This window comes from Pseudophryne corroboree, chromosome 2, assembly GCF_028390025.1.
Source record: "Pseudophryne corroboree isolate aPseCor3 chromosome 2, aPseCor3.hap2, whole genome shotgun sequence".
Classification (NCBI taxonomy): Eukaryota; Metazoa; Chordata; class Amphibia; order Anura; family Myobatrachidae; genus Pseudophryne; species Pseudophryne corroboree.
The window spans coordinates 47,811,561-48,388,276 of record NC_086445.1 but is presented as its reverse complement, the minus strand read 5'-3'; the positions used below and the strand labels follow the sequence as shown (position 1 = coordinate 48,388,276).

General features: G+C 46.6%; 2 protein-coding genes across 4 annotated transcripts; one reads left to right on the top strand and one right to left on the bottom strand.

Moving 5' to 3' along the window:
• Positions 1 to 155,756: 155,756 nt before the first annotated feature.
• On the bottom strand, positions 155,757 to 378,334 carry LOC134997212 (ornithine decarboxylase-like). Of its 3 annotated transcripts, none has more exons than XM_063951258.1 (10): positions 378,257 to 378,334; positions 338,820 to 338,971; positions 338,369 to 338,542; positions 217,700 to 217,872; positions 216,880 to 217,014; positions 213,284 to 213,449; positions 198,191 to 198,338; positions 190,944 to 191,062; positions 161,931 to 162,190; positions 155,757 to 155,985 (listed from the first exon to the last, which is right to left on the bottom strand). In XM_063951258.1, exons 2-9 carry the CDS (start codon positions 338,916 to 338,918, stop codon positions 161,936 to 161,938), a joined length of 1,269 nt encoding a protein of 422 aa, XP_063807328.1. In that variant the 5' UTR covers positions 338,919 to 338,971; positions 378,257 to 378,334; the 3' UTR covers positions 155,757 to 155,985; positions 161,931 to 161,935. The 3 variants fall into 3 exon arrangements, with proteins under 3 accessions (XP_063807328.1, XP_063807327.1, XP_063807329.1); XM_063951257.1 differs by lacking the exon at positions 378,257 to 378,334 and adding an exon at positions 375,454 to 375,900; XM_063951259.1 differs by lacking the exon at positions 378,257 to 378,334 and adding an exon at positions 375,454 to 375,900 and having other exon boundaries at positions 190,944 to 191,059.
• On the top strand, positions 339,198 to 501,032 carry LOC134990033 (proline-, glutamic acid- and leucine-rich protein 1-like). The gene is made up of 5 exons (XM_063950644.1): positions 339,198 to 339,475; positions 378,228 to 378,434; positions 383,723 to 383,929; positions 431,872 to 431,925; positions 500,883 to 501,032. Exons 2-5 carry the CDS (start codon positions 378,228 to 378,230, stop codon positions 501,030 to 501,032), a joined length of 618 nt encoding a protein of 205 aa, XP_063806714.1. The 5' UTR covers positions 339,198 to 339,475.
• Positions 501,033 to 576,716: the final 75,684 nt, after the last annotated feature.

Below are 576,716 nucleotides of genomic sequence, written 5' to 3'. Positions count from 1 at the left end.
GGCCGATCGACAAGGCCTCTCCGTCACTGGGGGTCCCTAATACTAGGTATGGGTCCGGGGTGCAGGACCCCATCATGTCGGCACAGGTCGGCCACCCCAGGTCAGCACACAGGTGAAAATTAATAAGGGTTAATAGGAAGCACAGAAGTGCTATGTAAGTGGTGTGATTAAAATAATACAAAAATATATACAAAGTGATAGGGAAAATCAGAAGTGTTAATAAAGTGTTAGGGTGTGCCGACCTGAAGCAGCCCAGCCACACCGACACAGGGGCCACCACACCCCACACCCACCCCATAAATAATTACAAATATGTCTGGGTTGAATTCCCAGTGTAAGGCCACATGGTAATGGCTCCTACAGCATCTGAGAGCCAGCTTACCTGGAGATACCCCTAGCTTCTCCTATGGCAGTCTAGAGTCAGCAATCCCTCCTAATGCTGACCCTTCCATGCCTCTCAATACAATACCAAAAATTGGTGAGCTGCTCAATCAGATAGTGATGTCACTCAGGTGCTAAAAGGGAGGGGTAATTCTGTGTAGGAAAAAACAATGGTTCCCTAATGCACACCGAGTGAAAAATATTACTACACAATAGTCAGATTATACGGAGATCTTGGTTGCGTATATCTGCAGATATAGGGTTAAGCCCCCAGGCCGATCGACAAGGTCTCTCCGTCACTGGGGGTCCCTAATACTAGGTATGGGTCCGAGGTGCAGGACCCCATCATGTCGGCACAGGTCGGCCACCCCAGGTCAGCACACAGGTGAAAATTAATAAGGGTTAATAGGAAGCACAGAAGTGCTATGTAAGTGGTGTGATTAAAATAATACAAAAATATATACAAAGTGATAGGGAAAATCATAAGTGTTAATAAAGTGTTAGGGTGTGCCGACCTGAAGCAGCCCAGCCACACCGACACAGGGGCCACCACACCCCACACCCACCCCATAAATAATTACAAATATGTCTGGGTTGAATTCCCAGTGTAAGGCTACATGGTAATGGCTCCTACAGCATCTGAGAGCCAGCTTACCTGGAGATACCCCTAGCTTCTCCTATGGCAGTCTAGAGTCAGCAATCCCTCCTAATGCTGACCCTTCCATGCCTCTCAATACAATACCAAAAATTGGTGAGCTGCTCAATCAGATAGTGATGTCACTCAGGTGCTAAAAGGGAGGGGTAATTCTGTGTAGGAAAAAACAATGGTTCCCTAATGCACACCGAGTGAAAAATATTACTACACAATAGTCAGATTATACGGAGATCTTGGTTGCGTATATCTGCAGATATAGGGTTAAGCCCCCAGGCCGATCGACAAGGCCTCTCCGTCACTGGGGGTCCCTAATACTAGGTATGGGTCCGAGGTGCAGGACCCCATCATGTCGGCACAGGTCGGCCACCCCAGGTCAGCACACAGGTGAAAATTAATAAGGGTTAATAGGAAGCACAGAAGTGCTATGTAAGTGGTGTGATTAAAATAATACAAAAATATATACAAAGTGATAGGGAAAATCATAAGTGTTAATAAAGTGTTAGGGTGTGCCGACCTGAAGCAGCCCAGCCACACCGACACAGGGGCCACCACACCCCACACCCACCCCATAAATAATTACAAATATGTCTGGGTTGAATTCCCAGTGTAAGGCTACATGGTAATGGCTCCTACAGCATCTGAGAGCCAGCTTACCTGGAGATACCCTTAGCTTCTCCTATGGCAGTCTAGAGTCAGCAATCCCTCCTAATGCTGACCCTTCCATGCCTCTCAATACAATACCAAAAATTGGTGAGCTGCTCAATCAGATAGTGATGTCACTCAGGTGCTAAAAGGGAGGGGTAATTCTGTGTAGGAAAAAACAATGGTTCCCTAATACACCGAGTGAAAAATATTACTACATAATAGTCAGATTATACGGAGATCTTGGTTGCGTATATCTGCAGATATAGGGTTAAGCCCCCAGGCCGATCGACAAGGCCTCTCCGTCACTGGGGGTCCCTAATACTAGGTATGGGTCAGGGGTGCAGGACCCCATCATGTCGGCACAGGTCGGCCACCCCAGGTCAGCACACAGGTGAAAATTAATAAGGGTTAATAGGAAGCACAGAAGTGCTATGTAAGTGGTGTGATTAAAATAATACAAAAATATATACAAAGTGATAGGGAAAATCATAAGTGTTAATAAAGTGTTAGGGTGTGCCGACCTGAAGCAGCCCAGCCACACCGACACAGGGGCCACCACACCCCACACCCACCCCATAAATAATTACAAATATGTCTGGGTTGAATTCCCAGTGTAAGGCCACATGGTAATGGCTCCTACAGCATCTGAGAGCCAGCTTACCTGGAGATACCCCTAGCTTCTCCTATGGCAGTCTAGAGTCAGCAATCCCTCCTAATGCTGACCCTTCCATGCCTCTCAATACAATACCAAAAATTGGTGAGCTGCTCAATCAGATAGTGATGTCACTCAGGTGCTAAAAGGGAGGGGTAATTCTGTGTAGGAAAAAACAATGGTTCCCTAATGCACACCGAGTGAAAAATATTACTACATAATAGTCAGATTATACAGAGATCTTGGTTGCGTATATCTGCAGATATAGGGTTAAGCCCCCAGGCTGATCGACAAGGCCTCTCCGTCACTGGGGGTCCCTAATACTAGGTATGGGTCCGGGGTGCAGGACCCCATCATGTCGGCACAGGTCGGCCACCCCAGGTCAGCACACAGGTGAAAATTAATAAGGGTTAATAGTAAGCATAGAAGTGCTATGTAAGTGGTGTGATTAAAATAATACAAAAATATATACAAAGTGATAGGGAAAATCAGAAGTGTTAATAAAGTGTTAGGGTGTGCCGACCTGAAGCAGCCCAGCCACACCGACACAGGGGCCACCACACCCCACACCCACCCCATAAATAATTACAAATATGTCTGGGTTGAATTCCCAGTGTAAGGCCACATGGTAATGGCTCCTACAGCATCTGAGAGCCAGCTTACCTGGAGATACCCCTAGCTTCTCCTATGGCAGTCTAGAGTCAGCAATCCCTCCTAATGCTGACCCTTCCATGCCTCTCAATACAATACCAAGAATTGGTGAGGTGCTCAATCAGATAGTGATGTCACTCAGGTGCTAAAAGGGAGGGGTAATTCTGTGTAGGAAAAAACAATGGTTCCCTAATGCACACCGAGTGAAAAATATTACTACATAATAGTCAGATTATACGGAGATCTTGGTTGCGTATATCTGCAGATATAGGGTTAAGCCCCCAGGCCGATCGACAAGGCCTCTCCGTCACTGGGGGTCCCTAATACTAGGTATGGGTCCGGGGTGCAGGACCCCATCATGTCGGCACAGGTCGGCCACCCCAGGTCAGCACACAGGTGAAAATTAATAAGGGTTAATAGGAAGCACAGAAGTGCTATGTAAGTGGTGTGATTAAAATAATACAAAAATATATACAAAGTGATAGGGAAAATCATAAGTGTTAATAAAGTGTTAGGGTGTGCCGACCTGAAGCAGCCCAGCCACACCGACACAGGGGCCACCACACCCCACACCCACCCCATAAATAATTACAAATATGTCTGGGTTGAATTCCCAGTGTAAGGCCACATGGTAATGGCTCCTACAGCATCTGAGAGCCAGCTTACCTGGAGATACCCCTAGCTTCTCCTATGGCAGTCTAGAGTCAGCAATTCCTCCTAATGCTGACCCTTCCATGCCTCTCAATACAATACCAAAAATTGGTGAGCTGCTCAATCAGATAGTGATGTCACTCAGGTGCTAAAAGGGAGGGGTAATTCTGTGTAGGAAAAAACAATGGTTCCCTAATGCACACCGAGTGAAAAATATTACTACATAATAGTCAGATTATACGGAGATCTTGGTTGCGTATATCTGCAGATATAGGGTTAAGCCCCCAGGCTGATCGACAAGGCCTCTCCGTCACTGGGGGTCCCTAATACTAGGTATGGGTCCGGGGTGCAGGACCCCATCATGTCGGCACAGGTCGGCCACCCCAGGTCAGCACACAGGTGAAAATTAATAAGGGTTAATAGGAAGCACAGAAGTGCTATGTAAGTGGTGTGATTAAAATAATACAAAAATATATACAAAGTGATAGGGAAAATCATAAGTGTTAATAAAGTGTTAGGGTGTGCCGACCTGAAGCAGCCCAGCCACACCGACACAGGGGCCACCACACCCCACACCCACCCCATAAATAATTACAAATATGTCTGGGTTGAATTCCCAGTGTAAGGCCACATGGTAATGGCTCCTACAGCATCTGAGAGCCAGCTTACCTGGAGATACCCCTAGCTTCTCCTATGGCAGTCTAGAGTCAGCAATCCCTCCTAATGCTGACCCTTCCATGCCTCTCAATACAATACCAAAAATTGGTGAGCTGCTCAATCAGATAGTGATGTCACTCAGGTGCTAAAAGGGAGGGGTAATTCTGTGTAGGAAAAAACAATGGTTCCCTAATGCACACAGAGTGAAAAATATTACTACATAATAGTCAGATTATACGGAGATCTTGGTTGCGTATATCTGCAGATATAGGGTTAAGCCCCCAGGCCGATCGACAAGGCCTCTCCGTCACTGCGGGGCCCTAATACTAGGTATGGGTCAGGGGTGCAGGACCCCATCATGTCGGCACAGGTCGGCCACCCCAGGTCAGCACACAGGTGAAAATTAATAAGGGTTAATAGGAAGCACAGAAGTGCTATGTAAGTGGTGTGATTAAAATAATACAAAAATATATACAAAGTGATAGGGAAAATCATAAGTGTTAATGAAGTGTTAGGGTGTGCCGACCTGAAGCAGCCCAGCCACACCGACACAGGGGCCACCACACCCCACACTCACCCCATAAATAATTACAAATATGTCTGGGTTGAATTCCCAGTGTAAGGCCACATGGTAATGGCTCCTACAGCATCTGAGAGCCAGCTTACCTGGAGATACCCCTAGCTTCTCCTATGGCAGTCTAGAGTCAGCAATCCCTCCTAATGCTGACCCTTCCATGCCTCTCAATACAATACCAAAAATTGGTGAGCTGCTCAATCAGATAGTGATGTCACTCAGGTGCTAAAAGGGACGGGTAATTCTGTGTAGGAAAAAACAATGGTTCCCTAATGCACACCGAGTGAAAAATATTACTACATAATAGTCAGATTATACGGAGATCTTGGTTGCGTATATCTGCAGATATAGGGTTAAGCCCCCAGGCCGATCGACAAGGCCTCTCCGTCACTGGGGGTCCCTAATACTAGGTATGGGTCCGGGGTGCAGGACCCCATCATGTCGGCACAGGTCGGCCACCCCAGGTCAGCACACAGGTGAAAATTAATAAGGGTTAATAGGAAGCACAGAAGTGCTATGTAAGTGGTGTGATTAAAATAATACAAAAATATATACAAAGTGATAGGGAAAATCAGAAGTGTTAATAAAGTGTTAGGGTGTGCCGACCTGAAGCAGCCCAGCCACACCGACACAGGGGCCACCACACCCCACACCCACCCCATAAATAATTACAAATATGTCTGGGTTGAATTCCCAGTGTAAGGCCACATGGTAATGGCTCCTACAGCATCTGAGAGCCAGCTTACCTGGAGATACCCCTAGCTTCTCCTATGGCAGTCTAGAGTCAGCAATCCCTCCTAATGCTGACCCTTCCATGCCTCTCAATACAATACCAAAAATTGGTGAGCTGCTCAATCAGATAGTGATGTCACTCAGGTGCTAAAAGGGAGGGGTAATTCTGTGTAGGAAAAAACAATGGTTCCCTAATGCACACCGAGTGAAAAATATTACTACACAATAGTCAGATTATACGGAGATCTTGGTTGCGTATATCTGCAGATATAGGGTTAAGCCCCCAGGCCGATCGACAAGGCCTCTCCGTCACTGGGGGTCCCTAATACTAGGTATGGGTCCGAGGTGCAGGACCCCATCATGTCGGCACAGGTCGGCCACCCCAGGTCAGCACACAGGTGAAAATTAATAAGGGTTAATAGGAAGCACAGAAGTGCTATGTAAGTGGTGTGATTAAAATAATACAAAAATATATACAAAGTGATAGGGAAAATCATAAGTGTTAATAAAGTGTTAGGGTGTGCCGACCTGAAGCAGCCCAGCCACACCGACACAGGGGCCACCACACCCCACACCCACCCCATAAATAATTACAAATATGTCTGGGTTGAATTCCCAGTGTAAGGCTACATGGTAATGGCTCCTACAGCATCTGAGAGCCAGCTTACCTGGAGATACCCCTAGCTTCTCCTATGGCAGTCTAGAGTCAGCAATCCCTCCTAATGCTGACCCTTCCATGCCTCTCAATACAATACCAAAAATTGGTGAGCTGCTCAATCAGATAGTGATGTCACTCAGGTGCTAAAAGGGAGGGGTAATTCTGTGTAGGAAAAAACAATGGTTCCCTAATGCACACCGAGTGAAAAATATTACTACACAATAGTCAGATTATACGGAGATCTTGGTTGCGTATATCTGCAGATATAGGGTTAAGCCCCCAGGCCGATCGACAAGGCCTCTCCGTCACTGGGGGTCCCTAATACTAGGTATGGGTCCGAGGTGCAGGACCCCATCATGTCGGCACAGGTCGGCCACCCCAGGTCAGCACACAGGTGAAAATTAATAAGGGTTAATAGGAAGCACAGAAGTGCTATGTAAGTGGTGTGATTAAAATAATACAAAAATATATACAAAGTGATAGGGAAAATCATAAGTGTTAATAAAGTGTTAGGGTGTGCCGACCTGAAGCAGCCCAGCCACACCGACACAGGGGCCACCACACCCCACACCCACCCCATAAATAATTACAAATATGTCTGGGTTGAATTCCCAGTGTAAGGCTACATGGTAATGGCTCCTACAGCATCTGAGAGCCAGCTTACCTGGAGATACCCTTAGCTTCTCCTATGGCAGTCTAGAGTCAGCAATCCCTCCTAATGCTGACCCTTCCATGCCTCTCAATACAATACCAAAAATTGGTGAGCTGCTCAATCAGATAGTGATGTCACTCAGGTGCTAAAAGGGAGGGGTAATTCTGTGTAGGAAAAAACAATGGTTCCCTAATACACCGAGTGAAAAATATTACTACATAATAGTCAGATTATACGGAGATCTTGGTTGCGTATATCTGCAGATATAGGGTTAAGCCCCCAGGCCGATCGACAAGGCCTCTCCGTCACTGGGGGTCCCTAATACTAGGTATGGGTCAGGGGTGCAGGACCCCATCATGTCGGCACAGGTCGGCCACCCCAGGTCAGCACACAGGTGAAAATTAATAAGGGTTAATAGGAAGCACAGAAGTGCTATGTAAGTGGTGTGATTAAAATAATACAAAAATATATACAAAGTGATAGGGAAAATCATAAGTGTTAATAAAGTGTTAGGGTGTGCCGACCTGAAGCAGCCCAGCCACACCGACACAGGGGCCACCACACCCCACACCCACCCCATAAATAATTACAAATATGTCTGGGTTGAATTCCCAGTGTAAGGCCACATGGTAATGGCTCCTACAGCATCTGAGAGCCAGCTTACCTGGAGATACCCCTAGCTTCTCCTATGGCAGTCTAGAGTCAGCAATCCCTCCTAATGCTGACCCTTCCATGCCTCTCAATACAATACCAAGAATTGGTGAGGTGCTCAATCAGATAGTGATGTCACTCAGGTGCTAAAAGGGAGGGGTAATTCTGTGTAGGAAAAAACAATGGTTCCCTAATGCACACCGAGTGAAAAATATTACTACATAATAGTCAGATTATACGGAGATCTTGGTTGCGTATATCTGCAGATATAGGGTTAAGCCCCCAGGCCGATCGACAAGGCCTCTCCGTCACTGGGGGTCCCTAATACTAGGTATGGGTCCGGGGTGCAGGACCCCATCATGTCGGCACAGGTCGGCCACCCCAGGTCAGCACACAGGTGAAAATTAATAAGGGTTAATAGGAAGCACAGAAGTGCTATGTAAGTGGTGTGATTAAAATAATACAAAAATATATACAAAGTGATAGGGAAAATCATAAGTGTTAATAAAGTGTTAGGGTGTGCCGACCTGAAGCAGCCCAGCCACACCGACACAGGGGCCACCACACCCCACACCCACCCCATAAATAATTACAAATATGTCTGGGTTGAATTCCCAGTGTAAGGCCACATGGTAATGGCTCCTACAGCATCTGAGAGCCAGCTTACCTGGAGATACCCCTAGCTTCTCCTATGGCAGTCTAGAGTCAGCAATCCCTCCTAATGCTGACCCTTCCATGCCTCTCAATACAATACCAAGAATTGGTGAGGTGCTCAATCAGATAGTGATGTCACTCAGGTGCTAAAAGGGAGGGGTAATTCTGTGTAGGAAAAAACAATGGTTCCCTAATGCACACCGAGTGAAAAATATTACTACATAATAGTCAGATTATACGGAGATCTTGGTTGCGTATATCTGCAGATATAGGGTTAAGCCCCCAGGCCGATCGACAAGGCCTCTCCGTCACTGGGGGTCCCTAATACTAGGTATGGGTCCGGGGTGCAGGACCCCATCATGTCGGCACAGGTCGGCCACCCCAGGTCAGCACACAGGTGAAAATTAATAAGGGTTAATAGGAAGCACAGAAGTGCTATGTAAGTGGTGTGATTAAAATAATACAAAAATATATACAAAGTGATAGGGAAAATCATAAGTGTTAATAAAGTGTTAGGGTGTGCCGACCTGAAGCAGCCCAGCCACACCGACACAGGGGCCACCACACCCCACACCCACCCCATAAATAATTACAAATATGTCTGGGTTGAATTCCCAGTGTAAGGCCACATGGTAATGGCTCCTACAGCATCTGAGAGCCAGCTTACCTGGAGATACCCCTAGCTTCTCCTATGGCAGTCTAGAGTCAGCAATTCCTCCTAATGCTGACCCTTCCATGCCTCTCAATACAATACCAAAAATTGGTGAGCTGCTCAATCAGATAGTGATGTCACTCAGGTGCTAAAAGGGAGGGGTAATTCTGTGTAGGAAAAAACAATGGTTCCCTAATGCACACCGAGTGAAAAATATTACTACATAATAGTCAGATTATACGGAGATCTTGGTTGCGTATATCTGCAGATATAGGGTTAAGCCCCCAGGCTGATCGACAAGGCCTCTCCGTCACTGGGGGTCCCTAATACTAGGTATGGGTCCGGGGTGCAGGACCCCATCATGTCGGCACAGGTCGGCCACCCCAGGTCAGCACACAGGTGAAAATTAATAAGGGTTAATAGGAAGCACAGAAGTGCTATGTAAGTGGTGTGATTAAAATAATACAAAAATATATACAAAGTGATAGGGAAAATCATAAGTGTTAATAAAGTGTTAGGGTGTGCCGACCTGAAGCAGCCCAGCCACACCGACACAGGGGCCACCACACCCCACACCCACCCCATAAATAATTACAAATATGTCTGGGTTGAATTCCCAGTGTAAGGCCACATGGTAATGGCTCCTACAGCATCTGAGAGCCAGCTTACCTGGAGATACCCCTAGCTTCTCCTATGGCAGTCTAGAGTCAGCAATCCCTCCTAATGCTGACCCTTCCATGCCTCTCAATACAATACCAAAAATTGGTGAGCTGCTCAATCAGATAGTGATGTCACTCAGGTGCTAAAAGGGAGGGGTAATTCTGTGTAGGAAAAAACAATGGTTCCCTAATGCACACAGAGTGAAAAATATTACTACATAATAGTCAGATTATACGGAGATCTTGGTTGCGTATATCTGCAGATATAGGGTTAAGCCCCCAGGCCGATCGACAAGGCCTCTCCGTCACTGCGGGGCCCTAATACTAGGTATGGGTCAGGGGTGCAGGACCCCATCATGTCGGCACAGGTCGGCCACCCCAGGTCAGCACACAGGTGAAAATTAATAAGGGTTAATAGGAAGCACAGAAGTGCTATGTAAGTGGTGTGATTAAAATAATACAAAAATATATACAAAGTGATAGGGAAAATCAGAAGTGTTAATAAAGTGTTAGGGTGTGCCGACCTGAAGCAGCCCAGCCACACCGACACAGGGGCCACCACACACCACACCCCACACCCACCCCATAAATAATTACAAATATGTCTGGGTTGAATTCCCAGTGTAAGGCCACATGGTAATGGCTCCTACAGCATCTGAGAGCCAGCTTACCTGGAGATACCCCTAGCTTCTCCTATGGCAGTCTAGAGTCAGCAATCCCTCCTAATGCTGACCCTTCCATGCCTCTCAATACAATACCAAAAATTGGTGAGCTGCTCAATCAGATAGTGATGTCACTCAGGTGCTAAAAGGGAGGGGTAATTCTGTGTAGGAAAAAACAATGCTTCCCTAATGCACACCGAGTGAAAAATATTACTACATAATAGTCAGATTATACGGAGATCTTGGTTGCGTATATCTGCAGATATAGGGTTAAGCCCCCAGGCCGATCGACAAGGCCTCTCCGTCACTGGGGGTCCCTAATACTAGGTATGGGTCTGGGGTGCAGGACCCCATCATGTCGGCACAGGTCGGCCACCCCAGGTCAGCACACAGGTGAAAATTAATAAGGGTTAATAGGAAGCACAGAAGTGCTATGTAAGTGGTGTGATTAAAATAATACAAAAATATATACAAAGTGATAGGGAAAATCATAAGTGTTAATGAAGTGTTAGGGTGTGCCGACCTGAAGCAGCCCAGCCACACCGACACAGGGGCCACCACACCCCACACCCACCCCATAAATAATTACAAATATGTCTGGGTTGAATTCCCAGTGTAAGGCCACATGGTAATGGCTCCTACAGCATCTGAGAGCCAGCTTACCTGGAGATACCCCTAGCTTCTCCTATGGCAGTCTAGAGTCAGCAATCACTCCTAATGCTGACCCTTCCATGCCTCTCAATACAATACCAAAAATTGGTGAGCTGCTCAATCAGATAGTGATGTCACTCAGGTGCTTAAAGGGAGGGGTAATTCTGTGTAGGAAAAAACAATGGTTCCCTAATGCACACCGAGTGAAAAATATTACTACATAATAGTCAGATTATACGGAGATCTTGGTTGCGTATATCTGCAGATATAGGGTTAAGCCCCCAGGCCGATCGACAAGGCCTCTCCGTCACTGGGGGTCCCTAATACTAGGTATGGGTCCGGGGTGCAGGACCCCATCATGTCGGCACAGGTCGGCCACCCCAGGTCAGCACACGGGTGAAAATTAATAAGGGTTAATAGGAAGCACAGAAGTGCTATGTAAGTGGTGTGATTAAAATAATACAAAAATATATACAAAGTGATAGGGAAAATCATAAGTGTTAATAAAGTGTTAGGGTGTGCCGACCTGAAGCAGCCCAGCCACACCGACACAGGGGCCACCACACCCCACACCCACCCCATAAATAATTACAAATATGTCTGGGTTGAATTCCCAGTGTAAGGCCACATGGTAATGGCTCCTACAGCATCTGAGAGCCAGCTTACCTGGAGATACCCCTAGCTTCTCCTATGGCAGTCTAGAGTCAGCAATCCCTCCTAATGCTGACCCTTCCATGCCTCTCAATACAATACCAAAAATTGGTGAGCTGCTCAATCAGATAGTGATGTCACTCAGGTGCTAAAAGGGAGGGGTAATTCTGTGTAGGAAAAAACAATGGTTCCCTAATGCACACCGAGTGAAAAATATTACTACATAATAGTCAGATTATACGGAGATCTTGGTTGCGTATATCTGCAGATATTGGGTTAAGCCCCCAGGCCGATCGACAAGGCCTCTCCGTCACTGCGCGGCCCTAATACTAGGTATGGGTCAGGGGTGCAGGACCCCATCATGTCGGCACAGGTCGGCCACCCCAGGTCAGCACACAGGTGAAAATTAATAAGGGTTAATAGGAAGCACAGAAGTGCTATGTAAGTGGTGTGATTAAAATAATACAAAAATATATACAAAGTGATAGGGAAAATCAGAAGTGTTAATAAAGTGTTAGGGTGTGCCGACCTGAAGCAGCCCAGCCACACCGACACAGGGGCCACCACACACCACACCCCACACCCACCCCATAAATAATTACAAATATGTCTGGGTTGAATTCCCAGTGTAAGGCCACATGGTAATGGCTCCTACAGCATCTGAGAGCCAGCTTACCTGGAGATACCCCTAGCTTCTCCTATGGCAGTCTAGAGTCAGCAATCCCTCCTAATGCTGACCCTTCCATGCCTCTCAATACAATACCAAAAATTGGTGAGCTGCTCAATCAGATAGTGATGTCACTCAGGTGCTAAAAGGGAGGGGTAATTCTGTGTAGGAAAAAACAATGGTTCCCTAATGCACACCGAGTGAAAAATATTACTACATAATAGTCAGATTATACGGAGATCTTGGTTGCGTATATCTGCAGATATAGGGTTAAGCCCCCAGGCCGATCGACAAGGCCTCTCCGTCACTGGGGGTCCCTAATACTAGGTATGGGTCCGGGGTGCAGGACCCCATCATGTCGGCACAGGTCGGTCACCCCAGGTCAGCACACAGGTGAAAATTAATAAGGGTTAATAGGAAGCACAGTAGTGCTATGTAAGTGGTGTGATTAAAATAATACAAAAATATATACAAAGTGATAGGGAAAATCATAAGTGTTAATAAAGTGTTAGGGTGTGCCGACCTGAAGCAGCCCAGCCACACCGACACAGGGGCCACCACACCCCACACCCACCCCATAAATAATTACAAATATGTCTGGGTTGAATTCCCAGTGTAAGGCCACATGGTAATGGCTCCTACAGCATCTGAGAGCCAGCTTACCTGGAGATACCCCTAGCTTCTCCTATGGCAGTCTAGAGTCAGCAATCCCTCCTAATGCTGACCCTTCCATGCCTCTCAATACAATACCAAAAATTGGTGAGCTGCTCAATCAGATAGTGATGTCACTCAGGTGCTAAAAGGGAGGGGTAATTCTGTGTAGGAAAAAACAATGCTTCCCTAATGCACACCGAGTGAAAAATATTACTACATAATAGTCAGATTATACGGAGATCTTGGTTGCGTATATCTGCAGATATAGGGTTAAGCCCCCAGGCCGATCGACAAGGCCTCTCCGTCACTGGGGGTCCCTAATACTAGGTATGGGTCCGGGGTGCAGGACCCCATCATGTCGGCACAGGTCGGCCACCCCAGGTCAGCACACAGGTGAAAATTAATAAGGGTTAATAGGAAGCACAGAAGTGCTATGTAAGTGGTGTGATTAAAATAATACAAAAATATATACAAAGTGATAGGGAAAATCATAAGTGTTAATGAAGTGTTAGGGTGTGCCGACCTGAAGCAGCCCAGCCACACCGACACAGGGGCCACCACACCCCACACCCACCCCATAAATAATTACAAATATGTCTGGGTTGAATTCCCAGTGTAAGGCCACATGGTAATGGCTCCTACAGCATCTGAGAGCCATCTTACCTGGAGATACCCCTAGCTTCTCCTATGGCAGTCTAGAGTCAGCAATCCCTCCTAATGCTGACCCTTCCATGCCTCTCAATACAATACCAAAAATTGGTGAGCTGCTCAATCAGATAGTGATGTCACTCAGGTGCTAAAAGGGAGGGGTAATTCTGTGTAGGAAAAAACAATGGTTCCCTAATGCACACCGAGTGAAAAATATTACTACATAATAGTCGGATTATACGGAGATCTTGGTTGCGTATATCTGCAGATATAGGGTTAAGCCCCCAGGCCGATCGACAAGGCCTCTCCGTCACTGGGGGTCCCTAATACTAGGTATGGGTCCGGGGTGCAGGACCCCATCATGTCGGCACAGGTCGGCCACCCCAGGTCAGCACACAGGTGAAAATTAATAAGGGTTAATAGGAAGCACAGAAGTGCTATGTAAGTGGTGTGATTAAAATAATACAAAAATATATACAAAGTGATAGGGAAAATCATAAGTGTTAATAAAGTGTTAGGGTGTGCCGACCTGAAGCAGCCCAGCCACACCGACACAGGGGCCACCACACCCCACACCCAACCCCATAAATAATTACAAATATGTCTGGGTTGAATTCCCAGTGTAAGGCCACATGGTAATGGCTCCTACAGCATCTGAGAGCCAGCTTACCTGGAGATACCCCTAGCTTCTCCTATGGCAGTCTAGAGTCAGCAATCCCTCCTAATGCTGACCCTTCCATGCCTCTCAATACAATACCAAAAATTGGTGAGCTGCTCAATCAGATAGTGATGTCACTCAGGTGCTTAAAGGGAGGGGTAATTCTGTGTAGGAAAAAACAATGGTTCCCTAATGCACACCGAGTGAAAAATATTACTACATAATAGTCAGATTATACGGAGATCTTGGTTGCGTATATCTGCAGATATAGGGTTAAGCCCCCAGGCTGATCGACAAGGCCTCTCCGTCACTGGGGGTCCCTAATACTAGGTATGGGTCCGGGGTGCAGGACCCCATCATGTCGGCACAGGTCGGCCACCCCAGGTCAGCACACAGGTGAAAATTAATAAGGGTTAATAGGAAGCACAGAAGTGCTATGTAAGTGGTGTGATTAAAATAATACAAAAATATATACAAAGTGATAGGGAAAATCAGAAGTGTTAATAAAGTGTTAGGGTGTGCCGACCTGAAGCAGCCCAGCCACACCGACACAGGGGCCACCACACCCCACACCCACCCCATAAATAATTACAAATATGTCTGGGTTGAATTCCCAGTGTAAGGCCACATGGTAATGGCTCCTACAGCATCTGAGAGCCAGCTTACCTGGAGATATCCCTAGCTTCTCCTATGGCAGTCTAGAGTCAGCAATCCCTCCTAATGCTGACCCTTCCATGCCTCTCAATACAATACCAAAAATTGGTGAGGTGCTCAATCAGATAGTGATGTCACTCAGGTGCTAAAAGGGAGGGGTAATTCTGTGTAGGAAAAAACAATGGTTCCCTAATGCACACCGAGTGAAAAATATTACTACATAATAGTCAGATTATACGGAGATCTTGGTTGCGTATATCTGCAGATATAGGGTTAAGCCCCCAGGCCGATCGACAAGGCCTCTCCGTCACTGGGGGTCCCTAATACTAGGTATGGGTCCGGGGTGCAGGACCCCATCATGTCGGCACAGGTCGGCCACCCCAGGTCAGCACACAGGTGAAAATTAATAAGGGTTAATAGGAAGCACAGAAGTGCTATGTAAGTGGTGTGATTAAAATAATACAAAAATATATACAAAGTGATAGGGAAAATCATAAGTGTTAATAAAGTGTTAGGGTGTGCCGACCTGAAGCAGCCCAGCCACACCGACACAGGGGCCACCACACCCCACACCCACCCCATAAATAATTACAAATATGTCTGGGTTGAATTCCCAGTGTAAGGCCACATGGTAATGGCTCCTACAGCATCTGAGAGCCAGCTTACCTGGATATACCCCTAGCTTCTCCTATGGCAGTCTAGAGTCAGCAATCCCTCCTAATGCTGACCCTTCCATGCCTCTCAATACAATACCAAAAATTGGTGAGCTGCTCAATCAGATAGTGATGTCACTCAGGTGCTAAAAGGGAGGGGTAATTCTGTGTAGGAAAAAACAATGGTTCCCTAATGCACACCGAGTGAAAAATATTACTACATAATAGTCAGATTATACGGAGATCTTGGTTGCGTATATCTGCAGATATAGGGTTAAGCCCCCAGGCTGATCGACAAGGCCTCTCCGTCACTGGGGGTCCCTAATACTAGGTATGGGTCCGGGGTGCAGGACCCCATCATGTCGGCACAGGTCGGCCACCCCAGGTCAGCACACAGGTGAAAATTAATAAGGGTTAATAGGAAGCACAGAAGTGCTATGTAAGTGGTGTGATTAAAATAATACAAAAATATATACAAAGTGATAGGGAAAATCATAAGTGTTAATAAAGTGTTAGGGTGTGCCGACCTGAAGCAGCCCAGCCACACCGACACAGGGGCCACCACACCCCACACCCACCCCATAAATAATTACAAATATGTCTGGGTTGAATTCCCAGTGTAAGGCCACATGGTAATGGCTCCTACAGCATCTGAGAGCCAGCTTACCTGGAGATACCCCTAGCTTCTCCTATGGCAGTCTAGAGTCAGCAATCACTCCTAATGCTGACCCTTCCATGCCTCTCAATACAATACCAAAAATTGGTGAGCTGCTCAATCAGATAGTGATGTCACTCAGGTGCTTAAAGGGAGGGGTAATTCTGTGTAGGAAAAAACAATGGTTCCCTAATGCACACCGAGTGAAAAATATTACTACATAATAGTCAGATTATACGGAGATCTTGGTTGCGTATATCTGCAGATATAGGGTTAAGCCCCCAGGCCGATCGACAAGGCCTCTCCGTCACTGGGGGTCCCTAATACTAGGTATGGGTCCGGGGTGCAGGACCCCATCATGTCGGCACAGGTCGGCCACCCCAGGTCAGCACACGGGTGAAAATTAATAAGGGTTAATAGGAAGCACAGAAGTGCTATGTAAGTGGTGTGATTAAAATAATACAAAAATATATACAAAGTGATAGGGAAAATCATAAGTGTTAATAAAGTGTTAGGGTGTGCCGACCTGAAGCAGCCCAGCCACACCGACACAGGGGCCACCACACCCCACACCCACCCCATAAATAATTACAAATATGTCTGGGTTGAATTCCCAGTGTAAGGCCACATGGTAATGGCTCCTACAGCATCTGAGAGCCAGCTTACCTGGAGATACCCCTAGCTTCTCCTATGGCAGTCTAGAGTCAGCAATCCCTCCTAATGCTGACCCTTCCATGCCTCTCAATACAATACCAAAAATTGGTGAGCTGCTCAATCAGATAGTGATGTCACTCAGGTGCTAAAAGGGAGGGGTAATTCTGTGTAGGAAAAAACAATGGTTCCCTAATGCACACCGAGTGAAAAATATTACTACATAATAGTCAGATTATACGGAGATCTTGGTTGCGTATATCTGCAGATATTGGGTTAAGCCCCCAGGCCGATCGACAAGGCCTCTCCGTCACTGCGCGGCCCTAATACTAGGTATGGGTCAGGGGTGCAGGACCCCATCATGTCGGCACAGGTCGGCCACCCCAGGTCAGCACACAGGTGAAAATTAATAAGGGTTAATAGGAAGCACAGAAGTGCTATGTAAGTGGTGTGATTAAAATAATACAAAAATATATACAAAGTGATAGGGAAAATCAGAAGTGTTAATAAAGTGTTAGGGTGTGCCGACCTGAAGCAGCCCAGCCACACCGACACAGGGGCCACCACACACCACACCCCACACCCACCCCATAAATAATTACAAATATGTCTGGGTTGAATTCCCAGTGTAAGGCCACATGGTAATGGCTCCTACAGCATCTGAGAGCCAGCTTACCTGGAGATACCCCTAGCTTCTCCTATGGCAGTCTAGAGTCAGCAATCCCTCCTAATGCTGACCCTTCCATGCCTCTCAATACAATACCAAAAATTGGTGAGCTGCTCAATCAGATAGTGATGTCACTCAGGTGCTAAAAGGGAGGGGTAATTCTGTGTAGGAAAAAACAATGGTTCCCTAATGCACACCGAGTGAAAAATATTACTACATAATAGTCAGATTATACGGAGATCTTGGTTGCGTATATCTGCAGATATAGGGTTAAGCCCCCAGGCCGATCGACAAGGCCTCTCCGTCACTGGGGGTCCCTAATACTAGGTATGGGTCCGGGGTGCAGGACCCCATCATGTCGGCACAGGTCGGTCACCCCAGGTCAGCACACAGGTGAAAATTAATAAGGGTTAATAGGAAGCACAGTAGTGCTATGTAAGTGGTGTGATTAAAATAATACAAAAATATATACAAAGTGATAGGGAAAATCATAAGTGTTAATAAAGTGTTAGGGTGTGCCGACCTGAAGCAGCCCAGCCACACCGACACAGGGGCCACCACACCCCACACCCACCCCATAAATAATTACAAATATGTCTGGGTTGAATTCCCAGTGTAAGGCCACATGGTAATGGCTCCTACAGCATCTGAGAGCCAGCTTACCTGGAGATACCCCTAGCTTCTCCTATGGCAGTCTAGAGTCAGCAATCCCTCCTAATGCTGACCCTTCCATGCCTCTCAATACAATACCAAAAATTGGTGAGCTGCTCAATCAGATAGTGATGTCACTCAGGTGCTAAAAGGGAGGGGTAATTCTGTGTAGGAAAAAACAATGCTTCCCTAATGCACACCGAGTGAAAAATATTACTACATAATAGTCAGATTATACGGAGATCTTGGTTGCGTATATCTGCAGATATAGGGTTAAGCCCCCAGGCCGATCGACAAGGCCTCTCCGTCACTGGGGGTCCCTAATACTAGGTATGGGTCCGGGGTGCAGGACCCCATCATGTCGGCACAGGTCGGCCACCCCAGGTCAGCACACAGGTGAAAATTAATAAGGGTTAATAGGAAGCACAGAAGTGCTATGTAAGTGGTGTGATTAAAATAATACAAAAATATATACAAAGTGATAGGGAAAATCATAAGTGTTAATGAAGTGTTAGGGTGTGCCGACCTGAAGCAGCCCAGCCACACCGACACAGGGGCCACCACACCCCACACCCACCCCATAAATAATTACAAATATGTCTGGGTTGAATTCCCAGTGTAAGGCCACATGGTAATGGCTCCTACAGCATCTGAGAGCCATCTTACCTGGAGATACCCCTAGCTTCTCCTATGGCAGTCTAGAGTCAGCAATCCCTCCTAATGCTGACCCTTCCATGCCTCTCAATACAATACCAAAAATTGGTGAGCTGCTCAATCAGATAGTGATGTCACTCAGGTGCTAAAAGGGAGGGGTAATTCTGTGTAGGAAAAAACAATGGTTCCCTAATGCACACCGAGTGAAAAATATTACTACATAATAGTCGGATTATACGGAGATCTTGGTTGCGTATATCTGCAGATATAGGGTTAAGCCCCCAGGCCGATCGACAAGGCCTCTCCGTCACTGGGGGTCCCTAATACTAGGTATGGGTCCGGGGTGCAGGACCCCATCATGTCGGCACAGGTCGGCCACCCCAGGTCAGCACACAGGTGAAAATTAATAAGGGTTAATAGGAAGCACAGAAGTGCTATGTAAGTGGTGTGATTAAAATAATACAAAAATATATACAAAGTGATAGGGAAAATCATAAGTGTTAATAAAGTGTTAGGGTGTGCCGACCTGAAGCAGCCCAGCCACACCGACACAGGGGCCACCACACCCCACACCCAACCCCATAAATAATTACAAATATGTCTGGGTTGAATTCCCAGTGTAAGGCCACATGGTAATGGCTCCTACAGCATCTGAGAGCCAGCTTACCTGGAGATACCCCTAGCTTCTCCTATGGCAGTCTAGAGTCAGCAATCCCTCCTAATGCTGACCCTTCCATGCCTCTCAATACAATACCAAAAATTGGTGAGCTGCTCAATCAGATAGTGATGTCACTCAGGTGCTTAAAGGGAGGGGTAATTCTGTGTAGGAAAAAACAATGGTTCCCTAATGCACACCGAGTGAAAAATATTACTACATAATAGTCAGATTATACGGAGATCTTGGTTGCGTATATCTGCAGATATAGGGTTAAGCCCCCAGGCTGATCGACAAGGCCTCTCCGTCACTGGGGGTCCCTAATACTAGGTATGGGTCCGGGGTGCAGGACCCCATCATGTCGGCACAGGTCGGCCACCCCAGGTCAGCACACAGGTGAAAATTAATAAGGGTTAATAGGAAGCACAGAAGTGCTATGTAAGTGGTGTGATTAAAATAATACAAAAATATATACAAAGTGATAGGGAAAATCAGAAGTGTTAATAAAGTGTTAGGGTGTGCCGACCTGAAGCAGCCCAGCCACACCGACACAGGGGCCACCACACCCCACACCCACCCCATAAATAATTACAAATATGTCTGGGTTGAATTCCCAGTGTAAGGCCACATGGTAATGGCTCCTACAGCATCTGAGAGCCAGCTTACCTGGAGATATCCCTAGCTTCTCCTATGGCAGTCTAGAGTCAGCAATCCCTCCTAATGCTGACCCTTCCATGCCTCTCAATACAATACCAAAAATTGGTGAGGTGCTCAATCAGATAGTGATGTCACTCAGGTGCTAAAAGGGAGGGGTAATTCTGTGTAGGAAAAAACAATGGTTCCCTAATGCACACCGAGTGAAAAATATTACTACATAATAGTCAGATTATACGGAGATCTTGGTTGCGTATATCTGCAGATATAGGGTTAAGCCCCCAGGCCGATCGACAAGGCCTCTCCGTCACTGGGGGTCCCTAATACTAGGTATGGGTCCGGGGTGCAGGACCCCATCATGTCGGCACAGGTCGGCCACCCCAGGTCAGCACACAGGTGAAAATTAATAAGGGTTAATAGGAAGCACAGAAGTGCTATGTAAGTGGTGTGATTAAAATAATACAAAAATATATACAAAGTGATAGGGAAAATCATAAGTGTTAATAAAGTGTTAGGGTGTGCCGACCTGAAGCAGCCCAGCCACACCGACACAGGGGCCACCACACCCCACACCCACCCCATAAATAATTACAAATATGTCTGGGTTGAATTCCCAGTGTAAGGCCACATGGTAATGGCTCCTACAGCATCTGAGAGCCAGCTTACCTGGATATACCCCTAGCTTCTCCTATGGCAGTCTAGAGTCAGCAATCCCTCCTAATGCTGACCCTTCCATGCCTCTCAATACAATACCAAAAATTGGTGAGCTGCTCAATCAGATAGTGATGTCACTCAGGTGCTAAAAGGGAGGGGTAATTCTGTGTAGGAAAAAACAATGGTTCCCTAATGCACACCGAGTGAAAAATATTACTACATAATAGTCAGATTATACGGAGATCTTGGTTGCGTATATCTGCAGATATAGGGTTAAGCCCCCAGGCTGATCGACAAGGCCTCTCCGTCACTGGGGGTCCCTAATACTAGGTATGGGTCCGGGGTGCAGGACCCCATCATGTCGGCACAGGTCGGCCACCCCAGGTCAGCACACAGGTGAAAATTAATAAGGGTTAATAGGAAGCACAGAAGTGCTATGTAAGTGGTGTGATTAAAATAATACAAAAATATATACAAAGTGATAGGGAAAATCATAAGTGTTAATAAAGTGTTAGGGTGTGCCGACCTGAAGCAGCCCAGCCACACCGACACAGGGGCCACCACACCCCACACCCACCCCATAAATAATTACAAATATGTCTGGGTTGAATTCCCAGTGTAAGGCCACATGGTAATGGCTCCTACAGCATCTGAGAGCCAGCTTACCTGGAGATACCCCTAGCTTCTCCTATGGCAGTCTAGAGTCAGCAATCCCTCCTAATGCTGACCCTTCCATGCCTCTCAATACAATACCAAAAATTGGTGAGCTGCTCAATCAGATAGTGATGTCACTCAGGTGCTAAAAGGGAGGGGTAATTCTGTGTAGGAAAAAACAATGGTTCCCTAATGCACACAGAGTGAAAAATATTACTACATAATAGTCAGATTATACGGAGATCTTGGTTGCGTATATCTGCAGATATAGGGTTAAGCCCCCAGGCCGATCGACAAGGCCTCTCCGTCACTGGGGGTCCCTAATACTAGGTATGGGTCCGGGGTGCAGGACCCCATCATGTCGGCACAGGTCGGCCACCCCAGGTCAGCACACAGGTGAAAATTAATAAGGGTTAATAGGAAGCACAGAAGTGCTATGTAAGTGGTGTGATTAAAATAATACAAAAATATATACAAAGTGATAGGGAAAATCATAAGTGTTAATAAAGTGTTAGGGTGTGCCGACCTGAAGCAGCCCAGCCACACCGACACAGGGGCCACCACACCCCACACCCACCCCATAAATAATTACAAATATGTCTGGGTTGAATTCCCAGTGTAAGGCCACATGGTAATGGCTCCTACAGCATCTGAGAGCCAGCTTACCTGGAGATACCCCTAGCTTCTCCTATGGCAGTCTAGAGTCAGCAATCCCTCCTAATGCTGACCCTTCCATGCCTCTCAATACAATACCAAAAATTGGTGAGCTGCTCAATCAGATAGTGATGTCACTCAGGTGCTAAAAGGGAGGGGTAATTCTGTGTTGGAAAAAACAATGGTTCCCTAATGCACACAGAGTGAAAAATATTACTACATAATAGTCAGATTATAAGGAGATCTTGGTTGCGTATATCTGCAGATATAGGGTTAAGCCCCCAGGCCGATCGACAAGGCCTCTCCGTCACTGGGGGTCCCTAATACTAGGTATGGGTCCAGGATGCAGGACCCCATCATGTCGGCACAGGTCGGCCACCCCAGGTCAGCACACAGGTGAAAATTAATAAGGGTTAATAGGAAGCACAGAAGTGCTATGTAAGTGGTGTGATTAAAATAATACAAAAATATATACAAAGTGATAGGGAAAATCAGAAGTGTTAATAAAGTGTTAGGGTGTGCCGACCTGAAGCAGCCCAGCCACACCGACACAGGGGCCACCACACCCCACAACCACCCCATAAATAATTACAAATATGTCTGGGTTGAATTCCCAGTGTAAGGCCACATGGTAATGGCTCCTACAGCATCTGAGAGCCAGCTTACCTGGAGATACCCCTAGCTTCTCCTATGGCAGTCTAGAGTCAGCAATCCCTCCTAATGCTGACCCTTCCATGCCTCTCAATACAATACCAAAAATTGGTGAGCTGCTCAATCAGATAGTGATGTCACTCAGGTGCTAAAAGGGAGGGGTAATTCTGTGTAGGAAAAAACAATGGTTCCCTAATGCACACCGAGTGAAAAATATTACTACATAATAGTCAGATTATACGGAGATCTTGGTTGCGTATATCTGCAGATATTGGGTTAAGCCCCCAGGCCGATCGGCAAGGCCTCTCCATCACTGCGGGGCCCTAATACTAGGTATGGGTCCGGGGTGCAGGACCCCATCATGTCGGCACAGGTCGGCCACCCCAGGTCAGCACACAGGTGAAAATTAATAAGGGTTAATAGGAAGCACAGAAGTGCTATGTAAGTGGTGTGATTAAAATAATACAAAAATATATACAAAGTGATAGGGAAAATCAGAAGTGTTAATAAAGTGTTAGGGTGTGCCGACCTGAAGCAGCCCAGCCACACCGACACAGGGGCCACCACACACCACACCCCACACCCACCCCATAAATAATTACAAATATGTCTGGGTTGAATTCCCAGTGTAAGGCCACATGGTAATGGCTCCTACAGCATCTGAGAGCCAGCTTACCTGGAGATACCCCTAGCTTCTCCTATGGCAGTCTAGAGTCAGCAATCCCTCCTAATGCTGACCCTTCCATGCCTCTCAATACAATACCAAAAATTGGTGAGCTGCTCAATCAGATAGTGATGTCACTCAGGTGCTAAAAGGGAGGGGTAATTCTGTGTAGGAAAAAACAATGCTTCCCTAATGCACACCGAGTGAAAAATATTACTACATAATAGTCAGATTATACGGAGATCTTGGTTGCGTATATCTGCAGATATAGGGTTAAGCCCCCAGGCCGATCGACAAGGCCTCTCCGTCACTGGGGGTCCCTAATACTAGGTATGGGTCCGGGGTGCAGGACCCCATCATGTCGGCACAGGTCGGCCACCCCAGGTCAGCACACAGGTGAAAATTAATAAGGGTTAATAGGAAGCACAGTAGTGCTATGTAAGTGGTGTGATTAAAATAATACAAAAATATATACAAAGTGATAGGGAAAATCATAAGTGTTAATAAAGTGTTAGGGTGTGCCGACCTGAAGCAGCCCAGCCACACCGACACAGGGGCCACCACACCCCACACCCACCCCATAAATAATTACAAATATGTCTGGGTTGAATTCCCAGTGTAAGGCCACATGGTAATGGCTCCTACAGCATCTGAGAGCCAGCTTACCTGGAGATACCCCTAGCTTCTCCTATGGCAGTCTAGAGTCAGCAATCCCTCCTAATGCTGACCCTTCCATGCCTCTCAATACAATACCAAAAATTGGTGAGCTGCTCAATCAGATAGTGATGTCACTCAGGTGCTAAAAGGGAGGGGTAATTCTGTGTAGGAAAAAAAAAGCTTCCCTAATGCACACCGAGTGAAAAATATTACTACATAATAGTCAGATTATACGGAGATCTTGGTTGCGTATATCTGCAGATATAGGGTTAAGCCCCCAGGCCGATCGACAAGGCCTCTCCGTCACTGGGGGTCCCTAATACTAGGTATGGGTCCGGGGTGCAGGACCCCATCATGTCGGCACAGGTCGGCCACCCCAGGTCAGCACACAGGTGAAAATTAATAAGGGTTAATAGGAAGCACAGTAGTGCTATGTAAGTGGTGTGATTAAAATAATACAAAAATATATACAAAGTGATAGGGAAAATCATAAGTGTTAATAAAGTGTTAGGGTGTGCCGACCTGAAGCAGCCCAGCCACACCGACACAGGGGCCACCACACCCCACACCCACCCCATAAATAATTACAAATATGTCTGGGTTGAATTCCCAGTGTAAGGCCACATGGTAATGGCTCCTACAGCATCTGAGAGCCAGCTTACCTGGAGATACCCCTAGCTTCTCCTATGGCAGTCTAGAGTCAGCAATCCCTCCTAATGCTGACCCTTCCATGCCTCTCAATACAATACCAAAAATTGGTGAGCTGCTCAATCAGATAGTGATGTCACTCAGGTGCTTAAAGGGAGGGGTAATTCTGTGTAGGAAAAAACAATGGTTCCCTAATGCACACCGAGTGAAAAATATTACTACATAATAGTCAGATTATACGGAGATCTTGGTTGCGTATATCTGCAGATATAGGGTTAAGCCCCCAGGCCGATCGACAAGGCCTCTCCGTCACTGGGGGTCCCTAATACTAGGTATGGGTCCGGGGTGCAGGACCCCATCATGTCGGCACAGGTCGGCCACCCCAGGTCAGCACACAGGTGAAAATTAATAAGGGTTAATAGGAAGCACAGTAGTGCTATGTAAGTGGTGTGATTAAAATAATACAAAAATATATACAAAGTGATAGGGAAAATCATAAGTGTTAATAAAGTGTTAGGGTGTGCCGACCTGAAGCAGCCCAGCCACACCGACACAGGGGCCACCACACCCCACACCCACCCCATAAATAATTACAAATATGTCTGGGTTGAATTCCCAGTGTAAGGCCACATGGTAATGGCTCCTACAGCATCTGAGAGCCAGCTTACCTGGAGATACCCCTAGCTTCTCCTATGGCAGTCTAGAGTCAGCAATCCCTCCTAATGCTGACCCTTCCATGCCTCTCAATACAATACCAAAAATTGGTGAGCTGCTCAATCAGATAGTGATGTCACTCAGGTGCTAAAAGGGAGGGGTAATTCTGTGTAGGAAAAAACAATGCTTCCCTAATGCACACCGAGTGAAAAATATTACTACATAATAGTCAGATTATACGGAGAACTTGGTTGCGTATATCTGCAGATATAGGGTTAAGCCCCCAGGCCGATCGACAAGGCCTCTCCGTCACTGGGGGTCCCTAATACTAGGTATGGGTCCGGGGTGCAGGACCCCATCATGTCGGCACAGGTCGGCCACCCCAGGTCAGCACACAGGTGAAAATTAATAAGGGTTAATAGGAAGCACAGAAGTGCTATGTAAGTGGTGTGATTAAAATAATACAAAAATATATACAAAGTGATAGGGAAAATCATAAGTGTTAATGAAGTGTTAGGGTGTGCCGACCTGAAGCAGCCCAGCCACACCGACACAGGGGCCACCACACCCCACACCCACCCCATAAATAATTACAAATATGTCTGGGTTGAATTCCCAGTGTAAGGCCACATGGTAATGGCTCCTACAGCATCTGAGAGCCATCTTACCTGGAGATACCCCTAGCTTCTCCTATGGCAGTCTAGAGTCAGCAATCCCTCCTAATGCTGACCCTTCCATGCCTCTCAATACAATACCAAAAATTGGTGAGCTGCTCAATCAGATAGTGATGTCACTCAGGTGCTAAAAGGGAGGGGTAATTCTGTGTAGGAAAAAACAATGGTTCCCTAATGCACACCGAGTGAAAAATATTACTACATAATAGTCAGATTATACGGAGATCTTGGTTGCGTATATCTGCAGATATAGGGTTAAGCCCCCAGGCCGATCGACAAGGCCTCTCCGTCACTGGGGGTCCCTAATACTAGGTATGGGTCCGGGGTGCAGGACCCCATCATGTCGGCACAGGTCGGCCACCCCAGGTCAGCACACAGGTGAAAATTAATAAGGGTTAATAGGAAGCACAGAAGTGCTATGTAAGTGGTGTGATTAAAATAATACAAAAATATATACAAAGTGATAGGGAAAATCATAAGTGTTAATAAAGTGTTAGGGTGTGCCGACCTGAAGCAGCCCAGCCACACCGACACAGGGGCCACCACACCCCACACCCAACCCCATAAATAATTACAAATATGTCTGGGTTGAATTCCCAGTGTAAGGCCACATGGTAATGGCTCCTACAGCATCTGAGAGCCAGCTTACCTGGAGATACCCCTAGCTTCTCCTATGGCAGTCTAGAGTCAGCAATCCCTCCTAATGCTGACCCTTCCATGCCTCTCAATACAATACCAAAAATTGGTGAGCTGCTCAATCAGATAGTGATGTCACTCAGGTGCTTAAAGGGAGGGGTAATTCTGTGTAGGAAAAAACAATGGTTCCCTAATGCACACCGAGTGAAAAATATTACTACATAATAGTCAGATTATACGGAGATCTTGGTTGCGTATATCTGCAGATATAGGGTTAAGCCCCCAGGCCGATCGACAAGGCCTCTCCGTCACTTGGGGTCCCTAATACTAGGTATGGGTCCGGGGTGCAGGACCCCATCATGTCGGCACAGGTCGGCCACCCCAGGTCAGCACACAGGTGAAAATTAATAAGGGTTAATAGGAAGCACAGAAGTGCTATGTAAGTGGTGTGATTAAAATAATACAAAAATATATACAAAGTGATAGGGAAAATCATAAGTGTTAATAAAGTGTTAGGGTGTGCCTACCTGAAGCAGCCCAGCCACACCGACACAGGGGCCACCACACCCCACACCCACCCCATAAATAATTACAAAAATGTCTGGGTTGAATTCCCAGTGTAAGGCCACATGGTAATGGCTCCTACAGCATCTGAGAGCCAGCTTACCTGGAGATACCCCTAGCTTCTCCTATGGCAGTCTAGAGTCAGCAATCCCTCCTAATGCTGACCCTTCCATGCCTCTCAATACAATACCAAAAATTGGTGAGCTGCTCAATCAGATAGTGATGTCACTCAGGTGCTAAAAGGGAGGGGTAATTCTGTGTAGGAAAAAACAATGGTTCCCTAATGCACACCGAGTGAAAAATATTACTACATAATAGTCAGATTATACGGAGATCTTGGTTGCGTATATCTGCAGATATTGGGTTAAGCCCCCAGGCCGATCGACAAGGCCTCTCCGTCACTGCGCGGCCCTAATACTAGGTATGGGTCAGGGGTGCAGGACCCCATCATGTCGGCACAGGTCGGCCACCCCAGGTCAGCACACAGGTGAAAATTAATAAGGGTTAATAGGAAGCACAGTAGTGCTATGTAAGTGGTGTGATTAAAATAATACAAAAATATATACAAAGTGATAGGGAAAATCATAAGTGTTAATAAAGTGTTAGGGTGTGCCGACCTGAAGCAGCCCAGCCACACCGACACAGGGGCCACCACACCCCACACCCACCCCATAAATAATTACAAATATGTCTGGGTTGAATTCCCAGTGTAAGGCCACATGGTAATGGCTCCTACAGCATCTGAGAGCCAGCTTACCTGGAGATACCCCTAGCTTCTCCTATGGCAGTCTAGAGTCAGCAATCCCTCCTAATGCTGACCCTTCCATGCCTCTCAATACAATACCAAAAATTGGTGAGCTGCTCAATCAGATAGTGATGTCACTCAGGTGCTAAAAGGGAGGGGTAATTCTGTGTAGGAAAAAACAATGCTTCCCTAATGCACACCGAGTGAAAAATATTACTACATAATAGTCAGATTATACGGAGATCTTGGTTGCGTATATCTGCAGATATAGGGTTAAGCCCCCAGGCCGATCGACAAGGCCTCTCCGTCACTGGGGGTCCCTAATACTAGGTATGGGTCCGGGGTGCAGGACCCCATCATGTCGGCACAGGTCGGCCACCCCAGGTCAGCACACAGGTGAAAATTAATAAGGGTTAATAGGAAGCACAGAAGTGCTATGTAAGTGGTGTGATTAAAATAATACAAAAATATATACAAAGTGATAGGGAAAATCATAAGTGTTAATGAAGTGTTAGGGTGTGCCGACCTGAAGCAGCCCAGCCACACCGACACAGGGGCCACCACACCCCACACCCACCCCATAAATAATTACAAATATGTCTGGGTTGAATTCCCAGTGTAAGGCCACATGGTAATGGCTCCTACAGCATCTGAGAGCCATCTTACCTGGAGATACCCCTAGCTTCTACTATGGCAGTCTAGAGTCAGCAATCCCTCCTAATGCTGACCCTTCCATGCCTCTCAATACAATACCAAAAATTGGTGAGCTGCTCAATCAGATAGTGATGTCACTCAGGTGCTAAAAGGGAGGGGTAATTCTGTGTAGGAAAAAACAATGGTTCCCTAATGCACACCGAGTGAAAAATATTACTACATAATAGTCAGATTATACGGAGATCTTGGTTGCGTATATCTGCAGATATAGGGTTAAGCCCCCAGGCCAATCGACAAGGCCTCTCCGTCACTGGGGGTCCCTAATACTAGGTATGGGTCCGGGGTGCAGGACCCCATCATGTCGGCACAGGTCGGCCACCCCAGGTCAGCACACAGGTGAAAATTAATAAGGGTTAATAGGAAGCACAGAAGTGCTATGTAAGTGGTGTGATTAAAATAATACAAAAATATATACAAAGTGATAGGGAAAATCATAAGTGTTAATAAAGTGTTAGGGTGTGCCGACCTGAAGCAGCCCAGCCACACCGACACAGGGGCCACCACACCCCACACCCAACCCCATAAATAATTACAAATATGTCTGGGTTGAATTCCCAGTGTAAGGCCACATGGTAATGGCTCCTACAGCATCTGAGAGCCAGCTTACCTGGAGATACCCCTAGCTTCTCCTATGGCAGTCTAGAGTCAGCAATCCCTCCTAATGCTGACCCTTCCATGCCTCTCAATACAATACCAAAAATTGGTGAGCTGCTCAATCAGATAGTGATGTCACTCAGGTGCTAAAAGGGAGGGGTAATTCTGTGTAGGAAAAAACAATGGTTCCCTAATGCACACCGAGTGAAAAATATTACTACATAATAGTCAGATTATACGGAGATCTTGGTTGCGTATATCTGCAGATATAGGGTTAAGCCCCCTGGCCGATCGACAAGGCCTCTCCGTCACTGGGGGTCCCTAATACTAGGTATGGGTCCGGGGTGCAGGACACCATCATGTCGGCACAGGTCGGCCACCCCAGGTCAGCACACAGGTGAAAATTAATAAGGGTTAATAGGAAGCACAGAAGTGCTATGTAAGTGGTGTGATTAAAATAATACAAAAATATATACAAAGTGATAGGGAAAATCATAAGTGTTAATGAAGTGTTAGGGTGTGCCGACCTGAAGCAGCCCAGCCACACCGACACAGGGGCCACCACACCCCACAACCACCCCATAAATAATTACAAATATGTCTGGGTTGAATTCCCAGTGTAAGGCCACATGGTAATGGCTCCTACAGCATCTGAGAGCCAGCTTACCTGGAGATACCCCTAGCTTCTCCTATGGCAGTCTAGAGTCAGCAATCCCTCCTAATGCTGACCCTTCCATGCCTCTCAGTACAATACCAAAAATTGGTGAGCTGCTCAATCAGATAGTGATGTCACTCCGGTGCTAAAAGGGAGGGTTAATTCTGTGTAGGAAAAAACAATGGTTCCCTAATGCACACCGAGTGAAAAATATTACTACATAATAGTCAGATTATACGGAGATCTTGGTTGCGTATATCTGCAGATATAGGGTTAAGCCCCCAGGCCGATCGACAAGGCCTCTCCGTCACTGGGGGTCCCTAATACTAGGTATGGGTCCGGGGTGCAGGACCCCATCATGTCGGCACAGGTCGGCCACCCCAGGTCAGCACACAGGTGAAAATTAATAAGGGTTAATAGGAAGCACAGAAGTGCTATGTAAGTGGTGTGATTAAAATAATACAAAAATATATACAAAGTGATAGGGAAAATCATAAGTGTTAATAAAGTGTTAGGGTGTGCCGACCTGAAGCAGCCCAGCCACACCGACACAGGGGCCACCACACCCTACACCCACCCCATAAATAATTACAAATATGTCTGGGTTGAATTCCCAGTGTAAGGCCACATGGTAATGGCTCCTACAGCATCTGAGAGCCAGCTTACCTGGAGATACCCCTAGCTTCTCCTATGGCAGTCTAGAGTCAGCAATCCCTCCTAATGCTGACCCTTCCATGCCTCTCAATACAATACCAAAAATTGGTGAGCTGCTCAATCAGATAGTGATGTCACTCAGGTGCTAAAAGGGAGGGGTGATTCTGTGTAGGAAAAAACAATGGTTCCCTAATGCACACCGAGTGAAAAATATTACTACATAATAGTCAGATTATACGGAGATCTTGGTTGCGTATATCTGCAGATATAGGGTTAAGCCCCCAGGCCGATCGACAAGGCCTCTCCGTCACTGGGGGTCCCTAATACTAGGTATGGGTCCGGGGTGCAGGACCCCATCATGTCGGCACAGGTCGGCCACCCCAGGTCAGCACACAGGTGAAAATTAATAAGGGTTAATAGGAAGCACAGAAGTGCTATGTAAGTGGTGTGATTAAAATAATACAAAAATATATACAAAGTGATAGGGAAAATCATAAGTGTTAATAAAGTGTTAGGGTGTGCCGACCTGAAGCAGCCCAGCCACACCGACACAGGGGCCACCACACCCCACACCCACCCCATAAATAATTACAAATATGTCTGGGTTGAATTCCCAGTGTAAGGCCACATGGTAATGGCTCCTACAGCATCTGAGAGCCAGCTTACCTGGAGATACCCCTAGCTTCTCCTATGGCAGTCTAGAGTCAGCAATCCCTCCTAATGCTGACCCTTCCACGCCTCTCAATACAATACCAAAAATTGGTGAGCTGCTCAATCAGATAGTGATGTCACTCAGGTGCTAAAAGGGAGGGGTAATTCTGTGTAGGAAAAAACAATGGTTCCCTAATGCACACCGAGTGAAAAATATTACTACATAATAGTCAGATTATACGGAGATCTTGGTTGCGTATATCTGCAGATATAGGGTTAAGCCCCCAGGCCGATCGACAAGGCCTCTCCGTCACTGGGGGTCCCTAATACTAGGTATGGGTCCGAGGTGCAGGACCCCATCATGTCGGCACAGGTCGGCCACCCCAGGTCAGCACACAGGTGAAAATTAATAAGGGTTAATACTTAATAGGAAGCACAGAAGTGCTATGTAAGTGGTGTGATTAAAATAATACAAAAATATATACAAAGTGATAAGGAAAATCATAAGTGTTAATAAAGTGTTAGGGTGTGCCGACCTGAAGCAGCCCAGCCACACCGACACAGGGGCCACCACACCCCACACCCACCCCATAAATAATTACAAATATGTCTGGGTTGAATTCCCAGTGTAAGGCCACATGGTAATGGCTCCTACAGCATCTGAGAGCCAGCTTACCTGGAGATACCCCTAGCTTCTCCTATGGCAGTCTAGAGTCAGCAATCCCTCCTAATGCTGACCCTTCCATGCCTCTCAATACAATACCAAAAATTGGTGAGCTGCTCAATCAGATAGTGATGTCACTCAGGTGCTAAAAGGGAGGGGTAATTCTGTGTAGGAAAAAACAATGGTTCCCTAATGCACACCGAGTGAAAAATATTACTACATAATAGTCAGATTATACGGAGATCTTGGTTGCGTATATCTGCAGATATAGGGTTAAGCCCCCAGGCCGATCGACAAGGCCTCTCCGTCACTGGGGGTCCCTAATACTAGGTATGGGTCAGGGGTGCAGGACCCCATCATGTCGGCACAGGTCGGCCACCCCAGGTCAGCACACAGGTGAAAATTAATAAGGGTTAATAGGAAGCACAGAAGTGCTATGTAAGTGGTGTGATTAAAATAATACAAAAATATATACAAAGTGATAGGGAAAATCAGAAGTGTTAATAAAGTGTTAGGGTGTGCCGACCTGAAGCAGCCCAGCCACACCGACACAGGGGCCACCACACCCCACACCCACCCCATAAATAATTACAAATATGTCTGGGTTGAATTCCCAGTGTAAGGCCACATGGTAATGGCTCCTACAGCATCTGAGAGCCAGCTTACCTGGAGATACCCCTAGCTTCTCCTATGGCAGTCTAGAGTCAGCAATCCCTCCTAATGCTGACCCTTCCATGCCTCTCAATACAATACCAAAAATTGGTGAGCTGCTCAATCAGATAGTGATGTCACTCAGGTGCTAAAAGGGAGGGGTAATTCTGTGTAGGAAAAAACAATGGTTCCCTAATGCACACCGAGTGAAAAATATTACTACATAATAGTCAGATTATACGGAGATCTTGGTTGCGTATATCTGCAGATATAGGGTTAAGCCCCCAGGCCGATCGACAAGGCCTCTCCGTCACTGGGGGTCCCTAATACTAGGTATGGGTCAGGGGTGCAGGACCCCATCATGTCGGCACAGGTCGGCCACCCCAGGTCAGCACACAGGTGAAAATTAATAAGGGTTAATAGGAAGCACAGAAGTGCTATGTAAGTGGTGTGATTAAAATAATACAAAAATATATACAAAGTAATAGGGAAAATCATAAGTGTTAATAAAGTGTTAGGGTGTGCCGACCTGAAGCAGCCCAGCCACACCGACACAGGGGCCACCACACCCCACACCCACCCCATAAATAATTACAAATATGTCTGGGTTGAATTCCCAGTGTAAGGCCACATGGTAATGGCTCCTACAGCATCTGAGAGCCAGCTTACCTGGAGATACCCCTAGCTTCTCCTATGGCAGTCTAGAGTCAGCAATCCCTCCTAATGCTGACCCTTCCATGCCTCTCAATACAATACCAAAAATTGATGAGCTGCTCAATCAGATAGTGATGTCACTCAGGTGCTAAAAGGGAGGGGTAATTATGTGTAGGAAAAAACAATGGTTCCCTAATGCACACCGAGTGAAAAATATTACTACATAATAGTCAGATTATACGGAGATCTTGGTTGCGTATATCTGCAGATATAGGGTTAAGCCCCCAGGCTGATCGACAAGGCCTCTCCGTCACTGGGGGTCCCTAATACTAGGTATGGGTCCGGGGTGCAGGACCCCATCATGTCGGCACAGGTCGGCCACCCCAGGTCAGCACACAGGTGAAAATTAATAAGGGTTAATAGGAAGCACAGAAGTGCTATGTAAGTGGTGTGATTAAAATAATACAAAAATATATACAAAGTGATAGGGAAAATCAGAAGTGTTAATAAAGTGTTAGGGTGTGCCGACCTGAAGCAGCCCAGCCACACCGACACAGGGGCCACCACACCCCACACCCACCCCATAAATAATTACAAATATGTCTGGGTTGAATTCCCAGTGTAAGGCCACATGGTAATGGCTCCTACAGCATCTGAGAGCCAGCTTACCTGGAGATACCCCTAGCTTCTCCTATGGCAGTCTAGAGTCAGCAATCCCTCCTAATGCTGACCCTTCCATGCCTCTCAATACAATACCAAAAATTGGTGAGGTGCTCAATCAGATAGTGATGTCACTCAGGTGCTAAAAGGGAGGGGTAATTCTGTGTAGGAAAAAACAATGGTTCCCTAATGCACACCGAGTGAAAAATATTACTACATAATAGTCAGATTATACGGAGATCTTGGTTGCGTATATCTGCAGATATAGGGTTAAGCCCCCAGGCCGATCGACAAGGCCTCTCCGTCACTGGGGGTCCCTAATACTAGGTATGGGTCCGGGGTGCAGGACCCCATCATGTCGGCACAGGTCGGCCACCCCAGGTCAGCACACAGGTGAAAATTAATAAGGGTTAATAGGAAGCACAGAAGTGCTATGTAAGTGGTGTGATTAAAATAATACAAAAATATATACAAAGTGATAGGGAAAATCAGAAGTGTTAATAAAGTGTTAGGGTGTGCCGACCTGAAGCAGCCCAGCCACACCGACACAGGGGCCACCACACCCCACACCCACCCCATAAATAATTACAAATATGTCTGGGTTGAATTCCCAGTGTAAGGCCACATGGTAATGGCTCCTACAGCATCTGAGAGCCAGCTTACCTGGAGATACCCCTAGCTTCTCCTATGGCAGTCTAGAGTCAGCAATCCCTCCTAATGCTGACCCTTCCATGCCTCTCAATACAATACCAAAAATTGGTGAGCTGCTCAATCAGATAGTGATGTCACTCAGGTGCTAAAAGGGAGGGGTAATTCTGTGTAGGAAAAAACAATGGTTCCCTAATGCACACCGAGTGAAAAATATTACTACATAATAGTCAGATTATACGGAGATCTTGGTTGCGTATATCTGCAGATATAGGGTTAAGCCCCCAGGCCGATCGACAAGGCCTCTCCGTCACTGGGGGTCCCTAATACTAGGTATGGGTCCGAGGTGCAGGACCCCATCATGTCGGCACAGGTCGGCCACCCCAGGTCAGCACACAGGTGAAAATTAATAAGGGTTAATACTTAATAGGAAGCACAGAAGTGCTATGTAAGTGGTGTGATTAAAATAATACAAAAATATATACAAAGTGATAGGGAAAATCAGAAGTGTTAATAAAGTGTTAGGGTGTGCCGACCTGAAGCAGCCCAGCCACACCGACACAGGGGCCACCACACCCCACACCCACCCCATAAATAATTACAAATATGTCTGGGTTGAATTCCCAGTGTAAGGCCACATGGTAATGGCTCCTACAGCATCTGAGAGCCAGCTTACCTGGAGATACCCCTAGCTTCTCCTATGGCAGTCTAGAGTCAGCAATCCCTCCTAATGCTGACCCTTCCATGCCTCTCAATACAATACCAAAAATTGGTGAGCTGCTCAATCAGATAGTGATGTCACTCAGGTGCTAAAAGGGAGGGGTAATTCTGTGTAGGAAAAAACAATGGTTCCCTAATGCACACCGAGTGAAAAATATTACTACATAATAGTCAGATTATACGGAGATCTTGGTTGCGTATATCTGCAGATATAGGGTTAAGCCCCCAGGCCGATCGACAAGGCCTCTCCGTCACTGGGGGTCCCTAATACTAGGTATGGGTCAGGGGTGCAGGACCCCATCATGTCGGCACAGGTCGGCCACCCCAGGTCAGCACACAGGTGAAAATTAATAAGGGTTAATAGGAAGCACAGAAGTGCTATGTAAGTGGTGTGATTAAAATAATACAAAAATATATACAAAGTGATAGGGAAAATCATAAGTGTTAATAAAGTGTTAGGGTGTGCCGACCTGAAGCAGCCCAGCCACACCGACACAGGGGCCACCACACCCCACACCCACCCCATAAATAATTACAAATATGTCTGGGTTGAATTCCCAGTGTAAGGCCACATGGTAATGGCTCCTACAGCATCTGAGAGCCAGCTTACCTGGAGATACCCCTAGCTTCTCCCATGGCAGTCTAGAGTCAGCAATCCCTCCTAATGCTGACCCTTTCATGCCTCTCAATACAATACCAAAAATTGGTGAGCTGCTCAATCAGATAGTGATGTCACTCAGGTGCTAAAAGGGAGGGGTAATTATGTGTAGGAAAAAACAATGGTTCCCTAATGCACACCGAGTGAAAAATATTACTACATACATAATAGTCAGATTATACGGAGATCTTGGTTGCGTATATCTGCAGATATAGGGTTAAGCCCCCAGGCTGATCGACAAGGCCTCTCCGTCACTGGGGGTCACTAATACTAGGTATGGGTCCGGGGTGCAGGACCCCATCATGTCGGCACAGGTCGGCCACCCCAGGTCAGCACACAGGTGAAAATTAATAAGGGTTAATAGGAAGCACAGAAGTGCTATGTAAGTGGTGTGATTAAAATAATACAAAAATATATACAAAGTGATAGGGAAAATCAGAAGTGTTAATAAAGTGTTAGGGTGTGCCGACCTGAAGCAGCCCAGCCACACCGACACAGGGGCCACCACACCCCACACCCACCCCATAAATAATTACAAATATGTCTGGGTTGAATTCCCAGTGTAAGGCCACATGGTAATGGCTCCTACAGCATCTGAGAGCCAGCTTACCTGGAGATACCCCTAGCTTCTCCTATGGCAGTCTAGAGTCAGCAATCCCTCCTAATGCTGACCCTTCCATGCCTCTCAATACAATACCAAAAATTGGTGAGGTGCTCAATCAGATAGTGATGTCACTCAGGTGCTAAAAGGGAGGGGTAATTCTGTGTAGGAAAAAACAATGGTTCCCTAATGCACACCGAGTGAAAAATATTACTACATAATAGTCAGATTATACGGAGATCTTGGTTGCGTATATCTGCAGATATAGGGTTAAGCCCCCAGGCCGATCGACAAGGCCTCTCCATCACTGGGGGTCCCTAATACTAGGTATGGGTCCGGGGTGCAGGACCCCATCATGTCGGCACAGGTCGGCCACCCCAGGTCAGCACACAGGTGAACATTAATAAGGGTTAATAGGAAGCACAGAAGTGCTATGTAAGTGGTGTGATTAAAATAATACAAAAATATATACAAAGTAATAGGGAAAATCATAAGTGTTAATAAAGTGTTAGGGTGTGCCGACCTGAAGCAGCCCAGCCACACCGACACAGGGGCCACCACACCCCACACCCACCCCATAAATAATTACAAATATGTCTGGGTTGAATTCCCAGTGTAAGGCCACATGGTAATGGCTCCTACAGCATCTGAGAGCCAGCTTACCTGGAGATACCCCTAGCTTCTCCTATGGCAGTCTAGAGTCAGCAATCCCTCCTAATGCTGACCCTTCCATGCCTCTCAATACAATACCAAAAATTGGTGAGCTGCTCAATCAGATAGTGATGTCACTCAGGTGCTAAAAGGGAGGGGTAATTCTGTGTAGGAAAAAACAATGGTTCCCTAATGCACACCGAGTGAAAAATATTACTACATAATAGTCAGATTATACGGAGATCTTGGTTGCGTATATCTGCAGATATAGGGTTAAGCCCCCAGGCTGATCGACAAGGCCTCTCCGTCACTGGGGGTCCCTAATACTAGGTATGGGTCCGGGGTGCAGGACCCCATCATGTCGGCACAGGTCGGCCACCCCAGGTCAGCACACAGGTGAAAATTAATAAGGGTTAATAGGAAGCACAGAAGTGCTATGTAAGTGGTGTGATTAAAATAATACAAAAATATATACAAAGTGATAGGGAAAATCAGAAGTGTTAATAAAGTGTTAGGGTGTGCCGACCTGAAGCAGCCCAGCCACACCGACACAGGGGCCACCACACCCCACACCCACCCCATAAATAATTACAAATATGTCTGGGTTGAATTCCCAGTGTAAGGCCACATGGTAATGGCTCCTACAGCATCTGAGAGCCAGCTTACCTGGAGATACCCCTAGCTTCTCCTATGGCAGTCTAGAGTCAGCAATCCCTCCTAATGCTGACCCTTCCATGCCTCTCAATACAATACCAAAAATTGGTGAGCTGCTCAATCAGATAGTGATGTCACTCAGGTGCTAAAAGGGAGGGGTAATTATGTGTAGGAAAAAACAATGGTTCCCTAATGCACACCGAGTGAAAAATATTACTACATAATAGTCAGATTATACGGAGATCTTGGTTGCGTATATCTGCAGATATAGGGTTAAGCCCCCAGGCCGATCGACAAGGCCTCTCCGTCACTGGGGGTCCCTAATACTAGGTATGGGTCCGGGGTGCAGGACCCCATCATGTCGGCACAGGTCGGCCACCCCAGGTCAGCACACAGGTGAAAATTAATAAGGGTTAATAGGAAGCACAGAAGTGCTATGTAAGTGGTGTGATTAAAATAATACAAAAATATATACAAAGTGATAGGGAAAATCATAAGTGTTAATAAAGTGTTAGGGTGTGCCGACCTGAAGCAGCCCAGCCACACCGACACAGGGGCCACCACACCCACCCCATAAATAATTACAAATATGTCTGGGTTGAATTCCCAGTGTAAGGCCACATGGTAATGGCTCCTACAGCATCTGAGAGCCAGCTTACCTGGAGATACCCCTAGCTTCTCCCATGGCAGTCTAGAGTCAGCAATCCCTCCTAATGCTGACCCTTCCATGCCTCTCAATACAATACCAAAAATTGGTGAGCTGCTCAATCAGATAGTGATGTCACTCAGGTGCTAAAAGGGAGGGGTAATTCTGTGTAGGAAAAAACAATGGTTCCCTAATGCACACCGAGTGAAAAATATTACTACATAATAGTCAGATTATACGGAGATCTTGGTTGCGTATATCTGCAGATATAGGGTTAAGCCCCCAGGCTGATCGACAAGGCCTCTCCGTCACTGGGGGTCCCTAATACTAGGTATGGGTCCGGGGTGCAGGACCCCATCATGTCGGCACAGGTCGGCCACCCCAGGTCAGCACACAGGTGAAAATTAATAAGGGTTAATAGGAAGCACAGAAGTGCTATGTAAGTGGTGTGATTAAAATAATACAAAAATATATACAAAGTGATAGGGAAAATCAGAAGTGTTAATAAAGTGTTAGGGTGTGCCGACCTGAAGCAGCCCAGCCACACCGACACAGGGGCCACCACACCCCACACCCACCCCATAAATAATTACAAATATGTCTGGGTTGAATTCCCAGTGTAAGGCCACATGGTAATGGCTCCTACAGCATCTGAGAGCCAGCTTACCTGGAGATACCCCTAGCTTCTCCTATGGCAGTCTAGAGTCAGCAATCCCTCCTAATGCTGACCCTTCCATGCCTCTCAATACAATACCAAAAATTGGTGAGCTGCTCAATCAGATAGTGATGTCACTCAGGTGCTAAAAGGGAGGGGTAATTATGTGTAGGAAAAAACAATGGTTCCCTAATGCACACCGAGTGAAAAATATTACTACATAATAGTCAGATTATACGGAGATCTTGGTTGCGTATATCTGCAGATATAGGGTTAAGCCCCCAGGCCGATCGACAAGGCCTCTCCGTCACTGGGGGTCCCTAATACTAGGTATGGGTCCGGGGTGCAGGACCCCATCATGTCGGCACAGGTCGGCCACCCCAGGTCAGCACACAGGTGAAAATTAATAAGGGTTAATAGGAAGCACAGAAGTGCTATGTAAGTGGTGTGATTAAAATAATACAAAAATATATACAAAGTGATAGGGAAAATCATAAGTGTTAATAAAGTGTTAGGGTGTGCCGACCTGAAGCAGCCCAGCCACACCGACACAGGGGCCACCACACCCACCCCATAAATAATTACAAATATGTCTGGGTTGAATTCCCAGTGTAAGGCCACATGGTAATGGCTCCTACAGCATCTGAGAGCCAGCTTACCTGGAGATACCCCTAGCTTCTCCTATGGCAGTCTAGAGTCAGCAATCCCTCCTAATGCTGACCCTTCCATGCCTCTCAATACAATACCAAAAATTGGTGAGCTGCTCAATCAGATAGTGATGTCACTCAGGTGCTAAAAGGGAGGGGTAATTATGTGTAGGAAAAAACAATGGTTCCCTAATGCACACCGAGTGAAAAATATTACTACATAATAGTCAGATTATACGGAGATCTTGGTTGCGTATATCTGCAGATATAGGGTTAAGCCCCCAGGCTGATCGACAAGGCCTCTCCATCACTGGGGGTCCCTAATACTAGGTATGGGTCCGGGGTGCAGGACCCCATCATGTCGGCACAGGTCGGCCACCCCAGGTCAGCACACAGGTGAAAATTAATAAGGGTTAATACTTAATAGGAAGCACAGAAGTGCTATGTAAGTGGTGTGATTAAAATAATACAAAAATATATACAAAGTGATAGGGAAAATCAGAAGTGTTAATAAAGTGTTAGGGTGTGCCGACCTGAAGCAGCCCAGCCACACCGACACAGGGGCCACCACACCCCACACCCACCCCATAAATAATTACAAATATGTCTGGGTTGAATTCCCAGTGTAAGGCCACATGGTAATGGCTCCTACAGCATCTGAGAGCCAGCTTACCTGGAGATACCCCTAGCTTCTCCTATGGCAGTCTAGAGTCAGCAATCCCTCCTAATGCTGACCCTTCCATGCCTCTCAATACAATACCAAAAATTGGTGAGCTGCTCAATCAGATAGTGATGTCACTCAGGTGCTAAAAGGGAGGGGTAATTCTGTGTAGGAAAAAACAATGGTTCCCTAATGCACACCGAGTGAAAAATATTACTACATAATAGTCAGATTATACGGAGATCTTGGTTGCGTATATCTGCAGATATAGGGTTAAGCCCCCAGGCCGATCGACAAGGCCTCTCCGTCACTGGGGGTCCCTAATACTAGGTATGGGTCAGGGGTGCAGGACCCCATCATGTCGGCACAGGTCGGCCACCCCAGGTCAGCACACAGGTGAAAATTAATAAGGGTTAATAGGAAGCACAGAAGTGCTATGTAAGTGGTGTGATTAAAATAATACAAAAATATATACAAAGTGATAGGGAAAATCATAAGTGTTAATAAAGTGTTAGGGTGTGCCGACCTGAAGCAGCCCAGCCACACCGACACAGGGGCCACCACACCCCACACCCACCCCATAAATAATTACAAATATGTCTGGGTTGAATTCCCAGTGTAAGGCCACATGGTAATGGCTCCTACAGCATCTGAGAGCCAGCTTACCTGGAGATACCCCTAGCTTCTCCCATGGCAGTCTAGAGTCAGCAATCCCTCCTAATGCTGACCCTTTCATGCCTCTCAATACAATACCAAAAATTGGTGAGCTGCTCAATCAGATAGTGATGTCACTCAGGTGCTAAAAGGGAGGGGTAATTATGTGTAGGAAAAAACAATGGTTCCCTAATGCACACCGAGTGAAAAATATTACTACATACATAATAGTCAGATTATACGGAGATCTTGGTTGCGTATATCTGCAGATATAGGGTTAAGCCCCCAGGCTGATCGACAAGGCCTCTCCGTCACTGGGGGTCCCTAATACTAGGTATGGGTCCGGGGTGCAGGACCCCATCATGTCGGCACAGGTCGGCCACCCCAGGTCAGCACACAGGTGAAAATTAATAAGGGTTAATAGGAAGCACAGAAGTGCTATGTAAGTGGTGTGATTAAAATAATACAAAAATATATACAAAGTGATAGGGAAAATCAGAAGTGTTAATAAAGTGTTAGGGTGTGCCGACCTGAAGCAGCCCAGCCACACCGACACAGGGGCCACCACACCCCACACCCACCCCATAAATAATTACAAATATGTCTGGGTTGAATTCCCAGTGTAAGGCCACATGGTAATGGCTCCTACAGCATCTGAGAGCCAGCTTACCTGGAGATACCCCTAGCTTCTCCTATGGCAGTCTAGAGTCAGCAATCCCTCCTAATGCTGACCCTTCCATGCCTCTCAATACAATACCAAAAATTGGTGAGCTGCTCAATCAGATAGTGATGTCACTCAGGTGCTAAAAGGGAGGGGTAATTCTGTGTAGGAAAAAACAATGGTTCCCTAATGCACACCGAGTGAAAAATATTACTACATAATAGTCAGATTATACGGAGATCTTGGTTGCGTATATCTGCAGATATAGGGTTAAGCCCCCAGGCCGATCGACAAGGCCTCTCCATCACTGGGGGTCCCTAATACTAGGTATGGGTCCGGGGTGCAGGACCCCATCATGTCGGCACAGGTCGGCCACCCCAGGTCAGCACACAGGTGAAAATTAATAAGGGTTAATAGGAAGCACAGAAGTGCTATGTAAGTGGTGTGATTAAAATAATACAAAAATATATACAAAGTAATAGGGAAAATCATAAGTGTTAATAAAGTGTTAGGGTGTGCCGACCTGAAGCAGCCCAGCCACACCGACACAGGGGCCACCACACCCCACACCCACCCCATAAATAATTACAAATATGTCTGGGTTGAATTCCCAGTGTAAGGCCACATGGTAATGGCTCCTACAGCATCTGAGAGCCAGCTTACCTGGAGATACCCCTAGCTTCTCCTATGGCAGTCTAGAGTCAGCAATCCCTCCTAATGCTGACCCTTCCATGCCTCTCAATACAATACCAAAAATTGGTGAGCTGCTCAATCAGATAGTGATGTCACTCAGGTGCTAAAAGGGAGGGGTAATTCTGTGTAGGAAAAAACAATGGTTCCCTAATGCACACCGAGTGAAAAATATTACTACATAATAGTCAGATTATACGGAGATCTTGGTTGCGTATATCTGCAGATATAGGGTTAAGCCCCCAGGCTGATCGACAAGGCCTCTCCGTCACTGGGGGTCCCTAATACTAGGTATGGGTCCGGGGTGCAGGACCCCATCATGTCGGCACAGGTCGGCCACCCCAGGTCAGCACACAGGTGAAAATTAATAAGGGTTAATAGGAAGCACAGAAGTGCTATGTAAGTGGTGTGATTAAAATAATACAAAAATATATACAAAGTGATAGGGAAAATCAGAAGTGTTAATAAAGTGTTAGGGTGTGCCGACCTGAAGCAGCCCAGCCACACCGACACAGGGGCCACCACACCCCACACCCACCCCATAAATAATTACAAATATGTCTGGGTTGAATTCCCAGTGTAAGGCCACATGGTAATGGCTCCTACAGCATCTGAGAGCCAGCTTACCTGGAGATACCCCTAGCTTCTCCTATGGCAGTCTAGAGTCAGCAATCCCTCCTAATGCTGACCCTTCCATGCCTCTCAATACAATACCAAAAATTGGTGAGCTGCTCAATCAGATAGTGATGTCACTCAGGTGCTAAAAGGGAGGGGTAATTATGTGTAGGAAAAAACAATGGTTCCCTAATGCACACCGAGTGAAAAATATTACTACATAATAGTCAGATTATACGGAGATCTTGGTTGCGTATATCTGCAGATATAGGGTTAAGCCCCCAGGCCGATCGACAAGGCCTCTCCGTCACTGGGGGTCCCTAATACTAGGTATGGGTCCGGGGTGCAGGACCCCATCATGTCGGCACAGGTCGGCCACCCCAGGTCAGCACACAGGTGAAAATTAATAAGGGTTAATAGGAAGCACAGAAGTGCTATGTAAGTGGTGTGATTAAAATAATACAAAAATATATACAAAGTGATAGGGAAAATCATAAGTGTTAATAAAGTGTTAGGGTGTGCCGACCTGAAGCAGCCCAGCCACACCGACACAGGGGCCACCACACCCACCCCATAAATAATTACAAATATGTCTGGGTTGAATTCCCAGTGTAAGGCCACATGGTAATGGCTCCTACAGCATCTGAGAGCCAGCTTACCTGGAGATACCCCTAGCTTCTCCCATGGCAGTCTAGAGTCAGCAATCCCTCCTAATGCTGACCCTTCCATGCCTCTCAATACAATACCAAAAATTGGTGAGCTGCTCAATCAGATAGTGATGTCACTCAGGTGCTAAAAGGGAGGGGTAATTCTGTGTAGGAAAAAACAATGGTTCCCTAATGCACACCGAGTGAAAAATATTACTACATAATAGTCAGATTATACGGAGATCTTGGTTGCGTATATCTGCAGATATAGGGTTAAGCCCCCAGGCTGATCGACAAGGCCTCTCCGTCACTGGGGGTCCCTAATACTAGGTATGGGTCCGGGGTGCAGGACCCCATCATGTCGGCACAGGTCGGCCACCCCAGGTCAGCACACAGGTGAAAATTAATAAGGGTTAATAGGAAGCACAGAAGTGCTATGTAAGTGGTGTGATTAAAATAATACAAAAATATATACAAAGTGATAGGGAAAATCAGAAGTGTTAATAAAGTGTTAGGGTGTGCCGACCTGAAGCAGCCCAGCCACACCGACACAGGGGCCACCACACCCCACACCCACCCCATAAATAATTACAAATATGTCTGGGTTGAATTCCCAGTGTAAGGCCACATGGTAATGGCTCCTACAGCATCTGAGAGCCAGCTTACCTGGAGATACCCCTAGCTTCTCCTATGGCAGTCTAGAGTCAGCAATCCCTCCTAATGCTGACCCTTCCATGCCTCTCAATACAATACCAAAAATTGGTGAGCTGCTCAATCAGATAGTGATGTCACTCAGGTGCTAAAAGGGAGGGGTAATTATGTGTAGGAAAAAACAATGGTTCCCTAATGCACACCGAGTGAAAAATATTACTACATAATAGTCAGATTATACGGAGATCTTGGTTGCGTATATCTGCAGATATAGGGTTAAGCCCCCAGGCCGATCGACAAGGCCTCTCCGTCACTAGGGGTCCCTAATACTAGGTATGGGTCCGGGGTGCAGGACCCCATCATGTCGGCACAGGTCGGCCACCCCAGGTCAGCACACAGGTGAAAATTAATAAGGGTTAATAGGAAGCACAGAAGTGCTATGTAAGTGGTGTGATTAAAATAATACAAAAATATATACAAAGTGATAGGGAAAATCATAAGTGTTAATAAAGTGTTAGGGTGTGCCGACCTGAAGCAGCCCAGCCACACCGACACAGGGGCCACCACACCCACCCCATAAATAATTACAAATATGTCTGGGTTGAATTCCCAGTGTAAGGCCACATGGTAATGGCTCCTACAGCATCTGAGAGCCAGCTTACCTGGAGATACCCCTAGCTTCTCCTATGGCAGTCTAGAGTCAGCAATCCCTCCTAATGCTGACCCTTCCATGCCTCTCAATACAATACCAAAAATTGGTGAGCTGCTCAATCAGATAGTGATGTCACTCAGGTGCTAAAAGGGAGGGGTAATTATGTGTAGGAAAAAACAATGGTTCCCTAATGCACACCGAGTGAAAAATATTACTACATAATAGTCAGATTATACGGAGATCTTGGTTGCGTATATCTGCAGATATAGGGTTAAGCCCCCAGGCTGATCGACAAGGCCTCTCCATCACTGGGGGTCCCTAATACTAGGTATGGGTCCGGGGTGCAGGACCCCATCATGTCGGCACAGGTCGGCCACCCCAGGTCAGCACACAGGTGAAAATTAATAAGGGTTAATAGGAAGCACAGAAGTGCTATGTAAGTGGTGTGATTAAAATAATACAAAAATATATACAAAGTAATAGGGAAAATCAGAAGTGTTAATAAAGTGTTAGGGTGTGCCGACCTGAAGCAGCCCAGCCACACCGACACAGGGGCCACCACACCCCACACCCACCCCATAAATAATTACAAATATGTCTGGGTTGAATTCCCAGTGTAAGGCCACATGGTAATGGCTCCTACAGCATCTGAGAGCCAGCTTACCTGGAGATACCCCTAGCTTCTCCTATGGCAGTCTAGAGTCAGCAATCCCTCCTAATGCTGACCCTTCCATGCCTCTCAATACAATACCAAAAATTGGTGAGCTGCTCAATCAGATAGTGATGTCACTCAGGTGCTAAAAGGGAGGGGTAATTATGTGTAGGAAAAAACAATGGTTCCCTAATGCACACCGAGTGAAAAATATTACTACATAATAGTCAGATTATACGGAGATCTTGGTTGCGTATATCTGCAGATATAGGGTTAAGCCCCCAGGCCGATCGACAAGGCCTCTCCGTCACTGGGGGTCCCTAATACTAGGTATGGGTCCGGGTTGCAGGACCCCATCATGTCGGCACAGGTCGGCCACCCCAGGTCAGCACACAGGTGAAAATGAATAAGGGTTAATAGGAAGCACAGAAGTGCTATGTAAGTGGTGTGATTAAAATAATACAAAAATATATACAAAGTGATAGGGAAAATCATAAGTGTTAATAAAGTGTTAGGGTGTGCCGACCTGAAGCAGCCCAGCCACACCGACACAGGGGCCACCACACCCACCCCATAAATAATTACAAATATGTCTGGGTTGAATTCCCAGTGTAAGGCCACATGGTAATGGCTCCTACAGCATCTGAGAGCCAGCTTACCTGGAGATACCCCTAGCTTCTCCTATGGCAGTCTAGAGTCAGCAATCCCTCCTAATGCTGACCCTTCCATGCCTCTCAATACAATACCAAAAATTGGTGAGGTGCTCAATCAGATAGTGATGTCACTCAGGTGCTAAAAGGGAGGGGTAATTCTGTGTAGGAAAAAACAATGGTTCCCTAATGCACACCGAGTGAAAAATATTACTACATAATAGTCAGATTATACGGAGATCTTGGTTGCGTATATCTGCAGATATAGGGTTAAGCCCCCAGGCCGATCGACAAGGCCTCTCCGTCACTGGGGGTCCCTAATACTAGGTATGGGTCCGGGGTGCAGGACCCCATCATGTCGGCACAGGTCGGCCACCCCAGGTCAGCACACAGGTGAAAATTAATAAGGGTTAATAGGAAGCACAGAAGTGCTATGTAAGTGGTGTGATTAAAATAATACAAAAATATATACAAAGTGATAGGGAAAATCATAAGTGTTAATAAAGTGTTAGGGTGTGCCGACCTGAAGCAGCCCAGCCACACCGACACAGGGGCCACCACACCCCACACCCACCCCATAAATAATTACAAATATGTCTGGGTTGAATTCCCAGTGTAAGGCCACATGGTAATGGCTCCTACAGCATCTGAGAGCCAGCTTACCTGGAGATACCCCTAGCTTCTCCTATGGCAGTCTAGAGTCAGCAATCCCTCCTAATGCTGACCCTTCCATGCCTCTCAATACAATACCAAAAATTGGTGAGCTGCTCAATCAGATAGTGATGTCACTCAGGTGCTAAAAGGGAGGGGTGATTCTGTGTAGGAAAAAACAATGGTTCCCTAATGCACACCGAGTGAAAAATATTACTACATAATAGTCAGATTATACGGAGATCTTGGTTGCGTATATCTGCAGATATAGGGTTAAGCCCCCAGGCCGATCGACAAGGCCTCTCCGTCACTGGGGGTCCCTAATACTAGGTATGGGTCCGGGGTGCAGGACCCCATCATGTCGGCACAGGTCGGCCACCCCAGGTCAGCACACAGGTGAAAATTAATAAGGGTTAATAGGAAGCACAGAAGTGCTATGTAAGTGGTGTGATTAAAATAATACAAAAATATATACAAAGTGATAGGGAAAATCATAAGTGTTAATAAAGTGTTAGGGTGTGCCGACCTGAAGCAGCCCAGCCACACCGACACAGGGGCCACCACACCCCACACCCACCCCATAAATAATTACAAATATGTCTGGGTTGAATTCCCAGTGTAAGGCCACATGGTAATGGCTCCTACAGCATCTGAGAGCCAGCTTACCTGGAGATACCCCTAGCTTCTCCTATGGCAGTCTAGAGTCAGCAATCCCTCCTAATGCTGACCCTTCCACGCCTCTCAATACAATACCAAAAATTGGTGAGCTGCTCAATCAGATAGTGATGTCACTCAGGTGCTAAAAGGGAGGGGTAATTCTGTGTAGGAAAAAACAATGGTTCCCTAATGCACACCGAGTGAAAAATATTACTACATAATAGTCAGATTATACGGAGATCTTGGTTGCGTATATCTTCAGATATAGGGTTAAGCCCCCAGGCCGATCGACAAGGCCTCTCCGTCACTGGGGGTCCCTAATACTAGGTATGGGTCCGAGGTGCAGGACCCCATCATGTCGGCACAGGTCGGCCACCCCAGGTCAGCACACAGGTGAAAATTAATAAGGGTTAATACTTAATAGGAAGCACAGAAGTGCTATGTAAGTGGTGTGATTAAAATAATACAAAAATATATACAAAGTGATAGGGAAAATCATAAGTGTTAATAAAGTGTTAGGGTGTGCCGACCTGAAGCAGCCCAGCCACACCGACACAGGGGCCACCACACCCCACACCCACCCCATAAATAATTACAAATATGTCTGGGTTGAATTCCCAGTGTAAGGCCACATGGTAATGGCTCCTACAGCATCTGAGAGCCAGCTTACCTGGAGATACCCCTAGCTTCTCCTATGGCAGTCTAGAGTCAGCAATCCCTCCTAATGCTGACCCTTCCATGCCTCTCAATACAATACCAAAAATTGGTGAGCTGCTCAATCAGATAGTGATGTCACTCAGGTGCTAAAAGGGAGGGGTAATTCTGTGTAGGAAAAAACAATGGTTCCCTAATGCACACCGAGTGAAAAATATTACTACATAATAGTCAGATTATACGGAGATCTTGGTTGCGTATATCTGCAGATATAGGGTTAAGCCCCCAGGCTGATCGACAAGGCCTCTCCGTCACTGGGGGTCCCTAATACTAGGTATGGGTCCGGGGTGCAGGACCCCATCATGTCGGCACAGGTCGGCCACCCCAGGTCAGCACACAGGTGAAAATTAATAAGGGTTAATAGGAAGCACAGAAGTGCTATGTAAGTGGTGTGATTAAAATAATACAAAAATATATACAAAGTGATAGGGAAAATCAGAAGTGTTAATAAAGTGTTAGGGTGTGCCGACCTGAAGCAGCCCAGCCACACCGACACAGGGGCCACCACACCCCACACCCACCCCATAAATAATTACAAATATGTCTGGGTTGAATTCCCAGTGTAAGGCCACATGGTAATGGCTCCTACAGCATCTGAGAGCCAGCTTACCTGGAGATACCCCTAGCTTCTCCTATGGCAGTCTAGAGTCAGCAATCCCTCCTAATGCTGACCCTTCCATGCCTCTCAATACAATACCAAAAATTGGTGAGGTGCTCAATCAGATAGTGATGTCACTCAGGTGCTAAAAGGGAGGGGTAATTCTGTGTAGGAAAAAACAATGGTTCCCTAATGCACACCGAGTGAAAAATATTACTACATAATAGTCAGATTATACGGAGATCTTGGTTGCGTATATCTGCAGATATAGGGTTAAGCCCCCAGGCCGATCGACAAGGCCTCTCCGTCACTGGGGGTCCCTAATACTAGGTATGGGTCCGGGGTGCAGGACCCCATCATGTCGGCACAGGTCGTCCACCCCAGGTCAGCACACAGGTGAAAATTAATAAGGGTTAATAGGAAGCACAGAAGTGCTATGTAAGTGGTGTGATTAAAATAATACAAAAATATATACAAAGTGATAGGGAAAATCAGAAGTGTTAATAAAGTGTTAGGGTGTGCCGACCTGAAGCAGCCCAGCCACACCGACACAGGGGCCACCACACCCCACACCCACCCCATAAATAATTACAAATATGTCTGGGTTGAATTCCCAGTGTAAGGCCACATGGTAATGGCTCCTACAGCATCTGAGAGCCAGCTTACCTGGAGATACCCCTAGCTTCTCCTATGGCAGTCTAGAGTCAGCAATCCCTCCTAATGCTGACCCTTCCATGCCTCTCAATACAATACCAAAAATTGGTGAGCTGCTCAATCAGATAGTGATGTCACTCAGGTGCTAAAAGGGAGGGGTAATTCTGTGTAGGAAAAAACAATGGTTCCCTAATGCACACCGAGTGAAAAATATTACTACATAATAGTCAGATTATACGGAGATCTTGGTTGCGAATATCTGCAGATATAGGGTTAAGCCCCCAGGCCGATCGACAAGGCCTCTCCGTCACTGGGGGTCCCTAATACTAGGTATGGGTCAGGGGTGCAGGACCCCATCATGTCGGCACAGGTCGGCCACCCCAGGTCAGCACACAGGTGAAAATTAATAAGGGTTAATAGGAAGCACAGAAGTGCTATGTAAGTGGTGTGATTAAAATAATACAAAAATATATACAAAGTAATAGGGAAAATCATAAGTGTTAATAAAGTGTTAGGGTGTGCCGACCTGAAGCAGCCCAGCCACACCGACACAGGGGCCACCACACCCCACACCCACCCCATAAATAATTACAAATATGTCTGGGTTGAATTCCCAGTGTAAGGCCACATGGTAATGTCTCCTACAGCATCTGAGAGCCAGCTTACCTGGAGATACCCCTAGCTTCTCCTATGGCAGTCTAGAGTCAGCAATCCCTCCTAATGCTGACCCTTCCATGCCTCTCAATACAATACCAAAAATTGGTGAGCTGCTCAATCAGATAGTAATGTCACTCAGGTGCTAAAAGGGAGGGGTAATTCTGTGTAGGAAAAAACAATGGTTCCCTAATGCACACCGAGTGAAAAATATTACTACATAATAGTCAGATTATACGGAGATCTTGGTTGCGTATATCTGCAGATATAGGGTTAAGCCCCCAGGCTGATCGACAAGGCCTCTCCGTCACTGGGGGTCCCTAATACTAGGTATGGGTCTGGGGTGCAGGACCCCATCATGTCGGCACAGGTCGGCCACCCCAGGTCAGCACACAGGTGAAAATTAATAAGGGTTAATAGGAAGCACAGAAGTGCTATGTAAGTGGTGTGATTAAAATAATACAAAAATATATACAAAGTGATAGGGAAAATCATAAGTGTTAATAAAGTGTTAGGGTGTGCCGACCTGAAGCAGCCCAGCCACACCGACACAGGGGCCACCACACCCCACACCCACCCCATAAATAATTACAAATATGTCTGGGTTGAATTCCCAGTGTAAGGCCACATGGTAATGGCTCCTACAGCATCTGAGAGCCAGCTTACCTGGAGATACCCCTAGCTTCTCCTATGGCAGTCTAGAGTCAGCAATCCCTCCTAATGCTGACCCTTCCATGCCTCTCAATACAATACCAAAAATTGGTGAGCTGCTCAATCAGATAGTGATGTCACTCAGGTGCTAAAAGGGAGGGGTAATTCTGTGTAGGAAAAAACAATGGTTCCCTAATGCACACCGAGTGAAAAATATTACTACATAATAGTCAGATTATACGGAGATCTTGGTTGCGTATATCTGCAGATATAGGGTTAAGCCCCCAGGCCGATCGACAAGGCCTCTCCGTCACTGGGGGTCCCTAATACTAGGTATGGGTCAGGGGTGCAGGACCCCATCATGTCGGCACAGGTCGGCCACCCCAGGTCAGCACACAGGTGAAAATTAATAAGGGTTAATAGGAAGCACAGAAGTGCTATGTAAGTGGTGTGATTAAAATAATACAAAAATATATACAAAGTAATAGGGAAAATCATAAGTGTTAATAAAGTGTTAGGGTGTGCCGACCTGAAGCAGCCCAGCCACACCAACACAGGGGCCACCACACCCCACACCCACCCCATAAATAATTACAAATATGTCTGGGTTGAATTCCCAGTGTAAGGCCACATGGTAATGGCTCCTACAGCATCTGAGAGCCAGCTTACCTGGAGATACCCCTAGCTTCTCCTATGGCAGTCTAGAGTCAGCAATCCCTCCTAATGCTGACCCTTCCATGCCTCTCAATACAATACCAAAAATTGGTGAGCTGCTCAATCAGATAGTGATGTCACTCAGGTGCTAAAAGGGAGGGGTAATTCTGTGTAGGAAAAAACAATGGTTCCCTAATGCACACCGAGTGAAAAATATTACTACATAATAGTCAGATTATACGGAGATCTTGGTTGCGTATATCTGCAGATATAGGGTTAAGCCCCCAGGCTGATCGACAAGGCCTCTCCGTCACTGGGGGTCCCTAATACTAGGTATGGGTCCGGGGTGCAGGACCCCATCATGTCGGCACAGGTCGGCCACCCCAGGTCAGCACACAGGTGAAAATTAATAAGGGTTAATAGGAAGCACAGAAGTGCTATGTAAGTGGTGTGATTAAAATAATACAAAAATATATACAAAGTGATAGGGAAAATCATAAGTGTTAATAAAGTGTTAGGGTGTGCCGACCTGAAGCAGCCCAGCCACACCGACACAGGGGCCACCACACCCCACACCCACCCCATAAATAATTACAAATATGTCTGGGTTGAATTCCCAGTGTAAGGCCACATGGTAATGGCTCCTACAGCATCTGAGAGCCAGCTTACCTGGAGATACCCCTAGCTTCTCCTATGGCAGTCTAGAGTCAGCAATCCCTCCTAATGCTGACCCTTCCATGCCTCTCAATACAATACCAAAAATTGGTGAGCTGCTCAATCAGATAGTGATGTCACTCAGGTGCTAAAAGGGAGGGGTAATTCTGTGTAGGAAAAAACAATGGTTCCCTAATGCACACCGAGTGAAAAATATTACTACATAATAGTCAGATTATACGGAGATCTTGGTTGCGTATATCTGCAGATATAGGGTTAAGCCCCCAGGCCGATCGACAAGGCCTCTCCGTCACTGGGGGTCCCTAATACTAGGTATGGGTCAGGGGTGCAGGACCCCATCATGTCGGCACAGGTCGGCCACCCCAGGTCAGCACACAGGTGAAAATTAATAAGGGTTAATAGGAAGCACAGAAGTGCTATGTAAGTGGTGTGATTAAAATAATACAAAAATATATACAAAGTGATAGGGAAAATCATAAGTGTTAATAAAGTGTTAGGGTGTGCCGACCTGAAGCAGCCCAGCCACACCGACACAGGGGCCACCACACCCCACACCCACCCCATAAATAATTACAAATATGTCTGGGTTGAATTCCCAGTGTAAGGCCACATGGTAATGGCTCCTACAGCATCTGAGAGCCAGCTTACCTGGAGATACCCCTAGCTTCTCCTATGGCAGTCTAGAGTCAGCAATCCCTCCTAATGCTGACCCTTTCATGCCTCTCAATACAATACCAAAAATTGGTGAGCTGCTCAATCAGATAGTGATGTCACTCAGGTGCTAAAAGGGAGGGGTAATTCTGTGTAGGAAAAAACAATGGTTCCCTAATGCACACCGAGTGAAAAATATTACTACATACATAATAGTCAGATTATACGGAGATCTTGGTTGCGTATATCTGCAGATATAGGGTTAAGCCCCCAGGCTGATCGACAAGGCCTCTCCGTCACTGGGGGTCCCTAATACTAGGTATGGGTCCGGGGTGCAGGACCCCATCATGTCGGCACAGGTCGGCCACCCCAGGTCAGCACACAGGTGAAAATTAATAAGGGTTAATAGGAAGCACAGAAGTGCTATGTAAGTGGTGTGATTAAAATAATACAAAAATATATACAAAGTGATAGGGAAAATCAGAAGTGTTAATAAAGTGTTAGGGTGTGCCGACCTGAAGCAGCCCAGCCACACCGACACAGGGGCCACCACACCCCACACCCACCCCATAAATAATTACAAATATGTCTGGGTTGAATTCCCAGTGTAAGGCCACATGGTAATGGCTCCTACAGCATCTGAGAGCCAGCTTACCTGGAGATACCCCTAGCTTCTCCTATGGCAGTCTAGAGTCAGCAATCCCTCCTAATGCTGACCCTTCCATGCCTCTCAATACAATACCAAAAATTGGTGAGGTGCTCAATCAGATAGTGATGTCACTCAGGTGCTGAAAGGGAGGGGTAATTCTGTGTAGGAAAAAACAATGGTTCCCTAATGCACACCGAGTGAAAAATATTACTACATAATAGTCAGATTATACGGAGATCTTGGTTGCGTATATCTGCAGATATAGGGTTAAGCCCCCAGGCCGATCGACAAGGCCTCTCCATCACTGGGGGTCCCTAATACTAGGTATGGGTCCGGGGTGCAGGACCCCATCATGTCGGCACAGGTCGGCCACCCCAGGTCAGCACACAGGTGAAAATTAATAAGGGTTAATAGGAAGCACAGAAGTGCTATGTAAGTGGTGTGATTAAAATAATACAAAAATATATACAAAGTAATAGGGAAAATCATAAGTGTTAATAAAGTGTTAGGGTGTGCCGACCTGAAGCAGCCCAGCCACACCGACACAGGGGCCACCACACCCCACACCCACCCCATAAATAATTACAAATATGTCTGGGTTGAATTCCCAGTGTAAGGCCACATGGTAATGGCTCCTACAGCATCTGAGAGCCAGCTTACCTGGAGATACCCCTAGCTTCTCCTATGGCAGTCTAGAGTCAGCAATCCCTCCTAATGCTGACCCTTCCATGCCTCTCAATACAATACCAAAAATTGGTGAGCTGCTCAATCAGATAGTGATGTCACTCAGGTGCTAAAAGGGAGGGGTAATTCTGTGTAGGAAAAAACAATGGTTCCCTAATGCACACCGAGTGAAAAATATTACTACATAATAGTCAGATTATACGGAGATCTTGGTTGCGTATATCTGCAGATATAGGGTTAAGCCCCCAGGCTGATCGACAAGGCCTCTCCGTCACTGGGGGTCCCTAATACTAGGTATGGGTCCGGGGTGCAGGACCCCATCATGTCGGCACAGGTCGGCCACCCCAGGTCAGCACACAGGTGAAAATTAATAAGGGTTAATAGGAAGCACAGAAGTGCTATGTAAGTGGTGTGATTAAAATAATACAAAAATATATACAAAGTGATAGGGAAAATCAGAAGTGTTAATAAAGTGTTAGGGTGTGCCGACCTGAAGCAGCCCAGCCACACCGACACAGGGGCCACCACACCCACCCCATAAATAATTACAAATATGTCTGGGTTGAATTCCCAGTGTAAGGCCACATGGTAATGGCTCCTACAGCATCTGAGAGCCAGCTTACCTGGAGATACCCCTAGCTTCTCCCATGGCAGTCTAGAGTCAGCAATCCCTCCTAATGCTGACCCTTCCATGCCTCTCAATACAATACCAAAAATTGGTGAGCTGCTCAATCAGATAGTGATGTCACTCAGGTGCTAAAAGGGAGGGGTAATTCTGTGTAGGAAAAAACAATGGTTCCCTAATGCACACCGAGTGAAAAATATTACTACATAATAGTCAGATTATACGGAGATCTTGGTTGCGTATATCTGCAGATATAGGGTTAAGCCCCCAGGCTGATCGACAAGGCCTCTCCGTCACTGGGGGTCCCTAATACTAGGTATGGGTCCGGGGTGCAGGACCCCATCATGTCGGCACAGGTCGGCCACCCCAGGTCAGCACACAGGTGAAAATTAATAAGGGTTAATAGGAAGCACAGAAGTGCTATGTAAGTGGTGTGATTAAAATAATACAAAAATATATACAAAGTGAAAGGGAAAATCAGAAGTGTTAATAAAGTGTTAGGGTGTGCCGACCTGAAGCAGCCCAGCCACACCGACACAGGGGCCACCACACCCCACACCCACCCCATAAATAATTACAAATATGTCTGGGTTGAATTCCCAGTGTAAGGCCACATGGTAATGGCTCCTACAGCATCTGAGAGCCAGCTTACCTGGAGATACCCCTAGCTTCTCCTATGGCAGTCTAGAGTCAGCAATCCCTCCTAATGCTGACCCTTCCATGCCTCTCAATACAATACCAAAAATTGGTGAGCTGCTCAATCAGATAGTGATGTCACTCAGGTGCTAAAAGGGAGGGGTAATTATGTGTAGGAAAAAACAATGGTTCCCTAATGCACACCGAGTGAAAAATATTACTACATAATAGTCAGATTATACGGAGATCTTGGTTGCGTATATCTGCAGATATAGGGTTAAGCCCCCAGGCCGATCGACAAGGCCTCTCCGTCACTGGGGGTCCCTAATACTAGGTATGGGTCCGGGTTGCAGGACCCCATCATGTCGGCACAGGTCGGCCACCCCAGGTCAGCACACAGGTGAAAATTAATAAGGGTTAATAGGAAGCACAGAAGTGCTATGTAAGTGGTGTGATTAAAATAATACAAAAATATATACAAAGTGATAGGGAAAATCATAAGTGTTAATAAAGTGTTAGGGTGTGCCGACCTGAAGCAGCCCAGCCACACCGACACAGGGGCCACCACACCCACCCCATAAATAATTACAAATATGTCTGGGTTGAATTCCCAGTGTAAGGCCACATGGTAATGGCTCCTACAGCATCTGAGAGCCAGCTTACCTGGAGATACCCCTAGCTTCTCCCATGGCAGTCTAGAGTCAGCAATCCCTCCTAATGCTGACCCTTCCATGCCTCTCAATACAATACCAAAAATTGGTGAGCTGCTCAATCAGATAGTGATGTCACTCAGGTGCTAAAAGGGAGGGGTAATTCTGTGTAGGAAAAAACAATGGTTCCCTAATGCACACCGAGTGAAAAATATTACTACATAATAGTCAGATTATACGGAGATCTTGGTTGCGTATATCTGCAGATATATGGTTAAGCCCCCAGGCCGATCGACAAGGCCTCTCCGTCACTGGGGGTCCCTAATACTAGGTATGGGCCTGGGGTGCAGGACCCCATCATGTCGGCACAGGTCGGCCACCCCAGGTCAGCACACAGGTGAAAATTAATAAGGGTTAATAGGAAGCACAGAAGTGCTATGTAAGTGGTGTGATTAAAATAATACAAAAATATATACAAAGTGATAGGGAAAATCATAAGTGTTAATAAAGTGTTAGGGTGTGCCGACCTGAAGCAGCCCAGCCACACCGACACAGGGGCCACCACACCCCACACCCACCCCATAAATAATTACAAATATGTCTGGGTTGAATTCCCAGTGTAAGGCCACATGGTAATGGCTCCTACAGCATCTGAGAGCCAGCTTACCTGGAGATACCCCTAGCTTCTCCTATGGCAGTCTAGAGTCAGCAATCCCTCCTAATGCTGACCCTTCCATGCCTCTCAATACAATACCAAAAATTGGTGAGCTGCTCAATCAGATAGTGATGTCACTCAGGTGCTAAAAGGGAGGGGTAATTCTGTGTAGGAAAAAACAATGGTTCCCTAATGCACACCGAGTGAAAAATATTACTACATAATAGTCAGATTATACGGAGATCTTGGTTGCGTATATCTGCAGATATAGGGTTAAGCCCCCAGGCTGATCGACAAGGCCTCTCCGTCACTGGGGGGTCCCTAATACTAGGTATGGGTCCGGGGTGCAGGACCCCATCATGTCGGCACAGGTCGGCCACCCCAGGTCAGCACACAGGTGAAAATTAATAAGGGTTAATAGGAAGCACAGAAGTGCTATGTAAGTGGTGTGATTAAAATAATACAAAAATATATACAAAGTAATAGGGAAAATCAGAAGTGTTAATAAAGTGTTAGGGTGTGCCGACCTGAAGCAGCCCAGCCACACCGACACAGGGGCCACCACACCCCACACCCACCCCATAAATAATTACAAATATGTCTGGGTTGAATTCCCAGTGTAAGGCCACATGGTAATGGCTCCTACAGCATCTGAGAGCCAGCTTACCTGGAGATACCCCTAGCTTCTCCTATGGCAGTCTAGAGTCAGCAATCCCTCCTAATGCTGACCCTTCCATGCCTCTCAATACAATACCAAAAATTGGTGAGCTGCTCAATCAGATAGTGATGTCACTCAGGTGCTAAAAGGGAGGGGTAATTATGTGTAGGAAAAAACAATGGTTCCCTAATGCACACCGAGTGAAAAATATTACTACATAATAGTCAGATTATACGGAGATCTTGGTTGCGTATATCTGCAGATATAGGGTTAAGCCCCCAGGCCGATCGACAAGGCCTCTCCGTCACTGGGGGTCCCTAATACTAGGTATGGGTCCGGGGTGCAGGACCCCATCATGTCGGCACAGGTCGGCCACCCCAGGTCAGCACACAGGTGAAAATGAATAAGGGTTAATAGGAAGCACAGAAGTGCTATGTAAGTGGTGTGATTAAAATAATACAAAAATATATACAAAGTGATAGAGAAAATCATAAGTGTTAATAAAGTGTTAGGGTGTGCCGACCTGAAGCAGCCCAGCCACACCGACACAGGGGCCACCACACCCACCCCATAAATAATTACAAATATGTCTGGGTTGAATTCCCAGTGTAAGGCCACATGGTAATGGCTCCTACAGCATCTGAGAGCCAGCTTACCTGGAGATACCCCTAGCTTCTCCTATGGCAGTCTAGAGTCAGCAATCCCTCCTAATGCTGACCCTTCCATGCCTCTCAATACAATACCAAAAATTGGTGAGCTGCTCAATCAGATAGTGATGTCACTCAGGTGCTAAAAGGGAGGGGTAATTCTGTGTAGGAAAAAACAATGGTTCCCTAATGCACACCGAGTGAAAAATATTACTACATAATAGTCAGATTATACGGAGATCTTGGTTGCGTATATCTGCAGATATATGGTTAAGCCCCCAGGCCGATCGACAAGGCCTCTCCGTCACTGGGGGTCCCTAATACTAGGTATGGGCCTGGGGTGCAGGACCCCATCATGTCGGCACAGGTCGGCCACCCCAGGTCAGCACACAGGTGAAAATTAATAAGGGTTAATAGGAAGCACAGAAGTGCTATGTAAGTGGTGTGATTAAAATAATACAAAAATATATACAAAGTGATAGGGAAAATCATAAGTGTTAATAAAGTGTTAGGGTGTGCCGACCTGAAGCAGCCCAGCCACACCGACACAGGGGCCACCACACCCCACATTCACCCCATAAATAATTACAAATATGTCTGGGTTGAATTCCCAGTGTAAGGCCACATGGTAATGGCTCCTACAGCATCTGAGAGCCAGCTTACCTGGAGATACCCCTAGCTTCTCCTATGGCAGTCTTGAGTCAGCAATCCCTCCTAATGCTGACCCTTCCATGCCTCTCAATACAATACCAAAAATTGGTGAGCTGCTCAATCAGATAGTGATGTCACTCAGGTGCTAAAAGGGAGGGGTAATTCTGTGTAGGAAAAAACAATGGTTCTCTAATGCACACCGAGTGAAAAATATTACTACATAATAGTCAGATTATACGGAGATCTTGGTTGCGTATATCTGCAGATATAGGGTTAAGCCCCCAGGCCGATCGACAAGGCCTCTCCGTCACTGGGGGTCCCTAATACTAGGTATGGGTCCGGGGTGCAGGACCCCATCATGTCGGCACAGGTTGGCCACCCCAGGTCAGCACACAGGTGAAAATTAATAAGGGTTAATAGGAAGCACAGAAATGCTATGTAAGTGGTGTGATTAAAATAATACAAAAATATATACAAAGTGATAGGGAAAATCATAAGTGTTAATAAAGTGTTAGGGTGTGCCGACCTGAAGCAGCCCAGCCACACCGACACAGGGGCCACCACACCCCACACCCACCCCATAAATAATTACAAATATGTCTGGGTTGAATTCCCAGTGTAAGGCCACATGGTAATGGCTCCTACAGCATCTGAGAGCCAGCTTACCTGGAGATACCCCTAGCTTCTCCTATGGCAGTCTAGAGTCAGCAATCCCTCCTAATGCTGACCCTTCCATGCCTCTCAATACAATACCAAAAATTGGTGAGCTGCTCAATCAGATAGTGATGTCGCTCAGGTGCTAAAAGGGAGGGGTAATTCTGTGTAGGAAAAAACAATGGTTCCCTAATGCACACCGAGTGAAAAATATTACTACATAATAGTCAGATTATACGGAGATCTTGGTTGCGTATATCTGCAGATATAGGGTTAAGCCCCCAGGCCGATCGACAAGGCCTCTCCGTCACTGGGGGTCCCTAATACTAGGTATGGGTCAGGGGTGCAGGACCCCATCATGTCGGCACAGGTCGGCCACCCCAGGTCAGCACACAGGTGAAAATTAATAAGGGTTAATAGGAAGCACAGAAGTGCTATGTAAGTGGTGTGATTAAAATAATACAAAAATATATACAAAGTGATAGGGAAAATCATAAGTGTTAATAAAGTGTTAGGGTGTGCCGACCTGAAGCAGCCCAGCCACACCGACACAGGGGCCACCACACCCCACACCCACCCCATAAATAATTACAAATATGTCTGGGTTGAATTCCCAGTGTAAGGCCACATGGTAATGGCTCCTACAGCATCTGAGAGCCAGCTTACCTGGAGATACCCCTAGCTTCTCCTATGGCAGTCTAGAGTCAGCAATCCCTCCTAATGCTGACCCTTCCATGCCTCTCAATACAATACCAAAAATTGGTGAGCTGCTCAATCAGATAGTGATGTCACTCAGGTGCTAAAAGGGAGGGGTAATTCTGTGTAGGAAAAAACAATGGTTCCCTAATGCACAATGTTCTTGTCACTGGCTCTCTGTCATCGCCAGTACATTGTCTAGATCAGCTCTAGCTAAGTGAAGCTAACTGTGCTCCTATAAATTTTGTTTCCCTGAAGGTGCAGTATCTTCCCTAAGTGAGGCGCAGTGCACCGTAATGTGTAAAAAGGGGGACTCTGCTGCCGTTATGTGTAAAAAGGGGGACTCTGCTGCCATTATGTGTAAAAAGGGGGACTTTGCCTGCCTAATGTGTAAATATGGTGGGTCTCTGCCTGCTGTTATGTGTAAAAAGGGGACTCTTCCTGCTGTTATGTGGACTCTGCCTGCTATATTGTGTAAAAAAAAAGGGGACTCTGGCTGCCATTATGTGTAAAAAGGGGACTCTTCCTGCTGTAATGTGTAAAAAGGGGACTCTGCTTGCCATAATGTGTAAAAAGGGGAACTCTGCTTGCCGTAATGTGTAAAAAAGGAGACTCTGACTGCCATACTGTGTAAAATGGGGCTCTGCCTGCTGTACTGTGTAAAAGGGGACTCTGCCTGCCGTATTGTGTAAAAGGGAACTCTGCCTGCTGTACTGTGTAAAAGGGGACTCTACATGGCATAGTGTGTGATAGGGGCTCTACCTGGAGTAATGTGTAAAATGGGGCTCTCCCTGGTGTAATGTGTGACAGGGGCTCTACCTGGTGAAATGTATAAAAGGGGCTCTACCTGGTGTAATGTGTGTAAGTGGCGCTACTGTGTGGCGTAATTTGAATAATGGAAACTTCTGTACAGTGTAATATGAATTGGTATTATATTGTGTCCACGCCCCTTCCCCACTAAGCCACGCCCCTATATTTTTTAAGCACACCTATGGCGCGCACTGGCCCTGTTTTGTAAAAGGGGGGGGGGGGTGCGCTGATGCTGTTTCTTGCACACAGCGCTAAGATGTCCAGTTATGGCACTGGCTGGCATTATCAAACTGAGCCTCTGGCACAAAACACTTGTGTACTAATATAAGAAAGAGCCCTAAACATATGGACCAGATTAAAGTGTTGCATAACGAGTGTCGTGTAATGTTCGGCAAGCTGTTATCAATAGCTGTGACTACATTTGAGCATTGTAGAGTTTTGAAACTTGCAGCCATTCTGACTAGTGATGTTTTTTTTATTCCAAAAAATATTTAAAATAAGAAGGTGCCTAATAAACAGCAACATGTCAATGGGGTGGAGTCATCGTGTTCACAATCATAGTGTCAGCACCACAATGTCAATAGTTATGTCGAAATTGTTGAAATGTCAATATGGAACTAATTTTAAGGGCATTCAATAGAGACATGTCACATGTGTCATATTAGGTGTCCATTTTTGTGAAGCCTTCCTAGTGTCCTAATAACTTGGTGCTATGTGTTGCCTCATCATCAGTGTAACTCTTAGATAAAAGGTTTTGTTTTGCCGGTAGCATTTGTAGAAGTTGAGCCATGTGATATGTCATGCGCTGCTTCAGACAACAAGGACATTTTGCATCTCCTAGTATCTGTGCCAGCGGGGAGTAAACACGACATGCGACTTAAACCTACAATCAAACATCTCTGCCAATATGTAGTGATCTAATTGAATTGCATGATGCTTCAAAGCCTTGGGTCCTGGGCAGTGGCGTAACTAGAAGTTTTTCTCCCCCAAGCCAAAAAATTCTTCGGCGCCCCCCCTTCCCATCCCCCATAATTGGCACTATTAAAGGGACAAACATGTGTGCGCCGAAGGCGCGTGCGTCGCAAAAGGGGTGTGGCTTCATTGGAATGGGCGTGGCTTTGCATAAAGGGGCGTGGTATTGCAGGAAAAGACTTCCTTATACCCCAGTTTTGCAACCTGCACGCCCAGACGTTAGCCACCACAGGAAAGAAAAATAATCCTGATTCATGCCCCTTACATTATTTGTTATTTTTCCTCCTTATAGTAATGCCCAGTATTCATTATGCCACATACTGCAATGGCCCTTAGACATTATTCCACACACAATAATGCACATGACACAATATGCACACACCATAATGCCCTCGACACATTATGCCACACACCGTAATGCCTGTGACACATTATGCCACACACCGTAATGCCTGTGACACATGACGACAGGAATCGCATTGCCCGTTATACATTATGCTACACACTGCAATGCCCCTGATACATTATAGCACATACAATGCCTGTGACACATTATGACACGCACTGCAATGACCCTGAGACATTATACCACATACCACAATGCCCGTGATATAGTATACAACACACAGTAATGCTTGACACATACCGCAATGCCCGTTATACATTATGCCACACTGCAACGACCCTGAGACATTATACCACATACCACAATGCCCGTGATATAGTATACAACACACCGTAATGCCTGACACATTATGACACACACCGCAATGTCCGTGATACATTATGCCACACACTGCAATGACCCTGAGACATTATACCATACACCGTAATGCCTGTGACACATACCGCAATGCCCGTTATACCCTATGCCACACTGCAATGCCCCTGAGACATTATACCACATACCACAATGCCCGTGATATAGTATGCCACACACCGTAATGCCTGTGACACATTCTGACACACACCGCAATGTCCGTGATACATTATGCCACACACCGTAATGCCCATTACACATTAAGTCCTACAGTAAGGCTTCTAATTACTTTTAAATTACCTGCTCGTTGCCAGGGGTTTCATGCTCTTGGTTCCATGCATGGTGCCAGGGGTTTTCATGCTCAGGGTGTCATGCTCGCTGCCAGGGGTTTCATGCACTGGGTGTCATGCTCGTTGCCAGGGGTTTTATGCACTGGGTGTCATGCTCGTTGCTAGGGGGTAGTGCGTGTTGCTAGGGCTGTGCTCCCAGTGCCACATATGTCCCCAGTGCCAGATATTCCCCCACGGTACCAGGTACTCACATGCCCCCAGTGCCAAATATAGCCCCCCCCCAGTGCCACATATGCCCCCAGTGCCAGATATTCCCCCACAGTGCCAGGTGCTCACGTGCCCCCAGTGCCAAATATAGCCCCCCCCATGTGCCAGGTACACATACAGTGCCATATATGCCCCCTCAGTGCCCCCCTCCCAGTGCCATATATGTCCCCTCAGTGCCCCCCAGTGCCATATATGCCCCCTCAGTGCCCCCCCCAGTGCCACATATGCCCCCAGTGCCAGATATTCCCCCACAGTGCCAGGTGCTCACGTGCCCCCAGTGCCAAATAGAGCCCCCCCCCATGTGCCAGGTACACATACAGTGCCATATATGCCCCCTCAGTGCCCCCCCCAGTGCCATATATGCCCCCTCAGTGCCCCCCCAGTGCCATATATGCCCCCTCAGTGCCCCCCAGTGCCATATATGCCCCCTCAGTGCCCCCCCAGTGCCATATATGCCCCCTCAGTGCCCCCCCAGTGCCATATATGCCCCCTCAGTGCCCCCCCAGTGCCATATATGCCCCCTCAGTGCCCCCCCCCACTGCTGTGAAGGAGGGACATGGAGGGCACAGCGCGTGCCTCTCCTGTGTCCCTCTGGGTCTCCAGCGGGTCTGTTAAAGGAAGTGCCGGTTCGTGAGCCAATCAGAGCACTTCCTTTATTAGACCCGCCGGAGACCCAGAGGGACACGGGAGAGGCGCGCGCTGTGCCCTCCGTGTCCCTCCTTACAGCAGGGAGGGTTAGTGACAACAGATTGATATGCGGACGCTCGTCCGCATGTCAATCTGCTCTAAATCAGTGGCGGCGCCCTCGCAGCCCCTCGCCCCCAAGCCACCGCGAGGGCTGCGGGGGCAGTAGTTACGCCACTGGTCCTGGGGAAGCGAATCAAAAAAAGTCAACATATTTTCCCAGCAGAATGATGCTCCTGTGTGCTGCAGCGATGTAACCCCCTCTCTCAGAGGTCCCCCTTCTCCCTATCTCATGGCCTGCTTTTTCCTGTTATGATCAATCCTGAGGAACATCTTATTGTATTGAGCTATTTTGCAATGGAATTCCTACATAGAACCATAGAAACATAGAATGTGAAGGCAGATAACAACCGCTTGGCCCATCTAGTCTGACCCTTTTTTTTACCAAATTTTTACCTAAAACCTTATTTGATTCTTATTTCTTTGTAAGCATATCCTTATGTCTGTCCCATGCATGTTTAAATTGCTCTACTGTCTGAGCCTCTACCACCTCTGATGGGAGGCTATTCCACTTGTCCACTACCCTTTCTGTGAAGTAATTTTTCCTCAAATTTCCCCTGAACCTCCCCCCTTCAGTCTCAGTGCATGTCCTCATGTCCTATTACTCTTCATTTGCAGAATGTTTCGCTCCTGGACCTTGTTAAAACTAGAGATGAGCGCCTGAAATTTTTCGGGTTTTGTGTTTTGGTTTTGGGTTCGGTTCCGCGGCCGTGTTTTGGGTTCGAACGCGTTTTGGCAAAACCTCACCGAATTTTTTTTGTCGGATTCGGGTGTGTTTTGGATTCGGGTGTTTTTTTCAAAAAACACTAAAAAACAGCTTAAATCATAGAATTTGGGGGTCATTTTGATCCCAAAGTATTATTAACCTCAAAAACCATAATTTACACTCATTTTCAGTCTATTCTGAATACCTCACACCTCACAATATTATTTTTAGTCCTAAAATTTGCACCGAGGTCGCTGTGTGAGTAAGATAAGCGACCCTAGTGGCCGACACAAACACCGGGCCCATCTAGGAGTGGCACTGCAGTGTCACGCAGGATGTCCCTTCCAAAAAACCCTCCCCAAACAGCACATGACGCAAAGAAAAAAAGAGGCGCAATGAGGTAGCTGTGTGAGTAAGATTAGCGACCCTAGTGGCCGACACAAACACCGGGCCCATCTAGGAGTGGCACTGCAGTGTCACGCAGGATGGCCCTTCCAAAAAACCCTCCCCAAACAGCACATGACGCAAAGAAAAAAAGAGGCGCAATGAGGTAGCTGACTGTGTGAGTAAGATTAGCGACCCTAGTGGCCGACACAAACACCGGGCACATCTAGGAGTGGCACTGCAGTGTCACGCAGGATGTCCCTTCCAAAAAACCCTCCCCAAACAGCACATGACGCAAAGAAAAAAAGAGGCGCAATGAGGTAGCTGTGTGAGTAAGATTAGCGACCCTAGTGGCCGACACAAACACCGGGCCCATCTAGGAGTGGCACTGCAGTGTCACGCAGGGTGTCCCTTCCAAAAAACCCACCCCAATCAGCACATGATGCAAAGAAAAAGAAAAGAAAAAAGAGGTGCAAGATGGAATTATCCTTGGGCCCTCCCACCCACCCTTATGTTGTATAAACAAAACAGGACATGCACACTTTAACCAACCCATCATTTCAGTGACAGGGTCTGCCACACGACTGTGACTGATATGACGGGTTGGTTTGGACTACCCCCCCAAAAAAAAGAAGCAATTAATCTCTCCTTGCACAAACTGGCTCTACAGAGGCAAGATGTCCACCTCATCTTCACCCTCCGATATATCACCGTGTACATCCCCCTCCTCACAGATTATCAATTCGTCCCCACTGGAATCCACCATCTCAGCTCCCTGTGTACTTTGTGGAGGCAATTGCTGCTGGTCAATGTCTCCGCGGAGGAATTGATTATAATTCATTTTAATGAACATCATCTTCTCCACATTTTCTGGATGTAACCTCGTACGCCGATTGCTGACAAGGTGAGCGGCGGCACTAAACACTCTTTCGGAGTACACACTTGTGGGAGGGCAACTTAGGTAGAATAAAGCCAGTTTGTGCAAGGGCCTCCAAATTGCCTCTTTTTCCTGCCAGTATAAGTACGGACTGTGTGACGTGCCTACTTGGATGCGGTCACTCATATAATCCTCCACCATTCTATCAATGTTGAGAGAATCATATGCAGTGACAGTAGACGACATGTCCGTAATCGTTGTCAGGTCCTTCAGTCCGGACCAGATGTCAGCATCAGCAGTCGCTCCAGACTGCCCTGCATCACCGCCAGCGGGTGGGCTCGGAATTCTGAGCCTTTTCCTCGCACCCCCAGTTGCGGGAGAATGTGAAGGAGGAGATGTTGACAGGTCGCGTTCCGCTTGACTTGACAATTTTGTCACCAGCAGGTCTTTCAACCCCAGCAGACCTGTGTCTGCCGGAAAGAGAGATCCAAGGTAGGCTTTAAATCTAGGATCGAGCACGGTGGCCAAAATGTAGTGCTCTGATTTCAACAGATTGACCACCCGTGAATCCTTGTTAAGCGAATTAAGGGCTGCATCCACAAGTCCCACATGCCTAGCGGAATCGCTCCGTGTTAGCTCCTCCTTCAATGCCTCCAGCTTCTTCTGCAAAAGCCTGATGAGGGGAATGACCTGACTCAGGCTGGCAGTGTCTGAACTGACTTCACGTGTGGCAAGTTCAAAGGGCATCAGAACCTTGCACAACGTTGAAATCATTCTCCACTGCACTTGAGACAGGTGCATTCCACCTACTATATCGTGCTCAATTGTATAGGCTTGAATGGCCTTTTGCTGCTCCTCCAACCTCTGAAGCATATAGAGGGTTGAATTCCACCTCGTTACCACTTCTTGCTTCAGATGATGGCAGGGCAGGTTCAGTAGTTTTTGGTGGTGCTCCAGTTTTCTGTACGTGGTGCCTGTACGCCGAAAGTGTCCCGCAATTCTTCTGGCCACCGACAGCATCTCTTGCACGCCCCTGTCGTTTTTTAAAAAATTCTGCACCACCAAATTCAAGGTATGTGCAAAACATGGGACGTGCTGGAATTGGCCCAGATTTAATGCACACACAATATTGCTGGCGTTGTCCGATGCCACAAATCCACAGGAGAGTCCAATTGGGGTAAGCCATTCCGCGATGATCTTCCTCAGTTGCCGTAAGAGGTTTTCAGCTGTGTGCGTATTCTGGAAAGCGGTGATACAAAGCGTAGCCTGCCTAGGAAAGAGTTGGCGTTTGCGAGATGCTGCTACTGGTGCCGCCGCTGCTGTTCTTGCGGCGGGAGTCCATACATCTACCCAGTGGGCTGTCACAGTCATATAGTCCTGACCCTGCCCTGCTCCACTTGTCCACATGTCCGTGGTTAAGTGGACATTGGGTACAGCTGCATTTTTTAGGACACTGGTGACTCTTTTTCTGAGGTCTGTGTACATTTTCGGTATCGCCTGCCTAGAGAAATGGAACCTAGATGGTATTTGGTACCGGGGACACAGTACCTCCAACAAGTCTCTAGTTGGCTCTGCAGTAATGATGGATACCGGAACCACGTTTCTCACCACCCAGGATGCCAAGGCCTCAGTTATCCGCTTTGCAGTAGGATGACTGCTGTGATATTTCATCTTCCTCGCAAAGGACTGTTGAACAGTCAATTGCTTACTGGAAGTAGTACAAGTGGGCTTACGACTTCCCCTCTGGGATGACCATCGACTCCCAGCGGCAACAACAGCAGCGCCAGCAGCAGTAGGCGTTACACGCAAGGATGCATCGGAGGAATCCCAGGCAGGAGAGGACTCGTCAGACTTGCCAGTGACATGGCCTGCAGGACTATTGGCATTCCTGGGGAAGGAGGAAATTGACACTGAGGGAGTTGGTGGGGTGGTTTGCGTGAGCTTGGTTACAAGAGGAAGGGATTTACTGGTCAGTGGACTGCTTCCGCTGTCACCCAAAGTTTTTGAACTTGTCACTGACTTATTATGAATGCGCTGCAGGTGACGTATAAGGGAGGATGTTCCGAGGTGGTTAACGTCCTTACCCCTACTTATTACAGCTTGACAAAGGGAACACACGGCTTGACACCTGTTGTCCGCATTTGTGGTGAAATACCTCCACACCGAAGAGCTGATTTTTTTGGTATTTTCACCTGGCATGTCAACGGCCATATTCCTCCCACGGACAACAGGTGTCTCCCCGGGTGCCTGACTTAAACAAACCACCTCACCATCAGAATCCTCCTGGTCAATTTCCTCCCCAGCGCCAGCAACACCCATATCCTCCTCATCCTGGTGTACTTCAACACTGACATCTTCAATCTGACTATCAGGAACTGGACTGCGGGTGCTCCTTCCAGCACTTGCAGGGGGCATGCAAATAGTGGAAGGCGCATGCTCTTCACGTCCAGTGTTGGGAAGGTCAGGCATCGCAAACGACACAATTGGACTCTCCTTGTGGATTTGGGATTTCAAAGAACGCACAGTTCTTTGCGGTGCTTTTGCCAGCTTGAGTCTTTTCAGTTTTCTAGCGAGAGGCTGAGTGCTTCCATCCTCATGTGAAGCTGAACCACTAGCCATGAACATAGGCCAGGGCCTCAGCCGTTCCTTGCCACTCCGTGTGGTAAATGGCATATTGGCAAGTTTACGCTTCTCCTCCGACAATTTTATTTTAGGTTTTGGAGTCCTTTTTTTTCTGATATTTGGTGTTTTGGATTTGACATGCTCTGTACTATGACATTGGGCATCGGCCTTGGCAGACGACGTTGCTGGCATTTCATCGTCTCGGCCATGACTAGTGGCAGCAGCTTCAGCACGAGGTGGAAGTGGATCTTGATCTTTCCCTAATTTTGGAACCTCAACTTTTTTGTTCTCCATATTTTATAGGCAGAACTAAAACGCACCTCAGGTAAACAATGGAGATGGATGGATTGGATACTAGTATACAATTATGGACGGACTGCCACGGTTAGGTGGTATAAAAAAACCACGGTTAGGTGGTATATATTATAATAATAATACAATTATGGATGGACGGACTGCCTGCCGACTGCCGACACAGAGGTAGCCACAGCCGTGAACTACCGCACTGTACACTGGTTGATAAAGAGATAGTAGTATACTCGTAACAATTAGGATGACACTATGACGGTATAAAGAATGAAAAAAAAACCACGGTTAGGTGGTAGGTATATAATAATAAATAATACAATTCTGGTCGGACGGACTGCCTGCCGTGTGCCGACACAGAGGTAGCCACAGCCGTGAACTACCGCACTGTACACTGGTTGATAAAGAGATAGTAGTATACTCGTAACAATTAGGATGACACTATGACGGTATAAAGAATGAAAAAAAAAACCACGGTTAGGTGGTAGGTATATAATAATAAATAATACAATTCTGGTCGGACGGACTGCCTGCCGTGTGCCGACACAGAGGTAGCCACAGCCGTGAACTACCGCACTGTACACTGGTTGATAAAGAGATAGTAGTATACTCGTAACAATTAGGATGACACTATGACGGTATAAAGAATGAAAAAAAAACCACGGTTAGGTGGTAGGTATATAATAATAAATAATACAATTCTGGTCGGACGGACTGCCTGCCGTGTGCCGACACAGAGGTAGCCACAGCCGTGAACTACCGCACTGTACACTGGTTGATAAAGAGATAGTAGTATACTCGTAACAATTAGGATGACACTATGACGGTATAAAGAATGAAAAAAAAACCACGGTTAGGTGGTAGGTATATAATAATAAATAATACAATTCTGGTCGGACGGACTGCCTGCCGTGTGCCGACACAGAGGTAGCCACAGCCGTGAACTACCGCACTGTACACTGGTTGATAAAGAGATAGTAGTATACTCGTAACAATTAGGATGACACTATGACGGTATAAAGAATGAAAAAAAAAACCACGGTTAGGTGGTAGGTATATAATAATAAATAATACAATTCTGGTCGGACGGACTGCCTGCCGTGTGCCGACACAGAGGTAGCCACAGCCGTGAACTACCGCACTGTACACTGGTTGATAAAGAGATAGTAGTATACTCGTAACAATTAGGATGACACTATGACGGTATAAAGAATGAAAAAAAAACCACGGTTAGGTGGTAGGTATATAATAATAAATAATACAATTCTGGTCGGACGGACTGCCTGCCGTGTGCCGACACAGAGGTAGCCACAGCCGTGAACTACCGCACTGTACTGTGTCTGCTGCTAATATAGACTGGTTGATATTTAAAGAGATATTAGTAGTATACAACAATACTATACTGGTGGTCAGGCACTGGTCACCACTCCTGCAGCAAAAGTGTGCACTGTTAATTAATATAATTGTACTCCTGGCTCCTGCTAACAACCTGCAGTGCTCCCCAGTCTCCCCCACAATTAATTATAAGCTTTTAATTTATACATTGATGACTGTGCAGCACACTGGGCTGAGCTGAGTGCACACAGACTGAGTCACACTGTGTGACTGACTGTGCTGTGTATCGTTTTTTTTTTCAGGCAGAGAACGGATATAGCAGAGAGAAGTGAACGGATATATTATATTAAATAAAAGTTAACTAGCAACTGCACTGGTCACTGACTGTGGTAAACTAACTCTGTCTGCGACTCTGCACAATCTCTCTCTCTCTATCTAATCTATCTCTATTCTAATGGAGAGGACGCCAGACACGTCCTCTCCCTATCAATCTCAATGCACGAGTGAAAATGGCGGCGACGCGCGGCTCCTTATATAGAATCCGAGTCTCGCGATAGAATCCGAGCCTCGCGAGAATCCGACAGCGTCATGATGACGTTCGGGCGCGCTCGGGTTAACCGAGCAAGGCGGGAAGATCCGAGTCGCTCGGACCCGTGAAAAAAAACATGAAGTTCGGGCGGGTTCGGATTCCGAGGAACCGAACCCGCTCATCTCTAGTTAAAACCCTTTGTATATTTGAAAGTTTCTATCATGTCGCCCCCTTCCCTTCTCTGCTCCAAAGTACCCAGTCGGATGTCACAGTCACGATCAATCAAAAAGATCCATTGTAGGGATTTTGGATTAGGTATTAGGGACATGAGTTGTTTCAGTAGAGAAAAAATCCCTGGCGATTGCAAAACTTGCTGGGTCATTATATGAATTCTTACTAATATGGTAAAATATATTTTACTTAGGTGCCCTCCAGGTTTAACATGTCACATGAAGCACAGGATATTTTCAATCTCTTGTTGTATTTCACAACCTGCAGGAATGTGTGCTTGTGTTTATCGTACAGGTAAAAACACCAATAGTCACACACACATAGAGAAAAGAAAAAACAATAGTGTAGAGACCCTTTTAACTGGTTTCAGATTTTTCTTTAAACACATCACATTCACAAGGTCCCAAAGTATTTCGGGCACATCACAGTTTCTTTGGCATCAGTACTTCTCAGTAGACAAAAAAGCGGATGATAAAGGTGAATCATACTTGCCTACTCTTCCGGAATGGCCGGGAGGCTCCCGAAAATCGGGTGACCCTCCCGGCCCCCCGGAAGAGCAGGCAAGTCTCTCGATTCGTGGGGACCCCCCTGCCCGTCCGCCCACTTAGTGTGTAAAGTGGGCGGTCCGGGCAGTTGATGACGCGATTCTTGCTGAATCGCATCATCATAGCCACGCACCCTGCAGTGTAATGCCGGTGATCGCGGCATTACAGAGGTGGGGCTTGGCTTAAAAGAGGCATTGTCATGACCCCGCCCTTGCTCCGCCCCCACTCCGCCCTTTCTCCGCCCCGTCCCACCTCTGTCCCACCCCCTCCATGACGTCACAGCCTCCCCTGCCCGCCCTCTGAGCTGACCTGGCTGCTCTCTCCCGCAGAGAGTAGCCAAAATGTAGGTAAGTCTGAGGTGAATCCGAAACGCGTTAAGCGGGACTGTGCCTTCTATCCTGATGAACTCCTATAGACCATCTATACATTCCATGGAAGGGTAAGCTGTGGGTTTCCGGGACTCCGATTTACCCTGCTGGAATTAACACCTCTTCAATCCAGTAGAATGTTGTTTGGAGCTGCAGGATATAACGTGATATGCTTTCTATATTTTAACGTTATGTGAGTGCAACTTGTAAGACATTAAATGCGGGATGTACTAAGCTTACCCGCGGCGCTAAATGCCCTCTTACCGCTCCGGGCACTTTTCCACGCTTACATCCCTCCCCTGCCGCCCGGCGCTGCCTTTCTCTTTCCGATGTTTTCTCTGCGGTATGAACTAACAGTAGCCCCACCAGCTCGATGTTGATGGATGCTGCACTCTCCCTAGATACCCTCCTGCGCATGCCTCAGGATCCTGTCAAAGAAGGGAGGTTAGCGGTCCCGTATGTTGGTGCATACGGAGCCAGAGAAGGACCCATAGGCGGACAATGAGGGGAGGTAACATGACGGAAACAACTAAAGAGAAAGGCAGCGCCGGGCGGTAGGGGAGGGAGGTAAGCATGGAGAAGTGCCCAGAGCGGTAGGAGGGCATTTAGCGCCGCAGGTAAGCTTAGTACATCCCGCCCTAAGGGAGACATTTACTAAACAGTGATAAGAGCGGAGAAGTGAGCCAGTGGAGAAGTTGCCCTTGGCAACCAATCAGCGCTGAAGTAACATCTTTAATTTGCATACTATAAAATGATACAGAGCTGCTGATTGGTTGATGGGGGCAACTTCTCCACTGGCTCACTTCTCCGCTCTTATCACTGCTTAGTAAATGCACACGCACACGCAGGGGGATTTCAGAGTACCTAGAAATTCCCCCTGACTGCCGATCCAGCTGCTGAACAATGTTTTTTTTTTATTGTGTATACGGAGGAGCTGCGCTTGCATCACGGCAGCTGCAGCTCCCTCCGTACACTGACTGACAGATGGCTGCTGGCTGCCTGTAGGGGGAGCTGCAGCGACAGGACGCAGCTCCTCTCAATCTAGAGGCAGCGGCACTCACAGGTCTTAGTAGGCAGTAGAATTACTCACATAGCAGTCCGCAGCATCTTAGCCGGACAGTTCAGTACACAAGTGTACAGGTCAACGTTTCATTTTAACAAATAAAATTTCATCAAGACAAAATTTTATTTATTAAAATGAAACGTTAACCTGTACACTTGTGTACTGTACTGTCCGGCTAAGATGCTGCGGACTGTTATGTGAGTAATTCTACTGCCTACTAAGACCTGTGAGTGCCGCTGCCTCTAGATGACTGTGACATAATTCCATTCAGGGCACAAAGGCATCTTTACCTGTTGAATTTGTGTGCTTTTTTTTTTTTTTTAGTATGTGATATATATATATATATATATATATATATATATATATACACACATGCATGCATACATACATGTACGGAAACCCCCCCATGAAAATCCTGCATTTGCCACTGAAATGTCCCCCTAAATTTTGTATCTTTGTAAGGATTTCTGCACTATCAGTTTCCCTTTTGTTACATGTGTGTCGTGAGACAAACTTAGCAAGATGACCTTCAGAGAAAAGAGACTGAGCCTCTCTTTTATACAATGTGTCCAAATACAGTACAATGGGAACTGTAAGCTCTACTTTCATAGGTCAGAGGGCAAATCATTTACAGTACATTAGGGGTCATAGGTTGGTTTGAATGAATGGGCGATGCCTGGTCCAGGTGTACTTGCAGATGTTCGCCACTGGGTTCCCGCCGAATATCATGAGTACAGTTTTACAGCAGTTTGCGAATATTACAATTCTGCATATAGCTAGGGGGGTCATTCCGAGTTGTTAGCTCATTGCCGATTTTCGCAACGGAGCGATTAAGGCGAAAATGCGCATGTGCAAGGTACGCAGTGCGCATGCGCTAAGTATTTTAGCACAAAACTTAGTAGATTTACTCACGTCCGAACGAAGAATTTTCATCGTTGAAGTGATCGGAGTGTGATTGACAGGAAGTGGGTGTTTCTGGGTGGAAACTGACCGTTTTCTGGGAGTGTGCGGAAAAACGCAGGCGTGCTAGGATAAAACGCGGGAGTGTCTGAAGAAACGGGGGAGTGGCTGGCCGAACGAATCGGGCTGAGCTGATCGCAGTGTAGGAGTAGGTCTCGAGCTACTCAGAAACTGCTAAGAATTTTCTATTCGCAATTCTGCTAATCTTTCGTTCGCAATTCTGCTAAGCAAAGATACACTCCCAGAGGGCGGCAGCCTAGCGTGTGCAATGCTGCTAAAAGCAGCTAGCGAGCGAACAACTCGGAATGAGGGCCTATGTGCAGAAACATGCTATAAACTGGAAATAGCCACCGGAATGTAGATCACAAAATATTGTACATTTGGATACCAAACACTAAGACCCAATACTGCTCCATCCCCTCACACCATGTAAAGCTGAATAGCTCTGTTGTTTTACCTTTTAAATGTATGTAAGTTGCTGACAATGTGTGTGGAAACTATGGCCAGTATTTACTAAAAATTCGAGTTTGTCCATTTTTTGTTTTTTTTTCTAAGTCCCAATCCGGGAATTCACTAAGCACATATCTCGGCAGTGTTTGGACTATTCGTAATGGTTTGAATGCCAACGTTCAGAAATATGAATTAATAGACCATCGGTCAAACGCGGCTGTTATTACATAGAATACGGGAATTCACTATTCATTCATATTTGGGTGTTAGTCTCTGAGTGCTCAAATGCGGTCGTATTTTTTTGCGATTCGTTAAAAAAAGCGGCAAAAAAATAGACCTGCTTTTTTCAGGCGTGTTTACATGTGTTGCAAATAAAAAATCACTTACACCTGAATTAGGATGCCTATAAAAGGATGTTAGGCCCATTTCAATACACCTACACTCAGAAATGGCAGCAGGACTGTGGGCCAGTGATCTTTTGTGTGCTGTGGGATTCCTCAGACTCAGACATCAGCCTGTAAGTACCCAGGGCCAAGAAACTGAACATGGTCAGCAGGTTGTACAGGTTCCGTGGAGGCTGCGCAGGCCTTGTTTTTTTAATGGGCCTTTAAACTTGAACGCATTGTCCGATGATAAGGTCATACAGATGTTCCGTCTAAATCGTAACAACATTTTCCGTCTGTATGACCTTGTCAAACTGGGCCTAGACCCTGAAACAGCACGCTCTTGCTCTGTCTCAGGCCTGCACAAACTCCTGGCTGTGTTGCACTTTATGGCTACTGGCAGCTTTTAGGCTGTGTCTGGGGATGTCATAGGAATCTCACAGCCCTCATTTTCCAGAATCTTAACACAGGTGATGTATACCTAACTACCTCTTCTGTTTTTTGTTTGTTTTATTTTCTCGGTGGCCAGTTCTGTCCTAAAATCTCATGTTTATTGTTCTTTCAAATATACAGACAGGTGTTGGCTGTTTTGCAGCCCCACATCGAGGCCTCAATCTGCTTCCCTACCCAGGAGTCTCAGTAGCATGCCGTCAGGGTAGATTTCTATGAGCTGGCTGGCATGCCCAATGTGCTTGGAGCCATAGATTGAACACACATTCAGCTGAGACCACCTAGGGGCAGGCAGCACATATATACTAATCACCATTTCGAACACTCCACAAATGTGCAGGTGGTTTGTGATGCAAATCTCAAAATAATGAGTGTTGTTGCTGGTTACCCTGGGGGCTGCCATGACTCCTTCATCCTCAGTCAGTCATCCCTCTTTGATAAGTTTGAGGACGGACAAATGCCAGATGGATGGCTGCTGGGTATGTAATTTGATATGTGTAGGCCTGCGTATACTTTGTCCAAATACAGGTGCAGATGTATTAACCTGTAGAAGGCATAAGGAAGTGAGAAACCAGTGATATGTGCAAGGTGATAAAGGCACCAGCCAATCAGCTCCAATATGTAAATGAACATTTAGGAACAGATTGTCTGCTGCCTTTATTACCTTGCACATATCACTGGTTTATCACTTCCTTATGCCTTCTACAGGTTAATACATCTGCCCCACAGTGTGTTACTTATGTGTTGCTGTATCTTAACATGAATCACGTTACTATATCTTTCTTTTAGGTGATGGAGGATATGGCTGTTTCTCTTGGCTTCTAACTCCATTGTCCCGACCTGATACCCCTGCTGAACACAATTACAATCATGCACATAAGTCCACACGGAATGTGATAGAAAGATGTTTTGGTGTGCTGAAATCTAGGTTTCGGTGTCTGGATAAGTCTGGTGGCCTTTTGTTATATAGTCCCTCCAAGGTGACTCAAATTGTGTTCTGCTGATGCTTTCTTCATAACATGTGTTTGCAACAACATCTGCCACATGTTGAGGAGGAGGAGGAGGAGGAAGAAAGCAGCCAGCAAGCAGAGGAATTAGAGACATCTGGTGATACTTGGAGTACAGATGTAGGGAGGCAGGTTAGGCAAGAGCTCATCACTCGCTATTTCTTAGGTAAGTTTGGTTTGCTTATTTCATTTGTTGTGTAATCATAAATAGATGTTTTGCCATTTTTTTGGGCAAAACCATTACTCAGAATGTGTCTGTCTCCTTGACACATACAAACATACCCTCGCTTTATGCAAAACAAATGTCGCATGTGTATTGTGTGTATCTTTAAAGTCAAAACAACAGATTATGAGTGGCATGCATTAAGTCTGGATAAGTGATCGTATACTTGCAGTGCTAATTTATTACAAGCCCACATAATCCATTTAGTATTTCACTTTATCATTGTGTGTAACGTCCTAATGCACAGGTTCACAAACTCGGCATTCAGGACCACACACAGTGCATGTATTTCACGTAACCCAGTAGAAGCACAGGTGTATGAATTACTCACAGACATATGTTAAAAGGTTCACAGGTGGAGCTAATTATGTCACTTGTGATTCTGTGAGTAGACCTGCAAAACATGCACTGTGTGGGGTCCTGAGGGCCGAGTTTGAGAACCTGTGTTCCCAAAAAACACTCCTCAACATATAATATGTTAGCCTTCAGGAATACGTGTCCCTATGTGTGATGCTCCATCAAATTTAAGAGACACAAACTTACTGTAATCAGGAATAATTTATTTCCTAATGTTTGAAGCAGTAAACTTGATGATGTGTAAGTAAATACAGTTTGCCACATATATACATTATTATACACATTCTTTGTTTTTGGTTAAAAGTTATTATTTGTTGGTTTCTGCATCATGTGTAATAACATTCTTACTAATTTTTAACACACACAAACATGTTCCAACAATACTGACATTCATTTTGTCAATGTTTTGTTAAAAATTCAATGCCAACATATTAAAAGCTTTTTACGCAACTCAATTGTGTTCTTCTTGAAATGTTGTATAGAGAAGAAAGGTAAAATAGTTAACAATAACATTGTAATTTGGATTGTCTGCAGGAAAAGAGAATGATTTGAATCTAGAAAGAGTAATGATTAGAAAAAAATCAAGTGGTCAGTTTACTTCCTGCTAAAGACATTCTGCCTGGCTGCCAATTATTGTGTCTGCAGGAAAAGAGAATGATTGGAATCTAGAAAGAGTAATGATTAGAAAAAAATCAAGTGGTCAGTTTACTTCCTGCTAAATACATTCTGCCTGGCTGCCAATTATTGTGTCTGCAGGAAAAGAGAATGATTGGAAACTAGAAAGAGTAATGATTAGAAAAAAATCAATTGGTCAGTTTACTTCCTGCTAACATGTATGTGCGGCTCCATCACCATTTCCCTCCTCCAATACAAAAAAAATTGGTAAAGAATAAATGTGGGTTAAAATTTTATGTTGTTGTTTGTACCACTTATAATTAATTATGTTGTAAAAATTGTCAAGGAGCTAAGTGTTATATATTTTTTGCCAAACATACACTTACTAACTATTTTGAGTTACTTATCACAAATGTCTAACTTGTATTATTTTCAAATTTCTTTTGGTGGCTGCTTGTCCTGCCCTTTGCCTTTAGCACTGTCATGTTGTCATCCTCTGGTGGAGCATCTTGGTGGTGATGAGACTGGCGTGATATTTGGAGTAGTCGTACCAGAACTGCTGCTTGTTTGCTGTTGGTGCATGCATCTGAGTGTTTCATTCAGGTTAGTGAGGGTGGCATTTAGTTCACGTGTAGCAGCATTTTGATTGTCTACAATTCGGAATAAACTTTCATTAATCTTTTGATTGTTTTGAAAAATGTTCATATAACTTTGCTGTTGTCTGTGCTGTTCTTCCATTAGTCTGTGCTGTTCTTCCATTAGTTTGTGCTGTTCTCCCATTATGCATTGTAAGTTGCCCATGACCTGTGTAATGTCTGTACGCATGAGTTCCATGGTATTGCCTATTCTGGTTGTTTGTTCATTTTGTCTACTCAGATTTCTTGATATTCTTCTGAGGTGAGATGGTAGGCATGCAAACATTTGTGTCTGCCTACGCAGGCAATCTTCATTAGTGGCCTGCTGTCTAGCCCAAATGGACCAAAACACCTGATCAGGGCCTTGTGTTACTGGTGTTGTTGGGCTGTGTTGTGGTGGTGGTGTGCTTTGCTGTGGTGGTGTACTCACAGGTGCTGGGGGGCTCATTCCTTGCCTTAATGTCTGCATTTATAAGATGTTTGTCTCCTCCATGTCACTGTGTTGCTGTTGTTGCGGAGGTATGCTGTTCCCAGGACAAGAAGCTGAAATGTAAAAAAAATCTCTGTTAGCTATCCATATGTTTGAGAAATGTAAACAAATCACTACACATGGAACACATTTCATTCACTGTTGCTTTCAACTATTCTGCCTAGCAACATCGTCAATCATAACTTAAATACATACATATGCCTGTTTGTGGCAAATGTGTCTGGTTACTTAATTGTGAAAGCAAACACTTTAGTTTAATTGTAGCTCACACATACTCCACCATAAAAACACATTGGAATCCATAATGTGTTACCTTATAGCTTTGATCAAACAAATATAGTAATGTTTTTATATGTATTTTGCAATGTTACCTCAAACACACATGTGAAATTTGGAAAAACAACCTTACTTTTTTCAATTAAAAAAACATGCTTTTTTGTTGCAGCATCTTACACACAATGTCATACTGTATGGCTCAAGTGGACATACATATCTTTACTGGATGTGGACAAGGCCATTTAGCTAGGATTCCATTTCAGCTTTTACTTACTGCGGTAAGTATTTAAGTTTTTGATGTGTTTTGGCTTAATGCGGTTCTGAAAAATTTTGATTACGTTCAGAAATTTTTTACATTTATTTCAGTTTGATACTCACAATCAAGATGAGGGGAGTGTGGATGATGTCTTGGAGGTGTGTCCAAAATTTGGAGTGGGGGGACAGAACATACGGACGATAATCTTCGTGGCGGGGTAGCCTGCTGTGGTTGGCCCGGGACATACGACCTTGCTTTCTTTTCGGCCACAGGTTTTTTGTGGTGATGTCTTACAGAAGTGCCACTTCTGCAGCTCCAGACTTCTTTTGATGGACCTTTTAATGAAAGTGCAATTTTATTATGGCCATTCCTTTACAAACATACCCTATACTACAATGGACACTTTACCTGCTTTCGCAGCGTCATCATCATCAGATGTGATAGGAGTTACTGGCCGACGAGTAGTACTGCTTTTTTCAAACACTGTATAAATTAAAAATAAACAAATATTCATGCTATTGTGTATACATCCACCCATTATGCTTATAAACATTTATTCTTTAAGAAATGCTTGTTGTTTTTTTTTAAAACATAAGGACCGGAAACAAAAAAATTAAAACATAAAACAATAAACATTGTCCAATAGACATATGCACTATGGTAAAATCAACACAGGAAAACATGTACAGGGCACTGACATAGGCCACAAGTAAAAAAAAAAAACATTACCAACCAAAAACACACACATCTTCATTTTGTATTGAAAGGAAAAATATTACAGATGCAATATATAAATTGCTCTGTGATGTGGCACTCCAAACACACATTACCACTATATGAGCCAAACCAAAATGTATCAATTTTTTTAAAATTACACTGCAGTGTGGTGTCACGTTACAAATACAAGCTAAAAATTATCAAAGAAATAGCGTTATTTTGTTTAAATATTTTACATTATCTAATAATGACATTACACATGTAAGTGGTTTCCAAACTACTTTCCACTACTCCAGCCTCTAACATGACAACCACTGTTTTTTAAACATTGCACATGGATCACAAAAATATAAAACATAGTCACAATTTTAAATAAAAAAACGCCCAAAAGGAAAACATTATTGCAGGACAATTCAGAGACACACCAAGTCCAAACTACACATGCAAAATATCTTTCATAAAAACACATGACATACAATAAAGTAAGCTGTTACATTGGCTTTTGTATAAAACATTAACCAAAACAATGTATTTGCTGACACACACTTGAAGATGGGAGTAATATGCCACGTCACATGACACACATTTAAAAAATAAATTAAAAAAAATCATAGAATGTGAATGCAAATACACATGCTCACCATTCTTCCTGGGCCTATCTGAATCCCGGACATGGGTTGCAGAGACTACTTCAGGAGGTATTGCACTCCGCATGGGCTCCTCATACTCCAGATATCTTGCAATATTGGGCTGCCCACCACCAGTTTTCCAAGCCAACTTGGCCTCCTTGGCAATTTTTCGACTTGACACGTCGCTTTATGTCATAGTACCGTTTGCGGCACGTGTACTCCGTCCGCTTGACCACCCCCTCACTATTGACAGCAGCAACAACTTTCGCCCACAACACCGTCTTCCTCCGTGTTGGCACCTTGGCGGACTCAGGGCCAAATAGCTGCCTCTGATACTTCATCAGCTCACGCACCAATGCCACATTTTCAGCAAAACTAAACTTTACATTCCGCCCAGTCTTAGTAGTGGTGCGTGGCTGCGGAGCACTCTGACTGTCACTATCACTTGAGGCTGCTGCAGCAACCTCACCCACCTCCTCCACCTCACTAACCTCACTAACACTCACCTCCTCCACCTGACCAACCTCCTCCCCCTCACTCACACCCTCCACCTCACCCACCTCTGAGTCACACATAATTGTGTGTCTAAACAGTTAACACAGAAAAAAAAATGACAAACAACACACTCCTCCACTACCACTACACAACTCACACACATACACCCACACACACACACACACACACACACACACACACACACACACACACACACACACATACGCACACACACACACACACACACACACACACACACACACACACACACTGACAAGGGACTATAAAGAAAAATAACTTGGACTAAAAATGAAACAAAACCACAAAATACAAGACAACAAGAATGACAAGACGACTTTCAAACACAATACCACACTCAGAAATCGCTACCAACACTCCTCACCAAACCACAAATTCACCTACCTCCACAGCACAACCTCCCTCCTCCTCACCACTAACTAAACCCACGAGGTGCGGACGGTTTGGGGCGTATTTATATGGTTGTGCACAGACACCCCTACCATCTGAAACACAACCACTCACGAACGGGGATGAAAATCGAAACTGAAAGTGAAAATGCGGCCGCTGGAAAAAAAAAACCCTGCCACGTTTAACTTAGGGGAAAAAACAGCAAATACAACAAAAACACGTACGCAAACGACAATGACAGCCGTAAATGTGCCCAAAAAAAACGACTGGCATCGACATCGAAAAACACGAAAACCATAAAGTCGACTGCTTCGTAACTTTGCGTATATGGATTCAAAAAGTTGCATGAAAATGCACCCGATACAAAACGAGTTTAAACACTACACAAACCGACTCATACACGAATATTAGTAAATATTGGCCTATGTGTGAAATTTGCACTGTATGAAATGAATAAAGTATTGAATATGTCTCTGTGGCTTTTCTGTGCGAATGCGTTTGCTACCGTATATACTCTTGCTATGCGTTAATATGCAAGGCCTGGGCACGTAGCATGCGTGTATGCGTACGCACGGCGGAAAAGCGCACGCACAGAGGCCACTCTGTTTGGAGTTTATACGTGTCTGTGAGTGTGTGTGTAATATTTTTGACTTTGACACCACTTACAGGTTGAAACTACAAAGAGAAATCTAGTCCACCTGTTTGGTTGGATGTCTACTGAGAAATACTGATGCCAAAGAAACTGTGATGTGCCTGAAATACTTTGGGACATTGTGAATGTGATGTGTTTAAAAAACATCTGAAACCAGTTAAAAGGGTCTCTACACTATGGGGGTCATTCCGAGTTGATCGCTCACAAGCTATTTTTTGCAGCGCTGCAAACGCATAGTCGCCGCCCACAGGGGAGTGTATTTTAGCCTTACAAGTGTGCGATCGCATGTGCAGCCAAGCTCTGCAAAAACATTGTGTGCAGTTTCTGAGTAGCTCTGAACTTACTCAGCTCTTGCGATCACTTCAGCCTGTTTGGTCCCAGAATTGACAACAGACACCCGCCCTGCAAACGCTTGGACACGCCTGCGTTTCTCCAAACACTCCCAGAAAACGGTCAGTTGACACCCAGAAACGCCTTCTTCCTGTCCATCTCCTTGCGATCGGCTGTGCGAATGGATTCTTCGTACAATCCATTGCCCAGCAATGATCCGTTTTGTAGCCGTACGACGCGCCTGTGCATTGCGGTGCATACGCATGCGCAGTTCTGACCTGATCGCAGCGCAGCGAAAAATCCTAGCGTGTAATCAGGTCGGAATGACCCCCTATATTGTTTTTTCTTTTCTCTATATGTGTGACTATTGGTGTTTTTACCTGTAAGGTAAACACAAGCACACATTCTTGCAGGTTGTGAAATACAACAGGAGATTGAAAATATCCTATGCTTCATGTGACATGTTAAACCTGGAGGGCGCCTAAACAAAATATTATTTTACCATATTAGTAAGAATCTCTTTGGAAGTCAGTGAAACTTCTATTTTATATCCATTAGCGGATCTTGCCACGGGCAAGCAGGACTTTTGCCCGGGGCGCCGCCTTCCGGAGGGCGCCGCACAAGGGCAAGATCCGCTGCTGCTGTGGAGAGGTCCTTTACTGTGCGGTGCGCGATGACGTCATCGCGCATCGCACAGCAAAGGTCCTCTCCACGAAGGGAACTAGACGCTACGCGTCTAGTTTCCCTTTGTGGAGAGGATCTTTGGTGTGCGGTGCGCGATGACGTCATCGCACACCGCACATCATTTCAGTCTGTACAGGGGCGTAAATGACCACGCCCCCTGTACAAAGCCACGCCCTCTATTGCCGCCCGGGGCGCAGAGAGCCCCAGAGCCGGCCCTGTTTATATCTTTGTAGGGCTGACTTCTGGGTCTCATTGTGCACCCTAATACCACCTATTTCTTTTGAATTGGATCATTATATGGAGTCATGGAAGGTCTTCGGAACCAGCAGTCCCACTGAAAACCAGTCTCCCTTTAGATTCAGAGCTGATGGTAATTAACTCTCCAAGTGTAATGTTATGTAGATCTGAAGTAAAGAGAAATATATCAAATGTATCTGCAGGCACCGGCCCCTTTTGTGGCAGCACCACTCGAAAGTAACCCTATCTTAATTTTTTTTCAAAGCATTCTGCACATTGGGTTTCAGGTGGTTGTAGCCAGTGGTGTGCGGTGGGGTGAGGCAGGTGAGGCACCAGAGTCACTTACCTCACCGCACATCCCTGGTTCTAGCGAGAACTTGGCAGTGGGTAAGACAGTGTGGGTACATCTGCTGTGCAGGAGAGGGGAGATAGGGTAAATAGATCTGAAACATGTGAATAACATTTCTCCAGCAGGTGCCTTTCAGAGCAAGACTGCCCCTTTAGTAAGTCCATTAGATTGTGGGCATCATGGGCTACTGGTGGTGTGAGCAAAGTCTAAGTAGCAGAATTTGCAATACTTTGGATTGCATGCTGGGGGCCGCCCATTGCAGTGCAAGGCCGCTCAGCAAGATAACCTTGATCACACTGAAATTGCGGTCGCACCGCAATTTCAGTGTGATCGCTAAGAATGGGTCAGCCTCCTCCTTGCTGCGCCTGCAGGAGGCCGGCTGCCATTTTAGTGATCGCAGCAGCTGTGTGTGACATCGCCCAGCCACTCCGATCATGCAGAATCTGTTACTGTTTGTGATCGCATGTTGGGGACCACCCAGGACAGGTCAAGGCCTCCCAGCAATTGAATTGAGATCGCGTCGCAAACCAGGCAAGTTAAGGAAGCCCCCCTGCAGACGCTCTGCCGCCATCTTATGCTTTGCAAATTTATTTATTTATTTATTAACAGTTTCTTATATAGCGCAGCATATTCCGTTGCGCTTTACAATTAGAACAACAGTTATAGAACAAAACAGGGCAAAGACAGACATAGCGGTAGGAAGGCCCTGCTCGCAAGCTTACAATCTATAGGGAAATAGGTATTGATACACAAGGATAGATGCAACCTGTTACATAATGTTTCCCCAGATTGCTAGGTTCTTAGTGGGTTGTATGATAAGATCACCCAGCAATGTTGGAAGACAAAATGTGAGGTTATGGGGACTATGCAGAGGGAATGTAACTGGATAGGGAAGCATTGAAGGTTATGTGTGTGGGTCAGGAATTTGGTAGGCTTGTCTGAAGAGATGAGTTTTCAGGGAACGTTTAAAGGTTTGGAGACTAGTGGAGAGTCTTATTGTGCGTGGGAGGGCATTCCACAGAGTGGGTGAAGCCCGGGCAAAGTCCTGTAATTTTGAGTGGGAACAGGTAATACATCTGTATGAGAGACGCAGATCTTGTGCAGAGCGGAGGGGTCTGGTAGGGAGATATTTTGAGATGAGTGAGGAGATGTATGATGGTGCAGTTTGGTTAATAGCCTTGTATGTGAGTAAAAGTATTTTATATTTAATACGGTAGAATACCGGTAACCAATGGAGGGACTGACAGAGCGGATCAGCAGACGAAGAACGTCTGGCGAGGAAGATTAGCCTCGCAGCTGCATTTAAAATGGATTGAAGTGGTGAGAGCCTATGTTTGGGAAGACCAGTAAGGAGACTATTACAATAATCAATGCGGGAGATAATGAGAGCATGGATTAGAGTTTTTGCAGTGTCTTGTGTAAGATAAGGGCGTATTTTGGATATGTTTTTAAGGTGCATGTAACATGATTTAGAGACCGATTGAATGTGTGGAACAGACGACAGTTCAGAGTCAAGGATGACACCTAGGGAGTGAGCTTGTGGGGTGGGGTGGATAGTTGCATTGTCAACAGTTATGGCAATATCAGGTTGGTAACTACCCTTAGCTGGTGGGAAAATAATTAATTCTGTTTTGGAAATGTTGAGTTTGAGATGGCGAGATGACATCCAAGATGAAATGGCAGACAGGCATCCAGTGACACGAGCCAATACAGATGGTGATAAATCTGGGGAGGATAGGTAGATTTGCAAAGGGTCCAGACACATCTGCGTTGTACGGACCACTCCCCCAAAATGCTGCATCGATGCCCCCTCGATGGTCTTCACTGTAAAAGTTCACGTGCGCTCAATTTTCTGCGCCCCGTGCTGAATGAGGGCCATTGTATCCTTTATTTTCTTCTTTTTTCTTCATCCATTACTCTATTGACGTGTGTGTGTGTGTGTGTGTGTGTGTGTGTGTGTGTGTGTGTGTGTGTGTTTGTTTGTTTGTGAATACCTCCCAACTTTTTGCAGTGCCTAATCGCAACAACTGTGCACGCCCAAATGGGGGGCGTGACCTCAGTAAAAAGGGGCATGGCTTTGCGGGAATGTTGCGAGCCACGCCTCCCATTTTCGTCATTATGGGGGCATGCCTCCAGCCCCTCTCTTCCAGTGAATAGATGCACAGGGCACAGTGTCTATTCATCGCTGCTCTGGCAAGCGACAGGGGGTCTCCCCCACTCCCCCAGGACTGTCCAGCGAAAGTCAGATTAATAGGGATAGTTGGGAGAAATGTGGTGTGTGTGTGTGTGTGTGTGTGTGTGTGTGTGTGTGTGTGTGTGTGTGTGTGTGTGTGTGTGGTGGGTACATTGCTGTGGAATATGAATTCAAAAAGAAATAACTTATACAAATGAAAATACTCATTGTGTAGAGTTTGTATGTTCTTCCCATGGGTGTGTTCATCTCCTCTGGCTGCTCCGGTTTCCCACACTCCTAAAACTAATTGATATTTACCTTGGCTGCAAATAAAATAAACCCTGTGAGTTTTAAATAGAAGATAACAAATATTATATACTTCTAATGCAGTAAATATACTGAAGAAACTGATGTTTTTTAAAGAATACAAACATTTATCCACGATAACGTATTTGTATAGAAACTGGAGGCTACAGATAACTGATAATGCTGCAGATTGCACCTCATCTGCCTTATGGGGCTGAGGGGATACGGTCATTAGGGCGACACCACTTAGGTCGACAGTTATTAGGTCGACAGGGTCACTAGGTCAACATGGTCATTAGGTCGACATGTACTAGGTCGACAGTTCAAAATGTCGACATGAGTTTTTCAATCCCCCCCCCAATTTTTTTTAACTTTTTCATACTTTACGATAAACGTGGACTACAATTGGGAATGGTAACCTGTGCCAAGCACAGCGAGGCACCTTGCATGAAGCATGGCGAGTGAAGCCAGTAATGCGAGGGGACATGGGGGGTAATTCCGAGTTGATCGCTAGCTGCATTTGTTCGCAGCGCAGCGATCCGGCTAAAAAACGTCAGTTCTACGCATGCGTATGCGGTGCAATGCGCACGCACGACGTACGGGCAGAACGACCGATACAGTTTTGCACAGGGTCTAGCGATGCATTTCAATCGCACAGGTTGCCGCAGAGTGATTGACATGAAGTGGGCGTTTCTGGGTGTCAACTGACCGTTTTCAGGGAGTGTTTGGAAAAACGCAGGCGTGCCAGGGAAAACGCAGGCGTGGCTGGGCGTACGCTGGGCGGGTGTGTGACGTCAAATCCGGAACTGAATAGGCTGAAGTGATCGCAAGCGCTGAATAGGTTTTGAGCTACTCTGAAACTGCACAAAAAAATGTTTGCAGGCGCTCTGCGATACAACCATTCACACTTCTGCTACGCTAAAATACACTCCCAGTGGGCGGCGGCTTAGCATTTGCACGGCTGCTAAAAACTGCTAGCGAGCGATCAACTCGGAATGACCCCCATGGTGCACTAATTGGGGTTCCCTATAACTTTATGAAGAAAACGACACGAAAAAAGTCTAAAAACTCATGTCGACCTTTTGACTTGTCGACCTAGTACATGTTGACCTAATGACCATGTTGACCTAGTGGCCCTGTCGACCTAATGCATGTTGACCAATAGTGGTCGACCTAATGACTGTCGACCTAAGTTGTGTCGACCCAATGACTCATACCCGGGCTGAGTAGATGTTTAAGGTTCTGCTGAAACAAACTTCATGAAGGTTTTCGGATCTTTGCTGGGGGTCCTTGGAATATGGCCATATGGAGGCATAATTAATTCTGACAAGGCTAGCGGGGGATAGTCAGGAGCCAGTGCAGAGAAAGGAGCAGAATCCTGGGAGGAGCCTGTGAGGGGGCGGTGTATTAATGTGCTGCAACGAGAGCCTGCCCTGGAGGAATCCTCAGTGAGAGGATAAGCAGGGCTGAGAGAAATCCTGCAGTGGGAGAGAGACTGTAGCTGGAATACTGTGTTTGCACACAGCCATAAAGAGAACCCACTTCCTTGTGGAACTACTGCACCCAGCAGAACCTGGTGGGATTTGTGAACTGTAATAGCAACTGAACTTGTCTGTATCTGAGATCTGTACAGGAAAATATAGGAAATGTATATTATTTAAACACTGCACCTTAATCCATCTGCTTGATCCCCCCATGTCATACAAAGATACACTGGGCATACCTACCAACATTTGATAACCACAAAAAGGGACTTCTTCGCGTGTGCGCGTCTGGAAACGGGGCGTGGCCTATGGAAAAAGGGGCGTCTATTCACCGCTGCTCTGTTAAGCAGAGAAGAAGTGACAGGAGCCTCCCAACTGCCTCCCCCACCACGGGACACTGCGGTCCACAGGTGGGACAGCAGGACAGTCCCAAAAAAACAGGACTATCCCGCAAAAATCAGGACAATTGGGAGGTATGAGTAGGCCTAATTTGGACGCAGGTGGGCCGGCATCTACACATTAATGCTGTGGCTGATTTCTAGAGAACAGTTCAGCGGGACAGTTCCATTTTTCTAGGACTGTCCCGCTGACCCACCTGCGGGCCGTAATGTTTTGCACTGGGGGGGAGCACAGTCACCGCTGAGAGCGGGTGAACATATGCCGTGCACAGTGCCCAACAATGAAGGGAACAAGGGTGCTATTAAGCTCCGCCCCCTTTCCTCAATCCTCTGCCCCCTTTTCGGTGTTGGGAGGTATACAGACCCAGGATTTCTGGAGGGGGGTTTCCAAATGTTTTATTTTAAAGGGATTGTCGCCAACCCATGAAGGACACTTTATGTACTTCAGTTTATATACTTCAGACATATACAGGCCCAATGATCTAGTTAAGCCACTTACCAGATTCTCTCTCTGGTGTGATGACTGAGGACTCTCATCCACAGATACACACACAGTAGATATGGTAGGAAAATCTGCTGCCACTGGGCATGTGCAGCAGCTTCATTTCACACATTATAGTGCATGTAGTGGCTGCTGGCCAGGCTGTGGGGAAAGGTGATTCCATGCAACTGGAAACCCCCTCCCTTGCATTTGCCTATGAACAGTGTGCATATTGGGGGTAATTCCAAGTTGATCGCAGCAGGAATTTTTTTTAGCAGTTGGGCAAAACCATGTGCACTGCAGGGGAGGCAGATATAACATGTGCAGAGAGAGTTAGATTTAAGTGTGGTGTGTTCAATCTGCAATCTAATTTGCAGTGTAAAAATAAAGCAGGCAGTATTTACCCTGCACAGAAACAAAACAACCCACCCAAATCTAACTCTTTCTGCAAATGTTATATCTGCCCCCCCTGCAGTGTACATGGTTTTGCCCAAATGCTAACAAAATTCCTGCTGCGATCAACTTGGAATTACCCCCATTGGCAATGCATGAGGGTGGCGTGCAACTCTGAATCAGGCCCCAGTGAGTCATGCGGAAGTATTCAGACCTTTGACCAATTCTCTCATTTTACCAGCTAACACATTCTATTTACAGGATATTATTATTATTTTGAAGCACTTGTAGCCATGTATTGACATAATAAATAACAATATTCATGTATAAGTAAATATAGAGATAAATATGGTAAAAGATTTAGTAAAATTCATAACACTAGAGCCTTATTTATAATAAATGAATAAGAGGTTAAAAATATTTAATAAATATATGAAAGTGTAAAATGTATATTACTTAAAGATATATATATATATATATGCATGCAAAGATGGTTGTCAGGGAGCTTATTGTAAGGGAACAAATGGTTAATAAAGTTGGACAGCATGAGACAGGTGCAGCTGTCAATTGAGACTATGACAATTTGAGTGGTCCCTCGTGCTGCACTGATCGCGAGCCGCTGTCGTGATGGTCTGCATGGCTGCAAAGTGTGCCCTCGTGCTAATCACGTGCCGGCAGAGTAATGACCTGCATGGCGGCAAAATGAGTACCCTCGCGCTGACCGCGAGCTGCACACAGCAACGGACGGTTATTGGTTGTAGTGGTGGCGGGGGGACCAATTAGAAACTACTGATCAGCGCGAGCCCGTCTGTTAAGGGATATAAAAGAGGCTCATTTGCGCTGATCAGGTAGCCTGGAGATCCTTTGGAGAGTGCTCGGTTCTTGGGTGCCTTCCCGCTGCTAAGGACTGTAACACACAGCTAGGAGGTTCCAGGGCTGTAGCCGGCGCCGAGCAACAGCTAGTGCAGAAGCACATAGAGCGACAGTGCTGTGGAAGTCCCTCCCGCTACCACCTATCATAGCAGCTGTAAACATTGGGCTAGCAGGGAGAGGACTGATACCGCTGTCTTCTACATGCGCTGTCTATATTTCTCTAATGTCCTAGAGGATGCTGGGGACTCCGTAAGGACCATGGGGAATAGACGGGCTCCACAGGAGATAGGGCACTTTAAGAAAGCTTTGGATTCTGGGTGTGCACTGGCTCCTCCCTCCATGTCCCTCCTCCAGACCCCAGTTTTACACTGTGCCCAGAGGAAGATGGGCGCACTACAGGGAGCTCTCCTGAGTTCTTTGCATTAGAAAGCATTTTTGTTTGGATTTTTCTATTTTTACAGGGAGCACTGCTGGCAACAGGCTCCCTGCATCGAGGGACTGGGGAGAGAGGAGCAGACCTACTTAAATGATAGGATCTGCTTCCTTGGCTTCTGGACACCATTAGCTCCAGAGGGGGTGAACACAGGTTCGTCCTGGGCGTCCACCCCCGGAGCCACGCCGCCGTTCTCCTCACAGAGCCAGAAGAACAAGAAGACGTCTCAGGCGGCAGAAGCCTTCAGCGGCTTCACTGAGGTAATGCACAGCACCGCAGCTGTGCATCATTGCTCCACACACCTCATACACTCCGGTCACTGTATGGGTGCAGGGCGCAGGGGGGGCGCCCTGGGCAGCAATAATAACACCTCAAAACATGGCAAAAAGATATATACATGTACAGCTGGGCACTGTACATGTATATAAAAGAGCCCCCACCATTTCTACACAAATTTGAGCGGGACCGAAGCCCGCCGCCGAGGGGGCGGGGCTTCTCCCTCAGCACTCACCAGCGCCATTTTTCTCTCCACAGAACGCTGAGTGGAAGCTCCCCGGACTCTCCCCTGCTTACACACGGTGAAGGGGTGTTTAAAAGAGAGGGGGGGGGGCACATAATTGGCGGATAAGATATTATAATAATTTATGTATCAATTTAATGTTTAAGTGCGCCACTTCAAGTCCAATCCTTCTCTGTTTCTTTTTGCGGATAAGATATTATACAGCGCTGCTGGGGAAAAAACATTTTATGTTGGTCTCCAGGGTTATTGCGCTGGGGTGTGTGCTGGTATACTCTCTCTCTGTCTCTCCAAAGGGCCTTAAAGGGGATACTGTCTTCAGAAAAGAGTTTCCCTGTGTGTGTGAAGTGTGTTGGTACGTGTGTGTCGACATGTTTGATGAGGAAGGCTCGCTTAATGTGGAGGGGGAGTGTTTGAATGTCAGGTCGCCGTCAGCAACGCCGACACCGGACTGGGTGGATATGCTGAATGTCTTAAATGCAAATGTGAATCTCCTGAATAAAAGGTTAGACAAGGCTGAGGCTAGGGATCAGTCAGGTAGCCAGACCGTGCCTGTCTCTGTGGCGCCAGGACCTTCAGGGTCTCAAAAGCGCCCCATATCCCAGGTCGCTGACACAGATACCGACACAGATACTGACTCTAGTGTCGACTATGAGGATGCAAAATTACAGCCGAAGGTGGCAAAGGGTATTCGATACATGATTATTGCCATAAAAGAGGTTTTGCATATCACTGAGGAACCCCCTGTCCCTGACACGAGGGTTCGCATGTATAAAGGGAAAAAGCCTGAGGACACGTTTCCGTCCTCATTTGAGCTAAGCGAATTGTGCGAAAAGGCTTGGGAGTCTCCGGATAGGAGACTACATGTTCCCAAAAGGATTCTTATGGCGTATCCTTTTCCACAGAAGGATAGGATACGATGGGAATCTTCGCCTAAAGTAGACAAGGCACTGACACGCTTATCCAAGAAGGTGGCACTGCCTTCTCCGGATACTGCTTCCCTCAAGGATCCTGCTGATCGCAAGCAGGAAATTACCATGAAGCACATTTACACACATTCAGGAACTATCGTTAGACCGGCCATGGCATCGGCCTGGGTTTGTAGTGCTGTCGTGGCATGGGCAGACTCCTTATCTACGGAGAATGACACCTTAGATAGGGATACCATTCTAATGACCATTGAGCAGATCAGAGATGCTGCCTTGTATATGAGGGATGCTCAGAGAGACATTTGTTTACTAAGCTCCAGAATAAACGCTATGTCTATTTCTGCTAGGCGACTCTTGTGGACCCGACAGTGGACGGGAGACGCCGACTCAAAGTGGCATATGGAGTCATTGCCTTACAAGGGGGAGGAGTTGTTTGGAGAAGGCCTCTCGGACCTTGTCTCTACTGCTACGGCCAGTGAATCGAATTTTTTTACCTTATGTTCCCCCGCAGCATGCTAAGAAGGTACCGCATTATCAAATGCAGTCCTTTCGTTCCAATAAAAGCAAGAAGGTACGAGGATCATCCTTTGTTGCCAGAGGTAAAGGCAAGGGAAAAAAGCTGCACTCGGCTAGTTCCCAAGAGCAGAAGTCCTCTCCTACTTCCGCAAAGTCCACCGCATGACGCCGGGGCTTTCCGGGATGGGGGGGGGGGGGCGTCGGGGTCAGATCAAGTGGGGGCACGTCTTCGTCTTTTCAGCCACGTCTGGGTTCTCTCACAGGTGGATCCCTGGGCAATAGAGATTGTTTGCCATGGATACAGACTGGAATTCGAATACATGCCTCCTCGCCGGGTTTTCAAATCGGCTCTGCCGGCTTCCCCGTCGGAGAGGGAGCTGGTGTTAGCTGCAATTCACAAATTGTACATTCAACAGGTGATAGTCGAAGTTCCTCATCTCCAGCAAGGAGAGGGTTATTATTCATCCCTGTTTGTGGTACCGAAACCAGACGGTTCGGTCAGACCCATTTTAAATCTGAAATCCCTGAACCTGTACTTGAAGAGGTTCAAGTTCAAAATGGAATCGCTCAGAGCGGTCATCGCTAGCCTGGAGGGAGGGGACTGGATGGTGTCCCTGGACATAAAGGATGCGTACCTTCATGTTCCGATTTTCCCTCCTGAACAGGCGTTCCTGAGATTTGCAGTACAGGACTGTCACTACCAATTTCAGACGTTGCCGTTTGGTCTTTCCACGGCCCCGAGAAATTTAATCAATTATCCCGTACTTGGACGATCTCCTCATAAAGGCGAGATCTCGGGAGAAGTTGCTGGACAGCGTGTCTCTGTCCGTGAAGACGTTGCAGAGGCACGGCTGGATTCTCAATTTACCTAAATCCCAGCTAGTCCCTGCAACGCGTCTGACCTTTTTGGGCCTGGGACACAGACCAAAAAAGAGTTTTTCTTCCAGTGGAGAAGGCTCAGGAGCTCGGAGCTCTGGTCAGGAACCTATTGAAGCCAAAAAAGGTTTCAGTGCATCATTGCACAAGGGTTCTGGGGAAGATGGTGGCTTCATACGAGGCCATCCCCTTCGGCAGGTTCCATGCAAGGACCTTTCAATGGGACCTATTGGACAAATGGTCCGGGTCCCATCTACACATGCAAAAACGGATCACCCTGTCTCCCAGGGCCAGGGTGTCTCTCCTGTGGTGGCTGCGCAGTGCTCACCTCCTGGAGGGTCGCAGGTTCGGCATTCAGGACTGGGTCCTGGTGACCACGGACGCGAGCCTCCGAGGTTGGGGAGCTGTCGCACTAGGAAGAAATTTCCAGGGTCTCTGGTCAAGCCTAGAGACTGGTCTCCACATCAATGTCCTGGAGTTGAGGGCCATATACAACGCCCTACGCCAAGCAGAGGAATGGCTTCGGAACAAACCGGTTCTGATTCAGTCAGACAATGTCATGGCAGTGGCTCATGTAAACCGCCAAGGCGGCACAAGGAGCAGAGTGGCCATGGCAGAGGCGACCAGGATTCTACGCTGACCCTCAGGCGGTTGCGGTAGACGCTCTGGTGACACCTTGGGTGTTCAGATCGGTTTATGTGTTTCCTCCTCTACCTCTCATACCCAAGGTGTTGAGGATAATAAGAATAAGAAGGGTCAGAACAATCCTCATTGTTCCAGATTTGCCAAGGAGGACTTGGTATCCGGATCTGCAAGAGTTGCTCACAGAAGATCCGTGGCCTCTTCCTCTAAGACAGGACCTGCTGCAGCAGGGGCCCTGTCTGTTCCAAGACTTACCGCGGCTGCGTTTGACGGCATGGCGGTTAAACGCCGGATCCTAGCGGAAAAAGGGATTCCGGAGGCGGTCATTCCTACCCTGTTCAAGGCTAGGAAGGACGTGACGTCGAAACATTATCACCGTATATGGCGAAAATATGTTTCTTGGTGTGAGGCCAGAACTGCTCCTACGGAGGAGTTCCAGTTGGGCCGTCTGCTTCACTTCCTTCAAACGGGAGTGAATTTGGGCCTAAAATTAGGGTCCATAAAGGTTCAAATTTCGGCCTTATCCATTTTCTTTCAAAGAGAATTGGCTTCTCTTCCTGAAGTACAGACTTTTGTGAAGGGCGTGCTGCATATTCAGCCTCCCTTTGTACCTCCGGTGGCGCCGTGGGACGTTAACGTGGTATTAAGTTTCCTCAAGTCACCTTGGTTTGAACCACTCAAAACAGTGGAGTTGAAATACCTCACTTGGAAAGTGGTCATGTTGTTGGCCTTAGCCTCTGCAAGGCGGGTTTCGGAATTGGCGGCTTTATCATATAAAAGCCCATACCTGATTTTTCACGTAGATAGGGCAGAGTTGAGGACTCGTCCTCAATTTCTGCCCAAGGTGGTCTCATCTTTTCATATGAACCAACCTATTGTCGTGCCTGTGGCTACACGGGACTTGGAGGATTCCGAGTCCCTATATGTGGTCAGGGCTTTGAAGATTTATGTGACCAGAACGGCTAGGATCAGGAAGACCGAAGCTCTGTTTGTTCTGTATGCGGCCAACAAGGTTGGCGCTCCTGCTTCAAAGCAGACTATTGCTCGCTGGATCTGTAACACGATTCAGCAGGCGCATTCTTCGGCAGGGTTGCCATTGCCTAAATCGGTTAAGGCCCATTCCACTAGGAAGGTGGGCTCTTCTTGGGCGGCTGCCCGAGGGGTCTCGGCACTACAACTGTGCCGAGCTGCTACTTGGTCGGGGTCAAACACCTTTGCAAAGTTCTATAAGTTTGATACACTGGCTGAGGAGGACCTCCTGTTTGCTCAATCGGTGCTGCAGAGTCATCCGCACTCTCCCGCCCGTTTGGGAGCTTTGGTATAATCCCCATGGTCCTTACGGAGTCCCCAGCATCCTCTAGGATGTTAGAGAAAATAGGATTTTACTTACCGGTAAATCTATTTCTCGTAGTCCGTAGAGGATGCTGGGCGCCCGTCCCAAGTGCGGACTTCTTCTGCAAGACTTGTATATAGTTATTGCTTACATAAGGGTTATGTTATAGTTGATCGGGTTTGAACCGAGGCTATGTTATTGTTCATACTGTTAACTGGGTAAGTTTATCACAAGTTATACGGTGAGATTGGTGTGGCTGGTATGAATCTTGCCCTTAGATTTACAAAAATCCTTTCCTCGTACTGTTCTTCTCCTCTGGGCACAGTTTCTCTAACTGAGGTCTGGAGGAGGGACATGGAGGGAGGAGCCAGTGCACACCCAGAATCCAAAGCTTTCTTAAAGTGCCCTATCTCCTGCGGAGCCCGTCTATTCCCCATGGTCCTTACGGAGTCCCCAGCATCCTCTACGGACTACGAGAAATAGATTTACCGGTAAGTAAAATCCTATTTTCACCTGCCGTCTCTCAGAGCTGCTGTAAACATTGAGAGGGCGGCGGAGAAGCTAATGACATTTCCATTATTGCACAAGTATAATAGCTTGGCACATCAAAAAGGGTATCTCCACCTCCTGCTGCTAGATGCTGTAAACAAAAAGCAGGAGACTCAGGAGCACCTCAGGTGTTAATGCCAGTGCAGTAAAGCTGAATCAGGTCGACGGAAGGTGTAGCTGCAGAGACTGAGTATTGAGCTTCCAAGTCGCTACATGGAAACTTAGCGCAGGCATGTCCAAACTGCGGCCCTCCAGCTGTTGTGAAACTACATATACCAGCATACCCTGACACAGTTTTGCTGTTAGAGAATGCTAAAGCTGTGTCAGGGCATGCTGGGATGTGTAGTTTCTAAACAGCTGGAGGGCCGCAGTTTGGACATGCCTGACTTAGCGTAAACAGAAAAGAGTGCCAGGCAAAGGGAAGAAAGTTAAGGGAGAAGCTGAGACAGCAGTACCACTCCGTTGTGACGTGCGGTGGGGTGAGGCAGAGCCTTTCCTGTCATACTTACGCTTGTGCCAGAGTTTTGACTGCATAAAGTATATGAAAAATACAAAGAAAATATTTGAAATATCTTCTTTGCATTATTCTAATCATTTTTATAGCCCAAACTCTGGAGTAAAAAGTCTATGGCAGGTGAGGCAGTGCCTACTCTGCTTATCTTCTCCGCACATCTCTGATCAAAACTCACCAAATTTCCAGGAGTTTATACTGCTGCACCTGTGTATAATGCCCAGATGTATATACTGCTGCACCTGTGAAGAATCCAGCTAATCGTGGATTGGTGAGAACTAAAAACTGCACTCACCATCAGCACCTATAGACATTCATGCCACAGTATTCTATTAATTTACAAGGAGTATTGACATTGGTACAGCGTAATATTGCTAAGAGCTAATACAAAAGAAGTCACAAGTCACATTTAAAAGCAATATCCATCGCAGGAACAGGATTATTTGGCATTCATTATACTTTCAGTTAGTGATGAGCGCCGGAAATTTTTCGGGTTTTGTGTTTTGGTTTTGGGTTCGGTTCCGCGGCCGTGTTTTGGGTTCAAACGCGTTTTGGCAAAACCTCACCGAATTTTTTTTGTCGGATTCGGGTGTGTTTTGGATTCGGGTGTTTTTTTCAAAAAACCCTCAAAAACAGCTTAAATCATAGAATTTGGGGGTCATTTTGATCCCAAAGTATTATTAACCTCAATAACCATAATTTCCACTCATTTTCAGTCTATTCTGAACACCTCACACCCCACAATATTATTTTTAGTCCTAAAATTTGCACCGAGGTCGCTGGATGGCTAAGCTAAGCGACCCAAGTGGCCGACACAAACACCTGGCCCATCTAGGAGTGGCACTGCAGTGTCACGCAGGCTGGCCCTTCAAAAAACTACTCCCCAAACAGCACATGACGCAAAGAAAAAAAGAGGCGCAATGAGGTAGCTGTGTGAGTAAGCTAAGCGACCCTAGTGGCCGACACAAACACCTGGCCCATCTAGGAGTGGCACTGCAGTGTCACGCAGGCTGGCCCTTCAAAAAACTACTCCCCAAACAGCACATGACGCAAAGAAAAAAAGAGGCGCAATGAGGTAGCTGTGTGAGTAAGCTAAGCGACCCTAGTGGCCGACACAAACACCTGGCCCATCTAGGAGTGGCACTGCAGTGTCACGCAGGCTGGCCCTTCAAAAAACTACTCCCCAAACAGCACATGACGCAAAGAAAAAAAGAGGCGCAATGAGGTAGCTGTGTGAGTAAGCTAAGCGACCCTAGTGGCCAACACAAACACCTGGCCCATCTAGGAGTGGCACTGCAGTGTCACGCAGGCTGGCCCTTCAAAAAACTACTCCCCAAACAGCACATGACGCAAAGAAAAAAAGAGGTGCAATGAGGTAGCTGTGTGAGTAAGCTAAGCGACCCTAGTGGCCGACACAAACACCTGGCCCATCTAGGAGTGGCACTGCAGTGTCACGCAGGCTGGCCCTTCAAAAAACTACTCCCCAAACAGCACATGACGCAAAGAAAAAAAGAGGCGCAATGAGGTAGCTGTGTGAGTAAGCTAAGCGACCCTAGTGGCCGACACAAACACCTGGCCCATCTAGGAGTGGCACTGCAGTGTCACGCAGGCTGGCCCTTCAAAAAACTACTCCCCAAACAGCACATGACGCAAAGAAAAAAAGAGGCGCAATGAGGTAGCTGTGTGAGTAAGCTAAGCGACCCTAGTGGCCGACACAAACACCTGGCCCATCTAGGAGTGGCACTGCAGTGTCACGCAGGCTGGCCCTTCAAAAAACTACTCCCCAAACAGCACATGACGCAAAGAAAAAAAGAGGCGCAATGAGGTAGCTGTGTGAGTAAGCTAAGCGACCCTAGTGGCCGACACAAACACCTGGCCCATCTAGGAGTGGCACTGCAGTGTCACGCAGGCTGGCCCTTCAAAAAACTACTCCCCAAACAGCACATGACGCAAAGAAAAAAAGAGGCGCAATGAGGTAGCTGTGTGAGTAAGCTAAGCGACCCAAGTGGCCGACACAAACACCTGGCCCATCTAGGAGTGGCACTGCAGTGTCACGCAGGCTGGCCCTTCAAAAAACTGCTCCCCAAACAGCACATGACGCAAAGAAAAGTTAAAGAAAAAAGAGGTGCAAGATGGAATTGTCCTTGGGCCCTCCCACCCACCCTTATGTTGTATAAACAGGACATGCATGTCACAACTGAGGGCCTGAGCTGACGGGAGGCAGCCTCAGTTGTAGGGGCTGAGATGTACCGGAACCTGGGAGGTTGTATCAGACCCCTGGACATGTAAGTAACATGAAGAAGAACCGCCCGAAGGCGTGACCACGACAACTTGAATAAAAGTCAATGATGTTTATTTATGACAAACTCCATGCATCACAGTAGCAGTAAAAGAAACATAAAATCAGCAGAGAAATAATACAGTTCCTGGGTACTACAGGGGCAGGGGCCACAGAGCTCTGGTAGTATGAGACAGTTCTTATTATCTGCGAGTTGGAAAGTCCTTACCAGGCCTGACTGTAGCAATGAAGAAAGCCCAGGATCGTATCAGCTGGTGTTCCAGGGAAAGCTGGACTGCTGCAAATAAAATAGCTGCTGTGGGTTCTGGTTGGAACCAGACAGATGTTGGCACGGAGTGGATACTGGCTGGAACCAGTTAAATAATAAATGAAGCTTGAGAGCGATGCAATATGAATGAAATGTAGAGTTTGAGAGCGGAGAAATAATAATACCGGTGGAGAGTGGTAAACTGTAGAAAGGACACCGGCCCTTTAAGAGAAGCTGTACTCTGCTGGAAGCTGAGCTGGAAGCAGGTAATGTTGTAGCTGGAAACAGATGAATCCACAATGGATCGGAGAGTCAGGCTACACCGCAGGTGGAATGCTGGTGCGGGTCTCTATGGTGGAAGTCTTGAGACAGGAGCTGGAACCTGGAAGACAATCACAGGAGAGAGACAAACAGGAACTAGGTTTGACAACCAAAGCACTGACGCCTTCCTTGCTCAGGCACAGTGTATTTATACCTGCAGCAAGGAAGGAATTGGCTAGGCAATTATGCAGATTAACAATACTGACAACAGATTGGAGGAAATGATCAGCTGACAGAATCCAAGATGGCTGCGCCCATGCAGACACTTGGAGGGAAGTTTGGTTTGTAATCCATGTGGTAATGAAAACAGTAATGGCGGCGCCGGCCACCGGAGACAGGAGGCGCCAAGCTGACAGGTGCACATCCAACCACGCGGACACAGCGGAGGCCGCGGCTGACGTAATCGCCACTCAGACACTCTGCATGCAGAAGCTCAGGGACGGCGGCGGAGGCCGCGGGAGACGCCATGCCAGGTGTAATATGGCGTTTACTGTGACCGCGTCTCAGAGTGACAGGAGAGGATACAGGAATGTAAACATCAGGATAACAGATGGGATCCGGTCCTGGAGCGCTGAGCCAGCCTTAGGAGGCATCTGATGGGTAAGAAATGGCGTCCAGATACCCGGATCGTGACAGCACCCCCCCCTTTAGGAGTGGCCCCAGGACACTTCTTTGGCTTTTGAGGAAACTTGGAATGGAATCTCCGGACCAAGGCAGGAGCATGGACATCAGAAGCATTGGTCCATGAACGTTCCTCAGGGCCATAACCCTTCCAGTCAATAAGATATTGTAGTTGACCGTAACGGTGACGTGAGTCCAGGATCTTGGCTACTTCATACTCAACGCCTCGTTGAGTTTGAACTTTCGGAGTTGGAGGAAGTGAGGAATGAAACCGATTCAAGATCAGCGGTTTCAACAGGGAAACATGGAATGTCCTGGGTATTTTTAAGAAGGGAGGCAACTGAAGTCTGTAAGCAACAGGATTGATGACTTGTTCAATCTTGAAAGGACCGATATAGCGAGGTGCAAACTTCATACTGGGAACTCTTAACCTCAAATTCTTCGTGGATAACCATACCCGATCACCCACCTTGAGAGCAGGAACTGCTCGACGCTTCTTATCCGCAAACTTCTTGTACCTGAACGATGCCTTGAGCAGAGCTGATCGTACGCTCTTCCAGATATTGGCAAACTGATGCAAGGTGATATCCACTGCGGGGACAGAAGTTGCTGGAAGCGGTTGGAACTCAGGGACTTTAGGGTGGAATCCAAAGTTAGTGAAGAATGGTGTTGAAGCAGATGAAGAATGATACTGGTTGTTATGACAGAACTCGGCCCAGGGAAGTAATTGAACCCAGTCATCTTGAGAGGAGGACACATAGATGCGGAGGAAGGCCTCCAAGTCCTGATTCACCCTCTCGGTTTGACCATTGGTCTGAGGATGGTAAGCCGTGGAAAACTTTAGCTTGACTTGAAGGACTTGACATAAACTTCGCCAGAATTTGGCTGTGAATTGAACTCCTCGATCTGAGATAATTTCTTCAGGAAGACCGTGGAGTCGGAAGATCTCTTGTATGAATACTTGAGCCAACTTGGAAGCTGACGGAAGACCGGTGAGAGGAATGAAGTGTGCCATCTTGGTGAACCGGTCAACTACCACCCAGATGGTATTGAACTTGTTGCACATGGGTAAATCTGTAATAAAATCCATCGACAAATGGGTCCAAGGTCGACGGGGAACAGATAGTGGAACCAGTTGCCCCGCAGGCGACTGGCGGGATACCTTATGTTGAGCACACTTTGGGCAAGATGCAATAAACTCCAAGACGTCCTTTTTCAGAGTTGGCCACCAATAGGACCTAGAGATAAACTCCAGGGTTTTTTGGATACCTGTATGTCCGGCAAAACGGGAAGCATGGGCCCAATGCATGAGCTTCTTCCTTAGCATCGGTTTCACAAAACTTTTCCCTGATGGGGGCGTAGAGTCCATCCCTACCGTGGAGAATGCCAACGGATTTATAATAGGATGCTTGTCTGAAGACTCTGACTCATTTTCTTGCTCCCATGAGCGGGAAAGGGCATCGGCCTTGCGATTCTGAGAGCCCGGACAGAACTGGAGTTTAAAGTCGAACCTGGAAAAGAAAAGTGCCCATCTGGCCTGACGAGGGTTGAGACATTGTGCGCCTTTCAGATATAAAAGGTTCTTGTGGTCTGTAAGTATGGTAATTGAATGAGAAGCTCCCTCCAACAGATACCTCCACTCTTCTAGAGCGAGCTTGATGGCTAGCAACTCCTGGTCGCCAATGGCATAGTTGCGCTCAGCTGGGGAGAACTTCCGGGAGAAGAAACTGCAAGGGTGTAAATGGCCATCTTTAGCCCTCTGAGATAACACCGCTCCTACTCCAACGGAGGAGGCATCCACCTCTAAGATGAAAGGAGAGTCGATGTCAGGCTGTTTCAGAACAGGCGCAGAGATGAACCTTTGTTTTAAAAGATGAAATGCTTGCATGGCTTCTTCAGACCACTTGGACGGGTTAGCACCCTTCTTAGTGAAAGCAGTAATAGGCGCCACAATGGTGGAAAAGTCTCGTATAAACTTTCGGTAATAGTTGGCGAACCCCAAGAACCTCTGGACCCCTTTGAGGGTTAAGGGTATCGGCCAATTTTGGATTGCTTGTAGTTTCTCAGGATCCATCTCTAGTCCGGAACCGGACACAATGTACCCTAGAAACGGAATGGACTTGACTTCAAAGACGCATTTCTCTAATTTGCAATAGAGATGATTGACACGGAGACGGGACAGAACCTCTTTAACCCAAAAACGATGTTCCTCTAAATCGTTGGCAAAAATGAGGATATCGTCTAGATAGACCACGACATGACGGTATAGAATGTCTCTGAAGATCTCATTGACAAAATGCTGGAAGACAGCTGGAGCATTGCTCAATCCGAAGGGCATGACGAGGTACTCATAATGTCCGTCACGGGTGTTAAAGGCGGTCTTCCACTCGTCACCCTCACGGATCCGGTTGAGATTGTATGCACCTCTCAAGTCCAGCTTTGTAAAGATGGTAGCTCCGCTAACTCTGTCAAAGAGCTCAGTAATCAGGTGTAAAGGATAACGGTTCTTGATGGTAATGTCGTTCAAACCTCTGTAGTCGATGCACGGCCGCAGACCACCATCTTTCTTTTTTACAAAAAAGAAGCCTGCGCCGGCTGGGGAAGAAGAAGGTCGAATGAACCCCTTTGCTAGGTTCTCTTTAATGTATTCCTCCATAGAATGCGTCTCAGGCAGAGACAACGGATAAGTTCGGCCTCGAGGTGGAACCTTCCCTGGAACGAGATCAATCGGGCAGTCCCATTCTCTATGAGGAGGAAGGATATCAGCAGAAGCTTTACTGAACACATCCGTGAAATCTTGATATGGAGGAGGTGGAACATCAGACGACCTGGGGGAGGAAGAACAGACAGGCAATACTTTAAACAAACATGTCTCAGCACAGGAGGAACCCCATGCCAGGATTTGCGTAGTCGTCCAATCAATTGTAGGATTGTGAAGACGGAGCCATGGAAGGCCCAGGACCACAGGATGTGTGGCTCTTGGAATCACTAAAAAAGAAATAAGTTCGGAATAAAGAACTCCCACTCTCAGACGAACTGGTAGAGTCCTTAAAGAAATAACTGCATCAAAAATTTTGCTGCCATCCACGGCAGTTAAAGAAATGGACGAAGGAAGTCTCTCGGTGGGTAGGGACCACAGTTTAACATAGGCTTCGGTAATAAAGTTCCCAGCTGCTCCGGAATCAAGGAGGGCAATGACGTTCCGATAACGTTGAGCAACTTGAAGCGAGACTGGGAGATTACAATCTTGAGGAGATGGAGAGGAGATCATTACTCCTAGCCGGCCCTCTCCTTGGCGAGCTAGGATTTGGAGTTTCCTGGACGTTTGGGACAGGCATTAATGGTGTGAGACGGAGCTGCACAATAAAGGCAGAGAGACTCGGAGAGACGTCTTCGGCGCTCAGCAGGAGTTAAACGGGAACGGCCAATTTGCATGGGCTCATCTTTAGTTGGTGACAGTTGGCGAGGAGGAGGAGCAGAAGATTTTGGAGCAGATGATCTTCCACGCTCAGTTGCTCTCTCTCTGAAACGTAAATCAACTTTCGTGCAGAGTGAGATTAGCTCCTCTAACTTAGAGGGTAAGTCTCTGGTAGCTAACTCATCTTTAATACGCTCAGATAAGCCATGCCAGAATGCAGCATACAGGGCCTCGTCGTTCCATGCCAGTTTGGATGCCAGGATCTGGAACTGTATCAGATATTGTCCTACAGTACGTGACCCGCTGTCACGATCCGGGTATCTGGACGCCATTACTTACCCTTCAGATGCCTCCTAAGGCTGGCTCAGCATTCCAGGACCGGATCCCGCTGTTTCTGAGTTTCCACATGCAGAATGTCAGAGTGGTGATTTCATCAGCCGCGGCCTCCGCTGTGCCCGCGTGGTTAAATGTGCGCTTGTCAGTCTGGCGTCTCCTGTCTCCTGTGGCCGGCGTCGCCATTACTGTTTCAATTCTCACATGGATTACAAACCAAACTTCCCTCCAAGTGTCTGCATGGGCGCAGCCATCTTGGTTTTTGTCATCTGATCATTTCCACCAATCTGCTGTCTGTATTGTTGATTTGCATAATTGCCTAGCCAACCCCTTCCTTGCTGCAGGTATAAGTAAGCTGTGCCTGAACAAGGAAGGCGTCAGTGCTTTGGTTGTCTAACCTAGTTCCAGTTTGTCTCTCTCCTGTGGTTGTCTTCCAGGTTCCAGCTCCTGTCTCAAGACTTCTGCTATAGAGACCCGCACCAGCATTCCATCTGCGGTGTAGCCTGACTCTCCGATCCATTCTGGACTCACCTGTTTCCAGCTACAGCAATCACCTGCTTCCAGCCGAGCTTCCAGCAGTGTACAACTTCTCTTAAAGGGCCGGTGTCCTTTCTGCAGTTTACCACTCTCCACCGGTATTATTATTTCATCGCTCTCAAGTCAATCACCTGCTTCCAGCCCAGCTTCCAGCAGTGTACAGCTTCCCTTAAAGGGCCGGTGTCCTTTCTGCAGTTTACCACTCTCCACCGGTATTATTATTTCATCGCTCTCAAGTTCGTTTATTATTTAACTGGTTCCAGCCAGTATCCACTCCGTACCAACAACAGTCTGGTTCCAGCCAGTATCCACAGCAGCCATTTTATCTTCAGCAGCCCAGCCTTTCCTGGAACACCAGCTGGTACGATCCTGGGTTCTCTCCATTGCTACAGTCAGGCCTGGTAAGGACTTTCCAACTAGAAGATTATTAGAACTGTCTCACACTACCAGTGCCTGTGGCCCTTGCCACCCTGTAGTACCCAGGAACTGTATTATTGCCCTGCTGACTTTTATGTTTTCTTATTTTCTGCTGTGTTACGGAGTTTGTCATAATAAACATCATTGACTTTTATCCTGGTTGTCGTGGTCACGCCTTCGGGCAGTTATTCTACATGTTACTTACATGTCTAGGGGTCTGATACAACCTCCCAGGTTCCGTTACATCTCAGCCCCTACAACTGAGGCTGCCTCCCGTCAACTCAGGCCCTCAGTTGTGACAGTAAGCACTGACCTAATGAATCCAGCCGGAGACCAGGATCAAGCGGCCAGGCCGATGCAAGAACTGGCAGCCCGACTTGAACATCAGGAGGCTGCACAGGGCCACATCATCCGCTGTCTCCAGGATCTCTCCACACGGCTGGATGGGATTCAAACGACCCTCCGTGGACCTGGCACGTCCGGTGGGTCCACTACAGTGACACCAGCTGTAACCCCACCCACCTTACCCATTTCCAGTCCACATCTTCATCTTCCAACGCCAGCAAAATTTGATGGATCTCCAAGGTTCTGCAGGGGATTTCTCAATCAATGTGAAATCCACTTTGAGCTTCTACCTGGCAATTTCTTCAGTGACCGTACCAAAATTGCCTATATCATCTCCCTTCTCAGTGGCTCAGCCCTTGACTGGGCATCACCTTTATGGGAGAAGTCTGATCCCCTGCTATCCTCCTATACTGACTTTGTAGCTACATTCAGGCGCATCTTCGACGAGCCAGGCCGGATAACATCTGCTTCATCTGAGATTCTTCGTTTACGCCAGGGAACACGTACTGTGGGACAGTATCTTATACAGTTTAAAATCCTGGCATCCGAACTGGCATGGAACGACGAGGCCCTGTATGCTGCATTCTGGCATGGCTTATCAGAACGCATCAAGGATGAGTTAGCTACCAGAGACTTGCCCTCTAAGTTGGATGAGCTAATTTCTCTTTGCACGAAGGTTGATCTACGTTTTAGAGAGAGAGCAACCGAGCGAGGAGGATCATCTACTCCTAAATCTTCTGCTCCTCCTTCTCGTCAACCATCTCCATCCAAGGATGAGCCTATGCAGATTAGTCGTTCCCGTCTATCTCCTGCTGAGCGCCGAAAACGTCTCTCTGAGTCTCTCTGTCTCTACTGTGTAGCTCCGTCGCACACTATCAATGCCTGTCCCAAACGTCCGGGACTCCAGATCCTAGCTCGCCAAGGAGAGGGCCGGCTAGGAGTGATGATCTCCTCTCCATCTCCTCATGACTGTAACCTCCCAGTGTCGCTCCAAATTGCTCAACGTTACAGGAACGTCATTGCCCTCCTTGATTCCGGAGCAGCTGGGAATTTCATAACCGAAGCTTATGTTAAACGGTGGTCCCTACCCACCGAGAGACTGTCCTCGTCCATCTCTTTGACTGCCGTGGATGGCAGCAAGATTTTTGACGCAGTCATTTCCTTAAGGACTCTTCCAGTTCGTCTGAGAGTGGGAGTTCTTCATTCTGAGTATATTTCTTTTTTAGTGATTCCAAGAGCCACACATCCTGTGGTTTTAGGCCTTCCATGGCTCCGTCTCCACAACCCATCAATTGACTGGACGACTACACAAATACTGGCATGGGGTTCCTCCTGTGCTGAGACTTGTTTAGCCAAAGTTCTTCCTGTTTGTTCTTCCTTCCCCAGGTCAACTGATGTTCCGCCTCCTCCATATCAAGACTTCACGGATGTGTTCAGTAAAGCCTCTGCTGATATCCTTCCTCCTCATAGAGAATGGGACTGCCCAATCGACCTCATTCCAGGGAAGGTTCCACCGCGAGGCCGAACTTATCCGTTGTCTCTGCCCGAGACACACTCCATGGAAGAGTACATCAAAGAGAACCTGGCGAAGGGTTTCATCCGACCATCTTCTTCTCCAGCCGGCGCAGGCTTCTTCTTCGTTAAGAAGAAAGACGGTGGTCTGCGTCCGTGCATCGACTACAGGGGTCTGAACGACATTACCGTCAAGAACCGATACCCTTTACCCCTGATTACTGAGCTCTTTGATAGAGTTAGTGGTGCAACCATTTTCACAAAGCTGGACTTGAGGGGTGCCTACAATCTCATCCGAATCCGTGAGGGTGACGAGTGGAAGACCGCCTTTAACACCCGTGACGGACATTATGAGTACCTCGTCATGCCCTTCGGATTGAGCAACGCTCCAGCAGTCTTCCAGCACTTCGTGAATGAGATCTTCAGGGACATCTTGTACCGCCATGTCGTGGTTTATCTAGACGACATCCTCATCTTTGCTAATAATCTCGAAGATCATCGTTCCTGGGTAAAAGAGGTTCTTTCCCGTCTCCGTGTCAATCACCTCTATTGTAAATTGGAGAAGTGTGTGTTTGAAGTTAAAACCATTCCGTTTCTAGGTTACATTGTGTCCGGTTCCGGACTAGAGATGGATCCTGAGAAACTCCAAGCAATCCAGAATTGGCCTATACCCTTAAGCCTCAAAGGGGTCCAGAGGTTCTTAGGGTTCGCCAATTATTATAGAAAATTTATACGAGACTTTTCCACCATTGTGGCGCCTATCACTGCATTAACCAAGAAAGGTGCTAATCCGTCCAAGTGGTCCGAGGAAGCTACACAGGCCTTTCACCTTCTGAAGCAACGGTTCATCTCTGCACCAGTTCTGAAACAGCCTGACACCGACTCTCCTTTTATCTTAGAGGTAGATGCCTCCTCCGTTGGAGTAGGAGCAGTGTTATCCCAGAGGGCCAAAGATGGACATCTACATCCTTGCAGTTTCTTCTCCCGGAAGTTCTCCCCAGCTGAGCGCAACTATGCCATTGGCGATCAGGAGTTGCTAGCCATCAAGCTCGCTCTGGAGGAGTGGAGATACCTGTTGGAGGGAGCTTCCCACTCAATCACCATACTTACCGACCACAAAAATCTTTTATATCTCAAAGGCGCACAATGTCTCAACCCTCGTCAGGCCAGATGGGCACTTTTCTTTTCCAGATTTGACTTTAAACTCCAGTTCTGTCCGGGTTCTCAGAATCGTAAGGCCGATGCCCTTTCCCGCTCATGGGAGCAAGAAAATGAGTCCGAGTCTGCAGACAAGCATCCTATTATTAATCCGTTGGCATTCTCCACGGTAGGGATGGACTCTACGCCTCCACCAGGGAAAAGTTTTGTTAAGCCAGTTCTAAGGAAGAAGCTCATGCATTGGGCCCATGCTTCCCGTTTTGCTGGACATACAGGCATTCAGAAAACCCTTGAATTTATTTCTAGGTCCTACTGGTGGCCAACTCTGAAGAAGGACGTTATGGAATTTATTGCCTCCTGCCCAAAGTGTGCCCAACACAAAGTCTCCCGCCAGTCGCCTGCGGGGCAACTGGTTCCATTATCTGTTCCCCGTCGACCATGGACCCATTTGTCGATGGACTTTGTTTCCGATCTACCTATCTGCAACAAGTTTAATACCATCTGGGTGGTAGTTGACCGGTTCACCAAGATGGCACATTTCATCCCTCTCACCGGTCTTCCGTCAGCTTCCAAGTTGGCTCAAGTGTTTATACAAGAGATCTTCCGACTTCACGGTCTTCCTGAAGAGATCATCTCGGATCGTGGAGTACAATTTGTAGCCAAATTTTGGCGAAGTTTGTGTCAAGCCCTCCAAGTCAAGTTAAAGTTTTCCACGGCTTACCATCCTCAGACCAATGGTCAAACCGAGAGGGTGAATCAGGACTTGGAGGCCTTCCTCCGTATATATGTGTCTTCCTCTCAAGATGACTGGGTTCAACTCCTTCCTTGGGCCGAGTTCAGCCACAACAATCAATACCATTCCTCATCTTCTTCTACACCATTCTTCATTAATTATGGATTCCACCCTAAAGTCCCAGAATTCCAACCGCTTCCCGCAACTTCTGTTCCAGCAGTGGATGTCACCTTGCGTCAGTTTTCAAATAACTGGAAGAACGTCCGCGCAGCCCTGCTTAAAGCCTCATTCAGGTATAAAAAGTTTGCCGATAGGAAGCGTAGAGCGGTTCCTGCTCTCAAGGTGGGTGATCGTGTGTGGTTGTCCACGAAGAATTTGAGGTTGAGAGTTCCCAGCATGAAATTTGCACCTCGCTACATCGGACCCTTCAAGATTGAACAAGTCATCAATCCTGTTGCCTACAGGTTACAGTTACCATCCTTCTTGAAAATACCCAGGACATTTCATGTTTCTTTGTTGAAACCGCTGATCCTGAATCGGTTTCATTCCGCACTTCCTCCAGCTCCCAAAGTTCAGACTCAACGGGGAGTCGAGTACGAGGTGGCCAAGATTTTGGACTCACGTTTCCGTTACGGTCAGTTACAATACCTCATTGACTGGAAGGGCTATGGTCCTGAAGAACGCTCTTGGACCAATGCCTCAGACGTCCATGCTCCTGCCTTGGTCCGAAATTTCCACGCAAAGTTTCCTTTAAAGCCTAAGAAGTGTCCTGGGGCCACTCCTAAAGGGGGGGGTGCTGTCACGATCCGGGTATCTGGACGCCATTACTTACCCTTCAGATGCCTCCTAAGGCTGGCTCAGCATTCCAGGACCGGATCCCGCTGTTTCTGAGTTTCCACATGCAGAATGTCAGAGTGGTGATTTCATCAGCCGCGGCCTCCGCTGTGCCCGCGTGGTTAAATGTGCGCTTGTCAGTCTGGCGTCTCCTGTCTCCTGTGGCCGGCGTCGCCATTACTGTTTCAATTCTCACATGGATTACAAACCAAACTTCCCTCCAAGTGTCTGCATGGGCGCAGCCATCTTGGTTTTTGTCATCTGATCATTTCCACCAATCTGCTGTCTGTATTGTTGATTTGCATAATTGCCTAGCCAACCCCTTCCTTGCTGTAGGTATAAGTAAGCTGTGCCTGAACAAGGAAGGCGTCAGTGCTTTGGTTGTCTAACCTAGTTCCAGTTTGTCTCTCTCCTGTGGTTGTCTTCCAGGTTCCAGCTCCTGTCTCCAGACTTCTGCTATAGAGACCCGCACCAGCATTCCATCTGCGGTGTAGCCTGACTCTCCGATCCATTCTGGACTCACCTGTTTCCAGCTACAGCAATCACCTGCTTCCAGCCGAGCTTCCAGCAGTGTACAACTTCTCTTAAAGGGCCGGTGTCCTTTCTGCAGTTTACCACTCTCCACCGGTATTATTATTTCATCGCTCTCAAGTCAATCACCTGCTTCCAGCCCAGCTTCCAGCAGTGTACAGCTTCCCTTAAAGGGCCGGTGTCCTTTCTGCAGTTTACCACTCTCCACCGGTATTATTATTTCATCGCTCTCAAGTTCGTTTATTATTTAACTGGTTCCAGCCAGTATCCACTCCGTACCAACAACAGTCTGGTTCCAGCCAGTATCCACAGCAGCCATTTTATCTTCAGCAGCCCAGCCTTTCCTGGAACACCAGCTGGTACGATCCTGGGTTCTCTCCATTGCTACAGTCAGGCCTGGTAAGGACTTTCCAACTAGAAGATTATTAGAACTGTCTCACACTACCAGTGCCTGTGGCCCTTGCCACCCTGTAGTACCCAGGAACTGTATTATTGCCCTGCTGACTTTTATGTTTTCTTATTTTCTGCTGTGTTACGGAGTTTGTCATAATAAACATCATTGACTTTTATCCTGGTTGTCGTGGTCACGCCTTCGGGCAGTTATTCTACATGTTACTTACATGTCTAGGGGTCTGATACAACCTCCCAGGTTCCGTTACATCTCAGCCCCTACAACTGAGGCTGCCTCCCGTCAACTCAGGCCCTCAGTTGTGACACCCCTGGCGTAAACGGAGAATCTCGGATGAAGCTGAGGTTACCCGGCCTGGCTCGTCGAAGATGCGCCTGAATGTTGACACGAAGGCAGTGTAGGAAGATAGCAGGGTGTCGGACCTCTCCCATAACGGTGATGCCCAATCAAGGGCTGAGCCACTGAGAAGAGAAATAATGTAGGCAATTTTTGTACGGTCACTGGGAAAATTGCCAGGTTGTAGCTCAAACTGAATCTCACACTGGTTGAGAAATCCCCTGCAGAATCTTGGAGATCCGTCAAATTTTGCTGGCGTTGGAAGATGAAGACGTGGAGCAGAAATGGGTAAGGTGGGTGGGGTTATAGCTGGAGTCACTGTGGTTGACGCACCAGACGCGCCTGATCCACGGAGAGTTGTCTGAATCCCATCCAGCCGAGTAGAGAAATCCTGGAGACAGCGGATGATGTGGCCCTGTGCAGCCTCCTGATGTTCTAGTCGGGCTGCCAGTTCTTGCATCGGCCTGGCCGCTTGATCCTGGTCTCCGGCTGGATTCATTAGGTCAGTGCTTACTGTCACAACTGAGGGCCTGAGCTGACGGGAGGCAGCCTCAGTTGTAGGGGCTGAGATGTACCGGAACCTGGGAGGTTGTATCAGACCCCTGGACATGTAAGTAACATGAAGAAGAACCGCCCGAAGGCGTGACCACGACAACTTGAATAAAAGTCAATGATGTTTATTTATGACAAACTCCATGCATCACAGTAGCAGTAAAAGAAACATAAAATCAGCAGAGAAATAATACAGTTCCTGAATGAAATGTAGAGTTTGAGAGCGGAGAAATAATAATACCGGTGGAGAGTGGTAAACTGTAGAAAGGACACCGGCCCTTTAAGAGAAGCTGTACTCTGCTGGAAGCTGAGCTGGAAGCAGGTAATGTTGTAGCTGGAAACAGATGAATCCACAATGGATCGGAGAGTCAGGCTACACCGCAGGTGGAATGCTGGTGCGGGTCTCTATGGTGGAAGTCTTGAGACAGGAGCTGGAACCTGGAAGACAATCACAGGAGAGAGACAAACAGGAACTAGGTTTGACAACCAAAGCACTGACGCCTTCCTTGCTCAGGCACAGTGTATTTATACCTGCAGCAAGGAAGGGATTGGCTAGGCAATTATGCAGATTAACAATACTGACAACAGATTGGAGGAAATGATCAGCTGACAGAATCCAAGATGGCTGCGCCCATGCAGACACTTGGAGGGAAGTTTGGTTTGTAATCCATGTGGTAATGAAAACAGTAATGGCGGCGCCGGCCACCGGAGACAGGAGGCGCCAAGCTGACAGGTGCACATCCAACCACGCGGACACAGCGGAGGCCGCGGCTGATGTAATCGCCACTCAGACACTCTGCATGCAGAAGCTCAGGGACGGCGGCGGAGGCCGCGGGAGACGCCATGCCAGGTGTAATATGGCGTTTACTGTGACCGCGTCTCAGAGTGACAGGAGAGGATACAGGAATGTAAACATCAGGATAACAGATGGGATCCGGTCCTGGAGCACTGAGCCAGCCTTAGGAGGCATCTGATGGGTATGAAATGGCGTCCAGATACCCGGATCGTGACAATGCACACTTTAACCAACCCATCATTTCAGTGACAGGGTCTGCCACACGACTGTGACTGAAATGACGGGTTGGTTTGGACCCCCACCAAAAAAGAAGCAATTAATCTCTCCTTGCACAAACTGGCTCTACAGAGGCAAGATGTCCACCTCATCATCATCCTCCGATATATCACCGTGTACATCCCCCTCCTCACAGATTATCAATTCGTCCCCACTGGAATCCACCATCTCAGCTCCCTGTGTACTTTGTGGAGGCAATTGCTGCTGGTCAATGTCTCCACGGAGGAATTGATTATAATTCATTTTAATGAACATCATCTTCTCCACATTTTCTGGATGTAACCTCGTACGCCGATTGCTGACAAGGTGAGCGGCGGCACTAAACACTCTTTCGGAGTACACACTTGTGGGAGGGCAACTTAGGTAGAATAAAGCCAGTTTGTGCTAGGGCCTCCAAATTGCCTCTTTTTCCTGCCAGTATAAGTACGGACTGTCTGACGTGCCTACTTGGATGCGGTCACTCATATAATCCTCCACCATTCTTTCAATGGGGAGAGAATCATATGCAGTGACAGTAGACAACATGTCCGTAATCGTGGTCAGGTCCTTCAGTCCGGACCAGATGTCAGCATCAGCAGTCGCTCCAGACTGCCCTGCATCAGCAGTCGCTCCAGACTGCCCTGCATCACCGCCAGCGGGTGGGCTCGGAATTCTGAGCCTTTTCCTCGCACCCCCAGTTGCGGGAGAATGTGAAGGAGGAGATGTTGACAGGTCGCGTTCCGCTTGACTTGACAATTTTCTCACCAGCAGTTCTTTGAACCCCAGCAGACTTGTGTCTGCCGGAAAGAGAGATCCAAGGTAGGTTTTAAATCTAGGATCGAGCACGGTGGCCAAAATGTAGTGCTCTGATTTCAACAGATTGACCACCCGTGAATCCTTGTTAAGCGAATTAAGGGCTCCATCCACAAGTCCCACATGCCTAGCGGAATCGCTCTGTCTTAGCTTCTCCTTCAATGTCTCCAGCTTCTTCTGCAAAAGCCTGATGAGGGGAATGACCTGACTCAGGCTGGCAGTGTCTGAACTGACTTCACGTGTGGCAAGTTCAAAGGGCAGCAGAACCTTGCACAACGTTGAAATCATTCTCCACTGCGCTTGAGACAGGTGCATTCCACCTCCTATATCGTGCTCAATTGTATAGGCTTGAATGGCCTTTTGCTGCTCCTCCAACCTCTGAAGCATATAGAGGGTTGAATTCCACCTCGTTACCACTTCTTGCTTCAGATGATGGCAGGGCAGGTTCAGGCGTTTTTGGTGGTGCTCCAGTCTTCCGTACATCGTGCCTGTACGCCGAAAGTGTTCCGCAATTCTTCTGGCCACCGACAGCATCTCTTGCACGCCCCTGTCGTTTTTTAAATAATTCTGCACCACCAAATTCAAGGTATGTGCAAAACATGGGACGTGCTGGAATTTGCCCAGATTTAATGCACACACAATATTGCTGGCGTTGTCCGATGCCACAAATCCACAGGAGAGTCCAATTGGGGTAAGCCATTCCGCGATGATCTTCCTCAGTTGCCATAAGAGGTTTTCAGCTGTGTGCGTATTCTGGAAAGCGGTGATACAAAGCGTAGCCTGCCTAGGAAAGAGTTGGCGCTTGCGAGATGCTGCTACTGGTGCCGCCGCTGCTGTTCTTGCGGCGGGAGTCCATACATCTACCCAGTGGGCTGTCACAGTCATATAGTCCTGAGCCTGCCCTGCTCCACTTGTCCACATGTCCGTGGTTAAGTGGACATTGGGTACAACTGCATTTTTTAGGACACTGGTGAGTCTTTTTCTGAGGTCTGTGTACATTTTCGGTATCGCCTGCCTAGAGAAATGGAACCTAGATGGTATTTGGTACCGGGGACACAGTACCTCCAACAAGTCTCTAGTTGGCTCTGCAGTAATGATGGATACCGGAACCACGTTTCTCACCGCCCAGGATGCCAAGGCCTCAGTTATCCGCTTTGCAGCAGGATGACTGCTGTGATATTTCATCTTCCTCGCAAAGGACTGTTGGACAGTCAATTGCTTGGTGGAAGTAGTAAAAGTGGTCTTACGGCTTCCCCTCTGGGATGACCATCGACTCCCAGCAGCAACAACAGCAGCGCCAGCAGCAGTAGGCGTTACACGCAAGGATGCATTGGAGGAATCCCAGGCAGGAGAGGACTCGTCAGAATTGCCAGTGACATGGCCTGCAGGACTATTGGCATTCCTGGGGAAGGAGGAAATTGACACTGAGGGAGTTGGTGGGGTGGTTTGCGTGAGCTTGGTTACAAGAGGAAGGGATTTACTGGTCAGTGGACTGCTTCCGCTGTCGCCCAAAGTTTTTGAACTTGTCACTGACTTATGATGAATGCGCTGCAGGTGACGTATAAGGGAGGATGTTCCGAGGTGGTTAACGTCCTTACCCCTACTTATTACAGCTTGACAAAGGCAACACACGGCTTGACAAATGTTGTCCGCATTTGTGTTGAAATACTTCCACACCGAAGAGCTGATTTTTTTGGTATTTTCACCAGGCATGTCAATGGCCATATTCCTGCCACGGACAACAGGTGTCTCCCCGGGTGCCTGACTTAAACAAACCACCTCACCATCAGAATCCTCCTTGTCAATTTCCTCCCCAGCGCCAGCAACACCCATATCCTCCTCATCCTGGTGTACTTCAACACTGACATCTTCAATCTGACTATCAGGAACTGGACTGCGGGTGCTCCTTCCAGCACTTGCAGGGGGCGTGCAAATGGTGGAAGGCGCATGCTCTTCACGTCCAGTGTTGGGAAGGTCAGGCATCGCAACCGACACAATTGTACTCTCCTTGTGGATTTGGGATTTCGAAGAACGCACAGTTCTTTGCTGTGCTTTTGCCAGCTTGAGTCTTTTCATTTTTCTAGCGAGAGGCTGAGTGCTTCCATCCTCATGTGAAGCTGAACCACTAGCCATGAACATAGGCCTGGGCCTCAGCCGTTCCTTGCCACTCCGTGTGGTAAATGGCATATTGGCAAGTTTACGCTTCTCCTCCGACAATTTTATTTTAGATTTTTGAGTCCTTTTTTTACTGATATTTGGTGTTTTGGATTTTACATGCTCTGTACTATGACATTGGGCATCGGCCTTGGCAGACGACGTTGATGGCATTTCATCGTCTCGGCCATGACTAGTGGCAGCAGCTTCAGCACGAGGTGGAAGTGGATCTTGATCTTTCCCTATTTTTGGAACCTCAACATTTTTGTTCTCCATATTTTAATAGGCACAACTAAAAGGCACCTCAGGTAAACAATGGAGATGGATGGATACTAGTATACTTATGGATGACGAGCGACTGCCGACACAGAGGTAGCTACAGCCGTGGACTACCGTACTGCATCTGCTGCTAATATAGACTGGATGATAATGAGATATAAAATATATATATATCACTACTGCAGCCGGACAGGTATATATTATATAATGACGGACCTGCTGGACACTGTCAGCTCAGCACTGCAGACTCCTAAAGTAAGCTACTAGTATCAAGAAGATAGAAAAAAAAAAACACCACGGGTAGGTGGTATACAATTATGGATGGACGAGCGACTGCCGACACAGAGGTAGCTACAGCCGTGGACTACCGTACTGCGTCTGCTGCTAATATAGACTGGATGATAATGAGATATAAAATATATATATATATATCACTACTGCAGCCGGACAGGTATATATTATATAATGACGGACCTGCTGGACACTGTCAGCTCAGCACTGCAGACTCCTAAAGTAAGCTACTAGTATCAAGAAGATAGAAAAAAAACAACCACCACGGGTAGGTGGTATACAATTATGGATGGACGAGCGACTGCCGACACAGAGGTAGCTACAGCCGTGGACTACCGTACTGCGTCTGCTGCTAATATAGACTGGATGATAATGAAATATAAAATATATATATATCACTACTGCAGCCGGACAGGTATATATTATATAATGACGGACCTGCTGGACACTGTCAGCTCAGCACTGCAGACTCCTAAAGTAAGCTACTAGTATCAAGAAGAAAGAAAAAAAAACCACCACGGGTAGGTGGTATACAATTATGGATGGACGAGCGACTGCCGACACAGAGGTAGATACAGCCGTGGACTACCATACTGCGTCTGCTGCTAATATAGACTGGATGATAATGAGAAAAAATATATATACATATCACTACTGCAGCCGGACAGGTATATATTATATAATGACGGACCTGCTGGACACTGCAGCTCAGCACTGCAGACTCCTAAAGTAAGCTACTAGTATCAAGAAGATAGAAAAAAAAAACACAACGGGTAGGTGGTATACAATTATGGATGGACGAGCGACATGCCGTCACAGAGGTAGCTACAGCCGTGGACTACCGTACTGCGTCTGCTGCTAATATAGACTGGATGATAATGAGATAAAAAATATATATATATCACTACTGCAGCCGGACAGGTATATATTATATAATGACGGACCTGCTGGACACTGTCAGCTCAGCACTGCAGACTCCTAAAGTAAGCTACTAGTATCAAGAAGATAGAAAGAAAAAAAAACACCACGGGTAGGTGGTATACAATTATGGATGGACGAGCGACTGCCGACACAGAGGTAGCTACAGCCGTGGACTACCGTACTGCATCTGCTGCTAATATAGACTGGATGATAATGAGATAAAAAATATATATATATCACTACTGCAGCCGGACAGGTATATAAATTATATAATGACGGACCTGCTGGACACTGTCAGCTCAGCACTGCAGACTCCTAAAGTAAGCTACTAGTATCAAGAAGATAGAAAAAAAAAAACACCACGGGTAGGTGGTATACAATTATGGATGGACGAGCGACTGCCGACAAAGAGGTAGCTACAGCCGTGGACTACCGTACTGCGTCTGCTGCTAATATAGACTGGATGATAATGAGATATAAAATATATATATATATATATCACTACTGCAGCCGGACAGGTATATATTATATAATGACGGACCTGCTGGACACTGTCAGCTCAGTACTGCAGACTCCTAAAGTAAGCTACTAGTATCAAGAAGATAGAAAAAAAAAAAACACCACGGGTAGGTGGTATACAATTATGGATGGACGAGCGACTGCCGACACAGAGGTAGCTACAGCCGTGGACTACCGTACTGCGTCTGCTGCTAATATAGACTGGATGATAATGAGATAAAAAATATATATATATCACTACTGCAGCCGGACAGGTATATAAATTATATAATGACGGACCTGCTGGACACTGTCAGCTCAGCACTGCAGACTCCTAAAGTAAGCTACTAGTATCAAGAAGATAGAAAAAAAAAAACACCACGGGTAGGTGGTATACAATTATGGATGGACGAGCGACTGCCGACACAGAGGTAGCTACAGCCGTGGACTACCGTACTGCATCTGCTGCTAATATAGACTGGATGATAATGAGATAAAAAATATATATATATCACTACTGCAGCCGGACAGGTATATAAATTATATAATGACGGACCTGCTGGACACTGTCAGCTCAGCACTGCAGACTCCTAAAGTAAGCTACTAGTATCAAGAAGATAGAAAAAAAAAAAACACCACGGGTAGGTGGTATACAATTATGGATGGACGAGCGACTGCCGACACAGAGGTAGCTACAGCCGTGGACTACCGTACTGCGTCTGCTGCTAATATAGACTGGATGATAATGAGATATAAAATATATATATATATCACTACTGCAGCCGGACAGGTATATATTATATAATGACGGACCTGCTGGACACTGTCAGCTCAGCACTGCAGACTCCTAAAGTAAGCTACTAGTATCAAGAAGATAGAAAAAAAAAAAACACCACGGGTAGGTGGAATACAATTATGGATGGACGAGCGACTGCCGACACAGAGGTAGCTACAGCCGTGGACTACCGTACTGCGTCTGCTGCTAATATAGACTGGATGATAATGAGATAAAAAATATATATATATCACTACTGCAGCCGGACAGGTATATAAATTATATAATGACGGACCTGCTGGACACTGTCAGCTCAGCACTGCAGACTCCTAAAGTAAGCTACTAGTATCAAGAAGATAGAAAAAAAAAACACCACAGGTAGGTGGTATACAATTATGGATGGACGAGCGACTGCCGACACAGAGGTAGCTACAGCCGTGGACTACCGTACTGCGTCTGCTGCTAATATAGACTGGATGATAATGAGATAAAAAATATATATATATATCACTACTGCAGCCGGACAGGTATATATTATATAATGACGGACCTGCTGGACACTGTCAGCTCAGCACTGCAGACTCCTAAAGTAAGCTACTAGTATCAAGAAGATAGAAAAAAAAAACACCACGGGTAGGTGGTATACAATTATGGATGGACGAGCGACTACCGACACAGAGGTAGCTACAGCCGTGAACTACCGTACTGCGTCTGCTGCTAATATAGACTGGATGATAATGAGATATAAAATATATATATATATCACTACTGCAGCCGGACAGGTATATATTATATAATGACGGACCTGCTGGACACTGTCAGCAGAATGCGTTTATAAAAACACCACACGACGAGTGTTTAACTTTTTCAGGCAGACAATCACAATATACTGGTGGTCAGCAGACAATCACAATATACTGGTGGTCAGTGGTCACTGGTCAGTCACACTGGCAGTGGCACTCTGGCAGCAAAAGTGTGCACTGTACTTAAAATATGTACTCCTGCTATAACTGCTCCCCAGTCTCCCCCACAATTAAGCTGTGTGAGCAGTGAGCACTCAGCACAGTCAGATATACAGTATTACATATGATGCAGCACACTGAGGCTGAGCACAGATATGGTATGTGACTGTGTCACACTGTGTATCGTTTTTTTTCAGGCAGAGAACGGATTAATTAAACTGGTGGTCACTGGTCACACTATCAGCAAGTAGTACTCCTAATATGCTCCCCAAAATTAGTAAATCAAGTGTCTCTAGTACTCCAGTCTAAACGGAGAGGATGCCAGCCACGTCCTCTCCCTATCAATCTCAATGCACGTGTGAAAATGGCGGCGACGCGCGGCTCCTTATATAGAATCCGAGTCTCGCGATAGAATCCGAGCCTCGCGAGAATCCGACAGCGGGATGATGACGTTCGGGCGCGCTCGGGTTAACCGAGCAAGGCGGGAAGATCCGAGTCTGCCTCGGACCCGTGTAAAAAGGCTGAAGTTCGGGGGGGTTCGGTTTCCGAGAAACCGAACCCGCTCATCACTACTTTCAGTACAATATTCTAAAGTGCACTGGTTGGAGCCACATCAGAAGTGCTGCCAGACAGGTTTAAAATAGGATTTTAATACCTACTGGTAAATCCTTTTCTCTTAGTCCGTAGAGGATGCTGGGGGTCATCATTAGAACCATGGGGTATAGACGGGATCCGCAGGAGACATGGGCACTTTAAGACTTTGAAAGGGTGTGAACTGGCTCCTCCCTCTATGCCCCTCCTCCAGACTCCAGTTATAGGAATTGTGCCCAGGGAGACGGACATTTCGAGGAAAGGATTTATTGTTAAACTAAGGTAAGTTTCATACCAGCTCACACCTCAAGCATGCGGCACAACGTGGCATTCAACAGAACACCAGCCGACGGCATGTAAAATTGCAGCAACATGCTGACAATAAACGTAACACAACATGTGTGTAACCACAACTAATAACTGCAGATACAGTATGCACTGGGACGGGCACCCAGCATCCTCTACGGACTAAGAGAAAAGGATTTACCGGTAGGTATTAAAATCCTATTTTCTCATACGTCCTAGAGGATACTGGGGTCACCATTAGAACCATGGGGTTATACCAAAGCTCTAAAACGGGCGGGAGAGTGCGGATGACTCTGCAGCACCGATTGACCGAACTTAAGGTCCTCATCGGCCAAGGTGTCAAACTTGTAGAACTTTGCAAATGTGTTTGACCCCGACCACGTAGCTGCTCGGCAAAGTTGCAATGCTGAGACCCCCCGGGCAGCAGCCCAGGATGAGCCCACCTTTCTAGTGGAATGGACCCTCACCGATTCCGGTAACGGCAATCCAGCCGTTAAATGAGCATGCTGAATTGTGTTACAGATCCAGCGTGCAATGGTATGCTTGGAATCAGGAGACCCAACCTTGTTGGGAGCATACAGGACAAACAGAGCCTCAGTTTTCCTAATCTGAGCTGTTCTGGTGACATAAATCTTCAAAGCTCTGACCACATCCAGAGATTTTGACTCAGCCAAGGCGTCAGAAGCCACAGACACCACAAAAGGTTGGTTCATGTGGAAAGAGGAAACCACCTTCGGTAGAAATTGTTGACGTGTCCTCAGTTCAGCTCTATCTACATGGAAGATCAAATAAGGGTTCTTGTGAGACAAGGCCGCTAACTCAGACACCCGCCTTGCAGATGCCAAGGCCAACAGGATGACCACTTTCCAAGTGAGGAATTTCAACTCCACCTTCCGTAAAGGTTCAAACCAATGTGATTGAAGGAACTGCAACACCACATTAAGGTCCCATGGTGCCACTGGAGGCACAAATGGAGGTTGGATCTGCAACACGCCTTTCACGAAAGTCTGAACTTCTGGAAGGGAGGCCAATTGTTTCTGAAAGAAAACCGATAAGGCTGAAATCTGTACCTTAATTGAGCCCAATTTTAGGCCCGCATCCACACCTGCTTGTAGAAAATGGAGAAAACGTCCTAGCTGAAACTCTTCCGTAGGAGCCTTCTTGGATTCACACCAGTAAAACGTATTTTCTCCAAATACGGTGGTAATGTTTAGACGTTACCCCTTCTCTGGCCTGAATAAGTGTGGGAATGACTTCATTGGGAATACCCTTACGGGCTATGATTTTGCGCTCAACTGCCACACAACGTAAAACGTAGCCGCGGTAAGTCCTGATACATGCACGGCCCCTGTTGTAACAGGTCCTCACGCAGAGGAAGAGGCCAGGAATCTCCTATGAGTAATTCCTGAAGATCTGGATACCAAGCCCTCCTTGGCCAGTGTTGGACAATGAGGATCGCCCGGATTATTGTTCTTCTTATGATCTTTAGAACTTTCGGAATGAGAGGTAGTGGAGTGAATACATACACCGACTGAAACACCCACGGTGTCACCAGAGCATCCACTGCTATTGTTTGTGGGTCCCTTGACCTGGAACAATATCTCTGAAGCTTCTTGTTGAGACGAGAAGCCATCATGTCTACTTGAGGAACTCCCCAATGACCAGTCACCTCTGTGAAGACTTCTTGGTGGAGGACCCACTCTCCTGGATGGAGATCGTGTCTGATGAGGAAGTCTGCTTCCCAGTTGTCCACTCCTGGAATGAAGATCGCTGACAGAGCGCTAGTATGCTTTTCCGCCCAGCGGAAAATCCTTGTGGCTTCTGCCATCGGCGCTCTGCTTTCATTCCGCCCTGGCGGTTTATGTACGCTACTGCTGTTACATTGTCCGACTGGATCAGTACAGGCAGATCTCAAAGAAGATGTTCCGCTTGCAGAAGGCCGTTGTAAATGGCCCTTAACTCCAGAACATTTATGTGGAGACAAGTTTCCTGACTTGACCATCTTCCTTGGAAGTTTTCTCCCATTGTGACTGCCCCCCAGCCTCGGAGGCTTGCATCCGTGGTCACTAGAATCCAGTCCTGTATCCCGAACCTGCGCCCCTCTAGAAGGTGAGAGCTGTGCAGCCACCACAGGAGTGATACCCTGGTCTTGGAAAACAGGATTATCCTCTGGTGCATGTGTAGGTGGGACCCGGACCACTTGTCCAACAGGTCCCACTGGAACACTCTGGCATGGAACCTGCCAAACTGAATGGCCTCGTAGGCCGCAACCATCTTCCCCAGCAACCGAATGCATTGATGGATTAACACTCTTGCTTGTTTCAGAATTTGTTTGACCAGACTCTGAAGTTCCAGAGCCTTTTCCACTGGAAGAAAGACTCTCTGTAGTTCTGTGTCCAATATCATTCCCAAAAACGACAACCGCGTCGTCGGAATCAAGTGTGATTTTGGCAAGTTTAGGAGCCAACCATGTTGTTGAAGAACTGTCAGGGAGAGTGCAAAGTTTCGCACCAACTGGTCCCTGGATCTCGACTTTATCAGGAGATCATCCAAGTATGGGATAATTGTGACTCCTTGCTTGCGAAGGAGAACCATCATCTCCGCCATCACTTTGGTGAAAATCCTCGGAGCCGGGGATAGACCAAACGGCAACGTTTGAAATTGGTAATGACAATCCTGAATTGCAAACCTCAGGTAAGCCTGATGTGGAGGATAAATGGGAACAGGTAAGTAGGCATCCTTTATGTCTACCGACACCATAAAATCCCTTTCCTCCAGACTGGAGATCACGGCTCGGAGAGACTCCATCTTGAATTTGAATTTCTTTAGGTAGAAGTTTAGGGATTTCAGGTTTAGGATTGGTCTGACCGAGCCATCCGGCTTCGGGACCACAAACAGGCTCGAATAAAAGCCTTCTCCTTGTTGTGACTGGGGAACCCTGACGATAACTTGATTTTGACATAACTTTTGTATTGCGTCGCAAACCACCTCCCTGTCCGGAAGAGAAGCTGGTAAGGCCGATTTAAAAAAAACGGCGAGGGGGAACGTCTTGAAACTCCAGCTTGTACCCCTGGGATACTATTTGTAAAATCCATGGGTCTAGGTCCAAATGAACCCAAAACTGACTGAAGAGTTTGAGACGTGCCCCCACCGGTGCGGACTCCCGCATAGGAGCCCCAACGTAATGCGGTGGAATTGGTAGAAGCCTGGGAGGACTTCTGTTCCTGGGAGCCTGACAAGGCTGGTGATTGTTTACCTCTTCCCCTTCCTCTAGTAGCAAGGAAGGAAGAACCTCGGCCCTTTCTGTATTTATTGGGCCGAAAGGACTGCATCTGATAGTGGTGCATTTTCTTTTGTTGTGGAGGAACATAAGGTAAAAAGGATGACTTACCCGCGGTATCCGTAGATACCAAATCATCAAGGCCGTCACCAAATAAAACCTTACCTTTAAATGGTAGAGATTCCATACTTTTCTTGGAATCAGCATCAGCATTCCATTGGTGAATCCACAACGCACGCCTAGCCGAGACTGCCATGGCATTGGCCTTTGATCCCAAAAGACCACTATCTCTCTCAGCTTCCTTAAGGTATGCTGCAGCGTCCTTGATATAACCCAGCGTCAAGAGGATGCTATCCCTATCTAGGGTATCTATATCAGATGACAAGTTATCTTCCCACTTTTCGATAGCACTACTTACCCACGCAGAGGCAATGACAGGTCTGAGTAGCGTACCTGTGGTCGCATAAATGGACTTTAACGTAGTTTCTTGTTTACAATCTGCAGGATCCTTTAGGGCCATCATGTCAGGTGATGGGAGAGCCACCTTTTTAGACAAACGTGACAGGGCCTTGTCCACAGTGGGGGTGACTCCCACTTTTCCCTGTCCGCCGAGGGAAACGGATAAGCTACCGTAATTCTTTTGGGAATCTGAAACTTTCTGTCAGGTATACTTCTGCAGAGCCACAATGTGTATACTATAGATATTGGTCGCACAAGTTATCTTATATCAGAAAGTAGCCCCCGAGTATTCTCAATTCAAAGATATCTTTAATTTGATTATATACAGATAAATGTCGGGGTTTGCTACCACAAGCAGAGATATGGATCAAAAACAAAAAAGGAAAGACATGAATTGCATTAGGTTGATGATGCACATGACATATTTATAAAATATAACTTTTATTTTATAAAGTATTTAAAACTAGCGAAAGATAGAATAAAAATGCAAATCATTAAAAATAGCCAAGAACAGTGATTAAAATACAATTCTGTGCATCAGATGTCCACTGAATGTAAAGCCAATAGAGTTTACTGTATATCAAAGATATGTCTTTATGTTTGTGTCTGTTCTCACTTTTTATATGCAGTATTTATGATATCTTGATCCAAAACAGTGTTTATTACACTGGGAGATATTAGGCTAATATTTATCACAGGATCATAGATCCCCAAAAGAGAGTGTACTCTGATTACATTCACTATCCAGAGCTGGCCAGTATAACTGTAGACAGCATTGAATTACATGACACTTGAATAAGTGAGCCCACCCATAATTTTGGATACAGGCACGCTGGCGTTTTTTAACAGCATCAATTTCCTGTGATTAATGTGCTGTGTTATCAGCGCTTGTGCATGTCACTATTTTCATACAAATCCATATACTTGTGAATACCAAATGGCTTTCTAACAAATATTTAAAATGCTCGCTCTAATATATATTGTAGACTCCTGCACATCTTATTACCATGTGCCATGAATGTGCGCTATACATCGCAAAACATTGCATCCCATAAGAGAAAACAATACACCCACACATTATCTGTGTTCCAAAGCTCATTGATGTATATATTTGTTATTAAAAGGATATGGATTCAATATATTACAATGTACAGTATACATATAGTTACAATGGTTACAATTCATACAGTAAGCAGTTAATACATACAGTTACAGGCCAGCGATACAATTACCATATCTTTCTCTCAATATATCCGTCTCTCCATATCACTCTCTCTCTCTCTGTAAAATCATGCAGGAACTTGTCCAGAAGCACCTCCATCATCGTCTGGGACAAAAACAGCAACTCACAACTGTGTACCTCTGTAATGATTTATCTAGTTTGGGGGGAGGGAACTTTCTCATTCATGATGAGTCACTAGTCTGTTCGTATGCTAAACAGGTTCAGCCTTGAAGACATCAAGAGGGGCTGGCCTGAGCTTCCTGTCCACTGTCCTAATAAGAGTGATTTTAGCTTTCATACATTTAATCATAACTATTTGTTGCAATGTCCTACAACTTAATAACAAGTATCAAATGAATCTACACATTAATCTGCTTGCTTTAATACCAAATATGACAGATGTATCTTGCTTCGTTCCAATAATACACATACATGACATTACTCCATTATATAATTTTAAATCATCATGATGTCTCGCGATTGATATTATTATAATTATATACTGCATGAAATAAGTGTCGAATCAATCTGTGGCATGTCCGTGTAAATGCGTGTGTTACCATATATTGCTGTGCTCGCTGCGCGTATTTGCAAGTATAGCGACTTATATGTGTGGAGTCTGTATGTTCTTTCTATGTAATATTTTTGACTTCTACAGTCCACCCTTTGGCAGTAAACAATAACTGCCATCAATTATTAACATAAGAAAGAAAATATTTCAGACAATAATTGGTGACCTAGACACAAGTATGTATTCATTTCGCAAATCAGACACTTGACTATATTTGGGGAAGACAGGGAGGCGAACGAGACAGTCTCTATATGCACTCGGCGGTCACAGGACCACTGGTTGGGTGTGGGACAACATTCAACCTATAGAGTATGCTGGGACAGTGCTTTGGCCTATAATGTCTGATTTGCGACAAACATTTCACACATACATGTACCTATGTCTTTGTACACTGATGTTTGGATTCGATTGAGGTTCTGCTGGGTAGATGAAGAAGACACAAACAAATTGTGAAAGTGACATATAAAATTTTCATGATCTACATATTCCTATCATTTTCTGAACATTGTTTCCATTTCTGGAACGTATGCTAGGTCTGTTTAATAATTGAACAAGGGTTATAAGTAGTGTACTTCCTAAATAACATAAACCTTCGGAGTTCGGGGAGAGTCACTCATAAACCTTTCTTCCACATATATTAATAAGCTCTTTATCTGCAATGTGTGAATAGCCATTGTCTGATTGTTCCTGATTACCTCCGAACTCCATAACTACTAGACCTTTGATTTTTCTATGGCTTTAACAAACTGATCGGCTAATCCTGGGATCCTATAAGGAAATCACTCCTTCCTCCAGAACCAGTTCCAGTCCCACACTCGACTCATCATAAAAAACCTTGCAAAAATAGAATGTCCTGAAAAAAAATGTTTTTCAGCGGGAAAGAGAGAAAAGAGAAATAGAACAAAACAACTCTTGTTCATAACAAATCAATTACAATGACTGGTCTTTCTGCAATCCTTTAGTACGCTCAGGTAGTGTTCAACAGTGCCGCCTCTCAGTCTTCACGGAATAGAGTCTCTGGTGATACTTTTGCGATCTCACTCCATTTACGAGTTCCTTCCGGACTACTGACTTTACTGCAATGGGAATCGTGGACCCAAGTCTCTCTCTCGGCTACTTTCACTGGGATAGTGCTGTCAACAAATCTTGGTACGGTCCTTCCCACCTGTCTATTAGGAAACCTGAGCGTAAGAACAATCACACAGTCTCTTGGTTCACAATCAAGACAGTTAGTATTTGGCATACCAGCAATCAACAGTTTCAAGTTCTTTTGTCAAGTTCTCAAATGCTGACCCTCTCGGCCGCAATTCTGACCTTCTCGGTCCCACTTCTTCAGCCTGAACCCTAGCTACTAAACGCCCACTGCTTGTGCAATTGGATCCCATTGCGGACTTTTTGCCAATAAACGCAATCCCCAATGCACACCGCAAATAGACGGTGAAAGACACCTAGTGCTTTCACTCGCTCCTTCTCCGCTGAGTACCACGACTCACTCCAATAGTGAACACCGCGTACCCAGTGAGGCCCTATTGGTTTCTATTTACTGGAAGTGTTAGGAGTGACTTACCTTTTCCAGTAAATATCCACTGCTGGAGATTCTCCTGAGAGAGACCAGCGAAAACTCCTTATACACTTTTTTTTACACAAATCACGCTTGCGTATGCTCTAGACAGCACTAATGATACCGCGATTTTACGCAAAAGCTCGTAAAGGGGTATCAAGTTGTGTTATATGTCGCACCCACAAACGCGCGGTCCAATCGTACAGCGTATATGTACTTGTTACCTATCTGCCGTACGACCATGGGTCGATGTACAAACTGCGACCCTCAGCCGGAGCATAACAAAAACCTTTTTTACTTCAATACTACACAATGCACAATTCCCTATTACGCTCCTCTGCAAATCTCCTGATGATTTGCATATTTCAATCTATATTAACGTGAGTCAGCCACCTAACGACACCAAGCCTCCACTTACTTGGTGTAAAACGGGACCCGATTTCCGGGCTTCAAATCCACTCACTCCGCTTTCGCTCACTCAAATACACTTTGTTTTTCTATACAGAAAATTTTCGCTCGTTCTGATTAGCAGCTTTACCCCCAGAGGCAATACAGTTTAAACAAAAGTTTTATACTAATCTGCATTAGAAACCGGGTAGTTTTGTGCTATTGTAGCATGGCTACTATCCCACCTTAATTGAACAAATATCGTGTGGTTTTATTATGCGCACACAACCCTATGCAAGCTTGCGTAATTACGCAACCGTGCGTACCTCTATGCCACGTGTGCGGCCTTGCGCCACGTGCACGTTTTTGTACGCTGTCCTCACGTTCCATACCACGTGTACCAATGTGCGTATGCAATAAAACAAATCACACAACTCTATAAATGTGAGCAATACTAACTATAATCGCTCACTTAACACAACACCCAGTTTTTTCTTAACAACCAGGTCAGAACTGCGTTTCATGTCTATAATTACTCCCTTAAATACATTTATTTCAAATTTACCTATATAGTGTAAATGCTGATTTAAGTACAGGACTAAAAGCAACACTTTAAAAAGACATTTCATACACTTTAAATGAAGCTGCTGCAGCCGCTATACTTAATCCACAACCTACGTACTTATTACACCATTAGCGTACAGAGTCCCATACCGAGTACGGACTTTGCGTACAAACGCCGCGCTGAATGTACAAAGTACACACAGCGCGTACACACCCAAAGATACACCGTGAACCCTTAACAGCTATGCATGAGATAGTAATACACTTTAAACCTTAGCAGGGGAAGGAAGACACGACACCAGATTGTAATTAAACTGCTGGGTTCCAACACCACAGCATATTATTACTGAAAGGGGGTTACAATAACGAAGCAATACAATACAAAAGAATAATGGCTACAGTCAATGGTACATACTTGTTTGGATTTCGCCGCGCTACCCAGTCTGGTCCTCGGTAATCTAGATAGATAACTTTGAGAGTCTTGTGTGACCAGGCCTGCAGCTGGCTCTTTTTATACAATCTTCCAAAACTTAACACAATGATACTGTAATCTCTTTGTCCATTGGACACAGGGATGGTCATTTACAGTACAGGAGAGGTCATAGGTCGATTTGAATAGGTGGGCGATGTCTGTTCAAGATGCACTTGTGGGTGGTCTCCTCTGGGTTCCCGCCGCATACCTAATGTACAGTAAATACAGTTTATATCTTTATTCTGCTCCTGCACATAACTATTGGCAGGAACATGCGATCTTCTGCAAACCAACACCAGAATATTACCCTTATAATACCCTACAGCTGGATACCAAACACCACCTTATAACCTTGTTCTGTCTCCTCCTATCCTGTAAAGGTGAATCCCTTTGTTCTGTTACCATTTAAACTGTTGTAACTTACTGATGTGGTGCAGGGAGACTATGTGTACATTGTGCACTATTTGGATTAAATATGTAATGTGTTTTGATGGCTTTTCCATGCGTTCACAAACTCTACCATAAATACTCATACCACGAGCTAATGCGCAGGACCGCGGGAGCGACCATACGCAAATTGCGGATATGCGCACGCACGGCAGAACAAGTACACGCATGGAGGCCATCTGTGTGTAGTTTGTACGTGATGTGTGTACCACAATATCTTTCAACTTTGACAGTCCACCCTTTGGCAGTCACCAATAACTGCCACTACCTAATCAATAAACAGAAAAATATCTACACAATATCTACAGAAGTTTGGATGGTCGGGGGAGAGTTGTAGGTGGGAAATATATGACCTAGTGGGGTAGTAAAAAGCATGTATGTATGGGGCATTTATCATCGTGCCGTATATGTAATAAGCTTAGAGGTATTGCAAAGTATACATTAAATCCTCATCCCATATTAAGGGTCTGTAAATGGGCCAACAAACACTACCAAGCTCTTTTCGGCTTCTTGTTCCAACAAGTGGGGTGCACATTTAGTTGATGATACATGGAGGGGGAAACATATGTGAGTGCTAGTATATGTGGCTATCACCTGTCGACTATGTGTGCCATTAACTGGAGGTTGCAGAGATGAAGATAAGACACATATATAAAATACATTCACATAAACATTTTGGGTAGGGCTGATGTCTTTTCCGGATGTATGTATCTGGGCAGAGGGGGAGACAAAAGAAAAATGGGTGAAAGAAACTGTCTCTATGGATGGGTCATAAATGAAATCTGCTGCTATAACAGCGCCCTCGCTCCTTAAACTCATCAGATTTGTGCCGTGCTTGCGCCGCATTAGAATTTGAACACACCTAAATATCGCACCAATAATTATGACGACTCCCAGGATACAAAGGAGAAACTTCCCCACACTCATAATGACATTTTGAGCCCACTCTCCTAAACCTGAGAACCATTTGCGTGGGTTCAACCATGAGACCCAGCTGGTCAGTGTCACGATCCGGGTATCTGGACGCCATTACTTACCTTTCAGATGCCTCTTAAGGCTGGCTCAGCGCTCCAGGGCCGGATCTCATCTGTTGTACTGATGTCTGCATTCCTGCCTCCTCTCCTGTCACTCTGAGACGCTGTCACATGCCATGTTTACATCTGGAATGGCGTCTCCCGCGGCCTCCGCCGCCGTCCCTGAGTTTCTGCATGCAGGATGTCAGAGTGGCGCTTACGTCAGCCGCGGCCTCCGCTGTGCCCGCGTGGTTCTAATGTGCATTCATCAGTCTGGCGTCTCCTGTCTACTGTGGCCGGCGCCGCCATTACTGTTAAAGTTCCCACATGGATTACAAACCAATCTTTCCTCCAAGTGTCTGCATGGGCGCAGCCATGTTGGATTCTGTCACCTGCTTAATTCCACCAATCCGTTGTTTGCATTGTAATCTGCATAATTGCCTAGCCAATCCCTTCCTTGCTGCAGGTATAAGTATTCTGTGCCTGAGCAAGGAAGGCGTCAGTGCTTTGGTTGTCAAACCTAGTTCCAGTTTGTCTCTCTCCTGTGGTTGTTTTCCAGGTTCCAGTTACCATCTCCAAACCTCCACTAAAGAGACCCGCTCCAGTCTACCACCTGCGGTGCAGCCTGACTCTCCAGTCCTCTGGGACTCATCTGCTTCCAGCTACAGATCCACCTGCTCACAGCATTTAGCTTCCAGCAGAGATCAGCTCTTCTTAAAGTGCCGGTACCCTTTTCTGCAGATTACCACTCACCACCGGTACTATTATTTCACCGCTCTCAAGCTCCATACATCATTCATATTTCATCGCTCTCAAGCTTCATTTATTATTTAACTGGTTCCAGCCAGTATCCACTCCGTGCTAACATCTGTCTGGTTCCAACCAGTACCCACAGCAGCTATTTTATCTACAGCAGCCCAGCTTTTCCTGGAACACCAGCTGGTACGATCCTGGGCTATCTCCATTACTACAGACGGGCCTGGTAAGGACTTTCCACCTAGAGGATTTTAAGAACTGTCTCATGCTACCAGAGCCCTGTGGCTATTGCCATCCTGTAGTACCCAGGAACTGTGTCATTTAAACTGCTGATTTTATGTTTTCCTTTTATTGCTGCTGTTATACGGAGTTTGTCAAATAAACAACATTGACTTTTATTTTGGTTGTCGTGGTCACGCCTTCGGGCAATCTTCTTACATGTAACTTACATGTCTAGGGGTCTGATACAACCTCCCAGGTTCCACTACACCTCAGCCCCTACAACTGAGGCTGCCTCCCGTCAGCTCAGGCCCTCAGTTGTGACAGTCAGTTCATTACTCACAGTCGCTAAGGTAAAGTTGTGCTTCCTCCTGAACTCCCACTTCAACTGCAAGATATTGTCCATCTTTTGATCGATGATCTCCGTTGGGTTGTCAGTGCTGTTTGTAATAAAAGTACAGCACTTCACACCATATTGAGTTGCCAGAGTAACACAGTACCCACCTTTCACGGCTGTGACATAATTGAGGACCATCCGGTGCTTAATCAGTTCTTTCTTGTAAGCTTGTTACTCCCTTCCCGTATACCTGAAGGTGTCGTCATACATCTCAGTGATATTATCTATCAAGTTCGCTAGCGCATGGATATACCTATAATTTATAGTTCCTCTGGCAGTACGGGTAATGTCTAATGCGAGAAGAAACTGAATCCCGGTGGATTCATGGATCAAATCAGAGGCTGCGTGCTCTGCCCTGTCTATGAGGTGTCTCTTGATGATGTGTTCATAGTGAGTATGAGTATAAGGAGCCTGAGCACTGCGGTGAACGTCTTTCATTTTATCATGGGTTATGGTCATGACCTCTGGTAGTACTCTTCCAATATAACACAATCCCCCTGAGCTCGGGGCAAGCCACTTGTACGCCTTCCTCCCACATATGAAATAGGCATCATCGGGGAGAACATAGGGGACAGAATATGACATTACCATATTACAAACTTTCCAAGTAAAGAAACCCATCCCTAGTTCTCCCATCTGCTCAGTACAAGTATCGGGCTGGATGATATGAGCACAATACCCTGGCGATACTTTTCCAACCCACATGGTCTTGCTTCCACGAGTATACCTATACCGAAAATACCTCCCACTGTTGGCTATTTGGCGTACAAGTTCAGAGTCTATGGGTATCCTGTCAGCTCTGTGTGAAAAGGTCATTGTCTGGTTATTCCACGTCACTTCCCAATTTCCCGGTTTTCGGTAATTGGAAATATTGAAACACAATAAGGACCTGTCTACATGATACTGGTGGAGCTTCAAACTAGGGGGCCTAGAGCTATTGAATTTCTTGTCCACCGGTCTCCCACCCCGCAATTCGAGTACCTCATCTATTGCTAAAGGGTATGGTACTAAACCTGACTTACTCTGACCTTGAGGTACTTGTGAGCACACCCAGCATTCTGTCTGGTTTAAGACCTTACCCACTAGTGAGTGGTAATCACTCAACGGATGGCGGTCCATGTCGACATTAAGGTTGGACTGACATCTCTGGATGCACCCATCCTCTACTATATTCTCACAATTCCTACAAATACAATATTCATCAGACAATAACCCCTCACAGTGCCTTCGAGCTCCCTGACTACCAGAACACTTACTGATGCCAGCCTTTACTAAAGTGATGTGCTGCTCCTGAGATCCTACAAATTCATACTCGACATCAGAACCCATTCCAGATCCCTGCTCGACCTCTCTAGGACCCTCACCAAAACAAACTGTCCTGATCAAAACCAGAATTACTAACAGAACCTGAAACGCAGTCTCTTGTGATCGATCCATTTCGTTAGGGGAAAGAAGGAAAATAAGAAGGAGAAAAGAAAGGAAAATGCAGGGGGAGGTGAAAAAAGAAAATGGTACGACAACTGTTCTAGATCTTGTTACTCTCTGTGCTCAGATGCCCTTCAACAGTCCTGCCTCTCAACTTTCCCGGAACAGACACTCCAGTGATACGAGATTCTCTACACTCTGTTCTTTGTCACGAGTTCTCTCCGGGTCAGCGACTTTCTTGCAGTGGGACGAGTGGACCCAAGTCTCTCTTTTGGCGACCTTCAATGCTGTCGTGCTGGTTAACAAGACTTGGCATGGTCCTTCCCACCTGTCTATGAGGCTACCTGAGCGTAAGAAATTTTGAATCATCACATAATCCCCAGGCTCAATGTCATGACAATTACTGTTTGGTAGGTCAGGGATCACCAGCTTAAAAATTTCTTTGTTGATTTCTCAGCTGCTAGCTCATCCCAACCAAATATTTCACAGTCACTTCATTATTACATTTCAAATCATCCTGGGGGTCTATCATTACATGAGGTTGTCGACCAAAAATAATTTCAAAGGGTGATAAGTTAAGGGGAGACCTGGGAGTGGTTCTGATGCTGTACAACACTAGTGGCAAAGCTTTTGGCCACGACAATCCAGTTTCAGCCATTAATTTGCTCAGCTTGTTCTTAATAGTGCTGTTCACTCTCTCTACCTTTGCAGCTTGCTATTAATTCCCATCAGTTTGCACATGACCTGAAAGACTTCACCTGTGAAATGGGTACCCCTGTCACTTTCAATTATTCTAGGGATACCATATCTACACACAAATTCCTGCACAATTTTCTTTGCAGTGAACGTAGCAGTATTTGTGGCAGCAGGGAACGCTTCTACCCAGTTGGAAAATACATCAATACAAACTAACACATATTTTAAATTCCTACAGGGTGGTAACTGTATGAAGTCGATTTGTATTACCTGAAAAGGTCCGTCTGTAGGAGGGATATGGGATGGCTCTGTTGGTATTGTCTTTCCAATATTCTTCCTCAAGCAAGTAAAACATGTCTCTCTTACCTGCATGAGAAGAGAATCCTGGCGCACACCAGTAGGCTCTCATCAGCCTGCACATACCCTCTTTGCCTAGATGAGTCAGACCATGTGCCACCTCAGCTAGACTTGGAAGATATGCTCTGGGGGCTACTGGCTTACTGTGTCTACCTGTCCACAGTCCTGAGGACTCCTGGCCATACCCATTTGTCCTCCAGACTGCCTTTTCCTGTAGGGAACACAATTTTTTTCCATTTTAATTTACTATCGTGTGTTATCGGTTGTGTGAAGTAAACCGTCTCTGGATGAGAGAAGAGAGGGGGATATAGTAAATAAAGAAAAGAAAAATGTCAGATTTGGAATTGTCAGGTTTGGCATTCACCAACAGGCTGTCACACCATCATGCATATCAGTGTCTGTACACAGTCTCCCTTCACCAGTATTCTCATTCTCCACCCTTTGTGCATGAGCATTAATACTGTTGTCCTTATGTCCTTATGCTGGTGAGATATACTGGATTTGGGCAGAGCTCTGAAAGACCAAGTAGGCATGTGGCGTTTGAACTGTAATCGGGTCCATGTATTGTACCCTCCTGTCGGTGAACGTAAGAGATGAGGAGGAAACTTTGAAGAAAAATCACATAGAAGTTAGTAACAGATAAGTTTATAGAGGCAAGGAGGATTTTATAAAATTTTGACAACTGGATTGGGCACTATGAGGAAGTGATTCTCTACTGTCTATACCTTCTAAAAAAAATTCTTTGTGTCATATATCTATTATCTACTGGGATTATCCCAGCCATCAATCCAGTGTCCTGTCCATCTTAAGTTCATAGGGAACCCGGTATCTGTGAGATAATTTCCTCTACCTGTGATGGACATGCATCTAGAACAGTGAAATGCAATATTAGTCTTCGTGGGTATCCAACATACTTTGTGCTTCCTGGGCGGGAGCACTCAATATGTATACCATCTCTAACAAAACTCCCATTATGTTAATCAGGGGCCATTTCTGCTAGAGAAAGAAGCAAAGGTTTAAAGGCCTCCTCTTAACCCCAGTAAGTTCTGTCAAAAGGGTAAAGTTGCATTTATTCTGTTCTTCCCATTAACTGAATCTGTGTTTTCTATATGGCTCGTGATTCCTTACTATATGTCCCTTGATCCCGTCTATGTGTTTAATACTGTGGCTTGTTTTCTCCGTCTAGGGGTCTATATTGACTATGTGTTCTACTATTCCTACAATCTCTGGCAAAATGCCCTTCCTTCCTACAAGTGTAACATATTCTAGGTCTTTTCCAAACAGCAGGGGTCTGGGATTTTGGTTGATGAGGCTTTGCTGCAAGAGCCTGCAGACTTATTGTCATCAGCTTCTCCTCCTGTTGTTTTCTATATCTAGCAATATTCTTATGATGTTCAATTGCGCACGCTCTAACACAAGCTACTGTGGCCCCTTTCCAATTAGGCAAAGATGCTTGTACCCTGTCCCTCACTGCCTTATTGAGTCCGTCCATTAGCACAGAGACAGCCACCTCCCTGTGATTCGCATCGTTCCCTGTATCTGATACCCCAATGTATCTATCCATTGTTTGCAGGGCCCGATGAAAATTTTCAGATGCCATTTCATTTTCCCTCTGTTTTATTGAGAAATTTCTTCTCCACTTAACAGTAATGGGGAAACACAACTCTAGTTGCCTATTAATTCGTTCTATATTTTCCTGATTGTTTCCGTCAGTCATAGGACTATCCGACTCTAACCTACAATCAGTGATACATTTTTGGGTGTCAATATTAGGGGGTAGGCACGCTTTTAAGAGTATCCACCAATCTTTATTAGCTGGTTCATAAGCATTACCCAGATCTCTGATAAACTTCTGGCATCTGGCTAAATACTTCCAGGGATCGGGGAATTCTGAAATGATTGACCGTAGCTCAGCTCTGGACCACGGGCAATACATTGCATTATTCCTGGTGAGGATTACTCCCTGACTATCGGTTCCCCTATTGGGAGTAACCATTTCCAAGACAGGATGTAATCCTACCATTCCGTTTCTAATCTGTTTACTGTAAGGTGTTGTTGTCTCTGTGCAATAACCCATCTCACACTTACCGGTAGCTGTGACCTCACCAGTTCTTTCAGTGGGGAATACTGGTACTGCTCTAACTGGGTGGACAGGCCCCACCAGAGTTTCCTGCAAAGCGACTGCCTGAATGAGAGCTGTGATTTGGCTGGATCCTTCATCTTCCTTTGACCTATGACCTTGAAAAGACTTCAAAACAGGATACAACTTGCAAAGGTTAGGGTTAATACATTGCTCTTACATACTACTATCATTTACAGATGTACCATTGATTGCTGCCATCTTTTTTCCTTCGACCTGTGTCGGTAATGGTGTGTTTGTGTCTCCATTCCTGCTAGGTTTGGAACCTGCTTTACGAGTTTGTTCCCTTTGCATCTCCCCCTCTTGTTGCCATCATTTTAAACAATTGTTATGTCTAATCCTTTGTTTTCTGGATTTAAGAAGACATATTTAACTGCTTACATTCTGCAGTACCTCGGGTTCAAAGCTGCCCACCTTAGGGAATGGTACCCGATCTTTGTCAGTCATACATACCCATTCATTGCAAAAAGCCTCCGTGTGTGAACCATACTTTTCACACATAATAAACCTTGCTGACCTTCTCGGTCCCACTTCTTCAGCCTGAACCCTAGCTACTAAACGCCCACTGCTTGTGCAATTGGATCCCATCGTGGACTTTTTGGCAATAAACGCAATCCCCAATGCACACCGCAGATAGGCGGTGAAAGACACCTAGCGCTTTCACTCGCTCTTTCTCCACTGAGTACCACGACTCACTCCATTAGTGAACACCGCGAACCCAGTGAGGCCCTATTGGTTTCTAGTTACTGGAAGTGTTAGGAGTAACTTACTTTTTCCAGTAAATATCTGCGGCTGGAGATTTTCCTGAGAGAGACCAGCGAAAACTCCCTATACACAAATCATGCTTGCGTATGCTCTATACAGCGCTAATGATACTGCGGTTTTACGCAAAAGCTCGTAAAGGGGTATCAAGTTGCGCTATATATCGCACCTACAAACGCGCGGTCCAATCGCACAGTGTATAGGTACTTGTTACCTATCTGCCATACAACCACGGGTCAATGTACAAACTGTGACACTCAGCTCGGAGCGTAACAAAAAACTTTATACTTCAATACTACACAATGCACAATTCCCTATTATGCTCTTCTGATCTCATGATTTGCGTATTTCAATCTATATTAACGCGAGTCATCCACCTCACGCCACCAAGCCTCCACTTACTTGGTGTACCACGGGACCCGATTTCCGGAGTTCAATACGTTCACTCTTACGTTCACTCACTCAAATACACTTTGGTTTTTCTGTACAGAAAATTTGAATTCATTCAGATAGGCAGCTTTACCCCCAGAGGAAATACAGTTTAAACAAAAGTTTTATACTAATTTGCTTTAGAAACCGAGTAGTTTTGTGCTATTGTAGCATGGCTACTGTCCCACCTTTGAACTAAATGACACTATTGTGTAATTTGTACTTAGCGCCTGCACTCTTACGCACTTTGCATAAACACGTGACCGTGCGTGTCTCTTACACTGCGTGCGCAGTCCTGTACTTTGTCCGAGACACGTGTACAAAACCGTGCGTCTGCAGTAAAATAAATCCCACTACTTCTATAAATGTGAGCAATACTAACTATAATCGCTCACTTAACACAACACCCAGTTTTTTTTCTGTATTAAACTTTACAACTATGCCAGACTGCGTTTGTGTCTTTACACTTACTTCCTTAAACACTTATTTTAGTTTTAACTATATAGCAACAAATGTATCCGGTTTCACACAGATCTAAATGAATCTAGCACTCTGAGTCTTTATGGCAACAATGTGAGAGGGTATGCAAAGTATGGGTTTCTATTGTGTATGCTTTTTTTTGGTGCCAAAATTATTTCACAGATTTTTAAATAGCTTTTTTCCTGTTTTTTTTATTACGGGTTCTACCAGCACCTCTGCAAACCATACAGAGCAGATGTCATCTAATCAGCACACAAGTAGGGTTTTCAGTGTATCCATCGACCAAGAAAAGGTTACGCAGGATACTATCTGTCTGCCCTTTTGCTGATAGATTAAGTCTGCTATGACCTGTTGGGCTGTGAGTATGTGGAAAATCGTATGAGCCCCCAATTGTAAATGCTGATTTATGTACAGGACTAAAAGCAACACTTTAAAAAGACATTTAATACACTTTAAATGAAGCCGCTGCGGCCGCTATACTTAATCCACAACCTACGTACTTATTACACCATTAGCGTACAGAGTCCCATACCGAGTACGGACTTTGCGTACAAACGCCGCGCTGACTGTACAAAGTACACACAGTGCGTACACACCCAAAGATACACCGTGAACCCTTAACAGCTATGCATGCGATAGTAATACACTTTAAACCTTAGCAGGGAAAGGAAGACACAACACCAGATTGTAATTAAACTGCTGGGTTCCGACACCACAGCATATTATTACTGAAAGGGGGTTACAATAACAAAGCAATACAATACAATAGAATAATGGCTACAGTCAATGGTACATACTTGTTTGGATTTCGCCGCGCTACCCAGTCTGGTCCTCGGTAATCTAGATAGATAACTTTGACAGTCTTGTGTGACCAGGCCTGCAGCTGGCTCTTTTTATACAATCTTCCAAAACTTAACACAATGGATACTGTAATCTCTTTGTCCATTGGACACAGGGATGGTCATTTACAGTACAGGAGAGGTCATAGGTCGATTTGAATAGGTGGGCGATGTCTGTTCAAGATGCACTTGTGGGTGGTCTCCTCTGGGTTCCCGCCGCATACCTAATGTACAGTAAATACAGTTTGTATCTATATTCTGCTCCTGCACATAACTATTGGCAGGAACGTGCGATCTTCTGCAAACCAACACCGGAATATTACCCTTATAATACCCTACAGCTGGATACCAAACACCACCTTATAACCTTGTTCTGTCCCCTCCTATCCTGTAAAGGTGAATCCCTTTGTTCTGTTACCATTTAAACTGTTGTAACTTACTGATGTGGTGCAGGGAGACTATGTATACATTGTGCACTATTTGGATTAAATATGTAATGTGTTTTGATTGCTTTTCCATGCGTTCACAAACTCTACCATAAATACTCATACCACGCGCTAATGTGCAGGACCACGGGAGCGACCATACGCAAATTGCGGATATGCGCACGCACGGCAGAACAAGTACACGCATGGAGGCCATCTGTGTGTAGTTTGTACGTGATGTGTGTACCGCAATATTTTTCGACTTTGACAATAGCAACAAATGTATCCTGTTTCACACAGATCTATAATGACTGCAATAATCTATAATTTAAATGATATGATTCAGGTTGGATAGCTATCTTGCAGAACATACACTGATATAAATATACACATAATTATAATAATATTATATATATGTATCTTTTACTGACCTTCTATGTGACACCTTACCTCTTATTTGTATATCAAAGCTATGTGCTTTACACTGCTAAAAAAACAGTTACACGGGTTAATTTGCATTTCAATGGCTATCCTCCCTAGTAAGCAGATTCTACAAGTCTTGGAAGGGAAAAAAAAACAAATCCAAAACTCTTTCTTTCCTTTTTCTATCTGTGTGCAATTTCTTACACCAAGCCAAGCATTTATCTCACCATTTACTCTCACTAGGCCCAATTGAAACTATTTGTAATTGACTATGGCATGGGTTAAATAAATTCATTGGTAACTCATAATTGGTGCTTGATGCGACAAAGGAAACTGATTGTTCTGAGCCGACTGAAAATCAGCTATTTAGAAAATGACCTTCCTAAAATGGCCACTGCTCCTCCCCCTTCCACATCCATGAGGTTTACACAAGATGGTGGACAGGCCATGTGGTTAGCCCAAAATGGAGGACAGACCATGTGGCTTCCTTTGTCACAAAGAAATCACACATCATACAAGCACCAGAAGTTATTTTAGGCCTGAGTTTAAAAAAAAAACTATATCAAGGCTATGCAGCAACTTTTAAATGTACTTTTAAATCTACTTAACAGATAAACAATCCAATCTGAATCAAACACAATATGACTTTGTTTTGCAACAATAAAAATACATTTTAGATCTTAAATATTATGAGAAACACATTGTCCCTTGAATTTTCATATCATTGGCTTACTGATAACACAACAGAACACATGGATATGATTTTCTCAGCATCACAATGCGTCCACCACAAGCTGATCGACCACAGCGTCGCGTTTGTAATGTACAGTGCATCATTAAGACCATGATATCGCGGACGAGCCCTCATCTGTGAATACCAAATTGCTTTCTCACAAATATTTAAAATGCCCGCTCTGATATATATATTGTAGACTCCTGCACATCGTATTACCATGTGCCATGAATGTGCGCTATACATCGCAAAACACTGCATCCCATAAGAGAAAACAATACACCCACACATTATCTGAGTTCCAAAGCTCATTGATGTATATATTTGTTATTAAAAGGATATGGATTCAATATATTACAATGTACAGTATACATATAGTTACAATGGTTACAATTCATACAGTAAGCAGTTAATACATACAGTTACAGGCCAGCGATACAATTACCATATCTTTCTCTCAATATATCAGTCCCTCCATATCACTCTCTCTCTCTCTGTAAAATCATGCAGTAACTTGTCCAGAATCACCTCCATCATCGCCTGGGACAAAAACAGCAACTCGCAACTGTGTGTCTCTGTAATGTGTTATCTAGTTTGGGGGGAGGGAACTTTCTCATTCATGATGAGTCACTAGTCTGTTCGTATGCTAAACAAGTTCAGCCTTGAAGACATCAAGAGGGGCTGGCCTGAGCTTCCTGTCCACTGTCCTAATAAGCAGAGGCGTCACCAGGTGTGGGTACACCCGGTGCGCACTCTGCATTACAACACCCCCACCCCCCTCTTCCCACACTCACCCCGCCAGAGCCGCGGGCGGCAGAGAAGGGGGTGTGGCCTAATTTAAAGGGCGTGGTCTCGCAGGTCTCCACTTATTCACTCCGGGGGGTGTATCCAGCTTCCTCGGAAATGCTGGCTGCCCCCGGTGACTAGGCAGCGTGCAGTGGCGGCTCCTTTTCTGTGACAGGAGCCGAGTGCTGCAGAGGATTATCACACTGCAGCACTCGGCTCCTGTCACTGCAGAAGAGCCAGCACTTGGTGTCACCCCTTCCGTGGGTGACACCTGGGTGCGGGCCGCACCCCCGCACCCACCTTCTGATGCCACTGCTAATAAAAGTGATTTTAGCTTTCATACATTTAATCATAACTATTTGTTGCAATGTCCTACAACTTAATAACAAGTATCAAATGAATCTACACATTAATCTGCTTGCTTTAATACCAAATATGACAGGTTTATCTTGCTTCGTTCCAATAATACACATACATGACATTACTCCATTATATAATTTTAAATCATCATGATGTCTGGCGCTTGATATTATTATAATTATGTACTGTATGAAATAAGTGTCAAATACATCTCTATGGCATGTCTGTGTAAATGCGTGTGTTACCATATATTGCTGTGCTCGCTGCGCGTATTCGCAAGTATAGCGACTTATATGTGTGGAGTCTGTATGTTCTTTCTATGTAATATTTGTGACTTCGACATACTGAACACGTATATTATTATTATTAGACCCTTCTGGATTGTTATGCGGGCACACATCTGTTTTAAATAACAATGCTTTTCTGTGAAACTATTATTCGCTTATCACCAATTGTTGGTAGTATTTGGGCTATCTCAAATGTATTGCCATTAATGACCACATCTATAGTATAACATTACTGATTCTCTACGTGACCAGATAGAAAATATTATTTGTTTCAACAAGACTTTTATGTTTATACAGCAGATGTATTATTTATATTGAGCAATTACTATGATCACATACAGAATTGTCAGTCTAGAGCTGGGTACACACTAGAGCGACGGGGATTCATTCCGATGTCGGAACAAATCCCCGTCAGTCCTAGATCATGTGTACACACTGGGGCAATGCTAATGAAGGTCGGAACAAACATTCGGACCGGGGTGTTACAGTGGGAACCAGCTGCAGGGCTACAGCTTTGATCATACAGTGCAGTGAGAAACTGCTTAGCACATATAAACATACATGTTCTGATGTATGTAATATATGTGCTGGCTGGTTCCCCTAGGATCAGCAGCATTGTATGCAGGAGGCGCTGTGCGGCACCTGAGACTTAACATAAGTCTTCAAACTCCTTTTAAGCCTGCCCCTAGACTAGCCAATTGGAGTCTGGGGGCTGACTTAGGAGGAGTGTGAAGACTAAAGCTGTTGAGTCCTGGGTGTGGCCAGAGGCGGATATAGACCTTATGGCAGTGTCGCACGCAGGGGGGGTTTCCGAGTACCTGTAAACCCCCCCTGATGAGTTGAGTTTTCAATTTTGAGATGGAGACAGTAGTGTCTCCATCTCAGCAAAAGGCGCGATCACGGAGTTGCAGCAGCAACAGAGAGCTATGGAGCTCCCTGTCTACAGAACGTCCAGGGGAGCTGCTGGCTGCACATACTCAGCCACAGCAGCTCCTTCCGTCCTCTCACACTGCTGCCCTGACTTCTGCTCCCACCGCCTGCTAGTTCATGTAAGTTTGAACTTTGAGTTTATGTGTGTATTTGTATGTATGGATGGATGTGTGTTTGCGCGCTGGTGTATGTACAATATGTGTGTGTGTATGTGTACAGTATATCTGTGTTTGTGTATGTATATATGAATGTGTGCTATATATGTATATATATAAATATATATATATATGTTAATATATATATATATATATATATTTTTTAAATATATATATTTAATATATATTATATATATATATATATATATAGAGAGAGAGAGAGAGAGAGAGAGAGAGAGAGAGAGCACATTCATATATACATACACATCCACGGCAACCCCCCTCGCTAAATCCTGCATTTGCCCCTGCTTATGGGGCCCTAAGCAAGACACCGATTTGGGGCCCCCCTTCCTCAAACAATCCATAGCACTATACCCAGTCATCACCGCCTCTGGCTCTTTCCCTCGCACGTCCATGATGCAGCAGCACAGGTCCTACCGCAGTGGGGGCAGATTCCAGAGCCTCCTCTCAGGCAGCGTGGGGAATGATTCTGCTCATCTCCAGCCTCTGCCACAAGCAGCAGCTCTTCCAGTAGCCGCACTGCTGCTTGGAGAGCTGCTACTGGCAGTGGAGACTGAAGATGAGCAGAATCATCCCTGAACAGCAGCACCAGCAGGTGCAGATCTATACTATACCCTGGATACGTTTCCCAGTTAAAAATGTGTCCAATCCATTTTTAAATGCATTTACAGAGTCTGCCATTATTACCTTCTCCGGCAGGGAATTCCAAATCTTTATTGCCCTTACCGTGAAGAACCCTTTCCTACGTTGTGTATAGATTTTTCTCTCCTCTAGCCTCAGCGAGTGCCCACGTGTCCTATACAGAGTTCTTTTAATAAACAGATCCCCTGCTAACTCCTTGTAATGACCCTTTACATATTTGAATATATTAATAATGTCTCCTCTTAGATGCCTGTTTTCTAGTGTATACATATTTAACCTAGTAAGCCTTTCCTCGTACTCCAGTGTCTCTAACCCTTTAATCAATATAGTAGCTCGCCTTTGAACCCTTTCTAGTTTCCCGATATCTTTTTTATAATATGGTGCCCAAAACTGAACACAGTATTCCAGGTGCGGACGTACCAATGATTTATACAGAGGCAGAATTACATCCTCGTCCCTTGTCTCAATGCCCCGTTTTATGCATGTAAGCACTTTATTTGCCTTTTTTGCTGCATTTTGACATTGTGTACTGTTACTAAGCCTATTATCTATGAGCACCCCATCTTTTTCCACCACATTTACCCCTAAATTTTCCCCATTTAGAGTGTAGGATGCATGTGTGTTTTTTGTCCCAAAATGCATAACTTTGTATGATGTTCCCCAACCTTTACTGGCAACCAGAGCTGCAAGAGTTAAAGGATTATCTGGTTGCTAAGCAACTCCAGCCAGCAGGAGGATTACAGGGGAGGCGTTAGGACCCAGGGCAGTGGAGAATGACTCCTTCAGAGCAGGAAGCAGGAGAGTGTGGGGAATGGTGGGAACAGAGCGCGCAGAGATGGAGGCGGGGTTGGTGCCCAGAGTCCGGTGCAGAGAAGGTGAAGAGAGGAAGCCGGAGGGGGACGCCGCTGCCACTGGCTGAGAGGGAGAGTGAGAGAGCCACGGTCGAAAGGCAGCCAGGACCGGGAGGCACTGGTGTAAGTGCCGTGCCGCGTGGAGTGAGAGGAGATGGGGCCGGAAAGTGTCATGCCACTGCTGCTGACAAAGAGAGGGGAGAGACGCAGACAGGAGGCAGCTGGGACTGGAAGGCACTGTGTGTGTGCACCGAACAACAGGACAGCCGGGGCCGGAGCACACCGTGTGGTTCCAGAACACAGAGCCGCAGCAGTAGCAAGTGGAGCCAGTCAGCTGCTTGGGGAGCTGCAGGACAGACAGATAGGTTACCAACCACAAACAGTATCAGCACCTCTAATAATATGCCCCCCATACCCCCTGGGACTCTACTAAAGGCAGCACTCTGAGCCACCACAGTATCCAGTTAATACAGTGGTTTGAACTTTTATAGCTGTATCTATTTACCCAAAGTGTCTCAAGCTCCACTGCCTGTTTATTTTACCCATCTCCTTGCGCAACATTAGCAGAGGTATTCAGGGGTATACCCCCTTGTTGACAGTTTCCTGACTTTGCACGTAGCTACTAGTAAAGTTAACCCTGCTTCACACTAAGTCAGAGCAGAAGCAGTGATCTCAGCCAGATGGCCTACACTGTTACATTGAGCCCTACTGTCTGCGCTCAAAAATATTGCTTGGGGTTAACACAAGCCCCTTTGGAATCAAAGTTATTGGTACTGTTTATTGTGCGCAGGACTTACCAGCCCCGCCAGTCGGGAAGCGGCCATAGCTGCCTTCAGTTACATTACTGTGCAAACTCATGTTTGGATTTCTCCGGATTTTGTGTAGCGTCAGAGACTCCCCTTTATTGAGCTCATAGTGCCACCCAGTGGCTCATTAGTATACTGTTTGAATATTCCTGAACCAGCCTTCCAAAATAATAGTTTGAGTATTGAGATTCTGAAAAGTACTTATGTCATTGTTATTATGATCTGTTTACTATGCAAATGACATGTGATAATAGGTAATGTGCCTTACCAAAATGTGCTAAACTTACTAATCAGTAACTCAAGTTACTCTAAGTGGGGAATATACCTTCCTGCAATAAATCTCTGTTACCGTGTCCCACCGTAGTGATCCTTGTGCAATTTTGGATGTTGTCCGTACTGGGGTATATCCGTCCTTCTGCTCACATTCTATACAGGTGTTCTACACAGATTTTGTCAGACATCGCAACAACTGAGAACTGGACGAACAGACAGACTGCAACCGGACAGGCGTGAGACTCCCGGTATGCTGACACATTACATTTGGCGTCCGCAAACAGGATATGAACAGGATGACTGATCCACGGGTTCCCGCGACTCCCACATCAGTGTCCGGCAGGAGGATTCTACCTGCGTCACCCGGGCAAAGAAACACGACCACCACAGCAGCATCACTATTAACTATGCCATATTATTTTTGGGCCCCATGGTTACCAACATATGCAGGAAAACAAATTCCTGGTTCAAGTACCTCCAAAGAATTTAAAGACAAGGGGGTTTATTTACTAATATTCGTGTTTTTGCCGTTTTTAAGGGTGTTTGAACTCGAATGGTATCGGGTGCATTTTACTGCAACTTTTTGAATCCTGATACGATCATTCACTAAGCTGCCGAGTTTTGCACATTAATTTTTTCCGATGTCGATATGATTCGTAATGTCAGGCAGTGTTTTACGGGAGTGATGAGTAAAACACTGCCTGACAAAACACAAGGAATCCCGGCCGGATCTGTGAGATCCGTGCAGGGCTTCATTGTGTACCTTAAAAATGTATTTTAATTGTTTTTAATTTTGAAAAAAATTGCGTGGGGTCCCCCCTCCTAAGCATAACCAGCCTCGGGCTCTTTGAGCCGGTCCTGGTTGAAAAAATATTGGGAAAAAATTGACAGGGGTTCCCCCATATTTCATCAACCAGCACCGGGCTCTGCGCCTGGTCCTGGTGCAAAAAATACGGGGGACAAAAAGAGTAGGGGTCCCCCATATTTTTTGTACCAGCACCTGGCTCCACTAGCTGGACAGATAATGCCACAGCCGGGCGTCACTTTTATACAGCGCCCTGCGGCCGTGGCATTAATTACCTAACTAACCACCCCTGGCCGGGGTACCCTGGAGGAGTGGGGACCTCCTACAATCAAGGGGTCCCCACCAGCCACCCAAGGGCCAGGGGTGAAGCCTGAGGCTGTCCCCCCATCCAAGGGCTGCGGATGGGGGGCTGATAGCCTTGTTGAGAATGTAAGAATATTGTTTTTTGCAGAAGAACTACAAGTCCCAGCAAGCCTCCCCCGCAAGCCGGTACTTGGAGAACCACAAGTACCAGCATGCGGGGGGAAACGGGCCCGCTGGTACCAGTAGTTCTACTGCAAAAAAAATACTAAAAAAAAAAACAGGACACAGACACCGTGAAAGTACAACTTTATTACATTCATTCCGACACACACATACTTACCTATGTTGACACGCCGACTCTGGCCACGTCTTCATCTGTCAACGTCTCCAAGTCGAATCCGGGGTACCTGAAAATAAAATTATACTCACCTAAAGCCAGTGTGTCCTGTTCTTTTTTTTGTAATCCGCGTACTTGGCAAAAGAAGAAAAAAAAAACGTAACCCAGACCACGCACTGAAAGGGGTCCCATGTTTTCACATGGGACTCCTTTCCCCGACTGCCAGGACCCCCCCTGACTACTGTCAAAGAGGGTCCCTTCTGCCAATCAGGGAGCGCCACGTCGTGGCTGTGTACTCCTGTAGTGTCTGTCAGGCAGCACACGGCAGAGATACAATGTAGCGCCTATGCGCTACATTGAATCCAATGGTGGGAACTTTGCGGTCAGCGGTGAGGTTACTTTCGGTCAAAGTTCCCACCATTGGATACAATGTAGCGCATAGGCGCCGTATGCTGCGTGACAGACACTACATTTTTAAAGGAATATTACCTCTTTTTTATGCAATGATTTTAATTATCTAAAAGTAATACTTTTTAATTCCATTCTACATAAATGTTGATTAAACCTAAGGAAGACACACTTTTTTAAAGCCCCGGTGTCTCTTTCTTCTTTAGGTTGATCATAATATTCTGTATGCAGAATTATACAGTGTATAGGTGCTCCAATACAAAAATATATTTCTGGTAGGTACCTATTGATTTACTTCTCTAAACTATTCTTATTCTTTAAAAAGAAAACCGTCAAATGGTATTTTCTTTTTTTTCCCCAAACAAGTTACCCCTGATGAAGTCAAACTGACGAAACGCGTTGGGTTTATCAGTCATTAGTCAGTATTCTGGTTAGGAAAATTACTCCCTTCGCCAAGCGCACACCTTGCTAAGGTGAGGGAGTGTTTACATCTACCTACTGGATTCTGCTGTCAGAGTTATCAAAATCCATGTATAACCTGTTGTAAAAAAAATCTCATGTCAAAGACTTTTATGAATTCTTTTTGTATTAAATATTTTATTCTAATTGGCCTTGGGCCATTTGTTTGGGTGACTTTCTGGTGAGGGGTTATCCACTGCAGGAACCCAAGAAATCCAATTATCCATAGTATAAGATACACCTACTTGGAAGGACTTCCGCTATATCTATACATCAAACAAAGCGCGCTCAGGATTTGTGTTTTCTATCTTATGTTTGTCTGAGATCCGGCAACGGAGGTCTCGCCTGTAGTGCTGCTGGTTCTGCGAGCGCAAGATAAGGATATTTTTGTATTGTCTATATATATATATATATATATATATATATATATATATACATACATACATACATACCCCCATTATAATGATTTTTTTATTAGGTTGGTGGTACAGTGGAAATTATTGGGGCAGTGGGTGAAAAAAACTTAATTGGTTCCCCCTTCTACAGCCCTGCCCACACACCCATAAATGCCTCTCCAATATTAAAATATGTAAAAAAAGGTGGCAATTCCAAAGATATCTTTCGTCTTTCAAATTGTTTGAAAAATTGCTTAGTGTGTACTAGTGATGAGCGGGTTCGGTTCCTCGGAATCCGAATCCCCCCGAACTTCACCCATTTTACACGGGTCCGAGGCATACTCGGATACTCCAGTATTGCTCGGTTAACCCGAGCGCGCCCGAACGTCAACATCCCGCTGTTGGATTCTCGCGAGATTCGGATTCTATATAAGGAGCCGCACGTCGCCGCCATTTTTCACTCGTGCATTGAAATGATAGTGAGAGGACGTGGCTGGCGTCCTCTCACTTTGTTTAAGGAAGCTGCAAATATCTTTATTCTGGGGACCAGCAGTAATTATAGGAGGAGTACAGTGCAAAGTTTTGCTGACCAGTGACCACCAGTATACGTTGTCTGCCTGAAAAACGCTCCATATCTGTGCTCAGTGTGCTGCATATATCTGTGCTCACACTGCTTTATTGTGGGGACTGGGGATCAGCAGTATTATATAGGAGGAGTACAGTGCAGAGTTTTGCTGACCAGTGACCACCAGTATACGTTGTCTGCCTGAAAAACGCTCCATATCTGTGCTCAGTGTGCTGCATATATCTGTGCTCACACTGCTTTATTGTGGGGACTGGGGACCAGCAGTATTATATAGGAGGAGTACAGTGCAGAGTTTTGCTGACCAGTGACCACCAGTATTATACGTTCTCTGCCTGAAAAACGCTCCATATCTGTGCTCAGTGTGCTGCATATATCTGTGCTCACACTGCTTTATTGTGGGGATTGGGGACCAGCAGTATTATATAGGAGGAGTACAGTGCAGAGTTTTGCTGACCAGTGACCACCAGTATTATACGTTCTCTGCCTGAAAAACGCTCCATATCTGTGCTCAGTGTGCTGCATATATCTGTGCTCACACTGCTTTATTGTGGGGATTGGGGACCAGCAGTATTATATAGGAGGAGTACAGTGCAGAGTTTTGCTGACCAGTGACCACCAGTATTATACGTTCTCTGCCTGAAAAACGCTCCATATCTGTGCTCAGTGTGCTGCATATATCTGTGCTCACACTGGTTTATTGTGGGGACTGGGGACCAGCAGTATTATATAGGAGGAGTACACTGCAGAGTTTTGCTGACAAGTGACCGCCAGTATTATACGTTCTCTGCCTAAAAAACGCTCCATATCTGTGCTCAGTGTGCTGCATATATCTGTGCTCACACTGCTTTATTGTGGGGACTGGGGACCAGCAGTATTAAATAGGAGGAGTACAGTGCAGAGTTTTGCTGACCAGTGACCACCAGTATTATACGTTCTCTGCCTGAAAAACGCTCCATATCTGTGCTCAGTGTGCTGCATATATCTGTGCTCACACTGCTTTATTGTGGGGACTGGGGACCAGCAGTATTATATAGGAGGAGTACACTGCAGAGTTTTGCTGACCAGTGACCGCCAGTATTATACGTTCTCTGCCTAAAAAACGCTCCATATCTGTGCTCAGTGTGCTGCATATATCTGTGCTCACACTGCTTTATTGTGGGGACTGGGGACCAGCAGTATTATATAGGAGGAGTACAGTGCAGAGTTTTGCTGACCAGTGACCACCAGTATTATACGTTCTCTGCCTGAAAAACGCTCCATATCTGTGCTCAGTGTGCTGCATATATCTGTGCTCACACTGCTTTATTGTGGGGACTGGGGACCAGCAGTATTATATAGGAGGAGTACAGTGCAGAGTTTTGCTGACCAGTGACCACCAGTATTATACGTTCTCTGCCTGAAAAACACTCCATATCTGTGCTGCATTGTAGTATATAGTAGGAGTACAGTGCATAATTTTGCTGACCACCAGTATATAATATATAGGAGTACGGTATAGAAGGCCACTGCTCTACCTACCTCTGTGTCGTCAAGTATACTATCTATCCATACCTGTGGTGCATTTCAGTTTTGCACAGTTTGCTGACCACCAGTATATAATATATAGCAGTACGGTACAGTAGGCCACTGCTCTACCTACCTCTGTGTCGTCAAGTATACTATCCATCCATACCTGTGGTGCATTTCAGTTTTGCACAGTTTGCTGACCACTAGTATATAATATATAGCAGTGCGGTACAGTAGGCCACTGCTCTACCTACCTCTGTGTCGTCAAGTATACTATCCATCCAGTGGCGGAACAAGCAAGCGGTGGGCCCAGGTGCGACAAAATGCTTTGGCCCCCGCCCCCCATCCCATCCAAGGCCACCCCATGGGCAGTGGGCGCCGTAGGCGCGCGCAAAAATACATAGTGGCGTGGCTTCGTGGGGAAGGGGTGTGTCCACAAAATAATACCAATTCATAAAACGGTGCATAGTAGTCTCCATTCTTCAAATTACGCCGCACAGTAGCACCACTACACCAGGTAGAGACCCTTTTACACCTTACAGCGAACAGATTCCCCTTTTTACACATAACGGCAGACAGCGTGCACTTTTTACACATAACGGCAGACAGCATGCCCTCGTTACACATAGCGGCAGACAGCGTGCACTTTTTACACATTACGGCAGACAGCGTCCCCATTTTACACATTACGGCAGACAGCATACACTTTTTACACATAATGGCAGACAGCGTGCCCTCGTTACACATAGCGGCAGACAGCATCCCGTTTTTACACATTACGGCAGACAGCATACACTTTTTACACATAATGGCAGACAGCGTGCCCTCGTTACACATAGCGGCAGACAGCGTGCCCTCGTTACACATAGCGGCAGACAGCGTCCCCATTTTACACATTACGGCAGACAGCGTGCCCTTTTTACACATTACGGCAGGCAGATTCCCCCTTTTTACACATTGCGGCAGGCAGATTCCCCATTTTTATACATAGCGGCAGGCAGATTCCCCATTTTTATACATAGCGGCAGGCAGTCCCCCCTTTTTACACATTGCGGCAGGCAGTCCCAACAAATAAAAAAAGAAAGAGACAGAAAGAAAGACAGAAAGACAGAAAGACAGAAAGAAAGAAAGAAAGAAAGAAAGAAAGAAAGAAAGAAAGAAAGAAAGAAAGAAAGAAAGATTATACTTACCCTCTCTGTTGGCTCAGGCTCCTTGTGCAGCTTCCCGGGCAGTAGAGAAGAAGGAGGAGGGAGGTGGAGGAGGGAGCCGCAGCAGCGCTGTGTTATTGGTGGAGGCGCTGCTGCTGCTACCCCTCTGCTTCACTATAGGCTGTTCTCAGAGACAGCCTATAGTGAAGCAGAGGAGCAGCAGCAGCAGCGCCTCCACCAGTAACAAAGCGCTGCTGCGGCTCCCTCCTTCACCTCCGTCCTCCACCTTACCCCGTACCGCTGCAGTGCGTGCCGCTCCTCTCTCTCCGGGCGGCTGTGCGCTGCGGGCAGCGGTTGCCCGCAGCGCACAGCGGCATGTAATGAGTCAGTTTGACTCATTACATGCTTGGGCCCCTGAACAGAGGCGGGCCCCAGTGCAACGCACTGCTTGCACTGCCGGTAGTTCCGCCTCTGTATCCATCCATACCTGTGGTGCATTTCAGTTTTGCACAGTATATATAGTAGCAGGCCATTGCTATTGATACTGGCATATAATTCCACACATTAAAAAATGGAGAACAAAAATGTGGAGGGTAAAATAGGGAAAGATCAAGATCCACTTCCACCACGTGCTGAAGCTGCTGCCATTAGTCATGGCCGAGACGATGAAATGCCATCAACGTCGTCTGCCAAGGCCGATGCCCAATGTCATAGTAGAGAGCATGTAAAATCCAAAACACTAAAGTTCAGTAAAATGACCCAAAAATCAAAATTAAAAGCGTCTGAGGAGAACCGTAAACTTGCCAATATGCCATTTACGACACGGAGTGGCAAGGAACGGCTGAGGCCCTGGCCTATGTTCATGGCTAGTGGTTCAGCTTCACATGAGGATGGAAGCACTCATCCTCTCGCTAGAAAACTGCAGTGCCACTCCTATATGGGCCAGGTGTTTGTGTCAGCCACTTGGGTCGCTTAGCTTAGTCACACAGCTACCTCATTGAGCCTCTTTTTTTCTTTGCATCATGTGCTGTTTGGGGACTATTTTTTTGAAGTGCCATCCTGTCTGACACTGCAGTGCCACTCCTAGATGGGCCAGGTGTTTGTGTCGGCCACTTGGGTCGCTTAGCTTAGTCACACAGCTACCTCATTGCGCCTCTTTTTTTCTTTGCATCATGTGCTGTTTGGGGACTATTTTTTTGAAGTGCCATCCTGTCTTACACTGCAGTGCCACTCCTATATGGGCCAGGTGTTTGTGTCGGCCACTTGGGTCGCTAAGCTTAGTCACACAGCTACCTCATTGAGCCTCTTTTTTTTTTTTGCATCATGTGCTGTTTGGGGACTATTTTTTTGAAGTGCCATCCTGTCTGACACTGCAGTGCCACTCCTAGATGGGCCAGGTGTTTGTGTCGGCCACTTGGGTCGCTTAGCTTAGTCACACAGCTACCTCATTGCGCCTCTTTTTTTCTTTGCATCATGTGCTGTTTGGGGACTATTTTTTTGAAGTGCCATCCTGTCTGACACTGCAGTGCCACTTCTAGATTGGCCAGGTGTTTGTGTCGGCCACTTGGTTCGTTTAGCTTAGTCACACAGCTACCTCATTGCGCCTCTTTTTTTCTTTGCATCATGTGCTGTTTGGGGACTAATTTTTTGAAGTGCCATCCTGTCTGACACTGCAGTGCCACTCCTAGATGGGCCAGGTGTTTGTGTCGGCCACTTGGGTCGCTTAGCTTAGTCATCCAGCGACCTCGGTGCAAATTTTAGGGCTAAAATTAATATTGTGAGGTGTGAGGTTTTTAGAATAGACTGGAAATGAGTGGAAATTATGGTTATTGAGGTTAATAATACTATGGGATCAAAATGACCCCCAAATTCTATGATTTAAGCTGTTTTTGAGGGTTTTTTGTAAAAAAAAAAAACGAATCCAAAACACCCGAATCCGACAAAAAATTTTCAGGGAGGTTTTGCCAAAACGCGTTCGAATCCAAAACACGGCCGCGGAACCGAATCAAAAACCAAAACACAAAACCCGAAAAATGTCCGGTGCACATCACTAGTGTGTACACTCAATTTCATTTGACACGGATCTGGGAAGTTCAAGGGAAATTGTTCATCTTCCACATTGTTCATCTTTCACATTGGTCATGTCTTTTATAGGCCCTACACACTGGCCGACATCACTCAAAGATAGGAACGATCTCGTTCATTAATGAACAAGATACCGTTCATATCTTGGAGTGTGGAGGCACCAGCAATGAACGATGCGCGGCCCCGCGCTTGTTCATCGCTGGTGCCCCGTCGGCTCTGCATGCAGGTCAGTATGGATGATCTCATCCATATTTGCCTGCACTGCTATGGAGCCGTGTGACGGGGGGAGTGAAGAAACTTCACTCCCCCCATCACTGTCCCCGCCCCCTGCCGCCGGGTCGCCCGTCGGCTGTATCCGCCATCGGGCAGCTCGGCGGCGGATCGGCCAATGTGTAGTGCCCAATAGTGTGTATGGGCCTTTATATGGTATAAGAGATTAGGGGATTAGGGGCAGATGTATTAAACCTAGAGAAGTGATAAAGCAGTGATAAGTACAAGGTGATAACGCACCAGCCAATCATTACAAGTTTGAAAAATGACAGTTTTGAGCTGATTGGCTGGTGCATTATCACCTTCCTCTTATCACTTCTTTATCACCTCTCCATGCTTAATACATCTGTCACATTGTTTTAATTTATTGTGGCATGCCGAGACAAATGGTTCCATACCTGTTGGTGTGTTACATTTGCTTTTCTGATTTATAACATTAACTGATTATATATTTTTTAAATAGACACTACTGAAGTGTTATAAATGTGGAAATCCATATGTTGCTGGTGAGCAGAAAAAAGAAAAGAGAGAAATATAGAGGCTGATGCTGAGTTGGGAGCAACTTTGTCTCATTACAAATCATGTAACAGGCCTCATGAAGTGGACATATTCGGTAAAATGCGACACATTCGGTGCATTGTGCTGATGCCTGTTAGAGGCCAGAAAGCAGGGAACAGTTTGTAGCGCAAGGGACTGTGGACATTGACCGTTCCAGGAGAGCATGCCATGTGTGTGGCTGCAAGACACTACAGGGGACTGATGATGGAGCACATGCAGTGTTAGGACTTTTTATGTTTGTGTTTTTATTTTTCTGTTTGTACCTGTGTGACCAGACCCAAACCTGAATATAATCTGCACAGTGTCTGCTACCAGTAAAGACGCTGTGTTCGAACCGAAATACCTGCCTGCGAGTCCTTATTTCAAGTACCCATTTTACAATATCTATAAATATGATAGATATATGTATACACTGCTCAAAAAAATAAAGGGAACACTAAAATAACACATCCTAGATCTGAATTAATGAAATATTCTTATTAAATACTTTGTTCTTTACATAGTTGAATGTGCTGACAACAAAATCACACAAAAATTATCAATGGAAATCAAATGTATTAACCCATGGGGGTCTGGATTTGGAGTCACACTCAAAATTAAAGTGGAAAAACACACTACAGGCTGATCCAAGTTTGATGTAATGTCCTTAAAACAAGTCAAAATGAGGCTCAGTAGTGTGTGTGGCCTCCACATGCCTGTATGACCTCCCTACAATGCCTCGGCATGCGCCTGAGGAGGTGGCGGATGGTCTCCTGAGGGATCTCCTCCCAGACCTGGACTAAAGCATCCGCCAACTCCTGGACAGTCTGTGGTGCAACGTGGCATTGGTGGATGGAGCAAGACATGATGTCCCAGATGTGCTCAATTGGATTCAGGTCTGGGGAACGAGCGGGCCAGTCCATAGCATCAATTCCTTTGTCTTGCAGGAACTGCTGACACACTCCAGCCACATGAGGTCTAGCATTGTCTTGCATTAGGAGGAACGCAGGGCCAACCGCACCAGCATATGGTCTCACAAGGGGTCTGAGGATCTCATCTCGGTACCTAATGGCAGTCAGGCTACCTCTGGCGAGCCCATGGAGGGCTGTGCGACCCCCCAAAGAAATGCCACCCCACACCATTACTGACCCACTGCCAAACCGGTTATGGTGGAGGATGTTGCAGGCAGCAGAACGTTCTCCTTGGCGTCTCCAGACTCTGTCATGTCTGTCACATGTGCTCAGTGAGAACCTGCTTTCATCTGTGAAGAGCACAGGGCGTAAATGGCGAATTTGCCAATCTTGATGTTCTCTGGCAAATGCCAAACGTCCTGCACGGTGTTGGGCTGTAAGCACAACCCCCACCTGTGGGCGTCGGGCCCTCATACCACCCTCATGGAGTCTGTTTCTGATCGTTTGAGTAGACACATGCACATTTGTGGCTTGCTGGAGGTCATTTTGCAGGGCTCTGGCAGTGTTCCTCCTTGCACAAAGGCGGAGGTAGCGGTCCTGCTGCTGGGATGTTGCCCTCCTACGGCCTCCTCCACGTCTCCTGATGTACTGGCCTGTCTCCTGGTAGCGCCTCCATGCTCTGGACACTACGCTGACAGACACAGCAAACCTTCTTGCCACAGCTTGCATTGATGTGCCATCCTGGATGAGCTGCACAACCTGAGCCACTTGTGTGGGTTGTAGGGAGGTCATACAGGCACGTGGAGGCCACACACACTACTGAGCCTCATTTTGACTTGTTTTAAGGACATTACATCAAAGTTGGATCAGCCTGTAGTGTGTTTTTCCACTTTAATTTTGAGTGTGACTCCAAATCCAGACCTCCATGGGTTAATAAATTTGATTTCCATTGATAATTTTTGTGTGATTTTGTTGTCAGCACATTCAACTATGTAAAGAACAAAGTATTTAATAAGAATATTTCATTCATTCAGATCTAGGATGTGTTATTTTAGTGTTCCCTTTATTTTTTTGAGTAGTATATATATATATATATATATATATATATATATATATACACATATTAGAGATGAGCGTGCTTGGATTTCTGATTTCGGAAAACTGAGGATCCGAGTGAATCCAAGTGGCGGCTCATGTTTTCCCCGCCATGATCAGATTCCAAAGAGATGCAAAATGTCATCATCCCGGAGTATGATTCCTGCAGGGTTTGGATTCTGTATACAGTAACTGCCTGCAGCTGTGATTGGTGCCATTTTACAGCAGTCCATGGAGAGAGCTGTGTGCCCTGATGGTCTGTGCTTACTCCATTTTGCTGAGCTGATCTATCTGTGTGTGTACTGTATTCTTCCACTCCAGTACCTGAGCTGCTGGTCTATCTGTGTCCAATCCACTGTGTCCATTCACTCCAGTGGCTGAGCTGACTTATCTATGTCTGCTGTGTCCATCCACTCCAGTGCTACTTAGTGTTGTTAATGGGTGGTCTTCAGGTTGCCGACTGTCAGGATCCCGGCGCACAGTATACCGGCGCTGGAATCCCGACAGCCGGCATACCGACAGTTCATCTCCCTCGTGGGGGTCCCTGGAGGGAGATTAAACACTGTGCCCGCAAGGGGCTCATTTGCGCTCACCATGCTGTCGGTATGCCGGCGGTCAGGCTTCCGGCGCCGGTATGCTGGTCGCCGGGAGCCCGACCGCCGGCATACCATACCACACCCGTTGTTAATAATAAATTACAGTACAGGCAGTACAGGCAGTTAGCAAGTCATTGTTTATTATTTTTTATAGGGCATACATTTAGTTACATCTATTGTTTTAGTGTGTCACATTGGTGCTGCACTGTGACTCCACAGGCCGTACCCCACTGCACCTTTGTTGACATAATAAATATAATCGGCTTGACTCGCCGCTTTCAGTTGTCATTTTCCCCTGAATAATTTTCTCTTTATACAATCTGTGTGCGCTGTACCCCACTGCGCCTCTGTTGACATAATAAATATAATTAGTGTGATTCGCTGTTGTGAGTTGTCACTTAAAAAAAAAATACAATATTATATATTATACAATATTATATATATAGTATTATGCAAGCGGTGTGTGCTGTACACCACTGTGCCTTTATTGACACTATAAATGTAAGCAGTGTTATTGGCTGCTTTGAGTTGTCATTTTCAAAAAAAAAAAAAAAGCAAAATAGAATTGGTATTTTTTATTGTACAACCTGTGCGCTGTACCCCTCTGCGAAATTGTTCACAGGAATATGATCCAATCCCCCTCTTCCCATGTAAAAATGGGCAAACACTCACATGTTTGCAAAATCGGGAAAACACGTAGCTTAGTAAATTTACCCCCAGGTGTATGGGGACACATCTGTATCATTCTCAATGCACTTCAACAAACATAGATACATGTTATACTCTCTGTGAAGGCATTGCTGCAGCCACAAATGTAAAATTAAATTTCGCTTACATCCTAGAGGATGTTGGGGAGCATCAAAGACCATGGGGTATAGACGGATCCTGTGGAGCCTTGGGCACTATAAAATTTGAATAGTGTGGGATGGCTCCTCCCTCTATGCCCCTCCTCCAGACCTCAGTTTAGAAATTGTGCCCAAGAGAGCCGGCAGCACTTCCAGTGAGCTCCTGAGAGGAGTGAGGAAATGAAGATATTTCTAAGTTTTGTTTTCAGGGAAGCTGCTGGCAACAGCTTCCCTGCTTCGTGGGACTCAGAGGGGAGAGCAGGAACCAAGTACCTGTAGACTTCATGGCTCCTGCTCCCGCTGACAGGACACCATTAGCTCCTGAGGGTGTTGATCGCATAGCCCCCCGATGGCGAACGCTCACTCCCACAGCACCTGCTGCCACCCCCTGAATTAGCCAGAAGACGTCGAGTGGTGAGTACAAAAACCCCAGGTATCCAAAAGGGATAACTGGGGTTCAATGGCGGCTGTTAGGGACGGAGCGCAGCGCTGACAGGCTGTGCACCGCTGGTTCACTGAGGTACTCCACTGGGTACAGAGCGCTGGGGGGGGGGGGAAGGGGCTCTGAGGCGCTCTGAGCTGGCAGTAGAAATTCCCTGAATGAGTCTGGTCATAGTAAACAGCGGCCCGACGCCACTGTTTACATAAACCCCGGCCAATATAAATAACTAAAGGCGGGAGATTCTGCGCCATTTTGGAGGCGAACTTCTTCTCTTTTTCAGCTCCAGCCTACCGGCGCCATTTTATGAAGCTGCACCGGCCCGCACAGGACGCGCTGCAGAGATGCTGGCCTTCTCCTCACTCCTTGTGGTACCAGGGTGTTATAGAAAGGGGGAGAGCTCTTGGTGGATTATAGGACCTATAAGGTCTATATGTACATATAAATAAAGCGCAGCAGAGTTAGTTCTAACCCTTCTCATAGCGCTGTGGGGGCTGGCTCATACTTCTGTGTCGTTCCAGATCTCAGTGCAGGACCTGTAAAACCCTGTGTGACTGAGTGTGTATATGTGTGTATGTACAGAGTATTCCTTTCTTTTTACAATGGAGAATTTAAACGACGCAGCGGTTATTTCTATTGAGGGAGATTTCCTCCCTGATAAACACAGGCCGGTGTGTTGTTCCCTGATCCTTCTGTGGAAGAACCAGAAGGATTGGGGACCATTAAACATATGATTGCTCAGTTGCATGACAGATTTATACAATCTGATAAGGAATTTCAGAATTGGAAGAGATCTATAGAAGATACCCTATGTAGAGGTCCCTCTGCCTCAGCAGGGGTTTCTCTCTTCAGGTCCCGCCAAGCGCTCCTTGGCGCGGTTACTAAATGTCGACACAGATACTGATGACGACACAGGGGACACTGACGGGGATTCTAAGGTAGCGGATGCTACCCTCTCTAAGCGTATTCAGAATTTGATTACAAGTGTTAAGGAAGTGTTAGATATTCCTGATGAAACTCCTGTACAGGGGAAGAAAGCTTATTTTAATTTGGATAAGAAGCCTGGAGTTATTTTTCCTGTGTCGGAAGATTTAAATGCTCTGTTTAGTGAGGCCTGGAAGACTCCAGACAAGAAATTCCAATTACCTAAGAGACTATTACTGGCCTATCCCTTTCCTGAGGGTGATAGAAAAAAATGGGAAAGTTCTCCCGTGGCAGATGCCTCCCTGTCACGATTGTCCTAAAGGGTTACGTTAGCCGCCCCCGGCACGGCTTCACTGAAGGAACCGGCGGACCGGAAAATTGAGAATACCCTCAAATCTATATACTCAGCCAGTGGGGCTATACTTAAACCTACCATTGCAGGTGCATGGGTTTCCAATGCCATTGAAAAATATGCAGAGAATTTGCTTGCAAACATTGATACCATTGACAAGGATGCAATTATATCCACATTGACTCATATTAAGGATTCAGCAGAATACATGGTTGAAGCCATGAAAGACATTGGTTTATTAGATGCACGGTCATCTGCCTTGGCGGTATCTGCACGCAGAGGCCTCTGGCTTAACCAGTGGTCTGCAGATGCTGTGTCTAAGAAAAATGTAGAAACCCTACCCTATGAAGGGGAGGCTTTGTTTGGAGAAGCACTAGATGCATGGATATCTAAAACTACAGCAGGCAAGTCTGCTTTTCTCCCTTCTGCTGCTCCTCCTACGAAGAAACCTTATTTTGGTCCATCTCCGCAACCTTTCAGAGCTGGTAAAGCGGGGAGAGATAGAGGTTCCACCCCTTTCTTTGGTAGAGGAAGGGGTCAGGGACGTGGTGGAAAGCCTGCAACGGCAGGGCTTCAGGATCAGAAGTCTACTTCTGTTCCGCCCTCTACCCCACAATGACGCTGGGACTCCCCTGTGGGTGTCCAGTCGGGAGGGATCACAAACTCAACTGCGAAGTTACATTCCCGTTTACAGTTAAAAACTTCCTCCTGGCAAAATTGGCATAGACAATTATGGAGAATACAAAAGGCAATCGATAGAAATAGCAGAATTCTGCAAACGAAAATGATCATTCCACAATCTGATCTTACAGTAGACTGTACTGAAGGAACAACCACTGAATTGCTATCAACACATCTTGCAATTGTTCCTTGCAATGAGATTACATCATTTACTACAGGGACACAGGTACAAGAATCAGACCTGGATCCACTTCCATTGCTAGACGACCTTCCAAAGAAGACTGTTTTTTCTCATACGGTGGCTGAGGCAGTGCAGCCTGAGACTACATCTCCAAAGAAGGTGTCCATTTTGAGTGCTTCACAAAAGTGTAAACGACCTTTACCTAAATCTTCAAAGCGTCGTAAGGCTCCTTTGCCTAAAGCTGATGGCTGGGATACTTTATTCCAAGTGGTTACTCCCACACTTTGTGGGAGGGATCCTGCGGCTAGTTCTAACATTGAGGTCTCTGGAACAAAACCGTCCAGATCCAGTATCTGCGGTTCTGACAAAACTCATGGCCCTAAAAGGCCTGAAAAAAATTCTGAGTCTCGTTCTAAGAAGAAGGTTCATTCTTCTTCCAAGTCAAAACCCAGTGCCTCGAAGGGTCTTGCTGCTTCTAGGTTTGATGGTATGGAGGTCGAGCGAAAGCTTTTGGCCCGGAAAGGTATTCCGAACGAGGTCATTCCTACCCTGATTCAGGCTAGAAAAGCTGTGACGTCAAAACATTACCATAGAATTTGGCGGAAATATGTCTCTTGGTGGGAGTCCAAGAAGATCCCTACGGAAGAATTCCGATTGGGTAGATTACTCCTTTTCCTACAGTCAGGAGTGGATGTGGGCCTAAAGTTAGGCTCTATCAAGGTCCAAATTTCGGCCTTGTCCATATTTTTCCAGAAACAATTGGCTACCCTTCCAGAGGTTCAGACTTTTATAAAAGGGGTTCTGCACATACAACCTCCCTTTGTGCCTCCTACGGAGCCATGGGACCTTAATGTGGTGTTGCAGTTCCTGCAATCGGAGTGGTTTGAACCGTTATGGAAGGCAGAATTAAAATTTCTTACATGGAAAGTAGTCACCTTGTCGGCTTTGGCATCCGCAAGGCGGGTGTCTGAATTGGGGGCCTTGTCTCACAAGAGCCCTTTCCTGATTTTTCATGCGGATCGGGCTGAGTTAAGAACACGTCAGCAGTTCCTTCCAAAGGTTGTATCATCTTTTCATATCAACCAACCTATTGTGGTGCCCGTAGCCACTGACGCTTCTATTACGGGGAAGTCCTTGGACGTAGTAAGGGCTTTAAAAATATATGTCAAGAGGACTGCTCCTCTTCAAAAGTCAGAAGCATTGTTCGTGTTTTATGATCCCAATAAAATTGGGTGTCCTGCTACTAAGCAGACTATTAGTCGCTGGATCTGTTGTACTGTCCAGAACGCTTATTCTTCGGCGGGTCTGCCGAAACCGACTTCGGTCAAGGCTCACTCTACTCGTAAAGTGGGCTCTTCCTGGGTGGCTGCCCGGGTTGTCTCGGCACTTCCACTTTGCCGAGCAGCTACGTGGTCAGGACCAAACACATTTGCAAAGTTTTACAAGTTTGATACTTTGGCCTCTGATGACCTCCAGTTTGGTCAATCAATTTTGCAGGGAACATCAGCACTTTCCCTCCCCTAGTGGGAGCTTTGGTATAGGCCTCATGGTCTTTGATGCTCCCCAACATCCTCGAGGACGTAAGAGAAAATAGGATTTTAATATACCTACCGGTAAATCCTTTTCTCATAGTCCGTAGAGGATATTGGGCGCCCGCCCAGTGCTTCTGTTCCCTGCTCAGTTGTTACTTGTTAAGTAATGGCAGCGGTTGCTGCCACTCTTTGGTTCATGTATATTGACATGTTTTCGTTGAGTTACTTGTGGTTGCATGTTATAAATTCTGTGTGAGTTGGTGTGAATCTCGCCACACAACATTGTAGTATCCTCTCTCGAGGTTGTCCGTCTCCTCGGGCACAGTTCCTAAGCTGAGGTCTGGAGGAGGGGCATAGAGGGAGGAGCAAACCCACACTATTCAAATTTTATAGTGCCCAAGGCTCCACAGGACCCATCTATACCCCATGGTCTTTGATGCTCCCCAAAATCCTCTACGGAGTACGAGTAAAGGATTTACCGGTAGATATATTAAAATCCTACTTATAATAATGACAATAGTTTCAGGCATTCAGGTTCATTTTAGAATTTTCAAATCTTAAATTGTTTATTATTTACTGTACTTTACAGTGTCTCTTTAAGAATATGAAATCAGTATATGTCAAAAAATAAATCAAGTCACATGTGGATCACCATCAGCACCCTCCTCTGTGTCTCTGTATGCTGGGCAGCCGAGCAGAGTGATGGGAGGCGGAGCTGCTTGGCCAGCCCCTGGCTCCCTGTGAGCCGAGCAGCTTAGCCAGGCTTTTAGGCCAGACCAGTCCATCAGGCATACTGCACTTGCTTACCTTCCCAGAATGGCCAAGAGGTTCCCAAGAATCAGGTGGTGCTCTCGGCCCCACGGAAAAATAGTGGGCAAGAAACCTGGAGTTGGCCCCCACCATCTGCATTCCCCCGGCCCCCCTGTGAAAGCTGGCAGTCTGGGGGAGGGGCTGATGGAATGATTTGCACTGAGTTGCAGCATCATAGCCACACCCCCTGCTGTACAATGCTGGTAATATTGGCTTTGTACAGCGGGGGCATGGCTATAATGATGCAAATGTGCCACCACGCCCCCGCCCACTGCCTCTGTTGCCGTGTCACGCCTCGAATGACCACCAATACCCTGCTTTGAGAGACACAAAGTGGAGTAGTTGCAAAGACCAACCAGTCAGCTTCTGTCATTTCAAAGACTGCGCTAAATAAAAGACAGAAGCTGATTGGTGGATTAGGGCTACTCTACACTTCATCTATCTCCAAGGCTTGATACATCTCCCCCTATGTATTATATAAACTGATTGCAAATGTAGTAGTGGTAAAAATAAAAAATAAAAACCTACAGAGTTTAATAGCTCAGCTTGCTACACTGTCTCTCAAAAATCATCCATTTGTCTTTGCTGAGAATATAATGAACACGTGGAGGACGGAAGCCGCAGAACACAGTTGCCATGGAGATGTGATAAGCTCCCATGTTCTGGAATATGAGCCAATCCCCCACTTCCAGCTCTGGGAGATCGACCTCTTCCAGGATCATATCCTTCTCTGTGCAGCACGGTCCCCATAGCGTACTGGGAAAGCGTTCTGCCGACGGGAGAATGACCTGTAGGGGAACAATTGTAGAACATAGTTATTGTAATATAAGTGATCCCATGGCTGACCCCCACTAATACTAATTACCATCAACACATTTCCAACACCACGCACTCCCACTCCCACAATACATTTTCCTCCCTGCACATTTAAAAGGACTTTGGAGTAACACAAATTAGTGTTTAGGCTAAAGGTCATTTTGCGGTAAGTTTAGTATTCAGGTTATTTAAAAAACTAAGGCCTTGGGGCCTAATTCTGAGTTGATCGCAGCATCAAATTTGTTAGCAATTGGGCAAAACCATGTGCACTGCAGGGGGGGACAGATGTAACATGTGCAGAGAGAGTTAGATTTGGGTGGGGTACATTCAAACTGAAATCTAAATTGCAGTGTAAAAATAAAGCAGCCAGTATTTACCCTGCACAGAAATTAAACAACCCACCCAAATCTAACTCTCTCTGTAAATGTTATATCTGCCCCCCCCCCTCCCCCCTTCTGCAGTGCACTGGGTTTTGCCCAATTGCTAACAAACTTGCTGCTGCGATCAACTCAGAATTACCCCCATGATTCAGATATTGGGGGTCATTCCGAGTTGTTCGCTCGTTATTTTTTTCTCGCAACGGAGCGATTAGTCGCTAATGCGCATGTGCAATGTCCGCAGTGCGACTGCGCCAAGTAAATTTGCTATGCAGTTAGGAATTTTACTCACGGCATTACGAGTTTTTTTCTTCGTTCTGGTGATCGTTGTGTGATTGACAGGAAGTGGGTGTTTCTTGGCGGAAACAGGCCGTTTTATGGGAGTGTGTGAAAAAATGCTACCGTTTCTGGGAAAAACGCGGGAGTGGCTGGAGAAACGGAGGAGTGTCTGGGCGAACGCTGGGTGTGTTTGTGACGTCAAACCTGGAACGACAAGCACTGAACTGATCGCACTGGCAGAGTAAGTCTCGAGCTACTCAGAAACTGCACAGAGAAGTCTTTTCGCAATATTGCGAATCTTTCGTTCGCAATTTTGAAAAGCTAAGATTCACTCCCAGTAGGCGGCGGCTTAGCGTGTGCAAAGCTGCTAAAAGCAGCTTGCGAGCGAACAACTCGGAATGACCCCCATAGGCCGGGATGTAATGGGAACCAGGGGTGTAGCCAGAACTTTGTGGGCCCCATAGCAACATTTTGAAGGGGCCCCCTCCCAATGCTTCTAGAGAGACACTTCTCTGCAGCATTGTTAATTTTATGCCCTATAATAGTGCCCTAGTTCATTTCACATTATGATATACAGTATAGAGCTCCCCGTTCATATTGTGCCTCATTACAGTGCCCCGGGTCATATTATATAACATTAAAATGCCCTCCAGTTAATTTTATACTACACTATGAGCAGGTCCAGGGGCATACCTAGATATATTGCAGACCCCAAGGAAAAAGTTTGAAAGGACCCCTACGTACGTACCACACAATGGCAGAAAATGTATATAACACATGTAACTTTGACAGGCAAGGTGGCCACTCTCAGCTCTGGGCCCCATAGCAGCTGCACTGCCTGAACCTATGGTAGCTACGCCCTTGATGGAAACCGATAATGACGCCCAGGAAATTATCGCACCACATTGGACATTACAAATGTGCATCTATTTCCTGGAACTAGAGCAATGTAATAGTGTGCGTCTATTTCCTGGCTTCTGCGTATTGGATCTGAGGTGTTGCGGTATTTAGACTAGAAAACGTCCGATATGTTCGGACCAACCGAAATGCGTCTTTTAGTATAGGAGGACCACGGTGTCAGAGAAAGTCACCCATTGACACCCAAAAGTCCCATGATTAAAGCATCACAATCTCCAGTCCTCCAGGATGCACAAGCAGCTTATGCGGATTTAAATGATATGCGCAGTGGCGGATTCAGGGGGGGGGGGGGCACCCAGGCACGTGCCCCCCCCTGTCATTTAGGATCACTACAGCTGCAAGGGCTGTGGGCCCGCAGGTTGCATGTGGCCCCGAACCCATTAGCGTGTGACCCAGCACCCGGTCACCAGGCAGCTGGCCGCATATCAACAAGAGCGGAGCGGCACGGTGGCAGGGGTGTGTGACACTCCTTCTACATTCCCTCAGTCGATCTGCTGCCGGGTCCCGCCACTGCCCGTACCCATCCCAGTGACAGGGAGAAGCCCTCGCCTCTAGCAGCTACAGCGTTCCCTGTCACGCAGGCCGTGTGCTGGGCAGCTTAAACTCATCCAACTCCACCTGCTATTAGGGGCATGAAACTACACCTCCCTCCATGCCCCGGTGTTTGCTCTCCCTGCTGGAGACCCCGGGGGAGACCAGGGAGCCAGAACAGGTGTCTTCTCCTCCGGCTCCCCCGTTCCGGCCACTGTCAGTGAGAGTGGTGTCCCCGGCAACCAGCAGTGAAGAGGGGTGAGAAGGTCTGAAGAAGGATGAGAGGGCATCCACAAAGCTGCAGTGGATCTTTGGTAATATGGGTAGAAATGTCACAGGGGGAGGGGGGTCTTCTGTGCTTGGGGAAGATGATCTACCTGGGGGTAGGGGGGTCTTCTGTCCTGTGAGGTGTATAATGGAGTTGGAGAAGCTGTGATGTGATGAAGTGCGGAGAGTGCATTGAAGTGGGGGAGTGCTGTGAGGTAGGCATTGAAGGGCGGGTAGGGGTGCTCTGCCAGTCCTGGTTACAGACTCTCTCACCCTGTCACCTACAACATCTGTCCCACAGACACTCACCCTGTGTTATACCAGACCAGTTCTCGCACACTCATCCTGTCCCCTACCAGACCTATCCCCACACACTCCCCATGTCCCCTACCAGACCTGTCCCTGCACACTCACTCCGTCCCCTACCAGACCTGTCCCCGCACACTCACCCTGTCCCCTACCACACCTGTCCCTGCACACTCACTCCGTCCCCTACCAGACCTGTCCCGCACATTAACCGTGTCCCCTACCACACCTGTCCTGCACATTCACCCTCTTCCCTACCACACCTGTCCCGCACATTCACCCTGTCCCCTACCACACCTGTCCCGCACATTCACCCTGTCCCCTACCAGACTTGTCCCAGCACACTCACCCTCTTCCCTACCACACCTGTCCCGCACATTCACCCTGTCCCCTACCACACCTGTCCCGCACATTCACCCTGTACCCTACCAGACCTGTCCCCGCACACTCACCCTCTTCCCTACCACACCTGTCCCGCACATTCACCCTGTCTCCTACCACACCTGTCCCTGCACACTCACCCTGTCTCCTACCACACCTGTCCCGCACACTCACCCTCTTCCCTACCACACCTGTCCCGCACATTCACCCTCTTCCCTACCACACCTGTCCCGCACATTCACCCTGTCCCCTACCACACCTGTCCCGCACATTCACCCTGTCCCCTACCAGACCTGTCCCCGCACACTCACCCTCTTCCCTACCACACCTGTCCCGCACATTCACCCTGTCTCCTACCACACCTGTCCCTGCACACTCACCCTGTCTCCTACCACACCTGTCCCGCACACTCACCCTCTTTCCTACCTCACCTGTCCCGCACATTCACCCTCTTCCCTACCACACCTGTCCCGCACATTCACCCTGTCCCCTACCACACCTGTCCGCACATTCACCCTGTCCCCTACCAGACCTGTCCCCGCACACTCACCCTCTTCCCTACCACACCTGTCCCGCACATTCACCCTGTCTCCTACCAGACTTGTCCTGCACATTCACCCTCTTCCCTACCACACCTGTCCCGCACATTCACCCTGTCCCCTACCACACCTGTCCCGCACATTCACCCTGTCCCCTACCAGACCTGTCCCCGCACACTCACCCTCTTCCCTACCACACCTGTCCCGCACATTCACCCTGTCCCCTACCACACCTGTCCCGCACATTCACCCTGTCCCCTACCAGACCTGTCCCCGCACACTCACCCTCTTCCCTACCACACCTGTCCCGCACATTCACCCTGTCTCCTACCACACCTGTCCCTGCACACTCACCCTGTCTCCTACCACACCTGTCCCGCACACTCACCCTCTTCCCTACCACACCTGTCCCGCACATTCACCCTCTTCCCTACCACACCTGTCCCGCACATTCACCCTCTTCCCTACCACACCTGTCCCTGCACACTCACCCTCTTCCCTACCACACCTGTCCCACACATTCACCGTGTCCCCTACCACACCTGTCCCGCACATTCACCCTGTCCCCTACCACACCTGTCCCCGCACACTCACCCTCTTCCCTACCACACCTGTCCCGCACATTCACCCTGTCTCCTACCACACCTGTCCCGCACATTCACCCTGTCCCCTACCACACCTGTCCCGCACATTCACCCTGTCCCCTACCAGACCTGTCCCCGCACACTCACCCTCTTCCCTACCACACCTGTCCCGCACATTCACCCTGTCTCCTACCACACCTGTCCCTGCACACTCACCCTGTCTCCTACCACACCTGTCCCGCACACTCACCCTCTTCCCTACCACACCTGTCCCGCACATTCACCCTCTTCCCTACCACACCTGTCCTGCACATTCACCCTCTTCCCTACCACACCTGTCCCTGCACACTCACCCTCTTCCCTACCACACCTGTTCCACACATTCACCGTGTCCCCTACCACACCTGTCCCGCACATTCACCCTGTCCCCTACCACACCTGTCCCCGCACACTCACCCTCTTCCCTACCACACCTGTCCCCTACCACACCTGTCCTGCACATTCACCCTGTCCCCTACCAGACCTGTCCCCGCACACTCACCCTGTCTCCTACCACACCTGTCCCGCACATTCACCCTGTCTCCTACCACACCTGTCCCTGCACACTCACCCTGTCTCCTACCACACCTGTCCCGCACACTCACCCTCTTCCCTACCACACCTGTCCCGCACATTCACCCTGTCTCCTACCACACCTGTCCCGCACACTCACCCTCTTCCCTACCACACCTGTCCCGCACACTCACCCTCTTCCCTACCACACCTGTCCCGCACATTCACCCTCTTCCCTACCACACCTGTCCCGCACACTCATCCTGTCCCCTACCACACCTGTCCCTGCACACTCACCCTGTCTCCTACCACACCTGTCCCTACACACTCACCCTCTTCCCTACCACACCTGTCCCCGCACACTCACCCTCTTCCCTACCACACCTGTCCCCGCACACTCACCCTCTTCCCTACCACACCGGTCCCGCACACTCACCATCTTCCCTACCACACCTGTCCCGCACATTCACCCTCTTCCCTACCACACCGGTCCCGCACACTCACCCTCTTCCCTACCACACCTGTCCCGCACATTCACCCTGTCCCCTACCACACCTGTCCCGCACATTCACCCACTTCCCTACCACACCTGTCCCGCACATTCACCCTCTTCCCTACCACACCTGTCCCGCACATTCACCCTGTCCCCTACCACACCTGTCCCCGCACACTCACCCTCTTCCCTACCAGACCTGTCCCGCACATTCACCCTGTCTCCTACCACACCTGTCCCTTCACACTCACCCTGTCTCCTACCACACCTGTCCCGCACACTCACCCTCTTCCCTACCACACCTGTCCCGCACATTCACCCTCTTCCCTACCACACCTGTCCCGCACATTCACCCTGTCTCCTACCACACCTGTCCCTGCACACTCACCCTGTCTCCTACCACACCTGTCCCGCACACTCACCCTCTTCCCTACCACACCTGTCCCGCACATTCACCCTCTTCCCTACCACACCTGTCCCGCACATTCACCCTGTCCCCTACCACACCTGTCCCTGCACACTCACCCTGTCTCCTACCACACCTGTCCCTACACACAGGCTCGGACTGGGCCACCGGGGAGCCGGTGAAACCACCGGTAGGCCCTACTGATTATTATACACGCCCTCTTTTGCAAGAGGGCGGAGCACACGACGCCAGCGCCGGTTACTATAACCAGGGCAAGGCCGCTGTATTGTGTGATCCGGCTGCAGGCTCTATCAGTGAGCCCTGCAGGAGCAGCATTAGTAATGATTCATCAGTGCGATTACATCATCAGGGGTGGTGGAGGATTCCAGCTGCAGCCGCTCCGTGTCCCTGCACAGAGGCGGCGGCTGCACTGAGAACACTCCTAGAACCAGTGCGGCGGCAGCAGCGTAGAGAGGAGTGCCTGTCTTTCCACGTCACATCCACCTACCTGTCTGTCTGCATCTCATCCACCTACTGCCTGTCTGTGTCACATCCACCTACCTGCCTGTCTGTCTGCGTCACAACCACCTACTGCCTGTCTGTCTGCATCACAACCACCTAGTACCTGTCTGGCTGCGTCACAACCACCTACTGCCTGTCTGTCTGCGTCACAACCACCTACTGCCTGTTATCTGCGTCACAATCACCTAGTACCTGTCTGTCTGCCTGTCATCCATCTACCTGCCTGCCTGACTGCGTCACATCCACCTACTGCCTGTCTCTCTGTGTCATATCCACCTACCTGTCTGCACAACTGCATCACATCCACCTACCTGTCTGCCTGACTGCGTCACATCCACCTACTGCCCGTCTCTCTGTGTCACATCCACCTACCTGTCTGCACAACTGCATCACATCCACCTACCTGTCTGCCTGTCACATCCACCTACTGCCTTTCTGTCGGCGTCACATCTACCTACCTGTCTGCCTGACTGTGTCACAACTACCTACCTGTCTGCCTGACTGCATCACATCCACCTTTCTCGCCTTTCTCTCTGCATCACATCCACCTACCTGTCTGTCTGACTGTCACAACTACCTACCTGTCTCCCTGACTGTATCACATCCACCTTTCTTGCCTTTCTCTCTGCATCACATCCACCTACCTGTCTGTCTGACTGCATCACAACTACCTACCTGTCTGCCTGACTGCGTCACATCCACCTACTGCATTTCTCTCTGCGTCACATCCACATACCTGTCTGCCTGACTGTGTCACATCCACCTGCCCGATCGCCTGCCGGTGTCACATCAATCTACCCGTCTGCCCCAGGGACCGGCTACCCTATCACAATGGCCACACGGGCCAGCCCAGGCCTGATCCATACCTCCTCCTCCTGTCGCCTACATGCGCAGCCCGGCCCCATAGGAGGGAACCAGGAAGCGGTGGCAGCTCAACGTCTCATACAGTACCACTGCAGACTGCCAAGGGGAAGGGGCACACATATAACACGGAGGAAAGGATTAGTGTGGCAATAAGTACAAATGTGTAAAATCTAGTTGCTGGGTTTAAGGTTAAGGGTATGATATAATAAGTGCATGCACTGTATGTGTGTGTGTGTGTGTGTGTGTGTGTGTGTGTGTGTGTGTGTGAGAGTGGCAGTGTGTGTGTGCGTGTGTGTGTGTGTGTGTGTTAGATAGAGGTACAGTATGTGTGTGTAAGAGAGACACTGGGCAGGAAGTACTAAAGTAAAAATGTGGTAAAACCCTGTTTTCTGGGTTTTCCCGCATTTTTGCAAGTGCCTACCTCCATCTGCCAGTTCTACGCACGCAGGGTAATGCCAACTTTTGCTGGTATTACCCTGTAGAAGCCTATGGGGCTTCTTCCGCAGTGCGATGTGGAGAGGGTTCTGTCATAGAACCCTCACAGCTTCCCCCACGGACACCACTGTTCTGCGCATGCGCCGATGGACTCCTGGGTCATATGCGATCAGTATCAATGCGGTAAGTGGCGAGATGTACTGCAATCCTTTGGTACATCCCGCCCATAGTGTGTAAGACAGAGAGTGTGTGTCAGTGACTGAGTGCCAAAGACGGTACATTAAATTGGGCACAGTCCTGTTTCTGGGAAAATTGGAGAATGCATAATATGTGCTGTTTGTGGGGATGGTCACTCCCCTCCCATTGATGACCACACCTACTAGCGGTTGACCACACCCCTTCAGTGGGCCCCTGGAGTTACATTTCCCTGGTGGGCCCCTAATGCCCCAGTCCGATACTGCCTGCACACTCACCCTGTCTCCTACCACACCTATCCCTGCACATTCACCCTGTCCCGTACCCAATCTTGCCACGGGCAAGCAGGACTTTTGCCCGGGGCGCCGCCTTCCGGAGGGCGCCGCACCATGGCAAGATCCGCTGCCGCTGCCCCGCTGCCCTCTTCGTGGAGAGGACCTTTACTGTAATGATGTGCGGTGCGCGTTAACATCATTGCGCACCGCACAGCAAAGGTCCTCTCCACGAAGGCAACTAGACGCTTAGCGTCTATTTTTCCTTTGTGGAGAGGACCTTTGCTGTGCGGTGCGCGATGACGTAATCGCGCACCACACATCCTACTACAGTACAGGGGGCGTAACTGACCATGCCCCCTGTATGAAGCCACGCCCCCTAATGCCGCCCGGGGTGCAAGAAGCCCCGGAACCGGCCCTGCCCGTACCAGACCTGTCCCCGCACACTTATCCTGTCTCCTACCAGACTTGTCCCCGCACACTCATCCTGTCTCTTACCACACCTGTCCCCGCACACTCAGCCTGTCTCCTACCAGACCTGTCCCTGCACACTCATCCTGTATCCTACCAGACCTGTCCCTGCACACTCATCCTGTCTCCTACCAAACCTGTCCCCGCACACTCACCCTGTCCCCGCCCAGACCTGTCAGTGCATACTCACCCTGTCACCCACTAGACATGTACTTCATGCCCCCAGCGTGATGTAACGAGGTTGTGGCTTGTGAGTACGGAATTCCCTGTGAGGCCACACCCACCTTCCCAGCAGTTCGCGCAAAAGAACAATCCTCCCCCCCCCCCCGCCTTTCCCTATCGTGGTGCCCCCCCCCCCCCCCCCTGTCATTTTGTTCTGGATCCGCACCTGGATATGCGGCATGGTTATATTCAGTGTGTAATTGCGACGGATCAGCATACCAAATTATGTTACAGTATTTGGCTAGAATACACTGTAGCATAACATTGTGTATGCAGATACAGTTACTATAACACACGGAATATAGGCATGCTGCATATCATTATAAACAGCAGGAGCTGATTGTGCGTCCTATTCACAGTAGTGATGTGCACCGGAAATTTTTCGGGTTTTGTGTTTTGGTTTTGGGTTCGGTTCCGCGGCCGTGTTTTGGGTTCGAACGCGTTTTGGCAAAACCTCACCGAATTATTTTTGTCGGATTCGGGTGTGTTTTGGATTCGGGTGTTTTTTTCAAAAAACCCTAAAAAACAGCTTAAATCATAGAATTTGGGGGTCATTTTGATCCCAAAGTATTATTAACCTCAATAACCATAATTTCCACTCATTTTCAGTCTATTCTGAACACCTCACAACTCACAATATTATTTTTAGTCCTAAAATTTGCACCGAGGTCGCTGGATGACTAAGCTCAGCGACCCAAGTGGCCGACACAAACACCTGGCCCATCTAGGAGTGGCACTGCAGTGTCACGCAGGATGGCCCTTCCAAAAAACACTCCCCAAACAGCACATGACGCAAAGAAAAAAAGAGGCGCAATGAGGTAGCTGTGTGACTAAGCTCAGCGACCCAAGTGGCCGACACAAACACCTGGCCCATCTAGGAGTGGCACTGCAGTGTCAGGCAGGATGGCCCTTCCAAAAAATACTCCCCAAACAGCACATGACGCAAAGAAAAAAAGAGGCGCAATGAGGTAGCTGTGTGAGTAAGCTAAGCGACCCTAGTGGCCGACACAAACACCTGGCCCATCTAGGAGTGGCACTGCAGTGTCACGCAGGCTGGCCCTTCCAAAAAACACTCCCCAAACAGCACATGACGCAAAGAAAAATGAAAGAAAAAAGAGGTGCAAGATGGAATTGTCCTTGGGCCCTCCCACCCACCCTTATGTTGTATAAACAGGACATGCACACTTTAACCAACCCATCATTTCAGTGACAGGGTCTGCCACACGACTGTGACTGAAATGACGGGTTGGTTTGGACCCCCACCAAAAAAGAAGCAATTAATCTCTCCTTGCACAAACTGGCTCTACAGAGGCAAGATGTCCACCTCATCATCATCCTCTGATATATCACCGTGTACATCCCCCTCCTCACAGATTATCAATTCGTCCCCACTGGAATCCACCATCTCAGCTCCCTGTGTACTTTGTGGAGGCAATTGCTGCTGGTCAATGTCTCCACGGAGGAATTGATTATAATTCATTTTAATAAACATCATCTTCTCCACATTTTCTGGATGTAACCTCGTACGCCGATTGCTGACAAGGTGAGCGGCGGCACTAAACACTCTTTCGGAGTACACACTTGTGGGAGGGCAACTTAGGTAGAATAAAGCCAGTTTGTGCAAGGGCCTCGAAATTGCCTCTTTTTCCTGCCAGTATAAGTGCGGACTGTCTGACGTGCCTACTTGGATGCGGTCACTCATATAATCCTCCACCATTCTTTCAATGGGGAGAGAATCATATGCAGTGACAGTAGACGACATGTCCGTAATCGTTGGCAGGTCCTTCAGTCCGGACCAGATGTCAGCATCAGCAGTCGCTCCAGACTGCCCTGCATCACCGCCAGCGGGTGGGCTCGGAATTCTGAGCCTTTTCCTCGCACCCCCCAGTTGCGGGAGAATGTGAAGGAGGAGATGTTGACAGGTCGCGTTCCGCTTGACTTGACAATTTTCTCACCAGCAGTTCTTTGAACCCCTGCAGACTTGTGTCTGCCGGAAAGAGAGATCCAAGGTAGGTTTTAAATCTAGGATCGAGCACGGTGGCCAAAATCTAGTGCTCTGATTTCAACAGATTGACCACCCATGAATCCTTGTTAAGCGAATTAAGGGCTCCATCCACAAGTCCCACATGCCTAGCGGAATCGCTCTGTGTTAGCTCCTCCTTCAATGTCTCCAGCTTCTTCTGCAAAAGCCTGATGAGGGGAATGACCTGACTCAGGCTGGCAGTGTCTGAACTGACTTCACGTGTGGCAAGTTCAAAAGGTTGCAGAACCTTGCACAACGTTGAAATCATTCTCCACTGCGCTTGAGACAGGTGCATTCCACCTCCTATATCGTGCTCAGTTGTATAGGCTTGAATGGCCTTTTGCTGCTCCTCCAACCTCTGAAGCATATAGAGGGTTGAATTCCACCTCGTTACCACTTCTTGCTTCAGATGATGGCAGGGCAGGTTCAGGCGTTTTTGGTGGTGCTCCAGTCTTCTGTACGTGGTGCCTGTACGCCGAAAGTGTGCCGCAATTCTTCTGGCCACCGACAGCATCTCTTGCACGCCCCTCTCGTTTTTTTAATAATTCTGCACCACCAAATTCAAGGTATGTGCAAAACATGGGACGTGCTGGAATTTGCCCATATTTAATGCACACACAATATTGCTGGCGTTGTCCGATGCCACAAATCCACAGGAGAGTCCAATTGGGGTAAGCCATTCTGCGATGATCTTCCTCAGTTGCCGTAAGAGGTTTTTAGCTGTGTGCGTATTCTGGAAAGCGGTGATACAAAGCGTAGCCTGCCTAGGAAAGAGTTGGCGTTTGCGAGATGCTGCTACTGGTGCCGCCGCTGCTGTTCTTGCGGCGGGAGTCCATACATCTACCCAGTGGGCTGTCACAGTCATATAGTCCTGAGTCTGCCCTGCTCCACTTGTCCACATGTCCGTGGTTAAGTGGACATTGGGTACAACTGCATTTTTTAGGACACTGGTGAGTCTTTTTCTGAGGTCTGTGTACATTTTCGGTATCGCCTGCCTAGAGAAATGGAACCTAGATGGTATTTGGTACCGGGGACACAGTACCTCAAACAAGTCTATAGTTGGCTCTGCAGTAATGATGGATACCGGAACCACGTTTCTCACCGCCCAGGATGCCAAGGCCTCAGTTATCCGCTTTGCAGCAGGATGACTGCTGTGATATTTCATCTTCCTCGCAAAGGACTGTTGGACAGTCAATTGCTTGGTGGAAGTAGTAAAAGTGGTCTTACGACTTCCCCTCTGGGATGACCATCGACTCCCAGCAGCAACAACAGCAGCACCAGCAGCAGTAGGCGTTACACGCAAGGATGCATCGGAGGAATCCCAGGCAGGAGAGGACTCGTCAGAATTGCCAGTGACATGGCCTGCAGGACTATTGGCATTCCTGGGGAAGGAGGAAATTGACACTGAGGGAGTTGGTGGGGTGGTTTGCGTGAGCTTGGTTACAAGAGGAAGGGATTTACTGGTCAGTGGACTGCTTCCGCTGTCGCCCAAAGTTTTTGAACTTGTCACTGACTTATGATGAATGCGCTGCAGGTGACGTATAAGGGAGGATGTTCCGAGGTGGTTAACGTCCTTACCCCTACTTATTACAGCTTGACAAAGGCAACACACGGCTTGACAAATGTTGTCCGCATTTCTGTTGAAATACTTCCACACCGAAGAGCTGATTTTTTTGGTATTTTCACCAGGCATGTCAATGGCCATATTCCTCCCACGGACAACAGGTGTCTCCCCGGGTGCCTGACTTAAACAAACCACCTCACCCTCAGAATCCTCCTGGTCAATTTCCTCCCCAGCGCCAGCAACACCCATATCCTCCTCATCCTGGTGTACTTCAACACTGACATCTTCAATCTGACTATCAGGAACTGGACTGCGGGTGCTCCTTCCAGCACTTGCAGGGGGCGTGCAAATGGTGGAAGGCGCATGCTCTTCACGTCCAGTGTTGGGAAGGTCAGGCATCGCAACCGACACAATTGGACTCTCCTTGTGGATTTGGGATTTCAAAGAACGCACAGTTCTTTGCTGTGCTTTTGCCAGCTTAATTCTTTTCATTTTTCTAGCGAGAGGCTGAGTGCTTCCATCCTCATGTGAAGCTGAACCACTAGCCATGAACATAGGCCAGGGCCTCAGCCGTTCCTTGCCACTCCGTGTGGTAAATGGCATATTGGCAAGTTTACGCTTCTCCTCCGACGATTTTATTTTAGATTTTTGAGTCCTTTTTTTACTAATATTTGGTGTTTTGGATTTTACATGCTCTGTACTATGACATTGGGCATCGGCCTTGGCAGACGACGTTGATGGCATTTCATCGTCTCGGCCATGACTAGTGGCAGCAGCTTCAGCACGAGGTGGAAGTCGATCTTGATCTTTCCCTATTTTTGGAACCTCAACATTTTTGTTCTCCATATTTTAATAGGCACAACTAAAAGGCACCTCAGGTAAACAATGGAGATGGATGGATACTAGTATACTTATGGATGACGAGTGACTGCCGACACAGAGGTAGCTACAGCCGTGGACTACCGTACTGCGTCTGCTAGTATAGACTGGATGATAATGATATAAAAAATATATATATATATATATCACTACTGCAGGACAGGTATATATTATATAATGACGGACCTGCTGGACACGGTCAGCAGACTCCTAAACTACTAGTATGAAGAAGATAGAAAAAAAAAACCCACCACAGGTAGGTATACAATTATGGACGAGCGACTGCCGACACAGAGGTAGCTACAGCCGTGGACTACCGTACTGCGTCTGCTAGTATAGACTGGATGATAATGATATAAAAAATATATATATATCACTACTGCAGGACAGGTATATATTATATAATGACGGACCTGCTGGACACTGTCAGCAGACTCCTAAACTACTAGTATGAAGAAGATAGAAAAAAAAACTCACCACAGGTAGGTATACAATTATGGACGAGCACTGCCGACACAGAGGTAGCTACAGCCGTGGACTACCGTACTGCGTCTGCTAGTATAGACTGGATGATAATGATATAAAATATATATATATATCACTACTGCAGGACAGGTATATATTATATAATGACGGACCTGCTGGACACTGTCAGCAGACTCCTAAACTACTAGTATGAAGAAGATAGAAAAAAAACTCACCACAGGTAGGTATACAATTATGGACGAGCACTGCCGACACAGAGGTAGCTACAGCCGTGGACTACCGTACTGCGTCTGCTAGTATAGACTGGATGATAATGATATAAAAAATATATATATATCACTACTGCAGGACAGGTATATATTATATAATGACGGACCTGCTGGACACTGTCAGCAGACTCCTAAACTACTAGTATGAAGAAGATAGAAAAAAAAAAACCACCACAGGTAGGTATACAATTATGGACGAGCGACTGCCGACACAGTGGTAGCTACAGCCGTGGACTACCGTACTGCGTCTGCTAGTATAGACTGGATGATAATGATATAAAAAATATATATATATATATCACTACTGCAGGACAGGTATATATTATATAATGACGGACCTGCTGGACACTGTCAGCAGACTCCTAAACTACTAGTATGAAGAAGATAGAAAAAAAAACCCACCACAGGTAGAGGTATACAATTATGGACGAGCACTGCCGACACAGAGGTAGTTACAGCCGTGGACTACCGTACTGCGTCTGCTAGTATAGACTGGATGATAATGATATAAAAAATATATATATATATATCACTACTGCAGGACAGGTATATATTCTATAATGACGGACCTGCTGGACACTGTCAGCAGACTCCTAAACTACTAGTATGAAGAAGATAGAAAAAAAAACCCACCACAGGTAGGTATACAATTATGGACGAGCACTGCCGACACAGAGGTAGCTACAGCCGTTGACTACCGTACTGCGTCTGCTAGTATAGACTGGATGATAATGATATAAAAAATATATATATATCACTACTGCAGGACAGGTATATATTATATAATGACGGACCTGCTGGACACTGTCAGCAGACTCCTAAACTACTAGTATGAAGAAGATAGAAAAAAAAACCCACCACAGGTAGGTATACAATTATGGACGAGCACTGCCGACACAGAGGTAGCTACAGCCGTGGACTACCGTACTGCGTCTGCTAGTATAGTCTGGATGATAATGATATAAAAAATATATATATATATCACTACTGCAGGTATATATTATAATATAATGAATGACGGACCTGCTGGACACTGTCTGTCAGCAGAATGCGTTTATAGAATAAAAAAAAAAAACACCACACGAGTGTTTAACTTTTTCAGGCAGACAATATACTGGTGGTCACTGGTCAGTCACACTGGCAGCAAAAGTGTGCACTGTTATGTACTCCTGCTATAACTGCTCCCCAGTCTCCCCCACAATTAAGCTGTGTGAGCAGTGAGCACTCAGCACAGTCAGATATACATAGATGATATTATCAATCATGCAGCACACTGAGGCTGAGCACAGATATGGTATGTGACTGTGTATCGTTTTTTTTCAGGCAGAGAATGGATTTTAAATAATAAATAAAACTGGTGGTCACTAGTATAACTATCAGAAAAACTCTGCACTCTCTGAGTACTCCAGTCCTAATGCTCCCCAAAATTACTAAAATTAAATTACTAGTAAATCAAGTGTCTCACTCTCTATCTAAACGGAGAGGACGCCAGCCACGTCCTCTCCCTATCAATCTCAATGCACGTGTGAAAATGGCGGCGACGCACGGCTCCTTATATAGAATCCGAGTCTCGCGATAGAATACGAGCCTCGCGAGAATCCGTCAGCGGGATGATGACGTTCGGGCGCGCTCGGGTTAACCGAGCAAGGCGGGAAGATCCGAGTCTGCCTCGGACCCGTGTAAAAAGGCTGAAGTTCGGGGGGGTTCGGATTCCGAGGAACCGAACCCGCTCATCTCTAATTCACAGCACTTCATTTTAGAAGCAAAATGATGGAAATAGGACACACAAGCAGCTCCTGCTGTTTAAAATGATATGCAGCATCCGGGAAGGCTGCTTGGTTTTAGGTGGCGACTTTAACTGGTCATTGGACCCCATTATTGACTGCTCTCCCTCTTCCTCACGCCAACTTACTCGTGTACACAGGAAAATGCGTCGGCTCCTCCATGAATTCCAAATTACGGACTTGTGGAGGATCCACCACCTGACTGTGAAAGATTTCACTTTCTTCTCCTCCCCTCACACTATGAACTCTAGACTGGACTACTTTCTCGTGGATCACAGGTTTCTGCAATTTTTCCCATCAAGTAAAATTGGACAGATATCCTGGTTGAACCACGCACCGGTATATACTTCAGTTTACCTGTTCCCGTCTACCCGCACACCCTGGACTTGGCGGTTTAACTCTTCTGTGACGGTGACCCACGCCTTACATCAGAGCTTAGTTTCGCCATTGAGGACTACATTGAACTTAATGATTCGCCTGATGTAGGTGCTTTGGTCATTTGGGAGGCACACAAATGTGTCATCAGAGGTAAATGTATGCAGTTGTGCACTTGGTTGAAAAGGGAAAGAACAGCTCAAAGACAGCTCCTTCTTGACCGCATAGCGTCTTTAGAAACCCAACAACAGTCCTCCTTAGACCCCCAAGTACTACTTGATTTAACTGAGGCTAGACCTGGCACTAAATAGGCTTCTTAGTGACACCACTAAGCAGGACTTAGGCAAATGGCATCATAAATTCTACCTTGGGGGCAATAAACCGTGTTCTATGTTGGCACAAGCATTACGGGCTCAGAGACTCCAGTCCTATGTCCACTCAGCTTGAGGTCCCCATGGTGACCTGGTTTATACACTTCCCCAAATAGCGGACTCTTTTCAACATTATTACACCTTTCTTTACAACTTACATTCAGGTCGGTCCCCCTCAGTAGTCCCTGACCTGAAGGTATGGCTCCAAAACTATCTACACGAGATCAACTTTCCGAAACTTTCAAAGATGAACCTGAAGTCATTGGAAAGGCCATTCACCAGGGCTGGATTAAGCCTTCGGGGTGCCTGGGGCACTTAAGACAGGGGGTCCCCGTGGAAGGTGGGAGTGTATATTAGATTGTGCATACCTCCCAACATGTCCTCAGGGCTGTTTCTAGCCAATTTGGCTCCCAGTGCGAGATTTAAAAATGCGCCCCCCCCATGACATTAAAAAATGTGCCCCCCCCCCCCCACACACACCTAGATAAAAAAACAACAACTTGCGCGTGCACCCGGCAAGGGGGCGTGGCCTCATCTAAATGGGTGTGGCCTCATTTAAATGGGGATGGCCTCGTCTGAAAAGACTACCTCACAATCCAGTTTTTGACCCTGCTCCAACAGATCACGACCACCACAGGAAAAAAAAATTCTACCATATTAAGCCCCACACAGTAACGCCCCCTGCACCATATTATGCCACACACCGCAATGCCCTTGATACATTAAATCCCCACACTACGGCAGGCAAGAGTCCCCATTTCACACATTACGGCAGGTGTCCCCATTTTACACATTGAGAGAAAGAGAGAGAGAGAGAATACTTGCTGAGGCCATTACCGCCTTTCCCTCTTCCTAACTTGGATCCCCCTCTGTACTCCGCTCAGGGGGGGGGGGGTTCGCGGAGTGACAGGGTTGCGTCGTGACTAAACGACGCAAATGCGTCAATCCGTGAAACTCCGTCCTCCGAGCGGGTTACTCGGGGAGAAATAGGAGGGGGAAGCAGGGAGCCACAGTTAGTGCCGCGGCGGGCGCCCAGTGCGGTTGCACTGCTCGCCTGCCCCAAGAAACGGCCCTGCATGTCCTATTCCAGGAGGGACAAAATGCTATCTTCCTGGACTTCCCACTTTATATATGATTGGCGTCACCTGTGTTAAACTATTTAATTGATAAGAAAGGTATTTCAACAAAGGTGATTGCAATCATAAATTAAGAAGGAAGTCAAGACCTGGCCCTTGTTAAAATAAAAGTACACTGGCCCTGTATGCTGTAAGAATACAGTGGTACAGTCCTGTGAAATGGAGAACAACAGTTTGGAGGAAAAAATAGTGGAAGATCAGGAACCACTTCCAGTTCCTAGTACTAGTGATGAAGCTGCTACTGCCACCAGTCATGACATTGATGATCCAATTCCATCAACGTCGTCTGCTAAAGTTGAATGTCATGGAGGGCATGAAAAATCCAAGAAGCAAAAATTAATAATCAGAAAAATAAAGAAATTAATTATCTGATGAGAAACGTAAAATTGGCAATATGCCATTCACGACACGAACTGGCAAGGAAAGGCTAAGGCCTTGGCCTATGTTCATAACTAGTGGCTCAGATTCTCCTGAGGATGGAAGCCCTCCTCCCTCTCGATTTTTTTTTTAAAATAAGCTTGTTAAAGCACAGGAAAAAACAACTGTGTGTTCAGAGATATCACAAATCCCCAAGGAGAGTCCAAGTGTGTCCACGGTTGCGATGTCTAGGCCTGACCTTTCCAAGACTATATGGAAAGAGGAGTCTTCTACCACCATTTGCACGCCCCCCTGAAAGTGGTGGGAAGAGCCCGCCAGTCCAGTTGCTGATATTGAGAATGTAACTGTAGACATACACCAGGATGAGGAAGATATTGGTGTAGCTGGCACTGAGGAGGAAGTTGACAATGAGGATTCTGATGGTGATGTGGTTTGTTTGAATACAGCACCAGTGGAGACAGTTGTTATCCATGGGATGAGAAAGCCCATTGTCATGCCTGGGCAAAATACCAAAAAAGCCACCTCTTGAGTGTGGAATTATTTCTCCACAAATCCGGACAACAGGTGTCAAGCTGTGTGTTGCCTTTGTCAATCCATAATAAGTAGGGGTAAGGACGTTAACCACCTAGGAACATCCTCCCTTATATGTCACCTGCAGCGCATTTATCAGAAGTCATTGTCAAGTTCAAAAACTGTGGGTAAGAGCCTAAGCAGTCCACTGACAACTAAATCCCTTCTTCCTGTTGTACCCAAGCTACTGCAAGCTACACTACCAACTCCCTCAACGTCAATTTCCTCCTCATTCAGGAACATAAGTAGTCCTGCAGGCCATGTCACTGGCATGACTGATGAGGCCTCTCCTAACCGGGATTCCTCTGGAGGATCCTTGAGTGGTACGCCTACTGCTGCTGCCACTGCTGTTGTTGCTACTGGGAGTCGATCGTCATCCCAGAGAGGAAGTTGGAAGACCACTTGTACTACTTCAACTAAGCAATTGACTGTCCAACAGTCCTTTGCGAGGAAGATGAAATATGACAGCAGCCACCCTGTTGCAAAGCGGATTACTGAGGACATAACAACTATGCTGGTGTTAAACGTGCATTCGGTATCCACCATTAGTGCAGTGGGACTTAGACAGTTGATGGACGTACTGTGTCCCCAGTACCAAATCCCATATAGATTCCACTTCACTAGGCAAGCGATTCCCGGACTGTACAAGGACATTGAGAAAAGTTTCCTCAGTGCCATGAAAAATGCGTTTGTACCCACTGTCCACTTAACCACGGACATGTGGACAAGTGGAGCAGGGCAAACTAAGAGCTACATAACTGTGACAGTCCACTGGGTAGATATATTGTCTCCCGCAGCAACAACAGCAGTGGCACCAGTAGCAGCATCTCATAAATGCAAACTCGTTCCTAGGCAGGCTACGCTGTATATCACTGGTTTCCATAAGAGGCCCACAGCTGACAACCTCTTATGGAAACTGAGGGACATCATCGCACAATGGCTTACCCCACTTACAGTCTCCTGGGGATTTGTGATATCTGACAATGCCACCAACTGGTCATTGGACCCCATTATTGACTGCTCTCCCTCTTCCTCACGCCAACTTACTCGTGTACACAGGAAAATGCGTCGGCTCCTCCATGAATTCCAAATTACGGACTTGTGGAGGATCCACCACCTGACTGTGAAAGATTACACTTTCTTCTCCTCCCCTCACACTATGAACTCTAGACTGGACTACTTTCTCGTGGATCACAGGTTTTTGCAATTTTTCCCATCAAGTAAAATTGGACAGATATCCTGGTTGAACCACGCACCGGTATATACTTCAGTTTACCTGTTCCCGTCTACCCGCACACCCTGGACTTGGCGGTTTAACTCTTCTGTGACGGTGACCCACGCCTTACATCAGAGCTTAGTTTCGCCATTGAGGACTACATTGAACTTAATGATTCGCCTGATGTAGGTGCTTTGGTCATTTGGGAGGCACACAAATGTGTCATCAGAGGTAAATGTATGCAGTTGTGCACTTGGTTGAAAAGGGAAAGAACAGCTCAAAGACAGCTCCTTCTTGACCGCATAGCGTCTTTAGAAACCCAACAACAGTCCTCCTTAGACCCCCAAGTACTACTTGATTTAACTGAGGCTAGACCTGGCACTAAATAGGCTTCTTAGTGACACCACTAAGCAGGACTTAGGCAAATGGCATCATAAATTCTACCTTGGGGGCAATAAACCGTGTTCTATGTTAGCACAAGCATTACGGGCTCAGAGACTCCAGTCCTATGTCCACTCAGCTTGAGGTCCCCATGGTGACCTGGTTTATACACTTCCCCAAATAGCGGACTCTTTTCAACATTATTGCACCTTTCTTTACAACTTACATTCAGGTCGGTCCCCCTCAGTACTCAGTAGTCCCTGACCTGAAGGTATGGCTCCAAAACTATCTACACGAGATCAACTTTCCGAAACTTTCAAAGATGAACCTGAAGTCATTGGAAAGGCCATTCACCAGGGCTGGATTAAGCTTTCGGGGTGCCTGGGGCACTTAAGACAGGGGGTCCCCGTGGAAGGTGGGACTGTATATTAGATTGTGCATACCTCCCAACATGTCCTCAGGGCTGTTTCTAGCCAATTTGGCTCCCAGTGCGAGATTTAAAAATGCGCCCCCCCATGACATTAAAAAATGTGCCCCCCCCACACACCTAGATAAAAAAACAACAACTTGCGCGTGCACCCGGCAAGGGGGCGTGGCCTCATATAAATGGGTGTGGCCTCATTTAAATGGGGATGGCCTCGTCTGAAAAGACTACCTCACAATCCAGTTTTTGACCCTGCTCCAACAGATCACGACCACCATAGGAAAAAAAAATTCTACCATATTAAGCCCCACACAGTAATGCCCCCTGCACCATATTATGCCACACACCGCAATGCCTTTGATACATTAAATCCCCACACTACGGCAGGCAAGAGTCCCCATTTCACACATTACGGCAGGTGTCCCCATTTTACACATTGAGAGAAAGAGAGAGAGAGAATACTTGCTGAGGCCATTACCGCTCTTCGGCTCGCCTCACCAGTCGCTCCTCGCACCGGCCTTTCCCTCTTCCTAACTTGGATCCCCCTCTGTACTCTGCTCGGGGGGGGGGGGTGTTTCGCGGAGTGACAGGGTTGCGTCGTGACGTAACGACGCAAACGCGTCAATCCGTGAAACTCCGTCCTCCGAGCGGGTTACTCGGGGAGAAATAGGAGGGGGAAGCAGGGAGCCACAGTTAGTGCCGCGGTGGGCGCCCAGTGCGGTTGCACTGCTCGCCTGCCCCAAGAAACGGCCCTGCATGTCCTATTCCAGGAGGGACAAAATGCTCTCTTCCTGGACTTCCCACTTCATATATGATTGGCGTCACCTGTGTTAAACTATTTAATTGATAAGAAAGGTATTTCAACAAAGGTGATTGCAATCATAAATTAAGAAGGAAGTCAAGACCTGGCCCTTGTTAAAATAAAAGTACACTGGCCCTGTATGCTGTAAGAATACAGGGGTACAGTCCTGTGAAATGGAGAACAACAGTTTGGAGGAAAAAATAGTGGAAGATCAGGAACCACTTCCAGTTCCTAGTACTAGTGCTGAAGCTGCTGCTGCCACCAGTCATGACATTGATGATCCAATTCCATCAACGTCGTCTGCTAAAGTTGAATGTCATGGAGGGCATGAAAAATCCAAGAAGCAAAAATTAATAATCAGAAAAATAAAGAAATTATCTGATGAGAAACGTAAAATTGGCAATATGCCATTCACGACACGAACTGGCAAGGAAAGGCTAAGGCCTTGGCCTATGTTCATAACTAGTGGCTCAGATTCTCCTGAGGATGGAAGCCCTCCTCCCTCTCGAATTTTTTTTTTTAATTAGCTTGTTAAAGCACAGGAAAAAACAACTGTGTGTTCAGAGATATCACAAATCCCCAAGGAGAGTCCAAGTGTGTCCACGGTTGCGATGTCTAGGCCTGACCTTTCCAAGACTATATGGAAAGAGGAGTCTCCTACCACCATTTGCACGCCCCCTGAAAGTGGTGGGAAGAGCCCGCCAGTCCAGTTGCTGATATTGAGAATGTAACTGTAGACATACACCAGGATGAGGAGGATATTGGTGTAGCTGGCACTGAGGAGGAAGTTGACAATGAGGATTCTGATGGTGATGTGGTTTGTTTGAATACAGCACCAGTGGAGACAGTTGTTATCCATGGGATGAGAAAGCCCATTGTCATGCCTGGGCAAAATACCAAAAAAGCCACCTCTTGAGTGTGGAATTATTTCTCCACAAATCCGGACAACAGGTGTCAAGCTGTGTGTTGCCTTTGTCAATCCATAATAAGTAGGGGTAAGGACGTTAACCACCTAGGAACATCCTCCCTTATATGTCACCTGCAGCGCATTTATCAGAAGTCATTGTCAAGTTCAAAAACTGTGGGTAAGAGCCTAAGCAGTCCACTGACAACTAAATCCCTTCTTCCTGTTGTACCCAAGCTACTGCAAGCTACACTACCAACTCCCTCAACGTCAATTTCCTCCTCATTCAGGAACATAAGTAGTCCTGCAGGCCATGTCACTGGCATGACTGATGAGGCCTCTCCTAACCGGGATTCCTCTGGAGGATCCTTGAGTGGTACGCCTACTGCTGCTGCCACTGCTGTTGTTGCTACTGGGAGTCGATCGTCATCCCAGAGAGGAAGTTGGAAGACCACTTGTACTACTTCAACTAAGCAATTGACTGTCCAACAGTCCTTTGCGAGGAAGATGAAATATGACAGCAGCCACCCTGTTGCAAAGCGGATTACTGAGGACATAACAACTATGCTGGTGTTAAACGTGCATTCGGTATCCACCATTAGTGCAGTGGGACTTAGACAGTTGATGGACGTACTGTGTCCCCAGTACCAAATCCCATATAGATTCCACTTCACTAGGCAAGCGATTCCCGGACTGTACAAGGACATTGAGAAAAGTTTCCTCAGTGTCCTGAAAAATGCGTTTGTACCCACTGTCCACTTAACCACGGACATGTGGACAAGTGGAGCAGGGCAAACTAAGAGCTACATAACTGTGACAGTCCACTGGGTAGATATATTGTCTCCCGCAGCAACAACAGCAGTGGCACCAGTAGCAGCATCTCACAAATGCAAACTCGTTCCTAGGCAGGTTACGCTGTATATCACTGGTTTCCATAAGAGGCCCACAGCTGACAACCTCTTATGGAAACTGAGGGACATCATCGCACAATGGCTTACCCCACTTACACTCTCCTGGGGATTTGTGATATCTGACAATGCCACCAATATTGTGTGTGCATTACATCTGAGCAAATTCCAGCACGTCCCATGTTTTGCACATACAATTAATTTGGTGGTGCAGATTTTTTTGAAAAGTGACAAGGGCATGCAGGAGATGCTGTCTGTGACCCGAAAAATTGCTGCCCACTTTTGACATTCAGCGACTGCGTGCTGAAGACTGGAGCGCATGCAAACACTCCTGAACCTGCCCTGCCATCACCTGAAGCAAGAGATGGTAACGAGGTAGAATTCAACACTCTATACGGTTCAGTGGATGGAGGAGCAGCAAAAGGCCATTCAAGCCTATACATCCACATACAATATAGGCAAAGGAGGGGGAATGCTACTGACTCAAGCGCAGTGGAGAATGATTTTTGTGTTTTGCAAGGTTCTCCAACCCTTCGAACTTGCCACACGTGAAGTCAGTTCAGACACTGCCAGCTTGAGTCAAGTCATTCCCCTCATCAGGCTTTTGCAGAAGCAGCTGGAGAAATTGAAGGAGAAGCTAAGATGGAGCGATTCCGCTATGTATGTGGGACTTGTGGATGGAGCCCTTCATTCGCTTTGCCAGGATTCGAGGGTGGTCAATCTGTTGAAATCAGAGCACTACATTTTGGCCACCATGCTTAATCCTAGGTTTAAAGCCTATGTTGTATCTCTCTTTCCGGCAGACACAAGTGTGCAGAGGTTCAAAGACCTGCTGGTGAGAAAATGGTCAACTCAAGTGGAACGTGACCCGTCAACGGCTCCTCCTTCATTTTCTCCCGCAACTGGAGCTGCGAGGAAAAGGATACAATTTCCTAGCCCATCCGCTGGCAGTGATGCAGGGCAGTCAGGAGGAAGTGTTGACATCTGGTCTGGACTGAAGGAGCTGCCAACAATTACTGACATATCTACTGTCACTGCATATGATGCTGTCACCATTGAAAGAATGGTGGAGGATTATATTGGTGACAGCATCCAAGTAGGCATGTCAGACAGTCCATATGTATACTGGTAGGAAAATGAGGCAATTTGAAGGCCCTTGCACAAATTGGCTTTATTTGACCTAAGTTGCCCCCCCCCCCCACCCCCCCCCTCCAGTGTGTAATCAGAAAATTTTGTGAAACCTTGTCAGCGATTGGCATAGGAGGTTACTTCCACAAAATGTGGAGTAGATGATGTTCATCAAAATGAATTATAAATTCCTCCGGGAAGACCTTTACCAGCAATTGCCTCCAGAAAGTACACAGGGACCTGTGATGGTGGATTCCAGTGGGTTTGAATTAATACTCTGAGGAGGAGGATGTACACACTGAAAGGGGTGAGGAATCAGATGATGAGGAGGAGGTGGACATCTTGCCTCTGTAGAGCCAGTTTGTGCAAGGAGAGATGAATTGCTTCTTTTTTGGTGGTGGGATTAATTGCTTTTTTTGTGGGGGCCCAAACAAAGCAATCATTTCAGCCACGGTAGTGTGGCAGACCCTGTCGCTGAAATGATTGGTTTGTTAAAGTGTGCATGTCCTGTTTATACAACATAAGGGTGGGTGGGAGGGCCCAAGGACAATTCCATCTTGCACCTCTTTTTTTTTTCTTTGCAATTTGTGCTGTTTGGGGCCTAGTTTTTAAAACTGCCATCCTGTCTGCCACTGCAATGTCACTCCTAGATGGGCCAGGTGTTTGTGTTCTCCACTTGTGTTGCTTAGCTTAGTCATCCAGCTACTTTGGTGCAACTTCTGTATTTCTAGGCTGTCCCACTTAGTTAGCTCCATCGGTTTCCGCTCTTTCACAGAGTTGTCACAAACTTATGGTCTTCCGTCAAGCAATTTTTGGATCTACCTACAGCACATTCATTATGTACCTTCTTTACCTGCTTGCACTGGGAAAGGGGGTCCCCAACTCCCTTTGCAACCCTATGTCTGCATAGATATCTGGTTTCCCAGTTATGCATAACTAGTCTCTCACTTCTGGCTCCCTCTTTTGAAATCAGATGGCACAAAGACCTCCAGAGAGAACTCTTTGATGACCAGTGATGACCAGTGGTCCCGCATATACCACTACACATTCGCCAGCTCTCCTTCCATTCAGGTCTTAGAAACCCAAAAGAAAATCCTGTCTAGATGGCATCGCTGCACTGAACGTATTTACCAGATGTTCCTGACGTTGTCCGTCCTCTGTAAGAGATGTGGACAGTAGTTTGGTACCCCCATCCACATATGGTGGCATTGACATATACTGACGGGCTTCTGGCTTCAGGTTCAGAAGATCACTAGTCAAATAATTGGGTACCCAGTCCCTGAGACGCCCTGAATTCTTCTTAGCCTGATGGACATTCCCCTCTCCCAATACAAAAGTTCTCTGTTACGTCATCTGGTGGATGCGGCTAGGGCTACTGTACCTTGTTACTGGAGAACTACTCTGCAACCCCCTATATCCCATTGGTTTCAGAGAGTCGATTTTTATATGGCCATGGAAGAACTTACTATCACCCCCCCAAACGTCCACCTCCTGATTTATTACCACCTGGTCGGAATGGTTAATCTTTAATGAGTCCTCTGCTTATTAAACCTATGTGACACCAGCCCATGTTATGGCGTCCTAAACCCACGATGATGACTCCTTCACCTCTTTTCTCCCCACCCCCTTTCTGTTTCCCAACACACTTCTTTCTATTCACTATTCTTCTCGTCTCCATCTACTCTAACGCATACACAAGTACTTGGTTATTAATGCTACATTGTTGTGATCTACTAATGATTCCCATATCGCACTGATAATTGTTGGTATTGATGCACTAAGTATTGGTTTTTATTTTGTCTTTGTTTTTTGTTACTGTTTAACCATGTCTTCATTGTTACTATTGGACTGCACACACTCATGTGGTTACTACTTTGTTAGTTACTGTTAATCTTCCTTTCGAGAAATAATAAAACGGAGATTGCGAAAAAAAAATTATATGCAGCCTGCCTATATTCTGTTTGCAAAAGCACCTGTATCTGCATGCAAAATGTTATGCTACAGTGTATTCCAGCCAAACACTGTAAAATAATTAGATACAGTCGCCATTACACATAGAATATAGCCATGTTGCATATCATTGGATTCAGCTGGCTTTGATTTTGTGATGTATTTAATTGGTTTACATCTATGACGCATTTGTGTGTTAAAAAACAACAAGAAGAAGTACAGTATGTGGAGTATATGGAAATTACACACATAATATACAGTAGGTATGCCACATATCATTGGATTCAGCTGGAACTGTTTGTGCAACTTAGTACATTTATATGAACAACTCTCAGTGGAAAATAATGTAAAAATGACATGTACAGTAAATGGAGCAATATTACAGTTTGGGGTTTTTTAAGTGTCAAATATATTAAAACGTTTTTATTTATTGCAAATGTACTTGAAAAGGGTATTTACAATTGATTTTTAAAATTTTCATAACAAACTCGGCCAAAAAAACACCTCTAAATTCTTTGAGAGTTTTAGAGCTGTTTTGTGTCCGACTTGCAATATTGGACTTCATTACATTGGCCGAGCTGTGTACTTAACATGGGCAAAACATCTGGATCCGACTTTGTATTGTGCGCTCTACTTTAGAGTCTCCCACTGTGACACTCTAACACAGTGACAAGATGGCACCACGCATGCGCTGTAGTAGGCTTGGTGGCCATCTTGGTTAGGGAATGAAGCCTCCTTGCAGGAACCAATAAGTAGCACACACCTACTTCAACACACTGTACTTCAACAGCCAATAGTAGTCCTGTGTAGGACAGGAGCTTAAACAGCTGACAACCAGTGGTACATTCATGGAGAGTGGGGTCACAGTAACATTCCTGAATGCCTGCACTATTTATGGTGGCTGCAAACCAAATATTTTCCTGTTAATGTAAAGACATATTTAACATACTGTATAGGCAAACTGGGCACACATACAAGAACCATAACTTTATAAGCAACTATTTTTTTCTAATTAAAATAAACTGTTTTTAGTCAAAGAGAATGAAGAAATGAAGAGAAGAATGTTAGATACAGTAGATACCTTTGGCCAGCTTCAACTATAAATATAGCCCTGCATAACCTGCACAAAATGTATATAACAGGCACACAATGAGCCTCAAGCTTAGCATACTGGGCCTGACTTTGATTTGGAAGCAGAGCAAAATAAAACAAGAGTGGGAAACCACAAAGTCAATTGGGGCTTACCTTTGTGTTTAAGCCAATTTAGCGGTTCCCACAATAGGATAGGAGTAAATGGAGACAAGCGTCTTCATTCAGTCCTATGGGCAAGCCGCGATTGACTATGCCCTCAGAGTACAAAGCTAATCAGGAAGCTGCTGCCATGGCAGCAACTCCTGATTGGCTGAGGGGTCCCTGTACTGACAGTAGTCACGTGAAGGGACCCAATTCGAGTAGTGAAAGTGTATGTGTAAACATACACTTTTACTAGTCCGTCATGGTTCAGGATGATAGCGTTTTTTTTTTTAAAACCCTGCGAATGCCTACATGGACTGAAGAGGACCCATCTACACCGAAGTAGGTGAGAATATATTTTTTTATTTTTACAGGTACCCTATGGATTAGACTGGACAAGGGGACGTGAATGGTGGCGTGGGATATAGATAAGTATATGTGAGTGTGCAAGAGTGATTTATTAAAGTTTTACTTTCACGGTGTGCGTGTCATGTCTTTATTTGAATATTCATTTGTTGTGGAACTACAGGTACCAGCAGGCTCTTTAATGCCCCGCATGCTGGTACATGTGGTTCTCCAAGTACCAGCATGCAGGGGAGGCTTGCTGGGACCTGTAGTTCCACAGCAAAAGACAATATTTTTTTAGCACAATTTACGGCTATCATCCCACCTTCCACAGCCCAAGGATGGTGGGGACAGCCCCGGCTTCATCCCTGGCCCTTGGGTGCCTGAAGGGGTGACCCCTTTATTATAGGGGTCCCCAATCCCCCAGGGAACCTAGGCCTGGGGTGGCTAGTTGGGGGGGGGGGGGGGGGTAATGCCATGGCCACAGGGACCTATATAAATGTGTCCCCACACTGCACCATTACCTCCCTGGCTAGTGGAGCCCAGAACTGGTTCCAAAAATATGGGGGACCCCTATGTCTTTTTCCCCACGTATTTTTGGAATTATGACCGGTCCAAGAGCACGGGGATGGTGGTTAAAATACGGGGTAACCCTACACATTTTTCCCCTGTATTTTAGCAACCTATTACATCTAGCCCAGTAACTTTGTTTTTGGTACAATCCATGTTGCCATACAAGGGTAAAGCTAACTCTCTCTGCACATGTTACTTCTGTCCAGGTGCACAGTTACTTGCTTTTTTTTTCTCTTTACTTCCATATTAGAAGTAAGAGGACTGGAGAACTGGAGAAATGATAGTGCTTCATTCATTACCCGCCACTATAACTTACCCTGCGCCAATATACTCACATTGCCTATCAGTCGTTTCCAGTTGGATTAATTTAATAATAATTATGTCCCCGACAGGAATATATGTGATCACTTACCTTGTCCACTACTGGTACAAGCCTAATTTCTTTTTTGTATAGTTCATAAAATAGAAATGAGCCAAACAGACCATCGTTCAGATAATAGGAGAGTTTTCTTGTGTCCTTCCCATCTGCTGCTGTAAGAAGAGAATTGGTTTAGCTTACCGCTCATACACCTGCTTCACAACATATTATTATATTAGACGCATCAGTACTTCCATGGTCCTATAACATCACAAAGACTATGGGGGGGGTCATTCCGACCTGATCGCACGCTAGGTTTTTTCGCTGCGCTGCGATCAAGTTAGAACTGCGCATGCACCGCAATGCGCAGGCGCATTGCACGGGTATAAAGCGGATTGTTGCTGTGTGGATTTACGAAGAATCCATTCACACGGACGATCGCAATGAGATTGACAGGAAGAAGGCGTTTGTGGGTGTCAACTGACCGTTTTCTGGGAGTGTTTGGAAAAACGCAGGTGTGTCCAAGCGTTTGCAGGGCAGGTGTCTGACGTCAATTCCGGTCCCGGACAGGCTGAAGTGATCGCAGCGGCTGAGTAAGTTCAGACCTACTCAGAAACTGCACAAAAAGTTTTTGCACAGCTCGGCTGCACATGCCATCGCACACTTGCAAGGCTAAAATACACTCCCCAGTGGGCGGCTACTATGCGTTCGCACGGCTGCAAAAAACAGCTAGCGAGCGATCAACTCGGAATGACCCCCTATGTGTTTGATTCAGAGATGTACAGTATTGCATGGACTCTGCATCTTTGTATGCAGCAGCTGTGTAAATTGACATCTCCTGACGGCTTCCCTGATCCGCTGCTGCACTGGCTTATTTGGGTGACCACAATGATACCGGGAGAAAAAAGACAAAAAGACACTTTTTGGGAACTCTTCTAAGATAATAATCAAAAGTATAAATTGCAATAATGATAGTGAGAAAGAGTGGATAGCTCTAAAACTTAACTTCTATTACGTTAATATTATGAAATGTAAATATTCAATTATCCAAAATAAATTTGGAATTGCGTTAAAATCTTGATTAACTTGGTAACATCTGTCACTCTGGGTGTGGTTCATCAAATCGACAATATCTAGGTCGACAATGTTTAGGTCGACCACTATAGGTCGACAGTCACTAGGTCGACATGGACGGAAGGTCGACAGGGTTTCTAGGTCGACATGTGCTAGGTCGACAGGTCTAAAGGTCGACATGAGGATTTTTTTTTTGGGGGTGTCATTTTCTTCGTAGAGTGACCGGGATCCCAAATTAGTGCACCGCATCCCCTCGCATGGCTCGCTTCGCTCGCCATGCTTCAGGCATGGTGCCTTCGCTACGCTACCGCTTCGCTCGACACAGATTACCGTTCCAATCGTAGTCCACGTGGATCGTTAAGTATGAAAAAATGCAAAAAAAAGATTTAAAAAAAAAAAACTCATGTCGACCTTTAGACCTGTCGACCTAGCACATGTCGACCTAGAAACCACGTCGACCTTCCATCCATGTCGACCTAGTGACTGTCGACCTATAGTGGTCGACCTAAACATTGTCGACTAGATACTGTCGATCTTCAGACCGGATCCTGTCACTCTCTCATCTGGTTGATGGCAATGCTGGTTTGAGCAATGAGCTCCTTCTAGCAAAGATTATGCCATCACAACAGGGAGCAGAGGTGCTTTTACTTCCTTCAAATCTGATTGACATAAATAGCAACCACAACTATTTATCTAATACATTTTCCAACACTCTCTCATCTGGAATAGCACGGGATCGATATTTGAATATTTGGACCCAAGCGTAATACAGAAAGCAGAAGTGGGTTCTATCTCTTTCTCTCCCATCCTCCTCAGATATCTGCCTACTGCCATACTATCCTGAATATGCCCGATCTTGGGCCTAATTCAGATCTGATTGCAGCTGCAAATTTGTTACCAGTTGGGCAAAACCATGGGCCTAATTTATGACCCGATCGCTAGGCTGTGTTTTCGTACAGCCTGCGATCAGGTCTAAACTGCGCATGTGTATGTACCGCAATGCGCAGGTGCATTGCACGGGTTAAAAGCGGAACGCCGCTCAGCAATAGGTTTGTGCGAAGGATCCGTTCGCACGGGTGTTCGCAAGGAGATTGACAGGAAGAAGGCGTTTGTTGTGGGTGCCAACTGACCATTTTCTGGGAATGGTTGGAAAAACACAGGCGTGTCCCAACATTTACTTGGAGGGTTCCTGATGTCAATTCCGGCCCCGGACAGGCTGAAGTGATCGCAGCGGCTGAGTAAGTCCTGGGCAACTCAGAAACTGCACAAAATCTGTTTGTACAGTTCTGCTACACAGGCGTTCGCACACTTGCAAAGCGAAAATACACTCCCCTGTGGGCAGCGACTATGCGAACGCTGGACTGCAAAAAAACCCTAGCGAGCGATCACGTCTAAATTAGGCCGAATGTGCACTGCAGGTGGGGCAGATGTCACATGTGCAGAGAGAGTTAGATTTGGGTGTTTTATATTGTTTCTGTGCAGGGTAAATACTGGCTGCTTTATTTTTACACTGCAATTTGGATTTAAGTTTGAACACACCCCACCCAAATCTAACTCTCTCTGCACATCTGCCCCACCTGCAGTGCACATGGCTTTGCCCATTAGCTAGCAAATTTGCTGCTGCGATCAGGTCTGAATTAGGCCCTTGTCCAATCTTGGATGCTAAGTAGTGATGTGCACCGGAAATTTTTCGGGTTTTGTGTTTTGGATTTGGATTCGGTTCCGCGGCCGTGTTTTGGATTCGGACGCGTTTTGGCAAAACCTCCCTGAAAAAGTTTTTGTCGGATTCGGGTGTGTTATGGATTCGGGTGTTTTTTTTTTCAAAAACCCCTCAAAAACAGCTTAAATCATAGAATTTGGGGGTAATTTTGATCCCATAGTATTATTAACCTCAATAACCACAATTTCCAGTCTATTCTGAACACCTCACACCTCACAATATTATTTTTAGTCCTAAAATTTGCACCAAGGTCACTGGATGACTAAGCAAAGCGACCCAAGAGGGCGGCACAAACACCTGGCCCATCTAGGAGTGGCACTGCAGTGTCAGGCAGGATGGCACTTAAAAAAATTGGCCCTAAACAGCACATGATGCAAAGAAAAAAAGAGGTGCACTGTGGTCGCTGGATGGCGGTCCCTGGATGGCTAAGCTAAGCGACACAAACACCTCAATATCACAGGAATTATTTGTTCTAATCAATGGTATTATTGGTCCAAATCACTGGAAGAAAATGACAAAATCACTGGAATTATTCGTTCTAATCAATGGTATTATCGGTCCAAATCACTGGAAGAAAATGACAAAATCACTGGAATTATTCGTAAACATTTGTAGAAAGTCGCTGCTTTCTGATTACAGAAATGCTCAGATATTCCTATGAATCCACAATTCCTTCCCAGAGGAAAAAGAAATTGAGAAACAGTTGTTTGAGAACGTTTGTTCTCTTTCCCTTACAAAGGAACAAACCACTTTCCAAGAAGACTGACGTTTTTGGGATTATGGAGACATAATGTTTTTGAATATAAATCCTAAAGCAGGTGGTGTATTACAGAAAAAAAGAGTGCAAGAGACCAGCCATGCAGTTTCTGAAATATTATGAAAAATTGTTACTGTATTTCATAAGCACTCATTCCTAACTCTACTAAGTACTGTTTGGTATACTGTATCTGGCTTCCATGAGGTAGTTGTCCATTATTTCAGCTTCCATTGACCTTTTTGAAAGCGGTAGAAGTTATCGATTCTTTTTTTTTTTTTTTCCCCTATTTTTAATTTTCTCCTGCATAGCCCAGTAAAATGTTGCAATGTTAAGTATTGACTTGTGCCTTCTGGGGGTCCACTTCTTCACCAAACCCAGACAAATCTCATCCTAACCCTCTGTTCCACGTTCTCTATGTACCCCATCTGTGTCACCCCTGTCTGTCTACCCCTCTCCTTTAGGTTGTAAGCTCTCACGAGCAGGGCCCTCTTCCCTCATGTACTTATCCTTTGTCTTACTTTAATAATCTTCAACTGTACCACATCCAGCAGTCTTCTGCCACCTGATACTTATTTCAGTGTCATCTGCTGATGTAACTATGTTTATTTACCCTGTACTTGTCCTATACTGTCATCAACTGTAAGTTGCTGTTTTCCTGTTTGATTATTTATGTACTCTGTAATTGGGCGCTGCGGAACCCTTGTGGCGCCATATAAATAAAGGATAATAATAATAATAATATTATAGGGTGTATAATCCCCAGGTGTATCTCACACATCACACAGTATAGTATATAGGGTGTATAATCCCCAGGTGTATCTCACACATCGCTCAGTACAGATTACAGGATGTATAATCACCAGGTGTATAACACACGTCGCACAGTACAGTATACATACTGGTCACAACAATGCAGCAGATATTGAGCACTGATCAGGATACTAGAAGTGACACAGAGCTGCAAGATACAGCAATGGCCTACTGTACTGTACTATATATGTATACTGCTGGTCACCAAAATGCTGCACTGTCCTACTATATACTGCTCACAAAATGCAGCACAGATATGGAATGGATACTTGCAGTGACACTGAGCTGCAAGATACTACAGCAATGGCCTAATCATGTACTGTACAATTATATACTGTTGGTCACCAAAATGAAGCACACTGAGCACAGATATTTGCAGCACACTGAGCACAGATATGGAGCTTTTCAGGCAGAGAATGTAGACATTTTCAGCACACTGAGCACAGATATTTGCAGCACACTAAGCACAGATATTTGCAGCACACTGAGCACAGATTACGGAGCTATTCAGGGAGAGAACGCAGCCACGTCCTCTCCGTTCAATCTCCAATGCACAAGTGAAAATGGCAGCGACGCGCGGCTCTTTATATAGAATACGAATCTCGCGAGAATCCGACAGCGGGATGATGACGTTCGGGCGCGTTCGGGTTAACCGAGCAAGGCGGGAAGATCCAAGGCTGCCTCGAACCGTGTAAAATAGGTGAAGTTCGGGGGGGTTCGGATCTCGAGGAACCGAACCCGCTCATCTCTACTATTATATATAGATTTCAAGGGCCAAATGTAATAGAATGAGAGTTTCAGAAAGTGAGAGATTTGGTAAGGTTTTTCAGTTTTTTTTAAAAGTGGCAATCATTTATACCCCTTTCACACCGCAGCTTTAACCCGGTAAATTGCCGATTTTAAGCCTTCCAAAACGGTTCTAGCTGCGGTCTGAAAGCGCCACATTGAATTTACTGGTTACAGAATACCGGTATTTTAAAGCGGGTAAAAAGCAGGGTCCTACACGGTTCAGACCCGTTTCATTGTGCAATGTGAAAGGCTCAGAAACGGTATTTCCAAGCCACAGAAGGTGATAGGCTGTCTCCATGCATGATGTCACCAGGCAGAAGCAGGAAATAAACTGGAGGAAACACATGAGAGTGAAGGGAGTGTTTTATTATACAGAATACAGTTTAAAATGGCAAATTGGAGTGATGAGGAGGGTAGGGAGCTGCTTAGGATCAGAGGGGATGAAGAAATATGTAGACAAATCACTGGGACAGTGAAAGATGCAGTAATCTACAAAAACATGGTAAAGATGCTTGAAGCTGCTGGGTTCCATCGTACGTCTAGCCAAATTATTAATAATTAATTAATAATTATTAATAATGTGTGGGCCAGAAAAGTCAATTTACAATGACAACCACTGTTTTCTATGGGTGAAACGGGTTCAGTGTGAAAGGTACCAAAACGGTAATGAAACGGTAATATACTGGTTACAACATGCGATGTGAAGGGGGTTTAACTGCTCAGATCCGTTTTAAGACCCGTTTTAAGAAACATTTTAAAAGCAGGGTTTGTGATGTGAAAGCAGTATTACACTGCAAAACCAGGTTGATCTTGCTGTGTAAATGATTGCCACTTTTAAAAAAAACTGCAGAACCTTACCAAATCTCTCACTTTTCGAAACTCTCACTCTATTACATTTGGCCCCAACAGTTTCTATATTGGGTGTATATTACTATTATTAATAATTTCACATAGATGTATGGTTGGTGCGGAACAAAAAAATATTTTCGTGGTCATCTGGGAAACCCTCAGGTTACTTGGGATGGCCGGCAAATACACACTGCTGAAGCCAGTGAACCTACATCCGAGGACACAACCACTGGCTTTAGCACGAACAAAAACAGGGTGACCACGCCCCCATTTTCTGCAATGCTGCCTGTCACAGACCCCAAACGGCAGCAGCATGTTAAACATGCAGCAGAATTTGGGTCATTGTGAGCAACGACACAGCCCCAGATCTGCACATGCGGAGTGCGGCACTTCTGCGCATGCACAGATCAGAAAACATCGGAAATGTACAGATGTGTCCCCGCTCATCTATATTGCCGTGTGTACACACATTGTGGGTCATGATTTTTGTGGCCCTGGGCGGCACTGCTGTGGAAGCGTGCGGATCATATGATCCTATGGATCGAGAATGCGCACGAAGCGCACCCGCCCTCCTGCGGACACACTAATATCGGCAAACATGCAGTGATTAGCCACTGCTGCTGGTAAGATGAACAGGGACATATATGTACGTAAGCTATGCACATCTCTAAATCAAGCCCTATGTGATTACCTTCCCTATATTTCATAGTAAGAGGTACACTGAAAGTCAAAATTGTAATTTTATTATTGTTAAAAAAACTTAAGTTTATCGCAGCCGCACACAAGTAATATGGGGGGGGGGGGGTCTCTTTATAGTCAACCTCTAGCAGTTGCAGTCTGCACTGAGCGTGTGCATGCTTTTACTGCTCGCCCCCACACTGCAGCAAACGCTACCCCAGCACGGCCCACTCTGCAACCATCAGGGGTGCCTGAAGTGACAGGTGGCCCGCCGGTACTGATCCTGAGCCACTACAGCTGCTTGATGATGTTGCAACGCGGCAGCCACATGTTTGAGCAGGAAGAAGAGCCAACAAAAGGACAGAAAGTCCAGACTCAGAAGATATAGTCATTGGTGAGTACATTTGACACATTGAAGAACTGGCATAGTTGGTACGGTGGCATATATTTAAGTGCGGGTGTTTTTGAACCATGGTCAGTTACCGGGAAATCAAACAGGACTACCATCTGAGACCGGAGAGTCCGGAGACAAAGTAAGGGCATAGTAGTCACGGTGGGGCATCAATTCTATTGGGGGTTGAGAGAATCATCCGGTGCACACATATAGTAATTCTACTTACTGACCTTTCACATAATTCTCTTTCTTTGTTATTATATTGATGGCACAAGTAAAAGCAGAGCACATGTAATATGTCCCGGGCTCTGCAATGATTTGTACATCCTCCGTACTGGGAAAGTACTGATCCAGCGATTCAGCGATCACAGCAGAAAACTGGGAACAGAAAAGGAAATGTGGTATTACCCATAAGTTAACATAGATGTAATATTATAAAAGGCCATTCCATTTTCACATCTGGAAATTGCATATACATTCAATAGCAGACATATCAGCAATAGTCATCCAGGTCCGTAACTTGGGTGATGTGGACAGTGCACTGCACACAGCGCATTTGCCTTGTGGGTGCAACCGGCCACATCCACCTGCAACTCCCTTTGTATGCATCTACTCCACCAGCTGATGTGTCATTACACTCATCGCTCTGCCAGGTCCCGGCACTGAGCTGCAGTGACCGGAACAGTAGCTGACAGTTAGCTGGAGATGGGTGCCTGGACCTTGCCCCCAGCCTCTACCTGGAAGAATGTTGTTTCTCCTGGAGTCAGCCAACAATCAGACTGCAGGAGCACTAAAGCTCAGGTGCCTGTATAACATCACACTGCAGGAAAAAGACACCTCAAGACACCTCCGGTATCACAGCACTTCCAAGGGTGAGATCTACACACGCTAACACCGTTAATGCGCACCGCGCTGCAGCCTAAATCCTGGACCCAGCACTCCTACTGGCTATGTTAGTAGCATGGAGTTCCGGTCACATTTTATAGCTGTTCGGCTTTGGACAAGCAGATATCGGCCACTTCACTTGTGTAACTGGAAGGGATGTGGCATTACCATGGACACATGCAATTCCTTTTCTAAACGTAGGTAAACCGATACTATTATATAACAACACCAAAGCCTTGTATGCAAATTTGCTGTATTATTGAACTTCATTAGATGGGAGCCATCTCAAAGGGGACCCATTGAAGTACAGCTATAAGAGGTGTTGCAAAGAGACCGACTGCTGTGCGGCGGGTCTGGGGATCGGGGCATCGCGCAGCCTGATGTTTGGGCACCTTAAGAATAAAGCTGCCCAGCAGTTGTGTGATACATGCAAAAACAGCCAGTATTCACCCTGCATGCAAAAGAAATGAAAAAAAAAAAAAAAAGATTTATGGTCAGAACTTGATAAATCCGTTGTTAAATCTCTTTCTGCGAGGTACACTGGGCTCCACAAGGAATAACGTCGGGGTGTAGAGTAGGATCTTGATCCGAGGCACCAACAGGCTCAAAGCTTTGACTGTTCCCAAGATGCTAAGCGCCACCTCCTCTATAACCCCGCCTCCGTGCACAGGAGCTCAGTTTCATTAACCAGCCCAATGCAGTAGCAGGCACTAGAGACGACAATCGCTCGTAGCCAATTACACCACACACTCACCACAGGAGAGGGTGTCAGCGGCTAATGCCATACCAACCCAAAGAAGCTAAGTGCGTCAGGGTGGGCGCCTTGTGGAGCCCAGTGTACCACGCAGAAAGAGATTTAACAACGGTAAGTTCTTACCATACATCTCGTTTTCTGCTGTGGGGTACACTGGGCTCCACAAGGCATAACATCGGGGATGTCCTAAAGCAGTTACTTATGGGAGGGGACGCACTGTAGCGGGCACAAGAACTCGGCGTCCAAAGGAAGCATCCTGGGAGGCGAAAGTATCGAAGGCATAGAACCTTATGAACGTGTTCACTCACTGAGGACCACATAGCCGCCTTGCACAATTGTTCAAGGGTCGCACCACGGTGGGCCGCCCAAGAAGGTCCAACAGACCGAGTAGAATGGGCTTTGATGGTAGCAGGAGGACGACCAGCTTGTACATAAGCATGTGCAATCACCATTCTAATCCATCTGGCCAGGGTCTGGTTGGAAGCAGGCCAGCCACATTTGTGAAAACCAAACAGTACAAAAGAGAATCAGATTTCCTAATGGAGGATGTTCTCTTCACATAGATATGGAGAGTCCATACCACATCCAAAGACCGCTCTTTGGTAGACAACTCAGGAGAATTAAAGGCCGGAACCACAATCTCCTGATTAAGGTGGAAGGAAGACACCACCTTGGATAAATAACCCGGTCGCGTTCTAAGAACCGCCCGGTCATGGTGAAAAATCAAATGGGGAGACTTACAGGATAAGGCACCCAAGTCCGAGACCCTTCTAGCTGAAGCAATAGTCAGCAAAAACAGCACCTTAAGGGAAAGCCACTTAAGGTCAGCAGAGGCAAGAGGCTCAAACGGAAACTCTTGCAAGGCCTCCAGAACCACCGACAGATCCCAAGGGGGCCACAGGAGGTACATAAGGAGGCTGAATCTGCAACACACCCGGAGTGAATGTATGAACATCAGGTAGCGCCGCAATCTTTCTCTGAAACCAAACCGACAAGGCAGAAATGTGAACCTTGAGGGAGGCCAGAGGAAGGACTAAGTCCAGGCCCTGTTGAAGGAAGGTCAACAGTTTGACCGTGCTAAACTTGAAAACGTCATGATTGTGAGATACACACCAAGTAAAGTAAGCATTCCAGACCCTATGGTAAATCCGAGCAGAAGCCGGCTTATGGGCCTTCAACATAGTTTGAACGACCGCCTCAGAAAAACCCTTGGCCCTCAGGACGGAAGTTGCAAGAGCCATGCCGTCAAAGCCGGACGGGCCAAGTCCTGGTAAACACAAGGGCCCTGAACGAGGAGGTCTGGTTGTTGTGGAAGTAGAAGGGGACGATCTAGCGAGAGGCCCTGTAGATTGGAGAACCAGTGCCGTCTGGGCCATGCTGTAGGGATTAGAAGTAGGTTTCCTCCTTCTTGCTTGAACTTCCGTATTACTCTGGGCAGTAATGACACTGGAGGGAACACATACGGCAGCCGAAAGTTCCACGGGATTGACAGAACATCCACGAACGCTGCTTGAGGATCCCTTGTCCTTGCTCCGAAGACCGGAACCTTGTGATTGTGTCGAGACGCCATCAGGTCCACATCTGGAAGGCCCAACATGTCCAAGAGAAGTTTAAACACCTCTGGATGAAGGATCCTTTCTCCGGTGTGTACGTCCTGACAACTGAGAAAGTCCGCTTCCCAGTTTAGGACCCCCAGAATGAACACTGCGGATATGGCCGGCAGATGGTGTTCTGCCCACTGAAGAATCCGTGATACTTCCCTCATTGCCATGCGGCTTTGAGTGCCGCCTGGAGGATTGATGTACGACACCATGGTGGCGTTGTCCGATTGTACTTGAACAGGTTTGTTCTGTATCAAATGCTGGGCCATGTGTAGTGCATTGAACACTGCCCGCAGTTACAGAATGTTTATCTGGAGTAGAGACTCCTCCTCGGTCCACCGACCCTGATGGAAGTGTTGTTCCAACACCGCGCCCCAACCTCTCAGACTGGCATCCGTCGTCAGCAGGACCCAGTTGGATATCCAGAAGGTATCCAGTCGATGGTCCTGAAGACACCAGCTCAGTGACAAGCGGACCTCCAGAGACAAGGAGATCATATGAGATATGATCCGGTGAGGCAGGCCATCCCACTTGGTCAGAATTAACTTCTGTAGAGGGCAAGAATGGAATTGAGCATACTCCACCATGTCGAAAGCCGACACCATGAGACCTAGCACTTGCATTGCCGAATGTATCGACACTTGTGGACGAGATAGGAAGCATCAAATCCTGTCCTGAAGCTTCAGGACTTTCTCCTGAGACAAGAACAACCGCTGGTTGTGAGTGTCCAATAACGCTTCCAGGTGCACCATGCTTCGAGCAGGAACCAGGGAGGATTTCTTCCAGTTGATTAGCCACCCGTGGGCTTTTATGAACTGGACCGTCAGATCTAGATGACACAGGAGAAGTTCAGGGGAATTTGCCAGGATCAACAAATCGTCCAAGTACGGTAGGATCCTGACCCCTTGACGGCGGAGTACAGTCGTCATTACCGCCATGACTTTGGTGAAAACTCGCGGAGCCGTTGTCAAACCAAAAGGTAACGCCCAAAATTGGTAATGAAGGTTGCCCACCGTAAACCTCAGGTACTGCTGATGAGACACTGCAATAGGAAGATGCAGGTAGGCATCCAGTATGTCCAGGGAGACCATATAGTCCCCAGGCTCCAAGGCCAGAACAATAGAGCGCAGAGTTTCCATACGAAACTTGGAGACCCGCACATACTTGTTCAAGGACTTCAGATTGAGAATGGTCCGCGAGGACCCGTTCGGTTTTGGGACTAGAAACAGCGGTGAATAGTACCCCTTGCCTCTCTGAGCCAGAGGCACCTGTACTACCACTTCTGTGGTCAGGAGGGACTGTACCACCAAATGCAAAGTGTTTGCCTTCACCGGGTCCAGAGGAACATCTGTCAAGCAAAATCAATGAGGGGGACAATTCTTGAAGGGTACGGCGTAACCTCGAGTGACGACTTCCCTTACCCAGGCATCGGAAGTGGTCTTCAGCCATTCCTAGGCAAAACCTAGAAGTCGGCCCTCCACCCTGGGATCCCCCAGAGGGAGGCCCGCCCCGTCATGTAGCAGGCTTGTCAGTTTTGGCCCGCTTTGGTCTGGGCTTGGCAGGTCTGGAAGCACGAGCTTGCTTTGGGTACACCTGACCTTTTGCTTTACCTTGAGGACGAAAGGGCCGAGGAAAATTATTTTTAGCCTTCTGCGTGGAAGGAGCCGTACTAGGTAGGCAAGCTGTTTTAGCAGTAGCCAGATCAGCCACAATCTTATTGAGGTCTTCTCCAAAGAGAATATCTCCCTTGAAAGGAAGCACCTCCAGGGTTTTCTTAGAATCCATATCCACCGACCAGGATCTCAACCAAAGTATACGTCTAGCCAAGACGGACGCAGTAGCAGCCTTGGTCGCCAGCACCCCGGCATCGGAGGCTGCCTCCTTAAGGTACAGCGAAGGCGTGGCAATATATGAGAGACATTGTCGAGCATGCTCAGAGGCGTTGGAAGGCAGCTCTGTCTCCAGCTCCTGAGCCCACGCCTCAACAGCTTCAGCAGCCCATGTTGATGCAATGGTTGGCCTATGCACAGCCCCGTTAGGGTGTAAATCGCTTTCAAACAACCCTCCACATGTCTATCTGTCGGTTTCTTCAGAGAGGTGACGGTAGTTACTGGCAGAGCTGAGGAAACTACCATGTGTGCCACATGAGAATCTACAGGCGGAGGAGTTTCCCAATTTTTACATATCTTCGCAGAGAGAGGATAGCGAGACAAAAGTCTCTTATGCGGTGTGAATTTTGTTCCCGGATTTTCCCATGATTCCTGACGTATATCAGCCAGGTGTTGAGAATGAGGTAAAACTTGTTTAACCACTTTCTTATGTTTAAATCTGTCTGGATTTTTAGAGACAGCCGCAGGCTCAGGTTCCTCAGAGACCTGAAGAATGAGCCTGATAGCCTCAATTAAATCAGGGACATCCACCAGTGACTTTCCTTCCCCATCAGAAGCATCGGAGTCAGTGTCTGTAGGGTCAGTATATGCACCATCCTCCTCAGAGGATGTGTACAGGACAGCGGTGGATTGTGAAGATGTAGCGGCCCATTTGGAAGACGTCTTAGGTGGGCGAGAGTGAGACTTATGTTTAGTCAGCGATCGGTTCAAGTGCTGTAACTGTGTTGAGATTTGATCCGCCCACGGCAGATTGACTGTAGGGACCATAAATTGCTGCACTGGCATAGGAGGTCCCACAGGGGGCATAAGTTTAGTTACCAGCGTATTTAACAACGTGGAGAAGGTAGGCCAAGGTGGGTCATTAGTTGCCCCGGTGCTACAGATCCATTGTATATATATATATATAGTGACTATAAATCACAAAGAAAAATACACAGCAAGTATATCTTGTGAAATACCTATATTATTCAGAAAACCTGACACACTTAGCCCCCTCAGGTTAGAGAATATAGGTGTAGCAAGCTGAGTGAAATACCCGAGATGGCAGCCACGCAGCAGCTACATGCACACACACATATATAGTCACAAGCGTACCATGCAGGAATTATACCACCATAAAACTGCTCTGGACTAGCAATACAAAGTTATACTCAGTATAGCTATATATGTAAACAGTAGATATAACAAAACACAGTAGATACTGGATATATATCACAGGGTGTTTGTACCACACAACCCTGAATGTATGCACTCTTTCTTAACTAACACTGTAACACTGTCCCTTGACAGGTAGAATACTTAAGTGTCCTGTAAAATGCACAGCGCTGGCGAGCAGGCGGCTTTATAGAGGAGGATTTGCCCCAGCAGTCCCAGGAACACAGCAGCTCCGTGTGATGGCGGCTGACAGGGAGTGAGGGAGATATATGCAGCTCCAGGGTGGGAACATTTACCCAAATGGCACCCTGGGGCTGGGGGAGGTGCTACAGGTCAGGCCTTATCCCCCTGCTGGCTTCCCCACCGGGCGATGCGGGCTGTATGAAACGGGATTTTTATAAGAGCAAAAACCCCCACCTGTGCCCTGTGTCCCGGTGACTAGTGGAGCGGCTGCCCTTTACAGTGTCCACGCCAGCACGTGCGGCCCGCCTCCCACGGCCATGCCGGATCGCGATGATAGCGGGCCCAAGAGACCCCTTACCTCCCCTTGTACCTGCGGCCACGCGATCCCAGAGGGCAGCGGCGAGTGTGTGTGACTGACCAGAAGAACACCGGAGCCTCCGCTGTAGTTACCTGGCAACCAGGGCACGGGAGTATACAGCGCCGCTGGGGGAGTGATGGAGCTGCAGCAGAGGATGTCTATCTGACATACAGTAAAGCAGCCATTGAAGTCCTCATATTTCTTCTTTTTTTCTGAAATTAAGCTATAATATGGTCTGCATGAGCAGCCCCTCCTGTTGATTGCAAAGAATTAATAGAGGCGCTCATGAAATCCACACACCATGTTTTCACAGGTTCAAAAACAACCAAAAAACCAATTGAATTAATAAAAAGTATATATATTTATTATTCACAATATTCTGATAAAAATACCCTCTAATATAGATAATTATTGATTGTAACTTTCTAAATTACCACATGCATATGTTTAGAAATATATGGAAATATATAAATTATCTAAGCTATAACCATTATTATTTGTAGCATTAAACTTCCACTGAACTGGATGATTAAAAGTTCACAGTGTAACAATATGTTACAATCCTTTAGAAACACTGTTACTAAATTGTGGATATAGGGGGTCATTCCGAGTTGTTCGCTCGCAAGCGGATTTTTGCAGATTTGCTCATGCTAAGCCGCCGCCTACTGGGAGTGAATCTTAGCATCTTAAAATTGCGAACGATGTATTCGCAATATTGCGATTACACACCTCGTAGCAGTTTCTGAGTAGCTCCAGACTTACTCGGCATCTGCGATCATTTCACTGCTTGTCGTTCCTGGTTTGACGTCACAAACACACCCAGCGTTCGCCCAGACACTCCTCCATTTCTCCGGCCACTCCTGCGTTTTTTCCGGAAACGATAGCGTTTTTTCCCACATGCCCATAAAACGGCCTGTTTCCGCCCAGTAACACCCATTTCCTGTCAATCACATTACGATCGCCAGAACGATGAAAAAGCCGTGAGTAAAAATCCTAACTGCATAGCAAATTTACTTGGCGCAGTCACAGTGCGGACATTGCGCATGCGCATTAGGTGGAAAATCGCTGCGATGCGAAGATTTTTACCGAGCGAACAACTCGGAATGACCCCCATAGTTCCAGGATATGAAACAGTAGTTGGACGTTTTAGGATTGAGCTTCAATAAAGATTAGTGGCATAAATTGACGGTGTAGAAAGAAAGAATTGCCTCTCCAAAGGGGCTGGTAAACCCGAGCGTCCCCGGGTGAGTCCAAATTTTTGCCCAGTAAATTGTGCAACTGGAGGGTACGTAGTGTGTATATGCATGTGGTAATTTAGAAAGTTACGATGAATAATTATCTATATTAGAGGGTATTTTTATCAGAATATTGTGAATAATAAATATATATACTTTTTATTAATTCAATTGGTTTTTTGGTTGTTTTTGAACCTGTGAAAACATGGTGTGTGGATTTCATGAGCGCCTCTATTAATTCTTTGCATTTGGCTAAATCCCTTAGGAGTATCGCATATCTCCTTATAGTGGCGAACGTGTTTCCACACTATCAGTTCCAGGCTCATCCTATTGAGACTGATTAGTTTACTGACAAACACAGGCGCAGCAAAAGAGGTTTTTTTTTTTTTTTTTTTCCTCCTGTTGATTGCCTGCTTACTGCATGGCACCAACCAGGGCCGGTTCTGGGGCTCTGTGCGCCCCGGGCGGCAATAGGGGGCATGGCTTCGTACAGGGGGCGTGGTCATTTCCGCCCCCTGTACAGACTGAAATGATGTGCGGTGCGCGATGACGTCATAGCGCACCGCACAGTAAAGGACCTCTCCACGAAGGGAAACTAGAGGCGTATGCGTCTAGTTTCCCTTCACAGTGGCCAGCGGCGGCGGGGGGCAGCGGGGGGCACAGCAGCAGCAGATCTTGCCCTGGTGCAGCGCCCTCCGGATGGCGCCCTGCGCCCTCCGGAAGGCGGCGCCCCGGGCAAAAGTCCTGCTTGCCCGTGGCAAGATCCGCTACTGACACCAACTTACAAACTGAGCTCCTGTGCACGGAGGCGGGGTTATAGAGGAGGCGGCGCTGTACATCTTGGGAACAGTCAAAGCGTTGAGCCTGTTGGTGCCTCGTATCAAGATCCTACTCTACACCCCGATGTTATTCCTTGTGGAGCCCAGTATACCCCGCAGCAGAAATATATATTTGTACCCCTTGTACGTATAAAAACCTTCTCCTGGTGCAAAGTTACCGTATATTCTCGAGTTCAAGCCGACTTTTTCGGCACTTTTTTTTGTGCTGAAAAAGCCCACTCGGCATATACTCGAGTCAGTAGAAGGAGGGACACGGAGGGCACAGCGCGCGCCTCTCCTGTGTCCCTCCTGCGTCTCTGGCGGGACTATTTAATGAAGTACTCGTTCGTGAGCTCTGATTGGCTCATGAACCGGCACTTCATTTAACAGACCCGCCGCGGTCGCCGGAGACGCAGGAGGGACACAGGAGAGGCGTGCGCTGTGCTCTCCGTGTCCCTCCTTCACAAGACAGCACGGGAGCGGCAGAAAGTAAGTTATACCTGGCACTGGGGGAGTATATTTGGCACTTGGGGGGGGGGGCATATGTGGCACTGAGGGGGCATATCTGGCATTATGAGGGCATATCTGGCACTAGGTGGGCATATCTGGCACTAGGTGGGCATATCTGGCAGTGTGAGGGCATATCTGGCACTGTGGAGGCATATCTGGCACTATGAGGGCATATCTGGCACTGTGGGGCCATATCTGACAGTATGAGGGCATATCTGGCACTGTGGGGGCATATCTGGCAGTGTGAGGGCATATCTGGCACTGTGGGGGCATATCTGGCAGTGTGAGGGCATATCTGGCAGTGTGAGGGCATATCTGGCACTTTAGGGGCATATCTGGCAGTATGAGGGCATATCTGGCACTGTGGGGCCATATCTGGCAGTATGAGGGCATATCTGGCACTGTGGGGGCATATCTGGCAGTATGAGCAGGGCCGGCGCTACCATTAGGCAGCTTTAGGCAGCTGCCTATGGGCGCTGGCCACTGGAGGGCGGCATGCTCCAATTAAATATATTTTACAAAAAAAAAAAATATTTTGATAAGTAAGCCCATACCAGGGGCGGCCGCGGCGAGGGTCTAGCCTGCCACAGCCGTCAGTCACCTCACCGGCGCCAGTGTATTGATTTCCCTGCTCCATGTCTCTAACAGAAATAGACGGAGCTGTGCGTATGAGAGAGCAGGTCAGGAGACGGGCGCCGCACAAGCGCACGGCATGATCGTGCTGACGGCGCCTAGGATGCGTGTTAGGCTGTCAGGTCAGGAGACGGGCGCCGCCCACACTGACAGCCTAACACGCATCCTAGGCGCCGTCAGCACGATCATGCCGTGCGCTTGTGCGGCGCCCGTCTCCTGACCTGCTCTCTCATACGCACAGCTCCGTCTATTTCTGTTAGAGACATGGAGCAGGGAAATCAACACACTGGCGTAGGTGAGGTGACTGACGGCTGTGGCAGGCTAGACCCTCGCCGCGGCCGCCCCTGGTCTGGGCTTACTTATCAAAATATTTTTTTTCTTGTAAAATATATTTAATTGGAGCATCTGAAAGGCAAGAGAAGTCTCCCTATACCCTCCCTCCCCGCGCCTCCCTATCCCCTCCCTCCCTGCCGCCCCGCGCCTCCCTATCCCCTCCCTCCCTGCCGCCCCGCGTCTCCCTATCCTCTCCCTCCCACCCCGCGTCTCACTATGCCCTCACTGCCGCCCCGCGTCTCGCTATCCCCTCCCTCCCAGCCGCCCTGCGCCTCCCTATCACCTCCCTCCCTGCCGCCCCGCGTCTCCCTATCCCCTCCCTCGCACCCCGCGTCTCACTATCCCCTCCCTGCCGCCCCGCGTCTCGCTATCCCCTCCCTCCCTGCCGCCCCGCGCCTCCCTATCTCCTCCCTCCCACCCCGCATCTCCCTATCCCCTCCCTTCCACCCCGCGTCTCCCTATCCCCTCCCTCCCCGCGCCTCCCTATCCCCTCCCTCCCTGTCGCCCCGCGCCTCCCTATCACCTCCCTCCCTGCCGCCCCGCGTCTCCCTATCCCCTCCCTCGCACCCCGCGTCTCACTATCCCCTCCCTGCCGCCCCGCGTCTCGCTATCCCCTCCCTCCCTGCCGCCCCGCGCCTCCCTATCTCCTCCCTCCCACCCCGCATCTCCCTATCCCCTCCCTTCCACCCCGCGTCTCCCTATCCCCTCCCTCCCCGCGCCTCCCTATCCCCTCCCTCCCTGCCGCCCCGCGCCTCCCTATCCCCTCCCTCCCTGCCGCCCCGCGTCTCCCTATCCCCTCCCTCGCACCCCGCGTCTCACTATCCCCTCCCTGCCGCCCCGCGTCTCGCTATTCCCTCCCTCCCTGCCGCCCCGCGCCTCCCTATCTCCTCCCTCCCACCCCGCATCTCCCTATCCCCTCCCTTCCACCCCGCGTCTCCCTATCCCCTCCCTCCCCGCGCCTCCCTATCCCCTCCCTCCCTGCCGCCCCGCGCCTCCCTATCCCCTCCCTCCCTGCCGCCCCGAGTCTCCCTATCCTCTCCCTCCCACCCCGCGTCTCACTTTCCCCTCACTGCCGCCCCGCATCTCGCTATCCCCTCCCTCCCCGCCGCCCCGTGCCTCCCTATCCGTCCCTCCCTGCCGCCCCGCGTCTCCCTATCCTCTCCCTCCCACCCCGCGTCTCACTATCCCCTCACTGCCGCCCCGCGTCTCGCTATCCCCTCCCTCCCCGACGCCCCACGCCTCCCTATCCCCTCCCTCCCTGCCGTCCCGCGCCTCCCTATCCCCTCCCTCCCTGCCGCCCCACGTCTCCCTATCCCCTCCCTCGCACCCCGCGTCTCACTATCCCCTCCCTGCCGCCCCGCGTCTCGCTATCCCCTCCCTCCCTGCCGCCCCGCGCCTCCCTATCTCCTCCCTCCCACCCCGCATCTCCCTATCCCCTCCCTTCCACCCCGCGTCTCCCTATCCCCTCCCTCCCACCCCACGTCTCCCTATCACCTCCCTCCCTGCTGCCCCGCGTCTCCCTATCCCCTCCCTCCCACCCCACGTCTCCCTATCCCCTCCCTCCCTGCCGCCCCGCGCCTCCCGATGTTGGAGTTGCCTACAGCAGCGGCAGCTCCGGAGACAACAGGCAGCGCTGTTACCTCTATTTCCGTGCCCTCAGCATCTCCGGCAGCATCTGCTTCCTCTGGGACTGAGGAACCAGGATCACTAAGGCGAGGGGTGGGGGGAGTTGTGCTTGGTGGCAAGTGTCTGGGCAGCTCACCCCCAGATCACTTGGACTGCAGCTCCCCCCCTTGTGATCTGGGGGCGAGCTGCAGTCCAAGTGATCTGGGGGTGAGCTGCAGTCCAAGTGATCTGGGGGTGAGCTGCAGTCCAAGTGATCTGGGCAAGATCACTTGGACTCCAGCTCACCCCCAGATCACTTGGATGCAGGGACAGGGAAAAATAAATAAAATAAATGTAAAAAAATGATATATTTATATCACAGCTGCCCGCCTCCCACCGCTGACCAGCGCTCACTTCTGCACGCTGCACCGCCATTGAAAGCTGACCACCGCAGACCACAACTGGCGGTGGTCAGAGGGACATCAATGCCTCAGCGAAGAAGGACAGCTTAGTACCGCCGCATCTCCCGCAGACCATGGGCTCATACGCCACCAACAACCACAGTCCCTTCCGCACCTCCGCTGCACATATCAGGTAATGTTACCCTATGTCCCTGCTGTCACGCTCTCAGTCCCTGCTGTCACTCTCTCAGTCCCTGCTGTCACTCTCTCAGTCCTTGCTGTCACTCTCTCTCCCTGTCCCTGATTTGTGGGTCATACCGTTTGCTATAATGTGAATTTCGGCTCATACCATGTGCTATAATGTGAATTTCGGCTTATGCCATGTGGTAAAATCAGAATTTTGGCTCATACCGTATGCTGTAATGTGAATTTCGGGTCATACCGTGTGCTATAATGTGAATTTCGGCTCATACAGTGTGGTAAAATCTGAAATTTTGGGTCATAGCGTGTTCTGTAACGTGAATTTCGGCTCATACCGTGTGCTGTAATGTGAATTTCGGCTCATACTGTGTAGTAAAATATGAATTTTGGCTCATACTGTGTGCTGTAATGTGAATTTCGGCTCATACTGTGTGCTGTAATGTGAATTTCGGCTCATACCGTGTGCTGTAATGTGAATTTTGGCTCATACCGTGTGCTGTAATGTGAATTTCGGCTCATACCGTGTGCTGTAATGTGAATTTTGGCTCATACCGTGTGCTGTAATGTGAATTTCGGCTCATACCGTGTGCTGTAATGTGAATTTCGGCTCATACCGTGTGCTGTAATGTGAATTTCGGCTCATACCGTGTGGTAAAATATGAATTTCGGATCATACGGTGTGCTGTAATGTGAATTTTACAGTGTGGTAAAATCTGAAATTTTGGGTCATAGCGTGTTCTGTAACGTGAATTTCGGCTCATACCGTGTGCTGTAATGTGAATTTTGGCTCATACTGTGTAGTAAAATATGAATTTTGGCTCATACTGTGTGCTGTAATGTGAATTTCGGCTCATACTGTGTGCTGTAATGTGAATTTCGGCTCATACCGTGTGCTGTAATGTGAATTTCGGCTCATACCGTGTGCTGTAATGTGAATTTCGGCTCATACCGTGTGCTGTAATGTGAATTTCGGCTCATACTGTGTAGTAAAATATGAATTTTGGCTCATACTGTGTGCTGTAATGTGAATTTCGGCTCATACTGTGTGCTGTAATGTGAATTTCGGCTCATACCGTGTGCTGTAATGTGAATTTTGGCTCATACCATGTGCTGTAATGTGAATTTCGGCTCATACTGTGTGCTGTAATGTGAATTTCGGCTCATACCGTGTGCTGTAATGTGAATTTCAGCTCATACTGTGTGCTGTAATGTGAATTTCGGCTCATACGGTGTGCTGTAATGTGATTTTCGGCTCATACTGTGTGGTAAAATATGAATTTCGGATCATACCATGTGCTGTAGTGTGAATTTTGGCTCATACCATGTGCTGTAGTGTGAATTTCGGCTCATTCCGTGTGCTGTAATGTGAATTTCTAGATAGTATAAGAATTTCTAGATAGTATAAGGGGTCCTAATACACTGAAGGACACGCCCCCATTTGAGTGGCTACACCCCCTCTTCCGGAGGCGCGCGCATAATTGCAACCTTCACTTTTCCATACCCCCACTTCAAAATGTCCACTTCGACCACTGTATATGTATGTGTGTGTGTATATATATATATATATATATATATATACATATTATATATAAAATCTCAGTGCCTCCCCAGCCAATGACCTCACCGCACGTCACTGCCACAAAGTTTTAGTTACAACCCTGGTGCCTATCTATAATACTGTATAAAAATACAGACTGTGGTATTATACTATATATGGATGTGGGGCTGGATGCTTTTTAACTTGTGTGCATTTAATATAACATTTGTCAGGTGTTCTTTTGCTGTTATTTGGCTGCTTCAGGAGGATCAACATACTGTTAACACAGCCTCTAGATAACGTGATCACTCCACTGTCCAAGCAACAGGGGAAGGGGAGGGCCGGGAGGCCGGGGGGGGGGGGGGGGGGGGGTGTAGGCAGAAATTTTGCCTAGGGTGCCGAGAAACCTTGCACCGGCCCTGAGTATGAGGGCATATCTGGCACTGTGTGGGCATATCTGGCAGTATGAGGGCATATCTGGCACTGTGGGGGCATACCTGGCAGTATGAGGGCTGTGTACGGCTAGAGCTGCATTTCCCACCCTAGGCTTATACTCGAGTCAATAAGTTTTTCCAGGTTTTTGTGGTAAAATTAGGTGCCTCGGCTTATATTCGGGTCGACTTATACTCGAGTATATACGGTACTTTTTTAATTTTTTGCTTTTCTCCCACCTCAGAATAAGCCCCAGTGTATATTCAAATAGCTAAACTGTATTATTCCCATGTAACCCCCCCTTTAATCCCAGGGGTATATGGGCTACCTATAATACCACCAATGTGCCTTCACCCAAGTATCGGGAAGTATTTATGGGCCTACAGTACTTGGGCAAACCGTTGTGTACACCCACTGGCAATCACCCCACTGGATGATTGACAGCTCAGGAGCACAAGGAGTTGCTAGAATGTTCTGTCAGTCACTGGCCACCAATGTGTACATTAATAGGTTTACACATATAATACATTTTAGCATGTATATGATTACATATTAATAATACATATGACTGGGGTACATACAGTACATGAATTATGTTTTCCTTTTTACATTGTCTACCTTGTATTACAACATAGAGAACAATGTAAAGTGTAAATATATCAATTATATGTATAAAGTTACCTCACTTTTACCTATTTCTGTTCACATATATTATATATGTTTAACCCCTAATTAGGGTTACACCCATATCTTACACATCAGTTTACCACAATCAAAATGTCTCCATTCTCACCTCCTCGAACCCTGGCTGGAAATCAGGGTGACCAGGAAACCCCCCTCCAATATCCAACACTCTCATCTTGTGTCCCAGTTTGTTTCCAACGTCAAACAGACGTCTGGCATCCGCAATACACTGGTGAAAGCTGTGGGGGTTACTGGAGCCAGAACCAATATGGAAGCTGCAGAAAGATGAATGTACAAGAGGAGGTAATGTGAGGGATGTGGTATGGACGGTCGACAGTAACTAGGTCGACAGTAACTAGGTCGACCACTATTGGTCGACAGTAGCTAGGTTGACAGGGTTTCTAGGTCGACAGGGTCTCTAGGTCAACATGGTGTAGGTCGACAAGTCAAAAGTTCGACACGAGTTTTCTATGTTTTTTTTATGTCATTTTCTCCGTACAGTGACCGGGAACCCCAATTAGTGCAGCGTGTCCTCTCGCATGGCTCGCTTCGCTCACCATGCTTCGGGCAAGGTGCCTCTCTGCGCTCGGCACAGGTTACTATTCCCAGTCATAGTCCGCGTGGATCGTTAAGTATGAAAAAGGTCAAAAAAAGAAATAAATTGTGAAAAACTCATGTTGACCTTTTGACATGTTGACCTAGAACATGTCAACCTAGAGACCCTGTTGACCTAGAGACCCTGTTGACCTAGAGACCCTGTCGACCTAGAGACCCTGTCGACCTAGAGACCGGATCCCAATCTTAGACAGGACTTCTTGTTTACAGACTGGCAGATATAGCATAGGGAGCATACAGAGGGAGCATAATTAACAAGTATAGAAAGAGTGGGGGAAATTAGCAGCCATAAGCCATAAATTACTGACATGGTGCCACCAATTTGGTAGCAGGCAAAGGAGCGGCAATGGCCAGCATTTCAGAGGACACGGGATTGTCGGCCTCATTTTCTGGACGTGCTTAAGCCATTGGACGCAACTCCGCTGGTTTCAGCCGCATGCCTCTGCTCCTAATGTAGGCTGAAAGCAATGCTGTAAACGGCGATCAGCAAGCCAAAGATTGGTGCACTCGTTAGCATGGGCTTGCCAAGGGGGTAAGCTGGAGCAAAATCAGGTATAGGATGGTGGCTTGACACTTAAACATCAGATATCAGCCACAATCAAATCCTCATTCTTTCACCTGAGGAACATAGCCAGAATCAAGCACTTAATTCCCTCAGATGATCTGCCAAAAGTCATACATGCATTTGTATCATCTCGATTATACTACTGTAATGCCCTCTACCTTGGTCTCCCAGCAAACTAATTGCAGCGCTTACAGCTGGTGCAAAACACAGCTGCCAGGCTGTTAACCAACCAGTCCCGTTCTAGCCACATAACACCCATCCTCTACTCCCTTCACTGGCTGCCTGTAAGATGGCGAATCATCTTCAAGATTGGCTTACTGAGTTTCAAAGCACTACATGACCAGGGCCCAAGGTACCTGAAGCAGCTTCTGACCCCATACTGCCCCACTCGATTACTGCGATCTGTAGATGAAGGACTTTTAGCAGTACCTAGAATCTACCGTAATTCATCTGGGGGTCTAGCTTTTAGTCATGCGGCTCCGACTCTATGGAACTCACTTCCCCGCACAGTGCGAGAGGCCCCAACTATAGAATCCTTCAAAAGTAGACTCAAGACTTTCCTGTTTACTCAAGCATTTCCATAATTTCCCTTTTAGTATCTTCATGCTTCTGTATTTTATGAAAATGTACTTCATTATTTTCTGTACTGTTTTATGCTATGTATCTGTTAAGCGCCTTGAGTCCTATTTGGAGAAAGAGCGCTATATAAATAAAATTATTATTATTTTTATTTTTATTATAGCTGGGGTACAAAGCAGCAGGCTAGAGGGATAGTCAGAACAAGCCAGGTCAAACATGATATACAGTAATAGGGGGAGATGTGCTAAGTCTTTCACAGTGATACATTTCACAGAGATAAAGTACCAGCCAATCAGCACCCAACTGCCATGTTACAGGCTGGGTTTGAAAAATGACTGTTAGGAGCTGATTGGTTGGCACTTTATCACCGTGAAATGTATCACTTTTCAAGGCTTAGTACATCTCCCCTATAATAAATAAGGAGAACATAGCAATAGTACTGGAGACTAGGGGAATGGACCAAATACTCTGGCAGCTACCCAGAGAGAGGCTTATGTAGGCTGGCTCATTAGAAACTCTGATGACACTGATAACGAAATGAGAGTGCCACATGCCCACCCTCATATAGGAGGGCAGGACGCCAGCACAGGTATGGATGCATGTGGTCAGCTGCTGTGCGATGTATAGTGTCGGAATGTTGTGAGTCTGTGACATATAAGGGGGATACTGAAACAGACGAAGCTGCAGTCGTATCCATCTCTTTTACCAGACATCTGTCTGTGGCTTTATGCAAATGCCACTACAAAGCCCTTCCTGATGTATATTCGTGTGTCCAAATGTGCAAGGACTGAGGTAACCACTGCCAGCGACCGTAGATGCTGAAAAATGGTCATATGAACATGTTATGTGTCGTGGCCGTGTCGCTGACAGAAGTTGCTTACAGTGATACTTAACATCACCACCCCCTACAACATCACCACCTCCTACAATGTCACCACCTCCTGCAACGTCACTACCCCGTACAAAATCACCACTCCCTACAATGTCACCACCCCCTACAATATCACCACCCCCTACAACGTCACCACCTAAAACATCACCACCACTCTCTACAATGTCACCACCATCTACAACATCACCACTGCCTACAACATCACCATTCCATACAAAGCCACCACGCCCTACAATGCCACCACCCCCTACAACGCCAGCACCACCTAAACATCACAACCACTCCTTACAACATCACCACCACCCCCTACAAATACACCACTCCCTTCAACATCATCACCACACCCTACAACGTCACCACCCTTTACAACATCACCACCCCCTACAACATCACCACTCCCTACAATACCACCACCCCTACAAATCACCACCACTCCCTACAACCACCACTCCCTACATCACCACAACCTACAACATTATGACCGCTACCTACAACATCAACACTCCCTACAATGTCACCACCCCCTACAACATCACCACAACTACCTACATCACCACCACCTACAACATCACCACCCCCTACAAAAACACCACCACTCCCTACAGTGCCACCACTCCCTACAACATCACCACCACCTACAACATCACCACGCCCTACAACATCACCACCCCTACAACATCACCACTCCTTACAATGGCAGAACCCCCTACAACGCCATTACGCTCTACAATGTCACCACCCCCTACAATTTCACACACCCCTACAACATCACCAACCCCTACAACATCACTACTCCCTACAACATCACCACTCCCTAAAACATAATTACCACTACCTACAACATCACCGCCCACTACATCATCACCACTCCCTACAATGTCACTACCCCCTGCAATGTCACCACTCCCTACAACATCACCACTCCCTACAACATCACCACTCCCTACAACATCACCACCCCCTACAACATCACCACCCCCTACAACATCACCACTCCTTACAACATCACCACCCTTCACAACATCACAACAATAACACAAACAAAACCAGTTACCTGACTCCAGTGACCAACACATTCAGGCTCTTCGCCCTCTTCAGGAGGTGCTCACATATCTCTACCAGGGCTCCAAACTTCTTGCTGAGACAGCTGACTGATCCCTCATCATCGGTGTGGATGCGGAGGATCATTCTGTGCAGGAGAGACATAAACATATAGAAAAAGACATCTTGGATGGTAAAGCAAGGCACAGCTTAAGGGAATGTCTAAATGAAAGTTACGGATCAATAGACCTACAATGATTAGGTCAACATCATAAGGCCGACAGGTACAAACGGTCAAAATGTGAAAAGGTAGACAAGGAAAATAATCAACACAGGAAAAGGTCGACGCAACATTTTTGCATTTTTTGGTGTCATTTTCTGAGCACGTGGAAATAGTGCACAGCGTCCCCTCACATGGCTGACTTCACTGGTAGTCCACTTGAATGTTAAAGTATTAAAAAGTTGAAAATAGTGAAAACAAAAACAAAAAACTCATGTCAACCATATGTGTGTCGACCGTTGTCATGTCAACCATTTGAACCTGTCAACCTTTTGTCTCCGTAGTCGCCAAACCTCAAGTCCTAGCCCTAGCCACCACCCCCAGACTCTCAGCCCTAGGTGCCACCCCAGGTGGGTTATGGTTAGGGTAGGGGACAGGTAAAATAATTACCCTGTCTCCTGTCAGCATTTTCAATGTCGGGATGCCGGTGTCGGTCATGTGACCACCAGCATCTCCAACTCCAGGATGGTGTATCACACCAGTTGGTAATGTCTTGCATGATGATGGGGCATATTTCAGAAAAGCTGGTTCTAGACTGTTGCCCATCACTTACTCTGCGTCTGGGTGATTCTCTGGGATTTTCTCCAGTTCACTCTCACAGTCAAACGTCATCCTGTTGACTCCATGCTTGGCTGCATATCGGATGTGAGACGGCTGTTTGCAGGGATTTGCGTAGATGATATCAGTGGCAGGTAATCCCATCCCTAGTATCATCTTTATCTCAGCCTGGGGACAAAATAAAAGTGTTGTGACTTGTATTGCTTGTACCACTGCAGGAGACAGTACAGAATAATCATTATGTACCAGTATTACAGCAGATTATAAAAGTTATGATAAAGTTGTCTCATTATTTATAATTAGGACGGATTGGCAGCATATCTTTCCGTGAAGAAAAGTACCATGCGAGAAATCAAGGTATAAGATGGGTTTGTTTAAAAAAAACAAAATTAAAGTATTTGTCAGAGGTGGAGATTGGGGTAAAGACGAGCCAGAAAGTAAGTTGACGCCCCCCTGTCTCTAGGCAGCCGTATACTTTTGTTGTCAAAAGAGATGAGTGAGTCCGGTTATCTGGAAAAGGAACCCACCCGAATTTTGCATATCTGGGTACTTCCGAGCCCAGGTGCTGATGGAGGGAAGACAGAGTGGTGCGGTGTAGATGGGGGGGAAGACAGAGTGGTGCGGGGTAGATGGGGGGGAAGACAGAGTGGTGCGGTGTAGATGGAGGGAAGACAGAGTGGTGCGGTGTAGATGGGGGGGAAGACAGAGTGGTGCGGTGTAGATGGAGGGAAGACAGAGTGGTGCGGTGTAGATGGGGGGGAAGACAGAGTGGTGCGGTGTAGATGGGGGGGAAGACAGAGTGGTGAGGTGTAGATGGGGGGGAAGACAGAGTGGTGAGGTGTAGATGGGGGGGAAGACAGAGTGGTGCGGTGTAGATGGGGGGGAAGACAGAGTGGTGCGGTGTAGATGGGGGGGAAGACAGAGTGGTGCGGTGTAGATGGGGGGGAAGACAGAGTGGTGCGGTGTAGATGGAGGGAAGACAGAGTGGTGCGGTGTAGATGGGGGGGAAGACAGAGTGGTGCGGTGTAGATGGGGGGGAAGACAGAGTGGTGCGGTGTAGATGGAGGGAAGACAGAGTGGTGCGGTGTAGATGGGGGGGAAGACAGAGTGGTGCAGATGGATGGTAAGACAGGATGGTGCAGTTGGGTAAGAAACAGAGTGGCACAATGGGGGGAAGACAGAGTGGCGGGATAGGGGGCATATGGATGAGGGGCAGACAGAGCATCACAGATGGAGGGGGAGACAGAGCAGTGCAGATGGGGGGGAGACAGTAGCACATATGGAAGGAAATAAAGTGGCCGCAGATGCAGGAAGACAGGGCGGCGAGGATGGGGAAAGATATATTGTTACAGATGAGAGAACACAGACTGGCACAGATGGGAGAACAGACAGCAGCGATCAGGTCTGAATTAGCCCCAATGTGTAGATGCATAGACAGTAGGCAGAGTAATGTAGTTTTATCAATTAAGAAAGATGTTTGTGGGAGCTGTATGTGTGGACTGAGTGAGAAGGATGTTGGAACCCAGTGGGATTGTTGTGGTGACCGAATGGGATGTTTGTGGGCACTGAGTGGAATGTTTGTGGGCACTGAGTGGAATGTTTGTGGGCTCTGAGTGGAATGTTTGTGGGCAGTGGCACTGAGTGGGATGTTTGTGGGCACTGAGTGAAATGTTTGTGGGCACTGAGTGGAATGTTTGTGGGCACTGAGTGGGATGGGGGAGCCCATAACTCCCAACTGTCCCAATTTTTGCGGGACAGTCCCATTTTTTTGGGACTGTCCCGCTATCCCACCCGCAGGCCGCAGTGTCCCGTGTTGGTGGTGGTGGTGGTGGTGGTGGGGGGGGGGCAGTTGGGAGGCTCCTGCACTCGCTGCTCTGCTGCTATTCAGTGGAGACAGAAGGAGAGGGGGCATGTCAGCAACTCACATGCCCCCTCAGTGAAAAAAACGGGGTGTGGCTCGCGATCGCGGGCCCTCCCATGAAGCCATGCCCCTTTTCCTATTGGCGATGCCCCCTTTTCGGCCGCTCGCGCGCAATTGTCCCTCCTTCACTGCCGATCAAGTTGGGAGGTGTGGGTGAGCCACATAACTGCTCAGAACTTCAGTTGCATAGACTGCGGGCCTAATTCAGACCTGATTGCTAGGCTACATTTTTGTACAGCCTGCGATCAGGTCTGAACTGCGCATGCTTATGCACCGCAATGCGCAGGCACGATGGGGAGCGCCAGGCAGCGCCAGGATGGTGCGAGAAAAGCGATCGCACGGGCGATCGCAAGGTGATTGAAAGGAAGAGGCTGTTTGTGGGTGTTTTTAATAGAGATGTGCACTTGAAATTTTTCGGGTTTTGTGTTTTGGTTTTGGGTTCGGTTCCGCGGCCGTGTTTTGGGTTCGACCGCGTTTTGGCAAAACCTCACCGAATTTTTTTTGTCGGATTCGGGTGTGTTTTGGATTCGGGTGTTTTTTTAAAAAAAAAACTAAAAAACATCTTAAATAATAGAATTTGGGGGTCATTTTGATCCCAAAGTATTATTAACCTCAAAAACCATAATTTCCACTCATTTTCAGTCTATTCTGAATACCTCACACCTCACAATATTATTTTTAGTCCTAAAATTTGCACCGAGGTCGCTGGATGACTAAGCTAAGCGACCCTAGTGGCCGACACAAACACCTGGCCCATCTAGGAGTGGCACTGCAGTGTCACGCAGGATGGCCCTTCCAAAAAACACTCCCCAAACAGCACATGACGCAAAGAAAAAAAGAGGCGCAATGAGGTAGCTGTGTGAGTAAGATAAGCGACCCTAGTGGCCGACACAAACACCTGACCCATCTAGGAGTGGCACTGCAGTGTCACGCAGGATGGCCCTTCCAAAAAACACTCCCCAAACAGCACATGACGCAAAGAAAAAAAGAGGCGCAATGAGGTAGCTGTGTGAGTAAGATAAGCGACCCTAGTGGCCGACACAAACACCTGGCCCATCTAGGAGTGGCACTGCAGTGTCACGCAGGATGGCCCTTCCAAAAAACACTCCCCAAACAGCACATGACGCAAAGAAGAAAAAAAGAGGCGCAATGAGGTAGCTGTGTGAGTAAGCTAAGCGACCCTAGTGGCCGACACAAACACCTGGCCCATCTAGGAGTGGCACTGCAGTGTCACGCAGGATGGCCCTTCCAAAAAACACTCCCCAAACAGCACATGACGCAAAGAAGAAAAAAAGAGGCGCAATGAGGTAGCTGTGTGAGTAAGCTAAGCGACCCTAGTGGCCGACACAAACACCTGGCCCATCTAGGAGTGGCACTGCAGTGTCACGCAGGATGGCCCTTCCAAAAAACACTCCCCAAACAGCACATGACGCAAAGAAGAAAAAAAGAGGCTCAATGAGGTAGCTGTGTGAGTAAGCTAAGCGACCCTAGAGGCCGACACAAACACCTGGCCCATCTAGGAGTGGCACTGCAGTGTCACGCAGGATGGCCCTTCCAAAAAACACTCCCCAAACAGCACATGACGCAAAGAAGAAAAAAAGAGGCGCAATGAGGTAGCTGTGTGAGTAAGCTAAGCGACCCTAGTGGCCGACACAAACACCTGGCCCATCTAGGAGTGGCACTGCAGTGTCACGCAGGATGGCCCTTCCAAAAAACACTCCCCAAACAGCACATGACGCAAAGAAGAAAAAAAGAGGCGCAATGAGGTAGCTGTGTGAGTAAGCTAAGCGACCCTAGTGGCCGACACAAACACCTGGCCCATCTAGGAGTGGCACTGCAGTGTCACGCAGGATGGCCCTTCCAAAAAACACTCCCCAAACAGCACATGACGCAAAGAAGAAAAAAAGAGGCGCAATGAGGTAGCTGTGTGAGTAAGCTAAGCGACCCTAGTGGCCGACACAAACACCTGGCCCATCTAGGAGTGGCACTGCAGTGTCACGCAGGATGGCCCTTCCAAAAAACACTCCCCAAACAGCACATGACGCAAATAAAAATGAAAGAAAAAAGAGGTGCAAGATGGAATTGTCCTTGGGCCCTCCCACCCACCCTTATGTTGTATAAACAGGACATGCACACTTTAACCAACCCATCATTTCAGTGACAGGGTCTGCCACACGACTGTGACTGAAATGACGGGTTGGTTTGGACCCCCACCGAAAAAGAAGCAATTAATCTCTCCTTGCACAAACTGGCTCTACAGAGGCAAGATGTCCACCTCATCATCATCCTCCGATATATCACCGTGTACATCCCGCTCCTCACAGATTATCAATTCGTCCCCACTGGAATCCACCATCTCAGCTCCCTGTGTACTTTGTGGAGGCAATTGCTGCTGGTCAATGTCTCCACGGAGGAATTGATTATAATTCATTTTAATGAACATCATCTTCTCCACATTTTCTGGAAGTAACCTCGTACGCCGATTGCTGACAAGGTGAGCGGCGGCACTAAACACTCTTTCGGAGTACACACTTGTGGGAGGGCAACTTAGGTAGAATAAAGCCAGTTTGTGCAAGGGCCTCCAAATTGCCTCTTTTTCCTGCCAGTATAAGTACGGACTGTCTGACGTGCCTACTTGGATGCGGTCACTCATATAATCCTCCACCATTCTTTCAATGGGGAGAGAATCATATGCAGTGACAGTAGACGACATGTCCGTAATCGTTGTCAGGTCCTTCAGTCCGGACCAGATGTCAGCATCAGCAGTCGCTCCAGACTGCCCTGCATCACCGCCAGCGGGTGGGCTCGGAATTCTGAGCCTTTTCCTCGCACCCCCAGTTGCGGGAGAATGTGAAGGAGGAGATGTTGACAGGTCGCGTTCCGCTTGACTTGACAATTTTGTCACCAGCAGGTCTTTGAACCCCAGCAGACTTGTGTCTGCCGGAAAGAGAGATCCAAGGTAGGTTTTAAATCTAGGATCGAGCACGGTGGCCAAAATGTAGTGCTCTGATTTCAACAGATTGACCACCCGTGAATCCTTGTTAAGCGAATTAAGGGCTCCATCCACAAGTCCCACATGCCTAGCGGAATCGCTCCCTTTTAGCTCCTCCTTCAATGCCTCCAGCTTCTTCTGCAAAAGCCTGATGAAGGGAATGACCTGACTCAGGCTGGCAGTGTCTGAACTGACTTCACGTGTGGCAAGTTCAAAAGGTTGCAGAACCTTGCACAACGTTGAAATCATTCTCCACTGCGCTTGAGACAGGTACATTCCACCTCCTATATCGTGCTCAATTGTATAGGCTTGAATGGCCTTTTGCTGCTCCTCCAACCTCTGAAGCATATATAGGGTTGAATTCCACCTCGTTACCACTTCTTGCTTCAGATGATGGCAGGGCAGGTTCAGGCGTTTTTGGTGGTGCTCCAGTCTTCTGTACGTGGTGCCTGTACGCCGAAAGTGTCCCGCAATTCTTCTGGCCACCGACAGCATCTCTTGCATGCCCCTGTCGTTTTTTTTTTTTTGAAATTCTTTATTTATACGTGGTCAGGTACATTGAAAAGGCATTCTAGAAATACATGGGACAGGCGGCCAACATAGCCAGCGTCCAAGATAGACCACAAATTTCAGATACATAACAGGGTTAATCAGTGTGGGAAAACAGTCGAGTTCAAACATGGGGATCAGGGGGGGGGGAGAGGAACGGGGGGGGACGACCACATTTATATTCATACATAGTATATCTCAAGAACAACAAGATCATAATAGAGGGGAGACAGGAAAGAGACGAAGAGAGAGAGGGTAATAGGAAGAAGAGGTAGTTGAGAAAGATAGGAGTGGGGTTAAAGAAGAATGTCGGAGAGAGAAGGTGGTGGGTGCCCATGGGTCTGCGGGGGGAGCGGGGGCAGACGGAGGGGAATGGCTAGCCACGTTCAGCGGCGAGCCAGGGGGCCCAGACCTGCTCGAAGACGTGGCCCCGGTCGTGGAGGTAATAGGTGATTTTTTCCATTGAGGCGATGTGCCAGATTTTAGTTTTAAGGGATAGTAGGGAAGGTGGTGAGGGGCTCTTCCAGTTGAGGGCGATCAGTGATTTTGCTGCCGCTAGAATGTGTGAGGTCAGCTTTTGGGAGAATTTATTGAGAAGTGGGGGGGGGATAACACAGTAGGGAGATCCAGGGGTCTTTCGGCAAAGGAGATTCTAGAAGTGAGTTGAGGAGGGAGTGGACCAAATCCCAGAAGGACATGATAACCGGGCAAGTCCACCATATGTGGAGCATAGTACCTCTAGCTCCGCAGTTCCTCCAGCAGGCCGGGGAGGCGGACGGGAAGAATTTGTTGAGACGGTCGGGAGTGTAGTACCAGCGATAATAAACTTTGTAGGCCGTTTCCTTATAGGCGGTGGCAATAGAGGATTTAGCAATCCCTAGTCTCATGTCCTCCCAGTCTTCGGTTTCGGGTGGAGGCCCGAGGTCCCGTTCCCATGCGAGTTCATGGGGCCGGGATAAAGGTAGGGAGGATTCCAGTAGGAGAGAATAAAGTTGGGAAATTATGCCTTTGGATGAGTGGGAGTTGACACTAGAGATGAGCGGGTTCGGTTTCTTTGAATCCGAACCCGCACGAACTTCACTTTTTTTTTCACGGGTCCGAGCGACTCGGATCTTCCCGCCTTGCTCGGTTAACCCGAGCGCGCCCGAACGTCATCATGACGCTGTCGGATTCTCGCGAGGCTCGGATTCTATCGCGAGACTCGGATTCTATATAAGGAGCCGCGCGTCGCCGCCATTTTCACTCGTGCATTGAGATTGATAGGGAGAGGACGTGTCTGGCGTCCTCTCCATTAGAATAGAGATAGATAGATTAGATAGAGAGAGATTGTGCAGAGTCGCAGACAGAGTTAGTTTACCACAGTCAGTGACCAGTGCAGTTGCTAGTTAACTTTTATTTAATATAATATATCCGTTCACTTCTCTCTGCTATATCCGTTCTCTGCCTGAAAAAAAAAACGATACACAGCACAGTCAGTCACACAGTGTGACTCAGTCTGTGTGCACTCAGCTCAGCCCAGTGTGCTGCACAGTCATCAATGTATAAATTAAAAGCTTATAATTAATTGTGGGGGAGACTGGGGAGCACTGCAGGTTGTTAGCAGGAGCCAGGAGTACAATTATATTAATTAACAGTGCACACTTTTGCTGCAGGAGTGGTGACCAGTGCCTGACCACCAGTATAGTATTGTTGTATACTACTAATATCTCTTTAAATATCAACCAGTCTATATTAGCAGCAGACACAGTACAGTGCGGTAGTTCACGGCTGTGGCTACCTCTGTGTCGGCACACGGCAGGCAGTCCGTCCGACCAGAATTGTATTATTTATTATTATATACCTACCACCTAACCGTGGTTTTTTTTTCATTCTTTATACCGTCATAGTGTCATCCTAATTGTTACGAGTATACTACTATCTCTTTATCAACCAGTGTACAGTGCGGTAGTTCACGGCTGTGGCTACCTCTGTGTCGGCACACGGCAGGCAGTCCGTCCGACCAGAATTGTATTATTTATTATTATATACCTACCACCTAACCGTGGTTTTTTTTTCATTCTTTATACCGTCATAGTGTCATCCTAATTGTTACGAGTATACTACTATCTCTTTATCAACCAGTGTACAGTGCGGTAGTTCACGGCTGTGGCTACCTCTGTGTCGGCACACGGCAGGCAGTCCGTCCGACCAGAATTGTATTATTTATTATTATATACCTACCACCTAACCGTGGTTTTTTTTTCATTCTTTATACCGTCATAGTGTCATCCTAATTGTTACGAGTATACTACTATCTCTTTATCAACCAGTGTACAGTGCGGTAGTTCACGGCTGTGGCTACCTCTGTGTCGGCACACGGCAGGCAGTCCGTCCGACCAGAATTGTATTATTTATTATTATATACCTACCACCTAACCGTGGTTTTTTTTTCATTCTTTATACCGTCATAGTGTCATCCTAATTGTTACGAGTATACTACTATCTCTTTATCAACCAGTGTACAGTGCGGTAGTTCACGGCTGTGGCTACCTCTGTGTCGGCAGTCGGCAGGCAGTCCGTCCATCCATAATTGTATTATTATTATAATATATACCACCTAACCGTGGTTTTTTTTTCATTCTTTATACCGTCATAGTGTCATACTAGTTGTTACGAGTATACTACTATCTCTTTATCAACCAGTGTACAGTGCGGTAGTTCACGGCTGTGGCTACCTCTGTGTCGGAACTCGGCAGGCAGTCCGTCCATCCATAATTGTATTACAATATATACCACCTAACCGTGGTTTTTTTTTCATTCTTTATACCGTCATAGTGTCATCCTAATTGTTACGAGTATACTACTATCTCTTTATCAACCAGTGTACAGTGCGGTAGTTCACGGCTGTGGCTACCTCTGTGTCGGCAGTCGGCAGGCAGTCCGTCCATCCATAATTGTATTATTATTATAATATATACCACCTAACCGTGGTTTTTTTTTCATTCTTTATACCGTCATAGTGTCATACTAGTTGTTACGAGTATACTACTATCTCTTTATCAACCAGTGTACAGTGCGGTAGTTCACGGCTGTGGCTACCTCTGTGTCGGAACTCGGCAGGCAGTCCGTCCATCCATAATTGTATTACAATATATACCACCTAACCGTGGTTTTTTTTTCATTCTTTATACCGTCATAGTGTCATCCTAATTGTTACGAGTATACTACTATCTCTTTATCAACCAGTGTACAGTGCGGTAGTTCACGGCTGTGGCTACCTCTGTGTCGGCAGTCGGCAGGCAGTCCGTCCATCCATAATTGTATTATTATTATAATATATACCACCTAACCGTGGTTTTTTTTTCATTCTTTATACCGTCATAGTGTCATACTAGTTGTTACGAGTATACTACTATCTCTTTATCAACCAGTGTACAGTGCGGTAGTTCACGGCTGTGGCTACCTCTGTGTCGGAACTCGGCAGGCAGTCCGTCCATCCATAATTGTATTACAATATATACCACCTAACCGTGGTTTTTTTTCCATTCTTTATACCGTCATAGTGTCATCCTAATTGTTACGAGTATACTACTATCTCTTTATCAACCAGTGTACAGTGCGGTAGTTCACGGCTGTGGCTACCTCTGTGTCGGCAGTCGGCAGGCAGTCCGTCCATCCATAATTGTATTATTATTATAATATATACCACCTAACTGTGGTTTTTTTTGCATTCTTTATACCGTCGTCATAGTGTCATACTAGTTGTTACGAGTATACTACTATCTCTTTATCAACCAGTGTACAGTGCGGTAGTTCACGGCTGTGGCTACCTCTGTGTCGGCAGTCGGCAGGCAGTCCGTCCATCCATAATTGTATTATTATTATAATATATACCACCTAACCGTGGTTTTTTTTTCATTCTTTATACCGTCGTCATAGTGTCATACTAGTTGTTACGAGTATACTACTATCTCTTTATCAACCAGTGTACAGTGCGGTAGTTCACGGCTGTGGCTACCTCTGTGTCGGCAGTCGGCAGGCAGTCCGTCCATCCATAATTGTATTATTATTATAATATATACCACCTAACCGTGGTTTTTTTATACCACCTAACCGTGGCAGTCCGTCCATAATTGTATACTAGTATCCAATCCATCCATCTCCATTGTTTACCTGAGGTGCCTTTTAGTTCTGCCTATAAAATATGGAGAACAAAAAAGTTGAGGTTCCAAAATTAGGGAAAGATCAAGATCCACTTCCACCTCGTGCTGAAGCTGCTGCCACTAGTCATGGCCGAGACGATGAAATGCCAGCAACGTCGTCTGCCAAGGCCGATGCCCAATGTCATAGTACAGAGCATGTCAAATCCAAAACACCAAATATCAGAAAAAAAAGGACTCCAAAACCTAAAATAAAATTGTCGGAGGAGAAGCGTAAACTTGCCAATATGCCATTTACCACACGGAGTGGCAAGGAACGGCTGAGGCCCTGGCCTATGTTCATGGCTAGTGGTTCAGCTTCACATGAGGATGGAAGCACTCAGCCTCTCGCTAGAAAACTGAAAAGACTCAAGCTGGCAAAAGCACCGCAAAGAACTGTGCGTTCTTTGAAATCCCAAATCCACAAGGAGAGTCCAATTGTGTCGTTTGCGATGCCTGACCTTCCCAACACTGGACGTGAAGAGCATGCGCCTTCCACTATTTGCATGCCCCCTGCAAGTGCTGGAAGGAGCACCCGCAGTCCAGTTCCTGATAGTCAGATTGAAGATGTCAGTGTTGAAGTACACCAGGATGAGGAGGATATGGGTGTTGCTGGCGCTGGGGAGGAAATTGACCAGGAGGATTCTGATGGTGAGGTGGTTTGTTTAAGTCAGGCACCCGGGGAGACACCTGTTGTCCGTGGGAGGAATATGGCCGTTGACATGCCAGGTGAAAATACCAAAAAAATCAGCTCTTCGGTGTGGAGGTATTTCACCAGAAATGCGGACAACAGGTGTCAAGCCGTGTGTTCCCTTTGTCAAGCTGTAATAAGTAGGGGTAAGGACGTTAACCACCTCGGAACATCCTCCCTTATACGTCACCTGCAGCGCATTCATAATAAGTCAGTGACAAGTTCAAAAACTTTGGGTGACAGCGGAAGCAGTCCACTGACCAGTAAATCCCTTCCTCTTGTAACCAAGCTCACGCAAACCACCCCACCAACTCCCTCAGTGTCAATTTCCTCCTTCCCCAGGAATGCCAATAGTCCTGCAGGCCATGTCACTGGCAAGTCTGACGAGTCCTCTCCTGCCTGGGATTCCTCCGATGCATCCTTGCGTGTAACGCCTACTGCTGCTGGCGCTGCTGTTGTTGCCGCTGGGAGTCGATGGTCATCCCAGAGGGGAAGTCGTAAGCCCACTTGTACTACTTCCAGTAAGCAATTGACTGTTCAACAGTCCTTTGCGAGGAAGATGAAATATCACAGCAGTCATCCTACTGCAAAGCGGATAACTGAGGCCTTGGCATCCTGGGTGGTGAGAAACGTGGTTCCGGTATCCATCATTACTGCAGAGCCAACTAGAGACTTGTTGGAGGTACTGTGTCCCCGGTACCAAATACCATCTAGGTTCCATTTCTCTAGGCAGGCGATACCGAAAATGTACACAGACCTCAGAAAAAGAGTCACCAGTGTCCTAAAAAATGCAGCTGTACCCAATGTCCACTTAACCACGGACATGTGGACAAGTGGAGCAGGGCAGGGTCAGGACTATATGACTGTGACAGCCCACTGGGTAGATGTATGGACTCCCGCCGCAAGAACAGCAGCGGCGGCACCAGTAGCAGCATCTCGCAAACGCCAACTCTTTCCTAGGCAGGCTACGCTTTGTATCACCGCTTTCCAGAATACGCACACAGCTGAAAACCTCTTACGGCAACTGAGGAAGATCATCGCGGAATGGCTTACCCCAATTGGACTCTCCTGTGGATTTGTGGCATCGGACAACGCCAGCAATATTGTGTGTGCATTAAATCTGGGCCAATTCCAGCACGTCCCATGTTTTGCACATACCTTGAATTTGGTGGTGCAGAATTTTTTAAAAAACGACAGGGGCGTGCAAGAGATGCTGTCGGTGGCCAGAAGAATTGCGGGACACTTTCGGCGTACAGGCACCACGTACAGAAAACTGGAGCACCACCAAAAACGCCTGAACCTGCCCTGCCATCATCTGAAGCAAGAAGTGGTAACGAGGTGGAATTCAACCCTCTATATGCTTCAGAGGTTGGAGGAGCAGCAAAAGGCCATTCAAGCCTATACAATTGAGCACGATATAGTAGGTGGAATGCACCTGTCTCAAGTGCAGTGGAGAATGATTTCAACGTTGTGCAAGGTTCTGATGCCCTTTGAACTTGCCACACGTGAAGTCAGTTCAGACACTGCCAGCCTGAGTCAGGTCATTCCCCTCATCAGGCTTTTGCAGAAGAAGCTGGAGGCATTGAAGAAGGAGCTAACACGGAGCGATTCCGCTAGGCATGTGGGACTTGTGGATGCAGCCCTTAATTCGCTTAACAAGGATTCACGGGTGGTCAATCTGTTGAAATCAGAGCACTACATTTTGGCCACCGTGCTCGATCCTAGATTTAAAGCCTACCTTGGATCTCTCTTTCCGGCAGACACAGGTCTGCTGGGGTTGAAAGACCTGCTGGTGACAAAATTGTCAAGTCAAGCGGAACGCGACCTGTCAACATCTCCTCCTTCACATTCTCCCGCAACTGGGGGTGCGAGGAAAAGGCTCAGAATTCCGAGCCCACCCGCTGGCGGTGATGCAGGGCAGTCTGGAGCGACTGCTGATGCTGACATCTGGTCCGGACTGAAGGACCTGACAACGATTACGGACATGTCGTCTACTGTCACTGCATATGATTCTCTCAACATTGATAGAATGGTGGAGGATTATATGAGTGACCGCATCCAAGTAGGCACGTCACACAGTCCGTACTTATACTGGCAGGAAAAAGAGGCAATTTGGAGGCCCTTGCACAAACTGGCTTTATTCTACCTAAGTTGCCCTCCCACAAGTGTGTACTCCGAAAGAGTGTTTAGTGCCGCCGCTCACCTTGTCAGCAATCGGCGTACGAGGTTACATCCAGAAAATGTGGAGAAGATGATGTTCATTAAAATGAATTATAATCAATTCCTCCGCGGAGACATTGACCAGCAGCAATTGCCTCCACAAAGTACACAGGGAGCTGAGATGGTGGATTCCAGTGGGGACGAATTGATAATCTGTGAGGAGGGGGATGTACACGGTGATATATCGGAGGGTGAAGATGAGGTGGACATCTTGCCTCTGTAGAGCCAGTTTGTGCAAGGAGAGATTAATTGCTTCTTTTTTGGGGGGGGTCCAAACCAACCCGTCATATCAGTCACAGTCGTGTGGCAGACCCTGTCACTGAAATGATGGGTTGGTTAAAGTGTGCATGTCCTGTTTTGTTTATACAACATAAGGGTGGGTGGGAGGGCCCAAGGATAATTCCATCTTGCACCTCTTTTTTCTTTTCTTTTTCTTTGCATCATGTGCTGATTGGGGAGGGTTTTTTGGAAGGGCCATCCTGCGTGACACTGCAGTGCCACTCCTAGATGGGCCCGGTGTTTGTGTCGGCCACTAGGGTCGCTTATCTTACTCACACAGTCAGCTACCTCATTGCGCCTCTTTTTTTCTTTGCGTCATGTGCTGTTTGGGGAGGGTTTTTTGGAAGGGACATCCTGCGTGACACTGCAGTGCCACTCCTAGATGTGCCCGGTGTTTGTGTCGGCCACTAGGGTCGCTAATCTTACTCACACAGTCAGCTACCTCATTGCGCCTCTTTTTTTCTTTGCGTCATGTGCTGTTTGGGGAGGGTTTTTTGGAAGGGCCATCCTGCGTGACACTGCAGTGCCACTCCTAGATGGGCCCGGTGTTTGTGTCGGCCACTAGGGTCGCTTATCTTACTCACACAGCGACCTCGGTGCAAATTTTAGGACTAAAAATAATATTGTGAGGTGTGATGTGTTCAGAATAGGCTGAAAATGAGTGTAAATTATGTTTTTTGAGGTTAATAATACTTTGGGATCAAAATTACCCCCAAATTCTATGATTTAAGCTGTTTTTTAGGGTTTTTTGAAAAAAACACCCGAATCCAAAACACACCCGAATCCGACAAAAAAAATTCGGTGAGGTTTTGCCAAAACGCGGTCGAACCCAAAACACGGCCGCGGAACCGAACCCAAAACCAAAACACAAAACCCGAAAAATTTCCGGCGCTCATCTCTAGTTGACACATAGGGATTCAAAGGGAGTAAGGGCACGAAGTAAGGCGGTGGGGGGGAGGGAGGTTAGAAAGTGGCGTATTTGTAGGAATTGGAAGGGATTGAGTGGTTGTGAGGGGATTTTCTGCTGGAGGTCAGGTAGGGACAGCCATTGGCCCCGATCGGCAAAGTCGATTGGGAATTTAAGGCCCAGTGTTATCCACGCCCGGGATCTCGTACTCGAGAGTCCGGAGGGGAACATGGGATTCTGCCAGATGGGGGTCAAGGGTGAGGGTGTAGTAGTGAGACCCCACTTCAGAGAGAGGGTGTCCCAGGTTTTAAGGTTGAATTTGATGGTGGGAAGAAGTTTAGAGGTTGGGGGTCGAGAGGTGGAGGAGAGTCCCCATAAGGGGGTCAGGTCTGGGATGCCAATGAAGGCTGCCTCAATGTCCAACCAGGATAATGACCCTGGAGGAGCGTATGAAGTGACAATGTGGGATAAGTGGGAGGCGAGGTAGTATAGCTTAACGTCGGGAAGGCCTCTGCCTCCCGTGGAAGTTGATCTTTTCAGAGTGTTGGCTGCAATGCGGGGAGGCCTGTGGTTCCAAATAAAGCGTATAAGGGCTCGTTGGATATTGCGGAGAAAGGGGGCCGGGACCGCCACAGGAAGAGTCTGGAAAAGGTAGAGCCATTTGGGGATTATGGTCATTTTAACTGCTATGATCCTGCCCAGCCACGAGATGAAGAGTCTGTTCCAAGAGGTCAGGTCGGCTAGTGTGTTGGTGAGGAGGGGCGGGAAGTTTTCTCGGAACAGGGAGTCATAGTGCGGGGTTAGGTAGATCCCTAAGTATTTAATCCTCGTGGGCTGCCATTTAAATTTAAAGTTGGCGCGAAGGGATTCAGCCTCATGTTGGGGGATATGTAGCATCATGGCCTCAGATTTGGAGTAGTTGATCTTATAGCCTGAAATAAGGCTATAGGCTTGTAGAACTGAGAATAAGTTTGGGAGTGAAATAAGGGGCTGGGTCAGGGAGAGTAGGATGTCATCTGCGAAGAGGGAAATTTTGGGATCTATCGGGCCTACCTGTACTCCGTGTATGTCCGGATGTATTCTAATTTGAGAGGCAAGGGGTTCTATGATGAGGGCAAATATTAAGGGGGAGAGGGGGCAGCCCTGACGTGTGCCATTGGAGATACTAAGTGGGGCGGATGGGGTACCATTGATAAGGACGGTGGCAGAGGGGGTGGAGTATAATGCTAGGATGCTAGTGAGGAAGCCCCCGGACAGGCCATAAGCCTCCAAGGCGGGTTTCAGGAATTCCCAGGAGATCCGGTCAAATGCTTTTTCGGCATCTAAGGAGAGCATGATAGTAGGGGATCTCCTGGAATTCGAGATATGTATAAGGTCAATAGCTCGTCTGGTGTTATCTCTTGCCTGGCGGCCCGGTATAAACCCTACTTGGTCGTAGTGAACAAGGGAAGGGAGGTATGGATTAAGGCGATTGGCCAGAATTTTAGCAAAGATTTTCAGGTCTAAGTTCAGGAGAGATATGGGGCGATAGCTAGCGCAGTTAAGGGGATCTTTGCCTTCTTTGGGGATCACCACAATTCTAGCCTCTAGCATCTCAGGGGGAAAAGGGTCGCCTTGGACAATCCCATTGAACAGAGAGTGTAGGTGGGGGGAGAGAAGGGCAGAGAATTTTTTGTAATAGAGAGCCGTGAACCCGTCCGGACCCGGGGATTTGCCGATTTTTTGCATGAGTATAGTCTGAGTGATTTCATCCACCGTAATCTCTCCGTTAAGAAGGTCCAAGGCGTCCTGGGGAAGTCTGGGTAGATTAGAAGCAGAGAGAAAGTGGGAGATAAGGTCGGATCGAGGTCGGGGGGAGGGGCCCGGTGGAGGGGGCGGGAGGTTGTATAGATCGGAGTAGTAAGATTGGAAAGCGGCTCTAATGGCAATGGGATCCTGAACAAGTTGATTGAGAGAGTTTCTGATAGTGACAATGTTGGTTTTGGCTCTCGTGGAGCGGAGTCGAGCCGCCAGGATCTTGTCCGCCTTGTCACCCTTCTCATAAAAGGACTGGCGAAGCCACTTAAGACGCTTGGCCACTCGTGTAGTAAGGAGGAGATCAAGTTCCGCCTTAATGGTGCGAAGTTCGGACAAGACCGTTGGGTCGGAGGACGCCTTGTGTTGGGTCTCAAGTGCGTGGAGTTTAATGGAGAGCCTGTTGTATTGGGAAAGGGATTGCTTTTTGGCTTTTGAGGCTAGACTGATGAGGTGTCCACGAAGAACAGCCTTATGCGCCAGCCAGAGGGTGGATCTGGAAATATCGGGGGAGTCATTTAAGGTGAAATAGTCAGAGATTTTGTCATGAAGATGGGACCTAATCTCAGGGTTATGTAGGAGGGAGTCGTTTAGGCGCCATGTCATAGGGCGAGGACGGGAAACCAAACCTGCCAGGTCGCAGGAGATGGGAGCGTGGTCGGACCATACTAATGGGTGAATATGGGCATCGCGGAGATTCAGAGCAAGATCATGACTGAGCAGGACCATATCAATGCGGGAGTAGGAGTTATGAGGGGCAGAGTAGAAGGTATAATCGCGGGCAGAGGGATCTTTTATCCTCCAGGAGTCGTAGAGGAGTTGAGAACGCATAAGTCGGAGGAGGGATCTAGAGCGGAGGGAGTCCGATGGGGAAGGAGTAGGGGGAGAGGAAGAGCGATCTAGCTGTGGGTTGAGGACGGAGTTGAAGTCCCCTGCAAGTATAAGGTCGCCCTGGCGGACTCGGGTGAGGAGATTATCTAGCCTCGTAAAGAACCGTTCCTGTCGCTGGTTAGGGGCGTAAACGTTAACCAGGGTGCATAGATTATTATTAAGTCTCCCTACCAGGACAAGGAACCGGCCGTCTTTGTCAGTATGAGAGTCTAGGAGTTCAAAAGAGAGGTGGCGGGCTATTAAAATCGCTACTCCACGTTTTTTGGCCAGGTGATCGCAGGCGTGAAAGGAGACAGGGAATGGTTTACATTGGAGGGTGGGGTGAGAGTCGTGTACGAAGTGAGTTTCCTGTAGGAAGATCAGGTCGCCTCCGTGGTGTTTAAGGGAAGCAAAGAGCTTACCCCTCTTTTGAGGGCTATTCAGGCCCTTCACGTTATGAGAGAGTACCCGGAGACCCATGGGCAGGCAACAGCGAGGTCGGCGGATTTGAAAGGGCAGAGGTGGTTAAAAATGGAGAGGGGGGAGACAGATCGGAGATATATGATGTGAGAGAGAGTGTGGTCAGAGGAGGGGGGGGGGGGGGGAAGACCGGAGGGGGTGGGAGGGTGGGTGGTCGTCTGGCGGAGGAGGCCAGGACCGGTAGAGCTGACAAGGGGAAGGAATACTAGGTGTCGGGGGAGCACCTAGGTCAGCAGTAGGGCCTGGGGCCCTGTGGGGGCGCGGCATGGGGTCCAGATCGCGGATCACGAGCCGCTCGGGAAAGGACAGGAGGAAAGCCTCCCCTGGGGGTACCTGAGGGAGAGAGCTGGAGAGAAGACAGGAGGAGAAGACAGCGGGAGCGCCAGCCCCAAAGGGCGAGGAATAGGAAGGGGGGGGGGGGATGGAAGAGAGTAAGTCAAGTGTCAGCATGGAAACATATCAGAAGGGAGAGCTTCGAGTTTTTAGGCAGTTAGGCATTTAAGCTTTTAAACACAGTAACAATTCAACCAGGGATAACAACAAAACATTTGTGAGGCAACTAGGGGATCAAGAGGCAAGGTTACGGGGAACCTAAAGTAAAGTAGCGCCTCTGATGGGGGGATACGACCAGGAGTGATCGTCCCAATTCAATGTGGGGAGCGGTAGCTCAGAGAGGTAAAAGTTCTCAGGGAACTGGAGGTGGGGCCTGGGAGGCCGCAGAGGATGGGACCGTGAACCACTCGGAGCGAGGAGATTGAAGTGAGACCTGCTGTGTCCGTGGTGGGAGGCGTGGAGAATGGACATCTTGGTCAGGAGCGGAGATGCCCAGTCTGGAGAGGAGCGTTTGGGCCTCAGGTTGGTCTCTGGCTGTGATGAGCTTCCCTTGGTGCCACACTAGGATCCGGAAAGGGAAACCCCAGCGGTACTTCACGCTGTGGCGGGAGAGCAGGGAGGTGATGGGTTTAAAGTCCCTGCGTTTAGCTAGGGTTAGGGGGGATAAATCCTGAAAAATTTGGAGCGGAGTATTTTGGAAAGTCACAGAGCCCAGTCGTCGGGCCTCCCTCATGATGGCCTCCTTTGCTGTAAAGTAGTGCATTCGGAGGATGACATCTCTGGGCTGGGAGGAGTCCTGGGAGCGAGGCCGTAAGGCCCGATGGGCACGGTCCAGTAGGAGATGCTCCTCGGGGGTGTCAGGCGACAGGTGTGCGAAGAGACGTTTGAGGTAAAGGTCAAGATGGGTCGCCTCGATCTCTTCTGGGATGCCCCGGATCCTCATATTATTTCTCCTTGCTCTATTGTCTTGGTCCTCGTTCTCCTCCCGGAGGTGGGCAACGTCCTGACGGAGTTGATGAAGCTCGGTCTCTGCTGCTTGCTGGAATGTTACCACTTCTTCCACTCTCCTTTCAAGTTGGTCGGTTCTGGAGCCGATATCGGCTATATCGGATTTCAAGGAGTGTAGAGCTTGGACTGAGGACTTAATGTCCCGCATCTCCTTAAGGAGGGAGAGGAAGTCTTTGCGGGTGAGGGGGGTGAGATCGTCATCTTCGGCCTCCGATTCGGAGGGACCTTGGGATGGGCCGGGATTGTCAGGCCTGTTTGTGGCTGGAGTGTTTTTTTTGGTTAGAAATGGTGTGAGGTCGGACCCCTGGGATTTTTTATTACCTCTGGTCATCTTGGGAGCGCAGGGGGGTAGGTGGAGGACAGGGTGGGAAATGGAGGCGACGCTCCCGCAGTGAGGCTCAGGACCAGGGAAGGTGAATCTGGGGGTTTAGGGAGGCATCATGGTGTGGAGCTCAGCCGAGCCCGGCAGATGGAGCCCGCCCAGGGAGGCTCAAGCGAGCAGAGGGAGGGCACCCAGCCCCGGATTGGAGGCTGATAATCTGAAGCCGCAGGAGGAGGGGCCTCGGAGACGATCTCCACCGCTCGGGGACCACGGGGGCGGGTCCTGGGCACGGACCAGCCAGTGACCGGGGTAGTCCCGCGGTTGGGTCCCGGCGGGGGGAGAGGACCGGTATGGAAACGGCCCACGGTGAGCTCCAATGTAGGCCCCAGCGGGCTTTAGGTGGTTGGAGGGGAACTGCGGTCCCAGAGACCCACAAAATGGCCGCCGCTGGAGTAGGCTGCAGGGAGCTGGAAGCTTGGGGGGATCCGGGCCGGCACTCCCCAAGAGGCAGTGTAGGCAAAGGGAGTGGAGCAGGTTCCCTCAGGCCCAGGAGGGGGACAGAGTCAGTCCCAGATTGAGGTCACAGGAGGGGGGGGGGACGGAGCTGCAGCCAGCCCCTCCAGCGTGTGAGTGGTGGCCGTCCGCGGGTGGTGTGCGCTGGGGCCCAGAAGGAGGGAGCACCGCAGGGAGGTAAGAGCAGGGGAAGCGGCTTACCACTTCGCCGGGGGGATCCCCGAGCTGCACGTCCTCCGTCCTCCCGTCCGGGTCCCGAGATCCAAGATGGCCGCCGCCGCGGGGATTCCGGGCCTCTCGCAGCAGTCGGGTTCTTCTCCCTCTTGCAGCACCGCCGACCCCAGATGTCAGGTAAGGGGAGGGGGGGTCCGGCTGCACAGATCCGAGCTGGGAGTCTCGAGCGGGCACTGCGGGGTCCCCAGAGGCGGACGGCCTCCGTGACGAGTGGCGCCGGACTGAACTCGAGGCCCCGGCTTCAGGTGGGTGGACAGGCCGCAGTCCGCAGAAGCCAGTATACCGGCTTCCCGACTCCGCGGCACGGGTCCACCAGCGTGAGGGGGTCTTAGTGGTGCAGTTGAAGGTGTAATGGAGCAGTCTGGGGGTGAGGGGAGGGAAACAAGGGGATATTTTCCACAGGGAATTGAGAGCTCCCTGTATGTGCAGCCACCCTGGTCAGACTCCAGGCCACGCCCCCCCCCCTGTCGTTTTTTAAAAAATTCTGCACCACCAAATTCAAGGTATGTGCAAAACATGGGACGTGCTGGAATTTGCCCATATTTAATGCACACACAATATTGCTGGCGTTGTCCGATGCCACAAATCCACAGGAGAGTCCAATTGGGGAAAGCCATTCCGCGATGATCTTTCTCAGTTGCCGTAAGAGGTTTTCAGCTGTGTGCGTATTCTGGAAACCGGTGATACAAAGCGTAGCCTGCCTAGGAAAGAGTTGGCGTTTGCGAGATGCTGCTACTGGTGCCGCCGCTGCTGTTCTTGCGGCGGGAGTCCATACATCTACCCAGTGGGCTGTCACAGTCATATAGTCCTGACCCTGCCCTGCTCCACTTGTCCACATGTCCGTGGTTAAGTGGACATTGGGTACAACTGCATTTTTTAGGACACTGGTGAGTCTTTTTCTGACGTCCGTGTACATTCTCGGTATCGCCTGCCTAGAGAAGTGGAACCTAGATGGTATTTGGTAACGGGGGCACACTACCTCAAGAAATTGTCTAGTTCCCTGTGAACTAACGGCGGATACCGGACGCACGTCTAACACCAACATAGTTGTCAAGGCCTCAGTTATCCGCTTTGCAACAGGATGACTGCTGTGATATTTCATCTTCCTCGCAAAGGACTGTTGGACAGTCAATTGCTTGGTGGAAGTAGTAAAAGTGGGCTTACGACTTCCCCTCTGGGATGACCATCGACTCCCGGCAGCAACAACAGCAGTGCCAGCAGCAGTAGGCGTTACACGCAAGGATGCATCGGAGGAATCCCAGGCAGGAGAGGACTCGTCAGAATTGCCAGTGACATGGCCTACAGGACTATTGGCATTCCTGGGGAAGGAGGAAATTGACACTGAGGGAGTTGGTGGGGTGGTTTGCGTGAGCTTGGTTACAAGAGGAAGGGATTTACTGGTCAGTGGACTGCTTCCGCTGTCGCCCAAAGTTTTTGAACTTGTCACTGACTTATTATGAATGCGCTGCAGGTGACGTATAAGGGAGGATGTTCCGAGGTGGTTAACGTCCTTACCCCTACTTATTACAGCTTGACAAAGGCAACACACGGCTTGAGAAATGTTGTCCGCATTTCTGTTGAAATACTTCCACACCGAAGAGCTGATTTTTTTGGTATTTTCACCAGGCATGTCAACGGCCCTATTCCTCCCATGGACAACAGGTGTCTCCCCGGGTGACTTAAACAAACCACCTCACCATCAGAATCCTTCTGGTCAATTTCCTCCCCAGCGCCAGCAACACCCATATCCTCCTCATCCTGGTGTACTTCAACACTGACATCTTCAATCTGACTATCAGGAACTGGACTGCGGGTGCTCCTTCCAGCACTTGCAGGGGGCGTGCAAATGGTGGAAGGCGCATGCTCTTCACGTCTAGTGTTGGGAAGGTCAGGCATCGCAAACGACACAATTGGACTCTCCTTGTGGATTTGGGATTTCGAAGAACGCACAGTTCTTTGCGGTGCTTTTGCCAGCTTGAGTCTTTTCATTTTTCTAGCGAGAGGCTGAGTGCTTCCATCCTCATGTGAAGCTGAACCACTAGCCATGAACATAGGCCAGGGCCTCAGCCGTTCCTTGCCACTCCGTGTGGTAAATGGCATATTGGCAAGTTTACGCTTCTCCTCCGACAATTTTATTTTAGATTTTGGAGTCCTTTTTTTACTGATATTTGGTGTTTTGGATCTTACATGCTCTGTACTATGACATTGGGCATCGGCCTTGGCAGACGACGTTGCTGGCATTTCATCGTCTCGGCCATGACTAGTGGCAGCAGCTTCAGCACGAGGTGGAAGTGGATCTTGATCTTTCCCTAATTTTGGAACCTCAACATTTTTGTTCTCCATATTTTAATAGGCACAACTAAAAGGCACCTCAGGTAAACAATGGAGATGGATGGATACTAGTATACTTATGGATGGACCAGCGACTGCCGACACAGAGGTAGCTACAGCCGTGGACTACCGTACTGTGTCTGCTGCTAATATAGACTGGATGATAATGAGATGAAATTAATATATATATATATATATATATATATATATATATATAATATCACTAGTACTGCAGCCGGACAGGTATATATATTTATTATGTAATGACTGATGATGGACCTGCTGGACAATGTCAGCTCAGCAGCACCGCAGACTGCTACAGTAAGCTACTATAGTAGTATGTATCAAGAAGAAAGAAAAAAAAAAAACCACGGGTAGGTGGTATACAATTATGGATGGACCAGCGACTGCCGACACAGAGGTAGCTACAGCCGTGGACTACCGTACTATGTCTGCTGCTAATATAGACTGGATGATAATGAGATGAAATTAATATATATATATATATATATATATAATATCACTAGTACTGCAGCCGGACAGGTATATATATTTATTATGTAATGACTGATGACGGACCTGCTGGACACTGTCAGCTCAGCAGCACCGCAGACTGCTACAGTAAGCTACTATAGTAGTATGTATCATGAAGAAAGAAAAAAAAAAAACACGGGTAGGTGGTATACAATTATGGATGGACCAGTGACTGCCGACACAGAGGTAGCTACAGCCGTGGACTACCGTACTGTGTCTGCTGCTAATATAGACTGGATGATAATGAGATGAAATTAATATATATATATATATATATAATATCACTAGTACTGCAGCCGGACAGGTATATATATTTTATTATGTAATGACTGATGACGGACCTGCTGGACAATGTCAGCTCAGCAGCACCGCAGACTGCTACAGTAAGCTACTATAGTAGTATGTATCAAGAAGAAAGAAAAAAAAAAAACCACGGGTAGGTGGTATACAATTATGGATGGACCAGCGACTGCCGACACAGAGGTAGCTACAGCCGTGGACTACCGTACTGTGTCTGCTGCTAATATAGACTGGATGATAATGAGATGAAATTAATATATATATATATATATATAATATCACTAGTACTGCAGCCGGACAGGTATATATATTTATTATGTAATGACTGATGACGGACCTGCTGGACACTGTCAGCTCAGCAGCACCGCAGACTGCTACAGTAAGCTACTATAGTAGTATGTATCAAGAAGAAAGAAAAAAAAACCACGGGTAGGTGGTATACAATTATGGATGGACCAGCGACTGCCGACACAGAGGTAGCTACAGCCGTGGACTACCGTACTGTGTCTGCTGCTAATATAGACTGGATGATAATGAGATGAAATTAATATATATATATATATAATATCACTAGTACTGCAGCCGGACAGGTATATATATTTATTATGTAATGACTGATGACGGACCTGCTGGACAATGTCAGCTCAGCAGCACCGCAGACTGCTACAGTAAGCTACTATAGTAGTATGTATCAAGAAGAAAGAAAAAAAAAAAACCACGGGTAGGTGGTATACAATTATGGATGGACCAGCGACTGCCGACACAGAGGTAGCTACAGCCGTGGACTACCGTACTATGTCTGCTGCTAATATAGACTGGATGATAATGAGATGAAATTAATATATATATATATATATATAATATCACTAGTACTGCAGCCGGACAGGTATATATATTTATTATGTAATGACTGATGACGGACCTGCTGGACACTGTCAGCTCAGCAGCACCGCAGACTGCTACAGTAAGCTACTATAGTAGTATGTATCATGAAGAAAGAAAAAAAAAAAACACGGGTAGGTGGTATACAATTATGGATGGACCAGCGACTGCCGACACAGAGGTAGCTACAGCCGTGGACTACCGTACTGTGTCTGCTGCTAATATAGACTGGATGATAATGAGATGAAATTAATATATATATATATATATATATATAAAATATCACTAGTACTGCAGCCGGACAGGTATATATATTTTATTATGTAATGACTGATGACGGACCTGCTGGACAATGTCAGCTCAGCAGCACCGCAGACTGCTACAGTAAGCTACTATAGTAGTATGTATCAAGAAGAAAGAAAAAAAAAAAAACCACGGGTAGGTGGTATACAATTATGGATGGACCAGCGACTGCCGACACAGAGGTAGCTACAGCCGTGGACTACCGTACTGTGTCTGCTGCTAATATAGACTGGATGATAATGAGATGAAATTAATATATATATATATAATATCACTAGTACTGCAGCCGGACAGGTATATATATTTATTATGTAATGACTGATGACGGACCTGCTGGACACTGTCAGCTCAGCAGCACCGCAGACTGCTACAGTAAGCTACTATAGTAGTATGTATCATGAAGAAAGAAAAAAAAAAAAAAAACACGGGTAGGTGGTATACAATTATGGATGGACCAGCGACTGCCGACACAGAGGTAGCTACAGCCGTGGACTACCATACTGTGTCTGCTGCTAATATAGACTGGATGATAATGAGATGAAATTAATATATATATATATATATATATATAATATCACTAGTGCTGCAGCCGGACAGGTATATATATTTTATTATGTAATGACTGATGACGGACCTGCTGGACAATGTCAGCTCAGCAGCACCGCAGACTGCTACAGTAAGCTACTATAGTAGTATGTATCAAGAAGAAAGAAAAAAAAAAAACCACGGGTAGGTGGTATACAATTATGGATGGACCAGCGACTGCCGACACAGAGGTAGCTACAGCCGTGGACTACCGTACTGTGTCTGCTGCTAATATAGACTGGATGATAATGAGATGAAATTAATATATATATATATAATATCACTAGTACTGCAGCCGGACAGGTATATATATTTATTATGTAATGACTGATGACGGACCTGCTGGACACTGTCAGCTCAGCAGCACCGCAGACTGCTACAGTAAGCTACTATAGTAGTATGTATCAAGAAGAAAGAAAAAAAAAAAAAAACACGGGTAGGTGGTATACAATTATGGATGGACCAGCGACTGCCGACACAGAGGTAGCTACAGCCGTGGACTACCGTACTGTGTCTGCTGCTAATATAGACTGGATGATAATGAGATGAAATTAATATATACATATATATATATATATAATATCACTAGTACTGCAGCCGGACAGGTATATATATTTATTATGTAATGACTGATGACGGACCTGCTGGACACTGTCAGCTCAGCAGCACCGCAGACTGCTACAGTAAGCTACTATAGTAGTATGTATCAAGAAGAAAGAAAAAAAAAAAACACGGGTAGGTGGTATACAATTATATATATATTATATACAATTATATATATATATATATATATATATATTAAACTGGTGGTGATTAATTAAACTGGTGGTCAGGTCACTGGTCACACTATCAGCAACTTGCAAGTAGTACTCCTAAGCAGACAATCACAATATATACTGGTGGTCAGTGTGGTCACAATGGCAGTGTGGCACTCTGGCAGCAAAAGTGTGCACTGTACGTTAAAATATGTACTCCTGCTCTCAGACTCTAACTGCTCCCCACTGTCTCCCCCACAAGTCAGATATACAGTCACACTATCACTTCAGCAAGTAGTAGTACTCCTCCTAATGCTCCCCAAAATTACTAAAGTAAATACTGTGTCTCTCTCTACTCTAGTCTCACTCTCTTCTCTATAAACGGAGAGGACGCCAGCCACGTCCTCTCCCTATCAATCTCAATGCACGTGTGAAAATGGCGGCGACGCGCGGCTCCTTATATAGAATCCGAGTCTCGCGATAGAATCCGAGCCTCGCGAGAATCCGACAGCGGGATGATGACGTTCGGGCGCGCTCGGGTTAACCGAGCAAGGCGGGAAGATCCGAGTCGCTCGGACCCGTGTAAAAAAACCTGAAGTTCGGGCGGGTTCGGATTCCGAGGAACCGAACCCGCTCATCTCTAGTTTTTAAGGAGTGTCTGGAGAAACGGAGGGACCAGGCATTTGGAGGGAAGGTTTCTGACGTCAGCTCCGGCCCCGATCATCGCACTGGAAGAATAAGTCCTGGGCTGTGCAGAGACTGCATAAACTTCTGTTTGTGCAGCTCTCCTGCAAATGCGATCGCACCCCTGCACAGCGATTTCCCCTCCCCCTGTAGGCGGCGACTATCTGTTCGCAGGGATGAAAAAAAAGGGGCCCTAGCGATCAGGTCTGAATTAGCCCCTGCATGTGTGTATTAATTAGTGATGAGCGGGTTCGGTTCCTCGGAATCCGAACCCCACCTGAACTTCACACATTTTACATGGGTCCGAGGCAGACTCGGATCCTCCCGCCTTGCTCGGTTAACCCGAGCACTCCCGAACGTCATCATCCCGCTGTCGGATTCTCGGGAGATTCGTATTCTATATAAGGAGCCGCACGTCGCCGCCATTTTCACTCGTGCATTGGAGATGATAGGGAGAGAACGTGTGCAGCGTTCTCTCAGTTGTGTTCAGTGTGCTGCAAATATCTGTGCTCAGTGTGCTGCAAATATCTGTTCTCAGTGTGCTGCAAATATCTGTGCTCAGTGTGCTGCATTGTAGTATATAGTAGGAGGACAGTGCAGAATTTTGCTGACCAGTGACCACCAGTATTATATCAGTACGGTACAGCAGCGGATCTTGCCACGGGCAAGCAGGACTTTTGCCTGGGGCGCCGCCTTCCGGAGGGCGCCACACCGTTGCAAGATCCGCCACTGCTGTGACCTCCGCTGCCCGCTGTGTCCCCCGGCTGTGCCTCCTGTGAAGGGAACTAGACGCGTAGCGTCTAGTTTCACTTCATGGAGAGGACCTTTGCTGAGCGGTGCGTGATGACGTCATCGCACACCGCACAGCAAAGGTCCTCTCCACGAAGGGAACTAGACGCTACGCGTCTAGTTTCCCTTCGTGGAGAGGACCTTTTGCTGTGCGGTGCGCGATGACGTCATCGCGCACCGCTCAGCATTTAAGCGGCGCTACTACTGTACAGGGGGCGTAACTGACCATGCCCCCTGTATTAAGCCACGCCCCTGTTTCCTGCCCGGGGCGCAGAGCGGGCTTGAACCGGCCCTGGTACGGTACAGTAGTCCACTGCTCTACCTACCTCTGTGTCATCAAGTATACTATCCATCCATACCTGTGGTGCATTTTAGTTGTTGTGCGCAGTATATATAGTAGGAGGACAGTGCAGAATTTTGCTGACCACCAGTATATAATATATAGCAGTACGGTACAGTAGTCCACTGCTCTACCTACCTCTGTGTCGTCAAGTATACTATCCATCCATACCTGTGGTGCATTTAAGTTTTGCGTAGTATATATATAGTAGGAGGACAGTGCTTAATTTTGCTGACCACCAGTATATATTATATAGCAGTACGGTACAGTAGGCCACTGCTCTACCTACCTCTGTGTCATCAAGTATACTACTGTATCCATCCATACCTGTGGTGCATTTAAGTTCTGCGCAGTATATATATAGTAGGAGGACAGTGAATAATTTTGCTGACCACCAGTATATAATATATAGCAGTACGGTACAGTAGGCCACTGCTCTACCTACCTCTGTGTCGTCAAGTATACTATCCATCCATACCTGTGGTGCATTTAAGTTTTGCACAGTATTTATATAGTAGGAGGACAGTGCATCATTTTGCTGTCCACCAGTATATAATATATAGCAGTACGGTACAGTAGTCCACTGCTCTACCTACCTCTGTGTTGTCAAGTATACTATCCATCCATACCTATGGTGCATTTAAGTTTTGCGCAGTATATATATAGTAGGAGGACAGTGAATAATTTTGCTGACCACCAGTATATAATATATAGCAGTACGGTACAGTAGGCCACTGCTCTACCTACCTCTGTGTCGTCAAGTATACTATCCATCCATACCTGTGGTGCATTTAAGTTTTGCGCAGTATATATATATATATATAGTAGGAGGACAGTGCATAATTTTGCTGACCACCAGTATATAATATATAGCAGTACGGTACAGTAGTCCATTGCTCTACCTACCTCTGTGTCGTCAAGTATACTATCCATCCATACCTGTGGTGCATTTAAGTTTTGCGCAGTATATATATAGTTGGAGGACAGTGCATAATTTTGCTGACCACCAGTTTATAATATATAGCAGTACGGTACAGTAGGCCATTGCTATTGAGCTATTACTGGCATATAATTCCACACATTAAAAAATGAAGAAAAATAATGTGGAGGGTAAAATAGGGAAAGATCAAGATCCACTTCCACCTCGTGCTGAAGCTGCTGCCACTAGTCATGGCCGAGACGATGAAATGCCATCAACGTCGTCTGCCAAGGCCGATGCCTAATGTCATAGTAGAGAGCATGTAAAATCCAAAAAACAAAAGTTCAGTAAAATTACCCAAAAAACAAAATTAAAATCGTCTGAGGAGAAGCGTAAACTTGCCAATATGCCATTTACGACACGGAGTGGCAAGGAACGGCTGAGGCCCTCTCCTATGTTCCTCATGACTAGTGGGTCAGCTTCACATGAGGATGGAAGCACTCATTCTCTCGCTAGAAAAATGAAAAGACTTAAGCTGGCAAAAGCACAGCAAAGAACTGTGCGTTCTTCTAAATCACAAATCCCCAAGGAGAGTCCAATTGTGTCGGTTGCGATGCCTGACCTTCCCAACACTGGACGGGAAGAGCTGGCGCCTCCCACCATTTGCACGCACCCTGCAAGTGCTGGAAGGAGCACCCGCAGAACAGTTCCTGATAGTCAAATTGAAGATGTCACTGTTGAAGTACACCAGGATGAGGATATGGGTGATGCTGGCGTTGAGGAGGAAATTGACAAGGAGGATTCTGATGGTGAGGTTGTTTGTTTAAGTCAGGCACCCGGGGAGACACCTGTTGTCCGTGGGACGAATATGGCCTTTGACATGCCTGGTCAAATGACAAAAAAAATCACCTCGTCGGTGTGGAATTATTTTAACAGAAATGCGGACAACATTTGTCAAGCCATGTGTTGAGTTTGTCAAGCTGTAATAAGTAGGGGTAAGGACGTTAACCACCTAGGAACATCTTTCCTTATACGTCACCTCGAGCGCATTCATCAGAAGTCATTGACAAGTTCAAAAACTTTGGGTGAGAGCAGAAGCAGTCCACTGACAACTAAATCCCTTCCTCTTGTAACCAAGCTCCTGCAAACCACACCACCAACTCCCTCAGTGTCAATTTCCTACTTACACAGGAAAGCCAATAGTCCTGCAGGCCATGTCACTGTCAAGTCTGACGAGTCCTCTCCTGCCTCAGATTTCTCCGATGCATCCTTGAGTGTAACGCCTACTGCTGCTGGCGCTGCTGTTGTTGCAGCTGGGAATCGATCGTCATCCCAGAGGGGAAGTCGGAAGACCACTTGTACTACTTCCAGTAAGCAATTGACTGTCCAACAGTCCTTTGCGAGGAAGATGAAATATCACAGCAGTCATCCTGCTGCAAAGCGGATAACTCAGGCCTTGGCAGCCTGGGCGGTGTTAAACGTGTTTCCGGTATCCACCGTTAATTCACAGGAAACTAGAGTATTGCTTGAGGTACTGTGTCCCCGGTACCAAATACCATCTAGGTTCCACTTCTCTAGGCAGGCGATACCGAGAATGTACACAGACCTCAGAAAAAGAGTCACCAGTGTCCTAAAAAATGCAGTTGTACCCAATGTCCACTTAACCACGGACATGTGGACAAGTGGAGCAGGGCAGACTCAGGACTATATGACTGTGACAGCCCACTGGGTAGATGTATTGCCTCCCGCAGCAAGAACAGCAGCGGCGGTACCAGTAGCAGCATCTCGCAAACGCCAACTCGTTCCTAGGCAGGCTACGCTTTGTATCACCGCTTTCCATAAGAGAAAACAACCTCTTACGGAAACTGAGGAACATCAAGCTTAAGCTGACAACCTCTTACGGAAACTGAGGAACATCATCGCAGAATGGCTTACCCCAATTGGACTCTCCTGGGGATTTGTGACATCGGACAACGCCACCAATATTGTGCGTGCATTACATGTGGGCAAATTCAAGCACGTCCCATGTTTTGCACATACATTGAATTTGGTGGTGCAGAATTATTTAAAAAACGACAGGGGTGTGCAAGAGATGCTGTCGGTGGCCCGAAGAATTGCGGGCCACTTTCGGCATTCAGCCACCGTGTGCCAAAGACTGGAGCACCAGCAAACACTCCTGAACCTGCCCTGCCATCATCTGAAGCAAGAGGTGGTAACGAGGTGGAATTCAACCCTCTATATGCTTCAGAGGATGGAGAAGCAGCAAAAGGCCATTCAAGCCTACACAGCTACCTACGATATAGGCAAAGGAGGTGGAATGCACCTGACTCAAGTGCAGTGGAGAATGATTTCAACGTTGTGCAAGGTTCTGCAACCCTTTGAACTTGCCACACGTGAAGTCAGTTCAGACACTGCCAGCCTGAGTCAGGTCATTCCCCTCATCAGGCTTTTGCAGAAGAAGCTGGAGGGATTGAAGGAGGAGCTAAAATGGAGCGATTTCGCTAGGCATGTGGGACTTGTGGATGGAGCCCTTAATTCGCTTAACTAGGATTCACAGGTGGTCAATCTGTTGAATCAGAGCACTACATTTTGGCCACCGTGCTCGATCCTAGGTTTAAAGCCTACGTTGGATCTCTCTTTCCGGCAGACACAAGTATGCAGAGGTTCAAAGACCTGCTGGTGAGACACTTGTCAAGTCAAGCGGAACGTGACCCGTCAACAGCTCCTCCTTCACATTCTCCCGCAACTGGGGGAGCGAGGAAAAGGCTCAGAATTCCGAGCCCATCCGCAGGCAGGGCAGTCTGGAGCGAGTGCTGACATCTGGTCCAGACTGAAGGACCTGCCAACAATTAATGACATGTCGTCTACTGTCACTGCATATGATTCTGTCACCATTGAAAGAATGGTGGAGGATTATATGAGTGACTGCATCCAAGTAGGCACGTCAGACAGTCCGTACGTATACTGGCAGGAAAAAGAGGCAATTTGGAGGCCCTTGCACAAACTGGTTTTACTCTACCTAAGTTGCCCCCCCTCCAGTGTGTACTCCGAAAGAGTGTTTAGTGCAGCCGCTCACCTTGTCAGCAATCGGCGTACGAGGTTACTTCCAGAAAATGTGGAGAAGATGATGTTCATCAAAATGAATTATAATCAATTCCTCCGTGGAGACATTCACCAGCAAATGCCTCCAGAAAGTACACAGGGACCTGAGATGGTGGATTCCAGTGGGGACGAATTAATAATCTGTGAGGAGGTGTTATGCACACCAGTGCCTGCAGGAATGTACTGGTGTCTGAACGGAGAGGGATGCAAAACAAATGAACTCACAGACAGACTGGGGAATATGACATTACGTACACAGAGGGTGATAGGGTAACAAAATAAACACAAAGTGAACAGAGAAGCCCAGAGGCTAAGAAACTGGGTGTCTCCCTAGTATTAGGAGTGCTCAGATGGAAAGAAGCAAGATGTTGTGTTTTAATACGTAGAGAACTTGAAATGCTGTTGCTAAGGGCAACAGCAAAACCCTAAAGGGTTACCAACGGGTGTGGCAGTAAACTCCTTGGTCAGAGATGGAATAATAGACACAAGGAGAGTCTCCACAATCCTAGTCCTCACTTGCAGTGCACTGGTTCAGCTTACTGCCACTAAACTGACACCAGAACACCTTGCACAGTGAGAAAGGATTTTGGCAGGCAAGTCTGAGAATACAGCCGCAAACTTGCTAAGTTCACAGAGTAGCAAAAGAACCCCAGCAAGTTAAACGACTGACTAAAGTCTTACTGCTAGGTCTGGATTGGCAGAGTGTAGTACCAAATCCCAAGGCCTATTTGCAGTAAGCAACAAACAAATACAAAGCTACACAGTACTGGCTAACTTTCAGGAACTGACTAACCAACAAAGATTCAGCAGCATCTGCTTAACCTGAGAAGAGGCCTTATATAGCAGGTGCTGTCCACGCCCCACTCAGACCTCACAGACTGTGAGCACAAAAACCAGCACCGGATCCCCTGCCGTGCACAAAGCCTGTAACCACTGCACAGCAAAAGACCCGAACCGGAGTATCAGCTGCGCTCAGGCCACTCCGCTAGCACTTGTCTCCCGGTTGCCATGACGACGTGGCAGCACAGGGCAGGAGACCCTAACAGTACCCCCCCTCTGACGAGGGGTCAAAGAACCCCTACCACCGGGTTTATCGGGGAACTGCGAGAAGAAAGAGCGTATCAGTCTGGGGGCATGAAGATCACAACTGCGCACCCACGACCGCTCCTCCGGGCCATACCCCTTCCAGTGCACCAAAAATGACAGCCGACCCCGAACCATCTTGGAGTCAAGAATCCTTTCAACAACAAACTCCCTCTGGCCACGTATCAGAATAGGAGAAGGTCTTCCACTGGAAGAAGGATTACTAATCGCCCGTTTTAAAAGGGAACAATGAAATGTTTTATTGATACCCAAAGAACGGGGCAGATCTAACTGAAATGCCACCGGATTGATAACCCTAGTGATCTTATAAGGGCCGATGAACCGGGGGCCTAACTTATGAGATGGCTGTCTCAACTTCAAATTCTTGGTAGACAACCAGACGAAGTCTCCTAATTTGAAGCTGCAGGGTCTTTTCCGCTTATCAAAAACCCTTTTGGTCACTAATGACACAGACACAAGGGCTTTATTCACTTTCCTCCAAATACCCCTAAGGACCGAAACCACAGAGGAACCACCAGGCGTGGAGTCCAGGGGGTCAAAAGAATTGGCCTTAGGATGATGCCCAGACACACAAAAGAAGGGAGAGATCCCTGTAGCAGAGTGAGCCGCGTTGTTATAGGCAAACTCCACCATGGACAGATGAGCAACCCAGTCAGTCTGACACTTGGAGACATAACACCTGAGGAACTGCTCCAAGGACTGGTTCACCCTTTCAGTCTGCCCATTAGACTGCGGATGGTAGCCTGACGACAAGCTGACAGAAATCTGGAGATCGGAACAAAATGCCCTCCAGAATTTGGCCACAAACTGGGATCCGCGGTCAGAGACCACATCAAGTGGCAACCCGTGGAGGCGCACAACATGCAGCATAAATAATTCAGACAGGCGCCTGGCCGATGGCAGCCCAACCAGTGGAACGAAGTGCGCCATCTTCGAAAACCTGTCAACGACAACCCAGATGGCTGTCATCCCCGAGGATTTGGGCAAGTCCACCACAAAATCCATTGAAATGTGGGTCCATGGCTTAGATGGAATAGAGAGTGGATGTAATGGGCCAACAGGAACCCTTCTAGGAGTCTTATTTCGGGCACAGATGTCACATGCCCGAACCCACTGATCCACATCCTTAGCCACCGAGGGCCACCACACCGCCCTAGATAGCAACTCCCAAGTTCTGGCAATACCCGGGTGACCTGCCGACTTCTTGGCATGGAATTCCAGGAACACTCGCTGTCTTAACCTAGGAGGCACAAACAAAAGACCTACCGGAAGGTCTGGAGGAGCCTGCTCCTGTGCTCTAAGGACTAATGACAAGAGGTCCTGGGTAATGCCCACTTTAATACATGATGGGGACACAATGGGCAATGGCTCCTCGGTGGTCTCCTGGATTGGAGCAAAACTCCGCGAGAGCGCATCAGCCTTGATGTTTTTTGACCCAGGGCGATATGTTATCAAAAAATTAAAGCGAGCAAAAAACAAAGCCCATCGTGCCTGCCTGGCATTGAGACGCTTCGCTGACTCTAAATATGCCAAATTCTTATGGTCGGTGAGAATTGAGACTACAAACTTAGCCCCCTCAAGCCAGTGTCTCCACTCCTCGAGTGCATCCTTAATAGCCAACAATTCCCGGTTACCCACGTCATAATTCATCTCGGCAGGCGAAAATTTACGGGAAAAGTAAGCACAGGGATGAAGGCGATTATCAGACACTCCCATCTGAGAGAGCACTGCCCCAATACCTATCTCAGAGGCATCCACCTCCACCACAAAAGGACGCTCTGGATCTGGGTGTCGCAGCACCTTGGCCGAGACAAATGCCCTTTTGAGACGGGCAAAAGCCGCTTTGGCCTCACAAGACCAGTGAGCAACATCCGCCCTTTTCTTAGTGAGTGCCACCAAGGGCGCCACTATAGACGAAAATCCAGCGATAAATCGTCTATAAAAATTTGCAAAGCCCAGGAAACGCTGAAGCGCCTTCAAACTAGTGGGCTGCACCCAATCCAGGACTGCCTGTACCTTGGAACCCTCCATTTGGAAACCTTCTAGGGAGATAATATATCCTAGAAATGCGATTTGCTGAACTTCAAATTCGCACTTCTCCAGCTTCGCCCCAAGCCGGTGGTCTCTGAGTTTCTGGAGGACTAAGCGTACATGCTTCCGATGTTCCTCCAGGGAATGGGAGAAGATTAGGATGTCATCTAAGTATACAACTAAGAATCTATCCAAATATTCCCTGAGCACATCGTTCATGAAATCCTGGAAGACTGCCGGGGCATTACAGAGCCCAAAAGGCATCACCAAATATTCATAATGCCCTGAGTGGGTATTAAAGGTAGTCTTCCATTCATCCCCCTCTCTTATTCGGATTAGATTGTACGCACCGCGTAGGTCAATCTTAGAAAAAATGGTGGCAGTACGAAGCTGGTCAAACAAGACCGAAATGAGAGGCAGTGGGTATGAGTTTTTAATCGTGATACGGTTCAATTCCCTGAAGTCGATGCAGGGTCGCAACGAACCGTCCTTTTTACCCACGAAGAAGAACCCCGACCCAACTGGAGACTGTGAAGGTCTGATAAATCCCTTAGCCAAGTTCTCCTGAATGTACTCTGCCATAGCCTGAGTCTCAGGACGTGACAGGGAGTACAACCTGCTCTTGGGAAGCTTAGCATTCGGCAACAAATCAATGGCACAGTCATAGGGGCGATGGGGAGGTAGTACCGCGGCAACTTTTTTGGAGAACACGTCCGCAAAATCTGCATAACATCCTGGCAATCCTGGCAAACTTAGCTGCGAAAGCCTGACTGGAAGGCTCAAGCAACTCCTGAAACAATCAGTACCCCAACTAAGAATCTCCCCAGAGACCCAGTCAAATTGAGGATTGTGGGCCCTTAACCAGGGTAACCCCAACACCAATGGGGCAAAAGTACAGACAGTCACATAAAAGGACAATTTTTCAGAGTGTGTGGCTCCAATAAACAAAGAAATCTGGCTAGTGCAAGAGGTCATTTTACCCTGGGATAATGGTTCCCCGTTTAACCCACAGATCTCAATTTCCGATGCCAAGGGTACTAAGGGAACAGAGTGTTTCAGGGCGAATTGGCGGTCCATAAAAACCCCGTCGGCCCCACTGTCCACAAAGGACTCAGTCTTGACAGTTTGACCGAGGATCTTCAAGGTCACCGGAATGATAAAAGTCTTCTTGGCCTGACAGGATATTTCCCATCACCCTCAGGCCCTGAAGTTTTCCGGCTTTTCTGGGCATGATACTACCACATGACCTTTATTCCCACAGTACAAACACAACCCTGCTGTCTCCTCTGCGTCTTCTCACGTGAGGAGAGGTGGGTAGCCCCAATCTGCATAGGCTCCTCGGAAAATTCCTCAGAGTCTGAGGTTCCCTTGGGAAAGAAGGAAACCTCGGTCTCCCTTTCAAGCCTACGCTCTCTCAGCCGTCTATCCACCCGGATGGATAACTGCATGAGCTGATCCAAGCTATCAGGCAAGGGATATTGTACCAGTTGGTCTTTTATCTGGTTAGAAAGACCTCTTCGGTACTGGTGTCTCAGGGCTGGGTCATTCCACTGGGTATCATGGGCCAACCTCCGAAACTCCGTACAGTAAACCTCAACTGGCCTTCGCCCTTGTTTAAGGATCGAAATCTGAGCCTCGGCTGAGGCCGTCTTGTCAGGGTCATCATACAACATGCCCAGTGCCATAAAAAAAGCATCAACACTTTTAAGCGACGGACAGTCAGGCTGCAACCCATATGCCCAGACCTGTGGGTCTCCTTGTAGCAAGGAAATCACTATGCCCACCCGCTGAATCTCTGACCCAGAAGACTGAGGCCTAAGCTGGAAATATAGCTTGCAGCTCTCCTTGAAACAAAAGAACTGCGAGCGATCTCCAGAAAAACGATCCGGGAGATTTACTTTCGGCTCCTTAACCCCTGAAGGTGCTGCTGCTGCGGGAGCTCCGCCAGCGGCCTGGGAGGTGTGCATTTTAGTGGACAAATCATTAAATTGTCGAGTCAAGACCTGCACCTGATCGACCACCTGTTGCAAAGTATTTTGAGGGGTATGCTCCATATTCCCACAAAATTTCAACAGGAGTATTGGGCTGCTGAATATGTTATGCACACCAGTGCCTGCAGGAATGTACTGGTGTCTGAACGGAGAGGGATGCAAAACAAATGAACTCACAGACAGACTGGGGAATATGACATTACGTACACAGAGGGTGATAGGGTAACAAAATAAACACAAAGTGAACAGAGAAGCCCAGAGGCTAAGAAACTGTGTGTCTCCCTAGTATTAGGAGTGCTCAGATGGAAAGAAGCAAGATGTTGTGTTTTAATACGTAGAGAACCCGAAATGCTGTTGCTAAGGGCAACAGCAAAACCCTAAAGGGTTACCAACGGGTGTGGCAGTAAACTCCTTGGTCAGAGATGGAATAATAGACACAAGGAGAGTCTCCACAATCCTAGTCCTCACTTGCAGTGCACTGGTTCAGCTTACTGCCACTAAACTGACACCAGAACACCTTGCACAGTGAGAAAGGATTTTGGCAGGCAAGTCTGAGAATACAGCCGCAAACTTGCTAAGTTCACAGAGTAGCAAAAGAACCCCAGCAAGTTAAACGACTGACTAAAGTCTTACTGCTAGGTCTGGATTGGCAGAGTGTAGTACCAAATCCCAAGGCCTATTTGCAGTAAGCAACAAACAAATACAAAGCTACACAGTACTGGCTAACTTTCAGGAACTGACTTACCAACAAAGATTCAGCAGCATCTGCTTAACCTGAGAAGAGGCCTTATATAGCAGGTGCTGTCCATGCCCCACTCAGACCTCACAGACTGTGAGCACAAAAACCAGCACCGGATCCCCTGCCGTGCACAAAGCCTGTAACCACTGCACAGCAAAAGACCCGAACCGGAGTATCAGCTGCGCTCAGGCCACTCCGCTAGCACTTGTCTCCCGGTTGCCATGACGACGTGGCAGCACAGGGCAGGAGACCCTAACAGGAGGGGGATGTACACAGTGAAAGGGGTGAGGAATCGGACGTTGAGGAGGAGGTGGACATCTTGCCTCTGTAGAGCCAGTTTGTGCAAGGAGAGATTGATTGCCTCTTTTTTGGTGGGGGCCCAAATCAACCAGTCATTTCAGTCACAGTCGTGTGGCAGACCCTGTCGCTGAAATGATGGGTTTGTTAAAGTGTGCATGTCCTGTTTATACAACATAAGGGTGGGTGGGAGGGCCCAAGGACAATTCCATCTTGCACCTCTTTTTTCTTTCATTTTTCTTTGCATCATGTGCTGTTTGGGGACTATTTTTTATATCTGCCATCCTGTCTGACACTGCAGTGCCACTCCTAGATGGGCCAGGTGTTTGTGTCGGCCACTTGGGTCGCTTAGCTTAGCTATCCAGCGACCTCTGTGCAAATTTTTGGACTAAAAATAATATTGTGAGGTGTGAGGTGTTCAGAATAGACTGGCAATGAGTGGAAATTATGGTTATTGAGGTTAATAATACTATGGGATCAAAATTACCCCCAAATTCTATGATTTAAGCTGTTTTTGAGGGTTTTTTTGTAAAAAAAACACCCGAATCCGATAAAAAAAAATTCAGGGAGGTTTTGCCAAAACGCGTCCGAATCCAAAACACGGCCGCGGAACCGAATCCAAAACCAAAACACAAAACCCGAAAAATGTCCGGTGCACATCACTAGTATTAATGTGAGCACACAGATCTGTGAATTAGCAGCTCTACCATTGTGTGAGTGACAGCAATCTCACTTTGGCCCTCATTCCGAGTTGATCGCTAGCTGCCGTTGTTCGCAGCGCATCGATCAGGCAAAAAAAATCGGCATTTCTGCGCATGCGTATGGTACGCAGTGCGCACGCGCGTCGTACTTTCACAAAAGCCGATGCAGTTTCACCCAAGGTCTAGCGACGCTTTTCAGTCACACTGCTGACCACAGAGTGATTGACAGGTAGTGGGTGTTTCTGGGTGGTAAGGTAACTGACCATTTTCGGGGAGTGTAAGAAAAAACGCAGGCGTGCCAGATAAAAACGCAGGAGTGGCTTGGGAAACGGAGGCGTGGCTGGCCGAACGCAGGGCGTGTTTGTGACGTCAAAACAGGAACTAAATATTCTGAAGTGATCGCTAGCTAGGAGTAAGTCTCGAGCTACTCTGAAACTGCACAATCTTTTTGGGTAGCAGCGCAGCGATCCTTTCGTTCGCACTTCTGCTAAGCTAAGATACTCTCCCAGAGGGCGGCGGCTTAGCGTTTGCACTGCTACTAAAAGCAGCTACAGTAGCGAGCGAACAACTCAGAATGAGGCAGTGGCGGATCTAGACTTAACTTTTAGGGGGGGGGCGGTTTAAGAATCATAACTCCTCCCCCTAATCATAGCCCCTCCCACTTAGTAATACCCTTCCCGTTCGCTTCTAAAATTTCCTATTGTTGCCATTACTAATAAAATGTTGCCAGTTAGTGGAGAGAACCCTGCGCACTGGTGATACAGACTGGCGAATCGCCATTCCTTCCATCAGGGGTGGTAGAGGATAAGACAGTAGGGCAATTTAAATATGCATGGGATAGACATAAGGATATTCTTACAAAGAAATAAGGATCACATAAGGTTAGAGATAAAAATAATGTAAAAAAAAAAAAAAGGGGGCAGACTAGATGGGCCAAGTGGTTCTTATCTGCCGACAAATACTGTTTCAACAGCACACAGATTGAGCCGAAATTCACATTATAGCACAGTGAATGAGCCGAAATTCACATCATAGCACACTGAATGAGCCGAAATTCACATCGTAGCACACTGAATGAGCTGAAATTCACATTGTAGCACACTGAATGAGCTGAAATTCACATTGTAGCACACTGAATGAGCTGAAATTCACATTGTAGCACACTGAATGAGCCGAAATTCACATCGTAGCACACTGAATGAGCCAAAATTCACATTATAGCAAGCAGAATGAGCCAAAATTCACATTATAGCAAGCAGAATGAGCCAAAATTCACATTATAGCACGCTGAATGAGCCGAAATTCACATTATAGCACACTGAATGAGCCAAAATTCACATTATAGCACGCAGAATGAGCCAAAATTCACATTATAGCACGCTGAATGAGCCAAAATTCACAATATAGCAAGCAGAATGAGCCAAAATTCACATTATAGCACGCTGAATGAGCCGAAATTCACATTATAGCAAGCAGAATGAGCCAAAATTCACATTATAGAACGCTGAATGAGCCAAAATTCACAATATAGCAAGCAAAATGAGCCAAAATTCACATTATAGAACGCTGAATGAGCCAAAATTCACAATATAGCAAGCAGAATGAGCCAAAATTCACATTATAGAACGCTGAATGAGCCAAAATTCACAATATAGCAAGCAGAATGAGCCAAAATTCACAATATAGCACACTGAATTAGGCAAAATAATGCAGGGACATAATGCACGGAGAAGAGGGGGGAGAAATGGGACACAGGGGACACAGGGGACACAGGGGACACCCCCCCCCCCCCCCACCACCACACAGACACACACACACACGAGACACCTAATCATAGATGGCACACACTGGAGGCCGGGTCCCGCCGCGTTATTGGGAACTGGTGGAGAGCGGTGGAGAGCGGTGCAGCGCTGCGGGGGACGAGGAGAGAGAGAGCGTCCTAACGCGCGTACAGGGAGGAGGGGGCGTGGTCAGAACAGAAGCTGCTGTACGCGCGTGAGGACGCTCTTTCTCTCCTCGTCCCCCGCCGCGCTGCACCGCTCTCCACCAGTTCCCAATACCGCGGCGGGACCCGGCCTCCATCCCGGTGGCGGTATATCTAGGGGGGGCGTTCGCCCTAATCGCCCCCCGCTAAATCCGCCACTGGAATGAGGGCTTTTGTGCGAGTGGTGACTCTGCAGTTACCCCCAGGCTGTGATGGCATACCATATCTGTATTGCGCAAGGAACAAGTCCACTAAGGCGTCAGCCTTAGTGATAGGAATTATATTGCTTTTGTAGTTTAAGTGGCAGAGATTCTGTAGTTTTATGAAATTCTGATCTTGTATAAGAAGCCTCAATGAGACATGTGACACCACAAGGTTTTCTGTCTATGGAATATATATAACACATGCGGTGACGCGAGGCAGGTGAGGCAGAGCCTTTCCTGTCATACTAACGCATATGCCAGAGTTTTGACTATGAAAAGTATATAAAAAATACAAAGGATATAGTAGAAACATTTTCTTTGTATTATTCTAATCATTTTTGTAGTCAAAACTGTGGAGTAAAAAGTCTATGGCAGATGAGACAGTTCTGCCCCTGTCTAGCTTATCCACACATCTCTAATCAACACTCATCAAATTTTCAGCAGTATATACTAGTGATGAGCGGGTTCGGTTTCTCGGAAACCGAACCCCCCCGAACTTCACCTTGTTTACACGGGTCCGAGGCAGGTTCGAACCTTCCCGCCTTGCTCGGCTAACCCGAGCGCGCCCGAACGTCATCATCCCGCTGTCGGATTCTCGCGAGATTCGGATTCTATATAAGCAGCCGCGCGTCGCCGCCATTTTCACTCGTGCATTGGAGATGATAGGGAGAGGACGTGGCTGGCGTCCTCTCCGTTTATTGTAGAAGACAGAACTTGATTCATTCGTTGTTTATTGCTTAATTGTGGGGAGGATTGGGGAGCAGCTGTTAGGAGTACAGTGCAGAGTTTTGCTGATAAGTGACCACCAGTTTTTATCCGTTCTCTGCCTGAAAAAAACGCTCCATACCATATCTGTGCTCAGTGTGCTGCATAATATATCTGTGCTGAGTGCTCACACTGCTAAATTGTGGGGACTGGGGAGCAGCTATAGCAGGAGTACAGTGCAGAGTTTTGCTGACAGTGACCACCAGTATGCGTTGTCTGCCTGAAAAACACTCCATATCTGTGCTCAGTGTGCTGCTTTATTGTGGGGACTGGGAGTGGGGACCACCAGTATAATTATATTATATAGGAGGAGTACAGTGCAGAGTGCACTGCTGTACCTACCTCTGTGTCGTCATCCATTAAGTATACAATCCATCTACATTCTATACCTGTGGTGCATTTTAGTTTTGCAGTTTGCTGATAGTGTCCACCAGTATACTATATATAGCAGTACGGTAGGCCACTGCTGTACCTACCTGTGTGTCGTCACTCGTCATCCATTAAGTATACTATCCATCTACATTATATACCTGTGGTGCATTTTAGTTTTGCAGTTTGCCGACAGTGTCCACCAGTATACTATATATAGCAGTATGGTAGGCCACTGCTGTACCTACCTCTGTGTCGTCACTCGTCATCCATTAAGTATACTATCCATCTACATTCTCTACCTGTGGTGCATTTTAGTTTTGCAGTTTGCTGACAGTGTCCACCAGTATACTATATATAGCAGTACGGTAGGCCACTGCTGTACCTACCTCTGTGTCGTCACTCATCATCCATGAAGTTTACTATCCATCTACATTCTATACCTGTGGTGCATTTTAGACAGTTTTGCAGTTTGCTGACAGTGTCCACCAGTATACTATATATATACTTATAGCAGTACGGTAGGCCACTGCTGTACCTACCTCTGTGTCGTCACTCGTCATCCATTAAGTATACTATCCATCTACATTCTATACCTGTGGTGCATTTTAGACAGTTTTGCAGTTTGCTGACAGTGTCCACCAGTATACTATATATATATACTTATAGCAGTACGGTAGGCCACTGCTGTACCTACCTCTGTGTCGTCACTCGTCATCCATTAAGTTTACTCTCCATCTACATTCTATACCTGTGGTGCATTTTAGTTTTGCAGTTTGCTGATAGTGTCCACCAGTATACTATATATAGCAGTACGGTAGGCCACTGCTGTACCTATCTCTGTGTCGTCACTCATCATCCATTAAGTATACTATCCATCTACATTCTATACCTGTGGTGCATTTTAGTTTTGCAGTTTGCTGACAGTGTCCACCAGTATACTATATATAGCAGTACGGTAGGCCACTGCTGTACCTACCTCTGTGTCGTCACTCGTCATCCATTAAGTATACTATCCATCTACATTATATACCTGTGGTGCATTTTAGTTTTGCAGTTTGCTGACAGTGTCCACCAGTATACTATATATAGCAGTACGGTAGGCCACTGCTGTACCTACCTCTGTGTCGTCACTCGTCATCCATTAAGTATACTATCCATCTACATTCTATACCTGTGGTGCATTTTAGACAGTTTTGCAGCTTGCTGACAGTGTCCACCAGTATACTATATATATATATACTTATAGCAGTACGGTAGGCCACTGCTGTACCTACCTCTGTGTCGTCACTCGTCATCCATTAAGTATACTATCCATCTACATTCTATACCTGTGGTGCATTTTAGACAGTTTTGCAGTTTGCTGACAGTGTCCACCAGTTTATTATATATATACTTATAGCAGTACGGTAGGCCACTGCTGTACCTACCTCTGTGTCGTCACTCGTCATCCATTAAGTATACTATCCATCTACATTCTATACCTGTGGTGCATTTTAGACAGTTTTGCAGTTTGCTGACAGTGTCCACCAGTATACTATATATATATATATATATATATATACTTATAGCAGTACGGTAGGCCACTGCTGTACCTACCTCTGTGTCGTCACTCGTCATCCATTAAGTATACTATCCATCTACATTCTATACCTGTGGTGCATTTTAGTTTTGCAATTTGCTGACAGTGTCCACCAGTATACTATATATAGCAGTACGGTAGGCCACTGCTGTACCTACCTCTGTGTCGTCACTCGTCATCCATTAAGTATACTATCCATCTACATTCTATACCTGTGGTGTATTTTAGACAGTTTTGCAGTTTGCTGACAGTGTCCACCAGTATACTATATATATATATATATACACTTATAGCAGTACGGTAGGCCACTGCTGTACCTATCTCTGTGTCGTCACTCGTCATCCATTAAGTATACTATCCACCTACATTCTATACCTGTGGTGCATTTTAGACAGTTTTGCAGTTTGCTGACAGTGTCCACCAGTATACTATATATATATATATATACTTATAGCAGTACGGTAGGCCACTGCTGTACCTACCTCTGTGTCGTCACTCGTCATCCATTAAGTATACTATCCATCTACATTCTATACCTGTGGTGCATTTTAGTTTTGCGCAGTAAATATAGTAGTAGGCCATTGCTATTGATACTGGCATATAATTCCACACATTAAAAAATGGAGAACAAAAATGTAGAGGTTAAAGGGAAAGATCAAGATCCACTTCCACCTCGTGCTGAAGCTGCTGCCACTAGTCATGGCCGAGACGATGAAATGCCATCAACGTCGTCTGCCAAGGCCGATGCCCAATGTCATAGTACAGAGCATGTAAAATCCAAAACACAAAAGATCAGTAAAATGACCCAAAAATCAAAATTAAAAGCGTCTGAGGAGAAGCGTAAACTTGCCAATATGCCATTTACGACACGGAGTGGCAAGGAACGGCTGAGGCCCTGGCCTATGTTCATGGCTAGTGGTTCAGCTTCACATGAGGATGGAAGCACCTATCCTCTCGTTAGAAAAAAGAAAAGACTTAAGCTGGCAAAAGCACAGCAAAGAACTGTGCGTTCTTCAAAATCACAAATCCCCAAGGAGAGTCCAATTGTGTCGGTTGCGATGCCTGACCTTCCCAACACTGGACGGGAAGAGCTTGCGCCTTCCACCATTTGCACGCCCCCTGCAAGTGCTGGAAGGAGCACCCGCAGTCCAGTTCCTGATAGTCAAATTGAAGATGTCACTGTTGAAGTACACCAGGATGAGGATATGGGTGTTGCTGGCGCTGGGGAGGAAATTGACAAGGAGGATTCAGATGGTGAGGTGGTTTGTTTAAGTCAGGCACCCGGGGAGACACCTGTTGTCCGTGGGAGGAATATGGCCATTGACATGCCTGGTCAAAATACAAAAAAGATCAGCTCTTCGGTGTGGAATTATTTCAACACAAATGCGGACAACAGGTGTCAAGCCGTGTGTTGCCTTTGTCAAGCTGTAATAAGTAGGGGTAAGGACGTTAACCACCTCAGAACATCCTCCCTTATACGTCACCTGCAGCGCATTCATCATAAGTCAGTGACAAGTTCAAAAACTTTGGGTGACAGCGGAAGCAGTCCACTGACCACCAAATCACTTCCTCTTGTAACCAAGCTCCTGCAAACCACACCACCAACTCCCTCAGTGTCAATTTCCTCCTTACCCAGGAAAGCCAATAGTCCTGCAGGCCATGTCACTGTCAAGTCTGACAAGTCCTCTCCTGCCTGGGATTCCTCCGATGCATCCTTGAGTGTAACGCCTACTGCTGCTGGCGCTGCTGTTGTTGCAGCTGGGAATCGATCGTCATCCAAGAAGGGAAGTCGGAAGACCACTTGTACTACTTCCAGTAAGCAATTGACTGTCCAACAGTCCTTTGCGAGGAAGATGAAATAACACAGCAGTCATCCTGCTGCAAAGCAGATAACTCAGGCCTTGGCAGCCTGGGCGGTGAGAAACATGGTTCCGGTATCCATCGTTAATTCAGAGGCAACTATAGACTTGATTGAGGTACTGTGTCCCCGGTACAAAATACCATCTAGGTTCCATTTCTCTAGGCAGGCGATACCGAAAATGTACACAGACCTCAGAAAAAGACTCACCAGTGTCCTAAAAAATGCAGTTGTACCCAATGTCCACTTAACCACGGACATGTGGACAAGTGGAGCAAGGCAGACTCAGGACTATATGACTGTGACAGCCCACTGGGTAGATGTATTGCCTCCCGCAGCAAGAACAGCAGCGGCGGCACCAGTAGCAGCATCTCGCAAACGCCAACTCGTTCCTAGGCAGGCTACGCTTTGTATCACCGCTTTCCAGAATAGTCATACAGCTGACAACCACTTACGGCAACTGAGGAAGATCATCGCAGAATGGCTTACCCCAATTGGACTCTCCTGGGGATTTGTGACATCGGACAATGCCAGCAATATTGTGCGTGCATTACATCTGGGCAAATTCCAGCACGTCCCATGTTTTGCACATACATTGAATTTGGTGGTGCAGAATTATTTAAAAAACGACAGGGGCGTGCAAGAGATGCTGTCGGTGGCCTGAAGAATTGCGGGCCACTTTCGGCATTCAGGCACCGCATACAGAAGACTGGAGCACCACCAAACATTCCTGAACCTGCCCTGCCATCATCTAAAGCAAGAGGTGGTAACGAGGTGGAATTCAACCCTCTATATGCTTCAGAGGATGGAGGAGCAGCAAAAGGCCATTCAAGCCTATACATCTGCCCACGATATAGGCAAAGGAGGGGGAATGCACCTGACTCAAGCGCAGTGGAGAATGATTTCAACGTTGTGCAAGGTTCTGCAACCCTTTGAACTTGCCACACGTGAAGTCAGTTCAGACACTGCCAGCCTGAGTCTGGTCATTCCCCTCATCAGGCTTTTGCAGAAGAAGCTGGAGACATTGAAGGAGGAGCTAAAACAGAGCGATTCCGCTAGGCATGTGGGACTTGTGGATGGAGCCCTTAATTCGCTTAACAAGGATTCACGGGTGGTCAATCTGTTGAAATCAGAGCACTACATTTTGTCCACCGTGCTCGATCCTAGATTTAAAACCTACATTGTATCTCTCTTTCCGGCAGACACAAGTCTACAGAGGTTCAAAGACCTGCTGGTGAGAAAATTGTCAAGTCAAGCGGAACGTGACCCGTCAACATCTCCTCCTTCACATTCTCCCGCAACTGGGGGTGCGAGGAAAAGGCTAAGAATTCCGAGCCCACCCGCTGGCGGTGATGCAGGGCAGTCTGGAGCGAGTGCTGACATCTGGTCCGGACTGAAGGACCTGCCAATGATTACTGACATGTCGTCTACTGTCACTGCATATGATTCTCTCACCATGGAAAGAATGGTGGAGGATTATATGAGTGACCGCATTCAAGTAGGCACGTCAGACAGTCCGTACGTATACTGGCAGGAAAAAGAGGCAATTTGGAGGCCCTTGCACAAACTGGCTTTATTCTACCTAAGTTGCCCTCCCTCCAGTGTGTACTCCGAAAGAGTGTTTAGTGCAGCCGCTCACCTTGTCAGCAATCGGCGTACGAGGTTACTTCCAGAAAATGTGGAGAAGATGATGTTCATCAAAATTAATTATAATCAATTCCTCCGTGGAGACATTCGCCAGCAGCAATTGCCTCCAGAAAGTACACGGGGACCTGAGATGGTGGATTCCAGTGGGGACGAATTAATAATCTGTGAGGAGGGGGATGTACACAGTGAAAGGGGTGAGGAATCGGAGGATGATGATGAGGTGGACATCTTGCCTCTGTAGAGCCAGTTTGTGCAAGGAGATATTGATTGCTTCTTTTTTGGTGGGGGCACAAACCAACCAGTCATTTCAGTCACAGTCCTGTGGCAGACCCTGTCGCTGAAATGATGGGTTCATTAAAGTGTGCATGTCCTGTTTATACAACATAAGGGTGGGTGGGAGGGCCCGGGTGGGTGGGAGGGCCCAAGGACAATTCCATCTTGCACCTCTTTTTTCTTTCATTTTTCTTTGCATCATGTGCTGTTTGGGGACAATTTTTTGAAAGGGCCATCCTGCCTGACACTGCAGTGCCACTCCTAGATGGGCCAGGTGTTTGTGTCGGCCACTTGTGTCGCTTAGCTTAGTCACACAGCCACCTTGGTGCGCCTCTTTTTTTCTTTGCATCATGTGCTGTTTGGGGACAATTTTTTGGAAGTGCCATCCTGTCTTGATTAACACTGCAGTGCCACTCCTAGATGGGCCAGGTGTTTGTGTCGGCCACTTGTGTCGCTTAGCTTAGTCACACAGCCACCTTGGTGAGCCTCTTTTTTTCTTTGCATCATGTGCTGTTTGGGGACAATTTTTTGGAAGGGCCATCTTGCCTGACACTGCAGTGCCACTCCTAGATGGGCCAGGTGTTTGTGTCGGCCACTTGTGTCGCTTAGCTTAGTCACACAGCCACCTTGGTGCGCCTCTTTTTTTCTTTGCATCATGTGCTGTTTGGGGACTATTTTTTTGAAGGGCCATCCTGCCTGACACTGCAGTGCCACTCCTAGATGGGCAAGGTGTTTGTGTCGGCCACTTGTGTCGCTTAGCTTAGTCACACAGCCACCTTGGTGCGCCTCTTTTTTTCTTTGCATCATGTGCTGTTTGGGGACAATTTTTTTGAAGGGCCATCTTGCCTGACACTGCAGTGCCACTCCTAGATGGGCAAGGTGTTTGTGTCGGCCACTTGTGTCGCTTAGCTTAGTCACACAGCCACCTTGGTGCGCCTCTTTTTTTCTTTGCATCATGTGCTGTTTGGGGACAATTTTTTGGAAGAGCCATCCTGCCTGACACTGCAGTGCCACTCCTAGATGGGCCAGGTGTTTGTGTCGGCCACTTGTGTCGCTTAGCTTAGTCACACAGCCACCTTGGTGCGCCTCTTTTTTTCTTTGCATCATGTGCTGTTTGGGGACTATTTTTTTGAAGGGCCATCCTGCCTGACACTGCAGTGCCACTCCTAGATGGGCCAGGTGTTTGTGTCGGCCACTTGTGTCGCTTAGCTTAGCCATCCAGCGACCTCGGTGCAAATTTTTGGACTAAAAATAATATTGTGAGGTGTGAGGTGTTCAGAATAGACTGGAAATGAGTGGAAATTATGGTTATTGAGGTTAATACTATGGGATCAAAATGACCCCCAAATTCTATGATTTAAGCTGTTTTTTAGGGTTTTTTGAAAAAAAGCACCCGAATCCAAAACACACCCGAATCCGACAAAAAAATTTCGGTGAGGTTTTGCCAAAACGCGTCCGAATCCAAAACACGGCCGCGGAACCGAACCCAAAACCAAAACACAAAACGCAAAAAATTTCCGGTGCACATCACTAGTATATACTGCTGCACCTGTATATACTGCCCAGATGCAATGCTTAAAGTGGTCCAGGAGAGGTGGTGGAGCTCACCCACCCCCCCCCGCCCCAGCTCTAAAGGGATTGTGCGCACCTTAGGCGCGCGCAGCAAAATAGGGGTGTGGTCTAAAAAAAGAAAGAAGCGCGGTCACCCAATAATATCCCCAATTTAAATTACGCCACACAGTGGCACAATCTTATTCACATTACACCACATAGTAGTGCCCCTTATTCATGTTATGACACACTTTAGTGCCCCTTATACACAAAACCCACAGTAGTAGCACCTCTTATACAATGCCCTCAGTAGTAGTGCCCCTTATGCAATGCCCACTGTAGTGCTAGTGCCCACAGTTGTAGTGCCCCTTATGATAGAGCCCATAGTATTGTTGTCCCTTATACAGTGCCCCCAGTAGTAGTGCCTCTTATGTCCCCAGGAATGATGCTCCTTATTAAGTGTCCCTATGCAATGCCCTCATTAGTAGTGCCCCCAGTAGATATGCCCCCAGTGGTAATGCCCCATGTAGTACTGCCCCCAGTAGTAATGCCCCCTTTGGTTATGCCCCCTGTAGAGATGCCCCCAGTACAGATGCCCCTGTAGTTATGCCCCAATACAGATGCCTCCTGTAGTTATGCCCCCAGTACAGATACCCCCTGTAGTTATGCCCCCAGTAGAAGCTGCCCCAGTACAGTTGCCCCCTGTTGTTATGCCCCCAGTACAGATGACCCCTGTAGTTATGTCCCCAGTAGAAGCTGCCCCCTGTAGTTATGCCCCCAGTATAAGCTGCCCCCAGTATAAGCTGTCCCTAGTACAGATGCCCCCCAGTAGAAGCTGCCCCCAGTACAGATTTCCCCTGTAGTTATGCCCCCAGTAGAAGCTGCCTCCAGTAGAAGCTGACCCCTGTAGTTATGCCCCCAGTAAAAGCTGCCCCAGTACAGATTTCCCCTGTAGTTATGCCCCCAGTAGAAGCTGCCCCCTGTAGCTATGCCCCCAGTACAAGCTGCCCCCAGTATAAGCTGTCCCTAGTACAGATGCCCCCCAGTAGAAGCTGCCCCCAGTACAGATTTCCCCTGTAGTTTTGCCCCCAGTAGAAGCTGCCTCCAGTAGAATCTGACCCCTGTAGTTATGCCATCAGTAAAAGCTGCCCCCAGTACAGATTTCCCCTGTAGTTATGCCCCCAGTAGAAGCTGCCCCCAGTAGAAGCTGCCCCCAGTAGAAGCTGCCCCCAGTACAGATTTCCCCTGTAGTTATGCCCCCAGTAGAAGCTGCCCCCTGTAGTTATGCCCCCAGTAGAAGCTGCCCCCTAGTAGCGCCGCTTCACACACACACACGCAAAAAAAAAAAAAACAACTACACACAATACTCACCAGCCCTGCTCCTGCTTCCGGACCGCTGACCTACGCCTTGCCGCCCGCTCCTCGGATCTATGGGAGAGACATCATGACGTCTGTCCCATAGCGCCGCACAGCCATACACAGCGGAAACCTGAGCTCAGCAATGAGCTCTCTTCTGCCACTGAGTGGAAGGTGCCAGCGCCGCTGGTAACACAACCTCAACGGGCACCTGGCATCCCCATGCGGCTCGGAGCTCACATTCTGGGTTAGCTGAGCCAGAGAAGGCGGAACTGCTTTCTGTCTCCAATTGGAACTGACGGAACGCAGTTCTGCCCTGTTTCGGCTCACTTTAACCTCTGCCCAGATGTATATACTGCTGCTCCGGTGTATGATGCCCACATGTACAGGGCCGGTGCTAGGGTGTTCGGCACCCCCCTGCAAACTATAAATTTGCGCCCTCCTATATTCCTTTGGTCTCACAAGTAAGGGACATGGCCACACAATAGTACCCCCATTTAAAATTACGCCACAATGTAGCACAATCTTATTCATCTTATACGTAATGCCCCCCCAGTAGTAGTAACGTCCTTATACATAGTGCACCCCCAGTAGTAGTAGCGTCCTTATACGTAGTGCACCCTCAGTAGTAGTAGCGTCCTTATACGTAGAGCACCCTCAGTAGTAGTACCCAGGGGCGGATCCAGGAAAAAATGACAGGGGGGGCACCTTGTGCATGCCGAAGGCGTGCGGCCCCATGAAGGTGTGCGTGGCCTCACAACAAGGGCATGACCTAGCAACAAGGGTCATGGCCTCAAAGGGAACATCGTATTCGTAAGACGGGAAGAGGGTGACACTTTGGAGAGGCAGCGGGTGACAGGAGAGAGAGGGTGATGGGTTCATAGTGACGCAGGGGAGAGGCAGTGGATGAAGGAAACATAGTGGGAGACGGAGAGGCAGTGGGTGACAGAGAGAGGGTGACAGTGAGAGGCAGAGTGGGTAACACTGGGGAAAGGGTGACGAGGAAAAAGTGGGTGATGCCAGGGGGAGGTGGCAGTAGGTAACAAGGAGAGGGGGACAGGGAGAGGCAGTGGGTACCTAAGGTCTCTGTAGGAGTAGGAGGGAATAGTGAGACATTTGTAGTGAGGTTTACAGAGGCATGAAGGGAAAGATTCACTGGGGAAACAAACATTATACACACGGTATGAGCCGAAATTCACATTATAGCACATAGTATGAGCCGAAATTCACATTATAGCTCATACTATGAGCCGATATTCACATTATAGCACATAGTATGAGACAAAATTCACATTATAGCACATAGTATGAGCCTAAATTCACATTATACCACATGGTATGAGCCTAAATTCACATTATACCACATGGTATGAGCCGAAATTCACATTATAGCACATAGTATGAGACAAAATTCACATTATAGCACATAGTATGAGACAAAATTCACATTATAGCACAAAGCATGAGCCTAAATTCACATTATACCACATGGTATGAGCCTAAATTCACATTATACCACATGGTATGAGCCGAAATTCACATTATAGCACAAAGTATGAGCCGATATTCACATTATAGCACGCTGAATGATCCGAAATTCACATTATAGCACGCTGAATGAGCCGAAATTCACATTATAGCACGCTGAATGAGCCGAAATTCACATTATAGTGTCAGAATTCGTTTGGATCTCCCATTGTGAGAACATATTAGCAGGGACTGATGTTCATGGTATAATAGCAAGTTTATTAAAGCAATGTACAACTGTAAATAATAAATATAAAGCAGGAATAACTAGAGAACACAAAGGGAAAACTGAGGGGACATGGGATGCCAGGAGACTGGGAGTACATGAAAATGATGTAGACTGTGGTAGAATATGCACGTACCAGGGTTGCAGGATTGCACTGTAGCTGGACTGCAGGATTGCACTGTAGCTGTATCACAGGATGGCACTGATGATTTGTAAACTTGTGAACGGTGACTAAAGGTGCTGAGGAGTTAAGGAACTTGTGAATGATGATTGAAGACACAGATGATTTGCAAAGTTGTAAGCGATGACTGAAGACGCTGATGATTCAAGGAACTTGAGAATAATGGTTAAAGACACTGGTGGTTTACAGAGTAGTAAATGGTGACTGGAGACGCTGATGATTCCAGGAACTTGAGAATGATAATTAAAGACACTGGTGGTTTGCAGAGTAGTAAACGGTGACTGAAGACGCTGATGATTCCAGGAACTTGAGAATAATAATTAAAGACACCGGTGGTTTGCAGAGTAGTACACGGTCACTGGAGACACTGATGATTCTAGGAACTTGAAAATAATACTTAAAGACTCTGATGCAGACACTGACTCCCAGCATGCTGATGACCGAGACACATTAAAGTCCAGAAGCTGCTTGAGAACGCTGGAAGCTGTGCAGCAGTTAACGATGTAAGCACCGGAGACACTGGGGTAGACTGCGGAGAAACTCGCCGGGAACAAGAGCACTGGCAGTTCTTTGGTCGATTTAGCAGCAGAGACCAGCATGACCAGGACCAGGAGCTGTAACAATCTTGACTCGATGAACTGGCAACAGGGAGCCTGTGTGGCTGGCCTAAGTAGTGAGTTCAGGTGCTGCTCACAGCTGTGGTAACAGCTACTAATCAAGCTGCAGATACAGAGCAGAACGCTGAGCACCAGAGCAGAGAGCGCCACCCCAGGCATGGAGGAGAAACTACATGGATTGTGACATATAGCACATAGTATGAGCCGAAATTCACATTATACCACATGGTATGAGCCGAAATTCACATTATAGCACATAGAACGAGACGAAATTCACATTATAGCACATAGTATAAGCCTAAATTCACATTATAGCACAAAGTATGAGCCTAAATTCACATTATAGCACAAAGTATGAGCCTAAATTCACATTATAGCACATAGTATGAGCCTAAATTCACATTATACCACATGGTATGAGCTGAAATTCACATTATAGCACGCTGAATGAGCCGAAATTCACATTATAGCACGCTGAATGAGCCGAAATTCACATTATAGCACACTGAATGAGCCGAAATTCACATTATAGCATGCTGAATGAGCCAAAATTCACATTATGGCACACTGAATGAGCTGAAATTCACATTATAGCACATTGAATGAGCTGAAATTGTGACAGCAGGGACAGCCGGAGTGACAGCAGGGACAGGGCGCGAGAGAGTGATGACAGGGAGTGAGAGTGACGACGGAGAGAGAGTGACGACAGGGAGAGAGTGACGACAGGGAGAGAGAGTGACAACAGGGAGAGAGAGTGATGACAGGGAGAGAGAGAGTGACGACAGGGAGAGAGAGAGTGACGACAGGGAGAGAGAGAGTGACAGCAGGGAGAGAGAGTGACGACAGTGACAGCAGGGAGAGAGAGAGTGACGACAGTGACAGGTACAGTAAGGACAGGAAGAGAGGGTGACAGCAGGGGAACATTACCTGAATGTGGTCGGCGGAGGCACCCATGGGCAGCGGCGGTGATAAGGAGGCCTTTGGTGTGGTGAGGTCCCCCTGACCGCCATATGTTGCGGGTGAGCGGTGAGCGGCTGGTGGCGGTGAGCGGCAGACGGCTGGCGGCTGTGAGCTAGTACAGCGCTCTACACAGCCGTCGGCCGCCGAGCAGAGACGGGAGCACCATGTGCAGCAGGATGGCCACTTCCCTTGCCTCCTGCTGCACTTTCATTTCCGGGTCAGTGGAAGAAGTGGCGCTATACCATACCACTGTATACCGCCCCACTTCGGCCACTCTCTCTCTCTCTATATCTATTACAAGAAACAGTTTATGCGCAAATACTAGTCCCCTTTGCAAGTTCTTTTTGTGGAACAACAAGTCTCAGCTTCAGCTGTTTAAAAGTAGACCATCCACAATCTTCAATAGATTCCAAGATGTCCCGTTTTGCACTAAAATTCTTGAAATCGGCAGCTCCTTTACACACCAATATCCACAGTTGGTAATTTATTCTGTAATTAAATCAAAAAGAAGGAGCACTCTATAGTGCATATCAGTTTTAAAATTGTAATTTATTACACCAATCTGACACACATATGGTAAGAACACATACCGCAAGCAGCGGTATAAGCCAACGTAAGTATAACACATGCAGGATCAAAAAACGGACTTCACCGCATATAGAAGGTGCTTCTTGGCTGGGTGAGGATCACCGTGCAGCCAAGAAGCACCTTCTATATGCGGTGAAGTCCGTTTTTTGATCTTGCATGTGTTATACTTACGTTGGCTTATACCGCCGCTGCTTGCGGTATGTGTTCTTACCATATGTGTGTCAGATTGGTGTAATAAATTACAATTTTAAAACTGATATGCACTATGGAGTGCTCCTTCTTTTTGATTTTATTATGGAGTATCTATAGCTATATATATATATATATATATATATATATATATCATATGACCAAGAATAAAATAAATTGAAATATAAAAATTTAGCCAGTCTTACATTTGTGGTTATGCTGCTGGCAGGCAGTACTGTTCAATTGGAGACCGAGAGCTGGCTTCTCTCGGCCTCTCCTCCAAGGACGCAAACACAGTCATAGATACAGCCTCCGGGGCTCCACACATCTCTCCTCCTTCTTCAGTGCAGCCTGCGGCGCACCAATGACTGAGCCGCAGGCTTGCTGAGCCGGACAGCAATTAGACAGCTGAGCCGCCGCTCAGCTGCCCTGACTACCGCTCTTAGAGCACTCTGTCAGGGTAGTTGAGCGACGGCTCAGCTGTCCAATTGCTGTCCGGCTCAGCAAGCCTGCGGCTCAGTCATTGGCGTGTCGCAAGCTACACTGAAGAAGGAGGAGGACGTCAGGGACAGGGCAGCAGGGCTGGGGAGCCGGGACACGTAAGAGCAGCGCCGCAGATCGGATTAAAGAGAGATCCGGCTCTGCTGCTGCCGCCGCTACGAGACTCTTCATCGCGGCGGGCGCCGTCTGCGCCGCCGCTTCTTTTTTAGAAGGGACTGCTGTGTTATTGTTTTTTTAAAGTGCCAGACATGACAGGGGGGGCACGGGCCTGCGTGCCCCCCCCCCCCTGGATCCGCCACTGGTAGTACCATCCTTATACATAATGGCCCACCAAGTAGTAGCATCCTTATACATAATGCCCTCCCCCCAGTAGTAGTAGCATTGTTATACGTAATGCCCCCCCCAGTAATAGTAGCGTCCTTATACATAATGCCCCAAGTAGCAGTATCATCCTTATACGTAATGCCCCCCCAGTAGTAGTAGCGTCATTATACGTAATCCCCCCCCCCCAGTAGTAGCAGTAGTAGTAGCGTCCTTACACGTAATGGCCCCCCCAGTAGTAACGTCATTACACGTAATGCTCCCCCGGTAGTAGTAGCGTCCTTAAACGTAATGCCACCCCCAGTAGTAGTAGCGTCCTTACACGTAATGGCCCCCCTAGTAGTAGCGTCGTTATACGTAATGCCCCCCATAGTAGTAGCATCCTTATACGTAATGCCCCCCCAGTAGTAGTAGCAACCTTACACGTAATGGCCCCCCCAGTAGTAGCGTCGTTATACGTAACGTAATGCCCCCCCAGTAGTAGCGTCCATGAAGCGCACACAGACATACCTCACACACACACAATTCACACATATATAGTGATGAGCACCGGAAATTTTTCGGGTTTTGTGTTTTGGTTTTGGGTTCGGTTCCGCGGCCGTGTTTTGGGTTCGAACGCGTTTTGGCAAAACCTCACCAAATTTTTTTTGTCGATTCGGGTGTGTTTTGGATTCGGGTGTTTTTTTAAAAAACCCTAAAAAACAGCTTAAATCATAGAATTTGGGGGTCATTTTGATCCCAAAGTATTATTAACCTCAATAACCATAATTTCCACTTATTTTCAGTCTATTCTGAACAACTCACACCTCACAATATTATTTTTAGTCCTAAAATTTGCACCGAGGTCGCTGGATGACTAAGCTCAGCGACCCAAGTGGCCGACACAAACACCTGGCCCATCTAGGAGTGGCACTGCAGTGTCACGCAGGATGGCCCTTCAAAAAACTACTCCCCAAACAGCACATGACGCAAAGAAGAAAAAAAAGAGGCGCAATGAGGTAGCTGTGTGACTAAGATAAGCGACCCAAGTGGCCGACACAAACACCTGGCCCATCTAGGAGTGGCACTGCAGTGTCACGCAGGATGGCCCTTCCAAAAAACACCCACCAAACAGCACATGACGCAAAGAAAAAAAGAGGCGCAATGAGGTAGCTGTGTGACTAAGATAAGAGACCCAAGTGGCCGACACAAACACCTGGCCCATCTAGGAGTGGCACTGCAGTGTCACGCAGGATGGCCCTTCCAAAAAACACCCCCCAAACAGCACACGACGCAAAGAAAAAAAGAGGCGCAATGAGGTAGCTGTGTGACTAAGATAAGCGACCCAAGTGGCCGACACAAACACCTGGCCCATCTAGGAGTGGCACTGCAGTGTCATTCAGGATGGCCCTTCCAAAAACTACTCCCCAAACAGCACATGACGCAAAGAAAAATTAAAGAAAAAAGGTGCAAGATGGAATTGTCCTTGGGCCCTCCCACCCACCCTTATGTTGTATAAACAGGACATGCACACTTTAACCAACCCATCATTTCAGTGACAGGGTCTGCCACACGACTGTGACTGAAATGACGGGTTGGTTTGGACCCCCACCAAAAAAAGAAGCAATTAATCTCTCCTTGCACAAACTGGCTCTACAGAGGCAAGATGTCCACCTCATCATCATCCTCCGATATATCACCGTGTACATCCCCCTCCTCACAGATTATCAATTCGTCCCCACTGGAATCCACCATCTCAGCTCCCTGTGTACTTTGTGGAGGCAATTGCTGCTGGTCAATGTCTCCACGGAGGAATTGATTATAATTCATTTTAATGAACATCATCTTCTCCACATTTTCTGGATGTAACCTCGTACGCCGATTGCTGACAAGGTGAGCGGCCGCAATAAACACTCTTTCGGAGTACACACTTGTGGGAGGGCAACTTAGGTAGAATAAAGCCAGTTTGTGCAAGGGCCTCCAAATTGCCTCTTTTTCCTGCCAGTATAAGTACGGACTGTCTGACGTGCCTACTTGGATGCGGTCACTCATATAATCCTCCACCATTCTTTCAATGGGGAGAGAATCATATGCAGTGACAGTAGACGACATGTCCGTAATCGTTGTCAGGTCCTTCAGTCCGGACCAGATGTCAGCATAAGCAGTCGCTCCAGACTGCCCTGCATCACCGCCAGCGGGTGGGCTCGGAATTCTGAGCCTTTTCCTCGCACCCCCAGTTGCGGGAGAATGTGAAGGAGGAGATGTTGACAGGTCGCGTTCCGCTTGACTTGACAATTTTGTCACCAGCAGGTCTTTGAACCCCAGCAGACTTGTGTCTGCCGGAAAGAGAGATCCAAGGTAGGTTTTAAATCTAGGATCGAGCACGGTGGACAAAATGTAGTGCTCTGATTTCAACAGATTGACCACCCGTGAATCCTTGTTAAGCGAATTAAGGGCTCCATCCACAAGTCCCACATGCCTAGCGGAATCACTCTGTGTTAGCTCCTCCTTCAATGTCTCCAGCTTCTTCTGCAAAAGCCTGATGAGGGGAATGACCTGACTCAGGCTGGCAGTGTCTGAACTGACTTCACGTGTGGCAAGTTCAAAAGGTTGCAGAACCTTGCACAACGTTGAAATCATTCTCCACTGCGCTTGAGACAGGTGCATTCCACCTCCTATATCGTGCTCAGTTGTATAGGCTTTAATGGCCTTTTGCTGCTCCTCCAACCTCTGAAGCATATAGAGGGTTGAATTCCACCTCGTTACCACTTCTTGCTTCAGATGATGGCAGGGCAGGTTCAGGCGTTTTTGGTGGTGCTCCAGTCTTCTGTACGTGGTGCCTGTACGCCGAAAGTGTCCCACAATTCTTCTGGCCACCGACAGCATCTCTTGCACGCCCCTCTCGTTTTTTAAATAATTCTGCACCACCAAATTCAAGGTATGTGCAAAACATGGGACGTGCTGGAATTTGCCCATATTTAATGCACACACAATATTGCTGGCGTTGTCCGATGCCACAAATCCACAGGAGAGTCCAATTGGGGTAAGCCATTCTGCGATGATCTTCCTCAGTTGCCGTAAGAGGTTTTTAGCTGTGTGCGTATTCTGGAAAGCGGTGATACAAAGCGTAGCCTGCCTAGGAAAGAGTTGGCGTTTGCGAGATGCTGCTACTGGTGCCGCCGCTGCTGTTCTTGCGGCGGGAGTCCATACATCTACCCAGTGGGCTGTCACAGTCATATAGTCCTGAGCCTGCCCTGCTCCACTTGTCCACATGTCCGTGGTTAAGTGGACATTGGGTACAACTGCATTTTTTAGGACACTGGTGAGTCTTTTTCTGAGGTCTGTGTACATTTTCGGTATCGCCTGCCTAGATAAATGGAACCTAGATGGTATTTGGTACCGGGGACACAGTACCTCCAACAAGTCTCTAGTTGGCTCTGCAGTAATGATGGATACCGGAACCACGTTTCTCACCGCCCAGGATGCCAAGGCCTCAGTTATCCGCTTTGCAGCAGGATGACTGCTGTGATATTTCATCTTCCTCGCAAAGGACTGTTGGACAGTCAATTGCTTGGTGGAAGTAGTAAAAGTGGTCTTACGAGTACGACTTCCCCTCTGGGATGACCATCGACTCCCAGCAGCAACAACAGCAGCGCCAGCAGCAGTAGGCGTTACACGCAAGGATGCATCGGAGGAATCCTAGGCAGGAGAGGACTCGTCAGAATTGCCAGTGACATGGCCTGCAGGACTATTGGCATTCCTGGGGAAGGAGGAAATTGACACTGAGGGAGTTGGTGGGGTGGTTTGCGTGAGCTTGGTTACAAGAGGAAGGGATTTACTGGTCAGTGGACTGCTTCCGCTGTAGCCCAAAGTTTTTGAACTTGTCACTGACTTATGATGAATGCGCTGCAGGTGACGTATAAGGGAGGATGTTCCGAGGTGGTTAACGTCCTTACCCCTACTTATTACAGCTTGACAAAGGCAACACACGGCTTGACAAATGTTGTCCGCATTTCTGTTGAAATACTTCCACACCGAAGAGCTGATTTTTTTGGTTTTTTTCACCAGGCATGTCAATGGCCCTATTCCTCCCACGGACAACAGGTGTCTCCCCGGGTGCCTGACTTAAACAAACCACCTCACCATCAGAATCCTCCTGGTCAATTTCCTCCCCAGCGCCAGCAACACCCATATCCTCCTCATCCTGGTGTACTTCAACACTGACATCTTCAATCTGACTATCAGGAACTGGACTGCGGGTGCTCCTTCCAGCACTTGCAGGGGGCGTGCAAATGGTGGAAGGCGCATGCTCTTCACGTCCAGTGTTGGGAAGGTCAGGCATTGCAAACGACACAATTGGACTCTCCTTGTGGATTTGTGATTTCGAAAAACGCACAGTTCTTTGCTGTGCTTTTGCCAGCTTGAGTCTTTTCATTTTTCTAGCGAGAGGCTGAGTGCTTCCATCCTCATGTGAAGCTGAACCACTAGCCATGAACATAGGCCAGGGCCTCAGCCGTTCCTTGCCACTCCGTGTGGTAAATGGCATATTGGCAAGTTTACGCTTCTCCTCCGACAATTTTATTTTAGATTTTTGAGTCCTTTTTTTACTGATATTTGGTGTTTTGGATTTTACATGCTCTGTACTATGACATTGGGCATCGGCCTTGGCAGACGACATTGATGGCATTTCATCGTCTCGGCCATGACTAGTGGTAGCAGCTTCAGCACGAGGTGGAAGTCGATCTTGATCTTTCCCTATTTTTGGAACCTCAACATTTTTGTTCTCCATATTTTAATAGGCACAACTAAAAGGCACCTCAGGTAAACAATGGAGATGGATGGATACTAGTATACTTATGGATGGACGAGCGACTGCCGACACAGAGGTAGCTACAGCCGTGGACTACCATACTGCGTCTGCTGCTAATATAGACTGGATGATAATGATATAAAAAATATATATATATCACTACTGCAGCCGGACAGGTATATATTATATAATGACGGACCTGCTGGACACTGTCAGCACTGCAGACTCCTAAAGTTAACTACTAGTATGAAGAAGATAGAAAAAAAAAAAACCACCACAGGTAGGTATACAATTATGGACGAGCGACTGCCGACACAGAGGTAGCTACAGCCGTGGACTACCGTACTGCGTCTGCTGCTAGTATAGACTGGATGATAATGATATAAAAAATATATATATATCACTACTGCAGGACAGGTATATATTATATAATGATGGACCTGCTAGACACTGTCAGCACTGCAGACTCCTAAAGTAAGCTACTCGTATCAAGAAGATAGAAAAAAAAAAACACCACAGGTAGGTGGTATACAATTATGGATGGACGAGCGACTGCCGACACAGAGGTAGCTACAGCCGTGGACTACCGTACTGCGTCTGCTGCTAATATAGACTGGATGATAATGATATAAAAAATATATATATATCACTACTGCAGCCGGACAGGTATATATTATATAATGACGGACCTGCTGGACACTGTCAGCACTACAGACTCCTAAAGTAAGCTACTAGTATCAAGAAGATAGAAAAAAAAAAAAACACCACAGGTAGGTGGTATACAATTATGGATGGACGAGCGACTGCCGACACAGAGGTAGCTACAGCCGTGGACTACCGTACTGCGTCTGCTGCTAATATAGACTGGATGATAATGATATAAAAAATATATATATATCACTACTGCAGCCGGACAGGTATATATTATATAATGACGGACCTGCTGGACACTGTCAGCACTGCAGACTCCTAAAGTTAACTACTAGTATGAAGAAGATAGAAAAAAAAAACCACCACAGGTAGGTATACAATTATGGACGAGCGACTGCCGACACAGAGGTAGCTACAGCCGTGGACTACCGTACTGCGTCTGCTGCTAGTATAGACTGGATGATAATGATATAAAAAATATATATATATCACTACTCCAGGACAGGTATATATTATATAATGACGGACCTGCTGGACACTGTCAGCAGAATGCATTTATAGAATAAAAACACCACACGACGAGTGTTTAACTTTTTCAGGGAGACAATCACAATATACTGGTGGTCACTGGTCACTGGTCAGTCACACTGGCAGTGGCACTCTGGCAGCAAAAGTGTGCACTGTTAAATATATGTACTCCTGCTATAACTGCTCCCCAGTCTCCCCCACAATTAAGCTGTGTGAGCAGTGAGCACTCAGCACAGTCAGATATACATAGATGATGCAGCACACTGAGGCTGAGCACAGATATGGTATACTGTGTCACTGTGTATCGTTTTTTTTCAGGCAGAGAACGGATTATATTAAATAATAATAAAACTGCACTGGTGGTCACTGGTCAGTCACTAGTAAACTCTGCACTCTCTGAGTATTCCTAAGCTCCAGTAAATCAAGTGTCTCACTCTCACTATCTATTTCTATTCTAAACGGAGAGGACGCCAGCCACGTCCTCTCCCTATCAATCTCAATGCACGTGTGAAAATGGCGGCGATGCGCGGCTCCTTATATAGAATCCGAGTCTCGCGATAGAATACGAGCCTCGCGAGAATCCGACAGCGGGATGATGACGTTCGGGGCGCGCTCGGGTTAGCCGAGCAAGGCGGGAAGATCCGAGTCTGCCTCGGACCCGTGTAAAAAGCGTGAAGTTCGGGGGGGTTCGGTTTCCGAGAAACCGAACCCGCTCATCACTAATATACACACACATACACACCCACCATACACACACAATTCACACATATATGTCACACCCTGTTAAAACCTGTATGTAACATTTTGCTGGGACCCCTGCGTGGGCAATGAGTTGTAACAGGGTAAAGCTATAATATTATGTGTAGATAGGGATAAGAAAAGTGGGAAGTTCATGTAATTACTAGTGATGAGCGGGTTCGGTTTCCGAGAAACCGAACCCCCCCCCGAACTTCACCCTTTTTAGACGGGTCCGAGCCATACTCAGATTCTCACGTATGGCTCGGTTAACCCGAGCGCGCCCGAACGTCATCATCCCGCTGTCGGATTCTCGCGAGATTCGGATTCTATATAAGCAGCCGCGCGTCGCCGCCATTTTCACACATGCATTGAGATTGATAGGGAGAGGACGTGGCTGGCGTCCTCTCCGTTTATATAGTTACACAGTTGATCTGATTGCTTAGCTTATTGTGGGGAGGATTGGGGAGCAGCTGTTAGGAGGAGTACAGTGCAGAGTTTTGCTAATAGTGTTAGGCGCCGGGGTCCGCTTGTCTGCGCGGCCTGGCGCCTAGCAACTAGAGACGCCGTGCGCGTACAGCCGCCGGCTCCCTCGCAACGCTAGACGCCGGGCGCGCTGAGCCGCACGGACCCTAGCAACGGGGACGCCACTGGCGGACCGCGTTCCCCGTTGCTAGGCTTTAGGAATTAATATATTCACCTGCTCTCTGGCCGTGCAGCAAGGCAGCTGCACGGCATTTATTCGAATCAGCCTTTTAGCAGCTGATTGGAGGACTCCTTGTTAAATACACTCCCAGGGCTTCTCACAGACGCCGGTAATAGCTTCCTGCATGCTGCCTTTGTTTGCTGAGAGTCTGTTTCCAGTCCTGCTGTATCCGGTCATTCCAGTCCTCAGAAGTCCGGTATTCAGGAGTTGTCATCTCATCCTAAGAGGTCGTTTGGTTCCCTGGAGTCCTGACTGATCACCGTTTTATATCCAGTGGTGTTCGTGAGTTGCGGCTCTGCCGTGTGTTGCGGCTCAGCCGCTTTACCTTTTATATTTTGTGTTTGGAGCATTTGCGGAGGGTTCCGCTTCCACAAGTCCTCTCTGGTACTCGGCGGTGCCGGGTAGGAGAATTGGACAAGTGGATATTTTGGTTGTCCTTTTCCCTGGCGGTTTCTCCGCACATATTATAGTTTTGAGTTTGCTTAGCCCCTGGCCTGGTTGTTTAGTTAGAGGGCCTCTTGTTATCACCCTGTCTCGGGTTTCCCTTTGTCTCTCATTAAGACCGGGGGGCATCGAAGTTGGGCAGACATAATCCGCCCTTCAAACGCGGCTGCCAAGGGCTCAAGAAACCATAGTCTCGCAGGGGATTTCTGACAACACGGGTGAGACAACAGAGTTAGGGCGCCAGGGGCTATTTTCCTGTCCTGCTCCCTTCCCCAGCATTCCGTTCCAGTGCTCCGGTCCTTGCCATAAGATCTCCTCTGACCAGAGTGCTGGAATCATAACATTATTACCGGCCATACCAAAACTTAAAATTAAACGGGATTTAATTTTTTTCTCATTCAGTTTTGTGAGAGTTTATCGGCCTCATGAATCCGACAGGTTTAGGGCCAAATCCTGGTCAGCTCTTAGTCAGCCAGATTCAAGAACTTACTCAGATGGTTCAGGATCTTTCTCTTCGGGTGAAGTCGCAGGAAGATCTTTTGCGAGCTTCCCCAAGGGTAGTCCCTGAACCAAAGATGCATTTGCCTGACCGTTTTTCTGGTGATAGAAAAGAGTTTTTTAATTTTAAAGAATCCTGTAAACTTTATTTTCGTTTAAGACCGACTTCCTCGGGTACTGAATCTCAGCGGGTCGGGATTATTCTTTCTTTACTCCAGGGGGATCCTCAGACCTGGGCATTTGGTTTAAGAGCAGAGGATCCTGCATTGTTGTCAGTTGACGCTTTTTTTAAGTCTTTAGGGCTCTTGTATGATGACCCTGATAGAGAGGCGTCCGCTGAAAGTCAGCTGCGCGCTCTCAAACAAGGTAGAAATCCTGCTGAGGTTTATTGTACGGAGTTTCGCCGTTGGTCGAACGACTGTGGCTGGAATGACCCAGCCCTGCGCAGTCAGTTTCGCCTCGGCTTATCAGAGTCTATTAGGACAGTCTCCTTCAGTACCCCGCTCCTGAGACTCTCGATAAACTCATGGAGCTTTCTATTAAGATTGATCGTCGTCTCAGAGAGCGGAGGGCTGAAAGAGGAGCACCTGTAAGGTCAAGTCCGTGTGTATATTCCATTCCTGAAGACGTAGAGGAGCCCATGCAGATGGGTCTCTCCCGGCTGTCTCCTGAGGAAAGAGCCAGAAGGCAAAATTCTGGTCTTTGTCTGTACTGTGGGGGTAAGGGACATTTTGCTCGTAATTGTCCGAACAAGTCGGGAAACGCTTTGACCAGGTGAATTGTGAGGGGGTTCACCTAGGTCTGCAGCTTATCTCCTCGAATAACTCCCTTTTAGTCCCAGTTAAAGTTTCCTTTGGCAGCCTCAGTTCTTCGGTGTCGGCTTTTGTTGACAGTGGAGCTGCAGGAAACTTTATGGATTTAACTTGGGCTAAGGCCTTAGGCATTCCTCAGTTACCTTTGGGTAGGTGTGTCACCATGCATGGCTTAGATGGGAGTCCGCTGTCCAATGGGATTATTTCTCTCCGTACGCCCCCTGTACTACTTACAGTAGGAGCTCTACATTCCGAGAAAATCGAGTTCTATCTTACACATTGCCCAGCAGTTCCAGTTGTTCTGGGTCACCCTTGGCTGGCCTTTCATAATCCCACCATTGATTGGCGGTCGGGGGAGATTTCACAATGGGGTACTTTTTGTGATAAGGAATGTATCACGTTTCCAGTCAGAGTAGCAGCTATCATTCCAGAACTCATTCCGGTGGAATACCAGGAGTTTGCTGATGTTTTCTCCAAAGGCAATGCGGACATTCTGCCTCCCCATCGGCCTTATGATTGTGCTATTGAGTTAATTCCTGGTGCCGCATTGCCAAAGGGAAGATTATATGCATTATCCGGGCCAGAAACTGCGGCTATGAATGATTATGTTAAGGAGAGCCTTGAGAAAGGATTTATTAGACCATCAAAATCTCCTTTAAGTGCAGGCTTCTTCTTTGTGGAGAAAAAGGATGGCTCGCTTAGACCTTGCATTGATTTTAGAGCCCTGAATAAGATCTCAGTTAAAAACACCTATCCTTTGCCGTTGATTTCTGTACTCTTTGATCAGTTACGTTCTGCTGTGATTTTTTCTAAAATTGACCTTAGAGGAGCGTACAACTTCATCCGAATTAAATCTGGAGATGAGTGGAAGACGGCCTTCAGTACGCAGTCGGGTCACTACGAATACCTGGTGATGCCGTTTGGTCTGTCCAATGCTCCAGCAGTTTTTCAAGACCTCATTAACGATGTGCTCCGTGACTTCCTAGGGAAATTCGTGGTCGTTTACTTAGACGACATCCTGATTTTTTCTGAATCAATAGAACAACGTTACCCAGGTGCGTCTGGTTCTTCAAAAGTTACGTGAGAATCATTTATATGCCAAGCTGGAGAAGTGTGAGTTTCATGTCACGGAAGTATCTTTTTTAGGGTACATAATTTCCCCTCAGGGATTTTCCATGGAACCAAAGAAACTCCAGGCCATCCTTAGTTGGGCGCAACCCACCAATTTAAAAGCAATTCAGCGCTTTTTAGGGTTTGCGAATTATTATAGGAGGTTCATTCATTCTTTTTCTGACCTGGTTGCTCCCATTGTAGCTCTGACAAAGAAAGGAGCGGATCCTACCAACTGGTCGCGTGAAGCTGAGTTGTCCTTCCGGGCCTTGAAACAAGCCTTTGTCTCGGCTCCAGTCCTCAGACATCCTAATCCGGAATTGCCCTTTGTGGTGGAGGTTGATGCCTCGGAGGTTGGAGTGGGGGCTATCCTTTCTCAAAAGGATCCGGAGTCTCTGGAGTTACATCCTTGTGCCTTTATGTCCAGGAAATTCTCCTCCGCTGAATCCAACTATGACGTTGGTAATCGGGAGTTACTGGCGGTAAAGTGGGCTTTCGAGGAGTGGAGGCATTGGCTGGAGGGAGCAAAACATACTATTTCGGTATTGACTGACCATAAGAACCTGCAATACATTGAATCGGCTAAGCGGCTTAATGCCCGGCAGGCACGTTGGGCATTATTTTTTACTCGTTTCAAATTTATAATCACTTTCAGGCCTGGTTCCAAGAATACTAAGGCTGATGCCCTGTCACGTAGCTTTCTTCCGGTTCACAATAACAATCCTGTTACCCCCATACTTCCATCTTCGGTCATCTGGGCGGGCCTCACACAAGATTTATTTACCCAGTTAAAACAGCTTCAACACCAAGCTCCTAGAATTACTCCTGCTGGTCGTCTTTACGTCCCTGAGTTTTTGAGAGCTACTGTTTTAACGGAATTCCATGATAACAAAGTTTCAGGGTATCCAGGAGTCTCTAAGACATTGGAGTTAGTTTCTCGCTCAGTATGGTGGCCTGGTCTTTCTAAAGACGTCAAGGAATTTGTTTATTCATGTCAGGTTTGTGCACAGCATAAGGTTCCCCGTTCCTTGCCTATCGGGCAACTTATGCCCTTAAATGTTCCTCTCAGGCCATGGTCTCATATTTCCATGGATTTTGTGGTTGACCTTCCCCTTTCAGCCGGATTCCGAGTCATATGGGTGGTAGTGGACCGTTTTAGTAAAATGGCTCATTTTATTGCTCTTCCCCGATTGCCTTCTGCCCAAGGGTTGGCAGTTTTGTTTCTCCGCCATGTATTCAGGCTTCATGGGTTGCCTACTGATATTGTTTCTGATCGGGGTCCACAATTCATCGCACAATTCTGGAAATGTTTTTGTGCCTCATTGAAGATGAAGTTGTCGTTAACATCCGGTTACCACCCACAATCCAACGGGCAAACCGAACGAGTTAACCAATCATTGAAACAATATTTGCGCTTGTATTCAGCCAAACTCCAGAATGATTGGTCCGAGTTTCTTCCGTTGGCTGAATTTGCTTACAATAATTCTTGTCATTCCTCCACTAAAGAGTCTCCATTCTTTTCAGTTTTTGGTTTTCACCCCAGAGCTAATTCTTTTTTTCATCATTCCTCAGTCTCCTCGCTAACCTTAACCTCCCATCTCAGAGCCATTTGGAAAAAGGTGCACCTTGCTCTCAGAAAAGCGGCCTTTCGAGAGAAGAAATTTTCTGACAGGCTCCGACGTCCTTGCACTTTTAAGGTGGGAGATAGGGTGTGGTTGTCGACTCGCAACATCAGGCTTCGACAATCCTCGTCTAGACTGGGACCCAAATTTATTGGGCCATTTCTTATTATTAAAAGAGTCAACCCAGTTGCCTTTCGGTTACGTTTACCAAGATCTCTCAGGATTGGAAATACGTTTCATTGTTCCCTGTTGAAACAATACGTTTCTTCCAATAGATTTCCTCGGAAGATCTCTCAGGGTAGATCTCCAGTGGATGTACAGGGACAACAGGAGTTCTTGGTAGAGAAGGTTCTCGATTCCAAATTGTCCCGGGGTCGGCTGTATTTTCTAGTTCACTGGAAAGACTATGGTCCGGAGGAAAGGTCTTGGGTCCTGGATAAGGATCTTCATGCCCCGAGGCTCAAGAGGGCATTTTTTCGGGAATTTCCTCAGAAACCTGGCTTTAGGGGTTCCTTGACCCCTCCTCTAGGGGGGGGTAATGTTAGGCGCCGGGGTCCGCTTGTCTGCGCGGCCCGGCGCCTAGCAACTAGAGACGCCGTGCGCGTACAGCCGCCGGCTCCCTAGCAACGCTAGACGCCGGGCGCGCTGAGCCGCACGGACCCTAGCAACGGGGACGCCACTGGCGGACCGCGTTCCCCGTTGCTAGGCTTTAGGAATTAATATATTCACCTGCTCTCTGGCCGTGCAGCAAGGCAGCTGCACGGCATTTATTCGAATCAGCCTTTTAGCAGCTGATTGGAGGACTCCTTGTTAAATACACTCCCAGGGCTTCTCACAGACGCCGGTAATAGCTTCCAGCATGCTGCCTTTGTTTGCTGAGAGTCTGTTTCCAGTCCTGCTGTATCCGGTCATTCCAGTCCTCAGAAGTCCGGTATTCGGGAGTTGTCATCTCATCCTAAGAGGTCGTTTGGTTCCCTGGAGTCCTGACTGATCACCGTTTTATATCCAGTGGTGTTCGTGAGTTGCGGCTCTGCCGTGTGTTGCGGCTCAGCCGCTTTACCTTTTATATTTTGTGTTTGGAGCATTTGCGGAGGGTTCCGCTTCCACAAGTCCTCTCTGGTACTCGGCGGTGCCGGGTAGGAGGATTGGACAAGTGGATATTTTGGTTGTCCTTTTCCCTGGCGGTTTCTCCGCACATATTATAGTTTTGAGTTTGCTTAGCCCCTGGCCTGGTTGTTTAGTTAGAGGGCCTCTTGTTATCACCCTGTCTCGGGTTTCCCTTTGTCTCTCATTAAGACCGGGGGGCATCGAAGTTGGGCAGACATAATCCGCCCTTCAAACGCGGCTGCCAAGGGCTCAAGAAACCATAGTCTCGCAGGGGATTTCTGACAACACGGGTGAGACAACAGAGTTAGGGCGCCAGGGGCTATTTTCCTGTCCTGCTCCCTTCCCCAGCATTCCGTTCCAGTGCTCCGGTCCTTGCCATAAGATCTCCTCTGACCAGAGTGCTGGAATCATAACAAATAGTGACCACCAGTTTTTTTATCCGTTCTCTGCCTGAAAAAAACGCTCCATACCATATCTGTGCTCAGTGTGCTGCATGATATATCTGTGCTGAGTGCTCACACTGCTTAATTGTGGGGACTGGGGAGCAGCTATAGCAGGAGTACAGTGCACAGTTTTGCTGACAGTGACCACCAGTATACGTTTGTCTGCCTGAAAAACACTCCTGTGGTGTCTTTTTTTTTTATACTATAAACGCAGTCTGCTGACAGTGTCCACCAGGTCCATTATACTGTATATAGCAGTACGGTAGGCCACTGCTCTACCTACCTCTGTGTCGTCACTCGTCGTCCATAAGTATACTATCCATCCATCTACATTGTATACCTGTGGTGTCTTTTTTTTTATATACTATAAACGCAGTCTGATGACAGTGTCCACCAGGTCCATTATACTGTATATAGCAGTACGGTAGGCAACTGCTGTACCTACCTCTGTGTCGTCACTCGTCGTCCATAAGTATACTAAGTATCCATCCATCTACATTGTATACCTGTGGTGTCTTTTTTTCTTTATACTATAAACGCAGTCTGCTGACAGTGTCCACCAGGTCCATTATACTGTATATAGCAGTACGGTAGGCCACTGCTGTACCTACCTCTGTGTCGTCACTCGTCGTCCATAAGTATACTGTCCATCCATCTACATTGTATACCTGTGGTGTCTTTTTTTTTATACTATAAACGCAGTCTGCTGACAGTGTCCACCAGGTCCATTATACTGTATATAGCCGTACGGTAGGCCACTGCTGTACCTACCTCTGTGTCGTCACTCGTCATCCATAAGTATACTAAGTATCCATCCATCTACATTGTATACCTGTGGTGTCTTTTTTTCTTTATACTATAAACGCAGTCTGCTGACAGTGTCCACCAGGTCCATTATACTGTATATAGCAGTACGGTAGGCCACTGCTGTACCTACCTCTGTGTCGTCACTCGTCGTCCATAAGTATACTATCCATCCATCTACATTGTATACCTGTGGTGTCTTTTTTTCTTTATACTATAAACGCAGTCTGCTGACAGTGTCCACCAGGTCCATTATACTGTATATAGCAGTATGGTAGGCCACTGCTGTACCTACCTCTGTGTCGTCACTCGTCGTCCATAAGTATACTATCCATCCATCTACATTGTATACCTGTGGTGTCTTTTTTTCTTTATACTATAAACGCAGTCTGCTGACAGTGTCCACCAGGTCCATTATACTGTATATAGCAGTACGGTAGGCCACTGCTGTACCTACCTCTGTGTCGTCACTCGTCGTCCATAAGTATACTATCCATCCATCCATCTACATTGTATACCTGTGGTGGCTTTTTTTCTTTATACTAGTAGTACTAGTTTAGCAGTCTGCTGACAGTGTCCACCAGGTCCATTATACTGTATATAGCAGTAGGGTAGGCCACTGCTGTACCTACCTCTGTGTCGTCAATCGTCGTCCATAAGTATACTATCCATCCATCTACATTGTATACCTGTGGTGCCTTTTAGTTGTGCGCATTAAAATATGGAGAACAAAAATGTGGAGGTTAAAAAAATAGGGAAAGATCAAGATCCACTTCCACCTCGTGCTGAAGCTGCTGCCACTAGTCATGGCCGAGACAATGAAATGCAATCAACATCGTCTGCCAAGGCCGATGCCCAATGTCATAGTACAGAGCATGTAAAATCCAAAACACAAAAGATCAGTAAAATGACCCAAAAATCAAAATTAAAAGCGTCTGAGGAGAAGCGTAAACTTGCCAATATGCCATTTACGACACGGAGTGGCAAGGAACGGCTGAGGCCCTGGCCTATGTTCATGGCTAGTGGTTCAGCTTCACATGAGGATGGAAGCACTCATCCTCTCGCTAGAAAAAAGAAAAGACTTAAGCTGGCAAAAGCACAGCAAAGAACTGTGTGTTCTTTAAAATCACAAATCCCCAAGGAGAGTCCAATTGTGTCGGTTGCGATGCCTGACCTTCCCAACACTGGACGGGAAGAGCTTGCGCCTTCCACCATTTGCACGCCCCCTGCAAGTGCTGGAAGGAGCACCCGCAGTCCAGGTCCTGATAGTCAAATTGAAGATGTCAGTGTTGAAGTACACCAGGATGAGGATATGGGTGCTGCTGGCGCTGGGGAGGAAATTGACAAGGAGGATTCTGATGGTGAGGTGGTTTGTATAAATCAGGCACCCGGGGAGACGCCTGTTGTCCGTGGGAGGAATATGGCCATTGACATGCCTGGTCAAAATACAAAAAAAATATGCTCTTCGGTGTGGAATTATTTCAACACAAATGCGGACAACAGGTGTCAAGCCGTGTGTTGCCTTTGTCAATCTGTAATAAGTAGGGGTAAGGACGTTAACCACCTCGGAACATCCTCCCTTATACGTTACCTGCAGCGCATTCATCATAAGTCAGTGACAAGTTCAAAAACTTTGGGCGACAGCGGAAGCAGTCCACTGACCAGTAAATCCCTTCCTCTTGTAACCAAGCTCCTGCAAACCACAGCACCAACTCCCTCAGTGTCAATTTCCTCCTTACCCAGGAAAGCCAATAGTCCTGCAGGCCATGTCACTGGCAAGTCTGACGAGTCCTCTCCTGCCTGGGATTCCTCCGATGCATCCTTGAGTGTAACGCCTACTGCTGCTGGCGCTGCTGTTGTTGCTGCTGGGAGTCGATCGTCATCCCAGAGGGGAAGTCGGAAGACCACTTGTACTACTTCCAATAAGCAATTGACTGTACAACAGTCCTTTGCGAGGAAGATGAAATATCACAGCAGTCATCCTGCTGCAAAGCGGATAACTGAGGCCTTGGCAGCCTGGGCGGTGAGAAACGTTGTTCCGGTATCCATCGTTAATTCAGAGCCAACTATAGATATGATTGAGGTACTGTGTCCCCGGTACCAAATACCATCTAGGTTCCATTTCTCTAGGCAGGCGATACCGAAAATGTACACAGACCTCAGAAAAAGACTCACCAGTGTCCTAAAAAATGCAGTTGTACCCAATGTCCACTTAACCACGGACATGTGGACAAGTGGAGCAGGGCAGACTCAGGACTATATGACTGTGACAGCCCACTGGGTAGATGTATTGCCTCCCGCTGCAAGAACAGCAGCGGCGGCACCAGTAGCAGCATCTCGCAAACGCCAACTCGTTCCTAGGCAGGCTACGCTTTGTATCACCGCTTTCCAGAATACGCACACAGCTGAAAACCTCTTACGGCAACTGAGGAAGATCATCGCAGAATGGCTTACCCCAATTGGACTCTCCTGTGGATTTGTGACATCGGACAACGCCAGCAATATTGTACGTGCTTTACATCTGGGCAAATTCCAGCACGTCCCATGTTTTGCACATACCTTGAATTTGGTTGTGCAGAATTATTTAAAAAACGACAGGGGCGTGCAAGAGATGCTGTCGGTTGCCCGAAGAATTGCGGGCCACTTTCGGCGTTCAGGCACCGCGTACAGAAGACTGGAGCACCACCAAAAATACCTGAACCTGCCCTGCCATCATCTGAAGCAAGAGGTGGTATCGAGGTGGAATTCAACCCTATATATGCTTCAGAGGATGGAGGAGCAGCAAAAGGCCATTCAAGCCTATACATCTGGCCACGATATAGGCAAAGGAGGTGGAATGCACCTGTCTCAAGCGCAGTGGAGAATGATTTCAACATTGTGCAAGGTTCTGCAACCCTTTGAACTTGCCACACGTGAAGTCAGTTCAGACACTGCCAGCCTGAGTCAGGTCATTGCCCTCATCAGGCTTTTGCAGAAGAAGCTGGAGACATTAAAGGAGGAGCTAAAACAGAGCGATTCCGCTAGGCATGTGGGACTTGTGGATGGAGCCCTTCATTCGCTTAACCAGGATTCACGGGTGGTCAATCTGTTGAAATCAGAGCACTACATTTTGGCCACCGTGCTCGATCCTAGATTTAAAACCTACGTTGTATCTCTCTTTCCGGCAGACACAAGTCTGCAGGGGTTCAAAGACCTGCTGATGAGAAAATTGTCAAGTCAAGCGGAACGTGACCCGTCAACAGCTCCTCCTTCACATTCTCCTGCAACTGGGGGTGCGAGGAAAAGGCTCAGAATTCCGAGCCCACCCACTGGCGGTGACGCAGGGCAGTCTGGAGCGAGTGCTGACATCTGGTCCGGACTGAAGGAACTGCCAACGATTACTGACATGTCGTCTACTGTCACTGCATATGATTCTCTCACCATTGAAAGAATGGTGGAGGATTATATGAGTGACCGCATCCAAGTAGGCATGTCAGACAGTCCGTACGTATACTGGCAGGAAAAAGAGGCAATTTGGAGGCCCTTGCAGAAACTGGCTTTATTCTACCTAAGTTGCCCTTCCTCCAGTGTGTACTCCGAAAGAGTGTTTAGTGCAGCCGCTCACCTTGTCAGCAATCGGCGTACGAGGTTACTTCCAGAAAATGTGGAGAAGATGATGTTTATTAAAATGAATTATAATCAATTCCTCCGTGGAGACATTTACCAGCAGCAATTGCCTCCAGAAAGTACACAGGGACCTGAGATGGTGGATTCCAGTTGGGACGAATTAATAATCTGTGAGGAGGGGGATGTACACAGTGAAAGGGGTGATGAATCGGACGATGAGGAGGAGGTGGACATCTTGCCTCTGTAGAGCCAGTTTGTGCAAGGAGAGATTGATTGCTTCTTTTTTGGTGGGGGCCCAAACCAACCAGTCATTTCAGTCACAGTCGTGTGGCAGACCCTGTCACTGAAATGTTGGGTTCGTTAAAGTGTGCATGTCCTGTTTATACAACATAAGGGTTGGTGGGAGGGCCCAAGGACAATTCCATCTTGCACCTCTTTTTTCTTTCATTTTTCTTTGCATCATGTGCTGTTTGGGGAGTATTTTTTTGAAGGGCCATCCTGCGTGACACTGCAGTGCCACTCCTAGATGGGCCAGGTGTTTGTGTCGGCCACTTGTGTCGCTTAACTTAGTCACACAGCTACCTCATTGCGCCTCTTTTTTTCTTTGCGTCATGTGCTGTTTGGGGACTATTTTTTTGAAGGGCCATCCTGCGTGACACTGCAGTGCCACTCCTAGATGGGCCAGATGTTTGTGTCGGCCACTTGGGTCGCTTATCTTAGTCACACAGCTACCTCATTGCGCCTCTTTTTTTCTTTGCATCATGTGCTGTTTGGGGACAATCTTTTTGCAGGGCCATCCTGTCTGACACTGCAGTGCCACTCCTAGATGGGCCAGGTGTTTGTGTCGGCCACTTGGGTCGCTTAGCTTAGCCATCCAGCGACCTCGGTGCAAATTTTAGGACTAAAAATAATATTGTGAGATGTGAGGTGTTCAGAATAGACTGAAAATGAGTGGAAATTATGGTTATTGAGGTTAATAATACTATGGGATCAAAATGACCCCCAAATTCTATGATTTAAGCTGTTTTTTAGGTTTTTTTGAAAAAAACACCCGAATCCAAAACACACCCGAATCCGACAAAAAAATTTCGGTGAGGTTTTGCCAAAACGCGTCCGAACCCAAAACACGGCCGCGGAACCGAACCCAAAACCAAAACACAAAACCCGAAAAATTTCCGGTGCACATCACTAATATATATATGACCACTTTCCACGTGAGATACTTCAACTCCACGTTCTGAAGTGGCTCAACAATGTGATTTTAGGAAAACCAACATTACGTTGAGATCCCAAGGTGCCACTGGAGGCACAAAAGGGCTGAACATGCAGCACTCCCTTAACAACGTCTGAACTTCAGGCAGCGTCTTTCCTAGCCTTTAACAACGTAGGAATTATTTTATCTGGAACGCCCTTTTCCATTAGGATCCTGCGTTCAACCACCAAGCCTTCAAACGCAGCCGCGGTAAGTCTTGGAACAGACAGGGCCCCTGCAGTAACAGGTCTATCTGAGACACAGAGGCCATGGGTCCTCCGAGATAATTTCTTGCAGTTCTGGGTACCAAGTTCTACCTGGCCAATCCAGAACTACGAGTATAGCTCTTACTCCTCTCTTACTTACTATCCTCAGTACCTTGGGTATGAGAGGAAGAGGAGGGAACACCTAAACCTACTGGTACACCCACGGTGTCACTAGTGCGTCCACAGCTATCGCCTGAGGGTCTCTTGACCTGGCGCAATACTTTTGTAGCTTTTTCTTGAGGCGGGACTCCATCATGTCCACCTGTGGCCGTTCCCAACGGTTCACAATCTGCGTGAAAACTTCCAGATGAAGTCCCCACTCTCCCGTGTGGAGGTCGTGCCTGCTGAGGAAGTCTGCTTCCTAGTTTTCCACACCGGGAATAAACACTGCTGACAGTGTTAGCACGTGATACTCCGCCCATCGGAGAATCCTTGTGGCTTCTGCCAATGCCATCCTGCTTCTTGTGCCGCCTTGTCGGTTTACATGGGCGACAGCCGTGGTGTCGTCTGACTGAATCAGCACCGGATGGTTTTGAAGCAGGGGTTCTGCTTGCCTTAGTGCATTGTAACTGGCCCTTAGGTCCAGAATATTTATGTAGGGAAGTTCAAGTCTACTGACTCGACCATTGTCCTTGGAAATTTCTTCCCTGAGTGACTGCTCCCCAACCTCGGAGGCTTGCATCCGTGGTTACCAGGACCCAGTCCTGAATGCCGAATCTGCGGCCGTCGAGAAGATGAGCACTCTGCAGCCACCACAGCAAAGACACCCTGGCCCCGGGGACAGGGTGATCAGCAGATGCATCTGAAGATGCGATCCTCACTTGTCTAACAGGTCCCACTGAAAGTTCCTTGCATGGAACCTGCCGAAGGGAATTGCTTCGTAAGAAGCTACCACCTTTTCCAGGACTCGCGTGCAATGATGCACCGACACCTGTTTTGGTTTTTAGGAGGTCTCTGACCCGAGATGACAACTCCTTGGCCTTCTCCTCCGGGAGAAACACCTTCTTTTGTTCTGTGTCCAGAAACATGCCCAATATCAGCAGACACGTCGTAGGAACCAGCTGCGACTTTGGGATATTCAGAATCCAGCCGTGCTGTTGTAGCACTTCCTGAGACAGTGCTACTCCGATCAACGACTGCTCCTTGGACCTCGCCTTTATAAGGAGATCGTTCAAGTACGGGATAATTATAACTCCCTTCTTTCGAAGGAATATCATCATTTTGGCCATTACCTTGGAACACACCCTCGGTGCCGTGGACAGACCAAACAGCAACGTCTGGAATTAGTAATGGCAGTTCTGTACCACAACCTTGAGGTACTCCTGGTGAGGTGGGTAAATGGGGACATGTAGGTAAGCATCCATGATGTCCAGTGATACCATGTAATCCCCCTCTTCCAGGATTGCAATAACCGCCCTGAGCGATTCCATTTTGAACTCGAACTTCCTTATATAAGTGTTCAAGGATTTCAAATTTAGAATGGGTCTCACCGAACCGTCTGGTTTCGGTACCACAAACATTGTGGAATAGTAACCCCGTACCTGTTAAAGGAGGGGAACTTATATTATCACCTGCTGGAGGTACAGCTTGTGAATTGCCGCCAGTACTACCTCCCTGTCCTGGGGAGTAGTTGGCAAGGCTGATTTGAGGTAACAGCGAGGGGGAGACGCCTCGAATTCCAGCTTGTATCCCTGCGATACCACTTGTAGAACCCAGAGACCCACCTGTGAGCGAACCCACTGGTCGCTGAAGTTCCGGAGACGCGCCCCAAACGCACCTGTCTGTGGAGCCCCAGCGTCATGCGGTGGACTCAGTAGAAGCAGGGGAGGATTTTTGTTCCTGGGAACTGGCTGTCTGGTGCAGCTTTTTCCTCTCCCCCTGCCTCTGGGCAGAAAGGAAGCACCTTTGATCCGCTTGCCTTTCTGAGGCCGAAAGGACTGTACCTGATAGTACGGTGCTTTCTTAGGTTGTGAGGGAGCCTGGGGTAAAAATATCGATTTCCCAGCTGTTGCTGTGGATACAAGGTCCAAGAGACCATCCCCAAACAATTCCTCACCCTTATAAGGCAAAACCTCCACGTGCCTTTTAGAATCAGCATCACCTGTCCACTGCCGGGTCCATAATACCCTCCTGGCAGAAATGGACATTGCATTAATTCTAGATGCCAGCCGGCAAATATCCCTCTGTGCATCCCTCATATATAAGACTACGTCTTTAATATGCTCTATGGTTAGCAAAATAGTATCCCTGTCGAGGGTATCAATATTATCTGACAGGGTATCAGACCACGCTGCAGCAGCACTACACATCCATGCTGAAGCAATTGCAGGTCTTAGTATAGTACCTGAGTGTGTATATACAGACTTCAGGATAGCCTCCTGCTTTCTATCAGCAGGCTCCTTCAAGGCGGCTGTATCCTGAGACGGCAGTGCCACCTTTTTTGACAAGCGTGTGAGCGCCTTATCCACCCTAGGAGATATCTCCCAACGTGACCTATCCTCTGGCGGGAAAGGGTACGCCATCAGTAATTTTTTTAGAAATTACCAGTTTCTTATCGGGGGAACCCCACGCTTCTTCACACACTTCATTCAACTCATCTGATGGGGGAAAAAACACTGGCTGCTTTTTCTCCCCAAACATAATACCCTTTTTAGTGGTACCTGGGTTAATGTCAGAAATGTGTAACACATTTTTCATTGCCGTAGTCATGCAACGGATGCCCCTTGTGGATTGTGTATATGTCTCATCCTCGTCGACACTGGAGTCAGGCTCTGTGTCGACATCTGTATCTGCCATCTGAGGTAGCGGGCGTTTGTGAGCCCATGATGGTCTTTGAGACGCCTGGGCAGGCACGGGCTGAGAAGCCGGCTGTCCCACGGCTGTTACGTCATCCAGCCTTTTATGTAAGGAGTTGACACTGTCGGTTAATACCTTCCACATATCCATCCACTCTGGTGTCGACCCCGCAGGGGGTGACATCACATTTATCGGCACCTGCTCCGCCTCCACATAAGCCTCCTCATCAAACATGTCGACACAGCCGTACTGACACACCGCACACACACAGGGAATGCTCTGACTGAGGACAGGACCCCACAAAGTCCTTTGGGGAGACAGAGAGAGAGTATGCCAGCACACACCACAGCGCTATATAATTAGGGATTTACACTATTACAGAAAGTGATTTTTCCCTATAGCTGCTTAACATGTATAGTTTGCACCTAAATTTAGTGCCCCCCCCCCCCCCCCTCTCTTTTTAACCCTTTGAGCCTGGAAACTGCAGGGTGGAGCCTGGGAAGCTATCTTCCAGCGGAACTGTGAAGAGAAAATGGCGCCAGTGCTGAGGGAGATAGCCCCTTTCAAGGCGGACTTCTCCCGCTCTTTTATTAATATTATGGCAGGGGATTTTTACACATATATAGTTTATTAGACTATATTATGTGTTTTTTGCCATTTTTAAGGTAATCTAATTGCAGCCAAGGGCGCCCCCCCCCCCCAGCGCCCTGCACCCATCAGTGACCGGAGTATGTGGTGTGCATGGGGAGCAATGGCGCACAGCTGCAGTGCTGTGCGCTACCTTAATGAAGACCGGAGTCTTCAGCCGCCGATTTTCTCCTCGGAATCTTCCGTCTTCTGGCTCTGCAAGAGGGACGGCGGCGCGGCTCCGGGACCGGACGACCGAGGCTGGGCCTGTGTTCGATCCCTCTGGAGCTAATGGTGTCCAGTAGCCTAGAAGCCCAAGCTAGCTGCAAGCAGGTAGGTTCGCTTCTCTCCCCTAAGTCCCTCGTAGCAGTGAGTCTGTTGCCAGCAGATCTCACTGAAAATAAAAAACCTAACAAATACTTTCTTTACTAAGAGCTCAGGAGAGCCCCTAGTGTGCAACCAGCTCGAGCCGGGCACAGATTCTAACTGAGGTCTGGAGGAGGGGCATAGAGGGAGGAGCCAGTGCACACCAGATAGTACCTAATCTTTCTTTTAGAGTGCCCAGTCTCCTGCGGAGCCCGTCTATTCCCCATGGTCCTTACGGAGTACCCGGCATCCACTAGGACGTCAGAGAAATATATATTATGCCATACACCGCAATGCCCTTGATACATTAAATCCCCATTTTACACGTTACGGCAGGCAAAAGTCCCCATTTTCCACATTATGGCAGGCACGTGTCCCCATTTTCCACATTACGTCAGTCATGTGTCCCCATTTTACACGTTCCGGCAGGCAAAAGTCCCCATTTTCCACATTACGGCAGGCAAGAGTCCCCATTTTACACATTACGTCAGTCAAGTGTCCCCATTTTACACATTACGTCAGTCAAGTGTCCAGAGGCGTAGCTAGGGTTTTTGGAGCCCAGGGCAAGATCAATAATGGCGCCCCCCCCCCCCCCCCCCCAAAAAAAAAAAAAAATACAAAAAAAAAAAAAAAATACAAAAGGAAAGTATGTGCAGACGCCACCAGTGTCACTGTATATAAAGATGTCAGGGTGTGTATGTATAGATGTAGGTGCAATGGTCGAGGTTGAGTTTTTGAAGGCGGAATGAAAGAGTGTAGATAGCAATTATTTGCGCGCCTCGGCGCGCGCGCTCCTAAAAAGGGGCGTGGTCGCTCAAAAGGGGCGTGTCCTTCAGTGTAGTAGTACCCCTTATACTATCTAGTACTGGTGTCCCTTTCACATTATAGCACACAGTATGAGCTGAAATTCACATTATCCCACATGGATATGAGCCGAAATTCACATTATAGCACACGGTATGAGCCGAAATTCACATGACAGCACATGGTATGAGCCGAAATTCACATTACCCCACACGGTATGAGCCAAAATTCACATTACCCCACATGGTATGAGCCGAAATTCACATTATAGCACACGGTATGAGCCAAAATTCACGTTACAGCACATGGTATGAGCCAAAATTCACATTATAGAGTGAAGGGATCCTACCCCCTTAATTAACTAATCCTGCGGGGCACTGTGGTGAGGGGAGCCTACCCCCTTAATAGACTAATTGAAGAGTTTAGCAGCGGAAGGGCTGCAGCGGTTTCTCACCCCAAGCTGCGGCGCTTCTGCCACCTCCGACACTCCACATCTTCGGCGCCACCCAGGATGCAGAGCACCGCACGGGGGATGCACCCTTTTCAGCGTGGTCTGCTGCGCTCCGAAGGGGTTCTTCTCACCTGCTGCAGGATCCCGATGTGCGCCGTCCTCCCCGCTGGTACTGCCACGGTAAGCATTAGTATCGTTTACCGCAGAGGCCATTTACTGAGGCATATGTGTTAAACCTCGGGAACTGAGATGCCCTTCTCACCATACATCTGTGTGGCCGAGCCGGGCGGGGAGACAGCCAGCAGCATGCCGGATATCAGCAGCCAAGGGTGTGGGCTGTACATACTTGAGGCAGCTGTATATTCAACAGTGCTGAAAGCCTCTGGAGCCCGCACCCCCGGAGCTGCAGTACACCGGCAGAGGACACCCATCCCCCGAACCCTGCATAGCCCAAAGCCGGAGATCGGCAGCATGTTGAACGCGGAAGCAGAAGCCGCTTGTTGCCGGTCAACATACTGCCGATCTCCGGCTTTGGGCTCCGCACGTGCCTTACAGTCCGCACCCTCGGCTGCTGATATCCGGCATGCTGCCCCTGCTGCTGACTTTCCACCTGCCCGGCTCGCCCACCCAGCTGGATGTTGAGTGAGAAGGGCATCTCAGTGCCCGTGGTTTAATACATATCCCTCTTCAGTAAATGGCCATTAGTACATCCCGCCCACACACACAGACTGCCCCACCCCCTTACTTACACACACACGCTGTTGATTACACACACACAGACTGGCCACTCCCAAACCCCACACACACCCACTTAGACTACACACACATTCTCATACTTTCCCCTCCCCCACACACACTGTACTGCAAAAATGTACACACACTCACACTGTCCCATACACTCACACTGTCCCACACACACACAATTAAAACACACGCACACTGTCCCACACACCAGTGGCATGCGGTGAGGTCAGTGGCTGGTGAGGCACTACAGCCATAATGTCCGCCGAATCCTGCCGATGACCCCTACCACCACCGAGCAATGCCCGCCACGGCCTCTGAGCCGATGCCCGCTGCCACCACCAATGGCTTACAAACCTGCCCACCATCAACTGACCCAGCCCTCCGCCACTAATTTGCATCTCAGTCCGATGCCGCCAATGCCCGCTGCCTGCCTGCTCATCATACTTGTGATATATTGTACATTTTTATAGAAAAAAATAATAATTAGTGTTTGGGACTGGGAAGGGAGTGGGAGGAGGACATGAAAGCAATTTTGTTGTCCAGGGCTTCCATTATCTTAATAGAGAAGGGTCTGAATGGGTTAAAAAAAAAAAAAAAAAAAATGCGTGAGGTCCCCACTCCTAAGCATAACCAGCCTTGGGCTCTTTGAGCCGGTCCTGGTTGTTTAAACACTGGAAAAAAATTAGAGATGAGCGGGTTCGGTTCATCGAGATCCGAACCCCCCCGAACTTCACCTATTTTACACGGGTCCGAGGCAGCCTCGGATCTTCCCGCCTTGCTCGGTTAACCCGAGCGCGCCCGAACGTCATCATCCCGCTGTCGGATTCTCGCAAGATTCGTATTCTATATAAGGAGCCGCGCGTCGCCGCAATTTTCACTCGTGCATTGGAGATGATAGGGAGAGGACGTGCAGCGTTCTCTCAGTTGTGTTCAGTGTGCTGCAAATATCTGTGCTCAGTGTGCTGCAAATATCTGTGCTCAGTGTGCTTGCAAATATCTGTGCTCAGTTTGCTGAAAATATCTGCGTTCTCTGCCTGAAAAACGCTCCATATCTGTGCTCAGTGTGCTGCAAATATCTGTGCTCAATGTGCTTTATTGTGGGGACTGGGGACCACCAGTATTATATAGTAGGAGGACAGTGCAGAGTTTTGCTGACCAGTGACCACCAGTATTATACGTTCTCTGCCTGAAAAACGCTCCATATCTGTGCTGCATTGTAGTATATAGTAGGAGGACAGTGCAGAATTTTGCTGACCATTGACCACCAGTATTATATCAGTACGGTACAGTAGTCCACTGCTCTACCTACCTCTGTGTCGTCAATTATACTATCCATCCATACCTGTGGTGCATTTCAGTTGTGCGCAGTATATATAGTAGGAGTACAGTGCATAATTTTGCTGACCACCAGTATATAATATATAGCAGTACGGTACAGTAGGCCACTGCTCTACCTACCTCTGTGTCGTCAATTATACTATCCATCCATACCTGTGGTGCATTTTAGTTGTGCGCAGTATATATAGTAGGAGTACAGTGCATAATTTTGCTGACCACCAGTATATAATATATAGCAGTACGGTACAGTAGGCCACTGCTCTACCTACCTCTGTGTCGTCAAGTATACTATCCATCCATATCTGTGGTGCATTTTAGTTGTGCGCAGTATATATAGTAGGAGGATAGTGCATAATTTTGCTGACCACCAGTATATAATATATAGCAGTACGGTACAGTAGGCCACTGCTCAACCTACCTCTGTGTCATCAAGTATACTATCCATCCATACCTGTGGTGCATTTTAGTTGTGCGCAGTATATATAGTAGGAGTACAGTGCATAATTTTGCTGACCACCGGTATATATAATATATACTGTATATTGCAGTACGGTACAGTAGTCCACTGCTCTACCTCTGTGTCGTCAAGTATACTATGCATCCATACCTGTGGTGCATTTTAGTTGTGTGCAGTATATAGTAGGAGGACAGTGCAGAATGTTGCTGTGACTACCAGTATATATATAGCGGTATGGTACAGTAGCCCACTGCTCTACCTCTGTGTCGTCAAGTATACTATGCATCCATACCTGTGGTGCATTTTAGTTGTGCGCAGTATATAGTAGGAGGACAGTGCAGAATGTTGCTGTGACCACCAGTATATATATAGCAGTACGGTACAGTAGTCTACTGCTCTACCTCTGTGTCGTCAAGTATACTACAAAAGTTCAGTAAAATGACCCAAAAATCAAAATTAAAAGCATCTGATGAGAAGCATAAACTTGCCAATATGCCATTTACGACACGGAGTGGCAAGGAACGGCTGAAGCCCTGGCCTATGTTCATGGCTTGTGGTTCAGATTCACATGAGGATGGAAGCACTCATCCTCTCGCTAGAAAACTGCAGTGCCACTCCTAGATGGGCCAGGTGTTTGTGTCGGCCACTTGGGTCGCTTAGCTTAGTCACACAGCTACCTCATTGCGCCTCTTTTTTTCTTTGCATCATGTGCTGTTTGGGGACTGTTTTTTTAATCTGCCATCCTGTCTGACACTGCAGTGACACCCCTAGATGGGCCAGGTGTTTGTGTCGGCCACTTGGGTCGCTTAGCTTAGTCACACAGCGACCATGGTGCACCTCTTTTTTTCTATGCATCATGTGCTGTTTGGGGACTATTTTTTTAATCTGCCATCCTGTCTGACACTTCAGTGACACTCCTAGATGGGCCAGGTGTTTGTGTCGGCCACTTAAGTCACGTAGCTTAGTCACACAGCGACCTTGGTGCACCTATTTTTTTCTTTGCATCATTTGCTGTATGGGGACTATTTTTTTAATCTGCCATCCTTTTCTGACACTGCAGTGACACTCCTAGATGGGCCAGGTGTTTGTGTCGGCCACTTGGGTCGCTTAGCTTAGTCACACAGCGACCTTGGTGCACCTCTTTTTTTCTTTGCATCATGTGCTGTTTGGGGACTATTTTTTTAATCTGCCATCCTGTCTGACACTGCAGTGACACTCCTAGATGGGCCAGGTATTTGAGTCGGCCACTTGGGCCGCTTAGCTTAGTCACACAGCTACCTCATTGCGCCTCTTTTTTACTTTGCTTCATGTGCTGTTTGGGGACTATTTTTTTAATCTGCCATCCTGTCTGACACTGTAGTGACACTCCTAGATAGGCCAGGTGTTTGTGTCGGCCACTTTGGTCGCTTAGCTTAGTCACACAGCTACCTCATTGCGCCTCTTTTTTTCTTTGCATCATGTGCTGTTTGGGGACTATTTTTTTAATCTGCCATCCTGTCTGACACTGCAGTGACACTCCTAGATGGGCCAGGTGTTTGTGTCGGCCACTTGGGTCGCTTAGCTTAGTCACACAGCTACCTCATTGCGCCTTTTTTTTTCTTTGCATCATGTGCTGTTTGGGGACTATTTTTTTAATCTGCCATCCTGTCTGACACTGCAGTGACACTCCTAGATGGGCCAGGTGTTTGTGTCGGCCACTTGGGCCGCTTAGCTTAGTCACACAGCGACCTTGGTGCACCTCTTTTTTTCTTTGCATCATGTGCTGTTTGGGGACTATTTTTTTAATCTGCCATCCTGTCTTACACTGCAGTGACACTCCTAGATGAGCCAGGTGTTTGTGTCGGCCACTTGGGTCGCTTAGCTTAGTCACACAGCTACCTCATTGCGCCTCTTTTTTCTTTGCATCATGTGCTGTTTGGGGACTATTTTTTTAATCTGCCATCCTGTCTGACACTGCAGTGACACTCCTATATGGGCCAGGTGTTTGTGTCGGCCACTTGGGTTGCTTAGCTTAGTCACACAGCTACCTCATTGCGCCTCTTTTTTTCTTTGCATCATGTGCTGTTTGGGGACTATTTTTTGAAGTGCCATCCTGTCTGACACTGCAGTGCCACTCCTAGATGGGCCAGGTGTTTGTGTCGGCCACTTGGGTCGCTTAGCTTAGTCACACAGCGACCTTGGTGCACCTCTTTTTTTCTTTGCATCATGTGCTCTTTGGGGACTATTTTTTTAATCTGCCATCCTGTCTGACACTGCAGTGCCACTCCTAGATGGGCCAGGTGTTTGTGTCGGCCACTTGAGTCGCTTAGCTTAGCCATCCAGCGACCTCTGTGCAAATTTTAGGACTAAAAATAATATTGTGAGGTGTGAGGTGTTCAGAATAGACTGGAAATGAGTGGAAATTATGGTTATTGAGGTTAATAATACTATGGGATCAAAAATGACCCCCAAATTCTATGATTTAAGCTGTTTTTGAGGGGGTTTTGTAAAAAAACACCCGAATCCGACAAAAAAATTTCAGGGAGGTTTTGCCAAAATGCGTCCGAATCCAAAACACGGCCACGGAACCGAATCCAAAACCAAAACACAAAACCCGAGAAATGTCCGGTGCACATCACTAGAAAAAATTGGACAGGGGTTCCCCGTATTTAGACAACCAGCACCGGGCTCTTAGTCCGGTCCTGGTTCCAAAAATATGGGGGACAAAAGATGTAAGGGTCCCCCGTATTTTTAAAACCAGCACCGGGCTCCACTAGCCAGGGACATAATGCCACAGCCGGGGGACACATTTATGTAGGTCCCTGCGGCCGTGGCATTACCCCCCCAACTAGTCACCACTGGCCGGGGTTCCCTGGAGGAGTGGGGTCCCATTAAATCAAGGGGTCACCCCCTTTCAGGCACCCAAGGGCCAGGGGTGAAGCCCGACGCTGTCCCCCACATCCGTGGGCGGTGGATGGGAGGCTAATAGCTATGTAATAAAAAAAAAGAATATTGTTTTTTGTTGTGGAACTACAAGGCCCAGCAAGCCTCCCCCGCTTGCTGGTACTTGGAGAACCTCAAGTACCAGCATGCGGGGAAATAACGGGCCCGCTGGTACCTGTAGTTCTACAAGAGAAAAAATACCCAAATAAAAACACAACTCACACACCGTGACAGTAAAAATGTATTAAAACACACTTACACACTCAGACATACTTACCTACATCCTACACCGGTCACATCCACTTGTCCAGTAGAATCCAATAGGGGTACCTGTAAAAATGAGAGACAGATTACTTACCTACATCCCACGCCGGTCACGTCCACTTGTCCAGTAGAATCCAATAGGGGTACCTGTAAAAATGAGAGACAGATTACTTACCTACATCCCACGCCGGTCACGTCCACTTGTCCAGTAGAATCCAATAGGGGTACCTGTAAAAATGAGAGACAGATTACTTACCTACATCCCACGCCGGTCACGTCCACTTGTCCAGTAGAATCCAATAGGGGCACCTGTAAAAATGAGAGACAGATTACTTACCTACATCCCACGCCGGTCACGTCCACTTGTCCAGTAGAATCCAATAGGGGCACCTGTAAAAATGAGAGACAGATTACTTACCTACATCCCACGCCGGTCACGTCCACTTGTCCAGTAGAATCCAATAGGGGCACCTGTAAAAATGAGAGACAGATTACTTACCTACATCCCACGCCGGTCACGTCCACTTGTCCAGTAGAATCCAATAGGGGCACCTGTAAAAATGAGAGACAGATTACTTACCTACATCCCACGCCGGTCACGTCCACTTGTCCAGTAGAATCCAATAGGGGCACCTGTAAAAATGAGAGACAGATTACTTACCTACATCCCACGCCGGTCACGTCCACTTGTCCAGTAGAATCCAATAGGGGCACCTGTAAAAATGAGAGACAGATTACTTACCTACATCCCACGCCGGTCACGTCCACTTGTCCAGTAGAATCCAATAGGGGCACCTGTAAAAATGAAAATTATACTTACAAACTTCAATCCACAGGAGGAGAGAGAGAGAGAGAGAGGGAGAGGGGGAGGGGGGGGAGAGAGACTAACCTGCTGCTGGGGAGAGCTGCACACACTGCAGGGCCACGCCGGGAGGACGGAGCCGGCGGAGGGGGAGAGCCGCACACCGCCGCTCCTGTCAGCGGGAGGATGGAGCCGACGGAGGAGGGTGAGAGCTGCACAACACCGCTCCTGTCAGCGGCGAAGGAGGACGAGGGGGGGCGCACACTGCAGATGCCAATCACCGCCGGAACAACTAACACACACTGTCCCACACACACACAATTAACAAACACGCACACTGTCCCACAGCCACACACACACAAATGAAATAACACACACGCACACTGTCCCACACACACAATTAACACACACTCACACTGTCCCCCCCCCCCACACACACACACAATTAACACACTCACACAATTAACACACACTCACACTGTCCCACACACACACACACACACACAATTAACACACTCACACAATTAACACACACTCACACTGTCCACACACACACACACACACACACACACACACACACACACACACACACACACACACACACACACACACTCACACAATTAACACACACTCACACTGTCCCACACACACACACAATTAACACACACACACACTGTCCCGCACCCCCCTCCCCTCTCCCCCCCTCTCCCGACAGAAAACTATAAATATCTTTAAAAACTGTAAAGCCTGCTCACCTGTTTAACCCAGCTCACCGCGATCGCGCACTGTACAATGTGCAGGGAGGAGGGGGGAGAGGAGGGGAGGCTCCTGGCTGCCGCAGCCTGTCCAGTGTGACAGGCACAGCAGCCGGGAAGACAGGGAGAGTGCCGCAGGTAGCGCCGGCGGAATCCCTGTCGCATGGGGCGAGCGGGCCGTGCCGGTGGCGCCCCCTCTGTTGGGGCTTCCACAGCGCCCAGGGCACGTGCCCTGCTCGCCCCGTGCTAGATACGCCTCTGCAAGTGTCCCCATTTTACACATTACGTCAGTCAAGTGTCCCCATTTCACACAATACGGCAGGCAAGAGCCCCCATTTTAACCAATACTGCAGGCAAGCGTCCCCATTTTAAACAATATGGCAGGCAAGTGTCCCCATTGTACACAATATGGCAGGCAAGAGTCCCCATTTTACACAATACGGCAGGCATGCGTCCCCATTTTCCACAATACGGCAGGCACGTGTCCCCATTTTCCACAATACGGCAGGCACGTGTCCCCATTTTACACATTACGGCAGGCAAGTGTCCCCATTTTACACAATACGGCAGGCGAGTGTCCCCATTTTACACATTATGGCAGGCAAGTGTCCCCATTTTACACATTACGGCAGGCGAGTGTCCCCATTTTACACATTATGGCAGGCAAGTGTCCCCATTTTACACAGTACGGCAGGCAAGTGTCCCCATTTTACACAGTATGGCAGGCAGGTGTCCCCATTTTATACATTATGGCTAGCCAATGTCCCCATTTTACACAGTACAGCAGACGAGTGTCCCCATTTTACACGTGATGGCAAGTGGCAGGGGGGGGGGAGGGAGAGGGAGAGGCTGATTTACGGTTGAAGCGGTTCTTCCCGCTCTTCGCCGCCTCTCCCTCTTCTGTGCAGTGCAGGCCGGCTTGGCTCCCCCTTCTCCCTCCTCCCGAGTACCCAGCTCGGGGGGCGGAGTTTCTCGGAATGATGCAATTGCATCGTGACATCACGACGCACCGCGTCATTCCGCGAAACTCCGCCCCGCGAGCTGGGTACTCGGGAGGAGGGGGGATTTTAAAGAGTTCAAGAAGTGCCGCAGCGGGCGCCCCGTGCGGTTGCACGGCGCACCCTCCGCAAGAAACGGCACTGGTATTAAGCCTGGAGAAGGCATACAGAAGTGATAAAGCGGTGATAAGCGCAAGGTGATAAACGCACCAGCCAATCAGCTCCAATATGTAAATTAACAGTTAGGAGCTGATTGGCTGGTGCGTTATCTCCTTGTACTTATCACTTCTTTAGCCCTCCTACAGGCTTAATACATCTACCCCTAAGTTCCTTACATGTGAAGAGTTTTTTGTGAAAAAAATCTGGGGCCAAAATATTGTGCAAATTCTTGTCCTTCCAACACCAAAGACGGTTTTTCTCTAAACGGTCACGTAGAACCAGATCTGTAAAAAAAAGTTTGTGGTTCTTTTTAATGATGGTAGTCATTTTTTTAGCTGCTACATTATACCTGGAGACAAAGGATAAACTGTAATATTTTTCTTCTTTCTGGAGTTTTTATTATTAGTAAGCTTTGGGATTCTGCTATCTTTATCTAATACTAGCTGCAGTACCCGGCTTTGCCCGGGATTTTAAGAATGTCTGTTACAAAAATAAATGTAAATATTAAACACAGTATAAATAACATTGTAGATAGCTGAATACCCGTGCTTCGCTACGGGATGAGGATGGTAAATGAGAATGATAGCTGTTCACTAATTTATGTTGGTTGGAGATCTAGTATATAGGCATATCTTGCTTCCCTGACGCACTTTGTGTAGTGGCTGGACCCCTTTTTTTGCTATTCCCATTATACAACTCTCAGTATGTGGCTTCCTGCTGCCTCCATTCCCTTACTCACATCATGTCAGTGCCCCTGTGACATTATCGATTTTTTCACAGTTTATTATATAGCGCAGCACATTATGTATCTCCTGATTTACTCTGTGCTGCTGGGGGTCCGTGCTACTTCCACTATATAACTCTCAGTGTGTGGGTTTGTGCTACCTGTATTCCCCTCCTCACATCATGTCACTGGCCCTGTCACATGCAGCCCTGTCATCATCACTGACATATTATGCATGTTCTGATATAGGGTGTGCTGCTGGCCCACCCCTAGTGGTGTGTTACCCCCACAGTGTTTGTTCCCAGGGTGTAAGTCATATGTGTATCAAGTTTGGTGTAAATTGCTCCAGGCATTCGGGAGTTATGCTGCCTGCTGAAATACTCTGTGCTGATGTCCCATACCTAGGAGTGCTAGGGGTGTCTAACCCAACATTGGGGGTCATTCCGAGTTGTTCGCTCGTTATTTTTTTATCTGGTTTTGGATCTGGATGATTTCTGAAAAAAACATAAAAACAGCTAAAATCACAGAATTTGTGGGTAATTTTGGTCCTACGGTATTATTAACCTCAATAACATTACATTTCCACTCATTTCCATTCTATTCTGAACACCTCACAATATTGTTTTTAGGCCAAAAGGTTGCACCGAGGTGGCTGTATGACTAAGCTAAGTGACCCAAGTGGCCGACACAAACACCTGGTCCATCTAGGAGTGGCACTGTAGTGTCAGACAGGATGGCAGATTTAAAAAATAGTCCCCAAACAGCACATGATGCAAAGAAAAAAAGAGGTGCACCAAGGTCGCTGGATGGCTAAGCTAAGCGACCCAAGTGGCCGACACAAACACCTGGCCCATTTAGGAGTGGCACTGCAGTGTCAGACTGGATGGCACTTCAAAAAAATAGTCCCCAAACAGCACATGATGCAAAGAAAAAAAGAGGTGCAATGAGGTAGCTGTGTGACTAAGCTAAGCGACCCAAGTGGCCGACACAAACACCTGGCCCATCTAGGAGTGGCACTGCAGTGTCAGACAGGATGGCAGATTTAAATAATAGTGTTATGATTCCCGTACTCCAGACCAGAGGAGATCTTATGGCAGAGGTCTGAGTACTGGAAAGATATGCTGGTTACGGAAATAGGAAAGCCTAGTAACCCCTGGCGCCCTAACTCCGTTGTCTCGCCCGTGTTATCAGAAATCCCCTGCGAGACTATGGTTGCTTGAGCCCATGGCAGCCGCGTTCGAAGGGCGGATTATGTCTGCCCAACCCCGATGCCCCCTCAGGTCTTAATGGGAGACAAAGGGAAATCCGAGACAGGGTGATAACAAGGGGCCCTCTGACTAAGCAACCAGGCCAGGGGTTACAAGCTATCTAACTTAACCAAAAGTATGTGCGGACAAACCGCCAGGGAAAAGGACAACCAAAGATCCACTGATCCGTTACTCCTATCCAGCACCGCTGGAAACCAGAGTGGACTTGTGGGAGCGGAATCCTCCGCAAAAGCTCCAGAACACAATAAAACTAAATAATAAATAGTAAGCGGTCAAGCCGCAACACACGGCTACGCCGCGACTCACGAACACCACAGGATGTTAAAGGTGCTCGGTAGGACTCCAGGAATAGATGACAAATTCCGAGTACTGGATCTCTGAGGACAGGAACAACTGAATTGAGCAGGACTGGAAACTCTCTGTAACTGACACAGCCAACAGGAAGCTAACACCGGCGTCTGTGAGAAGTCCTGAGAGTGCTTTTATTAGGAAACCCTCCAATCCGGATCCAGACAGGGTAATCATAATTATGCCGTGCAGCTGCATGCTGCACGGCCAGGATACAATTTGACCTGATTAATTAGACCTAGCAACGGGGAACGCGGTCCGACAGTGGCGTCCCCGTTGCTATGGTCTGAGCGGCTCCGTGCGCCCGGCGTCTAGCGTTGCTAGGGAGCCGGCGGCTGTCTGCCTGCGGCGTCCCTAGTTGCTAGGCGCCGGGCCGCACTGACGGGCGGACCCTCGGCGCCTAACAGTACCCCCCCCTTGAGGAGGGGTCAAGGAACCCCTAAGGCCAGGTTTCTGAGGAAATTCTCGAAAAAATGCCCTTTTGAGCCTCGGGGCATGGAGATCCTCGTCCAGGACCCAAGACCTTTCCTCTGGACCATAACCTCTCCAATGTACCAAAAAATAAAGCCGACCCCGGGACAACTTGGAATCGAGAACCTTCTCCACTAAGAACTCCTGCTGACCCTGTACGTCTATTGGTGATTTCCCCTGAGAGATCTTGCGAGGAAATTTACTGGACGAAAAATATGGTTTTAACAAGGAGCAATGGAAGGTATTTCCGATCCGTAAAGTTTTTGGTAACCGTAACCGGAAAGCCACTGGATTGACTTTTTTGATAATATGAAATGGTCCAATAAATTTAGGACCCAATCTGGCCGAGGTTTGTCGAAGCTTAATGTTGCGAGTCGACAACCATACCCTATCTCCAACTTTAAAAGTGCATGGCCGCCGGAGCCTGTCAGAAAATTTTTTCTCCCGAAATGCCGCTTTTCTGAGAGCCAGGTGCACTTTTCTCCAAATGAGTTTGAGATGAGAGGTCAAGGTCAGTGAGGAGACAGAGGAATGTTGAAAAAAGGAATTAGCTCTGGGGTGAAAACCAAAAACTGTAAAAAATGGAGATACATTGGTGGAGGAATGACAGGCATTGTTGTAAGCAAACTCTGCTAACGGAAGAAACTCAGACCAGTCATTTTGGAGTTTGGCCGAGTACAAACGCAAATATTGTTTTAATGATTGATTGACTCGCTCAGTCTGCCCGTTGGATTGGGGATGGTAGCCAGACGTTAAAGATAATTTCATCTTCAATGAGGCACAAAAAGACTTCCAAAATTGTGCAATGAATTGTGGACCCCGATCAGAAACAATATCAGTGGGTAACCCATGGAGTCTGAAAACATGGCGGAGGAACAAGACTGCCAATCCCTGGGCAGATGGCAATCGGGGAAGAGCAATGAAATGGGCCATCTTGCTAAAACGGTCCACTACCACCCATATGACTCGGCATCCGGCTGACAGAGGAAGGTCCACCACAAAATCCATGGAAATATGAGACCATGGCCTAAGAGGAACATTCAAGGGCATAAGTTGACCGATAGGCTGTGCTGTGCACAGACCTGACAAGAAAAAACAAACTCCTTAATGTCTTTGGAAAGACCAGGCCACCATACCGAGCGGGAAACTAATTCAAAAGTTTTAGCGATCCCCGGATGCCCGGCAACTTTGCTATCGTGAAACTCCGTCAAAACCGTTGCTCTCAAAAACTCGGGGACAAAAAGACGACCAGCAGGAGTATTACCAGGAGCTTGATGTTGAAGCTGCTTCAACTGGGTAAATAAATCTTGTGTGAGGCCTGCCCGAATGACTGAAGACGGAAGTATGGGAGTAACAGGACTGTTGTCTTGAACTGGAAGAAAACTGCGTGACAGGGCATCTGCCTTAGTATTCTTGGAACCTGGCCTGAAGGTGATAATGAACTTGAAACGAGTAAAAAATAAAGCCCAACGAGCTTGCCGGGCATTCAGCCATTTAGCTGATTCAATGTATTGAAGATTTTTGTGATCAGTCAAAACTGAAATGGTATGAGTGGCTCCTTCAAGCCAATGTCTCCACTCCTCGAAAGCCCATTTAATAGCCAGTAATTCCCGGTTACCAACATCGTAGTTGGATTCAGCAGATGAGAATTTCCTGGACATAAAGGCACAAGGATGTAATTCTAGGGAATCCGGATCCTTCTGAGACAGGATAGCCCCTACTCCAACCTCCGAGGCATCGACCTCAACAATGAAAGGCAATTCTGGGTTGGGATGTCTGAGGACAGGGGCTGAGACAAAGGCTTGTTTTAAGGCCTGAAAAGATAACTCCGCTTCACGTGACCAGTTGGTAGGATCTGCTCCCTTTTTAGTCAGTGCCACAATGGGAGCAACTAGGTCAGAGAAAGAGTGAATAAATCGTCTATAGTAATTCGCAAACCCTAAAAAGCGCTGAATTGCTTTTAAATTGGTGGGTTGCGCCCAACTAATGATGGCTTGGAGCTTCTTTGGTTCCATACAGAATCCCCGAGGGGAAATAATGTACCCTAAAAAGGATACCTCCGTGACATGAAATTCACACTTCTCCAGCTTGGCATAAAGGTGATTTTCACGTAATTTTTTTAAAACCTGACGCACCTGGGTAACATGTTGTTCTATAGAGTCAGAATATATCAAAATATCGTCTAAGTAGACTACAACGAATCTTCCAAGAAATTCACGGAGCACATCGTTAATGAGATCCTGGAAAACTGCTGGAGCGTTGGACAGGCCGAATGGCATAACCAGATACTCATAGTGGCCTGACTGAGTACTGAATGCCGTTTTCCACTCATCCCCTGACTTGATTCTGATGAGGTTATATGCTCCTCTTAGGTCAATCTTAGAAAAAATCACAGCCGAACGTAGCTGATCAAAGAGGACAGAAATCAGCGGCAAAGGGTAAGTATTCTTTACTGAGATTTTATTCAAGGCTCTAAAGTCAATGCAGGGTCTGAGTGATCCATCCTTCTTCTCCACGAAGAAGAAGCCTGCACTTAAAGGGGATTTAGATGGCCTGATAAATCCTTTCCCTAGGCTTTCTTTAACATACTCATTCATGGCCACAGTTTCAGGTCCGGACAATGCATATAACCTTCCCTTAGGCAAAGTGGCACCAGGAATTAACTCAATAGCACAATCATAAGGCCTATGGGGAGGCAGAATATCCGCATTGCCCTTGGAAAATACATCAACAAAATCCTGGTATTCCACAGGAATGGGTGCGGGAATGACAGCAGCAATTCTGATGGGAAGCGTAATACATTCCTTATTACAGATGGTACCCCATTGTAAGATCTCCCCCAACTGCCAATCAATGATGGGATTATGAAAGGCCAGCCAAGGGTGACCCAGAACCACAGGAACTGCTGGGCAATGGGTAAGGAAAAACTTAATCTTTTCAGAATGCAGAGCTCCTACCGAAAGAAGAACAGAAGGTGTACAGAGAGAAATAACCCCATTGGACAAGGGACTCCCATCTAAACCATGCATGGTGATACACCTACCCAGGGCTAACTGAGGAATACCTAAGGCCTTGGCCCATGTTAAATCCATAAAGTTCCCTGCAGCTCCACTGTCCACAAAAGCCGAGACCGAGGAACAGAGGCTGCCAAAGGAAATTTTAGCTGGAACTAACAGTGAATTATTTGAGGAGATAAGCTGTAAACCAAAGTGAACCCCCTCACCACTCACTTGGTCGAGGCGTTTCCCGACTTGTTCGGACAACTACGGGCAAAATGTCCCTTACCCCCACAGTATAAACAAAGACCAGAATTTTGCCTTCTGGTTCTTTCTTCAGGAGACAGTTTGGAGAGGCCTATCTGCATGGGCTCCTCTATGTCCACAGGAATGGAAAAAACACAAGGAGTAGACCCGACAGATGCTCCTTTTTCAGCCCTCCGCTCTCTGAGACGACGATCAATCTTAATAGAGAGCTCCAGGAGTTTATCGAGAGTCTCAGGAGCGGGATACTGAAGGAGACTGTCTTTTATAGACTCAGATAAGCCGAGGCGAAACTGACTGCGCAGGGCTGGGTCATTCCATCCACAGTCGTTCGACCAACGGCGAAACTCCGTACAATAAATCTCTGCGGGATTCCTACCCTGTCTGAGAGCACGCAACTGACTCTCGGCGGATGCCTCTCTATCAGGGTCGTCATACAAAAGCCCTAAGGACCCCAGAAAGGCGTCTACAGACAATAAAGCTGGATCGTCTGTCTTTAAACCAAAAGCCCAGGTCTGAGGATCCCCCTGTAGCAGAGAAATAATAATTCCTACCCGCTGAGATTCCGTACCTGAGGAGACTGGTCTTAAACGAAAATACAGTTTACAAGATTCTTTAAAATTAAAAAACTGCTTTCTATCCCCAGAAAAACGGTCAGGCAGATGCATTTTTGGTTCAGGAATGACCCTCGGGGAAGTCCGTAACAGATCTTCCTGAGACCTCACCCGAAGGGACAGATCCTGAACCATCTGAGTAAGCTCTTGAATCTGGCTAACTAAAAGCTGGCCCGGATTTGGCCCAATTCCGGTGGGATTCATGAGGCTGACAAATCTCCCAACTGAATAAGGGAAAAAATTAACTCCTGTTAATTTTAAATTTTAGTATGGCCGGTGTTAATGTTATGATTCCCGTACTCCAGACCAGAGGAGATCTTATGGCAGAGGTCTGAGTACTGGAAAGATATGCTGGTTACGGAAATAGGAAAGCCTAGTAACCCCTGGCGCCCTAACTCCGTTGTCTCGCCCGTGTTATCAGAAATCCCCTGCGAGACTATGGTTGCTTGAGCCCATGGCAGCCGCGTTCGAAGGGCGGATTATGTCTGCCCAACCCCGATGCCCCCTCAGGTCTTAATGGGAGACAAAGGGAAATCCGAGACAGGGTGATAACAAGGGGCCCTCTGACTAAGCAACCAGGCCAGGGGTTACAAGCTATCTAACTTAACCAAAAGTATGTGCGGACAAACCGCCAGGGAAAAGGACAACCAAAGATCCACTGATCCGTTACTCCTATCCAGCACCGCTGGAAACCAGAGTGGACTTGTGGGAGCGGAATCCTCCGCAAAAGCTCCAGAACACAATAAAACTAAATAATAAATAGTAAGCGGTCAAGCCGCAACACACGGCTATGCCGCGACTCACGAACACCACAGGATGTTAAAGGTGCTCGGTAGGACTCCAGGAATAGATGACAAATTCCGAGTACTGGATCTCTGAGGACAGGAACAACCGAATTGAGCAGGACTGGAAACTCTCTGTAACTGACACAGCCAACAGGAAGCTAACACCGGCGTCTGTGAGAAGTCCTGAGAGTGCTTTTATTAGGAAACCCTCCAATCCGGATCCAGACAGGGTAATCATAATTATGCCGTGCAGCTGCATGCTGCACGGCCAGGATACAATTTGACCTGATTAATTAGACCTAGCAACGGGGAACGCGGTCCGACAGTGGCGTCCCCGTTGCTATGGTCTGAGCGGCTCCGTGCGCCCGGCGTCTAGCGTTGCTAGGGAGCCGGCGGCTGTCTGCCTGCGGCGTCCCTAGTTGCTAGGCGCCGGGCCGCACTGACGGGCGGACCCTCGGCGCCTAACAAATAGTCCCCAAACAGCACATGATGCAAAGAAAGAAAGAGGTCCACCAAGGTCGCTGGATGTCTAAGCTAAGTGACCTACTGTAAATGGCTGACACAAACACCAGGCCCATCTAGGAGTAGCACTGCAGTTTTCTAGCGAGAGGATGAGTGCTTCCATTCTCATGTGAATCTGAACCACTAGCCATGAACATAGGCCAGGGCCTCAGCCGTTCCTTGTCACTCCGTGTCGTAAATGGCATATTGGCAAGTTTACGCTTCTCATCAGACGCTTTTAATTTTGATTTTTGGGTCATTTTACTGAACTTTTGTTTTTTGGATTTTACATGCTCTCTACTATGACATTGGGCATCGGCCTTGGCAGACGACGTTGATGGCATTTCATTGTCTCGGCCATGACTAGTGGCAGCAGCTTCAGCACGAGGTGGAAGTGGATCTTGATCTTTCCCTATTTTACCCTCCACATTTTTGTTATCCATTTTTTAATGTGTGGAATTATATGCCAGTAATATATCAATAGCAATGGCCTACTACTATATATACTGCGCACAACTTAAATGCACCACAGGTATGGATGGATAGTATACTTGACGACACAGAGGTAGGTAGAGCAGTGGACAACTCTACCGTACTGCTATATGTTATATACTGGTGGTCAGCAAAATTATGCACTGTCCTCCTACTATATATATACTGCGCACAACTTAAATGCACCACAGGTATGGATGGATAGTATACTTGACGACACAGAGGTAGGTAGAGCAGTGGCCTACTGTACCGTACTGCTATATATTATATACTGGTGGTCAGCAAACTGTGCAAAACTGAAATGCACCACAGGTATGGATGGATAGTATACTTGACGACACAGAGGTAGGTAGAGCAGTGGCCTTCTGTACCGTACTCCTATATATTATATACTGGTGGTCAGCAAAATTATGCACTGTACTCCTACTATATACTACAATGCAGCACAGATATGGAGCGTTTTTCAGGCAGAGAACGTATAATACTGGTGGTCACTGGTCAGCAAAACTCTGCACTGTACTCCTCCTATATAATACTGCTGGTCCCCAGTCCCCACAATAAAGCAGTTTGAGCACAGATATATGCAGCACACTGAGCACAGATATGGAGCGTTTTTCAGGCAGAGAACGTATAATACTGGTGGTCACTGGTAGTGATGAGCGGGTTCGGTTCCTCGGAATCCGAACCCCCCCGAACTTCAGCCTTTTTACACGGATCCGAGGCAGACTCGGATCTTCCCGCCTTGCTCAGCTAACCCGAGCGCGCCCGAACGTCATCATCCCGCTGTCGGATTCTCGCGAGGCTCGTATTCTATCGCGAGACTCGGATTCTATATTAGGAGCCGCGCGTCGCCGCCATTTTCACACGTGCATTGAGATTCATAGGGAGAGGACGTGGCTGGCGTCCTCTCCATTTAGATTAGAAGAGAGAGAGTGAGAGTGAGACACTTGATTTACTGGAGCTTAGGAGTACTCAGAGAGTGCAGAGTTTACTAGTGACTGACCAGTGACCACCAGTGCAGTTTTTTTATTATATTATTATTTAATATAATCCGTTCTCTGCCTGAAAAAAAACGATACACAGTGACACAGTAACAGTATACCATATCTGTGCTCAGCCTCAGTGTGCTGCATCATCTATGTATATCTGACTGTGCTGAGTGCTCAGTGCTCACACAGCTTAATTGTGGGGGAGACTGGGGAGCAGTAGCAGGAGTACATATTATTTAACAGTGCACACTTTTGCTGCCAGAGTGCCACTGCCAGCGTGACTGACCGGTGACCACTGTCTGACCACCAGTATATTGTGATTGTCTGCCTGAAAAAGTTAAACACTCGTCGTGTGGTGTTTTTATTCTATAAACGCATTCTGCTGACAGTGTCCAGCAGGTCCGTCATTAATTATATAATATATACCTGTCCGGCTGCAGTAGTGATATATATATATTTTTTATATCATTATCATCCAGTCTATATTAGAAGCAGACGCAGTACGGTAGTCCACGGCTGTAGCTACCTCTGTGTCGGCAGTCGCTCGTCCATCCATAATTGTATACCACCTACCTGTGGTGTTTTTTTTTTTTTTCTATCTTCTTGATACTACTAGTAGCTTACTTTAGGAGTCTGCAGTGCTGCTGACAGTGTCCAGCAGGTCCGTCATTATATAATATATACCTGTCCGGCTGCAGTAGTGATATATATATATTTTTTATATCATTATCATCCAGTCTATATTAGCAGCAGACGCAGTACGGTAGTCCACGGCTGTAGCTACCTCTGTGTCGGCAGTCGCTCGTCCATCCATAATTGTATACCACCTACCTGTGGTGTTTTTTTTTTTTCTATCTTCTTGATACTACTAGTAGCTTACTTTAGGAGTCTGCAGTGCTGCTGACAGTGTCCAGCAGGTCCGTCATTATATAATATATACCTGTCCGGCTGCAGTAGTGATATATATATATATATATATATATATATATATATATATATTTTATATCATTATCATCCAGTCTAGATTAGCAGCAGACGCAGTACGGTAGTCCACGGCTGTAGCTACCTCTGTGTCGGCAGTCGCTCGTCCATCCATAAGTATACTAGTATCCATCCATCTCCATTGTTTACCTGAGGTGCCTTTTAGTTGTGCCTATTAAAATATGGAGAACAAAAATGTTGAGGTTCCAAAAATAGGGAAAGATCAAGATCGACTTCCACCTCGTGCTGAAGCTGCTGCCACTAGTCATGGCCGAGACGATGAAATGCCAGCAACGTCGTCTGCCAAGGCCGATGCCCAATGTCATAGTACAGAGCATGTAAAATCCAAAACACCAAATATCAGTTAAAAAAAGGACTCAAAAATCTAAAATAAAATTGTCAGAGGAGAAGCGTAAACTTACCAATATGCCATTTACCACACGAAGTGGCAAGGAACGGCTGAGGCCCTGGCCTATGTTCATGGCTAGTGGTTCAGCTTCACATGAGGATGGAAGCACTCAGCCTCTCGCTAGAAAAATGAAAAGACTCAAGCTGGCAAAAGCATAGCCAAGAACTGTGCGTTCTTCGAAATCACAAATCCACAAGGAGAGTCCAATTGTGTCGTTTGCGATGCCTGACCTTCCCAACACTGGACGTGAAGAGCATGCGCCTTCCACCATTTGCACGCCCCCTGCAAGTGCTGGAAGGAGCACCCGCAGTCCAGTTCCTGATAGTCAGATTGAAGATGTCAGTGTTGAAGTACACCAGGATGAGGAGGATATGGGTGTTGCTGGCGCTGGGGAGGAAATTGACCAGGAGGATTCTGATGGTGAGGTGGTTTGTTTAAGTCAGGCACCCGGGGAGACACCTGTTGTCCGTGGGAGGAATAGGGCCATTGACATGCCTGGTGAAAATACCAAAAAAATCAGCTCTTCGGTGTGGAAGTATTTCAACAGAAATGCGGACAACATTTGTCAAGCCGTGTGTTGCCTTTGTCAAGCTGTAATAAGTAGGGGTAAGGACGTTAACCACCTCGGAACATCCTCCCTTATACGTCACCTGCAGCGCATTCATCATAAGTCAGTGACAAGTTCAAAAACTTTGGGCGACAGCGGAAGCAGTCCACTGACCATTAAATCCCTTCCTCTTGTAACCAAGCTCACGCAAACCGCCCCACCAACTCCCTCAGTGTCAATTTCCTCCTTCCCCAGGAATGCCAATAGTCCTGCAGGCCATGTCACTGGCAATTCTGACGAGTCCTCTCCTGCCTGGGATTCCTCCGATGCATCCTTGCATGTAACGCCTACTGCTGCTGGCGCTGCTGTTGTTGCTGCTGGGAGTCGATGGTCATCCCAGAGGGGAAGTCGTACTCGTAAGACCACTTTTACTACTTCCACCAAGCAATTGACTGTCCAACAGTCCTTTGCGAGGAAGATGAAATATCACAGCAGTCATCCTGCTGCAAAGCGGATAACTGAGGCCTTGGCATCCTGGGCGGTGAGAAACGTGGTTCCGGTATCCATCATTACTGTAGAGGCAACTAGAGAATTGTTGGAGGTACTGTGTCCCCGGTACCAAATACCATCTAGGTTCCATTTCTCTAGGCAGGCGATACCGAAAATGTACACAGACCTTAGAAAAAGACTCACCAGTGTCCTAAAAAATGCAGTTGTACCCAATGTCCACTTAACCACGGACATGTGGACAAGTGGAGCAGGGCAGGCTCAGGACTATATGACTGTGACAGCCCACTGGGTAGATGTATGGACTCCCGCCGCAAGAACAGCAGCGGCGGCACCAGTAGCAGCATCTCGCAAACGCCAACTCTTTCCTAGGCAGGCTACGCTTTGTATCACCGCTTTCCAGAATACGCACACAGCTAAAAACCTCTTACGGCAACTGAGGAAGATCATCGCAGAATGGCTTACCCCAATTGGACTCTCCTGTGGATTTGTGGCATCGGACAACGCCAGCAATATTGTGTGTGCATTAAATATGGGCAAATTCCAGCACGTCCCATGTTTTGCACATACCTTGAATTTGGTGGTGCAGAAGTATTTAAAAAACGAGAGGGGCGTGCAAGAGATGCTGTCGGTGGCCAGAAGAATTGCGGGACACTTTCGGCGTACAGGCACCACGTACAGAAGACTGGAGCACCACCAAAAACGCCTGAACCTGCCCTGCCATCATCTGAAGCAAGAAGTGGTAACGAGGTGGAATTCAACCCTCTATATGCTTCAGAGGTTGGAGGAGCAGCAAAAGGCCATTCAAGCCTATACAACTGAGCACGATATAGGAGGTGGAATGTACCTGTCTCAAGCGCAGTGGAGAATGATTTCAATGTAGTGCAAGGTTCTGCAACCTTTTGAACTTGCCACACGTGAAGTCAGTTCAGACACTGCCAGCCTGAGTCAGGTCATTCCCCTCATCAGGCTTTTGCAGAAGAAGCTGGAGACATTGAAGGAGGAGCTAACACAGAGCGATTCCGCTAGGCATGTGGGACTTGTGGATGGAGCCCTTAATTCGCTTAACCAGGATTCACGGGTGGTCAATCTGTTGAAATCAGAGCACTACATTTTGGCCACCGTGCTCGATCCTAGATTTAAAACCTACCTTGGATCTCTCTTTCCGGCAGACACAAGTCTGCTGGGGTTCAAAGAACTGCTGGTGACAAAATTGTCAAGTCAAGCGGAACGCGACCTGTCAACATCTCCTCCTTCACATTCTCCCGCAACTGGGGGTGCGAGGAAAAGGCTCAGAATTCCGAGCCCACCCGCTGGCGGTGATGCAGGGCAGTCTGGAGCGACTGCTGATGCTGACATCTGGTCCGGACTGAAGGACCTGACAACGATTACGGACATGTCGTCTACTGTCACTGCATATGATTCTCTCCCCATTGAAAGAATGGTGGAGGATTATATGAGTGACCGCATCCAAGTAGGCACGTCAGACAGTCCGTACTTATACTGGCAGGAAAAAGAGGCAATTTGGAGGCCCTTGCACAAACTGGCTTTATTCTACCTAAGTTGCCCTCCCACAAGTGTGTACTCCGAAAGAGTGTTTAGTGCCGCCACTCACCTTGTCAGCAATCGGCGTACGAGGTTACATCCAGAAAATGTGGAGAAGATGATGTTCATTAAAATGAATTATAATCAATTCCTCCGTGGAGACATTGACCAGCAGCAATTGCCTCCACAAAGTACACAGGGAGCTGAGATGGTGGATTCCAGTGGGGACGAATTGATAATCTGTGAGGAGGGGGATGTACACGGTGATATATCGGAGGATGATGATGAGGTGGACATCTTGCCTCTGTAGAGCCAGTTTGTGCAAGGAGAGATTAATTGCTTCTTTTTTGGTGGGGGTCCAAACCAACCCGTCATTTCAGTCACAGTCGTGTGGCAGACCCTGTCACTGAAATGATGGGTTGGTTAAAGTGTGCATGTCCTGTTTATACAACATAAGGGTGGGTGGGAGGGCCCAAGGACAATTCCATCTTGCACCTCTTTTTTCTTTCATTTTTCTTTGCGTCATGTGCTGTTTGGGGGGTGTTTTTTGGAAGGGCCATCCTGCGTGACACTGCAGTGCCACTCCTAGATGGGCCAGGTGTTTGTGTCGGCCACTAGGGTCGCTTAGCTTACTCACACAGCTACCTCATTGCGCCTCTTTTTTTTCTTCTTTGCGTCATGTGCTGCTGTTTGGGGAGTGTTTTTTGGAAGGGCCATCCTGCGTGACACTGCAGTGCCACTTCTAGATGGGCCAGGTGTTTGTGTCGGCCACTAGGGTCGCTTAGCTTACTCACAGAGCTACCTCATTGCGCCTCTTTTTTTCTTTGCGTCATGTGCTGCTGTTTGGGGAGTGTTTTTTGGAAGGGCCATCCTGCGTGACACTGCAGTGCCACTCCTAGATGGGCCAGGTGTTTGTGTCGGCCACTAGGGTCGCTTAGCTTACTCACACAGCTACCTCATTGCGCCTCTTTTTTTCTTTGCGTCATGTGCTGTTTGGGGAGTGTTTTTTGGAAGGGCCATCCTGCGTGACACTGCAGTGCCACTCCTAGATGGGCCAGGTGTTTGTGTCGGCCACTAGGGTCGCTTAGCTTACTCACACAGCTACATCATTGCGCCTCTTTTTTTCTTTGCGTCATGTGCTGTTTGGGGAGTGTTTTTTGGAAGGGCCATCCTGCGTGACACTGCAGTGCCACTCCTAGATGGGCCAGGTGTTTGTGTCGGCCACTAGGGTCGCTTAGCTTACTCCCACAGCTACCTCATTGCGCCTCTTTTTTTCTTTGCGTCATGTGCTGTTTGGGGAGTGTTTTTTGGAAGGGCCATCCTGCGTGACACTGCAGTGCCACTCCTAGATGGGCCAGGTGTTTGTGTCGGCCAGTTGGGTCGCTTAGCTTAGCCATCCAGCGACCTTGGTGCAAATTTTAGGACTAAAAATAATATTGTGAGGTGTGAGGTGTTCAGAATAGACTGAAAATGAGTGGAAATTATGGTTATTGAGGTTAAAAATACTTTGGGATCAAAATGAACCCCAAATTCTATGATTTAAGCTGTTTTTTAGGGTTTTTTGAAAAAAAACACCCAAATCCAAAACACACCCGAATCCGACAAAAAAAATTCGGTGAGGTTTTGCCAAAACGCGTTCGAACCCAAAACACGGCCGCGGAACCGAACCCAAAACCAAAACACAAAACCCCAAAAATTTCCGGTGCTCATCACTAGTCACTGGTCAGCAAAACTCTGCACTGTACTCCTCCTATATAATACTGCTGGTCCCCAGTCCCCACAATAAAGCAGTGTGAGCACAGATATATGCAGCACACTGAGCACAGATATGGAGCGTTTTTCAGGCAGACAACGTATACTGGTGGTCACTGGTCAGCAAAACTCTGCACTGTACTCCTCCTATATAATACTGCTGGTCCCCAGTCCCCACAATAAAGCAGTGTGAGCACAGATATATGCAGCACACTGAGCACAGATATGGAGCGTTTTTCATGCAGACAACGTATACTACTGGTGGTCACTGGTCAGCAAAACTCTGCACTGTTCTCCTCCTATATAATACTGCTGGTCCCCAGTCCCCACAATAAAGCAGTGTGAGCACAGATATATGCAGCACACTGAGCACAGATATGGAGCGTTTTTCAGGCAGACAACGTATAATACTGGTGGTCACTGGTCAGCAAAACTCTGCACTGTACTCCTCCTATAATACTGCTGGTCCCCAGAATAAAGATATTTGCACTGCAGCCCTCTGAAACAAAGTGAGAGGACGCCAGCCACGTCCTCTCACTATCATTTCCAATGCACGAGTGAAAAATGGCGGCGACGCGCGGCTCCTTATATAGAATCCGAATCTCGCGAGAATCCGACAGCGGGATGATGACGTTCGGGCGCGCTCGGGTTAACCGAGCAAGGCGGGAGGATCCGAGTCTGCCTCGGACCCGTGTAAAAAGGGTGAAGTTCGCGGGGGTTCGGATTCCGAGGAACCGAACCCGCTCATCACTAACAAAAAGTGCCAGCTGCAGATCTCTAGTTTCTGGGCAACCGGAACCCTCCCCTGCGTTTGCTTATTTGACCTACTGATTGACAGTGAGTAGTCTAGAGCTTAAACTAGTATAGATTGTGGATACTCAGATTCTTTAAAAGAGTCCAACTAATGCTCCAGTTTTAAATGTACTTATATGTGTACAGCGTCTCCTAACATGATATAGGGGGTTATTCAGATCTGATCGCAGCAGTAAATTTGTTAGCAGTTGGTCAAAACCATGGGGGTCATTCCGAGTTGATCGTAGCTGTGCTTAATTTAGCACAGCTACGATCAGGCACTCAGACATGCGCGGGGACGCCCAGCACAGGGCTAGTCCACCCCGTATGTCAGTGCCCCCCCCCCCCCCCCCCGTAGAAATGCAAAGCGGCGATGCTTTTTCATCTCAGGAGTTACTCCTGGCCAGCGCAGCTCCTGCGGCTGGCCGGGAGAACCTCTTCACTGCCCTGGGTCGCAGCGGCTGCGGAGGCGCTCTCCACTTGAATGGAGAGCGCCTCCGTCCACACGCCTGGACAGAGATGCTCTGAATGTGCACTCTCGGCATGACTAGGCGGACGGATTACCTAGTCATGCTGGGAGTGGTCGTTGTGATGGAGCCGCCTCAGATAAGCATGTCTCCATCTGTATGTAGCAACAGTGGCGGAACTACCGCCAGTGCAGGCAGTGCCTTACACTGGGGCCCGCCACTGTCCAGGGGCCCAAAGCAGAGCGGCATGTAATGAGTCAAACTGACTCATTACATGCTGCTGTCCGCCGCCTGCCGAGGAGAGGAGCGCTGCGCCACAGTGGGGGGGGGGGGGGGGATAGGGGGAGGAGGAGGAGAGAGGTGAAGGAGGGAGCCGCAGCAGCGCTGAGTAATTGGTGGAGGCGCTGCTGCTGCTGTCCCTTTCTTTCACCATAGGCTGTTCTCTGACGCTGTGAATGCTGGGAAGCGCATACCAGCATTCACAGCGGTGTAGGGCAGCCTATGGTGAAGGACAGGGACAGCAGCAGCAGCGCCCAGAGCCGGCCCTAGACATAGGCAAACTAAGCAATTGCCTAGGGCATCTGGTATGCCTAGGGGCATAAGCAGCTTCTGCTAATTAAAATGATATGCGGCATGCCTATATTCTGTGTGTAGCATTTCATATGCAGATACAGCCAGTCGCACACAGTATATAGGCATGCCGCATATCATTTTAATCAGCAGAAGCTGCTTGTGTATCCTAGCCACATAGCAATGCAAACAAGATGCATTTTCATAAAAAAATAGGCACCCGGCGTTAGCAGAGCTGTCAGTTGACTCACACCAGGAACTATATGTGTCATTATCTGTATAAGGGCAATAATAATGTGCGGCATATGTGTAAGGGACATTATGTGTGTCATTATGTGTATAAGGGCATTAACAAGGGTTTGCATAATTTGTAAGGCGCATTATGTTTATAAGTACATTAATAATGTGTGTCATATGTGTAAGTGGCATTACTGTGTGGTATTATGTGTATAAATGCATTACCAATGTGTGGCATTATGTGTATAAGGTGGTCTACTATGTGGCGTAACGTATAGAAAGGGCACTACTGTGTGGTCTAATGTGAATAAAGAACAATATGGTGTGGTGTAATGTGAATACGGAGCAATATGGTGTGGTGTAATGAGAATAAAGAGCAATATGATGTGGTGTAATGTGAATAAGGAGCAATTCAGTATGAAGTTATGTGAATGAGGGGGACTACTGTGAGGAGTAACGTATATAAGGTAAAGTGGTACTACTGTGTGATGTAATGTGAATAAGGGACACTATTGCATGATAAATTGTGAATAAAGTTGCACTACTGTGAGGCATAATTTGAATTGGGGGTATTATTGTGTGGCCATGCCCCTTCCCAGCAAAAACACATACCTTTTTGGGCTGTGTCCCGAATGTGCACACTGTTCTTATTTAAATTACATGGAACAAAAAATAGGACTGCTATGGGTGAGGGGTGATGGTGCTGGGAAAGGGGTGCAGGGTCAGAGGTGGAACTAGCGGTGGTGCTAGGGGGCACCAGACAAAATCTTGCCTAAGGCATCATATTGGTTAGGGCCGGCTCTGGCAGCGCCTCCAATTACACAGCGCTGCTGTGGCTCCCTCCTCCACCTCCCTCCTCCTTTTTCTCCCCTGCCCGGGATCTCTGCTTGAAGAAGCTGCCCGAGGAGCCTGCCTACCAGCGGAGAGAGTAAGTATAATTCATTCTTTCTTTCTTTTCTGTCTGCCTTAATTTTTAAAAAGGGGAACGCTGTCTGCCGTAATGTGTAAAAAGGGGGACGCTGTCTGCCGTAATGTGTAAAGAGGGGGATGCTGTCTGCCGTAATGTGTAAAAAGGGGACGCTGTCTGCCGTAATGTGTAAAAAGGGGGACGCTGTCTGCCGTAATGTGTAATAAGGGGACGCTGTCTGCCATAACGTATAAAAAAAGGGGACGCTGTCTGCCGTAATGTGTAAAAAAGGGGACGCTGTCTGCCGTTATGTGTAAAAAGGAGACGCTGTCTGCCGTTATGTGTAAAAAGGGGACGCTGTCTGCCGTTATGTGTAAAAAGGGCACGCTGTCTACCGTAATGTGTAAAAAGGGGAATCTGTCCACCGTAATGTGTAAAAGGGGCTCTACCTGGTGTAGTGGTGCGTAATTTGAATAATGGAGACTGCTGTGCACCGTTATATGAATTGGTATTATTTTGTGGCCACACCCCTTCCCCACGAAGCCACGCCCCTATATTTTTTGCACTGCCCCTGTTTTACATGGAGGGGTGGGGCTCCGATGCCGTTTCTTGCACACAGTTCTAAAAATGTATAGTTACGGCACTGTTGCTAGGTATCCATTTCTCTGGCCCTGAGCAGGTCCCCCTCACCAGATCCTCTCCAGGGGTGAGGGGGTGGACTTGGGTGGGATGGGGGGGGGGGGGGGGTGCAAAGCATTTTGTCGCACCTGGGCCCACCGCTCGCTAGTTCCGCCACTGTGTAGCAATGTTATGTAGTTCTATCAGGGGAGTAACTGTGGGAGGTAACAGAGTCGGCTGCCGGCGGGCTCCTGTTCTGTAGGGGGGAATCTCTCCTCCCATTCCGTGTTCATTGATACTATTCAATTAATTTAAATGACAGCTGCTGCTATCTCTTCGGTGGCCGACTCCCCTCTTCCACTAGTCCCTGCACCTTACAAGTCTCACCCTTTTTATTGTAGACGCACATTTTAAAAGTGTTATACCCAGGATTTGAATCCATGACCTATTACAGAAGTAGCAATACCTTACTGATGGGGCTATCTGTTCCTGTATAGGAAGCATGAGAATTCTAACTATATGAAGTTACTTCTCTGACATTACACGCAGCTTTCTATAGTTAGAATTCTCATGCTTCCTCTACAGGAGCAAATAGCTTCATGCTGAATCCATTTAGTCCTACTGAGACTGTTAATTGGGGACATATAACTTAAATCTGGTCATGACAAATGCACAACTTATTTATTTGCAAAAGAGAAAACAGACAAACTCCACACAATCATTTTGGTAGATGCTTGCCAGGATTATCCTAAATATGACATATGTATATGTTTCTATTTGTCCTTCTTGTTACCACTTAGAGTGATTTATACCCAAGTTGTATTCATTCTTACAGAAATCATCAAGGGCCCAGGATATTGAGTGTGGTTACACATTCATACCAACTATTTGGTGTATGGTGAAATTGTATGTGTATGCTTGCTTTTGCTAGTCAATATAGACTTGCTGAGACTGTTAATTTGGGACATATAATTCAAATCTGGTCCCTGTAAAGGTAACAGTCACTCAGGAAACTAGATTCATGGTGAGCTCAGATTTACAATTTGAGCACAATTTTATATAATTTGAAAAAGCGAGAACATATAAACTCCACACACCAAAATAATTTAAATCCATAATTGGTATGCTAAATGAATTCTGACTCAAAACACTGGTGATCACTCATATTGGCACGCCAATCTGAGTATCATAACCAATAAATACCTTCGTAAAGAAAACATACAAACTCCGCACAATAGGTCAAGCTTGATATTTGTCTTATATTCACCAAATGAATCTTTATTCAGCCTATTGGTGACATTCTACATATTCACTCTAATCATCAACTGTTGGTATAAAAATGGGTGTGGTGATTGGATTAGCCATATCTCTCCATATAAATCCTTTAATTGAAATATATTTGGAGAGATTTTCTGGATATTTTATATTTTCGCTACTTAAGAAACAAGCAATTTTCAGGTGCATTTTTTTTTGTTACAGTGATCAGTATTAACCTATACATGTCGCACAATGCCTAGTATTTTAATATGATCTATTAAAAGTTATTTTTTAATATATTCATAAAAAATGTGCCCCAGAATAGACCTATAGTTCTTTCTTGTTTACGTCTCTGGAAAACCCTTATTCACATAGTTTATTTGACTATTTGTCTGGGAGCACCACCAACCAAGTGCTATCAATATGTGTTAAGTATAGCTCACATGTTGGCATATAGGGGGTCATTCCGAGTTGTTCGCTCGGTAAATTTCTTCGCATCGCAGCGATTTTCCGCTTAGTGCGCATGTGCAATGTTCGCACTGCGACTGCGCCAAGTAAATTTGCTATACAGTTAGGTATTTTACTCACGGCTTTTTCTTCGTTCAGGCGATCGGAGTGTGATTGACAGGAAGTGGGTGTTTCTGGGCGGAAACTGGCCGTTTTATGGGAGTGTGTGAAAAAACGCTACCGTTTCTGGGAAAAACGCGGGAGTGGCTGGAGAAACGGAGGAGTGTCTGGGCGAACGCTGGGTGTGTTTGTGACGTCAAACCAGGAACGACAAGCACTGAACTGATCGCACTGGCAGAGTAAGTCTCGAGTTACTCAGAGATGAATTTTCGCAATATTGCGAATCTTTCGTTCGCAATTTTAAGAAGCTAAGATTCACTCCCAGTAGGCGGCGGCTTAGCGTGTGCAATGCTGCTAAAAACAGCTTGCGAGCGAACAACTCGGAATGACCCCCATAGTATCATTCATAAAATTGTATGTTAAGGTCCTGTGCAGTTTCAAAGCACTTTTCTGTTCCCTGGAAAGGACTCAGGGCCCGATCAGACCTGAACGCTGTGCTGCAGATTTGCAGAGGGCTTCGATAAGATACAGATGGAGCCACGCTAGTCAGGGCTCCGTCTGTGCCTAGGCATGCCCAGGCCCATCTAGGGCTCAGCGTCTCCGTCTCCGACTGGGCACTCTCTCCTATTATATGAATGGGAAGCGTCTCTGTGTACTCCCAGTGTGACTAGGTGGATGGATCACCTATTCACGCCGGGAGTGCTCGTTTGCGATGTAGCCGCCTCAAATAAGCGCGGCTCCATCTGCAGTCGCCGCCCAGTGAGAGTGAAAACCTGCCCTGTGCAAGTGTGCGAATGCATGTGTACGCCTTGCGAAAATTCCACCAGACAGCGGACATCTGCAAATCACTCACCATGGAATGATTTTTCCAGTCTGTGCAGTGTGTGCGTAGCCCAGGACTTACTCCTACAGTGCGATACACAGAGGCCGATCATTCCGGAGCTGACGTCACACACCCGCCCTGAAAACACTTGGGAACGCCTGCGTTTTTCCTGCCCCTCCCTGAAAATGGGCAGTTACCTTCCCCAAACGTGCACTTCCTATCAACTTGTGTACGCCTTGCGCTCAAAATGTTCACACCATCCTGTCGCTGTTTGGTGGCGCACCTGTGCATTGCCGTCCATGCACAGTCATTCGATAATCGTCCACTGTGCGAATTCACATAATAGTGATCAGGTCTGACTCGGGCCCTCAGTGCCGGGAGTTGATAAATTGGATGGCTTGCTGAGCTGTTCCTCCCTGGAGGGTGTGTGTTATACCCCTCTCAGCCCGCACAAATAATCCGGTATCGACCCGGTATAATGCCGGGTCAATGTGGATTGCCGTGTGGTGTGAAAGGGTTACTCCCAAATTCCCGGGTCACCTGACCCTGTAATTCAACCCGGGAATAAGGAAGGGTTATTCCCGGGTTATTACCGAGCCAGGTGTTCAAAGCATAGGGAGATGCGGCGCAGAGATGATCTCATCTCCCAGCACCGCCCGCGATGCTGCCGCAGTCCCCGCCCCTGATGGAAACCTAACCCGGCATATTAATGGGTTGGGAAGCCAGTTCTCGGGGTCCAATGCCGGGTCGCACCCGGGAACGACCCATTTCCAATTCCTGGGTGTGACCTCGCATTTGCGATCTTGAAGCGGTACTACTGAGACTACTGCTCGGACTGTGGATGATGCAGTCACTCCTACTGTGTCTATGTTCCTCTATGAACACTATGGGGGGTATTCAATTAGCCGCGAGATTTACCCTGAGGCTAATTACTGGCAAAAATACCCGCAATACGGGTAAATGCTATTCAATTAATTAGCATTTGGGGCACCTAAAAATTGGGATTCAGGTGCAGAAACCCACTGATACAGCGTAAACTGCTGACTCAATGAGATTTTCCCACACACAAATCCAGTTTTGCAATTTACACGTAGACTTTACCTGGCAGCTCCTGGAGTTGCGAGGTTCAGTCTGATTTCAGTGATGTGTGGGGAAATCCATGCTAATTGGATTGCTATGGCAATTTTTACTCCATGGCTAATTGAATACCCCTCTGTCACAGCATCTCAGTTCTGCTCTGATACAGCTTTTGCTCAGCTTGTCAGACCGGCCTTCCAACACAGAGCTCATATACTTAGGTACCGCTCTCCAAATGGCCACTTACTGTCACTTTCCTCCTTTATTAGCTACATACTGTAATTGATACCTTGCTCAGGCAGGGTATCCCACTGTCAGTGGTGCAAGTAGAAATATTTTCTTAGTGGTACTGAGTGCTCAAAAATGGGCGTGGTCATGTGTTGTGATGGGGCGTTGCCACATGCCACAAGTGGGAGTGGCTACATGACACTAGTGGCATGGCAACACTACAAAGCCCCTTTTCTTTGCACTCTGGAGACAAGGCTAGAAATATATAGTACTACGGTAGTATTACCGTAGGAGTGTATCTTCCTATTGGCCAGGATGGCACTCGCCAGGGGCGCCAGCCGAGGAGGGGCGCCGTCCAGAGGTGCCCCCCGTGGGCAGTAGGTAGATTCACTTTTAGAGGCAGCAGCTATCCCCCCACCCCTGTGTAGTTCCTCACCAGCTGGGATGGCCAGTAATGATCACAGCATGCAGCAGCGGCTACAGGGAGGTGTAGTTTATGTAGAGTTTCTTGTCTGTATTGTGGTGCGGTGCTGGACCCTGGTGCCAAGTACAGTGGCTGCTGCTGCATTCTTTGATCATTAATGGGCGTCCCTGCTGTTGAGGAACTACACAGGGGTGGGGGATAGCTGCCGCCTCTAAAAGTGAATCTACCTAAAAGTGCTGCCTTTAATAGTAAAATCAACATGGGGGCATATGTGTGTCTGGCACTGTGAGGGCATACGTGTATCTGGCACTGTGGGGGCATATGTGTATCTGGCACTGTGAGGGCATACGTGTATCTGGCACTGTGGGGGCATATGTGTATCTGGCACTGTGGGGGCATACGTGTATCTGGCACTGTGGGGGCATATGTGTATCTGGCACTGTGGGGGCATATGTGTATGTGGCACTGTGGGGGCATATGTGTATGTGGCACTGTGGGGGCATATGTGTATCGGGCACTGTGGTGGCATATGTGTATGTGGCACTGTGGGGGCATATGTGTATCTGGCACTGTGGGGGCATATGTGTATGTGGCACTGTGGGGGCATATGTGTATGTGGCACTACACTCGGAGGCATTATGTGTATCTGGCACTGCACTACTGGGGTCATTATGTGTAACTGGCACTTTACTGGGGAACATTATGTGAATCTGACACTATACTGGGGACATTATGTGTAAGGAGAACTACTGTGGGTATTGTGTGTTAGGCTGCTAATTGTGTGTGTGCATGTGTAGGGGGTAAGATTATATATTTATAGTTTGATACCATAATATAAAATTGTGAGGCCATGCCCACTTTCCCAGGAGCATGCACGCCTTTCCATATATATATATATATATAGGCACTACTGTATGGCATAATGTGTATAAGGGGCACTACTGTGTAGCATAACATGAATAATGTACATTACTGTGCTGTGTAACGTGAGTAAGGCGCACTACTGTGGTGTAATTTGAATTGTGGTACTATTTAGTGTCCACACCCCTTTTTTTGCCACACGTGCCTTCCCTATTTCAAATATTGGGGGAGGGGGGGGCACCAGTCCTTTACTTTGCCAGGGGCACTCGGACCCCTAAATACACCCCTGGTACTACCTCCAGTATAATAGAAATATATATAGTAATGTCCCCAGTATAATAGAAATATATATAGTAATGCTCCCAATGTAATAACAATATATAATAATGCCTCCACTATAACAGGAATATATAGTGTAGTAGTGCCCTGCTATAATAGAAATATATAGTAGTGTCCACATTACAATAGATATATGTAGTAATTAGAGATGAGCGGGTTCGGTTCCTCGGAATCCGAACCCGCCCGAACTTCATGTTTTTTTTCACGGGTCCGAGCGACTCGGATCTTCCCGCCTTGCTCGGTTAACCCGAGCGCGCCCGAACGTCATCATGACGCTGTTGGATTCTCGCGAGGCTCGGATTCTATCGCGAGACTCGGATTCTATATAAGGAGCTGCGCGTCGCCGCCATTTTCACACGTGCATTGAGATTGATAGGGAGAGGACGTGGCTGGCGTCCTCTCCATTTAGATTAGAAGAGAGAGAGTGAGATTGATTTGAGACAGAGACACTTGATTTACTGGAGCTTAGGAGTACTGTAGAGAGTGCAGAGTTTAGTAGTGACTGACCACAGTGACCACCAGACAGTGCAGTTTTATTTAATATAATCAGTTCTCTGCCTGAAAAAAACGATACACAGTGACTCAGTCACATACCATATCTGTGTGCACTGCTCAGCCCAGTGTGCTGCATCATCTATGTATATATCTGACTGTGCTCACACAGCTTATAATTGTGGGGGAAACTGGGGAGCAGTGCCAGTTATAGGTTATAGCAGGAGCCAGGAGTACATATTATTAAAATTAAACAGTGCACACTTTTGCTGCAGGAGTGCCACTGCCAGTGTGACTGACCAGTGACCTGACCACACTGACCACCAGTATAGTTAGTAGTATACTATATTGTGATTGCCTGAAAAAGTTAAACACTCGTCGTGTGACTTGTGTGGTGTTTTTTTTTTTATTCTATAAAAAACTCATTCTGCTGACAGACAGTGTCCAGCAGGACCGTCATTATATAATATATACCTGTCCGGCTGCAGTAGTGATATATATATATTTTTTATATCATTATTTATCATCCAGTCGCAGCAGACACAGTACGGTAGTTCACGGCTGTAGCTACCTCTGTGTCGGCACTCGGCAGTCCATCCATAATTGTATACCACCTACCCGTGGTTTTTTTTTCTTTCTTCTTTATACATACATACTACATCTCTTTGTCAACCAGTCTATATTAGCAGCAGACACAGTACAGTAGTCCACGGCTGTAGCTACCTCTGTGTCGGCACTCGGCAGTCCATCCATAATTGTATACCACCTACCCGTGGTTTTTTTTTCTTTCTTCTTTATACATACAAACTACATCTCTTTATCAACCAGTCTATATTAGCAGCAGACACAGTACAGTACGGTAGTCCACGGCTGTAGCTACCTCTGTGTCGGCACTCGGCAGTCCGTCCATAATTGTATACCACCTACCCGTGGTTTTTTTTTCTTTCTTCTTTATACATACATACTACATCTCTTTATCAACCAGTCTATATTAGCAGCAGACACAGTACAGTAGTCCACGGCTGTAGCTACCTCTGTGTCGGCACTCGGCAGTCCATCCATAATTGTATACCACCTACCCGTGGTTTTTTTTTCTTTCTTCTTTATACATACATACTACATCTCTTTATCAACCAGTCTATATTAGCAGCAGACACAGTACAGTACGGTAGTCCACGGCTGTAGCTACCTCTGTGTCGGCACTCGGCAGTCCGTCCATAATTGTATACCACCTACCCGTGGTTTTTTTTCTTTCTTCTTTATACATACATACTACATCTCTTTATCAACCAGTCTATATTAGCAGCAGACACAGTACAGTAGTCCACGGCTGTAGCTACCTCTGTGTCGGCACTCGGCAGTCCATCCATAATTGTATACCACCTACCCGTGGTTTTTTTTTCTTTCTTCTTTATACATACATACTACATCTCTTTATCAACCAGTCTATATTAGCAGCAGACACAGTACAGTACGGTAGTCCACGGCTGTAGCTACCTCTGTGTCGGCACTCGGCAGTCCGTCCATAATTGTATACCACCTACCCGTGGTTTTTTTTCTTTCTTCTTTATACATACATACTACATCTCTTTATCAACCAGTCTATATTAGCAGCAGACACAGTACAGTAGTCCACGGCTGTAGCTACCTCTGTGTCGGCACTCGGCAGTCCATCCATAATTGTATACCACCTACCCGTGGTTTTTTTTCTTTCTTCTTTATACATACATACTACATCTCTTTATCAACCAGTCTATATTAGCAGCAGACACAGTACAGTAGTCCACGGCTGTAGCTACCTCTGTGTCGGCACTCGGCAGTCCATCCATAATTGTATACCACCTACCCGTGGATTTTTTTTTCTTTCTTCTTTATACATACTACATCTCATAATCAACCAGTCTATATTAGCAGCAGACACAGTACGGTAGTCCACGGCTGTAGCTACCTCTGTGTCGGCACTCCGTCCATAATTGTATACCACCTACCCGTGGTTTTTTTTTCTTTCTTCTTTATACATACTACATCTCATAATCAACCAGTCTATATTAGCAGCAGACACAGTACGGTAGTCCACGGCTGTAGCTACCTCTGTGTCGGCACTCGGCAGTCCATCCATAATTGTATACCACCTACCCGTGGTTTTATTTTCTTTCTTCTTTATACATACATACTACATCTCATTATCATCCAGTCTATATTAGCAGCAGACACAGTACAGTACAATAGTCCACGGCTGTAGCTACCTCTGTGTCGGCACTCGGCAGTCCATCCATAATTGTATACTAGTATCCATCCATCTCCATTGTTTACCTGAGGTGCCTTTTAGTTGTGCCTATTAAAATATGGAGAACAAAAATGTTGAGGTTCCAAAATTAGGGAAAGATCAAGATCCACTTCCACCTCGTGCTGAAGCTGCTGCCACTAGTCATGGCCGAGACGATGAAATGCCAGCAACGTCGTCTGCCAAGGCCGATGCCCAATGTCATAGTACAGAGCATGTCAAATCCAAAACACCAAATATCAGTAAAAAAAGGACTCCAAAACCTAAAATAAAATTGTCGGAGGAGAATCGTAAACTTGCCAATATGCCATTTACCACACGGAGTGGCAAGGAACGGCTGAGGCCCTGGCCTATGTTCATGGCTAGTGGTTCAGCTTCACATGAGGATGGAAGCACTCAGCCTCTCGCTAGAAAACTGAAAAGACTCAAGCTGGCAAAAGCACCGCAAAGAACTGTGCGTTCTTCGAAATCCCAAATCCACAAGGAGAGTCCAATTGTGTCGGTTGCGATGCCTGACCTTCCCAACACTGGACGTGAAGAGCATGCGCCTTCCACCATTTGCACGCCCCCTGCAAGTGCTGGAAGGAGCACCCGCAGTCCAGTTCCTGATAGATTGAAGATGTCAGTGTTGAAGTACACCAGGATGAGGAGGATATGGGTGTTGCTGGCGCTGGGGAGGAAATTGACCAGGAGGATTCTGATGGTGAGGTGGTTTGTTTAAGTCAGGCACCCGGGGAGACACCTGTTGTCCGTGGGAGGAATATGGCCGTTGACATGCCTGGTGAAAATACCCAAAAAATCAGCTCTTCGGTGTGGAAGTATTTCACCAGAAATGCGGACAACATTTGTCAAGCCGTGTGTTCCCTTTGTCAAGCTGTAATAAGTAGGGGTAAGGACGTTAACCACCTCGGAACATCCTCCCTTATACGTCACCTGCAGCGCATTCATAATAAGTCAGTGACAAGTTCAAAAACTTTGGGCGACAGCGGAAGCAGTCCACTGACCAGTAAATCCCTTCCTCTTGTAACCAAGCTCACGCAAACCACCCCACCAACTCCCTCAGTGTCAATTTCCTCCTTCCCCAGGAATGCCAATAGTCCTGCAGGCCATGTCACTGGCAATTCTGACGAGTCCTCTCCTGCCTGGGATTCCTCCGATGCATCCTTGCGTGTAACGCCTACTGCTGCTGGCGCTGCTGTTGTTGCTGCTGGGAGTCGATGGTCATCCCTGAGGGGAAGTCGTAAGCCCACTTGTACTACTTCCAGTAAGCAATTGACTGTCCAACAGTCCTTTGCGAGGAAGATGAAATATCACAGCAGTCATCCTGCTGCAAAGCGGATAACTGAGGCCTTGACAACTATGTTGGTGTTAGACGTGCGTCCGGTATCCGCCGTTAGTTCACAGGGAACTAGACAATTTATTGAGGCAGTGTGCCCCCGTTACCAAATACCATCTAGGTTCCACTTCTGTAGGCAGGCGATACCGAGAATGTACACGGACGTCAGAAAAAGACTCACCAGTGTCCTAAAAAATGCAGTTGTACCCAATGTCCACTTAACCACGGACATGTGGACAAGTGGAGCAGGGCAGGGTCAGGACTATATGACTGTGACAGCCCACTGGGTAGATGTATGGACTCCCGCCGCAAGAACAGCAGCGGCGGCACCAGTAGCAGCATCTCGCAAACGCCAACTCTTTCCTAGGCAGGCTACGCTTTGTATCACCGCTTTCCAGAATACGCACACAGCTAAAAACCTCTTACGGCAACTGAGGAAGATCATCGCAGAATGGCTTACCCCAATTGGACTCTCCTGTGGATTTGTGGCATCGGACAACGCCAGCAATATTGTGTGTGCATTAAATATGGGCAAATTCCAGCACGTCCCATGTTTTGCACATACCTTGAATTTGGTGGTGCAGAATTTTTTAAAAAACGACAGGGGCGTGCAAGAGATGCTGTCGGTGGCCAGAAGAATTGCGGGACACTTTCGGCGTACAGGCACCACGTACAGAAGACTGGAGCACCACCAAAAACTACTGAACCTGCCCTGCCATCATCTGAAGCAAGAAGTGGTAACGAGGTGGAATTCAACCCTCTATATGCTTCAGAGGTTGGAGGAGCAGCAAAAGGCCATTCAAGCCTATACAATTGAGCACGATATAGGAGGTGGAATGCACCTGTCTCAAGTGCAGTGGAGAATGATTTCAACGTTGTGCAAGGTTCTGATGCCCTTTGAACTTGCCACACGTGAAGTCAGTTCAGACACTGCCAGCCTGAGTCAGGTCATTCCCCTCATCAGGCTTTTGCAGAAGAAGCTGGAGGCATTGAAGAAGGAGCTAAAAGGGAGCGATTCCGCTAGGCATGTGGGACTTGTGGATGGAGCCCTTAATTCGCTTAACAAGGATTCACGGGTGGTCAATCTGTTGAAATCAGAGCACTACATTTTGGCCACCGTGCTCGATCCTAGATTTAAAACCTACCTTGGATCTCTCTTTCCGGCAGACACAAGTCTGCTGGGGTGCAAAGACCTGCTGGTGACAAAATTGTCAAGTCAAGCGGAACGCGACCTGTCAACATCTCCTCCTTCACATTCTCCCGCAACTGGGGGTGCGAGGAAAAGGCTCAGAATTCCGAGCCCACCCGCTGGCGGTGATGCAGGGCAGTCTGGAGCGACTGCTGATGCTGACATCTGGTCCGGACTGAAGGACCTGACAACGATTACGGACATGTCGTCTACTGTCACTGCATATGATTCTCTCAACATTGAAAGAATGGTGGAGGATTATATGAGTGACCGCATCCAAGTAGGCACGTCACACAGTCCGTACTTATACTGGCAGGAAAAAGAGGCAATTTGGAGGCCCTTGCACAAACTGGCTTTATTCTACCTAAGTTGCCCTCCCACAAGTGTGTACTCCGAAAGAGTGTTTAGTGCCGCCGCTCACCTTGTCAGCAATCGGCGTACGAGGTTACATCCAGAAAATGTGGAGAAGATGATGTTCATTAAAATGAATTATAATCAATTCCTCCGCGGAGACATTGACCAGCAGCAATTGCCTCCACAAAGTACACAGGGAGCTGAGATGGTGGATTCCAGTGGGGACGAATTGATAATCTGTGAGGAGGGGGATGTACACGGTGATATATCGGAGGATGATGATGAGGTGGACATCTTGCCTCTGTAGAGCCAGTTTGTGCAAGGAGAGATTAATTGCTTCTTTTTTGAGGGGGGGTCCAAACCAACCCGTCATATCAGTCACAGTCGTGTGGCAGACCCTGTCACTGAAATGATGGGTTGGTTAAAGTGTGCATGTCCTGTTTATACAACATAAGGGTGGGTGAGAGGGCCCAAGGACAATTCCATCTTGCACCTCTTTTTTCTTTTATTTTTCTTTGCGTCATGTGCTGTTTGGGGAGGGTTTTTTGGAAGGGCCATCCTGCGTGACACTGCAGTGCCACTCCTAGATGGGCCCGGTGTTTGTGTCGGCCACTAGGGTCGCTTATCTTACTCACACAGTCAGCTACCTCATTGCGCCTCTTTTTTTCTTTGCGTCATGTGCTGTTTGGGGAGGGTTTTTTGGAAGGGCCATCCTGCGTGACACTGCAGTGCCACTCCTAGATGGGCCCGGTGTTTGTGTCGGCCACTAGGGTCGCTTATCTTACTCACACAGTCAGCTACCTCATTGCGCCTCTTTTTTTCTTTGCGTCATGTGCTGTTTGGGGAGGGTTTTTTGGAAGGGCCATCCTGCGTGACACTGCAGTGCCACTCCTAGATGGGCCCGGTGTTTGTGTCGGCCACTAGGGTCGCTTATCTTACTCACACAGTCAGCTACCTCATTGCGCCTCTTTTTTTCTTTGCGTCATGTGCTGTTTGGGGAGGGTTTTTTGGAAGGGACATCCTGCGTGACACTGCAGTGCCACTCCTAGATGGGCCCGGTGTTTGTGTCGACCACTAGGGTCGCTTATCTTACTCACACAGCTACCTCATTGCGCCTCTTTTTTTCTTTGCGTCATGTGCTGTTTGGGGAGGGTTTTTTGGAAGGGACATCCTGCGTGACACTGCAGTGCCACTCCTAGATGGGCCCGGTGTTTGTGTCGGCCACTAGGGTCGCTTATCTTACTCACACAGCGACCTCGGTGCAAATTTTAGGACTAAAAATAATATTGTGAGGTGTGAGGTATTCAGAATAGACTGAAAACGAGTGTAAATTATGGTTTTTGAGGTTAATAATACTTTGGGATCAAAATGACCCCCAAATTCTATGATTTAAGCTGTTTTTTAGGGTTTTTTGAAAAAAACACCCGAATCCAAAACACACCCGAATCCGACAAAAAAAATTCGGTGAGGTTTTGCCAAAACGCGGTCGAACCCAAAACACGGCCGCGGAACCGAACCCAAAACCAAAACACAAAACCCGAAAAATTTCCGGCGCTCATTTCTAGTAGTAATACCCCATAATAATAGACATATATAGTAGTGTCCACATTATATTAGAAATGAATGCTCCCAGCAAGGGACGGTGCAGGAAAGTGCAATCAGGCTCCTCTCTTCCCGCCAGCCACAGCTACCAGAGGAGGAAGTGTGATGTGGCATCATGACATCACCGTTGCGCTCTAAGTAACCCTGACAAACTGGGAGGAGCTGTCATGCTGCCAAGCACCATGGTCTTGTTACTTTGTGGGGCATTATAATTGTGGTAATGGTGGTCACGGGTGCAAAGTGTGTGGCAGGTGGTACTGAGTACCCGCTGCCATATTCTTAAGGGTATTCCGTACCCAAGCGTACCCGCATACTTGCACCACTGCCCACTGTAGCAGCATATCACACCCATATACTGTACAGTCACTTCTTCATGAGGTTCCTACAGAGTAACACAGAGGGATGTAGTTATGTTACCGACAGTCGGTCACAATACTGATCCTGACATCCCGCCGGTCCTCAGTTCCGACAGTCAGCATGCTGACTAACAGGGAATATGCCCACAATACCAGGGCCGTCTTTTCATATGGGCTCAATGGGCACTTGCCTAAGGGCCCCAGGATTATAAGGGCCCTAGGCTGATAGCTGAGGGTCCCCTCTTTCCAGGGGTACCAGATTTTTGAAAATCGGCTCTGGGGATATCTGACTTTAAAGCAGTGGTCCCCATCCAAGCCTGTTAATTGCTTTTCCCAGCTAGATATCTTGGGTTCTGTCTGACCTAGAGTTTTTCTGAGGGTATACTCCAAAAGCTGGGACTCTCCCCTTTTGGTAGACACTGGCAGCTTGTCCCTACTATGCCCAGAACCAGAGATATCAGCCTTCCAGCAACCGGTCCCTGCTCCAGCTCCATACGCCTGGTATGCAGTTTTATATTTTCGTTGGTGGATTGATCTGGCTCCTGAACTCTGATCCCCAAGTCCCCAGTATCTCCTGAAAGTTTTTAACCCATTGAAAGCTAAGAAATCTATTTTCAGGAACTACGTATTCACTTCCTACCATCCTGGAAGTCATGTACCATGGCCCCTTCGTTCAGCACAATGCCCCCTTCTACAGTTTAGCGTTCTCCCTCCTGCCCCATCTGTGCAGTAAAGAAGTAATTAGCAGAAATTACTGCTCCAAGTACTACATGCTGAGTGGAAGATAGAACACACCCTACCGCCCACGGGACATCAAAGCTGCCACTGATGGCACACCCCACCACTATCGCTGGAGGATGGGTAGAGGGCCCAGTGCATTGCTGTGCCCAGGGGCCTACACTGCTGTTAAGGCGGCCCTGCACAATACAGCAGTGCAGGCTGCTCATCAGACCCATGAGAGCATCAGCCCAGAAGTCTCAGATGGCCATTCCTGCCCTAAATGTAACGTTAGTAACGAGTTGTTAGTGAATGTTCACACGTCAGCCACTATCTTATAGTTCTTCTCATTGGGAAGTGTTGTGACAGTTTTTCATACACTTGGAGATGGCCATTCTCCCACTGCCGCCCACTTCATGACCGACGTGAGTGACCTGGAGGTGGGATGATGTGATCTGCATTGAATTATATCATCCTATCATTGCACCCTGCTGTAAAATGCAGTGAACTGGGGCATTCAACTGTTAGAGGAGGGGCTGTGATGCCATGTAGTCCCTCCCACCACTGTAAAGTGCGCTTTAAACAGCAGCAGGTGGGGCCATGATGACATCAACCTGATGTCATGTGATGCCACGTATGAAGTTTATTAAACTTTCTCCTCCCTTTCAAAAAACAGGGTCTGTCTGCACCTGCGCAGTGTTTGTGAAGTATGAGTGTATTATGTATAGGAGGCTGCGATTACCTTGCTGGCGCAGTCAAATCCTGTACCCAGGGCTGCAAACACTTGGAGAACCTCAATACTACTGTTACACTTCACAGCATAGAACGGCCTCACACGGGGCAGCTGCTGGAGAAATCGCCAATGTTTCTCTATCACGTCATTCAGGTCAGCAACATAAAAAGGGTCATCATCTCCCTAAAAGAGAAAGAAGCACATACTGTAGGAAAAGAGATACAGAAATGATAACTTGTAGACGATGAGGCATTTGTGCCCTATAAACATTGTCACTGGGATGTTCAAACCAATATTGGTGAGATTTGTGGCAGGATTGAGTAAAGTGATTTAAGCAGCAGTTTTGGGGCGGGGCTTATAACTAGTATTGCATACTGTACATGGTGATATAACCCCCTCACTGGGCACCATAAATATTAATACTGGTCACAGGAAAATCAGAAAACTATGTGACACCTACATTTAGAGAGAGACTCCTGATTCTCTTCTTCATGAACTGTAGAGCAGTCACCCCCTCTTCCACTAGGGTCAGACGGCCGTCCTTCAGTCTCTCCCACATGCTGTGCTCAAGAGCTCCATTTCTGACCACTGAGGGAGTTTCTGTGCCTGCCACTGCAACCACAAAACACAAACACCGAAAAGCACATTTACAAAGTGTAGCACATATGCAGTTTTTAAACAATTGCACTTTTTTGTTTGTGGGTGACTTCAGTGAGGTGTGTACAGATCTGTATTCTCTCATGCTCAGGGCCGGCGCTTCCATTAGGCAGCTTTAGGCAGCTGCCTATGGGCGCCAGAACCTGAGGGGGCGGGTCGCTGTCACTGGGGCATGTGGCTGTCTGTGAAAAAAAATTAAGTATGAGTGAGCGGCCTCCCCGGCAAATGTGACGGTCACATTTTCCGTCAGCTCCGCCGGCTCCCGCTCTACTGCAGTAACTGAAGGGAAGTCCCTCAAGCGCCGCCTCTGCCGTGTGAGTTAAGAGCCCCTGTAATCTGCTCTGGGCTGCTCCACTCACGCTTTCCCGGGTGCCGCTGTCCGTGTTCGCCTGCTGCCGCCCGTCTCTGCGTCCCGCTGGTAACATCTCCGGAGGGGGTGATCAGCTTGAGCTGCTCTCGGTAAGTGAGAGACAGCGGCTACAGAGGAGACTGCAGTGCAGGCGGCCTCCTGCTGTTGTTGTTCCATGCGTGGATCACCAATTCCTGCAGCCTGCAATCTGTTCTCCTTGGCCTGGCCCCCACTATACATTTTCATGGGCTGATTGTAGTGATTTTGGGTGTAATATATATATATATATATATAGAGCTGTGGGGATATACTGTACACACACATTATATATATATATATATATATATATATATATATATATATATATGTACAGTACATCCCCACAGCTCTATATATATATATATATATATATATATATATATATATACATACATACATACATACATACATACATACATACATACACATACACACAGTGGTCGAAGTGGGGCAGTATACAGTGGTATGGTATGCCGCCACTTCTTCCACTGACCCGGAAATGAAAATGTGCAGCATGAGGCGAGGGAAGTCGCCATCCTGCTGCACATTGTGCTCCTGTCCCTGCTCGATGGCCAGCGGCTGTGTAGAGTGCTGTTGTAGCTCACAGCCGCACAGCCGCCCTCCACCCGCCAGCCCGGCTCACGCGTGACACTCCACGGCTCAAAGCTGCCCAGCCGCCGCCAGCCTGGCTCCCGCCACCCTGACAGCGCAGCTGCCCAGCTCAGTCTGGAACTGATGTAAGAGAGTGTCAGTGTGGGGACATGTGTGTGTGTGTGTGTGTGTGTGTGTGTGTGTGTGTGTGTGTGTGTGTGTAAATCTGGCTGCGTGTGTGTGACTGTGAGTATGTAGATATGTGGCTATGTGTGTATAAGTGATATAGTGTGTGTGTGTGTGTGTGTGTAAATGTGGCTGGGTGTGTATTTTTATATATGTAAGTGTGTGTATGCGTGTATATGTGGTTTTGTGTGTATACCTGAACTGGACCGAGTGGGGGGGCAATATGATCTTTTTCGTCTCTGGCCGTCCGCCACCAGCCACTCACCGCCACCAGCCAACAGCCGCCCGCTGCTCACCGCCGCCAGCCGCTCACCCGCAACAAATGGCGGTCAGAGGGACCTAACCCACCAAAGGCCTCCTTATCACTGCCGCTGCCCATGGGTGCCTCCGCCGACCACAGTCAGGTAATGTTCCCCTGCTGTCACCCTCTCTTCCTGCTATCACTGTCGTCACTCTCTCTCCCTGCTGTCACTGTCGTCACTCTCTCTCTTCCTGTCGTCACTCTCTCTCTTCCTGTCGTCACTCTCTCTCTCTCCCTGTCGTCACTCTCTCTCTCTCCCTGTCGTCACTCTCTCTCTCTCCCTGTCCCTGCTGTCACTCTGGCTGTTACTGCTGTCACAATTTCGGCTCATTCAGTGTGCTACAATGTGATTTTCGTCTCATTCAGTGTGCTACAATGTGAATTTGGGCTCATTCAGTGTGCTACAATGTGAATTTCGGCTCAATCAGTGTGCTACAATGTGAATTTCGGCTCATTCAGTGTGCTACAATGTGATTTTCGTCTCATTCAGTGTGCTACAATGTGAATTTGGGCTCATTCAGTGTGCTACAATGTGAATTTGGGCTCATTCAGTGTGCTACAATGTGAATTTGGGCTCATTCAGTGTGCTACAGTGTGAATTTGGGCTCATTCAGTGTGCTACAATGTGAATTTCGGCTCATTCAGTGTGCTACAATGTGAATTTCGGCTCATTCAGTGTGCTACAATGTGAATTTCGGCTCAATCAGTGTGCTACAATGTGAATTTCGGCTCATTCAGTGTGCTATAATGTGAATTTCGGCTCATTCAGTGTGCTACAATGTGATTTTCGTCTCATTCAGTGTGCTACAATGTGAATTTGGGCTCATTCAGTGTGCTACAATGTGAATTTGGGCTCATTCAGTGTGCTACAATGTGAATTTCGGCTCAATCAGTGTGCTACAATGTGAATTTCGGCTCAGTGTGCTACAATGTGAATTTGGGCTCATTCAGTGTGCTACAATGTGAATTTCGGCTCAATCAGTGTGCTACAATGTGAATTTCGGCTCATTCAGTGTGCTACAATGTGATTTTCGTCTCATTCAGTGTGCTACAATGTGAATTTGGGCTCATTCAGTGTGCTACAATGTGAATTTGGGCTCATTCAGTGTGCTACAATGTGAATTTGGGCTCATTCAGTGTGCTACAATGTGAATTTCGGCTCATTCAGTGTGCTACAATGTGATTTTCGTCTCATTCAGTGTGCTACAATGTGATTTTCGTCTCATTCAGTGTGCTACAATGTGAATTTCGGCTCAATCAGTGTGCTACAGTGTGAATTTGGGCTCATTCAGTGTGCTACAATGTGAATTTCGGCTCATTCAGTGTGCTACAATGTGAATTTCGGCTCATTCAGTGTGCTACAATGTGAATTTCGGCTCATTCAGTGTGCTATAATGTGAATGTCGGCTCATTCAGTGTGCTACAATGTGATTTTCGTCTCATTCAGTGTGCTACAATGTGAATTTGGGCTCATTCAGTGTGCTACAATGTGAATTTCGGCTCATTCAGTGTGCTACAATGTGAATTTCGGCTCAATCAGTGTGCTACAGTGTGAATTTGGGCTCATTCAGTGTGCTACAATGTGAATTTCGGCTCATTCAGTGTGCTACAATGTGATTTTCGTCTCATTCAGTGTGCTACAATGTGAATTTGGGCTCATTCAGTGTGCTACAATGTGAATTTCGGCTCATTCAGTGTGCTACAATGTGATTTTCGTCTCATTCAGTGTGCTACAATGTGATTTTCGTCTCATTCAGTGTGCTACAATGTGAATGTCGGCTCATTCAGTGTGCTACAGTGTGAATTTCGGCTCATTCAGTGTGCTACAATGTGAATGTCGGCTCATTCAGTGTGCTATAATGTGAATTTCGGCTCATTCAGTGTGCTGCAATGTGAATGTCGGCTCATTCAGTGTGCTACAATGTGACTGTCTACTCAGTCAGTGTGCTACAATGTGACTGTCGGCTCAGTCAGTGTGCTACAATGTGAATGTCGGCTCATTCAGTGTGCTACAATGTGACTGTCTACTCAGTCAGTGTGCTACAATGTGACTGTCGGCTCAGTCAGTGTGCTACAATGTGACTGTCGGCTCAGTCAGTGTGCTACAATGTGACTGTCGGCTCATTCAGTGTGCTACAATGTGACTGTCGGCTCAGTCAGTGTGCTACAATGTGACTGTCGGCTCATTCATTGTGCTACAATGTGACTATCGGCTCAGTCAGTGTGCTACAATGTGACTGTCGGCTCATTCAGTGTGCTACAATGTGACTGTCGGCTCAGTCAGTGTGCTACAATGTGACTGTCGGCTCAGTCAGTGTGCTACAATGTGACTGTCGGCTCAGTCAGTGTGCTACAATGTGACTGTCGGCTCAGTCAGTGTGCTACAATGTGACTGTCGGCTCAGTCAGTGTGCTACAATGTGACTGTCGGCTCAGTCAGTGTGCTACAATGTGACTATCGGCTCAGTCAGTGTGCTATAATGTGAATTTCGGCTCAGTCAGTGTGCTACAATGTGACTATCGGCTCAGTCAGTGTGCTACAATGTGACTATCGGCTCAGTCAGTGTGCTACAATGTGACTATTGGCTCAGTCAGTGTGCTACAATGTGACTATCGGATCAGTCAGTGTGCTACAATGTGACTATCGGCTCAGTCAGTGTGCTATAATGTGAATTTCGGCTCAGTCAGTGTGCTACAATGTGACTATCGGCTCAGTCAGTGTGCTATTATGTGAATTTAGTCTCGTACCGTGTGCTATAATGTGAATTTCAGGTCGTACCGTGTGCTATAATGTGAATTTCAGCTCGTACCGTGTGCTATAAGGTGAATTTCAGCTCGTACCGTGTGCTATAAGGTGAAAGGGGCACCAGTACTAGATAGTATAAAGCAGGCATGTCCAAACTGCGGCCCTCCAGCTGTTGTGAAACTACATATCCCAGCATGCCCTGACACAGTTTTGTTGTCGGAGAATGCTAAAGCTATGTCAGGGCGTGCTGGGATGTGTAGTTTCTCAACAGCTGGGGGGCTGCAGTTTGGACATGCCTGGTATAAGGGGTTCTACTACACTGGACACGCCCCATTTTAGGTGACCACGCCCCCTTTTCCTGGAGCGCGGGCGCCTTTGGCGCGCACATAATTGCATCCTTGACTTTTGCATACCCCCACTTCAAAATTTCCACTTCGACCACTGTATACACACACACACACAAACTCGCCGCAAGTGGGAATAGTCCCTGCTAGTCGGCATGCCGACTGACAGGATTTAGAGGGGGGCGGGATGTAGCCGTCGGTAATGTGATCGGCAGTCTCGTGACCACCGGTCACATAACTACATCCCTATAAATCTATCTATATATATCTATATATATATATATATATATATATATACACATATCTCCATATAAAAATCTGAATATACCCCCCAGTTGCTGCACACATATCTGTCTGTCTATGTATGTAATGTATGCATGCATGCATGTATCTATCGACAGTACATATCCTGCTGAGTTGTGTTCCCCCTTTCCTCCCCCATACACCACTACTACCTGCCTGGAGTCACCGCAATATGTCACACATAGTGTGGTTTTTCTTCCATATATTTTTGGAGGGGCAGTTTGTGGGTTTGGGCAAGGGGGGGGGGGGGGCAGTAGGAAGACATTTTGCCTAGGGTGCCGAAAAACCTTGCACCGGCCCTGCTCATGCTAGAAACTAGTGATGTGCACCGGAAATTTTTCGGGTTTTGTGTTTTGGTTTTGGATTCGGTTCCGCGGCCATGTTTTGGATTCGGACGCGTTTTGGCAAAACCTCTCTGAAATTTTTTTGTTGGATTCGGGTGTGTTTTGGATTCAGGTGTTTTTTTACAAAAAAACCTAAAAAACAGCTTAAATCATAGAATTTGGGGGTCATTTTGATCCCATAGTATTATTTACCTCAATAACCATAATTTCCACTCATTTCCAGTCTATTCTGAACACCTCACACCTCACAATATTATTTTTAGTCCTAAAATTTGCACCGAGGTCGCTGGATGACTAAGCTAAGCGACCCAAGTGGCCGACACAAACACCTGGCCCATCTAGGAGTGGCACTGCAGTGTCAGGCAGGATGGCACTTGAAAAAATAGTCCCCAAACAGCACATGATGCAAAGAAAAAAAGAGGCGCAATGAGGTAGCTGTGTGACTAAGCTAAGCGACCCAAGTGGCCGACACAAACACCTGGCCCATCTAGGAGTGGCACTGCAGTTTTCTAGCGAAAGGATGAGTGCTTCCATCCTCATCTGAATCTGTACCACTAGCCATGAACATAGGCCAGGGCCTCAGCCGTTCCTTGCCACTCCGTGTCGTAAATGGCATATTGGCAAGTTTACGCTTCTCATCAGACGCTTTTAATTTAGATTTTTGGGTCATTTTACTGAACTTTTGTTTATTGGATTTTACATGCTCTCTACTATGACATTGGGCATCGGCCTTGGCAGACGACGTTGATGGCATTTCATCGTCTCGGCCATGACTAGTGGCAGCAGCTTCAGCACGAGGTGGAAGTGGATCTTGATCTTTCTCTATTTTACCCTCCACATTTTTGTTCTCCATTTTTTAATGTGTGTAATTATATGCCAGTAATATATCAATAGCAATGGCCTACTACTATATATACTAGAGATGAGCGGGTTCGGTTCCTCGGAATCCGAACCCGCCCGCACTTCAGCTTTTTTTACACGGATCCGAGCGACTCGGATCTTCCCGCCTTGCTCGGTTAACCCGAGCGCGCCCGAACGTCATCATGACGCTGTCGGATTCTCGCGAGGCTCGGATTCTATCGCGAGACTCGGATTCTATATAAGGAGCCGCGCGTCGCCGCCATTTTACACGTGCATTGAGATTCATAGGGAGAGGACGTGGCTGGCGTCCTCTCCGTTTAGAGAAGAAATAGATAGGAGAGTGAGAGTGAGACAGTGACACTTCATTTACTGGAGCTTAGGAGGAGTACTCAGACAGAGAGTGCAGAATTTTGCTGATAGTATATTAGTTAGTTATACTAGTGACAGAGTGAGACAGTGACACTTCATTTACTGGAGCTTAGGAGGAGTACTCAGACAGAGAGTGCAGAATTTTGCTGATAGTATTAGTTAGTTATACTAGTGACTGACCAGTGACCACCAGTGCAGTTTTATATTATTTAATATAATCCGTTCTCTGCCTGAAAAAACGATACACAGTGACTCAGTCACATACCATATCTGTGCTCAGCCCAGTGTGCTGCTGCATCATCTATGTATAATATCTGACTGTGCTCACACAGCTTAATTGTGGGGGAGACTGGGGAGCAGTTAGGTTATAGCAGGAGCCAGGAGTACATATTAAAATTAAACAGTGCACACTTTTTTTCTGCAGGAGTGCCACTGCCAGTGTGACTGACCAGTGACCTGACCACCAGTATATAGTATACTATATTGTATTGTGAATGTCTGCCTGTAAAAGTTAAACACACGTCGTGTGACTTGTGTGGTGTTTTTTTATTCTATAAAATAAAAAACTCATTCTGCTGACAGACAGTGTCCAGCAGGTCCGTCATTATATAATATATACCTGTCCGGCTGCAGTAGTGATATATATATATTTTTTATATCATTATTTATCATCCAGTCGCAGCAGACACAGTACGGTAGCTCACGGCTGTAGCTACATCTGTGTCGGCACTCGGCAGTCCATCCATAATTGTATACCACCTACCCGTGGTTTTTTTTTTCTTTCTTCTTTATACATACTACATCTCATTATCATCCAGTCTATATTAGCAGCAGACACAGTACAGTACGGTAGTCCACGGCTGTAGCTACCTCTGTGTCGGCACTCGGCAGTCCGTCCATAATTGTATACCACCTACCCGTGTTTTTTTTTTTCTTCTTTATACATACTACATCTCATTATCAACCAGTCTATATTAGCAGCAGACACAGTACGGTAGTCCACGGCTGTAGCTACCTCTGTGTCGGCACTCGGCAGTCCATCCATAATTGTATACCACCTACCCGTGGTTTTTTTTCCTTTCTTCTTTATACATACTACATCTCATTATCATCCAGTCTATATTAGCAGCAGACACAGTACAGTACGGTAGTCCACGGCTGTAGCTACCTCTGTGTCGGCACTCGGCAGTCCATCCATAATTGTATACCACCTACCCGTGGTTTTTTTTTCTTTCTTCTTTATACATACTACATCTCATTATCATCCAGTCTATATTAGCAGCAGACACAGTACGGTAGTCCACGGCTGTAGCTACCTCTGTGTCGGCACTCGGCAGTCCATCCATAATTGTATACCACCTACCCGTGGTTTTTTTTTCTTTCTTCTTTATACATACTACATCTCATTATCATCCAGTCTATATTAGCAGCAGACACAGTACAGTACGGTAGTCCACGGCTGTAGCTACCTCTGTGTCGGCACTCGGCAGTCCATCCATAATTGTATACCACCTACCCGTGGTTTTTTTTTCTTTCTTCTTTATACATACATACTACATCTCATTATCATCCAGTCTATATTAGCAGCAGACACAGTACGGTAGTCCACGGCTGTAGCTACCTCTGTGTCGGCACTCGGCAGTCCGTCCATAATTGTATACCACCTACCCGTGGTTTTTTTTTTCTTTCTTCTTTATACATACTACATCTCATTATCATCCAGTCTATATTAGCAGCAGACACAGTACAGTACGGTAGTCCACGGCTGTAGCTACCTCTGTGTCGGCACTCGGCAGTCCATCCATAATTGTATACCACCTACCCGTGGTTTTTTTTTCTTTCTTCTTTATACATACATACTACATCTCATTATCATCCAGTCTATATTAGCAGCACAGTACAGTACAATAGTCCACGGCTGTAGCTACCTCTGTGTCGGCACTCGGCAGTCCATCCATAATTGTATACTAGTATCCATCCATCTCCATTGTTTACCTGAGGTGCCTTTTAGTTGTGCCTATTAAAATATGGAGAACAAAAATGTTGAGGTTCCAAAATTAGGGAAAGATCAAGATCCACTTCCACCTCGTGCTGAAGCTGCTGCCACTAGTCATGGCCGAGACGATGAAATGCCAGCAACGTCGTCTGCCAAGGCCGATGCCCAATGTCATAGTACAGAGCATGTCAAATCCAAAACACCAAATATCAGTAAAAAAAAGGACTCCAAAACCTAAAATAAAATTGTCGGAGGAGAAGCGTAAACTTGCCAATATGCCATTTACCACACGGAGTGGCAAGGAACGGCTGAGGCCCTGGCCTATGTTCATGGCTAGTGGTTCAGCTTCACATGAGGATGGAAGAACTCAGCCTCTCGCTAGAAAAATGAAAAGACTCAAGCTGGCAAAAGCACCGCAAAGAACTGTGCGTTCTTCGAAATCCCAAATCCACAAGGAGAGTCCAATTGTGTCGGTTGCGATGCCTGACCTTCCCAACACTGGACGTGAAGAGCATGCGCCTTCCACCATTTGCACGCCCCCTGCAAGTGCTGGAAGGAGCACCCGCAGTCCAGTTCCTGATAGTCAGATTGAAGATGTCAGTGTTGAAGTACACCAGGATGAGGAGGATATGGGTGTTGCTGGCGCTGGGGAGGAAATTGACCAGGAGGATTCTGATGGTGAGGTGGTTTGTTTAAGTCAGGCACCCGGGGAGACACCTGTTGTCCGTGGGAGGAATATGGCCGTTGACATGCCTGGTGAAAATACCAAAAAAATCAGCTCTTCGGTGTGGAAGTATTTCACCAGAAATGCGGACAACATTTGTCAAGCCGTGTGTTCCCTTTGTCAAGCTGTAATAAGTAGGGGTAAGGACGTTAACCACCTCGGAACATCCTCCCTTATACGTCACCTGCAGCGCATTCATAATAAGTCAGTGACAAGTTCAAAAACTTTGGGCGACAGCGGAAGCAGTCCACTGACCAGTAAATCCCTTCCTCTTGTAACCAAGCTCACGCAAACCACCCCACCAACTCCATCAGTGTCAATTTCCTCCTTCCCCAGGAATGCCAATAGTCCTACAGGCCATGTCACTGGCAATTCTGACGAGTCCTCTCCTGCCTGGGATTCCTCCGATGCATCCTTGCGTGTAACGCCTACTGCTGCTGGCGCTGCTGTTGTTGCTGCTGGGAGTCGATGGTCATCCCAGAGGGGAAGTCGTAAGCCCACTTGTACTACTTCCAGTAAGCAATTGACTGTCCAACAGTCCTTTGCGAGGAAGATGAAATATCACAGCAGTCATCCTGCTGCAAAGCGGATAACTGAGGCCTTGACAACTATGTTGGTGTTAGACGTGCGTCCGGTATCCGCCGTTAGTTCACAGGGAACTAGACAATTTATTGAGGCAGTGTGCCCCCGTTACCAAATACCATCTAGGTTCCACTTCTGTAGGCAGGCGATACCGAGAATGTACACGGACGTCAGAAAAAGACTCACCAGTGTCCTAAAAAATGCAGTTGTACCCAATGTCCACTTAACCACGGACATGTGGACAAGTGGAGCAGGGCAGGGTCAGGACTATATGACTGTGACAGCCCACTGGGTAGATGTATGGACTCCCGCCGCAAGAACAGCAGCGGCGGCACCAGTAGCAGCATCTCGCAAACGCCAACTCTTTCCTAGGCAGGCTACGCTTTGTATCACCGCTTTCCAGAATACGCACACAGCTGAAAACCTCTTACGGCAACTGAGGAAGATCATCGCAGAATGGCTTACCCCAATTGGACTCTCCTGTGGATTTGTGGCATCGGACAACGCCAGCAATATTGTGTGTGCATTAAATATGGGCAAATTCCAGCACGTCCCATGTTTTGCACATACCTTGAATTTGGTGGTGCAGAATTTTTTAAAAAACGACAGGGGCGTGCAAGAGATGCTGTCGGTGGCCAGAAGAATTGCGGGACACTTTCGGCGTACAGGCACCACGTACAGAAGACTGGAGCACCACCAAAAACTACTGAACCTGCCCTGCCATCATCTGAAGCAAGAAGTGGTAACGAGGTGGAATTCAACCCTCTATATGCTTCAGAGGTTGGAGGAGCAGCAAAAGGCCATTCAAGCCTATACAATTGAGCACGATATAGGAGGTGGAATGCACCTGTCTCAAGTGCAGTGGAGAATGATTTCAACGTTGTGCAAGGTTCTGATGCCCTTTGAACTTGCCACACGTGAAGTCAGTTCAGACACTGCCAGCCTGAGTCAGGTCATTCCCCTCATCAGGCTTTTGCAGAAGAAGCTGGAGGCATTGAAGAAGGAGCTAAAAGGGAGCGATTCCGCTAGGCATGTGGGACTTGTGGATGCAGCCCTTAATTCGCTTAACAAGGATTCACGGGTGGTCAATCTGTTGAAATCAGAGCACTACATTTTGGCCACCGTGCTCGATCCTAGATTTAAAACCTACCTTGGATCTCTCTTTCCGGCAGACACAAGTCTGCTGGGGTGCAAAGACCTGCTGGTGACAAAATTGTCAAGTCAAGCGGAACGCGACCTGTCAACATCTCCTCCTTCACATTCTCCCGCAACTGGGGGTGCGAGGAAAAGGCTCAGAATTCCGAGCCCACCCGCTGGCGGTGATGCAGGGCAGTCTGGAGCGACTGCTGATGCTGACATCTGGTCCGGACTGAAGGACCTGACAACGATTACGGACATGTCGTCTACTGTCACTGCATATGATTCTCTCAACATTGAAAGAATGGTGGAGGATTATATGAGTGACCGCATCCAAGTAGGCACGTCACACAGTCCGTACTTATACTGGCAGGAAAAAGAGGCAATTTGGAGGCCCTTGCACAAACTGGCTTTATTCTACCTAAGTTGCCCTCCCACAAGTGTGTACTCCGAAAGAGTGTTTAGTGCCGCCACTCACCTTGTCAGCAATCGGCGTACGAGGTTACATCCAGAAAATGTGGAGAAGATGATGTTCATTAAAATGAATTATAATCAATTCCTCCGCGGAGACATTGACCAGCAGCAATTGCCTCCACAAAGTACACAGGGAGCTGAGATGGTGGATTCCAGTGGGGACGAATTGATAATCTGTGAGGAGGGGGATGTACACGGTGATATATCGGAGGATGATGATGAGGTGGACATCTTGCCTCTGTAGAGCCAGTTTGTGCAAGGAGAGATTAATTGCTTCTTTTTTGGGGGGGGTCCAAACCAACCCGTCATATCAGTCACAGTCGTGTGGCAGACCCTGTCACTGAAATGATGGGTTGGTTAAAGTGTGCATGTCCTGTTTATACAACATAAGGGTGGGTGGGAGGGCCCAAGGACAATTCCATCTTGCACCTCTTTTTTCTTTTATTTTTCTTTGCGTCATGTGCTGTTTGGGGAGGGTTTTTTGGAAGGGCCATCCTGCGTGACACTGCAGTGCCACTCCTAGATGGGCCCGGTGTTTGTGTCGGCCACTAGGGTCGCTTATCTTACTCACACAGTCAGCTACCTCATTGCGCCTCTTTTTTTCTTTGCGTCATGTGCTGTTTGGGGAGAGTTTTTTGGAAGGGCCATCCTGCGTGACACTGCAGTGCAACTCCTAGATGGGCCCGGTGTTTGTGTCGGCCACTAGGGTCGCTTATCTTACTCACACAGTCAGCTACCTCATTGCGCCTCTTTTTTTCTTTGCGTCATGTGCTGTTTGGGGAGGGTTTTTTGGAAGGGACATCCTGCGTGACACTGCAGTGCCACTCCTAGATGGGCCCGGTGTTTGTGTCGGCCACTAGGGTCGCTTATCTTACTCACACAGCGACCTCGGTGCAAATTTTAGGACTAAAAATAATATTTTGAGGTGTGAGGTATTCAGAATAGACTGAAAATGAGTGTAAATTATGGTTTTTGAGGTGAATAATACTTTGGGATCAAAATGACCCCCAAATTCTATGATTTAAGCTGTTTTTTAGGGTTTTTTGAAAAAAACACCCGAATCCAAAACACACCCGAATCCGACAAAAAAATTCGGTGAGGTTTTGCCAAAACGCGGTCGAACCCAAAACACGGCCGCGGAACCGAACCCAAAACCAAAACACAAAACCCGAAAAATTTCCGGCGCTCATCTCTAATATATACTGCGCACAAAATCTTAAATGCACCACAGGTATGGATGGATAGTATACTTGACGACACAGAGGTAGGTAGAGCAGTTGCCTTCTGTACCGTACTGCTATATATTATATACTGGTGGTCAGCAAACTGTGCAAAACTGAAATGCACCACAGGTATGGATGGATAGTATACTTGACGACACAGAGGTAGGTAGAGCAGTGGCCTACTGTACCATACTGCTATATATTATATACTGGTGGTCAGCAAACTGTGCAAAACTGAAATGCACCACAGGTATGGATGGATAGTATACTTGGCGACACAGAGGTAGGTAGAGCAGTGGCCTACTGTACCGTACTGCTATATATTATATACTGGTGGTCAGCAAACTGTGCAAAACTGAAATGCACCACAGGTATGGATGGATAGTATACTTGACGACACAGAGGTAGGGAGAGCAGTGGCCTACTGTACCGTACTGCTATATATTATATACTGGTGATCAGCAAACTGTGCAAAACTGAAATGCACCACAGGTATGGATGGATAGTATACTTGACGACACATGGGTAGAGCAGTGGACTACTGTACCGTACTGCTATATATATTAGTTATGCTGGCGGTCAGCAAAATTCTGCACTGTCCTCCTACTATATACTACAATGCAGCACAGATATTGAGCAGTTTTCAGGCAGAGAACGTATAATACTGGTGGCCACTGGTCAGCCAAACTCTGCACTGTCCTCCTACTATATAATACTGCTGGTCCCCAGTCCCCACAATAAAGCAATTAGCACACTGAGCACAGATATTTGCAGCACACTGAGCACAGATATGGAGCGTTTTTCAGGCAGAGAATGTAGATATTTGCGCTTGCAGCACACTGAGCACAGATATTTGCAGCACACTGAGCACAGATATTTGCAGCACACTGAGCACAGATATTTGCAGCCCCCTGAACATAGAAACTGAGAGGACGCCAGCCACGTCCTCTCACGATCATCTCCAATGCACGAGTGAAAAATGGCGGTGACGCGCGGCTTCTTATATAGAATACGAATCTCGCGAGAATCCGACCGCGGGATGATGACGTTCGTGCGCGCTCGGGTTAACCGAGCAAGGCGGGAGGATCCGAGTTGCTCAGAACCGTGCAAAAAAATGTGAAGTTCGGGCGGGTACGGATTCCGAGGAACCGAACCCGCTCATCACTACTAGAAACTAAGCAGATATGGGCAGATGTGGTCCATATGGATAGAAACTGAATTAATTGGTTCCTGTTCCATCAGGACACACGTGGTCTGTTACAGAAAGCCCTGTTCCAATTATGGTGGTGCACAGTGGTGTCTCCATAGGTAGGGCTGGAGCACAGTACAAAATTCAAATAAGGGAGCCACACTAACTGCCAATGAGTCCCGGCAGGCAATGTTTGGCAGTGTTTGGGGTGGCGGTTGATGTGGCTCCCCTATTTGAATTTTGGACTGCGCTGCAGCCCCACCTTTGAAGTCGCCACTGGTGGTGCACATCTGTAAAAGACTCTGCAGGAATAGGTGAGCATAAGGCATCACAGTGTGCTGAGGGGGGTGTAGTATGGCTGACCGGTGGTCAGGAGACCGCAGGTCAGCTTACCGACGCCGGGATCCCGGCAGCATACCGACGCCGGGAACCCGGTGGGGAGGGGCGAGTGCAGCATGCCCCTTGCGGGATCGCTGCGCTTGCCACGCTGCGGGCTCGGTGGCGACCTGTGGTCGCCATGGGTTCTATTACTACTCTATGGGTGTCGTGGACACCCACGAGTGGAAATAGTCCCTGTTGGTCGGCATGCCGACCATCGGGATAGTGAGGGCTCGGGATGGTGGAAGAGGTAATGTGACTGTCGGTCTCCCGACCGCCGGTCACATGAATACCACCCGCTGAGGGAGCAGGGCCCCTTTAAAATCCATGTTTCCTTCCCGCTTGTGATTATTTACATTGGTCAATTGAATGTACAGTACAGTAGCCTATAGGGTGTTGAGAGGTGTGTTTATAGATCTTATATTAGTGCTTGCAATTTCAGTGCAGTTAAATGCAATCTCCTCTGAGGTACAAAGGGTAACATTCAGACAAGGACACCACATAAAGCTGAGAAATGCACGGCACCTCAAATGTCAGGAAAGTCACCATAGTGTTTATCAGTGCCGTAACTAGACATTTTAGCGCTGTGTGCAAGAAACGGCATTGGCGCCCCCCATTAACGCAAACTGGCGGCAGTGCGCGCCGTAGGCGCGCGCAAAAAATGTAGGGGAGTGGCTTCACGGGAAAGGGGTGTGGCCACAAAATAATACCAATTCATATAATGGTGCACAGTAGTCTCCATTATTCAAATTACACCTCACAGTAGCGCCACTATACCAGGTAGAGCTGCTATTTCACATTACGGCAGACAGCGTCCCCTTTTTACACATTACGGCAGACAGCGTCCCCTTTTTTATACATTACGGCAGACAGCGTCCTCTTTTTACACATTACGGCAGACAGCGTCCCCTTTTTACACATTACGGCAGACAGCGTCCCCTTTTTACACATTACGGCAGACAGCGTTCCCTTTTTTATACATTACGGCAGACAGCGTCCTCTTTTTACACATTAAGGCAGACAGCATCCCCTTTTTACACATTACGGCAGACAGCGTCCCCTTTTACACATTACGGAAACAGCGTCCCCTTTTACACATTACGGCAGAGAGCGTCCCCTTTTTACACATTACGGAAGACAGCGTCCCCCTTTTTGATGAGGGCAGGGATGCTGAAGGTGCAGATACAGGGAGGGTAAGGGCTGGGACGCTGAGGGGGGAGTAACAGGGAGGGTGAGGAAAGCGGCACTCAGGGGGAGTTACAGGGAGGTTATGGGTGCTGAGGGGGAGATACAGGGACATAACACTTAAAATATGTTTGCAAGTATATACACATGATAAGTTACAATGTAACTTATCATGTGTATATACTTCCAAACATATTTTATCCGGCACATACGTGGCTCAAAATCAAACTCTCCCCCCCCAGTCCATCACATATAACAATTACCTGGCAGGCATCCTAGGACTGACAGGAGGCGGCTACAGGAGAGAGCGCACATGTGGAGAGCCTTGGAACAGGAGGGGAGAGCGCACCGCAGGTTCGGGAGAGAGCTTCATGAAAAAAAGCTGGAGCAGGGGAGGAGACGTCAAGACGCGGTAAAGGAGGAGGGCGCACACAGCCTGGCGTCTTCACATCACGTGCGGGCGGGTTCCTATTAGGCAGGGGTAGGCGGAGCGCAGGACCGGCGGCTGTATCGGCTGTCAGTGGGGAGCACATTGCCGCACCACAGATCGGTAATAGAGATCCGATCTGTGGCGGGTGGCAGGGGGCCCTTTCAGACGGGTTCACTACGATATGCCGGCGGTCGGGCTCCCAGCGACCAGCATACCGGCGCCGGGAGCCCGACCGCCGGCTTACCGACAGTGTGGCGAGCGCAAATGAGCCCCTTGCGGGCTCGCTGCGCTCGCCACGCTACGGGCACGGTGGCGCGCTACACTATTTTATTCTCCCTCCAGGGGGGTCGTGGACCCCCACGAGGGAGAATGAGTGTCGGTATGCCGGCTGTCGGGATCCCGGCGCCGGTATACTGTGCGCCGGGATCCCGTCAGTCGGCATACTGAAGACCACCCCTTTCAGACAGCCTCCTCATGGGCGGGCAGTGGGAGCGCAGCCAGGGGGAATATGCGCTCTAACTAGGTGTGCGCTGTGGGCAATGCCCCTTCAGCACACACCTAGTTACGGCGCTGGTGTTTATAGAGGCATAGGGCCAAATGTAACAGAGTGAGAGTTTCAGAAAGTGAGAGATTTGGTAAGGTTTTGCAGTTTTTGTTAAAGTGGCAATCATTTACACTGCAAAATCAACCTTGTTTTGCAGTGTAAATGATTGCCACTTTAACATAAAAAACTGAAAACCCTTACCAAATCTCTCATTTTCTGAAACTCTCATTCTATTACATTTGGCCCTTAATGTTTTGGAATTCAAAGAGCCCTTTATCAAGGCTTAACAAAGGGCTCTGCGCATCCCTAAACAATGCTTCTACTTTTTCCAGTATACTAAAAGCCCCTATACACATTTTGGTGACTCTCCTGTCTCCTGACATTTGGGCTGTCGTTCATTGGCATCTGCACGCTCCCAATTCCCATGATACCCCAGTTAAAAAAATAGGGTGTGAACATTTTTCAGCCAAAAATCTGTAGGAATTGTAAAAACAAAAAGTGGAAATCGGCCTTTATCAACCCAAAACATAAGAAAGAAAGAAAAAGGATATTGGGCAACAGTATAGATGTTAAATATTGTCACAAAAAATATATATTTTACACTTTAAAAATGTTGAAATGCACATTTTTTTAAATGTAAAATAATTAAAAAGTTTTCTTCTTTTGCCATTAAAATAAATATTTCTTACATTTTCAGAATATATATATATATATATATATATATATTTTTTTTTTTAAGTTAACTTTGGGTAATTTGAGGCCCCTGTTTTTCTTAAAAATAAATAAATCTGTCACTCCCATCTGCAATGTTTAACATACCTGTTCCATCCATACAGCATCCCTACATACCTGTCTCATCAACAAAGCACCCCCATATACGAGCAGGGCCCTCCTACCTCTATGTCTGTCTGTTTTTACCCAGTTTTGTTCTATTACTGTTGTTCTAATTGTAAAGCGCAACGGATTATGCTGCGCTATATAAGAAACAGTTAATAAATAAATAATACCCGTCCCACATCTTTTAACTCATTATTCTGCATCACGTACCAACATTTTTACTAGAGATGAGCGGGTTCGGTTTCTCTGAATCCGAACCCGCCAGAACTTCATGTTTTTTTTTACGGGTCCGAGCGACTCGGATCTTCCCGCCTTGCTCGGTTAACCCGAGCGCGCCCGAACGTCATCATGACGCTGTCGGATTCTCGCGAGGCTCGGATTCTATCGCGAGACTCGGATTCTATATAAGGAGCCGCGCGTCGCCGCCATTTTCACACGTGCATTGAGATTGATAGGGAGAGGACGTGGCTGGCGTCCTCTCCGTTTAGACAGTGACACTTGATTTACTAATTTTGGGGAGCATTAGGAGTACTCAGTAGTGTACAGTGCAGAGTTTTGCTGATAGTGACCAGTGACTGACCACCACTTTTATTTATAATCCGTTCTCTGCCTGAAAAAAGCGATACACAGCACACAGTGACTCAGTCACATACCATATCTGTGTGCACTGCTCAGGCTCAGGCCAGTGTGCTGCATCATCTATTATCTATATATAATATTATATATATCTGTCTGACTGCTCAGCTCACACAGCTTATAATTGTGGGGGAGACTGGGGAGCACTACTGCAGTGCCAGTTATAGGTTATAGCAGGAGCCAGGAGTACATAATATATTATATAGTGAGTGACCACCAGACACACAGTGCAGTTTATTTAATATATCCGTTCTCTGCCTGAAAAAAGCGATACACACAGTGACTCAGTCAGTCACATACCATATCTGTGTGCACTGCTCAGGCTCAGGCCAGTGTGCTGCATCATCTATATATATTATATATCTGTCTGACTGCTCAGCTCACACAGCTTATAATTGTGGGGGAGACTGGGGAGCACTACTGCAGTGCCAGTTATAGGTTATAGCAGGAGCCAGGAGTACATAATATTATATTAAAATTAAACAGTGCACACTTTTGCTGCAGGAGTGCCACTGCCAGTGTGACTAGTGACCAGTGACCTGACCACCAGTATATAATATTAGTAGTATACTATCTCTTTATCAACCAGTCTATATTAGCAGCAGACACAGTACAGTGCCGTAGTTCACGGCTGTGGCTACCTCTGTGTCGGCACTCGGCAGCCCGTCCATAATTGTATATACCAGTGACCTAACCGTGGTTTTTTTTTCTTTCTTTATACATACATACTAGTTACGAGTATACTATCTCTTTATCAACCAGTCTATATATTAGCAGCAGACACAGTACAGTGCGGTAGTTCACGGCTGTGGCTACCTCTGTGTCGGCACTCGGCAGCCCGTCCATAATTGTATATACCAGTGACCTAACCGTGGTTTTTTTTTCTTTCTTTATACATACATACTAGTTACGAGTATACTATCTCTTTATCAACCAGTCTATATATTAGCAGCAGACACAGTACAGTGCGGTAGTTCACGGCTGTGGCTACCTCTGTGTCGGCACTCGGCAGCCCGTCCATAATTGTATATACCAGTGACCTAACCGTGGTTTTTTTTTCTTTCTTTATACATACATACTAGTTACGAGTATACTATCTCTTTATCAACCAGTCTATATATTAGCAGCAGACACAGTACAGTGCGGTAGTTCACGGCTGTGGCTACCTCTGTGTCGGCACTCGGCAGCCCGTCCATAATTGTATATACCACCTAACCGTTGTTTTTTTTTCTTTCTTTATACATACATACTAGTTACGAGTATACTATCTCTTTATCAACCAGTCTATATATTAGCAGCAGACACAGTACAGTGCGGTAGTTCACGGCTGTGGCTACCTCTGTGTCGGCACTCGGCAGCCCGTCCATAATTGTATATACCAGTGACCTAACCGTGGTTTTTTTTTCTTTCTTTATACATACATACTAGTTACGAGTATACTATCTCTTTATCAACCAGTCTATATATTAGCAGCAGACACAGTACAGTGCGGTAGTTCACGGCTGTGGCTACCTCTGTGTCGGCACTCGGCAGCCCGTCCATAATTGTATATACCAGTGACCTAACCGTGGTTTTTTTTTCTTTCTTTATACATACATACATACTAGTTACGAGTATACTATCTCTTTATCAACCAGTCTATATATTAGGGCCTCTTTTTTTCTTTGCGTCATGTGCTGTTTGGGGAGGGTTTTTTGGAAGGGACATCCTGCGTGACACTGCAGTGCCACTCCTAGATGGGCCCGGTGTTTGTGTCGGCCACTAGGGTCGCTAATCTTACTCACACAGTCAGCTACCTCATTGCGCCTCTTTTTTTCTTTGCGTCATGTGCTGTTTGGGGAGGGTTTTTTGGAAGGGCCATCCTGCGTGACACTGCAGTGCCACTCCTAGATGGGCCCGGTGTTTGTGTCAGCCACTAGGGTCGCTAATCTTACTCACACAGCTACCTCATTGCGCCTCTTTTTTTCTTTGCGTCATGTGCTGTTTGGGGAGGGTTTTTTGGAAGGGACATCCTGCGTGACACTGCAGTGCCATCCTAGATGGGCCCGGTGTTTGTGTCGGCCACTAGGGTCGCTTATCTTACTCACACAGCGACCTCGGTGCAAATTTTAGGACTAAAAATAATATTGTGAGGTGTGAGGTATTCAGAATAGACTGAAAATGAGTGTAAATTATGGTTTTTGAGGTTAATAATACTTTGGGATCAAAATGACCCCCAAATTCTATGATTTAAGCTGTTTTTTAGTGTTTTTGGAAAAAAACACCCGAATCCAAAACACACCCGAATCCGACAAAAAAAATTCGGTGAGGTTTTGCCAAAACGCGTTCGAACCCAAAACACGGCCGCGGAACCGAACCCAAAACCAAAACACAAAACCCGAAAAATTTCAGGCGCTCATCTCTAATTTATACCATAAGATATTTTTTTTCCTAAATTTGCACCTTCTCTATAGCTGAGAGAAAAAAAGCAGTGTTCATTTCTGTAGAACTTACCACGGCTAGAAGTCTTGAATACCAAATACCCCATGGTTGCGGAAATTATGTGCGCAGCTGAAAACAAAGATTACTGCGCTTAGTTGGACATGCCCCATTTTGTTGGATTGGAGTGCCCAACTCTCCTACTGCGCTCACTGTTAAGGTGAAACAAAGTAGAACTCTACACACAGCAAGAATATGTCCCACAAGTACGCTCTCGTTCCAGCCCTTTAACTTGTTTCCGTAATCTCGCTCCACAAAAGTGAAACCTTGAAGCAAGGGGCACCGATGTGACTATTGCGTACACTGCTTCATACTTTTGCTTCTTTGCAAACATCACCTTGTTCAATAATCTATATGTACTGTGCTTTGGCAGCAATTTAGGCACATTTGTGCAAGGTGAGGTGACTATGCACTAATACAGCTGATACGCACTAAGCCTCAACCATTTTTGTAAATGATCTCCAGCAGAGAAAATAACTGTTACACAAAATCAGCCTTTAGTTGCCCCTAGTCCCAGTCAGAGCCGGCCCTAACCAATATGATGCCCTAGGCAAGATTTTGGCTGGTGCCCCCTAGCACCGCTGCTAGTTCTGCAGGAGATGCCTGGCATGAGTCAGCTGTCAGCTCTGCTAACGTCGGGCGCCTTTTGTTTATGAAAATGCATCATATTATTTGCATTGCTATGTGGCTAGGATGCACAAGAAGCTTCTGTTGATTAAAATGATATGCGGCATGCCTATATTCTGTGTGCGACTGCGGCTGTATCTGCTTAGGAAATGCTACATTACAGTGATTTCCAGGACTACACTGCAACGTAGCATTTCGTATGCAGATACAGATGCAGTCACACACAGAATATAGGCATGCCGCATATCTTTTTAATCAGCAGAAGCTGCTGGTGCCCCTAAGCATACCAAATGCCCTAGGCATTTGCCTAGTTTGCCTATGCCTAAGGCCGGCTCTGGTCCCAGTCACCCAGCACCACACAGCAGAATTAACTGACCATTGTTCTAGTTCTAATAAATTCCACAGACCTTGCCAATTGCAGACAATTACAGGCAACACTCAATTTTGCATGGAATTCGCTCTTCCGTAACCTTCTGTATATGCAAATAGGGCATTCATACATATATCAGTGACGTGCAGGGTGGTGAGGCGGGTGAGGCAGAGCCTTTCCTGGCATACTAACGTTTGTGCCACAGTTCTTACTGTATAAAGTATATTAAAAATACAAAGAATATGTTTGAAATATCTTTGTGTTATTCAAATCATTTTTATAGCCAAAACTCTGGAATAAAAAGTCTATGGCAGGTGAGGCAGTGCCTCCTCTGACTATCTTTTCTGTACATCTCTGATCAAAATGCACAAAATTTCTAGGAATTTATACTGCTGCACCTGTGTATAATGCCCACATGTATATACTGCTGCACCTGTGTATAATGCCCACATGTATATACTGCTGCACCTGTGTATAATGCCCACATGTACCCTTTGGCTATATATTGTGTGTAAATCTGTCTCTGGTGCTAGCCAGTGCCTCCTGAGCCATTTAGTTCACTGCACATCCCTGATTTTATATATATATATATATATGTGATGTGCACCGGAAATTTTTCGGGTTTTGTGTTTTGGTTTTGGGTTCGGTTCCGCGGCCGTGTTTTGGGTTCGAACGCGTTTTGGCAAAACCTCACCAAATTTTTTTTGTCGGAATCGGGTGTGTTTTGGATTCGGGTGTTTTTTTTCAAAAAACCCTAAAAAACAGCTTAAATCATAATTTACACTCATTTCCAGTCTATTCTCAACACCTCACACCTCACAATATTATTTTTAGTCCTAAAATTTGCACCAAGGTCGCTGGATGACTAAGATAAGCGACCCAAGTGGCCGACACAAACACCTGGCCCATCTAGTAGTGGCACTGCAGTGTCACGCAGGATGGCCCTTCAAAAAAATACTCCCCAAACAGCACATGACGCAAAGAAAAAAAGATGCGCAATGAGGTAGCTGTGTGACTAAGATAAGCGACCCAAGTGGCCGACACAAACACCTGGCCCATCTAGGAGTGGCACTGCAGTGTCACGCAGGATGGCCCTTCAAAAAAATACTCCCCAAACAGCACATGACGCAAAGAAAAATGAAAGAAAAAAGAGGTGCTAGATGGAATTGTCCTTGGGCCCTCCCACCCACCCTTATGTTGTATAAACAGGACATGCACACTTTAACGAACCCATCATTTCAGCGACAGGGTCTGCCACACGACTGTGACTGAAATGACTGGTTGGTTTGGGCCCCCACCAAAAAAGAAGCAATCAATCTCTCCTTGCACAAACTGGCTCTACAGAGGCAAGATGTCCACCTCATCATCATCGTCCGATTCATCACCCCTTTCACTGTGTACAGCCCCCTCCTCACAGATTATTAATTCGTCCCCACTGGAATCCACCATCTCAGGTCCCCGTGCACTTTCTGGAGGCAATTGCTGCTGGTGAATGTCTCCACGGAGGAATTGATTATAATTCATTTCAATGAACATCATCTTCTCCACATTTTCGGGAAGTAACCTCGTACGCCGATTGCTGACAAGGTGAGCGGCTGCACTAAACACTCTTTCGGAGTACACACTGGAGGGAGGGCAACTTAGGTAGAATAAAGCCAGTTTCTGCAAGGGCATCCAAATTGCCTCTTTTTCCTGCCATTATACGTACGGACTGTCTGACGTGCCTACTTGGATGCGGTCACTCATATAATCCTCCACCATTCTTTCAATGGTGACAGAATCATATGCAGTGACAGTAGACGACATGTCAGTAAGCGTTGGCAGGTCCTTCAGTCCGGACCAGATGTCAGCACTCGCTCCAGACTGCCCTGCATCACCGCCAGCGGGTGGGCTCGGAATTCTTAGCCTTTTCCTCGCACCCCCAGTTGAGGAAGAATGTGAAGGAGGAGCTGTTGACGGGTCACGTTCGCTTGACTTGACAATTTTCTCACCAGCAGGTCTTTGAACCCCTGCAGACTTGTGTCTGCCGGAAAGAGAGATACAACGTAGGTTTTAAATCTAGGATCGAGCACGGTGGCCAAAATGTAGTGCTCTGATTTCAACAGATTGACCACCCGTGAATCCTGGTTAAGCGAATGAAGGGCTCCATCCACAAGTCCCACATGCCTAGCGGAATCGCTCTGTTTTAGCTCCTCCTTCAATGTCTCCAGCTTCTTCTGCAAAAGCCTGATGAAGGGAATGACCTGACTCAGGCTGGCAGTGTCTGAACTGACTTCACGTGTGGCAAGTTCAAAAGGTTGCAGAACCTTGCACAACGTTGAAATCATTCTCCACTGCGCTTGAGACAGGTGCATTCCACCTCCTTTGCCTATATCGTGGGCAGATGTATAGGCTTGAATGGCCTTTTGCTGCTCCTCCATCCTCTGAAGCATATAGAGGGTTGAATTCCACCTCGTTACCACCTCTTGCTTCAGATGATGGCAGGGCAGGTTCAGGTGTTTTTGGTGGTGCTCTAGTCTTCTGTACGCGGTGCCTGTACGCCGAAAGTGGCCCGCAATTCTTCTGGCCACCGACAGCATCTCTTGCACGCCCCTGTCGTTTTTTAAATAATTTTGCACCACCAAATTCAAGGTATGTGCAAAACATGGGACGTGCTGGAATTTGCCCAGATGTAATGCACGCACAATATTGCTGGCGTTGTCCGATGCCACAAATCCCCAGGAGAGTCCAATTGGGGTAAGCCATTCTGCGATGATCTTCCTCAGTTGCCGTAAGAGGTTTTCAGCTGTGTGCGTATTCTGGAAAGCGGTGATACAAAGCGTAGCCTGCCTAGGAACGAGTTGGCGTTTGCGAGATGCTGCTACTGGTGCCGCCGCTGCTGTTCTTGCAGCGGGAGGCAATACATCTACCCAGTGGGCTGTCACAGTCATGTAGTCCTGAGTCTGCCCTGCTCCACTTGTCCACATGTCCGTGGTTAAGTGGACATTGGGTACAACTGCATTTTTTAGGACACTGGTGACTCTTTTTCTGAGGTCTGTGTACATTTTCGGTATCGCCTGCCTAGAGAAATGGAACCTAGATGGTATTTGGTACCGGGGACACAGTACCTCAATCAAGTCTATAGTTGGCTCTGAAGTAACGATGGATACCGGAACCACGTTTCTCACCGCCCAGGCTGCCAAGGCTTCAGTTATCCGCTTTGCAGCAGGATGACTGCTGTGATATTTCATCTTCCTCGCAAAGGACTGTTGGACAGTCAATTGCTTGGTGGAAGTAGTAAAAGTGGTCTTCCGACTTCCCCTCTGGGATGACCATCGACTCCCAGCAGCAACAACAGCAGCGCCAGCAGCACTAGGCGTTACACTCAAGGATGCATCGGAGGAATCCCAGGCAGGAGAGGACTCGTCAGACTTGCCAGTGACATGGCCTGCAGGACTATTGGCTTTCCTGGGTAAGGAGGAAATTGACACTGAGGGAGTTGGTGGTGTGGTTTGCGTGAGCTTGGTTACAAGAGGAAGGGATTTACTGGTCAGTGGACTGCTTCCGCTGTCGCCCAAAGTTTTTGAACTTGTCACTGACTTATGATGAATGCGCTGCATGTGACGTATAAGGGAGGATGTTCCGAGGTGGTAAACGTCCTTACCCCTACTTATTACAGCTTGACAAAGGCAACACACGGCTTGACACCTGTTGTCCACATTTGTGTTGAAATAATTCCACACCGAAGAGCTGATTTTTTTTGTATTTTGACCAGGCATGTCAATGGCCATATTCCTCCCACGGACAACAGGTGTCTCCCCGGGTGCCTGACTTAAACAAACCACCTCACCATCAGAATCCTCCTTGTCAATTTCCTCCCCAGCGCCAGCAACACCCATATCCTCCTCATCCTGGTGTACTTCAACACTGACATCTTCAATTTGACTATCAGGAACTGGACTGCGGGTGCTCCTTCCAGCACTTGCAGGGGGCGTGCAAATTGTGGAAGGCGCAAGCTCTTCCCGTCCAGTGTTGGGAAGGTCAGGCATCGCAACCGACACAATTGGACTCTCCTTGGGGATTTGTAATTTCGAAGAACGCACAGTTCTTTGCTGTGCTTTTGCCAGCGTAAGTCTTTTCATTTTTCTAGCGAGAGGCTGAGTGCTTCCATCCTCATGTGAAGCTGAACCACTAGCCATGAACATAGGCCAGGGCCTCAGCCGTTCCTTGCCACTCCGCGTCGTAAATGGCATATTGGCAAGTTTACGCTTCTCCTCAGACGCTTTTAATTTTGATTTTTGGGTCATTTTTTTACTGATCTTTTGTGTTTTGGATTTTACATGCTCTGTACTATGACATTGGGCATCGGCCTTGGCAGACGACGTTGATGGCATTTCATCGTCTCGGCCATGACTAGTGGCAGCAGCTTCAGCACGAGGTGGAAGTGGATCTTGATCTTTCCCTACTTTTTTAACCTCCACATTTTAGTTCTCCATATTTTAATGCGCACAACTAAAAGCCACCACAGGTATACAATGTAGATGGATGGATAGTATAGTATTATATTACTTATGGAGGACGAGTGACGACACAGAGGTAGGTACAGCCGTGGCCTACCGTACTGCTATATATATATATATATAATATACTGTATAATAATAACGGACCTGGTGGACACTGTCAGCAGACTGCTAAACTAGTATGAAGAAAAAAAAAGCCACCACAGGTATACAATGTAGATGGATGGATAGTATAGTATTATATTACTTATGGACGACGAGTGCACTGACGACACAGAGGTAGGTACAGCCGTGGCCTACCGTACTGCTATATATATATATATATATATATATATATAATATACTGTATAATAATAACGGACCTGGTGGACACTGTCAGCAGACTGCTAAACTAGTATGAAGAAAAAAAAAGCCACCACAGGTATACAATGTAGATGGATGGATAGTATAGTATTATATTACTTATGGACGACGAGTGCACTGACGACACAGAGGTAGGTACAGCCGTGGCCTACCGTACTGCTATATATAATATACTGTATAATAATAACGGACCTGGTGGACACTGTCAGCAGACTGCTAAACTAGTATGAAGAAAAAAAAAGCCACCACAGGTATACAAAGTAGATGGATGGATAGTATAGTATTATTATATTACTTACGGACGACGAGTGCACTGACGACACAGAGGTAGGTACAGCCGTGGCCTACCGTACTGCTATATATATATATATATATATATATATATATATTATACTGTATAATAATAACGGACCTGGTGGACACTGTCAGCAGACTGCTAAACTAGTATGAAGAAAAAAAAAAGCCACCACAGGTATACAATGTAGATGGATGGATAGTATAGTATTATTATATTACTTATGGACGACGAGTGCACTGACGACACAGAGGTAGGTACAGCCGTGGCCTACCGTACTGCTATAAATATATATATATAATATACTGTATAATAATAACGGACCTGGTGGACACTGTCAGCAGACTGCTAAACTAGTATGAAGAAAAAAAAAGCCACCACAGGTGTACAATGTAGATGGATGGATAGTATAGTATTATATTACTTATGGACAACGAGTGCACTGACGACACAGAGGTAGGTACAGCCGTGGCCTACCGTACTGCTATTTATATATATATATATATATATATATATATATATATATAATATACTGTATAATAATAACGGACCTGGTGGACACTGTCAGCAGACTGCTAAACTAGTATGAAGAAAAAAAAAGCCACCACAGGTGTACAATGTAGATGGATGGATAGTATAGTATTATATTACTTATGGACGACGAGTGCACTGACGACACAGAGGTAGGTACAGCCGTGGCCTACCGTACTGCTATATATATATATATATATATATATATATATAATATACTGTATAATAATAACGGACCTGGTGGACACTGTCAGCAGACTGCTAAACTAGTATGAAGAAAAAAAAAGCCACCACAGGTATACAATGTAGATGGATGGATAGTATAGTATTATATTACTTATGGACGACGAGTGCACTGACGACACAGAGGTAGGTACAGCCGTGGCCTACCGTACTGCTATATATAATATACTGTATAATATTAACGGACCTGGTGGACACTGTCAGCAGACTGCTAAACTAGTATGAAGAAAAAAAAAGCCACCACAGGTATACAAAGTAGATGGATGGATAGTATAGTATTATTATATTACTTACGGACGACGAGTGCACTGACGACACAGAGGTAGGTACAGCCGTGGCCTACCGTACTGCTATATATATATATATATATATATATATATATATATATATATATATAATATACTGTATAATAATAACGGACCTGGTGGACACTGTCAGCAGACTGCTAAACTAGTATGAAGAAAAAAAAAAGCCACCACAGGTATACAATGTAGATGGATGGATAGTATAGTATTATTATATTACTTATGGACGACGAGTGCACTGACGACACAGAGGTAGGTACAGCCGTGGCCTACCGTACTGCTATAAATATATATATATAATATACTGTATAATAATAACGGACCTGGTGGACACTGTCAGCAGACTGCTAAACTAGTATGAAGAAAAAAAAAAGCCACCACAGGTATACAATGTAGATGGATGGATAGTATAGTATTATTATATTACTTATGGACGACGAGTGCACTGACGACACAGAGGTAGGTACAGCCGTGGCCTACCGTACTGCTATATATATATATATATATATATATATATATATATATATATATATACTGTATAATAATAACGGACCTGGTGGACACTGTCAGCAGACTGCTAAACTAGTATGAAGAAAAAAAAAGCCACCACAGGTGTACAATGTAGATGGATGGATAGTATAGTATTATATTACTTATGGACAACGAGTGCACTGACGACACAGAGGTAGGTACAGCCGTGGCCTACCGTACTGCTATTTATATATATATATATATATAATATACTGTATAATAATAACGGACCTGGTGGACACTGTCAGCAGACTGCTAAACTAGTATGAAGAAAAAAAAAGCCACCACAGGTATACAATGTAGATGGATGGATAGTATAGTATTATATTACTTATGGACGACGAGTGCACTGACGACACAGAGGTAGGTACAGCCGTGGCCTACCGTACTGCTATATATATATATAATGTATAATAATAACGGACCTGGTGGACACGGTCAGCAGACTGCTAAACTAGTATGAAGGAAAAAAAAGCCACCACAGGTATACAATGTAGATGGATGGATAGTATAGTATTATTATATTACTTATGGACGACGAGTGCACTGACGACACAGAGGTAGGTACAGCCGTGGCCTACCGTACTGCTATATATATATATATATATATATATATATATATATATATATATACTGTATAATAATAACGGACCTGGTGGACACTGTCAGCAGACTGCTAAACTAGTATGAAGAAAAAAAAAGCCACCACAGGTATACAATGTAGATGGATGGATAGTATAGTATTATTATATTACTTATGGACGACGAGTGCACCGACGACAGAGAGGTAGGTACAGCCGTGGCCTACCGTACTGCTATATATATATATATACTGTATAATAATAACGGACCTGGTGGACACTGTCAGCAGACTGCTAAACTAGTATGAAGAAAAAAAAAGCCACCACAGGAGTGTTTTTCAGGCAGACAAACGTATACTGGACTGGTGGTCACTGTCAGCAAAACTGTGCACTGTACTCCTGCTATAACTGCTCCCCAGTCCCCACAATTAGGCAGTGTGAGCAGTGCACTCAGCACAGATATATCATGCAGCAGTGCAGCACACTGAGCACAGATATGGTGGAGCGTTTTTTTCAGGCAGAGAACCAACGGATTAAACTGGTGGTCACTACTATTATAATCAAAACCCTGCACTGTACTCCCTAACAGCTGCTCCCCGTCCCCAATCCTCCCCACAATTATAACTAAGTCACTCTGTGTCTTTTCTACTATAACGGAGAGGACGCCAGCCACGTCCTCTCCCTATCAATCTCAATGCACGTGTGAAAATGGCGGCAACGCGCGGCTGCTTATATAGAATCCGAGTCTCGCGAGAATCCGACAGCGGGATGATGACGTTCGGGCGCGCTCGGTTTACCCGAGCCACACGGGAGAATCCGAGCATGGCTCGGACCCGTGTTAAAAGGCTGAAGTTCGGGGGGGCTCGGTTTCCGAGAAACCGAACCCGCTCATCACTAATATATATATATATATATTTGTAACAGGAGTCTTGCTAGAATGTGCTCTGCTACAAAAAATTCACCAGCGTCCGACTCCAGGCTTGTGCAAAAACAAATACCTTTTATTCAGGTTGCTCAAATACAAAGATACACATAAAACAAAGATCACGGTCTTTAGTATAAACAGCCAGGGAGGTTAGGCCCTGCCTCACTCCCTCTTACTAAATTAAGGAACCCTTCAGGTCCCGGCATCCTGACACTAGTGCCCCAGTCTTCCAGATCCCACTGTCCCTAGCAGGCCTATCACCTGGACATTAATTGCCTTCAGGAGCCCTGACTCATGGGAGAGACTCTGCTTTAAACCTAGAAGCCAGGTGCTGGCTGATGAAGCAGCTTCTTAGGCTAAGAAACCTATAAGACCTGGTCTGGGCCAAATGGATGGGAACCTGTTCCATCCACACTTCCCATCTACCCCCAGGACCCTGTGTGTAACTTACAGGTGGCAAAGTACCTCTCCTGCCACATACCCTTTCCCTCAGCTTTTCCTGGCTCAGAAAAGCGGCATGTGACATTGGCAAGGTTTCACATTTGTCAATTATTCTGGGCTGACTTTGGGACATAACTTGGGCTCATACACCTGGATCCCAAGTTCCTCTCCCAAGTACACATCCGAGGCCCATTTAACTGGCCTTGGAATCTATTTCCATTAAAGGTTGGTGGCACCGACTCCACTGTGCCACCTTCTCTTTCCCTCCACTTTGGCATAGTGGCCGAAGTGGTCGTTTTAATGGACAACTTCCTGTTTCCCACTAAACTTCCCCTTCTCTTCACCTTTCCACCTTTAGGGATGTTTCCCTTATCGGGCTCGCATTTACTGGCTACTGAGGAAGTCGCTTCATTCTTTTCTGGGTGTTTGTGACACCTGACATTAACCAACTCTGGACTGGGGAAGGTTTTTAAGTTCACTCTTATTTATTTTATTAGCAGTTTCTTATATAGCGCAGCATATTCTGTTGCGCTTTACAATTAGAACAACAGTTATAGAACAAAACTGGGCAAAGACAGACAGAGGTAGGAAGGCCCTGCTCGCAAGCTTACAATCTATAGGGAAATAGGCATTGATACATAAGGATAGATGCAACCTGTTACATAATGGTTCCCCAGATTGCTAGGTTCCTAGTGGGTTGTATGATAAGATCACTCAGCAATGTTGGAAGACAAAATATGAGGTTATGGGGACTGTGCAGAGGGGATGTAACTGGATAGGGAAGCATTGAAGGTTATGTGTGTGGGTCAGGAATTTGGTAGGCTTGTCTGAAGAGATGAGTTTTCAGGGAACGTTTAAAGGTTTGGAGACTAGTGGAGAGTCTTATTGTGCATGGGAGGGCCTAGTAGTCACCCCGGCCATCACTGGTTTTGGCCTACATGGACAATTCCACCTTTTATGGTCAAGCTCTTGGCACCGGTAACACCTAGTCTCTGCCCTGACTTTAATTGTTCTGAGGTCATGGTCCAATTTTGCCCCCACCTTTTCCCTCAGAGTGAGGCACTGGTTCCAAGTCTCAGAAAGTCCTTTCATTTGTTGAACTTTTCGTGCTTCCTTCAGTCTTTCCAGCTTTGGTAACATTTTCTTCATTAACGTGACTGCTTCATCCTCCGATCTCCCATCTTTGACCCTAGTCACTGTTTCCTGCTGTTCTAGGACAGGCACAAAACCCATTTTGATTCTCTTGTCCAGGTCTCTTGTTCGACTCCGTAGTTTAGTTTAGACTCTGTAGTCTTCACTGTTTCTTTTAGCTGGCTGTTACTTAGGGCCAGCTTCTGGAACTCTCCCCTCAAATTTTCAAGCTTTCGTGTCCCATATAGAGAACTCTCCCTGGGTAGAGCAACCTCAGAAATGGGACTCTGCACTGATTCCTCTGAGACAGGCTCTTGCTCTTTACTTAGTGTGTCCTTTATGAACTATCCCAGTTCAGCAATTGGATTTTGAGCCTCTCGTGGTGGATCATGCAGGGACGCAACAACCTCAAGATCAACATCTTGCACCTTATCGTCCGCATACAGTACATGAGTGGAACTCCTTCAGAAGCAGGTTCCCGGATGACTTCAGAAGTAGACTCCTGTATTGCCACTAGCTTAGCCATGACTAGCTCACATGGGCGAGACACCTCCAAAAGTACGGTCTTTGTCTGTGATTAGTCAGAGAAAGTTTCACATGTGCACTGGATGTCCAGAACCAGGGGCTTCTGAACCTGTGATGTCCCATCAGGGATTAACTTCTGAACGTACATCGCGTCAACAGGAGAAGGATCCTGGATTTCCAAGACCTCAACAGAAGCAACCTCCGGCTCAAATAAGATTTCCAGTTCTACGATGGGCTCTTGCAGGTCCTCCATGCTCTGGAACGGCAATACCAACTGAATGGACATTAGTGCCTGTAATTGCTCTACCTCTGAGGAAGGGCCCTCATTTCCACTTTCCAGGCAGATGTCCTTACTAGTGGCATAGCAGGGAGCCTTCCGGGCCTTAGGCACTAGCAGCTCTGGCTCAACTTTCCTTTTCCTTCTGGCTGGAACAGGGAATCCAGTATAGCTGTGTTCCACTACAGTATGGTACCATTCTTCCGCAGCCTGCACCACCGTTGGCGTCATTTCCCCTGAAGATGGCATTTCCATTTCGGCTGATAATATCTCTGACCCAACATTCAGCACAACATCTTCAGCAATTGGTGTAGCTACACCTGTCTCTGAACTGAAGCTAGGTATAGCCAATGGTTTTAGTTTAGAAATCTCCTCCTGAAGCTCCGACCAAGTCTTGCAACCGAGCCTTATTGGCCAGCATCAGACTCCCATATCGTGTCTGGTCACAGCAGATTTCCACTAATCGTCCTTGGCTATGTACTACAAAGTTTTCAGATCTGGGTTTAGCCTTTGCCAAGGTTTTCTGCAACCCTGACACCTGGCCTGAGAGCTTTGCAATCTCTTCTCTACTCCTTCCCAATTTGGTCAGAGAGTCAGACAAAAGAGATTCTTTCTCCTCCAGCTTTTGCGTTAAGGTGTTCACCTGCTCTTGAAGAAAATCAAATTTTTCTTTAAACTCTTCTAGCTTGTGGTCCTTTAATTGGACATTCCTTTCAAGGTCACTTATGTGACACCAAAAAAAAGGTTCCATGCTAAACTCTTCCCCAAGATCTGGATTACTCCCCAATAAGATCTCCACTTCACTCTCCAACTGTGGAGCTTTAATAGGGTCACATAAGTTACTGACCTGAGGTGTTAGAGCTGTCACCCCTTTTGTTTTTTTTAGCATGAATTCTCTTTTTGTTACCCATTTGAAGAAACACTTCAGTATATGCTGTATATCTGAAAATCTCTCTTCACCCTGTTACCTTTGAAAACTGTAAGTGAAAGGGAAAATAAAAATTCCTTTTCTTTTTTACTTATTTTTTTAGCACAGATTAAGCTTTTAGCAAAGCACTGAAAGGTAGTATGTACATAGTGTCCCAAATACCTAAGGGTGTGTACACACGGTGAGATAAATCTGTAAGATTTTGACTATATAGTCAAAATCTTATGAAAAGTTAGTGCATATCTCATGGCGCTAGGCAGCTTGCGATACAGATTCGATCCCGATGCGCGCTCCCGTGGGGTCGGTATCGTAAGGCTAGATAGACTGTGCAGGCAAGTCAATCTTGACTATCTAGTGTACTATCTAGTATAAAGTATAGTCAAAATTGGCACTTAGTCAAAATCGTACATAGACAAAATCTCAAGCACAGATAGTCAAAATCTGTCCTATCTGTGCTATCTGGGCTCTGGGGGAGTTCAAAGGAAATCGCATAGTCAAAATCGAACATAGCAGGGATCTCACCGTGTGTACACACCCTTACACTGGTAATGCAAATAAACAACTTCTCCCTTCAGGCTCTTAAAACTAGAACTCAGGGATTGCTGGGACACAGAGGGGTATATTTACTAAGCTACCGATTTTGACCGATTTGTTGTTTTTTCTTCAAAGTGTCATCTCGGGAATTTACTAAACACAAATCTCGGCAGTGATGAGGGCATTCTTATTTTTTTTGAAGTCAAAGAAAAAAAATACGAATGAATACACCATCGGTCAAATACGCCTGTTATTTGATAGAACTCGGTAATTTACTAAAATTTGTATTCCACAAACACTGCCGGCAATAGCCAAACACTGCCGTGAATAAATACAAATCGTAAAAAAAAAGCATTTTTAAAATAGACCTGCTTTTTTTACCTTGTTCTGATAGGCATGCACGGATCCGTGAGATCCGTACATGTTTATCAGTGGTAAGGGGTGGGAAAGTGTTAAATTTATTAAAAAAAATGCGTGGGGTCCCCCCTCCTAAGCAAAACCAGCCTCGGGCTCTTTCAGCCGGTCCTGGTTGACAAAATATGGGGAAAAAATTGACAGGGGTTCCCCCATATTTCATCAACCAGCACCGGGCTCTGCGCCTGGTCCCGGTGCAGAAAATACAGGGTACAAAAAGCGTAGGGGTCCCCCATATTTTTTGAACCAGCACCGGGCTCCACTAGCCAGGTACATAATGCCACAGCCGGGAGACACTTTTATTGTGGTCCCGGCGGCCCTGGCATTACATACCCAACTAGTCACCCCTGGCCGGGGTACCCTGGATGAGTGGGAACCCCTTAAATCAAGGGGTCCCCCCCTCTAGCCACCCAAGGGCCAGGGGTGAAGCCCGAGGCTGTCCCCCCCATCCAAGGGCGGCGGATGGGGGGCTGATAGCCCTGTGTAAAAAAATCAGAATATTGTTTTTAGTAGCAGTACTACAAATCCCAGCAAGCCTCCCCCGCAAGCTGGTACTTGGAGAACCACAATTACCAGCATGCGGTGGAAAACCGGGCCCGCTGGTACCTGTAATACTACTACTAAAAAAATACCAAACAAAAAACAGGACACACACCGTGACAGTAAAAGTTTATTACATACATGCACACCTCCATACATACATACTTACCTATGTTCACACGAGGCTCGATCCTCTTCTCCATGTAGAATCCTCAGGGCACCTGTGATAAAAATTATACTTGGCAAAAAAACAAACCGGAAACCCGACCACGCACTGAAAGGGGTCCCATGTTTACACATGGGACCCCTTTCCCCGACTGCCAGGACCCCCCCTGACTCCTGTCAAAGAGGGTCCCTTCAGCCAATCAGGGAGCGCCACGTCGTGGCACTCTCCTGATTGGCTGTGTGCTCCTGTAGTGTCAGTGAGGCTGCACACGGTAGAGATACAATGTAGCGCCTATGCGCTCCATTGTATTCAATGATGGGAACTTTGCGGTCAGCGGTTGACCGAAAGTAACGCCAATCAGGAGAGTGCCACGACGTGGCGCTCCCTGATTGGCTGAAGGGAACCTCTTTGACAGGAGTCAGGGGGGGTCCTGGCAGTCGGGGAAAGGGGTCCCATGTGTAAACATGGGATCCCTTTCAGTGCGTGGTCGGGTTTCCGGTTTGTTTTTTTTGCCAAGTACGTGGATTATACAAAGAACAGAAGCTACACTGGATTATGTGAGTATAATTTTTATCACAGGTGCCCTGAGGATTCTACATGGAGAAGAGGACCGAGCCTCGTGTGAACATAGGTAAGTATGTATGTATGGAGGTGTGCATGTATGTAATAAACTTATACTGTCACGGTGTGTGTGTGTGTCCTGTTTTTTGTTGGGTATTTTTTTTAGTAGTAGTACTACAGGTACCAGCGGGCCCGGTTTTCCACCGCATGCTGGTACTTGTGGTTCTCCAAGTACCAGCTTGCAGGGGAGGCTTGCTGGGATTTGTAGTACTGCTACTAAAAACAATATTCTGATTTTTTACACAAGGCTATCAGCCCCCCATCTGCCACCCTTGGATGGGGAGGACAGCCTCAGGCTTCACCCCTGGCCCTTGGGTGGCTGGAGGGGGGACCCCTTGATTTAAGGGGTTCCCACTCCTCCAGGGTACCCCGGCCAGGGGTGACTAGTTGGGTATGTAATGCCAGGGCCGCCGGGACCACAATAAAAGTGTCCCCCGGCTGTGGCATTATGTACCTGGCTAGTGGAGCCCGGTGCTGGTTCAAAAAACACGGGGGACCCCTACGCTTTTTGTCCCCCGTATTTTTTGCACCAGGACCAGGCACAGAGTCCGGTGCTGGTTGATGAAATATGGGGGAACCCCTGTCAATTTTTTCCCCATATTTTGTCAACCAGGACCGGCTCAAAGAGCCCGAGGCTGGTTTTGCTTAGGAGGGGGGACCCCACGCATTTTTTTTCAGATTTTTAACAATTTTTTTATTTTTACGAAAGGTGCACAATGAAGCCCTGCACAGATCTCACAGATCCGGCCGAGATTCATTGTGTTAATGTCGGCAGTGTTTTACTATTCACTCCCGTAAAACACTGCCAAAAAAAACGAATGACATCGACATCGGAAAACACAAAAATGCAGAATACGACAGCATAGTAAATTAGTTGTAATAAAATCAAAAAGTTGCAATTTTACACATTCGATGTCATTCGTGTTTGAACTTTAACCTCATTCTGAAAATTACGATTTTTTGTAAATATACCCCATAGTACCACAAAATCTCTCTATTTAAATAGAACCACATTTATAAAAGATTTCAACTTTGCTTGATTGGTCTTAATGAGCTAATTAACAGGGACACCAGACTCCCTCTACTAGATTTTACAGGCACAGGTAAAAATAAGCTTGGAAAAGAAATTCAGTCCTAAATTATCAGATGCTTGCAACCCCTTAGAGAAAATCAACACAGCTACTTTCAATGAATGGTGCAAAGCAGGAAAAACAGAACAGTCCAGGCAAACTGTTTAACCTCTTTGCTGCCAATGCAAACCTTTGCATCAAAATCAAACACATTCAATTTAAACAAAACATATAATTATTTTTACCCCGTGGGGTTGGTTTTAACCAATACTCACAACACCCTTGGTCTGGTACTGATGCCCACGAGTTCAGCTTGGTCTGGAGTTAGCTGCTATGTGTGTCACTACCTTGCGGCTGTTGGGTCCTCTGCCATGTGTGACACGACTAGCAGAAGAGTCCCTGTTCAGGCGCCATTTGTAACAGGAGTCTTGCTAGAATGTGCTTTGCTACAAAAATTCCACCAGCGACCGACTCCAGGCTTGTGCAAAAACAAATACCCTTTATTCAGGTTGCTCAAATACAGAGATACACATAAAACAAAGATCACTGTCTTTAGTATAAACAACCAGGGAGGTTAGGCCCTGCCTCACTCCCTCTTACTAAATAAGGTACCCTTCAGGTCCTGGCATCCTGACACTAGTGCCCCAGTCTTCCGGAACCCACTGTCCCTAGCATGCCTATCACTTTGACACTAACTGCCTTCAGGAGCCCTGACTCATGGGAGAGACTCTGCTTTAAACCCAGCAGCCAGGTGCTGGCTGATGAAGCAGCTTCTTGGGCTAAGAAGCCTATAAGACCTGGTCTGGGCCAAATGGATGGGAACCTGTTCCATCCACATTTCCCATCTACCCCCAGGACCCTGTGTGTAGCTTAAAGGTGGCAAAGTACCTCTACTTATATACTCCGCAATATATATATATATATATATATATATATATATATATATACACACACACACACACACACACACACAGATAAGACTACAGCACTCACCACCCCAGAACCGGGGTACATGACTACACTTATCACTTATAGGGTGGGGTGCATATAGCCCATGACCACATTCTTAAATAAATACAAACAGAAAATTCAGCACTCACCATAGCTAGCTCACTTATCCTCACCACATCAATTAATAAATGATGGGGGTTTAGTTAGTGAATTGGCCAATGCACAGAAGCCTGCAAACTGCTCGCCAAGGTACCCCACCTGTTACGTTCAATGTACTTGGAACTCAAGAGGCTGAGTGGATAAGCCTCAAGCACAGGAACGTGATGCTGTAGTTGGCATGATGTTCAGCAGCATCCCCTATGGAACCCTGACTCCGTTGTCTTACCCACGTGGTCAGTCTACGCCTGCGAGACTATGTTTGCTTGGGCCCATGGCAGCCGCGTTTGAAGGGCGGATTAGGTTTGCCCAACTCTAATGCCCCCCGGTCTTAGTTGGAGATAAGGCGTAAACCGAGACGGGGCGAGAACAAGTGGAACCTCTAACTGAAACAGAAACACAGAGATAGGGGGAACTACTGAACACAACAACAAAGGTATGTGCGGCATGGCCGCCAAGACAAACTGTAACAAAAGCAACACTGTCCAGATGCCAAACACGACACCGTCGTATTTCGGCGAGTACAGCAATGACGGAAACCTCCGCAGAGAAACACAAAAGCCAGAAAGTAAAAACAAATACGGCCACAGCCGTAAGGTGCGGCAGAGCCGCTACTAACAACACTGGTAAAGGTGCACGCTGAAGGAACAGGAACCCCAAGACTGCAGATACAGGACAACAGGACTGGAAGGCAGGATAAGAATTCCAATAAACAGGGCCTGGACACAGATGCAATACTGGACATGAAACAACCAGGAACATACAGGTGTGACAAACCAGGTAAGTATCGGGTTTGGACGGATATGATGATTGGTTGAGTTACCTTTTTATTCCTGCTGCCTGGACCTTTAGCAGTATAGAACTTTGCTGAGAGGTGTGTCGGACAACTCCTAAGAAATAACCGTTGCCTTTAGTTGCTTAGAATTAATTTCAATTTATTGATATAGCAATGGTGCTTAAGAAATTCCTGGTAAGTTAAATAAGTATTAATTCGATAAACCATCACAATACGGTTTAATTGTCAACAGAATAATTAACTTTACAGTTAGTAACCGTGTTTATTACACTACTCCGTGCTGTCAATTCCGCCTGTAAATAAATGGATACCCAACTTTCTCTAATAACATGCCGGTTATAAGTGAATACAAGCATAAAACATTTGGTAAAACTCTAACAGACCAGTATTGCTGGTTAAATGTACGTACTACAACTTTGTAAGATTAGTACATGTATCACGTCCCCGGTACTCCCCAAGTCTGACTTCACAATGCAGTTCAATTGGGTACTACTTTTATCATGTTAATTGAACTTGTCCTTAACGATGGACGAATACAGTTACCACTCTAATATGGGTGACGTCCCTCAGTGGATCTATCACAATTAATTCCCGTCCAAGCTATAGTCTCTCGTTCAGAGTTTACTGTTGAGATCTGTAAAACGCCCTGTTACTCTAAATGACTGTGAGTGCCTTAATGAAGGTATTTATTAGTCACTCCATTACCAAGTCACTGGTATTCCTCTCTCACTGGGTGGACATGCACATCTATGTAACTTGACGGATTCAGTTCATTCTCCTGACTTTAGGACGTATTACACTGACTCCCTCTCTTTGTTGTTAGCATAGTAGGGTAGCAGAGGCTTGATTCCTGACGGAAATGTGATAGCTCTTAACTGCGATACAATCTTCTCTCCTATCGACGCTTACTAGTTGTGTCGATTGCTGCCTCCGGACTACTATATGAACGCGTTGAATCAATGCTGAATTACACTGCAGTGTGTCTTTTACTACTTTTCAGTCTGTTTAATAAGTGCACTTATTGCTATTTGCAGGTAGCTTGACTCTCTGTGTGGTGTGCCTGCGTGGAGTTGTAGGATTAATAAAGTTAAGGTACCTTTCCTATACTCTCAGCTGTGGCTGACTCTTTGTTTCTTTTTATTATAGATGGCTCCGCCTCCCTGGCCGTCACTCACCAACAGGCCGCTCCTCTCCTCTCCCTCCGGATCTCTGCGTCACTGCCAGCCGCCTCAGCTCAGCTCCTCACCACCGCCGCTGGAGGCTTGCGTCCCGGGTCCCGCCGGCGTGGATTTTCCGCTCACTGCTGCCGAGGGAGAGCTCACATTGCTACTGCTGCTGGGTGCCAAACACCGGGTGAGAGTCGCTGATCGCGAAGGGAGACCAAACCCTGTCCTCAAGCTCCGTAGCCTTACAGCACTTCCCCTGCTTCGTTAGCTCAGACCCTCTCTCATCCGTTGCTCAACTGCCTACCGACCAGTCCTCACTCCCCTTCACCTCCTTTCCCCGAGTCCCTGTATCCTTCCGCCGGGACCCAACAGTTTTATTCTCGCGCAGGGCCAGTCTCTCTCCATATCTCCCATGTGCGGGTCCCCCCAGACTATTGTTCATGCAGCACAGATTTTTAGATACAATAAATTCACTGCCCAGTGGGTGACAAAAATACCACTATATTTACTACCGTGGTTCACAATTATCATCTTCACGGCAGTGGGGCACCACATTCAGCCCCACTTAAATGATGCTTGTCCTCATGCATCTTACTTTTCCACCGAACAGTTACAAAATGTCTTACAATTTTCCTAAATTACTGCGTATACTAATGACTTAAATCAGTGTGATACAATATCTCATGCATACTTAGAGTGGACTTACAATTGTCTAAACCGGAGTGGTTTGACTCCCCTAGTGCTTCTAACCGGCCTTTTTGAGCTTATTTCCATATTGATCTCATCCTCATTTTCCTGAACCGGTTTGGGTTCCATGACGTTCTCATTCACTGGGGTGCTTGCAGGCGGTAGGGCATCTACAACTCCTCTACTGGATGGAAAGGGCCCACCCATAAATAGTAATAATTCAACTGGATCTCGTAAAGGATAACGGTTTGCATCTTTCCAACTTTTTATTGCGGGTATGGTTTCTCTTTGTACACCCTCTGACATTGCTTTGGATACGCATAGCTTAAGCTGATTTCGATGTACCATTATCGTTCTACCTTCAATTCCTTCTTCCTTCTTTATCTCATAGACAACGGTGTCCGGAGTGGGAAGATTAATTACTATATATGGTATGAGTTCCCATTTATTATCCAATTTGTTCTTACGCTGACTGTTCTTTTTCCAGACCCTATCTCCGACTTGTAATGGTTCAGCCAGCGCATCTCTGTTGTAATAATCCTCCTGTCTTCGATGTACTTCTTCCATCTTCCTTTCTACCACTTCCTTAGCTTCCTCAATGCGACGTTTATGCTCCGTCACCCATTCGGTTTGTGGGACGAGGGCATCTTCCGGGATCGTATTTAACTCAAGATCTGCGGGTAGTTTTCCCAGCCTTCCGAACAAAAGGTAGTATGGTGTATACCCAGTAGATGCCTGTTCCATATTATTATAAAGATAGGTCAATTCTGGCAACAACGCAGGCCAGGTTAGTCTTTGGGGCAACGGAATCGACCAGATCATTTCCAATAGGGTCTGGTTTGCTCGCTCGCATAACCCATTACTTTGTGGGTGGTATGGGGTGGTCCGAAGTTTCCTACACCCATAGATTTTGCACAATTCTGTAAACAGCAACGATTCGAACGCGGGGCCTTGATCCGTTAAAACGCGTTCCGGATACCCATATGGTCGGACAAAACTCTTCAAGAAGATTTCTGCTGTGGTTTTGGCGGTGATATCCCGGACCGGAACTGTTACAATAAATTTGGAGTAATGATCGATAATCATGAGGGCATATTGATATCCGGCATTACTAGGCCCTAACTTGACATGATCCAAGGCTACGAGGTCCAAGGGGCGTTGACTAGAAATGGGATGTAACGGTGCTTTCTGCCCCGGCTGAACGTCTCTTCTCACCACACAGGCAGAACACCTTTCTATCCATTTCTCTATGTCCAACCGTAAGCCGACCCAAAAGAATTTCTTTCTTATGACTGTCTCGGTCTTCTTGACTCCAAAATGCCCGGAACGGTCGTGATAGGCTTGTAATATCTGATCCTTCTGTTGTTGCGGCACTATAATCTGATTCACAGCCTGGTGGGTTCTTGGGTCTATAGTGCTGCGGACCATAATCCCCTGGGCATAACTAACGCGATCTCTATGCCTTAGTAACTGAAGGAGCTCGGGATCTAATCCTTGTCGTTCGGTCCTGCTTGGAATTTTTCTTGTAGAAATGATTTGTTTGAGTTGTCACAGTACTGGACTTCCATCTTGAATCTTTTTCCAGTCCATATCATGCTGACTTAGAATGTCATCAGTTACTGCAGAGATGAGGATTTCTGTATGGTTAATAACCGCTACCCGTTGTTTACTTGGTCCTGGTCCGAACATAGGGATTTCTACTTCTTCCCATTGATCCTCTACTTCTTCTTCCGGACTTTCGGGCAGTCGAGATAGTGCATCGGCATTAACATTAGACCGTCCACTCCTGAATTTGATTCGATATTGGAAGTTTTCCAGCCGGGCCATCCATCTCTGTTCTAACGCCCCTAACCGCGCTGTCTGGAGGTGTGCTAGGGGGTTATTATCCGTAAAGATAACACATGGTGTTGCAGCCAGGTAATCTTTAAATTTATCTGTTACGGCCCAAATCAGTGCTAATAGTTCTAGTTTGAAGGCACTGTAATTTTCATCATTCCTTTCGGTTTTCCTTAGCCCCCTACTTGCGTAAGCAATTACTCTTTCTTTTCCTTCCTGATCTTGCGCCAAGACCGCGCCCAAACCTTGAGTACTTGCATCGGTATACACTTTAAATGGAAGCTCATAGTTAGGATAAGCTAGGAGTGGGGCTTCTGTAAGTAATGTCTTCAATCTCTCAAATGCTTCATCCTGGCGATTCGTCCACTTGATGATGGTATTCCTCCTTATTTCATTTCCTGAATCGTTTCTCAACAGTTCGTGTAGTGGAGCCGCAATTTTCGCAAAATTGGCTATAAACCTTCTATAATAGCCTACGAATCCCAAGAAGCGTCTTACATCTCGGATCGTTGTAGGGATAGGCCAGTCTCTTACCACTCTTACTTTTTCGGGGTCAGGCTCCACCCCCTTGGTGCTGACAATATGGCCTAAGTATTGTACCATGGACTTGAGTAAATAGCACTTAGATGGCTTCAGTTTAAACCCATAATTGGCGAGTCGACTGAAAACTTCATCCAGATGCTGTAAATGCTCTTGATAATTTTTGGAGAAGACGATAATATCGTCGAGGTAAAGAAGGAGCATGTCGAAGTTACGATACCCCAAACAGTGTTCCATTACTCGCTGGAAGGTGGCGGGAGCGTTACATAATCCAAAGGGCATCCTGTCAAATTCAAATAGTCCCATTGGGGTAGTAAAGGCCGTTTTTTCTCTGTCCTCCGGGGCCACCGATACTTGCCAATACCCACTAGTTAAATCCAGGGTGAAAAAATAAGCAGCCGACCGCAAGGCTGCTAAAGATTCCTCTATTCGTGGTAGGGGATAGGCATCTCGGTGTGTGACTGAATTCAACTTCCTGTAGTCTACGCAAAAACGCAAACTTCCATCCTTTTTCTTGACCAGTACCAGGGGTGCGGCCCAAGGACTGTGACTTTCTCTAATCACTCCAGTCGCTTTCATTTCTTCTATCATACTCTTCACTGGTTGATATAGCGCAGGTGGGATAGGGCGATGGCGTTCCCGGACGGGAGCAGCCTTCCCTGTCGGAATATGATGTCGAATGCCCTCCACGTACCCGAAATCTGATGGATTTTTACTGAAGGTTTTCTCATTCTTCTATACTAGATGTAGGGCTCCCACCTTTTCTTCTTCCGGGGTATTTTGATCACCAATAGTTATTCCTTTCCACCAGGGGCCGTCTTCCTCTTTTTCAGTAGGGCTGCTTGTTGCCAGGCTCTGTTGAGCTACAATGGGCCCCAGGCCATCCACGCCAACTATATCTTGGAACGTAACTTCAAAAATCTGTGCAATAGGTTGATACCGATATAATCTAATTGGGTGATTATGAGGGTTTAAGACTCGTATAGGCACTCGGCCTTGGTTTACCGTTACTACACTTCTAGCCACCGTGAAGTAATCAGTCCAGCCTCTCTGATTCCTTTCGATTATGGCTTCGTAGTTTCTTCCTCTGGGTCCTATTCTGGTCTTACACCACACGATATTTTCCGAGTTTGGTGGTAACAGTATAGTTCGCTTTTCATCTACTCTGACAGTGCTTTTCATCTACTCTGACAGTGCCGATTTCCCCATTCGAAGGATCCTGTTCGTGACGCCACAATGTGACAAACCAGGTAAGTATCGGGTTTGGACGGATATGATGATTGGTTGAGTTACCTTTTTATTCCTGCTGCCTGGACCTTTAGCAGTATAGAACTTTGCTGAGAGGTGTGTCGGACAACTCCTAAGAAATAACCGTTGCCTTTAGTTGCTTAGAATTAATTTCAATTTATTGATATAGCAATGGTGCTTAAGAAATTCCTGGTAAGTTAAATAAGTATTAATTCGATAAACCATCACAATACGGTTTAATTGTCAACAGAATAATTAACTTTACAGTTAGTAACCGTGTTTATTACACGACTCCGTGCTGTCAATTCCGCCTGTAAATAAATGGATACCCAACTTTCTCTAATAACATGCCGGTTATAAGTGAATACAAGCATAAAACATTTGGTAAAACTCTAACAGACCAGTATTGCTGGTTAAATGTACGTACTACAACTTTGTAAGATTAGTACATGTATCACGTCCCCGGTACTCCCCAAGTCTGACTTCACAATGCAGTTCAATTGGGTACTACTTTTATCATGTTAATTGAACTTGTCCTTAACGATGGACGAATACAGTTACCACTCTAATATGGGTGACGTCCCTCAGTGGATCTATCACAATTAATTCCCGTCCAAGCTATAGTCTCTCGTTCAGAGTTTACTGTTGAGATCTGTAAAATGCCCTGTTACTCTAAATGACTGTGAGTGCCTTAATGAAGGTATTTATTAGTCACTCCATTACCAAGTCATTGGTATTCCTCTCTCACTGGGTGGACATGCACATCTATGTAACTTGACGGATTCAGTTCATTCTCCTGACTTTAGGACGTATTACACTGACTCCCTCTCTTTGTTGTTAGCATAGTAGGGTAGCAGAGGCTTGATTCCTGACGGAAATGTGATAGCTCTTAACTGCGATACAATCTTCTCTCCTATCGACGCTTACTAGTTGTGTCGATTGCTGCCTCCGGACTACTATATGAACGCGTTGAATCAATGCTGAATTACACTGCAGTGTGTCTTTTACTACTTTTCAGTCTGTTTAATAAGTGCACTTATTGCTATTTGCAGGTAGCTTGACTCTCTGTGTGGTGTGCCTGCGTGGAGTTGTAGGATTAATAAAGTTAAGGTACCTTTCCTATACTCTCAGCTGTGGCTGACTCTTTGTTTCTTTTTATTATAGATGGCTCCGCCTCCCTGGCCGTCACTCACCAACAGGCCGCTCCTCTCCTCTCCCTCCGGATCTCTGCGTCACTGCCAGCCGCCTCAGCTCAGCTCCTCACCACCGCCGCTGGAGGCTTGCGTCCCGGGTCCCACCGGCGTGGATTTTCCGCTCACTGCTGCCGAGGGAGAGCTCACATTGCTACTGCTGCTGGGTGCCAAACACCGGGTGAGAGTCGCTGATCGCGAAGGGAGACCAAACCCTGTCCTCAAGCTCCGTAGCCTTACAGCACTTCCCCTGCTTCGTTAGCTCAGACCCTCTCTCATCCGTTGCTCAACTGCCAACCGACCAGTCCTCACTCCCCTTCACCTCCTTTCCCCCGAGTCCCCGTATCCTTCCGCCGGGACCCAACAGTTTTATTCTCGTGCAGGGCCAGTCTCTCTCCATATCCCCCATGTGCGGGTCCCCCCAGACTATTGTTCATGCAGCACAGATTTTTAGATACAATAAATTCACTGCCCAGTGGATGACAACAATACCACTATATTTACTACCGTGGTGCACAATTATCATCTTCACGGCAGTGGGGCACCACACAGGTATCTTAACGAAACATCTATCACCAGCACTAGACTGCAGGGCTAGCTGGGAGAAAAGGGAACACACCCCAATCAGGATGACTGGAAGCCAGGTACAAGGTAATGGCAAGAATACAAGCAGGTGAGGTACACAGACAAGAGCCAGACTGCAGTACAGAGACTCACCACATAATGACCAAATATCTGACAGGTGAGGCTTAACACATAGAAACATGCTGCAGTTACACAGACTCACCACCGGCGGCCAACAAGAGTCTTCTAAACCAGTACCATAGAAATCCTGGCATGCAAACAGAACTATAACATGAAATTTATAAACAGAAAGCAAACAGGAATGAACCACTGCTTGTGGTTCATAACACCACCTTTATAAACAGAAAGCAAACAGGAATGAACCACTGCTTGTGGTTCATAACACCACCTTCTTGCAGGTCCTACACTATCACAGAGTCTTAAAACCTGCCAACTGTTTCACACATAATAGAACTGCAAATTTGCCTACTTGGTTTAATGTGTACCTGCCACACACCTTATGGCTTTTAAAGGTACACTAGTCTCCTGACACTGGCTGATAAATTACTAAGGAACAGCTGACACAGGTTTAGGACAATTGAGTCTACATACGTGAGCATCAAAAATCTTGTGGCCACAGTTAATAAGAGTTAACCATAGATTAACCCTGCAATATACAAACAGATATAAAACCACAGCACTCGCCACCCCAGAAACGGGGTACATGACTGCACTTATCACTTGTAGGGTGGGGTGTGTGTAGCCCATGACCACATTACATAAATAAATACAAACAGAAAATTCAGCACTCACTGTGTGTCAGCTGTTCCTTAGTAATTTATCAGCCAGTGTCAGGTGACTAATGTACCTTTACAAGTCATAAGGTATTTGTCAGGTGCACATTAAACCAAGTAGGCATATTTGCAGTTATATTATGTGTGAAACAGTTGCCAGGTTTTAAGATCCTGTGATAGTGTAGGACCTGCAAGAAGGTGGGGTACCTTGGCAATTGGTTTGCAGGCTTCTGTGCATTGGCCAATTTGCTAACTAAACCCCATCATTAATTTATTTATTGATTTGGTGAGGATAAGTGAGCTTGCTATGGTGAGTGCTGAATTTTCTGTTTGTATATATATATATATATATATATATATATACATACATATACACACACACATATATATACATATACACACATACACACACACACACACACACACACACACACACAGAGAAAGAAGTTTTTACACTTGCGCTAAAATCACCAGAAGCAATTTGGAGAGAGCCCCTGTTAGTGGACTCCCAGAAAACAATTTAGACAAACAAAAACCACTTGCACTTAGTAAAGCCTTGTTACATGCTTGAATTCAGTACTTTCTGATTTTCATATGTGTTCAATGAACAATACTCCAAGGTGTGGGTTTTTACATATGATGTCACCTGCAAATATACCCTCACACCAGAGATACACCCCCAAAAAATGGCCAAAGGCCTAATTAGACATGATACCAAAACCTTTTATTAAAAAGTACATAATAAAATTTTCACGTGAACATTATAAAACAATACATCTAGATACAGCCAGGAGATTCTTTGTCAGTTTTAACAGATGGAAGAATCACCCTCACCTTCACAGGTGTGAGCTCAAAGGGTGTGATGACGAACTGAAACCGTAGCTGATTTAAGCCAACGCGTTTTGTCAAAATGACTTCCTCAGGGGTTCATATATGGTATCATTATGAAAGTAAAACGGGTGGTCAGATATATAAATTAAAACTTCTTAGTATGAGGGAGTTTTTCTAACATAGAAGAGGAATACATACCAAGAAAAACATCCTTCCTTAATAAGGACATCAACATTCCATATACATAATTCAGTATTTCTGTTAAAAGTGATCCACCCAAAGTAATTACAGGGCAATGGAACCTATGGATATTATTAATAATTAGGCATGTTCTTAAATGGGAGCTATCAGATACGGTGTCCTTTAAATAGTTTATACATACCAAGCCCAAAAAAGTGTTATGAAAACCTGCTCTACGAATGTTCGACTCTTTATACTAAGCCTGATTGCAATTTGTGTAATCACAGATATTCTCTCTGGATAAAATCCTAAAATATATTTAACAATATTGCCTCTTATTGTGGGTCATTTACCATATATACAATTGGTCTAACAGTGCATTAAATTACAGTGTGAGATACAATATATCTATTTAGACTAACTTTACATATACCATCAATTGTGGCTAATTGTTGTACTGTTATAATATTACAACCAAGTGATTAACAAAGTTTCATAGTATAATGAGCAGAGTGCTATGACTAGCACTACAGTCCACTAAATATATATTATATACTAGTAGACATAGAAAAATAAATATAATTTATACAAAGTGCAATCCATTTCAAGTATATATATGAAGTTTCAAACCATGCATCCAACTTAAAAAAATATACTTACTGCAGCTATCAGAGTAAAGCACACGTAGGAGCACATGCAGAAAACAGGATCAGGATATGTGATTTAGAAACCTGTGCCTGATATTTATTCACCTCAGCACTGACCTCACTTCCTGCAATTAGAGTTCAGATCAGATTGTTTTTAAACCACAGATCGTCTGATGCCCCCTTGACACTTCCCAACCTTTCCCTTTCCCCGAAATATTTCCCCAGCTCACCCCCGCCCCCCCTCCCATATCTGAAATAAGCTGACGGAGACTTGTATACGTTTGCGAATTAAAAAAGGTCACAGTTTATTAAATTTGAGGATAAATTTACTGATTGAAACTATTGGTGGCCTCTATAGCACTGCGGGTCCCCAGCTCTTCTCACAACTTAACCTTAACAAACGTGTAACCGACCCGGGGGCAGGGGGTCCCGTCCTCGCAACTGCAAACTGCAACTGGTAACCGCCCAGGGACCCCCCCTTACTCTGCCCCCTGACGCATAGGCCCGGGAGAACTCACCTCCGCCCCCTCACCGGGCTTTGGCCCAGCCCCCCATCTGGGTGGTACCGGGTGTTTCAGTCTATTTCTCGCCGGGGCAGGGTGTCTCCCCGGATGTGCCAGCGTCCTTACTGGCTGGCCTGGAGCGCTTCCGCCAATGCTACGTTCCCCGCGAACCGTAGCCCGTCACCCCTACTGTGACCCTAACCAACCCCTTATTGCCCCCATCAGCTGTGCGTTAAACAGCTCTAGGCCGCCCTCGGATAGGTGTACTCCGTCTGCTCTATATAACTCTGTCTTGTGAAATTGAATTTGATCATACCTGACTATGCTGCCCCCTTCTGAAATAATGAACTTGCCGACTGCTGCATTGATTTTCCTCCTGGCTTCGTCCAGTGCTGGCCCTCCAAGGGAATCAGACCACCGTCTCCTGGGTACTATGTTAGACCTTATTATTTTGGCCCCTTTGAACCGGCGTAATAGGTATGCCAGGTTCTCTTTAATCCCGTGTATCAGCTCTATAGATTTCCTCTTGCCTATATCATTGCCGCCCAGGTGTATAACGATGAGCCCCGGAGGACCAAAGCTCCTTTCTGCTTGGTGCGCCTTTGCCCGTATGCCATCCCATCTCATACCCCTCTGCCCCAGCCAGCGTATGTTCATTGTTTCAGACCTGGAGCCCCTCTGCTTCCCTGCCTCTGCCCTGGCTGCCTAGTGTATATAAGAGTGACCGAGCATCTAAACTTCTTTTATAACTTCCTCCTTCCTACCTGCAAAGAACATGTGGATGATTAGCACACTCCTTCTGTGTGGCCCAGGTACTCCCAAAATAACATTGCAAGACAAAGGATGCTGTGTTCGGACAAGATTATTGGTGGGTGAGGAAGGTAGGGTATGTTAGTGGACGGTTAAGACATATGCGCAGAGGGTGCCCCGGCGGAAGGTAAAACCCAAAACCTCCCTGGGTCCGTGGCTAGCCCTGGCCCTTTTTCAAGGAGGGGAAAAGGCACATCCCTTCCGTCTTCCAAATTCAACATTGGCGAGAAGAGGAAGACCCTCTGCGCAGGGTAAGGTGTTTCTTTGAATCCTGTATTTTGTTAGACCGAATATACTTTTTGTAGCATGCCGACTGCCATCTGCCTATACTCTTGATCGCTTCCTCTGAGCAACCGGCCTCTGATGCCGTGGTGGCTGCTCCGATTCTAAAGGAGTGCGTGCCATACTCTTCCGTCTGTAAACCACTCATCGTGATGCAACGTTTAAACAAGGTTTTGAACTGGTAAATGGTCAGTGGGGATGCATCAGCATGAGCTAGGAAGGACTTTCCCCCTTCCCTTCTGTGCCGCATGTATTCCGCACTGGACATATGGTCGCGTCCTCTATTTCTTGTAGGTTTACCCACTTCCCTTTACCCTGCTGGTCTGTTTTCGACTTGTGTATTTTGCAGACCACCACTGACCCATTTATAGAGACGTTCTGCGCTAAAATGCCTGATGTGAAGCAATTCTTTGAAGCTGCCACTAACTCGATTACCCTGACCGCGCCATAGAAAGCCATGGCAAACGCGACCCTCAGCAGAGCTACCTCAAAACCATCTTTGCATACTTGCGCCGTCGACTGCAGCAGCTGCTGAAGTATTGGCCCGGTTATGGGCCATCTAGTGTTCGGCTTGGCTGGTCTCTGCCTACCCCAGCCTTTCACAATTCTGCTGACTGTAAAGCACCTTGTGAACTCTTCCTGGCCCGCCACTTTACAGAAGAAGGCGATCACTGATAGCGCTGTTCTGGCCTGCGCCCTGGACTTCCCCTCTTTATACATATCCCACAAAAACAATGTTAGCAGACCTTTGCCCTCTTTCTGCCCTCTCGCCCTGGCCTTCCTGTGCGCATCCCATCTCACCCATGCCGACCTGTAGCTCCTCCGCGTTGCCGGGGCTAAGGAATCCATTACGAGCCTGCTAATGCCGTCTCGACAATATGCCATAATTGAGGTGGACAGGTTAGACCATGTGGCTGCACCTGCGGTGCTTCTTCCCTAAAGGCTCTCCATTTGCCTCGTGACAGGGCATTGGCTACTGTGTTGTCCACTCCTGGCACATGTTTGGCACTAAAGTTAATGTTATGGTGTAGGCACTGGAGCACTAGGTGCCTGATAAGATTGATTGTGGGTGGTGAGGAGGCGCATTGCTTGTTGACTGCCTGAACGACCCCTAGGTTGTCACACCAGAATATAGGGGGTAATTCCAAGTTGATCGCAGCAGGAATTTTGTTAGCAGTTGGGCAAAACCATGTGCACTGCAGGGGAGGCAGATATAACATGTGCAGAGAGAGTTAGATTTGGGTGGGTTATTTTGTTTCTGTGCAGGCTAAATACTGGCTGCATTATTTTTACACTGCAAATTAGATTGCAGATTGAACACACCACACCCAAATCTAACTCTCTGCACATGTTATATCTGCTTCCCCTGCAGTGCACATGGTTTTGCCCAACTGCTAACAAAATTCCTGCTGCGATCAACTTGGAATTACCCCCATAATCTCTCTATCTGCCAGCATGCCTCCCCATAGCTCCACTATGGGAAACAATTCCAACAACAATAGGTTTTTTGACAGCCCGCTGCTGTGCCAATGTTGCGGCGAACACGCTGCACACCATTCGCCTTCCAGGCACGCCCCAAAACCCACGGAGCCTGCCGCGTCCTTGTACAGTTGCAACTTCCTGCTGGACACTGGGTGCGCTGGCCAGATGCGTATACCATTGAAATGATGTAGGAACGACATCCACACCTTTAGCTCTAGCCTTAGCCTTAGCTCCTCTGACAGCCTGATCTTGTGGTGCTACTTCCTGACCCCAGCTGCGGCTCTCTCTAACTTCCATCAGAAAATTCTTCCCATGGGTATCACCCTGCAGGAAAAGTTCATGAGCCCTAGCAGTGACTGTAGCTGCCTCAGTGTTAATTTCTGCGCTAGCGTAAATTCTGCGATCTGGCTCCTTAGCCGCACCACCTTGTCTTCTGGCAGGCGGCATACTCTGCCTGCTGTGTCTATTTCTATACCTAGGTAAGACAGCCTCGTGGTTGGCCCTTCAGTCTTATCCTCTGCTATGGGCACTCCAAATGTATGAAATAGCACTTGCACTGACTTGAGTAGCTGGCTGCATTCTGTGGTATGCGCCCGCCCTTCCAGCAAAAAGTCATCTAAGTAGTGTGCTAGCGTTACCTTGCCTGTACCTGCCTCTATACACCTGTGCAGGAATGTGCTAAATTTCTCGAAAAATGCTCACGAAATGGCGCACCCCATAGGCAAACATCGGTTAATAAAGAAGGCCCTATCGAAGTCAAAAATATTACATACAGAAAACATACAAACTCCACACGGATTAATGGCTGTGCTCACGAATACACGCAGCGCGCACAGCGATATATGGTAGCATACGCACTAACACAGACACGCCACAAAGATATATTCAACACATATTTCATACCACACATAAATTAAACATGTCAAGCACTAGACATTATAATGTTTTAAATGATATAATGGAGTATAATATCATGTATATGTATTAATGGAACGAAACAAGATAAACATGTCATGCCTGGTGTCAAAATAATCAGAGGAATGTGTGGATTAATTTGATACCTGTGGTTAGATTGTAGCACATTGCAATGAGTTGTTATGATTGAATGTATGAATATGAAGCCACAATTTTCTAATGATAACAAAGGAAAGCAGATGGACAGGAAACCAGTGGCTAACCCCTGTAATTACACCATCAAATTGGACGTTGCTTGCATATGAACTGACCAATAACACATCATGAATGAGAAAGTTCCCTCCCCTGGACCAATAACAGAAGACTCAGTCCCGGACATTTACTCCCCCAATATACACAGTGTATAGGTGATTCCAGTCACAAGAAGTTCTGTTTGCTGGTTGCTGTTCGAGATGCTGTTTTTTGTTGTTCTGTGTAGCTGCTGTTGAGGCAGATCCAAAGATGGAGAAAAGTGTGCATTGAGGGAAATGGTAATTGTATGCTGGTTGTAACTGTATGGATTCTTTTGTAACCATCTGCTTCTTGTGTAATTGTAACATTATAACTGAATGATATATACTGTACATGTGATATATTGTATACATATCCTTTTAATATCAAATATATACATCACTGAGCATTGGAACTCATACAATGTGTGCGAGTGCTTGTTTTCTCTTAAGGGATGTAGTGTTTGCGACATACAGCGCACTTTTATCGTATAAGGTAATAAGATGCGCCTTGCGTCCGCTGCATATATTAACGCTGGCATTTTAGATATTTATTAGAAATAATTTGAATTTCTCAGTTGGGGGCAGCGTCCGCGATATCACGTACTTAATGGTGCACTGTACAGACGCCGCTGTGGTCTACCAGCTAACGATGGACGCAACTATATGCTGCTGAACCACATTCCATTTGTTTTTTTGTGTTATCAGTAAGGCACTGATATGAAATTCAAGGAACAATATATATTTCTTTGTTGTGTATGACAAAGAAATGCACTATTTGAAAATGCTACAGCATATTTTTATTGTTGCAAAACAAAGTTCAAATAAGTCACATTGTGTTTGATTCAGATTAGATTGTTTATCTGTTAAGTAAATTTAAAGAGCATTTAAAAGTTGGTGCATAGGTATGATATACTTTTAAACCCAGGCCTAAAGTAACAAACGTCCGGTGCTTGTATAATTTGTGATTTGTTTGTGACAAAAGAGCTAGCCACATGGTCTGTCCTCCATTTTGTTCAAGCACATGGCTTGTGAATAAGGGGGAGGAGCAGTGGCCATTTTAGGAAGGTCACCCTATCCACCTAGCAAACAGCTGACTTTCAGTTTGTTTAAAACAATCAGTTTCCTTTGTCACAAATAAACAATAAATATGTACAAATCCAACACCATTTAAAAGCTACCAATTAATTTAACAAACCCATGCCATAGTTTCAATTGGGCCTAGATGAATACTTGATGTAAGACTTACACACATATATAAAGTTGTTGTTTTTTTCCTCAGGATTTGTTAACTCTCTGGTTGCTACAAGATAGGCATTGAAATGTTAATTAACCTGTTCAACCACTAGTACAAGCATATTATGAACCTCTGTTGATATGCAAATTAGAGACTTTGGAGAAACTACATTCATTCAGTATGTGTTTATGAATACATATGGTGGGTGAGGGGTTTCATAGAAGTGTAGAGTCAAGTGGTGTATATATATTATATATATATATATATAATTATATAAAATGGATATTTATATCAGCGTATGTTCTGCAAGATAACTATCCAATCTGAATCATAGCATTTAAATTATAGTCAATAGTCATTATAGATCTGCATAGAATCGGATACATTTATTTGTTATACATTATGTGTATATGTTTAAGTGGGTAAATTGTAAAACACACACAAAACGCAGTACCGGCCTAAAAGTTTAAGTAAGCACTCAATGGAGGATTACCCTTGTGGGCGACTTCAATTGGGTATGAGGAACAAAAGAGTATTGTGTAGTGAGCAGTAGAATTTTGCTCACATTGATCGTGATAAGTGTGGTATATTAAGTTGCGAACGCACGGTATACACATGGTATGGTATGTGAGGTAAGCATTTAGGAATGCGCACGTGGCGCAGGGACGTGCATGGTTGCATGCTTACGCAAGGTTGCGTGAAGTAGCGAGCGCAAGTTTAAACCACACAATAGGAATACATTTAAAGGCGGGATAGAAGACATAGTTATACAATAGCAAGTAACTATCCGATTTTAAAAACAGATTACTATAATATTTTGTTTAAAGTGTACTACCTCTTGGACAAGCTATTGATCAAAGGGAGTGATATTTTTCTGTACAGAAAATCTTGTGTATTAGTGTGTGCTGAAAGTAGCTGTGGATGTATTGAACCCCGGAGAAACTGGGATCCCGTGAGAGACGTTGAGTTGGCAGAGCCTTGGCGGCGTGAAAGGGTCGCAACTTACGTATTAACGAAGTAGGCACGTACTACAACGTGTAGAGGAGTGTAATAGATCGTGAAGTAGGCACGTACTACAACGTGTAGAGTATTGAGGAAGTAGGCACGTACTACAACGTGTAGAAGTATTATAGTGTTACACTCTGGCTGTGGAACGCAGTTTGTGATTTCGACTCCTGTAATCGTAGGGCATATAGATAACAAGTATCTGTAGGCCATGCGATTGGACCGCACATCTATGTGTGTGATACGCTGCGCAACGTGATACCATTTGTGTAATTTCACGCAATTATGTCATCATACGCGCTGTGTAGAGCATACGCAGACGTGATTTCTGTAAATAAAGGGTTTTTTCGCTGAGTTCCTCAGGAAATCTCCTTGGTGGACATTCACTTGAAAGGGTGATCAATAAGTTGTTTCTCACCCAAGAAAAATTCCAGCGGGTAGCTACCGAAAAGGAATTTTTCACTGACTCTCTCTCAGGAAAACATTCCAACAGGCTTTTAACGTCCACTGGAAGAGGTGTTGTATTGATTCTGTTAATGCTTCAATAATTCCAGTGCTGAGCGGTCTGGTAGGAGCCTAGTCTGGGTATACGGGGGTCATTAATGGAGTGAGTCGTGGTACTGGCCAGCGGAGGTAAGGACTTTTCACCGTCGTATCGCGTGGGTCATTTGGTGTGTTGTGAAAAAGCCCACAATGGGAGCCAAATGGGCATACGAGAGGCACTAAGCAGCCAAGGTTCAGGCTGGAGAGTTGAGGATTGAGGCACGTACTGTGTGAAAACGTCCGGAGGATAATGTGTGGAAAGTATGGTCCACACAGAGAGGCTTTTTGTGACAAATGGGTGCGAATGACAGTGGATGATAGGGCATCATTTCCTAGAGTTGGTGGGTTTGATCCTGAGGTATTGCAGGTAGTATGTTTAATCAAAGTCATATAAGACAAGAACGAAAACAAGAACTGTTTGAACTTGTAGCAACAATAAATAAGTAGAAAAGAGAGAAAGCAAGTACACTGCCATATGTGGATGTGGAAGCAGATTCTGCCAGCATACAAACTATAGAAAATAATAAAAATAAAAATATGAAAAACAAGAATGTAACCTATATATGTACTAATGAATGTCAAAGTTTTATTTAGGAGGAGAAGGCGACCTGACTGGTTTCAGCCATTTCTCATGCACTCAGAGGAGTATCCAACCGGTAAAAGAGGAGCAGTAGCCTGCAGGGGAAGTAGCTGAGACCAGTGGAAATGGCAAATATGGAGTCATTCAAGTACGTATATATAGTAAAACCCCAAAATAAAATAAAAAAAAACAAGAAAGTAATGTCATAAATGGAGAATATCCTGTCCACACATTAGTATTTACCAGTAGGAAAGCGGACAGAGATAGAGTAACCCCCGGGTATTTCTTTTAGTTACCACATAAGAAGTATCCATTTCTAGTAATGCCCCTAGTCAAGATATGCTCGGAAATGTTTGTTGGACAATGTACAGACCCTTAATACGGGATGAGAAGGATTGAATGAATACTTTGCATGACCAAGAAGCTTGTTGTTTTTTTGTTTTTTTTTGCAGTACTAGAAAATTCTTCATCAGGATAAGATCACTGGTAAACACTAATTCGGCAAATGGGAGGAATGAGAGAAGTGCAACATTACCCTTTGACAAAACCTGCAGAAGTTACGATTGGGCCTCTATGATGCTAAACCCTTTTTCTTTTTTTCCTAGCAGCAGTGGCCCCTGACTAACTTAATCGACAGAGATTTTGTTATGTAAATTGAAATGTGAAATACATATATTGTACTCCTGCTCAGGAAGTACAAGGTATGTTAGATACTCCTCAAAGACTAATGTTGCATTCCACTGTTCTAGATTCATGTCCATCATAGGTAGAGGAAATTATCTCACAGATACCGGGTTCCCTATGAACTTAGGATGGACAGGACACTGGATTGATGGCTGAGGTAGTCCCAGTAGTGACACAGCAAGCACAAGCTTTAAGGGGAGTAGACCAAGTAGTCAATCAATTCCCTGTGCCCAATCCAGTTGTCACTTTAATAAAATCCTCTCCACCTCTACAAACTTATCTGTCACCAACCTCCATTCTGTTTACTTCAGTTTCCTCTTCATCTTTTGCGTTCACACAGGGGGTACAATACATGGACCTGATTCTCCCAAGGTTTCGAGTGACATCCTGAGTATTTTCTCCCAAGCTCTGCATGACTGTTTACAGTCCTTTCAGCCTGAGAATGGGTCGGTGCTGATACAATATGTTGATGACTTGTTGTTGTGCACTGATTCATTTGAGTCGTCCCTGGCAGATACGAAATAGTTTCTGTTTCGTCTCTTCCAGACAGGACACCAGGGGCAAAATTTACTAATATTCGTGTTTGAGTCGGTTTGTGTAGTGTTTAAACTCGTTTTGTATCTGGTGCATTTTCATGCAACTTTTTGAAACCATATACGCAAAGTTACGAAGCAGTCGACTTTATGGTTTTCGTGTTTTCAGATGTTGATGCCAGTCGTTTTTTTTTTGACCATTCTCGGCCGTCATTGTCATTTGCGTACGTCTTTTGGTTGTTTTTACCGGTATTTTTTCTAAGTTAAACGCGGCAGGGTTTTTTTAAGACCCCGGCCGCATTTTCACTTTTAGTTTAGTTTTTCATCCCCGTTCGTGATTGGTTGTGTTTCAGATGTAGGAGTGTCTGTGCGCAACCATATAAATACGCCCCAAACCGTCCGCACCTCGTGGGTTTAGTTAGTGGTGAGGAGGAGGGAGGTTGAGCTGTGGAGGTAGGTGACTTTGTGGTTTGGTGAGGAGTGTTTGTAGCGATTTCTGAGTGTGGTATTGTGTTTGAAAGTCGTCCTGTCATTCTTGTAGTCTTGTTTTTTGTGGTTTTGTCTAATTTTTAGTCCAAGTTATTTTTCTTTATAGTCCCTTGTCAGTGTTTGTGTGTGTGTGTGTGTGTGTGTGTGTGTGTGTGTGTGTGTGTGTGTGTGTGTGTTGTGTAGTGGTAGTTGAGGAGTGTGTTGTTTGTCTATTTTTTTTTCTGTGTTAAGTGTTTAGACACACAATTATGTGTGACTCAGAGGTGGGTGAGGTGGAGGGTGTGAGTGAGGGGGAGGAGGTCGGTCAGGTGGAGGAGGTGAGTGTTAGTGAGGTGGAGGAGGTGGGTGAGGTTGCTGCAGCAGCCTCAAGTGATAGTGACAGTCAGACAGCTCCGCAGCCACACACCACTACTAAGACTGGGCGGAATGTAAAGTTTAGTTTTGCTGAAAATGTGGCATTGGTGCGTGAGCTGATGAAGTATCAGCGGCAGCTATTTGGGCCTGAGTCCGCCAAGGTGCCAACATGGAGGAAGACGGTGTTGTGGGCGAAAGTTGTTGCTGCTGTGAATAGTGAGGGGGTGGTCAAGCGGACGGAGGACACGTGCCACAAACGGTACTATGACATAAAGCGACGTGTCAAGTCCAAAATGGCCAAGGAGGCGAAGTCGGCTCGAAAACCCGGTGGTGGGCAGCCCTATATTGCAAGATATCTGGAGTATGAGGAGCCCATGCGGAGTGTAATACCTCCTGAAGTAGTCTCTGCAACCCATGTCCGGGATTCAGATAGGCCCAGGAAGAATGGTGAGCATGTGTATTTGCATTAACATTCTATGACCTTTTTTTTTTTAAATGTGTGTCATGTCACGTTGCATATTACTCCCATCTTCAAGTGTGTGTCAGCAAATACATTGTTTTGGGTAATGTTTTATACAAAAGCCAATGTAACATCTTACTGTATTGTATGTCATGTGTTATTTTCCAGTATATTTTGCATGTGTAGTTTGGACTTGGTGTGTCATTGAATTGTCCTGCAATAATGTTTTCCTTTTGGACATTTTTTAATTTTTTAATTTGGACTATGTTTTATATTTATGTTTTCCATGTGCAATGTTTCAAAAACAGTGGTTGTCATTAGAGATGAGCGGGTTCGGTTCCTCGGAATCCGAACCCCCCCGAACTTCAGCCTTTTTACACGGGTCCGAGGCAGACTCGGATCTTCCCGCCTTGCTCGGTTAACCCGAGCGCGCCCGAAAGTCATCATCCCGCTGTCGGATTCTCGCGAGGCTCGGATTCTATCGCGGGACTCGGATTCTATATAAGGAGCCGCGCGTCGCCGCCATTTTCACACGTGCATTGAGATTGATAGGGAGAGGACGTGGCTGGCGTCCTCTCCGTTTAGACTAGAGTACTAGAGAGAGACACAAATTTTGGGGAGCATATTATTAGGAGGAGTACTACTTGCTGCTGATAGTGTGACCAGTGACCACCAGTTTAATGAATCCGTTCTCTGCCTGATAAAAAACGATACACAGTGTGACACAGTCCCATACCATATCTGTGCTCAGCCCAGTGTGCTGCATCATATGTAATACTGTATATCATTATCTGACTGTGCTGAGTGCTCACTGCTCACACAGCTTAATTGTGGGGGAGACTGGGGAGCAGTTATAGCAGGAGTACATATTTTAAGTACAGTGCACACTTTTGCTGCCAGAGTGCCACTGCCAGTGTGACTGACCAGTGACCACTGACCACCAGTATTGTGATTGTCTGCTGACCACCAGTATATTGTGATTGTCTGCCTGAAAAAGTTAAACACTCGTCGTGTGGTGTTTTTATAAACGCATTCTGCAGACAGTGTCCAGCAGGTCCGTCATTACATAATATATACCTGTCCGGCTGCAGTACTAGTGTGATATATATATATTTTAATTTTATCTCATTATCATCCAGTCTATATTAGCAGCAGACACAGTACGGTAGTCCACGGCTGTAGCTACCTCTGTGTCGGCAGTCGCTCGTCCATCCATAATTGTATACCACCTACCCGTGGTTTTTTTTTTTCTATCTTCTTGATACTAGTAGCTTACTTTAGGAGTCTGCAGTGCTGAGTCTGACAGACAGTGTCCAGCAGGTCCGTCATTACATAATATATACCTGTCCGGCTGCAGTACTAGTGTGATATATATATATATTTTAATTTTATCTCATTATCATCCAGTCTATATTAGCAGCAGACACAGTACGGTAGTCCACGGCTGTAGCTACCTCTGTGTCGGCAGTCGCTTGTCCATCCATAATTGTATACCACCTACCCGTGGTTTTTTTTTTCTATCTTCTTGATACTAGTAGCTTACTTTAGGAGTCTGCAGTGCTGACAGACAGTGTCCAGCAGGTCCGTCATTACATAATATATACCTGTCCGGCTGCAGTACTAGTGTGATATATATATATATTTTAATTTTATCTCATTATCATCCAGTCTATATTAGCAGCAGACACAGTACGGTAGTCCACGCCTGTAGCTACCTCTGTGTCGGCAGTCGCTCGTCCATCCATAATTGTATACCACCTACCCGTGTTTTTTTTTTTTTTCTATCTTCTTGATACTAGTAGCTTACTTTAGGAGTCTGCAGTGCTGACAGACAGTGTCCAGCAGGTCCGTAATTACATAATATATACCTGTCCGGCTGCAGTACTAGTGTGATATATATATATATATATTTTAATTTAATCTCATTATCATCCAGTCTATATTAGCAGCAGACACAGTACGGTAGTCCACGGCTGTAGCTACCTCTGTGTCGGCAGTCGCTCGTCATCCATAAGTATACTAGTATCCATCCATCTCCATTGTTTACCTGAAGTGCCTTTTAGTTGTGCCTATTAAAATATGGAGAACAAAAATGTTAAGGTTCCAAAAAAAGGGAAAGATCAAGATCGACTTCCACCTCGTGCTGAAGCTGCTGCCACTAGTCATGGCCGAGACGATGAAATGCCAGCAACGTCGTCTGCCAAGGCCGATACCCAATGTCATAGTACAGAGCATGTAAAATCCAAAACACCAAATATCAGTAAAAAAAGGACTCAAAAATCTAAAATAAAATTGTCGGAGGAGAAGCGTAAACTTGCCAATATGCCATTTACCACATGGAGTGGCAAGGAACGGCTAAGGCCCTGGCCTATGTTCATGGCTAGTGGTTCAGCTTCACATGAGGATGGAAGCACTCAGCCTCTCGCTAGAAAAATGAAAAGACTCAAGCTGGCAAAAGCACAGCAAAGAACTGTGCGTTCTTCAAAATCCCAAATCCACAAGGAGAGTCCAATTGTGTCGGTTGCGATGCCTGACCTTCCCAACACTGGACGTGAAGAGCATGCGCCTTCCACCATTTGCACGCCCCCTGCAAGTGCTGGAAGGAGCACCCGCAGTCCTGTTCCTGATAGTCAGATTGAAGATGTCAGTGTTGAAGTACACCAGGATGAGGAGGATATGGGTGTTGCTGGCGCTGGGGAGGAAATTGACAAGGAGGATTCTGATGGTGAGGTGGTTTGTTTAAGTCAGGCACCAGGGGAGACACCTGTTGTCCGTGGGAGGAATATGCCCATTGACATGCCTGGTGAAAATACCCAAAAAATCAGCTCTTCGGTGTGGAAGTATTTCAACAGAAATGCGGACAACATTTGTCAAGCCGTGTGTTGCCTTTGTCAAGCTGTAATAAGTAGGGGTAAGGACGTTAACCACCTCGGAACATCCTCCCTTATACGTCACCTGCAGCGCATTCATAATAAGTCAGTGACAAGTTCAAAAACTTTGGGCGACAGCGGAAGCAGTCCACTGACCAGTAAATCCCTTCCTCTTGTAACCAAGCTCACGCAAACCACCCCACCAACTCCCTCAGTGTCAATTTCCTCCTTCCCCAGGAATGCCAATAGTCCTGCAGGCCATGTCACTGGCAATTCTGACGAGTCCTCTCCTGCCTGGGATTCCTCCGATGCATCCTTGCGTGTAACGCCTACTGCTGCTGGCGCTGCTGTTGTTGCTGCTGGGAGTCGATGGTCATCCCAGAGGGGAAGTCGGAAGACCACTTGTACTACTTCCAGTAAGCAATTGACTGTCCAACAGTCCTTTGCGAGGAAGATGAAATATCACAGCAGTCATCCTGTTGCAAAGCGGATAACTGAGGCCTTGACAACTATGTTGGTGTTAGACGTGCGTCCGGTATCCGCCGTTAGTTCACAGGGAACTAGACAATTTCTTGAGGTAGTGTGCCCCCGTTACCAAATACCATCTAGGTTCCACTTCTCTAGGCAGGCGATACCGAAAATGTACACGGACGTCAGAAAAAGACTCACCAGTGTCCTAAAAAATGCAGTTGTACTCAATGTCCACTTAACCATGGACATGTGGACAAGTGGAGCAGGGCAGGGTCAGGACTTTATGACTGTGACAGCCCACTGGGTAGATGTATGGACTCCCGCCGCAAGAACAGCAGTGGCGGCACCAGTAGCAGCATCTCGCAAACGCCAACTCTTTCCTAGGCAGGCTACGCTTTGTATCACCGGTTTCCAGAATACGCACACAGCTGAAAACCTCTTACGGCAACTGAGGAAGATCATCGCGGAATGGCTTACCCCAATTGGACTCTCCTGTGGATTTGTGGCATCGGACAACGCCAGCAATATTGTGTGTGCATTAAATATGGGCAAATTCCAGCACGTCCCATGTTTTGCACATACCTTGAATTTGGTGGTGCAGAATTATTTAAAAAACGAGAGGGGCGTGCAAGAGATGCTGTCGGTGGCCAGAAGAATTGTGGGACACTTTCGGCGTACAGGCACCACGTACAGAAGACTGGAGCACCACCAAAAACGCCTGAACCTGCCCTGCCATCATCTGAAGCAAGAAGTGGTAACGAGGTGGAATTCAACCCTATATATGCTTCAGAGGTTGGAGGAGCAGCAAAAGGCCATTCAAGCCTATACAATTGAGCACGATATAGGAGGTGGAATGCACCTGTCTCAAGCGCAGTGGAGAATGATTTCAACGTTGTGCAAGGTTCTGCTGCCCTTTGAACTTGCCACACGTGAAGTCAGTTCAGACACTGCCAGCCTGAGTCAGGTCATTCCCCTCATCAGGCTTTTGCAGAAGAAGCTGGAGACATTGAAGGAGGAGCTAACACAGAGCGATTCCGCTAGGCATGTGGGACTTGTGGATGGAGCCCTTAATTCGCTTAACAAGGATTCACGGGTGGTCAATCTGTTGAAATCAGAGCACTACATTTTGGCCACCGTGCTCGATCCTAGATTTAAAACCTACCTTGGATCTCTCTTTCCGGCACACACAAGTCTGCTGGGGTTCAAAGACCTGCTGGTGAGAAAATTGTCAAGTCAAGCGGAACGCGACCTGTCAACATCTCCTCCTTCACATTCTCCCGCAACTGGGGGTGCGAGGAAAAGGCTCAGAATTCCGAGCCCACCTGCTGGCGGTGATGCAGGGCAGTCTGGAGCGACTGCTGATGCTGACATCTGGTCCGGACTGAAGGACCTGCCAACGATTACGGATACGGACATGTCGTCTACTGGCACTGCATATGATTCTCTCCCCATTGAAAGAATGGTGGAGGATTATATGAGTGACCGCATCCAAGTAGGCACGTCAGACAGTCCGTACTTATACTGGCAGGAAAAAGAGGCAATTTGGAGGCCCTTGCACAAACTGGCTTTATTCTACCTAAGTTGCCCTCCCACAAGTGTGTACTCCGAAAGAGTGTTTAGTGCCGCCGCTCACCTTGTCAGCAATCGGCGTACGAGGTTACTTCCAGAAAATGTGGAGAAGATGATGTTCATTAAAATGAATTATAATCAATTCCTCCGTGGAGACATTGACCAGCAGCAATTGCCTCCACAAAGTACACAGGGAGCTGAGATGGTGGATTCCAGTGGGGACGAATTGATAATCTGTGAGGAGGGGGATGTACACGGTGATATATCGGAGGATGATGATGAGGTGGACATCTTGCCTCTGTAGAGCCAGTTTGTGCAAGGAGAGATTAATTGCTTCTTTTTTGGTGGGGGTCCAAACCAACCCGTCATTTCAGTCACAGTCGTGTGGCAGACCCTGTCACTGAAATGATGGGTTGGTTAAAGTGTGCATGTCCTGTTTATACAACATAAGGGTGGGTGGGAGGGCCCAAGGACAATTCCATCTTGCACCTCTTTTTTCTTTCATTTTTCTTTGCGTCATGTGCTGTTTGGGGAGTATTTTTTTGAAGGGCCATCCTGTGTGACACTGCAGTGCCACTCCTAGATGGGCCAGGTGTTTGTGTCGGCCACTAGGGTCGCTTATCTTACTCACACAGCTACCTCATTGCGCCTCTTTTTTTCTTTGCGTCATGTGCTGTTTGGGGAGTGTTTTTTGGAAGGGCCATCCTGCGTGACACTGCAGTGCCACTCCTAGATGGGCCAGGTGTTTGTGTCGGCCACTAGGGTCGCTTATCTTACTCACACAGCTACCTCATTGCGCCTCTTTTTTTTCTTTGCGTCATGTGCTGTTTGGGGAGTGTTTTTTGGAAGGGCCATCCTGCGTGACACTGCAGTGCCACTCCTAGATGGGCCAGGTGTTTGTGTCGGCCACTAGGGTCGCTTAGCTTACTCACACAGCTACCTCATTGCGCCTCTTTTTTTCTTTGCGTCATGTGCTGTTTGGGGAGTGTTTTTTGGAAGGGCCATCCTGCGTGACACTGCAGTGCCACTCCTAGATGGGCCAGGTGTTTGTGTCGGCCACTAGGGTCGCTTAGCTTAGTCATCCAGCGACCTCGGTGCAAATTTTAGGACTAAAAATAATATTGTGAGGTGTAAGGTGTTCAGAATAGACTGAAAATGAGTGGAAATTATGGTTTTTGAGGTTAATAATACTTTGGGATCAAAATGACCCCCAAATTCTATGATTTAAGCTGTTTTTTAGTGTTTTTTTAAAAAAACACCCGAATCCAAAACACACCCGAATCTGACAAAAAAAATTCGGTGAGGTTTTGCCAAAACGCGGTCGAACCCAAAACACGGCCGCGGAACCGAACCCAAAACCAAAACACAAAACCCGAAAAATTTCAAGTGCACATCTCTAGTTGTCATGTTAGAGGCTGGAGTAGTGGAAAGTGGTTTAGAAACCACTTACATGTGTAATGTCATTATTACAGCATGTAATTTAAAAAAAAAAAATACCACAATTTGTTTGTTCAGCTTCAGTTTGTATTTGTACCGTGACACAACACTGCAGTGTTATTTTTTATGTGTTTTTTTTTTGTTTGGCTCATATAGTGGTAATGTGTGTTTGGAGTGCCACATCACAGAGCAATTTTATATTGCATCTGTAATATTTTTCCTTTCAATACAAAATGAAGATGTGTGTGTTTTTGCTTGTTAATGTATGTATTTTTACTTGTGGCCTATGTCAGTGTCCTGTACATGTTTTCCGGTGTTGAACTTTCCATAGTGCATATGGCTATTGGACAATGTTTATTGTTTTATGTAGTGGTTTTTTTGTTTCCGGTCCTTATGTTTTTCATAAAAATAAAGCAAGCATTTCTTAAAGAATAAATGTTTTAAAGCATAATGGGTGGATGTATCAACAATAGCATGAATACATGTTTTTTATTTTATTTTTTACAGTGTTTGAAAAAAGCAGTACTACTCGTCCTCCAGTAACTCCCATCACATCTGATGATGATGACGCTGCGGAAGCAGGTAAAGTGTCCATTGTAGTATAGGGCAGTGGCGTGCGGTGAGGTCAGTGGCTGGTGAGGCACTACAGCCATAATGTCTGCCACATCCTGCCGATGAACCCTACCGCCGTTGAGCCAATGCCCGCTACTGCCTCTGAGCCAATGCCCGCTGCCACCGCCAATGGCTTACAAACTCGCCCACCATCAACTGACCCAGGCCTCCTCCACTAATTTGCATCTCAGTCCGATGCCGCCAATGCCTTCTGCCTGCGTGCTCATCATACTTGTTGTATATTGTACATTTTTAAAGAAAAAAAATTAAACATTTTGCAATTTTGTTGTCCAGGGCTTCCATTAACTTAATGGAGAAGGGTCTGAATTGGTTAAAAAAATGTAAAAAAAAAAATGCGTGAGGTCCCCCCTCCTAAGTATAACCAGCCTCGGGCTCTTTGAGCCGGTCCTGGTTGTTTAAATACTGGTAAAAAAATTGGACAGGGGTACCCCGTATTTTCACAACCAGCACCGGGCTCTTAGTCCGGCCCTGGTTCCAAAAATACGGGGGACAAAAGATGTAGGGGTCCCCCGTATTTTTGAAACCAGCACCGGGCTCCACTAGCCAGGGACATAATGCCACAGCCGGGGGACACATTTATGTAGGTCCCTGCGGCCGTGACATTACCCCCCCAACTAGTCACCCCTGGCCGGGGTTCCCTGGAGGAGTGGGGACCCCTTAAATCAAGGGGTCTCCCCCCCATCCAGGCACCCAAGGGCCAGGGGTGAAGCCCGAGGCTGTCCCCAGCACCCCTGGGCGGTGGGTTCCGGGCTGACAGCCATGTGTGTAAAAAAAATAATATTGTTTTTTGTTGTGGAACTAGAAGGCCCAGCAAGCCTCCCCCGCTTGCTGGTACTTGGAGAACCTCAAGTACCAGCATGCGGGGAAATAACGGGCCCGCAGATACCTGTAGTTCTACAACAAAAAAAATACCCAAATAATAACACAACTCACACACCGTGAAAGTAAAAATTTATTAAAACACACTTACACACTCACACATACTTATCTACATCCCACGCCGGTCACGTCCACTTGTCCAGTAGAATCCAATAGGGGTACCTGTAAAAATGAAAGAGAGATTACTTACCTACATCCCACGCCGGGCACGTCCACTTGTCCAGTAGAATCCAATAGGATAGGGGTACCTGTAAAAATTAACATTATACTTACAAACTGAGAGAGAGAGAGAGAGAGAGAGAGAGAGAGAGAGTGAGGGCGGGATGTACTAAGCAGTAATATAGCGGTAAAACCTGTTACCGGCCCGATGTCTTTTCCCCGTATGTTCTATTAATCCTCAGCCTACTGCACTGTCAGTTGCTTCCGCATCTGCTGTTACACGTGACTTCTTCGTCACGGTACCTGCTGTCATAGGTAGCCTATTATTCCACCACGGGCACTGTATGTATGAACGTACAGGACCCGTCACCTCCAGGCATATGTGCCATTGTTTAATGATCGGAGGTGATGGGTCCTGTACGTTCGTACATACGGTGCCCACAGTGGACCAATAGGCTACCTATGAGAGCAGGTATCATGCAGAAGTCACGTGTAACAGGTGCAAGTGACAGCGTGGCAGGCTGGGGGTTAATTAAATACGGGGAAAAGATATTGAGCTGGTAAGACACACACACACAAAGGCTAACACAGCAATAAACCAGCATTTTAGCACCTTGTAATAGATGAAGCAAGTGGCAGTTCTCCATGACGGTGGCCAAGGTCGCAGCAGCAGGAAAAAGCAAAGAAGGGCTGGTGCAGAGTCATGCGCAATGACTTTGCAATGTAATTCAACAACAACGCAGCAAGGACCGCCAGGGGTTTGGATCATGCCAAATGACAGGGATAAGCAGGAAGGTGTGTGTGTGTGTGTGTGGGGGGGGGGGGGGGGGGGGGGGGTCGAATGTGCAGCTTGAAAAATGTGTTTTTCCGTTGGCAGCATAGTTAATTTGTGTGCGGGCAGCTGAGTTACTTTAAAAAAAAAAAATTAGCATCAGGCAACGCATGTAGGGGTGTCCCCTTTGACTGACACACACACTAACACACACACACACACACACACTAACACACAAACACACACACACACACACACACTAACACACACACACACACACTAACACACTACCTGCTGAGAGCCGCACGCTGCCGGAGAAGAGGGACAGTAGCTCCGGTCAGCGGGAGGGCGCAGGAGGGGGAGAGCCGCACGCCGCCGGAGGAGAGGGACAGTAGCTCCGGTCAGCGGGAGGGCGCAGGAGGGGGAGAGCCGCACGCTGCCGCTCGGGTCAGCGGGAGCACGGAGGAGAACCGCACACACTCCAAGGCCACTGCTCCCTCCCGGCTACCTCCAGCGATACTCACCGCCGGGACCGCCGCCTCCAGCGCCGCATGTGTGTGATTAGACGGCGGATCCAGCACTGGATCCGCTGTCCAATGACAGGTGCCTCGCTGACATGGGGGTGGTGTCCCTGTCAGCGGGGCACTTGTTTCAGTGCCGCTTTCCATATATTTTTTAATGGGCTTTTACAGCCCCGTGCTTGTCCCCGCCCCCCCGCTCTGTCCCGTTCCCATTATCCACGGGAGGCACTGCTATCAGTGCCTCCCAAAGTACTTGAAGGCCATACAATTATTAGAATAAAATAAAGAAGATACTTATGACACAGAATATGTGTCATAAGTATCTTCTTTATATTATTTTAATAATTAATCCCAGGGGAGGCACTGCCTCCCCTGCCTCCCCTGACTGCACGTCCCTGGTATAGGGTATGTTTGCAAAGGAATGGCCATAACAAAATTTCACTTTTATTAATAGGTCCATCAAAAGAAGTCTGGAGCAGCAGAAGTGGGACTTCTGTAAGACACCACCACAAAAAACCTGTGGCAGCAAAGAGAGCAAGGTCTGATGTCCAGGGCCAACCACAGCAGGCTACCCCGCCACGAATATTATCAACAGTATGTTCGGTCCCCCCACTCCAAATTTTGGACACACCTCCAAGACGTCATCCACACTCCCCTCATCTTGATTGTGAGTATCAAACTGAAATAAATGTAAACTATTTCAGATCGTAATCAAACTTTTTCTTAACCGCATTAAGTCAAAACACATCAAAAACTTATATACTTACCGAAGTAAGTAAAACATGAAATGGAATCCAAGCAAAATGGCCTTGTCCACATCCAGTAAAGATATGTATGTCCACTTGAGCCATACAGTAGCACATTGTGTGTAAGATGCTGCAACAGAAACTCATGTTTAATTTTTGAAAATAGTAAGGTTGTTTATCAAATTTTCACATGTGTGTTTGAGCTCACATTGCCAAATACATATAAAAACATTACTATGTTTGTTTTAGAAAAGCTATAATTGTTTTAGAAAAGCTATAAGGTAACACATTATGGATTTCAATGTGTTTTTATGGTGGAGTATGTCTGATCTACAATAAAACTAAAGTGTTTGCTTTCACAATTAAGTAACCAGACACATTTGCCACAAACAGGCATATGTATGTATTTAAGTTATGAGTGATGATGTTGCTAGGCAGAATATCTGAAAGCAACAGTGAATGACATGTTCCATGTGTAGTGATTTGTTTTCATTTATCAAACATATGGATAGCTAACGGAGATTTTTTCTACATTTCAGCTTCTAGTCCTGGTAACAGCATCCCTCCGCAACAACAGCAACACAGTGACATGGAGGAGACAATCATCTTAGAAATGCAGCCATTAAGCCAAGGAATCAGCCCCCCAGCACCTGTGAGTACACCACCACAGCAAAGCACACCACCACCACAACACAAGGCCCTGATCAGGTGTTTTGGACCATTTGAGCTAGACAGCAGGACACTAATGAAGATTGCCTGCATAGGCAGACACAAATGTTTGCAAGCCTACCATGTCACCTCAGAAGAATAACAAGAAATATGAGTAGACAAAATGAACAAACAACCAGAATTGGCAATACCATGGAACTCATGCGTACAGACATTACACAGGTCATGGGCAATTTACAGTGCATAATGGAAGAACAGCACAGACTAATGGAAGAACAGCACAGACAACAGCAAAGTTATATGAACATTTTTCAAAACAATCAAAAGATTAATGAAAGTTTATTCCGAATTGTAGACAATCAAAATGCTGCTACACGTGAACTCAATGCCACCCTCACTAACCTGAATGAAACACTCAGATCCATGCACCAACAGCAAACAAGCAGCAGTTCTGGTACGACTACTCCAAATATCACGCCAGTCTCATCACCACCAAGACGCTCCACCAGAGCACGACAACATGACAGTGCTAAAGGCAAAGGGCAGGACAAGCAGGCACCCAAAAAAAATTAAAACAAAAACAAATTAGACATTTCTGATAAGTAAATCAAAATAGTTATTAAGTGTATGTTTGGCAAAATATATATAACACTTAGCTCCTTGACAATTTATACAACATCATTAATTATAAGTGGTACAAACAACAATATAAAATTTGTACGCACATTTATTCTTTACCATCTTTGTTTTTTTTGGAGGAGGGAAATGTTGTTGGAGCTGCACATACATGTTAGCAGGAAGTAACCATACCACTTGATTTTTTTCTAATCATTACTCTTTCTATATTCCAATCATTCTCATATCCTGCACACACAATCATTGCCAGGCAGCCACATACATGTTAGCAGGAAGTAACCATACCACTTGATTTGTTTTCTAATCATTACTCTTTCTAGATTCCAATCATTCTCATATCCTGCAGCCAATCCAAATTACAATGTGATTGATAACTATTTTACCTTCCTTCTCTATACAACATTACAAGAATAACACAATTGAGTGGCGTAAAAAGCTTTTAATATGTTGGCATTGAATTGAGATAATTCTTTGCCAAAATGAATGTCATTATTGTTGGGACATGTTTGTGTGTGTTAAAAATGAGTAATAATATTATTACACATGATGCATAAAGCAAAAAATAAGAAATTTTTAACCAAAAAACAAATAATGTGTATAATAATGTATATATGTGGAAAACTGTGTATTTACTTACAAATCAGCAAGTTTACTGCAGCAAACATTACGAAATAAATTATTTTGGATGAGAGTAAGTTTGTGTCCCTTAAATATTATGGAGCATCACACACAGGGACACATGTATTCCTCAAGGCTAACATATTATATGTTGAGGACTGTTTATTTAGAACACAGGTTCTCAAACTCGGCCCTCAGGACCCCACACAGTGCATGTTTTGCAGGTCTCCTCACAGAATTACAAGTGACATAATTAGCTTCACCTGTGAACCTTTTAAAATGTGTCTGTGAGTAATTCATACACTTGTGCTTCTTCTGGGTTACCTGCAAAACATGCACTGTGTGGGGTCCTGAGGGCCGAGTTTGAGAACCTGTGCATTAGGACGTTACACACAATCATAAAGTAAAATACTAAATAAATTACTATGTGGATAAGGTGTGCTTGTAATAAATTTTCATTGCAAGTTTACGAACACTTATCCAGACTTAATGCATGCCACTCATAATCTGTTGTTTTGATTTTCAAAATAAACACAATACACATGCGACATTTGTTTTGCATAAAGCGAGGGTATGTTTGTATGTCTCAAGGAGACAGACACATTCTGAGTAATGGTTTTTACAATAAAAATGGCCAAACATCTATTTATGATTACACAATTGAAATAAGCAAACCAAACTCACCTTAGAAATAGCGAGTGATGAGCTCTTGCCTAACCTGCCTGTACTCCAAGTATCACCAGATGTCTCTAATTTCTCTGCTTGCTGGCTGCTTTCTTCATCCTCCTCCTCCTCCTCCTCAACATGTGGCAGATGTTGTTGCAAACACATGTTATGAAGAAAGCAGCAGCAGAACACAATTTGAGTCACCTTCGAGGGACTATACAACAAAAGGCCACCAGACTTATCCAGACACCGAAACCTAGATTTCAACACACCAAAACATCTTTCTATCACATTCCGCATGGACTTATGTGCATGATTGTAATTGTGTTCAGCAGGGGTATCAGGTCGGGACAATGGAGTTAGAAGCCAAGAGAAACAGCCATATCCTCCATCACCTAAAAGACAGATATAGTAACGTGATTCATGTTAAGATACAGCAACACATAAGTAACACTGTGGGGCAGATGTATTAACCTGTAGAAGGCATAAGGAAGTGATAAACCAGTGATATGTGCAAGGTAATAAAGGCAGCGGACAATCTGTTCCTAAATAATCATTTACATATTGGAGCTGATTGGCTGGTGCCTTTATCACCTTGTACATATCACTGGTTTCTCACTTCCTTATGCCTTCTACAGGTTAATACATCTGCCCCTGTATTTGGACAAAGTATACCCAGGCCTACACATATCAAATTACATACCCAGCAGCCATCCATCTGGCATTTGTCCGTCCTCAAACTTATCAAAGAGGGATGACTGACTGAGGATGAAGGAGTCATGGCAGCCCCCAGGGTAACCAGCAACAACACTCATTATTTTGAGATTTGCATCACAAACCACCTGCACATTTGTGGAGTGCTCTAGATGTCTATTTGTATATATGTGCTGCCTGCCCCTAGGTGGTCTTAGCTCAATGTGTGTGCAATCTATGGCTCCAAGCACATTGGGCATGCCAGCCAGCTCATAGAAATCTACCCTGATGGCATGCCACTGAGACTCGTGGGTAGGGAAGCAGATTGAGGCATCGATGTGGGGCTGCAAAACAGCCAACACCTGTGTGTATATTTGATAGAAAATTATACATGAGATTTTAGCACAGAACTGGCCATCGAGTAATTAAAACCAAGCAAAAACAGAGTGGGTAGTTAGGTATACATCACCTGTGTTAATATTCTCGAAAATGACGGCTGTGAGATTCCTATGACATCCCCAGACACAGCCTGAAAGCTGCCAGTAGCCAGAAAGTGCAACACAGCCAGGAGTTTGTGCAGGCCTGAGACAGAGCGAAAGCGTGCTGTCTCAGGGTCTAGGCCCAGTTTGACAAGGTCATACAGACGGAAAATGTTGTTACGATGTAGACGGAACATCTGTATGACCTTATCATCGGACAATGCGTTCAAATTTAAACGCCCCCTAAAAAAACTAGGCCTGCGCAGCCTCCACGGAACCTGTACAACCTGCTGGCCATGTTCAGTTTCTTGGCCCTGGGTACTTACAGGCTGATGTCTGAGTCTGAGGAATCCCACAGCACACAAAATATCACTGGCCCACAGTCCTGCTGCCATTTCTGAGTGTAGGTGTATTGAAATGGGCCTAAGATCCTTTTATAGGCATCCTAATTCAGGTGTGAGTGATTTTTTATTTGCAACACATGTAAACACGCCTGAAAAAAGCAGGTCTATTTTTTTGCCGCTTTTTTTTAACGAATCGCAAAAAAATACGACCGCATTTGAGCACTCAGAGACTAACACCCAAATACGAATGAATAGTGAATACCCGTGTTCTATGAAATAACAGCCGCGTTTGACTGATGGTCTATTCATTCGTATTTCTGAACGTTGTCATTGAAACCATTACGAATAGTCCAAACACTGCCGAGATTTGTGCTTAGTGAATTCCCGGATTGGGACTTAGAAAAAAAAACACAAATCGGCCAAACTCGGATTTTTAGTAAATGCTGGCCCAGGTCTCAAGGGATAAACTGCAGTTGTGTAGGACAAGGGTCAAATATCTGGGATGTAGTACTGGTACATGATTTGACAGTTCATACACCACATGCCGTATTGGTCCTTCAAAGTTCTGCCGGAACCCGGTATGTCTCATCGGTACGATGGCACCAGTATATTACTGCAGTGTGCCTTGTCATGCACAAAGGGTGGAGGATGAGAATACTGATGAAGGGAAAATTGGTATATACACTGATATGCATGATGGTATGGAAATCTGAATCAGACCTTTACTACGAGATCAGACATAAGTGACAGCCCATTGGTGAATGCAGACCTGATATTTTCCTTTTCCTTTTTCTCCTCTAGAGATGTTTTTTTCTTCTTTTTTTTGAGTGATGCTCATGGTACTCTACATTGCAAACACACAACAGTAAAATTAAGATGCAAATTTGTGTTCCCCACAGAAAAAGGAGGTCTGGAAGGTGAAGGGGTATGCTCAGGAGTCCTCAGGACTCTGGAGAGATGGACAAGGTTAGCCAGTGGCCCCCAGGGCATATCTCCCAAGCCTACTGTTATCATTCAGGGTGCTGGGGGAAACAAAATGCTTTTTTGTCTTGCTTAGAAATACCCCTCCCTTTCGAGCACCTGAATGATATCACTAAGCTAATTGAGCATCTATCAATGTATATGTCTATTGTGAGAGGCAGAGAGGTTCCTGCATTAGGAGGAGGTGCAGGCCCTGACATGCCACATGGAGCATTATGGAGTTGCTCCAAGGTAGGTAGCTCTTAGCTAAGACATATTGTAGTAAGGTGCCATTATCATGTGGCTCCTTGCTGGTTAATATTAGACCCAGATTGGGGTATTGGAGGTGTGAGGTGTGGTGCCTCTGGACTGGCTGAGCTGGATGGCTTTAGTGTGGCATACCTTTACATTATATTAACACTTTTCACTTATTAATTTTTTAACACTATTTCTCTATTTTAATTACATTTCATGTTTGTATCACCCTCTCTATAGCTTCGGCTTCCTAAATACTAATTTATTAACACTATAGTTTTTTCACTGGTATGCTTCGCTGGGCTTTCTGGCTTATGCTTGTGTTTTGGGGTGCCACACCCTGCACCTAGATATAGCGCTAGGGACCCCAAATATACAGAGACGCATTGATGCGGCTTTTGGGCTTAACCAAACATTTGCGCAAATATGTGTAACGAAGATCTCTGAATTCTATTATTATGTGGGATTTACATCTAGTTACTGTTATCATTCAGGGTGCTGGGGGAAACAAAATGCTTTTTTTTTTCATATCTCCCAAGCCTAGCTGAAGCGGCACATGGTCTGACTCATCTGGGCAAGGAAGGTATGTGCAAATTGGTAAGAGCTTACTGGCGTACACCAGGGTTCTCTTCTCAGGCAAGCAGGAAAGCAATGACCTTTTCTTACTTGCATGAGGAAGAACATTTGGTAAGGGAGTACCAACAGAGCTTCATACAGTTAACACCCTGTAGGAATTTAAAATATGTATTGGTGTGCACTGATGTTTTCTCAAACTGGGTAGAGGCGTTTCCTGCCGCCACGGATACTGCTCTGTTTACCGCAAAGAAAATTTTGCAGAAATTTGTGTGTGGATATGGTATTCTTAGGAGTAGGAGCAAAGTGATAGCTTGAAACTGGACTATTGTGGTCATAGACACTGCCACTAGTGGTACGTAGCATCGGAACCACTCCCAGATCTCCACTTAATGAATCACCCTCTTTGACATTTTTTTTTTTTTTGGAAGACAACCTCATGTCATGATCGATCCACACCATGATCAGAAATACACCAATGAGGTGATAGTACAGTACCTTATCGAGATGAGCCAGCATTTGAGAACTTAACAAAAGAACTTGAAACTGTTGATTCCTGGTATGCCAACTACTAACTGTCTTGATTGTGAACCAAAAGACTGTGTAATTGTTCTTACACTCAGATTGCCTAATAGACAGGTGGGAAGAACCGTACCAAGTTTTGTTGACAGCACGATCCCAGTGAAAGTAGCCAAAAGAGAGACTTGGGTCCACGATTCCCATCACAGGAAAGTCGGTAGTCCGGCAGGAACTCGTAAATGGAGTGAGATTGCAGAAGTATCACCCGAGAGTCTGTTCCATGAAGACTGAGAGGCAGCACTGTTGAACACTACCTGAGTGTACTAAAGGATTACAGAAAGACCAGTCGTTGTAATTGATTTGCTATGGACAAGATTTGTTTTGTTCTATCTTTCTTTTTCCCGTTGACAAACTTTTTTTTTTTCAGGACATTCTATTTTTGTGAGGTTTTTCACGAGGAGTCGAGTGTGGGACTAACACTGGTTCCGGAGAAAGGAGTGATGTCTTTATAGGATCCCAGGATCAGCCTATCACTTTGTTGAAGCCAGATAAAATCAAAGGACTAGTAGTTACGGAGTTTGGAGGTAACGTGATAGGCTATTGTCTGAGGAATACTGTATTTTGTAGTTATTGTGACCCCATAATTGAAGATGAGTGCATCCAGAGATGTCAGTCTAGCAATAAGGCAGCATTTGACAGACATCCCTTGAGTGATTACCACTCATTAGTGGGTAAGGTCTTAAACGAAATGGAATGTTGGATGTGCTCACAGGTACCTCTAAGACCAAAATGATGCAGGATTAGTGTCATATTCTTTAGGGTTTGCTGAGGTACTTGAATGACATGGAAGGAGGGGAGGGGCCGGTGGACAAGGAATATACAATAACTAGAGCCCCTAGTCATAAGATCCACCAGTACCATAGATAAATCCCTGGTATGTTTAAATCTCACCAATTTCAGGAAACCAGGAAATTGGGAGGTAATCAGGAACAATCAGACAATGGCTATTCACACATAGCAGATAAAGAACTCATTAATATATGTGGAAGAATGGTTTATGAATGGCTCTCCCCGAACTCCGAAGTTTTATGTTATCTAGGAAGGACCTGAACTAATAACCCTTGTTCAATGATGAAACAGTTCTAGCAAACGTTCCAGAAATGGAAACAATGTTCAGGGAGTGATAGGAATATATACCATGAAAATTTTATGTCTCTTTCACGATTTTTTCGTGTTTTCTCCCTCTACCCAGCAAAACCTCTATCGAATCCGAACATCAGTGTGCAAAGACGTAGGTACATGTATGTGTGAAACGTTCGTTATAATCAGACATCATAGGCCATAGCACTGTCTCAGCATACTCAATAGGTTGAATGTCGTACCACACCCAACCAGTGGTCCCGTGACCGCCGAGTGCATATAGAGAATGTCCCGTCCTCCTCCCTGTCTTCCCCAAATATGGTCAATGTCTGATTTGCAAAATGAATACATACGTGTGTCTAGGTCACCGATTATTGTTTGAAATATTTTTCTTCTGTTAATAATTTATGGCAGTTATTGTTTACTGCGAAAGGGTGGACTGTCAAAGTCAAAAATATTACATACAGAAAACATACAAACTCCACACGGATGAGTCGCTGTGCTCGTGAATACACGCAGCGTGCACAGTGATATATGGTTACATACGCACTAACACAGACACGCCACAAAGATATATTCAACACATATTTCATACCACACATAAATTAAACATGTCAAGCACTAGACATTATAATGTTTTAAATGATATAATGGAGTATAACATCATGTATTTGTATTAATGGAACGGAACAAGATAAACATGTCATGCTTGGTGTCAAAATAATCAGAGATTAATCAGAGATTAATTTGATACCTGTGGTTAGATTGTAGCATATTGCAATGAGTAGTTATGATTGAATGTATGAATATGAAGCCACAATTTTCTAATGATAACAAAGGAAAGCAGATGGACAGGAAACCAGTGGCTAACCCCTGTAATTACACCATCAAATTGGACATTGCTTGCATATGAACTGACCAATAACACATCATGAATGAGAAAGTTCCCTCCCCTGGACCAATAACAGAAGACTCAGTCCCAGACCTGTACTCCCCCAATATACACAGTGTATATGTGATTCCAGTCACAAGAAGTTCTGTTTGCTGGTTGCTGTTCGAGATGCTGTTTTTTTGCTGTTCTATGTAGCTGCTGTTGAGGCAGATCCAAAGATGGAGAAAAGTGTGCATTGAGGGAAATGGTAATTAAATGCTGGTTGTAACTGTATGGATTCTTTTGTAACCATCTGCTTCTTGTGTAATTGTAACATTATAACTGAATGATATATACAGTACATGTGATATATTGTATACATATCCTTTTAATATCAAATATATACATCACTGAGCATTGGAACTCATATAATGTGTGCGAGTGCTTGTTTTCTCTTAAGGGATGTAGTGTTTGCGATGTCAGTGCACTTTTATCGTATATGGTAATAAGATGCGCCTTGCGTCCGCTGCATATATTAGTGCTGGCATTTTAGATATTTATTAGAAATAATTTGAACTTCTCAGCCCCGCCCCATTTCAGGCCCATGAACTTGAAGCTTTGGGGGTGCAATGGGAGGAGCCTGAATGCCGATTCTATGTCAAGTTTTCCCATCATGGCCCCTCTCCCGCATGACCTAACCATGCGCAGCGCATCCTCAAATGACTTGTAAACCACGCTGCACTGCTGCTCGCCTAATGCATCATTGACCGATTTGCCTTCAGGGTATGACTTGTGCTGTATGAGCCTAAATTTTCCTGGTGTCTTTTTAGGTACCACGCCTATCAGAGATACTATCAGTTGTGAAATTCACGGAAAGGCGCATGGAAAGGCCCTGCTATGCGTCCGAGTTCCACCTCCTTGTAAATTTTTTCTTTTACAATGTGGGGGAATTCCGCTGCTGATTTTAGGTTGCGCTGGAACGCTGCTCCCTCGACTGCCCCCTCAATGGGTAACCTGAAACCCTCCGTGAAACCCGTAATCAAAAACTGTGCATCCTCCCTGTTGTGGTACCACCCTAGCCATTTTAGCATCCTTTCTAATTTTATTAGGGTTGCGGCTTTACTTACTGTCCGCCCCCCATCTGCTCTGCCTCCTGCCATCTCCCTGGCTTTCTTGAAGCAGCTCTGGGTGCTTCCCCCCGCAATGCGTACACGCATGTTTGAACCTGCACCGTTCCCCTTTCTCGCACTGTGTATCATTAAACCCAAAGCACTTGCCCTTCTCTTGCCCTTGTGAGCTAGGCCTCCCTGATTTGGCCCCGTCCTTGCCAGGCTGGCCCCCCTCCTTCTGTTGCATGACCTCAAGCCATACTTCTATGTCCTTGGACCCGAAGCCCAGCGTCTTACGACCGCTGTGCTTCTCGCGGAACCTCTGCCGTATTCCCTCCATCCTTGTACATGTGTATCATGTTCATGCACTTCAAAACATTCATATGCTCTTTTGGATGGGTTTTAACGTATCTTGCTGCGAACTTGTACATACCATTCAACCATCTTGTGTAGGTTCTATATGCCAACAACGCCTCTGGCCCCCTACCATCTGCCTGGTCGCTCGGCTTTTTGGCCTCTGCCATCATTGTAAACATGTCGGTGTATTTTCCCTTGCGTATATCTTTTCTGACTTTGCTGCGCACTCCCCTGTCGATTGTAGTGGTCGCGCATGTGTGTGACTCTTCTAGGTCTGGCTCTTTCTCCTTCGCCTTTTTTGTGTCTGGCTTCTCCCGCCCTCGCTGCTCCCTCTTAAAACGCTTAAACATTCTGATGAACTTTGCCTGCCCTGGGTTTGCTACACTAGCATCGTCGCTGCTGCTGCCCGAGTCTGAGTCATCGTCGATGACCCTGTTCCTAACTTACCCTCACTGTCCTCCGCTTGTTCTCCGCTAGAGTTCGTGCCGCCCAATTGTTCTGCCTCGTCGCTCCCTTACTGCCGTCCTTCCCCTTACGTTCTGGTCGATGTCCTTCGCTTCCCGGATGATGACCCATGACCGCTCCCCGAATCATTGCTCTTCTGAGTATTCGCGCTTGGGGAGACAGAGTTATTAGTGACTGTGTCCAATATGCGGACCTGGTTTGAGTGAGTGACCCCTTCATAGAGTTTGCTAATCTGATTTAGTGGGGACTGCGAGACCCGCCCGTCGCTCACTTGAGCTAGCGGTTGCAGGGGGGTGGAATGCGTTTGCTCGGTGATTATGCGTTGTACCAGTATCCGTGACTTTTTTCTGATGAAGCCGCTGAACCCAGAGGGAGGCGGAGAAATGCGTAAAAGGACTCACGTTACTTTTATCCAAACCACCACTAGTGGATACGCTCACCGCCAATTGCAGCTCCAAGCCGTTTCACATCTACATATGGACTTGATCCTCCAGAGATGACTGCCCTCTAAGGTTATAAGCACCAGCAGCCGGGAGGAGTCCTGTGTACATATCTAGCTGGAGAGTGCAGTGAGAATAATTACCTTGTCTGGCCAGACGATTCAAATAAGTCTATTTTGTCATGGTCAATATAGACGGTTATTGACTGCTAAACGGACTGTTCTATATTCTGTGTTTTTCAAGAAACATCTAATTACGGCTATCAGGGACACCAACCAGCCGCAGGAATCAGTGTGTTTCATGTCACGTTGGTATAGTGACATAACATTATTAAGCACTGAATGGATTGCCAGTGCTAAAATGGATTGATCAATCTAGTGTGTCTGTGAAGTTATTCATGAGAAGTGTGACTGTTACTTATTAGTTACAAAAGAAAGTTGTTTAGAGTGCCATATTGTTACATCCTTTAGTGATTTAGTGATATTAATTCCTGACTGAGCCTCTATACATTCTTGTGTTTATTCAGACAGATATTTTAGGTGGGAGTGATTCCTTGTGGATGTATTAATTAAGTTTCAGTGTGTCTATTCACATAAGATATTTTATTAGAAGAATAGGCTGTGTTATGTTTTTTTAAATTTTAGTATACCAGTCATTTAAATTCACCGGCCGGTGGTTTTGGATTCTTGAATGTAATTTTAGAATGAAATCGTAATATCAGTAAATAATAAAAAATGAAAATAAAAATCTTTGCCCAACTTATGTGCGCTGCAATATTTTTTGCTTTTTTTTATCTGATTTTCTAAGGTTGAGTAGCCTTAATTTGCTGGCAGCACATGGGTTTGGAGTGACTGAGCGCTTGGCTATATTTTTATTTTTGTGTTCTATAATCAGCGTCAAACTATTTGAAAAAATTATCCGGTTCCAGAAATTATTAGTTAGGCTATAAAATACACCTTACCTGTTCTCTATAAAGTTGACAGGTGTGTGGAAACTTATTTCCTATATGCGCTCCACCTCCTAGTAGGTGGAACGCATATCATCAAAAGGGCCCAATCCGGAAGCAGCGTCACGTGCGCTCCACCACTTCCTGCGGTGTAACGCATGGCCGGAAATAGCGTAATTTGTGCTCCATCATTCTCCGTGGTGGAATGCATGCTAGGCCAGAAGTACATGGGATGCGCTCCATTTTGGTCACCTGCAGAGTGGAGAGAGGTGATTGCAGTAATGCTAATTTGGATGCTTTTGCTGAGGTACAGTGCACCTGGTGAACTAAACGCCCAGCGAGCCTTCATCTACAGACAGCGTTGGACAGAGGACAGGTCGTTTTTGGACTGTTTTCTGCACATTTAGGCATGCTTGCCTACCTGACCCTCTCCATGAGGGAGAAAATGCTCTGTTCCTGGACTTTCCTGGTAATGTATGATTGCCATCAACCGTGGTGAGCTAGTTAATTGATAAGAAAGGTGTTTCACCACAGGTGATGGCAATCATACATTGGGGGTAAGTCCAAGTTGATCGCAGCAGGAATTTTGTTAGCAGTTGGGCAAAACCATGTGCACTGCAGGGGAGGCAGATATAACATGTGCAGAAAGAGTTAGATTTGGGTGGGTTATTTTGTTTCTGTGCAGGATAAATATTGGCTGCTTTATTTTTACACTGCAAATTAGATTGCAGATTGAACACACCCCACCCAAATCTAACTCTCTCTGCACATGTTACATCTGCCTCCCCTGCAGTGCAAATGGTTTTGCCCAACTGCTAACAAAATTCCTGCTGCGATCAACTTGGAATTACCCCCATTACCAGGAATGTCCAGGAACAGAGCATTTTCTTCCTCATGGAGAGGGTCAGGTAGGCAAGTATGATGACCCATGTGGTGTACTTTGGCCTTGTTCTGGTGTGTGTTAAATGTGTGCAGAGGTGTTTTTAAAACGTTTTATGCTGTTTAGGGGTATAGCATCATGTAATGTTGGGGTGTGGTGCTGAATTAGGGGTACTTTGGGTCTGTCTGTGTCGGGTTTGTTTAAGATATGTGCAGGGCTGATTTTAAAATGTTTTATGCTGTTTAGGAGTATAGCATCATGTAATTTTTGGGGAGTTTGGTTGACTTAGGGCTACTTTTGGGCTGTTTGTGTGGGGTTTATGTTTGTTTAAAATGGAAGTAGGGCTGCTTTTAAAATGTTTTATGCTGTTTTGGGGTATTGCATCATGTAATGTTGGGGTGTTTGGTACACTTTGGGGTACTTTGAAGTTGTTTGGGGCGTGGTGTTTTCACAAAATAGAGGCTGTTGGGTTCTACAATGAAGATACCACAATACAGTGAATCGGAGAGCTGTGCCTTGGTTGAAGCTGTGGACAGATCATACGACGTGATCTACGGACCAAGGGCACAGAGCACAGCACCCAACGTGAAAAGGAAGATCTGGAATGAAATTGCCGACAGAGTGACTGCAGTTGCTGGAATACGTCGGGACTTCTGTAACTGCATGAAGAGATACAGCGACTGCAGAAGACAAGTCAAGAAGTAGACGGGAATTCAGCGACGCCATGAGATGGGAACCGGAGGTGGGCCCAAATTGAACCTCTATTGGACATCCTGGGAGAATACCATCCGAAGAAGAATCAACCCCATCATGGTTCAAGGAACATCAGGAAATTTCGACTCCTCACGAAGAGGCCGAGTTCATGATGAGGAGGAGGAACCAACAAGAAAGGGACCAAAGAAGACAGCACGAGCACAGAGGACGGATACACAAATATCTGCCATGAGGATCAAAGAGCCACCAGTAGGGAACAGCATGTTTCCGAAGACCCTCCTGCAACAGCCTTGGATAAAACTGTGACACTTGACACACAGACCATTCCCAGCATGTTTGATTACACAGGAGTCATGTAGGACACTTTCGAGGGATTTGAAGCCAGCCAAACGAATCCAGCTTCATTCTTCTCTTTGTCTTCCTCAGGTAACCTGCAACAATCTCATTCCTGCATCTTTATCTTCTGCAACAATCTCATTCCTGCAACTTTTCATGCTTATTTGAAATTTTGATAGATAACCTGCAACTTTACTTATAATTAGTTATTCCTAGCCACTACTAAAGTAGGATATCACTGTATACTAGTGGGGGATGTACTGGTTTGTTGATGTTCACACCAACTGCAATCCTTTTGTTGTGGGTGTGGTTTCAGAGGGCGGGTGCTGTTAGCAATCAAGCCTGTATCTATGATTGCAAGCCTGTTACCACCTCTATCCCTCTCTCCCAGTCTCCTACATCTCATGCTGTCTCCTCTCCTCTGTCTGCCTCCCTTCCCCTCTTCTTCTGTTTCCCCACTGCAGTTCACTTCTGCCCCTTCACACCATTTATACCCCACCACTCAACCCTGCTCTCTCCCTCCTTTGCCTGTCACCTCACCTCTCCTCCACCAGTATCGTACTACACTCCCTCCCTGCCACACTCCTGCAGTCTCCCTTCCTAGCCAAGGCCCCAGCACCATCAATACACTCTCTTTATCCCTTCCTTCCACATCAATCTTACCTCAACGCTACAGCAACCCTGATAATCTCATTCACATCTCTCCCACAAACTCCTACCCCCTATCCTGTGCCCTCTGGAATGCCAGATCTGTTTGCAACAAACTGGCCCCCACTCACGACCTTTTCATATCCAACTCCCATCACCTCCTGGCCATTACTGAAACCTGGATTACTCCCTATGACACCGCTTCTCCTGCTTTTCTCTCTGCTGGGGGCCTCACATTCTCACATACACCCCGACCTGGGGGTCGTCATGGGGGTGGTGTTGGGATCCTTTTACCCTCAAGCTACACATACCAACTTATACCTCCAGAACCATCTCTTACATTCTCTACATTTGAGGTCCATGCAATTCGCCTCTACCAACCTACTAATCTTCGAGTTGCTGTCATTTACCGTCCACCTGGCATTTCCTCCAAATTCCTCGACAACTTTGCTTCCTGGCTACCTCACTTCCTCTCTTCTGACATTCCCTCCATTATCCTAGGTGATTTCAACATCCCTATCGATAACCCCACAAAACCACCTGCCTCTAAACTCCTTAACCTCACCTCTTCACTTGGTCTCTCCCAGTGGACCACCTCACCCTCCCATGTGAATGGGAGCTCACTGGATCTGGTTTTCACTCACCGCTGTGATATTTCTGATTTCCCCAATTCCCCTTTTCCCCTCTCTGACCACCGCTTGCTTTCATTCAACTTATCTATCTCTGCTCCCCCATCTCTCCCTCCTAAGGCTACCATCACTAAGCGTAACATTGAGGCTATTGACACCTCATCCCTATCCTCCCTGTTTGACTCACTTCTCTCTCCTCTTCTCTCTCTCACACATACCCTGAACAAGCCACATCTCTATACAATGCATCTCTTACTTCAGCCCTTGACTCTGTTGCTCCGCCAACCACTATTCACCCTCGCAGATCAACACCTCAACCCTGGCACACCAAATGCACCAGATATCTACAAAAATGCTCACGTACTGCCGAGCGACAGTGGAGGAAATCACGCTCTCAAGCAGACTTCCTCCATTTCAAATTCATGCTCTCATCCTTCAGTGCTGCCCTCTCCCTCGCTAAACAATCATACTTCAAAATCCTCATCTCTACCCACTCTTCCAACCCCCGGCGCCTCTCCCTCCTCTGCCCACCACCACCTCCTCTCCCTTCCTCATTATCTGCTCTTGAATTTGCCACTTATTTCACATCCAAGATTGACTCCATACGTCAGGACATCACATCCCACCAGTCCAGCAACCAGCCACCACCCATCCTTTGCCACCCCTCCCCTACCCTCTTACCAACTCTGACATCTTTCTCCCATGTATCTGGCGAGGAAGTCATCGCCCTCATACACTCCCCCCCCCCCACAACCTCCCCACTCGACCCTATCCCCTCCCACCTCTTCCGCTACCTCTCTCCTTCTGCCTGTTCCCATCTTGCCCACCTTCTCAATCTCTCCCTCTCATCAGGCACTGTCCCCTCTGCCTTCAAGCATGCTCTTGTCTCCCCTATTCTAAAAAAAACCTACCCTTGATCCTAACACTCTCTCCAACTATCGACCCATCTCTCTCCTCCCCTTTGCCTCCAAACTTCTTGAGCGTATTGTCTATAATCGCCTCACTGCCTTTCTTTACTCTCACTCACTGCTTGACCCATTCCAGTCTGGTTTCCGCTCTCTCCACTCCAGTGAAACTGCCCTTACAAAAGTCTGCAATGACCTCCATGCCGCCAAATCTAAGGGCCACAACTCTCTGCTTATTCTTCTTGACCTCAATGCTGCTTTTGACACTGTGGACCACCCTCTCCTTCTGCAAATCCTTCACTCTCTTGGTCTACGCGATACTGCCCTCTCCTGGCTGTCCTCCTACCTCTCTGATCGTTCCTTCTCTGTCTCCTCTCATAATGCTACCTCGCCCCCACTTCCACTAACTGTTGGTGGCCCCCAAGGTTATGTTCTTGGTCCTCTCCTTTTCTCTCTCTATACGTCCTCTTTAGGTGAACTCATTAGTTCTTTTAATTTCCAGTAATTCCTCTATGCTGATGACACTCAAATCTACCTCTCCTCCCCTGATCTCTCCACGGCTCTCCTCACTCATGCCTCTAACTGTCTTTCTGCTATCTCTTCCTGGATGTCCCAGCGCTTTCTTAAACTCAACATGTCTAAGACTGAGCTGATCATCTTCCCACCCTCCCGCACAACCTCACCTTCCACAATCTCATTATCCATTGATGGCATGACTATCTCCTATAGCCCCCAAGTACGCTATCTTGGTGTAATCCTTGACTCCTCCCTCTCCTTCAAACCACACATTCAGCACCTCTCACAAACCTGTCATTTTCATCTCAAAAACATTTCCAGGATCAGACCTTTTCTCACCCAGGATGCCACTAAGATCATTATTCACTCACTGATTATTTCCAGACTGGACTACTGTAATCTCCTCCTAACTGGCCTCCCTGACAATTACCTCTCTCCACTCCAATCTATCCTCAATGCTGCTGCCCGGCTTATCTTCCTCACCAAACGCAATTCGTCCACCTCCCCTCTCCTACAAGCCCTTCACTGGCTTCCCTTCCCTTTCAGAATCCAATTCAAACTTCTCACACTCACTTACAAAGCACTCACCCACTCCTCTCCCAGTTACATCTCTGACCTTATCTCCCTTTACTCTCCCACCCGCCCTCTTCGCTCTGCTAATGCACGCCGGCTCTCCTGTCTTCTGATTACTTCCTCCCACTCCTATCTCCAAGATTTTTCATGTGCTGCCCCCTTCCTCTGGAATTCTTTACCTCTCCCCCTCAGACTCTCCACCTCTCTACAAAACTTCAAACGGGCTCTTAAGACCCATTTCTTTACCAAACCCAGCCAAATCTCATCCTAACCCTCTGTTCCACGCTCTCTATGTACCCCATCTGTGTCACCCCTGTCTGTCTACCCCTCCCCTTAGAATGTGAGCTCTCACGAGTAGGGCCCTCTTCCCTCATGTGCTTATCCTTTTCTTACTTTAATAATCCTCAACTGCCCAAATCCTGCAGTTTTATGGCCACCTTGGAACTTATCTCCATGTCGCTTACTGGTGTAGTTATGCTTAGTTACCCTGTACTTGTCCTAAATTGTCTTCAACTGTAAGTCACTGTTTTCATGTTTTGATTATGTGCATATGTACTCTGTAATTGGGCACTGCGGAACCCTTGTGGCGCCATATAAATAAAGGATAATAATAATATATTTAATAAGTATAGTCTTAGGCTGCAAGCCTCTTAGCTGTGAAGTATGTTAGTGCAAAGTATGAAGATATGACATTTTGGAGATAAAAGGAGATGAACAGTAGAGAAACAGAAGGACAGCAGACTATCTTCCCCACCTCCACAAAAGAACTGCAACCAATAATCAACATACGACAGTGAGTTACATAATCCACCACCACCTACACCGGCAGCCCGGACACTGACCTCCCTGTCTGATTAAGTAACAGCCCTACTGCTCTCACACATTGCTCACACTCCTCATTTATACAATTTACAACCACTATGTAACCATCTCAGCCTTTCCGTTCCTTCCATTATTTCTAAAAATCCTGTTTGCACTGACTTTGCTTTCAATAACCCCACCTTCTCCTTGTTCATTCACTATTACACCCACACCATTCTATTCCTCAGAACAATTTTACTGTACTGGAATTATGGCTCCTCGATCCTGTCCCATACCAGTCCTCACTGCCAGGTCTCACCCCCCAATTTCCAAATCACCCACATGCACTCAGAACCCAGCCAACCTTATCCCCATCTCGCCTGTCCCCTCCCTATCTTTCTCCTGTGCACTGTGGAATGCTAGATCAATCTGCAACAAGCTGCCAGCTATCCACAACCTCTTCATCTCCCACACTTTTAACCTTCTCGCCATCACTGAAACCTTGCTCTCCTCCTCAGACACCACCTCGTCTGCTGCCCTCTCCTATGGAGGCCTCACACGGTCAGACCTGATGACCGACAGGGTGGAGGCATGGGCATCCTCTCCCCTAACTGCACCTTTTGTGTCATCCCACCTGAGCCCTCCCTCACATTCTCCACCTTTGAGGTCCACACTATCCGCCTCTTCAACCCCATTCACCTCCTTGTGGCAGTGATATACCGCTCCCCTGGCCACTGTTCACCTTTCCTTGATAACTTTGCTGCTTGGCTTCCCCACTTTCTCTCCTCTGACTTCCCCTCTGTCATCCTCTGTGACTTTAACATCCCTATTGACATCACTAATGCTCCTTCCACTAAACTTCTCACCCTTTCCACCTCCTTTGGACTTTCTCAGTGGACCTCCACCCCTACTCACAATCTCGACCACTCCCTCAACCTTGTCTTTACCCACCAATGTGATCTCTCTGATTTCTCAAACTCTCCCTTTCCTCTCTCTGACCACCATCTGCATTCTTTCACCATCTCATCCACCTTTCTCCTCTCCATGCCAAGACCCACCATCACCAGATGCAATCTTGGGTCTCTTGACCCCGCTTTCATGTCCTCTCTCTCGAGACTTTCCTCTCTCCTCTTTCCACCATGACCGGTCCCAACCAGGCAGCCTCCTTCTATAACTCTTCCCTAACCACTGCTTTCAACTCTGTGGCCCCCCTCTCCTGTGTACCCCTCCGCTGCTCCAGACCCCAACCCTGGCACACCAAACTAACACACTTTTTACAAAAATGCTCATGCTCCGCTGAACGCTCCTGGAGGAAATTCACTATATGCTGGACTTCCTCCATTTCAAGTTTATTCTCTCCTCCTACAGATCTGCATTTCTCATCTCTTCTCGGTCATCTTGTCCACACCGTCTCTTTGAAACTTTCAACACTTTCACTTTCAACACTCTCCTTCGCCCCCTCCTCCTCCCCTCCTATCCTTCCTCACTGCCACTGACTGCCTCATTCTTCATCTCCAAAATTAAGGATATCTGACATGAAATCTCCCCCCGTCACCCTCTGCTGCCCCACTGCCCCCATCATCCCTCCCCTCCATCTATCCCACCCTGTCCTCCTTCCGTCCCACTTCAGACAAGGAAGTCCACTCCCTCATCTTATCCTCCCCCCTCCACCTGCCCCCTGGACCCCCTTCCCTCTCGTCTTCTCCGCTCCCTCTCCCCCACTGCCTACTCCCACCTTGCTCACCTCATTAATCTATAGCTCCCTACCGGCATCTTCCCCTCACCATTCAAACATGCTCTGGTCTAACCTATTCTCAAAAAACCCAACCTCGACCCTTCATCACCCACTAACTACCACCCCATCTCTCTTCTCCCTTTCGCCTCCAAACTACTAGAACGACTGGTCTACAGCCATCTCACAAGCTACCTCTCTGACAACTCCATCCTCAATCCACTACAATCTGGCTTTCGCCCACTCCACTCCACTGAGACTGCCCTGGTGAAAGTCACCAATGACCTGCTTTTGGCCAAATCCAGGGGCCACCTCTTTGCTCATCCTTCTGGACCTCTCTGCTGCCTTTGACACTGTGGATCATCCTCTCTTCCTCCGCACACTCCAAAACGCTGGCCTCTCTAGCACTGTCCTTGGCTAGTTTTCTTCTTACCTCACTAACAGCTCCTTCGCTGTGTCTGCCTCCGGCACCACCTCACACCCTTCTATCCTTCTTGTTGGTGTCCCTCAGGGTTCTGTCCTTGGCCCCCTTCTGTTCTCCCTGTAAACCTCTTCCCTGTGTGCGCTCATTAACTCCTTTGGCCTTCAATACCACCTCTATGCTGATGACACACAACTCTACCTCTCCTCTCCTGATCTGTCCCCCTCTGTCCTCTCTCAGGTTTCCAGCTGCCTCTTCGCAATCTCCTCCTGGATGTCTGAGTGCTCTCTGAAGCTCAACATGGACAAAACTGATCTCATCATCTTTCCCCCATCCAGACCAACACCCCCTACCAATATTTCTATCACTGTTGACAACACCACCATCTCCCCCGTTCCCCAACTCTGCTGCTTGGGTGTCACTCTTGACTCCTCCCTCTCCTTTGCACCCCAGTTCCAAGCTCTGGCACAATCCTGTTGGTTCCAGCTACGCAACATTGCTCGCATCAGGCCATTTCTCTCCCAGAGTGCAACTAAACTTAACATCCACTCACTGGTCATCTCACAACTTGACTACTGCAATGTTCTCCTCACTGGCCTCACTTGCTTCCATCTTGCTCCCCTTCAATCTGTCCTGAACTCCGCAGCTAGGCTTATCTTCCTCTCCCGCCGCTCCACATGTGCCACTCCCCTTTGACAAAATCTACACTGGCTCCCATTCCCCTACAGAATCCTCTTCAAACTCCTCACCCTCACATACAAGGCCATCTCTAATTCCACTGCTCCCTACATCTCCAACCTACTCTGCCTTCATACTGTACACCCTCCTGCCCTCTACGGTCGACCAATGACCGTCGCCTCTCCACTGCCGTGGTCACTGCTTCCCATGCTCGAGTTCAAGACTATGCCCGTGCTGCACCCCTTCAGTGGAATGCACTCCCCCACTCCATTAGACTCTCCCCGACCTTGCAAAGCTTCAAATGGGCACAAAAAATCCACCTATTCATCAAATCATACCCTCCCAACGCATAATCAAGTCATGAGGCCGCTCCTCCATCCCCCTGCCTCATGCCTTGAACATCTCTGCTTTGCTTACATACTGCCATCAGGCTACCTCCCTCTTGCTTGCACCTCATGTCATCTTTCTGTCATCCCTTCCCACTAGATTGTTAGCTCTTCAGAGCAGGGCCCTCTTTCCTCTTGTTATCTAAGCCCTCTTCTCGACACATTTCACTAGCAGCTCTCCCCTACTCAGTGACCATATATACCTGCTTTTTCTCCTGCTGGTAAAGGCTCATCTCCATCGATGGCCACCAGCCCTAGTAATATGATGATCACTACTTACATCTTAGCTGTATTATGTCTTGAGAATTGTGGTGCTCTTTGTTACCAGTACTCTATTTGTTATTTATTTATTGTAATGCTAAGTTTTGTCTCCCTGTACTGTCTTTTGTACGGTGCTGCGAAACACTTGTGGTGCCTTATAAATAAAAATAGTAATAATAATTCCCTAGCAGAAGAGAATTGGGAGAAGACATGGGTCGAGTCATGAGTGTCCCTGGAGCGGGGAGACCTCAGACTCAAGAAGGTAGAACTGTAAATGCAATTTATTTTTTGGGGGGGATTGAAAAAAAAATGTATACTAGTTTAATTTTTTCCTTCATTTTGTTGTCTTTTTTTTTTTAAACAGATGAAATGCCACAAAGCAGCTCCAGATTGGCATCAGGATTTGGACTGTACTTCAGACCGGACTTACTTCAGGAAGATTCGGATGACGAGGATGTGGACCCTCAGCCAACTGCTTCCACGCCTCTTCATGAGTAATTAGTATATAGACATGTACAGGGCCGGATTAAACCTTGGGGGTGCCCAGGGCACTTATGACTGGGGAGCCCCAATGAAAGGTGGGAGATGTATATTAGATTGTGTATACCTCCCAACATGTCCCATTCCAGGAGGGACAAAATGCTCTCTACCTGGACTTCCCCAGGTGATTGGCATCACCTCTGGTGAACTATTTAATTGATAAGAAAGGTACTCCAACACTGGTGATTGCATTCATAAATTAAGAAGGAAGTCCCGGATAGAGAGCATTGTGTCCCTGCTGGAATGGGTCAAGTTGGGAGGTCTAGATTGTGTATATTAAATTTAAACCAATGGAGTATATTAGTTTTAACTAGAGTTGAGCAGGTTCGGTTTTATGCGGAATTACCCGGATCTCAAAACGGCATCTCACTGGCTCACGGATGTTACGTGTTTTGGATAGCCAATGAGAAAAATCAGGATAAAACCGACCTTACGATAATTCTGACTTTAAGAACTGAGTAAATCCAAACCCGCTCATCTCTAGTTTTAACTAATAGTGTAATAATGCCTGGGTACTGTTTATAGCTCCACCTAATTGAAAGACAACTATTTAAAAAACTTTTCTTGTAGTGGAACAAAGACAACTTAACCTTAAAATACACATATAAAATTATAATAATTTATTTTGTCACATGCAAGAATAACAGCAGCCTCTGTACTACTTACACACTGGGATAGGACTCAGGAGGACTCTCTCTGTGTGTCTCTATCTGTAGACCCAAATGGTTTAGTTGCATAACAGTTTACAGAGGACTCAGACACCCAGGCAGGGAGAAGGAGAAGCTGGGATCCCTGTGTCATTTACAGCTCTCTCCACCCTCCTATTTCTCCTCTGGTCAGAAAGCTCTGTCGGTAACATGATATTCCTGTGTTTTTTCCTGCACTGCATACTGTTATGCTTGCATTCTGTCTGCGGGCTCTGCTGCTGCTTAACAGGTAAAGCTAGTGATGTCAGTGTGCTCTGGCCGGGGTGCCCTCCTGACAAAAGGGGGCCCGGAGTTCAGTATGCCCTGCATCCCTCCCTTAATTTGGCTATGGACATGTATAATGTGTATTTCATTAGAAAGTTGTGCAAAATGCCTTTAAAATTGAATGTGCGCAATTAAATTTCTTTTTTTACATTTCAGCTTCAGCGTTTTCAGTGGTAGCAGATATTCAAAGTGGACAAGCACCTTCACAAGTGGACAAAGTTAATACCTTGGCTGTGGAGTTTCACCAGCGTCAGGACAGCTTCAGAGATACTATCAACAGCCAAATGGAGGCCATGAGGATGACAATGGACAGTATGGCCAACACTCTCAAAGAAATTCAGAAGACCCATCAAGAAGATCGAAACACCATCATGGACACTCTTCGGATTCTAACAACATCCGTCTGCAAACTGGTGGACAACGCGGAGTGCCAAAGCGCCAGCCAACAACAATCAGCGACCAGTCTCAGCCTCATCGACTTCCATCCAACTCATTGTGGAAAAACTTCCAGGATCACAACAACAACAACAAACATCAAGACCACCACCACCACAACCACCACCAGCTGCACAGAGACCCCCACTGTATGCCCTTACTTCACCAACACCCTGGTATGGACAATCACAACAATACCAAGGGTATCAAGGGATGTACCCCGTCTACAGGCAGACGTGAGAAGCTGCACCAACAAGACCTCCAAGAAGACATCCATCACCACCAAACACACCCCAAATTCCGGATCCAGATGAAGAAGAGGATACTGGAGACTGAAACACGGTTGTATAGTTTCATTTTTTAAATGTATGTATATATGTAATATATGTATATTTTTGTGTCCCCTTTTCTCATTCCCATTATTTTATTATTTTCTATGCAGTGTTCAAGTCAAATTACTTTCTAATAAATATTTAAAATGCCAGCTCTAATATATACTGCGGACGCCAGGCGCATCTTATTTCCATGTGCTATGAATGTGCGCTGTACGTCGCAAAACTCTACTTCCCATAAGAGAAAACAATACACCCACACATTATCTGAGTTCCAAAGCTCATTGATGTATATATTTGTTATTAAAAGGATATGTATACAATATATCACATGTACAGTATATATATATATATATATTTACATGGTTATAATTTACACAGTAAGAAGTTATTACAAACTAATTCAAATACAGCCACAGCCAGCATACAATTACCCTCTCTCTCAATGCCACTAATCGCTCCAATTCTTCCATCTTTAGCTGTGCCTCAACACCAGCTAACAGCAGCAGAGTATCACCAACACACCATCTTGCTCAGGACCCAGGAGAGTAATAGAACAGGAAACTCTTCTGTGTGGGATCAGCTATACTCTGAGTCTTTTGGGGGTGTACAGATCTCTCTGCTATTGGTCTAGGGGAGGGAACTTTCTCATTCATGATGAGTCATTGGTCCGTTCATATGCAAGCAACATCCAGCCTTGATGGTGTAATTACAGAAGATAGCCACTGGTACCAAGCTGCAAGCATGCTGTCTTCCAGGAAATTCATTGTTCTAATAAGAGTGACTTTAGCTTTCATACATTTAATCATATCTACTTATGGCAATGTGCTATAACTTAATCACAGGCATCAAATGAATCCACACATTAATCTGGTTACTTTGACACCAAGCACGACATGTCCATCTTGCTCTGCTCCAACAATACACATACATGACGTTATATTCCATTATTTAATTTGAAACCTTATGATGTCTGGTGCTTGATATGTTTAAATGTATGTGCTTTATAAAATATGTGTTGAATATATCTTTGTGGTATGTCTGTGTAAATGCGTATGTTACTATATATTGCTGTGCTCGCTGCGGGTATTTGCAAGCATAGCGACTCATAATGTGTAGGGTTTGTATGTTCTCTCGATGTAATATTTTTGACTTTGACAGTAAAGTTTTTTTTTACGTGCAAATTTATCCTGAGCAGGTTTAAATTACAAAAGAGTTTGGCGTTTGGTTTTAGATATACATGCGCGTGCGTGTATAAATGTGGTGAAAGGATGACAGCTCCTTTACATAATGTTTATTCAAATAGGCCATGCAGAGCAAAATCTGATCCCACATTTTTTTAAAAAATTTTTAAGTTTGTCCCATGATGTGTTACCTAATTATTCACCTGTTGTGTTTTCCAATAGGGATGGTCCAAAATTCGGCTACAGGAAAACGATGATGGTGAAGAGGTGATCTGGGTGAGTAACATGTCTCACACATCACACAAGCCTTGTCCCGCTAGGCCAGATGTTCCCTACATCGGTCCTCAAAGACCCTACATTTCATGTTTTCCAGGACACCTAGCAGGTGAACCGGTGTAATTATTACTCACTCACACGTTGTAAAAGACCCACGGGTGGTGCAAATTTTTTAAATTGCAAACCTCTGAGTAGACTCGGAAAACATGAACTGTGGGTGGGTACTTGAGGCCAGAGGTGAGGAACCACTGCAATAGACAAGGGGTTTTAAACATGCGGCTCTTCTGCTGCTGTGGAACTACACATACCAGCTCGCCCTTCCTCAGTTTTAGCGTGTCTTAATAGCAAAACTGATGCTGGGCATGCTTGGATGTGCAGTACCACAGCAGCGGGAGAGCCACATGTTTGAGACCCATGACATAGTGCAGGAATGGGGAACCCTCAGTCCTCCCGCGGATGTGGAACTACACATACCAGCATGCCCAGCATCAGTTTTACCATGGTCAAGAAGAAAAATTGTTTCAAAAGCATGCTGGGCTGTGTAGTTCCACAACAGCAACCGGGCCTTTGGTTCCCCATCCCTGCTCATGGCTCTTGTAGAACCTCACCTTCCAGCATTCTATGCCACCAGGTGGCAGGGCATGCTGGGCTGTGTAGTTCCACAACAGCTAGAGGGTCTTATGTACCCCCAAAAGTTCATGTTTTCCAGGTTACCTGGCAGGTGAAGAGGTGTATTAATTACTCATTGACACATTTCAAAATAATCTATGATGGCCTAAATTATTATATTATTTTGGAAAACACAGACTTTTCAGGGTACTCGAGTACCCAGGTTGGTAACCACTGCTCTAGACCATTGGTCTTCACCCTTTGGCCCTACCGGTGATGTTGCAATACACATACCAGCACGGCCTGCAACAGTTTTTAAATGTCTTAAAAGAAAATCTGTGGCCGGACATGCTGGGATTTGCAGTTCTACAGCAGCCGGAGTGCCAAAGGAATCCCATCCCTGCTCAAGAATCCTGTAGAACTTAACCTTCCAACATTCTCTGCCACTTGGTGCCAAGGAGTGCAAGGCTGTGTAGTTACCCAACAGCTCAAGGGATATGTATTGAGACCCATGACTTATTATTTTTCAAGTACTTATGTGTATTTTTCTTTTGGTTTCAGGTATTCCACAAAGAAAAACATAACAGAATATCTAGGTCAAGAAAAACACATTGAATTTCAGTTTTAAGTTTTATTTATGAATACAATAAAGTTACTTAAACTTTTTTGAATTAATACAATTTTGAATACAATCAAAAAGTGTTTCCTTTAACTGTTATTGTAAATTTACTTTGGGCAGGAGAGTGTTAATTGGGCTAGGACAAACACATCACAATACGGGGGGGGGGGGGCACACTGCAAGTAGGCCGTCATGGTAGAAGGGGAGCGAGTCAGCGCCACATAGAGCTGGACACGTGTCCCTGAATTTCAAGAACATCCCTGAGAAACCTGCGGAAGAGAAGTGAGATTGAAATAAAAAGAAAAATCGGAGTGTCTTCTATCCTGCAGCAACACTGGGGCCCAGGAGTACGCAGCACTGGAACAAACACACGTGTCACAACTAGAGATGAGCCGGTTCGGTTCTCAGAGAACCGAACCCTACCGAACTTCACTACCCGAGCCCAGATCCGAGTCCGGCTCGGGTTTTCCCGCCTGAATCAAAAATCAGAACGAGGCAAAATGTCATCATCCCGCTTTCGGATTCTTGAGGGGTTTGGTTTCCATATAAGGAGCCTCGCGTCGATGCCATTTTCACTCCAGTCTCGGAGAGTGTAGTGAGAGGACGTGTCTCCGTCCTCAGGGTCTGTGCGGGCGGGAAAGTGGGCTGGTGAGTCTAGTGCTGTCTTGTGCTGCTCAGTCCAGTGTAGTGTCTTAGCTGCATCAGTCAGTCCAGTGACCAGTCACAGTGGTTGTGTCCTCTGCTGCCATATGTCCAGTGCTGCTGTATAATAAGTCCCTTACAGTGTCGCTGTGTTGTCCTGCATCAGACCAGTGGTGGTGTCCTGTGCATCAGTCAGTCCAGTGACCAGTCACAGTGGTGGTGTCCTCTGCTGCCATATGTCCAGTGCTGCTGTATAATAAGTCCCTTACAGTGTCGCTGTGTTGTCCTGCATCAGACCAGTGGTGGTGTCCTGTGCATCAGTCAGTCCAGTGACCAGTCACAGTGGTTGTGTCCTCTGCTGCCATATATCCAGTGCTGCTGTATAAGTCCCTTACAGTGTCGCTGTATTGTCCTGCATCAGACCAGTGGTAGTGTCCTGTGCATCAGTCAGTGCAGTGACCAGTCACAGTGGTGGTGTCTTCTGCTGCCATATGTCCAGTGCTGCTGTATAATAAGTCCCTTACAGTGTCACTGTGTTGTCCTGCATCAGACCAGTGGTGGTGTCCTGTGCATCAGTCAGTCCAGTGACCAGTCACAGTGGTGGTGTCCTCTGCTGCCATATATCCAGTGCTGCTGTATAAGTCCCTTACAGTGTTGCTGTGTTGTCCTGCATGAGACCAGTGGTAGTGTCCTGTGCATCAGTCAGTGCAGTGACCAGTCACAGTGGTGGTGTCTTCTGCTGCCATATGTCCAGTGCTGCTGTATAATAAATCCCTTACAGTGTCGCTGTGTTGTCCTGCATCAGACAAGTGGTAGTGTCCTGTGCATCAGTCAGTTCAGTGACCAGTCACAGTGGTGGTGTCCTCTGCTGCAATATGTCCAGTGCTGCTGTATAATAAGTCCCTTACAGTGTTGCTGTGTTGTCCTGCATCAGACAAGTGGTAGTGTCCTGTGCTGTATATTATTTACTTCAAATAAAGGGGTTATTAACATTTAATACAAATATAATTTTTACAGGGTTTGCCCTGTGTGGTGTAGAGGTACGCTCTCCTGTGCCGCATATTGTGTTATATAACTCCAGAAAAATAATGGAGAACAAAAATGTAAATGATTAAATAGGGAAAGATCAAGAACCACTTCCTACTAGTGCTGAAGCTGCTGCCACTAGTCATGACATAGACGATGAAATGCCATCAAGTTGTCTGCCAAGGCCGATGCCCAATGTGATAGTAGAGGGCATGTCAAATCCAAAAAGCCAAAGTTCAGTAAAAAGACCCCCAAAAAATGTATTTCAATGGTCTGAGTAGAAACATAAACTTGCCAATATGCCATTTACGACATGGAGTGGCAAGGAACGGCTAAGGCCCTGATCTATATTCATGACTAGTGGTTCAGCTTCACATGATGATGGAAGCCCTCATCCTCCCGCTAGAAAAGTGATATAAGTTAAGTTGCTAAAAGCACAGCAAAGAACTGAGTGTTCTAAGATGGTATTACAAATCCCCAAGGAGAGTCCAAGTGTGTCGGCGGTTGCGATGCCTGACCTTCCCAACACTGGACGGGAAGAGGTGGCTTCTTCCACCATTTGCACGCCCTCTGCAAGTGCTGGAAGGACCACCCACAGTCCAGTTTCTGATATTCAAATTGAAGATGTCACTGCTGAAGTACACCAGGATGAGGATATGGGTGTTGCTGGCGCTGAGGAGGAAGTTGGCGGTGAGGATTCTGATGGTGATGTGGTTTATTTAAATCAGGCACCGGGGGAGACACCTGTTGTTCGTGGGATGAATAAGCCTATTATGATGCTTGGGCAAAATACCAAAAAAGCCACCTCTTCGGTGTGGAATTATTTCTCCACAAATCCGGACAACAGGTGTCAAGCCATATGTCAATCTGTAATAAGTAGGGGTAAGGATGTTAACCACCTAGGAACATTCTCCCTTATACGTCGCCTGCTGCGCATTCATCAGAAGTCAGTGTCAAGTTGTGAAACTTTGGGAAAGAGCATAAGTGGTCCACTGACACCTAAATCCCTTCTACCTCTTGTACCCAAGCTCCTGCAAGCCACACCACCAACTCCCTCAACGTCAACTTCTTCCTCAGTCAGGAACGTTAGTAGTCCTGCAGGCCATGTCACTGGTAAGACTGAGGAGTCCTCTCCTAACCGGGATTCCTCTGGAGGATCCTTGAGTGGTACCCCTACTGCTGCTGTTGCTGCCGCTGCTGTTGTTGCTGCTGGGAGTCGATCATCATCCCAGAGGGGAAGTCGGAAGACCACTTGTACTACTTCAGCTTAGCAATTGACTGTCCAACAGTCCTTTATGAGGAAGATAAAATATGACAGCAGTCATCCTGTGGCAAAGCGGATAACTGAGGCCTTGACAGCTACGTTGGTGTTAGACATGAGTCTGGTATCCGCCTTTAGTTCAGTGGGACTTAGAGAATTGTTTGAGGTAGTGTGTCCCGGTACCAAATCCCATCTAGGTTCCACTTCACTAGGCAGGCGATACCAAGAATGTGCAGAGATGTCAGAATAAGTGTCCTCCATTTCCTAAAAAATGCAGTTGTACCCACTGTCCACTAAACCACGGACATGTGGACAATTGGAGCAGGGCAGACTAAGGACTATATGACTGTGGCAGCCCACTGGGTAGATGTATTGCCTCCCACAGCAACAACAGCATCTCACAAATGCCAACTCGTTCTTAGGCAGGCTACGCTATGTATCACCGCTTTCCATAAGAGTCACACCGCTGACAACCTCTTACATAAACTGAGGGACATTATCGCACAATGGCTTACCCCAATTAGACTCTCCTGGGGATTTGTGATATTGGACAATGCCACCAATATTGTGCATGCATTACATCTGGGCTAATTCCAGCATGTCCCATGTTTTGCACATACAATTAATTTGGTGGTGAGAAAGACAGCATTTTGCTAGAATAGTTTTCAGCCATTTTGCATAACAGTAGCCATATGTTTGAATATAAAGAAACGCTTTTGCTTTAAGGTTATAAGTAATGCTGACATTTTATTATTTAGAAAGAAGTTCCTCTGAGAACCAAGGTTAAGCTAATCGCTTATCTCCTGGAACATGTTTTTGGGAACAGTGATGTTTTGGGAACAGTGTCTACAGACTGACTCTCAAGGATTGTAATGTCTCCTAATTTCTATGTGTGAGAAATGACGCTTAGACTTATGTTTTGTGACGTGTAACAAATTCCTGTACATGCCTATAAGAACCCCTAGAGCCTAGACAATAAACCAAAGTGGGCTCATTATCAACATAACCAAGCGTGATGTCGTCTGATTGAGTCTCCCAATCGATTGGTTACAGGTATATAAACAGACAACAGAAGGAACTTGATATAGGAGAACGTTTTATCTCCAACAGTACATGGGGCCATTGTCCGCGATCACTGACAGCTGCCGCTGGTGGATGACAACACGACTGATGGCCGTATGCAGACACTGACTAAATCCCTGGTGTGAGTAATCTAAAAGCTTGATCTTCATCTTGATTACTCTATCAGTCTGTGTATACTGCCCGTCAGCTAAGCTATACGTGATTATTTTTTTAACCCGTTTTGTCTGTTTAAAAGGTGCATATTTTTGTTATGTTTCTGTTCTGTGTTTTTTCTGATAACGTACGTGCATAAGTTTCAGTTTCACTTTTGCAAGGAAAAATGTGTTTTTATTTTTAAATGACATGTCAGAATTGCAAATGCTCAATATTTTTGTGGTATAATCCTGTTATGGAGTCCGATTATTGTAAGTTTAAAGGTACATTGCAAAAGAGTGATTTTAGTTTTGTTGGTAGTTAAAATAGGTTTTGCTGCAATTGTGGGTTGCCATATTGATAAAGAAATAATAGAAACATTTGTTGGTGATAAATTTCCGTATTGTCTAATACCAGGAACCTTTCAAGTGGTTTGTTCTAAGTCTTTGTCATGCTTACCCCTTGGTCCCAGAGTTATAGTTAGTGAAGGAAATTCTTCTGATTATAAACAGCGTTTAACCAGATGGCATAGAATTAGGTTAAGACATTGAACACTCACATACTCAGTTTTTTTTAATCCAGTATATTTTGTAGACAAATAAGGTAACCTTCTGAGGTTAAATTAAGCGTTTCAGGACTTCCGGGGGCGGAGCCAGCGAGCATGGCTGCTTTTTAACACAGCTCCTTTGAGCTGCTGCACTATCTGCAACAATCCTCAGTTCTCAGCAATTATATTATCATCTAAACACCTTACTGTTGCTGCAAACACTACAGGGTACAAGAAGAGGTGAAAACTGCAGAAGAAAATCGATTTTTGCCCTGAAGTCCAGCCATCGGTGTAGACGGCCTGTATGACCACCAGCATAGCGTTGGCGTGAAATGGTGTCTGACGGTGGACCGGGACACTAGCAACCCCAAGACACTGAGGACTGCCTCTCTATAACTGAGGACAACGATCCCTCACCCTCCAACCTTACTTGTTTGGGAAGAGACCGCCGAGGTGAGCGGCTGGGTCGAGCACGGCAGTGGCGAAGGATTCCCGACTGGCCGAGGGAGAGTGGGTGAGTGCACGGCTCTCCAATCCGGGGACATCCCTACGAGGTGGAACCCGCCTAGTGACGGATCCTGCCTGCTTGCCGGCGGACGAGGACTTGCATGCTGGGGGACGCTGTATAACCCGCCTGTAGCGGAAGTACGAACGGCTCAACGACCCGACTCTGCCCGTGTGGTGCGGTGGCCGGTGGGGCCCTATCTGCACTGAGGGAGCTTGGTGGCGGCTACTACCAGCAGAACAACGCAGCAGGGGCGTGCGGCTATTCATGGACCGCTGAGAGTTAAGGGGAGATCGGTCCCTACCTGATGCTCAGTGGGGGTGACGGCAAGTAAAGGGATGCCTGGACTCTGCTAACCAGTTTTGCAGCAGCACAGCCCCACTGCACGGATCTCCTCAACCCCTGCATACTGACCACAGTGATATGGATCTCTTCCCACCTGGCATTAACCTTGTATGTATACCCCTTTCCCCTTTCCATTAACACCTCTTGCACAAACTTCCCAATACTTTGTTCCGTTCCTCCCTGGTGTGTGTCCCCTGCTGCCCCCCACCCCCCCATCCTCTCCCTGCCACGTCCTTGTTCCCTCTTGGTGTCCCTCCTTTACTGCTTTCTCTTTAACTCATGTACAAGAGTATTTGAACAGTGACCTGAGGTTTACCATCTCCTGTTCAGCATCTTGCAGGGAGCTGCAAAGTGAACTGCACCTGGCTGTTTCACTGACTGCTTTTGAGACGGCTCCGGTCTTCTCCCATATATACCTGCATGGCTATTGTGTACGTATTAAATCTGGTACACTGGAGGAGACTATATTTAACTACATTCTGTAACTGTTGAACTTTCTTTCCTCACCACATCAGTGGACTTCCACTGGCCCTTTATTATTTGTATATCTAGATCTGTTTTACATTGATTTAAAGGTTTAGTGTAGTTCATCCTTGTGTCTGGGCTGCCGCCTTGTGGTGATATTGGAACTGCATTACCTTTGGGTCTTATTCCGTTTCTTTGATACCCACGCTGCCACCTGGTGGTTAGATTGTGAATTGTTTGTATGTTTTTTTTTCTTTTTTATTGTGTCTCTTGCATATATTATCGCTTAAGTATCACGAAATCCTGATTTCACGGCTTACTTACCAATATTACAGTTTCTGTATTCAAGTGTCTCTCTATTTTACTGTGTTACGACTGCTGTGGTGTTGAATTGCCCGTGATCCTCACAGTGTGCGATAGAGCAGCGACTGGTCCCTCTTCCGCTTTGCTTTTCTATGAGGTACCGCTTACTGTCAATTCGTGATTTTATGTAAATGTAGATATTAGAGTGAACTACAAGGTCTAATCTGCACATTTTAGTAAGACTATAACACATTCTTCTGGGCTCTTTGGCCTGGCCGTGCATGTGTGCCTGCCCTGCAGCTTTTCTCTATTTTGGTCCATAGTGTTATGGACAAATTTTTAGAAAAACATCAGAATTCCTCAGCAGACATGCCTACTTCTAATGCGAAATCAACCTATAAACATCAAACTGCCCAAAAGGGGAATACAAACCATCCTACTACTCCTCCCTCTCCGTTATCTGGAGGGGAGGAATTTGCTTCCCAGTCATATCCTCGCAATGTTACCTTTCCATCACCAGCTGAGAATGATAAAGAGGTTATTAACATGCTAATGCCCCTTATTGATAAGAAATTTGAGGACTTGCATGCTAGGCTGGATACTTCTTTGGCTAAGATAGAAGCAAACACAGCTAGACTTGACACTCTAGAGCAGAGGACCAGTGACACCGAAGACTCCATATATGTTCTACAACAGGAACTTGCCTCTAAGTCTTAAACTATCCATGTTATGATGGAGAAACTTGATGATTTAGAAAATAGAAATAGAAGATGCAATTTGCGTTTTATAGGCATACCAGAGTCGATTTCAGACGCACAGTTACAGGCTTATGTCAGCACTCTTATTCCAGTGGCGTTGGGGTTTCCTGATATGGATCCTCCATTGCCGGTGGAAAGGGCTCACAGATTGGGCATGCAGCGCAGGGACAGGGGTACACAGCCCAGACCGACTATTGCCAAATTCCTCGACTATAGAGACAAAGCAAAATTGTTAGAAGCATATCGCGCTGCCCCTGAGATCAGGGTGGAAGGCCAAAAAATCTTAGTGTTTCAAGACTTCTCAGTCATAATATCTCAAAAACGCAAGGCCTTCTTGGAGGTCTGTAAGTTCTTGGTAAACAAAAAGATAAAATTTGCACTGCTTTACCCGGCCAAATTGAGGGTTGTTGAGAATGGCCGTACTCTGCTATTCACTGATCCTCAACAAGCGAAATCACATTTCTTAAGGAATGGCTCCCCTTCACCAGCCCATTCTAACTTTAGCGCTGATGATTAATTTCTTGGGTTTTCCATGATGTGTGGGAATGTTACCAGTTGAGGGGCCTGGGTGCCTTGCGGCCTCCTCCCCTGGAAGAGTTGCCCTTATCGTTTTTATCGACTCCGGTGCTGGTATGTTCCCTAGGGGGTTCCCTGGGAGGTGTCCGGATGAGTCCACGAGCCCCTGTTACAGAGTCTTATTAAACAGCTAAATCATATTATATGACCTTGCATGTTTATGTTTTTTAATTTGTTTTTATTTTTATTTATATATATATTTATTTTTTTCACTTTGACTTGATGTTACTTTGTCAATTTTACAAAGCGTTGATGTGGTCCTTGTTACTTGTATTATGGTTTTTGACAGAACGAAGCATCCCCTCCGATGGAGTTGGGGATCCTCAGTTATTTATTTTGGGTCTGTTGGTTGGACCGGGTTCAAATGATTATACAAAAAAAGTTAATTTATTGCTTCAATTTCATTACCAAACTGAAATGACCTGCCTTATTTATATGTCAGAGATTTGGAGATGTGAGATGGAGGGAGGAGGCTGGGGCTCGTGTCTCCTGGTTCTTGGGGCCCACCTGATACCCCTCTTGGATATGGGGAGGTTTTTCCTTGTGACCGCAAGAGGGGAGTTGGGTCATAGTTATTCCCCTCCTAATTCCTATACCAATGGCGGGTGATACTCCTGACATGCCTAATGTTAGGGATACCTCCCACTGTTCCATATTATCCTGGAACATGGGAGGACTGAACACCCCGATCAAAAGAAAAAAGATTCTCACCCACCTCCGTAGGAAGTGCACCTCTATAACCTTTTTACAGGAAACTCATTGGAGACTGGGTGATGAGTCTACTCTACGCGCCTCCTGGATAGCTGAGTGTGTGCAAGCCTCTTACTCTTCTAAGTCTAGAGGGGTGGTGATTATATTCCACAGACAACTGAGATATGAAATCCTGTATTCTATAGCGGATCCTGAGGGTCGCTATTTAATATTAGATACACTGGGGGAGATTCAAATGTTTGAAAAGTTGGTTGGGTGTCTGTTTTTTCCTGTCTATTAGATAGGAAAAAACAGACTCCCAACTGACTTTTCAAACATTTTAATCTCCCCCACTGATTGAGGGTAACAAATTTACGCTAATAAACCTATACGCACCTGGGGGGTCATTCCGAGTTGTTTGCTCGCAAGCTGCTTTTAGCAGCTTTGCACACGCTAAGCCGCCGCCTACTGGGAGTGAATCTTAGCTTATCAAAATTGCGAACGAAAGATTAGCAAAATTGCGAATAGACACTTCTTAGCAGTTTCTGAGTAGCTCCACACTTACTCGGCATCTACGATCAGTTCAGTCAGTTTCGTTCCTGGTTTGACGTCACAAACACACCCAGCGTTCGCCCAGACACTCCTCTGTTTCTCCAGCCACTCCCGCGTTTTTCCCAGAAACTGTAGCTTTTTTTCCGCACACACCCATAAAACGGACAGTTTCCGCCCAGAAACACCCACTTCCTGTCAATCACATTACGAACACCAGAACGAAGAAAAAATCTCATAATGCCGTGAGTAAAATACCTAACTGCATAGCAAATTTACTTGGCGCAGTCGCACTGCGGACATTGCGCATGCGCATTAGCGACTAATCGCTCCGTTGCAAGAAAAAAATAATGAGCGAACAACTCGGAATGACCCCCCTAATGTAGCAACTGGAGAGTTTTTGCGCTGGCTTACTCAGATCTTGGCTAGCAGGGTTAATTACACCCTGGTGGTGGGTGGGTATTTTAATACAGTAGACGATCCTACATTAGATAAATCCTCTCACGTCGTGAGACTGTCCTCCCCATGCTGGAAATATTTACAGGAAATGAAGGACACTTTACACTTGAGTGATCCGTGGCGCCTATTACACCAGACTGACAGAGCCTATAGTCATCTATCCAGGGTGCATGGCTCACTGTCAAGGATAGACTACAGTCTATTAGCGGACCACTTTCTAGATCAGACCAAAAACGCTGTTTTAGATGACATAATTATCTCGGACCATGCACCAGTGCGGCTGGAGATATATGCAGGCTCCCATGCGGATGTGGACTGCCTTTGGCGCTTCCCGTACTACCTGTCCAATACAGATGATTTTAAGACATTTTTACTATACTCCTGGAACAATTTTGTGGATGATAATATAGAGCATTGGGAGAAATCGGTTCTGTTCTGGGAGGCGTCAAAGGCCGTGCTGCGAGGTCACATAATTGGATACGTAGCAAAAAAAGAAAAGACAGCTCAAAACAATATCATGTATTGCATACAGCTATGTCCCATAGCTTTAATACTTACAAAACCAACCCATCCGAGGATCTTTTGGACATATATTTACGTGATAAAAAATTACTTGATGCCTTTCTAATGGCCCAGGCACAACAACGTTTAGATTTTACTAAATTTCATTACTACAAATGGGGAAATAGAACTGGGAAGTTGTTAGCCACTATGTCCAAAGCAAGGAGGAAACGTTCCTTTAATGCGGCCCTGAGGGATAACGCCCGGAATGTAACCCACACTAAAACTACTGATATCTTGACACATCTTAGTGACTTTTACACTAAACTCTATAACCCTATCTCCCCACAAGAGGAGATACAGAGGGAATTTTTGTCTCTAGCGAATCTACCCACACTTAGTTCAGAACAACGAGAGTCATTAGATGGGGACATTCGGGAAGAGGAAATTAGAGCGGTCATAGCATCCTTGAAACCCAACAAATCACCGGGACCTGATGGGTTTACTGGGACTTATTACAAACTACTGCAACAGGAACTCATGCCGACGTTATTGGAACTTTATAATAAAATCTATCGGGAACACCCCACTTATCCGACGTTCTCTCAGGCGTACACTACTCTTATCCTTAAACCAGACAAGGATCCACTACTAGCGGATTCATATAGACCCATTTCCCTCTTAAACTCTGATTTTTAAATTTTCACAAAAATCATTGCGAACAGATTGCAGCTAATCCTCCCTGATCTATTGACAGACCATCAGTATGGTTTTGTGCGTGGCCGTCAATCTGTCAAGGCCATCCGTACAGCCATAGCGGCGACAGTGGCATACAGAAATACCCCTAATTCGGAGCACATGCTCTTAATCCTGGACACTCACAAAGCCTTTGACACCATGTCATGGCATCACTTGTTTAATGTATTGTACTACAGGGGGTTTAATGAAAATGTTATAGATATTATTAAGTATCTCTACACTGCTCCAACGACCTCTTTGCTGGTTAACGGCAAACGGGGTCCTCGGATTTCTATGCACAGAGGTACGAGACAGGGCTGCCCCCTGTCACCCCCTCTCTTTAATTTATCCATTGACCCCCTCTTCCGAGTACTACAGAACCCGATGATTTATCAGGGTATCCCAATTGGGGAAAAAGAGATAAAACTGTCGGCATTCGCTGACGATGTGTTAGTTTATATTGGGAACCCCAAAGATTCATTGCAGGATATTTTATATTTATTGGATAATTTTGGACAAATTTCGGGCTTCCAAGTTAATCTTTCAAAATCCATAGGGCTGTATTTGAAACATGGGATAAAACGCCCAGGATGGGGGAGACAGGTTCCTATAAACTGGGCTAACACTCATATTACATATCTAGGCATTAAACTTCCGAAATATCCCTCAAATTTATATAGGTTGAATGTAAAGGAGGCAATAAACCACATAACGAAAGAGCTAGAAGGATGGAACCATTTAATGCTTTCACATTTAGGGAGAGCTGCTTTGATAAAAATGTGTACCTTTCCACGGTTATTATATGTCTTGCAGTCCCTACCGGTGTTACTCAGTAGATCGGATCTGACCCACATAACTAAACTGTTTCGGCAGTTTATTTGGAAAGGCAAGAGCCCTTGTATTGCGATGCATAAACTACAACAACCAAAAGCTACTGGCGGAATTAACTTCCCAAACATTTTACTTTATAACCACACGTCTTTATTGAGATTCCTGAGAGACTGGTTAAACGATAGAGACACATATGCAAATACACACCTTGAGGCACAATTCATAAAATCCAAAAGTTTGACAAACTTTCTCCATTGTATGGAGGCGGACTGTGATCAGGATCTGAAAGATAATCCCCTTCTGTGGTCGGTCTATCGCCTTTGGCACTCCTTGAGGCGGTCCGTTGACTTGGGGGGACACAAATCCTTGTTTCTAAGGTTTCTAGGTAATCCTGACTTCCAGCATGGGGAGGTGGAGTTCCCCTTTACGATGTTTCATAACGAGGGTCTGCGGGACATAGGACAAATAGTTAATACAGAAACAGGGAAACCTCTTACATTCACTCAATCACAAGAAAAATTTCAATTGCTACGCGATTATCCATTGGCTTTTCTCCAATTGCAACATTATACTTGTTCGGTACTTAGAACATTGTCGAGGGAGGACTTGAATAATGAGCTAGATACCCTGTTGCGAGCCCCACCAGCCACAAAGAGAGCCCATTCCCTACACTACAAACGTTTAAGCACTCAACTAGATTATTCTCAATCTGACTCGGGAGTACGAAAATGGCTATCAGACTTTCCTGAACTAACATGCGATATTCTATTGAAAAGTTTGCCACACTCCTGCAAACTTTTGCCCTCAGCACAATACCAGGAGATGTTTTATAATATAGTTCACAGAGCTTACTTTTGCCCATATAAACAATACATGGCAGGTATGACAGATTCAGACAAAGTCTGAAATGTCACGCTCCTAAAGGGGACTTGTTCCATTGTTTCTGGTCATGCCCATTTCTACGCCGCTTTTGGCTTCAGGTACGTCAATATGCTATGGAACGTCTGGTAAATTTCATCCCCTTTACAGCAGAATGGGCAATTTTTGGAATAATTCCGACTGGGCAAAGGATAACAAAGGGGGGTAGACGCTACTGGCAATCAGTGCAGCTGCACGTAAGGCAATCCTGCAGTCCTGGATACATAGAGAACCTCCTACTTTGTCTTTGTTCAAAGGGAAACGGCATCATGTATTTCAAATGCACTGAATAGAAACATCTTTACAAAAAGACAAGCTGGTAGGGCAATTTTTTGAATCCTGGGAAAGCTATGTGGCTACCCTTCCGGTAGATTTCCAGATTAGAATTCAAACTTCACTAAAAAACATGGAATGGTATGAAACACGTGTGGCAGTTGGGGATCCTCCCATAGTGCTGACTGAATATGGGTTAAGGATGCCGCGGGGCCCCGGCCTCCTCATATCTCTGATACGGTTGAACTGGCAGGTCTTAGGTTTATACTTTTACTTTGCACTTCTTTTACATGATGTTTGCGAGATCGCCCAATATATATGAGAACTCATCAATAAACACTCTATGTTCTCATCTCATCGTGTTATAACGTCATTCGTATGTACGCATTTATTATTGATGCAACCAACACTGGCCCTCGTTCAGAGTTGTTCACTCGCTAGCTGCTTTTAGCAGCATTGCACACGCTAAGCCGCCGCCCTCTGGGAGTGTATCTTAGCTTAGCAGAAGTGCGAACGAAAGATTAGCAGAATAGCGAATAGAAATTTCTTAGCAGTTTCTGAGTAGCTCCAGACCTACTCACACATAGCGATCAGTTCAGTCAGTTTCGTTCCTGGTTTGACATCACAAACACACCCAGCGTTCGCCCAGACACTCCCCCGTTTCTTCAGACACTCCCGCGTTTTTCCCAGAAACGTCAGCATTTTTCCGCACACTCCCATAAAACGGCCAGTCTCCGCCCAGAAACACCCACTTCCTGTCAATCACACTCCGATCACCAGAACGATGAAAAATCTTCGTTACGCCGTGAGTAAAATACTTAACTTTTATGCTAATTTACTTGGCGCATGCGCAGTTTGCGACTAATCGCTCTGTAGCAAAAAAAACTAACGAGCGCACAACTCAGAATCACCCCCACTGTACTATGAAGCAATGTTTTAATAAAAAAATTTTATACCTTAAAAAAAAAAATTAAGCGTTTCAGGATATAGGTAATATGGACTCAATGGAAAGGGAGTTCGGGTATCTTTGCCCTATGTGCAAGTCAGAGTCAATAGAAAGAAGGCTCAGATATGACTGTCCAGGGTGTACGGGACACATACAGCCGGGGACTGTGTGTCTCTTTTAATATAAGGAATCTGCAGTCGAGATTTAACATACAAGGTTTGGGAATAGCGGTATCAGTTTTACATAGAAAAGTATACTAAATCTTTTTTGTCACCTTAAAATGTATTCCTGGCTGATTCAAGGAAATTAACATTGTTAGAAGACGTTAAAGCTATTATTGACAAAGGTAATTTATTCATATATGAAAAACGTATGACTCAGTGGTTGAAGAGGTCTTTGTGGACTAGGTAGAGTCAAGTCAGCAATAACCAAGCTTTGGTTTATTGCGTCAGAAAATAAGATCCAGAGTGTTTGCTTCATTTGACCCTTTGATTGTTGGTATAAGTTATCTCCCTATAAATAAACACTTAAAAGCAGAAGTGTGATGTTTAAAAGAGCAGGTCTTTTAAACTGAGGTGCACTGACTTTTGACTGCGCAGTACAAGTAGAAGTGCGGCCCCGAAGGATTTCGCAAAGTGAACTGATCAATCATGCAAAGGGACCGCACAGTGAACCCCTGGAAATCGACAGTGCTAGGGAGGGGAAATAGAAACTTATTGGTGCAATTTGTTTAAGGGGCAAACTTTCCAGAGGAAGGGAAGTGCTGACCAATGAAGGAAACTTGAAGCAAACAACAAACACTGGATTAATAAAACAAGGGTTTTTCTGACACTGTAAAAATTTGGCCAAGGAACAATATCTAATCCTTTGTAATAATTTTTATATTACATGCACATTACTGTATATGTACAGGGAAGCAGCAATGTAATGAGAACTGCTGTTTCACTGCTATAAGCTAAAAAATAAGATTTTAAACCTACCGGTAAATCTATTTCTCCTAGTCCGTAGAGGATGCTGGGGACTCCGTAAGGACCATGGGGTATAGACGGGCTCCGCAGGAGATAGGGCACCTAAAAAGAACTTTGACTATGGGTGTGCACTGGCTCCTCCCTCTATGCCCCTCCTCCATACCTCAGTTAGAGAACTGTGCCCAGAGGAGGTGGACAATACAAGGCAGGATTTAGCAATCCAAGGGCAAGATTCATACCAGCCCACACCAATCATACCATGTAACCTGGAACATACATAACCAGTTAACAGTATGAACAAAAACAACAGTAACGGTCCAAGACCGATGTCAACTGTAACATAACCCTTATGTAAGCAACAACTATATACAAGTCTTGCAGAGTTTCCGCACTGGGACGGGCGCCCAGCATCCTCTACGGACTAGGAGAAATAGATTTACCGGTAGGTTTAAAATCTTATTTTCTCTTACGTCCTAGAGGATGCTGGGGACTCCGTAAGGACCATGGGGTTTATACCAAAGCATCCAATCAGGCGGGAGAGTGCGTATGACTCTGCAGCACCGACTGAGCAAACGCTAGGTCCTCATCAGCCAGGGTATCAAACTTGTAGAATTTAGCAAAAGTGTTTGACCCCGACCAAGTCGCCGCTCGGCAAAGTTGTAAAGCCGAGACGCCTCGGACAGCCGCCCAAGAAGAGCCCACCTTCCTAGTGGAATGGGCCTTTACCGAATTTGGTACCGGCAATCCAGCCGTAGAGTGAGCCTGCTGAATCGTATTACAGATCCAGCGAGCAATTGTCTGCTTTGAAGCAGGAGCGCCAATCTTACTGGCCGCATACAGGACAAACAGAGCCTCTGTTTTCCTAATTCTAGCCATCCTGGCTACATAAATCTTTAAGGCCCTGACTACATCCAGGGATCTGGAATCCTCCAGGTCACCGGTAGCCACAGGCACCACAATAGGTTGATTCATATGGAACGACGAAACCACTTTAGGCAAAAAGTGTGGACGTGTCCTCAATTCAGCTCGATCCACATGACAAATCAAGTAGGGGCTCTTGTGTGAGAGAGCCGCCAATTCTGACACTCGCCTTGCTGATGCTAAGGCCAACAACATGACCACCTTCCAGATAAGAAATTTCAACTCAACCTTGTTAAGCGGTTCAAACCAGTGTGATTTTAGGAACTGCAACACCACGTTCAGGTCCCATGGTGCCACTGGAGGCACAAAAGGGGGCTGAAAGTGCAGCACTCCCTTTACAAACGTCTGGACTTCTGGAAGAGAAGCCAATTCCTTCTGAAAGAAAATCGAGAGGGCCGAAATCTGTACCTTAACCGAGCCTAATTTCAGGCCCATATCCACTCCTGTCTGTAGGAAGTGGAGAAGACGACCCAGATGAAAATCTTCCGTAGGTGCATTCTTGGTCTCACACCAAGACACATACTTTCGCCAGATACGGTGATAATATTTTATCGTCACCTCCTTCCTAGCCTTTATTAAAGTAGGGATGACCTCTTCCGGAATCCCCTTTTTTGCTAGGATTCGGCGTTCAACCGCCATGCCGTCAAACGTAACCGCGGTAAGTCTTGAAATACACAGGGCCCCTGCTGCAACAGGTCTTCCCTCAGAGGAAGAGGCCAGGGGTCTCCTGTGAGCATCTCTTGTAGATCCGAGTGCCAGGCCCTTCGAGGCCAGTCTGGGACAACGAGTATCGTCTGTACTTTTCTTCGTCTTATGATCCTCAACACTTTTGTGCTGAGAGGAAGAGGAGGAAACACGTAGACCGATTCGAACACCCATGGTGTTACCAGTGCGTCTACTGCTACTGCCTGAGGGTCCCGAGACCTGGCGCAATACCTCCGAAGTTTTTTGTTGAGGCGTGACGCCATCATGTCTATTTGAGGAGTTCCCCAAAGACGTGTTACGTCTGCAAAGACTTCTTGATGAAGTCCCCACTCTCCTGGATGGAGATCGTGTCTGCTGAGGAAGTCTGCTTCCCAGTTGTCCACTCCCGGAATGAAGACAGCCGACAGAGCGCTTACATGATTTTCCACCCAGCGAAGTATCCTTGTGGCTTCCGCCATCGCGACTCTGCTTCTTGTCCCGCTTTGGCGGTTCACATGAGCCACTGCTGTGACATTGTCTGATTGAATCAGAACCGGTAGGTTTCGAAGAAAACTCTCCGCGTGTCGAAGGCCGTTGTAAATGGCCCTGAGTTCCAACACATTGATGTGTAGACAGGACTCCTGGTCTTACCAAAGACCCTGAAAAGTCTTTCCCTGTGTGACCGCTCCCCATCCTCGGAGGCTCGCGTCCGTGGTAACCAGGATCCAGTCCTGAATCCCGAACCGGCGACCCTCCAGCAGGTGAGCACTTTGCAACCACCACAGGAGGGACACTCTGGTTCCTGGGGACAGAGTTATTTTCCGATGTAAGTGCAGATGGGACCCGGACCACTTGTCCAGAAGGTCCCATTGAAAAGTCCTTCGCATGGAACCTTCCAAAGGGAATGGCCTCGTAGGCCGCCACCATTTTCCCCAGAACTCGAGTGCATTGGTGAACTGACACCCTTTTCGGTTTTAGCAGGTCTCTGACCATGTTCTGGATGTCTTGGGCTTTCTCTATTGGGAGAAAGACCTTCATTTGTTCCGTATCCAGTATCATACCTAGGAACGGTAGTCGAGTTGTCGGAATCAACTGTGACTTCGGTAGATTTAGAATCCAACCGTGTTGCTGGAGCACTCTCAGAGAGAGCGCCACACTGCTCAGCAATTTGTCCCTTGATCTCGCTTTTATCAGGAGATCGTCCAAGTATGGGATAATTGTGACTCATGCTTGCGCAGGACCACCATCATTTCCGCCATTATCTTGGTGAAAATCCTCGGGGCCGTGGAAAGTCCAAACGGCAACGTCTGAAATTGGTAATGACAATCCTGTACAGCGAATCTCAGGTATTCCTAATGGGGGGCATATATGGGGACATGAAGGTACGCATCCTTTATGTCCAGAGACACCATAAACTTCCCCTCCTCCATGTTGGCTATTATTGCTCTGAGAGATTCCATTTTGAATTTTAATCTTTTTATGTACAGGTTTAGGGATTTCAGATTCAAAATCGGTCTCACCGTACCGTCCGGTTTCGGGACCACAAATAGGGTTGAATAGTAACCTTGATTATCACTTGCTGTATACACAGCGTTTGAATTGCAGCTAACACTACATCCCTTTCCGATGTGGAAGCTGGTAGGGCCGATTTGAAAAATCGGCTCGGGGGCACATCCTCGAATTCCAATTTGTAACCCTGGGAAACTATTTCCAACACCCAGGGATTCAGGTCCAAACTGACCCAGTGTCACAACTGAGGGCCTGAGCTGACGGGAGGCAGCCTCAGTTGTAGGGGCTGAGATGTACCGGAACCTGGGAGGTTGTATCAGACCCCTGGACATGTAAGTAACATGAATAATAACTGCCCGAAGGCGTGACCACGACAACTTAGATAAAAGTCAATGATGTTTATTATGACAACTCCGCATCACAGCAGCAATAAAAGAAAACGTAAAAGTCAGCAAAGAATAAATACAGTTCCTGAGTACTACAGCATGGCAGGAGCCACAGGGCACTGGTAGTGTGAGATAGTTCTTATGATCTTCTAGATGGAAAGTCCTTACCAGGCCCGGCTGTAGCAATGGAGATAACCCAGGATTGTACCAGCTGGTGTTTCAGGAAGAGCTGGGTTGCTGAAGGTAAAACAGCTGCTGTGGATACTGGCTGGAACCAGACTGTTGTTAGCACGGAGTGGATACTGGCTGGAACCAGTTAAATAATAAATGAACTTTGGGAGCGATGAAATGTGAACTGAAATGTAGAACTTGAGAGCGGAGAAATAATAATTCCGGTGGAGAGTGGTAAAGTGTAGAAAGGACACCGGCCCTTTAAGGGAAGCTGTACTCTGCTGGAAGCTGAGGCTGGAAGCAGGTAGTGTTGTAGCTGGAAACAGATGAATCCACAATGGATTGGAGAGTCAGGCTACACCGCAGGTGGAATGCTGGTGCGGGTCTCTATGGTGGAAGTCTTGAGACAGGAGCTGGAACCTGGAAGACAATCATAGAAGAGAGACAAACAGGAACTAGGTTTGACAACCAAAGCACTGACGTCTTCCTTGCTCAGGTACAGCTTACTTATACCTGCAGCAAGGAAGGGGTTGGCTAGGCAATTATGCAAATCAACAACACAGACAGCAGATTGGTGGAAATGATCAGATGACAGAATCCAAGATGGCTGCGCCCATGCAGACACTTGGAGGGAAGTTTGGTTTGTAATCCATGTGGTCTGGGAAACAGTAATGGCGGCGCCGGCCACCGGAGACAGGAGACGCCAGGCTGATAGATGCACATTTAACCACGCGGGCACAGCGGAGGCCGCGGCTGATGAAAAGACCACTCTGTATGTGGAAACTCAGGAACAGCGGAATCCGGTCCTGGAACGCTGAGCCCGCCTTAGGAGGCATCTGAAGGGTAAGTAATGGCGTCCAGATACCCGGATCGTGACAGCACCCCCCCCTTTAGGAGTGGCCCCAGGACACTTCTTAGGCTTTAAAGGAAACTTTGCGTGGAAATTTCGGACCAAGGCAGGAGCATGGACGTCAGAGGCATTGGTCCAAGAGCGTTCTTCAGGACCATAGCCCTTCCAGTCAATGAGATACTGAAGTTGACCGTAACGGTGACGTGAGTCCAGGATCTTGGCCACTTCATACTCAACGCCTCGTTGAGTTTGGACTTTCGGAGTTGGTGGAAGTGAGGAATGAAACCGATTCAAGATTAGCGGTTTCAACAGGGAAACATGGAATGTCCTGGGTATTTTTAAGAAGGGAGGTAACTGGAGTCTGTAAGCAACAGGATTGATGACTTGATCAATTTTAAAAGGACCGATGTAGCGAGGTGCAAACTTCATACTGGGAACTCTTAACCTCAAATTCTTCGTGGATAACCATACCCGATCACCGACCTTGAGAGCAGGAACTGCTCGACGCTTCTTATCCGCAAACTTCTTGTACCTGAACGATGCCTTGAGCAGAGCTGATCGTACGCTCTTCCAGATATTGGCAAACTGATGCAAGGTGATATCCACTGCGGGAACAGAAGTTGCTGGAAGCGGTTGGAACTCAGGGACTTTAGGGTGGAATCCAAAGTTGGTGAAGAATGGTGTTGAGGAAGATGAAGAATGATACTGGTTGTTATGACAGAACTCGGCCCAGGGAAGTAATTGAACCCAGTCATCTTGAGAGGAGGACACATAGATGCGGAGGAAGGCCTCCAAGTCCTGATTCACCCTCTCAGTTTGACCATTGGTCTGAGGATGGTAAGCCGTGGAAAACTTTAGCTTGACTTGGAGGACTTGACATAAACTTCGCCAGAATTTGGCTGTGAATTGAACTCCTCGATCTGAGATAATTTCTTCTGGAAGACCGTGGAGTCGGAAGATCTCTTGTATGAATACTTGAGCCAACTTGGAAGCTGACGGAAGACCGGTGAGAGGAATGAAGTGTGCCATCTTGGTGAACCGGTCAACTACCACCCAGATGGTATTGAACTTGTTGCACATGGGCAAATCTGTAATAAAATCCATCGACAAATGGGTCCATGGTCGACGGGGAACAGATAGTGGAACCAGTTGCCCCGCAGGCGACTGGCGGGATACTTTATGTTGAGCACACTTTGGGCAAGATGCAATAAACTCCAAAACGTCCTTTTTCAGAGTTGGCCACCAATAGGACCTAGAGATAAACTCCAGGGTTTTTTGGATACCTGTATGTCCGGCAAAACGGGAAGCATGGGCCCAATGCATGAGCTTCTTCCTTAGTGTCGGCTTCACAAAACTTTTCCCTGATGGGGGCGTAGAGTCCATCCCTACCGTGGAGAATGCCAACGGATTTATAATAGGATGCTTGTCTGAAGACTCTGACTCATTTTCTTGCTCCCATGAGCGGGAAAGGGCATCGGCCTTGCGATTCTGAGAGCCCGGACAGAACTGGAGTTTAAAGTCGAACCTGGAAAAGAAAAGTGCCCATCTGGCCTGACGAGGGTTGAGACATTGTGCGCCTTTTAGATATAGAAGGTTCTTGTGGTCTGTAAGGATGGTGATTGAATGAGAAGCTCCCTCCAACAGATATCTCCACTCCTCTAGAGCGAGCTTGATGGCTAGCAACTCCTGGTCGCCAATGGCATAGTTGCGCTCCGCTGGGGAGAACTTCCGTGAGAAGAAACTGCAAGGATGTAAATGACCATCTTTAGCCCTCTGAGATAACACCGCTCCTACTCCAACGGAGGAGGCATCCACCTCTAAGATGAAAGGAGAGTCGATGTCAGGCTGTTTCAGGACAGGTGCAGAGATGAACCTCTGTTTTAAAAGATGAAAAGCTTGCATGGCTTCTTCAGACCACTTGGACGGGTTAGCACCCTTCTTGGTGAAAGCAGTAATAGGCGCCACAATGGTGGAAAAGTCTCGTATAAACTTTCGGTAATAATTGGCGAACCCTAAGAACCTCTGGACCCCTTTGAGGGTTAAGGGTACCGGCCAATTCTGGATTGCTTGTAGTTTCTCAGGATCCATCTCTAGTCCGGAACCGGACACAATGTACCCTAGAAACGGAATGGACTTGACTTCAAAGACGCATTTCTCTAATTTGCAGTAGAGATGATTGACACGGAGACGGGACAGAACCTCCTTTACCCAGAAACGATGTTCCTCTAAATCGTTGGCAAAAATGAGGATATCATCTAGATAGACCACGACATGACGGTATAGAATGTCTCTGAAGATCTCATTGACGAAATGCTGGAAGACAGCTGGAGCATTGCTCAATCCGAAGGGCATGACGAGGTACTCATAATGTCCGTCACGGGTGTTAAATGCGGTCTTCCACTCGTCACCCTCACGGATCCGGATGAGATTGTATGCACCTCTCAGGTCCAGCTTTGTAAAGATGGTAGCTCCGCTAACTCTGTCAAAGAGCTCAGTAATCAGGGGTAAAGGATAGCGGTTCTTGATGGTAATGTCGTTCAAACCTCTGTAGTCGATGCACGGCCGCAGACCACCATCTTTCTTCTTTACAAAAAAGAAGCCTGCGCCGGCTGGAGAAGAAGAAGGTCGAATGAACCCCTTTGCTAGGTTCTCTTTAATGTATTCCTCCATAGAATGTGTCTCGGGGAGAGACAACGGATAAGTTCGGCCTCGAGGTGGAACCTTCCCTGGAACGAGATCAATCGGGCAGTCCCATTCTCTATGAGGAGGAAGGATATCAGCAGAAGCTTTACTGAACACATCCGTGAAATCTTGATATGGAGGAGGTGGAACATCAGACGACCTGGGGGAGGAAGAACAGACAGGCAACACTTTAAACAAACATGTCTTAGTACAGGAGGAACCCCATGCCAGGATTTGCGTAGTCGTCCAATCAATTGTAGGATTGTGAAGACGGAGCCATGGAAGGCCCAGGACCACAGGATGTGTGGCTCTTGGAATCACTAAAAATGAAATAAGTTCGGAATGAAGAACTCCCACTCTCAGACGAACTGGTAGAGTCCTTAGAGAAATAACTGTATCAAAAATTTTACTGCCATCCACAGCAGTTAAGGAAAAGGACGAAGGAAGTCTCTCGGTGGGTAGGGACCACCGTTTAACATAGGCTTCAGTAATAAAGTTCCCAGCTGCTCCGGAATCCAGGAGGGCAATGACGTTCTGATAACGTTGAGCAACTTGAAGCGAGACTGGGAGGTTACAATCTTGAGGAGATGGAGAGGAGATCATTACTCCTAGCCGGCCCTCTCCTTGGCGAGCTAGGATTTGGAGTTTCCCGGACGTTTGGGACAGGCATTAATGGTGTGAGACGGAGCTGCACAATACAGACAGAGAAACTCGGAGAGACGTCTTCGGCGCTCAGCAGGAGTTAAACGGGAACGGCCAATTTGCATGGGCTCATCTTTAGATGGTGACAGTTGGCGAGGAGGAGGAGCAGAAGATTTTGGAGCAGATGATCTTCCACGCTCAGTTGCTCTCTCTCTGAAACGTAAGTCAACTTTCGTACAAAGTGAGATTAGCTCATCTAACTTGGAGGGTAAGTCTCTGGTAGCTAACTCATCTTTAATACGCTCGGATAAACCATGCCAGAATGCAGCATACAGGGCCTCGTCGTTCCATGCCAGTTCGGATGCCAGGATCTGGAACTGTATAAGATATTGTCCTACAGTACGTGATTCCTGGCGTAAACGGAGAATCTCAGACGAAGCTGAAGTTACCCGGCCTGGCTCGTCGAAGATGCGCCTGAATGTTGACACAAATGCAGTGTAAGAAGATAGCAGGGTGTCGGACCTCTCCCATAACGGTGATGCCCAATCAAGGGCTGAGCCACTGAGAAGAGAAATAATGTAGGCAATTTTTGTACGGTCACTGGGAAAATTGCCAGGTTGTAGCTCAAACTGAATCTCACACTGGTTGAGAAATCCCCTGCAGAATCTTGGAGATCCGTCAAATTTTGCTGGCGTTGGAAGATGAAGACGTGGAGCAGAAATGGGTAAGGTGGGTGGGGTTATAGCTGGAGTCACTGTGGTTGACGCACCAGACGCGCCTGATCCACGGAGAGTTGTCTGAATCCCATCCAGCCGAGTAGAGAGATCCTGGAGACAGCGGATGATGTGGCCCTGTGCAGCCTCCTGATGTTCTAGTCGGGCTGCCAGTTCTTGCATCGGCCTGGCCGCTTGATCCTGGTCTCCGGCTGGATTCATTAGGTCAGTGCTTACTGTCACAACTGAGGGCCTGAGCTGACGGGAGGCAGCCTCAGTTGTAGGGGCTGAGATGTACCGGAACCTGGGAGGTTGTATCAGACCCCTGGACATGTAAGTAACATGAATAATAACTGCCCGAAGGCGTGACCACGACAACTTAGATAAAAGTCAATGATGTTTATTATGACAACTCCGCATCACAGCAGCAATAAAAGAAAACGTAAAAGTCAGCAAAGAATAAATACAGTTCCTGAGTACTACAGCATGGCAGGAGCCACAGGGCACTGGTAGTGTGAGATAGTTCTTATGATCTTCTAGATGGAAAGTCCTTACCAGGCCCGGCTGTAGCAATGGAGATAACCCAGGATTGTACCAGCTGGTGTTTCAGGAAGAGCTGGGTTGCTGAAGGTAAAACAGCTGCTGTGGATACTGGCTGGAACCAGACTGTTGTTAGCACGGAGTGGATACTGGCTGGAACCAGTTAAATAATAAATGAACTTTGGGAGCGATGAAATGTGAACTGAAATGTAGAACTTGAGAGCGGAGAAATAATAATTCCGGTGGAGAGTGGTAAAGTGTAGAAAGGACACCGGCCCTTTAAGGGAAGCTGTACTCTGCTGGAAGCTGAGGCTGGAAGCAGGTAGTGTTGTAGCTGGAAACAGATGAATCCACAATGGATTGGAGAGTCAGGCTACACCGCAGGTGGAATGCTGGTGCGGGTCTCTATGGTGGAAGTCTTGAGACAGGAGCTGGAACCTGGAAGACAATCATAGAAGAGAGACAAACAGGAACTAGGTTTGACAACCAAAGCACTGACGTCTTCCTTGCTCAGGTACAGCTTACTTATACCTGCAGCAAGGAAGGGGTTGGCTAGGCAATTATGCAAATCAACAACACAGACAGCAGATTGGTGGAAATGATCAGATGACAGAATCCAAGATGGCTGCGCCCATGCAGACACTTGGAGGGAAGTTTGGTTTGTAATCCATGTGGTCTGGGAAACAGTAATGGCGGCGCCGGCCACCGGAGACAGGAGACGCCAGGCTGATAGATGCACATTTAACCACGCGGGCACAGCGGAGGCCGCGGCTGATGAAAAGACCACTCTGTATGTGGAAACTCAGGAACAGCGGAATCCGGTCCTGGAACGCTGAGCCCGCCTTAGGAGGCATCTGAAGGGTAAGTAATGGCGTCCAGATACCCGGATCGTGACACCCAGGCCTGAATGAAAAGTCGAAGACGTGCCCCCACCTGTGCGGACTCCCTCAGGGGAGTCCCAGCGTCATGCTGTGGTTTTTGGAGCAGCCGGGGAGGACTTTTGTTCCTGGGCACCTGCCGAAGCAGGTGCTCTCTTGCCTCTGCCCTTACCTCTGGCGAGGAAAGAGGATCCCCGTCCTCTTTTGGACTTGTGCGACCGAAAGGACTGCATCTGATAGGGTGTTGCTTTCTTTTGCTGTTGGGGAATATATGGTAAAAAATTTGATTTACCTACTGTAGCTGTGGAAACCAGGTCCGTCAGCCCATCCCCAAACAATACATCAACCTTATAGGGTAGTACTTCCATATGTTTTTTGGAATCCGCATCACCCGTCCATTGGCGAGTCCATAAGGATCTTCTCGCTGAGATAGACATGGCATCGGCTTCGGTCCCAGTGATTTTTCAATAAAATGGCGGGGGATCAGCGATTTACTGCCTCCGCAGTCTAATGCCGCTGTATTTGTGCCAAAATGTGAGGTTTATTGCTGCCCAGGGCGCCCCCCCCCCCTGCGCCCTGCACCCTTCAGTGCTGCTCTGTGTGTGTGTGACTGGGAGCAATGGCGCGCAGCTTACCGCTGCACGCCTTACCTCATGAAGATCTGATGTCTTCTGCCGCCTAAGATGTCTACTGTCTTCTCTATCCGCTTCTACCTTCGGCATCTGTGAGGAGGACGGCGGCGCGGCTCCGGGACGAACCCCAGGTGAGACCTGTGTTCCGACTCCCTCTGGAGCTAATGGTGTCCAGTAGCCTTAGAAGCAGTGCCCAACTTGACAAGCCAGCTCTGCTTTTCTCTCCTCAGTCCCACGATGCAGGGAGCCTGTTGCCAACAGGACTCCCCGAAAATAAAAAACCTAACAAAATTATTTTTCCACAGAAAACTCTGGAGAGCTCTTTGCAGTGCACCCATTCTCCTCTGGGCACAAGATCTAACTGAGGTCTGGAGGAGGGGCATAGAGGGAGGAGCCAGTGCACACCCATAGTCAAAGTTCTTTTTAGGTTCCCTATCTCCTGTGGAGCCCGTCTATACCCCATGGTCCTTACGGAGTCCCCAGCATACTCTAGGACGTAAGAGAAATGTAATTTAATGTGGCTCAGAAAGGATAAAAGGAACAAAATGTATAGATAATGCTTCTAATTGGAAGAGCATACTGTAATAGGTACATACATATGGATATAAAATGTTTTTGACTGCAAAATATGGATAATATGAGAGTAAGTAAAAGTTGCATTAGGAAAATAACTCACTTTATTCCTGAATGCCTTATTTATACGGTTTTAAAGATAATTAAGAAGCAGTAAGTTTAGCTACATAGAACATGCTACTGCAAATTATATTAATGGGTGATTATTAGAGATGAGCGCCTGAAATTTTTCGGGTTTTGTGTTTTGGTTTTGGGTTCGGTTCCGCGGCCGTGTTTTGGGTTCGAACGCGTTTTGGCAAAACCTCACCGAATTTTTTTTGTCGGATTCGGGTGTGTTTTGGATTCGGGTGTTTTTTTCAAAAAACACTAAAAAACAGCTTAAATCATAGAATTTGGGGGTCATTTTGATCCCAAAGTATTATTAACCTCAAAAACCATAATTTACACTCATTTTCAGTCTATTCTGAATACCTCACACCTCACAATATTATTTTTAGTCCTAAAATTTGCACCGAGGTCGCTGTGTGAGTAAGATAAGCGACCCTAGTGGCCGACACAAACACCGGGCCCATCTAGGAGTGGCACTGCAGTGTCACGCAGGATGTCCCTTCCAAAAAACCCTCCCCAAACAGCACATGACGCAAAGAAAAAAAGAGGCGCAATGAGGTAGCTGTGTGAGTAAGATTAGCGACCCTAGTGGCCGACACAAACACCGGGCCCATCTAGGAGTGGCACTGCAGTGTCACGCAGGATGTCCCTTCCAAAAAACCCTCCCCAAACAGCACATGACGCAAAGAAAAAAAGAGGCGCAATGAGGTAGCTGACTGTGTGAGTAAGATTAGCGACCCTAGTGGCCGACACAAACACCGGGCCCATCTAGGAGTGGCACTGCAGTGTCACGCAGGATGTCCCTTCCAAAAAACCCTCCCCAATCAGCACATGATGCAAAGAAAAAGAAAAGAAAAAAGAGGTGCAAGATGGAATTGTCCTTGGGCCCTCCCACCCACCCTTATGTTGTATAAACAAAACAGGACATGCACACTTTAACCAACCCATCATTTCAGTGACAGGGTCTGCCACACGACTGTGACTGATATGACGGGTTGGTTTGGACCCCCCCAAAAAAAGAAGCAATTAATCTCTCCTTGCACAAACTGGCTCTACAGAGGCAAGATGTCCACCTCATCTTCACCCTCCGATATATCACCGTGTACATCCCCCTCCTCACAGATTATCAATTCGTCCCCACTGGAATCCACCATCTCAGCTCCCTGTGTACTTTGTGGAGGCAATTGCTGCTGGTCAATGTCTCCGCGGAGGAATTGATTATAATTCATTTTAATGAACATCATCTTCTCCACATTTTCTGGATGTAACCTCGTACGCCGATTGCTGACAAGGTGAGCGGCGGCACTAAACACTCTTTCGGAGTACACACTTGTGGGAGGGCAACTTAGGTAGAATAAAGCCAGTTTGTGCAAGGGCCTCCAAATTGCCTCTTTTTCCTGCCAGTATAAGTACGGACTGTGTGACGTGCCTACTTGGATGCGGTCACTCATATAATCCTCCACCATTCTATCAATGTTGAGAGAATCATATGCAGGGACAGTAGACGACATGTCCGTAATCGTTGTCAGGTCCTTCAGTCCGGACCAGATGTCAGCATCAGCAGTCGCTCCAGACTGCCCTGCATCACCGCCAGCGGGTGGGCTCGGAATTCTGAGCCTTTTCCTCGCACCCCCAGTTGCGGGAGAATGTGAAGGAGGAGATGTTGACAGGTCGCGTTCCGCTTGACTTGACAATTTTGTCACCAGCAGGTCTTTCAACCCCAGCAGACCTGTGTCTGCCGGAAAGAGAGATCCAAGGTAGGCTTTAAATCTAGGATCGAGCACGGTGGCCAAAATGTAGTGCTCTGATTTCAACAGATTGACCACCCGTGAATCCTTGTTAAGCGAATTAAGGGCTGCATCCACAAGTCCCACATGCCTAGCGGAATCGCTCCCTTTTAGCTCCTTCTTCAATGCCTCCAGCTTCTTCTGCAAAAGCCTGATGAGGGGAATGACCTGACTCAGGCTGGCAGTGTCTGAACTGACTTCACGTGTGGCAAGTTCAAAGGGCATCAGAACCTTGCACAACGTTGAAATCATTCTCCACTGCACTTGAGACAGGTGCATTCCACCTACTATATCGTGCTCAATTGTATAGGCTTGAATGGCCTTTTGCTGCTCCTCCAACCTCTGAAGCATATAGAGGGTTGAATTCCACCTCGTTACCACTTCTTGCTTCAGATGATGGCAGGGCAGGTTCAGTAGTTTTTGGTGGTGCTCCAGTCTTCTGTACGTGGTGCCTGTACGCCGAAAGTGTCCCGCAATTTTTCTGGCCACCGACAGCATCTCTTGCACGCCCCTGTCGTTTTTTAAAAAATTCTGCACCACCAAATTCAAGGTATGTGCAAAACATGGGACGTGCTGGAATTTGCCCATATTTAATGCACACACAATATTGCTGGCGTTGTCCGATGCCACAAATCCACAGGAGAGTCCAATTGGGGTAAGCCATTCCGCGATGATCTTCCTCAGTTGCCGTAAGAGGTTTTCAGCTGTGTGCGTATTCTGGAAAGCGGTGATACAAAGCGTAGCCTGCCTAGGAAAGAGTTGGCGTTTGCGAGATGCTGCTACTGGTGCCGCCGCTGCTGTTCTTGCGGCGGGAGTCCATACATCTACCCAGTGGGCTGTCACAGTCATATAGTCCTGACCCTGCCCTGCTCCACTTGTCCACATGTCCGTGGTTAAGTGGACATTGGGTACAACTGCATTTTTTAGGACACTGGTGAGTCTTTTTCTGACGTCCGTGTACATTCTCGGTATCGCCTGCCTAGAGAAGTGGAACCTAGATGGTATTTGGTAACGGGGGCACACTGCCTCAATAAATTGTCTAGTTCCCTGTGAACTAACGGCGGATACCGGACGCACGTCTAACACCAACATAGTTGTCAAGGACTCAGTTATCCGCTTTGCAGTAGGATGACTGCTGTGATATTTCATCTTCCTCGCAAAGGACTGTTGAACAGTCAATTGCTTACTGGAAGTAGTACAAGTGGGCTTACGACTTCCCCTCTGGGATGACCATCGACTCCCAGCGGCAACAACAGCAGCGCCAGCAGCAGTAGGCGTTACACGCAAGGATGCATCGGAGGAATCCCAGGCAGGAGAGGACTCGTCAGAATTGCCAGTGACATGGCCTGCAGGACTATTGGCATTCCTGGGGAAGGAGGAAATTGACACTGAGGGAGTTGGTGGGGTGGTTTGCGTGAGCTTGGTTACAAGAGGAAGGGATTTACTGGTCAGTGGACTGCTTCCGCTGTCACCCAAAGTTTTTGAACTTGTCACTGACTTATTATGAATGCGCTGCAGGTGACGTATAAGGGAGGATGTTCCGAGGTGGTTAACGTCCTTACCCCTACTTATTACAGCTTGACAAAGGGAACACACGGCTTGACACCTGTTGTCCGCATTTCTGGTGAAATACCTCCACACCGAAGAGCTGATTTTTTTGGTATTTTCACCTGGCATGTCAACGGCCATATTCCTCCCACGGACAACAGGTGTCTCCCCGGGTGCCTGACTTAAACAAACCACCTCACCATCAGAATCCTCCTGGTCAATTTCCTCCCCAGCGCCAGCAACACCCATATCCTCCTCATCCTGGTGTACTTCAACACTGACATCTTCAATCTGACTATCAGGAACTGGACTGCGGGTGCTCCTTCCAGCACTTGCAGGGGGCGTGCAAATGGTGGAAGGCGCATGCTCTTCACGTCCAGTGTTGGGAAGGTCAGGCATCGCAACCGACACAATTGGACTCTCCTTGTGGATTTGGGATTTCGAAGAATGCACAGTTCTTTGCTGTGCTGCTTTTGCCAGCTTGAGTCTTTTCATTTTTCTAGCGAGAGGCTGAGTGCTTCCATCCTCATGTGAAGCTGAACCACTAGCCATGAACATAGGCCAGGGCCTCAGCCGTTCCTTGCCACTCCGTGTGGTAAATGGCATATTGGCAAGTTTACGCTTCTCCTCCGACAATTTTATTTTAGGTTTTGGAGTCCTTTTTTTACTGATATTTGGTGTTTTGGATTTGACATGCTCTGTACTATGACATTGGGCATCGGCCTTGGCAGACGACGTTGCTGGCATTTCATCGTCTCGGCCATGACTAGTGGCAGCAGCTTCAGCACGAGGTGGAAGTGGATCTTGATCTTTCCCTAATTTTGGAACCTCAACATTTTTGTTCTCCATATTTTAATAGGCACAACTAAAAGGCACCTCAGGTAAACAATGGAGATGGATGGATTGGATACTAGTATACAATTATGGACGGGCTGCCGAGTGCCGACACAGAGGTAGCCACAGCCGTGAACTACCGCACTGTACTGTGTCTGCTGCTAATATAGACTGGTTGATAAAGAGATAGTATACTCGTAACTAGTATGTATGTATAAAGAAAGAAAAAAAAACCACGGTTAGGTGGTATATACAATTATGGACGGGCTGCCGAGTGCCGACACAGAGGTAGCCACAGCCGTGAACTACCGCACTGTACTGTGTCTGCTGCTAATATAGACTGGTTGATAAAGAGATAGTATACTCGTAACTAGTATGTATGTATAAAGAAAGAAAAAAAAACCACGGTTAGGTGGTATATACAATTATGGACGGGCTGCCGAGTGCCGACACAGAGGTAGCCACAGCCGTGAACTACCGCACTGTACTGTGTCTGCTGCTAATATAGACTGGTTGATAAAGAGATAGTATACTCGTAACTAGTATGTATGTATAAAGAAAGAAAAAAAAACCACGGTTAGGTGGTATATACAATTATGGACGGGCTGCCGAGTGCCGACACAGAGGTAGCCACAGCCGTGAACTACCGCACTGTACTGTGTCTGCTGCTAATATATAGACTGGTTGATAAAGAGATAGTATACTCGTAACTAGTATGTATGTATAAAGAAAGAAAAAAAAACCACGGTTAGGTGGTATATACAATTATGGACGGGCTGCCGAGTGCCGACACAGAGGTAGCCACAGCCGTGAACTACCGCACTGTACTGTGTCTGCTGCTAATATATAGACTGGTTGATAAAGAGATAGTATACTCGTAACTAGTATGTATGTATAAAGAAAGAAAAAAAAACCACGGTTAGGTGGTATATACAATTATGGACGGGCTGCCGAGTGCCGACACAGAGGTAGCCACAGCCGTGAACTACCGCACTGTACTGTGTCTGCTGCTAATATAGACTGGTTGATAAAGAGATAGTATACTCGTAACTAGTATGTATGTATAAAGAAAGAAAAAAAAACCACGGTTAGGTGGTATATACAATTATGGACGGGCTGCCGAGTGCCGACACAGAGGTAGCCACAGCCGTGAACTACCGCACTGTACTGTGTCTGCTGCTAATATAGACTGGTTGATAAAGAGATAGTATACTCGTAACTAGTATGTATGTATAAAGAAAGAAAAAAAAAACCACGGTTAGGTGGTATATACAATTATGGACGGGCTGCCGAGTGCCGACACAGAGGTAGCCACAGCCGTGAACTACCGCACTGTACTGTGTCTGCTGCTAATATATAGACTGGTTGATAAAGAGATAGTATACTCGTAACTAGTATGTATGTATAAAGAAAGAAAAAAAAACCACGGTTAGGTGGTATATACAATTATGGACGGGCTGCCGAGTGCCGACACAGAGGTAGCCACAGCCGTGAACTACCGCACTGTACTGTGTCTGCTGCTAATATATAGACTGGTTGATAAAGAGATAGTATACTCGTAACTAGTATGTATGTATAAAGAAAGAAAAAAAAACCACGGTTAGGTGGTATATACAATTATGGACGGGCTGCCGAGTGCCGACACAGAGGTAGCCACAGCCGTGAACTACCGCACTGTACTGTGTCTGCTGCTAATATAGACTGGTTGATAAAGAGATAGTATACTCGTAACTAGTATGTATGTATAAAGAAAGAAAAAAAAACCACGGTTAGGTGGTATATACAATTATGGACGGGCTGCCGAGTGCCGACACAGAGGTAGCCACAGCCGTGAACTACCGCACTGTACTGTGTCTGCTGCTAATATAGACTGGTTGATAAAGAGATAGTATACTCGTAACTAGTATGTATGTATAAAGAAAGAAAAAAAAACCACGGTTAGGTGGTATATACAATTATGGACGGGCTGCCGAGTGCCGACACAGAGGTAGCCACAGCCGTGAACTACCGCACTGTACTGTGTCTGCTGCTAATATATAGACTGGTTGATAAAGAGATAGTATACTCGTAACTAGTATGTATGTATAAAGAAAGAAAAAAAAACCACGGTTAGGTGGTATATACAATTATGGACGGGCTGCCGAGTGCCGACACAGAGGTAGCCACAGCCGTGAACTACCGCACTGTACTGTGTCTGCTGCTAATATAGACTGGTTGATAAAGAGATAGTATACTCGTAACTAGTATGTATGTATAAAGAAAGAAAAAAAAACCACGGTTAGGTGGTATATACAATTATGGACGGGCTGCCGAGTGCCGACACAGAGGTAGCCACAGCCGTGAACTACCGCACTGTACTGTGTCTGCTGCTAATATAGACTGGTTGATAAAGAGATAGTATACTCGTAACTAGTATGTATGTATAAAGAAAGAAAAAAAAACCACGGTTAGGTGGTATGTACAATTATGGACGGGCTGCCGAGTGCCGACACAGAGGTAGCCACAGCCGTGAACTACCGCACTGTACTGTGTCTGCTGCTAATATATAGACTGGTTGATAAAGAGATAGTATACTCGTAACTAGTATGTATGTATAAAGAAAGAAAAAAAAACCACGGTTAGGTGGTATATACAATTATGGACGGGCTGCCGAGTGCCGACACAGAGGTAGCCACAGCCGTGAACTACCGCACTGTACTGTGTCTGCTGCTAATATAGACTGGTTGATAAAGAGATAGTATACTCGTAACTAGTATGTATGTATAAAGAAAGAAAAAAAAACCACGGTTAGGTGGTATATACAATTATGGACGGGCTGCCGAGTGCCGACACAGAGGTAGCCACAGCCGTGAACTACCGCACTGTACTGTGTCTGCTGCTAATATATAGACTGGTTGATAAAGAGATAGTATACTCGTAACTAGTATGTATGTATAAAGAAAGAAAAAAAAACCACGGTTAGGTGGTATATACAATTATGGACGGGCTGCCGAGTGCCGACACAGAGGTAGCCACAGCCGTGAACTACCGCACTGTACTGTGTCTGCTGCTAATATATAGACTGGTTGATAAAGAGATAGTATACTCGTAACTAGTATGTATGTATAAAGAAAGAAAAAAAAACCACGGTTAGGTGGTGTATACAATTATGGACGGGCTGCCGAGTGCCGACACAGAGGTAGCCACAGCCGTGAACTACCGCACTGTACTGTGTCTGCTGCTAATATATAGACTGGTTGATAAAGAGATAGTATACTCGTAACTAGTATGTATGTATAAAGAAAGAAAAAAAAACCACGGTTAGGTGGTGTATACAATTATGGACGGGCTGCCGAGTGCCGACACAGAGGTAGCCACAGCCGTGAACTACCGCACTGTACTGTGTCTGCTGCTAATATATAGACTGGTTGATAAAGAGATAGTATACTCGTAACTACTCTAGTATGTATGTATAAAGAAAGAAAAAAAAACCACGGTTAGGTGGTATATACAATTATGGACGGGCTGCCGAGTGCCGACACAGAGGTAGCCACAGCCGTGAACTACCGCACTGTACTGTGTCTGCTGCTAATATAGACTGGTTGATAAAGAGATAGTATACTCGTAACTAGTATGTATGTATAAAGAAAGAAAAAAAAACCACGGTTAGGTGGTATATACAATTATGGACAGGCTGCCGAGTGCCGACACAGAGGTAGCCACAGCCGTGAACTACCGCACTGTACTGTGTCTGCTGCTAATATAGACTGGTTGATAAAGAGATAGTATACTACTAATATTATATATACTGGTGGTCAGGTCACTGGTCACTAGTCACACTGGCAGTGGCACTCCTGCAGCAAAAGTGTGCACTGTTTAATTTTAATATAATATTATGTACTCCTGGCTCCTGCTATAACCTATAACTGGCACTGCAGTAGTGCTCCCCAGTCTCCCCCACAATTATAAGCTGTGTGAGCTGAGCAGTCAGACAGATATATAATATATATAGATGATGCAGCACACTGGCCTGAGCCTGAGCAGTGCACACAGATATGGTATGTGACTGACTGAGTCACTGTGTGTATCGCTTTTTTCAGGCAGAGAACGGATATATTAAATAAACTGCACTGTGTGTCTGCGGGTTCGGTTTCTTTGAATCCGAACCCGCACGAACTTCACTTTTTTTTTCACGGGTCCGAGCGACTCGGATCTTCCCGCCTTGCTCGGTTAACCCGAGCGCGCCCGAACGTCATCATGACGCTGTCGGATTCTCGCGAGACTCGGATTCTATATAAGGAGCCGCGCGTCGCCGCCATTTTCACACGTGCATTGAGATTGATAGGGAGAGGACGTGGCTGGCGTCCTCTCCATTAGAATAGATTAGAAGAGAGAGAGAGAGAGAGAGATTGTGCAGACAGAGTTTACCACAGTGACCAGTGCAGTTGTTGTTAAGTTAACTTTTATTTAATATATCCGTTCTCTGCTATATCCGTTCTCTGCCTGAAAAAAACGATACACAGCAGTCACACAGTGTGACTCAGTCTGTGTGCACTCAGCTCAGCCCAGTGTGCTGCACATCAATGTATAAAAGCTTATAATAATTGTGGGGGAGACTGGGGAGCACTGCAGGTTGTTATAGCAGGAGCCAGGAGTACATAATATTATATTAATTTAAAATTAAACAGTGCACACTTTTGCTGCAGGAGTGCCACTGCCAGTGTGACTAGTGGTGACCAGTGCCTGACCACCAGTATAGTAGTATATTGTTGTATACTATCTCTTTATCAACCAGTCTATATTAGCAGCAGACACAGTACAGTGCGGTAGTTCACGGCTGTGGCTACCTCTGTGTCGGCAGTCGGCACTCGGCAGGCAGTCCGTCCATCCATAATTGTATAATTATATACCACCTAACCGTGGTATTTTTTTTTCTTTCTTTATACCGTCGTCATAGTCATACTAGTTGTTACGAGTATACTACTATCTCTTTATCAACCAGTGTACAGTGCGGTAGTTCACGGCTGTGGCTACCTCTGTGTCGGCAGTCGGCAGGCAGTCCGTCCATCCATAATTGTATTATTATAATATATACCACCTAACCGTGGTTTTTTTTTCATTCTTTATACCGTCATAGTGTCATACTAGTTGTTACGAGTATACTACTATCTCTTTATCAACCAGTGTACAGTGCGGTAGTTCACGGCTGTGGCTACCTCTGTGTCGGCAGTCGGCAGGCAGTCCGTCCATCCATAATTGTATTATAATATATACCACCTAACCGTGGTTTTTTTTTCATTCTTTATACCGTCATAGTGTCATACTAGTTGTTACGAGTATACTACTATCTCTTTATCAACCAGTGTACAGTGCGGTAGTTCACGGCTGTGGCTACCTCTGTGTCGGCAGTCGGCAGGCAGTCCGTCCATCCATAATTGTATTATAATATATACCACCTAACCGTGGTTTTTTTTTCATTCTTTATACCGTCATAGTCAGTCATACTAGTTGTTACGAGTATACTACTATCTCTTTATCAACCAGTGTACAGTGCGGTAGTTCACGGCTGTGGCTACCTCTGTGTCGGCACTCGGCAGGCAGTCCGTCCATCCATAATTGTATTATAATATATACCACCTAACCGTGGTTTTTTTTTCATTCTTTATACCGTCATAGTGTCATACTAGTTGTTACGAGTATACTACTATCTCTTTATCAACCAGTGTACAGTGCGGTAGTTCACGGCTGTGGCTACCTCTGTGTCGGCAGTCGGCAGGCAGTCCGTCCATCCATAATTGTATTATAATATATACCACCTAACCGTGGTTTTTTTTTCATTCTTTATACCGTCATAGTGTCATACTAGTTGTTACGAGTATACTACTATCTCTTTATCAACCAGTGTACAGTGCGGTAGTTCACGGCTGTGGCTACCTCTGTGTCGGCAGTCGGCAGGCAGTCCGTCCATCCATAATTGTATTATAATATATACCACCTAACCGTGGTTTTTTTTTCATTCTTTATACCGTCATAGTCAGTCATACTAGTTGTTACGAGTATACTACTATCTCTTTATCAACCAGTGTACAGTGCGGTAGTTCACGGCTGTGGCTACCTCTGTGTCGGAACTCGGCAGGCAGTCCGTCCATCCATAATTGTATTACAATATATACCACCTAACCGTGGTTTTTTTTTCATTCTTTATACCGTCATAGTCAGTCATACTAGTTGTTACGAGTATACTACTATCTCTTTATCAACCAGTGTACAGTGCGGTAGTTCACGGCTGTGGCTACCTCTGTGTCGGAACTCGGCAGGCAGTCCGTCCATCCATAATTGTATTACAATATATACCACCTAACCGTGGTTTTTTTTTCATTCTTTATACCGTCATAGTCAGTCATACTAGTTGTTACGAGTATACTACTATCTCTTTATCAACCAGTGTACAGTGCGGTAGTTCACGGCTGTGGCTACCTCTGTGTCGGAACTCGGCAGGCAGTCCGTCCATCCATAATTGTATTATTATAATATATACCACCTAACCGTGGTTTTTTTTTCATTCTTTATACCGTCATAGTGTCATACTAGTTGTTACGAGTATACTACTATCTCTTTATCAACCAGTGTACAGTGCGGTAGTTCACGGCTGTGGCTACCTCTGTGTCGGCAGTCGGCAGGCAGTCCGTCCATCCATAATTGTATTATAATATATACCACCTAACCGTGGTTTTTTTTTCATTCTTTATACCGTCATAGTCAGTCATACTAGTTGTTACGAGTATACTACTATCTCTTTATCAACCAGTGTACAGTGCGGTAGTTCACGGCTGTGGCTACCTCTGTGTCGGAACTCGGCAGGCAGTCCGTCCATCCATAATTGTATTACAATATATACCACCTAACCGTGTTTTTTTTTTCATTCTTTATACCGTCATAGTCAGTCATACTAGTTGTTACGAGTATACTACTATCTCTTTATCAACCAGTGTACAGTGCGGTAGTTCACGGCTGTGGCTACCTCTGTGTCGGCACTCGGCAGGCAGTCCGTCCATCCATAATTGTATTACAATATATACCACCTAACCGTGGTTTTTTTATACCACCTAACCGTGGCAGTCCGTCCATAATTGTATACTAGTATCCAATCCATCCATCTCCATTGTTTACCTGAGGTGCCTTTTAGTTCTGCCTATAAAATATGGAGAACAAAAAAGTTGAGGTTCCAAAATTAGGGAAAGATCAAGATCCACTTCCACCTCGTGCTGAAGCTGCTGCCACTAGTCATGGCCGAGACGATGAAATGCCAGCAACGTCGTCTGCCAAGGCCGATGCCCAATGTCATAGTACAGAGCATGTCAAATCCAAAACACCAAATATCAGAAAAAAAAGGACTCCAAAACCTAAAATAAAATTGTCGGAGGAGAAGCGTAAACTTGCCAATATGCCATTTACCACACGGAGTGGCAAGGAACGGCTGAGGCCCTGGCCTATGTTCATGGCTAGTGGTTCAGCTTCACATGAGGATGGAAGCACTCAGCCTCTCGCTAGAAAACTGAAAAGACTCAAGCTGGCAAAAGCACCGCAAAGAACTGTGCGTTCTTTGAAATCCCAAATCCACAAGGAGAGTCCAATTGTGTCGTTTGCGATGCCTGACCTTCCCAACACTGGACGTGAAGAGCATGCGCCTTCCACTGTTTGCATGCCCCCTGCAAGTGCTGGAAGGAGCACCCGCAGTCCAGTTCCTGATAGTCAGATTGAAGATGTCAGTGTTGAAGTACACCAGGATGAGGAGGATATGGGTGTTGCTGGCGCTGGGGAGGAAATTGACCAGAAGGATTCTGATGGTGAGGTGGTTTGTTTAAGTCAGGCACCCGGGGAGACACCTGTTGTCCGTGGGAGGAATATGGCCGTTGACATGCCAGGTGAAAATACCAAAAAAATCAGCTCTTCGGTGTGGAGGTATTTCACCAGAAATGCGGACAACAGGTGTCAAGCCGTGTGTTCCCTTTGTCAAGCTGTAATAAGTAGGGGTAAGGACGTTAACCACCTCGGAACATCCTCCCTTATACGTCACCTGCAGCGCATTCATAATAAGTCAGTGACAAGTTCAAAAACTTTGGGTGACAGCGGAAGCAGTCCACTGACCAGTAAATCCCTTCCTCTTGTAACCAAGCTCACGCAAACCACCCCACCAACTCCCTCAGTGTCAATTTCCTCCTTCCCCAGGAATGCCAATAGTCCTGCAGGCCATGTCACTGGCAAGTCTGACGAGTCCTCTCCTGCCTGGGATTCCTCCGATGCATCCTTGCGTGTAACGCCTACTGCTGCTGGCGCTGCTGTTGTTGCCGCTGGGAGTCGATGGTCATCCCAGAGGGGAAGTCGTAAGCCCACTTGTACTACTTCCAGTAAGCAATTGACTGTTCAACAGTCCTTTGCGAGGAAGATGAAATATCACAGCAGTCATCCTACTGCAAAGCGGATAACTGAGTCCTTGACAACTATGTTGGTGTTAGACGTGCGTCCGGTATCCGCCGTTAGTTCACAGGGAACTAGACAATTTATTGAGGCAGTGTGCCCCCGTTACCAAATACCATCTAGGTTCCACTTCTCTAGGCAGGCGATACCGAGAATGTACACGGACGTCAGAAAAAGACTCACCAGTGTCCTAAAAAATGCAGTTGTACCCAATGTCCACTTAACCACGGACATGTGGACAAGTGGAGCAGGGCAGGGTCAGGACTATATGACTGTGACAGCCCACTGGGTAGATGTATGGACTCCCGCCGCAAGAACAGCAGCGGCGGCACCAGTAGCAGCATCTCGCAAACGCCAACTCTTTCCTAGGCAGGCTACGCTTTGTATCACCGCTTTCCAGAATACGCACACAGCTGAAAACCTCTTACGGCAACTGAGGAAGATCATCGCGGAATGGCTTACCCCAATTGGACTCTCCTGTGGATTTGTGGCATCGGACAACGCCAGCAATATTGTGTGTGCATTAAATATGGGCAAATTCCAGCACGTCCCATGTTTTGCACATACCTTGAATTTGGTGGTGCAGAATTTTTTAAAAAACGACAGGGGCGTGCAAGAGATGCTGTCGGTGGCCAGAAAAATTGCGGGACACTTTCGGCGTACAGGCACCACGTACAGAAGACTGGAGCACCACCAAAAACTACTGAACCTGCCCTGCCATCATCTGAAGCAAGAAGTGGTAACGAGGTGGAATTCAACCCTCTATATGCTTCAGAGGTTGGAGGAGCAGCAAAAGGCCATTCAAGCCTATACAATTGAGCACGATATAGGAGATGGAATGCACCTGTCTCAAGTGCAGTGGAGAATGATTTCAACGTTGTGCAAGGTTCTGATGCCCTTTGAACTTGCCACACGTGAAGTCAGTTCAGACACTGCCAGCCTGAGTCAGGTCATTCCCCTCATCAGGCTTTTGCAGAAGAAGCTGGAGGCATTGAAGAAGGAGCTAACACGGAGCGATTCCGCTAGGCATGTGGGACTTGTGGATGCAGCCCTTAATTCGCTTAACAAGGATTCACGGGTGGTCAATCTGTTGAAATCAGAGCACTACATTTTGGCCACCGTGCTCGATCCTAGATTTAAAGCCTACCTTGGATCTCTCTTTCCGGCAGACACAGGTCTGCTGGGGTTGAAAGACCTGCTGGTGACAAAATTGTCAAGTCAAGCGGAACGCGACCTGTCAACATCTCCTCCTTCACATTCTCCCGCAACTGGGGGTGCGAGGAAAAGGCTCAGAATTCCGAGCCCACCCGCTGGCGGTGATGCAGGGCAGTCTGGAGCGACTGCTGATGCTGACATCTGGTCCGGACTGAAGGACCTGACAACGATTACGGACATGTCGTCTACTGTCACTGCATATGATTCTCTCAACATTGATAGAATGGTGGAGGATTATATGAGTGACCGCATCCAAGTAGGCACGTCACACAGTCCGTACTTATACTGGCAGGAAAAAGAGGCAATTTGGAGGCCCTTGCACAAACTGGCTTTATTCTACCTAAGTTGCCCTCCCACAAGTGTGTACTCCGAAAGAGTGTTTAGTGCCGCCGCTCACCTTGTCAGCAATCGGCGTACGAGGTTACATCCAGAAAATGTGGAGAAGATGATGTTCATTAAAATGAATTATAATCAATTCCTCCGCGGAGACATTGACCAGCAGCAATTGCCTCCACAAAGTACACAGGGAGCTGAGATGGTGGATTCCAGTGGGGACGAATTGATAATCTGTGAGGAGGGGGATGTACACGGTGATATATCGGAGGGTGAAGATGAGGTGGACATCTTGCCTCTGTAGAGCCAGTTTGTGCAAGGAGAGATTAATTGCTTCTTTTTTGGGGGGGGTCCAAACCAACCCGTCATATCAGTCACAGTCGTGTGGCAGACCCTGTCACTGAAATGATGGGTTGGTTAAAGTGTGCATGTCCTGTTTTGTTTATACAACATAAGGGTGGGTGGGAGGGCCCAAGGATAATTCCATCTTGCACCTCTTTTTTCTTTTCTTTTTCTTTGCATCATGTGCTGATTGGGGAGGGTTTTTTGGAAGGGACATCCTGCGTGACACTGCAGTGCCACTCCTAGATGGGCCCGGTGTTTGTGTCGGCCACTAGGGTCGCTAATCTTACTCACACAGCTACCTCATTGCGCCTCTTTTTTTCTTTGCGTCATGTGCTGTTTGGGGAGGGTTTTTTGGAAGGGACATCCTGCGTGACACTGCAGTGCCACTCCTAGATGGGCCCGGTGTTTGTGTCGGCCACTAGGGTCGCTAATCTTACTCACACAGTCAGCTACCTCATTGCGCCTCTTTTTTTCTTTGCGTCATGTGCTGTTTGGGGAGGGTTTTTTGGAAGGGCCATCCTGCGTGACACTGCAGTGCCACTCCTAGATGGGCCCGGTGTTTGTGTCGGCCACTAGGGTCGCTAATCTTACTCACACAGCTACCTCATTGCGCCTCTTTTTTTCTTTGCGTCATGTGCTGTTTGGGGAGGGTTTTTTGGAAGGGACATCCTGCGTGACACTGCAGTGCCACTCCTAGATGGGCCCGGTGTTTGTGTCGGCCACTAGGGTCGCTTATCTTACTCACACAGCGACCTCGGTGCAAATTTTAGGACTAAAAATAATATTGTGAGGTGTGAGGTATTCAGAATAGACTGAAAATGAGTGTAAATTATGGTTTTTGAGGTTAATAATACTTTGGGATCAAAATGACCCCCAAATTCTATGATTTAAGCTGTTTTTTAGTGTTTTTGGAAAAAAACACCCGAATCCAAAACACACCCGAATCCGACAAAAATAATTCGGTGAGGTTTTGCCAAAACGCGTTCGAACCCAAAACACGGCCGCGGAACCGAACCCAAAACCAAAACACAAAACCCGAAAAATTTCAGGCGCTCATCTCTAGTGTCTGGTGGTCACTCACTATATAATATATTATGTAGTATGTACTCCTGGCTCCTGCTATAACCTATAACTGGCACTGCAGTAGTGCTCCCCAGTCTCCCCCACAATTATAAGCTGTGTGAGCTGAGCAGTCAGACAGATATATATAATATATTATATATAGATAATAGATGATGCAGCACACTGGCCTGAGCCTGAGCAGTGCACACAGATATGGTATGTGACTGAGTCACTGTGTGCTGTGTATCGCTTTTTTCAGGCAGAGAACGGATTATAAATAAAACTGGTGGTCACTATCAGCAAAACTCTGCACTGTACTGAGTACTCCTAATGCTCCCCAAAATTAGTAAATCAAGTGTCTCTCTAATCTATTCTAAACGGAGAGGACGCCAGCCACGTCCTCTCCCTATCAATCTCAATGCACGTGTGAAAATGGCGGCGACGCGCGGCTCCTTATATAGAATCCGAGTCTCGCGATAGAATCCGAGCCTCGCGAGAATCCGACAGTGTCATGATGACGTTCGGGCGCGCTCGGGTTAACCGAGCAAGGCGGGAAGATCCGAGTCGCTCGGACCCGTGAAAAAAAACATGAAGTTCTGGCGGGTTCGGATTCAGAGAAACCGAACCCGCTCATCTCTAGTGATTATGCATACTTATGTAGACTTATTTATTTCCATAAAGTCATTTCTCTAACATCCTAGAGGATGATGGGGTCCATTTAGTACCATGGGGTATAGGTGGGTCCGCAGGAGCCTTCGGCACTTTAAGACTTTTTAACAGTGTGAACTGGCTCCTCCCTCTATGCCGCTCCTCCAGACCTCAGTTTAGAAAATGTGCCCAGTGAGACTGGACGCACGCTAGTGGAGCTCTACAGAGTTCTACTGGAAAATAAGATTTTACTCACCGGTAAATCTATTTCTCGTAGTCCGTAGTGGATGCTGGGACTCCGTAAGGACCATGGGGAAAAGCGGCTCCGCAGGAGACTGGGCACAACTAAAGAAAGCTTTAGGACTACCTGGTGTTCACTGGCTCCTCCCACTATGACCCTCCTCCAGACCTCAGTTAGGATACTGTGCCCGGAAGAGCTGACACAATAAGGAAGGATTTTGAATCCCGGGTAAGACTCATACCAGCCACACCAATCACACCGTATAACTCGTGATACTATACCCAGTTAACAGTATGAAATATAACTGAGCCTCTTCAACAGATGGCTCAACAATAACCCTTTAGTTAGGCAATAACTATAAACAAGTATTGCATACAATCCGCACTTGGGATGGGCGCCCAGCATCCACTACGGACTACGAGAAATAGATTTACCGGTGAGTAAAATCTTATTTTCTCTGACGTCCTAAGTGGATGCTGGGACTCCGTAAGGACCATGGGGATTATACCAAAGCTCCCAAACGGGCGGGAGAGTGCAGATGACTCTGCAGCACCGAATGAGCAAACTCTAGGTCCTCCTCAGCCAGGGTATCAAACTTGTAGACTCTTGCAAAAATGTTTGAACCCGACCAAGTAACAGCTCGGCAAATTTGTAAAGCCGAGACCCCTCGGGCCGCCGCCCAAGAAGAGCCCACTTTCCTCGTGGAATGGGCTTTTACAGATTTAGGGTGCGGCAGTCCAGCCGCAGAATGTGCAAGTTGAATCGTGCTACAGATCCATCGAGCAATAGTCTGCTTAGAAGCAGGAGCACCCAGCTTGTTGGGTGCATACAGGATAAATAGCGAGTCAGTTTTCCTGACTCCAGCCGTCCTGGAAACATATACTTTCCAGGGCCCTGACTACGTCCAGTAACTTGGAATCCTCCAAGTCCCAAGTAGCCGCAGGCACCACAATAGGTTGGTTCACATGAAAAACTGATACCACCTTAGGAAGGAATTGGGAACGAGTCCTCAATTCCGCCTTATCCATATAAAAAATCAGATAAGGTCTTTTGCATGACAAAGCCGCCAATTATAATACACGCCTGGCCGACGCCAAGGCCAACAGCATGACCACTTTCCACGTGAGGTACTGTAACTCCACGGATTTAAGTGGCTCGATCCAATGCGACTTCAGGAAATCCAACACCACGTTGAGATCCCACGGTGCCACTGGAGGCACAAACGGGGGCTGACTATGCAGCACTCCCTTAACAAAAGTCTGAACTTCAGGCAGTGAAGCCAGTTCTATTTTGGAAGAAAATCGATAGAGCCGAAATCTGGACCTTAATGGAACCCAATTTTAGGCCCATAGTCACCCCTGACTGTAGGAAGTGCAGAAATCGACCTAGCTGAAATTCCTCCTTTGGGGCCTTCCTGGCCTCACAGCACGCAACATATTTCCGCCATATGCGGTGATAATGGTTTGCGTTCACTTCTTTCCTAGCTTTATTAGCGTAGGGATAACTTCCTCCGGAATGCCCTTTTCCTTCAGGATCCGGCGTTCAACCGCCATGCCGTCAAACGCAGCCGCGGTACGTCTTGGAACAGACAGGCCCCCTGCTGCAGCAGGTCCTGTCTGAGCGGCAGAGGCCATGGGTCCTCTGAGATCATTTCTTGGAGTTCTGGGTACCAAGCTCTTCTTGGCCAATCCGGAACAATGAGTATAGTTCTTACTCCTCTCCTTCTTATTAATCTCATTACCCTGGGTAAGAGAGGCTGAGAAGGGAACACATACACCGACTGGTACACCCACGGTGTTACCAGAGCGTCCACAGCTATCGCCTGAGGGTCCCTTGACCTGGCACAATATCTTTGTAGCTTTTTGTTGAGGCGGGACGCCATCATGTCCACCTGTGGCCTTTCCCAACGGTGTACAATCATTTGGAAGACTTCTGGATGAAGTCCCCACTCTCCCGGGTGGAGGTCGTGTCTGCTGAGAGAGTCTGCTTCCCAGTTGTCCACTCCGGGAATGAACACTGCTGACAGTGCTAACACATGATTTTCCGCCCATCGGAGAATCCTTGTGGCTTCTGCCATCGCCATCCTGCTTCTTGTGCCGCCCTGTCGGTTTACATGAGCGACCGCCGTGATGTTGTCTGACTGGATCAGCACCGGCCGGTGTTGAAGCAGGGGTCTTGTAGGGAAGTCTCCTGACTTTTCCATAGTCCTTGGAAGTTTCTTCCCTGTGTGACTGCCCCCCAGCCTCGAAGGCTGGCATCCGTGGTCACCAGGACCCAGTCCTGTATGCCGAATCTGCGGCCCCCTAGAAGATGAGCACTCTGCAGCCACCACAACAGCGACACCATGGCCCTTGGAGACAGGGTTATCCGCCGATGCATCTGAAGATGCGACCCGGACCACTTGTCCAACAGAACCCACTGGAAGATCCTTGCATGGGACCTGACGAATGGAATTTCTTCGTAAGAAGCTACCATCTTTCCCAGGGCTCGCGTGCATTGATGCACCGAAACCTGTATTTGTATTAGGAGGTCTCTGTCTAGAGACGACAACTCCTTGGACTTCTCCTCCGGGAGAAACCCTTTCTATCCTGTTCTGTGTCCAGAACCATACCCAGGAACAGAAGACGCATCGTAGGAACCAGCTGCGACTTTGGAATATTCAGAATCCAGCCGTGATGTTGTAGCACTTCCCGAGATAGTGCTACTCCGACGAACAACTGCTCCCTGGACCTCGCATTTATAAGGAGATCGTCCAAGTACGGGATAATAATTTCGGCCATTACCTTGGTAAATACCCTTGGTGCCGGGGACAGACCAACGGCAACGTTTGGAATTGGTAATGACAATCCTGTACCACAATTTTGAGGTACTCCTGGTGAAGAGGGTAAATAGGGACATGCAGGTAAGCATCCTTGATGTCCAGTGATACCATGAAATTCTCCAGGCTTGCAATAATCGCCCTGAGCAATTCCATTTTGAACTTGAACCTTCGTATATAAGTGGGACTTAGAAAAAATTTGAAAAGTAACTTGCGCCCTAGCTTCAGCTCGGCAGATCCCCAAAAAGGAGCACCACTCCTCTTTAAATACAATAGAAACAGAAAGAGGCGATCTCCCAGCGATGCTATATACAAATTCCAGATCCGTATATGTTCCTGTTTCTCAAACAAAGAACACAACATGCAATACGTCCATTAACTGGTAATGATAATTCCACAGAACTTCCAAAGTCACTTTTCTTAGTGACTGACCTGTATTAAATAAGATGCATTCACATAAAGGTTTCTTTCATACTTCATATAGTCGACAGCCCACGGCTTATCTACACCAGGCTTACCTTTAGGAAAAGCCCTAAATGCGATGAAAGGTATCTTTTCCAGTCCTTGTTCGTGTCGGGACCGTTGTTACCTCCAATCAAATAGCTCCAAATGACAGCAAATGGTGAAAAAACACATATGTCTTTAATCAAAAAACCCACCGATGGTTTTATTCCCACACCATCGGTGGGTTTTTTGAATAAAGACACCTTTCAGCGCATATAGGGCTTTTCCTAAAGGTAAGCCTGGTGTAGATAAGCCGTGGGCTGTCGACTATATGAAGTATGAAAGAAACCTTTATGTGAATGCATCTTATTTAATACAGGTCAGTCACTAAGAAAAGTGACTTTGGAAGTTCTGTGGAATTATCATTACCAGTTAATGGACGTATTGCATGTTGTGTTCTTTGTTTGAGAAACAGGAACATATACGGATCTGGAATTTGTATATAGCATCGCTGGGAGATCGCCTCTTTCTGTTCCTTCGTATATAAGTGTTCAAAGATTTCAATTTTAGAATGGGTCTCACCGAACCGTCTGGTTTCGGTACCACAACATTTTGGAATAGTAACCCCGGCCTTGTTGAAGGAGGGGTACCTTGATTTCACCTGCTGGAAGTACAGCTTGTGAATTGCCGCCAGTACTACCTCCCTTTCTCCGAGGGCAGCAGGCAAGGCTGATGTGAGGTAACGGCGAGGGGGAGTCGCCTTGAACTCCAGCCTGTATCCCTGTGATACTACTTGCAGAACCTAGGGATCCACCTGTGGGCAAGCCCACTGGTCCCTGAAGTTCCCGAGACGCGCCCCCACCGCACCTGTCTCCACCTGTGGAGCCCCAGCGTCATGCGGTGGACTCAGAGGAAGCGGGGGAAGATTTTTGATCCTGGGAACTGGCTGTCTGGTGCAGCTTTTTCATTCTTCCCTTGTCTCTGTGCAGAAAGGAAGCGCCTTTGACCCGCTTGCTTTTCTGAAGCCGAAAGGACTGTACCTGAAAATACGGTGCTTTCTTAGGCTGTGAGGAAACCTGAGGTAAAAAAATTTCTTCCCAGCTGTTGCTGTGGATACGAGGTCCCAGAGACCATCCCCAAACAATTCCTCATCCTTATAAGGCAGAATCTCCATGTGCCTTTTAAAGGCAGCATCACCTGTCCACTGCCGGGTCTCTAATACCCTCCTGGCAGAATTGACATTGCATTAATTCTGGATGCCAGCCGGCAAATATCCCTCTGTGCATCCTTCATATATAAGATGACGTCTTTAATATGCTCTATGTTAGCAAAATATTATCCCTGTCTAGGGTATTAATATTATCTGACAGGGTATCAGACCACGCTGCAGCAGCACTATTTATGCTGAGGCAAATGCAGGTCTCAGTATAGTACCTGAGTGTGTATATGCAGACTTCAGGATAGTCTCCTGCTTTTTATCAGCAGGCTCCTTCAAAGTGGCCGTATCCCAAGACGGCAGTGCCACCTTTTTTGACAAACGTGTGAGCGCCTTATCCACCCTAGGGGATATCTCCCAACGTGACCTATCCTCTGGCGGGAAAGGGTACACCAGCCGTAACTTTATAGAAATTACCATTTTCTTATCGGGGGAACCCACGCTCTTTACACACTTCATTCACTCATCTGATGGGGGAACAAAACACTGGCTGCTTTTTCTCCCCAAACATAAAACCCCTTTTATGTGGTACTTGGGTTCATGTCAGAATGTGTAACACATTTTTTATTGCCGAGATCATGCAACGGATGTTCCTAGTGGATTGTGTATATGTCTCAACCTCGTCGACACTGGAGTCAGACTCCGTGCCGACATCTGTGTCTGCCATCTGAGGTAACGGGCGTTTTTTGAGCCCCTGATGGCCTTTGAGACGCCTGGGCAGGCGCAGGCTGAGAAGCCGGCTGTCCCACAGCTGTTACGTCATCCAGCCTTTTATGTAAGGAGTTGACATTGTCGGTTAATACCTTCCACCTATCCATCCACTCTGGTGTCGGCCCCACAGGGGGCGACATCCCATTTATCAGCCTCTGCTCCGCCTCCACGTAACCTTCCTCATCCAACATGTCGACACAGCCGTACGACACACCGCACACACACAGGGAATGCTCTGACTGAGGACAGGACCCCACAAAGTCCTTTGGGGAGACAGAGAGAGAGTATGCCAGCACACACCAGAGCGCTATATAATGCAGGGATTAACACTATAACTGAGTGATTTTTCCCCCAATAGCTGCTTGTATACACATATTGCGCCTAAATTTAGTGCCACCCCTCTCTTTTTTACCCTTTGAGCCTGAAAACTACAGGGGAGAGCCTGGGGAGCTGTCTTCCAGCTGCACTGTGAAGAAAAAATGGCGCCAGTGTGCTGAGGGAGATAGCCCCGCCCCTTTTTCGGCGGACTTTTCTCCCGCTTTTTTCATGGATTCTGGCAGGGGTAATTTATCACATATATAGCCCTGGGACTATATATTGTGATGATTTGCCAGCCAAGGTGTATTATATTGCCCTCAGGGCGCCCCCCCTCAGCGCCCTGCACCCATCAGTGACCGGAGTGTGAGGTGTGCATGAGGAGCAATGGCGCACAGCTGCAGTGCTGTGCGCTACCTTGTTGAAGACAGAAGTCTTCTGCCGCCGATTTTCCGGAACACTTCTTGCTTCTGGCTCTGTAAGGGGGCCGGCGGCGCGGCTCCGGAACCGAACATCGAGGTCGGGTCCTGTGGTCGATCCCTCTGGAGCTAATGGTGTCCAGTAGCCTAAGAAGCCCAAGCTACCACCAGTTAGGTAGGTTCGCTTCTTCTCCCCTTAGTCCCTCGCTGCAGTGAGTCTGTTGCCAGCAGATCTCACTGTAAAATAAAAAACCTAAAATATACTTTCTTTCTAGGAGCTCAGGAGAGCCCCTAGTGTGCATCCAGCTCAGCCGGGCACAAGATTCTAACTGAGGTCTGGAGGAGGGTCATAGTGGGAGAAGCCAGTGCACACCAGGTAGTCCTAAAGCTTTCTTTAGTTGTGCCCAGTCTCCTGCGGAGCCGCTATTCCCCATGGTCCTTACGGAGTCCCAGCATCCACTTAGGACGTCAGAGAAAATACTTTATTAGGTTTTTTTATTTTACAGGGAAGCTGCTGGCAACAGCTTCTCTGCTTCGTGGGACTTAGGGGAGGAAGTAGGTACCAACTTCTCATTAAGTTTCATGGCTCTGCTTCCGCTGACAAGACACCATTAGCTCCTGAGGGGTACTGAACATAGCCCAAGCCTGGCTAGCGCTCACTCCCACAGCCCTGCTGCCACCCCCTAACACAGCCAGAAGTCAGAAGAGTGGTGAGTATATCACCAGAGACCTACAAAAGAGGGGCCCTCCAGTCATCGTTGGTGGCAAAAAGGTACAGCGCAGTGGTAGGACGCTGCGTGAGCATGCATCTCAAAACACTCAGCCCTTCACAACACAGGGTGCAGGGCGTCAGGGTGGGGGGGGGGGGGGGTTGGGGGGGGCACCCTGAGCTGTATGAAAAATCCTTACTCTCACTGGCAAAACGGTAAATATATGTATAGCCTCTGATTTACAAACCCCGGCCAGTATAAAAATCATTGTTGCTGAGGCAGAAGGGCGGGGCTTCTCCTCAGACTTGCCAGACACTCACTCAGCGCCATTTTCTCCTGCACACAGAGATAAGCTGACAGACGACGTTTCCTCCTCATAACAACGCTGAAACAAGTACCAGGGTGTTTTAGAGAGAGGGGGGGGGGAGTCTTTTTTACATTGGGTGAGCGTGCCTAATATTGAAATAAAGCGCTGAAGGTTTTGTATAATAAATATACATATACAATTCTCTTCATATAGGGCGCAGTGTGTGAGCTGGCTAATCTCTCTGCGTCTCTCTGACAGATTTTAGTGTGGGTCTGTCACCGATAGCTCCCCTGTGTGATTCTGGTGTGAAAGTGCACGTTTGTGACATGTCAGACAATGGAGAGAGCTCTTCCCCTGAGTAAGCCATTTTAGATACGGAGTGTAATGTGGTGGCCCTTCCCTCACAGAAGGAACAAGAGTGGGTGAGAAAATTACAAAGTAATATGTTAAAGCTTTCTAGAAAATTCTCTGAGTCTGAACAACAGACAAAATACTGGAGAAAGTCAGTGGAGGATGTACTATTTGCTGATCCCGCCACGTCATCCACACGGGACCCCTCAAGTTCCCAAAAGAGGTCACTTGCGCAGATTATGCAAGGTGACACAGACACAGATTCCGACACGGGTATCGACATTGGGGATTTGAGAAGGGTGGACCCCAAGTTAGCAAAAAGCATTCAATGTATGATAATTGCTAATAGGGAGGTGTTAGAGATGACAGAAACAACACCTGAACCTGAGGAAAAGGTTTATTTTAATTTAAATAAGTAACCGGTGATAACTTTACCTCCTTCAAAGGAATTGAATACATTCTTTGAAAAATCATGGTCTAACCCAGAAAAGAAATTTCATATTCCTAGAAGAATACGTTTAGCGTACCCCTTTCCTGAAGAAGACAGGAAAAGATGGGAGTCACCCCCATGGTAGACACCTCAGTTTCTAGGTTGTCTAAGAAAATCATTTTACCTGCCCCAGGGTCGGCTTCATTAAAGGAGCCTGCTGACCATAAGTTAGAGACGACCTTAAAATCCCTTTATATGGCTACCGGAACGTTACTCAGGCCCACCATTGCTTGTGCATGGGTAGGTAACGCTATTGGAAAATGGTCAGACAACTTGCTAGCAAATATAGACACAGTTGATAAGGATGATATGGTCACATAAAGGATTCTGCAGGATACTTGGTGGAAGCTATGAAGAATATTGGTTTGTTAGGATCAAAATCCTCAGCTATGGCGATTTCAACTCGCAGAGCACTGTAAATTTTCCAATGGAATGCAGATGCAGAATCAAAAAGGAATATTGAAGCGCTCCCCTACAAGGGTGAGGCACTATTTGGGGGCCAGCTGGATGCCATGATTTCAACGACTACCTCAGGTAAATTAGCATTTCTTCCTTATGCAGCGGCACCCGCAAAGAAAGCATATCATTCGCATCCGATGCAGTCCTTTCGGCCCAACAAACACAAAAAAGCCAAAGGTACCCCCTTCTTTGCAGGAAGAGGGCGGGGAAGAAGTAGGAAACCTACAACAGCATCAGGATCGCAGGAGCAGAAGTCAGCCGCTGCTTCTGCTAAAACCACAGCATGATGCTGGGGCTCCCTTGCTGGAGTCCGCTCAGGTGCAGGCGCATCTAAAACTCTTTAGTCAGATCTGGGTACAATCAGATCTGGATCCTTGGATACTATAAATAGTATCCCAAGGTTACAAGTGCAAGTTTTAAGATCTCCCAATGCCGATTTTTCAAATCAGCCTTACCAGTTTCTGTTCAAGACAGAAGAAATATAATGGAAGCAATACAGAAATTATGTCAGGAAGAGGTATTTACCTTAGTCCCTTGGCTACAACAGGAAAAAAGGATTTTATTCAAGCCTGTTTGTGGTACCGAAGCCGGACGGCTCGGTCAGACCGATTTTAAATCTAAAATCATTGAATCTTTACCTAAAAAGATTCAAATTCAAGATGGAGTCCCTGAGAGCAGTAATCTCCAGCTTGTAGGAGAAGGAATTTATAGTGTCGGTGGACATCAAGGATGCTTACTTGCATCTTCCCATTTACCCTCCACATCAAGCATATCTGAGGTTTGCGTTTCTGGACTGCCACTACCAGTTCCAGACATTGCCATTCAGACTCTCCACAGCACCGAGAGTATTCACCAAGGTGATGGCAGAGATGATGGTTCTTCTTAGCAAGAAAGGAGTCAACATAATTCCTTACCTGGACGATCTCCTGATAAAAGCGAGATCCAGGGAGAAGTTAGTGCAGAACATTGCACTACCCCTGACGGTGCTTCAACAACATGGTTGGATCATAAACTTTCCAAAATCACAGTTGGAACCGACGATGAGATTATCATTTCTGGGAATGATACAGGACACCGAGGTACAGAAAGTATTTCTACCGGTGGAAAAGGCTCTGGAAATCCAGAAGATGGTCAAACAAATTTTGAAACCAGCACGTGTGTCGATTCATCAGTGCATCCGCCTGCTGGGGAAGATGGTAGCAGCCTATGAGGCTCTACAGTATGGCCGATTCCATGCCAGGGTGTTCCAGTGGGATCTACTGGACAAGTGGTCCGGATTACATCTACACATGCACCAGAGGATACTTCTGTCGACAAAAGCCAGAATCTCGCTCCTGTGGTGGCTATGCAGTTCTCACCTCCTAGAGGGACGCAGGTTCGGGATTCAAGCCTGGATCCTAGTGAACACAGATGCAAGTCTCTGAGGTTGGGGAGCAGTCACGCAAGGGGAAAGCTTCCAAGGAAGATGGTCAAGTCAAGAAACACTTCTTCACATAAACATTCTGGAGTTGAGAGCCGTTTACAACAGCCTTCTACAAGTGCGCATCTTCTTCAAGATTGTCCCATACAGATCCAGTCAGACAATGTAACAGCAGTGGCTTACATAAACCATCAGGGCGGAACGAAAAGCAGAACGGCAAAGGCAGAGGTGACAAAAATACTCCTCTGGGCAGAAAGCCATGCAAGAGCTCTGTCAGCAATCTTCATTCCGGGAGTGGACAACTGGGAAGCGGACCTCCTTAGCAGACACGATCTCCATCCAGGAGAATGGGGCCTCCACCAAGAAGTCTTTGCAGAGGTAGCAAGCCGTTGGGGCATTCCTCAAGTAGACATGATGGCATCTCATCTCAACAAGAAGCTTCAGAAATATTGTTCCAGGTCAAGAGACCCACAAGCAATAGCAGTGGATGCACTGGAGAAAATATGTACAGTATCTTGGTGTGAATCCAAGAATTCTCCAACGGTGGAGTTTCAATTAGGACGTCTTCTCCTATTTCTACAGGTCTTCTCATATTTCTACAGGCCGGTATGGATGCAGGCTTAAGATTGGGATCTATCAAGGTCCAAATTTCGGCCTTGTCCATTTTCTTTCAGAAACAGTTGGCTTTCCTTCCTGAGGTTCAAACGTTCGTGAAGGGGGTTCTGTGCATCCAACCACCATTTGTGGTGCCTCCTACAGCACCATGGGATCTTAACGTGGTGTTGCAGTTCCTTCAATCAGATTGGTTTGAACCTCTGCAAGAGGTTGACTTAAAGTTTCTCACTTGGAAAGTGGTCATGCTGTTGGCCTAGGCATCTGCAAGGCGGGTGTCTGAGTAATGGGCCTTGTCTCACAAGAGCCCTTATTTGATCTTTCATGAAGATAGGGCTGAACTAAGAACGCGTCAGCAATTTCTTCCAAAGGTTGTGTCTCCTTTCCATATGAACCAAACTATTGTGGTGCCAGTGGCTACTGACACCGCAGCTGTTTCAAAGTCCTTGGATGTGGTCAAAGCTTTGAAGACGTATGTCATGAGAACAGCTCGTATAAGGAAAACAGAAGCATTGTTTATAGTAATAATAATAATTTTATTTATATAGCGCTCTTTCTCCAATAGGACTCAAGGCGCTTAACAGATACATAGCATAACATAGTACAGAAAATAATGAAGTACATTTTCATAAAATACAGAAGCAGGAAGATACTAAAAGGTACATTATGGAAATGCTTGAGTAAACAGGAAAGTCTTGAGTCTACTTTTGAAGGATTCTATAGTTGGGGCCTCTCGCACTGTGCGGGGAAGAGAGTTCCATAGAGTCGGAGCCGCATGACTAAAAGCTCGACCCCCAGATGAATTACGGGAGATTCTAGGTACTGCTAAAAGTCCTTCATCTACAGATCGCAGTAATCGAGTGGGGCAGTATGGGATCAGAAGCTGCTTCAGGTACCTTGGGCCCTGGTCATGTAATGCTTTGAAACTCAGTAATCCAATATTGAAGATGATTTGCCATTTTACAGGCAGCCAGTGAAGGGAGTAGAGGATGGGTGTTATGCGGCTAGAATGGGGCTGGTTGGTTAACAGCCTGGCAGCTGTGTTTTGCACCAGCTGTAAGCGTTGCAATTATTTTGCTGGGAGACCAAGGTAGAGGCCATTACAGTAGTCTAATCGAGATGATACAAATGCATGTATGACTTTTGGCAGATCATCTGAGGGAATTAAGTGCTTGATTCTGGCTATGTTCCTCAGGTGAAAGAATGAGAATTTGATTGTGGCTGATATCTGATGTTTAAGTGTCAAGCCACCATCCAGAACAACGCCAAGATTCCGCACATGATCAGTGGTCTGTAATTCTGAATCCCCGAGTGTAAGTCCAGTTGGTTGGCTATGCTGCAGTCTTGTCCTTTGATGTTGCAGTCATATCATAAGGACCTCTGTTTTATCCGGGTTCAGTCACAGCCAACTGGCGCTCACCCACTCCTGTAGCTCAGCTAGACAGCCATTTAGGGTTGCTATTGGGTTATCAGTGCCCGGAGCAAAGGACAAGTACAGTTGTGTATCATCTGCATAGCAGTGGTAGACCAGGCCATGGCGCCTGATTATTTCGCCCAATGGGAGCATGTATACTGCAAAAAGCATGGGGGATAGTATAGAACCTTGTGGGACACCACATGGCAGTGACACTGGTGGTGATGAGTATAATCCAGACGATACTCTCTGTGACCTGCCTGTGAGAAATTATTTGAACCAGTTTAGGACTGTGCCATCCAGACCACAGAAATGTAGCAGTCACTCAATCAGAAGCCCATGGTCCACAGTATCAAATGCTGCCGAGAGATCCAGAAGGATTAATATTGAACAGTCACCTCTGTCTCTTGCCATCAGAAGATCATTTAACACACACACCAGGGCTGTTTCAGTGCTATGTCTTCTCCTGAATCCTGATTGGAATGGATCATAAATATCATGAGTTGTCAGGCGGGTTTCCAGTTGATTTGCAACTACTTTCTCAATAACCTTTCCTAGGAAAGGAAGGTTTGATACCGGTCTGTAGTTGGTCATGCAGTCGGGATCTAAATTAGGTTTTTTAAGAAGCGGTCTAACAATTGCTTCCTTTAGGGGTCCAGGAAAAATGCCTGTCTGCAAAGAGCAGTGAACAATTTTTGCAAAGACGGGACCAATTATATCCATACAAACTATTAGAAGCTTGGTTGAGGCCGGGTCCAGATCACAGGTGGTGGGACGCAAAATCCAAGCAATTTCAGCAGTGTCCTTTACATCCACTGGGTCAAAGCTGGTCAATGAAGGTAGGTAGCTTATATTGGCAGGCTTTGAAGTTTGGCACTCCTTTGATGGCACTGTGGAGATTCCAGCCCGGATGGTGGATATTTTATCTGCAAAGAAGTTTGCAAACTCGTTGCATCTTGCCTGGGAGAGGGGTTCATCAGTCTGCAGGCATGCTGGCTTGCAAAGCATCTCCACTGTGCGGAAAAGTTGAGCTGGCCTATTGTTTGCTGCTGTGATCTCATTTGACAGGAACTGTGATTTCTTACGAGTGATTGTCGATTGATATTCTTCGTTATGCTTTATTAGTTTTATTTTGTCATCCACTAGGTTAGTTTTCCTCCATCGTCTTTCCAGTCTACGCCCCCTTTTCTTGAGCTCACTAACACTGTTGTCGAACCATGGAGCTTGACGTTGTGGTTTACGAGGTCTTATACGCACAGGGACGATAATATCAATTCCAGCCATAACATCCCTATTATAATAATGGACTAGGGAACAGGGGTCTTCACAGGCACCCAGTATAGCACAGAGATCCAGATTTGCTGCAAGAGCCTGGGGAGTCATACCCCTCCTTGGGCGATACCTGGTTAACTCCACGGGCAGAGATCTTATTTGAGGGGTTGCAACTGAGAACCAAAGGAAGTAGTGGTCTGACCAGATGACTGGATTTATTTTTAGGTCAGTGACTTCTAATCCTATCTGAAAGACAAGATCGAGAGTGTGACCACTTTTATGTGTTGCAGAAGGAATGACCTGTGTGAAGCCCAGACCATTCATTGTGCACAGGAGGTCTTGGCCAAGGCGTGAGAGCTCATCATCCACCCATGCATTGAAATCCCCGAGGATGAGCCATCTTTGATGTTCCAGAACCAGGCCAGCAACATTGTCTGCAATTTCTTGTAGAAATATCTTTCCATCTCCAGGGGGCCGATAAATGAGAAGTACTCTGAAACTTAGTCCTGTCGAACTCTGGGCAGCAATGCACTCCAATGAGCGAGTAATTTCAATAGGGTGGACCCTAAGTTTAAGTTCTTTTTTGAAGCAGATAGCCACCCTACCACCCCTGCTGTCCAGTCTTGGGTTGTGGATGACAGAGTAGTTTGTTGGGATTGCAGCCTCCAATATAGGTGCTGCATTTTCATCTAGCCAGGTCTCTGTAATACAGGCTAGATCTGGAGATTCAATAAGGTCAGCAATTGTTGCAGTCTTGTTTCTTATAGATCTGGCATTACAAAGGACTGACCTGATTGGGCATACCAGAGGGCCTTCAGTTTTCTTTATGTTAAGTGCAGGAGCTCTGGGTATGGGGGTCACAAAGCGAGAGTTGACAGTTCTGTTCTTCCAAACACAGGGCCGTCTTTTGGGTATCACTTCTATTTGATTGTTCTTTGAATAGGGGGGTGAGCAGGTGGGCAAAGGACTTAGGTGGTTACCGTGGGAAATAAATTTATGGTATGCTCGCTGCCACGATTTCGCCTGTTTTCTTTTTAAAATGCCAAGGGATTGGAGAATAGAAGCCTGTGATGGTGTGATAGGAACTGCAGAACGTGGTGGGTGGAGTGAAAGAATAAAGCTGGAGGAATACGTATACATTTGGTCATCAATAACAGATTACTATAAGTATGAGCTGCATATGATGATGAGAGAGGGAGAGAAAGCAGTGTTTTTTTTTTCCTTTTTGTGTTTTGTTTTCCCCCAATTCGGTATGTGATCCAAAATTATAATGGGTTTATGAACAAAGTTATTGCTATAACGTATTGGGTATATTTGAAGCAAGTGATAAATAAAATAACTGCTGATTTAGTCAATTATCCTAGGATAGGCAGTCTTGTGGAAAGGTGTTAGAAGCCAATTCCTACTGTGTATGTGTGAAAAGTCTCAGTGTGAGAGGCCTTTGAAGTAGATTTCTTGTGGGGGTAGTGATAACGTGTCCTGGGGAATGAATCCTGATTTGAAACAGTGAGCCTTCAGCAATTAAGAGCATGAATATACTGATATTAGTTGATTAATGCAATAAGTCAGTTATTTGTTGCTCAGAGAACAGAGGTGGATGATGTCTAAGTGAGGGTCTGGATGGAGCCAAAGATAGGTTGTAGTCCACAGTACCTTATCTGGGATGTCCAATGCAGAGTACAGCAGCTGCTAAACTGAAGGACTTCTCAGTGGAGGTATGCAGAGGATTTAATCCAGGATTCAATCCAGTGTGTATCTCAGCGCAGGAATGCAATCCGTTGGTTTTGATGAGATGTCCGCGTAGAGTAGTACAAGAGTAGTTTATCCTGTATGATCCCAACAAGATTGGGTGTCCTACTTCTAAGCAGACGATTACACGCTGGATCAGATGTATGATTCAGCATGCTCATTCCACAGCAGGATTGCCGATACCGAGTTCGGTAAAGGCCCACTCTACATGGAAAGTGGGTTCTTCCTGGGCAGCTGCCTGGGGTGTCTCGGCTTTACAGATTTGCCGAGCAGCTACTTGGTCAGGGGCAAACACGTTTGCTAAGTTTTACAAGTTTGACACCTTGGCTGCTGATTAGAGATGAGCGGGTTCGGTTCCTCTGAATCCGAACCCGCCCGAACTTCAGGTTTTTTACACGGGTCCGAGCAGGCTCGGATCTTCCCGCCTTGCTCGGCTAACCCGAGCGCGCCCGAATGTCATCATCACGCTGTCGGATTCTCGCGAGGCTCGGATTCTATCGCGAGACTCGGATTCTATATAAGGAGCCGCGCGTCGCCGCCATTTTCACACGTGCATTGAGAGTCATAGGGAGAGGACGTGGCTGGCGTCCTCTCCGTTTAGAGAAGAGAGAGACACAGTATTTTGGGGAGCATTATTAGGAGGAGTACTACTATACTGTATACTACTATACTACTTGCTAAAGTGATATTTATACTAGATTAGATAATAGATAGTGTGACTGTAAGTGTATTATCTGACTTGTGGGGGAGACACTGACAGTGGGGAGCAGTTAGAGTCTGAGAGCAGGACTCAGGAGTACATATAACGTACAGTGCACACTTTTGCTGCCAGAGTCAGTGCCACACTGCCATTGTTGTGACCACACTGACCACCAGTATAATAATATATTTTGTGATTGTCTGCTTAGGCCTCGGAGTACTAGTTGCAAGTTGCAACGTGACCTGAAGTGACCACCAGTTTAATAATCAATCACCACCAGTTTAATATATATATATATATATATATATATATAATTGTATATAATATATATATATATATATATATATATATATATATATATATATATATAATATTGTATACCACCTACCCGTGGTTTTTTTTTTCTTCATTCTTCTTTATACATACTACTATAGTAGCTTACTGTAGCAGTCTGCGGTGCTGTGCTGACCTGACAGTGTCCAGCAGGTCCGTCATCAGTCATTACATAATAAATATATATAGTACCTGTCCGGCTGCAGTACTAGTGATATTATATTGATTTCATCTCATTATCAATAATTTATCATCCAGTCTAGACTCTATATTAGCAGCAGACACAGTACGTTAGTCCACGGCTGTAGCTACCTCTGTGTCGGCACTCGGCAGTCCATCCATAATTGTATACCACCTACCCGTGTTTTTTTTTTTCTTTCTTCTTTGTACATACTACTATAGAGTATAGTAGCTTACTGTAGCAGTCTGCGGTGCTGCTGAGCTGACAGTGTCCAGCAGGTCCGTCATCAGTCATCATTACCTAATAAATATATTATCTACCTGTCCGGCTGCAGTACTAGTGATATTATATATACATACATATATATATTGATTTCATCTCATTATCAATCATCCAGTCTATATTAGCAGCAGACACAGTACGTTAGTCCACGGCTGTAGCTACCTCTGTGTCGGCACTCGGCAGTCCATCCATAATTGTATACCACCTACCCGTGGTGGTTTTTTTTTTTTTTTCTTCTTTGTACATACTACTATAGTATAGTAGCTTACTGTAGCAGTCTGCGGTGCGGCTGAGCTGACAGTGTCCAGCAGGTCCGTCATCAGTCATCATTACCTAATAAATATATTATCTACCTGTCCGGCTGCAGTACTAGTGATATTATATATACATACATATATATATATTGATTTCATCTCATTATCATCCAGTCTATATTAGCAGCAGACACAGTACGGTAGTCCACGGCTGTAGCTACCTCTGTGTCGGCACTCGGCAGTCCATCCATAATTGTATACCACCTACCCGTGGTTTTTTTTTTTCTTTCTTCTTTGTACATACTACTATAGAGTATAGTAGCTTACTGTAGCAGTCTGCTGTGCTGCTGAGCTGACAGTGTCCAGCAGGTCCGTCATCAGTCATCCTTACCTAATAAATATATTATCTACCTGTCCGGCTGCAGTACTAGTGATATTATATATACATACATATATATATTGATTTCATCTCATTATCAATCATCCAGTCTATATTAGCAGCAGACACAGTACGTTAGTCCACGGCTGTAGCTACCTCTGTGTCGGCACTCGGCAGTCCATCCATAATTGTATACCACCTACCCGTGGTTTTTTTTTTTTCTTTCTTCTTTGTACATACTACTATAGTATAGTAGCTTACTGTAGCAGTCTGCGGTGCTGCTGAGCTGACAGTGTCCAGCAGGTCCGTCATCAGTCATCATTACCTAATAAATATATTATCTACCTGTCCGGCTGCAGTACTAGTGATATTATATATACATACATATATATATATATTGATTTCATCTCATTATCATCCAGTCTATATTAGCAGCAGACACAGTACGGTAGTCCACGGCTGTAGCTACCTCTGTGTCGGCACTCGGCAGTCCATCCATAATTGTATACCACCTACCCGTGGTTTTTTTCTTTCTTTCTTCTTTGTACATACTACTATAGAGTATAGTAGCTTACTGTAGCAGTCTGCGGTGCTGCTGAGCTGACAGTGTCCAGCAGGTCCGTCATCAGTCATCATTACCTAATAAATATATTATCTACCTGTCCGGCTGCAGTACTAGTGATATTATATATACATACATATATATATTGATTTCATCTCAATATCAATCATCCAGTCTATATTAGCAGCAGACACAGTACGTTAGTCCACGGCTATAGCTACCTCTGTGTCGGCACTCGGCAGTCCATCCATAATTGTATACCACCTACCCGTGGTTTTTTTTTTTTCTTCTTTGTACATACTACTATAGTATAGTAGCTTACTGTAGCAGTCTGCGGTGCTGCTGAGCTGACAGTGTCCAGCAGGTCCGTCATCAGTCATCATTACCTAATAAATATATTATCTACCTGTCCGGCTGCAGTACTAGTGATATTATATATACATACATATATATATTGATTTCATATCATTATCATCCAGTCTATATTAGCAGCAGACACAGTACGTTAGTCCACGGCTGTAGCTACCTCTGTGTCGGCACTCGGCAGTCCTTCCATAAGTATACTAGTATCCATCTCCATTGTTTACCTGAGGTGCCTTTTAGTTGTGCCTATTAAAATATGGAGAACAAAAATGTTGAGGTTCCAAAATTAGGGAAAGATCAAGATCCACTTCCACCTCGTGCTGAAGCTGCTGCCACTAGTCATGGCCGAGACGATGAAATGCCAGCAACGTCGTCTGCCAAGGCCGATGCCCAATGTCATAGTACAGAGCATGTCAAATCCAAAACACCAAATATCAGTAAAAAAAGGACTCCAAAACCTAAAATAAAATTGTCAGAGGAGAAGCGTAAACTTGCCAATATGCCATTTACCACACGGAGTGGCAAGGAACGGCTGAGGCCCTGGCCTATGTTCATGGCTAGTGGTTCAGCTTCACATGAGGATGGAAGCACTCAGCCTCTCGCTAGAAAAATGAAAAGACTCAAGCTGGCAAAAGCAGTAGCACCGCAAAGAACTGTGCGTTCTTCGAAATCCCAAATCCACAAGGAGAGTCCGACTCCAATTGTGTCGGTTGCGATGCCTGAACTTCCCAACACTGGACGTGAAGAGCATGCGCCTTCCATCATTTGCACGCCCCCTGCAAGTGCTGGAAGGAGCACCCGCAGTCCAGTTCCTGATAGTCAGATTGAAGATGTCAGTGTTGAAGTACACCAGGATGAGGAGGATATGGGTGTTGCTGGCGCTGGGGAGGAAATTGACCAGGAGGATTCTGATGGTGAGGTGGTTTGTTTAAGTCAGGCACCCGGGGAGACACCTGTTGTCCGTGGGAGGAATATGGCCACTGACATGCCTGGTGAAAATACCAAAAAAATCAGCTCTTCGGTGTGGAAGTATTTCAACAGAAATGCGGACAACAGGTGTCAAGCCGTGTGTTGCCTTTGTCAAGCTGTAATAAGTAGGGGTAAGGACGTTAACCACCTCGGAACATCCTCCCTTATACATCACCTGCAGCGCATTCATAATAAGTCAGTGACAAGTTCAAAAACTTTGGGTGACAGCGGAAGCAGTCCACTGACCAGTAAATCCCTTCCTCTTGTAACCAAGCTCACGCAAACCACCCCACCAACTCCCTCAGTGTCAATTTCCTCCTTCCCCAGGAATGCCAATAGTCCTGCAGGCCATGTCACTGGCAATTCTGACGATTCCTCTCCTGCCTGGGATTCCTCCGATGCATCCTTGCGTGTAACGCCTACTGCTGCTGGCGCTGCTGTTGTTGCTGCTGGGAGTCGATGGTCATCCCAGAGGGGAAGTCGTAAGACCACTTTTACTACTTCCACCAAGCAATTGACTGTCCAACAGTCCTTTGCGAGGAAGATGAAATATCACAGCAGTCATCCTACTGCAAAGCGGATAACTGAGGCCTTGGCATCCTGGGTGGTGAGAAACGTGGTTCCGGTATCCATCATTACTGCAGAGCCAACTAGAGACTTGTTGGAGGTACTGTGTCCCCGGTACCAAATACCATCTAGGTTCCATTTCTCTAGGCAGGCGATACCGAAAATGTACACAGACCTCAGAAAAAGAGTCACCAGTGTCCTAAAAAATGCAGCTGTACCCAATGTCCACTTAACCACGGACATGTGGACAAGTGGAGCAGGGCAGGGTCAGGACTATATGACTGTGACAGCCCACTGGGTAGATGTATGGACTCCCGCCGCAAGAACAGCAGCGGCGGCACCAGTAGCAGCATCTCGCAAACGCCAACTCTTTCCTAGGCAGGCTACGCTTTGTATCACCGGTTTCCAGAATACGCACACAGCTGAAAACCTCTTACGGCAACTGAGGAAGATCATCGCGGAATGGCTTACCCCAATTGGACTCTCCTGTGGATTTGTGGCATCGGACAACGCCAGCAATATTGTGTGTGCATTAAATATGGGCAAATTCCAGCACGTCCCATGTTTTGCACATACCTTGAATTTGGTGGTGCAGAATTATTTAAAAAACGACAGGGGCGTGCAAGAGATGCTGTCGGTGGCCAGAAGAATTGCGGGACACTTTCGGCGTACAGGCACCACGTACAGAAGACTGGAGCACCACCAAAAACTACTGAACCTGCCCTGCCATCATCTGAAGCAAGAAGTGGTAACGAGGTGGAATTCAACCCTCTATATGCTTCAGAGGTTGGAGGAGCAGCAAAAGGCCATTCAAGCCTATACAATTGAGCACGATATAGGAGGTGGAATGCACCTGTCTCAAGCGCAGTGGAGAATGATTTCAACGTTGTGCAAGGTTCTGATGCCCTTTGAACTTGCCACACGTGAAGTCAGTTCAGACACTGTCAGCCTGAGTCAGGTCATTCCCCTCATCAGGCTTTTGCAGAAGAAGCTGGAGACATTGAAGGAGGAGCTAACACGGAGCGATTCCGCTAGGCATGTGGGACTTGTGGATGGAGCCCTTAATTCGCTTAACAAGGATTCACGGGTGGTCAATCTGTTGAAATCAGAGCACTACATTTTGGCCACCGTGCTCGATCCTAGATTTAAAGCCAGCCTTGGATCTCTCTTTCCGGCAGACACAAGTCTGCTGGGGTTGAAAGACCTGCTGGTGAGAAAATTGTCAAGTCAAGCGGAACGCGACCTGTCAACATCTCCTCCTTCACATTCTCCCGCAACTGGGGGTGCGAGGAAAAGGCTCAGAATTCCGAGCCCACCCGCTGGCGGTGATGCAGGGCAGTCTGGAGCGACTGCTGATGCTGACATCTGGTCCGGACTGAAGGACCTGACAACGATTACGGACATGTCGTCTACTGTCACTGCATATGATTCTCTCAACATTGAAAGAATGGTGGAGGATTATATGAGTGACCGCATCCAAGTAGGCACGTCACACAGTCCGTACTTATACTGGCAGGAAAAAGAGGCAATTTGGAGGCCCTTGCACAAACTGGCTTTATTCTACCTAAGTTGTCCTCCCACAAGTGTGTACTCCGAAAGAGTGTTTAGTGCCGCCGCTCACCTTGTCAGCAATCGGCGTACGAGGTTACATCCAGAAAATGTGGAGAAGATGATGTTCATTAAAATGAATTATAATCAATTCCTCCGTGGAGACATTGACCAGCAGCAATTGCCTCCACAAAGTACACAGGGAGCTGAGATGGTGGATTCCAGTGGGGACGAATTGATAATCTGTGAGGAGGGGGATGTACACGGTGATATATCGGAGGATGATGATGAGGTGGACATCTTGCCTCTGTAGAGCCAGTTTGTGCAAGGAGAGATTAATTGCTTCTTTTTTGGTGGGGGTCCAAACCAACCCGTCATTTCAGTCACAGTCGTGTGGCAGACCCTGTCACTGAAATTATGGGTTGGTTAAAGTGTGCATGTCCTGTTTATACAACATAAGGGTGGGTGGGAGGGCCCAAGGACAATTCCATCTTGCACCTCTTTTTTCTTTAATTTTTCTTTGCGTCATGTGCTGTTTGTGGAATGTTTTTTGGAAGGGCCATCCTGCGTGACACTGCAGTGCCACTCCTAGATGGGCCCGGTGTTTGTGTCGGCCACTAGGGTCGCTTATCTTACTCACACAGCTACCTCATTGCGCCTCTTTTTTTCTTTGCGTCATGTGCTGTTTGGGGAGGGTTTTTTGGAAGGGACATCCTGCGTGACACTGCAGTGCCACTCCTAGATGGGCCCGGTGTTTGTGTCGGCCACTAGGGTCGCTTATCTTACTCACACAGCTACCTCATTGCGCCTCTTTTTTTCTTTGCGTCATGTGCTGTTTGGGGAGGGTTTTTTGGAAGGGACATCCTGCGTGACACTGCAGTGCCACTCCTAGATGGGCCCGGTGTTTGTGTCGGCCACTAGGGTCGCTTATCTTACTCACACAGCTACCTCATTGCGCCTCTTTTTTTCTTTGCGTCATGTGCTGTTTGGGGAGGGTTTTTTGAAAGGGACATGCTGCGTGACACTGCAGTGCCACTCCTAGATGGGCCCGGTGTTTGTGTCGGCCACTAGGGTCGCTTATCTTACTCACACAGCTACCTCATTGCGCCTCTTTTTTTCTTTGCGTCATGTGCTGTTTGGGGAGGGTTTTTTGGAAGGGACATCCTGCGTGACACTGCAGTGCCACTCCTAGATGGGCCCGGTGTTTGTGTCGGCCACTAGGGTCGCTTATCTTACTCACACAGCTACCTCATTGCGCCTCTTTTTTTCTTTGCGTCATGTGCTGTTTTGGGAGGGTTTTTTGGAAGGGACATCCTGCGTGACACTGCAGTGCCACTCCTAGATGGGCCCGGTGTTTGTGTCGGCCACTAGGGTCGCTTATCTTACTCACACAGCTACCTCAATGCGCCTCTTTTTTTCTTTGCGTCATGTGCTGTTTGGGGAGGGTTTTTTGGAAGGGCCATCCTGCGTGACACTGCAGTGCCACTCCTAGATGGGCCCGGTGTTTGTGTCGGCCACTAGGGTCGCTTATCTTACTCACACAGCTACCTCATTGCGCCTCTTTTTTTCTTTGCGTCATGTGCTGTTTGGGGAGGGTTTTTTGGAAGGGCCATCCTGCGTGACACTGCAGTGCCACTCCTAGATGGGCCCGGTGTTTGTGTCGGCCACTAGGGTCGCTTATCTTACTCACACAGCTACCTCATTGCGCCTCTTTTTTTCTATGCGTCATGTGCTGTTTGGGGAGGGTTTTTTGGAAGGGCCATCCTGCGTGACACTGCAGTGCCACTCCTAGATGGGCCCGGTGTTTGTGTCGGCCACTAGGGTCGCTTATCTTACTCACACAGCTACCTCATTGCGCCTCTTTTTTTCTTTGCGTCATGTGCTGTTTGGGGAGGGTTTTTTGGAAGGGACATCCTGCGTGACACTGCAGTGCCACTCCTAGATGGGCCCGGTGTTTGTGTCGGCCACTAGGGTCGCTTATCTTACTCACACAGCTACCTCATTGCGCCTCTTATTTTCTTTGCGTCATGTGCTGTTTGGGGAGGGTTTTTTGGAAGGGACATCCTGCGTGACACTGCAGTGCCACTCCTAGATGGGCCCGGTGTTTGTGTCGGCCACTAGAGTCGCTTAGCTTAGTCATCCAGCGACCTAGGTGCAAATTTTAGGACTAAAAATAATATTGTGAGGTGTGAGGTATTCAGAATAGACTGAAAATGAGTGTAAATTATGGTTTTTGAGGTTAATAATACTTTGGGATCAAAATGACCCCCAAATTCTATGATTTAAGCTGTTTTTTAGTGTTTTTTAAAAAAAAACACCCGAATCCAAAACACACCCGAATCCGACAAAAAAAATTCGGTGAGGTTTTGCCAAAACGCGGTCGAACCCAAAACACGGCCACGGAACCGAACCCAAAACCAAAACACAAAACCCGAAAAATTTCCGGCGCTCATCTCTACTGCTGATGACTTTAAATTTGGTCAGTTAGTTCTGCAGGAACATCCGCACTCTTCCTCCAATACTGGGAGCTTTGGTACATCTCCACGATACTAAATGGACCCCAGCATCCTCTAGGATGTTAGAGAAAATAGGATTTTAATATACCTACCAGTAAATCCTTTTGTCGTAGTCTGTACGCCCGCCCAGTGCTCCTTTTTTCTGCATTATATTTTTTCTTCTTACACAAGTTATCACGTGTTAAGTTGTTATTTAGCAGTTGCTGTAAAGTTATTCATGCTTGTTGGCATGTTTTGAGTTGTATGCCATGTTGTGCGGCATGGTTGAACGGTCTGAGCTGGTGTGAATCTCGCCACTAGCTTAAAGTAAATCCTTCTCTCAAAGTTTGTCCGTCTCCTCGGGCACAGTTCCTATACTGAGGTCTGGGGGATGGGCATAGAGGGAGGAGCCAGTTCACACTGTAAAAAAGTCTTAAAGTGCCGAAGGCTCCTGCGGACCCGTCTATACCCCATGGTACTAAATGGACCCCAGCATCCTCTACAGACTATGAGAAAAGGATTTACCGGTAGGTATATTAAAATCCTATTTTTACATATATGCAATGTGTATTTTAGTTTTGGTTTAGAAAATAATTCTCAGCTGTTAGGTAGCTGAAGACAGTAGCATAGTACTCATTTCCTTTGCTATTATTTGAAATACTAAAAGTTTTGTAATGCAGTTTTGATGCAGGGGAAAATGAATCAGAAATTCCAACCCCAGACATTGGTTTTAAACTTTTATGATCCTGTACTTACCCAAGGGTTATTTGCCCATATAACAAACAATTTTTGTTTTGTGACAAGGTTATCACAAAGGGAGGAGAGTAAAATATATTTGTTATAGGCAAATATATCGTTACTATCAATAGCTGCTTGGAGCATATTCCAGTGCATTTTGTTTTATTTTTTTAGAAAAGATATGCAAGTGAAGAAAGGAAAAGTATGTAGGGCAAGTGAAGAAAGTAAAAGTATGTAGGATAATAGATAGATCATAAAGAGAGAGGTGATTACAAAAAGAAAAGTTGAGAAGCAATATGAAGGACGTATGAAAGTTTGAAGACTAAAAGAAAGTCGGTTTCGAGAAAGACAAAGAAAGACATCTGACAGTGGTCAGTATTACATGGCAAGATTACAGAGGTGATGCCATGATCAGAAGATTTGAAGAACAAGCAGCTCCAAAATTAAAGTAAATAATAAGGAACAAGACAGAAGAAGTCCCAGAAGACAAATGAATGATGCTTCTTCTGCCAACGTGAAGTGCAGGCTTCTCCAGGTACCTCCCAGTAAACATAATGGGGGGAATTCAAATGTTTGAAAAGTCAGTTGGGTGTCTGTTTTTTCCTATCTAATAGACAGGAAAAAATAGACACCCAACTGACTTTTCAAACATTTGAATTCCCCCCAGTGTCTCCAGAAGAAACAACAGAAGGTATGATTACAGTCACCTTACCCACTAGAGAAGGACGTTTGTGTCTAATCAATACTGGAGCCAGCAGAAGACAGTAGAGGGAGGTACCACAGGAACTGATGATATTGGAAACACTTGAAGGGACAGGAGATGCAAGGACTATAGTCACCAATACTAGTCCAGTTCTTGATCTCAAGTACATGTCCAGTGACTTTGCTGGGACACAATGTACTGAAGCTTAGCCAAGCGAGTATACAGTACACCCCAGCAGAAGTTGAGTTTTCCAGCAACTTATCAAAGGAGGTACAGAACCATTTAGAAGCAGGTTGGAACAGATGTTCAGTATTAGCTTGTTCCCGCAGTACCAGTTGTGGAAGAAAGTAAGCAATACCGGTAGACAAGATTACCCCAGGGAGGGGCTACATCACCAGGTGATTTAACCAGAAGACACACAGCTAATACAGTATGTTAATGACCTGCTGATTGCCACCACCACTGAAATAAGTACCAAGAAGAGACAGTGTCCACAAGACTGCAGAGCCTCGAAAGGAGGAACTGCAGCTAGCAAAAGGTAATCTTCCTAGGACACTCAAGGTACCCAACATCTAACAGAAGAGAGAACGAAATTCATAATGCAAGCCAAGGTGTTGAATCTCCAGATTCAATAGGAGGGAGAAACAGATTATCTTCTCTATTGATGGATCAGCAAGAAGATGATAAGGACCAGGAGGATGGTCCGGAGGAGGAGGAGGATGGTCCGGAGGAGGATGGTGAGGAGGAGGAGGAGGAGGAGGATGGTGAGGAGGAGGATGGTGAGGATGGTGAGGAGGAGGATGGTGAGGAGGAGGATGGTTAGGAGGAGGATGGGGAGGAGGAGGAGGAGGATGGTGAGGAGGATGGTGAGGAGGAGGATGGTGAGGAGGAGGATGGTGAGGATGGTGAGGAGGAGGATGGGGAGGAGGAGGATGGAGAGGAGGAGGAGGAGGAGGATGGGGAGGAGGAGGAGGAGGAGGAGGAGGAATTTTTTCCACGATTGTGTGGCTTTAATGGAACAAGAAATTCAACCCTTGCCATATGTTACACACACAGCCCTACATAATGCTCAGCATGAGCTGTATGTGGATGGATCAAGGTACTATGAGGATGGAATTCCTTATACAGGATATGTAGTAACCACTGAACATGAACTTGTGGATTCAGGATCCTTACCATCCTAGTACAAGATTGTGGGCCAGATATGGAAAAGCAGAGGCTTCAAGATGGCAAGTGGCGAAGACATACAACATGCTTCACTGATCAGACACCAGTTCAGAGCTCTGCAAGGGCCACACAAACAAAGTTGCAGTAATAAAGATCCAGGCACGACACTACTGAAGCAAGAGGCAACAATCTAGCAAGATGCTGAAGCTAAGAGGGCAGTAAAATGCCCCCAGCAGAAAAGGCAAGCCTATACAGTAACCACTCCAGTGCCAGACCAAATGCCTGATTATGCTACACTGATTGAACTTCAGAACCAGGCAACAGAGAATGAGAAAGTAGCCTGTGAAAAAAAGAAAGCAACCAAACAACCAACCAACCAACCAACCAACCAACCAACCAACCAACCAGGGAAGGTAGCAATCTACACTACACAGACAGAAGAAACAGAAGAAGTAAAGCCTCAAACGCCTGATCTACAGGATTTGAAGAAATTTCAGGAACATGCAGGTCCTCAACAAAAACAAGCATGTCAGAGAAGAGGAGCCAGACAAAAAGAAGAAACTGGCTTATGGAAATTAGAAGAAAAGTCAAGCTTACCCAGAAGCTTATATCCACTTATGTGTCAAGTCAGACATGGATTCACAAACCTGGGAAAGGATCAAATGGGAAATTTAGTTAATGAAAGATGGATAGCTCCAGAATTTTATCCAGATGTAACCAGGGGGTTTATTTACTAATATTCGTGTTTGAGTCGGTTTGTGTATAGTTTAAACTAATTTTTTATCAGGTGCAGTTTCATTCAACTTTTTGAATCTATCTACGCTAATTTACAAAGCTGTCGAGTTATTGGTTTTCGGATTTTCCGATGTCGATGTATGTCATATTTTTTTTAGCCATTTACGGCCGTCAATCACTTTTGTGTTCATGTTTTTGTTGTTTTGACTAGTTTTTTTTCAATGTTTAACGCGGCAGTGTTTTTCTCCAACCACGGCCGCATTTTCACTTTTAGTTTCCGATGTAGGAGTGTCTGTGCGCAACCATATAAATATGCCTCAAACCATCCACACCTCGTGGGTTTAGTTAGTGGTGAGGAGAGAGGTTGTGCTGTGGAGGTTAGTGAGTAGTTGGTTTGGTGAGGAGTTTTTGTTGCAATTTCTGAGTGTAGTATTGTGTTTGAAAGTAGTCTTGTCCTTCTTGTAGTTTTGTTCGTTTTGGTTTTGTCTTATTTTTTTGTCCTAGTTTTTTTTATTTGGAGTCCCGTGTGTGTGTGTGTGTGTGTGTGTGTGTGTGTGTGTGTGTGTGTGTGTGTGTTGTGTAGTGGAGGAGTGTGTTGTTTGTCTTATTATTTTTCTGTGTTAATTGTTGAAGCACACAATTATGTCTGACTCAGAGGTGGGTGAGGTGAGTGAGGTGGAGGCGGTGAGTGAGGGGGAGGGGGTTGGTCAGGTGGAGGAGGTGAGTGAGAGTGAGGTTAGTGAGGTGGAGGAGGTGGGTGAGGTTGCTGCTGCAGCCTCAAGTGACAGTGACAGTCAGACAGCTCCGCAGCCCTACACCACTACTAAGACTGGGCGGAATGTAAAATTTAGTTATGCTGAAAATGTGGCAATGGTGCGGGAGATGATGAAATATCAGCGGCAGCTATTTGGGCCTGAGTCCGCCAAGGTGCCAACACGGAAGAAGACGGTGTTGTGGGCGAAAGTTGTTGCTGCTGTAAATAGTGAGGGGGTGGTCAAGCGGATGGAGGACACGTGCCACAAACGGTACTATGACATAAAGCACCGTGTGAAGTCCAAAATGGCCAAGGAGGCGAAGTCGGCTCGCAAAACCGGTGGTGGACAGCCCTTTATTGCCAGATATCTGGACTATGAGGAGCCCATGCAGAGTTTAATACCTCCTGAAGTAGTGTCAGCAACCCATGTCCGTGATTCCGATCGGCCCAGGAAGGATGGTGAGCATGTGTTTTCTTCATAACATTCTATTACCTTTGTTATGTCTTAATTTATATTGAAATTGTGTGTCATGTGACATAGCACATTACTACCATCTTCAAGTGCGCGTCAGCAAATACATGTTTTGTACAAAAGCCAATGTACCATAGAACAGTATTGTATGTGATGTGGTATTTTAACATTACATTTAGCATGTCTATTTGTGAGTTTGTGTGTCATTGAATTGTAAAGCAGTTATATTGTCCTTTTCACATTTTAGATTTGTAAAGTTGGACTGTGTTTTTTATGCAGTTATCCATGTGCAATGTTCAAAAAACAGTGGTTGACATGTTAGAGGCTGGAGTAGTGCTAAGACACTTTTAAACCAGTTACATGTGTTTTTTAATTAGGCCAGAATGTAATCATGTTTAAAGCAAACACACTATTTGGTGGCTCAGTTTGAGGCTGTATTTGTACCTTGACACAACACTGCTGACTTAGTTACAGTACTATTATGTTGGATATTATTTATATAAAATGCTTAACTTTATTTTTTGCTGATATTGTGCTAGTGTGTGTTTGTAGTGGCACATCACAGAGGATTTTCAATATTCCATCTTTCATTAAGTACATTAGATAATAAAAGCAAAGGTGGTCATTCCAAGTTTTTAGCTCGTTGCCGATTTTCGCTATGCTGCGATTTGTTGCTAAATGCGCATGCGCATGGTACGCAGAGCGCATGCGCTAAGTTATTTAACACAAAACTTAGTAGATTTGCTGGTGTTCGTGCGACGCTTTTCAGTCGCACTGCTGATCGGTGAATGATTGACAGGAAAGGGGCATTTCTGGGTGGTAAATGAGCATTTTCCGGGAGTGTGCTAAAAAACGCAGGTGTGTCAGGGAAAAACACGGGAGTGTCTGGAGAAACGGGGGAGTGGCTGGCTGAACGCAGGGCGTGTTTGTGACGTCAAACCAGGAACTAAACGGACCGAGCTGATCGCAATCTAGGAGTAGGTCTGGACAGGGCCGGCGCTTCCATTAGGCAGCTTTAGGCAGCTGCCTATGGGCGCCAGAACCTGAGGGGGCGGGTCGCTGTCACTGGGGCATGTGGCTGTCTGTGAAAAAAAATTAAGTATGAGTGAGCGGCCTCCCCGGCAAATGTGACGGTCACATTTTCCGTCAGCTCCGCCGGCTCCCGCTCTACTGCAGTAACTGAAGGGAAGTCCCTCAAGCGCCGCCTCTGCCGTGTGAGTTAAGAGCCCCTGTAATCTGCTCTGGGCTGCTCCACTCACGCTTTCCCGGGTGCCGCTGTCCGTGTTCGCCTGCTGCCGCCCGTCTCTGCGTCCCGCTGGTAACATCTCCGGAGGGGGTGATCAGCTTGAGCTGCTCTCGGTAAGTGAGAGACAGCGGCTACAGAGGAGACTGCAGTGCAGGCGGCCTCCTGCTGTTGTTGTTCCATGCGTGGATCACCAATTCCTGCAGCCTGCAATCTGTTCTCCTTGGCCTGGCCCCCACTATACATTTTCATGGGCTGATTGTAGTGATTTTGGGTGTAATATATATATATATATATATAGAGCTGTGGGGATATACTGTACACACACATTATATATATATATATATATATATATATATATGTACAGTACATCCCCACAGCTCTATATATATATATACATACATACATACATAAATACATACATACATACATAAATACATACATACATACATACATACACATACACACAGTGGTCGAAGTGGGGCAGTATACAGTGGTATGGTATGCATGCCGCCACTTCTTCCACTGACCCGGAAATGAAAATGTGCAGCATGAGGCGAGGGAAGTCGCCATCCTGCTGCACATTGTGCTCCTGTCCCTGCTCGATGGCCAGCGGCTGTGTAGAGTGCTGTTGTAGCTCACAGCCGCACAGCCGCCCTCCACCCGCCAGCCCGGCTCACGCGTGACACTCCACGGCTCAAAGCTGCCCAGCCGCCGCCAGCCTGGCTCCCGCCACCCTGACAGCGCAGCTGCCCAGCTCAGTCTGGAACTGATGTAAGAGAGTGTCAGTGTGGGGACATGTGTGTGTGTGTGTGTGTGTGTGTGTGTGTGTGTGTGTGTGTGTGTGTGTGTGTGTAAATCTGGCTGCGTGTGTGTGACTGTGAGTATGTAGATATGTGGCTATGTGTGTATAAGTGATATAGTGTGTGTGTGTGTGTGTGTGTAAATGTGGCTGGGTGTGTATTTTTATATATGTAAGTGTGTGTATGCGTGTATATGTGGTTTTGTGTGTATACCTGAACTGGACCGAGTGGGGGGGCAATATGATCTTTTTCGTCTCTGGCCGTCCGCCACCAGCCACTCACCGCCACCAGCCAACAGCCGCCCGCTGCTCACCGCCGCCAGCCGCTCACCCGCAACAAATGGCGGTCAGAGGGACCTAACCCACCAAAGGCCTCCTTATCACTGCCGCTGCCCATGGGTGCCTCCGCCGACCACAGTCAGGTAATGTTCCCCTGCTGTCACCCTCTCTTCCTGCTATCACTGTCGTCACTCTCTCTCCCTGCTGTCACTGTCGTCACTCTCTCTCTTCCTGTCGTCACTCTCTCTCTTCCTGTCGTCACTCTCTCTCTCTCCCTGTCGTCACTCTCTCTCTCTCCCTGTCGTCACTCTCTCTCTCTCCCTGTCCCTGCTGTCACTCTGGCTGTTACTGCTGTCACAATTTCGGCTCATTCAGTGTGCTACAATGTGATTTTCGTCTCATTCAGTGTGCTACAATGTGAATTTGGGCTCATTCAGTGTGCTACAATGTGAATTTCGGCTCAATCAGTGTGCTACAATGTGAATTTCGGCTCATTCAGTGTGCTACAATGTGATTTTCGTCTCATTCAGTGTGCTACAATGTGAATTTGGGCTCATTCAGTGTGCTACAATGTGAATTTGGGCTCATTCAGTGTGCTACAATGTGAATTTGGGCTCATTCAGTGTGCTACAGTGTGAATTTGGGCTCATTCAGTGTGCTACAATGTGAATTTCGGCTCATTCAGTGTGCTACAATGTGAATTTCGGCTCATTCAGTGTGCTACAATGTGAATTTCGGCTCAATCAGTGTGCTACAATGTGAATTTCGGCTCATTCAGTGTGCTATAATGTGAATTTCGGCTCATTCAGTGTGCTACAATGTGATTTTCGTCTCATTCAGTGTGCTACAATGTGAATTTGGGCTCATTCAGTGTGCTACAATGTGAATTTGGGCTCATTCAGTGTGCTACAATGTGAATTTCGGCTCAATCAGTGTGCTACAATGTGAATTTCGGCTCATTCAGTGTGCTACAATGTGAATTTGGGCTCATTCAGTGTGCTACAATGTGAATTTCGGCTCAATCAGTGTGCTACAATGTGAATTTCGGCTCATTCAGTGTGCTACAATGTGATTTTCGTCTCATTCAGTGTGCTACAATGTGAATTTGGGCTCATTCAGTGTGCTACAATGTGAATTTGGGCTCATTCAGTGTGCTACAATGTGAATTTGGGCTCATTCAGTGTGCTACAATGTGAATTTCGGCTCATTCAGTGTGCTACAATGTGATTTTCGTCTCATTCAGTGTGCTACAATGTGATTTTCGTCTCATTCAGTGTGCTACAATGTGAATTTCGGCTCAATCAGTGTGCTACAGTGTGAATTTGGGCTCATTCAGTGTGCTACAATGTGAATTTCGGCTCATTCAGTGTGCTACAATGTGAATTTCGGCTCATTCAGTGTGCTACAGTGTGAATTTCGGCTCATTCAGTGTGCTATAATGTGAATGTCGGCTCATTCAGTGTGCTACAATGTGATTTTCGTCTCATTCAGTGTGCTACAATGTGAATTTGGGCTCATTCAGTGTGCTACAATGTGAATTTCGGCTCATTCAGTGTGCTACAATGTGAATTTCGGCTCAATCAGTGTGCTACAGTGTGAATTTGGGCTCATTCAGTGTGCTACAATGTGAATTTCGGCTCATTCAGTGTGCTACAATGTGATTTTCGTCTCATTCAGTGTGCTACAATGTGAATTTGGGCTCATTCAGTGTGCTACAATGTGAATTTCGGCTCATTCAGTGTGCTACAATGTGATTTTCGTCTCATTCAGTGTGCTACAATGTGATTTTCGTCTCATTCAGTGTGCTACAATGTGAATGTCGGCTCATTCAGTGTGCTACAGTGTGAATTTCGGCTCATTCAGTGTGCTACAATGTGAATGTCGGCTCATTCAGTGTGCTATAATGTGAATTTCGGCTCATTCAGTGTGCTGCAATGTGAATGTCGGCTCATTCAGTGTGCTACAATGTGACTGTCTACTCAGTCAGTGTGCTACAATGTGACTGTCGGCTCAGTCAGTGTGCTACAATGTGACTGTCGGCTCAGTCAGTGTGCTACAATGTGACTGTCGGCTCATTCAGTGTGCTACAATGTGACTGTCGGCTCAGTCAGTGTGCTACAATGTGACTGTCGGCTCATTCATTGTGCTACAATGTGACTATCGGCTCAGTCAGTGTGCTACAATGTGACTGTCGGCTCATTCAGTGTGCTACAATGTGACTGTCGGCTCAGTCAGTGTGCTACAATGTGACTGTCGGCTCAGTCAGTGTGCTACAATGTGACTGTCGGCTCAGTCAGTGTGCTACAATGTGACTGTCGGCTCAGTCAGTGTGCTACAATGTGACTGTCGGCTCAGTCAGTGTGCTACAATGTGACTGTCGGCTCAGTCAGTGTGCTACAATGTGACTATCGGCTCAGTCAGTGTGCTATAATGTGAATTTCGGCTCAGTCAGTGTGCTACAATGTGACTATCGGCTCAGTCAGTGTGCTACAATGTGACTATCGGCTCAGTCAGTGTGCTACAATGTGACTATTGGCTCAGTCAGTGTGCTACAATGTGACTATCGGATCAGTCAGTGTGCTACAATGTGACTATCGGCTCAGTCAGTGTGCTATAATGTGAATTTCGGCTCAGTCAGTGTGCTACAATGTGACTATCGGCTCAGTCAGTGTGCTATTATGTGAATTTAGTCTCGTACCGTGTGCTATAATGTGAATTTCAGGTCGTACCGTGTGCTATAATGTGAATTTCAGCTCGTACCGTGTGCTATAAGGTGAATTTCAGCTCGTACCGTGTGCTATAAGGTGAAAGGGGCACCAGTACTAGATAGTATAAAGCAGGCATGTCCAAACTGCGGCCCTCCAGCTGTTGTGAAACTACATATCCCAGCATGCCCTGACACAGTTTTGTTGTCGGAGAATGCTAAAGCTATGTCAGGGCGTGCTGGGATGTGTAGTTTCTCAACAGCTGGGGGGCTGCAGTTTGGACATGCCTGGTATAAGGGGTTCTACTACACTGGACACGCCCCATTTTAGGTGACCACGCCCCCTTTTCCTGGAGCGCGGGCGCCTTTGGCGCGCACATAATTGCATCCTTGACTTTTGCATACCCCCACTTCAAAATTTCCACTTCGACCACTGTATACACACACACACACAAACTCGCCGCAAGTGGGAATAGTCCCTGCTAGTCGGCATGCCGACTGACAGGATTTAGAGGGGGGCGGGATGTAGCCGTCGGTAATGTGATCGGCAGTCTCGTGACCACCGGTCACATAACTACATCCCTATAAATCTATCTATATATATCTATATATATATATATATATATATACACATATCTCCATATAAAAATCTGAATATACCCCCCAGTTGCTGCACACATATCTGTCTGTCTATGTATGTAATGTATGCATGCATGTATCTATCGACAGTACATATCCTGCTGAGTTGTGTTCCCCCTTTCCTCCCCCATACACCACTACTACCTGCCTGGAGTCACCGCAATATGTCACACATAGTGTGGTTTTTCTTCCATATATTTTTGGAGGGGCAGTTTGTGGGTTTGGGCAAGGGGGGGGGGGGGGGGGCAGTAGGAAGACATTTTGCCTAGGGTGCCGAAAAACCTTGCACCGGCCCTGGGTCTGGAGCTACTCAGAAACTGCTTCAAAATATTTAGCAGCAGTTCTGCTAATCATTCGTTCGCAATTCTGCTAAGCTAAGATGCACTCCCAGAGGGCGGTGGCTTAGCATTTGCAATACTGCTAAAAGCAGCTAGCGAGCGAACAACTCGGAATGACCACCAAAATGTGTGTGATTTGGATTGTTTTGTATGTATTTGGAATTGTGTCCTATGTTTGTGGCCTCTACATTTTTTCCTGTGTTGCACTTTCCATAGTGCATATGGCTATTGAGCAATATTGATGTGTTAATGTGTGCGTGTGTGTGTGTGTGTGTGTGTGTGTGTGTGTGTGTGTGTGTGTGTGTGTATTTGCAATATCAGAATAAATAATATTGTTAAAATGTTTAAACAAAAATCACAATACAATTTTTTTGGGTGTAATTTTTATAAACATAATGGGGTAAATTTACTAAGAATCGTATTTTCCCGTTTGAGGTCAAAGTTCAATCACGAATGACATCGAAAGTGTAAATATGCAACTTTTTGAATTGATTACGACTAATTTACTAAGCTGCCGTATTCTGCATTTTCGGTTTTTCCGATGTCGATGTCATTCGTTTTTTTAGGCAGTGTTTTACGTGAGTGACTTGTAAAACACTGCCGACTTTAATACAATGAATCTCGGCCGGATCTGAGAGATCCGTGCAGGGCTTCATTGTGCACCTTGTAAAAAAAATAAAAAATGTTTAAACTTAAAAAAAAAATTGTGTGGGGTCCCCCCTCCTAAGCCAAACCAGCCTCGGGCTCTTTGAGCCGGCCCTGGTTGCAAAAATATGGGAAAAAAATTGACAGGGGTTCCCCCATATTTAAGCAACCAGCACCGGGCTCTGCGCCTGGTCCTGGTTCCAAAAATACGGGGGACAAAAAGCGTAGGGGTCCCCCGTATTTTTGAAACCAGCACCGGGCTCCACTAGCTGGACAGATAATGCCACAGCCGGGGGTCACTTTTATACAGTGCCTTGCGGCCGTGGCATCAAATATCCAACTAGTCACCCTTGGCCGGGGTACCCTGGGGGAGTGGGGACCCCTTCAATCAAGGGGTCCCCCCCAGCCACCCAAGGGCCAGGGGTGAAGCCCGAGGCTGTCCCCCCCCATCCAATGGGCTGCGGATGGGGGGCTTATAGCCTTTGTTGAAAGTAATGAATATTGTTTTTAGTAGCAGTACTACAAGTCCCAGCAAGCCTCCCCCGCAAGCTGGTACTTGGAGAACCACAAGTACCAGCATGCGGCGGAAAACCTGGCCCGCTGGTACCTGTAGTACTACTACTGAAAAAATACCCCAATAAAGACATTACACACACACCTTGAAAGTATAACTTTAATGCATACATACACACCACCATATACACATACTTACCTTATGTTCACACGAGGGTCGGTCCTCTTCTCCAGTAGAATCCATGGTGTACCTGTTGAAAAAATCCTACTCACCAAATCCAGTGTAGAGGGCTCCTCGGATAATCCATTTGTAATCCACGTACTTGTAAAAATAAAAAAACGGGACACCCGACCACGAACTGAAAGGGGACCCATGTTTTCACATGGGACCCCGTTCCCCGAATGCCAGAAACCCCCTCTGAATGATGTCTAAGTGGGTTTCTTCAGCCAATCAGGGAGCGCCACGTTGTGGCACCCTCCTGATCGGCTGTGTGCTCCTGTACTGTCTGACAGGCGGCACACGGCAGTGTTACAATGTAGCGCCTATGCGCTCCATTGTAACCAATGGTGGGAACTTTGTGGTCAGCGGTGAGGTCACTTTCGGTCAACCGCTCACCTCAAAGTTCCCACCATTGGTTACAATGGAGCGCATAGGCGCTACATTGTAACACTGCCGTGTGCCGCCTGTCAGACAGTACAGGAGCACACAGCCGATCAGGAGGGTGCCACAACGTGGCGCTCCCTGATTGGCTGAAGAAACCCACTTAGACATCAGTCAGAGGGGGTTTCTGGCATTCGGGGAAAGGGGTCCCATGTGAAAACATGGGTCCCCTTTCAGTTCGTGGTCGGGTGTCCCGTTTTTTTATTTTTACAAGTACGTGGATTACAAATGGATTATCCGAGGAGCCCTCTACACTGGATTTGGTGAGTAGGATTTTTTCAACAGGTACACCATGGATTCTACTGGAGAAGAGGCCCGACCCTCGTGTGAACATAAGGTAAGTATGTGTATATGGTGGTGTGTATGTATGCATTAAAGTTATACTTTCAAGATGTGTGTGTAATGTCTTTATTGGGGTATTTTTTTAGTAGTAGTACTACAGGTACCAGCGGGCCCGGTTTTCCGCCGCATGCTGGTACTTGTGGTTCTCCAAGTACCAGCTTGCGGGGGAGGCTTGCTGGGACTTGTAGTACTGCTACTAAAAACAATATTCATTACTTTCAACAAAGGCTATCAGCCCCCCATCCGCAGCCCATTGGATGGGGGGACAGCCTCGGGCTTCACCCCTGGCCCTTGGGTGGCTGGGGGGGGACCCCTTGATTGAAGGGGTCCCGACTCCCCCAGGGTACCCCGGCCAGGGGTGACTAGTTGGATATTTGATGCCACGGCCGCAAGGCACTGTATAAAAGTGACCCCTGGCTGTGGCATTATCTGTCCAGCTAGTGGAGCCCGGTGCTGGTTTCAAAAATACGGGGGACCCCTACGCTTTTTGTCCCCCGTATTTTTGGAACCAGGACCAGGCGCAGAGCCCGGTGCTGGTTGCTTAAATATGGGGGAACCCCTGTCAATTTTTTTCCCATATTTTTGCAACCAGGGCCGGCTCAAAGAGCCCGAGGCTGGTTTGGTTTAGGAGGGGGGACCCCACGCATTTTTTTTTTGTGAAAAATTATAACATTTCCCACCCCATCCCACTGAAAAACATGCACGGATCTCATGGATCCGTGCATGCCTATACAAACACGGGATAAAAAAGCAGGTCTGTGTTTTTTTAGCACTTTTTCACGATTTGTATTTCATCACGGCAGTGTTTGGCTATTGTCGGCAGTGTTTGTGTTTTGCACTTTTTAGTAAATTCCCGATTTCTACCAAATTGCAGGCGTATTTGACAGATGGTGTATTGATTCGTGATTTTTTCCTAGGACTTCCAAAATATTACGAATGCCCTCATCACTGCCGTGATTTTTGCTTAGTAAATTACTGAGATGACACTTTGAAGAAAAAACGTCATCTCGGTCAAAATCGGGACCTTAGTAAATATACCCCAATGTCTGGATTTTTATACAATTGCATGATTAAATGTGTAATTTTATTTGTTTCATGATTTACAGTGTTGAAAAAAACACTACTGCTCGCCCTACAGTCAGTCCCATGACATCTGATGATGATGATGATGATGATGATGCTGAAGCAGGTAAATTGTCCATTGTAATACAGGTTATGTTTGTAAAGGAATGGACATACAAATGTTTTCCTTTAAATCCTAGGTCCCTCAATAGAAGTCTTGAGCAGCAGAAGTCGGCCTCCTGAACCACACAAAAAATGGACACATGTGCCAACAAAGAAAGCCAGGTCTGATGGCCACTCCCAACCACGGCAGGCTACCCCGCCACGAAGATTGTCTGCAGTTTCTTCGGTGCCACCACTCCACATTTTGGACACACCTCCAAGACGCTAACCACACTCCCCTCATCTTGATGGTGAGTAAGAATCTATAACAAATTACTATATTAGTCATCTCTTAATGATCCATTTAATTATACTCATAAACTGGTCAACCAGCCAAAACACCCATACTTACCGAAGGAAGAAAAACATCAAATGGAACCAAAGCCAAATTGCCTTTTCAACATCCAGTAAAGATATATATGTCCACTTCAGCCATACAGTAGCAGATTGTCTTGAAGATGCTGCAACATAAACACATGTGTAAGCTTGACAAATAGTAAGGCTGTAATCCTCTGTTTAACATGTGTGTTTTAACTAACATTGCCTCCAACATGCAAAAACATTGCTATGTTTTTGGTTTACACAGTAAAAAGCAGCACATTATGTTTACAAATGTGTTTTTATGGTGGAGTTTGTCTGATATACAATACAACTCATGTGCTTGCTTTCACATTGAAGTAAGCAGCCACATTTGCCACAAACAGACATATGTATGTATTTAAGCTATGAGGGATGTTGTTGCAATGCAGGATATCTACAATCACCATTCAAATACATGTGTTCCATGTTTCTTGCTTTGGAGTCAATTTTCAAACATATGGATAACTAAACTCAAAATCATTGTTCTTCCAGATTCAAGTACTGGTACCAGCATACCTACGCAATACCAGCAACACAGTGACATGGATGAGACAGTCATTTTACAAATGCACCAGTAATTGAAGGAAACACCCCCCCAGCACCTGTGAGTACACCACCACAGCAAAACACACCACCACAACACAGCCCAACAATACCAGTAGCACAAGGCCCTGATCAAGTGTTTTGGGACAGTTGGGCTACACAGCAGGCCACTAATCAGGATTGCCTGCGTAGGCAGACCCAAATATTTTTAAGCCTACCATCTCATCTCAGAAGAATCAGCAGAAATATCAGCCGCCAAAATGAACCAACCACAAGAATTGCCAATACCATGGAAATCATATAGGCAGACATGACACGTCATGGGCAACTTACAACGCATAATGGAAGAACAGCACAGACAACAGCAAAGTTACCTCAACATTTTAGAAACCAATCAAATGATCAATGAATCTATCTCCAGAATTTTAGAAAATCAAAATGCTGCAACATATGAACTCAATGCCACCCTCACTAACCTCAATGAAACACTCAGATCCCAGCACCAACAGCAACCAAGCAGCAGATCTGGTACGACTACTCCAATTATATTGGCTGTGTCCTCGCCACCAAGGTGCTCCACCAGAGCATGCCAATACGACAGTGGTAAAGGCAAAGGCCTGTCCAAGCAGCCGCCAAAAAAAACACATAAATCATATAGAGACCGATTTCTGTTATGAGAAGAAAACAAACACAGTTATTAAGTGTATGATTGTCTGTATATATATATATATATATATATATATATACCACTTAGCACCTTAATAATTTAAACAACATCATTAATTATAACTGACACAAACAACAAAAGGACTTTTTTTCGTCACAATGATTATTGACATTCTTTGTATTTTTTTGGCGGAGGAAAATGTTCTTGGAGCTACACATTGTTCTTAGCATGCAGAAATAAGTCCACATAATTTGATTATCTAATGAATACTTCTTGATTCCAATCAGTCTCATAGCCAGCAGCTTTAATAATTGGCAGCCATGCAGAATGTCTCTAGCATGCAGAAATAAGTCCACATAATTTGATTATCTAATGAATACTTCTTGATTTTAATCAGTCTCATAGCCTGCAGCTTTAATAATTGGCAGCCATGCAGAATGTCTTTAGCGTGTGGAAATAAGTCCACATAATTTGATTATCTAATGAATACTTCTTGATTCCAATCAGTCTCATAGCCTGCAGCTTTAATAATTGGCAGCCATGCAGATTAACCCATGTACTCATTTACATTTCTTCTATAGATGACATTACAATAATAACACTATGTGTTAGAAGAGTGTCCTAATATGTTGTTTCAAAATTGAGATTATTATTTTTCAAAATGATTGACATTATTGTTCTGCTATGTTTGTGTGTCGTAAAAAGGAGTAATCTGATTCTAAAACATGATGCATAACAAAAGAAATATAAGACATTTCAAAATCCAAACTAATGTTTGTAATAATGGATATATATTGTTTACTGTGTTTTGTCTTACAAATCTGCAGGTTTCCTCCAGCAAACAGAATTTTTTTATTTTTTTGGGGATGAGACTAAGTTTGTGTCCCTTAAATCCAATGGAACACCACACATAGGGACACATGTATTCAGCCTGGATAAGATATTAAATGTGGCGAAGTGTTACATTAAGATGTAGCACACATTCATAAAGTAAGTAACATATTCATTAACTATCAGGATTATGTGTGATTTTAATAACTTCCATTTTTATTTGCTTTAATACTTCTCCAGACTACATGTGACTCATAATCTGTTGTTTTTAGAAATAAAAAACACAATACACATGCTGCATTTGTTTTGCATGAAGCCAGAGTATGTTTGTATGTGTAAAGGAGACAGACACATTCTGAGTAATGTTTTTTTTTTTTGAGTTTTAAAATATATTTAGGTTTACACAACAAATAAATAAAAAAATTTCCTTAAAAATGACTATTTATGAGGTCTTGCCTTACCTGCCTTCCTACATCTGTACTCCAAGTGTCGCCAGATGTCTCTAAATCCTCTGCTTGCTGACTACTTTCTTCATCCTCCTCATCCTCAGCAACATGTGGCAGATCTTGTTGCAAACACGTTATGAAGAAAGCAGAAGCAGAACACAATTTGGGTCACCTTCAAGGGACTATACAACAAAAGACCACCAGACTTATCTAGACACCGAAACCTAGATTTCAGCACCCCAAAACATCTTTCTATCACATTCCGCGTGGACTTATGTACATTATTGTAATTGTGTTCAGCAGGGGAATCAGGTCGGGACAATGGAGTTAGAAGCCAAGAGAAAGACAGATATAGTAACGTGTTTCATAGTAAGATACAGCAACACATAAGTAACAGTGTATTTTTGCATAGTATACAAAGTAATACACATATCAAATAACATACCCAGCAGCCATCCATCTGGCATTTGTCCATCCTCAAATTAATCAAAGAGGGATGACTGACTGAGGATGAAGGAGTCATGGCAGCCCCAAGGGTAACAAGCAACAACACTCATTATTTTGAAATTTGCATCACAAACCACCTGCACATTTGTGGAGTGGTCTAGATGTTGATTAGTATATATGTGCTGCCTGCCCCTAGGTGGTCTCAGCTGAATATGTGTGCAATCTATGGCTCCCAGCACATTGGGCATGCCAGCAAGCTCATAGAAATCTACCCTCTGTGGGGCTGGTCTCTTCCAAGTGCTGCTGGGATTTCTAAGTGTGAGTTGTAAACAGCAAAAAGGTGAACTCTGATTAATCTCTGTCTATCCATATAGGGATAGTAATTTTGTGAGAGAAAGTAATCTGATTCTGATTGTTTGTATCTATACTGTTTCTTTTTGTTTTAATATATCTGTACTGGGTTTTTTTTTTTTTTGTAGGGAAAAAAATAAAAAAACAAATAAAGTGTGAGGTGAAAAGCCAGAGGGGTTAACTCAGGTGTGAGTAATCAGGAGGGGGAGGGGCTGATTGAAGCAGCTGGGTGAGCCTATATAAGCAGTGACTAGACTCTTGGAGCCTGCTCTGTGGGGCTGGTCTCTACCAAGTGCTGCTGGGATTTCTAAGTGTGAGTTGTAAACAGCAAAAAGGTGAACTCTGATTAATCTCTGTCTATCCATATAGGGATAGTAATTTTGTGAGAGAAAGTAATCTGATTCTGATTGTTTGTATCTATACTGTTTCTTTTTGTTTTAATATATCTGTACTGGGTTTTTTTTTTTTTGGAGGAAAACAAATAAAAAAACAAATAAAGTGTGAGGTGAAAAGCCAGAGGGGTTAACTCAGGTGTGAGTAATCAGGAGGGGGAGGGGCTGATTGAAGCAGCTGGGTGAGCCTATATAAGCAGTGACTAGACTCTTGGAGCCTGCTCTGTGGGGCTGGTCTCTTCCAAGTGCTGCTGGGATTTCTAAGTGTGAGTTGTAAACAGCAAAAAGGTGAACTCTGATTAATCTCTGTCTATCCATATAGGGATAGTAATTTTGTGAGAGAAAGTAATCTGATTCTGATTGTTTGTATCTATACTGTTTCTTTTTGTTTTAATATATCTGTACTGGTTTTTTTTTTGTTTTTTGTTTTTTTGGAGGGAAAAAAAAATAAAAAAACAAATAAAGTGTGAGGTGAAAAGCCAGAGGGGTTAACTCAGGTGTGAGTAATCAGGAGGGGGAGTGGCTGATTGAAGCAGCTGGGTGAGCCTATATAAGCAGTGACTAGACTCTTGGAGCCTGCTCTGAGGGGCTGGTCTCTTCCAAGTGCTGCTGGGATTTCTAAGTGTGAGTTGTAAACAGCAAAAAGGTGAACTCTGATTAATCTCTGTCTATCCATATAGGGATAGTAATCTTGTGAGAGAAAGTAATCTGATTCTGATTGTTTGTATCTATACTGTTTCTTTTTGTTTTAATATATCTGTACTGGGGTTTTTTTTTTTGGAGGGAAAAAAAATAAAAAAACAAATTAAGTGTGAGGTGAAAAGCCAGAGGGGTTAACTCAGGTGTGAGTAATCAGGAGGGGGAGGGGCTGATTGAAGCAGCTGGGTGAGCCTATATAAGCAGTGACTAGACTCTTGGAGCCTGCTCTGTGGGGCTGGTCTCTTCCAAGTGCTGCTGGGATTTCTAAGTGTGAGTTGTAAACAGCAAAAAGGTGAAATCTGATTAATCTCTGTCTATCCATATAGGGATAGTAATTTTGTGAGAGAAAGTAATCTGATTCTGATTGTTTGTATCTATACTGTTTCTTTTTGTTTTAATATATCTGTACTGGTTTTTTTTTGTTTTTTGTTTTTTTGGAGGAAAAAAAATAAAAAAACAAATAAAGTGTGAGGTGAAAAGCCAGAGGGGTTAACTCAGGTGTGAGTAATCTGGAGGGGGATGGGCTGATTGAAGCAGCTGGGTGAGCCTATATAAGCAGTGACTAGACTCTTGGAGCCTGCTCTGTGGGGCTGGTCTCTTCCAAGTGCTGCTGGGATTTCTAAGTGTGAGTTGTAAACAGCAAAAAGGTGAACTCTGATTAATCTCTGTCTATCCATATAGGGATAGTAATTTTGTGAGAGAAAGTAATCTGATTCTGATTGTTTGTATCTATACTGTTTCTTTTTGTTTTAATATATCTGTACTGGTTTTTTTTTTTTTTTGGAGGGAAAAAAAATAAAAAAACAAATAAAGTGTGAGGTGAAAAGCCAGAGGGGTTAACTCAGGTGTGAGTAATCAGGAGGGGGAGGGGCTGATTGAAGCAGCTGGGTGAGCCTATATAAGCAGTGACTCTACTCTTGGAGCCTGCTCTGTGGGGCTGGTCTCTTCCTAGTGCTGCTGGTATTTCTAAGTGTGAGTTGTAAACAGCAAAAAGGTGAACTCTGATTAATCTCTGTCTATCCATATAGGGATAGTAATTTTGTGAGAGAAAGTAATCTGATTCTGATTGTTTGTATCTATACTGTTTCTTTTTGTTTTAATATATCTGTACTGGGTTTTTTTTTGGAGGAAAAAAAATAAAAAAACAAATAAAGTGTGAGGTGAAAAGCCAGAGGGGTTAACTCAGGTGTAAGTAATCAGGAGGGGGAGGGGCTGATTGAAGCAGCTGGGTGAGCCTATATAAGCAGTGACTAGACTCTTAGAGCCTGCTCTGTGGGGCTGGTCTCTTCCAAGTGCTGCTGGGATTTCTAAGTGTGAGTTGTAAACAGCAAAAAGGTGAACTCTGATTAATCTCTGTCTATCCATATAGGGATAGTAATTTTGTGAGAGAAAGTAATCTGATTCTGATTATTTGTATCTATACTGTTTCTTTTTGTTTTAATATATCTGTACTGGTTTTTTTTTTTTTGGAGGGAAAAAAAATAAAAAAACAAATAAAGTGTGAGGTGAAAAGCCAGAGGGGTTAACTCAGGTGTGAGTAATCAGGAGGGGGAGGGGCTGATTGAAGCAGCTGGGTGAGCCTATATAAGCAGTGACTCTACTCTTGGAGCCTGCTCTGTGGGGCTGGTCTCTTCCTAGTGCTGCTGGTATTTCTAAGTGTGAGTTGTAAACAGCAAAAAGGTGAACTCTGATTAATCTCTGTCTATCCATATAGGGATAGTAATTTTGTGAGAGAAAGTAATCTGATTCTGATTGTTTGTATCTATACTGTTTCTTTTTGTTTTAATATATCTGTACTGGGGTTTTTTTTTTTTGGAGGAAAAAAAATAAAAAAACAAATAAAGTGTGAGGTGAAAAGCCAGAGGGGTTAACTCAGGTGTAAGTAATCAGGAGGGGGAGGGGCTGATTGAAGCAGCTGGGTGAGCCTATATAAGCAGTGACTAGACTCTTAGAGCCTGCTCTGTGGGGCTGGTCTCTTCCAAATGCTGCTGGGATTTCTAAGTGTGAGTTGTAAACAGCAAAAAGGTGAACTCTGATTAATCTCTGTCTATCCATATGGGGATAGTAATCTTGTGAGAGAAAGTAATCTGATTCTGATTGTTTGTATCTATACTGTTTCTTTTTGTTTTAATATATCTGTACTGGGTTTTTTTTTTTGTTTTTTTTGGAGGGAAAAAAATAAAAAACAAATAAAGTGTGAGGTGAAAAGCCAGAGGGGTTAACTCAGGTGTGAGTAATCAGGAGGGGGAGGGGCTGATTGAAGCAGCTGGGTGAGCCTATATAAGCAGTGACTAGACTCTTGGAGCCTGCTCTGTGGGGCTGGTCTCTTCCAAGTGCTGCTGGGATTTCTAAGTGTGAGTTGTAAACAGCAAAAAGGTGAACTCTGATTAATCTCTATCTATCCATATAGGGATAGTAATCTTGTGAGAGAAAGTAATCTGATTCTGATTGTTTGTATCTATACTGTTTCTTTTTGTTTTAATATATCTGTACTGGTTTTTTTTTTTTGTTTTTTGGTTTTTTGGAGGGAAAAAAAATAAAAAAACAAATAAAGTGTGAGGTGAAAAGCCAGAGGGGTTAACTCAGGTGTGAGTAATCAGGAGGGGGATGGGCTGATTGAAGCAGCTGGGTGAGCCTATATAAGCAGTGACTAGACTCTTGGAGCCTGCTCTGTGGGGCTGGTCTCTTCCAAATGCTGCTGGGATTTCTAAGTGTGAGTTGTAAACAGCAAAAAGGTGAACTCTGATTAATCTCTGTCTATCCATATAGGGATAGTAATTTTGTGAGAGAAAGTAATCTGATTCTGATTGTTTGTATCTATACTGTTTCTTTTTGTTTTAATATATCTGTACTGGTTTTTTTTTTGTTTTTTGTTTTTTTTGGAGGGAAAAAAATAAAAAAACAAATAAAGTGTGAGGTGAAAAGCCAGAGGAGTTAACTCAGGTGTGAGTAATCAGGAGGGGGAGGGGCTGATTGAAGCAGCTGGGTGAGCCTATATAAGCAGTGACTAGACTCTTGGAGCCTGCTCTGTGGGGCTGGTCTCTTCCAAGTGCTGCTGGGATTTCTAAGTGTGAGTTGTAAACAGCAAAAAGGTGAGTTAGAATACAGAAAAAGGTGAGTTTTATAATACACAATCAGGAACACACATTTGCAGTACCATTAAACTTCTGGTGAGGCTGCAATGGGGCTGACCTTGTGAGTGAGTGAGAGGGTCTCTTACTTGTAGTAGCAGAGGGGCTGTGATTGTGCGTGTGTGAGGGGCATTTTTTTTTCTTAGCAGGAGCTGGAAGCCGAGTGAAAAGGAGGAGCAGTGAGCTGGAACAACTGCAACTGCTAAGTGGAGTATAGGTGCCGCAGGAGAGAGTACTACGGCTGCATAAAAGTGAAGGACCAAGAACCGCACAAAGATAGATAAGTATAAGCCAGCTTAATTATTGTATAAGTGAGATTGCTTGTCTTCTATTTTTTATTTTTGCCGCTTTTTCTTTGAGTGTAACAGGGAGTTAGACCTTACAAACAATATGGGAGGGGCTGTGATTGAGGACCTCACTCAGTGCATGTCGTGCAAGATGTATGCACACCTGGAGCTACCGGCCCAGTGTGAATACATCTGCACGAGGTGTGTGCGAACGGTTGCCCTGGAAGCCCAGGTAACTGATCTAGAGCAAACCGTTACGCGACTGAGGGAGATTCACAATCTCGAGCGTAGTTTAGACAGAATGGTGGAGGAGTTGCGGGAGGGGTCACTGGTAGAAGAGGATGATGATCAGGTAGCCAGTTGGGTCACAGTTAGAAGGAAGAAAAAGAGGGGGAGGCACGACATCTCCGAACTATCAAACCCGAACAAATTTGCCCGATTGGACGAGGAATTGGAGGAGGATAGTGAAGAAATGACGGTGCCGGAGGAGACTGCTCCCTCTAGCATCCAGAGGTGTAGTCCCTCTGGCACGGTTGGGATAAAAGATAGAGAGGTACCTAGTCAGATGGTGGTGGTAGGGGATTCTATCATCAGGAAGGCAGATAGGGCAATCGGCTACCGGGACCGTGATCGCCGTACAGTCTGTTGTCTCCCGGGTGCTCGGGTACGGCACATCGCGGACCGGGTAGATAGATTGTTGGGAGGGGCTGGCAAAGACCCGGCGGTCTTGGTGCACGTTGGCACCAATGACAAAGTTAGCGGAAGGTGGGATGTCCTTAAGAAAGACTATAGGGACTTAGGAAAGAAACTGAAGGCAAGGACATCTAAGGTAATATTCTCGGAATTATTACCCGTGCCACGCGCTAGTCCAGGGAGGCAGAGGGAGATTAGGGAGGTAAACGTGTGGTTTAGGGATTGGTGCAGGAAAGAGGGGTTTGTGTTCCTGGAACACTGGGTGGACTTCTCAGTCAGGCGCCATCTCTTTTGTCGTGACGGATTGCACCTGACTGAGGAGGGGGCAGCGGTGCTGGGGGGAAGGATGGTTAGAAGGTTGGAGGAGATTTTAAACTAGGAGCCTGGGGGGAGGGTATAGCTAGAAACTACGGGTCATGCAGTGAGAATAGTGGGGATGGCGGTAGTAAACGAAATGGGGGAGAAGTTGGGGGGAGGGTAAGAGCAGGCGGTAAGGTTACTAACATGGGTACTAAAAGGGATTTTACCAAAGCACTAACCAATGATGATTACAGGTCATCCTTGCCACATAAGGTGAAAGATGTCCCTAACGCAAGGGAAAATACTTATCTTAGTTGTATGTATGTAAACGCCAGAAGCATTACTGGTAAAAAGGGGGAACTAGAAATACTTGCAGCAAGCAAACAGTATGATATTATAGGCATTACTGAAACTTGGTGGGATTAATCTCATGATTGGACAGTCAATCTAGAGGGCTATACACTGTTTAGGAGAGACAGACTAAATAAAAAGGGTGGAGGGGTGTGTCTGTACGTAAAGCCGTTTTTAAAACCTAATATATGGGAAGATATTCAGGAGGGGACTGTAGACACTGTTGAGACATTATGGGTAGAAATTGCATGCGGGGAAAAAGGAATAAAACAGTTAGTATTGGGTGTATGCTATAGGCCGCCTGGTATCAACGCATCTGATGATGAATTGTTACTAAAGCAAATTGAAAGAGCAGCAGGAGTAGGAGACATAGTAGTGATGGGAGATTTTAACTATCCAGAGATAAACTGGAAAAACGATTCATGTGATACTGCTAGGGGCAATATGTTTTTAAACACACTAAATGATAACTACTTAGTCCAACTAATTGAGGAACCAACTAGGTACAATGCAATCTTAGACCTGGTATTAACAAACAATCAGGATTTGGTATCGGGTATTATAGTAGGGGAACCCATAGGAAACAGCGACCACAATATGGTCACATTCAATATCAGTTTCTACAAACAGCCCTATACTGGCTCAACTAGGACTTTAAACTTTAGCAAAGCAAATTTTGAAAAGATGAGGGTATTTTTCAGGGATATTGAATGGGAAGGTTTGTTTTTAGGAAAAAATACTACGGAGAAATGGGAGGTACTAAAATTCCTGCTAGCTAAAAATACACTCAAATATATTCCTATGAGTAGCAAAAAAGGGAATAAAAATCATAAACCGATGTGGCTTAACAAAAAGATTAAGGAACTTATGGGCAAGAAAAGGCGAGCATTTAAAAAATACAAATCTGACGGGGAAGCAGAGTCATTTCAGCACTATAAGGAATGTAACAAAAATTGCAAAAAGGAAATAAGAGCGGCTAAAGTAGAAACTGAAAAACTAGTAGCAAAGGAAAGCAAAGCGAATCCCAAAAAATTCTTTAAATACATTAAAAGCTAGAGATTAAAAAAGGAGAGTATAGGCCCTTTAAAAGACAAGTTGGGAGTCTTAAGCAAAAATTATAATGACATAGCGGACACACTAAATGAGTTTTTTTCAACAGTATTCACTAGAGAGGACCCAATTCAGGGACTGACACACAATCTCAATAATGAGAATATCACACTGATAGGTACTTATTTAAGCGAGGAAGTAGTCTGTGGCCGATTAAAACATTTAAAGATTAATAAATCACCAGGACCCGATGGTATTCATCCAAGGGTTCGAATGGAGCTTCACTCTGAACTGGCAAAACCGCTATCTTTGATCTTTGAGGATTCAGTTATATCAGGTATGGTTCCCAAAGACTGGCGTATAGCGGAAGTAGTGCCTATATTCAAAAAGGGAAGTAAAGCTGAACCAGGTAATTATAGACCAGTTAGTCTTACATCTATAGTGGGGAAAGTATTGGAAGGTATTCTAAGAGATAGTATTCAGAAGTTCCTTGAAACCAATAAGGTCATTAAAAGGAATCAACATGGGTTTATGAAGGACAGATCCTGTCAAACTTACTTGGCTTTTATGAAACAGTAAGCGCAAACCTAGATCAGGGTAAAGACGTGGATGTAATCTTTTTAGACTTTGCCAAAGCGTTCGATACTGTACCACACATGAGACTTATCTACAAGCTACAAGAATCAGGGCTAGGAAGCACAATATGCACTTGGGTCAAAAACTGGTTAGATAATAGGAAGCAGCGCGTTGTGGTTAATGGATCTTTTTCAACTTGGACTGAAGTGCTAAGTGGTGTGCCGCAAGGCTCAGTATTAGGACCGCTATTGTTCAATATTTTTATTAACGACCTAACAGAAGGTCTAGAGAGCATGGTGTCAATTTTTGCAGATGATACCAAATTGTGTAAGGCTATAAACACAGAGGAGGATGCCGAGTCTCTTCAGAATGACTTAGTTAAATTAGAAGCATGGGCAGCCAAATGGAGAATGCGCTTCAACACAGACAAGTGTAAGGTAATGCACTGTGGTAACAAGAACAAAAATTACACCTACCTACTAAATGGGGTAAAATTAGGTGATTCTGTACTGGAAAAGGACTTAGGTGTCCTCATAGATAGCAAGCTAAGCAGTAGTACCCAAAGTAGGACTGCAGCAAAGAAGGCTAATAAGATATTAGCATGCATAAAACGGGGTATTGATGCTAGGGATGAGAGTATTATACTCCCGTTATATAAATCACTAGTGAGGCCACACCTTGAATACTGTGTACAATTCTGGGCACAGTACTACAAAAAGGATATCCTGGAGCTTGAAAAGGTACAGAGGAGGGCGACCAAACTAATTAAGGGCATGGAGACGATGGAATACAAGGAAAGGCTTGAAAGACTAGGCATATTTACATTGGAAAAGCGGAGACTAAGAGGGGATATGATCAACATCTACAAATATATAAGGGGACAATACAGAGCTTGCGCGGGACCTGTTTTTGGTTAGATCAACACAGAGGACTCGTGGACACTCGCTCAGGTTAGAGGAGAGTAGATTCCGCACAATACGGCGTAAAGGCTTTTTCACGGTAAGGACAATACGTGTTTGGAATTCCCTGCCCGAGGGAGTTGTAATGGCGGAATCTGTCAACACCTTTAAGAATGGGTTAGATAAATTCCTATTGGATAAGGATATCCAGGGGTATGGTGCATAGTCATGCATTATAGTTACTATAAATAGGGATAAAATGCAATGGCTGACAGCAGCATCAGTCAGAAATTTTAGTCAAATCATCATGCATAGGACACCACAAATAGGTTGAACTCGATGGACAATTGTCTTTTTTCAACCTCAGATACTATGTTACTATGTTACCCTGATGGCATGCCACTGAGACTCCTGGGTAGGGAAGCAGATTGAGGCATCGATGTGGGGCTGCAAAACATCCAACACCTGTGTGTATATTTGTTAAAAAAAAGGTACTGAGATTAAATGACATAACATCATCTCTGGCCACTGAGAGTAATTTAAACAACAAATAAACAGATGATGTTGTAAGGTATACGTCACCTGTGTTAGTATTCTGGAAAAAGAGGGCTGTGAGATTCCAATGACATCCCCAGACACAGCCTGAAAGCTCCCAGTAGCCATAAAGTGCAACACAGCCAGGGGTTTGTGCAGGCCTGAGACAGGGTGAGAGCGTGCTGTCTCAGGGTCTAGGCCCAGTTTGACAAGGTCATACAGACGGAAAATGTTGTTACGATTTAGACAGAACATCTGTATGACCCTGTCATCGGACAATGCTTTCAAGTTTAAACGCCCACTAAAAAAAACGAGGCCTCCGCATCCTCCGCGGAACTTGTACAACCTGCTGACCATGTTCAGTTTCTTGGCCCTGGTTACTTCCAGGCTGATGTCTGAGTCTGAGGAATCCCACAGCACACAAAAGATCACTGCACCATACTCCAGCAGCCATTTCTGAGTGTAGGTTGTTTGAAATGGGCCTAAGATCCTTGTATAGGCATCCTGATTCAGGTGTGATTGATTTTTAAGTTGCAACACATGTAAACACGCCTGAAAAAAGCAGGTCTATTTTTTTTGCAGCTTTTTTTTACGAATCGCAATTGAGCATTCAGAGTCAAACACCCAAATACAAATGAATAGTAAATTCCCGTGTTGTATGAACAAACAGCCATGTTTGACCGATGGGCTATTCATTCGTATTTCTGAACTTTGCCCTCAAAACCATTACAAATAGGCCAAACACTGCCGAGATTTGTGGTTAGTAAATTACCATGTTGCCTCTTAGAAAAAAAAACACAAATCGGACAAACTCGGAACTTTAGTAAATAAACCCCCAAATTTGAACAAGCCTGCTGGATATGTGGAAATGTCCAATCCAGGACAGAAGGTCAAGACAACACTTGGAGCAATCCCCAAAAGTTTTTTTCCATTTTGGAGATTCTAAATTGACTATATTTAGCTGCCAAAGATGTATTGGTAGTCACAGACATTTTCAGTTATTGTCCAATGGCAAAAGCTACAGCAAAATCAATAGCTAAAAATTAGTTTCAGAAGTTATTTGCAGATATGGAGTACCGGAAGTTATAGTATCAGATAGCAGTATTTATTTCATTGTAATATAATGTAGTACATAATGTATGATTTGGGAATACAACAGGCATTCCATGTGTTGTATCACCCACAGGTTAGTGGGTGTGTCACAGAAACCAGAAAGGGATGCTAAAGTGTTTATTTTTAGTACTGGTTAATAGTAGAGATGAGCGGGTTCGGTTTCTCTGAATCCGAACCCGCCAGAACTTCATGTTTTTTTTCACGAGTCCGAGCGACTCGGATCTTCCCGCCTTGCTCGGTTAACCCGAGCGCGCCCGAACGTCATCATGACGCTGTCGGATTCTCGCGAGGCTCGGATTCTATCGCGAGACTCGGATTCTATATAAGGAGCCGCGCGTCGCCGCCATTTTCACACGTGCATTGAGATTGATAGGGAGAGGACGTGGCTGGCGTCCTCTCCGTTTAGACACTTGATTTACTAATTTTGGGGAGCATTAGGAGTACTCAGTAGTGTACAGTGCAGAGTTTTGCTGATAGTGACCAGTGACCACCACTTTTATTTATAATCCGTTCTCTGCCTGAAAAAAGCGATACACAGCACACAGTGACTCAGTCACATACATACCATATCTGTGTGCACTGCTCAGGCTCAGGCCAGTGTGCTGCATCATCTATATATATTATATATCTGTCTGACTGCTCAGCTCACACAGCTTATAATTGTGGGGGAGACTGGGGAGCACTACTGCAGTGCCAGTTATAGGTTATAGCAGGAGCCAGGAGTACATAATATTATATTAAAATTAAACAGTGCACACTTTTGCTGCAGGAGTGCCACTGCCAGTGTGACTAGTGACCAGTGACCTGACCACCAGTATATAATATTAGTAGTATACTATCTCTTTATCAACCAGTCTATATTAGCAGCAGACACAGTACAGTGCGGTAGTTCACGGCTGTGGCTACCTCTGTGTCGGCACTCGGCAGCCCGTCCATAATTGTATATACCAGTGACCTAACCGTGGTTTTTTTTTCTTTCTTTATACATACATACTAGTTACGAGTATACTATCTCTTTATCAACCAGTCTATATATTAGCAGCAGACACAGTACAGTGCGGTAGTTCACGGCTGTGGCTACCTCTGTGTCGGCACTCGGCAGCCCGTCCATAATTGTATATACCAGTGACCTAACCGTGGTTTTTTTTTCTTTCTTTATACATACATACTAGTTACGAGTATACTATCTCTTTATCAACCAGTCTATATATTAGCAGCAGACACAGTACAGTGCGGTAGTTCACGGCTGTGGCTACCTCTGTGTCGGCACTCGGCAGCCCGTCCATAATTGTATATACCACCTAACCGTGGTTTTTTTTTCTTTCTTTATACATACATACTAGTTACGAGTATACTATCTCTTTATCAACCAGTCTATATATTAGCAGCAGACACAGTACAGTGCGGTAGTTCACGGCTGTGGCTACCTCTGTGTCGGCACTCGGCAGCCCGTCCATAATTGTATATACCAGTGACCTAACCGTGGTTTTTTTTTCTTTCTTTATACATACATACTAGTTACGAGTATACTATCTCTTTATCAACCAGTCTATATATTAGCAGCAGACACAGTACAGTGCGGTAGTTCACGGCTGTGGCTACCTCTGTGTCGGCACTCGGCAGCCCGTCCATAATTGTATATACCAGTGACCTAACCGTGGTTTTTTTTTCTTTCTTTATACATACATACTAGTTACGAGTATACTATCTCTTTATCAACCAGTCTATATATTAGCAGCAGACACAGTACAGTGCGGTAGTTCACGGCTGTGGCTACCTCTGTGTCGGCACTCGGCAGCCCGTCCATAATTGTATATACCAGTGACCTAACCGTGGTTTTTTTTTCTTTCTTTATACATACATACTAGTTACGAGTATACTATCTCTTTATCAACCAGTCTATATATTAGCAGCAGACACAGTACAGTGCGGTAGTTCACGGCTGTGGCTACCTCTGTGTCGGCACTCGGCAGCCCGTCCATAATTGTATATACCAGTGACCTAACCGTGGTTTTTTTTTCTTTCTTTATACATACATACTAGTTACGAGTATACTATCTCTTTATCAACCAGTCTATATATTAGCAGCAGACACAGTACAGTGCGGTAGTTCACGGCTGTGGCTACCTCTGTGTCGGCACTCGGCAGCCCGTCCATAATTGTATATACCAGTGACCTAACCGTGGTTTTTCTTTCTTTCTTTATACATACATACTAGTTACGAGTATACTATCTCTTTATCAACCAGTCTATATATTAGCAGCAGACACAGTACAGTGCGGTAGTTCACGGCTGTGGCTACCTCTGTGTCGGCACTCGGCAGCCCGTCCATAATTGTATATACCAGTGACCTAACCGTGGTTTTTTTTTCTTTCTTTATACATACATACTAGTTACGAGTATACTATCTCTTTATCAACCAGTCTATATATTAGCAGCAGACACAGTACAGTGCGGTAGTTCACGGCTGTGGCTACCTCTGTGTCGGCACTCGGCAGCCCGTCCATAATTGTATATACCAGTGACCTAACCGTGTTTTTTTTTTCTTTCTTTATACATACATACTAGTTACGAGTATACTATCTCTTTATCAACCAGTCTATATATTAGCAGCAGACACAGTACAGTGCGGTAGTTCACGGCTGTGGCTACCTCTGTGTCGGCACTCGGCAGCCCGTCCATAATTGTATATACCACCTAACCGTGGTTTTTTTTTCTTTCTTTATACATACATACTAGTTACGAGTATACTATCTCTTTATCAACCAGTCTATATATTAGCAGCAGACACAGTACAGTACGGTAGTTCACGGCTGTGGCTACCTCTGTGTCGGCACTCGGCAGCCCGTCCATAATTGTATATACCAGTGACCTAACCGTGGTTTTTTTTTCTTTCTTTATACATACATACTAGTTACGAGTATACTATCTCTTTATCAACCAGTCTATATATTAGCAGCAGACACAGTACAGTGCGGTAGTTCACGGCTGTGGCTACCTCTGTGTCGGCACTCGGCAGCCCGTCCATAATTGTATATACCACCTAACCGTGTTTTTTTTTTCTTTCTTTATACATACATACTAGTTACGAGTATACTATCTCTTTATCAACCAGTCTATATATTAGCAGCAGACACAGTACAGTGCGGTAGTTCACGGCTGTGGCTACCTCTGTGTCGGCACTCGGCAGCCCGTCCATAATTGTATACTAGTATCCAATCCATCCATCTCCATTGTTTACCTGAGGTGCCTTTTAGTTGTGCCTATTAAAATATGGAGAACAAAAATGTTGAGGTTCCAAAATTAGGGAAAGATCAAGATCCACTTCCACCTCGTGCTGAAGCTGCTGCCACTAGTCATGGCCGAGACGATGAAATGCCAGCAACGTCGTCTGCCAAGGCCGATGCCCAATGGCATAGTACAGAGCATGTCAAAACCAAAACACCAAATATCAGTAAAAAAAGGACTCCAAAACCTAAAATAAAATTGTCGGAGGAGAAGCGTAAACTTGCCAATATGCCATTTACCACACGGAGTGGCAAGGAACGGCTGAGGCCCTGGCCTATGTTCATGGCTAGTGGTTCAGCTTCACATGAGGATGGAAGCACTCAGCCTCTCGCTAGAAAACTGAAAAGACTCAAGCTGGCAAAAGCACCGCAAAGAACTGTGCGTTCTTTGAAATCCCAAATCCACAAGGAGAGTCCAATTGTGTCGGTTGCGATGCCTGACCTTCCCAACACTGGACGTGAAGAGCATGCGCCTTCCACCATTTGCACGCCCCCTGCAAGTGCTGGAAGGAGCACCCGCAGTCCAGTTCCTGATAGTCAGATTGAAGATGTCAGTGTTGAAGTACACCAGGATGAGGAGGATATGGGTGTTGCTGACGCTGGGGAGGAAATTGACCAGGAGGATTCTGATGGTGAGGTGGTTTGTTTAAGTCAGGCACCCGGGGAGACACCTGTTGTCCGTGGGAGGAATATGGCCGTTGACATGCCAGGTGAAAATACCAAAAAAATCAGCTCTTCGGTGTGGAGGTATTTCACCAGAAATGCGGACAACAGGTGTCAAGCCGTGTGTTCCCTTTGTCAAGCTGTAATAAGTAGGGGTAAGGACGTTAACCACCTCGGAACATCCTCCCTTATACGTCACCTGCAGCGCATTCATAATAAGTCAATGACAAGTTCAAAAACTTTGGGTGACAGCGGAAGCAGTCCACTGACCAGTAAATCCCTTCCTCTTGTAACCAAGCTCACGCAAACCACCCCACCAACTCCCTCAGTGTCAATTTCCTCCTTCCCCAGGAATGCCAATAGTCCTGCAGGCCATGTCACTGGCAAGTCTGACGAGTCCTCTCCTGCCTGGGATTCCTCCGATGCATCCTTGCGTGTAACGCCTACTGCTGCTGGCGCTGCTGTTGTTGCCGCTGGGAGTCGATGGTCATCCCAGAGGGGAAGTCGTAAGCCCACTTGTACTACTTCCAGTAAGCAATTGACTGTTCAACAGTCCTTTGCGAGGAAGATGAAATATCACAGCAGTCATCCTACTGCAAAGCGGATAACTGAGTCCTTGACAACTATGTTGGTGTTAGACGTGCGTCCGGTATCCGCCGTTAGTTCACAGGGAACTAGACAATTTATTGAGGCAGTGTGCCCCCGTTACCAAATACCATCTAGGTTCCACTTCTCTAGGCAGGCGATACCGAGAATGTACACGGACGTCAGAAAAAGACTCACCAGTCTCCTAAAAAATGCAGTTGTACCCAATGTCCACTTAACCACGGACATGTGGACAAGTGGAGCAGGGCAGGGTCAGGACTATATGACTGTGACAGCCCACTGGGTAGATGTATGGACTCCCGCCGCAAGAACAGCAGCGGCGGCACCAGTAGCAGCATCTCGCAAACGCCAACTCTTTCCTAGGCAGGCTACGCTTTGTATCACCGCTTTCCAGAATACGCACACAGCTGAAAACCTCTTACGGCAACTGAGGAAGATCATCGCGGAATGGCTTACCCCAATTGGACTCTCCTGTGGATTTGTGGCATCGGACAACGCCAGCAATATTGTGTGTGCATTAAATATGGGCAAATTCCAGCACGTCCCATGTTTTGCACATACCTTGAATTTGGTGGTGCAGAATTTTTTTAAAAACGACAGGGGCGTGCAAGAGATGCTGTCGGTGGCCAGAAAAATTGCGGGACACTTTCGGCGTACAGGCACCACGTACAGAAGACTGGAGCACCACCAAAAACTACTGAACCTGCCCTGCCATCATCTGAAGCAAGAAGTGGTAACGAGGTGGAATTCAACCCTCTATATGCTTCAGAGGTTGGAGGAGCAGCAAAAGGCCATTCAAGCCTATACAATTGAGCACGATATAGGAGATGGAATGCACCTGTCTCAAGTGCAGTGGAGAATGATTTCAACGTTGTGCAAGGTTCTGATGCCCTTTGAACTTGCCACACGTGAAGTCAGTTCAGACACTGCCAGCCTGAGTCAGGTCATTCCCCTCATCAGGCTTTTGCAGAAGAAGCTGGAGGCATTGAAGAAGGAGCTAAAAGGGAGCGATTCCGCTAGGCATGTGGGACTTGTGGATGCAGCCCTTAATTCGCTTAACAAGGATTCACGGGTGGTCAATCTGTTGAAATCAGAGCACTACATTTTGGCCACCGTGCTCGATCCTAGATTTAAAGCCTACCTTGGATCTCTCTTTCCGGCAGACACAGGTCTGCTGGGGTTGAAAGACCTGCTGGTGACAAAATTGTCAAGTCAAGCGGAACGCGACCTGTCAACATCTCCTCCTTCACATTCTCCCGCAACTGGGGGTGCGAGGAAAAGGCTCAGAATTCCGAGCCCACCCGCTGGCGGTGATGCAGGGCAGTCTGGAGCGACTGCTGATGCTGACATCTGGTCCGGACTGAAGGACCTGACAACGATTACGGACATGTCGTCTACTGTCACTGCATATGATTCTCTCAACATTGATAGAATGGTGGAGGATTATATGAGTGACCGCATCCAAGTAGGCACGTCACACAGTCCGTACTTATACTGGCAGGAAAAAGAGGCAATTTGGAGGCCCTTGCACAAACTGGCTTTATTCTACCTAAGTTGCCCTCCCACAAGTGTGTACTCCGAAAGAGTGTTTAGTGCCGCCGCTCACCTTGTCAGCAATCGGCGTACGATGTTACATCCAGAAAATGTGGAGAAGATGATGTTCATTAAAATGAATTATAATCAATTCCTCCGCGGAGACATTGACCAGCAGCAATTGCCTCCACAAAGTACACAGGGAGCTGAGATGGTGGATTCCAGTGGGGACGAATTGATAATCTGTGAGGAGGGGGATGTACACGGTGATATATCGGAGGGTGAAGATGAGGTGGACATCTTGCCTCTGTAGAGCCAGTTTGTGCAAGGAGAGATTAATTGCTTCTTTTTTGGGGGGGGTCCAAACCAACCCGTCATATCAGTCACAGTCGTGTGGCAGACCCTGTCACTGAAATGATGGGTTGGTTAAAGTGTGCATGTCCTGTTTTGTTTATACAACATAAGGGTGGGTGGGAGGGCCCAAGGATAATTCCATCTTGCACCTCTTTTTTCTTTTCTTTTTCTTTGCATCATGTGCTGATTGGGGAGGGTTTTTTGGAAGGGACATCCTGCGTGACACTGCAGTGCCACTCCTAGATGGGCCCGGTGTTTGTGTCGGCCACTAGGGTCGCTAATCTTACTCACACAGCTACCTCATTGCGCCTCTTTTTTTCTTTGCGTCATGTGCTGTTTGGGGAGGGTTTTTTGGAAGGGACATCCTGCGTGACACTGCAGTGCCACTCCTAGATGTGCCCGGTGTTTGTGTCGGCCACTAGGGTCGCTAATCTTACTCACACAGCTACCTCATTGCGCCTCTTTTTTTCTTTGCGTCATGTGCTGTTTGGGGAGGGTTTTTTGGAAGGGACATCCTGCGTGACACTGCAGTGCCACTCCTAGATGGGCCCGGTGTTTGTGTCGGCCACTAGGGTCGCTAATCTTACTCACACAGTCAGCTACCTCATTGCGCCTCTTTTTTTCTTTGCGTCATGTGCTGTTTGGGGAGGGTTTTTTGGAAGGGCCATCCTGCGTGACACTGCAGTGCCACTCCTAGATGGGCCCGGTGTTTGTGTCGGCCACTAGGGTCGCTAATCTTACTCACACAGCTACCTCATTGCGCCTCTTTTTTTCTTTGCGTCATGTGCTGTTTGGGGAGGGTTTTTTGGAAGGGCCATCCTGCGTGACACTGCAGTGCCACTCCTAGATGGGCCCGGTGTTTGTGTCGGCCACTAGGGTCGCTAATCTTACTCACACAGCTACCTCATTGCGCCTCTTTTTTTCTTTGCGTCATGTGCTGTTTGGGGAGGGTTTTTTGGAAGGGACATCCTGCGTGACACTGCAGTGCCACTCCTAGATGGGCCCGGTGTTTGTGTCGGCCACTAGGGTCGCTTATCTTACTCACACAGCGACCTCGGTGCAAATTTTAGGACTAAAAATAATATTGTGAGGTGTGAGGTATTCAGAATAGACTGAAAATGAGTGTAAATTATGGTTTTTGAGGTTAATAATACTTTGGGATCAAAATGACCCCCAAATTCTATGATTTAAGCTGTTTTTTAGTGTTTTTGGAAAAAAACACCCGAATCCAAAACACACCCGAATCCGACAAAAATAATTCGGTGAGGTTTTGCCAAAACGCGTTCGAACCCAAAACACGGCCGCGGAACCGAACCCAAAACCAAAACACAAAACCCGAAAAATTTCAGGCGCTCATCTCTAGTTAATAGTAAAACCATATTCAGTAAAACCACAGGTTATTCACCTTATGAAATATTGTTTGATAGCATACCTAAGATAGGATGTTATTATCCACAAGAGTTACAGCGTAAATATGGTAATTTGACTACATGTGTTAAAAAAAAGTCTTACTGAAGAAACTGACACCTCTGCATTCTCTAGTTTTTGCCGTTCTCCCAGATTCAGGAGTAGATCTGAATCCCCACAAGCTTTAACCAAGACATTGGGTGTATCTAGAAAGACACGTGAGAAAGTCACTTGAGCCCAGATTTTATGGTCCATATCAAGTGTTGCTGACCACGTCCACTTCTGTGAAAATTAAGGAGAGAGAGACTTGGGTCCCACTGCAAACTTGCCCAAGTTAAGTTTGAACAATGAAATACACAAACATGCAGAGGCTAATTGGGTCTAAACCAGACAGGCCCTATGGGTCATTATACTGGGAACTTCAGTACTCATTGTAGTCATAATATACTCTATATCCCTCATAGGAGAGGGCAGGGACTGGCATGTCCACCAATCCAAAATTACATACCAGTGTTTAGTATGCAAGAAGAGTGGTATCAAAGCCACTAAATCTTGTGTCCATTCAAGTTAAAGTAAAGCTCATGAAATCTCCAGGATTTCAAAGATACCAGTTAGTTAAGAAATGCTGCGCTCACATGGGCCCACATCTGGAAAAGGAGGGGAATGGACTTTTGTCCCCATTACACACAAGCACATGGGCTTTTCTAGATTTCTTTGGAGCAAATACATACTATAGAGTAGATTATGATATTTTTAGATATGTATGAAAATAACTCAAAGAATGTGTTGTGTATTTATCACTAATGAAATAGATAATGCGCAAGAAGTGGTTCAGAGATCTGTCCAAGAAATAGAAGATGAAAAACAGGCATATGCTAACAAACATAATACCCCTGTCTCACTGGAGGGGACTTGGGGGGAAGGGAGGATGGTTTTCCTCTCCTGGTTAAAGGAGGATGGATTTCCTCTCCTGGTTAAACCCAGTTAATTGGTTTAGCGGGATCAAAGGATAGATTGTTAAAATTGTGGTTTTTATAAAAAAAATTGTTGGCTTAGCAATTTGCATATGTCTGTGTTTTAAGATACTATTTTGTCTCCTTTCAGCTTGCAAAAAGTCTATAAACTCAAGATGTGAAACCTCCAAGTTTAAGAAGTTACAGAAGAGCTTGGCAAGAAAGAGCCATGAGCAGTATACCTTGATGGATATGAGTGAATGGCCATCAACCCTCCGTTGGATAAAGTGAAGAGCACCATCTCATGGGGATATAGCCATTAGCACCATCATAGCTAAACTGTTTGCCTAGACTCGTTAGGTAGACATTTTTTGATGCCTTGTAGCTTAACTGTAATGTCACATTATTATAAATAGGAGGGACTGAGAAAGACAGCAATATGCTAGAATAGTTTTCAGCCATTTTGTATAACAGTAGCCATATGTTTGAAATAGAGATGAGCGGGTTCGGTTCGTCGAGATCCGAACCCCCCTGAACTTCACGTAGTTTACAAGCGTCCGAGGCAGCCTTGGTTCTTCCCGCCTTGCTCGGTTAACCCGAACGAGGCAAAACGTCATCATCCCGCTGTCGAATTCTCGCAAGATTCGGATTCCATATAAAGAACCGCGCGTTGCCGCCATTTTCACTCGTGCATTGTATATTGAGCGGAGAGGACGTGGCTACGTTCTCTGCCTGAAAAGCTCAATAGCTGTGCTCAGTGTCAGTGCTGCATTGTGGTGACCAGTATATATTAGTACAGTACAGTAGCCCATTGCTGTATCTTGCTGCTCCGTGTCACTTCTAGTATCCTGAACAGTGCTCAGTGTCACTGGTCAGTGTCAGAGCTGCATTGTGGTGACCAGTATATAGTAGTATAGTACAGTAGCCCATTGCTGTATCTTGCTGCTCCGTGTCACTTCTAGTATCCTGAACAGTGCTCAGTGTCACTGGTCAGTGTCAGTGCTGCATTGTGGTGACCAGTATACAGTAGTACAGTACAGTAGTCCAGTGCTGTTCTTGCTGCCCAGTGTCAGTTCTAGTATCCTCATCAGTGCTCAGTATCACTGGTCAGTGTCAGTGCTGCATTGTGGTGACCAGTATACAGTAGTACAGTACAGTAGTCCAGTGCTGTTCTTGCTGCGCAGTGTCAGTTCTAGTATCCTCATCAGTGCTCAGTATCACTGGTCAGTGTCAGTGCTGCATTGTGGTGACCAGTATACAGTAGTACAGTACAGTAGTCCAGTGCTGTTCTTGCTGCCCAGTGTCAGTTCTAGTATCCTCATCAGTGCTCAGTATCACTGGTCAGTGTCAGTGCTGCATTGTGGTGACCAGTATGTAGTAGTACAGTACAGTAGTCCAGTGCTATTCTCGCTGCCCAGTGTCAGTTCTAGTATCCTCATCAGTGCTCAGTATCACTGGTCAGTGCTGCATTGTGGTGACCAGTATATAGTAGTACAGTAAAGTAGCCCATTGCTGTATTTTCTGCTCCATGTCACTTCTAGTATCCTGAACAGTGCTCAGTGTCACTGGTCAGTGTCAGTGCTGCATTGTGGTGACCAGTATATAGTAGTACAGTACAGTAGTCCAGTGCTGTTCTCGCTGCCCAGTGTCAGTTCTAGTATCCTGAACACTGCTCAATATCTGTGCTCAGTGTCAGTGCTGCATTGTGGTGACCAGTATATAGTAGTATAGTACAGTAGTCCAGTGCTGTTCTCGCTGCTCCATGTCAGTTCTAGTATCCTCATCAGTGCTCAGTATCACTGGTCAGTGTCAGTGCTGCATTGTGGTGACCAGCATATAGTAGTACAGTACAGTAGCCCATTGCTGAGGGGCTACAGATTAGGCCTTATCCCCCTGCTGGCTTCCACACCGGCTGCTGTGGGTTTGTTAAAAGTGGATCTTTATAAGAGAAAAACCCTCACCTGTGCCCTGTGTCCCGGTGACTAGTGGAGCGGCTTCCCTTTACAGTGTCCATGCCAGCACGTGCGTCCTGCCTCCCACAGCCGCGCCGGATCTCGGTTAACAGCTGGCCAAAGGTACCCCTTACCTCACCTTGTACCTGTGGCCACGCGATCCCAGAGGTCAGTGGCGAGTGTGTGTGACTAACAGAAGGACACTGGAGCCTCCGCTATAGTTACCCAGCAACCAGGGCACGGGAGTATACAGCGCCGCTGGGGGAGTGATGGAGCTGCAGCAAACGATGTCTATTTGACATACATAAAAGCTGCAGCCCTTGAATTCTTCAAAAGTTCTTCTTTTCTTCTGAAATAAGTTATAATATGGGCTGCAGTAGCTGCCCTCCTGTTGATTGCCTGCTTACTGCATGGCACCAACTTACAAACAGAGCTCCTGTGCACGGAGGCGGGGTTATAGAGGAGGCAGCACTGTGCATCTTGGGAACAGTCAAAGCTTTGAGCCTATTGGTGCCTCAGATCAATATCCTACTCTACACCCCGATGTTAAATTGTTAATCCTTGTGGAGCCCAGTGTACCCTGCAGCAGAAAGTATTGTTTGCTGTCCCATGCCAGACCAGTAAAATAATTAAAAACTTAAGAAAAGCTTGGCTGGAAGCACAGTATACCAATAGTCAGTGGTGCATAGCATACTAATATTGTACATAACCTAGGGCTGCACACTGAAATTCAAAATGTATTTTTACTTGATGTGACATTGCTTTATGAGAAAAATAATCTTAAGAAAAACAAATGCATTTGCTGATTGAATACATATTTAATCTGCTTTGTGAAAGCTCTAATTTGCACTGAGCTGCAAGGGGGAGCTACCTATGTGATACAGGATGATAGGGGCTATATAAATAAATATATATATATATATATATATATACATACCCATTTTACTGAAAAACAAATTACAAGTTCCAAATACAATATGATATTTTTTTTTTATGCGCCAAAACCATACTTTTAAATTGGTGGGCTGTGATGGGGTGGGGCCGGAGCTTCTACGTCATTAGGTCCCTCCCGCTCGCAGCAAAGATCAGGGAAATTAGGCAATTATTACCAAAATTCTGAATTTCCCGCGTAACTCCAATGAGTATGTCCACACTACAGTGAATAATGACCTAAGGGCCTAATTCAGATGTGATCGCAGCAGCAAATTTCTTAGCTAATGGGCAAAACCATGTGATACTGCAGGGGGGGGGGCAGAGCAGATGTAACATGTGCAGAGAGAGTTAGATTTGGGTGAGGTGTGTTTAAACTGAAATCTAAATTGCATTGTAAAAATAAAGCAGCCAGTATTTACCCTGCACAGAAACAATATAACCAGCCCAGATCTAATTCTCTCTGCACATGTTACACTTAATAATTAGCCTGTCCTCACTAGATATGCCCCCAGTAGTTATGCCCCCAGTCAATAGTTATGCCACCAGTCAGTAGTTATGCCCCCAGTAGCTATGCCACCAGTCAGTAGTTATGCCCCCAGTAGATGTGCCACCAGTCAGTAGTTATGCCCCCAGTAGATGTGCCACCAGTCAGTAGTTATGCCCCCAGTAGCTGTGCCACCAGTCAGTAGTTATGCCCCCAGTAGATGTGCCACCAGTCAGTAGTTATGCCCCCAGTAGATGTGCCACCAGTCAGTAGTTATGCCCCCAGTAGCTATGCCACCAGTCAGTAGTTATGCCCCCAGTAGATGTGCCACCAGTCAGTAGTTATGCCCCCAGTAGATATGCCACCAGTCAGTAGTTATGCCCCCAGTAGATATGCCACCAGTCAGTAGTTATGCCCCCAGTAGATATGCCACCAGTCAGTAGTTATGCCCCCAGTAGATATGCCACCAGTCAGTAGTTATGCCCCCAGTAGATGTGCCACCAGTCAGTAGTTATGCCCCCAGTAGATATGCCACCAGTCAGTAGTTATGCCCCCAGTAGATATGCCACCAGTCAGTAGTTATGCCCCCAGTAGATATGCCAACAGTCAGTAGTTATGCCACGTCAGTAGTTATGCCCCCAGTAGATATGCCCCCTGTAGTTATGCCCCCAGTAGATTTTCCCCTTGAAATTATGCCCCCAGTAGATATGCCCCCAGTAGGCTTTCCCCTCTGTAGTTATGCCCCCAGTAGATATGCCCCCTGTAGTTAAGTCCCTGTAGTGCCACGTGTAGCGCCAAACCCACCCCACACACAATACTCAGCAGCCCCACTCCTGCTTCCAGACCGTTGCCCTACGCCTGGCTGACCGCTCCTGGGAACTATGGGAGAGACATCATGACTTCTCTCCCATAGCACCGCACAGCCATACACTGCCTGAGGCGGAAGCTGGAGCTCAGGAGTGAGCTCCTGCCACTGAGGGGAAGGGGCCGGGCTCCCGCTGGTAACAAAATCTCTGCGGGTGCCCAGCATCTCCCTTGGTTAAGTTAGCCTCCGGGCTGGATGAAGTGGCTTTGAGGGCCTTACACGGCCTGCGGCCCGGACGTTCCCCACCCCTGGAATAGAGGATCAAGTGTCACCAATGCTTGTTTGAGATTTGAAAAAATAAAACTGTAAAACTGTTGTGTGTTTGTAACACCTCGGGGTTGGTGGGTATGTCTAAGTGGTTGCGAATTTAGGGGTAAGTGTGCCCCTAGGCAATAGTAACAGCCACCCCCACCCCCCCACACACCTAATTTTATTTTTTTATTGATTGTTTATAATCCCTCCTTTGATGATAGCCAATTTAATAGAATAATTAAAAAAGCCACTAACTATGACTTTTTTTTACTTTTAGCTATGTATACATATTTACTATGTAGGGCACCTTACCAGTGGCGGATCTTGCCACGGGCAAGCAGGACTTTTGCCCGGGGCGCCGCCTCCCGGAGGGCGCCGGCGCCATCCGGAGGGCGCCGCACCATGGCAAGATCCGCCACTGTGCAGTGTGCACCCCAGCAGTGTCCCCCCGCTGTGCCCCCCTCCCGCTGCTACGCGTCTGGTTTCCCTTCGTGGCGCTGGTCCTCCTTCGCTATGAAGGGAATCAGACGCTAAGCGTCTAGTTTCCCTTCATGGAGAGGACCTTTGGTGTGCGGTGCGCAATGACATCATCGTGCACCGCACAGCATTGTGGCACAGACGCTAGGGGTCATAATTGACCTCTAGTGCCTGTGCTGTGCTATGGGAGAGACGTCATCACTGACGTCTCTCCCATAGATCCGAGGAGAAGAGCGGCGCCAGTCTGCAGGGTCTGGAATCAGGAGCGGGGTATAGTAAGTATACTTTTTTTTCTTTTTCCTCCCTTTCAGCAGCGCTACAAATGGGGGCGTGACTGACCACGCCCCCATATTAAGCCACACCCCTAATGTTTGCCCGGGGCGCCACAAGGGCAAGAACCGGCCCACTCCATTCAAAATGGCATATGGTACAGTACAGTGGAAATATTCTGCTGTCATTGGTACATTTTTGGCTGACAGTTACCAACACAAGCATTCAAGTGCCGCTTCCCCAACAAGTGCTGCCCCTAGGCACGTGCCTAATGGGAAATTCACCACTGGGTATCACAGGTGTTGGGTGGCTATGTTACGGACCTTTCCCCTGAAATGTTTCTCCCTGTACCTCATCCTGTAGTACTGTACACACATAGAGAGGTAGGATAGATTAACGTGAAACAGGAGTGAGTCAGCAATTCCAACAGGATGTCTTTTTATTGAGCTGCAATGAACTCTGGATTGAAGATGTTGATTGGTTAAATGGCATTAAATTTGGCTAATCACAGAAAGAAGACTTGGGCATAAAAGATGAACAATGAGAAGACAATTTGCTACAGTTCACACCACAAAGGAGCATTCAATATTCAAAAGACACAGACGAGCATGTTAATTAGAATCACAAATATTGGCATGAGATAATTGAAATCATATAATGTAGTCATGAGGAAAATAATGAAAAACACAATTAGCAATAACCAGCTCTGACTTTTTAGCTTTCCCTATCCAAGGTATAACAATCTTTACGGGCTATAAACGTTGGAGCTCTGGTATACATCTGCAGAGCCACAAAGTGTATACTATAGATATTGGTCGCACAAGTTATCTGATATCAGAAAGTAGCCCCCGAGTATTCTCAATTCAAAGATATCTTTAATTTGATTAAATGTCGGGGGGGGGGGGGGGGGGTGCTTCCACAAGCAGAGATATGGATCAAATACAAAAAAGGAAAGACATGAATTGCATTAGGTGATGCACATGACATATTTATAAATTATAACTTTTAATTCATAAAGTATTTAAAACTAGCGAAAGATAGAATAAAAATACAAATCATAAAAAATAGCCAAGAACAGTGATTACAATACAATTCTGTGCATCAGATGTCCACTGAGATTACTGTATATTATCAAAGATATGTCTTTATGTTTGTGTCTGTTCTCACTTTTTATATACAGTATTTATTATGATATCTTGATCCAAAACAGTGTTTATTACACTGGGAGATATTAAGCTAATATTTATCACAGGATCATAGATCCCCAAAAGATAGTGTACTCTGATTACATTCACTATCCAGAGCTGGTCAGTATAACTGTAGACAGCATTGAATTACATGACACTTGAATGAGCCCACCCATAATTTTGGATACGGGCACGCTGGCGTATTTAAACTAGAGATGTGCACTTGAAATTTTTCGGGTTTTGTGTTTTGGTTTTGGGTTCGGTTCCGCGGCCGTGTTTTGGGTTCGACCGCGTTTTGGCAAAACCTCACCAAATTATTTTTTGTCGGATTCGGGTGTGTTTTGGATTCGGGTGTTTTTTTAAAAAAACACAAAAAAACAGCTTAAATCATAGAATTTGGGGGTCATTTTGATCCCAAAGTATTATTAACCTCAAAAACCATAATTTCCACTCATTTTCAGTCTATTCTGAATACCTCACACCTCGCAATATTATTTTTAGTCCTAAAATTTGCACCGAGGTCGCTGGATGACTAAGCTAAGCGACCCTAGTGGCCGACACAAACACCTGGCCCATCTAGGAGTGGCACTGCAGTGTCACGCAGGATGGCCCTTCCAAAAAACACTCCCCAAACAGCACATGACGCAAAGAAAAAAAGAGGCGCAATGAGGTAGCTGTGTGAGTAAGCTAAGCGACCCTAGTGGCCGACACAAACACCTGGCCCATCTAGGAGTGGCACTGCAGTGTCACGCAGGATGGCCCTTCCAAAAAACACTCCCCAAACAGCACATGACGCAAAGAAAAAAAGAGGCGCAATGAGGTAGCTGTGTGAGTAAGATAAGCGACCCTAGTGGCCGACACAAACACTTGGCCCATCTAGGAGTGGCACTGCAGTGTCACGCAGGATGGCCCTTCCAAAAAACACTCCCCAAACAGCACATGACGCAAAGAAAAAAAGAGGCGCAATGAGGTAGCTGTGTGAGTAAGATAAGCGACCCTAGTGGCCGACACAAACACCTGGCCCATCTAGGAGTGGCACTGCAGTGTCACGCAGGATGGCCCTTCCAAAAAACACTCCCCAAACAGCACATGACGCAAAGAAAAAAAGAGGCACAATGAGGTAGCTGTGTGAGTAAGCTAAGCGACCCTAGTGGCCGACACAAACACCTGGCCCATCTAGGAGTGGCACTGCAGTGTCACGCAGGATGGCCCTTCCAAAAAACACTCCCCAAACAGCACATGATGCAAAGAAAAAAAGAGGCGCAATGAGGTAGCTGTGTGAGTAAGATAAGCGACCCTAGTGGCCGACACAAACACCGGGCCCATCTAGGAGTGGCACTGCAGTGTCACGCAGGATGGCCCTTCCAAAAAACACTCCCCAAACAGCACATGACGCAAAGAAAAAAAGAGGCGCAATGAGGTAGCTGTGTGAGTAAGCTAAGCGACCCTAGTGGCCGACACAAACACCTGGCCCATCTAGGAGTGGCACTGCAGTGTCACGCAGGATGGCCCTTCCAAAAAACACTCCCCAAACAGCACATGACGCAAAGAAAAAAAGAGGCGCAATGAGGTAGCTGTGTGAGTAAGCTAAGCGACCCTAGTGGCCGACACAAACACCTGGCCCATCTAGGAGTGGCACTGCAGTGTCACGCAGGATGGCCCTTCCAAAAAACACTCCCCAAACAGCACATGACGCAAAGAAAAAAAGAGGCGCAATGAGGTAGCTGTGTGAGTAAGATAAGCGACCCTAGTGGCCGACACAAACACCTGGCCCATCTAGGAGTGGCACTGCAGTGTCACGCAGGATGGCCCTTCCAAAAAACACTCCCCAAACAGCACATGACGCAAAGAAAAAAAGAGGCGCAATGAGGTAGCTGTGTGAGTAAGATAAGCGACCCTAGTGGCCGACACAAACACCTGGCCCATCTAGGAGTGGCACTGCAGTGTCACGCAGGATGGCCCTTCCAAAAAACACTCCCCAAACAGCACATGACGCAAAGAAAAAAAGAGGCACAATGAGGTAGCTGTGTGAGTAAGCTAAGCGACCCTAGTGGCCGACACAAACACCTGGCCCATCTAGGAGTGGCACTGCAGTGTCACGCAGGATGGCCCTTCCAAAAAACACTCCCCAAACAGCACATGATGCAAAGAAAAAAAGAGGCGCAATGAGGTAGCTGTGTGAGTAAGATAAGCGACCCTAGTGGCCGACACAAACACCTGGCCCATCTAGGAGTGGCACTGCAGTGTCACGCAGGATGGCCCTTCCAAAAAACACTCCCCAAACAGCACATGACGCAAAGAAAAAAAGAGGCGCAATGAGGAAGCTGTGTGAGTAAGATAAGCGACCCTAGTGGCCGACACAAACACCTGGCCCATCTAGGAGTGGCACTGCAGTGTCACGCAGGATGGCCCTTCCAAAAAATACTCCCCAAACAGCACATGACGCAAAGAAAAATTAAAGAAAAAAGAGGTGCAAGATGGAATTGTCCTTGGGCCCTCCCACCCACCCTTATGTTGTATAAACAGGACATGCACACTTTAACCAACCCATCATTTCAGTGACAGGGTCTGCCACACGACTGTGACTGAAATGACGGGTTGGTTTGGACCCCCACCAAAAAAGAAGCAATTAATCTCTCCTTGCACAAACTGGCTCTACAGAGGCAAGATGTCCACCTCATCATCATCCTCCGATATATCACCGTGTACATCCCCCTCCTCACAGATTATCAATTCGTCCCCACTGGAATCCACCATCTCAGCTCCCTGTGTACTTTGTGGAGGCAATTGCTGCTGGTCAATGTCTCCACGGAGGAATTGATTATAATTTATTTTAATGAACATCATCTTCTCCACATTTTCTGGAAGTAACCTCGTACGCCGATTGCTGACAAGGTGAGCGGCGGCACTAAACACTCTTTCGGAGTACACACTTGTGGGAGGGCAACTTAGGTAGAATAAAGCCAGTTTGTGCAAGGGCCTCCAAATTGCCTCTTTTTCCTGCCAGTATAAGTACGGACTGTCTGACGTGCCTACTTGGATGCGGTCACTCATATAATCCTCCACCATTCTTTCAATGGGGAGAGAATCATATGCAGTGACAGTAGACGACATGTCCGTAATCGTTGTCAGGTCCTTCAGTCCGGACCAGATGTCAGCATCAGCAGTCGCTCCAGACTGCCCTGCATCACCGCCAGCGGGTGGGCTCGGAATTCTGAGCCTTTTCCTCGCACCCCCAGTTGCGGGAGAATGTGAAGGAGGAGATGTTGACAGGTCGCGTTCCGCTTGACTTGACAATTTTCTCACCAGCAGGTCTTTGAACCCCAGCAGACTTGTGTCTGCCGGAAAGAGAGATCCAAGGTAGGTTTTAAATCTAGGATCGAGCACGGTGGCCAAAATGTAGTGATCTGATTTCAACAGATTGACCACCCGTGAATCCTTGTTAAGCGAATGAAGGGCTCCATCCACAAGTCCCACATGCCTAGCGGAATCGCTCTGTGTTAGCTCCTCCTTCAATGTCTCCAGCTTCTTCTGCAAAAGCCTGATGAGGGGAATGACCTGACTCAGGCTGGCAGTGTCTGAACTGACTTCACGTGTGGCAAGTTCAAAGGGCAGCAGAACCTTGCACAACGTTGAAATCATTCTCCACTGCGCTTGAGACAGGTGTGTTCCACCTCCTATATCGTGCTGAATTGTATAGGCTTGAATGGCCTTTTGCTGCTCCTCCAACCTCTGAAGCATATATAGGGTTGAATTCCACCTCGTTACCACTTCTTGCTTCAGATGATGGCAGGGCAGGTTCAGGCGTTTTTGGTGTTGCTCCAGTCTTCTGTACGTGGTGCCTGTACGCCGAAAGTGTCCCGCAATTCTTCTGGCCACCGACAGCATCTCTTGCACGCCACTGTCGTTTTTTAAAAAATTCTGCACCACCAAATTCAAGGTATGTGCAAAACATGGGACGTGCTGGAATTTGCCCATATTTAATGCACACACAATATTGCTGGCGTTGTCCGATGCCACAAATCCACAGGAGAGTCCAATTGGGGTAAGCCATTCCGCGATGATCTTCCTCAGTTGCCGTAAGAGGTTTTCAGCTGTGTGCGTATTCTGGAAACCGGTGATACAAAGCGTAGCCTGCCTAGGAAAGAGTTGGCGTTTGCGAGATGCTGCTACTGGTGCCGCTGCTGCTGTTCTTTCGGCGGGAGTCCATACATCTACCCAATGGGCTGTCACAGTCATATAGTCCTGACCCTGCCCTGCTCCACTTGTCCACATGTCCGTGGTTAAGTGGACATTGGGTACAACTGCATTTTTTAGGACACTGGTGAGTCTTTTTCTGACGTCCGTGTACATTCTTGGTATCGCCTGCCTAGAGAAGTGGAACCTAGATGGTATTTGGTAACGGGGGCACACTACCTCAAGAAATTGTCTAGTTCCCTGTGAACTAACGGCGGATACCGGACGCACGTCTAACACCAACATAGTTGTCAAGGCCTCAGTTATCCGCTTTGCAACAGGATGACTGCTGTGATATTTCATCTTCCTTGCAAAGGACTGTTGGACAGTCAATTGCTTGGTGGAAGTAGTAAAAGTGGGCTTACGACTTCCCCTCTGGGATGACCATCGACTCCCAGCAGCAACAACAGCAGCGCCAGCAGCAGTAGGCGTTACACGCAAGGATGCATCGGAGGAATCCCAGGCAGGAGAGGACTCGTCAGAATTGCCAGTGACATGGCCTGCAGGACTATTGGCATTCCTGGGGAAGGAGGAAATTGACACTGAGGGAGTTGGTGGGGTGGTTTGCGTGAGCTTGGTTACAAGAGGAAGAGATTTACTGGTCAGTGGACTGCTTCCGCTGTCGCCCAAAGTTTTTGAACTTGTCACTGACTTATTATTAATGCGCTGCAGGTGACGTATAAGGGAGGATGTTCCGAGGTGGTTAACGTCCTTACCCCTACTTATTACAGCTTGACAAAGGCAACACACGGCTTGACAAATGTTGTCCGCATTTCTGTTGAAATACTTCCACACCGAAGAGCTGATTTTTTTGGTATTTTCACCAGGCATGTCAACGGCCATATTCCTCCCACGGACAACAGGTGTCTCCCCGGGTGCCTGACTTAAACAAACCACCTCACCATCAGAATCCTCCTTGTCAATTTCCTCCCCAGCGCCAGCAACACCCATATCCTCCTCATCCTGGTGTACTTCAACACTGACATCTTCAATCTGACTATCAGGAACTGGACTGCGGGTGCTCCTTCCAGCACTTGCAGGGGGCGTGCAAATGGTGGAAGGCGCATGCTCTTCACGTCCAGTGTTGGGAAGGTCAGGCATCGCAACCGACACAATTGGACTCTCCTTGTGGATTTGGGATTTCGAAAAACGCACAGTTCTTTGCGGTGCTTTTGCCAGCTTGAGTCTTTTCATTTTTCTAGTGAGAGGCTGAGTGCTTCCATCCTCATGTGAAGCTGAACCACTAGCCATGAACATAGGCCAGGGCCTCAGCCGTTCCTTGCCACTCCGTGTGGTAAATGGCATATTGGCAAGTTTACGCTTCTCCTCCGACAATTTTATTTTAGATTTATGAGTCCTTTTTTTACTGATATTTGGTGTTTTGGATTTTACATGCTCTGTACTATGACATTGGGCATCGGCCTTGGCAGACGACGTTGCTGGCATTTCATTGTCTCGGCCATGACTAGTGGCAGCAGCTTCAGCACGAGGTGGAAGTCGATCTTGATCTTTCCCTAATTTTGGAACCTCAACATTTTTGTTCTCCATATTTTAATAGGCACAACTAAAAGGCACCTCAGGTAAATAATGGAGATGGATGGATACTAGTATACTTATGGATGGACGAGCGACTGCCGACACAGAGGTAGCTACAGCCGTGGACTACCGTACTGTGTCTGCTGCTAAAATAGACTGGATGATAATGAGATAAAATTAAAATATATATATATATATCACACTAGTACTGCAGCCGGACAGGTATATATTATGTAATGACGGACCTGCTGGACACTGTCTGTCAGACTCAGCACTGCAGACTCCTAAAGTAAGCTACTAGTATCAAGAAGATAGAAAAAAAAAATAAACCACGGGTAGGTGGTATACAATTATGGATGGACGAGCGACTGCCGACACAGAGGTAGCTACAGCCATGGACTACCGTACTGTGTCTGCTGCTAAAATAGACTGGATGATAATGAGATAAAATTAAAATATATATATATCACACTAGTACTGCAGCCGGACAGGTATATATTATGTAATGACGGACCTGCTGGACACTGTCTGTCAGACTCAGCACTGCAGACTCCTAAAGTAAGCTACTAGTATCAAGAAGATAGAAAAAAAAAATAAACCACGGGTAGGTGGTATACAATTATGGATGGACGAGCGACTGCCGACACAGAGGTAGCTACAGCCGTGGACTACCGTACTGTGTCTGCTGCTAATATAGACTGGATGATAATGAGATAAAATTAAAATATATATATATATCACACTAGTACTGCAGCCGGACAGGTATATATTATGTAATGACGGACCTGCTGGACACTGCGTTTATAAAAACACCACACGACGAGTGTTTAACTTTTTCAGGCAGACAATCACAATATACTGGTGGTCAGCAGACAATCACAATACTGGTGGTCAGTGGTCACTGGTCAGTCACACTGGCAGTGGCACTCTGGCAGCAAAAGTGTGCACTGTACTTAAAATATGTACTCCTGCTATAACTGCTCCCCAGTCTCCCCCACAATTAAGCTGTGTGAGCAGTGAGCACTCAGCAGTCAGATAATGATATACAGTATTACATATGATGCAGCACACTGGGCTGAGCACAGATATGGTATGTGACTGTGTCACACTGTGTATCGTTTTTTTTCAGGCAGAGAACGGATTCATTAAACTGGTGGCACTGGTCACTGGTCACACTATCAGCAGCAAGTAGTACTCCTCCTATATTATGCTCCCCAAAATTTGTGTCTCTCTCTCTCTAGTACTATTAGTCACTCTAAACGGAGAGGACGCCAGCCACGTCCTCTCCCTATCAATCTCAATGCACGTGTGAAAATGGCGGCGACGCGCGGCTCCTTATATAGAATCCGAGTCTCGCGATAGAATCCGAGCCTCGCGAGAATCCGACAGCGGGATGATGACGTTCGGGCGCGCTCGGGTTAACCGAGCAAGGCGGGAGGATCCGAGCCTGCTCGGCCCCGTGTAAAAAAAGCTGAAGTTCGGCGGGTTCGGATTCAGAGAAACCGAACCCGCTCATCTCTAATTTAAACAGCATCAATTTCCTGTGATTTAATGTGCTGTGTTATCAGTGCTTGTGCATGTCACTATTTTCAAACATAAGTCTTCAAACTCCTTTTACGCTTGGCCCCAGACTAGCCAATTGGAGTCTGGGGGCTGACTTAGGAGGAGTGTGAAGGCTAATGCTGTTGAGTCCTGGGTGTGGCCAGAAGCGGATGTAGACCTTATGGGGCCCTAAGCTAGACACCGATTTGGAGCCCCCCCCCTCCTCAAACAATCCATAGCACTATACCCTGTCATCACCGCCTCTGGCTCTTTCCCTCGCACGTCCATGATGCAGCAGCACAGGTCCTACCTGTACTCCTGCAGCGGGGGCAGATTCCAGAGCCTCCTCTCAGGCAGCGTGGGGAATGATTCTGCTCATCTCCAGCCCCTGCCACAAGCAGCAGCTCTTCCAGTAGCCGCACTGCTGCTTGGAGAGCTGCTACTGGCAGTGGAGACTGGAGATGAGCAGAATCATCCCTGAACAGCAGCACCAGCAGGTGCGGATCTATACTATACCCTGGATAAGTTTCACAGTTAAAAATGTGTCCAGTCCATTTTTAAATGCATTTACAGAGTCCGCCATTATTACCTTCTCCGGCAGGGAATTCCAAATCTTTATTGCCCTAACCGTGAAGAACCCTTTCCTACGTTGTGTATAGAATTTTCTCTCCTCTAGCCTCAGCGAGTGCCCACGTGTCCTATACAGAGTTCTTTTAATAAACAGATCCCCTGCTAACTCCTTGTAATGACCCTTTACATATTTGAATATATTAATGTCTCCTCTTAGACGCCTGTTTTCTAGTGTATACATATTTAACCTAGTAAGCCTTTCCTCGTACTCCAGTGTCTCTAACCCTTTAATCAATTTAGTAGCTCACCTTTGAACCCTTTCTAGTTCCCCGATATCTTTTTTATAATATGGTGCCCAAAACTGAACACAGTATTCCAGGTGCGGACGTACCAATGGTTTATACAGAGGCAGAATTACATCCTCGTCCCTTGTCTCAATGCCCCGTTTTATGCATGTAAGCACTTTATTTGCCTTTTTGCTTCATTTTGATATTGTGAACTGTTACTAAGCCTATTATCTATGAGCACCCCCATCTTTTTCCACCACATTTACCTCTAAATTTTCCCCATTTATAGTGTAGGATGAATGTGGGTTCTTTTGTCCCAAAATGCATAACTTTGTATGATGTCCCAGTTCATGTTCCCCAACCTTTACTGGCAACCAGAGCTGCAAGATTTAAAGGATCATCTGGTTGCTAAGCAACTCCAGCCAGCAGGAGGATTACAGGGGAGGCATTAGGACCCAGGGCAGTGGAGAATGACTCCTTCAGAGCAGGAAGCAGGAGAGTGTCGGGAATGGTGGGAACAAAGTGCGCAGAGAAGGAGGCGGGGTTGGTGCCCAGAGTCCGGTGCGGAGAAGGTGAAGAGATGAAGCCAGAGGGGGATGCCGCTGCCACTGACTGAGAGGGAGAGCAAGAGAGCCAAGGTCAAAAGGCAGCCAGGACCGGGAGGCGCTGGTGTAAGTGCCGTGCCGCGTGGAGTGAGAGGAGATGGGGCCGGAGAGTGTTACGCCACTGCTGCTGACAAAGAGAGGGGAGAGCCGCAGACAGGAGGCAGCTGGGACTTGAAGGCGCTGTGTGTGTGCGCCGAACAACGGGACAGCCAGGGCCAGAGCACACTCTGTGTGGTCCCAAAGCACAGAGCCGCAGCAGTAGCAAGTGGAGTCAGTCAGCTGGTTGGGGAGCTGCAGGACAGACAGAGAGAGAGGTTACCAACCACAAACAGTATCAGCACCTCTAATGATATGCCCCCCATACCCCCTGGGACTCTATTAAAGGCAGCACTCTGAGCCACCACAGGATCCAGTTAATATAGTGATTTGAACTTTTATAGCTGTATCTATTTTCCCAAAGTGTCTCAAGCTCCACTGCCTGTTTATTTTACCCATCTCCTTGCGCAACAATAGCAGAAGTATTCAGGGGTTGACAGTTTCCTGACTTTGCACGTAGCTACCAGTAAAGTTAACCCTGCTTCACACCAAGTCAGAGCAGAAGCAGTGATTTCAGCCAGATGGCCTACACTGTTACATTGAGCCCAACTATCTGCGCTCAAAAATATTGCTTGGGGTTAACACAAGTCCCTTTGGAATCAGAGTTATTGGTACTGTTTATTGTGCGCAGGACTTACCAGCCCGCCAGTCGGGAAGCAGCCATAACTGCCTTCAGTTACATTACTGTGCAAACTCATGTTTGGACTTCTCCAGATTTTGTGTAGGGTCAGAGACTCCCCTTTATTGAGCTTATAGTGCCACCCAGTGGCTCATTAGTATACTGTTTGAATATTCCTGAACCAGCCTTCCAAAATAATAGTTTGAGTATTGAGATTCTGAAAAGTACTTATGTCATTGTTATTATGATCTGTTTACTATGCAAATGATATGTGATAATAGGTAATGTGCCTTACCAAAATGTGCTAAACTTACTAATCAGTAACTCAAGTTACTGTAAGTGTGAAATATACCTTCCAGCAATAAATCTTTGTTACCGTGTCCCACCGTAGTGATCCTTGTGCAATTTTGGATGTTATCCGTACTGGGGTATCTCCGTCCTTCTGCCCACATTCTATACAAGTGTTCTACACAGATTTCGGCAGACATCGCAACAACTGAGAACTGGACGACCAGACAGGCTGCAACTGGACAGGCGTGAGACTCCAGGTATGCTGACACATTACATTTGGCATCCGCAAACAGGATACGAACAGGATGACAGATCCACGGGTTCCCGCAACTGCCACATCAGCGTCCGGCAGGAGGATTCTACCTGCGTCACCTGGGCAAAGAAACACGACCACCACAGCGGCATCACTATTAACTATGCCATATTATTTTGGGGCCCCATTGTTACCAACATATGCAGGAAAACAAATTCATGGTTCAAGTACCTTCAAAGAATTTAAAGACAAGTTGTATTCAATGTTCCGCCTATACCTGCTGACTGAAGAACAGAAAATAGAGATCGTGATGGGTCAGTTTACGGGCTCAGCACTACGGAAAGTGAAGGCATGGGAAGACACCGAAAAGAAGATTGTCGAATGCATCTTTAAAAAGCTGGTGACTATATTCGACTGCAAGACCATAGCAGAATTAAAGAGTCGACTTTATGCGAGAAAACAGCGATCCAACAAATCACTTCGGGACTTCACGTTGGCCATACAAGAGGCCGCGAAGGCTATACGGGCCTTGGATGAGTGCGAGGTCGAGGGAATGGATGGAACACTAATAGACCTGTTTGTGTAAGCGACAAGAGGAGAGACAATCCACTCTCAATTGTGCATGTGGAGACGACAGCAACCAGGGAGCTTCTTCTCCGAATTCAAAGAGATGGTGCTGCAGATCTTTGGGCAAAATCAGAGCAGTTATGTTGAGAAGGTCGCGTCTTATGGGTGGAGTGAAGATGGCAGCTACAGAGAAAATGTGTCGCTCAAAAAGTTGGATGGACTAGCCCACGTGGGAGCGGTTCTTCAACAAGTGCAAGCCCCACCTGGGCCAGATCCTATCAAAACTCTCAAATAAGCTGACAGAGGTGACATTGAATCTCTACAGAATGAGCAAGAGATTGGCAGAGCTTGGCAGGGATCAAGATAGGAATCGAAGCAGGGAATGGCGTCAAGAGAGAGGTGGGTGGAGTCATACTTTTTGGGACATAGTAAGAGAATCGTGCCAAAGATCCACCGATCAGTTCGACTCACAGGGGAGCCCGATATGCAGAGGGTGTCGGCAGAGTGGCCATATCGAAGGGAATTGCCCTGCGGCTGCTTTAAACAAGGAACTCCTGGGGCAACAGACCAACCTTCGGGAAAGGAACCAGTAAGTGGTCCATTGCCCCAAGAATGGTCCAGGTATGTCGGGGAATGTCCACATCTCAAGATCTGGAATAACGGAATTGAAGTGCCAGCTCTGTTGGATATTGGGTTGAAAGTTTCAACCATTCAGCTCACCAAGTTCCTTCAGCACTGGGACGAAGCTGCCATTGTGTCCCCACCAACTACCTGGCTTCATGTGCTGGCCAGCAATGGGCAACCTATAACATATCAGGGTTACTGGGAAGCAGACACAAAAATTGGTGATGCTACATTGCCCCAACAAGGGTATCTCGTCACCACTGCCCCTTACACTCACCTACCTCCCGTCATCCTGTGCATGAATGTCTTGAAGAACTGCCCGGATGAGCTAGTAGAAGCCCTTTGGCAGTAGATGCAGATAGCAGCCCCAGTGGAGAGAGAAAAGAGGTTCACCAACTGTTGAGGGGAGATTGGGAAGGCCAGAATTGCTGACCACCGGTCTATCCTATTGAGGCCGAACTCCAAACATGTGGTGTGGTGTAGGGCGAGAATCAGTCCAGGAGGTCGAGATTATGAAGCCTTGGTGGAACCCTGTGACTCGGAGGGTCAACAACCCTTTGCTGTGGCGAGGACATTGGCAAAGGTGGAACACAGGAGAGTGCTGGTTCACATCCTGAACCTACAACCCTATTCTATCAATCTCCACAAACGCTGCCTGGTAGCGAAAGTAAGCCTAACTGACTTCAAAGACATTGTGGGACAGAACGTGACGACAACTGCTCAAGAGATGGCGACCAAGGGGCCGTCGACATTGGGTCAAGAACCCCCATGGTGGGCTGATGCTCAGATCGGCAATGCCGATACCTCAGAGGAACAGATGGCGGAAGTCTGATTTCGGAAAAGCCGACAAAGTGTTCCATCATATTCCTACAGGGATGACCCCTCCTATCAAGGAGAGACACCAACCACTCCCTCCAGCCATGTACCAGCCTGTAAGCAACATGATCGCGGTGATGAAAGATGCAGGAGTTATAAGGGAAAGTCACAGCCAGTGGGCTAGTGATCATCAAGAAGGACAGCAGCCTTCGCTTCTGCATTGGTTACCGCAAGCTCAATGCGGCTACCCATAAGGATGCCTACCCCCTTCCCTGGATCAAAGAGTACTCGACGGCCCTGAAGACTGCCGCATACTTTTCGACCCTTGATCTCACCAGTGGATACTGGTAGATCCATATGGCTCCTGAGGACAAGGAAAAAACAGCCTTTACAACGCCAATGGGGCTGTTTGAATTTGAAAGGATGCCTTTCGGGCTTTGTAACGCGCCCGCCACGTTCCAATACATCACGGAGCATTGTCTTGGACAGCATAATTTCGAGATTGTCCTGTTATACCTCAACTATGTAATTATATTCTCCAAGAGCTATGAAGACCACTTACAACATTTGGAAGAAGTGTTCCGGAAACTGATTAAATGTGGTCTGAAGCTTAAGCCGACGAAGTGTCACCTGCTCAAGCCTAAGGTACAGTACTTGGGCCATGTAATCAGTGTGGAGGGTATGATGCCCAACCCTGAGAAGGTCCGAGTCGTTCGGGACTGGCCAGTGCTGAAGACCGTCAAGGATGTCCGAAGCTAGTTCGGGTTCGTGGGATATTACAGATACTTTGTGGCACACTTTGTCAAAGTGGCACCCCCATTGCATGAATTGTTGAGAGGCCATTCCGGCCACAAAAGAAGAGGATCATCATTGGTTCAGTGGGTAAAAACAGCAATAGGCCTTCCAACAACTAAAGACCTCCTTGACAGAAGTCCTGCTATTGGTTTACCCAGATTATGAGCTGCCATTTCAAGTCTATACAGACGCCAGCCACCATGGATTGGGAGCCATATTGCCCCAGGTGCAGAATGTGCACAAGAGAGTGATTGCATATGCCAGTAGGGGACTACACAAAACAGAATGGAATTGCGAGAACAACAGAGCTTTGAAATTAGAGCTGCTCGCCCTTGTCAGGGCTGTCACCGAAAATGTAAACACTACCTCGCTGCTACACCATTCCTAATCATGGCGAATAACAACCCCTTGATGCACCTGTCCACTGCTCAACTCGGCGCCCTTGAACAGAGATGGGTATCAGGGCTCGCCAATTTCAAATATACCATGTCCTACAGAAGTGAGAAATCTAATGGCAACGCCGACGCTCTATCCCGTCTACCCACCACCAATGGAGGAAGGAAGAGACGTTGAGGAGGAGATAGAGGCCCCAGACTTCAAGGCACCGAGGAGAGAATGGACAGTAACCTCAGACCCATTAGCCGTCGTGGACCGACAACGACCTGATATGTCTAAAGCCCCTGCAGTTGACATGGAAGAGATCCAGCGACAAGACCCAGGCTGAAGGAACTCACAGCCCTCCTCCGACGGATCCGACGGCTGCCCAGGCAGAACGGGCCAAAGCGGATCCGGAGCTGGAAAAGTTACTGCAACATCGGGAACAGCTTCATCTGAAACAAAGCATACTAGTACGGACCAGCATCGACCCTGGCACTCACCAGACGTTGGACCAAGTGGTCGTCCCCAGTGGCCAAGCCACCTTTCTACTCACCACCTACCATGACAAATCCGGGCATTTCGGTACACAAAAAACCAAAGCCATCTTGTGCACATGGTACTACTGGATATGTATGCGTGACGACATAGAGCGATGGTGCCGGGACTGTGCCCCTTGTAACCTGAAGAGGCACCCGGATGCACATCAGAAGGATCATCTGCAACCCATCAGGAGTCATCATCCCCTTAAAATCATTGCCCTGGACCAAGTGAAACTGGAGCCTAGCAACAGCGGATGCAATTATGCCTTAACCATGACTGATCATTATAGCAAGCGCCTAGTGGCGGTCCCTGCGAAAGATTTAACTGATAAGACTACAGCTGAGCTATTCCTGAAACACTTTGCCAGGCCCTACGGGTATCCTGAGTGTATACTAACTGACTAAGGGCCTGTCTTTAAGTTGCAGCTATTCCATGAACTGTGCACCTACTATGGCTGCAAGAAAGCAAAAACAATGGCAAACCAAGCCCTTATCGGGATGCTCAGAAGTCTACCGGCTGAAGACTGCCCCCGTTGGTCAGCCTTTTTACCCGAACTCATCTACCTCTACAATAATGCAGAACATTCCTCCACAGGCTTTACACCGTATTACCTTATGTTCGGTCACAAAGGTAAACTGCCCCAAGACCTGGAGTTCACCTCCGCACTAACTTCCCCTGTTCCTCCGCTAATCGACTGGGTCCGGGATCACCAAAGGAGGATCGAAGCAACCCAAGAACTAGTGGAAATGCGAATGGATACCGCCAGGAAAGGAATTACAATGCAACTGTCTGGCCTACACCTCTAAATGTGGGTGACTTTGTTTGGAAGAAGCGGAATCCCCGAACCAGTAAGTTGGACAACATGTGGGAAAGCACACCCTATGTTGTTGTGAGTGTTCCGGAAGGGAGAACGGTTCACCTATGACCTCCGCCGAGGTCAGGACGGGCCCGTCAGCATTGTGTCCAGAAAGCAACTCAAGCCTTACACCTTTGAAGTATCACCAGAGATAGAGAACTCACCTGTGGCAGAAGGGCGGGGATTCTCAGGGGGCATACCCATACTTGACCCGATGGAGCTCTTACTCTTTATGTGTGGTCCACCCACATCGAGCTCAGTGCCACATGGCACTCTAGGTCCTGTGGTTAATGGGCCCATAGAGGGTCAGAGTCGGCCCAATACATTCACTACCCATAGTGAGACCAGAATCGCTACTGCGGAAATTAGAAGGTCAGGACACAGCACAAAGGGCGTCTGGCCCTCAAGGTACAGGGAATAAGCTAATACTTGATCTGTAAATACATTTATGTTCAGAAATGTATATGCATGTTGTTACCCACTTAGTTATGGTCACCTGTTTACTACTGTTTGCATCTTGAAAGACTTTGGCATTGACTTTTAAAATGTTGCCTAATGCTTGAGAACACGAAATCTTCCAGAGGGGGAGTATATGATGCCCCAGTCCATGTTCCCCAATTTTTACTGGCAACCAGAGCTGCAAGAGTTAAATTATCACCAGGCTGCTAAGCAACTCCAGCCAGCAGGAGGATTACAGGGGAGGCGTTAGGACCCAGGGTGTTGGAGAACAACTCCTTCAGAGCGGGAAGCAGGAGAGTGTGGGGATTGGCGAGGATGGAGCGCGCAGAGAAGGAGACAGGGTTGGCGCCCAGAGTCTGGTGCGGAGAAGGTGAAGAGAGGAAGCCGGAGGGGGACGCCGCTGCCACCGACTGATAGGGAGAGCGATAGAGCCATGGCCAAAAGGCAGCCAGGACCGGGAGACACTGGTGTGAGCGCCGTGCCACGCGGAGTGAGAGGAGACAGGGCCAGAGCGTGTCACGCCGCTGTTGCTGACAAAGAGAGGGTAGATCCACAAACAGGAGGCAGCTGGGACTGGAAGGCGCTGTGTGTGTGTGTGTGTGTGTGTGTGTGTGTGTGTGTGTGTGTATGCCAAACAACAGGACAGCCAGGGCCGGAGCAGACTGTGTGTGGTCCCAGAGCACAGAGCCGCAGCAGTAGTAAGTGGAGCCAGTCAGCTGGTTGTGGAGCTGCAGGACAGATGAAGAAAGAGGTTATCAACCGCAAACAGGTATCAGTACCTCTAATGATATGCCCCCCATACCCCCTGGGACTCTATTAAAGGCAGCACTCTGAGCCACCACAGGATCCAGTTAATACAGTGGTTTGAACTTTTATAGCTGTATCTATTTTCCCAAAGTGTCTCAAGCTCCACTGCCTGTTTATTTTACCCATCTCCTTGCGCAAAATTAGCAGAAGTATTCAGGGGTATACCCCCTTGTTGACAGTTTCCTGAATTTGCAAGTAGATACCAGTAAAGTTAACCCTGCTTCGCACCATGGGGGTCATTCCGAGTTGATCGTAGCTGTGCTAAATTTATCACAGCTACGATCATCTTCCCAGACATGCGGGGGCAAGCCCAGCACAGGGCTAGTCCATCCTGCATGTCAGTCCGGCCTCTCCCACACAAGTACAAGAGCATCGCACAGCGGCGATGCTTTGCACTTGAAGAGTAACTCCCAGCTGGAGGGGAGTTACTCGTCACTGCCTCGGGTCACAGCGGCTGCATGTGACGTCATGCAGCCACTGCGGCCTGCCCCCCGCACGGTCCGGCCACACCTGCATTGGCCGGACCGCGCCCCAAAAACGGCGGCTAAACTGCTTGTCAATCAGGCAGAGGCGATCGATAGGCAACAACGGCCTTCGGCCATCTGGCATGCACCGTCGCACTGTGGCGCCGGTGCATGCGCGGCTCCGTCCCAATCGCTGCGCTGTGAACAGCAGAAGCAGTGATCTCAGCCAAATGGCTTACACTGTTACATTGAGCCCAAATGTCTGCGCTCAAAAATATTGCTTGGGGTTACCCCAAGCCCATTTGGAATCAGAGTTATTGGTACTGCTTATTGTGCGCAGAACTTATCAGCTCTGCCATTCGGGAAGCGGCCATAACTGCCTTCAGCTACATTACTGTGCAAACTCATGTTTGGACTTCTCCGGATTTTTTTGTAGGGTCAGAGACTTCACTTTATTGAGCTCATAGTGCCACCCAGTGGCTCATTAGTATACTGTTTGAATATTCCTGAACCAGCCTTCCAAAATAATAGTTACTAGGTGCTTCATCGCGCCCTACGGGCGCTCTTCACACCGTCGCAAGGGGCTACGCCCCCTTAACCCTTTCATGCCTTTCTGGGGTTTAATATTGTATTATATGGAGTATTACCTGCATTTCTTTTGTTAGTGGTTAAATATTGCACAATGAAAGGGCGTGCGATGGTGAAGGAGGCGCAGCCCCTTGCGACGGTGTGACCAGCACCTGCAGGGAACGATGTACAGAATGTAGCGGGTGCGTGGGGGACTGCGGATAGTGTCTGTAGATGCTGCGGGTGGAGGGGAGGCAGAAGTGGGGGTGGGGCCCGGATGGGGAAGGTTCGGGAGGTGCTGCGTGTGGGGGAGGGGCAGAGGAGTGGGGGATGCAGATGGGGGAGGGGTCCGGAGGCACTGCAGGTGGGGGAGGGGCAGGGGTACCACGGGTGGGAGAGGGGCAGGTGTGGGGATGTTGTGGATGGGTGAAGGGTTCCGGAGGTGCTGTGGGATGGGAAGTGACGGGAGTGCCGGGGGTTGGGTAGGGGACCGCAGGCACCATGGGTAGGGTAGGGGCAGGTACGGGTGTTGCGGCGGATGGGAAAGGAGGTCCGGAGGTGCTGCAGGTGGTGGAGAGGCAGGTGCGGGGGTGCCATTGGTGGGGGAGGGGTGGGTGAGGGGGGGACCGCTGATGGAGGAGGGTGTCTGCAGATGCTGCGGATGGAGGGGGGCAGGTGTGGGGGGAGCCATATAAGGGGGGTGAATGGTGAAAGGGGCCTGGAGGTGCTGTGGGTGGTGAAGGGGTGGAGGAGTGGGAGCCACGGGTGGTGTAGGGGGTCTGGAGGCACAGCATGTGGGGGAGGGGTGGAGTGCCGCATGTGGTGGAGGGGAAGGTGCGGAGGTGTGGTGCATTGGGGAGAGGTCTGGAGGTGCTGCGGGTACTGTACATGCCATAAAAGGTAGTTGGAGGGTATGCAGTAACAGGGCCAGGACAGGGGTGACAGGGTCAGTACAGGGTTGACGGGGCCAGGACAGGGGTGACAGGGTCAGAACAGGGGTGACGGTGCCAGGACAGGGGTGACAGGACCAGGACAGAAATGATAGGGACAGGATAGGGGTGGCAGGGCCAGGGTAGGGGCGGCAGGACCTGGACAGGGGTGACGGGGCCAGTATAGGGTTGACAGGGCAAGCACAGGGGTGACAGGGCCAGGATAGTGGTAAATGGGCCAGCATAAGGGTGACAGGGCCAGGATAAGGGTGAAAGGGCCAGGATAAGGGTGAAAGGGCCAGGATAAGGGTGGCAGGGCAAGGCCAGGGGTGACAGGGACATGACAGAACACAGGGCACGGGAGAGATTGGTATTAGGGACAAAACAGTGGTGACAGACAGATGTGTCTTACCGGAGTCACTGCTGCTGGCTGCTGCTGTTCCACTCCAACCTGTTGGGATCTGCTGCTGCTGGAGACTTGGCATGGCTGACTCTCTCAGGCTGGAGTCCTGCTTTCTCTGCCCGTCCGCATCCCTCCCCCCCCTCCTCAGTCACACACCGCAGACCTCGCGCAGCTGCCGGGCACTGTGGTAAGGTGAGACTGGAAATGACTGGTTAGCCCCCTGGAGATGCTGTGGCTGGAGGGAGGAGGGGGTCATAGCATGCACGTGGCGCGGACCTCACGGCTTCCGGGCACTGTGGTAAGGGGAGACTAGGAGTGACTGGTTAGCTCCCAGGAGACGCTGCGGCTGGAGGGAGGAGTGGGTCAGAGCCTGCAAGCAGCTCGGATTTCTGCAGCGCTACCCGCCAGCTAAAGTGTGTGAATGAGCTGGGCGCACTCCACTGCGGGTGGCAGCGCTGCAGCTAGCGGTGGGGTTGCCGGGGCTGGAGATAACAGAGGCAGTACGGAACCTGCACAGCGGCAGGTGCCCCACAAAACTGCAGCTAAGAAGCGTGGAGTGTGCCAGAAAGTGACGCTCCTCTGCACCAGAGAGACCCTGCTGAGTATGCCGATGTGGGGGGTCAAGCACACAGTGAGCCGGTGCCCGTCTGTCTGTATGACATACCCCTCACACACCCCCATACCTCCCAAATGTCCCGATTTTCGCGGGACAGTCCCATTTTTGGGGGTCTGTCCCGCTGTCCCACCCGCGGGTCGCAGTGTCCCGTGGTGGGGGGTGGGGGCAGTTGGAAAGCTCCTGTACTCGCTGTTCTGCTTAGCAGAGCAGCGGTGAATAGTGGAGACAGAGGGAGAGGGGGCATCAGGGGGTACGGATTAATGGGGGGGTTCCAGCAGCAGAGCCGGATTAAGGGGGGGGCAGGGGATACGTACCGTTGGCCCCACAGTTTTGGGGGGCCCCCCGGCTGGAGTAGCTCTGTCCCAGCTCAGAAGCCCCCCCCCCCCCCGTCCTGCCAGCAACAGCGGCAGCATTGTGCTACAGTCAGCACACGCTGCTGCATATTGGCAGGTCTGTGGTGGTGCAGGGAGGCAGCAGTCTCCCTGCTTTCTTCTGCCTGTGCAGGTGTGTAGGGGGGAGCGACCACCTCCTCTGGATTTAGCCCTAGCTAAAATCCCATAAAAAAAATAAAATTACAAATCGGAATTTGCATAAGGGGGCGTGGCCGCGCGGTCCATGATTAGGCCACGCCCCCAACCCACAGCAGGCACAGCAATGAGATAGGGCTCCCCTGTCTCAAGTGCCCTGGGCCCCCCGGACTCACAATCAGCCCCTGGGAGCATGCCAGCAGCTCACAGAGCGCTGGGCATGCTCCCTCACTGACGAAAACGGGGACCCTCGCCCCCTTTTCGCCGAGTGTGTTTCCCTCCTGCCTGGAGAAAGCTCCTGCAGAAAGCTGGGAGGTCTGCACCCCTGCCTGTGACATGCCCAATGCCCATGCTATCTGCTTCTGCTCCTAGTCTCCTGTAGATTTGGCCAGATCTCTGTGACTCATTTGACTAACTCCGCCCAGTGTTGTGACTCCGCCCAGCGTTAGCAAATGAATCACAAGGTCACAGAATAGGGCTATTATATAGGAGATTATGATCTGTTTACCATGCAAATGACGTGATAATAGCTAATGTGCCTTACCAAAATGTGCTAAACTAAGCAGTGAATGTACCTTCCTGCAATAAATCTTTGTTACCGTGTCCCACTGTAGTGATCCTTGTGCACTTTGGGGTGTTGTCCGTGATGGGGTATCTCTGTCCTTCTGCCCACATTCTATACAGGTGTTCTGCGCAGATTTCGGCAGATGCCGCAACAAGTGAGAACTGGAAGACCAGGCAGGCCACAACTGGACAGGTGTGAGACTCCAGGTACACTGACACTTTACATTTGCCTTTTTCTATATTGAACCTCATTCCCCATTTAGACGCCCAGGTTTCAAGTTTAGATAAATCATTCTGCAGAGAATCCATATCGCTTTCTGAATTACCCTACACAGTTTAGTATCATCTGCAAAAATTGACACTGTGCTAGGTCCACACATAGCGGCCAAGCGCGTCCTGCTGAACGGGACCCACTTGCCCGAGAGGGGGGGTTTTGTGTGCACACGAATCCTGTTCTGTGAGATGCTGCAGAATGGGATCCGGACACTGTCACACAAGATTTCAATAGAATACAATGTGGCACAGCCGCACTGTGTGAACATACAGTATACATTGAAATGTATGTGTTCACATTGAAATCCCGCTGTTCTGTCATCCGGCCTAAATGCAGCATGCTGCTGTTGAATCTGGCGGCGGTGGGACTGCAACATATGTGTGCCCATGTGCAGTCTCCTGTACAAGCGTGTCCCGCTGAACGGGACCTGATTGGCCACTATGCGTGGCCCTACCCTGGTGTTGCAATTTCAGAGAGAGAAGAATGCCAAAAGGATACAACAGCACAGGGGAGAAAGAGACCAGTGGACAGGTGCAAGAAGTGAGATGGGAGCTGGCAGTAGATGTTTAAGGAGAGAGAGCAAGAGAGGGTCGTGGGGGGGGGGGGGGGGGGCAGAGAAAGGAGAAAAGGGAGATAGAGAGAGCAGTAAAGAAAGGAGAGAGAAGCAGAGAAAGAGGAAAGATAGGCAGAGAGGGGCAGTCTATAGCAGGATAAACCAGGAGATTGGGCTCCTCGGGGGTAATTCTGAGTTGATCGCAGCAGAATTTTTGTTAGCAGTTGGGCAAAACCATGTGCACTGCAGGGAGGCAGATATAACATGTGCAGAGAGAGTTAGATTTGGGTGGGGTGTGTTCAATCTGCAATCTAAATTGCAGTGTAAAAATAAAGCAGCCAGTATTTACCCGGCACAGAAACAATATAACCCACCCAAATCGAACTCTCTCTGCACATGTTACATCTGCCTCCCCTGCCGCACATGGTTTTGCCCAACTGCTAACAAAAATCCTGCTGCGATCAACTCAGAATTACCCCCCTCATCCTTTGTCGATGTCTCTAGGCTGCTGAGTGCTGTACTTCCTCCTCCTCTGAAGGTTTGGCTGTTGGGAGACGGAGAATGAGGGATAATGAGAGAACTGACCAGCACCCCATGTCAGGTCCAGCATGTCGTCCAGATCAGTCCACCGCCGCTCATCATGCTCCTCCTCCAGCATCCTGGACAGATAGAAGGAAGAAGTGGGAGAGAAAAAGAGAGAGAGAGGGAGGGAGGAAGAGAGAGAGAGAGAGAGAGAGAGAGAGAGAGAGAGAGAGAGAGAGAGAGAGAAAGAAAGGTATGCGGCGAGAAAAAGGTGGGAAGGAAGAGGGTGGGAGAGAATGAGGGAGGGATAGAGGGAGTGAGAGATGGATGGAGGGAGAGAGAGGGAGGAAGTGGGAGACACAGGGAGAGAAAGAGGGAAAGAGAGGGAGGAAGAGAGAGAGATGATTGGAAGAGGGTAGGAGTAATGAGGGAGGGAGGGAGAAATGGAAGGAGGGAGAGAGATAGAGAGAGGGATATAGAAAGAAAGAGAGTGAAGGTGGGGGGTTGGAGGGGATTTTGCGCAGGTGCTGGTGGATGACCTAGTCCTACCATCACTCATCCCTGCTCGTGACTTGGTCTCATCACCACTCACATCACTTATCAGTATAAACAGATACAGATATCCCCGGTCACTGGGACCCTCACCCCACACAGCCCCAGGCTCACTCAACAACTTGCAGAACACTCTGAACACAACTGCTCACCAGGAACAATTTCCCCCAGCAGAATGGAAGCCCTTCACTTCACGCCGTTACCAAGGCCACATCAGAGGCTGGGGTGTGGAACAGCTAGTCACCACCAGTGGTACCACATATAACCCCAGTACTCAGTACTAGGTACAGCAGCCAGAGTGGGATAAAGTCAGCTTAATTCTGAATTTGTGCCAATGAGATGTCAGCATTCAGAGCTTACTTTCACTTAAAGTTTCTGAAGATGCTGCATGTCCACCCCTAGAGGAGACACTGATTGTAAAGCTGTATATTTGTACATTAATTCATTTGAAGTCATATCAGTACTCGGAGCCTTAAGGGTGATAACGATATATTACTATAGTATAACCATGTTTCATAATTATTCCCCCATAGGACATTCTCACATCGACAGAATGTTTCCCCAGCAAACTGTAGGGTCCATGCTGCACAGAGGAGGATGTGATCCTGGAAGAGTTTGATCTACCAGAGCTTGAAGAGGGGGACTGGATCATATTCCAAAATATGGGATCTTATCACATCTCTATGACAACTGTTTTCAGTAGCTTCCCACCTCCACCTGTGCACTATGGCCCTCATTCCGAGTTGTTCGCTCGGTATTTTTCATCGCATCGCAATGAAAATCCGCTTAGTACGCATGCGCAATGTTCGCACTGCGACTGCGCCAAGTAACTTTGCTATGTAGAAAGTAATTTTACTCACGGCTTTTTCATCGCTCCGGCGATCGTAATGTGATTGACAGGAAATGGGTGTTACTGGGCGGAAACACGGCGTTTCAGGGGCGTGTGGCTGAAAACGCTACCGTTTCCGGAAAAAACGCAGGAGTGGCCGGAGAAACGGTGGGAGTGCCTGGGCGAACGCTGGGTGTGTTTGTGACGTCAACCAGGAACGACAAGCACTGAACTGATCGCAGATGCAGAGTAAGTCTGAAGCTACTCTAAAACTGCTAAGTAGTTTGTGAGCGCAATATTGCGAATACATCGGTCGCAATTTTAAGATGCTAAGATACACTCCCAGTAGGCAGCGGCTTAGCGTGTGTAACTCTGCTAAATTCGCCTTGCGACCGATCAACTCGGAATGAGGGCCAATATTCTCAGCAAAGACAAAAGGACAATAACTGAGAAACAGTAAAGCAAGGTGAGCTACAGTATTTTTTATAGACCTTTTTTTTACCCATAAGTTTTCATATCGTATTTTTCAATGCAGAATTGTATTATATATTGTTAAGGGCCATACACACTAGACCAGGCATGTCCAAACTGCGGCCCTCCAGCTGTTGTGAAACTACATATCCCAGCATGCCCTGACACAGTTTTGCTGTCAGAGAATGCTAAAGCTGAGTCAGGGCATGCTGGGCTGTATAGTTTCTGAACAGCTGGAGGGCCGCAGTTTGGACATGCCTGCACTAGACAATATTTGCAGCAGATGTGAACAATAACGACGATCATCTATTGTGTGTGGCCCTCCAATCAACGATGCATGCATACGCGCTCGTTGATTGTAGGTCGGCTGTCAGCAGTGCATACAGCTCAATGTGAGCAATGTCACTTGTGACATCGTTCATCATGGCATGTGTGTACGGAGCTGCTATGAGCGATGTCCACATTGTGACTTTCACATGATGTTGTGCAAATGGAATAGACATCAGGTGGGAATTATAGGCAATTAGAAAGACACCCCCAATAAAGGAGTTGTTCTGCAGGTGGTGACCACAGACCACTTCTCAGCTCCTATGCTTTCTGGCTGAGGTTTTGGTCACTTTTGAAAGCTGGTGGTGCTTTCACTCTAGTGGTAGCATGAGACGGAGTCTACAACCTACACAAGTGGCTCAGGTAGTGCAGCTCATCCAGGATGGCACATCAATGCGAGCTGTAGCAAGAAGGTTTGCTGTGACTGTCAGCGTAGTGTCCAGAGCATGGAGGCGCTACCAGGAGACAGGCCAGTACATCAGGAGACGTGGTGGAGGCCGTAGGAGGGCAACAACCCAGCAGCAGGAGCGCTACCTCTGCCTTTGTGCAAGGAGGAACATGAGGAGCACTGCCAGAGCCCTGCAAAATGACCTCCAGCAAGCCACAAATGTGCATGTGTCTGTCTACTCAAATGATCAGAAACAGACTCCATGAGGGTGGTATGAGGGCCCGACGTCCACAGGTGGGGGTTGTGCTTACAGCCCAACACCGTGCAGGACGTTTGCCATTTGCCAGAGAACACCAAGATTGGCAAATTCGCCCCTGGCGCCCTGTGCTCTTCACAGATGAAAGCAGGTTCTCACTGAGCACATGTGACAGACGTGACAGAGTCTGGAGACGCCAAGGAGAACGTTCTGCTGCCTGCAACATCCTCCAGTTTGGCAGTGGGTCAGTAATGGTGTGGGGTGGCATTTCTTTGGGGGCCGCACAGCACTCCATGTGCTCGCCAGAGGTAGCCTGACTGCCATTAGGTACCGAGATGAGATCCTAAGACCCCTTGTGAGACCATATGCTGGTGCGGTTGGCCCTGGGTTCCTCCTAATGCAAGACAATGCTAGACCTCATGTGGCTGGAGTGTGTCAGCAGTTCCTGCAAGATGAAGGCATTGATGCTATGGACTGGTCCGCCCGTTCCCCAGACCTGAATCCAATTGTGCACATCTGGGACATCATGTCTCGCTCCATCCACAAACGCCACGTTGCACCAAAGACTGTCCAGGAGTTAGCGGATGCTTTAGTCCAGGTCTGGGAGGAGATCCTTCAGTAGACCATCCGCCACCTCATCAGAAGCATGCCCAGGCGTTGTAGGGAGGTCATACAGGCACGTGGAGGCACACACACTACTGAGCCTCATTTTTACTTGTTTTAAGGACATTACATCAAAGTTGGATCAGCCTGTAGTGTGTTTTTCCACTTTCATTTTGAGTGTGACTCAAAATCCAGACCTCCATGGGTTAATAAATTTGATTTCCATTTATAATTTTTGGGTGATTTTGTTGTCAGCACATTCAACTATGTAAAGAACAAAGTATTTAATAAGAATGTTTCATTCATTCAGATCTAGGATGTGGTATTTTAGTGTTCCCTTTATTTTTTTGAGCAGTGTATATACAGTATATGAACAGCAGTTACGTTGATGCGCTCCTTCCGTCTATAGTAATTTGTTCTTAATAGTAGTTCACTCAGCAATAGCTCATGTAGTGATTTTTAACTCTTAGACCACAGATTTCTCTATTGGTGGCAGCTCGTTTCCTTATATACCACTTGGTAGGTGGTGTTAGGTAATCTGTGGAAACAATTTACAAATAAAGGTAAACTTTGAGTAGCTACATTTGAACATTGTTTTAGGTTAAGTACTTTTTTAAGTTTACCTTTATTTGTAAATTGTTTAATGTTAAATAAACCAGCTATCATATATTAAATAACCAAGGAGCGGTCCTGGTTTGATCTTTATTTCACTTGAAGCTGGTTAACCTGTCACCATCTGGGGCGCACCAAGAAGCAAAAGAACCTTGATACGTGTGTCTTTTCCTATATATGGAGGTAACGGCATCATTGTTGTGTTTGATGTGCCATTCGTGACAACAGTACTACACTATGCAGACCTTTCTCTGTCTTTCAGACCTAGAATTGTTGCCGGAAGGTTCTACCATAAGAGGAAATTACAAGGCTTAGTTCTATTACATGCAGGATTACTATTGTTTCAAGGTAAAGGCATAATTGTTGTACTTGGTGTGACATTTGGTGACAAACAATACTACACTACATAGTCCTTTCTCTGTCTTGGAGATCCAGAATTGTTGCCGGAAGTTTTTGCTATAAGAGGAAACTACAAGGCCCCCTTTTGTTATATGCAAGATTACTATCGCTTCAAGGTACACAGATAAGCATTACCCTGCTAACCACCCCACCGTAACTGTACTACACTATTTCTATGTTTTCTGTTTCTCTTTGAGAGTTAATACACGTCTCGGGAGCTGCTTCATTAACGATCTGACTACAGGCTGTTATACATACCATCTACATGATATACATTGTCAATCTGTTATTTAAAATTACTACACTATTAGGCGCTTGTTCCCTCCCCATTACATATATGTGTGTGTGTGTGTGTGTGTGTGTGTGTGTGTGTGTGTGTGTGTGTGTAAGTTTATATAGCAGGCGGCACTCATGATCTATGTTCAAATAAAGGACCCGGACACTCCTGGGTTCAGTACAACGTTTTCGGTTTTATAAACCTTCGTCAGGTATGAAGTAAATACAATAGACAAGCTTACAAGCTTGTGTGTGTGTGTGTGTGTGTGTGTGTGTGTGTGTGTGTATATATATATATATATATATGTCTACAATGTACATGTACTATATATATAATGGTGTATTCCTAAAACAGCACACCGTGTCATACCCGGTGTGGTGTGCTTTTTTTGTTGTATTTCTGAATGCCACCAATTGGTCGCATATTGTTGGACCCGAGCGAAGGATATCCTACGGAGGGGACCAAGTCTGATATTTATCATTGAATGGTTGTGCTACCGCATCTGTTTATATATATATATATATATATATATATATAAAAAGGAAATTAAGACCCCTTACTTGCGCTATTGTCTGATAGCTCAAACCACTGAGAAATACCCCCTGTCAGAAGGAGTACTGCACATAGAATAGACAAAAACAAGGGTTCTCTTGGGAGCTTGACCACCACAGATATCTTATATTATAAAATCATTTATTAAAAGACATGTTACATATATACTTCCATAACATGAATCACAGAATCATACATGTCACTTGAATAATACATTCATTTCTGATCAATTATTAGGTGTTTTCAATCATTAGGTGAAGTACTTATTCCTCAGCATGAGAAAGCATGTATGATCTGTTCACCGATTTATGGAAACGCACAATCGTTGAAACCCAACGCGTTTCGTCCCTTAGGACTTCATCAGGGGTGCACATCAAAGAATGGCTTCACCAAAAGAAATATAACCAGAGCATGAACTCGCTGAGAGTGTATTCCTGTAGATACTAACAGACCATCAAATTATGGATGTTGGCCGATGTAAATCAATAGTGCATCCTTCCAAAAAAACACTTGTTTGGATTTCACAAATATAAAAGGGCAATTCGGATGGAATCAGAAGGTACTATCCGATCAAAACCTGGCGCGTTGTATCAAGGTCCACCTCACAGCTACCATGATGGCACACCAATGCGAGCTGTTGCAAGAAAGTTTGCTGTGTCTGTCAGCGTAGTGTCCAGAGCATGGAGGCGCTACCAGGAGACAGGCCAGTACATCAGGAGATGTGGTGGAGGCCGTAGGAGGGCAACAACCCAGCAGCAGGAGCGCTACCTCCGCCTTTGTGCAAGGAGGAACAGGAGGAACACTGCCAGAGCCCTGCAAAATGACCTCCAGCAAGCCACAAATGTGCATGTGTCTACTCAAACGATCAGAAACAGACTCCATGAGGGTGGTATGAGGGCCCAACGTCCACAGGTGGGGGTTGTGCTTACAGCCCAACACCGTGCAGGACGTTTAGAATTTGCCAGAGAACACCAAGATTGGCAAATTCGCCACTGGCACCCTGTGCTCTTCACAGATGAAAGCAGGTGCTCACTGAGCACATGTGACAGACGTGACAGAGTCTGGAGACGCCAGGGAGAACGTTCTGCTGCCTGCAACATCCTCCAGCAATACCGGTTTGGCAGTGGGTCAGTAATAGTGTGAGGTGGCATTTCTTTGGGGGGCCGCACAGCCATCCATGTGCTTGCCAGAGGTAGCCTGACTGCCATTAGGTACCGAGATGAGATCCTCAGACCCCTTGTGATCCTATGCTGGTGCGGTTGGCCCTGGGTTCCTCCTATTGCAAGACAATGCTAGACCTCATGTGGCTGCAGTGTGTCAGCAGTTCCTGCAAGATGAAGGCATTGATGCTATGGACTGGCCCGCCCGTTCCCCAGACCTGAATCCAATTGAGCACACCTGGGACATCATGTCTCGCTCCATTCACCAACAGACTGTCCAGGAGTTGGCGGATGCTTTAGTCCAGGTCTGGGAGGAGATCCCTCAGGAGACCATCCGCCACCTCATCAGGAGCATGCCCAGGCGTTGTAGGGAGGTCATACAGGCACGTGGAGGCCACACACACTACTGAACCTCATTTTGACTTGTTTTAAGGACATTACATCAAAGTTGGATCAGTCTGTAGTGTGTTTTTCCACTTTAATTTTGAGTGTGACTCCAAATCCAGACCTCCATGGGCTAATAAATTTGATTTCCATTTATAATTTTTGTGTGATTTTGTTGTCAGCACATTCAACTACTGTATGTAAAGAACAAGGTATTTAATAAGAATATTTCATTCATTCAGATCTAGGATGTGTTATTTTAGTATTTTTTTGAGCAGTGTATATATATATATATATATATATATATATATATATATGTGTGTAAGTATTAGAGGTGAGCGGGCTTGGATTTCTGATTATTAAAACTGAGCCCACTCAAACTTCCAGGATCCGAGTGAATCCAAGCGGCGGGTCAGGTTTTCCCTCCATGATCAGATTCCAAAGAGATGCAAAACGTCATCATCCCGGAGTACGATTCCTGCAGGGTTTGGATTCTGTATACAGTAAGTGCCTGCAGCTGTGATTGGTGCCATTTTACAGCAGTCCATGGAGAGAGCTGTGTGCTCTGATGGTCTGTGCTTACTCCATGCTGCTGAGCTGATCTATCTGTGTGTTTACTGTATTCTTCCACTCCAGTACCTGAGCTGCAGTGGCAAACGCAGGATGTGCCTGGGGGGGGGGGGGGGGGTTCCAGAACTGGGTGGAGCCAATCACGGGGGTATTGACTGAGGTGACCCAGTATATGCTGGGTCCATAAAACTAGTGTGTCTGAGTGTGTTTATATATATATATATATATATATATATATATATACATATATACTACTAATGAGCGGGATCTTTTCCTCGGAATCCAAACCCCCCCGAACTTCACCCTTTTTACACGGGTCCGAGGCAGACTCGGATCCTCCCCCCTTGCTCGGTTAACCCGAGTGCGCCCGAACATCATCATCCCGCTGTCGAATTCTCGCGAGATTCGGAATCTATATAAGGAGCCGCGCGTCGCCGACATTTTTTATTCGTGCATTGGAAATGATAGTGAGAGGACGTGGCTGGCGTCCTCTCACTTTGTTTCAGGGGGCTGCAGTGCAAATATCTTTATTCTGGGGACCAGCAGTATTATAGGAGGAGTACAGTGCAGAGTTTTTCTGACCAGTGACCACCAGTATTATACGTTGTCTGCCTGAAAAACGCTCCATATCTGTGCTCAGTGTGCTGCATATCTGTGCTCACACTACTTTATTGTGGGGACTGGGGACCAGCAGTATTATATAGGAGGAGTACAGTGCAGAGTTTTGCTGACCAGTGACCACCAGTATTATACGTTCTCTGCCTGAAAAACGCTCCATATCTGTGCTGCATTGTAGTATATAGTAGGAGTACAGTGCATAATTTTGCTGACCACCAGTATATAATATATAGCAGTACGGTACAGAAGGCCACTGCTCTACCTACCTCTGTGTCGTCAAGTATACTATCCATCCATACCTGTGGTGCATTTAATTTTTGCACAGTTTGCTGACCACCAGTATATAATATATAGCAGTACGGTACAGAAGGCCACTGCTCTACCTACCTCTGTGTCGTCAAGTATACTATCCATCCATAACTGTGGTGCATTTCAGTTTTGCACAGTTTGCTGACCACCAGTATATAATATATAGCAGTACAGTACAGTAGGCCACTGCTCTACCTACCTCTGTGTCGCCAAGTATACTATCCATCCATACCTGTGGTGCATTTCAGTTTTCCACAGTTTGCTGACCACCAGTATATAATATATAGCAGTACGGTACAGTAGGCCACTGCTCTACCTACCTCTGTGTCGTCAAGTATACTATCCATCCATACCTGTGGTGCATTTCAGTTTTGCACAGTTTGCTGACCACCAGTATATAATATATAGCAGTACGGTACAGTAGGCCACTGCTCTACCTACCTCTGTGTCGTCAAGTATACTATCCATCCATGCCTGTGGTGCATTTCAGTTTTGCACAGTTTGCTGACCACCAGTATATAATATATAGCAGTACAGTACAGTAGGCCACTGCTCTACCTACCTCTGTGTCGTCAAATATACTATCCATCCATACCTGTGGTGCATTTCAGTTGTGCGCAGTATATATAGTAGTAGGCCATTGCTATTGATACTGGCATATAATTCCAAACATTAAAAAATGGAGAACAAAAATGTGGAGGGTAAAATAGGGAAAGATTAAGATCCACTTCCACCTCGTGCTGAAGCTGCTGCCACTAGTCATGGCCGAGACGATGAAATACCATCAACGTCGTCTGCCAAGGCCGATGCCCAATGTCATAGTAGAGAGCATGTAAAATCCAAAACACAAAAGTTCAGTAAAATGACCCAAAAATCTAAATTAAAAGCGTATGAGGAGATGCGTAAACTTGCCAGTATGCCATTTACGACACGTAGTGGCAAGGAACGGCTAAGGCCCTGGCCTATGTTCATGGCTAGTGGTTCAGCTTCACATGAGGATGGAAGCACTCATCCTCTCGCTAGAAAAATGAAAAGACTTAAGCTGGCAAAAGCACAGCAAAGAACTGTGCGTTCTTCTAAATCACAAATCCCCAAGGAGAGTCCAATTGTGTCGGCTGCGATGCCTGACCTTCCCAACACTGGACGGGAAGAGGTGGCGCCTTCCACCATTTGCACGCCCCCTGCAAGTGCTGGAAGGAGCACCCGCAGTCCAGTTCCTGATAGTCAAATTGAAGAAGTCACTGTTGAAGTACACCAGGATGAGGATATGGGTGTTGCTGGCGCTGAGGAGGAGATTGACAAGGAGGATTCTGATGGTGAGGTGGTTTGTTTAAGTCAGGCACCCGGGGAGACACCTGTTGTCCATGGGACGAATATGGCCATTGACATGCCTGGTCAAATTACAAAAAAAATCACCTCTTCGGTGTGGAATTAATTTAACACAAATGCGGTCAACAGGTGTCAAGCCGCGTGTTGCCTTTGTCAAGCTGTAATAAGTAGGGGTAAGGACGTTAACCACCTCGGAACATCCTCCCTTATATGACACCTGCAGCGCATTCATCATAAGTCAGTGACAAGTTCAAAAACTTTGGATGACAGCGGAAGCAGTCCACTGACCACTAAATCCCTTCCTCTTGTAACCAAGCTCCTGCAAACCACACCACCAACTCCCTCAGTGTCAATTTCCTCCTTACACAGGAAAGCCAATAGTCCTGCAGGCCATGTCACTGTCAAGTCTGACGAGTACTCTCCTGCCTGGGATTCCTCCAATGCATCCTTGAGTGTAACGCCTACTACTGCTGGTGCTGCTGTTGTTGCTGCTGGGAGTCGATCGTCATCCCAGAGGGGAAGTCGGAAGACCACTCGTACTACTTCCAGTAAGCAATTGACTGTCCAACAGTCCTTTGCGAGGAAGATGAAATATCACAGCAGTCATCCTGCTCCAAAGCGGATAACTCAGGCCTTGGCAGCCTGGGCGGTGAGAAACGTGTTTCCGTTATCCACCGTTAATTCACAGGCAACTACAGACTTGATTGAGGTACTGTGTCCCCGGTACCAAATACCATCTAAGTTCCATTTCTCTAGGCAGGCGATACCGAAAATGTACACAGACGTCAGAAAAAGAGTCACCAGTGTCCTAAAAAATGCAGTTGTACCCAATGTCCACTTAACCACGGACATGTGGACAAGTGGAGAAGGGCAGACTCAGGACTATATGACTGTGACAGCCAACTGGGTAGATGTATTGCCTCCCGCAGCAAGAACAGCAGCGGCGGCACCAGTTGCAGCATCTTGCAAATGCCAACTCATTCCTAGGCAGGCTACGCTTTGTATCACCGCTTTCCAGAAGAGGCACACAGCTGTCAACCTCTTACGGAAACTGAGGAACATCATCGCAGAATGGCTTACCCCAAATGGACTCTCCTGGGGATTTGTGACATCGGACAACGCCAGCAATATTGTGCATGCATTACATCTGGGCACATTCCAGCACGTCCCATGTTTTGCACATACACTGAATTTGGTGGTGCAGAATTATTTAAAAAACGACAGGGGCGTGCAAGAGATGCTGTAGGTGGCCCGAAGAATTGCGGGCCACTTTCGGCATTCAGCCACCGCGTGCCGAAGACTGGAGCACCAGCAAACAGTCCTGAACCTGCCCTGCCATCATCTGAAGCAAGACGTGTTAACGAGGTGGAATTCAACCCTCTATATGCTTCAGAGGATGGAGGAGCAGCAAAAGGCCATTCAAGCCTATACATCTGCCTACGATATAGGCAAAGGAGGGGGAATGCACCTGACTCAAGCGCAGTGGAGAATGATTTCAACGTTGTGCAAGGTTCTGCAACCCTTTGACCTTGCCACACGTGAAGTCAGTTCAGACACTGCCAGCCTGAGTCAGGTCATTCCCCTCATCAGGCTTTTGCAGAAGAAGCTGGAGACATTGAAGGAGGAGCTAAAACAGAGTGATTCCGCTAGGCATGTTGGACTTGTGGATGGAGCCCTTCATTCGCTTAACCAGGATTCACGGGTGGTCAATCTGTTGAAATCAGTGCACTACATTTTGGCCACCGTGCTCGATCCTAGATTTAAAACCTACGTTGTATCTCTCTTTCCGGCAGACACAAGTCTGCAGAGGTTCAAAGACCTGCTGGTGACAAAATTGTCAAGTCAAGCGGAACGTGACCCGTCAACAGCTCCTCCTTCACATTCTCCCGCAACTGGGGGTGAGAGGAAAAGGCTAAGAATTCCGAGCCCCCCCGATGGCGGTGATGCAGGGCAGTCTGGAGCGAGTGCAGACATCTGGTCCGGACTGAAGGACCTGCCAACGATTACTGACATGTCGTCTACTGTCACTGCATATGATTCTCTCACCATTGAAAGAATGGTGGAGGATTATATGAGTGACCGCATCCAAGTAGGCACGTCAGACAGTCCGTACGTATACTGGCAGGAAAAAGAGGCAATTTCGAGACCCTTGAAGAAACTGGTTTTATTTTACCTAGGTTGCCCACCCTCCAGTGTGTACTACGAAAGAGTGTTTAGTGCAGCCGCTCACCGTGTCAGCAATCGGCGTATGAGGTTACTTCCAGAAAATGTGGAGAAGATGATGTTCATCAAAATTAATTATAATCAATTCCTCCGTGGAGACATTCACCAGCAATTGCCTCCAGAAAGTACACAGGGACCTGAGATGGTGGATTCCAGTGGGGACGAATGAATAATCTGTGAGGAGGGGGATCTACACAGTGCAAGGGGTGAGGAATCGGATGATGAGGAGGAGGTGGACATCTTGCCTCTGTAGAGCAAGTTTGTGCAAGGAGAGATTGATTGCTTCTTTTTTGGTGGGGGCCCAAACCAACCAGTCATTTCAGTCACAGTTGTGTGGCAGACCCTGTCGCTGAAATGATGGGTTTGTTAAAGTGTGCATGTCCTGTTTATACAACATCAGGGTGGGTGGGAGGGCCCAAGGACAATTCCATCTTGCACCTCTTTTTTCTTTCATTTTTCTTTGCATCATGTGCTGTTTGGGGACTATTTTTTTGATGTGCCATCCTGCCTGACACTGCAGTGCCACTCCTAGCTGGGCCAGGTGTTTGTGTCGGCCACTTGTGTCGCTTAGCTTAGCCATCCAGCGACCTTTGTGCACCTCTTTTTTTCTTTGCATCCTGTGCTGTTTGGGGACTATTTTTTTGAAGTGCCATCCTGTCTGTCACTGCAGTGCCACTCCTAGATGGGCCAGGTGTTTGTGTCGGCCACTAGGGTCGCTTAGCTTAGTCACACAGCTACCTCATTGCGCCTCTTTTTTTCTTTGCATCATGTGCTGTTTGGGGACTATTTTTTTGAAGTGCCATCCTGTCTGACACTGCAGTGCCACTTCTAGATGGGCCAGGTGTTTGTGTTGGCCACTTGGGTCGCTTAGCTTAGTCATCCAGCGACCTCGGTGCAAATTTTAGGCTTAAAAATAATATTGTGAGGTGTGAGGTGTTCAGAATAGACTGAAAATGAGTGGAAATTATGGTTATTGAGGTTAATAATACTATGGGATCAAAATGACCCCCAAATTATATTATTTAAGTTGTTTTTGAGGGTTTTTTGGAAAAAAAACACCAGAATCCAAAACACACCCTAATCCGACAAAAAATTTTCAGGGAGGTTTTGCCAAAACACGTCCGAATCCAAAACACGGCCGCGGAACCGAATCCAAAACCAAAACACAATACCCGAAAAATGTCCGGTGCAGATCACTAATATATACTAGGTGATTCATCGCACCCTACGTGCGCTCTTCACACCGTCGTTAGGTGCTACGCCCATTAACCCCCGCACGCCTTTGAACATACGCATGTCAGTAGATAACAGATCTAGAAACGCAGGGCAGTATAGAGGTCATACAGAAATGGTGTCCGGTTCAGAAAAAATAGAGAGGCGTAGGGGGGGTGATCGGGAATGTACAGAAACGCTGTGCAATCGGTAAAGGATAGGGAGAGGCAGGGTGGTAGGGAGAGGATAAAGAGAGGCAAGGTGTTAGACAGAAAATACCATTGCAAGAGGCTACGACCCGTTAACCCCTGCACGGGCTTCAGTTGTGCTATAATTGTTATTAATTCTATTGAGTATTACCTGCAAAAAAGTATATGCTAGTGGGTAAATATTGTAAGGGGGAAGGGCGTGCGATTGTCAAGGGGGCGTAGCCCTTTGTGAGGGCGTGAAGAGTGGCCACAGGGCACAATTAATAACCTAGTACAGTATATACTGCTAGTGTATGCAGCGCCGCTTATACACACAATGGCCACAGTAACGGAGTCACGTATCCACACAGTCGCCAGAAGTAGCAGGGCAGCTTATACACACAATACTCACAGGTAGCAGAGCCGCTTATACACACAATACCCACAGGTAGCAAAGCCGCTTATACACACAATACCCACAGGTAGCAGAGGAGCTTATACACACAGTGCCCACAGGTAGCAGCGCAGCTTATACACACAG

Coding starts and splice junctions, on each gene's coding strand:
- LOC134997212 (XM_063951258.1), bottom strand. CDS start 338,918: ATGTGGGAGAGACTGAAGGACGGCCGTCTGACCCTAGTGGAAGAGGGG. Junction 213,450..216,879: donor GTGTTGGTCACTGGAGTCAG/GTAACTGGTTTT, acceptor ATCTTTCTGCAG/CTTCCATATTGGTTCTGGCT. Junction 162,191..190,943: donor TTGTACCAGTAGTGGACAAG/GTAAGTGATCAC, acceptor GTTCCCCTACAG/GTCATTCTCCCGTCGGCAGA.
- LOC134990033 (XM_063950644.1), top strand. CDS start 378,228: ATGGCTCCGCCTCCCTGGCCGTCACTCACCAACAGGCCGCTCCTCTCC. Junction 383,930..431,871: donor TGCTGGGTGCCAAACACCGG/GTGAGAGTCGCT, acceptor GTTTTCCAATAG/GGATGGTCCAAAATTCGGCT. Junction 431,926..500,882: donor ATGGTGAAGAGGTGATCTGG/GTGAGTAACATG, acceptor TTGATGGATCAG/CAAGAAGATGATAAGGACCA.